A 576,716-nucleotide genomic window follows, 5' to 3' on the forward strand; every position below is an offset into this window, starting at 1 on the left:
GTACTTGAAGGGAACTTACTATTTGAATGAAATTTGTGGTTCTCTTGTAACCCAAATAATTACTCTTTAATTTGTATTTTTTATATAAGTTCAAATGTTTGCATGTTAGGTTTCTGTAAAGCAGAGTACACTGATTTTTCATAGAGTTAAAGAAAAGGCTCCCTTAAAATATGGAGTTTATTCATAAAGGTAGTTCATTAAAGTATTTTAATATTTACTTCTACTTTTACTGCTATCTTGTTCTTCTTAACTTTAATGTTGTACATTGGTGCTCTTGAAACTCTCATACAGTTTACAAATCATGGTTCTGTGAAGAATACTGGCATCAAGACCTTGAACAAACCATTTAATCTCTTTAAGCTTCAGTTTCCCCATCTATAAAATGAGGCTACTTGGTGACATAGTGAATAAACTGCTGGACCTAGAGTCATAAAAACTCATGTTCTTGAGTTCAAATTTGATCTCAGATACTTATTAGATGTATGAACCTGGGAAAGTCATTTATTCCTCTTGTCTCAGTTACCTCATCTATAAAATGAGCTGGAAAAGGAAATGTCAAAACCACTCCAGTATCTTTGCCAAGAAAACTTCAAATGAGTCATGAAAAGTTGGAAACTATTGCACAATAATAACAACAAAATGAGATTAATAAAATTTGTATTACCTTAGAGATTTCAAAATATCAGTAAGTTTGTTGTCATACATAGCTGAGGCTTTTTTCTTTGATAGCTTTATATTCCATATATGTGCATGTACATAGCATGTACATGTATACACATAAATATATACACGCATATATATTTATATGCTTGCCCAGAAGATAACAAGTGTAATTATTGTTTTCATACACTATTTCAATTAGAGTTCAAGATTCAGACTTGAAGTCTTTGGCATCTATTTTTCCAAGGTATACTTTATGAAAGTTTCACTTATTGAATACAAAAGTGACATTTGATATTGTTGGAGAAAGATCCCATGAGACAAGAAACTGTTTAATGGATTTTTTTCTAGTAGAGCCATGTAATTGGATATCATCCATGTACATAAAATGATTAATAAGATATTCTAATGTGGCTCCATTTTTAAATCTGAAACCATATTTAGTTTTGTTTCGGAGAGATGATAATAGATTAACACTAGGAAGAACCATAAAAGATTCCCTGAAAAGTGCCACATTTAAATGCTTGTATCAATAGTTCTCAATATTGTGTTGTTAATAAAAAACAGTCTTCTATGTAGACATCAAACACTTTAGAATTCTTACTATTTTTTAAAATTGTTTTCCAGTTGTGTTCAACTCCTTCTGACCCCATTTGGAATTTTTTTGGCAAAGATACTGGAGTAGTTTACCATTTCCTTCTCCATTCTTACTGTACTTGGGTTTGTTTTATGTGCTCTTACTAAACTAATACACCATGAGTTTGGGCCTGAATCAAAAGCTTTGCTATAAACAATAAAGACAGTAAAATATTCTGACACTTTGGGGCAGCTTGTTCAGTAATTACTGAATTGATGATAAATTACTCTATGTATCTGTGGGACTTTTTGATGCACTTTTTTTTTTGCTCCCCAGATAATATGCTGTATTTTGTAGATGTTGTTATTATTATTAATAATAAAAAGCTCTCAGTTTCTAACACACAATCAATCTCTTAAGATCCTTAGACTGTGGGAAAAAATATCTCTTATTTCATCCTCCAGCTGCTTCTATTAATGTACTACCATTTAGTTATTCATTGCCTTATTATATATATTTGGGTTGTTTTTGATTTTTTTTTTTGGAGTTATAAATAATACTGCTATAAATATTTTTGAATAGGTTGCTCTCATTTTTTCTTTTTGAGAATTCTACGAGTGTATATTGTAACAATGAATTGTCAGGTTAAAAAGATAATTATTACTACTTTTGTTTTATATTGTCATATTGCTTTCCAAAAAGATTCTAATAGTCTACAATCCTCTTAGCAATGATTAAATATAGTTCAGATTGCCCTGAGTTTTATGATTTTGGGTTGTTTTTGTCCATATAATGGATGTGAGGTGATATAGCTCAATAATTAGTGCTTGGTTTCTTTTTTTTTTTTTCTTTTCTCTCCTTACCCCAAATACTCTCTCTTATTATTTGGTAGTTTTTTAGTCATGTTCTGCTTTTTGTGACCCTTTTGGGAATTTTCCTAGCAAAGACACTGAAGTGGTTTTGCAATTTTCTTCTCCAGCTTATTTTACAGATGAGGAAATTAAGGCAAATAGAGCTAAAGGACTTGCCCAGGGTCATGTGGTTAAAAATGTCTGAAGCCAAATTTGAATTGGGAGGCTTCCAGAAAACCAGCCAAGCCCCAAATGAAGGAGATAAGATTTTGGAAGAGACAATAAAGAATTTAGACTTTAACACCTGGCTGCATTTGAGGTGATTATTATACTGAACTGAAAAGAAGCCCCCCAAGAAACCTAATCTCAGAGAACATTATTTTTAGAGAAGAACATTGCATTTTGGCATCCGAACAGGGACAGACAAGATTTTGATCCAATGGAAAATTCTCCTTGACCCAGAAATTAGGGTAAGTACAACAAGGAAACATTGTTAAAGAGCTAAAGTAGAATTTCATTGATCTTTTAAAAACTGTACAGTACACAACTCCTTGGTTCTCTAAGGAAAAAAGAGTTGGATCCAAATGAATGGAAATTAGTAGGAGAGCAACTATGTCAATTCTACAATAAAAATGGACCTGATGCAATTTCCAAAGACACACTTAATACATATAATTTAATACAACTGGCTTTAAGAAATTATATAAGTGTTAGAATAAGAAAAAAAAGAAAGAGCAGGAGGAGGAGGAGCCAACTAAACTAGATGAAAAAGATGAAGAATCAGACAAAAATGGAATTACGTACAATTTTGAGTGTGATATTTCACAGCAGGAGAAATTAGGTCATTCCACATCCCCTCAATTAACCCTTCATGGGTGGAGGGAGAAGGAGGTGGGGGAGAGGCAGTAACACAATCAGCACCACCTATATATGTCATATGAGAGGCTGGGCCCAGCTCCAAGATATCATACAAAAGACAGATGGGGCATGATGGCATCTGAGGTTACACTCAGAGAGTCTTTAGAAAGTCAGGACTCTGATGTGATCCATCAGCCAAAAAGCAATCACGTGGCAGAAAGGGATTACAATTGGGGAGAATATAGGCTTTTTAAACCAACAGGGCAGTGTTCAGTGCAAACAGCTCCAATGTAATTGCCAGATGATGAAAAGAGATTTAGAAAGTGGGAAATAGAAGGGACTAGATAGGTTAACTGCCTGGGAGAGAGGGTTTGCTTGTATTCCTACAGATGGAGAAGGAAACAGATGGGTGGTAATGAGCACCCGGAGAGAGACCGAAAAGGAGAAAAACCTCCAAACAAAGGAGAAGATCTAAGAAGCATCTGACACTGAAAGAGCATGGCTGATAATGAGACTGTTGTAGGACTTGAAAACCAGCAGGAATCATTGGATTCCCTAATACAAGATGAGACTATTCCTCGCACATGAACTAATGGACAATGGATTCCTTTTGGATTATTTCTAGGACTTATGAACAATGTATAATTCCTCATGTTGATTCATGTTATTTGTTACATCACTACTAGCCTGTGTTACTATGTGCTTATGTAATTTATGTAATTATGTGTAATACCTCCCATATTGATGGATTAATGTATATCTGTTTTAAGAGTGAGCCCCTTCAGAAACCCGCTAATCTGATTTGATTTCCCATTTCCTTTGGTGTTTTCATCTCCCTTCCTGAATTATCAGGGAGGGCGTGATCACCTCTTTTTATGGTGTTTTCACTCCTTTTTTGAGCAGTCAGGGAAGGCATTATCACCTTCTTTTTTGGGGTTCTTACCTCCTTGAGAAATCAGGGAGGTCATGACCACCTATGTTCAAAATCAAAAGAAAGCGGGAGATGTTAGGATTCTTGCAAGTTGCTAAGCCACTGGAATTGATAGAAACAATAATTATGTAATTTAGCATGCTACTTAACAGTTCTCTAATTCACTAATGTACTTAATACTTCTTATTATTAGAGAATATGACTGGGTTCCATCTAACTTTGATTAATGTCATTATTATTAGAAGGGGAGCTCAATGCTCTGTTTCTAAACCTTGACCCCTTTCCCACCAAATGCCAGTTCTCCAATGAATATACATCATGAATAGCAAAGAAACCCATTTTCCCAAATTGTAGCAAAATAGAAACCACAGAATGTATATGTAGACAATATAGAGTGAAGAAGTTCTCTGTGAATTAAGTAATTCAAGGCAACCAAGAGAGAGAATCTTATTTCACACCCAAGTGGAAACTTCCCACAGTCTTTAGTGTAGCAAAGTGAAGATAGGGACTTGATGGAGACTGCCAGCTCTTCTCATTCTTTTCAGAATCTTTCCTTCAGCAATCTGAAATGGGGATGGGCTTGTAATGGGCTGAAGCTTGAGTTGATGCACTGAGGTCCCAAGCACATGAGGCTAAATAGTAATTGGACCATACTCTATTAATATATAAGCTTGGAGAAAGAATGGCCCCTGCCCACTCTTTGTGCAAGTCCTGATGTGTTGTATAGGAAATGACGATTCTGATGGGTGGAGGCAGGGGAGTGAAAAAGGAAGGGGAGGAGAGCTCAGATCTCTCGCTCTCTCTCTGCTAGCTGGCTTCCTGTCACAACTGCCCATATTGCTATCGCAATCTTTTTTCACCTCTTTACTTCAATAACGACTGAAGATTTTCCTCTTAACCTGAGTTCCTGACTCCGGCTGATTTTAAATACGCGGTCATTACATGGGCTCTTCTATCTTCCCTCTCAAAGCTGTTAGCTGGAAGCTTGAAGTGACTGGAAATGATTCAAAGCTTGAAGAAAATCCCAACCAACTCTTTGCTCTCTTGCTCTTGACAACTTTACTCTACTCTGCCCCTCAAACATGTACAGGACATTGTTCTCCACCAATAAGGATAGAATCCCATACCAATGACTTTTGGGACTGGGATTATATTTCTCTTCTGGGCTCAGTCTTTTTGCATTTCAAAAATGAAATGGGCAAAGTTAAAACCTTTAACTATTCAATATAGATACAAATATCAGAATAAAACAACCAATTTTCTTTGCAGTTCTATGTATTTTCAAACTTCGCATTTAAGAACATTATTATGGAAAAAATAAGCTTCATCAGATTGTCATGATACAAAAAAAAGGTTAAGCACCATACTTGATAAGCAGCCAAACAGACTTATTTGAAGACTTCTACTGAAGGCGAATTCAATGACTTCAAAGGCCATTCCACTTTAGGGCTGCTCTAGTTGCTGGTGTGATCAAACTCAGATCAAGCTTTAATTTGCCTTTTCACAACTTCTACACATTGCTACTAGTTCTGTTCTCTGGGCCAGGCAGGACAAGTTTATTCTCATTTCCACAATTATATTCAATTAGCTTTTAACTAGTTGATGATATTTATACCATGTCTCTTTTTTTTCTTTGTATTAAATATCTCCAGTTCCTTTAACCCATTTCCATATAGCATGATCTCCAGGCCTTTACTATCTTCTTAATACTTTCTAACTTATCAATGTGCTTCCTAAAATGTGACATCCAAATTTGGACATATTGATCTGGATATATGCTAAACCAGGGCATCTCTGGTATTCTCATCTCAATAACCTTGGACATTGTGTGCATACTAAGGTCACATTTGTTCTTTTGGCTACCATAACACATTGCTGACCTCTACTGAGCTAGAGATTGACTAAAAATCCCAGATCTTTTTCACATGAACTCCAATTTAGTGGCTCGTCCCCTGTTTTGTACTTGTAAAGATTTTTTTAAACTCAACAATAAGGTTTCAAATTTACCTTGATTAAATTCATCTTATTAGATTCAATCCTTCATTCTCATCATTCAAAGTCTTTTGGATCCCGACCCTGTCATCAATGTTATTTATTCTTTTATTTAAACTCATGGATAAAAAAATGTTAAAGTCTACAATACCAGGTACTGATTCCTGAAACACATTATGGAGAATTATTTCCAAATTATCATCTAACTGTGTCATTAGGGGTCTCACTATTCAACTAATTTCATATACATTTAACTGAACCATCATCTAGCCCCTGGCTCTCATCTTAGTGCAGGTAGGAGGTACAATGGATTGCATTGGATCCAGTCAGAAAAACTTGAGTTCAAATTCTGTTTCAGACCCTTACAAGCTGAGTGACCATAGACAATTCATTTAATTTTTCCCAGACTCAGTTTCCTTTCTATAAAATGGAGATAATAAAAGCACCTACCTCATAGGGTTGTGAGATAACATGTGCAAATCACTTTGCAAAATTTAAAGCAATTATATAAATGCTTGTTGTTGCAATGATTATCGTTAATACAAGAAAAGCATTATTAAATGCTTTGCTAAATTTGAGATGAATTATATCAACAATAGTTTTCTAGATTTGTGAATCCCTAGCCAGGAGTACCATTTCCCAGTCATACTCACTTCAGTCATTACCTAGACTTACCTCTATACTCTTGCATCAGTATCTTCCCCAGATTTCCAGCTTCTCTTTAGGTGTTGTTTTCCTTTATTAGACTATAAACTACTTGAAAGAAAGGACTTTCCTGTTCACTTATTTTGTACATCACTTAGTAAGATGGCTTACACGTGGTAATTGCTTAATAAGTGCTCTTTCTTTTTTAAACATTTTAAAAAAAATTTAATTGAAGCTTTTTATTTTCAAATCATATGCAAGGATAATTTTTCACCATTGACCCTTGCATTTTCTCCCACCTTTTCCCTCATCCACTCTCCTAGATGGCAAGTAATCCAATATATGTTAAACATGGTAAAAATATATGCAAATCTATATAGGCATACATATTTATACAATTATCTTACTGCACAAGATGAATCAGATAAAAAAGGAAAAAAAAAACTGAGAAAGAAAATAAAATTCAAAGAAACAACAAAAGAAATGAAAATGCTATGCTGTGATCCACATTCAATTCCCACAGTCTTCTCTCTGGGTGTAGATGGTTCTCTTAATCACAAGATCATTGGAAATAGCCTGAATTGTCTCATTGTTGAGAAGAGCCAAAAATGATATAATATAATCTTGCCATTGCTGTGTATAATGAAATCTTCATTCTGCTCATTTCACCTAGCACCAGTCCATGAAACTCTCTCCAGGCCTCTCTAAAATCAATCTGCTGATCGTTTCTTATAGAACAATAATATTCCATAACATTCATATACCATAATTTATTCAGCCATTCTCCAATTGATGGGCATCCATTCAGTTTCCAGTTTCTTGCCACAAACATTTTTGCATATACAGTCCCTTTCCCTTCTTTAATATCTCTGTGGGATATTATACTTAGCCCAGTAGAAACACTGCTGGATCAAAGGGTATGCACAGTTTGATAACTTTTTGAGTGCTCTATCTTTCTATCCACCCTTCCATTTATCTTTCTACATATCTATCCTTTCATCTATCCATCCTTCTACCCACCTATTTAATCTACCAGTCTAGAAAAGCTGTGTAAAAAGATAATGAATTTAGTTTGACAAAATCCATTGTTTTGTTCATTTGTTTGTTTTGCTGAGGCAATTGCTATTAAGTGACTTGCTCAGGGTCACATAGCTAGGAAGTGTTAAGAGTCTGAGATCAGGTTTGAACTCAGGTCCTCCTGACTTCAGGGTCGGTGCTCTATTCTCTGCACCAACTACCTCCCTCCCAACAAAACCCATTCTTGATGAAAACATGCTAGCTCTTTGTGATGACTACTTCCTTTTCTAGATGATGTTTACTAATATATTCTGGAATTTTTTAATAATCAAAGTGAAACTCACTGTCCTAGAATTTGTAGACTCCATTGTCTGTCTGTCTGTCTGTCTCTCTCTCTCTTTCTGTCTCTCTATCTCTGTGTCTCTCTGTCTATCTCTCTGTCTGTCTCTGTCTTTGTCTCTGTCTTTCTCTCTCCCTCCCTTTTCCCTTCAATGCTATGACACCTTCCTCATTCTTCATGATTTTTCAAAGATCACTGACAATAGTTCAAGTAATTATACCCACCAACTACTTCAGTATTCTGCTTTGTAGTTCCTCTTGGTCTAGTGACTCAGCATCTGCCTCTTTCTCTCTTGTGGTCTGAATGTTCCCTTTTATATCTGTTGTCTCTACTACATTAGCATTTCCAAAGCTATGATAAATAGAAGTCATGAAAGTGACAACCTATTTTTCCATTGGCATATCATGCTGGTTCTCAGAATGATACTTTCTGTTTGTTAAATTTTTATCAAATGGCCTTCCTGCATGCAATGATGTTATTAGTATTTTGGAAGTTTTTATTTGAATGTTATAGTATTCCTCACTGGGTGAAGTGCATAGAGCACTGGATCAGGAATCAGGAAGACCTGACTTCAAATCCAGGCTCAGCTGTGTAACCCTAAGTAAGTCACTTAACCCTGTTTGCTTCAGTTCCCTCAATTGAAAAACGAGATGGAGAAGGAAGTGGCAAACCACTACAGTATTTTTGCCAAGAAAATCTAAGATGAAGTCATGAAGAGTCAAGCACAATTGAAAAATGACTGAACAAGTTTTTCTCATGCTTAATGAGCTTTGCTTCTCCGGCATATGTATATACTGCTTGATCAAGATGAATACTTTTAAAAAGTATTATTGTATTCCATTAAACTTATATTTTATTTAGCATTTTGGAGTTATATTCACTATGAATGATGCTCTGATAATGATAATAATCAGAGCTGACTTTTTGGGTTCAGATTTATGACTTCATTAGATGTGGGAAAATGCTAATTGACAAAATTTCCTCCATAAATGCAGATAAACAACTCCTCTGTCAGTCACAGTCTCAGAGCGTTTCCTACTGCACTGAGTGTTCGACTGAATTGCACATGGTCACCCAGCTAATATTTCTTAACAATAAGACTCGAACCCAGGACTTCCTGATCTCAATGCCAGCCCCTCTATCCAATATGCTACCCTACTTTTTAGGTGCCTCTCAGGTAACACAATGCTTTTATTTTTGAAGAATGCTTTATATAAATTATCTCATTAGAACCTTGCAACAACCCTGCAAGAAAGACACTACTATCTCCATTTTCATATAAGAAAATTGAGACTTGTTATCATAGTTGTTAGTCACAGAGCTACTAAGTGTTTGAGACCAAATTATGAGTTTTTCTGACTTCAGGCCTAGCGCCTATCTGCCCATCAATGGTTTATATTTGATAATCTAGATATCAGAGGTAGAATCAGAATACATATCTTTTTTTTAAACCTTTTTTCACTTAATAGCAAAAATACTACTTTGTCCAATTATATATAAAGATAGTTTTCAACATTTATTTTTGTAAGATTTTGAGTTCAAAATTTTTTTCCTTACATCCTTTTCTCTTCCCTTCCAAGACAGCAAGCAATTGACATAGGTTAAATATGTGTAGTCTATTTAAACATATTTCTATACTAATCATATTGTGAAAATAAAATCAAAACAAAAAGGAAAATCCACGAGAAAGAAAAAAACCAACAAAAATGTGAAAATAGTATGCTTCAATCCGCATTCAGTCTCCATAGTTCTTTCTCGGGATGTAGATGGCATTTTCCGTCACAAATCTATTGAAATTGTCTTGAAGCACAGTATTGCTGAGAAAAATTAAGTCTCTTGTAGTTGATCATTATATAATTTTGTTGTTACTGTGTCCAATGTCCTTCTGGTTCCGCTCACTTCACTCAGTATCAGTTCATGTAAGTCTTTCTAAGCTTTTCTGAAATCAGCTTGCTCATCATTTCTTATAGAACAATAATATTCTGTTACCTTCATATCCCATAACTTATTCAACCTTTCCCCAATTGATGGACATTCCCTCAATTTCCAATTCTTTGACACCACAAAAAGAGCTGTTACATTTTTGCACACGTGGGTCTTTTTCCCTTTTTTATAATCTTTTGGGATACAGGTCCAGTAATGACACTGCTGAATTCAAAAGCTATGCACAGTTTTATAGCTTTCTGGTACAGCAGAACACATATCTTAGTGATTCCAAATCCAGCACTTTATTCTCAGTCCTATGGTGTTTTCCTCTACTTTTCTTTTAGTTTCTCAGTAAACAAACATCTGTTAAACACATATTATGTGTCAATAAGTGTAGGGGGTATTCTAGGAGGATAAGCATTTCTGGTGTGAAGGCTCAGAACTTTCATGGATGCTCATTCTTTTTAGGTCTACTCCTAAGAAGTACAACTCATACCTGTGGCTCCAAGAAGTTGTAGCATGCACAATGGCTACACCCTAGTAAAACCACCTTAGGCAGATAGACTAAACCAGGCTGGGGGTAACCTATGAGCCTCAAACCCCTCACTGAGTTAGAGGCTTATATATCCAAAGCATGTTAAGACTTTCCCTAGTGGAATGAGTGAATGAGAACAGTTTATTCCAAGAGCCATAAAGGTGACTCAAGCCAGTGGATCACTTAAAGCTGGGTCAGACATCAAAGACACCATGGTCATCCACTACATCCCAAGCCATCACTAGTTGTCTTAATTTTTGTCTCACAACTGTACTTAATGACTCTGGCACAGAGAGTGAAGCTGATGACTTTGTGCAACTCTACTTCACTTAAATATAATTCACTAGATGAGTCAGGACATCACCATGATGCCATTAGTCCTCTTCAAAAGGAAGAACAAACAACTATATATTAAGCATTGGGGATACAAATAATATATGGGGAAAAAGATGATCCCTCCCCCTAAAGGAGCTTATAATCTATGAAGAAGATGACACAAAAAGCTGAAAAGAGAAATGAAGTGGAGGAGAAGGCACCAATGATGCAGAGTGCATGGTAGGAAAGTCAGAGAAGTCTCAAAGTAGTGCATCCAGTTGAGAACAAGGAGATAGATGATTAAGCTGAATGGAGGTTTGGAGATTATGGATCCACCCTCCAGCTCAGAGAAAAAGAGGGTAGTAATAAGGTAGAGTACCAAGACTGATGAGATCTTACAGGATGATGAAATCATCCCAGTAATGAACTTCTTAAGCACTGATCTTCTCAGATACATCCCACTGATATGTCTGAGACAAGCTAGTCATCATCTAGCCAGCATATCAAATTTGGACATGAACTAGGAGTTACACTAAATTTTGAGCCTACACTATTATCCCATCTCCCAGACTGAAGCAGTATAAGGAAGAGAATAGCTCTCAGATATAGGGGGAAAGACTTATGCTTTTGTTGTTGCTATATCTTTGAAGTGAATATCCCTTTGAAAAACTAATTGATATTAAGTGTTTGAATAGAACTGTTCTTTGCCAAAAAGTAGGTTTTATTTATAATAAGAGGTTACAGACAAAATGAAGAGGTAAAATAGGTACCAGGAGTGGTAAATATGAAATAGATTTGAGAGAGAGCATATTATTAGTAAGAAAAGGGGTTTTAACAGTTAACAATGGAAAGACAAGTTCCCCACTGAAAATGGCAATCAGGAAAAAAAATCAGGTGAATATTCCATGAAGTGGGAATATGCCATTAATGGGCAGGCTAAATCCATAGGAGAGTTTTAGCACTCTAAAAGAGTTAGCTACAAGAAAGAAAAAATTGCCATGAGGCAAGCCTAACCCCAAAAGGGATTCAGCAAAAATGGCATAAGCCATGGACAGATTTATAAAGAAAATTTAACCTTGGTGGGGTTTGACATAACTTGTCTTTCTTATTGGACACAATAAAGTGGGGTTACTCAAGACCTCCATAGGGGATGGGATTGTAAAACTGAACTGATCCCCTTCAGTGCCTTTCCTTGCTTGCCTCAAGGAGTAATATTATGAGTACTTCAGGACCATATTTAGTTACTTAGGACCCCATCATCTGGGTTCAAGGAACAGTTTACAGGGCAAGTATTCCTTCTTCGGACCCAACATGTCTAAACATACTAATATTAGTGATTTTAGAAAATGTTTATGCTATAATTTTCATAAGCTAAATCTAGGGTTCAGGGTTAAGGTAAAGCATGTCTTTATCTTCCTGAGTTCAAATCTTAGACATTCATTAGCTGTGCAACCCTGGGCAAGTCACTTAACTCTGTTTGCCTCAGTTTCCTCATCTGTAAAATGAGCTGGAGAAGAAAAAGGCAAACCATTCCAGTATCTTCACTAAAAAAAAGCCCAAGTGGGGTCAGGAAGAGTGGGACAAGACCGTAACAACTTAGTAACAATTCTTTGGATAGGCAAAGAAGGGAGTTGTTAGAGAGTTTCGTGGTAAATCCAAAGGCAACAAGCAACATTTTTCCCTCTCCTCCCATCATGAGATATTTAGTTTATCAACTCAATTCAGTACATTTAATTAAACACTTATGGGCCAAGTACTGTACTAAGTGCTAGAAGTGAAAATAAGAATAAATAAGGAAAAGAAAGTCCCTGCCTTGAAGGAGTTTACATTTTAATGGGGGAAGACAACACAGAAAAGAAAGTTAGAAAGATTTTTTTTGGTGGGTGGTGAATGGGAGGAGGTGAAAGGGGAATTCCAGAGAGCATTTTGTTCAATGAAATTGAAACCAAGTAAGCTTTAGATGGAAAGTGGAATAAGTTGTTAAGTTCAGGTTCTGCCCTCTTCTAAAGAAAAGCTTTGGGTGGGAATAGGAGACTGAAAGAGGTGGGAAGGTACTGAATAGTCAAGATGTAGTGATGAAATCTGAAGTGATGAACTTACTCTAGGAAGAGCATCTTTTTTCCTGGAGTTGAAATCAATCAAAACAAGATGAAAGTGAAATGAACTGGAAGTAGTGTATTCATGAGCTTTGTTCAGTGAAAGCATGTAAGTTAAATTTTGGGAGGGGTCAAATTTTTTCATGTGCTTTTTGCATTTGAAAATATATTATTTGTTCCATACCTGATTCATATCGTACCTTTTTTATTTCTCCATTTTGTGAGAGAGGGAAGCCCTAGACATAAACCCTAAGGAGTATCTCGAGGTTGTTGCCATGAGCTGGAGTGTGAAAAAAGGAGCCCTTCACCCCTTATCTCAACTCTTTCATTAGATGCAGACTTTCCTAAGGTTGAACATAGTCCAACTGCTAACTTGACATAGAACAGGGAGTTAGTACTGTACTCTCAGACCCTAGATAGTAAAATTAATGATGATTCCTTCCATTTATATATTCTAATATCTTTCTTCCCAAAACAAACATAGAAAGAAACAAGCAGAAAAATAGTGAGACTTTAAACTCAAATCTCTGCCCCCTGAAATTAGAATTAACATTCTAATGCCTATTACAATTTAGACAAAATCATAGTCCAAACAAAGCTAAACATTCTGAAAACACTCAGAGAGTTGACCCTGCTCTGTGCTGACATAATAAAGGAAATGTTGAAAACCTAAAAAAGGAAATGGAAATGGCAAAATTAGACTCCTTATAAAATATAAGTTTAAAAGCTTCTTTCTTTCTTTCTTTCTTTCTTTCTTTCTTTCTTTCTTTCTTTCTTTCTTTCTTTCTTTCTTTCTTTCTTTCTTTCTTTCTTTCTTTCTTTCTTTCTTTCTTTTTTGTATAGAGATCATGTGATTTTCTCTGCATTGGAGTGGGGTCCTCTCTGTCCTCTCTGTGCCCAATTACTATCAATTCCCATCTGTGTCTGTTTAATTCAGTTGGCTATATTGTACTATGATCTCAGTTAGGCTAAGACTCCCAGACTATTTTTGTGAAAATTATGTTTGTTGAGATTAGAGCTGCCAAAATCTCTTTTTTGCTTGCTTCACATTGTTCTATGATTATGGGATTTTGTTTGTTTTATCCTCCACTTCTGCTTTCTGCTTTAATTTTTTAAAATTCTATTTTTGTTATTGTTCTGTACTTAATAAATACCATCAAATATCAGCATTTCCACATACAAAAAATAGAAAAAAGAGAATTGTTCATGAAAGCAAAAGTTGTTTATTATAAACAACTGACATTTTTTAAAGTTACTTAACTAAACATTTATTGAATATCTACTATGTGCTTTATGCCTAATTAATTTGGGAATATAAAAGGCAAAATACAGTCCCTGCTTTCAAGGAATTCAGTTTCATAGGGGAGAATAAATTTAAAAAAACATGAATTTTAAAATTTGGGGCAGTTAGTAAATGCATCGAATACAGCACTGGGCTTGGAGTCTAGAAGATTCACATTCATAAATTCAAATCTGGACTCAGATACTCATTAGCTGTGTGATCCTAGGCAAGTCACTTAATTCTGTCTCAGTTTTCTCATCTGCAAAATGAGTTGGAGAAGGAATTGACAAACCATTCCAATATCTTTCCCAAGAAAACCCAAAATGGGGTTATAAAGTCAGACATGATTGAAATGACTGAACAAATACATAATAAATTCAATCTATTGGTTTAAAAGCTTTCTTGCTTGTATTTCCTAAACCTTCTGCTATTTTCTTTTCTGTGTTTAAAAAAAAATGCAACTGATCTTTTCTTTTCTTTTCTTTTCTTTTCTTTCTTTCTTTCTTTTTTCTTTTTTTTTTTTTTTTTGTATCCCTATTGTTAGCCCCCCTCTCCTTTTGTTTCTATGTAGATTTGTTTTGCTTGACTATGATTATTTGTTTCAAGGAAGGGTTTGTTTTGTTATGGTTTTTAATTTGGGAAGTGGTATTTGGAAAGGACTTGGGTCAAAAAAAATGAATGTTTTCTTCTGCACCTAAGTTCATTTGCTTTCTATCAAAAGTAGGAAACATGCTTTATCAAAGCTTTTCTGGAGACATGACTGGTCATTGCTTTGATCAGAGTTCTTAAATCTTTCAAGATTGCTTTGCTTTATACTGTTGTTGCCTTTATATAAATTGTTCTCTTAGTGCTATCCTATTCACTTGGGGTCAGTTTTTACTACCCAAGAATCTGTAAATATCTTAAATTTCAGTGCATTGCAATAATTTGTTATAGCTATCTACCCCAGTTAATTTAGCTATTTCTCAATTGTTGAACATACTTCTCTTCTTTAGAGTCTCATTATTTGCCTATTTCTCCCACCTCTTCATTTATACTCATATAGTCTTCTTCTTATGGTAAATAATAAGCTCCATCTGCTGCTTTTTCTTTTTTATACTGATATATTCCTTTTACTCTTCCTTCTCATTGCTTCCTTAAAATTCTTAAGATTAAACCACAATTCCTCGTTTTTCTTATTTTACTCCCTCAATACCCTTTGAAAACAGTAAGATTCTTATTTTCAAAGTATAATTGTTTCTTCTTCCCTTATTAGAATGTTAGCAACACATAATCATATATATTCTTCACATTGTTCAAATGTATTTTTCTAGCTTTTTCTTACTTGTATTTTCATTGCTAAGATCATATTCAGCTATGATCTTTTCATCAGACTTTCTTTAAAAGCCTATATTCCATTAAACTTCCATTTCCCCTTCTAAAGCATAATAATCAGCTATTCTGAATGAGTCATTCTTGATTGAAAGCCTTTTTCTTTTGCATGTCAGAATATTGTATCCCCAAAGTTCCTTTTGAATATAGAAGAAGCTTCCATATTTTGGATGATTCCAAATTTGGTTTCTTTGTACTTAAGCACCTGCTTTCTGTATGTTTTAAAAAAACAGAAAAAAATCTTTACGTAGAAGCCTCAGATTTTGACTATGACATTCCTAGGACTTTCCCTTTAAAAGATGCTTTCAAGAGGTGATTGGTGGATTTCTACTATCTTTACCTCTCTGATTCTGGTCAGTTTTCACTTATGATTTCTTGAAATGTAGTGTCCAGAGTGTTGGGTTTTTAGAAAAATCTTAATCATGATTTTTAGGTAGTTCAATGATTCTTAAAAGAACTTTACTTGGCCTTTTGGCTTTGAGTTTGTTCTACTATTTCTTGCTTTCCCATGGGGTCATTGATTTATATATAGTTTATTATAATTTTCAGAAGCTATTACTTTTTTAGAAGTTTCTAATTTTCTTTTTTTTTTAATTTTTATTTAATAATTACTTTATATTGACACTCGTTTCTGTTCCGATTTTTTTTTCCCTCCCTCCCTCCACCCCCTCCCCTAGATGGCAAGCAGTCCTTTATATGTTGGATATGTTGCAGTATATCCTAGATACAATATATGTTTGCAGAACCGAACAATTCTCTTGTTGCATAGGGAGAATTGGATTCAGAAGGTATGAAGTTTCTAATTTTCAAAACATATGCAAGGATAATTTTTTCAACATTGACCCTTGAAAAACCTTGTGTTCCAATTTTCCCCCTCTTCTCATCATCCCTCCCCTAGATGACATGTAATCCAATAAGTTAAATATAGTAAAAATATATGTTTAATCCAATATAGACATATATATATATATTTATACAATTATATTGCTGCACAAGAAAAATCAGATTAAAAAGTAAAAGAAAGAAAAGAAAATTCAAGCAAATCACAACAAAAAAAAGTGAAAATGCTATGTTGTAATCCACCCTCAGTTCCCACAATCCTCTCTTTGCTTGCAGATGACTCTCATCATCACAAGATCATTGGAACAGGTCTGAATCACCTCATTGTTGATGAGAGCCATGTCCATCAGAATTGATCATCATATAATCTTGGCCATGTACAATGAATCCCTGGTTCTGCTCATTTCACTTAGCATCAGTTCATGTAAGTCTCTGTAACAGAGGCTATTACTTTAATAAATTTGCCACTTTCTGTTAAAACTACTTATTCTCCTTCTAATTTTTTTTCTCCAGAGATGCTCTTTTTTTTTTTTTTTTTGTATCCCTATTGTTAGCCCCCTCTCCTTTTGTTTCTATGTAGATTTGTTTTGCTTGACTATGATTATTTGTTTCAAGGAAGGGTTTGTTTTGTTATGGTTTTTAATTTGGGAAGTGGTATTTGGAAAGGACTTGGGTCAAAAAATGAATGTTTTCTTCTGCACCTAAGTTCATTTGCTTTCTATCAAAAGTAGGAAACATGCTTTATCAAAGCTCTTCTGGAGACATGACTGGTCATTGCTTTGATCAGAGTTCTTAAATCTTTCAAGATTGCTTTGCTTTATACTGTTGTTGCCTTTATATAAATTGTTCTCTCAGTGCTATCCTATTCACTTGGGATCAGTTTTTACTACCCAAGAATCTGTAAATATCTTAAATTTCAGTGCAGTGCAATAATTTGTTATAGCTATCTACCCCAGTTAATTTAGCTATTTCTCAATTGTTGAACATACTTCTCTTCTTTAGAGTCTCATTATTTGCCTATTTCTCCCACCTCTTCATTTATACTCATATAGTCTTCTTCTTATGGTAAATGATAAGCTCCATCTGCTGCTTTTTCCTTTTTCTACTGATATATTTCTTTTACTCTTCCTTCTCATTGCTTCCTTAAAATTCTTAAGATTAAACCACAGTTCCTCGTTTTTCTTATTTTACTCCCTCAATACCCTTTGAAAACAGTAAGATTCTTAATTTCAAAGTATAATTGTTTCTTCTTCCCTTATTAGAATGTTAGCAACACATAATCATATATATTCTTCACATTGTTCAAATGTATTTTTCTAGCTTTTTCTTACTTGTATTTTCATTGCTAAGATCATATTCAGCTATGATCTTTTCATCAGACTTTCTTTAAAAGCCTATATTCCATTAAACTTCCATTTCCCCTTCTAAAGCATAATAATCAGCTATTCTGAATGAGTCATTCTTGATTGAAAGCCTTTTTCTTTTGCATGTCAGAATATTGTATCCCCAAAGTTCCTTTTGAATATAGAAGAAGCTTCCATATTTTGGATGATTCCAAATTTGGTTTCTTTGTACTTAAGCACCTGCTTTCTGTATGTTTTAAAAAAACAGAAAAAAATCTTTACGTAGAAGCCTCAGATTTTGACTATGACATTCCTAGGACTTTCCCTTTAAAAGATGCTTTCAAGAGGTGATTGGTGGATTTCTACTATCTTTACCTCTCTGATTCTGGTCAGTTTTCACTTATGATTTCTTGAAATGTAGTGTCCAGAGTGTTGGGTTTTTAGAAAAATCTTAATCATGATTTTTAGGTAGTTCAATGATTCTTAAAAGAACTTTACTTGGCCTTTTGGCTTTGAGTTTGTTCTACTATTTCTTGCTTTCCCATGGGGTCATTGATTTATATATAGTTTATTATAATTTTCAGAAGCTATTACTTTTTTAGAAGTTTCTAATTTTCAAAATATATGCAAGGATAATTTTTTCAACATTGACCCTTGAAAAACCTTGTGTTCCAATTTTCCCCCTCTTCTCATCATCCCTCCCCTAGATGACATGTAATCCAATAAGTTAAATATAGTAAAAATATATGTTTAATCCAATATAGACATATATATATTTATACAATTATATTGCTGCACAAGAAAAATCAGATTAAAAAGTAAAAGAAAGAAAAGAAAATTCAAGCAAATCACAACAAAAAAAAGTGAAAATGCTATGGTGTAATCCACCCTCAGTTCCCACAATCCTCTCTTTGCTTGCAGATGACTCTCATCATCACAAGATCATTGGAACAGGTCTGAATCACCTCATTGTTGATGAGAGCCATGTCCATCAGAATTGATCATCATATAATCTTGGCCATGTACAATGAATCCCTGGTTCTGCTCATTTCACTTAGCATCAGTTCATGTAAGTCTCTGTAACAGAGGCTATTACTTTAATAAATTTGCCACTTTCTGTTAAAACTACTTATTCTCCTTCTAATTTTTTTTCTCCAGAGATGCTCTTTTTTTTTTTTTTTTTTTAAATCTCTTGCTTCATTTCTTCCTGATGCTTCATGTTATGTTTGAGGAAGATCCATTTTCTCCTTTGAGTCTTTGCTTATATGTATTATGGTTATTCTCTCCACTTAGACTGGATATTTAAGCTTCTCTGGATCTACTATAATTCTTTATAATGTTTAATGTTTTCTGAATTTTACTATTTTTCTAGTCTTAGTTCCTGAAATGAGACTTTATGTCAGAATGTTCTCTCCTTCTGGAAATTTTGGATGTAGTGATCAGCTTTGTTGGGCTTCCCCAGGTAACTCAGGGATTTTATGTTGAGTTCCACCTTTCAGGATTAAAACAACTTAGCTGTTTGAAGTTTAGGATACTAGATCTTCATGGCTTCCTATGTCTTCTTCTATGAAGTAGAAACTTCCGAGTTTTTACTTAGCTCCAGTCTTTTCATCGGGAATGCTTGAAAATCTCCATTTTAAAAAAAAAAACATTTTAAAAAAATGCTGCAAGATTAATCTTGCCTTGATCCCTAATTTAGGACTTAGGACCAGAGCCAAGCTCTGCTCCCTGTGATTTTACATGGTGTGGTCTTGACTTGCATTGCTGGGGTTCTTGCTCCTTGCTTCCACTTCTCATGGGGTATATCTGAACTCACATTTCTGGAAGATGTATGTATCCTTTTTTAGAATTTTGCAATTAGCCATTATTGAGTAGTCTTTTTATTGCTGAAATTTCTCTGACCAGGATATTGGGAAGTCTTTTGTCCTTCTGGGGCTTCCTGTGGGAGCAAAAAAGTGGGAGTTGGGTCCCTGCATGATCTACTGCCATCTTGGCTAGAGGTCGTCTCTCTGCTTTTTGAGATGATTTTGCTCAAAATCATCCATCATCTTTGTTTGAGAGATTTTACAGACAAGCTTATATTCTAACCCAATATTGACTTTGGCAGCTATCTCTTTCAGTTGGCAAGTCAAATGTTTGCTGACTAAAGTATTTTCTGGATTTCTTTAGTGACCTCTTTATAGCAATTAGTTGATATTGACTTGACTTTTAGATGAAATTATTTTCATTTTAGTTAATACCATTTACATTATCCCTATTTTCCAACTTTTACTTTCAATAGCTTTTGCAAATAGTTTAGTGTTAAATATTTTTAAATGTACATCATAACTTTTTCTCATTATTATTTTTTGTTTACTATAAATTCTGATCTAATTCTGACAAATTAGTGGTCTAATTGTGCTTAGCAGCTAACTCAGGTTTAACTTTACACCCTTAATAAGTCTTTTCATGTCTACTAACATATAGTCATTTTCTTTGTGGTGCAAAATGCTGTTGGCTATGAATTTCATTTTCCAATCTTTAAAAAAATTTTTGAAGAGAATATAATTAACAAATTAGAGATAGGAGGCTTCTGTGCAACCTACAAATCTTTGACTTCTTTTATTTCTTTCTTCTGAACTGTATTTTGCCATCAATTTAACTGAGCATTATCACCTTTTTTCCCTTTACATTAAGGTCACCAATTATACTCAAAGTATAAAGGTATCTGAAGGAAGAGAAGGTAACAAAGTATTCTTTATTGATATAAAAGGTAACCTAGAGAACCTCAACAACTATTGGTCTACATGCCTACTGTCCCATAAATATAAAATTAATGAGGTTCATCTATACATCTTTCTTCTAGGTCTAAATCTAGGACTACAGGGATCTGTTCAATCTACTTTATACCCCCACTCCCATTTTCTGTTTTTGAATCTCCTGTCTGCTCCCCCCAGACCAACCAGAGTTATATCTAATTTAAATTTAAACTTAAAATATATGTATTATACATATATTATGTATGTGTATACACACATGTATATGTATATACATATATATTTATATATATACATCACTACAGCAAAAGTAATTTCATTAAAATATAAATTCAAGGGTAAATAATCAGGAAATATAATAAAAGAGCAACCACATTTTGCTCCCCAACCATTTATTACATAATCTTCCAACCTCCAGGGGTAGAAGTCCAACCCATCCCCACCCATGCTGCTGCTATCAACTGAACACTCAATCTCCCCGAGTGGGGTGGGGGCTGGTAGGATATTAGAAGATCATTCAACATGCTTGATATTAATATACCTAAGTCGTTTGTTCCAGGGCCAGTGAATCATCCAGGTTCTGCAGGTGTAGCTTCTAAATACAACACCACCCAAGTCCAAAGTCTAGTGGTAGGAGGAGGTGGGGGGAGGAAAACCTCAATGTGTACAAACCTTGACAGGAAGAGGACGTCCTATCCTTTCTCTTTTTAAATTTTCTCTTCCCCACTTTTTTTTCCCTGTTTCTAGCTTATGAATCAACTAGTCCAGAATTCCCATGTGGAATTCAAGGGAATGTAATTTCACAAAGAATGTAGTGTTCACTGGACAAAGACTCATCATAATTAGCAATTTACATTAATATTATTGTAATGGGGTCTGGGTACATGCTCAGAGTGCCTCACTGAGACATTTCTCCATGTGGAAGAGGTAAAGGAGGGGGAAAAGAAGTAAAAGAGGTAAAAGATGGGAAATGGAAGGACTTTGGGATAGCACTGGGGCATAAGAACACTGTAACTAATTCCACAAGGCTAAGGGATGAAGATGAACTTCTTTGGCTGAAATGATATTCCTTTTAGGCTCCTTAGCCTCAGCCACAGCTTTTTACATTGGTCCTTCCTTCCCTATTCAATGACTCCTTTACTTATTATACATTATATACTTACTGTATTTATTATTTACACATAATATATATGAATACATATTACTATATAATATATAAATATGTATTTATTACATATTATATACTTAGTATACTGCTCAGAGTAAGAGATCAAGATATAAGGCAACAGAGTCTCAAGAAATGGGCCTTGAGCCTTGACTTTTGTTCTTTTCCATTTTAGAGGAAGGGAGTGTAACCTCTGTGACTCTATGGTCTTAGAAAGACCTGGAGGTTCTTGTCCTCCTACCTTTCCAGAACTTGGCAGAGGGGTGGGGGCTATTCAGTCCAAATATTCTAGACTGGTTCTGTAGCCAACCTAGCATTGATATCTCAAGGAACACGGAGAAACCTTCAAGAATCCCGCTGATGTAATTGAGACAAGCTAGCCATCAACTAGCCAACCTGTCAAATTCGGACATGAACTAGGAGTTACACTAAATTTTGAGCCTACTCTCTACACTATTACCCCGTCTCCCAGACTGAAGTGTATAGGGAAGAGATATAGGGGGAAAGACTTATACTTTTATTGCTCCTATATCTTTGAAGTGAATTTCCCTTTGTAAAAACTAATCGCTATTAAGTGTTTGAATGGGGTACTAGTGACTATTAACTAATAGGAAGAACATAGTTACCTCCAAACAATTTACAGATTGGTAGGCATTCCAAACATCCAATGGCAACAAAGAAGAAACATATTCCGACTCTTTTAGGCTATCTTAGAACCCATAAGGGGAGAACCAGAGAAAAACATGTTATAGGTGGAAACTTGTCTGGGATTAGATTGGGAGTCTCATATTTGTGAGGATCCCAGATCTTTCACTTCTTGATACCCTTTTTAAAAATATGATCCTAGAGAAATTTCACGTACATATACACACTCCATTTTTTTTTAAAGATTGTAAGTGCAGTTGGTTTCTGATGTATATTTCCTTGCTGGTCAGTTCCATCTGAGATAATTTTTTAAACTTTTGCCTTTGTTGATTTGTTGAATGCTTAAATGCTGATGCTTGCTGTATTACTGAATTCATTAGATATTGAAATTAGTATGAGAAGTATGAAGTTTGCATCACTCAGAAGCTGATAACTGGTTGAGAAATAATCTTATTTTCTTTTTTGCATTTAAATGGACTTAGATGGCTGTTCTTACTGTGAAATCCTTTTGGCTGAAGAGATGGTAGTTTAAGGTTTGTCTGTGGGCCTCTCAAATACTTTACAATAGATAATGTCTGCTAAGGGTGGGAGGTTGGATGAGATAAATTATGCTTGATTCATCCAACTCCAAAATGCAAATAAAATTGTCCAGATAAGATGGACAGTTTTTCCTGAGGGACAACTCTGTGACCTAAACTCATACATACAAGGAAATGTGACTCCTGCTTGATAGAATGCTCATTTGTGAAGCTCTATAAATGGAGAATGGGCATATTGGGAGAGCAGACTGGTGAATGGGTGGATTGTAGTCCAGAAGCTAAACACACATAGGAGAGCCAGACGTCTATCAAGTCACTTGACTTTTGTGTTTGTAGCCCTTCATATGCTAAGAGTGGACTTGATGGTGATATTATTCCTTCTCTCCTGATTTGAGCAAAGGACTTATCTCACTCCCAGCTGAGGGAATGGTTTTACTTTTAGCTATTCATTTACTTGTGTCTAGTCTCTATGTATATTCTAATTGATATAACGTCTCCCTCTCTGCTGCTTTTTAAAGAAAGACGTTTACCAGTGATTTATGGTGTTATTTTGTGTAATTAATGTTTCGTGGAAGGGAATGAAGCTGACAATTTTGAGCTAAGGGTAACCCTGGAGAAGGATCAAGCAGGTGGCTTTTCTTCCATTCTCATCCCCATAGCCTGGAGATATTTGAGGAGTGACAGAAAGAATTCTAGCCAGTACTGCTTTTTGGAGACATAAAGGAAAGATCACCCAGCTTTGGATTCCTGTACCCTGAATGTCTTTCTCCACTAACCAGACTTCTGGCATTGATGGCATGTTCTATTCTGTCTACAAAGGTAGGTCAGATCTCAGGTTGCATCAAACTACATCTATTTAAATGTATTAGAAAACTATGTGTATACAGCATCTACACATCTATGGTGTTTTCAGTTGTTTTACTTGTGTCCAATTCTTTGTGACCACATTTGAAAATTTCTTGGCAAAGATACTTGCGTGGTTTATTATTTCCTTCTCCAGTTCATTTTACAGATGAGGAAACTGAAGCAAACATGATTAACTGACACACAGCTAATAAGTCTTTGAGGCCAAATTTGAACTCAGATCTTCCTGACCAGAACTCTATCTGCTGCTCCATCTAGCTGCCCAATGTATATGTACAGGTATATGTGTGTATATGTAAAAACACAAATACACACATACATATGTATATACAGTATATACGCATACTTTATACATATTTTTAAGAATTTGTTGACTTTTTATTTATTTAACATTCAGTCACCTTGGACAAATCACTCAAACTATGATTGAGTTTCCTCAATCATAAAATGATAATAATAATAATAATAATATTATCTACCTCCGAGGGTTATTGGGAAATAAAATGAGATACTACTTGTTAAGTGCTTATCAGTGTACTTGGCACATAGTATGGTATATAAATGCTATCATCTTCATCGTTGTTGTTGTTGTTGTTGTTGTTATATACTTATATAACCTCCTTTCCTAGAGCACCTAGCACCTCTTTCATTTTCCCTATTAGACCTGGAAGCCAGAAGCACCTGAAAGACTCAATACTTGAAGAATACCCAGAATACTGAAGAAAGCTGTAGTTCCCAACTCCCCTCTTCCCCTCATACAGGACAGAGAATTCTTCTTCACCACTAAGGGTAGAGTCCCATCTCAATAGCCTTTAGGATAGGGGTTATACTTATTAAACATCTATCATTTACAATGCACATTACTAGATTCTAGGAGAGATATGGAGATAGATAAGGCACATTTTCCTCCCTCAGGAAATTCATAGTCTAGTAGTCTGTTTTGAGAGATTATATCTTCAGATAAAGTACTTGAAGATGATTTTGCAAACCAATCCTTTGGTAACAAGAGAAAATGATGATGGCTCTGGAGAGAAAGTGGATGAGTCCAGTCACTGTTAATAGCAAAGCTACAAAATTGTCTATCGACATCAAACTATTATTCATAATATAAGAATACTTGAAGCAATAAGTCTTCAGAAAATGAAACTCCTTTTTCATAAATCACTAGTAATGAAAGAAAAGGGCTTATTATTAAAGGCTTAATTATGGAGGACATTGTAAGAGTACCAGGAATAAAAAGAGCCAGTGGCTCTTTAGCAGAAGTTTAGATATGTCATTGAAGGAAGAGGTGGATTTAACAATGTTCTTTAGGGCCAAGGAGATATGTGAAAAGGAATTATCTTTGTTTCCTTCATAGACATGTATGTATTTAAAGAATATTTATGTCTATATCAATAAGAATGAATCTTTACTAATATTTGATACAAGCTCCTCTTTCTTATCAGATGATAAGACAGAGGCCCAGAGAGATGATTTGATCTAAAGTCACTCAGCTAGTTAGTGGCTGGTCTGGGAGGAGAATTTGTCCCTGTCCCTCCTGATATTTGACCAGGTGGTGCTTCCTTCATTTCCCTTTTTTATCTTCTCTTCTTTCCCTCTTTCTTCAATCTCTCCTATTTATGCTATGATCCAATAAGCACCTGAAGTTTCCCTCCCCTTCTCTAGGGAGAAGGAAATGCCTTCCACATCTGCATTTTAGGGAAAAATCCAGTGCCCTGTTCTAGTTAAGACTCTATTTATAACCTTTCATCTTACCAAAATCTTAGGGAGAAAATTTCTATTCCAACATTATGGAGTAACTAGGTGGTAAAGTGGATAGAGCATTGAGCTTGAATTCAGCAAGACTCATCTTCCTGAATTAAAAACTGGCATCAACATTTATAAGCTGGGTGATTCTGGGCAACTCATTTAGCCCTACTTGCCTCAGTTTCCTCATCTGTAAAATGAGCTGGAGAAGGAAATGGCAAACCTCTCCAGTATTTTTGCCAAGAAAACCCCAAATGCAATCATGAAGAGATAGACATGACTGAAAAATAACTGATCTTAAAGCATTATATAAGTCAGATATTATATCTGTTTAACTTTGAGATAAAGTTTTTTTTTTTTTTTAGTGAAAAGCAAAATAGCTAAAGTTTGCCTTCATAAGTAGATAAATTTAAAAAATTAATTTTTTATTTTGACATGATGGGAAGCAAAGAAGTCTTTAAACCTCCACAACAAAATGAACAGAAAAAATGTTTCCTTTTGTAAAGCAAGAATTGCCTTATAAGGGTCTAGTAGTTCAAGTTAAAATTTGTCTGGTGTTCCTAGCTCGAAGACAAAGTATGAAAGCTAGTAACAGATTGAAAACCAAAGGGTAAATATTTAGTAAAATGAATTTAAATTAGACATTTGAAACTTTGGATTAATCTGTGGAAATGTTTCAGTGTGTGTAGAATTGGCTCCTATTCTATATCCCTGGCATTCCTTCTTGGCTTTTTAAAACTTTTAACTGCCAAAGTGCTACTTCCTGTAAACTTCAATCATGATTAGGTCCTGGATGCCCTTTAAATCACTGAGTGCACACTTTTGCGTGCCTTCCAACATCTGTTTAGAATATCATTCTTTCAGAACTTCAAAAGATTCATGATTTCATCCATGGCCACAAAGACTCATTGCCTGGGGGCCAGCGATCTCTGAGAGGAGCTTAAAGCTGCTGCTCCAACACACACTCTCTATTGCCAAGCCCCAAGGAGCTCACATTTAGATCTGTAGGACCGGACAGAACCCAAGCACCACAAGCACAATTAAAGAGAAATTTAGAGCCGACCGACTCCGCATTCACCCTTGAAGGCCAGCTTTTCATATAAGGTTTTTCAGTCCTCTAGAGGTCACTGTATCCTAACTTATGGGTAAAGACACCAGCTCACTCCATGAAAGGGAGAGCAATGATATTTGTGTGTTTGGTTGCTAAGGAGATTTCTCAGTAGCTTTGCTGGACCCATTCCACAGCATTTTTCAAGACTGGAGGCAATCACAATCTACATAAAACATCTACACAAGCAGAAAATATGTAAACCACATGTGGTCTCCTTCACTCTCCCCAGACATGCACTCCATTTTTTTTTTTTTAAACAGTGTTTTCAAAGAACAAGGGGGACAAGTAAACACAAGTGTTTTTAGAGAGTTTCCTAGTGATTGGACAGGACACACACAGAATTTCACAAGCAGTTCAGTTTGTACAATTTGTTGAAGATTCTTCACATGAGAGATATACAGCAAAGTATTCTCTCCTCCCCTCCCGGACTCCAACCTCTTTCCATCAGCAAACTTCCCATTGCCTACTCAGTCTGGATTCCAAGGCCAGATGTTGGGCTCATGGGAGGAATTAGAACACACATGCAGGCCTTAATAGTTATTTGTTTGGTGGTTATAACCATGGTGCCTTGGAGCTTTCCGGAACAGAAACAGGTCAAGTCTATCAGCACTGGGGCACCTATTCGGGATTTGACCCATTCTAATGTATGATAAAGGAACTCTCTGTGCCAAAAAGGCTTATAAAAGAAGAAAGGGTTTGGGGAAATGAAACGGAATTATCATAAAGCAAAACCAGAGAGGATGAGTCAAGGACAGAAATGCTAGAAAGAAGGGGAAGGGGATTTTGTTTTGGTTTGCATCTATATGATTTTACTTAGAATAATACAATAATAAGGATTCATCTTTATAATAACTATTTTTGTCATTGCGTCATTTCAGTCATGTCCAACTCTTCATGACCCCACTTGGAGGTTTTTTTTGGACAAAGATATTGGGTCGGTTTGTCATTTCCTTCTGTCGCTCATTTTTAGATGAGGTAATTGAGAGATGCAGAGTCACACAGCTTGTAAGGCTCTGAGGCTGCATTTGAACTCAAGTCTTCTTGAATTCAGGCTTAGGTCTCTCTTTTCTAAGAATATATTTCTTTCAAAAGTCTGTTCAAATGACAACCTACATGAAGTTTTTCTTAATCTGTATTTGCTAGTACCCTCCACTCCCCTTTCTTTTGTATTTATTTTGTATATACTTCTTGTTAATATTTTATACAATTATTTACAGGCCTATTATCTCCCCCATTGAAGGCAGGGAATATTTCATTTGTGTATTTACATCCCAAGTGCATAGCAAAGTAGCCTACCACATAGTAGATGCTTAATAAATGTTTGAGGGTTAATCTGGAAATAAAACACCTGGATTTGAAACCTAGTTCTTTTACTTGCTACTTATCTTGGATGAATCACTTAACTTCACTCAACCTCAGTTTCCTAAACTGTAAAATGAGGAGTTAAACTTATCTCCAAGGTTCCCAGCTTCAAATGCTATGATCCTAGATAACTAAAGTCCAGTAGTATAATTAAGATTATGAAGGATTCTGGGAAGAAAGGTATCTTTGAAAGTATAATAGCTCATAAGCCCCCATTGATGTGTTTACTTTTACTATTTCAACCAGATGTCATGGTTCAAAGAAAAGACATTTAATCAATTGTCTTAATTTGGAACGACTGCCAAAAGGCTATCCAATTATATCTTTTCTTTGACTCTGCAATACCATTACTACATCAGAGACATCAAAGAAAAGGGAAAATGACCTATTTGTACAAAAATATTTATAGCAGTTCTTTTTTTTTCCTTTGGTGGTAAAGAATTAGGAGTTAAAGGGATGCTCATCAATTGGGGAATGGCTGAATAAGTTGTGCATAAATGTTATGAAATACTAATGTGCTATAAAAAAATAAACATGATGGTTCCAGAAAAACCTGAAAAATCTCATGAACTGTTGCAAAGTGAAATGAGGAGAATATTATATATAATAATAGCCATGTTATAAGGATGATCAACTGTAAAAGATTAGCTACTCTGATCCAGACAAACATTGAACATAGTTTCATAAAACTCATAATAAAAAATGCTATCCATTTCCAGAGAAAGAATTAAGGAATTTTGAGTACAATATTGAAGCATACTTTTTTTGCTTTTTTATTTTTCATGTGTGTGTATGTATGTGCATGTGTGTGTGTTTATTTTCTTTTGCAACACAGTTGATATGGAAATATGTTTTACATAACTTATGTATAATATATATCATTGCTTGTTTGTTCAAGGGGTCAGTGAGAGGGAGGAAATTTGGAATTCAACATTTTAAAAATGAACGTTAAAAATTTTAAAAATGTAATTGGGAAGTTTTCCCCCCAAGATAGCACTGAAGGCAAAAAAGGAAGCCATTGTTCCCTCCAAGACAGAAGCCAAGATCAAAGCGTGAAGGCAAAGAAGATGGTGTTGAAGGATATCTGTAGCCACAAAAAGAAGATCCCAAACATTCTCCACTTTCCAGTGACCCAAGACACTAAGACTTTGAAAGCAGCCCAAATTCCCTCAGAAAAGTGCCCCTTGGAGAAACAAGCTCGTTCACTATGCCATCATTAAGTTTCCCTGATCATTGAGTCTGCTATGAAGAAGATTGAGGACAACACTACCTTTGTCTCCATTGTGGATGTAAAGGCCAACAAGCTTCAGATCAAGCTGACAGTAAAGAAGCTGTACGACGTCAGCGTGGCCTAGGTCAACACACTGATCCAGCTGATGGAGAGAAGAAGGCCTGTGTCCACCTTGCTACAGACTATGATGCTGTAGATGTTGCCAACAAAATTGAGATCATTTAATCTGTACCCAGCTCTCCCATTTAACAACAATAAAAAACTTTCCAGTATAAAAAATGAAATTGGGAAATATTTAATAAAACAGATAAACAATTCTATTTTTTAAAATTACGTATTGGAAGCCAAAAATGGCAAAATAAAGGCATAATTTGTCCGAGCTATTCAGTAAAAATCCCTCTGAATACCTTTAAATAATGACTCTACCTAGCAGTACCAAACCTAAAACTACATTATGTAAAGCAGAAGTCATTAAAACTATGTGATACTGGCTAAGAAATAGAGTGGAGGATCAGTGGAATAGATTAGATACACATGACATAATAAGCAAGGCCTATAGCAAGCTAATATTTGATAAATCCCCAAATTCCAGCCTTTGGAATAAGAACTCATTATTGGACAAAAATTGCTGGGAGAACTGGAAAATAATATGTCAGAAACTCAGCATAGAGCTATATCTCACACCCATACCAAAAAAAAGTCAAAATGTTCTACATGATTTGGGCATAAAGGAGAATACTAGAAACAAATTAGGAGAACAAGGGACAATTTACCTATCAGATCTTTGGAGAAGGGAGGAATGTATGACCAAAAAAGAACTAGAGAATATTATGGAAAGCAAAATGGACAACTTTGATAACATTAAATTAAAAAGGTTTTGCATAAACAAAACCAACAGAAACAAGATTAAAAGAAAAATGCAAAGCTGGGAAAAATCTTTACAGCCAGTATTTCTGATAAAGGTCTCATTTCTAAAATATATAAAGAACTTGTCAAATTCATAAGAACACATGTCATTCCCCAATTGATAAATGTCAAAGGATATGAACAGACAATTTTCAGATGATGGAATTAAAGCCATTTATAGTTATATGAAAAGTTGTCTAAATCACTATTGATTAGAGAAATGCAAATTAAAACAACTCTGAGGTACCAACTCATGCCTCTCAGATTGGCTAAGATGACAGGAAAAGATAATGATAAATGTTGGAGGGGATGTGGGAAAACTGGGAAACTGATACATTGTTGGTGAAGTTGTGAAATGATTCAACCATTTTGGAGAGGAATCTGGAACTATGCCCCAAGGGCTATCAAACTGTGCATACCCTTTGACTCAGCAGTGCTAATTATTGGGTCTGTATCCCAAGGAAATCATAAAGGAGAGAAAAGGACCCATGTGTGTAAAAATTGTAGCCGCTCTTTTTGTGGTAGCAAAGAATTGGAAAAGGAGTGGGATACCCATCAATTGGGGAAAAGCTGAATAAATTGTGGTATAAGAAGATAATGAAAAAGTATTGTTTTATGAAAAATGATGAATAAGCCGATTACAGAAAGGCCTGGAAAGATTTATATGAACTGATGCTAAGTGAAACAAGCAGAACCAGGAATACATTGTACACGATGACAGCAAAAATATTTGAAGATCAACTATGAAAGACTTGGTTCTTCTCAGTGGGTCAGCTTTGGACAACTTAGAAAGTGAGGAGGAAAGGTTTTTGTTCATACTTAAATCTAAGTTGCAGTCCTGGGTGGCAGTCCTAGGGTAAGGAGAAGCACTGACACATCAGAATTTGCAAGCTCCAGTGGAGCAGGGATGTTCCTCACAGCTCCAGGGCAGAAAAGAATGCTTGTGCTAGCTCATAAAATAAACCTCGGGCTAGAAACATCTCTCCACCATGTAAGAACTAAAACTTACAGGTCCCTGGAAGAATCTCTGAAAACATCTGCATCTTCCCCCTGGATACAGTGCCTTACTTTGACAGAGTTAAAAATCAAGTAATAGTTTGGGATAATAAACAGCAAAAAATTCTGACTAAAAATTAAGCATCACAGCGAAATCATTGGTAAAAAGAATCTCCTGCAACCACAGGGATAGACTCTTCCACAGATTCTCTATCACATAATTAGTAGAGGACACATACAGGAAATATCTATCACCAGGGAACACAAATGGAGCGATATGCATTTCAGGAATATATGGCCAAGTTATGAGTGACTCTCATACTCACAAATGTCTCCAATGGAGCAGCTCTTTTGGCTGAGCTAGGATCCACATTTGCTTTGGTTACCTTAACACATCTCTCCACTAGTCTCTCACCCAATGCTTTCTCACCACTTCAGCTTCTTCAGTTTTTCATTTGCTTCTCTAATTTATGGTCATAAAATCCCTTTTAATTCCTATTATTCCTTGGTGTCAGCAGATGATTCCCAAGAGATCCACTTAGAAAAACTGCAAAAGAACTATATGGGATAAGTGATAAGGATCAGGCCCTTCAAGTTCCTTGAAAATTACAGGACCATAGAAAACACTGAAAGGTGAGATTTCTTTTGCTCTATTTTCCCAGGCAGCTAGGTAGTGGCTAGAGCACCACCGGGGCTAGAATCAAGAAAATCTGAGTTCAAATCTTTCCTCAGTTACTTAGTTATGTGACTCTGGGCAAGCCACTTAATCCCTGTTGGCTTCAATAATAATAGCATGAAAAAGGCAGAGTTGTTGTGAGATGTATGTGCAAGTATTGGGAGATTTTTAGGACCCCCACATAGTGTTTGGACTGACCTTGCAAAAAGATTTGTAGTTTGAGTCCTATTTCCACTCTGAAAATAGCACTTAGTATTTAGTGAATCACATTTCATTTCTGAAGCAGAAATCTTCTTTTGCCTTTTATTCAAATGGCTTTTAAAAATCAGTCCTCAAGTATCCTGGGTCTCTCCTAGGTCACATATACAGATAGCCATGTAGGCTCAATAAAATATTTAGATAATTCCTAATTTCTTTTTACCCCTGGTGTCAAATAGAAGCAGAGGCCACTGTATTATACCTATTTACTTAGATGGATGCATATTTACTTAGAAAAACCACATGTTAATATCAATAATATTTTTAAATTATTTTTTTATATTTTTATATTTTTAGTTTATTTAATAATTACTTTATATTGACAGAATCCATGCCAGGGTAATTTTTTTTACAACATTATCCCTTGCACTCGCTTCTGTTCTGATTTTTCCCCTCTCTCCCTGCACCCCCTCCCCTAGATGACAAGCAGTCCTATATATGTTAGATATGTTGCAGTATATCCTAGATACAATATATGTTTGCAGAACCGAACAGTTCTCTTATTGCACAGGGAGAATTGGATTCAGAAGATAAAAATAACCCGAGAAGAAAAACAAAAATGCAAATAGTTCACATTCGTTTCCCAGTGTTCTTTCTTTGGGTGTAGCTGCTTCTGTCCTTCCTTGATCAAATGAAACTGAGTTAGGTCTCTTTGGTGAAGAAATTCACTTCCATCAGAATACATCCTCATACAATATCGTTGTTGAGGTATATAATGATCTCCTGGTTCTGCTCATTTCACTTAGCATCAGTTCATGTAAGTCTCTCCAGCCTCTCTGTATTCATCCTGCTGGTCATTTCTTACAGAACAATAATATTCCATAACATTTATATACCACAATTTACCCAGCCATTCTCCAATTGATGGGCATCCATTCATTTTCCAGCTTCTAGCCACTACAAACAGGGCTGCCACAAACATTTTGGCACATACAGGTCCCTTTCCCTTCTTTAGTATCTCTTTGGGGTATAAGCCCAGTAGAAACACTGCTGGATCAAAGGGTATGCACAGTTTGATAACTTTTGGGGCATAATTCCATATTGCTCTGCAGAATGGTTGGATTCGTTCACAACTCCACCAACAATGCATCAGTGTCTCAGTTTTCCCGCATCCCCTCCAACATTCATCATTATTTTTTCCTGTCATCTTAGCCAATCTGAGAGCTGTGTAGTGGTATCTCAGAGTTGTCTTGATTTGCATTTCTCTGATCAATAGTGATTTGAATTATTTTGTTAAATTTTTCCAGTTACACTTTAATCTGGTTCTGGCTTAGTTTACGTTTTTAAGTGCTGAGGCCAACAAGTTTCATGTTTGCCATCTCTGCTATTCAAAGCTTAGTTACCACAAAAGAAAGGAAGGTAAAGAGCAATAAGAAAATCACTACAGATAGTTGGTTTGATCCCAGCTCAGTATGGCAGTTCTTTCTGCTAGGATCCAGCATTCTACTTTTATCCATTCTTCAGATTCTTGTCTATTTTGGTGGAACTATTTTAATTTAAATTTTATCTTATGAAGAGGATTTAAGAAAATTCTTATGAAGAGACCTTGTTATCCTGAATGAATTAAATGATGTGGAACAGCATTCTCAAGAAATGAGAAATCATGTGCCATTACAATGAGAGTTTGAGGGAACTATGACTGTGATCTGTTATGAGAGCCACCTGCTAGTAGTTGCTGGGGATTCTGACCAGCAGAATAAATCCCTTCATCTGAGAGGATGATAACAATACAAGGAGACTGAAAGGCAGTTGCATTCTCTGACTGCAGCTCCTTCCCTCTTGCCTGTGATTTATTTCATTCCCAATTCTCAAGCAACTTCTGCATCAGTAAAGGCTGACTTGCAACTCCTTCAAGTGAGGCTTTCACTCTTAGGCACGGTCCTTAACAATTCCCCGATTTTTGTCTTATGGGAAGACGATTATTTTTTTCCCCAACAGCATGGTCAGGAAGTTAGTCCCATATTGTGAAGCGATTGTTATCTGAGTCCACGTGCTGAAGAATGCAAACAGCACTATCAAAGTCTTTTCTGTCATTCCTCTGGATGGTTGCAGGGTGAGATGTTATAGCAGATGTTGAATCTTGTGAGATGTAATTTGCTCTAACATCATAATCGTTCATCATGGAGGCAAATTTTCTGACAAATGGAGATGTAGAATTGTAGTCAAAGCAGGCATTTTTCATAAGATTCTCATCAGTCTCTTGGCTCAGCCTGTTGATGTTGTGGCCCATTTCAATTGCCCCAACTGAAGAAGTCTTACCAGATCTCTTCTCCCTTTCCTTTCCTACGGAAGGAACCCTCTTGGGAGGATCCTACTCACAAACAGCTCTTGAGCGCTGCTGCTTCTTTGTTTCTTGTGCCCCACTTTGTGTGCCATTTGTTACGGGAGCCACCTGCCAGTGGCTGCTGGAGGTCTAACTCAGACCTGTGCGGATCTCTTCATGTGAGAGGATGATGATGATACGAGGAGACTGAGAAACAGTTGCTTTCTCTGACCTCTCTCCTCTTCTCTCTTGCCTTCAATTTATTTCATTCCCAATTCATAAGCAACAACCTGCATCAGTAAAGGCTGACTTGTAATTCCTTCAAATGTGCTATAATTCATAGATGTGGGGGCTTTTGAACTGGAGTGGTCCTTAACAGTGATTTTTTTTAATAATAGCTTTTTATTTTTCAAAACACGTGCAAATATAGTCTGTATTTATAGCAGAAGTTAACAATAGATGGCAAATGCCATCACCTACTCCTCAGGTGTTAAGACCTAATGGGGGAATTTAGGATTTACCATTTTTTTGGCAGTAGTTTTTTTTTTTTTAATAGTTTCAAGTTATTGAGTCATTTTTTTCAGTCATGTTCAACTCTTCATAACTCCATTTGGGGTTTTCTTGACAAGATACTGGAGTAGTTTGACATTTCCTTCTCCAGCTCATTTTATAGATGAGGAAACTGAGGCTAAGAGGGTTAAGTGATTTGCCCAGGGTCATCCAGCTAGCAAGTGTCTGAGGCTGGATTCTTGACTTCTGCTCTATTCCCAGCTTCACCTAGCTGCCCCTAGTTTTAAGTAGTTCCTGAATTAGGTCAGTTTTTTTAGAGCAAGATTTAAGAGATCTACAACTTGGTTCTCATATTTAACTTAACATTTTGAATTCTAAAGTAATGCAGATGTATGTTTATATATTTTCCCATTAATTTAATAAAATTTCAACATATCTCTAAATTAAGTAAATTTAGAGCTTCCATTATATCACTAAATATCACGTATTTAATTAGCTGAAGAACTTTTCTCATTAGCAGCAAATCATCTTTTTATATATTACCTAATCTAGAATTAAATATTAGTTATTGACTATGCAATTTATTTTTAAAATAGCTTTTTATTTTTCAAAATACATGCAAAGAAACAACATTCACCCTTGCAAAACCTCATGTTCCATATTTTTCTCTATCCTTCCCCACCTCCCTTCTCCCCTAGACAGAAAGTAATCCATTATAGGTTAAAAGTGTGCAATTCTTCTAAACAGAATATGCAATTTATTAACAATGGTATCCATAAAGTGAAAGCATAAAGGATTACTTATAATACATTAGGCATAAGAATAATCATATAGACTTGGCTCTTTTCAACAATGAGGTGATTCAGGCCAACTTCAATAGATTTGTGATGAAAAGCATCACCTAGCTGCCCCTAGTTTTAAGTAGGGACATTTGCATCCAGAGAGAGGACTATGGGGACTGAATGTGGATCACAATATAGTTTTTCCACCTTTGTTATTGTGGTTTTTGTTGCTTGTTTGCTTAGTTTTTTATTTCCTTTCTGATTTTTTTTTTTCCCTTTTGATCTGCTTTTTCTTCTGCAGAATGATGTGTGGAAATATGTTTAGAAAATTGTACATTTAACCTATATTAAATTACTTGTTGTCTAGGAGAGGGGGAGGAAGGGGAGGGAGGGAAAAAATTTGGAACACAAAGTTTTACAAGGATGGATATTGAAAACTATCTTCATATGTATTTTGAAAAATAAAAAGCTATTGTTAAAATAAAAGGATGATCACAGATAGAGTTCCCTCAAACTCTCATTGTAATGGCACATGGCTTCTCGTTTCTGAGAATGCCCCATCATTTAGTTCTTTCAGGATTACAAGGTCTCTTCATAAGAATTTTCTTAAATTCTCTTCACAAGATAAAATTTAAATTAAAACAGTTCCACCAAGAATAACAAGACAATTTCTGTTATCAATAAGTTTACAATCTAGTTAAGGAAGAGAAGACTAGTACATATTCAACAACAATGTAAAGAACAATAAAATTAAGTGTTAAATTATGTGCTATATATTATATATAATATTATATGAGGATTAATTCTTCCTCAATTTGATAATATACCTCTCTACTTATTCAGTACATGTAAAATATTTATTTTATTCATTTCACTAACTGTTTTCCAATTACATATAAAATTTTTTTAACAATAAATTTTTTTTTGAGTTTCAAATTCTCTCCTACCTTCTGTCCCTTATCTCTCCTTGAGAAGGCAAGCAATTTGATATGTATTTCCATGTTGCAAAAGAAACATGGGGAAAAAACCTCAAGAAAAATAAAGTTTAAAAAGAATGCTTCAAATATATTCAGAGTTTATCAGTTCTCTTTTTGGAAGTGGATAGAATTTTTCATCATATGTTCTTTGAAATTGTTTTGGATCATGGTCTTGATCAGAGTAGCTAAGTCATTCACAATTGATCACCTTTTCAATAGTGTAGGAAAATGAATTAAGTTTGTATTCCAGATACTGAAAATCATTCAATGGACTTTGTTAAGACTTTCTTCAAAATCAATTTTCTATATCTCTTCTCAAACCAGAATACATGTGCTAAAAGTCACAATATTTCCTACCCCACAAGATGATAGAATATGGACCAATAGATATTAAAGTAAGTAAAGTAAGCACTTTTTTTTGTGATAGCAAAGAATTGGAAATAAAGTAGATGTCTCGTAATTAGTTAATGGCTAACCAAATTCTAGTATGTGGATAAAATTGAATGATGAATATGATGAACATAAAAATGTTTTGGAAGATTTAAATAAATTGATGCAAAATAAAATAAGCAGAGAATAACTGCAATATAAATGGGGGAAAAACTACAAAAATCTATGCTGGATGTTGTAAAATTAAAATGATCCAACTTGGTACCTAAGAAGAGATATAAGAATGTATTTTCTTTTTCTTCTTTCCAGAGGTAGAAGATTATAAGAACAGAATGCTACATTTAATATTGGGTCAGTAAGAATGACTTTCATGCTGGAAATGACAGAAGAAGGAAAAAAAACTTATTTAGTTAAGAAGTTGGTACATAAGATTAGGAAAGAAATGGTAAGAAACATCTGTTTTCTCTTGAATTCGTCTTCCAGTGCAGATTAACTATATATCCTCAGATGCTGAAAGAATTGGCAGAGGTAGTTAGAATTACTGTCAATGTAAATGAAAAATGGGAGGAGTACCATGTGGACAAATAGAATCTTAATTTTTAAAAAAATGAAAGAGAATAGAACATGCAAATTTTTGACCATTAGGTCCTATTGACCTATAGGCAATAGGCAAACATCTAGAAAAATTACAAAGAACCAGCATGTTTGATGTGCACTATTTTCCCACATGGTCAGATACACAGTCAGCTTAGACTTAGCTCATCACAGCTCAGAACTCTTAAATTCAAGAGATCTACCAGCCTCAATTTCCTGGATTATAAACTTTCCCCACTAGTCAGGCCTCCCTGAGAGATTGAGTGATAAATTATGGATATTTTGTGTAATTTGTTGGATGAGGGAAAAGGATCCTGATGGCTTGTTCATAGATTCAGATAGTTTTTGAATTGAAATTAGCATCACAAGAATTTGTTGTTTTCAGGGTAACCTCTTGATACCTTGGCCAGAGTCTAAATCAATTCATAAAATACCTGAATGTCTACTTTGTGCAAAGCTGGGATACTTTCCCATGCAAAAATGAAAAATGAGTCAGCTTATGAGGACAGCTCTGAAGACAGGCTCATTCAATTATTCAGGGATTGTCTACATAAACAAACCCCTTTAAAGGCATAATATACTCTTTAAAATTTCATTTTATAAATAACCACCAAGATAGTGAAACCTTAAAGTGATTATCTTTTAATCTTTCTTCCATCTCATCCTCTATATCTGTTCCTTTACTTAATTTAGTTATTTAGTCTGTTGCCTATAATTCATATGGCATTCTTTAATCTCCTTTATTTGTGCATTCTGGCCTTTAGCTCGATTACTCCACTGAAACTGACCTCTTGAATGTCAATTAACTTTTTGACAAATTCTATTACTTTTTTTCCCCCATATTTTCTGCTTCTCAGACTCTACTGCTGTTGATACAATGGAGCATTCTTCTCCTTCTCCTTCTCCTTTGACTCCATCTCCTATATAATCTTTCCTTTGAAATGTCTCTCAGACTCATTCATTCCTTTTCATTCTCACTGCCCCAACTAAGTCTTGTCTTTAACATTTTGTGCCTGGACTAAGGTCAGTTTCCTAATCAACATTATTTCCCATCTCTGACACTTTCTCATTTAAGTTTTATTTGCTGTCTTTTGCACATGCCATGTTTTGCCACCCATGTGACTTTGGTCAAGTTACTTAATCTCAGCACACTTGGTTTCTATGTATATTGAAGAGAGTTGGAGGACTAGATGGTATCTAAGGTATCTTCCAACTCTTGTATTCTATGATTTTCTATCTTATTTCAAATCCAGGATTTTCACTGCTATTTTTGGTAAGATAATTATATGAACCCCATCTTTAAAGATCAGAACAATGTCAGGTATTCTTAACAAATTTTGACCTATTTATTAAGATCATTACTGAAGATGGATAATTTATATATACTTACTAAGTATCATCCTTTTCCCCTTGTTACCTAAACTTCTTGAAAAACCTGTTCACACTGTTTCCAATTCCTCTTTTCTCACTCTCTTCTAAATCCTATGCTGTCTTCTGATTTTACACTACCCCTCTCCCCTGGAAAATATCCTGTTACCAATAATCACTCAACTGGCAAGTCTAAAGGCATTTTTTCAGTCCTCATACTTCTTTCTCCAGTATTTGACACAGATGTGATACTCTCTCATTCTGGTTATTCTTTCCTCTCTGGGTTTTCATGACACTGCTCTCTTGATTCTCCTACTTGTCTGATCTTTGCTCAGCCTCCTTTGTTGGATCTCCATCTGTATCATGCCTACTAGCTATGGATATCCCTCATAAGTCTGTCCTGGATTGTCTTCTCTCACTAATACTTCTAAATTGGTGACTTTATCAGCTCCAAAAGGTTCAATTATCATTTTTTCTAGATAAATCTCTATTCCATATAGATTTAAGTATGCCACTAACTGCCTATTGGATATTTCAAATTAAAAGTTATTTCAAACAATCCATCCAAAACAGAACTTATTTCCCCCCAAACACAGATCTTTTCCTAACATCTCTTTCTGTTGAAGCATTCCCATATTTTTAGTCTCAAGAGAGCAGCATGAGCATTAGCCTGCACTCTTCATTATTACCCTACATCTAATGAGTTACCTACGCTTGCTCTACCTCCATGACATCTCTCACATTTGACCCCTCCTTTGCACTCACACAACCTATTCTAGTTCAAGCTCTTCTCACCTGTCACCAGGACTATTGCAATAGCTTAAATTTTGTTCTCCTTGTCTCAAGTCTCTCTTTACTCCAATCCATCCTTTGCCAGCAGCCAACACACACTTTCTATAGTACAAATTTGATGACAGCGTTCCCTTACTCAATAGGATACTTAACAGTGATTCTGTTAGTAGGATTTAAAATAAATGTATCTGGCATTAGTTCTTTGTAATCTGATCCCATCTTCCCTTCCAATTATTCTTTGATTCAGCCTTCTAGCTATTCCTATCACACATTACTCCATTTCTATTTTTGTGCTTTTGTATTAGATATCTCCAGCCTGGACTGCTCCCTATCCCTCTGACTCTGAGAATTCCTTGTTTTCTTCAAGGCCACCTGATTCAGATCTTTTTTTAAAAATAGCTTTTTATTTTCAAAATAGGCAAAAACATTTTTTCCCTCCCTTCTCCCAACCCATCCCTTAGACAACAAGCAATCCACTATGTTAAACATGAGCAACTCTATGCATATTTTCACATTTATCATGCTGCACAAGAAAAATCAGACCAAAAAGGAAAAAAAAAATGAGAAAAAAAAGCAAACAACAAAAAAGGCAAAAATACTATGTTGTATCCACATTCAGTTCCCTTAGTTCATGTCTCCTGATGTCGATCGCGCTCTCCATCACAAGTCTATTAGAATTGGTCTGAACCTCACTGTTGAAAAGAGCCATGGCCATCAGAATTGATTATCATATTATCTTGTTGTTGCTGCGTATAATGTTCTCCTAGTTACTCAGTTCACTTAGTGTCAGTTCATGTCAGTCTCTCCGGGTATCATATCAGTGTCCCTATTTTCCCACATTCCTTCCAACATTTATCTTTTCATTTTAGCCAATCCAAGAGGTGTGTAGTGGTACATCAAAGTTGTCTTAATTTATATTTCTCTGATCAATAATAATTTAGAGCATTTTTTCATATGACTAGAAATGGTTTCATCTGAAAATTGTTCATGTCCTTTGACCACTTATCAGTTGAAGAATGGTTTGTATTCTTATATATTTGAATCAATTTTCTATATATTTTAGAAATGAGGTCTTTACTGATTCAGATCTTTCCTGGTTTCCTCAGTTGCTAGTGCCTTTTCTACTTAATACCTTGTATCTGCTTTGTTTCATATGTACAATATGCATGCAGATATTCATGTGCATGCACATTCATCCATATATCCAGACACACATATACATTCATATATGCATGCATGCACATATACGTGTCTCCCTGAATAGAATGTAAGCTCCTCCAGGGGAGGGACTATTTTTCCCTTTTCTTCACATTAAATATTAAGTAATGTGCTTATTGATGGATTTTTTTACTTCTCTAGAAGTTCCAGCAGAATAAGTTTGCTATCTTTATGATACTACATCTATAAGAACAGGCAGTAAATTGTAGTAAGGGATGAAGGATGAAGACAGAAAAATGTGGATTTTTCCAGGGCTTAATCAAAACTCAAGGCAATGATACACCCTTTGTAAACTACTAGTGGAAACAACTGGATGAATTTAAAAGACTAGTATTTGAGTCTTGCCTATTCCTGTGAATTAGTGTGATCTAATTCTTAATTTCTTAATCTTAAATTTCTTTTGTAATTAGAACATGGCATTTGAATCTCAGGGAACTGCTAGAAAGAGTAAATGAGCTATGTGTGTGAAGTACTTTGTCCATATAAAATACTATATAGACTAAGAAATGCTTTTTTCCCCCTTATGTCAGAATAAGCAAAATTTAGAACCAAATATTTAAAGATTATTCTATGTGTCTTGGTAGGACAGCTACACTACCAAGATGGTATAATAGAGCACCAGGCCTGAAATTAGGAAGACTCACTTTAATAAGCTGAAACCTGACCTCAGACATTAATAGCTGTGTGATTCTGGGTAACCTTGTTTAAGTCTTGTTTGTCTCAGTTTCCTCATCTATAAAATAAACTGGAGAAGCAAATGGCAAACCATTTTAGCACCTTAGCCAAGAAAATCCCAAATGGGGTGACAAAGAGACGTGACTGAAACAATTTAACAACAAATATAGATCATGAGAAGCTGCATGTTATTGGGATTAGAGAGCTAATCTTTTGGTCAGGACATTCTACCTATATAACCACAAGCAAGTAGCTTAATGTCTTAGTACCCATAAAAAAACTCTTTAAGACCATAAGTCATAAAGAAGTTAGTGATTAAATTACAGATCTAGATCAAAAAAATGTGCAAGAATTTCCCAGTAGAGATTGTTTTTAATACTTTAATAAATGCTTGTGAATAAGCCAAAATTGATCTGTTCTCCATTTATCACAGCGTTCTTCTTCTTCTTCTTCTTCTTCTTCAATTGGTACACCAGGCATCAGTCAGATTGGTGTCAGTCGGACCTAAATACCTGAAGAGAACCAAATCTTTGCATACAATTCTGTTTGATAGGAAGATTAAATATAATTCATAATATTCTTTGTCTAAGCTGTAAGAAAGAATAAAAAAAATATATATTAATGTTAGATAGAAACACGCCAACAGTTGCTGGTCATAAGTAGCAAATATTTCCCAAGTATTACTTTTGAGGGTTTGGTAAGGGCGCCATAGTGGATAGAACCCTGGGCCTGGAGTCAAGAAGCCTCAGACACTTACTATCTGTGTGAACCTGGGCAAACCACTTAAGCCATTTACCTTATTCCTCATCTGAAAATGAGCTGGAGAAGGAAATGACAAGCCACTCTAGTATCTTTGCCAACAAAACTCCAAATGGGGACACAAAGTCAGACACAATATTACTTTATAACACATTATTCATTATGTATACATGTTCTATTTTATGCCTCCTGCAGTCTTCAAGGGAGACAAAGGTAACTGTAAGCTGGGCTTGCTGAAAGCATGTGATCATGTCATTTCACTGAATTTTCTGAGATAATTGTGATGAAATATAAGTCTAATAACTCAATAAGACCTATTAATCACTTCTGGACATATGACATCAATAATTATGCATTTATTTGCATTTTCCTTTCCCCTACTCTTCCTGCTCCCATCCCTTTACTAAATATGTCAACAAGATTACCATTGTTTCCTTAAAACAAAAGCAAATCCCAAACAAATAAAAACTATTTTTCCTGATGAAATAAAGTTTATTGTCCTCCCCTTACCTTTTATACCCCAAGTCTTTGATCTTACTGCTAAGATCCTGCTTTCATGTTTTTATTGAATTTCAAAAACTCTTCAAACTTTATCTATTAGGATTCACATGTCTAAGTCTTAAGTTTTCCGTTTTAGCAATCTACAGGTGCTATATTAGTGTACCTACTTAAAATGATATTTGTTGTTGGTGGTAGGAAAAATGAGTTATCTATAGTTAAGATTCTATGGCTTAAAATTTGTGGTTTCCAGTATTATCACAAGTATTGAAAAGATAACAAGAAAGCTTGCTACAAGGAAGATTGGGGATGAGATTACTTGAACTCAGGAATTCTGACTTGTGGCAGAAATAAAATCAAGTGGGGAGTTGGTTCAATAGGTGAGCCCTAGTTGAGTAATCAGACTGGTGTGAGAAGAGGTAAAATGGCATAAGTTGAAAATAAAACAAATCAAAGCTCCCTGTGTCAATCAGTATTAAGATCATTCATAAACGTAAATAACTGCTGCCTTCCAAGCCTGCAAGAGATTAGTTCAGTCTCCAAAAACAAAACAAAACCTTAAAATCAAAGAGAGCAAAATAAGGTAAATATTAAAAAAATACACAAACACTTTAAAAAAAGGACTATAATATATACCTATATAAAGGTAGAGTAAGGCTTTTAATTTACTCATTTGACAAACCATTACCCCAAGAAAGCAATTATTTCATTTTTTTTATGTTTAAAAATATTTAGGATGTCACAACTGATATCTCTTGGACTATATATAAAATGAGATCTTCATAAAATCCTTGCAAATTTAAAAATAACTAAATCTCAAACTTTTAATAACATTGTAGGTTTCATAGATACCATCTATAAATGACATTTGAAAATTAATTTTCTACTTGGCTTCATTGTAATTACAGTTAAACTTGGAAAAGACCCTAGAGACCATCTTGTTTTAATCCCTAACTAAAGCATGAACTCCCTTTTAGAACAGGAAATGTCACATAGACTTCTTTAGCAAATTAGAAGTGCCTATGGATTCTCTTCAGAATATTTTAAAATAACTGAGGTTATGCGGTTTGGTCATGTATACTTATTGTGTATATAATTTATACTTTAATATATTTAACATCTACTGGTCATCCTGCCATCTAGGGAAGGGGGTGGGGGGAAGGAGGGGAAAAATTGGAACAAAAGGTTTGGCAATTGTCAATGCTGTAAAATTACCCATACATATAACTTGTAAATAAAAAGCTATGAAAAAAAAGGTTATATTAAATTTCAGTTAGAAGTTAGTGAAAATAAAAATGTACTCCCCCTATCCAAGTTCTTGGTCCTTTTAAAAGCTGTTAAAAACTTCCCTTAGCAACTGAGTCCAGCTTTTGCTCAAATATCTTCAGGGATGTTAAACTTTCTACCTCCCAAAGTGTAACTATTTCAGGATTTTTTTCCTCCCTCTATAGTTCCAATGTAATGTAGTTAATTCTTTATAGTCAACAGAAAACCCCTTTCCTATAATTATTGTTAATCTTAATTGATTTGAGGAGAGAGGGGGCAAGTAAACATATTAATTCTACATAATAATCTTTCAAATAGTTCCTTTGTGTCCTTTATCATCTACAAATTACCATCTACATTCTAAACATAGCATTTTAAAATATTAGCTAAAATAACCAATACTAGTGATAGAATTGTCCCCTGACAATGCTGTTCACATTCTTGCTTGTTAATATTCTTTTTTAAATGATATTCAGAAACAAAAGATACTTTATAAATGTCTTCTTTGGCTGATACATAAAATTCATTTTTTGCCACAGAACCTTTTGATTTCTTGAAAACAGTAGCCAATTTTTACTCATCACGAGTCCAGAAATAAAAGTCAAGGGGCAAATATCCCTTCAGATGTGACATATACCACTTTAAAAAAAATCACATCCATGCCATTATTTTAGAGCTGTTCTTCTTAAACTTTTTCTACTCATGACCTCTTTTTGCTTGAAAATTTTTTATGTGACTCGTGTTATATAGGTATATGAAATAGGTATACAAACCAAAATTTTACTGATGATAAATCACAATTTCCTGACTTTCACATTGTTACCCCCACATGGGATAATAATGTGGGGGTTGTGAAACATTTGGTAACAGTAAAAGATTCCACCAAATATGCTAAGATTTATGTAAAAATAAACAAGCATATTCATCTCATTAGTATGCAAATTTAGTTTCATCTTTAATAAATGGTAAATTTATATGTACACCAAAGAATTATATTAAAAATACATTTTATTATCAGTAAATGTCAGATTTGTATATCTATCTTATATATCTGTATATACCTATGGTTGTGTGAAAACTTCTTGGGTAAAAAGGGGTTGTGAGTAGAAAGTTTAAGATCTGCTTTTAGACTTAAGTATACATATGACCCTATGGTAACACAACTTGGCTAACATATCTCATGAAAATTGATTATAATTCTAGCCCTACCATGACCCTGTAGATACATACCAATGAGTCTAGTACTGATCCTTCCTGTTTTCCTCTTCACCATTTCACTGAAGACCCCTCTAAAAGATGGTTGGCAGACAAAAAAAAAATTGAAATTACTCTGCTTTGCTACTTGCTAACAGCTTTGATGTCAAAGAAAGAGGTATACCTGAAAAGAGATTTGGGTTTGAATTTCAACTGTGCAATTTAGGATAATATTCTCATCATGGGCAGCATTTGCAAAACAAGGGAGGGGTGTGTGTGTGTGTGTGTGTGTGTGTGTGTGTATGTTAAACAGATCATCTTTAAAGTCCACCTCATATACTTTGATTCTACAAAAAAGTTTGTTATATAAGATGATGGTGGAGTCTGAAACTATTACTTAATGATGAAATCAAAATGGCAGACTAACAGCAAGAAGTATGGTAACACTTTTTCCACCTCCCTTCCTTAGCAACTGCTTCAAAACAGGTCTTGAAAATTTGTCAGATTCTATCTTGATTGGGAAAAAAAAATCAGTTAAATCTTTTTTCTAAACTCAGATCATCATTCGGAGATAGAAGTCTGGATATTGAAGACAGGATCTGGCTAGAACTGGCCCAAATGACTGTGCCCAAAGGCAAGATGGGGTCCCAGTGTGACATTATTCAGGATACAGAAACAAGGGACAATTGGTTGCTCTGCCCACCACTACCAGTATCAGGTGACAATTAGGATAGACAAAGGAAAGGACCTGTGCCTCAATGACATTTTGGGGTGAGAAACAGCAGTACTGGGCCCTAGCCTGTGTACTAAGCAAGGAGGAAATTCAGAAGTATGTAGCAGCAGTGTGGCTTCAACACGAGTGAAGTCTCAATTCCATTTTCTAGTCCAAACTGAAGACTGCAGAGGAACAGCTAGGGAAGGAATCCCACATCAAAGCGAAGATTATACTTCTGTCACCACAACGTAGGACTTTTTAGTTGGCTGACAATGCCTAGATCAGATTACTTTGAACATTGAAAGCTTGCAGGTCCTTATCCTCAGCTGTCCTGGAGAGCCTAGGAAAACAGTACTCAATACTCTCAAGAAAGCAGCAACAGAACCAGCCACTAGTTTCTTCTGAAAGTGGCAGAGTCTGATCCTAATATAAAATCTAAATTGAGGGAGGACGCTTGAAGAATGAATAAAAAAGAATCCACCAAAAAATTACTCCAAAACATTCATGAGCAAAGCCTCAAAGAAAAAGACAACTTAAACATAAATTAGAGTTCCTGAAAGAGGTGAAGTAATGCTTTTTTACAAATGAGAGTACTGGAGGAAAAATTAGAAGAGAAACAATAATTATGAAAGAAAAAATTGGAAAGGGAATTTACAGCTTGGCACAAGAGGCACAAAATCTCTCCTAAGCAAAAAAAAAAACTCCCTGAAAACAAGAATGGATTAAACAAAAGCTACCAACTCCATAATACCAAGATAAACTAGCAGGACTGAAAAAAATGAAGAAAATATCAGTTATCTTGTAGCAAAAATACCCGATTTGGAAAACAGATTGCAGAGAAAAAATTTAAGAATCACTGAATTACCTAAAGTCATTGTCAAAAAACAAAAAACAAAACTCTACACATCACATGTCAAGAAATCCTCAGAAAAATTGTCCAGCTCTCCTAAAATCTGAGGGCAAAATAAGAATAGAAAGAATTTCTCTTTTGAAAGAAAGCCCCAAGTGAAAATTTCCCGGAAAGAACATTATGGCCAAAATCCAGTGCTTCTACAAAGAAAAAATAATGCAAGCAGCTAGAAAGAATTCAAGTGCCAAAAGGCCAAAATCTCATATTTGTTTATCCATATCTTTAAAAGATAATTTGAGGGGCAGCTAGTTGTAATGGACAGAGCACCAGCCCTGAAGTCAGGAGGACCTGATTCAAATCTAGCCTCAGACACTTAACACTTCCTGGCTGTAGGACCCTGGGCAAGTCACTTAACCCCAATTGCCTCAGCAAAAAAAAAAAAAAAAAAAAAAAGTTTGAAATATACTATTCAAGATAAAGACTATAAAGTTACAGCCCTTATATAACTTCCCCAGCAAAACTGAGTTTAATCCCATAGGAGAAAATATGATTTTTATTGAAAGAGGACTTTTCAAGCATTCCTTATTAAAAATATTCAAGTTGTGAAGGAACTATGAAGTTCAAATGCAGGAGTCAAGAGAAACATAAAAAAGTAAACACAAATGAATTGTAAAAGATTACAAAAAAGATAAATTGTTCACTCTCTCATGGGGAGATGATGAACTGTATCATCATCTGAGATCACAATGACAGACTTATTAGAAATGGACCTGAGAGTGATTCTGCTATGTCTTGATGATCTTAAGAGCATGGAAAGAGAAGAGGAATACATTGGGAGAGAGGGAGATGGAGAAAGAAAAGTAAAGTTAGAGGAAATTAGAGTGGCAAGTAGACATTTATATAAACAAGATGAAGGCTGTGAGGAGAGCAACTGACATGAACCCTACGCTCATATGGCCTAGTCAAAGAAAGGAAGAATACACATACAATGTACACATGAGGGTAAAGAAATACAAGACTTGTATGAACTGATAACTTGAACAGAACCAGGACAACAATTTATATACAATTACAATATCATGAATATAAACAACTTTGAAATTCAGATTTAGGAACTCTGATCAGTGTAATACAATTCCATGACCAGTAATAAAACATTCAACTCACTTCTTGAGAAGTTAATTATGAAGTATAGAATGAGTTGTATATGTCATATATGTATACACATGTATTTTTCTTTCAGATATGGCTAATGTTTAAATTTGTTTTTACAAATATAACAGAATATTTGTTTTCTCTTCATTCACAAGTGGAGTGGGGAATAAGGTAGATTTTTGCTCATTAGAAAAAATTTTGAAAAAAATGGAAGTTTGGGGATTATTAATGGATTTCAACTACTTAGGCTACATATTTTCATAACTAACGAACTTTATACTATATTTTTCTTAAGCTTTTACTTAAAAAAAACAAAAATCTCACTCAGAAATACCTATAGAATTAAAGTATTAACACAGGGATAGCCTTAAGTTCCTCCCCATCCCCCCATTTATCTCAGTCTGGAATGAATAGAAAATATACTCTTACCCTGGAGACCTGTATTGACATATAATAACCAAAGTATCATCTGACATGATCCATTATTTTTAAACTTCTAGATGAAAATCTAAAATAAAAAATACCAAGCTCTAAATAGCAAAGATTTATCATAAACCTACTTGTGCTCAGCATTGCTGCATTAAACAATTGTCCAAGAGCTGCCATTTGTTTCATTCATATCCAATTCTTCATGAACAATTTTAAACTTCTCCAGTGAGCTTACAAAACCTAGTTCAAATGTCATTACACAAGCTCTAATTTTGCTTTCCATTAGGACTATCCAGAAGTAATTTCTCTCTTTATGATTTCAAAGCACTCCATATCTTTTTAAAATACTTATCATCCTGCTTTTTCTTGTGTCCATGTCATTTTGACCAGATCTGTAAATGAACTGTTTCATGTCTGTATCCTTAATATTCAATACTGTATTTTGCACAAAGTAGATATTCAATAAATGTGAAATGGATGTTCCTTTTTCTTAGTAAAAATAATTTAAACTATGGAACCTGGGGTGCTATCACCTGGAATCCTTTCAAATCTTTTATCAGTGCTTTTGAGATGAAAGCTTTATAAAAACACTGAACTTTGTTTAATTTCTTTATCCCTCTGCATTGTTATTAATGATTCAGATTTCTAGAGTGCTTTAAGATTTACAAAATGTTTTACCAAAAATATTGAGGTAGGTAGCAAAAACATTAACTTTAAAAAGCTAAATAAAAAAAGGACCCTAAAGCTCCGTTCAAGTTCAGACTTCCTATCTTTTGTCTCTCTTTTTATAATTTCGACATATTGCCCTTGAAGTAAATCAGATTTAGGTTTGTAACTTCAGAAAAACTTAAGTTTGATCTCAAAGAAATATGCCAGTGGTAAAACTGCATTTTTTGACAAATAAATAAGCACCATTTGAATCTTCAAAGACAAAATGATTTAAATAAATTATTGCCTTTTCAACAATTTTTATGCTTAATCATAAAATACCAGTTGGATAAGATTATCTCCTTTAAAATGGAAACGTCTACTTCAACATCCTCAAGACAAACTATCTCAACACAAGTACAGTTGTAAATATTTCAAATTGGGACAGATGTGCTTACATGAATAACTGAACTCTTAAGCACATCAATATAGAATAATTCTTGTCTCCAGGCAGAAAAAAATAAAATAGCTCAGTGTTCTCTGTGTGTAGAATACCACACCTTTAGTCTGCATAGAGAGTAAGAAGAGTATACATCTGAAAAAGTTATGTCGATTTCAACTTTCTACCAACATACTTCTCAAACACCAAATATTATTTGTACCCACAGTTAATTGTTATATACCTGGTGGTGAAATTCCTCTTGGTGGGATAAATTAGTTATTTGGCTCTAAACTAGTATATTCATTTAAGATAGCAGGTAGGATAAACTCAGATGTACAAAATCTTAAAAACTAATTTATCTCAAAAGGGTTTACCCTTTCTTGAAAGAGCTCCAGCACAGGACAGAGTAATGTCTTTTATATACATGACTTTACTGTTTAGTTTTGTTAATGTCATTTTCCACTCCGACAATATTGCTCTATCCTTGAGTTCATGAAGAAGTCAATGTCATTCTTTAGTTTTTTTGTAAGCAGAAAAACTTATTTAAAAGGGAAATTTTTTGAGTTTATATAACACTTGATAAAAGGTGATATCAACACATTCGTCCCATTTAATCTCAGTCTTGAATGAAAATAAAATATGAAGAATTGTCTGCTTGTAAAATACAAATAGTTACTGATGAACATAATTTCTATTTCATATGCTTTTTAGACAACTACAAAGGAAGGTAGCATCTTCAACCAAAATTGTCATTGTAGGTTTTAATATGAACAAACCTTTTATTTTTGTAATGTGGAAAACATTTATACTTAGGATTAGACTGGAGAATAATCACATACAAAGCAATATTGCTTTATTAGTTATAGTCAATGGCTCCTTTGGCTCCATGGAAACATCTGTTTCTCACAGCCCAGCCTTTTCCTTTAAGCTCTAAGGAAGCAACCACTTGGACCTTGCTACATATTTTCCTTTTAAAGTTAACTGAAACAAGAAAACTTACAGTGTGTACAGAATATATCAAACTATCATGAGCAGCTGCTGTTCTCTTCTTCAGGGCAAAGTTTAGCCCATATCATCCATTTTATCCCTCCAAGCATTGGCCACAAGCAACTAACCACTGGAACTAAAAAACAACAGCCCTGTTTTCAAATATGCTTATTATTTTTACATAAAGACCAAAAAATGAGCTAAGGAAAAGCAAAAGGTATGTATTTTAATGTTTAACAACAAAACCCACATGAATGCTCCAACATTTGCTCTTTAACCAAGGCCCAAATTAACTCCTGATGAGTTTTTAAAATGAATGTATTTTAAAACAGCTATAATCCCTTTAGAAATAAAATTGAGCATTTCAGACTTAATTTACACACCCATAACTATTTAAAAACAAAAACACCCTTATTTTATTTTTCTAAAGTACTACCCAAATTAGGAGCAATTATTTTTAATGAAACTCCATACAAACCAATCCTAATGCTAAACTTTAGTACACAGTAGCAGATTCAATACTTAATAAGTACATTTAAGTCTTCCTTTGGTTCAAAATAAATAAATATATATCTGTACACTTTCAGTTCATACCTGACATTTAAAAAAATATAAAAATTCTACAGTTGAATCAGCTTCCATATATCAATTGGATTTGACTGTTTTAAATCACCAATTTAATTCTCACAGTACATGATTTGCCCAGTACACTTTGGTATAGCAGGACTAATTCAAAAGTTTTAAATGTGGACTATACATTAACTGTTATTTCTTAAAGGCACCAGATAACTAAAAAATGTTGCTCAGTGGTTGATTGCTTCTATTTATCCAATATATCCTAAGCCTTTCCTGACCAAAAATTCTATGAACAGGACTTTTTAAACTAAGGGGAGTTTTGTTTCCATCTTGGATATCTTATATCCTGCATGTATTTCAAAGAAGGGCTGTACTTTCTTAGAACTGAAATCAAGGATAAGAAAACCATATCCTTAAAGAGTTACTACTTTTTATCTTGCAGAGCAATGGTACCCTTTTCAATGGCTGAGTTAGTCTTTGGCCTGTAGACCTCACAAATCAATGTTTTAAATTTTCATTTCCCAGTATAATAGAGTACTTACTAATTTCTGTGAGAAATGCATATTTAATTTATATAGCACTTGGTATTCAGATATTAACCCAGCATCAGTTAGTGAACTTTGGTGGTTATTATAAAGACAAGGCAATAATAAACATAAGTTTACTGCTAAATTTGTGCACTTTTTTGGTTTTTAATTTTTAAGTAAAAATTCTAACTTCAGCAAATTGATTTTAATCTAGAAGTTAAAAGATGAAATAACTTTAAATCTTTTTCACACTTATAGTTCTAGTCTTTGAAGTAAAGCAAGTTAAGATTGCCAAAAAAGAAAAAAAAAAAAAAACCTTTTGAAACTCTGCTAAAAGTTTCTGAAAGAATTTTGTGCTAAATTATCTCAATAAATTGCTCCAAAAGGCTTCTAAGAAAAAAATGTTTTAAATGATTGTTCTAAATGGCTGAGTCTAATATGAGACATTCATTTCTAGAAAAGCACATAGCATGCTAAGAGTGAATTGTTTTCTCCGCATCCTCTAAAAATTTTTAAATTCTGCCAATAGGAATCACCAATTAATACTGATGTGTCAACAGTATATATTCTTAGCACAAAGTGGCTCTTGAGTAAATGGATCAAGATATACTACTATTTCCTCTATACCAATTATCAATTTTTAAAAAAGGCTACCAAGCTTCCTGAATACTTTCAACAGTTTTCTATTCTCATATTAGTGATAAAGTAAACTTAATTCTGAAAAGAATCCATGCAAAGAGAAAAAAAAAATACAAAAACTCTCTTTGCTAGAAGTTATCTAGGTTTCCACACTGAAAATCTGGATGAAAAACGTCATGAACAAGATCTTCCTTCTCTAATTCTTAATAGATGGTTGCCCTTTGAGCATATTGGGCATATTCATATTGGGTGTGATGATGGACGAGGAGGGGGCAGTGAAAAAGGATAAAGTGGGAAGAAAATAGGAAATAGATTGTTATTGCTTCAGTCTTTCCCCTGGCAAGAATGGATAGGTAGAACAGTAGAATATTTCTAATGAAACTTTAAAGTTTCAAACAAATGAAGGGTTGGCTAAGTGTCTCCCAAATGCATTTGAACACAACAAAATGGAACCTAGTAAAACTGGTGGGGAATGGCAGTTAAATACTGACACAAAAACCATCAGGATGAGGAAAAATCTTAAAGGCATTGAAAAGTTCTAATGTCTACAAATAGGCATTAATTAGAAAGTTGGAATAAGGAATCTTAAGTAGATTGTTGTTTCTAGGGCCCTTTTAGTGGCAGAATTCAATGATTCTGAGAATATTAGCACTTACACAGTGCACCATTAACACAAAAAGTATAATGCATATCTTTAACAGTTGTGGCTTTGAAAGGACCTACTTTTTTTGACTTAAATATTTGACAGTATTTACAAGGGCATAGAAGTATTACATTCATTCTTACCTTTTGGATAAATTGTTTGAGCCAGCATGATAGTGAAAAATGGGCAAGTCACAGAATACGGAATATCTGGGATCAAGATTTGCCTTTAATAGACTGTATCCTATTTGGCTTCATATTTACTGGCCTTTAATATACTTACTAGATTTGCAAACATGGGTAGACCACAAAACCTTCTCAGTAAATCCAGAACTTTGAAACTTAAATTGCAGCTTGTGTTTGTTTCCTTACCATGGAGCTCTCTATGCTGATGAAATCATATGTTTGGATCCTTTTCCAAAATTCTTTTCATTCTCTATAATTCATGTTAGGCAGACTAAAACAACTTTTCCAATATACCTATTTCATTACAATGCAGGCTTTGTTAGGCTTATTTTATTTTAAGATATGCTTATAAAAGAGTTTAGAAATTGAATTCTTTGACAAATCTGTTGCATCACAGCATGCAATCATGAACTTCTTTTTTTTATAAGACTGCATGTTTTGATAAATGTGAGGGGTGTGACTATGATTTCTGTATGAAAATTATGCTTGTTAATAGAATTTGGACAATAGCCATTAAAGTTTAGAAGTCAGCTTGTAAAGGGTTGAAAAGAATTTTTAGTTAAACTCTATTTTAAATTAAATTCATTATTTTTTTATATAATTTTGATTCCTTGAGTGTGTATTTACTTGGCAAACTGATGTATCAATGCAGAATGATAATTATCAGTGAATTTATAAAAAGCAAAATATCTCAATTTTAATATCTGTATAGTTCATGTTTTAGCTAATGTTCCAATCTTTCTGCATCTAGACATCCATTTTCATAGTGCTAATAACAATTTAAATAAGTATAGCATAACTAGTCCAAAACAGAAAGGGAATAATATAGAGATCTTTGGTTTTAATTTCTTGGTAGTATAGGGTTAGAAGGGAAGAAACTGGGTGAATACAATCCAAAGGGCTTCCTCTTTGCATATCAAAAAGACAAATTAAAACAGAATCCAATTAATGTAAAGCAAATTTATGGGACCAATATAAGTGCTACAAATATAAAATTCTAAATTGAGGGAAGAAAACTATTTTTATAATCTGAACAATTTTTCACTATTTCTTTAATTTATAAATAATAAATTAGTACTTAAAGAATCTGTGATTTTGTTACTGTGGACATTCCTTTCACTGACACAGATCTCAAATCCTCTTTGACTTGGTAGGAAATTCTGAATTATTATAGCTGAAAAATTCATTGTCATGTAGACAACTTGGTAAAAAGTCTCTGAATCAGGTTTGGCTATTATATATACACACATATGTGTATATATAAAAATCAAACCTTCTAAAAGGGATACCATTCAAGAACCTAGGGTTACTTCTGATGCCATGATGAATCCTCATAGTAATTAAGTTTGTAAAAGTCAAAGGGCTCTTAATTTATAGTCTATTGACCAGTATTAGGACCAAACATTTTACAATACAACTTAATTTTTATAATCAACTGAAAAAGTTGTAACAAAGGAAAAATATATAAAACAGTTTAATAATTCTAGTTGTTGTGCATACATAACTGCCCAAAAACACTGAGTTGGAAAAATCAATTATGATTGAGATAGAAATCAGTGAAAGCCAAAAACAAAACCAAGAAACACAGTTAAGTTGAATTGCTATGATACTCTTATTTTAGTTTATACCAGCCTCTGTGAAAATCTGGTTTTATCAAATATCTTAATAACAGCAGCAATGTAGCTTATCAAGTTGTACACTGAAACACTTGGGTCCAATGGAGATGAAGTCCTAGTTTAACTCAGCTTCATTAAACTGGAAATGCTGAACAAATGTTACTATGGTAGAGAAATATTTTTGCCATTCAGTACATTGCTTTTTAATCTTTCTAAATTGGAAGACTAGAGATTCCTCAACGAACCTTTTAAATAGAATATATATTCATATGTATGTGTCTATATATGTATATACATGTATGTTACGTGTATATACGCATATGCACACATAAATCTATATATCTCTCAAAAAAATCAGTTGAAGGAAAATTAAATAACCTTTAGGCACTTTGAGGACTTATAATTTAAAATGTGCCATTTATATTAAAAAAAATTTCAAAAATCACTACACTGCTCTGACAATAACATGCATGTTAAATTTTCCAGTTGTACACTAATGCTTATTTAAAAATCAAATGTAAAAAATACTGTGCACAGACCAAAGAGAGCAATTCTCTCTTAATTCAGTTTTCCTCATTACTGGTAATGACACAGACCTGTGTTCTTCAAAATGGAAGAACACAAAAAAAAGTTCACAAGCCCTCACCTGAAACAAAGAGGCTTGAAAATTCAACGCAATCTAAAGTCAGGATCTCCCATTAGGGAGAAAAATTCACAGCCTTAAAAACATCACAGGTTTTCCATGTCTAAACAGCCACTACATTTAAAATTAAATTAAACATATTACACATTTTTCCTAAAGAGCAAGAAATACAAAAATCACCTATCAGATGGTGTGTTTAACAATAGTAACTGGTCCAAATAAAGCTGAAGTGTTTTTGCTCATTATTGAGCAAGTTCTTAACTTGAATTAAATCTATCAATTTGAATCTCAAACACTGTGTACAACTTTCAAGTTTGTAAGTTCAGGCTTTAATACTATAATTTAAAAGTAAAAATATAATCTGTTGTTAAAATTTCCTAATACTAAAGAAAACCTAGAAGCATAGACTGATTATATAGATTACTGGAAGATAAGCCCTCCCTCCATTTTTTTTCTGAACACCCTCCCTTTTAATCAAAAAAGAATGCAATTATATTTCTGCTTTGTTCAGTTCAAACTATAGTCTGACAGTTTTTCCTATTAATTGAACTGTAAAAAACACCACCAAGCTTGTGCTCATTAAATATATATGTATATATAAAAACATACAAAAAGTACAAGATTGATCACATTAGGAAACTTTACAGTGTCAAAGTCCTAATTGTTTCTTTTATCCTTAGTAAAAGGCCAATTTTTTTCTGTGCACAAAATCTTACTGTGACTGAAATTCCTGAATTCAGTGTCATGCTTTGGCATGCCATGCACAGAATTCAATTTTAATGTGCAGTCCTCCAAAAACAAAAAAACAACAACAACAACAAAAAAAAAAAAACACCAAAAAAAACCCAACCCAAAACACACACCACAGGACAAAAAGTTCTTCTTAAATCAAATTCTATTTGTGAATTCAGCAAAATAATTTCTATAAAATAAAACAGCAAAATATTTAAATAGTATAGGGTGGGCTGTATCTGTTTTGCAGGGGTATTTGGTTCTTAGACAAGTTCCAAAAAAAAAAAAAAAATTACACACATTCAAGTTACCAATTCTCTGTTAAATACAGTATTTACTGATGAGTTTCTTGGAATCTTTAAACAAATAGTTTATTCTGGAATCGCGATACCTCAGAATTGTATTTGACTAACCAGTAGTTTCTTTTATAATCAAACCCCGCTTCTAACGTTTAAGATTTCTTTTATAATGGAAAAAGAGCTAAGACAATTCTTGTTTTCAAGTAGAATTGTGAATGAGCAGAAAACCAGCAAGTTAACTTGGTGTAGTGGTACTCCCAAGTACTGTGTGATTTTGACTTCCACTTCACTGGGATCCAGCAAAAGGAAAGTGTTAGAAGATTTATCTATTAAGCTCTACCAAAGAAACAAAACAAGCACACCAAATACAGTCTATTATGCTCCAGGCATCCTGGCATAGCAAATTTTTGCATATTTGTTTTAAATCTCTTAAATTCCTATTACTGAAACCTAAGTGTTCTTTATCCCACCCAGAGATAAACTGTTAAACATTAGATGTGAGGAACTTATGTGCAACTGAAAACCACCTGTTTGTCACATTTCTCTCCCCCCCCCCATTTTAATATTTTTATATTCTAGGTGTAAGAAGAAAAGTTCTGAGCAATCCAGCTGTCTCTTTGGGACAACTGCTGTCATTATGGTATTTTTTTCCTCATTGGCTACACTAACTTGGTGTGAAGCCATGCTAAATGTTACAGCATAACTATAGCTTCAAAGTGATTAACCTAATACCAGAATGAAAAAGGCAATGAAAAAGAGATCTAGAAACAATGTTACATCACCAATTTTCCACATCAACCAAATAATTAAAAGGTTACCAGCCATTACGTTGCTCATAGTAAAATCGACTCCAGTGGCAAAGAATTAACATGAAACTATTGGTGTGGCTGACATGTATGGGCTCTTTTTTTTGTTTTGTTTTTTTGTTTTTTTCTGTAAAGGAGTTGATCCAACTGCCATGAGGCAGGCAACATCAGTTGCAGAGTGCAGCGGATAGATCAAGAAATTTTTTTTTCTGTTTTCGTAGATCTGTGAGTTTCAAGACAAAAAAAATGTTTCTTGCTTAAGAATTAACAGTCAAACATTAATATACTATATACACCTTTGCCATTTACACATTAGCATCAGGCCATTTATTACAAAACACTATACACTTTCCACTGCAGGCGGGTTATATATTGACAGCAATTTTCTGCAGATAAGACAGTGAATAGACTCTCCACTCCATGTTGATTAGGAATAGTTTTTTTTTTTCCTAGTTTTAAATATTAGCCAGACACAGAAAAAGGTTGGACTGTAAGGCCTGGGTGCACAGTCTTGATGGAACCAGTTAGTTATGTGCATTTCACTAATCTTTTGTTTGAGGTGGGGAAACTTCTTCATTGCCTTCATAATTTTCTTGTGCTCGTTGGCCAGTTCTCTGAGGGTTGTTCATGTGATGTGCTGCTGGGCCTGTATATGGCTGTCCATGCACATGGTTATTCTAGAGAAAAAGAGATATGCATATTGAACTTTATACACATTAAAACAAATTTCAAAACATTTAAAATTGTAAACATTTTATGACATCTCAATGAGAACATTTTTCATCTAAGCTCTACAACTCACCTTTTAGGCACACTTATGCTGAAAGTAAAAAAGAATGAAACCACAAAGTCATAGTGAATCCAAATACTCAAGTCTACTGTGTTAGTTCATGAAAAAAAAAAGAGCCAAGGAAAGTATAATACAACAAAGTTGGAATAAATACTATAAAAAGAAATAATGATCTACAATAATGATCATTTTAGCATTATTAAGCTATTACTGTAATGTTAGGAAAATAAGAATCGTATGTTCTAAGCAGGAAAATGAACTCTTGCTATGAGGGGGAAAAAAATCTTATATGCATAATAGATTGATCTGTGAGTCTGTGATAAAATGTGGCTTTATAATTACAGGAAAGGCCAAAGCATGTAAGACTCTGACATCACTCATCAATTGCTCTGCTTAGAGCATCGGGGAAGAATGCAAGATGAAGGAAAACAGGGTTGGATGGGAGAAGAAATTAAGTTAACAGATGAAAGATTATAAAATGATTTCAAATTAGGGAAAAGAAGAATCCTGATTTCTTTGAAATCCACTAAATTTAGAAAGGGTCAAATTAAAATCCTGGTAAAATTAATTAGGCTTAAGAGATTTAACTCACAATATATTTTCAAGTCTCATAAGTATAAAATCATAAACTATCTGCTTACAAGAGAGAGATCACAGACCCTAACTTTAAAAACATGAGGATATGATTTTGTTAAAGCAAGCATAGTGAGTAATTTATTATACTTATATAAGTTTTAAATGAATTACTCAGAAAATATCAATTATAACAAGCAATGGTTAAGATTGTCAGATAATAAAAGTAATCTCTAATGTGTTCTAACATTGTTTGCCAATTAATCAGTATAATATGGAAATAGTTGATTCACTCATCCAAAAAAGAGGTATTTTAATTGTCTTTTAAAAGGTGAACAGACTATATAATAAATGAGGAGAAGTAAGATGATTGTGGAGCTTGGAGTTTTGGAAGTTTTTTGGTGGTTGTTGCTGGGTTTTTTTTTTGGGGGGGGAGGGAGGAGGAGTATAATCAAAATTTAAGCTTATTTACAACTTCTATTCAAGTAGTGATAAGGAAGACACGATAATATGGTACAAAGCATATATGGGGGGAGTCAGCTTACCTGAATTCAAGGCTTGCTTGCTTTACTATGAGAATATGTGATTAGAAGTAGTCATTTAATTTAAGTTTCAACTTTCTAATTTGTAAAATGAAGAGATTAGACTAGGTGAACTCCCAGGATGCCTTTTAGACCTAAAAGTCTCTGTGGGTCTAGATCCAGGAAAGTGATTTGTATTAGCTTTGGGAAAAGTCAGAATTAGTTAATGGGTATAAGGAGGGGATGAAATCTACTGGTATTTCCCTTAAGAGACTTGTAGTCAAAGTGCAATAAGAAACAATACTATCTTTCTGAACTAGGGCTTTTAGATCCTTTTGCCCAGTATAGGGATGATTCAGAATTTGGAAATGAGCCGAATTTTTAAAGTGTAGATTAAGAAACTTGACAACGTGGAATCCATTTGTTTTCAATTTAAAATATATATACACACACACATACATACATACTCTCTTTTAGGTCTCATAAATGTGGATATTTTCTATGTAGACTTTTATTTTTTATTTCTCTGATCATAAATTTTATCACTAATTATTGTCTTCCTCAATACATTTCTCTCAAGCTTCCCAATGTGGCATAGTGGACAGATAGCTGGCCTTGAAGCCAGAAAGCCCTGAGTTCAAATATTGCCTCTGATAGACTACCTGTGTGACCTGGGGCTGGTTACTTAACCTCTTAGCTTATCATCAACTAAGACTACAAGGTCCAGAAAAGGCCTGAATGTCAACTTGCATTAGCAGAAAGTTTCTTCAGCAGGGAGATCCATATAGCAATAAAATTATATTTGTTCTCCCTTAATAGGTCAGAAGAAATATCTACGATGTTGTTTTTGCTCATCAAATCAAGCTTTATTACAAAATCTTCATTGAAGCTCTTTTATGTCCATGCTTCCTATCAGAATGAGTCCATTTGTTTATTTGATACTTAAATACATTATAATTCTTACAATATATCTGACCAAGTAACCTCTAAACAATAATCATGGCTGGATGACCTTCATGCACCAAGAACATTTAAATATATTTCATGAAGACCCATGCCCTTTGCTTTTGACAATTCCTTCATCCCTATACTGTTCCTTTTAGCAGTGAAAAATATTTCATTTGCACATCACAAAACAAGGGATAGTCTTTGCTCTAAGTAACAGTTACTTCTGTATATGTTGACATGAAACAACATACACTTCTATTCACAGCCACTAGGTACAAGACTAACTGGCCAACCTGGAAAGTACTGTTGGCTGAGAGCTGAAAAACGTCCCTGTTACTTTACTTTACAGTTACACCTTATATCAACAGAATTAGAACAGATTCAGTCATTCTGGAAATGAACACTTCATGGTTTTTGAGAAAAAAAGCAAAAGCAAATTCTTATTTACCTGCTGATATTGAGATCCAGGTGAATGGGGATATAATGGGGCGTCTTCTGGTGGAGATGATTCATGTTCATCTGGGGCATCTTGGTCATCTGGTTCCTAAGGTGCACACATTTAAAAAGAAGTAGAACTTGATTTTCTAGGCAAATTCAAATTTTTTACTTCATGGTTAAGCTTAATTTTTGACTACAGTTAGTTCTGTTATAGAATGCTTTGAAAACAGAAATGTGTTCCAACACAATTGATATAGTAGGGACCATTTTGAGCTTAATGTAATTAATTCTTGTCTCCTATTTCCATAAGCATTTTTGTCAAGATGAAGTATCATATTTATTGTGTATCTTCTGGAGAATAAAAGAACTTGTGAGTAGAAGAGAAGGGGTGGTCTCCTTCACCCCTACTCTTTTCTGAGATAGCCTCCTGGTGGTACTGAGTTTGCTGCTCACCTGTCTGCTCAATATGCTCAGAGTGGGTCCGGTAGCAGCTCAAGGTCAAACATGAGACCAATTTGTTGTAGTATTTTTATTTTTCTTAATAATTTTAAATTGTATAAAACTGTGACTGAGGGTTTTACTAGGTTACCATCTTTTTTTTTTTTTTCATTGCTAACATTTTGAGTTTTGTATCCCTAGCCCCATTTCTTCCATAAGGTCTTTAAAAAAAAAATATTATTTTTTAATTATTATTATTATTTTTTTACCCTGAGAGACTCTGAATAGCAGAGTGCTTTTTGGGAACATATATGCTAAATTATAGTAGAACTACCTGAATTTAAAGTCTAAAATAAATAATGATTTTTATTTACTAATTTTTGTTTGTTTTCTAAGGATTCTAGTAGTTTTTGTATAAGAAAGGCACATATGAAGTACATTTAAAAACTCAATTTCTCACAAATTTGTTTCATAGTATGACAAAAAATTCTTGATTCTCCCCTCCAACTCCCCCACCCCTCCTTCTATTTGTTGAAAAATGCAATTTTAACCTTTTTTACCTCCTCTGGACAGAGTTCACAAGCTTTTGCAAGGGTCATCCGAGCACTATGTGATCTCTCCAAAAAGTAACCATTTGATGTTTCATTGCTCTGGACTGGAGGAGACCAGTTGTTGTATGTATACTGAGGATTGCCAGTATATGGTCGCCGTTCAAGTTCATCTCCAAGCCACTCCACTGCCCAGGTCCACTTTCTTTTCAGATCTCCATTACTCTTCAAAATAAATCAGACACATATTTTGAAAAACAATTCTTTGAAATGAAAATGAAATCTTTTAAATGATATAGTACAGATTTAAAAGATTATAAGATCCTTTTTTTTCCCAATGACTATCTAAATAGTAGCACCATAGGGTTTTAGGAATTCAATCAATTCAGAATTTAAGCTTCATTATAAATGAAGAAAGGTTTGGTATATAAAAAAAAATAACTGTTAAGTACTAGAAAGCAATCTTTATAAGAGCAAGTAACATTTTTATCAAAACTTTCTCTCTTCCTACTATTTACCACTTATTTAGAAAATTACAGTTAGACTTCATTTTTGACTACTTAAAATCTACTAAAAATAAATATAAAGATTTTTCTACTTCTTTTTATTTTCATCTGAACCATTTTTTCAACAATGCCAAAGTTGCATTTTATCTCTGATAAAGAGAATGGGTTGAACCATGACTTTCTAAATTTTCCAAATGCAGATGTTCTTGAAAAAATCAACTTTATTGCTTAAAATTTAAGAGAAAAAATGTTTTGGCTATTTCAAATGCCTGATTAACTGACTAACATGAGGCATTCTGTGTGTGTATGTGTATGTATTATTTTTGTCCAGACCAACCTGCAAAAAGGGCAAAAAAATTAAATACAGCATTCATTCCCTTCATGACTTTTCTTCAAATGATACATATCATGCCTAATTTTCACCAATCAACTTGTATATATAAGAAAACCAGGAACAGATCTTAAATGAATTGTGTTTTAGTCAAGGTCATCTTTCTTTACAACCTTAAGATCATTTTGAAAGTCAGTGGTGAACAACAGAAGTTTCAAATTCAACCTAATCACATAAAGGACTGATTTCTTAGCATTTTTCCAGTTGTGACTGAGTTGATAAAACCAAAACCAAAAACAAAAAGCCAAACAACATACTGAGAAGCTAGGAGCCACAAATACTGAGAACAGTAGAAAGTTCTCACCTGTAAGATTTGGTAGGCTACAGGACAATTACTAAAGAGAGCTACCATACATTTTATACACTGATAAGCTCTTTTCTGATAATGATTTTTAGAGCGCTGAATTGTATCAAACAGCCCATCCCGATCATCTGGTATTCCTTTAAGTGCATTATGAATTCTGAAAAGAAAAAAACAAGAATACAAGTCTCAAACTCATAAAAGAAATAAACATATCAATCAAGTGCATGAAAAAATTTAAAGAGGTATCCAAATTACTTTGCGGGTGAAATGGAACATACTTACAATGATTTGTTTGCAGAGAGCAGGATAAAGTATCACTCAGAAAAGGAGATGGATTGATCATATAAGTAGAGTTTAAAAGACCAAAAAAGAGAGAGACAGTCCAAGAGATGCACTTACCCCTGGCCTAAGTTACTTATTTGACATGTTTTGTTTTCATATTTACCTTCATTTTGGAATGTATCCCTTCCTCCTTGACTATCCTAGGGATCTGTCCCTTATATAAATAAAATAAGCTTCCTTGATGTTCCTCATACATTATACTCCATCTCCTACTTGGAGCATTTTATCGTTTCTCATACCTAGTCCTATTTGTAAATATTTGTCTCTATGTTGTCTAGAGCTTCTAGAGAGCAGGTTCTAGAGAGCAGGTTCTCTTTCTTTTAAACTTAATTCTTTTTGAATCTTTAGTACTTTGAACAGTACCTGAAACAATAGTTGCTTAATAAATGCTAGCTAACTCAGGAAAAACAGCAAAAATTTTTCAGCAAAATAAACCAACTACTGAAGCTGATTGTACATATAATTTTCGCTCTCCCTCCTAACTTGGCAAAGAAGGGAGAGAATGTACTTTCTCATTTTTTCTTCTTCATTAAGTTTAGACATTTATAATTCTACAGCCTCCAATTTAGTATTTTTTTTAAAAGCTCTTTCCATTCACATTGTTTTGCCATTGATGCATCTAAAGAACTGTAAAAAGACCTAAAGAAGTTCTCCAGCACTTGATGTAAAAAATGCAGGAAGAATTTATGTGATGACATGGAAAAGATCCAACATAAATAAAATAGGATGACGTGATCATGGACATGTGATCTGCACTGCTATAGAGAGTACTGATATTGATGTCAGCCCCAAACGAGGATACAAAGATATTAAATTAATAAATTAAAACTGGTTTAATCATCTCTCCACTAAATCCTAACTACACTTTTTTCATTTTCTTGACTTTGACCTGCACATCTCAATTTACCCTGCCCTATATTATGCTATATGTAACGCAAATAACATTTTCACCAAACCATTCTCTGGCATAAATTTGTTCATAACATCCTTATACTACATTGACATTGTACTTGTTAAGCGTGTTCACATGCACTTATGATAAAAATATACGTACATCACGTAAATTGGACTATAGGGGTTATTTCTTTAGTAATATCCAAAAGCACAATGTTAAGATTTTATATTCAGGTGTTTAAAAGCAGGTTGCCAAATAAATCCAGGTCAATAAATCAGATAGATTCTACTTAGTTTTAAAATTAGAAGATAATTAGGTTTATATATACTGATCCATCAGCAGAATGGACAAAAGTGCAAAAGAATGCACTTCTGCATTCAAACCAAAACCATGGCCTATCTGTCAGTGATTAACTTTTCAGTTCAGTTCAGCATTTTACCAAAGGAGTATATTTTGTTTAGAATTCTTAATTTCTTTTACAGCAACAATGTACTTTATTTATGCTATCATCACATTCTAATAATATGACCTTTTTGAAATTATAAGGCTGATAAACATAAATGTCTTGAATTCAGGCAAGCACATATTTATCACTGTCACTGAAGATATATCATATATTTTCTTATTTTAGTCATTAAAAATAATTTGTCAAAGAAAGTAAATGTAATCTAGGAGTGTACTTACATACTTAATCTTATTACAAATACATATATAGCTAAGAGCTATAATACGGTAAGAAAAATATTCTTAAGTATCATCAGTAGCTCGTAAGAATATAAAAGCATTCAGTAAATAGCTTACATTGGGTGCTTTGCTGATATTCTTTGTGATATTTACTATAAAAATTTTAATACAATTTTGCCCCTGATTATACACATAATCACCAGGCACTTATTAGCATAAGGCTAATACTTAATATCAATGGATGGCTTTCAAAACACTGCAGTTCATTTTATTATCTTTCAACATTTAATTTTCTAAAAATCTTATTTTGAGTGATCCTGTTATATTTGTTTCCAATTATGTCTCTCCCTTTATTTTACCCAAAAAGCCCATTCCTTTAAACAAAGATTTTTTTTTAAAAAAGAAAGAAAAGTAGTGTAACCAAAGTAACCAACACTTGGTCTAACTCTGATAGCATATGCAGTGTTTTCACATGCATAGGCTCCCATCCTTACAATAAAGGAGGCATTTTCTAACTTTTCACCAGAGCCAAGCCTGTTCATTATAATTAAGTAGTGTTCATTTTTCTTATTTTTCTGTATTTAATTTTCAGAAGGACTAATCAAATTTGATAAAAAAAAGTTCAGCCTTTTCTGTTGGATTATCAAGAGGCTAATCCTATTATACTCAAAACTATCTTCTAAAATAAATTAAATATTATACAGTATCATAAAATATCACAATAGATTTATTACAAATGGATTCACATTTTGCAACACAGTAGGTTCCTATGAAAAGTAAGAAAATGGAACATGGAAGAATTGGGAAAATTCTTCAGTGTGCTACATGATTGATTGTAGGATTCTTTAAATACTTCTCAGAATCCTAAATTTTACTGCAAATGCCAATTTTAGATTGACACCTGTTCATTATCAACTCAAAATTTTTAAGTCTATGAAGAAGAATTTAAGAATTTATGATCAAGAGAAGTATTTTGTGTACTCTACTATAACAACTTATAGAACCAAACAACTAGTTATTCATATATCAAAATGATATATTTTTAAGGTAATTTATTATGTGGGTAATGAAATGATTAAATTCAAGACTGATATAATGTAACACTGACAAAATCTCATGGTATTCTTAATGTATCTTGATGCCTTTTCTGATTCTTCACTATCCCTGTTCCTTATCTTATCATTAAACATTTTTAACATTCGAGAAAAAATTTTAAGGCAAAAATTGGAAATTTGTTCATTAACAGAAAATGATTTGGGCCATGCCTTTCTTGAAAACTGGAGTTTTATTACTATCAATGGCAGAGAGAAAGATAAGAACAAACCTGTGTGTCTGCCAGGAATCCTCAATTAATAAGATTTGTAAAAGGAGATCCAAATAAGGTCGGAGTTCATAGGTATATGAATAGGCAACCTTAAAACAAAATAAGATGATGTGATTTTTTCAGCTTAACAAACAGTAAAATCAATTAGATGATACGCGTGTATGTGTGTGTGTGTGTGTGTGTGTGTGTATGTGTGTAAATGTATATATAAAAGTTTTATTTTCTTTAACCTGCCAAAGTAGTTCACTGAGGACTGTAGAAGAGAACTGAGGATTCTCCCAACAGCAAAAACGAAGCAATTTGATGGTTTCTTCTGAGTTACTGCAGTCTTCAATAATTTTCTTCACATAACTTGTTCTCACAAACAAAATATCTGCCACATTCTGCTGAAGTGCCATTATAGGTTGAGATAAATTAGGATCACCATAGGGGTTGGAAAGAGGGGGATTACCTAGAATAGAGTTGTTAACGGATGAAAAACTGACCATTTTCTCCACTGTGACAGAACAACAAAGCTATCAATAAACTTAAACCACTTACTTCAGGACAAAAAAAAAAAAAAAAAGCAGAACTTAAATCACTATCCCAGGGCCTATCCCTATTGTAGGAAAGGCAATATTTATTAAAATTGTTGAGTTGATATGGCTCCTTTCCAAGAATATGAATAATTATTTTTGGCTGTACGTTGGAAACTAGAACACAGTTAAGGTGGGGCACAAGTTAAAAGATTTACTTGGTAAGACTGCCAGGATTATGGAAAAGTAATATCACTCATTGATTTTAGATCAACCAAAACCAATATTTATAACATGTATTTCATGTATTTAATTTATTTTATTTGGTAATAATCTAAGTGTCAACCTGAAGAATTGACAATGCTTGATTGTTGATAAATAAAATTATTTCAGTTCAATTCCCAAACCAACCACCTGGTAATCAAACTGTCAACTTCAGAAAAATAAAGAGCTCTTTTGAATCCTTTTAAAAGTTTCAAATCTAAGAAAAAACAAAGCAAAACAAAACCTACAAATATACCAAAGTATGCTTTCTGACCCTACTTTTTGAACATAATCTAAATAGTAGAGGGTCTTCAAACCAGTTTTATTGAGATATATCTATCGCCTACTTTTGTGTGACAATAATTCATGAAACTGTCTTTTTTGAGTTACCAAATAGTTCCAATCTGAATTTGTGGTAGGAATAGTCACAAAAAAGCAGTCACAAGTCTTTTGAAGCATTTACTTACTGAATGGTTACTAAGGAAACTAGCATTTAAAATAATGTTTGAGAATGTTGCAATTTACCATTGATTGAAGACTGCATCCGGGACGATACATTGCAACAACGGATCAGCTGTGACACTACAGTATATAATTTGCCTAGCTCGGCATACTGATATTTGATGGGTGGACCTGGTCCTTCATCCAGAGCAACAAGCATAAATGTGGCAGGCACATTCAGTTTCAAAAGCTGTGTTTTTTCTGCCATACCTATAGAGTAAGAAGAAAACATATAAAAGATGAATTGAGAGAATCAGGAGGGATAAGCTTGAGTTACAAGAAAAATAATTACTTAAAAGGACCTGGCTGTAATTTTTATGATCTAAGTCCATTTCTTTGTTGTTGTTTAGTTGTTTCAATCATATCCATCTCTTCACAACCTCATCTGGGGTTTTTGTGGCAAGCTATTCGAGTGGTTTGCCATTGCCTGCTCTGGATAAGAAAACTGAGGCAAACAGGGTTAAGGAGTTTTCCCAGAGTCCCATAGCTAGTAAATATCTGAGGCCAGATTTGAACTCAGGAACATGAGCCTTCCTGACTCCATACCTGGTACTTTATTTACTGCAATACCTAGATGCCCAGGTCCATTCCTTAGCCTCTTCAAACATACTAAGTTATTCCTCTAAAGATGATATCACCTTAATGGACACTCAATAGAAATCCTGTGAGGTAAATAGAAGTCAAAATATTTTATATAATATATGGGGACAAAGGCTATATAGTGACAGGCTCAATGTCATACAACTCTGAAATAGCCTTAAATGTAGGCTTTTTGCATTGTGTCTGTCTGAACTAACCTGCTTCCATAAATATAACATTTACCTTGGTGTGGAAATAGCAATAGTTCTTACCTTTCCAGCCAAATAAGAAATACTCATATTTTGTCCCTCAAAGAATAATTAGCTATTCCTTTTGATTGGTGCTAGGAATTAAAGCTTAAGTCATTGAGTGGCCTTCCTGATCATCTAAGGATATCAGTGACAGCCTTTGAGGAGACTGTGCTAGTAGGACTTGTGGATGTCACTGTTATGAGAATCACCACACCTTTTTGACTAGACTTACCCCTGTGATAAACAGGGAAGGAGTCAAGAATATCTACCTGAAACCAATGTTTTATTCTTGATGAATTTTCAAATAAATCTTTTCTTACCTATTAGATGTTTGAGTGTCACATTTCATTTGGGTTCTAAGCTAAACTACCAGATCTGAGTGAGGCGTGGTTTGAAATAACAATATGGCTCACACTGGGGATGAAAGAGTGAAAGAAGACAGATGCAGAGAATAAGGTGGGTGGACAGCCAGATATAGGTGTATCTTGTGGGGAAAGTCCTTGCTATATATACAAGAGGCAGATGGAAGAATCTTCTCAATAGCAGGGAGAAGGGAACCCCAATGATTTGAAGCAATTTGCTCTAAAATTGTGAAAGGAGGCTGATGTGGAGGATAAAGTGCCAAATTGGATTTTCTGGTTATTGTTAATAGTCCTAGAGAATCGGTTAAGCAAATAAAAACAAACCATACCGGAGAATTCAGCAACTAGACACGGAGCTATTGGGCTAGTTAAGGACTGTGCTATGAAAGCACAAGAGTGGTTGATGGACTTGGTAACAGCACAAAATGAAAGGAGTAATCCTGATGAGGTCATCAAATATAATCTCCAGCCCAAAAATATTGTTGGAAAGCATACTGAATTTTGTTGAAACAGGGAGAGTAAGGAAAGAGAATGGGAGTAGAAAGGAGGATGAGAATGAGGAACTATTAACTGGAGGAGATAGAAAGCCTCAGGCTTAGCTTTCTAAATAAACACTCTATGATTCCCTTCACAAAAGGTTAAGAGGGTAGGTAGGAAATGGGGAGCATGTAAAATAAGTTTAAATGACTGTATTAATCACTGAAACAATAGGTGTTTTGGCTATGATATGATGGAGTCAATAAAATATCCTCTTTGAAGCAGTTTCAATGGTTTGGAGAGCTTATAGAAAACTTACTTTTGCAAAGCTGGTTAAATCTTTCAGAGGTCTAAGGACTGCTTTTTGACCTTTTTCAGGCAGCTTAGATGGGATTCTGTTGAACTAGTACAGTCCCCCTATGACTAACCTATTTGGGATAATTACATCTTTTTTTTTTTCTGAGAAGAATTTCATCCAAATGGTGCCAGGGAAGAGGAGTAGGAACAACTCATCGTAGTACTTAACTGATATGAACAGTTCACTGGTAATTTGTGTGGGAGACACACACTGTTGTTGTGGGGGACAACTGTGGTTATCTGGATAAATACAGTTGTCACTAAATAGGAAAAGCCCCTCACACCTGGCTTGGTAATTGATTATACTTTCTCTTAATTTGGGTGGGGCTCTTGACACACGGGGTCAATAAGGAGACAGTTTCCTATTGAGGTGACAAAGTTATACACAGGGCCTTTCTGTCTTGATTATCAAGATATCCCTTAAAGCCCTATGTAATAAAGCAGTTTTGAACTAAGTCTCTTGTTTCCAAATTTTGGAAATGTCCCCTTAGGCCACTGCTGAGACAAAAAGGGTCATTCTAACTGTAAGAAAATGGGGGAAGTAAAGATCATATACCCAAGTCATAGAAGACTGGAAAGGAGGTAGGAGTGTCACAAATGGCCAAGTAGACATTGGCAGTCAGATCATTATCATAATAGAGGACTTCTCCCATGAACTACTTACTCCCCCACAATTACCTCATCATTTAATATTTATTTCAGGGAGGCAGAATGTTAAAAAATAAGAATCTTTAATGAGGTAGAACACCCTTTGTATGGGTCACAATTGTTGGTAGTGAATCATAGCACCGTACTGTGGAATTAGAAATGATAAGGAGCTCTAAGTAGTCAGTACCTGTGGCAGTCCTTTCTGGCAACCTTTACATGTTATTATGGTTCGGGCTAAATGGAATTGCTCAAGCCATATGTGGTTAGTAACAAACACCATTAGAGCCCTGAGAGTACTGAAATTTATTTCCTCTTTAGGGGAGAAAATGGATGAGGTCAGAGTACTTCACTATGCTTACTACACTGTGTGGTGTATTTGAGAAAGGCAGATGGCAACTGGTAACTCATAGCAACTACAGGGAGCTGAATCAAGTTGTCACAAGCATTGCTACAACTCTTCCTGACCTTGTAATATAATAGAACAGGTAAGCCTAGGTCTTAGAATAAGTGATATGAAGATTATTACCTTGCTGATAATTTTCTTCTTTCCTCTATTTTTGTGGCTATGACTTATCAGGAGCAGTTCACTTTCATCCAGAAGGAAGTACAGTCTACTTCCACCATCCCTACTCAGGGATACCTGAACTCTTAGTTATAATGGCACAATCTGGTGAGTAGAAGCTTCTTTTTCTGAGAGCACTTAAGTATTCCAATAAACTACACAAAGCATATAGTATATGGATAATATAACTTATTGGGTCAGACAAGACCATGGTGCTCAAGTTGTAGATGGAACAATGGCCTACAAAGCACAAGGGATGTGAAACCATCCCATAGAACATTAAGGGTCACTCAAATGTGGAGAATGTAGTGGATGGGGAAAGCCCAAATGGTTCTGATCATGGTATGGAACATGGTGTTGATTCACTCTTTCCCACAAAATAAAAGGAAATTCAGAGGTTTATCAGACCCTCAATTTTGGAGGAACCCACAGTATACACATATATCCTGATGTCTCTACATTTACTGAGTTAACTTCAAGTTTCCCTTTTCCAGTAGGCTTCCAAATAGACAACAGCCACAGAAGATCCAAAGTGGGTTATTCAGCAGTCTTTTCTGGTGGATTTTTCCTGATCCCGTGTGGGATCCTTTATTTTAAGGAGTTTCTGATCACAAGGATCGTGCTCAGTAGAATCTGTTAGGTACCCATAAATGGTCAAATCTAATGACTGCTATGCTGTTGGAACCATAAGCTCTCAAAGTGATTACTCACTTTAAACCTTTTGAAAAGCAGTTAATTATACACCTGATACTAAGCCTTCCTTCCTACTGAGACAAAAACCAAGGTCATACTATTTTCTTTTGTCTAGAACTGTCTATCAGCAGAGTGATAAAATATTATTCCTCCAACAAGATGGAGAGAGAGTATGAAAATTAGATCATACTTGCCCAAATCCCTGAAAAGTAACCTTCAGTTGGGACTCTTCCAGAAACTGAAGCTTCCTGTTTAAGATCTTCCTGTTCAACATCTTGCTTTTTCCACTGTTTTAGTGGGAAGCTACTATAAGGATTTAGATCTGAGGAATGCTGGTTACCAAGTTCAATGGTTCTGCCCAATAAGAGGGAGGCATTTATAATTGGTAGCTGTGACTATTTATATAGAAATGGGGGATACCTAGAGGAAATGGGGATCTTGTTAAATCTTCCCCAGTGTGGATTGAGCTGAAGGACATAAGACTAGTCTTTGAGACAGAGCCTAGAGACATAGGGTGGATAACATCTGTATCTACACTGACTGGTGAGTGGCAGTTATAAGATTGGCCAAAAAATCTAGAAAGAATAGAACTAAGATCAACAGAAGAATTTTGATGATGTTCCCTTTGATTTTTGGAGAGCGTATTAACATTCATTTATAAACATCATATACTGTCTGCTGAATAGGATAATCTATGTGATACTCTGACAGGAATAGTTTAAGGACAAAGTAACATGGGGAAGGGCATATAATGCCACATTCTAAAAGGCATTAAACTAATTCTGCTTAATAAAAGCTCATGACATCAACTGGAGCATGGAATTGTGACAGAATAGAATGACATAATCCTATGCGATTAGCAGCCTCTCTCCAATTGGCAAATTATAATCCTTTGCTTGTCCATTTCAGGACAGAGATATGGCCATATTATAGACCTAGAACCAGGAAAAGGGAGTGATATATCAGCCAAATCTACCACTGTAGTAGTAACAGAGCATCAAAATTCTCATGAAACATTTTTCTTCCTCACTGGTGGCCCCTGCGATATTTCTTCTGATTAGATTACCTATTTTGCTCTCTCCACCTGCCTTAGGCAGTTGAATTGGTAAAAAAAACATATACAGAGCTTTTGGACCCTCCCCCCTCTATTTAATTTCAGTTTTCAAATGAGATGGCTTTTGCCCCATCTTAGGTATCATCCTCTATCCTCTCTCAGTTTCCATATTCAATCAGTTGTAGTCTTGTCAATTCTAATTTTGTGACATCTCTTTTCTTATAGGCTCCCTTTTCTCCTCTAATGAAGCTGTTATCTATGGCCTTCATTACCTCAAACTTAAAACTAACACTATATACCCTGCTGATGGGTCTACTGTTACTCAAATCTCTCCCTACTAATTCATCTTTCATTCAACTGTCAACATGATTTTCCTTAAGTGCAGGTACAGGTCTGATCACATTACTTTAACTTTGTAATTCAAGAAACTTCAGTGGCTCCCTATCACCACCAAGATCAACAATCTTCTGTTTGGTGTTCAATGTCATGGCCCTTTCTTACCTTTCTAATCTTCTTACATGTTACTCCCCTCCACAATATTGTGATCTAATACTATTGTAAACTCTCTTGCATAAGATAATATACCTTCTGACTGCACTTTTACTAGCTACACTTCATATTTGGAATTCTTTCATTCCTTAGCTAACTTCTGGCTTCCTTCAAGTCTTTGCTAAGATCCCACCTTCTGCAAGAAGCTTTTCCTATCTCCCTTAGTACTAATGCCTTAATTTGAAATTATTTTCTGTCTCTTTAGGTTATACATAATTGTGTGTTGTTACTCCCATTAGACCATGAGCTCTCTGGGTGTAAGAACAACTTTTTTTGCCTTCCTTTGTATTCTTAATATTTAGTACAGTCCCTGGCATAAAGGTGCTTTAAAAATTTTTTGTTGATCTGACTGGACCACTTTTTGGTCTCCCAAACATGCCGCCTATGCTTTCTTATTTCAGTGTCTTTGATTATGCTCTATTATGAATGGAAAATAATTCTGCCATCCTTCTCTTATCTGATGAATTCCTACCCATTATTTAAAGTCAAAACGAAGGGTATTTACCTGATGTGGAACACCTTTCATTCCCCAACAACTTTCTCCCTTCAGGTCTTACATAGTACTTTATTTTGCAAATGTCTAATACACTCATAGAAATGTACATTATAGTTATCTGTGTTTGTGTCCTACTTGCTTTCTAAGCTATAAGTTTCTTGAAGGTAGGGAACATGTTTTATCAAAATTTTTCATTTTCTGGAACCTAACTTAGCATTGTTTTAATATTTGTGTTAATGAACCAATTTTTTGAATGGTAAATATATTTTATATGTCAAACTAAAAATAGCAAAAAAAATTTTAACTTACACCAAGGAATACTTTGGGAGACCAAAAAGAGGTCCAGTCGGATCAACAAAAAAATTTTAAGCACCTTTATGCCAGGGACTGTACTAAATATTAAGAATACAAAGAAAGGCAAAAAAAAAAAAAAAAAAAAAAAATTGTTCTTACACCCAGAGAGCTCATGGTCTAATGGGAGTAACAACACACAATTTTGTGTAACCTAAAGAGATAGAAAATAATTGGAAGATGATTTCAAATTAAGGCACTAGTACTAAGGGAGATTGGAAAAGGCTTCTTATAGAAGGTGGGATCTTAGCAAAGACTTGAAGGAAGCCAGAAGTTAGCTAAGGAAAGAAAGAATTCCAAACATGGAGCATAGTTAGTAATCTGATTCAACAACCTATCATTTTTATAAGTACAAATATAAATTAATTTAAAAATGGGAAAATTGAACATTTTCTTCAACATATATTTTATGGAGTAAGCAGTGTTGGTCCAAGCACCGTAAACACTGAAGAACTTTGCAATATGGTAGAAGACAATATATGCAACCATAAAACAACAAGAATTAGAAACTATCTGAATTAGTGCAAAGTGATACTGTAATAATGGTACATATATCTGATGGAGACATGAAATAAAAAAGTGACTGGGGTCAGGGTTTAGTTAATAAGAATTGCTTCTTTCAAGTATTAAAACTCTCTATAGTGACAAAGTAATGGACAAACAGGAACTTAAAATTTTAAATCTCAATTGCAAATATACATGTTCGTTAATTCCAAATATTTTAAAAATGGGGACCCCCCCCCAATTTCTGCATTATTCAACACTGTTTGCACGTCTGCATTTTAAAATCAGATCTCCAGGTAATGTAAAATTTTCTTCCAATTAAACAATGTTCAACTCATTCTCATTGACCAAAAATAATTTCATTGGTATAGGAACCTCAATTCTATCAACAGCAAAGTGTATCTGCTCTGCAATTTACAAATGTTGAGAGCTGCAAAGGGCATTAAGAAGTTAGGTGTCTTGCCCATGTTCACAAAGTCAAACCTTGTCAGAGACAGCCCCTCCTGAGATAATGCTTCCCCATGTATAACTGCATGGGGATGAAGGAGATACCTTATTTTAGGTATGTAAAAGCTGTTTGACATGTAAATTTTCACTTTAAACTTTAAGGAAGCATGCAACTTCAAAAACCTTTACAATAGGTAAATATCTTATTACAAAGAATGCTATGGACTTTTTTTTTTTGATAAATCTAAATTTTCATGCCAGTTGTTGAATAACACTGTAATTAAGTTCAATTTTGAAACAACTTTTTCAGTTTTTGTTAAACTGAATAAGATTACAAGTTCTGAAGTACACTTCAAAGTCTTACCTAGGTTAGCATACATTACAAACAGATTGAAATACTGCTGCAAATGACGCCCGTGCTCTGAAACTTCCCTTCTGAGGAGATTTAGTACTGCTCTCAACAAGTGATCACTCAAGCTTAAATTATCATATGCCTGTTTAAAAAAAGATGATCAGCTGTAAAATAAGGTTAGAATCAAGACATACTAGAAATAAAATGTAATATTGGCACAAAACAAATCCCAAAGTTATTTTGTTCTGAAAAAGTTATTTTGTTCTGAAAAGAGTTGATTTTTCCTTTCTTTTTATATAAAAGTGGGAGGTTATATATATATATAGATATATATATTTAGTGGAAGATGAATTTAACAGTTAATTTATTATAAGCAATGTGGTAAGAAAACTGATCTTTAATACAAGTCTTTTTCTTTTCCAGAGATCTTCATCATTTAAATTACAAACTAAAAGTGAAAAATTCCTCAAAGAAAAAAAAATCTAAACCTTGCCTTTAAAGTCTGTTTTCAAAGACTTTAAAATCTCATTGCAGTGATAATACTAATGCCTTACAGTTTTATAGTAGTTCAAAGTTTATAAAGTATTTTCCTCACAAGAATGATCTTATCTCAATAAGTGACTATTAAGGATTATTCCTTCAATACATGTAAATTTAACTTTCTCAAGTGACTTTTTCATGGTCACACAGTTAATTAAATGCCAAAGCCAGAATTTCAATTCTGTTTACTACATGTTAGGTATAGGGTTAGGCATTAGTTGACAGTAAAAAAAGAAAACTTGCCTAGATCATTATGAAGTTTATATTATTATTAAAGGACAAACAAAAAGCTAACAGCTAATAAGGACACAGCATCTACTGTGGGCTAGGCATGCTAAACACATTACAAAAATTGTCTCATTTTATCCTCACAACAACCTGGGGAGATGGGTGTTATTATTTTATAGATGAGGAAACTGAGGCAAAGGGTGGGGAAGTGACTTATCCAGGGTTACACAGCTGCTAAATGTTTTAGGCTAGATTTCAACTTGAGTCTTCCCAAATGCAGACCTGGAGTTTGATCTATCCATTTCATCACTTCCTTGTAATTGCACAGTCATGTGAGGAGACAGAGCACAAATTACTGGAGGGAATCAACAGTTTATCAGTAGGTCGTGATATATGGAGTCTTGACTCAAAAGTCAAACTGGAAACTAAAATCAGGTAAGAATTTAGAAAAACCAAATCTCAGTTGGATTGTTTTTATAAAGCCAAATTTAAGAATGCCTTTTTATTTTAACTACTCTTGACAAGAGGTGGTTTAATTTTCAGGTAATTCAAGAACAACTCAATAAACATTAAATACTTATTAAGTGCTAAGTGTTAAAGAAGCAAACCTATCTGACAAACCCCTCTGCAGTATTTATAACCTAGGATAATAATGATGTGAATCTGACTACGATTCATGTATTTGAGGAGGGATGTATCGCCACCCTTAGGATTCTGCATTAATGTTGTAGTATCAGAAGTGGGTGTTGAGAAAAGATAATGATTTCCACATGAAGAAATGTCAATGAAATTTATTCTGGGCAAAGGTAATACATAAATACACACGTGTGTATAAAATATAGACATAAAGGAAAGGCATTAGGTAAGAACAAGTAACAGGCATAGAGTGTGGAGTATGTATAAGGGAATAGTGTAAAAACATGAAGTCTAACCACTAAATTCCACAAACTATTCATCCTCCATCCTGCCCTTAGCCGCACACAAAGATGGTCACAATTTTGGAGCCTACCATCACCCACAAATGTACCATGTGCAAGAATTCTGAAATTTCTAATTGCTTTTTCATCTCTCCTGTTTTCTCTTACAAAACCCCCACTGCTTCTTCACTGACTAGTGATCTCCATGGCTTCAAGTCCCAATTAAAACTCCACCTTCTCTAACAAGGCTTCCCTAATCCCTCTTAATTCTAGGGCTTTCCCTCTCTTAATTACTTCCCATCTATTCTGTATATAGTTCGCTTTTTGTATGTATTTATTTGAATACTGTCTACTCCATTAGATTGAGTTCCTTAAGAAACTTTATGTATTTTCTTTTTAATTTCCAATCAATTCCCCAAACTGGCTGAGTGAAGTAGTCATTTAAAAAGAAAGATATGTAATTACCTGACTAGAAGGTCCAGGTGAAGCAAAAGGTGAAGGACATGGGCCATCTTGCAATGAAAAATGTGCAATAAATACTATAAGTTTTGCAAATGCACCCCTCACTTCTGCACTGGGGCATTCCAGAAGGTACTCAGAAAAACGATTTGAAACATTAAAGAGGACATTATGTGCAAACCAAAAGCGTACATTCTTGCTGTGGCGGAGAAGAATACACAATGCATCATACCTGAAATATAAAAAAGACAGCATGTAATCAGCAATCACAAAAAGGAAAGCTAATCCATTGATTTTTAAAGATGTGACATTTTGCAGTTCAACCAAATAAAATAGAACTTCAACATCCTTCCATTTTATGTAAATGTGTTACTGAATTAAAAAAAAATAACATCCCCATTAGAAATTCCTGAGGTAGTTTATTGTCACGACAATCACTTTATATTGATTTGATACTTTATAAATTTATCAATATGACAACTAAAAATCATTAGGGTAGACTTAGAGAGATATAGGAGATCCTTTCTAGCTATAATGACTACAAAAATAATATCCCAACTTCAAACTGATAAGGATGCTTTCTGGTCATCTGGATAGGTAGGCAGTATAGTGGATAGAATACTAGAATCAGAAGAACTCCTTTTCCTGAGTTCAAATCTGGCCTCAGACACTTAACTAGCTGTGTACCCTGGGCAAGTCACTTAACCCTGTTTGCCTCAGTTTCCTCATCTGTAAAACAAGCTGGAGAAGGAAATATAAAACCACTCCAGTATCTCTGCCATGAAAACCCCAAATGGAGTCACGAAGAATCAGACATGACTGGACAACAACAGGGTCATGTAGCTAATATAATTACTCTATCTTATTACATTGAAAAGTCCCCCAAAATACAGACACACATACTCCTATGCTATTAGAATTAGGAAGTTTAATATACTTTTCCTTCTTATATTGACTTAATTTAAAAAATAGTTTGAACTATCTATGTAAGTATATATACATTCACACAAATATTTGTTTATGCACACATATATTTGTATATGTCTAAGTACTTCAATACAATTGGTTTTCTTTGTATATGTACAAACTATTCATGTTTATATTTATACGTTTAAAAGCATTATCCTAAAAAAGGGTCTATTATGTTCACCAGTTTACAGAAGGGTTCCATATTACAAAAAGGCTTAAGAATACTTGTTAACGCTACAACCAAAACTGAAGCTAACTCAAAGGACTGAGCTACAATAATGATACAGTGAAGGGGGAAAAAAATCCAAACAAAACATATGGCAAAGAAAATGAGAAGGTAGGATGAAATTTTTTTATTTCAAAGTAAAATAACTATTGTTTATAATTACTTGTATTTAAAGTACATTTGTACAGATAGGAGAAATTGAAGCAAATTATCATAAAATCATAAAAATATTTTAATGTCAATTGATGTTTGGTCCTTCTAAAAGGTCTTTAAAAAGTTAACCCCAGTCAATGGGTACAGTGGCATTTCTTACAATAAATATTAAGATTTCAAATGTTAAAAAAAAAAAAAGAGTTTGAACCTAAAAATTTCATTTTTTTCCTAAACCAAATGATATAAAATTATAATGAATATACAGAACGTGAATGGTTTCAAAGTTAAAATGAATTCTGCAGGAAAATGTCAACAATGCATCTCTCACTTCTGTACTATTACAGATAGTTTATAAACCTCAATATTTGAATATAACTTTTGTTTTACCATTGCTATTCTTCTGTACAAGGACTTTGGAAAAACTGAATGATTCATAACTGTATTAAGATTTTCATGATCAGAAGAGATTAGCACAGTATACAAAAGAAACCAAACCATTTATTAGGACAGTATGAAAATTTAAAGCAGTATACCAGTCACTGGCAGGGCCACGGACTATTTTTTTTGTGTGAAATCCTGTGGTGAAAAGGAATCTAGCAGCAAGCTGAATACTAATCATAGTAATTTCTTCTGCTTCAGGCAACAGATGATCTTGCCCTATGAATAAAAATCACATAGAAAAAAAATCAAAAGATCATTTTAATCAAATTATCACCCATAAAATATGTAGTTAAGTCTATTGACCCTGCATAAGTAATGGAATTTAAAAGTAAAAGCAACTATTTGAGAATCTGAGGTCTTTTCAAAATTTTTTAAATGAATTAACCAAATATAACATGTAATGTAATGATTTATCATTTGATAATTTTATAACAATTATTTGGTTTATTTATGTAGGACAATGAAGAAAAGTATGTTAGATCTGCTCATAAATAACTTGAATCTCCTGATCTAGTGCTGCCCAAGAAATTATTTGGACCCCAGAAGTTACTAACTAGTTTTAAGTTTTGATCCTGCCTAGAGCTTGGTGACCTTGTACAGCAAACCTAATATATGAATCTTAATTTACTTAAAAAAAAAATCCACAAAAATACTTAAAACTTCCCATATCTCATAATTGTTATGTGAGAAATGATTTATAAATGTGTATGCTAAGTAAAATAGAAATTTAAAAATGATTACCTGTATTACATAAAAAGAAGACTACTTCCTCAAATAAGCCTGAGGATTTTTACTATGGCCAGTCATAGATTGTAGTACCCAGGGAAAAAAGGATACAAAGAGAGAACTGCTCATTTATCATATGGGAAAAGGTAATGCTGGTTAACACAAACCGTACCTCTTTCTGATAATTCATATCCAAAATGTAATGATATCCAAAAGCATTCATTCATATTATGATACCCATATGCAATGATGGCATAACCAAATTGATGTAATTAAAAAAGCACTTCAATCTTTTCCAGTATCATTTTCATGATTTGTATCAATGCTGGAGAGAATCTCAAACAATTTAACCCACAAGCATTTCATATTTTAAGTAGAAGATATTCAAATGGTGCTCAAAATGCTGAACAAAACACAACTCAAATGGTGCCAAGTTCCTGATGATGAGATTCTTTTCATTTAGCTAGGATTCTTCAAGATTGTAAATTACTTGAAAATAAGGTCCGGGGTATGATTTTTTAAAAATGTCTTTATCTCTACTACTGTACTTTAAATTTTTGCTAAATTCCTTCGAAATGACAAACGTGAACAGAATCAAATGCTAGTATGAACTTGAAGTATTGTCTGACAGAAGCTGAGATTTACATGCATACCCTTCAAAAAAACAAGGGTCATATCTATATTAGAATGAGAGACTAGACTTTCATGAAGTGTAAATACAAAGTTACAAAAAAGGCAATGATTACTATATTTAAATCTTTCTGATAAAAATAATTCAATGTGATATATAAATCCTCAAGTTTATTTACTGCATAAAAATGAAAACAAAATTTAGTTAGAACGACTTAAATCAAAGAAATGTAGCATCCAAGCTAAATTGTAGGAACTTACCTGGAGGAGGGTTTAAGTAGACACTATTACATGTCAGAAGTTTTTTTACAAACTGGAAATATTCCAAACTGTATTGCATACGGTTATGCATGAATTGCACATTCTGCTTCCGTACACTTCTTTCAATGGCTGATGGCATTTTAATCTGGTGAGGTTTTGTGGTAACAACCAACTCTGAAATATATTTGATTAATTCATTGTCCTTATCTATTGTGTCCATACGTTCATAAAAAAGAATGTAGGCATTCCACCACCTTTTCTGGCGCCTATAAGACATACGCTTCATCATATGATCAAACACTTCACCCATGTACTCTCCACCAAAACACTGGTTTTTCATTTCTTCATCATCATCCATTTTACATTCTGTCACATCTCCATCATCAAATTTATACCAGCGATTTTTCTCACCATCTCCACCATTCCTCTGGATGATGTAAGAATAATAGTGTCCCCCACTTGCTTGACCACTGTGTACAAGTACACCCACCAGTCTGTATTTCGTGCTTCCAGTTGGCTCATTTTCTGACTGTTCGTTCTGTTGTATTAACTGATTTTCAGGGTTTACATCATCCCCTTCCAGTTTTGCAACACCTGCTACTGTGTAAGGTTCCATGTCCAATTCCCGTGGAAATTCAAAGTAATCATTGAACTTGATTGCACATTCCCTTTCCCAGTCATAGTCGAATCGTTTTAACTGAATGGCAAGAACCGGGGGCAATTTCTTAATTAGGAGGCGCTTTACTGTATCAACCTAAAAATAGAAGAGATAGTACATTTTTTCTTAGAAAGCCATTAAAAACAGTGCAAAAAGAACAAGTAAATCATATAAAGTGATCATGCAAATAAGTTGTAAGAATTTACTAGTGAATGTATAGTTTATAAATTAGTTTTACCAGACATTACTAATAAAATGATTCAATTTTACAAAGTAACCTATGGTACAAGAAACTAGTTATTTGTAGCAGAAGGCTAATATATTAGGTGACTTTCATTTGTATCTGATTCTATGTCTAATGATCTTATCACACCACATTGCCATTCCTTCTCAAGTTTGACATCCCCTGACCCCCACTTTGGACTGGATCTCCTTATCATGTTCAAGGTGAAAATTCAATGGCACCCAGACTTGGTTCCATTGCAGATGGAGGTAGATCAGTCTGCTCCTCCTTAGACATCCTGAGGGTCCCCTTATGCTAAGGGCTCACCATACTGTTGGATTTGGTAAGGATACCCTAATTAGCTTAGCCTTTTGCTGCTCAAACTCCTGAGCTCAAGTAATCTACCAACCTCAGCATACCTAGGGCTTACAAGTGCTTGCCATACGACCTTAAAATTTTAAAAATGAAAAAAAAAATTTCCCTATAGTCAAATCATTCTTTAAAATTAAATGCTACACATTTCTCTCTCTCTCTCTCATACTAATATTGGTCACTGGACAAAATTTATTGAGGGACACATAATTAGGTGACTATGGGTAGCTAACAGCCAGATTCAGGAGGGTGAACGGCAAAGTGGGGAAATTTTCAGAGGTATTAAAAATATAAATATGCTCTGATCCACAAAAAACTTATTTAACAGGAGTCCTTGACAAAATTTCACTTAAAGGGATTCCCAGCTTATAAGAACTTCAGAGCAGCAGTTTATGCAACATGTCAGTATAAAGAGAATGGATTTGGAGCCAGAGGATTTAGTATCAAATCCTACCTCGTCTCTTTTTTAACTTTGTGTAAATTACCTAACCTCTGAGCCTCTTAACTCATCTGTAAAATGAGGCAGTTGGACTAGATTGCTTCTAGGGTCCCATCAGTTCTTAATCAATGATCCTATGTCAATCTAGCTGGATCATTAGGAAGCATTTATTCTGTAAAGATTCTGAATTCCTCAAGGATTAGCAAGGGAAAATGATGTCAGGATTGTTATTAGGGCTTTTTGACCAGGCCTAACTGGCTCTTTCTTCATTCTCTATTATCCTCTTTCCCTTGACAATATTTTGGTCACTGTTATGAAACAAGGTAGGAAATGGGGAGAAAAAAAAGAGGGAAAAATATTTTTAAAGAAAGTTATCTTTTAATACAGAATATATCTAATTAAAATGAATTGCATTAATAAAAGGCTGCCAACTATTGACATACTTACCTTTTTGTTGCATTTTTCACAATGATATGCATTTGCACCTTCCAGTAAATCTCCCTTGACATATTGTTCCAAAGAATCAAGAAGGTTTTGGTGATTTCTAATATCTACATTCAGAGTCGTAAATGATTCTTCACACTCGTACCTAAAGGCATTATTTGAAGAGTTCAAAAGTGTTCTGCTGGGAGGTACCAAAGCATTCTAATTGATTACATCACCAAATCTGTAGTACATTTTATATCATATCAGAGAAATGGCTATCTTTTTAGCCTTATTTTATATCAAGTATCCCTATTTAAAATTCCTTTAAAAAGTATTAAATAAGAAAGTCTGCTTTCAAATAATTATATTTGGATGCTAAGGGATTTTAGATAGAGGGCAAAAATAGTTACTTTGGGCCAATAAGTTATTCATTCTATAATAACTGAGTGCCTGTGTATACTTTGAAATATCTTTCTTGAACCAAACTGATTAGGTCTCAGTGAATATTTACAATATAAAGGAAAAAAAAAAACTTCTCTTAGAACCTGAAGTCCCAAATTATAACTCAGAACTGAGGAATTTAGAGGTTCAAAATTAGAAAAAGTAGGAACCATTTAGCAAGTTGGACTTCAGAATCCAAAAACAGGGCCATGCTACTATTGCCTTTTTCAGAGACAAATTTTATATAGAAGGAAGTTTTATAGAGTATGTATAGAACTAATAATCATTCACATCTTAATGTTAGTTCACTGAGTTACCTCCTAAAATGTAGTCAACTGCAATGAAAGATTTTGGAGTTTTGCTATGGATGGGGCAAAAGTTGGAAGTTCAGAACTCTAGGGATGTCTATATCTGACAGAGAAAATTTAAGATATCATGAAGATACTGGATATCTGAAAAGAGGATTACTATAAAAGGGTAGAGAAAAGGAAACAGGAATATTTCAAGAGATAAACTGTTCCCTAAAAATGGCTAGGTACCAAGTGCCCAAGTATACTAAAAAAGTAGCTCCCTTTTTAGGGGCTAGTCTGTGAAAGACAGACAATAGACATGCAAATAACTTAATGGGATAATAAAGTTAGATGAATTTTTAAAGATATTGGGGAATGTTTATAGGCAGAAGCATAAAGTCAGTGTATAGAAAGAGATGGAAGATGGAAAAGAGATGATGAATGGGGCCATCTCTGGTAAAAGACAGGTAAGGAGTCCAAGTAGAGGAAGCAGCAAATGCCAGGCCACTTCTTCTGCAGAATCCTGAACAAAGAGAGAACTGGGGTGGCATAGAAGAGACCAGAGGTATGTAAAAACAAAAAATATATACACTTTATTTTCTTAGTAAAGTAAGGGTTAAGTCTTTTCGTAGGAGGACAAAGCAAAGTCTAGGGATCTTGAAGGTTGAATCAAAATTAGAGAAGATATATGGTTTTTCCCCCTCAAATTACCTATTTTTAAATTTTGAGTTCTAAATTCTTTTCCTCCTGCCTCACCATTTGAGATATTTATGTGACTAATATCAATTAGACATGAGATTATGCAAAATCTATTTCCATATTATCCATTATTACACGCACACACACAAAAAAAGGGCAAGAAAAATGTTAGAAAACCATGTTACAATTTGCAGAATTTACTAGTTCTTTCCCTGGAGTTGTACAGCAATTCTCATCAAGAATCCTTTGGAATTTCCTTGAATCACTGTCTTTATCAGAGTAACTAAGTCTTTCACAGTAGATCACCATTATAATAGTGCTAATGCAATGTACAATGATCTGATTCTGCTGACTTCATGCTACATCAGTTCACATTAAGTCTTAGTCATGTTTTTCTGTAACCATTCCTCCTTGTCATTTCTTATAATAGAACAATGTTCCATCACAATTGTATAATACAATTTGTTTAGTCATTTTCCAATTGCTCGGACTCTTCTTCAATTTCTAATGTTTGGGCACCAGAGAAATAACTGCTACAAATATTTTTGGCTTATAAGTCCCTTTCCTTATTCTTTAATCTCGTTGGAGGTACAGACCTAATAATTGGCATTGCTGAGTCAAAGAGTTTTATAGCCCTTTAGCTTTAGTGCCAAACTGAACAGATGGACTAATTCACAACTCCACCAAAAGCTCATTAGTGTAATTTCTTTCCCTACCTCTTCCATCATTTGTCATTTCCAATAGGTTTTGTGAAGTGGTATCTAATCAGTGATTTATTTGATTTTACGAACATAGTTTTGATGGCTTTTTCTGAAAATTGCCTGTTTTATATCCCTTGACAATTTATCAATTAGGGAATTGCTCTGAATTTTATAAATTTGATTTCATTCCCTATATATTTGAGAGAAGAGACCTTTGTCAAACTAAGTATAAATTTTTTTTTTATATTACTTCACTGTCTATGGCACCTTTTATCAAAATGTAGTTTCCCTGACTCTGTTGTTCCATCATATCCAATTCTTAATGACCACATTTTGGGGTTTTCTTAGGAATTACTGGAGTGGGCTGCCATTTCCTTCTCCAGTTCATTTTACAGATCAAGCACCAAAGTAAACCGGGTTAAGCAACTTTTTCCAGGATCACACAATAAGTATTTAAAATCAAGATAAGTCTTTCTCATGCCAAGGTTAATGTTTTTTCCTCTATAAACCACTTAGTTTCTCTGTTACCTTCTTTAATTAGTTCTACTTTTGGTCTGTTTGAGATCTTGAGGGCTACTTCCTGTCTATTTCAGTTGAAGCAGGACAAATTATCTCCTTATTTTAACTGTGTCCTGTTTCAAATGTCCATTTTGTAAAAACATTTATTGGATTTTGGTTTCTAATCCATTTTACTCTCATCAGATAAGGTTACCCTATTCACACAGTTATGATGACTGTTTCCTTCCTCTAGTTTTCCTGTTTTTATCCCTTCTCACAATTGTTTTGCTTCTAACCACTGTCTCCCTAATCTACCCTCCCTCTTTATTATCTTCCTTTCCTCTTTCTCTTATTTTCCTTCCTCTGGTATTTATTTCCCTAATCCCAAACTCTGGAGAAAGAAAAGGGGAGAAATAGAGATAAGGTAAAATGCATGAGTATGTCTGCACGCGCACACACACACACACACATACACACACACACACACACACCCCCTCTCTTTAAATTACAATGAGAATAAGATTTAAGTTTAATAATTATATAATTAATAATAATAAATAATATAATAATAATAATAAAAGCTCACCCTTTTCATGCATCTTTTATGGGAGACAATTCTCCCCATTTTGCCCCTCCCTTCCTCTTTATTCCTTCACTTTCCCCAGATCATCCTTATATAATTGACTGTGCCCTCAGTCTCAGTAGACTGCTTCTGTTATAATGATAAAGTTTTTAGGAATTATATGTATTATCTTTCTATGCAGGAATGTAAACAGTTAATTTTATTGAGTTATATGATTTTTCTGTCTACTTTTTGATACTTTTCTTGAGTATTATGTTAGAATTTCAAAATTTCTATTTAGCTTTGGAATTTTGGAATTCTTTAAAGTCCTACATTTCATTAAATATTCATTTCCCCACCCCATGAAAGATTATATTCAGATTTGTTGAATTACTCTTGGTTCTAATTATAGCTCCTTTGTCTTATGAAATATCATATTACAAATCCTTTACTATAGAAACTAATAAATCTTGTAAAATAATGACTGTGGCACCATGATATTTTTAATTGTTTCTTTTTGGATTCTTGCATTATCTTCTTGACACAGAGGCTCTGGAATTTGGGTATAATATTCCTGGGAGTTTTCATTCTGGGATCTCTTTTCAAAGTAGGTTGGTAGATTCTTCCAATTTCTAGCTTACCCTCTAGATCTTAACATAATAGTTTTCCTTGCTAATTTCTTGCAATAGAATGTGTAGGCTCTTTTAAAAAATCTGGCTTTGAAAGAAAGGTCATTAAGTTTTAAGTGATCTCTTCCTGGTCTATTTTTCAAAAGTTCAGCTGTTTTTCCACTGATGTCACACTCTCTTAGATGAATTTTTATACTTCTTTTTCCATATAGCCCATTTCTGTTAAGAAATTCTTTTCTTCAGTGAATGTTTGTGTCTCTTTTACCATTAGGCCAATTCTATTTTTCTAATGGGTTGATTTGTTTAGTGTTTTTCTGTGCTTCTTTAAAACCAAGCTGTTAATTCTCTTTTCAAAATTTTCTTGCATCATTTTCATTTCTTATGCCAATTTATCCTTTATACTCATTTCTTTAACTTTTTTTTGGTAAGAATTTTATTCATCTTAAACTTAAATTCAATTTTAAAAAGAAAAAAAGAGTACACAACAAAACATAGGAGAGGGTTTAATATAAAACAATAAATTTCCATTTTAAGAAAAACTATATAATAAATTCTATATGTTGTTTTTGAAGTTACTCAGATTTTCTTTGCTTCCTTCTAGGTTTTTTTTTTTTTTTTGTTCTGTTATACCCCATATCCCAACCATATCTATAAACATATACATATATAAACATTCACCCATATACACATATGCAAAACTATGTCTATTTCTATTTGTCCTCTCTTTGGAGGCAGAGGAGCATCTTTTCATATTGGTCCAAGTCTTCATATTTTTCTAAATCAACCAGCTCTTCATTTTCTATACCACAGAAGTATACCAACATGGATACATCCTATCTAAGATTATTTATGGAAGTTTTTCTCCAAATTTTTGCCTTCAATCTGTTCTTGGCTATACTGTTTTTATTTATACAAGATAACTTTGCTTAAAACAAAACAAAACAAAAAAACAGAAATTACCCATTTTATACTTCAACAACTTTCTCATCTTATAAGGCCTGACATGAATATCATTCCTTTGCTTCTTTCTTTTTCACTAATTTCTTTGAAAAACCTGACTTTTGTTCTTTCAAATGAACTTAATTATAATTTTTTCATCATATTGGTTTTACCTACCCCGAACAGTATTATTTCAATTATTGAAACCCGACTTTATTTGTATTAAAAAATATTTTATATTTATTTTCATGTAATTCCTTTGTTTTGACAAGTATATGCTTACTTATTCTAAACTAGTTAATTTAAATGGTTTAAAACAATATTGACTAGTATCAGTGACATATAGTGTAATTTTCCTATTTTTCTCTTTAAGTAAATCTCTTAATTTTAATTTTGGTCATGATTACTACCCCTTTTTTACATAGTAAATTCTACTAGCCATTAATTATTTTTATTGCTTCTTGAAAACAATGTATTACTGAATTCAAAATTTTAATCTGCTGTTTCTGTTTTATGGATAAATTCATTCCAGTCATATTCTAAACCATAATGACTTATTATATGTTTCTCTCCCTCTTGTTTTTTATTACTATCCTTCTCACCTATTCTGTCCGTCCTTATTCCTCTAACTTAGTTCTACCTGTTAGTTTGTCTTCCTATTCCTTAATTACCCGCCCCCCCCCCCCATTCCTCCCTTATCAACCCACTTCCCCTAGTCCTCTTATTTCCTTCTGAAATTAGAAGACTTGGATGTCATTTCTTCTTTAACCCATTCCATGTGTGAGAGTAAGATTAAGGTACTATCCTGCCCCCCTGCTTCTTTTGTATTAATTCTTCCTTTCATGCCTCATTTATTTGAGATAATTACTTTTTATCTCTCCCTACTCAGTTTTATTTTTGGGCAGCTTAGCCCAAGCCTTTCTTTCAACCCACCTATATAAAGATAACAGTCATAAGAGTACTTACTGATAATACCTTCAACTATAAGTAGTTAAAAAATTCAATCTGAGTCTCTTCTAATCAGTCTTTATCTTTTATTTTTCCTAGATCTTATGCCTCTAATTTTCATCAAAAATTGCTGTTTTTGTCACAAATACCTGAAAGTCTTTCAGAATGTTAAATGTCCACCTCTCCTTCATCCTCCCATTCAAGGTTATACTTAACATTGCTAAATAAATTACCCTTACTCATAACCACAACTCTTTTGCTCTATGAAATAAACTAGTGTCTTTCAGTATCTTAGCTGCTAGCTCTTATGTAGTCCTTATTGTAGTTCCACAATATTTAAATTGTTCTCTTTTTCTTGTTTCCAGTATTTTTTCCTTAACCTGGAAGGATTTTTTTTTTCTATTTCTGCTTTACCTTCTTGTTATTTCAGTGCAATTTCCCCTGATCATTTCTTGCATTGAATCAAGATTATTTCTTTTTTGATCCTACCTTTCAGATAGGCCAGTAGGCCAACTACTTTTATATTGTTTCTCCTCAATCTGTTCTCTAGATCAGTTATTTTTCTGATGTTTCACATTTGTCTATTTTTAAAAATTCTTTTAATTTTACTATTTATTAGGGTCTTATAACTTCCCCTTGCCCAATTCTAGTTTTTCAAGGAATTATTTTCTTAAGTTTTTGACTCTCTATTTTCAATTGGTTGACTTATCTGCATAAATATTTTCAATTTTTCTGGATTGCTCTCTCCCCAGCTTTTCTTTGATCTCTCTTATTTGCTTTCTAAATCACTTGATGTTTCTTAGTGAAAAGGAATGCCTTTTTTTTTTTTTTTTAAGCTTTTAATAGCTTTATTTTATGAGAATCTGAATCTTCTCTATCCCCATAGTAATTATTTACACTTGGGTTCTTTTCCCTTTGCCTACTCATTTTTATGTATTTTTTAAAATCAGCTATTAAAATAATCAAGTTCTAGCCTCAAAATGTGGAAGATAATGGCCCCAAGTTTCAGATCCCTCTTACTAGTATTTTCTTAGTTCTGTCCCAGGGCCCAGCTTTGGGCACATTTCTCTACTCTCTGTGGCTGAAAATTACAGCTGCTTTTCTGCTCTGAAACTGAAACCTGGAACTCTGTTCTCCTATAAGTGCTCTTTTCTGACTGTGATTGAGGCTCCTATTCCATTGTGGCTGATAACAAATTTCTCTCCATTTAGGAACTGTGACTCCAAATTGTGTGTGGACAAGAGAGTTGCCAGCAAAGGGCCTCTTTTTGACTAGTTGTCCAACCCACTTACCATCTCTGGGCTGAGAGCTCTTGAAGCTGCTGCTACCTCCATTTGGCGTGCTGCTGATGCTGTGTGTACTCTGGGCTGGTGTCCACCCTGGTGTCATAGATTTTTCCTGCTAAAGTCCTAAGTGACTTTAAATAGAGAAATTCCTTGTCCTGATCTTTATTGGCCATGTTGCTTCTAAATTTATTGTGAGGTATGCTCTTAAAGTTGTTTGGAGGGGAATTTTGAGAGAGAGTTCAGGTGAATGGCTCTCTCCTCCATCATATTGGCTCTGCTCTCAAGAAGATATATTAATAAGGAAACTAGACGGTAGAACTGTATGACTTTGTCTAGTAAGTGTTTAAAGCATGTGAGCAGCGGCAGAGAAAATAGGTAATAGTGATTACCAAGATGTGACAAATAAGAATTTGAGAGAATACTGGCTTCTAGTATCTCTCTTCTCCAAACCATCTATTGAAAGAAAGGCTTAAAAAGGCATAGTTCTAACTATAATACTCTTCAACTCAAAACCTTCTGTCACTTTTTCTTGTGTTTAATAAAATACAAAATCCTTATTTTGATAAAATATAAACTCTATTATTTTGATACTCTAGTGCTAATAATACAGTCTAGTTCTAAGTCTACTCTTCCAGCCTTTTGTCACACTGCTCATTTGAATATTGCACTTTTTAGCTAAATTAGATTACCAGCTATTTCCTAATTCTAGTATATTTTTCTCCATAGTAAACCATATCTTTGTTTATGAAGAACTCTCCTCTATGTTTCCGTTTGTTGAAATCCTTTTTTTTTCCCCTTTCAAGAAACAGCTCTGGGTAACTTCCAATAATTCTTTCCAAATATTCACAGAATCTCAGAGTTATGAGGCACATTACATTCCTAGTGATATCTGCATAAGAATCTACTACAATCTCTCTCCTCCCTATCAAATTCTCACTCAGCCTTTACTTGAAGAACACTAGTGAGGGAACCTAATACTTCTCCCCTAAGTTCACAGGTGCCATTTATACCTTTAAATCACTCTAACTACAAGAAAGTCATTCCTTTTTATTAAGTTTATATATGAAAAAAAGTTTAAATCAGTCTGTGAAACAAAAGTTGATTTTACTTCAGCATCCTGAATCCATGCTGAACAAATATAATACTCCACATGATAAATCACAAATATCTAATTGGTGTTCTTTTATCTCTCTACTTTCTTTTCTTCAGGCTGAGCTAAAAATAATATACTCCGATTTCATTCCTTTTTGATGAGGCTTTAAGTACACTTCCTAGAAGTAAAATGAATTTCTCAGTATCTAAGCCTAAAATGAGCTTTTCTGAACTATGTACAGTATTCCAGGTGTTCTGAAAGGCCAGAGTAAAATGGGAACATTATTTACCTTGTTCCTTAACACTTCTTCTAATAATCCAGTTTAAGAGTGCATTAACTCCTTTGTCTGCCACATTGTGCTATTTTAGCAAGTCTATTAAAATCTCTGGGTTGTGAGGATCATTTTCCTCCTTAAAATTTTTGAAAGCATTTTTTCCTATATATCACATTCAAATTGATGATATGTATACATTGAAATATATATTTTGTCTCATCAAAGTATACACTGTTCTTTTGCTCATACATATATGTAAGGATTTTTTTATTTGTTTACTCAATAAAATCTTTTCAAAAGGGAAATTGGTCAAAATTGTAATTTTAAAAGTCAACAACTTCAAAAATCATCATGAAAATACAATAATTGGGTAAGAAAGAAAAACTTAAATTGAGAAATACTGAGGAAGCTGTTAAAATTAAAACCTAAATGACAACTTAGTTTCAACATGCAACAAGTATTTTGATGAATCAATTAAACACAGTGGTATTTTTTGATTTTATATGTCCCTAAAATACACAAGATGATATTCAATTATGGAAGCTAATTTGTTTACTGTTCTGGTCTTACTGTGGCAATGCTACAGCTCTCCTTGGCTAGGTAAAATCTATTTTCTTCACTTTCAATGTAGAAAGAAAAAATGAGACTATAGAAAGATATATTACTCTGCAGATCTGCTTTGTAGAAAACAAACCTGAAACAATATATAAAAAGGAGAGAAAATTCACAAAAACCAGTATTCCATTTCACAAGTCTAAATGAAATGAAAATTAAAAAGTACTAAATAAATGATTTCATTACACTGGTGACCTGAAAAAGGTCAAATTCAGTTTCTAATCTTTTATATTTCTTTCAGTTACCCATGAAGACTATTCAATAAAGAAACTGTGTTATAAACTTTTCTGATTTTGGTCATTAAAAAATAAATTTTAATATGATATAAAATAACTTTCTGCTATAAGCGTTGGAAATTTTTAAAAAAATGGTTTCAATCAACCACCAAGCATTTATAAATCCCTACTATGGGCCAGTCACAGTTCTAGGTACTAGAGATTATGGCGAGAAAGTGAAACAAAAGCCATTGTCTGCAAAGAGCTTAAATTATATTTGGAAGAGAACATACACGTATGTAAGTTTATGCAAAATAAATAGAAGACAATTTAAGAAGGAACTGATAGCCCAATTATAGTAGTTGGGCAGGGAAAGAATGAGGGACAGGGTCTTAAAATTGAGTTTTTCTCATAAAAAAAATTAAATATAAAATAGATTTTGTTATATAAACTGGGGTAATAGTCATCAATAATGAGTTAAACTTAACAGAGGCCTTGCTGAATTTTTTTTTTTTGGGGGGAGGGGAATTCACAATTCAATTTTTGAGGTGGTGGTTCACAGTTCAATTTAGAGAAAAGGCTAAGAGGGTTTTTTTTTGGTTGTTTTTTTTGAAAGTGTTCCAGGGAAGGAGCAGCTAGGTAGTGTCTTGAAGTCAGGAGAACCTGAGTTCAAATGTAGGTCTCACACTTAGCTTTGTGATCTTGGGCAAGTCACTTAATCCCAATTTGCATCAGCAAAAAAAAAAAAAGTTCTAGGAAACAAAATAGATTATAATCTAAGATTTATCATACTGCACAGCTCTGAAGTATTAATATGCTTTACTGATGAAGGCAGAAATGATGAAAAGAAAAACATGGAAAACTTACAAGAACTGAGAGCAATTTAGACAACAAAACATTAAAAACAAAAACAAATTTAAAATACTTAAGAAGTCTAATCAATGCAATGACCATCCCTGATTTCAAAAAACAGATATGATATGCTGTTCATAATCTAGGAAAAAGGCCTAGAAGTATACAGATTAGAAATGCAAATTGAGATGTAAATTACATTTTGGACAAGGCCAAATTATGAATCTGTTTCAAGTAATTTGCCAATTTTTAAAGTTTTTTTTTTTAAAAGGGGAATTGGAGAAGAGGACCAGCCAAAATGATGAGCATCAACAACAAAAATAAGAGTAAAGAGGGTTATTACAGATTGTCTTTTAACTGGAAAGAACAGAACAGGAAGAAGGCCACAGAGAGATACAAACTGTTAAGTTTTATTACTAATGGCCGAGTTGATATATAAATCTGAAAAGAATCACAATGGAAAGGAACTGTTTTCATAGGCAATTCTCTTTTTCTTTTCTATGTATACAAAAACTCAATTTTGAGAAGATTAGAATAAAAAATTAAAATGTTATATATTAAAAACAATTAAAGAAGATCAATTGAAATTAAAAACAATTATAGAAGATCAGTTGAAAACTGAGTCTTTGATTAATGGTGGACATGATTATGACAAGACATACATTTTAATATAGATGAGAATTTTACTAAAAAACTGTTGTATAGAAACACTGTTCTGTTATAAAAACACTAAAACTTCTTAATGTTATATATATTTACTCTTCAAACTAAGAACTTGAAGGACTATTTACAGAAGTAAAGGAAAAGGTCATTATTTAAATACAGGCTTCACCAACACAATAGTAATTCTATTGAAATTCAATTACAGATTTTTGTGCCACACCAATCACATATTAGGTTACTTTAGAGAACTAGAGACAAAATTCATTTGGATTAACAAAAGTTCAATAATTTGGAGGGAAATGATGGAATAAATGTAGAAATAAGGGGATCTAAAATGATCAGGTCTCAAACTTTATTACAAAGCAGTAATTATCCTAATTGTTTGGTACTGTTTAAAAAACAGATCATGACACACTACAAACCCACTGTTTGATAAATCCCAGAATATAACCATTTGAAGGAAAAGTCTACCTATTCAATAAGAACAGCTGGGAAAATTTTAAAGTAGATTTGTAGAAAATTCGTTTTCATCATTTACTCACAATTAAAAATATGTGACTCAAATGACATCAAAAAACAAAAAAGGATAAATGGTGATACCTCTGACTGAAAAGACAAGTAGGCAAAGAACTATTAAATTAAAAAATATATATATTCCACTGTTTAGAAAAATATAAATTAAAAACAATTCTGAAGTTTTACTTCATAATCACCAGAGATGATGAAACATAGAAATAGTCAGTGTTAAAGGGGAAATGGGATGTTATGCAGCCAGTAAAGCTAGTAATTAGTGAAACCATTTGAGGAAATATTCAAAAGTTAGTAAAATTTGCACATCCTGTAATCTAACTGAAGGGTATATACCCCACACAAAAGACAGAGAGAAAGCATCCAAATGTAACACCATATTCATTGCAGTATTCTTTATAGTTGGAAAAACAAAATAAAACAAAAAAACAATTCTGATAAAGTGGCTTAACTGGGGAATAGATTACAAAATTGAAATACTACTGAGTCTTATAAAACACAAACATGTAGGAATTTAGACACACATGGCAAAACTTGTAGAGTGAAGCAAATGGAACAGAACAGGTACAACTATAACATAAATGCCAACAGTCAAGCTAGAAGTATCAAGATTATGCAAAAGTCAAGTTTTTGTTCTACAGAACTGAAGGTAAAGCACATTTTCTCTCAACAGAAAAGTTGTGTATGATGGATATGGAATATTTATACAGTTTAAGACATAATGGTTGTGTTAGTTTTATTTAACTGTCATGGGAGGGGCTAATTGGAAAGGGATAGATATATTAAAATAATAAAGATCAATAAAACATTTTATAATATCAGTAAAAGGATAATGATAGATAAATTAGGTTTTTTTTTGAGGGGGTGAGGATAAAGGGACCTTAGATATCATCTAGTCCAACTCATTTATTTTACAGATGATTCAACAGGCTAATCAAACTGATTTGCCCATGTAACATAAATTTACAGGAAGCATCAAGGGGAGTCAGTATGGTGTTTTTTCTCACATTATACCATGTTCTCTCAGGTTAAAGAAGTGGGTACACAAAGTATTATTCATACTCACAAACACCTGGTCTCTATGAAGAAGATATTAAAATCATGCTGCATTTATTGGTATGTAATTAAGGAAAGTTTTATTTGGAATAGTTAAAAAAAAAATCAGTACTAGACTTACCTATGTGGACAACCTTGGCAAATCTTCTGATCAGCAAAGGAACCTCCCAAGACTTTACTTAGCATAGCAGGATGTCCCAATGCTTTCAAAGCTTCATCTAAACTATCCACCAAAGAATTAAAAAATTCTAATGCATCATGTTGCTCACGTAGGTTAACAGGTTCACCCCATAGCCTAATTTTAAACAAAATAAAAAGAAAGCATTACTTTGACACAATGTTACACAGGAAAAGTTAACGTAAGGACTACTTATTGTAAAAGATGTGTATCAATGTTACCTAAGGTTAAGTGGGAAACACTACCCTGTTATTAATAATTAGTACATACATTCTTCACATGATATAATAATAAAGACTTTACTCCCAATGCAGAAAGAGATGAGTAAAAACAGGTGCCTCACCTATTAGGCAGAAAAATTATTTACAAAACCAAAATGGAGCTATCATAAGGGAGAGAGGATATAATAAAGAATATCCCGATAACAACAATGCTTTATAAATACATACCAGTTACAAAACTGAATTTTACTTATGATCTAATGTTGACACAATCCTGTTAGGTGTAAACAAAACATTTCCTCCAAACTCTAGGAACTCATAGAATAAGGTGTTGCTCTGTGGAACAACAAACGAGTCTACTAAACTCCAAGGATGTTCCTGTCTTTATTTACAAAGTAATTAGATGAAAGTATAGATATATCTTATTTTACCAACAGGAATCCTCCTTCAAATCTGCATATTAAAAAGGATAATATTCACAATTTTCCAGTATAGTTCATCATAAAAGTCATGGGGAAAACCTTTGTAAAGACACTATTTATGAAAAGAAGGGCCTAATTTTTTCTTTTGGGGAGAAAGAGAGGAGGAATGAACATCCACTTGCATACATCTAGCAGATAAGGCACCTACATGGTTAAAAAGTATTAGAATTCAAAAGAGAAATTAGGACTGTATTTCTAGATTTGGGAATTCTCTGAAGAGAGATCAATGAAATTGTGAGATTTGATCAAATCAAAAGAAGGTATAAAATGAAAAGGGAACCCAAATAAAAGGTTTAGTTAGAATATACTCATGATAGGAAAGAGTATGTCATAAAAATACAAGGAGAACAAATTATCCAAAAGAAAAGGGTAGTCAACATCAAAGACTAAAGAAGGACAAGAACTAAAATATAAGCTCAATATAGGATCTAAGCTTTGGCAAATAAGAAATTCTTGGTAATCTTAAAGAGGAGTTTAGTGATGGAGTTATGAGAAGGAATAGGATGACAGCTTGAATGAGGGATGATAAATGAAAGCTATCTAGGCATGTCTGTGGAACACAAGGAGGCAGCAGACAGGAAGAGGCTAAAAATTAGAGAAATGGGGAAAGAATGAAAGGAGTTAGTGAGAGGGAAGAGCATAAATAGAGATATAGGGAGGAAAGGAAAAGCAAAGGGAAAAGGAATATACATGAGGAAAAGGAGAGACAAGAAACATAGAAAAGAAAAAGAGAGAGGCTCAAACTGGAAAGCTCCTGATAAGAGAGGGATACAAGAGAACAAATAAAGGAAATGGTCTTGTTAAAGGAGAAAAGATATGTCTTTGTCAGAGAAAGGGAATATTAAACAAGTTTTGAGGAAAGGAATAAAGAGGAAGCTCACAATGGATGACAGTTAGTGGAAAGAGTAATGAATGTGGAGTAAGAGGATCTGGGTTTGAATCTTGCTTTGACCACTTACTACTAGGGAGATCTTGGGCAAGTCACTTCATTTCTTTGGGCCTCAGTTTCCTCATCTGCAAAATAAGAGTATTTGCCTAAATGGCCTCTAAGTTCTCTTTAAGTTCTAAGTCTATAAGCGGTTATTCTTTTTATTTTTTGAGTAAAGTAGGAGACCAAGTCTTCTACTAAAAGCACATGAAGGGGGTTGGTGTGTTTATGTGTGTGGATGATAAGTACCCTTGAAGAAAAAAAGAGACCTGAAACAGCTGCCACAGGGAATCTGATGATTAATTATGGAGAGATGAAGGGACTGTTACATAGAAGTGAGGATCTGCTGAGATAGTACATCTACCTGCAATAGGTATTTGACTTCCTCCAAGGAGTTTTGGGAGTACATCTGTTACAGTGGAGAAGGTGAATGGAGGAGGTGACCCAGACTTGGGGTTGGAAAGGCATTAAAAGGACCAGGAACGGGTGCTGGGATTTTGAAAGTTAAAGACTTTTTAAAGAATAAAAGCTGAAATGGTTAACTAGAAGACCAAATCTTTGAAGTAAAAAAAGGGAAACCAGAACACAGGTGAGAGACAGAAATACAAAAGGATATAAAGGGATAGGTCATGATGACGACAATGAACAGGTGCAGGTGAAGAGAGGGATAGGGAGATTGGGATGATGGACAAAAGGTAAAAGAATTTGAGAGTTCTGGTTAATGGAGATAAAAACCACTTCTGGGAAATGGTGAGATTAAGGGTAGATCTATTCTTATGTATGACTCAAGTGGAGTGAAAATGCAAGTTATATGAATTGAAATTAATAAAGTGGAAAGGCTAGGATGTTGGAGGGAACAATCAACACAGACAATACAGTCCCTAAATATGAGGTTAGGGGTTTAAGATGGAGAATAGAACTATAAGCCAGGTGCCACATTCCTCCAATAAAATTCATGACAGCAATTAGAAAAATAAGAATATATATGTTTACATTCCAAATTAAAAGTGCTGTCAGAGTCCAGAGAAAGTCACCATTTCCTTTAAGTAACACTTAATAAGGACTTCAAGCGACAATGAGATGTAGGGGTTGGGGAAGGCAAAGTGAAAGTAGCATTATCAAAGTTATGTTAAAAATATGAATGAGCAAAGTAAATGCTCAGTGATACAAACTACTACTTAAGTGGAACTAAGTGTACTCGGGAGAAAAATAGAAATGAAAGCTAGATAGATGGAGTTTGTTAGAAGATGGGGAAAAATAGCATCTTTCTTTAAATTCCCAAGTGAGAACTACTCTTTTTTTTGGACCACCTATATTCTAGTTCCCTAAAAGGCAGTATAAAGGGACATGGGCAGAGAACTGGACATAAAGATCAAGTGGTATAGAGAACATTTGGATGAGGAAATTTCATCTAATGCAGACTGACACTTTCTCTGTAACAGAGTCTCACCCTATTTGTGTCAGAGGGAGGATTTGAACCTGAAGCTACTATACCTCACTGACATCACTGTTAATTAAAAACAGATAAAAATTAGTAATGACCAGATGCAAGTAAGATGTCTATGGTCTTAATTCTAAAAAAAATATGAAGTGATGATATATCTTTCATAACTTGAGAAACAAAAGTTTCTTTTAACACCCTATGATTACTGTTTTCATAATTTCAAGATTAACTCTGCCTAAAAATGAAATTTTAAAGATAATCTAATTTGCTTCAAGCAACAGACAGCCCTGTTTCTAAAACTGCAATCTGTGACATACATACACATTCATGACTGAATTGAGGATTGCAAAATTATGACTTATATTATCAGTTTTTGCTTCGTATCTATTGTATACTTCTCTAAGAGTACACAAAAATTTGTCAGGTGAAAAGTGGTTGTGAATGAAAAAAGTTTAAGAAGCCCTGATATATAACAAATTATTTAAAACGTAATAAGTGCTTTTATAACACTTAATTATTAAGTACTTTAATTTTTAACTAGTTCTAACTTACCTAAATTGTTTCCAAAATCCTCTTGGTACGTAATACTGCAATCTAGAAGCTGCTAAATGACCAAAAATGACCTGAAGATGTCTTAAAACACCAATATTGTATTCTTTTCTGTCTTCAGTTTTATTCAAAGCTGGTTTGTCTTCATATTGATGAGGATATCCAAATACATCATCTCGAGGATCAACATTACTCTTAAAAAAAGAAGTCAAGCACATTAAAAATAAATGTAAAAATGATGTTAAGTGGTATCTCAAAAATGTTTCAATTAGTTTAGGGACAAACATATTCACTAATCACATTTGACATTTTTATTATAATCCTTGCTTTTTTTAAATTAAATTTTATTTTTCATTATACCTTTTTATATACAAAACATATGCATGGATAATTTTTCAAACACTGATTCTTGCAAAACCTTCTATTCCAACTTTTCCCCTTCTTCCCCCCACCTCTAGGTGGCAGGTAGTCCCATACATGTTAAATATGTTAAAGTATATGTTAAATACAATATATGTATACATATTTATATAGTTATCTTGTTGCACAGGAAAGATCGGATCTAGAAAGAAGGTAAAAATAACCCGAGAAGAAAAAAAACAAAAATGCAAGCAAACATTAACAGAAAGAATGGAAATGTTAGGTTGTGGTCCATACACATTTCCCAGTGTCTGTTCTCTGGGTGTAGCTGCTTCTGTTCATTATAGATCAATTGGAACTGATTTGTATAATCCTTACTTTTGAAGCATTTTAAAGATCAAGTCAGGATATGTAATATTTATGTGAAATAAGCACCTTCATTTTTTACAGAGATGTCATTGAAGGCCATTTATAGCATTAGAAGGTTAATCTTTCCTTTACAGGATTAAATTAAGCCAGAAGAGATCTTCAGCTACTTTGTTAAAATAATCAATGATTCACACATTCAATTTATATTTAACAAGAATGATAGCTGACATCAATCTATATGTTTTATTTAATCTATCTAGGGCTATTGTTATTTCATTTTTACTGCTAAGGAAACAAAAACTGATTAAAAGCCTTATGTAGTTTTTAAACCTCAAAGTCAAGATTAAAATACAAATGCCTCCTGACTTGAAAGTGTTCTTTCCATGCTGCCTTTCTTATTTCAATGTGTATCTTAATTGAACAAAACTTTGAATAAAACATTAAAGTGCCTAATCTCATCCTATTTATGAAAATATCCATAATACATTCTAAATATGAAGATAAGGATACAATATATAAAACATACATATTTTCCTTACAATCTTCCTACCATTAATGACTATATAAAGAGTCATCAATATAGTGGAGAGATTGTTAATTAAAAAGTAGAATCAAATTTGACTGTTGAGACTAGTATAGGCTTGAATATTGACTGCACCTAAATTCAGCGATTATGTTATAAAATAGAGAGATTGATGAAACAAAATAAGCAGTAAAGGGTTTATATTCCCTCTTTTTCCAAAAGAAAATCACGGGAGGAGAGGTGGGAAGGAAGGCAGTCAGATACAATGGACATAAATCTAATTCCTAGTTCTGACACCGAAGAGTTATTTGATGCAGTAAGAAATTATGAGTATGAGAAAGAGAAACAAGAAAAAAAATCTGTATTAATTGGTATAAAGTAAAATAAACAAAATCTAAAGAAAAGTGGGGGGGGGGGGGGGAAAGGCAATATAAATGAACACCACTAAAAGGAAATCAAATACAGAGTCATTGAAAAAAAAAAAAAACAGTAAATAATATGGGAGGACAGATAATGAAATAATTCTTTTCTCTTGGAAGGAAACGAATGATTAAGGCAGAAGAAATTTCATTTTGGAAGGAAAGGACAGAATTTTTATAAACAACCAAAATGAAAAAAACAAAACAAAACAAACAGCATCAGTAAAATTGATGGTGATAACAATGGGGAAAGTACTTTCCAGCTATAAATCATGTGACCCTCTCTTTCACTCACTCCTCTATTTCTAAAAGGAATTCTTATATGGCTCTAGTCTGAACTGAGAATGCTTGGTAGAAAAATTGTATTTTGACTACAAGCCCTCCTATTTAAGACCCTGATATTATTCTTGCCAAGACACAGAGACATAGCCTCTTTATTCAAAGAATAAAGTTAAATTACGGCTCCTAAGAACAATCTATCTATGAGGACAAACAGTGCACACATAGGCATAAACTAATGAAGTAGGTAATCAAAACAAGAATAAAAAAATTTAAATCTTTTAAGTGTTTTCCACATCATACTATTTAAATTCTTAAGTCTAAACAGTAAGTCCACTCTGTTTAACACATTAATTTCTAACACTTACTGTTACTTTCTTGTCTCTGACATGTATTGGCTGTGTGACTCTAGAAACATCACTTTCTCAATGCTCTAGGCAACTCTCTTAAGATTCTAAGTTGCAGAGAATTTGTTATCCTGCGCTGAAAGGGGAGTTTCTTTCTCTGGGAATTCTCCCACCAACAAAACCACAGGTACTATTCCTCATCCTATTTCTGTTAACATTAAATCATGTACAACTAACCACAAAGGTAGTTACTGTTAAAGCAATCAAAAGCTCATGAAGCATGATAAAAATATCATTAACATTTTAGTCTGTATCTAATGTATCTGTATGCCATGAGTATTGGGATTCTGTATGAATTCAACCACAAATCATATACCCAAATGAATTCAATTCAACATGCATTCTATTAAGTACCTCTTACGCATGAGGCTTTGTGGAAAGGCCCAGGGATATGGAATTAAAAAAAAAAAAATTTTGCAGGTCTGAAGCACAGTGGAGAACATGCCGGACCTGAAATCTGGAGACCTATATTCAAATTCAATTTCAGATACTTACTAGCTATGCAACTCTGGGCAAATCACTTTAACCTTTGTCTGCCTCAGTTTCCTGAAATGTAAATGTGGATAATACCACCAATTTTCCAGGTGTGCTGTGTGTATGAAATTAGATAATACTCGTAAAGAGCCTTGCAAACCTTAAAGTACCATATAAATGAGAACTAGTATCATTGTTAGCATTAGTATTGTATAAATATATACTCATGAACACAAATATAAAATGATAAAATAAAATTTACCTCATTGTCTTGCTTCTCATCTCCAGACATATCGTCATCTACATCACTGCCAGTGCCCTCTATTGCAAGAATACCATTCCTGATGGCAGGAATCATGTATAGCTGCTGGATCACTGAATTCATATAACAAGTAGCACCAGCATTTTTCAGACCCACAAATCCCTTTGGGGGGCGAGGTCCAACAGGTGGTAGATACTCCCATTCTGTAAGTGCCTCACAAGCTGAGAATGATTAAAAAAAGTTGTCAAAAAATGACCAGAGTTCTATTATTATTAGGACATTTTAACATGTTAAACTGAGAGAAGCTATTATATCACCTCAGATTTGTAAAATATTTTATAGTTTTCAATGTATTTTCATAAATCTTTTCATTTGATCTTTATAAGAACCCTAAGAGGTATTTTCTCATTTTTATAGATCACCTCTGCATTTGATTTTCCCTAAATGGCTTGTTCAAAGTTACAGGGCTACTTATAAGTTCTCTTGACATTCTTATGCATCATCTAACTGAATGCAGGCCTGCCTGTAACATCTAATGGTCAATGCTGCATGTATTTGCTATATACATTTGAAGGTTAGTGCCCTCATCTATGACCTGCATCTACTAACTGCCTTGGAATAATGATTTTAGGGGGTGCTATAAACCCTATATGGCTTCATCATATTATAATAGCAAGGCCATCACAGAATCACAAATCTCAGAAACCATTCTATTTCAATCATCTATGAACATAAATTCCATCTACAGATATTCTAAGGGCAAATATATGTCATCTACTCTAAGCTCATATAACCATATTCCCAGTAAACAAAAAACACAAATACACACAACTTCCTGGAATTGGGCCAGGAAATCTTTCTCTCACTGACAATTTCATCTCTGAAAATGTACAAAAAGCTGAGGGTTTAAAAGGAAGAGATAATTTAGTTTTAATTTAATCAGTAAAGAAGAATGGAGTTCTGATATTGAAACAATAGAATCCATCCAAGAAAGGCACTATATCATTTTAAGTGCAAACACAGTCAATGATGGGGAATGGTAGGCAATAAGAAATGTATTCTAAACTCTAGGAAAGTAGATTTTTTTAAAGTTCAGAGAAATGAGATGTCCTCAAAAGTGATGAGATGGTCTCAAAAATGATATTTTGACAACTCTATTAAGAATGGAGCTAATAAAAAAAAGAAAAAGGAGAAAAAGACCAAAATGCCTTTACAGAATCTTCTCTGATGAGTTCAGATTTTAAAAGAACACATACAAAAGATGGCAGGGAAATTAAAAAAAAAAAACAAACAAACAATAAAAATGGTCCCTTCCAAAGAAAGAAGAATTAAAAAAAAAGAAAAAGAAAAAGAAAAAGTTTACATCTAGAAGAATAAAAGGAATGGTTCAAAACCCAGAGGCAACAAGCCATAATAAATCAAGAGTTATTTACATTCAGAGCCAGGAAGAAGTGGGTTCAAGTTATACCTCTAACAAATATTAACTATGTGACTCTTTGGCAAATCACTTAAGTCTTCAACTGAAACTCTTTTAAAGAGGCAGAAATGCAGACAAAAAGAAACACATGTAAATTCCCCTTATTGTTAATATCATCAAAGTAGTTCAACCTAACACAAAGTTTTCCAAGGGCTAATATTGAAGAATTGTCCATGTGTGTTTTAAAAAATAAAAAGCTTTAATAAAAAAAACATATAATCTCAAACTACTTGCGCTTCATCTTGTAAATGTTCATTTTTGACAGTTATCAGAGCTGACCACAATTCATCTAGGTTGTCCACAATCAATACAGAATACTGTAGGACTATTATTATTATTCATTGCCTATGAAACCTAAAATTGAATTAATTTTTGGTAGTTACTACTGACTCACTGAACTTGGAAATGAACCCTCAAATCTTTTTTTTCTCTTCACTGTACTGTTGATTAATTGTATCTCACTTATCCCATTTTCTTACAGCTGTTAGGTTGTTACTTTTGTTTGTTTTGTGGTGTTTTCTTAAAATTTGAGCGTCACACGTGACTTTTAGATATTGGACTGTGATTTAACTAGCTTTCAGAGTTCCCATGAATAAATATGTGTTGTGTTTTGTTTTTTTAAACCAAAGCAGCCTGGCATATTCTCTTGTCAAATGCTACACAAAAAAAGGCAAAAACAGTCTCTACTCTCATGGAGCTTACATTAAATGGGGAAACTACATGTAAATAAATGGGTATATTCAAGATATATACAGAGGTATATACAATACAAGACATATAAAGCATTGACAAAAGGCAACCTTAGTTGCTTAGTTAAAGTCACTGCTAGGGAGATAAAGGTCACCTACAGAAGCTATCATTTAAGCTGAATGTTGAAGTCAAGAATTCCAAGAGGCAAAAGGGGAATTCTGGTGGTGAAGCCAAGATGGTGGAGGAAAGCCAAGAAGCTGCTTCAGCCCTCCTACTTTCCCTTGAAAACCACAAGAAATCAAGTCTCTGAACAGAGTCATGGAATGAAACCCTTCTCTAGCAAAGACAGCTTGGAAAAACTTCAAAAAAGGTCAGTGTCACTGGGATGAAAAGGGTGCTCAGTCCAGCTCAGACAGACTCTGGCAAAGCTGATGAGGTCTTAATCACAATCAGCAACTATGACCCTCAGTACTGGCTCAGCAACAAATCAGTGGGGCAGTTTCCAGGACAGAGCAGGCAAAGCTACTTCCCAGCAAACACAAGGGGACACTGTGCTCAAAGCCAAGGCTCAGAGCTGCAAAGGAAGCCTGGAACAGCTTCCCCCTATATCTCAGGAGCAGAGCAAGGCCTTAAAAGTAAAGAAGCAGAAGGGAAGAGGCAAGATCCTGTGCACAAGGAATGGGTAGTATAAAGTACACAGGGAACATAGCATGAGAAACAAGTAGGCCAGGATGTCTGCAGAACAAATGAATAAGAGTAAAATTTAAGACTGGAAAGGTGGGAAAGGGCTAGATAACCAGAGAATTTTAAATGATAAAGGAGTTTATATTTGATCTTAAAGGTAGTAAAAGGTCAATGGAGTTTTACTGAGCTGGGGAAGACAAATTCAACCTGAGGCTTTGGAAAAATAACACTGGGGGCTTGGGGGATGAATTAAAATGGTGAAAGACTTAATCTAAGTTTACTAAGAATATTGTGGGAGTCCTGGAGATGAGAAACCCAGTAGCTGTGTGAGTAGAGAAGGTGATGAAAAATATTCTGAAAGTAAAAATAAGAATCTGCAACTGAGTTGAGAGTGACATGGAATCTGTGAACCTAGATGGCCTGTAGGACACTGAAGGGGGGAAAGGAAAAAGAGAAGGGAGAAATGATAACAACAACAACAACACAACAACAACAATAATAAAATAATAGGTAGCATGTCCTTTCCCACTTTGGGATAGACACTGTGCCAAGTACTTTATAATTACTATTTCATTTGATTCTCACAACAACAATCCAGGGAATTAGGTGCTATCCCATTTTACAGATGGGGAAACAGATATATAAAAGTGACCTATCACACAGCTATTAAGGATTGGAGGCCAGATTTCATTGAACTCAGATCTTGCTCACTCCAGGATCAGTGCACTATTTATTACATCATCAAACTGCCAGGAATAACATTATTTTAGACATACTGAGTTTGAAAGACTCAATAGGTAGCTGGTGATGCAGGACAGGATTTCAGAGAAATCAACATAAAGATCTGGGAATAATCTGCAAGAAGATAAATTGATACTACAGGAGTTAATATGGTCACCAAATAAGAAAATATAAAAAGAATAAAAGCCCAAGACAGATACATGGGAGATACTCATAGTTGATAAGAATAACCTAAATAAAGAACTAGGAAAGGAGATTAAAAAGGTAGAACCAAACAGTACAAGACATAGAAGGAGCACTGAAGAATATCCAGGCAGAGAAAAGTCATTATTGATGTCACAAGTTGCAGAGAAGTAAAGAAGGATATGAAATAACAAAAGTCCACTGGATCAGATCACATTAGTACCAATAACTTTTGGAGACAACTATTGAATTCAGTGATGAGATTGGACAGAGAGCTAAGAAAACAGTGAGAAGACAGAAGGAGGAGACTCTACTTTTAAGGTGTTCAGCTGAGAAGGAAAGGGAGGAGAAAAGAAAAATGACAGCTAATGTAGACGACAGAGCCCAGAGGATATATATTAAGGGTGAGGAAGAACTGGTGATGTTGGAAGGCAAAAGGGAAGAAACTAGTTGATAAGGAGAGATAAAGAGATTCTTCTGAGGTTTGATTAGCATAGAGGCTAGGATCAAGAGACTGGTCTTTGCAAAGACTACATCTTGATTAGAGACCTGGAGTGAAGAAAGAAATGAAAATTTAAGGGATGTGAGATGACAAGAAAAAAGAGCTTTCAGGGAATGATTTTATTTCCAGGGACCATAATTTCACTGATACTACTGGTTCCTTTCAAGGTATGCTCTTTCAGTTGAAGAAGAAGGCTAGAGGTAGAGTGGAAGGATGGAGGAGAAATGAGAAGTTCTAGACAGCTGCTGTAGTTAAGTGGGATAGAAAATCTTGCAAGTCCCTTAAAGTTTGTTTGCCTTAATACACTGGAGAAGGAAATAGCAAGCCATTCCAGTATCTTGCCAAGAAAGTCCCACGGACAGCATTGATGTGGTATTTTGTCCAGAGGAGTCATAAAAGTTAGACATGACTGAACAACAAGACTTTATAGAATCAAATATCAAGAAAATGAAAATGAAAAGGAAGGCATGTGTGGCAAGAATAAGTATCATGACCTGGGAAAATATTGAAGATTTGGAAGATCTGAAGTGATGGTGAGGACAAAAAAAAACAGGATAGAGCATAGTAAAACATTGTAATAGATGGAATCACAAAAGATTCTGATCAGATAAGGAAATTATAAAGTTGATGTATGTAAAAATGTGGCATTTCTTTATGATAGCAACATCAAAATGTATGACTATGGGTAGGGAAGGCAGAGTAGATAAGAGATTCTGAGACATAAGTGCAGTAAAAAACTGGAAATAGTAATCTATTTGAGGGAATGTTAAAATGTATGCTGGTATATTGAGGGCTGGGAGACCATGAGGAAGGCATAATTTCAGAGGGAAGAAGTAAAAATGAACCAATCTGACTCAATATCAAAAAAAAACTCTCGAATTAGTAAAATGTAACAAGATGATTGTCTCATAAAATGACTAAACCTGGTTACAAAGAGAATGGAAACTTATCTATTAGGGATGCTCTATAAGAAATTCCTTTAACAAACAACGAATAGGACTAGATGATAGCTAAAACTCTAACACCAAAAGTCTAAATCTGAATTGTAGAAACTAGAAGTTGGATGAAAGAGGCTTGAAGAGAAGCCTCAGGATATTTCCTGTATTCCTGTGATGAAAAGTAAATAAGCTTTAATGTTTTGAATTTAAGGCACACATTTTGTCTAGTCAGATTTCATTTTGGCTTATTTAAAATTACTGGCCATATTCCAAATAGATGAATATTATTAGTGTCATTATGATTACTGCTATTTAAACTACCAATTATCTGTAACATGAAAACATAAGCATTTAATATTAAAAATTTGATAGCGTTGAGTAAAATTTTCTGTTTCAAAGTTCTTAGCATAATGGTAGTAATTATGCATATTTACTATAAATTCTACTAACAAGGAAATAAAAAAGATACTATTGTGAAAAACATGTCAATAAAATAACCAATGATTTAAAGATATTACGTACTAGTTATTGCTGTACCTATGTAATACATCTCTGTCAATGTGTCCACTATCTGTTTGAGATTTCTCACAGAACCAACAGCTAATGCTACAAGCAACTCAAAACCAGCATTGATGGTAGCTGGTGAACTGCAGACTGGTATGGCCTGCTCAGCTGGCAGTTCTCCATTTCTCATATATTGTAAGTAAACATTAGATGCAGGAAAGATGAAGTCATCAATCAATTCCTGAAAAGTTAAAAAAAAGAAAGAAATATATTAATAAGTGAAGTCAAAGAAACTAATAAATGTTTTAAAAAGAAGTTATCTTTTTTAAGATTTAAAGATTACGTATCACATAGGACATCATCATAACAACTAACATTTACTTTAAAGTTGTCAAAATATTGTGAGGAAATGAGTGCTACAATTAGTACTATCATTTTACAAGTGAAGAAATTGAAGTTCAGGGACTCACCTTAGATCACAATGAAAGTATCTGTAAGAATAAGGATTTGAACCTTGTTCTTCAGGTTCCAAGTCTAGCAGTTGGAATACCAATTCAAAATACAATTTTTGTTCTACTTCAAAGCACTGATAATTGCTTTTTATTTTTACATGGATGGACTTTATAGATATTACTATATCAAATACTTCTAAATTAATTTTATTTTTTAAAATATTAAACTCCAAAAGTTAATTTCCCTTCATTTTCTAGATCTTAAATAAGCTAAAATGCTATTATCATATAGTTGAAAGGTAAGTATATAAATTTATATGTACAAAATCTCCCAAATAAGCACAGCATCTCTGCTTCAAACAATAAACCAACAAGCAATTAAGTACCCATTTGCCAGGCAATGTGTTTGTTAGCCAACATGAAAGTGACATTGTCCATGCCCTAAGAAATTACCACTTACTGTTATAAGCTAGTATGTTCACAGATGGTAAATAAAAATATAATTTTAAAATATATCTAGTGTAAGGAAATTAAGAATAGAGGAAATCAGGAAAGATTTCCTAAAGGAGGTGGCATTTGGAGTAAGGTTTAAAGGAGGTAGTCCTCAAGAGGCAAAATCGAGGAGGAAAAGCATTACAGACATTACAGCTTGTGTAAACAAGGATGGGAAGAAGGCAAGGCGGGAGGAGGGGGGAAAGGAGAGGGAGACCGATGTGGGGAGAATACGAAGACGCCAGTTGGGCAAGATCACAGAGGAGAAAAGAAAGAAGAATAATGGTATATATAACAAAACTAGAAAAAAACTGGGGGATAGGGAGGTGAGAGAGACCAGGCTATAAAGGAATTCAAATGCCAAAAAAAAATAACTAAATTTGATCATAGAGTTGATGGTGCAGGGCAGCATCACATACAGAACTGTGCATTAGGACTGTACATCTAAAAGCTATAGAGTGGAAAGATTGGAAAAGAGTTGACATTTACAGTAGGGATATTAAGAGGTGATAAGGGCCTAAATTAGGCTAGGGGCCATGTAAGTAAAGAGAATGGTTCAGATGGGAAATGGAAGTGATAAGACATGGCAAACAATTACATATGGGGGGTGAAGGGGTGAGGAAAAGTTAAACGTTTGAGATAATTTCATGGCTGTTACCTGAGTGATCAGAAGGATGGGAGTGACTTTGACCAAAAGCAGGAGGACATGTTTGGGGAAGAAGTGCTAAGTTCTACTTGAGTTACCCATGCTTATGCAGTATGAGATGTATTTAATAGGTAGTTGGTGATGTGCAGACTCAAGTAAAGAGAGACAAGCAAGAAGAACTCAAATAAGAGACACTAGAGACTGCTATGTAGATCAGGGAGTCACCTTTTTGGAGAAGGTTTGAACACATAGGAGATACTAATGTCAACAAGAGAAAGTATAAAGAGAGAAGATAAGACAGTATTTTGGAGGCGAGAGCAATCAAAGGTGTCAAATGCGGAAAAGTCTGGAAGAAAGGTTTAAAGAAAGCTCACAGGATGTGGCTATTGAGAGTTCATAAGTTAACTTTGGAAAAAATATTTTCAATTGAATGATCAATTCAGTTCTGGTTGGAGGCCAGATTGCAAAGGATTTAAAAAAAGGTAAAAAAAAAAAAGAAGTAGAGACACAGAGTTGGTTGATTACGGTCCTTAGTGCTCAAAAAAGACCAAAATGACATCACTATATTGGTGTCAAGGTACAGTGTGCCCAACTGGCTGATCAGATGAGCGTAGATTATGTCGGAGTTTCTTAAAATTTTTTCTTCCACAATCCTTTTTCACCTAAGAAATTTTTACACAATTCTAAGCATATAAAAATCTACAAATAAAACATTTACTAATAATGAATCATTGATTTATTTTAAAACAATTCTTTGATATATATATAATTTTACTATTTATTAAAGATGAAAGCTATTCACATATGAATGAGATGGATGTTTGTACATTTTTACATAAAGAATTACAATCTTGGAGGAATATTTGATACTTTTGTCAAATTTTTCGTAACCACCACATTCAATCATGAGACCCACATGGGATTGTTATCCACAGTTTAAGAAGTTTGGCAAATCTCATATTTCTTTTGAGCTACTGAAATTCTGAGCAGAATATAGATAACAATAGAGAAGTAGATAGGATGAGACTGAATATTAGAGAGGCTAAACTATTGTAAGAAATGAAAGGAGGGGGGATCTAAGATACATGGAAAAAGTTGGTTTTGGTGAGAAGAATCGAAGAAGAGTCAAGTCCTTCATCAGAGACTGGAGTAAAGAAATGAAAGGAAGATAAAGAAGTTTATGGTAAACAGTTCCTAATTTCTCAGCAGTATAAGAGGTCCTCAGCTGAGACAATGGGAGTGGGTTGTGGTGATGGAAGAGGTTTTGAGGAAAGAAGAAAAAGCCTAGAGCAGTCTCGAAGTGAAGTCTGTAGAGAATGAATTTCGAAGTAGTAAAACGAATCTGACCATTTATGATTAGAACACAAATCTGTAATGGACTCAGTCAAGAAAGATTAGAAAAAAGCTATTAGATTTGCCATTGCCACTGAAAAATGGGAACAGGGACAGCTAGGTGGCGCAGTAGCTAGAGCACCAGCTCTGAAGTCAGGAGGACCTGAGTTCAAATCTGACCTCAGCTACTTAACACTTTCTAGCTGTATGACCCCAATTGCCTCAGGAAAAAAAAAAAAAAAAGAATAATGGGAACAGAAATAAACAAGTGAAGTGAATGGAGGTGAGAAAGTAGAAGCAAAGAGTATCAATATAGGAAGGATAACCAAAAAGAACAAATAGGATCAAATAAGAATTTTTTAAGGGTGAGGAGATCTAGGTATATTTTATGGTCTAAGAAGGAGAGGATTAAGAGAGATTAAAAATTAGACTTGGAAGGAGCTCATCAAGCACCAAAGTACAAGGAAGGAGATGGGATTGATTAAGATATAAATGGAGAGACTGACATTGTCAAAGATAAAGCTTACTTCTTATTATGAGAAGGATAGGGGAAGATGAAAGGCTTAATTTGTGAAGAGTTGAGCTCGTGAAAGGGAATTTGGAAGGAAGCAGGCATGTAAATGGGCTTGAGAAAGTTTGGAACAGCAATATGGAGGAAGAGGAATTTTAATTAAAAAGGTGGATGTCTATTAGTGATGCTGAGATTCACAATATGACTATCTATCTCTGTATATGGCCCACGTGGAGTGAATAAGTAGATGCAGTCATGATGGAATAAGGATATTTGAAAGGACCTTAATATATATCTTTTTTTATAAAGGAAGAAACTTGAGGGCTAGAGATGTGAAGCTATTTGTCCAAGGTCAGAGCAATCCTCTGAAATAGGATTTGAATCTAGAACTCTTTGATTTCAAGTCCAATGCCCTTTTTACTATACTTAATCCTAGGTCTGCACCAAAAAGCTTTCCCTCAAGAAACATGAAGTTAATTAAGTCAATTTTATTAAATCATCCAACAGAATACATGTTTTTCAATTAACAGGGTTAAAAGATTCACAGAGATAGTACTTACTTTAATAAGATTAGCACCCCCCTTTTCACAACCAATATGGAATTTCTTTTCTGGAGTTTGAAAGGCCAATAACTCTTTTGTTACACCAAGGTGACCTTCCAAGATTGTTTCTTCCACCCCTGTTTCGCCTGTTCTTTTAACTTCATCCTAAAACAAGAAAAGATATTAGATTTTAAATTTATATTTTTAATCAGTTAAAAAAAAGAAAAGGAAAAAAGCTGAGGAAATTGTGTTTTAAGAACCACACCAATATTTATTAAACATCCACTCTGGAGAATGTACTGTAACTTTTACATACAATACAAATAACAATTCATGAGTACATATGCATATGGGTATTTGAAGATACATATTTGAGAAAAGGGAGGAAGTATTAAGTAATCTAAGTCATGACCACATTATTAATGTTCACTGTATTTAAAAACTCCAAAATGTGCCCAGGACACATTTTTGTCCTCCTACCATACCATTCTAATAATGCAAAATGAGTATATAACTTTCTTGACTAAGAGTTTTACAATTCTTTATAATTTTTTAATGGAATTAAAGACAAAACTAAGAAAAACCCAAATAGAAAAAGACAGAAAAGGAAAATAAAAACCAAACCAAAACAAAACATTGTTATATGCACAGCAGAACATCAGAGAAGTTTCACATTTCTTAATGAGATTGAATTTAGAAACAATATATGAATTTTGTACCTCAACTGAAAATTTTCAAGTGTCTGTTAAATGAACATTTGAGTAGAAACTGAAATATATATTCATAGATGAAAAAGACAAATTGTTCATAAAGAAGCTTCTGGTTAGTCATAATTATCCTTTTAAATTAAGAACAAATTAAAATGTAAAAATAATTTTTGCTTTGAATCTTAAAAATATTGAAGAAAAAAGTAAATAGTGTTTTAATAAAGTGACTATCTCTATGATGAGCTAGCAGAATTTGCATGTATTTTACATATTAATAAGATGCCATATCTTTCTTACCTATGATCCAAAAAAAATATTGGATGCTTCTAAATACTGAGCTATACTCTGGCAAAGTATATGCCAATCTTATCATCAATGTGGACTTCTAAACTGATTTAATAAAAATGGCCTATTTATATCTTGAAACATGACAAATTATTCACTGCAACTTACCCTGATCCTTTTAAGCCAATCAATTTCATTATTTAGAAGAACTTCAGCATTGGGCACATTAATATTACTGTTGTAAGCATAATTTAGAAGATGCCTTAATAGAGTAAAATAATCTCCAGAATGTTTAGCTCTCTCTCTTGCTGTACTCTGAAACAAAAACCACAATATATTAATGTATGTGCAAGTGTGTCTATACACACACACACACACACACACACACACACACACACACACACACACTCTCTTACTTCTCCTTAATGTCCAAAACACTTTTTTAAAAAAGACTGAGGGCCACTCAACTGAAATAGATGGGAATTCAAACTAACATTTCCTAAGTCAAATTTTGTTTGTTTACAAGGTCTCAAAGTTGTAATTATTGTAATTAAATAAAATTCTTACAAAAATTATAAAGGTTCTTGTACAAATTTTAAAGTTGAATTTTATCTAAACCAAACTGTCAAAAAGTATGTACATTAAGGGGGGAAAAATCACCAATATTTTTGTTCTAAATATATTCAGCCTAATGTCATTAGTAGACACAAGGTTACTAATTTTAATTAGAATATTTAATTTCTTACCCCTAAAACAGTAAATAATAAAGTAATGAAGAAAAGTAGAGGTCTGTGTCCCATGCAACACCTGGTAGACATTAAAAAGAATTGCTCCTGTGCCATCTGCCGAACAGTTCTGAAAATGAAATAATTAATGTTTGAAGATTTTCAAACTTATATTTGACAAAGCATAAAATAGTAAAAAATATTAACATAATTCTTTCACCAAATCCTTTCTCTTTCTTATTTTCAGGTACTGAATATTATTTGAGTAGTAACAAAAGCAGTTAAGAGATTCACCTCTGAAAATTATTCTTTAAATTTGGTTTTTAATATGAACATACTATAAAGACTCAAATCCATTCTCTCGAATGAAAAGATGACTGTGTGCTTTCAGGACTCCTTTGAGAGAGCTACTTCAATATGGTGGAAAATATTTTCCTTCAAAGAAACCCATTTTTAAAAAGATTAGTGCATGAAATTTCTGGAAGCTCTCCTACTCTTCATAACTGATGATGTGAGACAGAATTGTATTGTTCATATCTTATTAAGTTTACAATTTAATGGGGGCAAAAGGACATTAGTTTTCTAAGAAAAAAAAAAAAAGAATGCTGCACTATAACAGGAATCAAAGTACCTTTGAACTAGAAGACTCTTTAGTGAGTCTTAACATTTAAAGTCTAACATAACTTCATTTTATAGATGAAGAAACTGTTCCAATGAAGTTGTAACAAACATATATTAAAGCACAAAGCTAGTTTGTAAGCTAAAAGATAAACAAAATAACAGCTACCATTTCTATAGTGCTTGATAATTTTACAAAGCACTTTACTTACAAAATCCAGTGACGCAGATAACGAAGAACAAGACTCTTAGCAGACTGACTAGATGCTAAAATGTTTGAGCGTCTCTTCCTAATGTATTTGTATTCATTACATTTCATATTTCACTTAATCTGTTAAAATATTCAGTCACTTTTCTTCTTTGACTTGCTGATCACTAGCATGCCTGACAGCCTTTAACACCAGACCTGCTCATCTAAAGCTAAGGGGACAGGAGCTCTAACTGTGATCTCTCCTCTTCCAATTCAAAGTGGCATCTTCTTTACAACTTAAAGAGTCTTAAAAAGTTATCTAGATCAGTGGTTCTCAAAGTGTGGTTCAGAGAATCCTGGGGAATTTCTGAAACTCTTTTAGAAGATCTATAAATTCAAAATTTCTAATATAGTAAATATCTATAAATATAACCCATGTAAACAAACTCTCTGAGCAGATCCTTAATAATTTTAGTAAAATAAATGTAGTGAAAACAAAAGTTTGAGAATCACTAATCTAGATGGGCTACATGTTGAATAGTACAATATTACAAGTTAACCTTATCTATGTGGTACTTGCATTTTTAATTTTTATTTTTGTCAAAACATTCCCTAATTGCTGATCCCTAGAGTTGATATCACTGATTAGAGTCCTGGAGGTTAAGTGATTTGTTTGAGATCACATGGTTAGGGGCAGGATTTTAACTTAGTTCACATGTACAATGTGTCTCATTCTAAGCCATTTCCCAATAATAACAACAGTTAGTATTTATAGCATTTTACAAAAATCTCATGTGATCCTTGCAACAACCCTAGTTAGGTACTTTGATTACTACTGTTTTACAAATGTAGAAAATGAAATTGCTGAGAGAGAGGGTCACTGTTTTAAGAGGGTCACATAGCTACTGAGGCAGAATTCAATCTTAGGTCTTTCTGACTTCCAGAATTCAAATCCAAAGAGGTATTCATTGTGCCAACCAAGTTGTCTAATAAAGTAATTCAGACTCTGACAGAAAAAAAAAAAAAAAGCACTAAGAAGATGAAATAACCTAATGGAGAATTGATTTTTATTTCCATCATATGAATACAATTTTCTTTTTTAAAGAATTATAAACAATTATATAACCATAAGGTTAAGAATTCCCTATACTTTTAAGTTAAAAAAAAAAAAAAAAAGGGCACGAAAAGGCTTAAGAATGCATTCACTCTTCTCAGTAGTCAAGTGCAGTTGTGGTACTGTCTAAATTCACAATCATCCATTTGATCTCTTTCCCCTGACCATATGAAACATTTCCATGGTAAGGTTTCCTTGACTCAAAAACAACACTCTTCTTCCCTATCTAACGATAATGAGTTGGACCTCAATGTCAAACTTTACAATTAAGGTCCTTGTAAAAATGAGATAAATTATAGATAAATATTTAGATTTCACTTTTTATAAAGTGAGAGAAAGAACATTCTTTTTTTTTTTTTTAAATCAGATTTAAACACATATTGTAATTTTTTTCTTTACATATTTTGGAATGCCTAAAAATACTTTTAATTTTAAAGAAATTATAGTACAATGTTTAATATCTTACCAAAGTTTAAGAAACATAAGATGACTTAAAATCTATAAGGTGAGATTTGGGGCAAATCAATTTTTAATGAAGAAAAAATAAATTAGATGGAAGAAAGTATATTTTCTAGTGTAAAAATAGTTTAGCAATCATTTCAAAAAGGGATGAACCTGTAGAAAAATAAGCTGTCTTCTAGCAACTAGGTGGAAGAACTGGAATTTCAGTTGGTGGAACCAAGGGCAACAAACAGTTGTAGCCTGTGAATCTCTGCCCAATGAAATAATGAGCTTTTTTTTTTTCCAGGATAATTTGAGGTACTTGCAGCCTTCCTCAAGTAGTGTTCCCTGATTCGTAATAATTTTAGGCAATATGAGAAAAAACTCCCCACTGGCAACTAATTACATAATTCTTCCTCGAATATTCCTGGACTATTCTGTCTGCAGCTTTTCTTTGTATTTTTTCCTATGTATTCCTTCTATACAGTTGTAATCCAATTAATCTTAAGCTCAAAAGAAAGGATTGTCATTTTTTTTTTCATGTGAATCTGTGGTGCCTTGCATAAAAAGGGACTTAAAAAAAATAAAACTAGGTATTTGGTTGTATTCTTTCAATAGCTAGACTGAACAAATTATGTCCGCCTACATAACTTCCCCTTTTAAAAAATGACATTTTTTACATTTAAGTTTCATATCAATTTGTACCTTATTGTGGTATATGGTCTAAAGCCATCTTCAGGAAAAGAGTAGTTCCCCGAAAGATCTTGTTAGAAGTCCTTTTCCCATTATCTTTAGTTGTTTGGTTTAATACTGTGACTGTGTTTGTTCCTTCCTGGATCTTTCTTGTCTCGTCTGTTCCACTGATCTAGTTTCTTCTTTTGTAATGAGCAATGAATATAGTTTTGATAACTGATACGTTTTCAAATTTTGTAAAACTAGTCCTCTCTCATTCCTATTTTTTTCTCTTGAAAATCAATACCTTTTGCTAACTTCAAATAAATATTACTATTTTGTCTACTTTGCTAATATACCTCTTGGTACTTTGGTACAGACCAAATATGGAGATCTTTATTGTCACTATTTCCAGTGAATACATTTACTATTATTTAAATTTTCCTTTCTTTCACAGGATCATAGACTTAAGACTGAAAGAGATCTCAGATGTAAAAAAGATCTTTTTGGTTTTGGCAGTCATATAACAACTTAGACATATGCAATGTTTTAAAGGTTTATGAAATGCTTCCTTCACAAAATCCTTTAAACTAGCTAAAAATAAAAAGTGATTAGTGGTGCTATTCTGCAATCTAACAAGTGAAATTTTATTCATCTCATGGAAATTACCCAACAATGTTTTCCTTTTAAATTAGGCTTCAAATGGATTAATATGATTAGGAGAGGAGTAATTAATAGCATATTACTACACAATAAGCAGTTTAGTTACTTCATTTACGAGTAGCTAATTAGTTTTTAAAAGACCCAGATACAAATTTTAAGGAATACTTTGATTATTTCTCAGTATTTCTGATACTTTTTCAGAAATAATCAAGCAAACCACGTACTGATACAAATATTTTACAAAAATAGTAAGACATAAAAACTGAGATGCCAATCTCATTCACAAGATGATGTCATACAAATGTTGGAAAGGATGTAGGAAATATGAGACATAAATGTACTGGTAGTGAAGTTGTCAATTGATTCAACTATTCTGTAGAACAATTTGGAAGTACGCCAAAAAGGTTATAAAACCATGCATATATTCTCTGTGATCTTATAGTAATATGTCTGTATCTTAAAAAGGAAAAGGACTAATATGTATAAAATACTATATAATAGTAGTTTTTTCTCTGGGAGCAAAGAATTGGAAATTGAAGGGATGCCCTATCAATTAGAGAATGGCTGAACAAATTGTGGCAAGCAATTATTATGAAATACTATTGTGCTATAAGAAATGATGAGCAGGACGCTCTCAGAAAAGCCTGGTTCAGTTTTCTATGAACTGATGGAAAGTGAAACATACTATGTGCAAACAGTGACATTATAAGATGATGAGCTGTGACTGACATAATTATTCTCAGCAATACAATGATACAAGACAACACTGAAGGACCAGTGATGAAAAATGCTATCCATATCCAGAGAAAAAAATGATAGTGACCTAATGCAAACTGAAGCATATTTTTTTCTTGTTTTCTTAATTTTTCTTAAGGGTTTTTTTTTTTTTTTGCCCTAAATTTTCTTCAACTATTATGAAAACGTTTTGTGTGAAACAGCCAATAACTTTAATAATCTAGTGTTTGACAAACCCAAAGACCCCAGTTTTTGGGATAAGAACGCATTATTTGACAAAAATTGCTGGGAAAATTGGAAATTAGTATGGCAGAAACTAGGCATTGACCCACACTTAACACTGTACCCCGAGATAAGGTCAAAATGGGTTCATGACCTAGGAATAAAGAATGAGATTATAAATTGGAAGAGCATAGGATAGTTTACCTCTGAGACCTGTGGAAGAGGGAGGAATTTATGACCAAAGAAGAACTAGAGATCACTATTGACCACAAAATAGAAAATTTTGATTATATCAAATTGAAAAGTTTTTGTACAAACAAAACAAATGCAGACAAGATTAGAAGGGAAACAATAAACTGGGAAAATATTTTTACAGTCAAAGGTTCTGATAAAGGCCTCATTTACAAAATATATAGAGAACTGACTCTAATTTATAAGAAATCAAGCCATTCTCCAACTGATAAGTGGTCAAAGGATATGAACAGACAACTCTCAGACGAAGAAATTAAAATTATTTATAGACATATAAAAATATGCTCCAAATCATTATTAATCAGAGAAATGCAAATTAAGACAACTCTGAGATACCACTACACACCTATCAGATTGGCTAGAATGACAGGGAAAGATAATGCAGAATGTTGGAGGGGATGTGGGAAAACAGGGATACTGATACATTGTTGGTGGAATTGTGAACACACCCAGCCATTCTGGAGAGCAATTTGGAACTATGCTCAAAAAGTTATCAAACTGTGCATACCCTCTGATCCAGCAGTGTTTCTACTGGGCTTATACCCCAAAGAGATACTAAAGAAGGGAAAGGGACCTGTATGTGCCAAAATGTTTGTGGCAGCCCTGTTTGTAGTGGCTAGAAGCTGGAAAATGAATGGATGCCCATCAATTGGAGAATGGTTGAGTAAATTGTGGTATATGAACATTATGGAATATTATTGTTCTGTAAGGAATGACCAGCAGGATGAATACAGAGAGGACTGGCGAGACTTACATGAACCGATGCTAAGTGAAATGAGCAGAACCAGGAGATCATTATATACCTCAACAATGATACTGTTTGAGGATGTATTCTGATGGAAGTGGATCTCTTCGATAAAGAGAGCTAATTCAGTTTCAATTGATCAAAGATGGGCAGAAGTAGCTACACCCAAAGAAAGAACACTGGGAGATGAATATAAACTGCTTGCATTCTTGTTTTTCTTCCCGGATTATTTATACCTTCTGAATTCAATTCTCCCTGGGCAACAAGAAAACTGTTTGGTTCTGCACACGTATATTGTATCCAGGATATACTGTAACCTATTCAACATGTAAAGGATTACTTGCCATCTGGGGGAGGGGGTAGAGGGAGGAAGGGGAAAAATCAGAACAGAAGTGAATGCAAGGGATAATGTTGTAAAAAATTACCCTGGCACGAGTTCTATCAATAAAAAGTTATTAAAAAAAAAAAATTTGCCCAGTAGGGTAAAGGTTAAAAAAAAAAAAAGAAAAGAAAAGAAATGACCAGCAGGATGAATACAGAGAAGACTGGTGAGACATGAACTGATGCTAAGTGATATGAGCAGAACCAGGAGATCATTATATACCTCAACAACGATACTGTTTGAGGGTGTATTCTGATGGAAATGGATCTCTTTGATAAAGAGAGCCAATTCAGTTTCAATTGATCAAGGATGGACAGAAGCAGCTACACCCAAAGAAAGAACATTGGGAAATGAATATAAAACTGCTTGCATTTTTGTTTTTCTTCCCCGGTTATTTATACCTTCTGAATCCAATTCTCCCTGTGCAACAAAAGAACTGTTCGGTTCTGCACACATATATTGTATCTAGGATATACTGTAACCTATTTAACATGTAAAGGACTGCTTGCCATCTCGGGGAGGGGGTGAAGGGAGGGAGGGGAAAAATCGGAACAGAAGTGAGTGCAAGGGATAATGCTGTAAAAAATTACCCTGGCATGGGTTCTGTCAATAAAAGTTATTAAAAAAAAAAAAGAAAAAAAGAAAATATTTTGTGTGACTACACATATATAACCTATATTGAACTATTTACATTCACAATAAGGGTGGAGGTGAGTAGGAGAGAGAATCTGAAACTCAAAATTTTTAAAGATGATGTTAAAAATTGTTTTTACATATTTGTCATGAACTTAAGAAATATTTTAAACTTTTCTTTGAGAGAACTGCTGTGATTTTCAAAAAGCAGCTCATTTGAATAAAGAAAGAAATTATCTTTCAATGAGAAAAAAATACTCAGGAGAAGCAACATACTATTATACTATTTAAGGTAGGAAGTAAAGGTTGAACTCTACATTTTAATGTGAGAATCTTTTTGCATTTGTTTGAGGATAAGGTTAAGGAACTGGCAACATGAGTTCATTCCAATCTCCATGGAATAAATAAGAAAGCACTACCCCATGCAATGCTGGAATTTAAGAAATAAAAAGAAATCTATACATTAGTGAAACAAAGTCTACAAAGAAAATTTTAATCCACTGTACAATACAGTAAGTTAGTTCATGAGTGATGCTTAATTCGGAATACCAAAAGCACAAGAGAATTTGTATTTCCTAAACGTCAGATTAGGAGGCCTGTACCTTTTTCCACATGGAGGATACCTTTTGGGGAAGTCTAACATTTGCTACTGACTCTCCTAAATATCTATTACTAAATTTAGCATATCTCTCTTAAGGATACAATCATAAACCATAATCAAATGAAATACCAGAAATGAGAATTCCTGAAGTCTCAAGGAACAAGAGGTAGTAGAAGATCTAATACAAAAAGTATAGGTGATCTGTTAATTAACAACTCAATATATTACACTGATAAATCAGAGATTAAGGAAAGACAAATTTACTTTAGATAAAAGCACTGGGGGAAGAAAGGGTCACTAGAATTGAGTGAGATGTTCTGCCTTGCACTTTTGGATGATCACTTGAGAGTAGGGGCTATTTGATTTTTATTTCTGTATCTTCAACATTTTAACACAGTGCTTGACACACAGTAGAAACTTAATAAAAACTTACTGATTATAGACTGGTGGGGAAGCTTAGCACTCAATATTTTCTTAGTACATTATTCCTGTTATGGCTTAATTTTTCCTCCTTTTCAGTTATCAACTCTATAATTAGCCAGTTTAGTTCAATATTATATCCTATTCTCAAATGTCATGTGTCTTTGTTCTACTGACATTTGTGTCAAGACAAACTATAACCCCACATCATTATTCTTGTAATCTTTCTTTCATAGAATGGATCTACAGGAAGTCACGCAATCAGCTTGAGCTGGTACACTATAAATTCATGCAATGAAAATTTAAGTGGATCCTAAATGCATCACAGCAATTCTTTTATTTCTCCTTAATTGATACATTCTTATAAAGAAGCGGCTTCTCTCCTTCAAATGCCAAAATCCTAAAAGATGTTACTGACATGTTGCCACTGCATTCTCACCTTCTATAATTCTACTTCCATTTTACCATTTAATTGAAACTTCTTTGGAAATCAGCAATTCATTCACTTCTTCATTTATTTATTGCTAGATCCAAGAAGTTTTTCTTTCTTATCCTTCTTGACTGGTTTCACTACAGATTTACATATCTCATCATAACTAATCCTTCGTGGCTGCAAATGAGCTGGTAAATAAAAGGGCCAGAAGAATTAGGGACAGGAGTTCATAATGTTATACAGAAAGCAGGAATGAAAAAAACATTCTAAAGAGTAAGAAAGCAAAATGGTGGTCTAAGAAGGCTTTCCAAAATAGGTAAGGAAAGGACAATGAAAGGGAAAGATATACCTAATTGAATATAAAATTCTAAATAAGTAGCAAAGAGTGAAACCTTTTCTTAACTGAGCAGTGCAAAGAATAGAAAGAAAAAAATGGGGAAGACAGGAGATCTCTTCAAGGAAATACACAGAATACATAGAAGAATTTGTATAATTATATAGTAAGAAAAATCTTAACATCAATGATAAACAGACAGATATGGTTACTGATCTACTAGACAGATCTAACAGATCTACTGATCTAACAGACAGACTTACTGGAGAATGGAGTCAAATAGAACTTAGGAAGCACTGTTAACATAAGTCTAATAAAGATAATGAAATTTTAGCTAGGCTATTTAAAATCCTAAAAAATGATACTGTTAAGGTGCTGTTCTCAAAATGCCAGCAAATTTGGAAAACTAAACAGTGGTCACTGCAATGGAAATGATAATTTATGTTCCAATCCTAAATAAGGTCAATGCTAAAGAATTCAAGTTACTTAACAATTGTGCTTATTTCACACACGAGCAAGATTATGCTTAAGATTCTGTAAGCTAGGCTTCAGTAGTAACTGAACAAAGAATTAAAGAAAAGGGGCAGCTAGGTGGCATAGTGGATAGAGCACCAACCTGGACCTGAGTTCAAATCTGGGCTCAGATACTTAATATGTCTTGGCTGTGTGACCCTGGGCAAGTCACTTATCCCCAATTGCCTCAGCAAAAAAAGAAAGAATGAATGAGATATCAGAAGAGCAGGCTGTTCCCCCACCACCAAAGAGGCAGAGTGAGATCACACTGCCAACATTCGCTGGATTTTGGAGAAAGGGAGTTCCAGAAAAATACTACTTCTGCTTCACTGACTACACTAAAGCCTTTGACTATGTGCATCACAGCAAAAAGCAGCAAGCCCTCAAAGGGATGGCTTCCTGAGGAAGGTATATGTGGACTAAGAAGCAACAGTGAGAACCAAACAAGGAACAACTGATAAAAACTAAAATCTTGGCAACTGCTCTAATCGCTTTAAAGAGAAGAAAGGAAAACAGTGCCAGATTTTATATTCTTGAGCTCAAAAGTTCCTTGCAAATAGCAAGTGCAGCCATGAAATTAAAAGTCACTTGTCCCTTAGAAGGAAAGCTAAGGCAAATCTGGAAAGGATATCATCACCTTGCTTATAAAGGTCTATATAGTCAAAAGTATGGTTTTCCCAGTAGCAATTTGTGGCTTTGAAAGTTGGAATATAAGGAAAACTGACTGCTGTGGAACTGATGCTTTTGAACTATGGTCAAGATTTCAAATCAGTCAATACATGAAAAAAGTTAATTCAGACTATTCACCTGAAGGTCAAATACTGAAGCTGAAGCTTAAATAATTTTGGCCATATACTGAGAAAAGAGGACTCAGTAGGACAGACTAATTCTAGGAAAGCTTGAATGCAAAAAAATGGCAGAGGATTAGATGGATAGTGACATGGAAACAATACATATGAACAGGACAGACTTTTAAGTAATATTAGAGAATAGAAGAAAATAGTGTGCTGTGGTGCATGAAGAGTGAGAATTAGACACAAAACCTCAATTGGGATGCTCCAACTTCTGGCCAAAAGACTGTTTTTTGTTTTGTTTTTTTTTGGTTGATTGGTTTTTGGTAATTTTCTTCCCTTGGTGATCTCATCAACTTACATGGATTTAGCACAGGTCAGGTGATTCCTGAATCATCTTTTTGAAAACTCTTCTAGAATTTTAAATCTTAAACTCAAAATAAACAACTCATACTTATATCTTTAAATCAAATTATTTAAACGTTCTATTTTTAAAGGCTGTCTATGATCAGTGCCTATTTCCTTTCTTTTCATGTTTAGTTCTTTGAGGCTTGACTTTGGACCTCATTATTCAAGCAAAACTGCTCTCTTTAAAGATACTACTGATCACTTAGATGCCAAATCTGATAGTATTTTCATAGTCCTCATCTTTTTATATTTCTCTGGAGCCTCTGGCACTATTGTTAACACATTCTTCTCTCCTGTTTTCCATGTCGTTCTGTCCACATTCTCCTTCTTGTATGACTGGCTCCTTCGGTCTCTTTTGTTAGATCTTCACCAAGGCTATAATCAGTAACTCAGAGTGTCCCTAGGGCACTGTCCTGGACTCTCTTCACCTTATATGCTATTTTCACTTGGTTATTTTGTTAAATCAAATCATATTAGTGATCATTTTTATATATTTACTTGTACAGCCAGTCTCTCTCCCAACCTCCAGTCTTGAATTTCCAATTACCTGACAGACATCTTAAACTGAACATTCTATATAAACATCTAAAATTGAACACTGTCCAAACTAAACTTACTTTCTTGTCCTCCAAAACCTTTTCCTTTTGTATTTCCTTATTACTGACAAGGTATCAACATTCTTATAGTCATACAGGTTTGTACCTCACGTGTTTTCTTTGACTCTTCCCTTTTTACCTAGCAAATATCCAGATGGCTGAAACAATATGTTATCTTTATAACATTGCTTTACTATTCCCCTTTCTCTCCTTTGAGATGATCACCAATGTAATATAGGACCTCATTATTTCAAGCCATAAATCTTTCCAAGCTGTTTAGTAGCCAAACTGATTTTTTCAAAAGCACAGATCCATATATAATCATCTCTTCATAATCTGACCCCATCTTTTCCCCAGTTTTTTTTCCCCTCTCACAGTCAATAATCCAACAACATTAGCTTCCTTTCTTCTTCTTATAGAGGACACATGTCCAGACTGGACATTGTCACTGGCTGTTCCCCATGCTTGGAATACTTTCCCTCTTCTTCATTTTATCATCTTATTTCCATACTCTTCTTCAAGTATCACCTAAAATCCCATCTTCTGAAAGAAATCATTCCCAATCCTTCTTAATATTAACGCCTTCTCTCTTAGACCTACTGTCAATTTAATATCTATCTATCTAGTATATATGTAGTTATTTGCATGTTGCCTTTTCTATTAAACTGTCAGTTTATCAACTCAATCATTCTTAATTTGCCATAAATGAGAACCAATAATATGTATGCTTTAATTATTTAAAAATACTTACTTGCTATGACAATGTAAGAGCAAATCAATAATAAAAGTCTGCCATGCTTTTTCTTTACTAAGTGCATCTAAGGCTGTTGGAATCAAAGCAAAGCATAGTGTCATCACTTCCAATGCTTCACAACAAACATGTTCGTCTTCCATGTCTGGTTCATTCCCTGCATTTGTCTGTAAAATTGCAAACAAGAAATTACGTGAATATACAGTTAGAAACTTAAATGATTTTTAGTTGTATACTGAGAATTAAAATATTTACTTACCAAAACAAATAAACCTTCCCTTCCCAAAAAAACCTTTTTTTTTGTGATTACCTTTACTTGCACTGAATAACATTCTATACAATTCAACTTAAAGTGCCTGCTTACATGGCAAGTGCTAAGCTAGAGTAAAAGACAGATACAAACATGAATTAAAATTATTTTGGTTCCTTTTCTAAATAGTATTTAAATTTCAAAATATTACAGAGATCATCACTAACAGCAGTTCAATCAATACCAAATCAATTCCATATATCTACTAAGTTCTCACTATTTGCAAGAGATTGTGCTAGAAGTAAAAAGGAAAAATAAACTGTTTCTGTTAAGGAGCTTATCATCTAGTAGTAGGATACACACAAAATTCTGGTCATAATTCAACAATCATTTAAGTACCTCCTACATACAGACTTGGAGGGGTCAAAAAGAACAGGATGAAAAATTGAAGAGGGATGGATCACTTTGGGGAAAGGCTGGATCTTGGAACAAAAAGAATTTCAACATCCAGAAATATGGAAAGAATTCATTTCAAGAATGAGAGACAATGAAATTTGTAAATGCAAATATAAGAGAGAGAAAAATTATTGAATAGTTCAGTTTAGATAATATATATACACATACATATGTATGTGTGTGTGTGTGTGTATATATATATATATATATGTATATATATATAATATATATTTTTCTTGTCATAGAATTTTATTTTATGAAAGGCGATCTGTACAACAAGGTTAAGAGGTTGTTAAAAAGCATTCCAATGGGGGATGGGGGGGAATGGAGGGAAGGGGCCCCACGGGGAATACAAATATCCTGCACAAATAGCTTACAAAGCTGTCGGCAAACTCTTCCCCCAGTAATATATTGAGTTTTATTTTGAGATCAAAGACTCCATGATACAATGATACTAACCTCCTTGCTGTTAATTTGTTTTTATTCATTCATTAATTTTTTTTAAATTGAAGCTTTTCAAAACATGAAAACTGACCCTTACAAAACCTTGTGTTCCAATCCCCCACCCCCACCTCTCTTCCCTAGATGGCGAGTAATCTAATATACGTTAAAACATGATAAAAATATATGTAAAGTTTGGATAAAATATAAAAGGACAGAAGAATGGGATGTATTCAGGTTTTAGAGGGTCTTAACTACCAAAGTTTATATTTTATAGGCAATATGGAATCACTTAAAGTCTAACCAATAATCCAAGGTTACCATATGGTAACATAAAAAGATTAATTTTGTCATTGTGTAGCATAATTAAAAAGCAACAATAAAATAAAATCCAATCTTGCTCAGCTATAGTTAGGTGCCTTTGGAAAATTTATAGTTTGTTTATGGGAAAATATTACTCAAAAGTCATCGTTTATATAACTTTCATTTTTTGGGGGAAACCATCTCACAACTATTCATACAGGAGTTATAATTCCACCTAAGTATATACCTATGCTCATAGCTTCTGAGCTGCTTACTCTAATTAGTTATCAAAATGCCTAATATGATCATTGGAAAATAACTGTCACATTACTGACAAGTGTCTAAACAAAAAGACTCAAGGATGCATCACTGGTAAAGAGTGCATTTTGTAGTCTTTATGAACACCAGAACATAAAATTTCAGGTAGGTTCTATCATGCTGTAAAGGTTGCAAGGATGATAATAGGAAAAAAAAGTGTGCCTGTTTCTCATTAGAATGATAGGTTTCTTATGCATGAAATTTTTGGCCATGGCAAACATTAAAAAAACAAAAAAATACTAAGTGGTTCTAAATCAAGATAATTATCTAGGTTCCATCAAAATGACGAGCTATTAGAGGAAATAAATCACATCAATATTCTTGCTATAAATGAAAATGAGACAAAAGCAAACTGCAGCAGAAAGAATGATGGTTCTCTTTGGAAAGATAAATGAAAAAGTTGGTCAGACTTGTTTCGCTGTGTGACCAAAAGCAACAGAAAACACCATTTGAAGAAATACTTGATTTCAATTTGGTTCTATTCTATTTAGACCAACATATAACTTATTACTCAATGACTAATGCAAAAAAAAAAAAAAAAAAAAAGGTATAGAGGAAAACTGTGGGGAGAAAATGCTGTAAAATAGACTCCAGGGCTAACAAACCACAAGCTCAAATATCAGTACACAAAATATAAGTCACACAATTATGGATCAAAAATACGTTAAGAAGAGAGTTGGAGAAAGAGTGGACATAGTGAGCTCCAAACAGCCACACACACACACACACACACAAACAGAAACTTTTTTTTTTTTTTAGCTTAAAAGACATTAAAAAGCTAGTCACACAACCAGCATTTATTAAGTACCTACTATGTAGTAGGTACTAAGAGCTAAGTGTACAAAGAAAGGCAAAAGGCAGTCTCTGTCCTAAAGGAGCTCACAGTTTAATGGGACAGACCACTTGCAAATAACTATATAAAATATATACAGGATACCTTGGAGATAACCAACAGAGAAAAACCTCTAGCACTGAGGGGAATCTGGAAATGATTCTTGAAGAATTTGGGTTTTTGCCTGAAATCTGAAAGAATCCAGAGATATTGGGAGGCAGTGATGAGAAAGAATAAAATTTTAAGCATGTGGATACTCAATGAAAATGAAGAATAGAAGATGGAGTATCTTAAGCAAGGAAACCAGTATCACTTTATCACAGATTTACATACAGGTGACTAAGTTATAAAAAGACTAGAAAGGTAGGAGAGAGACAAGTTATGAAGGATTTTGAGGTCCAAACAAGGTTTTATATTTTATACTGAAGGTAACAGGGAATCATTGGAAGTTACTGAATAGGGAAGTAACATGGTCAGACATGCATTTTAAATGATTTTTTTTGTTCCTTTTTGAACCATGCATCTATATTAATATATATTATCAACTACTTAAATGAGAAATCAAAATAAAAAGAACCAAAGTGTAATTACTAAGAAGATGATCTATTTATATAAGTGCTTGATACCTAAAAATAGGAAGTGGACAAAACAGACAGCAAATTAGGGCTGTTTCTAATGGAGTTTAACTGTGAAAAATGGATCTCTATAACATGGAAGCAAAACAACAACAAAAAACCACCATAGAAACCTAGAAACTACCTTTGTCAGATGTCAGGTTTCTTTGCCATGCAGGAAGAAATGGTCCTAAAGGCCAAGACCAATTTAAAAAGTAATACATATGAAAGAAAATTTAGTAAGATATGGAAGATGATTGTATAGATTATGACTATTTTGGTTTTAGATATAAATGAAAAGCAAAAGAGGAAATAATAAATTTGTATTAAACTTAGCAAGAATTTAAGCCAAATTAAGCCAGTTCATGCCAACTTCATTTAATGATGAAACTGGAATTAACATGAAAACTGTAAAAAAACATCTGTTGAGATTTATAAAACAAAATATTCCTCATCAATGACAGCAGAACCACTATATCTAGATTCTTAATATCACAACCCCAGATGTATTTTTCTTACACATAAACACCACTAATTAAACTGACAGAAAAAAACTTGACTAACCATACATATAATGTTATGTGCTACATACGTATGTTTGTGTTAGAAGTAACAACTGAGGGAATCAAAACATTAGTTCAAGATAACTGAAAAAAATAGGCTACCAAACACTTGGGGAAGAGAAGAAACACTGACAATACTTTCTGACCCTATCAGAGAGGTCCTATTAAGATTGCACTACTTTCAACCCAAGTGGTTCAAAAAGATCAAAAGAAATGGGTAGAATGAGTGACTGAAGCTTAAAATCTATAGTCCTTGCCTGGCAACTATACCTCTTTGAGATGGTAGACATTAAAAATTTATTTGTTAGCCATTACACCATCGTTATGGCTAACAAATTACTATTACATTTTTATTATCTCTATTCCTCTACAATTCAATCACCAATTCCGAATGGAAAGAGAAAAATCAAAGAGAATAGGTATTTATATAGTATCTGTCAGGTTCACTCTTTTATTTATTTTTATTCAACCCCACTTGAACCCTGCTTGTTCATGTTTTCTACTGTGGATGGAATTTCTATCATTTCCTAGAATTGCTGTTCTAAATTATTCAAACCAGGCTAACTGTTATATACTAATTCCAGATCATTCTACCACACTTATCTACTTTCAGATTCTTCATACTCACTGTGACAATCCATCCATCCATCCCTCAGTACTTTCTTATGGTATATTATTCTGCTCTCATTCAATTTTTTCTCCCATTCTTGATCTGATCTATGGTTAATCAATTCAACTTTTCTCAAATGCCTTGATTGACTTGTTCTATCGCTAATCATGTCTTACCAAACTTATTCTCACAATACTTTTCTGTTCTTCATGTACTTCTAAATGAAGTCACTGGATACACTGCTTTTTCAATTTGTACATTCACTTCTCCAAGCTCTTAACCTTTTACAATCTGATCTCACCCCTTATTTAATCTCATTTCTCAATGAAAACTGCTTGTTCTAAGGTACCAAGAAACTCTAAATGATCAAATCTGATGTTGTTTTTTTATACTTAACCTTCTTGAGGATGCACTAGATACTATGGACCAACCATCAAGCTAATCCATAGCAGGTTTTGAAGAAATTCCTGAACATTTTAAAAGAGTGAGCTATTAGATAGTTTTCACCTCTACAAAATCTTTATGAAAACAAACTATATGTCACTAAGGGCATTTTCACTCAAGGTGTAAGAAGGAAAGAGGGGAATTTTGTTGTTGTTGTTAACAATCTTCTCCAGCCACACAGTTGTATGAAAAGCATGAAAAATCTTAAGATCACATTTGTACAATTAAAGTTTGTGAACTAACTAAAAACAAACACACCCATTTTATTTGGGAGAATACCACCTTAAAAGTTCCCCTCCAAAAAGGAGTCCTTCATAATAGAGTCCTGGAAATAATTATACTAAGAACTACGGTCAACACATGATAACCAAATATACAATTAATCTATCAATAATAACTGGTCATTTAAAAATACAAAAATGCCTTAAAAAAAAACTATATCCTATAAAAGTAATTGTCTTATTTTAAATAAATATATTTGTTTAATCTTACCTTTTCATAAATTTTACTAATATCATCATTTGAACTAAACACCAGTTGTACTGACCCACACCCTGATGCCCAGACAATTTTTTGTACAGCTCGAATGACACAAATATCAGGGATATATTTTGATGCCTGTAAAGAAACAGAAAAAATAGTAAAATAGTTTACAAGGTTATCAAAGTGGAATTACTGGAATAAATCCATTTTCTTTTAATAGAATACATAATTGCAAAGCACGGAGGAACTTAATGCTTCTATATATTCCCTTGTGGCACTTGATATATTATCCTAATAACTCCTCATATATTTAGAATAGGAAAAAAAAATAGTTTAATGAAAAAAATCTGCAAAGCCTGGGCTTGCTATAGGAACAGTATGAAATGTTACCAACAATATTCAAAGCAGTAGTTTATCCATTCTACTGAACTTAAAGAAGAAACAAAAGAGAAAAAGCAAAATCAGAATTTGGAGAAATTCAACCAAAAGATTTGGTAAATGCTTTAGTTTTCTAGAGTCAGTATACAAAAGAAAAATAATAGAAAATTAAAGTAAATTACTTGGCCACTTTCTTTCCTCCAATAAAACTATTTCCTTAAACCAGAAACTAAATGCTATTTAAGGCTAATACTAACCTCATCAGATATCTGCTGGGCAAGGCGAATTGCCACATTTCTAAGCATACATTCAGATGTTGGATTAGGAATGTTCTGAAGGGCATTCTGTAGCACCACTGCTTGATCATGAGTAGCCTGATTTATCTGTTGAGGGAAAAAAAAGTCCCACAAAATGAAAACCTAAACCACATCTATGGAAAAAAGTTTTAGGAGTCAGACTTACAATTGAAATCGACAAGTAAAAAGTTACTGCATATTCAAGACATTTAAAAGATTTTTAATTTCCTTTGCATATATAGCTAATATTGTCAAATCTTCTATATTTGATAGAAAAACTTTAAGAGTTGCTATAACCAAAAAAACTAATCTGCAGCAAAACTCTAAATATAGCCTGACTGGTCCCTGGATAAAAGACACAAAATCTATTACCAGGTCTCCTATTTAAAGTCTTTCCAAGAGCTTGTCAGAGCTTATATAGCCCTGGCATGAGTCATATGAACATACATGTCTTTAAAAGTCAGAGTGGTAACATAAAATAGTAAAAAGTGCACTGGTTCTGGAGTCAAAGATCTTGGATTCAAATTATTGCTATTCGCTACCTAAATGACCTTGGGAAAGTATGGGCTGAACTAGATGACTTGTTGACCCTATCCTATGAAGGTAACCTCCATACTATTAAGATCTATTGGATCATGACATTTATCAGAGGAAACTGCCATATTTATATTTTCCCCCTCAAGATTTCTGAATAATAATTCTTTGGGAAAACAGAAAATGAGAAAAGTTTTTCCTATATACATTATAAATTCATCCAGCAACATTGGTGATGAGATCATATCAGTAAAGAATACCCTGCCAGTTCTCTCTAAAGAAGCTCAGAAAGTACAATGCAAAAGATATTCAAGTCTAGTATCTGTGGATCATGGGTTTTGGAGAATTGGTTGGCTTGGAAGTAGGAAGTAGTGGGAAGGAAGAGAAGGGAACAGATTGAAGAGAGAACTTTTATGGAGTCAATCTTTTGGATGTCTAGAAGATTTTTGGAGAAATATCCCAGAATGAGAACAAAGACAAAACATGGGGTTAGAATGAATCAAAAGTAGAGATGTACCATAAAGAGTTTAGTTGGTAGAACCAACCTTTCTTAGGACGAACAATACCAGCATTGGTCTGGTTCAAGGCATGTATCACATTTTAAGCAGTGGTTACTTTAAGCAGTGGAAAAACTTCACTGTTTGTCTTAGATCTTAAATCAGTACAAGAATCATATAATGGTTTTCAATCTGGACCAAAAGTATTGTAAAGCTAGATAAAACCTGGCAGAACACTGGTTACATGTAAAAAAAAACTTTTTAAAAAATCTTTAAACATTTTCATGAGTAAATTCTGAATTATTTATATGGCCAGCAAGTTAAGGAAAACAGTACAATTCATTGTTATCTTTTTACCGGTGACATGGGATTTGTGCCTTCTGCAACTGGTTGACAAGCTTCTGCTACAGCTCGAACATGGCCATAGCCAACGGCAGTCAGCAATAATTTGGCGATTTTAAGAGCATTAAGGTAGGCACCCCTTCGAGTTTCCATATCTGCATTTGGCAGGAAGTTATTTCTAGTTAGCATGCTCAGGACAAGAGGCAAACCACCACTTTTTAAGAAATTATACTGAAAATCACTGGCATCTTCACCCAGAGGTGCATTGGCAGGCATCAACAAGGCATAAACTACCTGAAAAGGAAAAAGCATATATATATATATATATATATATGTAATATATACATACACACATATCTATATTTATCTATCTATATCTATATCTAGTTAGGAGCTAAGTGCTAAAATATCTTTACAAATCTCTTCAATTGTCTGATTTTTTTTTACAAACAGGTTTTCATTACTAATTTTCTAAATTATACTATCATACAAAAGGCAAAGAAAAAAAAAGTTTAAGAAGAAAAGAAGAAAACTATTACAAACCTCTGTTAGATATAGCACTTGTGAGGCAGAGGGACCAAAGAAAAGTGAGTCAAGAGATGGACTGAGGCTGCTTTCTCCAAGTTTTGCATGATCTAAGCAAATAGCTCTTAGTTTTTCAACTGTAGTATTATCTGAAAATTTAAAAAGTATTATGAACAGATTTAATTTAAATATTTAGCATCAAATTGTAAGGTTAAAAATCATGACTCAAACTACTAAATTCAAAATTTACCGGTCAAATTATTTGTTGGTAAAGAGTTATGTCTGACAGGCAACTTTGCTATGGTGGATAAAATGTTAGACTTAGAGCCAAGAAACCTCAATGCTGCTAGTCAAGTCACTTAAGTTCCCTCAGCTTTAGTTTCTATTATCAGTAAAATAGAGATAATAATGCCTACCTCACAGAGTTGTGGTAAGAATCAAATACAATATTTGTAAAGAACAGTGCAAATACCAAAATAAGATATAAACATTACTGTTTTTCTCTAGGTATCCATGTGATTGTAAACAAAACCCCAAAACAAAACAAAACAGAACCACACCACAAGTTTTCCAAACTTACTGAAGACATTAGTAACACAAGGATTCTCAATCTTCTAACTATAATTTTCAGGTACCATCTCCATTCTCCCTTCTACCCCATCTATGTCCTTGCTTTTCCATCCTTAACGAATAAAAATAAAGTAGTTCCTCCTCAAAAAAAAAAAAAAAAGGTTGGGGGTTTCTGTCTGAAAGCAACATAGTTCAAATACCCACATAATAATAACTAGCCAACAACAAAGATTATTCAACATTTAACAAGCAATATAAATACTTCTGTACTGTTGCTACACTCACATTATAAACCATATTCTCTATTACATAGCAATCAAAATAAAGTGCAAGCCACTTATTACACTGAAAGGAAAAAAAATACAAGTTTGTACATAGCTAATGAGATAGATAACTAGAGAGCTATTGTGTCAATATAACTATCTGAAGAAAAAAAAAATCAAAAATTTTCCTGCAATTGCTGTTCTAAATCATTTCCTTGAGCTTATTTCTACTTTCTAAGCATGAGGACAATCTAGTCTACAGAAAACATTCTAGATTACTCCAGCCAGATGACAGTTTTTATATTATTTATCTATGGAGTAAGAAAAAACAAGGCGGGGGGGGGGGGGGGGGGGAAGAAGGGGAAGGATTGTCAAAGTTAACTATCCAAGAAATTTCATTTTATGCTTTCTAAAAAACTTTTAAAGCAGAAAATCAAAGCTTAACACACTATTTAGACATCACTCTATATAACAATCTAAGGTTCCACCAATATGGTACATTTACATAAACTTTTCATAACACAAGCAATATAAGCATTAAACTGTGGCTTGTAGGTTAGCAAAGGCGTCAAACATGGTTTATCAATAATTAATTGGTAGCATTAAAATTAAATTTGCAAACAAACTTCCAAGCTATGGTAACATCATGGCTACAATCACAAGAAAATATTAGTTTTTTGATATTGGTGAATAAAACATAAGGCAAGTGGTAATAATAATGATCACTCATCATTCTTTCATTTCTTCTTTGAACTCTCACTAGATTTCTTTAAACATCTTCTACAGACTATAGGTTTAAATACAGGCAGATAAATCTTAGTTCTACATATATATAGCCCCAATATATATGCTAGGCTTTAGTTCCAGATCACCAAATGCATATGAGACATTTTTTCTAAACTGAATGTCCTGGATATATATTAAACTAAATATGGCTAAAGCAGAACTTTTATTTTTAAAATTTTAAACCTTCCTCTCTTCCAAACTTCCCAAATTCTGTACTTGCATCACTCCAGCATCATATATTTGTGATTTTGATATTTTCTTCAATTCCTCACTCCACATACTAATGAGTTGCCAAATCTCATTGCTTCTAAACGTCACATTTCTTGCATTCAAACACTTCTCTCTATTCACAGTTAACACATTACTTCAGATTCCCATCACTTAAGACTAATTACAAAAAATTCTTGAAATGGTCTTTCTGCCTCTAGTCAGTCTATTCCAGTCTATTCTACCTATTGCTGCCAAAGTAATGTCCCATGACCAAGTTACTCCCCTAATCAATCAACTCAGTGGCTTCCTATTGCCAACAGGATCAAATATAAACTCCTTTTGTTTTGTTTTTAAAATCCTACCTAATTTTTGCCATTGGACATTACATATCCTCTTGAATTAAAATATAAGTAACATAAAAATGCAAAGACATACAGTTTAAAACGCAAATTAAAAAAAAACAAACTGAAAAGGGCTGTCCAGTGAAAATGACATAAGTTCTTCAGAAAAGTTTCAAAAGCTATCTTTTCTGCCTCTATCACTATCTGAAACCACTTTTAGTAATGTGCTATTAGAATAGAAAAAATGTATAATGTATAAATAAGATATATATTCACTCTGGGAGGAAAATTCAAAGGGAAGAAACTAAAAAAGTAAGGAAAAAATTACTTTTCTCATTAAGAAAAACACAATAAGGGTTTTAGTATTCAGCAACAAGCTATTAAAAAAAAATATTTACTTTGTCCCTATATAGGGATATGAAGCACAATGTAGATTGAAAGCAGGGAAGATGAAAAGGCAAACTAAGAGGAGGCTCAAAAAATTCAGAAACCAAATAATTTTTCAAGAAAGAACATCATATAGGGCAGCTAGGTGGCACAGTGGATAGAGTACCAGCCCTGAAGTCAGGAGGACCTGAGTTCAAATGTGACCTCAGACACTTAACACTTCCTAGCTGTATGACCCTAGGCAAGTCACTTTACCCCAAATGGAGAGAGGGAGAGAGAGAGAGAGAGAGAGAGAGAGGGGAAACAAAGAACATCATAATGAAAAAGAGTAGTACCATGCTGTCATAGGAAACTGATTTCTTGGCTTTGTAAAAAAAATAAAAAATAAAAAACTACAAATATAAAGGTTAAAACATAACCCAGTTGATCTTTTTCAATAAAAGTTGAGAGTTTCCTCTGTAAAGGCTCAAAGACATAAATTAACACCTGGTCAGATATTTCATTGCTCATATTCCTCCAGAGTACACAGAAAATGGGTCCATTATTTGAGGAAGCTAAAAAACCTGATAAAAACTTATCATATCGATCTTTAATGTTACCTCCGAATTATAAAAGTGAAATACTAAAGCATATTATAGGAAACATTTATTTGTATTATTTTGAGACAGCTAGGTGAGTTAATAGATGAAGTATTTGACTTGAAATCAAGAAGGTTTGGGTCTCAGATACTACATGCATGACCTTGGATACTTAACAAAAGTTAAATATCTTAACCTGACTTCCTCAGTTGCCTCATCTCAAAAGAATAATAACAGCACCTATCTCTCAGAATTGTTGTGAGGATTAAATGAGATATTGATAAGGTGCATTTCAATAAATAAACCTTAAAAATTGAAATGTTATTGATGATGACTTCCATGATAAATTATGTCTTAGCAATTTGGTATTAAAGTTTTTTGTCGTCCCCTCCCCCCCCCCCCCAGTCAATGCAACCCTATATCCCAATATTAGTGCCAAAAGTCTTGGAGTGAAATCAATTCAACAAACATTTACATTGCATAGTGCCTATTATCTGCAAAGCCCAGCTAAGCGAAAGGGAAGCTAAAAAGTTTAGATGAGACATAACCTCTCCCTATACAGGAAGATAAGGAACATAGTCAAATAACTACAAACAAAAAATTATTTTGGGAAGGTACAGCTAAGAGCAGTGTGATTTGGGAAATGATAAGTAAAGGTATGAATATGTGAATGGATAAAAAGAGATCAAGGAATGCTTACTGCTAGAGAACATTTGAACAAAGTCTTTAAAGTATTTGAAGAATAAAATGGATATAGGGGAAAGTAAAAATAAGATAACAAAAACTAGAAAATATGGGGTATAAAATAAATATTGCGTTTAAAGCATAATATATAGAGAGGGGAATGACATTAATATATTTTATTATCTTGGAATTATTAGGTTATTAATACATATAATTGTAAGATATTAAATAATCTAAAATAATACTATTATTATGAGGTAAAGCTGAAAAGGTAAGGTATTGAGAATGCATAAAAGGCCTTAAATAAGTGCTAGGCAAGGATAAGGGTGCAAAAATGTTGCATGGGCAATGGTCATTAAAGTGAAGTAAATAGAAGAGTCAAATATAGTGTAAGCATTTTGAAAATGGAATAGTGTATGAATGGTAGTGCCAATGACAAAAAGAGTTAAGTTTGAAATATGAGGAGATTTATTGCTAAAATCACTATAACATTTGGAAAGAGATCAGAGCTGAGATATGGATTTGGGAGTAATATGTGATTGTTGAAAGGAAATGCTTATACAAAGAAAAGAAGGAAGCCAAGAAGAAATCTTTTCAGAAATATTTAGAAATCTGGAAGAGACTGAAAAGGTCTGTGAAGATGACAGATATGGAGGAGCAAAGAGAAAGAAGAGAATAAACAGAAGGAAACAGTGATTGATGGTACCAAATCCTACAAAGATGAATGAGAATAAGGACTGAAAAACTCAATAGTAGCTTTGATGATCAAGACAATGCTGTAATCTCTCAAAGAGAAGTTTCATTAATACATAACACATTTGCCACCTGTGTGTCACTACACATATGGAACGTTCCCCAAACAAGTATTTTATTTAACCAAAAGTCATTTATAAATTTTCTTACCTGGTGGCATAAGTTTCATAAGTACTCTAGCTCCATCTCTTAGGGGTGGCATGTTTAGACTGCTACCCAAGTCTGCAACTTGCCAAAGGAAAGAAATATATCTGGGATGCATTGACATTATCTAAAATAAAATAACACAAAAACATTAGTATCCTAGATACTCAAACCAAAACCATTTAACAAATGGACCAAATACAGATTTTTAAAATGTCTCAGTCTATTATATATTCTCCAAGAAATTATGGTTTATAACCTTCTATCATATTCTTATCCAGTTTAGCCCTGAATTACTCACCCCATTTCATTTTTAAAATTCCAAGACTCAGCTAAAATCACCTATCCAAAGTGACGCCTTTCCAAATTATTCCCTTACAGTCTATAAGGATTACATTTTCATTTTCTTAATACCTCCTATTGTACTTGTCCCCTTCACAGTTCATGTACTGCCTTCTGATAGCCTTATATTGCTGGATTATACTATTAATTATCTCTCTCTACAGAAATTTCCTGATTTACAAAACTAACTCAGCATGAATGATCCCCTCTTGCTTGGACTGATATTGTTCTATGAATGAAGGGGGCATAGAAGGTGGAGGTAGGAATGAGGATGGGAGAATCCTTAATTCTTATTGCTTCAACGAGATAAAAGAAGAGTTCCTAGCATAATAAAACACCGAACACTGTTTGATAAAATTATAAATTCTAGTTTATAAGGCAATCTGTGTAACATAAATTGAAGACATGAAATAAATAAGCGCCCAAATATTTTTAAAAGTGTGTACCTTTATACACACAGATATATCATAACAGTTACTTAAATTATGGTTAAACCTATTTTTCACTGGTCTTAAAACAGACCATTTTTATTACTATTTTTATGAAAGACATTCTAAGCTATTGACAATCAATTTAAAAAAGTTAAACCACACCCATAATCTATAAGTAGAGAATACCTGTGTAATTCTTTAACTTAATAATTTCATGTCTTGTCTCAATCACAATCTAATATCATTAAAAGCAAGCTGTATCTTAATACTGAGCATTCTGCAGAGAACTTGAGACAGTACTTTATAAATGTGTCATTAGTTTATATCTTACTCACCACTCCAGGTAAACAGCTTTCTACTTCTGGATTGGGACCATCACTATAATGATTTCCATGGTTACCAGGAGAACCAGTTGATGAATCAGAAGAACTATCAGGACTTGAAGGCATATTGGAACTTATCTGTGTAAGTTTGGCTGTAATTAGCTGGAAATGTATTATATATTAAAATAAAGATAAGGTAAATATTTCCAAAAGAAAATAGACCTTATTTGCTTATATCTATAAAAATAAGAAAGTTAAGATAAAGTCATGGTTTTGGAAATCAAGTTATGTGTTCAAAAATGGAGCCATTCAAATGAATAATCTTTTTTTAAAAAAATAAACCAAAAACAAATTTTTCTTACTAAATTTGAAAATTAAATATACTTACCGTTTTATCTTTTAGGTTTAGTTGTCCAATTAGCTTCCTATCATCTGCAGGATCCACCAGTTCACCACCAATAAAAAGCTCTACTTTTGTATGGGCACTATTAGCTTTAATACGATTGAGAATGCAACGTCTTACTGAACCAATTGTGTCATTTGTATGAGACCAGATGTCCAAGTCTTCTACCTGTCGGCCTTGATTAGGAAAACGAACTACCAAAGTGATATGTTTACCCCGAAATGCTCTGCAAAAAAGAAAAAGTTTACATAAACACATAAAGATGTTACATCAGATTATCCAGTGTTATTTTCAATTAGCTATGGGAGTAATTGTATCTGAAAAATCTGTTATTATTTCAAGATTAATTATAGGATAGAAACATCTTAATACAATAAATATTTTCAGGATCTTGGAAATAAAATTCTCAGTACTATATCCCCCTCAAAATTTGACACTACTATATTAAAAAAAAAATTATGTTTCATTGGCATATGGATATGTGCCACATCCATAAATCCCATCCATAAACATTCAGTGATAGATATCATAATTTTGTTTATCTTTATGCTACCAGGTTTGGAATACATTAATCTTTAGAGGAAACTCATACTACACTCAAGATACAATGTATAGATTAGTTTTGGCTAAAACTAGGATTCTTAAATTTTTTCCTCTCATGACGCCAGGAATATAGATATATAAAATAGGTATACAAATCAAATATTTATTGATAATAATTTATGTTTAATTATGAAAGCCCAGAGAGGGTTGTGACTCACAGTTTAAGAAGCTGGGGACTCTAGAGTACAATGCCAAATTAAAGAGTCTGGATTTTTTTGGTTGAAAATAGGAAACCAAAGGCTACTGAAAACAAGGAAACATCAACTAAACTATACATTAGATAGAATTCTGTGACCATAGTAAAGACTAGATTACAGAAGGAAGTATCTAGAAATACTCAGACTCCTTGGAAAGAAAACTTTAGGATTGGACTAGGGAATAGTAATTGTAATGAGAAAATAAAGGTGCGGAGAAATATGAAATACTGCCAAAGCAAAATTGACCTGAAGTTCGTGACTGATAAGATATGGAGAGCAATAGGAGGAAGAAAGAAAATAAGCAATTATCAAACTCTGACTATCTATCAGGCAATGTTTTAAGTGCTTTACAAGTATCCCAACTAATTCTCACAATAATTCTGTGAGGTTGGTGGTGTTTTTATCCCATTTTATAGATGAGGAAATTGAGGCACAGAGAGATTAAATGATTTGCCCAGGGTAACATAGCTAGTAAATGTCTGAGAACAAATCTGAACTTGGGTCTTCCTGACTCCAGGTCCAGTGCTCTACCCATTGCATCACTGACTGCTTCCAAAGCAATTTATAAAATTTAAATTGAAGTTACCAAGAGCATGATGAAACCCTAAATAGGAAAAAGGAAACTGAGAGAAAAGGATAGTTATTAAGGAAAAGATGCTAAGTTTAAGATACTAATAAGGGATGTAGAAACATTTAACAGACAGTTGAAATTTGTATAAAAGTGCAATGAAAGAGAGCAAAGAGAACTAACAATAAAGCTCTAGTTAATTTTGTTTAAAGAATTCAAGAAGGTGAGATGAATAAAAGTAAATGTAAGAAAAATATTGAATTAGAAACTGTTTTTTTAAAAAAGAAAAAACACACAAAATATTTAAGCTACCGGCTAATTTTTTTTTAAGGGAGAAGTACAAAATCAGTACTATCAAAAATGAAAGGTTAATTTACACAACTAATGAAGATAAAATCAAAGCAATTATTAGAAATCTTTTTGCCCAATTACATTGCCAGAAATTTAGCAATATAAGTGAAATAGAAGAATATTTACAAAAATATAAATTGACTAAATTAACAAATAAAGAAAGACTATTTAAATAAACTTTTTTTTATAGAAAAAAGAAATGGAACAGGCCATAAATGAGCTTCCTAAAAAAAAAGTATCAGGACAAGATGGATTTACAAGTAAATGCTACCAAATATTTAAAGAGCAATATTAGATCTTTTGATCTATTTAATCAATTTGATAAAGATCCAATATTAAATAATTTGAAATAACAGGCAAAAATGAGTCCTACCAATCTCCTTTTATGAAACTAAGTTGCTGATACCTAAACCATGAAGGACAAAAAAAGAGGAAGAAAATTATAGACCAAATGAAATTTATACCGGCAATGCAGGGATGGTTTAACACAAGGAAAACTATTAACATAATCAATTATATCTTTAGCAAAAGTAACAAAATCTTGTGATCATAACACCAGATAAAAGATTTTTGACAAAATACAACACACACGTATATATAAAAAACACTTGAAAACATAAGGATTTTTCCTTAAAAAGGATAAGAAATATCTACCTAAGACCACCAGCAAGCATTACTTGTAATGACAATAAGCTAGAAATTCAGTGACATCATTAGGAAAACAAGGATTCCCATTATGAACAACATTATTCAATATTATATTAGAAATACTGGCAATGAGAATGAGAAGAAAAAGAAATAGATTAACAAAAGTTATCTTTTTTTTGCAGGCAGTATGATACATACTTGGAAAATCCTAGATATTCAACTAAAAATTATCTGAAACAATGATTTTAGCAAAGTAGCAGGGTATAAAATAAATCCACATAAATCATCAACATTATCTCTCACCGCCCCCCCATATACCAACAAGAATAAATAATAAGAGATACCCTATTAAAAATAACCATGGGGTTCAGCTAGATGGTGTAATGGTTAGAGTATCAACCTTGGAGTCAAAAGGACCCGAGTTCAAATGTGGCCTCAAATATTTAACACGTGTTCAATTAAATTGCCTAGCTGTGTGACCCTGGGCAAGTGACTTAACTCCAATTACCTTAAACGCCCTCCCCACCAACACACCACAATAAACAAAGGCAATATTAAAATAACTGGAAATATACCTACCTAAATGAACCCAAAAAGTAGATGAACATAATGAACATAATACTTGCAAATTAAGCATTAATCAACATTAACACCTTATACTAAGATAAGGTGTTATAGGTTCATGATTGAGAAATAAAAGGTGAGACAAGATTAGAAGGGAAACAATAAACTGGGAAAACATTTTTACAATCAAAGGTTCTGATAAAGACCTCATTTCCAAAATATATAGAGAATTGACTCTAATTTATAAGAAATCAAACCATTCTCCAATTGATAAATGGTCAAAGGATATGAACAGACAATTCTCAGACGAAGAAATTGAAACTATTTATAGACATATGCTCCAAATCATTATTAATCAGAGAAATGCAAATTAAGACAACTCTGAGATACCACTACACACCTGTCAGATTGGCTAGAGTGACAGGGAAAGATGATATGGAATGTTGGAGGGGATGTGGGAAAACAGGGACACTGATACATTGTTGGTGGAATTGTGAACACATCCAGCCATTCTGGAGAGCAATTTGGAACTATGCTCAAAAAGTTATCAAACTGTGCATACCCTTTGATCCAGCAGTGTTTCTACTGGGCTTATACCCCAAAGAGATACTAAAGAAGGGAAAGGGACCTGTATGTGCCAAAATGTTTGTGGCAGCCCTGTTTGTAGTGGCTAGAAGCTGGAAAATGGAAGCCCATCAATTGGAGAATGGTTGAATAAATTATGGTATATAAACGTTATGGAATATTATTGTTCTGTAAGGAATGACCAGAAGGATGAATACAGAGAGGCTTGGAGAGACTTACATGAACTGATGCTAAGTGAAATGAGCAGAACCAGGAGTCATTATATACCTCAACAACGATACTGTATGAGGATGTATTCTGATGGAAGTGGATCGATTCGACAAAGAGAACTAATTCAGTTTCAAGTGATCAAGGATAGACAGAAGCAGCTACACCCAAAGAAAGAACACTGGAAAATGAATATAAACTGCTTGCATTTTTATTTTTCTTCCTGGATTATTTATACCTTCTGAATCCAATTCTCCCTGTGCAACAAGAAAATTGTTCGGTTCTGCACACATATATTGTATCTAGGATATACTGTAACCTATTCAACGTGTAAAGGACTGCTTGCCATCTGGGGGAGGGGATGGAGGGAGGGAGGGGAAAAATTGGAACAGAAGCAAGTGCAAGGGATAATGCTGTAAAAAATTACCCTGGCATGGGTTTCATCAATAAAAAAATTATTAAAAAAGAGAGAGAGAGAGACAGAGAGAGAGAGAGAGAGAGAGAGAGAGAGAGAGAGAAATAAAGGGTGATACAACAACCAAATTAGGAGAACAATGGAACTTACTTCTCAGATAGGTAAAGAAGGAAGGAATTTATGGCCAAAGAAGAACAAGAGAACATTATGAAATGTAAAGTGGATAATTTTGATTATATTAAATTAAAAAATTTTTGTACAAACAAAACCATTGCAGCCAAGATTAGAAGGGAAGCATAAAACGGGAAAATTTTTTCCACACAAGAGTTCTGAAAAAGGCCTCATTTTTAAAATATATAAAGAATTAACTCCCATAAGAATAAAAGTCATTACTCAATTGATAAATGGTCAAAAGATATGAACAATTTTTATATGAATAAAACTATTTCTAGTCATATGAAAAAGTGCTCCAAATCACTACTGATCAGAGTAATGCAAATTAAGACAATGCTGAGGTACCACTATACAATTCACAGACTGGTAAAAATGACAGGAAAAGATAATGATAAATGTTGAAAGGAGTGTGAGAAAACTGGAACACTAATACATTGTTGGTGGAGTTGTAAACTGATCTAACCATTTTAGAGAGCAATCTGGAACTATGCCCAAAAAGGGTGTGCATACCCTTTGATCCATCATTGTTTCTCCTGGGCTTATATCCCAAAAAGACCTTAAATAGGGGGAAAAGGTTACACATATGCAAAAATATTTCTGGCAGGCCTTTTTGTAGTGGCAAGGAACTGGAAATTGAGTGGATGTCCATCAGTTGGAGAATGGTTGAATAAGTTATGGTATAGGAATATTATTGTTCTGTAAGAAATGATCAGCAGGATGAATAAGAGAGGTTTGGAGAGACTTACATGAACTGATGCTGAGTGAAATGAGCAGAACCAGGAGAAGTGGCCCTTTTCAACGATGAAGGGAGATTCAGGGCCTATTCCAATAAACTTGTGATGGAGAGAGCCATCTGTCCCCAGAGGACTTTGGGAATTGAATGTGGATCAAACATAGTATTTTTGCCATTCTTGTTGTTTTTGTTTACTTTTTGTTTTCTTTCTAATTTTCTCCCCTTTCTGACAAGATTTTTCTTGTGCAGCATGATTAATGTGGAAAGATGTACAGAAGAATTACATGTTTAACCTATATTGGATTACTTGTAAGCTAGGATAGGGAGCTGGGGGAAAGTAGGGAGAAAAATCTGAAACACAAGATTTTGCAAGGGTGAATACTGAAAGAAAAAGCTATTATTTTTTTTTTGATGGAGAAAAGCCCATGTAATAAAAATGGCAATTCTACTTAAATCAATTTACTTATCTGATGCCATCTGAATTAAATTGCCAAAAAAAAAAAAAAAAGTTAATTTATTGAGCTAAAAAAAAAGAAAACAAAACCAAACAACAAAATTCATCTGGAAGAACAACGGGTCAAGAATATTAAAGGACCTAAGGAAAAATGTAATGAGAAGAGACAGCAGTATCAGATCTTAATCTATATAATAAAACAGTAATTGTGAAAACTATCTGATACTGGCTAAGAAACAGAAAGGTGGATCAGTAGAACAGAGTAGACATAAAATGCACAGTAGTAAATGTATTATGTAACTCTGTGTTTATTTGATAAATGGAAATATTTAAGCTTCTGAAATAAGAATTCACTATTTGGTAAAAAAAAAAAAATTGAGGTGGGGGGGGAATGGAATTCATTTCGGTAGAAATTAGACATAGACCAACATCTTACACAATTTTCTGTGCTAAGATCAAAATGGATATACCACTTAAACATAAATGGAGATATATTAAGAAAATTATCAGACTTATGGATAGGAAAATAATTTATGAATAAACACTAGACAGAGAACATTCTCATGTAAAACAAATAATTTGAGTTATGTTAAATTTAAAAGATTTTATACAAATAAAACAAATGTAGCTAAGATTGTAAGGAAAGCAGAAATTTGGGGAAAATTTTTATAGATAGTTTTTCAGATGAAGATCTTATAACTGAAATATACAAAGAACTCTGTCAAATTTATGAGAATATGAACCACTCCCCAATTGACAAATGATCAGAGGATATGAACAGTTTTTCAATGAAGAAATCAAAACCATAATAAAAAAAAATGTTCTAAATCATCATCAATTAGAAAAATGCAAATTAAAATAACTTTGAGATATTATTTTATACCTCCAAGATTGGCTAAAATGATTAAGGAGAAAGCGAAAAATATTTCAAGCAAAGTAGAAAAAGTGGGACATCAATTCACCATGGATGGAATTGTGAACTTATCCAACAATTTGGGAGAGCAATCTGGAATTGTGCCTGAAGAATTATTAAATTACTCTGTGGCACAACAATACTAAGTCTATTTCCAAAGATGATTATGGAGAAAGCAAAGGAACTTATATATTCTAAAATATTTATAGCAGCTCTCTTTGTAGTGGCAAAGAACTAGAAATTGAGGGAATTTCCATCAACTGAGGAATGGCCAAACAAGTTGCAGTTTATGATTATGATATACTACTACTGTGCTATAAGAAATGATGAACTGGTTGATTTTTAAAAAAAAAAAGCACCATGCAAACATGGAAAAATAATGAAAAGTGAAATGATCTGTAGAACAAGAGAGCTGAGTACAGTAATAATAATACTTTGATGAAAACTGAACAATTAAGCTATTCTGAATATTACAAATACTCAAATAGAAAGGATTAATCTTATAAATACAAAGGCCTATTTAAGGAAGATACTTTTCACCTCAAGAAATAGAATTGATAAATATATGTGTGTGCGTGCATGAGGGAGAGAGGGAAGGAGAGAGAGAGGGAAAGAGGCAGAGAGAGAAAGGGGAAGGAGGGAGGAAGGAAGAGAGAGAGAGAGAGAGAAAGAATGGCTTTCTCTAATGCAGGATGGGAAAAAAGGAGGAAAGTAGTTTGATACTTTAAATCTAACTAAAATAATTAGGTCTCCTTCTCTCCTCATTCTTCCCCCCCCCCCCCCAAAAAAAAAAAATGTCAAGGAAAGAAACAAAAAAAAGTTTTAATGTATTCTAGTTATTCTAATTAGAAAAATCCTAAAAACTGAAGATGAAATACTTCTCTTAACTAGGCTACCAAAAAATAGGAATGCTTTTATCAAAAATATTTGGAGAGAAAAAGGAAAAAATAAAAGACTATACAATTTAACCTTTTTCTGGTTAAGTTTTTGAAAATAGCTAGTAAAATTTTTTAAAAGGAATAATCATTACAAAATTTTAATAGTTCACATATTCTCACAAACCTTGACATAGGTAGAATTGTCCTTTCTTCATGATAATCACTGTCACATTCATTTATGTATTCCCTTAAAACAGTCAACACTCGCACCATTCGTATTGCTTCCTGTCTTGCACAATTAATACTGTCTTTGTCACCATCCAAAACACATAATGTATCATAGGAGGCTTTCAAACGATCAAAGCAGGATTGAATGAAGTCTTCATGGATTGCTACCTAAAGAAAAATGCCCAAATCGGCCTGGTTAAAACTGCTGACTTGAAATTTTTTAAAAAATATTTATTTAAAGTTGTGGAATGTCAGAATTAGAATGTACTGTAAAAGTCAGCTAATGAAACACCCTTAATTCTATAATATGGAAAATTGAACTTGGGGGTGGGATGGGAGGAAGATCTAGCATTATTACGACAGTTTTAAGGTTACAAAATGTGTATTTGACATGTATTTTCCCATTTGACCCTCACAATAATCTAGTAAGGTAAGTCTTACTGAGGTTAAGTGATTAGCCCAGGCTCACACAAAATTTGAACTCTCTTCTTGACTTCAAGTCCAATACTCTGTTAACTCTACCACTTATTTGCCTAAATGACTTTTTTAAAGTCACAGAATGAATTGCTTACACACCAGGAGTTAGAACCAAATCTCAAAATTCCTGAGTCAGTCCTATTTCCTAGATGTCTTACTAAATAGAAATCTAATGGCACATAATTCCTTTTTAAACAATATTTCATTTTTGTTAGAGGCAGCTGACAGAAAAACACACACCAAAAATTTATTTTAAAAAGCTTTTAGGATAGGTATTAGGGCAAGTACAGTTTAATGATTATTACCATTTCATCTAATCACTACTATCATCTTTTATACCTAGAAAACTAAAAACTTGCAACTAATGACTTTCATGCATTATGGAAAATTTACTTTTCCAAGATTAAAATATAATCAGTATGTTCCATCAGTTAGGAAAATAGTCTATTAAATTAAAAATAAGTCAACAAGAGCTGAAACAAAAACATTTCTGGTGAAACTAAAGATAAACTGAGAAGTTTTGTAACCCAGACCAAAGTTTCTTAAACTTTTTCTATTTGAAATCCAGAGAAATGCTTATGTGATCCTGGGTATATAATGCATATTAAAAAAAGTACACAGACCAAACATTTACAAATAAGAAATCATAATTTTGTGATCCCTACATTCAGCTATGAGACCTATATTGGGTCACAACCTCAGTTTAAGAAGCTAGGATCTAGACACAGCCTTTTTTCCTTAGTCATTTAATATATTTTTCTTTTTTAAAAGTTGATATTTATAGCCAATAAAAAATGGCATTGAATTCAAGACTTAAATGGATTTATGTATCCTCGAGGTATAAAAAGTGAGGAATGTTATTACAACTGTCTAAGGCATATTCTAATTGACTATCTTTTTTTATTATATAGTGAAGAATAAAGTGTGAAAGAACAAAAATAATTTGCTTTATTTAGAAACACTGTAAATAATCAAAATAAAAGTATAAGTTTAAAAATTTTATATATCCAATTTTGTAACATAGCAGAAAGATGTATTAAATCTTTCTTAATTTATATACTACTACTTATCTGACTTCCACAGACCAGTAACTTGACAGATAACACAGACCTCTTTACTAAACACCAGAAATAATTTATATAAAAAAAGATTAGACCTATGATTGCATTTCTATAGAGAATGTTCTACCTAGTTTTCAAATTTGTAGGAAAAGCAGGTGTCAAATTTGTGGGAAATACTCCTCACCAGATTAAAAATTGGGAAAAAATTAATAAATAAAAATACAATACAAGACAGATAATATTCATTTGTAGTTTTCTAAGTCAATACACAGCTATTTCTATTTCAGTTTGACATCACTGGCTGAGAGCATTAAGTAGGTAAGTGACATGCTAAAGTCACATAGGTAATATATATCAAAGATAATATTTAAATGGCTCTCTATGCGCTATACATGCTACCTCCAATTATACCATAAAGAATTAAAGAGCAAAAAAGCTTTCAAAAAGCTGAATTGCAAGTTTTGACAAATTTGCCCAATATCAATATTTATTTCCTGAACATTCTCACCTGATTCACTTGCAACCTTGGTCCGAGGTTAGTATAGATCTCTTTAAGGAGGTCAATTGCTCTGCTGGCAATGTCATCATTTCCCTGAATCACAACCTGGAGTCACAAATATGTAAGTGTTAATACATTCAAAACATATATTTTGATTAAATTTTAGAAATCTGTATGATTCTTGTGGTATTTTCATATTTGATGATCAAAGGCAAGTTGATTTTAAGGTAATACCAAATCTAGGCAGAATTAAAATTCATAGAAGCATAGTCTTAGAAAATACAAGTCTAAGAAAAAATTAAAAAGATATAATTAACTCAATATTACACCTACAGTATCTTTGACAAGCAGGTTAATCTACCAGACTTTGCTTGAATTTAAACAACATGTAAAATGAGAATCATTTGAGCCAAACTTAAGTGTAGAAAAGACACAGTTTAACTAAGAAAAAAAGGTGCTTTCATCTATACTCTTCATGATTTCCATGATTACCAACATCCTAGTAGTCAATTTTCAGTTCAGGTACTAATGCAAATCAACTTTAAATCAAGGAAGAGCAAATAAGAAACCATATATGTAAGTTTGAAAAGAACTATATAGAACTTAGAATTTTGAGGAGATCATCTATATTTCTTCATCATACAGTAACTTAAATAGTTTTTAATTTAAAGATTAGACTTTCAGTACTTGAAAAAAATGATAAAAATCTGTTCTAAGATCTACTTTCTTCATAAAGAATACAGAATGGTTGATATTAAACTGGATATAGCATTAAATACTTCAAAACACTTAACAAGATGGCCATTCCAAAAGTGACTGGAGATAGGAAAGGACAAGTATCTAAAAGTGCATATGGGTAAAAATGGAGAACAATGGAAAACAACTTTGATATTTCTGTCAAGTTATGATAAAAGACAGCATATTTGGAGGGACCAAAAAAAATAAATAAATAACTGCATGTCCAAAGAAAAGAACAATGAAATAAGAAAATAACTCCTCAGCTTAGGCACAAATTTAAGGAAAAATATTTGTCAAGATTTTATTTTCTTAGCTATGTAGCAAATATTATGGCAGATGAAAAAATGTTTTAAATCCTATATTCACTTACAATTCTATACTTACCCTCCAAAGGTAATCTAAACCAATTAACTCCAAATCATCCATCATATAGGCTCGCCTTTTTGCTACTAATTTCCCTTCTCGACAGTTCACAGCTTTGAAGAAACGCTCAAAACATTTCATTCCATTTTCTGTTAATAGGGAAGGATCGAGCTGAAGCACATTATTTTCAAAGAAGTCTTTATTAATGTCAGGATCTAGGTCTGGTTCATCTCCCATCAATTTGGAATACCACTTAAAACAGGCTTCACGATCACAAAGGTAAACCGCATTTTCAGCTAAACATTTCCAAATTTGCTTTGCCTGAGGAGCACATAGCCATAGCTGACCATCCTTCAATAAAAATCTTGAAAAGAGATAAGAAATTAGGCATTAATATCTCATACATCACAATGCCCTTAGACTAAAAACAATATTAAATATAAAGAGAGGGTGTAAAGGGCAAGAAGGCAGGCAGAATGTATAGCAATGAGGACAGAAAGGACTAAACAATTACATGGCACCTAATATATGTTAGGCATAGTACTAAGTACTTTACAAATAAAAGCTCATTGGATGATTTTTTGACGCAGGTGCTTTAATCACCCCAATTTCACAAGTGAGAAAACTAAAACAGAAAGGTTACACAAGTTGCCCAGGATCACACAGCCATTACATATGTCTGTGGATCTAACTCCAACATCAGCACTCTATCCACTATACTATTTAGTTGCTTATTATCTATTACATCAATCATAATCACATTTCAAATGTAATTGAAACAGCAATTTATTCAAACTAGAATAGATTAAAACAAATTTTACTATTCCTTCTGTTCAGACAGAAAAAATTTTTTTCAATCCAGTTAACATTTACTGAATACCTGTACTATATTCAAGGCTGATTATTTTATGTGCTCTCTTCTTAAAAAGTATTCAAGAATATGAAACTGAGCAATGAAAATATTTTCCTCTTTTTTGTTTTTTTTTAATGCTTTTAATGAAAAAGGTCTTGTTTCATATAGAACCAATAAAGACTTGAAGTATCCCACTCAGAGAATTTTCCAAATAATTAAAAGCTTAGATAAAAACATGCATGTTGCCTTATAGAATAGAGAAAGCAGCAATGTTTAATAAAGAGCTGTCAAATCCAGGCCTACTATACATAGTATACTGAATGTACATAATTTAACCTTTTCTTAAGAACTAAATATCATAATAGATCTGACATCTCAATAAAGACAATAATGGACCAAGATATCTTTGTGATGGAGAACTCTGCCATAAATGTTCTTTTCTTCTTAAGCACTCCCTTCCACCATTCCTTTGCCCATTTTCTAATTGTAATTTCAACACTCAAAGAACTGTAAACCACAAAAGAAAGTCAGTTAAATCTAATAAAGCTTATTCTGTACACCAACAAAAAGGCAAAGGTTTTGTTTGTCTAAGACCCCAGGGAAAGTTCTCTGTTCCAAACCTGCAATATAAAACTACATGAAACAAGGGTAGCTTTTCCCCACTTAATCACTGAATTTTTTTAAAAAATGATATCACAGAATTTTAAACTCAGAAAGCCTATATAATAATAATAAAAACAACAATAATAATATTCAAGACTCATTTTTTCTTTTGGTCATAGTCATCTTCTATTTTATTTCTAAAGTCATATTTAATACTTTATTTTTTCCCAATTACATGTAACAATTTTTAACACTGATTTTAAAAAAATTTTGAGTTTCAAATTATGTTTCCCACCTCCTATCTCATTGAGAAGGCTAGTAATTTTACATAATTTCATATATATATATGTGTGTGTGTGTGTGTGTAAATATATATGTATGTATGTATAGAGATATGTGTGTATATATATCTATCTATATACATATGTAGTCATGCTAAAAATGTTTTCACATTATGAAAGAAAACAAACTAAAAACAAAGAGTGAATAAAAAAGCTAAAAAAAAAAAAAGTATTCACACCCCATTAGGTCTTTCTCTGGAGGTTGATAACATTTTTCATTATCAAGTCCTTTAAATTGTCTTCAATCATTATATTGCTGAAAATAGCCAAGTCACTCAATTCACTTTGTATTATTAGTCCATGTAAGTCTTTCCAGGTTTGCCCAAGAGTATGTTTCTCATCATTATAATAATAAAATACTATTTCATCACAATCATATACCATAACATTGTCAGCCATTGCATTGCCCAATTGATGGGCATCCTCTCAAATGTCCAATTCATTGCAACCATTCAAAGACCCTTTTTGTTTTTTACCTCTTTGGGATACATATTTAGCAGTGGTATAGCTGAGTCAAAGAATATGCATTTTTATAGCCTTAGCATATAGTTCCAAACTGTTCTACCAAATGATTAAATATCAGTTCACGAAGCCCACAACAGTACACATTAGTTTTTCAACTTCTCCACATATCCTCCAATGTTTGTAATTGTTCTTCTTTCCCAGTAGTCAATCTCACCGGTGATGAGTGAGACTTTAAAATTATTTTAATTTGCATTTCTCCAAAACTGATTTAGTCATTTTTCATGACTATAGTTTTAAGCAATTTTAATGAAACTGCCTGGTTCATGTCCTTTGACCATTTATCAATGGGAAAATGGCTTTTTTTTTTTTTAAATAAATCTGACTCAGTTCTCTTTATATTTGAGAAATCAGACTTTATAGATATTTGCTATAAACATTTTTTCAGTTATGATGACTATTTTCCCCATTTATCTTACTCTCTTAATTTCACCCTGTCCATCTTCAAGTTTTGCTTCTGCAACTACTGCCCTCCCATCCTCATTCTCTCTTACTTTCATGTAAGGGGCCGATTTCTATACCTAATTATGAGAATACATATGTAACTCTCACTTTGAGCCAATTCTAATGAGAATAAGCTTCAAGGGCTCCTGTCCACCTCTCCCATATTCTATTCTACTGTGAAAACTCTTTCATCCTCTTTTATGTGAGATAATTTGCCTTAATTTACCATTCTCTCCCCTTTCATCCAATGCAGCCTTCTTTATCCAGCAATACTTTAATTTTATTTTTTAAAGAGGATCCTCAATACAATTGGCGTACACACATGCTGTCTGTGTCTACTCCTAATTGTCCTAATAATGATAAGATTCTTAAGAATTGAAAGTATCTTCCCATGGAGGACTGCAACTCAATTCCAAATGATTTCCAGATGTTTACCTTTTTATGTTTCTCTTTGAGTACTGTTTTAGCTCTAGGTCTTTTCATCAGGAATGCTTGAAAAAGTCTTGCTTCACTGAAAAACTATTTTTCTCCTCTGTAGGATTATGCTCAGGATTATTAGGATTATGTTTAGTTGTAAATACTACCTTCTTTCCAATTTGGAATATCATATTACCATCCTTTGCTACTTTAAGAAGAATCCTGGAATTTGACTATAATATCCTGGGAGTTTTCATTTGGGGATCTCATTGAGGAGATGATAGGTAGATTATTTTAATTTTTAGTTTATTTTCTGGATTTAAGATATCAAAGCAGTTTGATTATTTCTTGAAATACAACTTAAGTCTCTTTTTTAATCATAGTTTTCAGGTAGATAAATAATTCTTAAATTAGCTCTCCTTGAGTTGTTGTCCAGATCTTATTTTTCTTTTCTTTTCTTTCTTCTTCTTTTTTTTGCTGAGGCAATTGGGGTTAAGTGACTTGCCCAGGGTCACAAAGTTAGGAAGTGTTAAATGTCTGAGATCATATTTGAACTCAGGTCCTCCTGAATTCAGGGCTGATGCTCTATCCACTGAGCCATCTAGCTGCCCTTGGGTCAGTTATTTTTTCAATAAGATACTTGCTTCTTGATGTCTCAGAGTCACTAGCTTTCACTTGTCTAATTTCAATTTTTAAAGAATTAATTTTCTTTGGGGCATGTGTGCTTCCTTTTCCATTTAGCCAATACTGAGTTTTACTCTTCATTAGATTTCTGTGCCTCTTTTAGCATTTGGCCCATTCTATTTTTTAAGGTATTATTTTTTTCAGTTTTTGTTCTTCCTTTACCAAACTGACCTCTCTCTCCCTCTAAGATTTTGTCATCATCACTTATTTTCCCAGTTTATCCTGTGGCTCTCTGACTTCATTTTTAACATTCTTTCTGAAGAATTCTTTTTAAGGCTAAAACCAATACACATTCTTCTCAGAGACTTTGAATATAGAAGTTTTGACGTTTATAGTTTTCTTCCCAGTTTGTGTTTTGATCTATCAAACAGTAACTTTCTATGATCATAATCTTCCTTTGTTTGCTCATTTTTTGTCTATTGCTTGATATTTAGTTTTATATTAAAGTTGGGCTCTGCTCCCAGAGTGGAGGGGGTACTTCAGAATTTTTGTTTTCTGTTTTCAAAGTCAATTCTGGAGGTTTGTAAACTTTCAATTTTTACAAATATAATTTGAGAATAGGTGTGTTTATTATTCTTCTGGCCTGTAGAGAGCTGGTCTGTGAGTGCCTACAAGTACTCTTTTCTGCTCTGGTACTGTGATGAGTCCCAGCTCCCCGGTGGCTGCTAGCTCTGGCTGGTGTGTTAATGTTCCTCCCTGCCTGGTAGTAGAATTTGCCTACCACCCAGAACTGTGATCTGGAACTAAGTAAGGGTAATACAACAAAGCCTTGCTGCCAGTGCCAGCAAAGGGACTGCTATAATTTCTTTCTGACCAATTATACAATCCCCTTTATCATTTGTGGGCTGAGAGTTCAGAAGGAAGCTTCCTCTGCTACTTAATTCAGTTGCCCCAAGGCCTACTACTGATTTCTTGGGTAAGGCCCATGCTACAATGCACTCCAGCCTGAGCTAATTAAACCTTTCCCACAGATCTAAATTATCTTAGGCTGGAAAATTTTTTCACCCCATCCTGTATATACTTATTTTATTCATGTGAAAACCTAACTCCAGAGAAGCAACACGAGTTCAGTTATAAGAGCAGAGCCTACTCTGAACCTAAACTAAGTCTTTTCTTAAAAGTATTCCTGTATTATGACTGTATTCACACGTTCTGGATTAAAGGGGAGTTTCAAATGCTCATCCTATCAATAAGAGGATAGCTAAAGACTATCCTCTAAATACAAATAATTACTAAATTAACATTAAATACAAATATTATCATAGCCACTAAAATTAGCCTTCATTCTACCAAATATATATTTTCTAAAAACTATTCATTGATCATGAGAAATTGTTATATGGAAAGTAAGATTTAGTTTAAAAAAAAAAAAAGAAAAAGAAAACATCTATAGCATTTACACCACTGGCAAGTCTACATCCAAGAGATGAAAGAAGAGTATAAAAATATTTATGGCACCTTTTTTATGGTGGTAAAAAACTGGAAACAAGGAATTATCAGTTGAGGAATGGTTGGATAAGTTTTTGGTATAAGACTGTGATTTCAATCTTTTAAGGTGAAATAGAGAAATTTAAAAAGATATGGAATGACTTATGAACTAATATGGAGCTAAGTGAACAAAAACAAAAAATTTGTTAACATCAATATGATAACACTAAATAATCATGACTTTAATAAATTCATGAAAAATGAAAATGAGCTTTCATACCTACAATCAATTCAATGACTATTGATGACTTTGGATAAATCTATGATAAAATGTATTTTCCATTACAAAGAGGATGGGACACAGGATGAAACATATATTGTTTCATGTACACTGTTGTAGGAGGAATTTGCTTTGTCTGACCATGCATATTTGTTAAAAAGAAATTTTCTTTTTTGTTCATTTTTTTTTGAACAGGAAGGCGGGGGGAGGGAAAGAAAAAATTAACTGGTTAATTTTTTTTTTAAAGAAGGGACATGCTGCAGATATAAAATATTACATGAATTTTCAAAGACTACTATATGACTACTTGACCTTAACCTTTTTTAAATTTTTTTTTGTTTTGTTACAAGAGATCTCTCACAAAAGTAATCTGTAAATGTTTATGATGTTAAGATAAAATACAGCAAAATACATTGTGAAAGAAATATATATATACAGAAATGAAAAAATAAAATAAAAATAAACACTTGTGAATGACAGGAACAAAGGAATTTCAACAGCACTAATGTACAATTATCAGCTTTAACAGTTCAGTCTTTGTTATATTAAAATTACAACAAGCATGGGTCAAGTGGGGTGGGGATGGAAGGGTGACATGGAGATGGGGAGGAGAAAGGAAGGGTTGGGAAGGAAATTACTCTCCATATTAATAAAAACATTTTAGCCTTGGAAATGGTTACTCATTATATAGTTTGAGTCTAATTAGAATAAGTCAACACCATTTCTTTTCTGTGTAATTCAGGCAAATGTAGGAGAATAGATGAAGCACTGGACATAGAGTAAAGCACATGACCTGGGTTAAGTCACTTAAGCTGTATGACCCTCCATTCTCTATAAACTAGAATACAACACTATTTGGTCTAGCTCCTTCACTGAGTTGTGAGCACTAAATAAGATAATGTATGTTATGGAGTTTTAATGAAAAACTGTTTACTAATATGAACCAGACAGGTTTTCTACTTTTAGCCACTTACTGATAACCAAAAACCCCCCAAATCAAAGGATAATATAGTCTCTTCTCTGTGGTCATAATCCAGTTATAAGATTATAAATTTCCCCAATAAATGCTGACATTTCTGAGAATCAATACTATGAGGAACTGTATTGAGGTAGTTCCCTGGATAAAATACAAAATTAGGTAAGACATAGATCTCTGCCCTCAAGAAGCTTACAGTAAAACAGATTATGTTAAAAATAATTATTTTTTCAGGAAAAGCAGTAATAAAATTAGCTAATTAACAAGAGGCAAGAAAGCCAAGCTATCTTTTTATCTGTTACTTGAATTGTAAATTGAATTAAACATTAAATTGGTTGGTATCTAGAGTCTGCTCCAATATTAGATGAAACAACTTTCAGAATCAGAGGTTTTATCTCTTGAAAGATTTATATCTAAGTCTTAAGTTAAAGGGCTTTCTTCTGTCCAGGGGGCTGAAGTCAGAAATTCTAGGATAAAGCTGAAGTAGAAATCTAGTCTTTTATTAAGGGTATTTGCTTACTGTTTTTAACTTAAGGGGGAAGGGGCGGAGAAGGGGGAGAAAGAACCTTGACTAAATTTTGCATTCAATTTGTACTGTTTCTCATTTTCTTGTTAACCTTTTTTGTGTTCACATATATTTTATTTCATCTTCTTGTATTCCTTCATTTAAGTATTTTGACATGCCACTCTAGGCGTTCAGTTTCAGAGTCAATGAAACACAAACTATAGGAGCTTACATTTATAAAGCACTTAACTAAGTGCCATTCACTGTGCTAAGTGCTTTATAATTCATATCTTATAATCCCCATTTTCTTACATATGAGTAAACTGCAGACCAGGTTCACAAAATTAAGTGTCTAAGCTAAATCTGAACTTGGATCTTTCTGATTCTATGCCCACTGTGCTACCTATTTGTCCTAGGAACAAAGAAGGTTAATGTACTTTCTTTTCTCAGCTTCCAAAAAGCTTTAACACAAGGAATTGATTCAATGTACTAGAAGTCATCTCCTGATACCATATGGATATTACTGGAACACTCAAGGATGTCTACATATCACCTGACTCAAGACTGCTCTAGCTTCATTTTCTATTATATGATCCTCTTTGATGACATATTTTGTTCTTTTCTTCAAATTTCATCTGATATATTGTAGCGAGCTCACTTCTATGTGATACACAGTTTAATTATTGAGAGATTGTTGTGTATTTATCTTAGCCACATAGCATGTGGCTGGTATGATACGGTATTAAAAAGATGGGCCTCTATCCTTGAGGAAAACTTTGGGCCATTAAAAAAGCTTTTCAATTTCCTAAAAGCAATTCAGCTTGATTTCCACCTCCTGTTTACTCTGGACTGAAGCCATTGTCCATCAGTATTATCTGTCATAGATATCTATCCATTCTGGAAAAAAAATTTTTTTTTCTATAGGTTGTTCCTCTAATTGCCTGTCATAAAAACAAGTAATCTTTTGAGTGAACTATAAGGCAAAAAATATTGAATAGTTATGTATCTATTCCTGGAGATTCTCCAAAGATCTGGGCTTGATAACAGGACCATAACATCACCATGGTGTCAGAAAATTTTGCGATATTCCCCCTCCAGAGAATCTTAGGAAACTTGGATTCTACCTTAGATATCATTTTACTGGTAGAGATTTTTGCTAAGTATACATCTCCCTCTCTCATGTCTTGCATGATTATAAAGATTTCTGGATTATGTCTTTCAAAGAATCTTAAAAAGTTTTGATGTATGGGAAGGATATACTTTTGCTTAATTAAGTTATAGTTTTGTTCCGTTAGATTAAATGTACAAGAGAATAGAAAACCAGACTTGGGAGTTGGAAAGACCTGGGGGTTCAAAGTCCTGTCTCAGATATTTATTGGTTTAACTCAAGGCAAGATACAATTCTTCAAGGTCTCTGTTTCTTCAACTGTGAAATGAAAGGTTTAGCTTGACTCTATGAGTTTTAAATCTTTTATCCTATGAATACATCACTATGGAAGACTTTTTTGAAACTTGTTTTCCTCTAAACACCCTCACTAAGTGTATCAATTTGTATACAGATAAATCTCCCGTAAATTTATATAGATGGCAGGCATATAGGTCACTAGTAGTTGCTGATTTTCCTATAAGGCTGGAAATTGGCAACCCTTTCCCCCCAACTACCACATTATAAGGAAATATACTATATTAGACACATAGGGAGTTAGATCTGCCCAAGTAAAGAATTACGTATTTCTGGCATCAAAAGCCTCAAGTTCAAAATGGCAAATGCATACATTAAAACAACAGCACAAACAAACTCTAGGAGTGTTTTTGAATTAATTTCCCATAACTAAAAATCTTATGGCAAGACAAAAAAAAAGCAAATAAAAATTAGCCTTTCAACGAAAGATTTTAACACAATTTGATGAAAAGAAAACTGGCTATTAGGTTACAAGTTACCCTATGTGCAAAGTTTTCAAGCCTTCTCTTAATCCAGTTTTCAAAAAATGTAATTTCAGTGGAAAAGGCAAAAGAAGGTCAGCCACAGCAATTAAGTCATTGGCTGAAGAGTCAGTTTCTAAACTACTTGCTGTACATAGAAGAATTTAATCCTCTTTATCCAAATCTGACTACCTAATAAGACAAACTACATTACCTTCTTCAGATATACTTTGTGAAAAATGCATGAATACATATGTCATACACACATTTTACTACAAGACATCTAAACTTTGTTTTCTTAATTTTATGAGACTACAAGCATAGGAAATGTCATTTGGCAAAAATATTCTTTAACAGGCAAATTCTCTTGAGATTACCTGAATTAAGATTTTCTCATCAAAGATACATATTAGAATTCATTGTCTTTCTACCCAAACTATGTTTCCTCTAAACTTTTTCCCGTGTTGGTTAAGTATACCACTTTATATACTCATCTATATTGTAAGTTGAGTCTTATCCTACTTCTCTTAGAAATTGACAATTCTCATCAATTTTATCTTGACTTTTCATACTTATTTCCTTCTTATCACTCCTAAGGATAACAACTCTTATTCCTTCTTCATCTAGTCAATAATCCACATAATTACCAAAATAAGTTTCCTACTGAATCCGATGCTACTAATCCTCTTACTCAAAAAACTTTGGTAGGTCCCTTGTGCTCCTATGGCACATTAAATACTCTAGTCTGACATCCAAGATGCTCCTTAATTTGATCTGCATCTGCCTCTTTAGCTTTATTCTTAAATTGTACTACAGTATAACTCCATATCTAGAATGAACTCCCTTAATAACTCATCATCTGATTACTTTAATCCAAGGCCCAATTCAAGTACCATTTTCTTCTTTTATGACATATTCCCTCATTTCTTTCACTTGCTACAGATTAATATGTTCTTAAATTTCCCCTTAGTTTTCTAAATTATCTTTTCCTTGCCTTAGCACTCCTTACCTTATATTGCTTTTTTTGTGTATGTTATTTCACTCTAGAAGAACATTAAGGTCCTTAAGAGTAGAGAAAATAGTAATTCAGGGGAACTTCTTTTGAAGCGAGTGATATGATCAGATATTTGCATCTAGACTCTCAATTTGGCAGCTATGGGAATGAAAGCAGATTTTGGATAATATTACTGTAATAGTCCAGAAAAGAGATATGGAGGCCCTAAATGTCTTAAAAATATTCCTCTTCCTGATTTTTTGTGACACTGATATTTTCCCCTCCTTAGTCTCTCTTGCTGGTTCATCACTAATACCATGTCCTTAACTTTAGGGATTTCCAAGGTTCTATCTTGGATTCTTTCATTTTCTGCTCTCATCAGCATCTAATGGGTCTAATTACCATCTTTATGCAGACCATTTCTAGAGTTTTTTTTTTTTTTTAATGTCCAGCCCTAGTTCCTTTCCAGAGGTTGAATTCCCCATCACCTACTTCTTACAACTCATTTCAAACTAGATATCCCACAGACACATCAAACTCAAAATATCTAAAATAGATGATTATCTTTCTCCTTTCTGTCTCCCAACTCACCCACATTTTATGAAGTTCTCTATTACTGTTAAGAGCAACATCATCCTTGGAATGTTATTCCCAGCTTTTCACTTTCATGTAACAAATCAGTTGTCAGATCTTGTCATTTATTTGACTGCAGCATCTCCATATGCTTTTTGGGGTACTCTTACAGGAATCATCTAGATCAGACTTTAATCACCTATCATCTACAACAGCTTTCTAATTGGACTTTTTTCCTTAAGTCTCTTCTTACTCCAATCTATGCTCCAAATAACTAGCTAATAAAAATCAATTTCCTAAAGTGAAGCTCTAAAATATGTTATCCCAACCTAATCACTCAACAAATGTCAATGATTCCCTAGGATAAAAGAAAGTTTTGGGTATTTAAAAAGCTCTTTAAAACTTTATGTTTCCTTCTGGAGAGCGCTTTGGAACTATGCTCAAAAAGTTATCAAACTGTGCATATCCTTTGATCCAGCAATGATATTACTGGGCTTATATCCCAAAAAGATCTTAAAGAAGGGAACGGGACCTGTATGTGTAAGAATGTTTGTGGCAGCCCTCTTTGTAGTGGCCAGAAACTGGAAACTGAGTGGATGCTCATCAATTGGAAAATGGCTGAATAAATTGTGATATATGAATATTATGGAATATTATTGTTCTGTAAGAAATGACCAGGAGAATCATTTCAGAAAGGCCTGTAGAGACTTACATGAACTGATGCTGAGTGAAATGAGCAGGATCAGGAGATCATTATATACTTCAACCACAATGCTATATGATGATCAAGTCTGATGGATGTGGCTCTCCTCAACAATGAGATGAACCAAATCAGCTCCATTTGTTCAATAATGAATAGAACCAGATACACCCAGCGGAAAAACTCTGGGAAATTAGCATTCCCAATCCCTCTATTTTTGTCTGCCTGCATTTTTGATTTCCTTCACAGGTTAATTATACATTATTTCAAAGTCCGATTCTTCTTGTACAGCAAAAATAGATGATTCCTGGATATGTATACATATATTATGTTTAAAGTATACTTTAACATATTTAACATTTATTGGTCTACCTGCCATCCGGGGGAGGGATGGAGGGAAGGAAAGGAAAAATTGGAACAAAAGATTTTGCAATTGTCAGTGCTGAAAAATTACCCATGCATATATTTTGAAAATAAAATGCTATAATAAAAATTTTTTTTAAAACTTTGTTTTCCTAATTAACCAATTTTCTTTCACATGACTTTCAACCATATTGACTTCCTTATTGTTTCTCATATATAATTTTTGATTTCCCATGTTCATTCTTTGTGTTAGCTGTTCCTCATGTCTGGAATGCTTTCATAGCCTGACCTTTCCTTCTGAGAATCATTGATTTTTTAAAATTAAGACTCAAGTTAAGTGCTGCCATCTACAGAGCATTACATTTGTTCCAGTAGTTAAGGTCACCCTTTAAAACTATTTCCAACTTCTTATGTATGTATCTTGTTATCTACCTATTAATGTACATATGTTCTCCATCATAATAATTTGCTTGAGATTGGGAACTATTTTATGTTTTTCTTTGTATTCCCAGTTGTGAACAGTACTTGGCATAAAAGAAATGTTTTTCAATAGATTGAATGAACTAGACAGAAGAGTATGCAGAAGAGATATTTTTTAAAATTTTCTGAATCTCATTAAGTAGTAATTAATTCATTTTATTATCTTCTAAAAGCTATTTCTTTTAAACTAGTTTATGTTTGTTTGGTTTTTTTATATTATATTATTATACTTATTACATTATTTGATATTCCCTTTGGAAATAATAAATAGTACACAAATCTTAAGGAAATATGAATATCCCATAAGAACATAAGTACTTCTTTTAACTTAAGTAGGATAAAAAGAGAAAAAATGAATTTTTAATCTCTAAGTTATCAAAACATTATAACATTTTGTTAATATAACAAGACGCATTATAGCAACTTAGCTACATGTTAAAGAGCACAACATATAAATCTGATATATTGCTGTAATATAGCAAAGAAATGACTTACAAAAATTCTGACTTGTGAATAATTAAAAAGTTTTATCATTCTTACGTAGAAATAAAAGCTAATATGTCATTTAGAATATGTCGAAAGTCCACAAAATCACAGTGAAAAAGCTGGAAAGGTCTATAAAGATTATCTTACCAACCAACTGCCTCATCATATGGAGATGAAAATTATTCCACCAAGGAAGAAGTGATTTGCCTATGTTTACACAGTTCTTTAATGACAAAGACTGTTCTAGAAACCACATCTCCAGAAATAAGTCAGACTTTTTGTTTGTTTGTTTGTTTTAAACACCAAACTTCCCTTTAATTAGGTCACTTGTATTTTTATCTATTTATATTTTTAAAAGTCAGTCAACTTCCAAAATATCAACATCTTAAAATTTTATTTTCAGACCCCCTTAATATACATTGAATTAGATTCAAATAATCAAATATTAGTTGTCAATGGACAGATTTTTAAAATAAAATTTAAGAAGGAAATTTCCCAAAGATATTAACTTTTCTGAACAGAAGCAGGAAAAAACCAGAACCTCTAACAATTACTTGTGAAATTTTTATCTATTAACTATAAGAATTACTACTTCTTCAACTGATATGTACAGGAATGCTCCATTTGAAACACCACCATCAATACATTAATATTTTCAAATTAATCCAATTTGAGCAACTACAAAGGCTCAATATAAGATATTCTTTGAAGGAAGAATGTAAATATTTAATCATAAAAGTTACAAAGATGTGGGAGAGCATTTAATTTTATGTAATATAAAGTCAAATGCTAACCTAATAAAAACCTATTATATACTATTAATCAACTTAATTAATTTCCTACATCTTATCTTTTAAAGAAAGCAAAACTAATAAGTAATAATAAAAACAATAATAAGTTAATAATAATAATAAAACCAACCTTAGGAAATTAAGTCGTTCTTGGACTTCTTGCACGTGACTATATCTACTTCCTGGTCTTACAGTTTGTGGATCATATTCTCCATGCTCTGCAAATTAAGAAAATCATGAATTATACACATATATCCAAATATAGCAATGCTGACTTGAAATTTAAAAAGTGTCTATCAACTATTAAAAGTCTATTAAAAGATTAATGCCTAATGGCATAAAGATGACTATATTTCATTCCTATAGTTAACATCTTTTTTTCTATAGGAAGAATCAATGCATCAAAAACAAATGAAGTTTTAATTTGGAATAATTTTAAGTTCAAAAATTCAATCACAGCAGGGACAGTGATTCAGTTTCATATGAGTTATACTAGAGTGACAAGAAGATAGAATGGAAAGAAATGGTACTCCTACTAGAAATTCTCTGCTCTACAGGCTCTTAATGACATGTATGCCTTGGGTCCTTTTTCCATGTATTTTAACTGGCTTTTGATGGAATTTGTGTCATGGTCAACAATTATCATTGTATCTCCATTAACTGTATCAATTCTTATTTTTTGTCTATACTCTTTCATTTAGTGATTCTATGTACTCCCATGAGTTGAATTATCTCAATGCAGATGACCACCAGATGCTTATATTATGCCCTATTTTCTCCTGAGCTTGAGTCCTGCAATACTAAGTGCTACTGAACATTTCTAATCGTATACTAGACTGGCACCTAAAAAAAATAAAAGATAACTCAAAGCATTTAAAAGAGAAGTAATTATTTTCACATACACAAAAACATCTGCTCTTCTACAGAAATACACTTCTTCCTTATTTCTGTTTCTTGGCTTCCTTCAAGTCCCAACTGAGATCCCTGCTTCTAAAGGAAATTTTTTGTCATCTCCCTTAATACTAGTTCCTTCCTTCAATTGATAATCTCCAATGTAGTCTGCAAATATCTTCTTTATACATAATCCACTCATCATCTTTTCCCCAAACTTCTCTTTCCTTTGTAATCTTATACTCTTATCTCTTTTTCTCTATAGGCCAGCCAACATACAAAGCTCCAGAATTATCTTTTGTTCTTAACCAATCATGTGGAAAGTCTACTTCCAAAACAAGTCTCATGTCTATTACATTCTGTCCATTTATTTTATATCTCAGTGAAAGACAAATAGTAGACACCTAAAAAATATCTGACCATTTGAATGATTCCATTAGATCATTAACTCCTTAAAAATAGGGATGGTCTTTTGTCTTTGTATTCCCAATGCTCTCAGTACTATACTTGGCATGGCAAATAGATATAGTTAAATGTTAATCAACTGATTTTCTTACTGACTGTTTGCTCATGTCTGTGCCTGCTTCTTTCAGTAATTGGCCATATCAATTATTGTGCTATACTCTTTTCTTAGCTACTTCTACTTCCTCACTTTTACCCTATGAACCAGTCCATTGAAAACGCTCTATCAAAGATTATCAATGACTGCAATCCATATATCTTGCTTTTTCATTCTTCTTGACTTTGTTAAATGTTTCACAGTTTATTAATCTTTCTTTTTGTATATTTTCTCTTTACATTAGTTTTCTATAATTATATTATTTTCCTTTGGTACTTATAACTTTCCAGTGATTCATCCTCAATATCCTTTGCTGGTTTGTATCTCCAAACTGTAGGTTTGTTATGAATTGCCTTCTCTTAATTCCTTAAAATCTTTTTTTCCCTTCTCACCAGCTCTAATGGAAGCAGTTGTCATTTTTAGCAGATGACTAGCCAATCTATATATTCAATCATAATTTCTCTACTTAATTCTTGCCCTCCATAGCCACATGCCTGCTGAACATTTTAACCTATACAATACCATGAATTCAGAATGGAATTCATCATCTTTCCCCTAAATTTCTCATTTCTTTAATATCTTACACTCTTTTTTTCTCTACTGGCTACCCAAGGTGCAAAGCTCCAGAACTGTCTTTTATTCTTAATCAATCATGTGGAAAGCCTACTTCTAAAACAAGTCTCATGTCTATTTCATTCTGTCCATTTAATTTTGTATCTAGTGACAGACAAATAATAGATACTTAAGAAATATTTGATTGGTTGAATGATTCGTACTTCAGACATTTATCCTCTCTTCCAGTAATTATTTTAATAGTGTCGATATTGGTCTTAGCCTCCATTCTACAATCTATCCTCCAGGAATATCAAAGTAACAAGCCTAATACAGACCATACTGATGAACTTCCAGCTTCCAGGAAAGTGATAATTCAATCTACTTTTTTTAACCAATTAAGAAAACAAATAAAAAAAAATATTCAAACACTTCCCCCCTCCCTCCAAAAAAAAAAGAAAAGAAAACCAAGGCCTAAAACACAAATCTGGCCATGCTCTTTCTTCTATTTAAAAAAAAAAAAAAAAAAAAAAGCCTTCATGTCTTCTTAGTACATAAAAGATAACTACAAACACCCCAATCAGGCAATCCCCATCACCTGTGTCCAAACTATCTTTCTAGAGTTCCTATTTGTCAACTTTACACTCTTCATTCTGATTAGACTGTACCATTAGCTAAGCTCTTCAACTCATTTGTCTCCCTCTGTGAGTTCATTTAAGTCCCAATAACTGGCAAGCACAACCTCTTCATGACATCTTGTATAGTATTTTTCTTTCTCCAAGGCTCAGCTAAGATGCCATTTCCTCCATAAATTGTTGACAGACCTTAGTATAAAAGGTTCTTTTTCATTTCTAAATTTATTTCATATTGACTTGTCTTCTTCTTTTCCCCTATCACTCTCTACTCTTAGAATATAAATGAGTACATATAAGCAAGCACATTATATGAATACTAGTTCACTTCCAACTCCAACAGACATTACCCTTGAGATTGACTTTCTACCTATGTATTTCTAGAGTTTAATTAAAATGTCCTGCACATAACAAACTTATTAAAAATCTTTTTAATTTAAATTCAGAGGAGATATATTCTAAAGTCAGTTTAAGAAATGAACTGGAGAATTATTAAAGCAGAATGATGCATACTTTGCAAGACCATGTTAGTCCATCAGTAGTTTTTGCTTGATGGTTTTTCTTTGTTACAAATTAATATACAAAATTCCCCTCAAGGGAAAGGAGGAAAAAACGGGCAGAAATAACTGATTTTAAAAAGAAAAAAAAACTATCAATAAAAGTATGGACTTGAAAAAAGTCACTGAATAAACTAGCTACTTAGTTTTACTTTTGTTTTAAACTCACAGGGTAACTGTGAAAAAATGAAAAATTTAATGCTATTTATGTGTTTGTGTGAGTGCAGGGATTATTATCTGAGTATTATGCTTATTATTCTTTCAAACATAAAGGTATAAGACAAAAACAATAAAAGGTACCCCAAAAGTCTTAGTGCAATTTTAAATCATACTAAGACTCAGGGGTCACACATAGCAGCTCTATAGCTTAAAATAATGCTTCATTTATTCAGAATACAAAAAACCTGGCACCATCATTTTCTCAGAATACAATAAAGTATTCTTAACATTAAAAAAATAAAAAAATAAAATCTAGAGCTGAAAAGACCCTCAGCACCATTTAATCTAATCTCACTTTAATGCATGAAAAAAAAAAAACGATGCCAAGACATTATGAGGTTTGTTCAATGTGATACAGGTAAGTAGCAGAAGCAAAATATAATCTCTGGCCCCTGACTCTAGGACCAATGTTCTTTATCCTACATCACAGTGCCTCTCTATGTAGTTTAAAAACCCTAGCATTCCCCACTTGAAAAAGGATCAAAGAATATGAACAATTTTTAGATGAAGAAATTAAAGCCATTTCTAGTCATATGAAAAAATGTTCTAAATCACGATTTACCAGAGAAATGCCAATTAAGACAATCCTGAAGTACAATGATACTTCACTGTGTGTAGTGAAACACCTCTCAGATTGGCTAAAATGACAGGAAAAGATAACGATGAATTTTGGAGTTATTTTGGAAAAATTGGGACACTAATACATTGTTGGTGGAGAGCAATTTCTGCTATGCCCAAAAGGCTATCAAACTGTGCATCCCCCCTTTGATCCAGTAATGTCTCTAACTGTATCCAAAAGAGATCATAAAGACCCACATACACAAAAATGTTTGTGGTAGCCCTTTTTGTACTTACAAGGTATCGGAAACTGAGTGGATGCCCATCAGTTGGAGAATGGCTGAGTAAGTTATGATATATGAATGTTATGTATTATTATTATTGTTCTGTAAGAAACGACCAGGAGGACGATTTTAGAGAGGCCTGGAGAGATTTTCATGAACTAATGCTAAGTGATCAGAACCAAGATATGATTGTACATGGCAACAGCAACATAATACAATGATCTATTCTGATGGACTCTCTCAAACCAACAATGAGGGGATTCAGGCCAATTCCAACAGACTTGTGAGAGAGATCCATCAGCACACAGAAAAAAAGACTATGGGCACTGAATGTGAATTACAGCATAGTATTTTCACTTTTTAAATTGTTATTTGCTTGCTTTTTTTCCTTTCTCATTTTTTTTCTTTTTGATATGATTTTTCTTGTGAAGCATGATAAATGTAAAACTATATTTAGAAGAATTGCACGTTTAATCTATATTGAATTATTTGTTGCCTAGGGGAAGGAGAGAGGGAAGGGAATGAGAACAATTTGGAACACAAGATTTTGCAAGGGTGAATGTTGAAAACTATCTTTGTATGTATTTTAAAAAATAAAAAGCTATTATTATAGAAAAAAAAATTTTTAAACAAAAATAAAAAGCCTAGGCTACAACCTTACTTTAAAAACAGAAACATTCCCAAGTCTCACTCAGAAAACATTAATTCTTATTTAACACAGAAATCCAATATGCTTGCTTATTTGTTTTCCAACTATATAAAACAACAAAAAAGTAATTAGAAATCAAAAGGAAGAAAAAAGGTAGGCTATGAGAAGTATAAGCTGTCAGGTAAGGAAGAAAGAGGAAAACTAAAACACAGACAAAAATTTTTATATATAATAGAGGAAAGAGAGAGGGGGAAGAGAAACTGAATGAGTGATAGAGAGAGAAAGAGAAAGTGTGTTATTTTGAGAAGCACTGTAGTATAAATTATCATTATGGTAGTCGACCTCATGCAGGGAGAACTTAAGAATGACAAAGATAATCTGGAGGGTCCAGATAGAGGAAGGGCCCTGAGCATCAGGACATATGAAGACAAGCCAAAAGAATCTATCGTTTCTAACTCTAAGAAGAGACCATTTGGGGAGAAGAGAATTAAGGAGAAAGTGGCTTAACAGTCTTTGGAAGGGCTGTCAACTTTTAAAAGGATCAAACTCATTCCATTTGACCCCAGAGGGCAGAATCAGGAATGGTGGGTTATAGTTGCAAAGAAGCCAATTTAGGATCCTTTACACCAAGAAAAACTTTATTCACATTTATTTACATATTCCAAAAGTGGAATAGTTTGTCTGTAGAAGTGGTGAAGATCTTTAAGCAGAGGCTGGGCAACACTCACCAGGGTTTATATAATAATGATTCTTTGCATATGACTTGGGAAAGGGTTGCAGAAAAACCTTCCATTTCTCCAATTCTCATAAAAAACACTTTGGGGAAATAAGCTGGGTTCAAATATTAGTTACATTTAATTCCTTACTGTACGACTCTGAGAGACAAGTCTTTCTACCTTCATCTATAATAGATGGTCAATGAGGTCCCTTTCAGCTCTAAATTCTATTATAAAAGAAAACGTCCCCATTCAACTCAACAGGCTGTGAGAGTGCTTCTGTATTAACAATATACAAATTGTTAAGATGAAAGGTAGTTAAGTCAACCTTCCTGTAATGACAGGCTGGTGTTTAGAGTTCTGGGATAACTTGTAATTTTGGAAGAAAAAGTGCTATTTAAACGCAATTAGAGTTTTTCTCTTTTATCTTCTCATCCCTCCTACAATATTTGTATTCTTAAAAAACATTTTGATCAGGATCTCATTCTAGTGTTTAGTCCCTTCGCTACCATAGATCATAACCCATTCATCCCTTCTACCCCATAGAGTTCTAGTCCGTGCCTTTGGGTATATGCTCCACTGAAGAACTACTGAACAATTTTAAGACCTTTCTCTTGATATTATGTTTCATGAGAACTAGTATAAATTTGTGCTATTCATATAATCTTTTACTTTTAAAATATGGAAAAACAAATGAGGAAATATTGAAAAGAAAAGCAAAAAAAAAATGAAACAATACATCCTAAACTATTAAATTTATTTCAGTTTAGAGATCTCTTTAATTAAACTCACCTTTTGCATATTGTCTCATACTTTCCATATAAGCCGAGAGATTTTCTGCGACCAGAGTAACTAGGGCATGATTGTGCTGAAGTTGATTGATTAAATCATGACGATAAAACACATGTGGACTTCGCTGTGTTTGACTGAAAAATAAACAGCATGTTAAAACACATTAAATTATTTATTATGTATTTACACATTTTTATTTAACATTTAGCTTGAAAAATGGAACAGATTTCATTATTACATATAAAAAGATTAATGTTGAAGTCAACTAGACCTAAGGTTGCTTATATTATTGTTTTAAAAGGATAACAATCCAAACACAGTTTTATTATGAGTGAAACTTCACTCTCACACAATTACTGAAATAGAAAAATCTCTATCAGCATTCTCTAACTTCTTCATTCTGTGATTTTTGGAAAAGCCTTAATGATTTCCAGTTTCTGCTCTTCACACCAAAACAGTTATGAAGTGATGTTCTCTACCCCTGACTTTTGATGAGCTGAATGGCTTGCAAGAAAGATGATTAAAAGCAGATGATTAAAAAAATGTGTGAAAGAGGCTCATTAATGGAGACATTTTTTAATTTAAGTAGTTGTGAGCGTTTTTTGTTGTTGTTGGTGGTGGGTTTTTTTAGTGTCGATTGCTCAATCTCTTCATCATCCTGTATTGTTATTTCCATTGGTGACACTTTTATTTGGTTCTTTAATTTAGGTGATTATCAAAAATCAGGGTCTGATCCTAGGAGGAAAATTATATTGTTTTAAACCAGTTCCCTAAAGGTTTTGATTCTTAACTAAATTAATCTCTTATGTAGAAAAATGAGAAAGTTTACAATAAACTAAAATTGTTACAATGATTTCTTGAATTGTGAAAATTTCCACCTAGAGAAAAAAATAAGCTTATCATGGATTAAAGATGTCATTCTTCTGAGTTTTCACCTGGGAGATAATATACTTATTTCAATGATAAATTTATTTAAAAGAATGTACTGGAAATGCTTTTGAAATAAGTGGATAGCATTCCACTTAAATCCTTCTAATGATGGCTTTGAAGATGGACTCTGCTGCTTAACCAACTAAGTGTTCTTAAACACATCACTAAATTTGTTTCATCGTTCTCACCTGTGAAACATGGGATGTAGACTAGATAGATTTGAAGTTTTTCCAGTTCTAGCACTACATTTCTATAACTTGAACTTATACAAATTTCACTACATAGCAGATATAGTTGGAATGTAATTGTAATAAATATTAAAGTAAACATCTTCCTGTGACCCTGTAAGAATTTTAAGAGGTAACATTTGATATACAATTAATAATAATTGCCCCTTTCTGATGTTATATAAATAAATGAAAATTACAACTATTTTCTATTCTTCACTACCTTAAAATGATAATGGAATCTTATTCCCTGTTTTATTCACCACCCCTAAGATTATGTACATTGATAAGGAGAATAATGTATAAGTAGTTACTACTTTGGAATAAATGTCCCATGTGCCTTAAAACTTAAGGGTTGAAATTAGAATGAATTTAGATTCCATGGTTTTTGGAATAAGTAGGATTCTGCTCTATGAATGGTTAATTTAAATCTGAGGGAAAAGTTCTATAAGTAATGTACATAAATCTGTTTTCCACCGTCCCTGTCCCCCGCCCCAAATTTTAACCTTTGTCCTGATATTCCATGTCACTGGATTTTTATTACTCTATATCCAAATTTATACTTTTTGTTGTTATTAAATAGCACAGGGTAATCATATAAATAATGGTAGTTTACCAATATTTCCATGTTTAGCCTTTATTTATTAAAGTTACAATTAAATATGTGAGTCATTCTTTGAGTAACATTTGGATGAAAAACTAAGGATTACTAAAAATACACACACACACACACACACACACATTTTTTAAAGAATATTCAACCTGAGGATAAAAAAGAATTTCTGTGTGAAATTTCTCAAGACTTATACACTTTTCATATACTAAGTGTAGTTTCAAAACCCACTTTCCACTTAATTTATAGAGAATCAATATTAAATCATTTCATAATTCCCACCTTCCCCCCAAAACAACACCCAAGACCTCAATTCCTAGGTTCAAAGCTCTTTCAATACCACTTAATTGTCTCCATTTTGTGGCTATTAATTGTTATCTCAGCACCATAAAAATCAATTAAGGGACAAAGATATTCATTTCTAGATTTTTTATCACTTATTTAAATGAAGACAACATACAAGCAATAGGCCATTGAAATTATTAAATGCCTAAAATTTCTTGTTTTTAATTTTACTCAAAAAGCTTTTAAAAAGAAGAGAGGAAGGAATTGAGGGAGCTAAAAATTCTTTTAAGATGCACAAATCATTTCTGTTCTGAGAATAAACAAGTATCAAAAAAAAATTATTCTAATTGTGATAATCATTCTCTAATTTTAAGTTAATGTCAATAACAAAATCACATGAAAATAGTGTTATTAAAGAAATAAAAAACATAATACGCAAAATATATTGTAAAATAAACTCTGTACAGATTTTAAACAAATGTTTAAAAGTTATCAGGACAAAATAAGGCTTTGCACTATAAAAACTTCAAAAAACAAAACCAATTTTCTCCAAGTTACCCCCAAATACCAATTTATGAAAATAAGGGAAGGAAAGTAAAATAAAAGGCTGATTACAAAAACTTTTGTGAATGATTCTAATTAGTGACAAATTAGCTGTGTATGTATGTTTCTCTGCATTGCATATGAGAATGCAATACGCATATACATTTATTTATGATGACAGTAAAAAAGTTAAAATTAGGAAATATAAGGATGTTACTTTAAAAAATCCATTTTAAAATTCTGATAGCTACCTTAACATATATTAATTAGTATAAGACTCTTAAAATTGTTTTTTAGGTTTTTTTTTTTTTTTTAATTTCAAATTCTATTCCAGCTCAGTTTTTAAATAGGATTAAGTTTATGTGGTCCTTTCATTCTTAATTTTACCAAGCTGCAATTGAAAAGAAAAATACTTCAAAAATCAAACCAAAGCAGAGCAAAACAAAACAAACTTCACTGTCAAGTCGTTTAAGATATTTACATTTTCCAATATTTTAAAAATTACTTCCTAACATTTTAATACTCCTTTTATTATTGAAGTGTATTTCTTTTTTTAATTGAAATAAGTGTTTTCAACTTAATTTTTCTTTTCTTTCATGCTTAACTTTCTGATCTAATTCTGTTCCATAGTCTTCAAACTTATAATCCATGAACTTTTTGAAGAAATGTTTCCATATAATACCTATATTATAGGTAGCTAAATGTGCTTGGGAGGGAGGGGGACAGAAGAGAGGAAAAAAGATCCATACCTCAAATTCTGTGGAGCTTCTCCAAACAAACTACAAATTTCTCTAATTTGTTTCAGTGCAGGAATTACCCATTTATCATTTGTGCGAAGTTCTTCTATAAAACGATCTATCCATTGGATCTTTTGTGTGTCTCGATCCTTAAAAATAAAATTTCATAGTTTAATGTAGACCTGTGGCAATAAAAAAAATTCTAATTTTAAAGATTTTTCCTAGTTTAAAGTAGAAACACCTTCTTTGTGGAATTCATACTTGATAACTTTTAGAGAGACAAAAGAAAATATCTAAGTTTGTATGATAATTAAATATATTGAAAACTAGACCACATCAAATAATCTAGATAACAATTCTAATATTTTTGGATATGAGTTCAGTGATTATTTTTTGTAGGTTAAGGAAGCTATTAAATGCTTGTATTTTAATATAGAGTATTAGTAAGGAATACAATTTCTCTAACATATTGAACTTTTAAAATTGTTATAAAATTTTTTTTATCTATTTAAAATGAACTACTTTAGGTTAGCAGCTAGCTGGCACAGTGGACAGAATGTTAAGAATTAGGAAGATTCATCTTCTGGAGTTCAAATCTGGCCTCAGACATTTACCAGATGTATGATCCTGGACAAATCACTTAATCCTCTTTACCTCAATTTTCTCATCTATAAAATGACCTGGAGAAAGACATGGCACTACAGTAACTTTTCCCTCCCCCCAACAAAACCAAAAACAACAAAAACTAAATAGGGTCACAGTCAGACACAACTGAAACATAACTGGATAAAATTTGGGGGTATCTTGCTACTTTCATTTCATTTGTGTGAATAAAGAAATCATAATCATAATGTACTGTTAAATTTCAATGCTCTTTGATTTGTTATTCTAAATAAGCAAATGTCCTTGTTTCAGACACTTTCCTTTAAAACTATGATTCACATTGAAGGAATATAAATATTTATATACCTAATCATTCAATAAATATTTAGAGAAGAGAATTTAAACATTTTATGTTCTCAATTTCATCAAAACAAATTTTTTTTAGGTTCTTAAGGCATCCCAATTTAATCAGATGAAAACAGGTTTAAAATAGCACATAAAGTCTTTCAATGTTTGATTGAAACAATTATTCCCTCTTTTAAGAGAGACTTTAAAGTTCTAATCCATAGTGCAGTCCCAAAGTGACAAACTACAGGGATTATCATTCCTTAGATGCATCACAGGTAGAATATATAGAATATACAATTTCAGTTTACCAGAATTTTAACTCCTACTTTGTCATGGGTAAAAATTCAATTGATCAAAATTTTCACAAAAGAATTCTTTTAGTCAGAAATTGAAAAAACAGGGTTCAATAAATGAGATGTTATTACACATTGACGATGGAAGAAATGACATCTATGTTCATTCAGAAATAGATATTCCAAGTAGACATTTTTATATGAAAAATATATGGTGAATTTCACTAGTCAGGAAAATCAATATATTTATATTTAATATAATAAGAAGAGTAAATTTATTGGCAACTAACGTCCCAGAACCTTAAATTTGATCATGGCCAAGCAAACTAAGAAAAAACTGTTTTACAATTTATGGAGCCTTTCCAAGTAATGTTTCTTAATTATGGAACATGGCATTTCCACAATTATTTGCTAAATGAGAGGCATGAAAAGTGGTAAACCCTAATTTACTTTAATTGGGCTCAGAACATTCAATAATTAAAACCTAGAATGGTAATGGAAACTACTCTAACATAGACACCTATGATGAAAGAAATTAGATCAATTCACAGAGATTACTCCAAAATATCAATGCTGGAATCTGGAAGTCTTATCACTAAATCAACCAAATAATCACAAAACACAATGTTAGAGAATAACAAACTAGCAAATGGTTACCTGTGAACAACTATAATCTAAGATTTTAATGTGAGCACTGAGAGCCTGGTCCATGATATCAACAGGTACATCATCACTATGGGCCAAATTCCACAATAGGTTCAATACTTTATGGGCCATCACACCATCTTTATCATCTTCGGCAAGACGACGTATTAGCTCAAGTAATTTTTCACGCTGTTTTTTACTTGCATTTGTCCAACTTGCCTGGAAAACAAGTTCAGTATGCTGAGTTAATAATCCAAGTCAATTTTTCAGTTTTATAGACAGCTGTCATCAAAACATGAAGCTAGATAATGTAGTGGATAGCGCTAGAAAATCTGAACTCAAATGCTGCCTTGGACATTAGGTGTGTGACTGGGCAAGTCACATAGCTTTCTCTCAGCCCCATTTCCTCATCTGTAAAATAGGATAAATACCTATTTACAAAATGGTTGTGAGAATCAAATGAGATATTAAACATGAAGTGTTTTATACACCTTAAAGTACAATATAAATGCTAGCTATTACATTAAATTTGCTTAAAAAACATTTCATCTTGAAGAGAGAAAGGGAGATGATTCAAAACAAACTTATTGGGGAAAAATATGTGTTATAAAAAAAAGAAAAATAATCACCTTAGAAAAGAAATATTCAGACAAATTCAGAATACACTTATATAATGTTAGAATTTCAAATAATTTAAAATATGTTAATTGAAGATAAAAATCTATTGATAAACTTAGTCTTGACTTGAAAGCAAATAAATAAATATAATGTTAATTAAAGATAAAAATCTATTGATAAACGTAGTTTTGATTTGAAAGGCTACTAAGATTCCCATGCAAAAAGCAAATGAAAAGGTTAAAGAGGTATGGATTGGTTCTTTAACTCAACAGACAAATAATAATTAAAATGAAAAATAATTTACAGACAAAATCACAAAATTTTCAAAGATGAGAATGACACTAGGAAAGAAAAGAAAACTACACATTGAAATAAATTTCTCTGTGTCTGTCAATAAGCATTTTAGTAAATGACTATTATGTACTGGGATCATCTGGGTGAAGCTGTAGATAAGAATATCAGGCCAAAAACCAGGAAGATTCATCTTCATAAATTCAAATCTGGCCTCTCTCATTAGCTGTGTGATTGTGATTGCTTCAGTTTCCTCATCAGTAAAAGAAAAGTAGCAAACTGTTATCTATGGCAAGAAAACCCAGACAAATCTGAAAGGATTACTATGTGGAGAGGTATTGTGCTTAAGAATTGTAAGAATTAGTTTCAGACAGTCTTATTTATATATTTAAATAAAAAATTAATTTTATACCAAAAGATTCTACCTGACAGGTACACTCATTCAAAATAAAATTTATCCTAATATTAAAAACAAAATGAGATTTTTTTCAAATATTATTTAAATTGGGCTGCTTAAAAAAGATACTGACTTTTGAAATTTCCATCTTAAAAAATAATCACTTAACTATCTTTCAAGCCTTGAATTAAGAAAACAAAATTATTCCTTGACCATTAAGGTGGTAGAATATAATACTCAATTTCAATAATAAGAAAAGCACAATCAAAATATTTAGCTATTTTTAAAAATTGTCCATAACATGTAATAAGCAATATAGTCAGTGAAACCAATTGCTATAAAAACAAAAATAGTCAAGTTTTAGAAGACTCAGTCAAACTTTTCTCCTTTATAACTGTGTTATGATTAAGTCAGAAATAAAAAGTGTCTGATAAAAACAGGGCTTTACATTTTTTAGGACTACTATTATCACTCCCCTTCAAAAACAAAGTAACAATCTCACAAACTTAGTTCTTCCTTCAGAGATGATTCCTATGAGTTGGTAACTTCTCAGTAAGAGTATCTTTTTTTAAAATCATTTTTCAAAAACTGCTTGTAATTCATACATTTTGTTTTTATATTGGTTAGTATTTCCTATTTCCATTCCCTTCCCAGAAAGCCATTCCTTATGACAAAAAAAAAAAAAGAAGGGGCGGGGGAGAAATGAAAAAAATATGGTATTATATGCAATGCAGCAAAACTGAACCCAAATTTTCCACCTCAACATAGGTGGAGGATATTATAATGCTATAAGTATTTCAGGCCAAATTTATGCTTTATAATTATTAACACCTTTTCTTTTTTAAAAAAATATTTTTATTGATAACCTTGTTTTTATACCACCTAAAATTCACTAAGTTCTCCCTTTGCAAGAGTTTAAAAAAAAAAAGAACTGAGCTTAATTCACTGATAGATTGAAAAAATTCTAACAATATGCTGTTTTACTTACATCTGATCTCCTCTCCCTAAATTTAAAAAAAGCATCATCTTCTCATCTTCTTGAGGCCCAAGCTTGATCAAATAAAGCTTTCCCCCCCCCAAAAAAAAAAAATTTCAAATAATTTTAAGGATTATATCAGTTGGAAAATAACTGATAGGTTACAGTATATGAATGTAATGGAATATTATTCTTCTATAAGAAATGATGAGCAGAATGATTTCAGAAAAACCTGGAAAGACATACAAGAAATGAAGCTAATGAAATGAATAGAAGCAAGAGAACATTGTACTTAGCAACAAGATTATGAAATGATCAGCTGTGACAGACATGGCTCTTCTCAACAATGATTCAAGGCAATCCCAATGGATTTGTGATGGAGACAGCCATGTGCAATCAGACACAGAAACTATGGAGACAATGTGGATCAAAGGATAGTATTTTCACTTTTTTTCCTGTTATCTGCTTGCTTGGTTTTTTTTTTTTTTCCCTCTGATGTTTTTTCCCCTTTTTGATCTGATTTTTCTTGTGTAGCATGATAAATATGGAAATATGTTTGGAAGAACTGTACATGTTTAACCTATATTAGATTTGTTTGCTATCTTGGGGAGGTGGGAATTAGGGAGAAAAATAGGGAACACAAGGTTTTGCAAATGAATGCTGAAAACTATCTTTGTATATATTTCAAGAAGTAAAAAAGCTCTTTTTTGAAAAAAGTCTAATAATTTAAGGGTTATTTTCCTTTCCATGAATGCTTTCATAGTCATTGTCTAGTATATGTTTCTGTTTTAACTTTCATTTAATTCTGCTACAGTTCATATAAGACTTTCTATGCTTGTTTTTTTTTATCATATTCCTAATTTCTTCTAGCACAGAAATATTCCAATATATTCATGATCATTAATATATAATTACTCCCCAATTAACAGGCATCTATCTACATTTGTTTCTAGCATTCTGTTGTCATAAAGATTGCTTCCTAACAATTTCTGTCTGTTTTTTTTTCTACGTGGACTATTACCATTCCTTAGTCATCTGCCAATTTGCTGGTTGTGACATAAAAATTCATGATTACTATGACTTGCATTTCTCTTGTTATTTTTGATTTAGAGGACTTTCATATGATTGCTAATTCCTTCCAAATTCTTATCCATAGTTTTTTTTGTATCTTCTTGATCTTTTTTTTTTTTATTGGGAAGAGCTTTTGGGCTATTTGGGTATCTTAAGACTGAAATTCTAATTGTCAGAGATATTTTGTAAAAAGATTCTACCAATCCATTAATTTACAATTCTTTTGTAAAAAGTCTTTTAAAACATACTTTTCCCATTTGGTATTTTAACAAGTCACACCCTACCCAAAATAGCAAAGGGTATCTAATCAGAGTCTCTTCAAATTTTTAAATATGACTTTAAATATTTAGATTATTTGTCTCTTTTGAATCCAATGTAGAACATGATGTAAGTTACTACTATAAATCTAATTTCTGCTGGACTGCATTCAAATCTTCCTATCAGTTCTTTTCAAATAGGGAGTTTTCCCTAGAATTTTGTTTCTACATTTATTAAATTCACTTATTAAGCAGAGTTAAATTATTCCTGATTCTTCATATTGTTTATATTATATGCCAACTTTTTTGTTGATCATTCCCTTCTTACTATAAGTATTTAATTTCATTTGCATAAAATCTTTCAAGTTTATGTAATCCAAACAACTATCTTTTACAAAAGCATTTACCTCTCATTTGCTTAAGAAAAGCAAATGAACATAAGAGATGAGAAAAAGAGGATCAGTAATAATGGAACTCAATAAATTCCAAAATATAATTTATCAAAAAATAACTTCACTAACTGATATCCACTACTGGAAAATCAAGTAAGCATTCTGCCAGAAATTAGGTTCAGACATACATTATTCACTACATTCCACAAAAAAAATCGAAATGTATACTTGACCTGAATGTTAAAGGCTGTCCCTTAAAAAACTACAAAAGAAACTTTTGAATAAATTTTATTGATATATTTTCTTTTTACATCACTTCTATTTCCCACTGTATCTCTCCAAAGCAGTAATTCTCTCTCACAAAGAATAAAAGAGGAGGGAGGAAAGGAGAGGGAAACTCAGCAAAATCAATACACATGACAAGAATATGACATGCAATGTTTCACAACCATGAACTCCATCTCGGCAAGAAAGTGAGCAGAGGAAAAATTTCACATCTTGTCTTGTGGGCCAATATGGTTCTATAATATAAAAACATACTTTCTACCATTTTGTAGTAGTTCTATACACTTATAGTTGTAATCATTTTGTAAATTACCTCTCTAGTTCTTGACTATCTCACTGTGCATAATTTTACATGAATCTTTCCACCCATTATACTGTTCTTATGGCTGATTAATATTCCATTACATTCATATACCACAATTTCTTTAGCCATTTCCCAAATGACGGACATCCACTGTTTCCAGTTCATTTCTATTTGGTATTACCTTCCCTCAAGAATGTGCTCAGTGATGGAAAATTACACGAACATTTAACTGCTTTTTTTTGCAGCATTACTAACAATGCATTTTTATGTCCCAAATCCATTACATTAACAAGACATTCTTTTTTCCTCCCTATCACTACCCTTTTGCTGAATGTTACAGGAAATTTCCCATTTGTCTTGGTATGCATTTCTATTATAATCAGAGATCTGGATTATGCTTTCATATGGTTATTAAATATAATTCTCCTTTTGAGAAATGTTTGTTCTTTGACCAGCAATATTAATTTGGTAAATGGGCTTTGCTTTTACATATTTTAGGCACAGTTACTTATAAATCTTGAGTATCAGAACTTTATTTGATATGAAGAGTCTTTAAGTATACATTCAAGAAATATTAAATGCTGTTTGTAATCATCTCTATTCTTTATCTTAAAAATTTATCTCCAAAGATTCAGATCAATCACACACATATTTCAAATTTCTTGTAAAATATTGTTGTAAGCTCAATTTGCCAGATTGCTTTTAAGTTTTCTCAAGTTATCAAATAAATTCTTTCCTATGTAAATTTATGTTTTCATGTTTATCAGATCCTCAGTCACAGGATTCAATAATTTTTTATTTTTTGTCTAATCTGATCCAACAATACAGTTTTCTAGTTCTTAAGAAGTATCAAAATGTTCTTAATGCTTACTGTGTCACAATAAGGTGTGACATTTGAATTACTACAATTTCTATTCTATCCCTACCCCTTTGATTTTTTACTTCTTTACCCTTTAGCTCAGCTCCCTCCCATGAACAACTATCTTCAAATGAGCATTTAAAAAAAAATTCCTTAGTGCATAGCCACACATTTCTGTATATTAAGTTCACTGCATCTGTCAGGACATGTCATGTTTCATTTGTATTCTTTAGGACTTGTGGTTTATCATTGTGTGGATCAGAATTCTAAAGTCTGGAATTACGCAAATAAAATCTCTTTGGTAGAATGAATGGTATAGTAATATATTTGTCAACTAAGCTTGGTGGTAGTGGTAATACGCTTATTTGTTATATTAGCACAGACAGACTATGAACACTGAGTAATAAACTCTCATTTACTATTTTAAGGAATGTCTTATAATTTTATTTCTTCAGTAATTAAGTAAATTTACTCCCATATAGTTTAGCTATGCTGTAATTATTGTTGTTATGCAGCTAAGTGACACAGTAGATAGAGTATAAAGTACTAGGGATTGAATAAAGAAAACCTGAGTTCAAATTTGACCTCAGACACTTATTAGCTATGTTATTATCTTCTGAATTCTTTAACTGCTAAAGCAATACTCTGTGTTCATTTTATAGCCTTCAACTATACAAAAGGTATTCATTTTCTTGATCTGCTTCTTGTTTCACTAGTATTTATAAAGCATCATCCTATTAAGGATACTTCTGTCTCCTCTTTACCTATCTTTATGATTTTTCTTTCTCCAGTCAATATTATTAATTGATTTTCTGCAATAAATGCTGCAATATTCAAATAACAACAGATAAAGGGGGCTTTTGCTTTGCTTTTATGTTTATTGGGAAAATTTCTAAAAACCTTTATTTTTAGACCTTTTATAGCAATCTGGTTAAATCTATGGACTACTTAGAATGTTTTAATATAAAAACACAAGATTACAAAAGTAAAAGAATAATGATGACATGCAATTATTTCAAAAGTTTACACATCCTTCCTTAAGACTTCTTGTTCTAGTGTTTACCTGTTATATTATGTATTTGGATGTTTCATAAGAAAAAAAAATCTTCCTATGCCTGTATATTGTAATCTTTTTAAAAATATGAATTAAATGAATATTGTATTTTATCATAGGCTTTTTGTCCATTTAATGATATCATCATGTGCTTCAGAAAGTTTCTGCTTTCAATACGATAAACAATAGCAACTGTTTTCCTAATGCTCATTCTTGCATCTCAAATATAAATTCAACTTGATCATGATTATTTCTGGAGAGGAAGAGTAGGGGTACAAACTACTGTGATCTTTCTGCAAGAATTAAAAATTTTGGCATAAATATTCATTCTTGAAAAGTCTACAATTCTTTTTTTTTTATCCTTTAGCTCAAGTATAAAGAAAAATTGTCTAATGAAATGAAATGATTCTTGGAAATAATTTTTGCTAAGTTTTTCTGGAGAATAACTTTGCAAAAAGTTAATCTAATTTGATTATCTAAAATCCCTATCAGGTGAACTGTTAATTTGGATTTTTTATCTTTGTACACTGTCTTTTATTATTTTGATTCTATGGATGTCTTGATCTCTAAATGTACATAGGAGATTCTACTTGGCTCTTTACTTTCGTCTGAGTACTGTGGTTTTACCTTGTTCAATTTTTTATGTTGCTAATTTGATACTCTTCCTTTTTAAATCAGATTGGCTCATAGTTTGCCAATTTTGTTAGTTTTAGAGAATTAGTTTTTTTTCCTCTATCAATTCTATAGTTTGGAGGATTTCCTTGAGGAGTTTTCAATTTATACATTTCTCCTCTAATTTTAAAATCTTCCTATTGTGTTGCATTGTTGGTTTCCTTTTTTATTAACTACATATTTAGCTTACAAATCTTTTTAAATTTTTTTCCCCACAGGAAAAAAATGTATGTAATATCAGTCAATAATTACAAACCTTAGGATATTCAGGAAAGTGTATAATAGAAACAGAATGACAGCATTAAAATTTTATGGAAAAGTAAAGAATTTAAAAGTCATACTTATCTAACATTTATTACAAATCACAAAAAAAAAAAATTATGTTAATACAGTTAAACTTCATTTATCAAACCTAATCAGCACAATTCTTCACTGGAGTTCAACTCAGGCTCCTCACTGAAGGAGCCCCAGGTTTAGAAATACTGTGCCAACAGAAAGTACTCTGGAATATTATATATACACAACTATAGTAGTTAGTTGGGGGGGGGTAGGGGGAGGCATTGGATTTACAATCAAACATGGTAGGTTCAAATTCCAGCTTTTTTTGCATTCCTTCTTTGACCATGGGGCAAGACATTTCACCATTATTTGGCATTCAACTTCCTTATGTGTAATGAAGGAGATTAGACTAAATGATCTCTGAGTTTTCTTTCAGCTCCAAATTCTATGCTCCTATTTATTCACAAGGGACCTGAAATCTACATTGGAGTATACACTCTGATGAAATCAAAGATCTTTGGAGTAATCAGGAGCACTGAGTACTATAAATGAGAAAAAATGAGATAAAAGGAATTCTTCCCTTTAAGTATCAATTTAAAAAAATTACTTTAATAACAATTAGCAAACCTTTATCTGCCTTAGTAAAATGAATACCCTCCATATATAGTAAACACATTTTAACTAAGGGACAACATAAAAGTTACAAAGCATTATGTCAGAATGAAGTGATGTTCTAAGGAGTTATTCAAGTATGTATATCCATCATATCAAATAATCTGAGACTAAAAATATAACCACCAGAGCAATATGCTAATCCTAGCTATCAGCAATCATTTTTCTTGATCATAATTCTACTTCTAGCACCTTTTTAACACCAAACTATTTAAATCTAGAAACACCTTCTATCTGACCTAGATTAATTAAATAACAAAAGTGTTTACATATATAAATCTCTATTGCTATGGAATAAATTGCCTTGGATATATAATACTTATTTTCCTTGATGCTGAGAGGCTTTCTGACTTACTTGCAGATTCATTTATATTCTCAAAGTCTGCAATAATTAAAAGTGTAACAAAAGCATAAGTATGATATAGTATTAATTTCATTGTTTGGATTTAAAATTTCTTTGGCATAAGCAATTGCTGGGTGAGGGGAAAAAAAATTCTACCAATGCAGGATGGCACCTTCAATGCAACTTATATTGTGATGGCTGGAGCAGAGAGAGGTTAAATCTGAGTTGTCCAAAGTCACACAGAATCTGTGTCAGAGGCAAGCTATGAAATCTGGTCTTCTTGATTCCAAAGACTACTCTATACCTTCTATGGCAACAATAAATCATATGTACATTTTTTCCTTATTTGAAGAAAACGAACAACCCACTTAATATGTCTGCATGAATTTCTCATTTACCTTCCAAGTGTTATTGTTTTGCTCATGGGCTATGTTTAATGGAATCAAAATTTAGAGATTTTAAATATCAATTTCCATAACTCAAGGATGTTTACCTTAAAGCAATCAAAGAGATGATCAAGCTGTTCAGGAGAAAAATCCCAAGCCAACTTTGCCAGGAGATCATGTACATTCTTTACAATGGCTTCATGTTTTCCTGCCTGAAAAATTTTTATCAAAAAACAGAAGGTTTAAGGTACTATTCCATGAACTACAAAAGCAAAAACTTTGGAACTTCAGTAAAAAAATTTATTCTTGACCTTAATCAAAATCACTTAATTGACTCAAAAATGAAATTTTTCAATGTTAAATAATAATAATAATAATAATAACAACAAATTAAATCTTTAGCAAGGACATGGGGTCATATCATTTATAATCATAAAAATACCATTTAAAGATAGAAGTAAAGTCAAAAGGTCAACCAAACAATACAGTCTTTGAAAACAGCTTAAAGAATTCTTCCATGACTGGCCATAGATTAGAAATCTGTCACTGAGATAAAACATGGAACAATTATTAATGCTACTCTGAATTTAGAAATTAGTTAATTTGTCCTTCTTGTAAAAAGTGAGCTTTACCCCTTAAGAAATGACTTTATAGATTACATACCCAATAAAACAAGTTAGTTTTGATGACATCAATTTATTAATTGCACTAGAGTACAATGGCACCTTCAACAAAAAATTATTTTCCAATAATCTCTACAAATTTTTTTTCCCTTGCTTTTAGCACAGTGGTTAGCGAATATAAGGTGCTATATAAATGCCTATTCTGCTTTTTTTCCCTTTCCACCCATTCTTTCTACTCAATACCATATGAGTTTAATACAGTTTTTATACTTAAGAAAACTAAACAATCAAAACACTCAACCTTATGAAAATCCTAAATAAGAAGTGTTTGCTTTCAGAAAAATTTTAAAATCCTAAAGCTATTTAATTAGGACTCCTAGTTTTAGAAATAGTGAAGTGATTAGACACAAACACAAAGGAGATCATAAAAATCACTCATTCTCAAAAAAGAACCAAAAAAATGTAAGAACATTGTAGTTTTATTGTATATTCCCACTCTGACTTAGAAAAATATAGGATCCCAATTGATTCTACCAGTGTTTTTTGATATTACAATTTTCAGAATTAGAATTAATTATTTTATATAGAATAGTTGAAGGGGCTAATCCTGCTGAAATTATGAAATGAAAAATGAAATGAAATGAAACTGATAAATGATGAACATTTAAAATGTGATGTGATTTACAAAATTAAGTGCTCACCAACATATGTCCACACACTTCTCTTAATGAACATTACCTTATGTACTAAGTTTACATAACAGTTAAAAATTCTCATTATGAAGGGAACATTTTTAATTCATATTCTTACCTGTGCTGCCCAAATATTGTCAAGATCTTGCAAGGTAAGAGCTTTTTCTTTAATAACAAAACGAAGAATCTTCTCCAGTTTTTCTACATACTGTGGTTGATGAAGACTATCCCGTAAAACTATAGATAAAATATTGTTCTGCTGTATCCACTCCTAAATGTAAATGCAAAGTACAGTTTCAAAGCATCAATGAGATTAAAAGCAGAGCCATTAAGTAAATGTAAAATAAGGGGAGCTTAAGAAAAAAAAAAAAAACAATGGTTTATTCAGAGTACTTCACACATATATTTTAAAAATATGAACTAAACACTACAAGGAACTCCTTGTTTTCTAAAATATTTAACCTAGCTATTAAGATGAAAAGAGTTAATATTATTAGATTCTAAACTTCTTTTACTTCCTTTTCCTACTATTCATACAAATTAAATCAACAAGTATTTATTAAAAAGTTATGTTCCAGAAATTATACTGGAAACAGAGAATATAAAGACAAAAAATGGAACAGGTGCTTACATTCTAATGACACACATAGGTCAATAGAGGGAGGAGGGGCAGCTAAGTGGACGTAGTGGACAGAGCACTAGCCCTGAAGTCAGGAGGATCTCAGTTCAAATCCAGCCTCAGACACTTAACATTTCCTAGCTGTGTGTCCCTGGGCAAGTTACTTAACCCCAATTGCTTCGGGGGAGGAGGGGAGAGAGAAAAGGGGGAAGGGGGAAGGGAGAAAGAGCGAGGGAGAGGGGGAAGAGAGACAGGGAGGGGAAGAGAGAGAGGAAGGGAGGGAGGAAGGGAGGGAAGAAAGTAGGGAGAGAGAAAAAAATTAAGAAAGAGAGAAAGAAAGAAAAAAAGATATAGTGGGAGGACAAGTATACAAAATAAATTCAAGGTAATTTAGGAGAAGTGGAGGCCCTTGTAGCTGCAAGATCAAGAATGTGCCCCCAAGTATGAAATGACAGTTAAATTGAACATAGTGATTCTAAGTTGCTGAGGTGAAGATAGATTATCCAAATCTACAGAACAATCTCTGTCAAAGTCCAGACATGGGAAGTGAAGGAATGTGCATGAGGAATAGTGTGAGATCAAACAAAAAAGGATACAATAATATACAATAACTCCAAAAGAGGTTAGGTGTCAAAGTTCTGAAAGGTTTAAATGCCAACCAAAAGTTTATATTTAATCCCAAAAGTAACAGAGAGCCACTGAATTTTCTATAAAGGTTCAAGAGTTGACAGTAGCAATATAAATAATTTCATGTTTAAAAAATGCACAACTCTCAAACTAAATCTACTACATACAAATAAACAGTTTTCCCTATCCAAAAAAAAAAAAGCACTTCATTAAGTTCTTATATTAATGGTATGTAGATCTTATTAATTTGTTTAATGTTTGAATATTTTAGGTATAGTCCCCATCTAGAAGGAATATTTCTTTTTAATCTTTAAGGATATAAACTACTTTGTAGAAAATGTTGAATGTGAAACCTAAGTTGAAGAATTAGTACATATCCAATTAATGAAAAATTATCTAAAGTAAAAAATAAAAAAAGATTCTTCTCTAGTAAGTGTTGTACACATGTGCACGCACGCACACACATACACACACGGTGTACCACTCTTTTCTATATACTAAAATTTTCTCTAACATTTAATAAAGTCTTTGGGAAAAAAATGAAAAATAATTTCAGAGCATATATAGCTTCACAATCATGAATTATTCTACTTCACAGTACTGTTCTCCAATAATTTCTGACAGGAAAACTATTTACTACAAGATAAAAAGAAGCATTTCATTAGCTCTAACCATGAACTGGTTCATATTGTAAGGAGAAGTAGTGTAAATATAACATGTTTTACACATATTCCATCTTCATCTTCTGTGACATATTCCACTTGAGATTATATATCATGGAAAAATCAAACAAATACTAAGAAGACAGGAAAAAAACCAAAACAAAACAAAACCCTGACATCTAAAGCCTATTTAAACTCATGCATATCATGAATCTATGATTTAATATACCTAAAGTTAGATAACATAAATAAGATGAAGGCATTTTAACATCAAACTAAAACATGAGAATTCAACAAATTGTCAATTTTGGTAATTATAAAAATGTCACAGGAAAACAGAAAAGGGTAAATCAATATACACATAATCTTCCCCTGACTCCCAATGGAAAGAAGGTATTTAACCCAGAGTAAAGTCTTTTTTTTTTTTTTAACTATGCCAAATTCTTCCCTGATTACAAAGAGTTACAGAATTCTTCACTAAAGAATTATATAATTCGTATCTTATCTTATTCTTATTATATAATTATATCCACTGCTATCTTCCAGTTAGCCTATGTACTACATTGTTTATTTTTTGTTAAATGTTTTTATTTTATTTTCATTCCCCCAAATATTCACCTTTATCTTCTTTATCTAGAGATTAAGCCTTTGCAATACAAATTTTAAAAAAATGTGAGGAAAAAGCAGATCAGCAAAAGCAACCACCAGATCAACAATGTCAGCGCACCATTCTATTTCAGAGTTCTCCACCTCTTCAAAGAAAAAGGAAGGTAATACGATTTTTCTAATTCTTCTCTAAGGCCAAGCTTGGTACTGTAACTATAAAGTTTTAAGATTTGGGTTTTTCCTACTTTCCACTGATATATGTCATTCTGTATTTGATTCCTACATTTTGATAGACTGATTTACAGACAAGCTATACATTCTACAAATTCTTTCCACTGAAATTTCTATTACCTATTTTGGTGTAAGTTTTATCACTGCTGTTTGGAAATATTGAAATTTGTTTCTTTATTTTATACCTTGCTGTTTTACTGAAGTCCTAAGTCATCTCAATGAGTCTCTTTGCTGATTCTTAGTGTTCTAAATAAACCATCATATAAGCAACAAAAAAAGGTATCTTTTTTTTTAATCATTCAGGCCAGAGGAAGATCTTCTATCTTCCTTTATTGCAATTATTAGTATTTCTAGAATTAAATCAATTAACAATTGAAAGGGACATTCTTTAATCTTCTATTTAATGAGAAAACTTACAAATAAATACTTCATTATAAAAATACTAGCTTTCAGGTTTAAGATATGTGCTCTCTGTGTGTATATGGCTAGGATTTTATTAGATTTTCCCTAACGCTGAAGCACATTAGCCCCAAGCTGCAGATATAACCTGGTGAGGTTCATCTCTCTTGTAGGACTCAAAAAATAAAAAAAAAATTTAATTGCATTAATATCCATTATTGGAGTTTGTTAGAGTGATTTCTTTCTTAATTTTGAAGATCAAATTGTATAACAAAGTTCGACTGCCTGTAATTCTATCAGGAGCCTGAGTTTTTTTTTTCTTTGAGTAATTCATAAAGGAACTAAGTTTCCTTTGCTGCCATTTAGGTGTGTTAATATGTCTACATTATGTTCTGTTAATATGGATATTTTTGCAAGTAATTGTTATGTTCATTTTTTTATTCTGGCCTTATTATTTTATCAGGTTAGCCCTAATTGATCAACTACATTGATATTTTTAAAAATCTTTTAATTATCTATTTATGTAATATTTTCCTTCCGTGTTTTATTAATTTTTAGACATAAAATTGATGAGTCCATGAATCCTCTTCCCTTCTTTGTTAGAATGCTTTCAGAGAGATATTTTATTGTCTGTGGATTGCTTTTAGGTGTATCCTGGAAATACTGCTTTGTTCTCTAACACAATTACTGATTGTTTCTACTATTTGTTCTTATTAAAATCATTTAGCTCTTTATCTTGTGCATGTGTTCCCATATCATTATCTTATATTGTATCAGTCTAGAAAAGACAGTGTTTTAAAAACACCTCTATGTGGTTTTCCTCACATAGAAGACATCTCAAGCCTATCAGACCTCTAACTTTTACAACAACTTATTTAGTTCTTTGCTTTTAATTTCTCTTAAATGTATCCACCTCTGATGTAATTATTAAAGTCTGTTAAAATTGGATTATAATGAGTGATCTTTTAGCAATAAAGTTAATTTTATTTTTATCAATTAAGACACAAGCTAGTTTGTGTATATGTACTTAGTTTTAATATTGGTTCCTTACCTTTGATTTCTTTAATATCATGCATTTTTTCCTGTTTGTATCTCATTTCATATTGTGAATTTTAATTTTTCTTTAATTGCATAATAAAAATATTTGGGTTTTTTGAGAATCTGATAATAAATTTTGTTGTAAACTATCATTTTCATTCTATCTCCTATATATAGCTGATTAACTTTTATTTTCATGTATTTTTAGTTTACCTGCTCTATCTCAAGTCTGAATTTAGTTAAGATGTTAATCTTTATACTTCTGTTCTTTCCCATTTCTTTTACCATTCAGCTAAATAATTTAGCTATCATTTCACTCTAGTTTACATACATCTAAGAAGAAAAGGTGTACTACAATGTATTTCAATGAAAGCACTCATTCACAATTATTTTGTTTTTTTCAGTTTTTAGAATCTTCAGAAAAAGACAAACAAAACAAAACAAAACAAAACAAAAAAAAAACAGTAGTTTGTTCCTTAGTAAGGTTAATTATTAGAATACTCTAACAACTAACCTTAATACTCTAATAACTAACCTTACTAAGGAACAAACTACTGTATGACAAGTAGTAAAGTCAAAATTTCTGCTATCCAATAAACGCAATCAACTCAGAAAGTTATTAAGACTACTAAAAAAAAATTTGTAAATGACTCAGATTTTTATAAACTAAGCTCTACAAAGTTCAACTAAAATTAATCTGATTTCTGTCAAATTGTTTCTTCGGCATACATAATTAGAAGCAAAAAAATTAAAAGAACTTACTGCCATTCGTTCTGCAGTGAGCCACTCTTCCTCCTCAGGATTACCATGCCGATGAGTATAATATGACACACTAGAGATCACTTTATTAACCTCATTTAGTGCATTCATCTTGCCATTGAAAGAAGAAATTTGTAACAACCTGTAAGAAGAACTTGTGTTAGTTTTTTTTTTTTAACCCACATCATAAATTCCAAATGGAGAGCATCTTACCTAAGTATCATTTTTAATCTAAATATTTCTAAATTTTTTACAGTTTCTTCTTGTCCTGGGACTCGTGAAGCTAAATTCTTCAAAGATTTTATTATCATTGACAAAGCATCATTTTTTGCTTCATTTTTTGCTTCTTTTTTCAGTTCATCATCAGTTAAGTTTTCTAAAAACTGTGGAACCATTTCTATAATTGGAAGGAAGTATTTCTTCACTGTATGAAGTGTCAAAAACTCATAGCACTGTCCAAATGGTCTGAAAATAAAGAAAGTATTAGAATTTGTGAAAATTCCACTTAAAATAAAATTATCTTTGTAAAAATTGTTACAGTATTTATAAGGAAAATAAAATTTTCAATCCTAATTTAATATTGTTTATCAGAGAAAAACTAATCAGAAATGCAATCTTAAATCTGCAAAAGCACTACTGAATTTTTAGAGTAAAACATCCAATTTTTAGTTTAACTTACTTAATAAGAGCTGCAATAATTTGGACATTCAATGCTGAGCCACTAATGAAGCGGTCGTGCAAAATCTGGAACCCATTTAATGTGCCAAATTTATTGATGAGATCCACTAACCAACCCTATAAAACAAAAAAAATAAATAATTTTTCTCTCTTTAGTACAAATATAAATATTACTTACCTCAACTATTAATTTTCAATGGAATTTTTATAATAGAAAGGTTGCTGGACTAATAGGAAATTCAAATAATTAACTATAGCATTAACTCATTTTCCAAATGAATCATTTTAAAACTATTATTCTATAAAATATACCTTACATTTGTATAGAACTGTTACATAAGGGAGAATAAAATGATTTGTTCAATATTGCATAGTTAATTGGCTAACCATGAAAGAGTGAAAATTTATGTCTTCTGACTCCTACCCCAAGCTTTCCCCCATAATGAAAATAATTCTGCTTTTCATGTATCTTTTAAATGTTTTTATCTTGTATAATAAAACTCATATTAGGAGAAAAGTTTACTAGATTCTAGAAAGGAAAGCCCAAGATACTTGATCACAAAATAGTTTGCTTATGTTTATTTCATAACGATATAAGTACATTTAATTACAAATTATCAAGATACTCAGATTAATTTAATTCAACATCTCACATGGAAAGCATGTTTTTGATACTAGAAACAATATGCAATAATAATATATTCATGAACTCAAGAAGCCCCCACTATTCCTACCCTTCCCCAGAGGCATTATACAGCCAATAGGCCAGAGAAGAATAGTCAGCTCCCCATTCCCACAATTGCCTGCTTCTAGTAAACTGGACCAATTCTTAATTATCCCGGGGAAAATTCCATTAAACAATATAGAACTTAGTTCCTTGACCCAAGCATAACCCTATGAGGTACTTAACCTAAATAGAAGCTAGAAATGTTTTTAAAGAAGAATATGAAAGGAAAAATAAATTTCACAAGAGTACACGTTTTTAATTTTTAGGAAAGATTCAAGAAATGGCAACATAGGAACATGAATTTTTACAGAAAAGCTTACTTTAACTTTTTTTTTTCCTCCATTTCCCAAATACTTTTAAAATACATCATCAATGTAAGGAAAGATAGAAATGAATATACTGCTTCCCCTGAACTTTGTTCCTTAAGCAGGTGGAAGCTTCTAAATAAGAATTGACCTAAAAGCACAATAAGTCAAAATCTGACATTTATTCAAGGCAGAAAAATTCAGACAGATTCACAAATACACTGCATTATTTCTAACACAGGCAAATACTTTGGGCATAGTTCAGTTTATGCTATTCATTGAATTACTAAGCACCTCTTCTTCAGACTATACACAACTTTTTATCTGCATTATCAATTGCCAACTGTGTACCAGATTCTGTTCTAAGTGGTAGGGATATAAACACAAAAGCAAAACTGTCCCTGTTGTCATTAAGCTTATATTTTAAAGTAGTCCTCAAACTTACATTAACTTTATTAACTTTTATTGAAAAAAGTAATTCTCATTAAAAACTGCTCAGTTATGGCACAGCACGTGAGATTGGGAGAGAATGAAGGAAAAATTCATCATACCTCTAAGTAAATGCTAGAAACTCCTGATTCCTAACTTTCTATCAATGTCTGCTAAAAAGAATGTACTTTTTAGACAATTTTGCTTTCTCCCAATTCCTATGATAAGTTATTTATTTTTACTCCAAACCTGGGATCCCCGCCTCTAGTATGTGGGAGGCAAATATTTTTGAAGTATATACTTCTGTTTCTGTGTTTTCTAGTCAGTACTTTTTCTAAATATGGATAGAATTAGAGAGATTACAAGCTTTTATTTTTATTTTTTAAAAACATGAATGATTAAAAAAAATCATATGTAAGAAGGGTCTAGTATCTTAAGATTTTGGGTAAAAAGTAAGAGATGGCTAAAGGACATATTCCAATGTCTACCTAAGCAGAACAACTTTGACTAAGGTTACATACTTTGAAATTTTCCAAAGGAAACCAGGGAAGCATTGCTGTGATGATTTATCATTTTCCCCAATGCTTTTGGAGAATAAGAGCAAGTCATTGATTTTCATTTCCTTGGATCTCATATTTAGAACTGTGTTTGCTAACATCCAACTGATGACTATCTTTTAATATCCTGCACAGGTGCACAAAATCAGTTTTGTAGAGATAAGCCTTTAAAACAACTTCTATCCATAGAGACTTTGCTAGAAAAATTAAAATAAAATCTTTCTACATTTTCAGTCGGGAGTAAATGCAAACTAAAGGGTAAGCTTCAGTAAAATAAGTTATTCCTTACATGAAGTTAGTCATTCTTTGAGATAAATTAACTTTTTTCTGCTTATCAAAAAAACTAATCTTCATTCCTATATATTAGGGGAACCGGAAAAAAAAATTTATCTGTACAGGCATTTTCAATAAAAAAAGGTAGAAATGAGCAATTAAGTACTTTCTCAACAAAGTTTTTCATATAAGACTAATTAAAAATATTCTTTGGTTATTAAAAGGAACATAACAGGAATCAACCCTAAATCATAAGGATTTTTCTTAAGCTACAAATTAAAAAATTAAAATCACAAGTGATAAAAGAAAAAAACGAAATTCTTATTTCTACTTTAAAAATTCAAATTTAATTTTCTTTGACATTGCTTATAAACGACCAATACTCCAGTGAAATATATATCCCCATCTTTCATTTAAAGGCAAAAGCAAAACAGTAAGATACAAGAACTGCAAACTATTGAAAACCTTTTCTAAAGGATCAGTATAAAGATTCTGAACCTCTTTCTTGATACAGAAAAATGTATAAAGAGGAAAGGACACCAAGTTTAAACATCTAATAACACATTATTATTTATTTAAACTTCTAAATTCTATGAAAGAAACCCGAATATTAAGTAAATTTTAAATTATCATTGGCTATAACTTAAATATTACTTTTATGTCAAATTAATAATTAAGAATTTTTATGTATAAGTCAATATCAAATAAGTGACAATTTTAAAAAAACAATGTCTAGGTGAACAAAAAATTGAAATAACTTTGTGGAGATAAGTTTTTTTTTTTTTTTTAAAGCATATTCTAATAAAATTGAAAAAAAAATTTTTTTCATCGATTCCAGAAGGATATAAATGAAAACTTTACCACAAATCAAATGAAATAAATTGCTCCTTTCATGGGTGTAAGATAGATAAAATTAGGTATATTTTAATAGTAAAGTAGGGTACCTTACTTAAAAAGTATAGCCATTTTATATTCTGTTACATAATTTTACTCTAAAATTTCCACAAGTTAAAATATTCTTTGTTTTTATAATAAGTACCAAAGTACCCTAAAGTTTCCTTACACCATCTTATAAATTTTACTAATTGTCACTAGTTTCTTAAGTAGGATAATGTCAAAGGAAATTAAAACTAGAAGATAAACTATATAGCCTAAATAGTTTCTACTGGTACAATTAAAAAAAAGTCAAATATTTTAAAATTATTCTTGCTCTATTTTTTTTAAATAGATTGATTATCTAACTCTAAAGAGCTGGAGTAAAAAGGCAAGTGGATTAATTTTGAAAACAAACCAACACACTTTTGGAGATCGTGGATCTGGAGGACGGGCATAGAGTTCATCTTCTGCCAACTGAACACCTGCAGGAATTGTTTCAGATGGACGTGTACCATTGTATATATGGAATTTGCAATGAGGATTTAAGGCCATAGCAAGAAGTTCTAGAAGTGGAAACCAGTCTTGGGAAAGCTTGGCCACACAAAGCTCCACTAGGCGATGAGTATTGTTAATAATACATCTCTGTTTTAAAAAAAGGAAAAAAACAATTCATAAAAATATTGTAATTTTAGCAATGTTTTCTAAAATTATTTTACTAAATGAGATCTATTTTTCTGTATTGGCCAACAAGATTAAATCTAATATCACTCTATAATTTCAATATACTTTAGCAACATTAAGCACATAAAGACTAAGTTATTTGCTACTATGTACAGCTACTGGCAATACTATGGCATCTGCAAAGTTACTATATTATTTCTTGAAAAAGTTTAATTTCTTAGAATCAAAATTTCATCTTCTGTAAGAAACAAAAGAAAATCTTCTCTGTTCTCTTATTTTCATTACCTAATGCTTGGTATTAAAATAAATTTCAGCAAATCAACTACCTTTCTCTAGTTAAACTATGTATTATGGGAACCAATGAAAAATTCAAAGCACAGTATGAGAAAAATATAAAAAAGTAAAAGGGATACAAGAAGAGGAGAAACATTATTATATGAATGATAGTTTCTAATAGAATGTTATTGGAGACAATTCAAACAACTATCGATTACTATCCTTTCACACTGGTTTCATAAAAAGGCTAACTTCCCAAAAATATATTTAAAAACAAACACACACACACACACACACACACACACACACACACACACACACACACACACACACACACACACGGAAAAAGAAAAAGTCCCATTCCTTTCAGGGAATTGCTTACAGGGAGATAAGTAGCATATATATATAAACATAAGATAATCTAAGGAGAACACTAACAATGCTGAATGAAGGATTACAGAAAGGCAGTGCCTAAACTAAGCACCCTGTGGGAAGATAAAAAAGGATAGATTATATAAGAGACTATATTCTAAGGGTGAAGAGGTGGTTTTGCATATACTTGGAAATGTAACGTTTATCAGGCAAAATAGATATCGGTCACGTATTGGACACTGTTTATTAATGTTTTAGCAAGCTGGAACTAGATTATAAAGGATCTCAAATAAATACAAGGCATAGGGGCTTCTATTTTGTTGTAAAAGAAGTCAATGAAGATTTTTGAAAATACTAATAAAGAAGAGACATGATGCTATAAAGAAATTCAAATAAGGACCGAGATTGAAAGATATAATCACAAAGAAGAAATTACAGTAAAAAATCTGGTTATTATGGGCATGAATTAGAGTGAGGGTCTCAGGAGCAAAGAAAAGAGATCATATGGGAGAGATTTCATGGTCAGAAACTAATTAGTATAAAGAATGAGAAAGAGGGGGAAATTTCAAGGATGACTCCATGATAGTGAAACATAGGTCTGTGGTAGTATGCTCAATGAAATAGATGAGGATTGACTGTTTCATTTGTCAAGCACACAAATGGCAATGCAAAACTAGAGGTCAGGAAAGAGACTAGGGATAGAGAGATTTGGGAGTCATCTGCTCAGAGATGTTAACTGAACTTATGGGAGCTGATGAAATCACCCAAGGAGATAGCTGAAATAAAATAAGGCCTATGACAGATACCTGTGCTTAACTGAGTGCAAGAGAAAAATCATGAATTTGAAGAAACTGTTAAGACAGATAAAAGGAGAATGAGGAGAGAGCAGTGTCTTGGAAGCCAAGTGAGAAGAAAGTATCCATTAATAGGAAGGATAAACAGTATCAAAAGTGAGAGTGTTCAAGGAAGAAGAAAACTAAGAAAAATCTCTAACATTTGAGAAATCAGGTATCATTGTTTTGAAAAATGAGTTTCAGTGAGTGGGATGAGAAGCTAAATTTTAAGACGGTAAAGGCTACAAGTTCACATGAGAGAAATGTGGTCATAAAAGGCAGAAAGCAGTCAAAGATTATCTACTAAGGGGCTGGAAGAAGAAAGATGAGTGGTGATCAACTTCATAATAACAATTAAGGCAATAAGATGTTTCCAGGAGGTGACAATTTCCCAAGTCATATCAAAATAAATACTAAGTCCTCACTTCTGGTAATTCATATAAAACAGGTAATTTTGCCAAAGAAATACAAAAATCACTATAACAAATTAGGAAAACTTGGGCAAGAACTCAGTTACTATGTGAATTCCTTTTCAACTTTTTCAAAGGATTTGATTATTGCTATGTGGAAATATAGTTAGTTTTGCATATTTAATTTGAATCAGTCTATACTGAAACTATTACACTTCCCAATGGTTTCTTTGCTGATTGTCTGGGGTTTTCTTTGAAGTAAACTGTGACATTAAAAATCAACAATAGTTTTGCTTCTTTTCTGAATATAAAGAAATATTTAATCTCTTTCTCTCGTCTTATTGCTCTTAGTTGCATTTCAAACCTATTGCAAATAGCAATGGGGAAAGGGAGTCATATAAACTTGCTATATATTCATGTATTTACTGGAAAAACTAGAATTTTCCTTATCATATATCATTTTAGCATTTGGTTTTAGATAATTTTAAATTATATGCCTATGTTTTCTAATGTTCTTAATATAAATTAATATTATAATTTATCAGTTTATTTTTATATCTATAAATAGGAACTTTTGATAAATATTTTCAATCACATTAATTATTAATTAATTAAAGGAACTCTCTTTGCACCTGTCGTAGAAATTCAATTGGTAACACAGAATTACTTTTGGCTATATTAGTATAATCCGCAACCTAGAATTAAGATAAATGACACCTTATGTACATTCTCTTTGATTCAAATATTTCACTGCTAATCATATACTCCAAAAAGAATTAAGATATTATATACAAAAAAGTTAAATTAGCACTTTCAGTGGGTATAAAAGAAATGTAAACAAAGCAGAAGCTCATCAACTGAGGAATGGGAATGTAACTATATTGTAATAAATGAAGAGGCACAGAATAAAACAAAGAAATCAAAATACACAATGACTATAACTTATAAAAGTAACACAAAAGCCCAAAACAAACCCTGAAGGCTCTGCTATTATAACAGCCAAGTTTTATCCCAATGAAGAAATGAAACTAAGTCTTCCCTCTTTAGTGGATAAGTTGAGGATTATGAGTGTGAAACACACTGTTTTAACTGTCAAATTAAGTAAATGTAGTTTCCTTAATCTGCTTTCTTTTTTCTCTTCTTTCCCTCCCTCCTCTTCCCCAGAGGAATAGTTCAATAAGTAAAGGAGAAGATGTGTTCAGAAAATAAAATGATATAAAGAAAAAATATAACAATAAATATTTGAAAAGAACTTTAAAAAGACAATGCATTTACTTTTAGTCATATATCTAATTACAAGGAATTTAAACAGACAAGAAGGAAGGAGAAAACTGCTTCCATATAACCAGCAAGTTAGAAACCACAGAGAGAAACCATAGATTAAGAAAAACAGTAGCTAAGGTGGATTTAAAGTAGTTAAAACCCAAAGTTTTGACAGTTTAAAAATAAAGCACAGAAAAACAAGCAAAATGAGCAAGTCAGAAAATTTTGGTTTCAAATCCTAATTATACCTGAACATCTTGCCTAAATTTTCAATACCTTACACAATTCTGCAAGATTGTTTTGTCAAGAGCACTTACCACACATAATAAAATAAGAGGAAAAGTAGGCTCCTCACCGGTAGAATTGCTTCTACTAATGAAATCAAATGCTTGGAGTTGGCAGAGAGTGGGGTAGTGGTATTCTATCATTGAAACTTGATGAGAAGTTTCAGTAACTCTATTTTACCTGAAAAATGTTGACCACATCTAGAGAAACAACTATGTAGTCTGAATACAGATCAAAGAATACTATTTTCACTTCATTTCTTTCTTGTGATTTTTCCTTTTTTTTCCTGAGTAGTCTTTCACAATATGATTAATGTGGAAATATGTTTAACATGACTGCACATGTATAACCTATATCAGATTGCTTGCTTGCTGTCTTAGGGAGGGAGGAGAGTAAGAAGAGAAAAAAATTTGAGACTCAAAATCTCACAAAAACTAGCTTTACATGTAATTGGGGGAAGGGAGGAAATACTATTAAGTAAAAGAAAATTGCTTTAATTCAAAAGAAATGATATAGTTAAAGGAAGAAGGATAGTAGAGTATCCAGGAAGATGGCCAAGAACTAGAGGGAAGAAACACAATGAGCTGGGAAAGAGATCACAAGGATGACAAAGAGGCATTACATGGTAGTGATAGGGAGAATTGGGGGAAAGGAGTAGAAAAGGGACAATGACAAATAAAATTAAGTCTGCCCTCTTCAGTTGACAAGTTGAGGATTATGAGTGTGAAACGCATTGTTTTAAAACTGTCAAATAAAGTAAATATAGTTTACTATAGACATACTATACTAATTTATCTTTTTTCAGAAGCAGAAAAAGAAATCTTTAATATACTTAAGATAATTTCAACTTTAGAAAGATAGAAACCCCAACCAAGTTCTTTTCTGCATATGATTTTCACTAATACGAAGATGTGGGTTGTTAGCATAAAAATGATGGGGACCCAATGTTTATCACAAAAAGGAAGAAATAGTTTGGCCTGAACCCAGGATTTTAGCAAAGATTTTTAAAAAGATTCTGAGAAAAAGAGACAACAAAATATAGAACAAATTAATCCAGAAAAGATCTGAAGAGCTTAAAAATGAAATTCTGAAGACAGAAATTCTAATGAAGAAAAAACGAAGTCTCCCAAAGAAATTGATGCACCAAAAATTCACTCACAAGCATCTGTGAAAATACACAGACACACAGGGAACACAATAACAAAAAATTAATATAATAGTATAGCATAGTTCCACAAAAAGATCGTCATGACTGTCAAGACAAAAAAATGAAGTGAAGTACAGAGCTAAGAAAGAAGAGAGCTAAGGAAAAGTGTTTTTGTTTTTTGGCTTCCCCACTCCCCAAGATGGAAGTTCAAAGAATGAAGAGAACCTCTGCTCAGGGTACATTATCAAGTTTGGCAGAGTTGCTCATTTTTCATCTAGTTTCTTCTTTCTGTCAAAACAATAATGACCTCTAGACTGAAAAGAAAGAAAAAAGGGTTTATATGAAGTTGATATCCAAGATAAGTAAGATGGTAAAAGAGGTGCCCTTAATGATGTTCTAGTCACTTTACCCAGAGGGACCACATACACAATAGTTGAAGGTATTGATCATATACTTGGGAAACAAAATGATTGGTCTAAAGGCAAATATGTCCAGATTTTCTAAGAGAATGGACTTTGTCAACTAGAGATTAGTATGCTCAATTCTCAAACACAGAATTAAGAGATGCTTAGTGAACATTCAGAAAAAGAAACAGTAATCAGCTGACTAGCACAGGTTCATCAAGAATAGATCATGGTAGACTAATCATGTTTTCTTTGAGAGGTTTCTAGTCTAAGGATTTTACGAAAATGTCAAAGAAATGTTGTTGATATAGTTTACATGTTAGTAGAGCACTTGATAAAGTCTTTATATTTCCTTACAAAAGATGATAATTAGAAGAATTACACATTTTTAACATATATTAAATAACTTGTTATCTAGAAGAGGAGGGTGGAAGAAAAATATGGAACAATGGTTTCATAAGGATGAATGTTGAAAACTTTGAATGTATTTTGAAAATAAAAAGCTATTTTTTAAAAAAAGATCAAATTTATTAAATTTATTGTTTGGTTGTTTCATTGTGCTGCTTACCTACTAACTTTTCTATTTTATTTGTCACCTGTACAAAATACACTGGATGATGATTAATGCTTTATAGAACAGATTGAAATCTATTAATCTAAGTCCCCTTCATTCCTACTTTATTCTTAAATCTTTTAAGTTAATTTAGGAACTTTTCTCCCCCCTCCCTCCCTATTAGATAGGCATGGCATTGTTAAATGGAATGAAAATTTTCAAATAATGAAGTTTTTAAATTTTATTTTTATAAAGGTTGAGTGTGTGTTGTTCATCATTGCCCAAATATCCATATTCAATTTTACAGTTATTTTGAAGAGATATTTTCTGCTTTTCTGAAAAAGTCTGATGATGATATATGAGGTTTCATAACCTGATACTTAATTCAAGTGACTAGTTTCTTTAAAATTGAATTTTTAAGAGTTTCCTACATAAACTATCATACAGATAGATCATAGATTTTAGAAGTGAAAGTAACTTTACATTTTATCTAGTTCAACCCCTTTGTTTTTAAAAACAAGAACCTGAAAGCCTATCCCAAAGATTATGGAAGATCTGCAGAAAAGTGTGTGGCTACCAGGATCTCAGCCCAATCTTGTCTTCAGATACAAAGTCCAGGATTCAGCTCACTACACCATGCAACTTACTTCCCAGGGAAGATTCAGGCATGTGTTCAGGCACATATGATACACACACATAAATAAATATGTATAAATTCTCAATCACACAACTATCTGACTAAAAAATTTATAGTGTGAGAAACAAAGCTTAGGTTGCATTATTTATAGTCTACTAATAAGTATGGAAACTTTACAAAGGCAGTTATCAGATAATTCTCTTTGTTCCTATAGCCTTTCATTTTGTTTTCTGTTATTTTTTCAGAACATTCTTGTTGCCCTGTTGCCTCTGTTGGTCAGTTGTATATAGGTAGTTAACATGCATACTTTTTTCCACTACATCTTCAAGCTAACTGGAGTTTCCCCAAATTTCTTTTAATTTTTCCTATTTGTCATTTTTATGGCACAAAATAATTCCCATAAAATATGATACCATAATTTATTTAATCATTCATCAATCACTTGATATATGTGTTGTTTTCAGTTTTTTGTTTTGATGAAAAATGCTACTAGGAATATTTTGACATAAGCAGATTTTTCCTAGCCAGGAGTATCTTAGGAGAGATAGTCTATTAGATCATTGATTCAATGTGCATGACTAGCTTTGTAATTTTCAAATTACAAATTACAAAAAAGAATATTTGAATTCAATTTGCACCATTTAAAAAGGTAACTACTTTGTTGAGGGCACATCCTCAACAAAATTGAATTTTATCATTTAAATTTAATTTTGAAATTTATAACAATTATTAATGGTTGTAAAATGGAACACTTCAGAGTTTTTAGTATTTCTATGTGGTTATTAATAATCTATAATTCTTCATTCAAGAACTGCCTGTTGATTTCACTTGACTATCTGTCTACTAAAGAATATATCTTGCTTTTACATATTTGAAGCAACTTTTTATAGACTAGATGAAAACTTACTCAAATATCCAAAACAAAGTGGACTTTTTGGTCTCTTTCCTGTTTTCCATGAACACAACACTTTTCCTTATATAAGAGCTAATTAAATCTGACTTTTTTTTTTCCTATTTATTGAATAGAAAAAAATGCTTTCACTTCTCTACAACAGTGATAGATACAACTTGTTTTTAATCATTAGGTCTTTAATCCATCTGAGTTTATCAGATATACTGTGGATTATGAAGTCTCCTTCCTCCTTTTAGATTACTCAATTTCCCCCCAAATTTTTATAAAATAGTGAATTCCTTCCTGGCTGTTTTGAGGTCTTGGATTTATGAAACCATTTTATAGTCTAAATGTTGTATCATTCTGGATTAGATGCTGTTCCAAAGAAATTTTTGGTGCAAATGCAAAGGATTTTTTTACCTTGTTAGCCTTATTTTCACATTCAATTTATCTTTATCATGTTATAGTTATCATTTCTAGAACTATAAAAATAAGTAACTTATTTTTACATATTAAAATAATGAAAACTTTCACTAGCTATGTTTTTAGAACTTCTAATAAAAGTGAGTTCTGTATTTTGATATCAAAGTTTTTTCTGCATTTACTGGTAAGAAAATATGAATTTTTTTTGTTGTCTGCTTATTACTATAGTCAATTATATTTTCCCTAATGCTGATCTATTGCTAAATTTGTGGTATAAATACAACCTGGTCCTCTTTTCTGTCATGTGCAAAGAATGAAAAATCACATTCAGCCACAGCACAGATATCATAAAGTTCATGTTTCCTCATGACATTTTGTGGCTGGGAGTGTTTTGTCTTGCTCTGTTTTTGTTCTCAATTCCAGATGCTAGAAGTGAGCTCCAATGGACTTGGGAACGAGAATGATGGAGCCAGGATTCCAGGCATAATATAGCAGCTAATCAGTCTGGCAAGAAAGTCAAGGTGGCTGGAACGAGCCTCTAGACAGGTTTTGAACCTGGAACTGGAATTGTGCTCTATAGAAAGTAAACTAAGCTTTATGTATATTTGCTTCCTATCTCAGAGCAAATATATATATTTTTAAAGGTAATCTATCAGTAGTTAAATGGGAAGCTCTTTCCCTACAATTCAAAGGAAATTTTGTGAATTTTTCATTTGTTGATTGTTAACTGTTCATATGTTTTTATTTTTTGTATTACTGGATTGTCTATTAAGTATTGACTTACTGATATATTCTCTGAGTCCTGTAATTAGAGACGTTAAGTTTAATGCGATAAATTCAGCATTCCTAAACTGCTACTGTCCAACAGAAAATGCTCATGTGCATTTTAAACCACCATAGGCTCACTTACCTTTTGTGAAAACAAAATGTCCTATAAATTCTTAGGCTGAGTTACCTATATTTAAAATCCTCAAATAGCTGCAAATCTTTTCTACTTTTCAAATGGATCCTGATGAGTGAGTTTCTAATTCCATTTGGTTTACTCTAGCACTAGCATGGATACACAGAGGGAATTTGGGTTTTCTTTGGAATAAGGACACAGGAAATTACCTAAATCTTTATGGGAGAATTGCCTATAATACAGAGCAATTCCCCTAAATAACTTTTGTGTGACCTTTGTAGAAAAGGACACTTATGTCCAAACCCAGTTTGGAGAGTCTCATTCATTGAGGGAATAAAAGAAGCATTTCTACTTGAGGCAATTTTCTCGAGAAAGGAATGAGCTCTTAGTCAAATCCAGGCTCCAAATCCCTATGAGGAAAACTCTGTATCATTTGGAAAGTTTAATGTGAATTAGGTTTCTTTCTGAGATGGGAAATCACTCTTCTTTGCCTAGTTTTGTTCTTTTGTTTATAGGTTAAATGAGTCCTGTAAGGCTAAGCAAACAGAAATATTTTGACAAATTTTGTGAAATGTTCCTTGTTTTGTGACTTTGAATCACTGAATATTTGGGGATAACTATGATTTTGGGGGGGACATGTGAAAATGTGTATAAGATCATTCAACAATGGCTATTTTGATACCTGACTGTATGACTTAGAGAAACAAGTGAATGGAAATTATTTATTCCTCCCCAAAGATCACAAAACAAAACAAAACCACCTATATTGAATTTGGAACAAAAAAGATCGTGTTTACATTAAAAAAAAAAAAGCACCCATGCTATAGATTCCAATTCTGAAACAGAGAAAAGTAGAAAAGTATATAATGGTACCTTTAGACGATGTTAAGATAGACTAACAAGGAGGTACTTGATTTTTCTGTATTCTTTACCTTGCTTTCCCATATCAGGTGGCCAACCCAGGAGTTGAAGCCATGGTAAGACAACATCCAGGATAGCAGGTAGCTGCCCTGATAGGAAGCCCTAAAAAGGTCAGAGTGTCTGGGACTGAAACCCAATGATTTTGGATTTAGAGCTGGGACTGTGTTTATAGGAAAGAACCAAATTAAGCCATTTATGGATTTGTTTTATACTTTGGAAATAAATAGTTCTTGTGAAAGCTAATCTTTCAGTGTTTAAATTAAACTGGGGAATAGGGAAAGCCCTTCTAAATGAAATACAGTTAGTAGGGAGATAGGATGAGTCATCCATTAGTCCCCTAAAGAATATCAGAGAACCCTGGGGGAGGGGTGAAATGTAATATATGCGGCCTAAGGCAGCTAGTTTTAAATGTGGAGGTCTTAACTCTGATAAAAATGAGTCCTTTGAATACTCCCTAAACTAATCTATTTATTTAGTGCTATACCAATCAGACTTCCAAGAAAATATTTTAATGATTTAGAAAAAATAACAACAAAATTCATATGGAACAATAAAAAGTCAAGAATCTCAAGGGAATTAATGAAAAAAAAAATCAAATGAAGGTGGTCTAGCTGTACCTGATCTAAAATTATATTATAAAGCAGCAGTCACCAAAACCATTTGGTATTGGCTAAGAAATAGATTAGTTGATCAGTGGAAAAGGTTAGGTTCACAAGACAGAATAGTCAACTATAGCAATCTAGTGTTTGACAAACCCAAAGATTCTAACTTTGGGGATAAGATTTCATTATTTGATAAAAACTGCTGGGATAACTGGAAATTAGTATGGCAGAAATTAGGCAAGGACCCACACTTAACACCATATACCAAGATAAGATCAAAATGGGTCCATGACCTAGGCATAAAGAACGAGATTATAAATAAATTAGAGGAACATAGGATAGTTTATCTCTCAGACTTGTGGAGGAGAAAGAAATTTGTGACCATAGATGAACTAGAGACCATTACCGATCACAAAATAGAAAATTTTGATTATATCAAATTAAAAAGCCTTTGTACAAACAGAACGAATGCAAACAAGATTAGTAGGGAAGCAACAAAATGGGAAAACATCTTTACAATTAAAGGTTCTGATAAAGGCCTCATTTCCAAAATATATAGAGAACTGACTCAAATTTATAAAAAATCAAGCCATTCTCCAATTGACAAGTGGTCAAAGGATATGAACAGACAATTTTCAGATGAAGAAATTGAAACTATTACCACTCACATGAAAGAGTGTTCCAAATCACTATTGATCAGAGAAATGCAAATTAAGACAACTCTGAGATATCACTACACACCTGTCAGATTGGCTAAGATGACAGGAAAAAATAATGATGAATGTTGGAGGGGATGCGGGAAAATGGGGACACTGATGCATTGTTGGTGGAGATGTGAACAAATCCAGCCATTCTGGAGAGCAATCTGGAATTATGCCCAAAAAGTTATCAAACTGTGCATACCCTTTGATCCAGCAGTGTTTCTATTGGGCTTGTACCCCAAAGAGATACTAAAAAAGGGAAAGGGACCTGTATGTACCAAAATGTTTGTAGCAGCCCTGTTTGTAGTGGCTAGAAACTGGAAAATGAATGGATGCCCATCAATTGGAGAATGGCTGGGTAAATTGTGGTATATGAATGTTATGGAATATTATTGCTCTGTAAGGAATGACCAGCAGGATGAATACAGAGAGGCTTGGAGAGACCTACATGGACTGATGCTAAGTGAGATGAGCAGAACCAGGAGATCATTATACACTTCGACAACGATATTGTATGAGGATGTATTCTGATGGAAGTGGATTTCTATGACAAAGAGACCAAACTGAGTTTCAATGGATAAATGATGGACAGAAACAGCTACACCCAAAGAAGGAACACTGGGAAATGAATGTGAACTATTTGCATTTTTGATTTTCTTCCCGAGTTATTTTTACCTTCTGAATCCAATTCTCCCTGTGCAACAGGAGAACTGTTCGGTTCTGCAAATATGTATTGTATCTAGGATATACTGCAACATATTTAACATATATAGGACTGCTTGCCATCTTGGGGGGGATGGGTGAGGGAGGGAGGGGAAAAAACGAAACATAAGCGAGTGCAAGGGATAATGTTGTAAAAAAAATTACCCTGGCATGGATTCTGTCAATACAAAGTTATTATTAAATAAAATAAAATTTAAATTAAAAAAATAATAATAATTTACCCAAGAATGAAGATTTCCAATGATTGGAAAAAAAAAAAAAAAAAAGAGTCCTTTGGGGATTTTTTTTTTTTTTAGTTGTAATGGTTTTGTTGTTGTTCTGTTTGTTTTTGCAAATACTTAAAGATTCTTTGCTTAGCATTTATTTTGGATTACTCTAGTCTAGGACATTCTGAGAGAATGGTTTTAGGCAGTAAATGTACAGTTCACTTTTTTCAATGAGTGCTTCCTCCTCATAAGTCAATTCTATTTGTATAATTTTCAAATATCATTTGTTGATTCTATGATACTTTCTTATTACTGAATAAATATACTTCTATATATGTATGTTTTATAGGTTTACTGATGTTGTTAAGTTCTATGTAAGTAATGATTGTAAATTTAATGTGAGAAATCGCTAATCACTAGATTGCTTTTGTCTACTAGAAACATTCTTACTGTTTTCTGTCATTCAAACTGACTCTGGACTACTTGCCTATAATAACTGAGCTAAATTGTTTATTTATATGCTTTATGTAAATGTGAATGTGAAGTAGATATTTCTTTGTAAAAGCCTACATGAATGAAGGAATGAATAAACAAATAAATCTGACCTGGTAATAGTAAGCTTTAGAATCTATTACTATAGCCTCTTTGTTAAGATTTTATTCCATTGGAGGGAAGGAGAAGGTATTATGAGTAGTATAAAATAAGTCTGAAGAAAAAGCATGGTTATGTAGTGTGGAGATAACTGAATGCCAGTCAAAGACTTCTAATTTTTACTCATTACAAAGTAAGGATTCATTAATTTCTCATTGCATAATAATAGAAGATCCATGAAAATTATAAGTATTCCAGGAATAAAACAAAGGCAAATTTGAAAGAAAAGGTAAAAAGACCTAATAATCATTTAACAAATCCAAAATAGAAAATAAGCTTATATTAGGGTGGTAAAAATAGGAGAAAATAAATTAAGATAGGTGATATGGTAAGAAATATTAATTCATATACAAATTTCTAAAATAGTAGTACCTATTTTGTATCATCATTAACAAAAGCAAAGCAAAATAAGGACAGGCAGAGACTTATGTCATTAAATAACATGCAAATAGTTGACAATTATACGGCACTTTAAGGCAATACTTCTTAATATGTGAATCTCAACCCCACTTAGGGATCATGTAAAAATTTTTCTGGTGAAAAAAATATTGCAAAGGAAAAAAGTTTAAGAAGCCCCATTTTAAGGCAGAGAAACAAAAGATGAAACTGTACAAGTGAAAGATACTGGGAATGGACAAGATGTAAAAAGAAAATAATGCTGAACAACGAATAATGTAGGAACATCAATCTTTGAGGATCAAAAATTCCTAGCAAAGACAAAGGTATGTCATCTCTGAAGCTAAAGGAGAAGAGTATATCCCACAAGGAAGGATGATCAACAACATAAAATGATACATGAGAGGTCAAAGAGGTAATTCAGTGATTAGGAGATCACCAATGACCTTTGAGGAAATAGTTTCATTAGAATTAAAATTGAAAGCCAGATTATAAAAAAGGCTGAGGACAAAGTAGCTATGAAAGTCAGAAAAAATAAAAACACCAGACAACTTTTTAATGCAAGGAAGACAGAATACAAGAGAAGCTCCTTCAATCATCACTTCCCCTACCCCCTTTTAGGATTATACATTTACAAGAAACAGCAAGGAAGCAAAAGAAAGAGATTTAAAGTACATGGGAGATAAGATCCTCCTTTATGAAAAGGAGGATAACAGAATAAAGGGCAGAGTAGAGTGACTATTTGGAGGATAGAAATATAGTTGAAGGTTTTAAGTGACAGAAGAGGTCTGAAAAAGTCTTGGGGAATAAAACAGATATTCAATAAGAGTAGAGGAGTTGGACTAGTAAGTAACAGAACAGGCAAGTCAAGTCAGTTATTTCATTACCTTTTCTGGGAGTCGTAATAAAGAAATTTGACGGTGCTCTAAAGCCAGGGTGAAAGATAACTGAATAGTATGTGAAGGAATAAAGGATTCTAGATTGATTAGTGAATTCCTAAAGTAGCAGATAATGAAGAACAAAGCTAAGGGACAAATCTCAATGCTAAATCCTCTATACATTGTTAATTCTGCAGATTTTCTCAAAATTATGCAATAAAATAATTGCCATGAGTTCATATGGTTTTTCCACAGATAATACACAAAACTCACATGAATTTCAAACTTCCAGCCACTCACTGCCTCATCCGTAAGGATTTTAGTGAAAGATATTGTTAGCCCATCTCGGAAAAAACGTTGACATGCTTCACTTTTAACATCAAGACCTATATGAGAAACAAGAAATACAATTTTGTTCATTCAGCTGGTTAGTAAATCAAGTAGTTGATAAATCAATAATTCAATTACCAAACAAACAAACAAAAAAAAACCCACCAAATTGCAAAAGCCTTTCCAAACATTAAAATTAAAAGGCAAAATGATTGTTTGGTGTTTTTAAAGTGTAGAGAGATAAAAATTTAGCATTATTTTAATGGCTTTTTAATATAAATTCATAGCATGATGTCTCTATTTATAAATAACAAAGAAATGGCCTATGGTTGATGTATGAACAGCTCTGTTTCCTTTCCTGTTGTAGATTTTACCATCTTTCCTCCTATTAAGTTCAGATATTAGAATTTACCACTAGTCAAATTAGACCCCTTCCCTTGACCAGAGTTAGCTAAGGCTCAGGAGTGTTACAAATAGGTTGGCTGTGGCAAGACAAATTGTTATGAGTCTTTTCATTCCTCACTGCTTCCCAGCAGAAGTACCTTCCTCTCCCCCCCCGCCGCCCCCCTCATCTCCATCCTAATTTTGTTTTTCCTGGCATCTTTCTTGAATTTGAACTTGAATTCAGAGTCTCATATCCTAAAACAAAGCTTCATTTCCTTTCAAATACATATGCTGGGTTTTTGTTTGTTGTTTTAAGAATTATATTATTTATTTTGTACATGAGGCTATCTTCCCTTTTTTATTTACTAACAGTTAAAAGAAGGAAAAGGAAAAAGGGCAAGGTAAAGGAGAGAATCGTTAGACAACCATAAGAAGGATTTGTTACCTAATTTCTACAGTAAGCCTAAATCAAAAGCAACTGACAAATGCAGTTGTTGCAGGGATTTTAGAGGTTCATTTTATAGATGAGGAACTTGAGCAGGCTGAGTGACTTGTGCAAGGTCACATAGTTAGCAATTATCAGGGGACAGATCTGAACTGAAGTGGCTCTTTTGACCCCAAGGTAAGGGGCTCTTTATATTCACCACAATATCCCAAAGAAAGGAGGTTTATTCTTGGGGAAGTATGGAAAATTTAATTTTCTTCATTCATTCAATAAGCATTTTAAAAATATTTACTATGTTCCAGGCATTGGGATAAAAACAATGACAGAAGCTGAGATGGTCTGTACATATAAGGAACAGATTAGAGAGACTTACAGAAAGCTGAAATAGCTATAAGATTCGTTCATACAAATAACAAAAACTCCCATGAACCTGAAGGATGAGACATCCTCCATTATCCACCCTGGTAGTTATCTCAAGCCAGGGGAATCATTACCTCCATCAGCTTAGATTTGAGAATCTATCTATTACTTCTATAATAGAAAGGAAAGTTGAGTTCCTGAATTTTACTACAGTACAAGTGAGGGATGAAGAACTATATCTTGCAATATAACTAAAGTAAAATGATAATTTATCTACTGCTGTTATATACTGCATAATACCTGTAGGTACAAATGGTTTGAATGGAACTTTGTAACTTTAGTAAAGAGACTTAATACCACGCACAGCATTATTTCCTATAGTACAATACATGGTGTCTAATCTGTTAGGGCAGTATCAATATTTCATTTATTCACATCATGATGTAGTAGAGAAAATTAGAAAGGAACTACAACTCTAAGTTGGAGACTTCTTGACAGAGTAAATCAAGTTTTAAAATCATTTTGACAGCTGGCTCCAGTAGACATTACCTACTGCAAAGTTTCATGTCAATATTTTCCTTTAAATCACATATATATAATTTTTCATAAATTCCATAAATTACACAGCAAAAATAAAAACAAAATGCAATCACACAACGTTACATTATATTTCTCTTAAACTGGTTTCTTTGCTCTTTTTTTTAGTTGCTTAGTTGCTCCATGTATTCCTAGTGTTTAAAAATGGCAAAAAAAAACAGTATGAACCAGAAGCTAAAAGCTGAAAAAAAAAAAACAATGAGGCCACCTACTTACAATCTTATATTTGGACATACTATTTCATGTGAAGCATTGCTAACTAATATCTACTATTTTAGCATAATTCTTTTAAAAAATATATAAAACAATTTTTTCAATGTATAAATTCTACCTCAAACTGGATCCTCTGAGGTGAGCTTAAAAATTACTGAGCTGACCTGTCAAACAAAAGATAAAAAAAAATAGGCAATACTGCTTTCTGGATCTGCTTCCTTAGTTTTAAGAGGGGCCTCTCTTTTTTTCCCAAATTCTACTAAAAGAACTTCTTTTAAAATTACTAAGTTTTTGCTGTAATATAATATGAAACAAAACCAAGAAAAGGGAATGGATGTGTGTATGTATTTATGTTTTTATAGATCGTTTATGTGTTTATATAGATACAAATAAATTAACCATTTATATCAATGAAATTATACAAATAACTGTAATTCAGGTACCCAATTAAATAAGAAAAAAATAATTAAAAGGTGAATTTATCTGAATTAATTGGTATCTCTGGTAGTCATAATATAATTCTAAATCATTTTTTTCTATGTATGAAAAGTTTCCAAATTAACACAACACAACAATCATATTACAGAAATAACTGTCAAATCAATTTGAGGCAAGGGTATAGAGGAAAAAATGAGATTTGAAGTCATATTAAAAATAAAAATAAAGCAAAAGTACACGAGCTCAGTATTCCTAATTTTTAAGGTATCTGCTAGTTAATTTATTACTTAGGATTCTAAGAAGGCAGAGTTCCATATTCCCTTAGAAAAAGTAAAATACATAAACACAAAAATTAAAGTCTTCAAAGTCACATTTTAGTGATATACACTTTAATAAGCCGTGATAATACTGAAAACTTACCTTTTTTACTAAGATCAATAGCAGCTTCTAAAAGAACTTCTAATTCCCCTTTTGGTAAAACTGGAACCACCCATCGGGGCCTGAGGGTTGCAATAAAAGTTTTTCACTGGTTAGTAGTAAAAAGGTCCTATAAAGAACTGACCAATTATAACATTCTCATCATTATCACATTAGAATATAGCTAGAAAATTTACTAGGTCAATTAAATAAATCACAATATATGGGGGCCAGGGAAACCTATTGTAAAATCACTCAGTTCTCTAAGTATAGAGCAAAATATACATGGTAATGAAAGACAAGTGAATATTAAATTCTATTTTAACAAGCTTAACATGATATCCAAATGGCTTTGTAATGATAAATGTCAATTAAATAGAGACTTTCTGCTATGAAATACAAAGAAAACTTAGTTACATGTTCAGATGCAGCAATATTCCTATCACTGAAAAAGATGTGTTAGAAATATCTATCAGAAGTAAAAGTGATGTATAGATGCTAAGATTCATTTAAAATATAAACTCCTGTGCTAATGTTCAATAGGTACCATCAATTCTAAGGTAGGCAAAATCCCTGCCCTTCAATGATGGCAGTCTTACTTCTAAAGGTACAACCTAATTAGTAATTTGGATGATACAACCCAGGTGGCATCTACCACACCGCAAGGAAAGACACACAGCTTGAGTAGCTAGTGCCCCATTCCAGATAGACAACATGGGATATAGTGGAGAGATTACTAGATTTGAAATCAAGAGAAATACACCTATGTCACAAATCTAACAACTGGTATGATTATGACAAAAAAAGTGGACTAAAGTACACCAAAAGAGGTGTTATAAATGAAGAGTCTTAACAGTAGTTCCTGAAAAAGAAAAGAATATATTAAGATTAACAACTCCCAGTTAAGCATATTCTGCTAAATGCTCCCAGGCAGGTCTAATCTAGATCAGCCCAAAAGGACTAGAAATTAAGACTAAAGAAATTCATAACAGACCCCCACTCAATTAACAAGATCCAAACTATGGATGGATAACTTTTAGATAGGTTCAATATTTATGCCCAATCTTTCAAGGAAATCTGAGATTCTCATTTATTATTCTAAGTGAAAGAAAATATCAACAGTCTTCTATTGAACAAAGAAGTTAAATACTTTTCATTTGTTAAATTGTGGATACTTAAAGATTTTAAAATAGAGAGTTGAAATATTTAAATTGAAGAAAATGAAATTAAACCCTTAACTAGTTAAGTACTAGGCCAAGAACACATTGATTTGGTTCAATAGCAAAGGCAACATTCAGTCATATGTTTTTCTCCTTTTCTTGCTTTAAAAAAGAAAAAGCAGTAAGCAAGCAAATTTTTAAAAATGTTCAGATGACTATATTTAAAACTCACAAATATCACTACAATGACCAAATCGACAAACATGTAGAGGAATGAGTTAAAAGAAAAGTTAGTGGAAAGACTTCTTTAGGTGTTCATAATTACAGCAAAAAACAATATTCTTTCTTCTAATTGTTTTCTTCTACTTTCTTTTAAACTATTACACACTTGTTCTCTCATTTTGGGAGAACAAGTCACAGCACCATTATATTTTTCCACTAATCACTTAAGACCTATTAGATGGCTTAAAGTTTAAATGCCAAAAGATAGTATGAAGCAATGCCAATTTTCCAAATTCTCTCCGTAGGTAAAAATAGAAACTAACCTGTTGATCATGTCATCCAACTTTGCCAGGTCAGTATGGGGAAATGCAGGTTCCTCATCTTCAAGCTGGGGTGGGGCATCACCTTGACCCTGTTCATCAGGGGGTGTTGCTGGGGAGTTCTCATTAGAAGAATCAGGCGATGAAGTCTTAATTTAAAATGAAATTTTCCAGATTCAGTTTATAGACCATAAGCACAAACAATCAGTAAGAAATATGTAATTAAAAAGTTTATGAATTGCTTTTAACTTATCGCTTTGCATTGTATTATTATCATGTGTACATACACACCCCCACACAAATTAGATACTATAGTACCAATATAGATTAATTATATTACATCACCATGAATATACATACTTTAAAAGAAAAATAAATTAGTGAAGTTAAGGATTTAGTTTTATTTTCTTCAATTTAAATGTCTCAACTCTCTAATTTGAAATCTGTAAGTATCCACAATTTAACAAATGAAATAGAAATAAAAATTTCACTCTAATTTCATAAGGACTATTTGATTCAATTTAGTAAAAAGTGGGGCAGGGGAAAACCTTTTATCAGTTTTGTCAAACTGAGTTAGTTGCCATTCAATTATAATAACTAAAAGGACCCCAAGAAAGCTGTATGGAAATAACCTAATAGAAGCAGCTAGGTGTCACAGTAGAAAATCTAAACTCAAGAAAATCCAAGTTTGTACATTTAACTATCTTTTTGACTCAACATCATTTAACCTCTCAGTCTGTTTCCTTTCTCATAGTTAAATGGGGACAATAGTGCCAATAACTTCAAAGCAATATTGTAACATTAAATAAGGTAAATACATTTAAAGCACTTCACAAACTTTTAAGCACTATATAAATAATAGGTAGTAGTATTAAGTAGTAATAGGAAAGCACTATTTACTTTATTAAATCCTTCAAAAATGTCCCTTAAAAATGAAATTTACTGAAAGAGGCTAGAGAGAAGATAAAAATTTTAGAACTCAAATTTTTAAAAGTGGGAGGGAATGTTAAAAATAATCTTTTAAAGTATTTAAGATCTTAAGAAAACTAGTCCTTATCCCACTGCAACACTTATATGAAGAAGGGATTTGTGCCTTCACTTGATCAAATCAGGAAGGAACTTCCTTGAGGAAACCCATGTAGTGGCAAGTATATAACCAGATTTCCTGAGGATCAGACACATTTCTGATTTATATTAATCTGACTAGCCTTAGATGTAAATATTTTGAAGTCAAACTCCCCTCACTGGAAAGCCCAGTAGAAACAGGAGTTTCAGGAAGGCTTTCTCTCTTTTCCCTGTAGTTCCCAGGTAGAAGTGAATCCCCCATTCTGTCCCTGCAGGGCAACCACTCTGACTTTCAAACTTATTCCTGTCTAAGCTGTCATCTTCGACTTTGTATTCTCTTTTACCTACCCCACCCATAGCAAATCTGTTGTCAAGGTCGACTGATTTACTTGTCTAATATCTCTTGAATATAGACTCTTCTCTCATCTAATGCTGCTAAGATGCTAACATAGAATTTCATATCCTAACACTTAAATTACTTCAATAGCCTAGTGATTGGTATATATATAAACCAGTCACAAATCTGTCTCTATTCCAGGGCATTCTTCCCTTAGTCACCAAAGTGATTTCCTGTAGCACATAGCTGAACATATTATGGCTCCCTATCACCTCCATTATAACAATCAACTATATAATCCTGGCAGACAATCTCTTCATTACCTACACCCTTCCCCTCACCTTTTCAGTCTTCTTATACTTTACAAGCAACCTCATCCTTCCCTTGACCCCCATCTTGCTCCATGAACAAAAACTCCATTTCCCGATTGAGCATTTTCACTGGCTATTCTTCAAAAAAGAATGCTCTTCTCATGTATCACAATCTCCTAGCTTTCCGATCTTCAAGCCCTAACTAAAAACAATCAATCTATCTATCTATGTATATACCTATCTCATCTTAAAGAAAACATAATTACTTAGAGTTACTGGAAAGATTCCTTTTTATCTAAGGTAGCCTTAGAGTTCTGCTTCTACTTCTGATAAATGTTAACTGTATAATCATGGCCAAGTCACTTTACCTCAATTAGCTCAGGCAACTAATGATTTCTACGCCAAAAGTTTCCCATACAGATAGCAGGTCTTAATGATTTGTTTCTCTTTGCCTGCCTTCCCCTACAAATTTACTTGACACAAATTAGGCTTAAACCAACAAAGACCATCTTTCAATTAGATTTTGAGCAGAAAGAGTACAATGAAGTTGCCCAGTCCAATTATTACATTTTAATGTCAAGGAAACTGTAGGCCAGAGAAATTATGAAGGTCACACAAGTTAGCAAATGATGGACCATAGGATATGAAGCCAGGTTCTCTACCTCCAAAACCAATGTGGTCTTCTATTGTATCATATATCTTAACATTATGAATCAAAATAAGCTCAAAATGGATATGTAATCAGAACAGTAATGATCACATAAAAATTTTGAAAAAAAAAATCAGGCACATGTGTCATAACTTCATGAAAAATCTTTTACACCAAATACCTCTGCTATGGGTTTGATAAACAATATTCATAGAGAATTAACACAAACATGTAAGACAAAAACATTTACTCATTGATAAGTGATCAAAAAAGTCCTGAATGCCTCAACCTCTTATCCTACTGCAGGATCAATCCTTTGCCAAACTCCAGCTCTACCCTCACATCCTCTGCTCCTATTTACTTCTTGATTAAGGTAGCCTAAAGGAAAACAAAAAAAATCCTAAGTAACTATAGATTTTTCTTTTGGAAGCAAATTTCAATTTTTTTAAAGGAAAAAAATCTTTCCATATCTTTATAAAGTTCACTACATGAAACTGACAATCTATATTATGTAGACTGTTCTTTTTTAAGAATATGAATTCAACATATAATTTTGAAAACAGTTCTATAACCTGCAATTCCCTTCTTGCCTTTTTTCTGTTCTTTTATGTATGGAGAGAGAGGTATAAGAGATGAATTCCTAGTCCATTCTCACTTCTCACTTACCCTCCAAACCACAAAGAAAAATCCTACTAAAAAAAAAAAAAAAAAGCCAAGTCAAATGACATACATTCTCACAATGACAAACTCCAAACAAGTACGATCCATTTCATATCTTGAATCCATCACACCTTGGTCAGGAAGTGGAAGCATGTTTTATTACTAATTGTTTGAGTTATCCTTTGCATTGATTAAAGTTTTTTTAAGTCTTTCAAAGTTGTTTTTCATTACAATATTGATATCGTATAAACTACTGTCCGGTTTCTGCTCATTCTGCTCTACATTAATTCATACATATCTTTCTAGGTTGTTTTAAAACCATCCCTTGTGTCATTTCTTACTGAATGTTAGATTACACAAATGCTGTAATTTATACCCAATTAACGGGCATCTAATAGTTTACAATTCTTCCATACCCAAAAATATTATAGAGATGATGGATAAATTATTCAGATAGCCAAAGACAAATAAATAACACAAGAATTTCCAAATGGTATGAGTCAAGAGATTTCACTGCTAAGCATATAAACCAAAAATATCAAAAATAAAACTAAAAAGGATCATATACACCAAAAATATTTACAGCAATATTTTTGTAGTAGGAAAAGATTTGGAAACACACTAAGTAAATGCACATTCATTAGAGATTGGGTAAACAAATTTAATTGTAATATATTTTAAATATGAAGTTTACAGAAAAGCAACAAGAGAATTTTGTGAATTGATGCAAAATGAAACAAGAAAAACCAGAACAATAAACACAATGACTATAAAAACACAAGTGGAAAAAATAGCAATAATAGACTCTGAAGTACCTTCCTTCTATGTTTAAAGCAACGATGTTATAAAAATGAACCTAATAAGTATTACAAACCTTTGACTCCAAGAAGAAAGATGAAATATTTCTCTTCTTTGCAAAGTTAGATACTGTGGGTATGAGACAATGAATATATTATATTGCCAGATTTTAATAATGTGTAAGTTAAATTAAACTCCTCTTTTTTCTTCTTTATTTTAAGATGGAGAGACACAAATAAGTGTATATTGAAAATTATGTAATGCAAAAGAACCATACAAAAAAAATTTTAAATAAAATTTTTAAAAGTTGTTTGAAAATCATTCTCCAATTGCTAAATGATCAAAATATATGATCTACATACAAAGAACTATAAAATAATGTATATTCTTTGACCTAACAATACTGCTACGAGGCATGTATCCCAAAAGAGATATGAAAGAAAAAGGACCTATATGTACAAATACTTATAGAAGCTATAATAACTTATAATTATTTCTCAAGGGAAAGAATTGGAAACTGAGGGGATGCCTATCAATTAGAGAATGGCTGGATAAATTGTGGTATTTGAGTTTGATGGAATACTAGCAGGATGTGCTCATTGTAGGCTCTTGTAGGCTCACTTTTAGGCTTTGGAAAGTCCTCTATGAGCTTATGCAAAGTGAAATGTATTGTGTACAAAGTAAGAGCAATGTGTGGAAAAATCAGATGTAAATGACTTTGCTATTCTCAGCAATACAATGATCCAAGACTACTATGAAGGACTTATGATGAAAAATGCTATCCATTATCCAGAGAAAGAACTGATTGTGTACGAATATATATTGAAGCATGCTTTTTAAAAAAAACTTTATTTTTCTTGATAGTTGTTTATTTTTTGGGAGGTGGGGGTGGGAGGAATCTATGTTTTCCTTTGCAACATGACTTTTATAGAAATGTTTTGCATAACTTGACATATACCTTCTCAAGGAGAGGGGGAGGAGGAAATCTAGAACTCAAAAGTTTTATAAACCAATGTAAAAAAAAATTTGTTTTATATGTAATTGGGAAAAATACAATTAAAAAATTTAGTTGAGAAGGTACAAATAGGGCTTATTTCACTTATAGTTGGGCTCAAGAAAATAAAATGTTATGTATGGAATTTAATATAAAATAATCAACAATAAGTAATAATTTTAGCTAGAATTTAGAGAAGGAGATAAGGGAAAAGAAATGTTCACAGCTGATCTTTAACACAAATTTTTCTACAAAATATGGAAGAACCTTTATCTACCAACTTTTACCTTGATCAAAACTTAAGCTCTTTTCCATAAAATGAATTTAGAATTTTTCTTTTGTTTCTTGACAGTATGAAATGTCAAAAGAGAATGTGCTCATATTATGACATAGCAATTGGATGAATAACCAACAATTTGAATTAGTCCAATGAGTAGGATTCAAACAACATGAAAATCAAAATAAATTTTTGGGGACTAATATTCTGCACTTCAGTAAAAAGCATATTTTGAAAGTAATGTGTATAATAAATTATATATGCCCATAAAATGCAATAATGAAAAAGAAAGAAATGGTTTCATAGAGAACATTCTTTTTTGTGTTCTATTATATTTAGAGAAAGGCTCTTATTTTTGGCATTTAAGTTCTACATTTTTTAAAAGTAGAATGCACATTCCCAGAGGAAGTGGCTGTCTTGCCCATTATTAAATGTTACTATTTATTTATAACATTTATGGAATTCAGAGGTATTTCCATGTCACAATGAAGCACATCAAAATTCTATTAGTGAAGAAATTTTGTGATCTGTTGTAAAATTCTATGTTGTATACATAGAATACGTAACACAATAATAAAAAAGTCAGATTTTGTCTAAATATTCCTTCCCTCCCTTTAATATTTTCTGTTAAAGAAGGACATTTCAAAACAATAGCTAACATGCACAAAGTTCCATAATGTTTAAAGACTAAAAACAAAAAACTAATTATTGGAGTCTGGGTTGATGAAATATAACTTGTAGGCACATTTATTTTGTATGCAATGTTAACAAACCTAATTGACCCATGCTACTTTTCTTTCTAAGGTAATTCAAGAGATGAGTTAAAAATTACTAGCAAACACGTCTTAATTTTCTTACAATACTTTCATTATGTTACTCTAATTTAAGAGTCTAAAATTAGTACCTATATATATATATAGTTAATTTGAGTAAAAGTGCATCAATAACTTACGTCATTAAGATAAAGAATCAGAAAAAAAAACTATACATTTTCATATATCCATATATTCTCATCATTCTTTACCAAACTCTAAGCTAGGATCACTTTCATCATCCTATCTTTGTTGGAATTCATCAGGTGCTGTATGGAGCCAGAGAAAAAAATGACAAAATCACACTGATTGGGTCCAGCATGAATTCAATTCATGTTACATAATCTAATCTGTGCTCTCACTACAGCAAGGTGATTCTTTTATTTTATTTTATTTTTTGCTGAGGCAATTGGGGTTAAGTGAGTTGCCCAGGTCACATTAGTCAGGAAGTGTTAAGTGTCTGAGGCGCTCTCTATCCACTCTGCCACCTAGCTGCCCCATGGTGGTTCTTTTACATCTCTCTAATTATTGTGGGTCAGCTGGATGGCATAATGGATAAAATACTAGGTCAGAAGTCAGGGAGTCTGAATTCAAATACAGCTTTAGACATTTACTAGCTCTGTGACCCTGGACAAGTCATCTAACTCTATTTGCCTCAGTTCTTAGTCAATAAAATGAGCTGGAGAAGGAAATGGCAAACCACTATAGTAACTTTGCCAAGAAAAACTTAATACAGCCATAGTTAGACACAACTAAAACAACAACAAAATTAATTATCCCACTCACCAGTAGAATTTTTCATTTCTCTCCTCTGTGACAATACTTCTTTTTAGGTTTTTGTGTCACTCTTACAATTCTTCCAGGCCTACCTAAATGACTACTCTATCTCAGTCTCTTTTGCTATACCATCCCAGTCACACCAGTTAACACTTAGGATTCTCAAGGTTTAATCCTGGGCTCTTTTTTCCCTCTATATTATGCTTAATAATGTCATAAGCTCCCATAGGCTCAATTATCATCACTACGTAAATAAATCCCAGAATGATAGATGTATTCTTAACCTCTCACCCAAATTCCAGTCTTGCTGTACCAATTGCCTTTTGGACACCTCAAACTGGTTAACCCATAGGTATCTCAAACTCAATTATGTCCAAAACAAAACTATCTTTCCCCTAAAACTTTCCTTCCCTCTTTGATTTTTCCTATTACAATTAAGAATATCTCCATCCTCCCAAGTAATAGTCTAGATAGTCTCCACTTAAACTTATCCCATATATCCAACCTGTGGTTGTATTGTTTCTACTTTTGCCACATTTATTTTAAACTCAATAAACATTTATTTAGCACTTCTATATGCTAGATACTGTGTGCTAAGTGCTGGGATACTAATATCTATCCCTGGGTAAGTCACTTAACAAATTGTCTACTTCAATTTTCCTTATTTGTTAAATGGAGATAATAATAATGATAGTAGTTACTACAAGGGTTGTTGTGAGGATCAAATGAGAAAATTTTAAAGGGTTTAGAGTTTAGCACAATGCCTTATACACAGAAAGCACTATTTAAATATTATCACCATCATTTTAGAGATCTAAGGGTGGGGGGAGGAGAAACAACCATTGGACAGGTGATATGTTCTACCAGTATCCTCACATCATGAAAACTGAAGGAAACACTCCTCCATAAGATTTAAGGAAAGAATATGCCCTAAATGGAACGACACAGATATGTTGTAATTTGAATCAATGAAAGGGAATCTCTATTCTTGGACTGATTATCTATACACATGAAATCACAGATTCAAAGAACTAAAATAAGAGTCTATTGGTATTTCACACTAACAGTCAAACCTTATTCTCATAGCTTTGAATTGAAAAATTTCCCATAAACACAAGTAGCTCATTTTAGTGTACCATTGAATAAGTAGCAAGTGAGACATCAAGTCATTCTTCACCAACAGGGACACCATAGGGACAAATATGAAGATCTAGCTGAAAAAGTTCTCTTACACCACACAGTTCCTCCCCAAATCTCTATTTAAGGAGGATACTCAAAGTCACTCATCACTTCAATTCTGCTATAATGAAGACTTCTCCATAATGCCCCTACCAGGAGCTAACTCTACCCTCAAGTTTTCTTTTATGTGTGGTCTGTAGGCGTCCCTCATTAAAATGTAAACAATGGCATGTTCATCAAATTTGAAAATGAAACAAAATTGGGAGGAAAAGCTAACATTTTGTCAGATGGTAAAGATCCAAAAAGATGCTGACAAACACTGGGTTGAATCTCATAAGAAAAAAATTCAATTACAATAAAGAATCTTAGACAAGAGCTTAAAAAAAAATTAAATTTACACTGAAGTATATAGGATGAGGAAAATGGTCAGAAGCAACTTAACAGAAAATTCTCTGGGGTTTTTAGTTAACTACAAACTCAAAGGATCAGCAGCATTAGGTGGTAGACAAAAAAAAAGCTAAAGCATACTTTGCATTAAGAGAGTCATAGCTTCATGAAATAACAAGATGTTAGTTCCACGGTAAACTGCTCTAATGAAATTACATTTGCAGCATAGTGGTCTTTAGTTCTAGGTAACACAGTTTTAAGGATCTGAAAGGCTGGTGAAGAGTTCAGGGGAAGAACCAAGATGATGAAGGACCTTGACCTTGGCAACAACCAGTCTATTTATTACAAGAACTAAAGGCACCTGGAGAAGAGAGACAATTATTGCTCTCTTCAAGTACCTGAATAGATATCTTGTGAAAAAGAGGCTCAACTCCTAGTTCTCTTAGGGCAAAAGCAATGCTTTGCCAAAAAAAAAAAAAAAAAGTTAGTTTAGGCTTGACGTCAGGAAAAACTTCCTAAACAATTAATCTTCTTTAAGAGGTAGTAAGCTTTCCATCTTCAGAAGTTATAAGCACACTTTTCAAGTAATGTTATAGTAAAGATTGCTTTTGGGAATGAACCTGATCACTGAGATCCTTTCCAACTCTGAAATGCTATTATTCTGTAAAATGCACTGCTATGTAAAATGACCATGGTCAACCTCCCTCCCCACCCCACCCAACCCCACCCCTCAGTCTGAAAGAGAATAGAAACAAGAAAGAATAAGATGTACTATAAAAGAAAATAAAATTAAATCAAGTCACTCGATAAATATTTATTGAGCACCTAACTATGTGCCTGGTACTATGAAAAGTGCAAAGGATACAAAAAGAGGCAAAAAAACAATTTCTGCCCTCAAAAAAGTCAAAATCTTATGGAGTAGATAACATGCAAACAAATATATACAACCAAGCTATACACAGAATAAATAAGAAATAACAGAGGGAAGGCATTAAGAGAGGTTGAGGAAAACTACCTAATAAAAGGTGAGATAAAGATAGAGTAGGGTCAAAGTACTTACCTGTGTATATGAAGGATTCAAGGCAGATGTCCTTTAAGCCACAGCCCTGAGCTAGCTCTTAGAGGATGAATAGGATTCATACAAAAACAGAATGGGAAAAGCATACTAGGAAGAAGGAATAGTGAAATCAAAGGCATAGAGCCAGGAGTGCAAAGGATGGTATTAGAAATTGTGAGTGGCTGATGCTGGCTGGTAGATTGGCAGAACATAGACTGTAAACATAGGTGGAATTTAAGATTATGTGAATTTTTAATGCCACACTAAAGGGTTTATACTTTATTTGATAGAAAATAGAAAATAACCATCAAATATAATTTAAGAAGCAAAAACAACATAATACTTTGTGATTTTCCATTTTATGGGTGCTTGTTTACAATATAGAACAATAGGTAAATTTCAAGTGGTCATAAACCTAGAAAGATGATGGATAAAAATGGAAGACAGAGGAACTAAAATAATAAAACTTTATTTTAAAAATAAGCCAAAATTAATCTTAAAAAAAAAAAAGTAAAAAATGTTTTTATGTGGTGAAACAATACACCTAAACAGCTTTTATATTCCTTCAATCATTCAACCTAAGTAGGTAAAAAAGATCAATCTGAGTGACTGGAAGCAGAAGAGACAGATTTGATATTAAACACAGGTAAGCCAACATAAGAAAGCCCAAAAGCTTAATAAACAATCAATCCCTGTTTAAAAAAAAAAAGGGTTTGTATACTACCTGGAGATCCCAATGAGAAGGTAACAAAGATAACAATGTGAATCTACTTCCTATTATAAGCTAAAATAATCCTAGATTTGCTTAATATTTTACACTCAGTAACTATATTGATCAAAGATTAAAATTCAACCCAGTCCTAGTCAAACTTATTACAAATTCTGAATTAATTAAATCCAAATTATTGAGATTTTTACAGTATACTTAACTATTTTCATCACTATTAGGATGAATTGTCAAGTTACTAGCAACAACTAGTTCTTAGATTCTTAGATTCATCAGTGAACATAATATAATAATTATGTAATAATTGAGAAGTGCTATCAACATTTTTGCAAGACCATGCAAAATATGAATGAAATCCTAGAGGAACAGTCCTAAATAAAAATGAGACTGATACATACTAGTATTACAAGGCTATTATAAAGAATTATTGGATAAATGAATAACAAACCACTAAAAAATAAGACAGAAAAGTATTAAATGCAAGCAAAAACCAGATATAATTATAGCAGTGACTATATGTATTCTGAGATGTTTTGAGATAAACACCATAAGATAATAACACGATTTTTATGATTAACTCCAGAGAAGTTAAATAAATTACACCAAGTATAATAGAAACAAAATTCAAACCCAAATGAATGTTCTTTTCACTAGATCACAGTGAATCTAAGACAAATCCTAGTTATAGCTATTGTTACAGGTTAACTGATTTCAATCAGTCAATATTTATCAAGTCATTGTCATTAAGTTCCTACAAAGTGCTAGGCCCAGCTAAATACTGGCCATACTTCCCCATCCCCTCCCCTCACCCCCCCAAAAAAAAGGTAAAAGAAAGTCCCAGCCCTGGAGGAGCTTGTAATCTAAGGGGGCAGAAAATATGCAAACAAATACCTTCAAAGTAAGCTATTTACAGGGAATATAGAGTCAATTAACAAAAAGAAAAGCTTCCTGGAAAGGTCAGAGAAGGCCAAGTAAAGGGCTTTGAATGCCAAAACCAACATTTTACATTTGATCCTGTAGGCAATAGAAAGCCACTGAACTTGACTAAGTAGAAAGGTGACATAGTGGGACCTTGTATTTGAATGGAAATTAGCCTAGAATGGGAAAGAGGCCTGCGATAAGTAGACACACTATAGTTCAGGAATGAGATGATGAGAGCCTGCCCTAAAGTGATGACAATATCAAAAAGAAGGGAGAATATTCAAGAAAGTAAAGGTGAAAAGATACTGCTGACCTAGTTTAATAGTTTGGATATGGGAGGTGAGAGATAGTGAAGAATTCTGGATGATTTTTACAGTTTGTGAAGGTATGAGAATTGTGTTGCCCTCTAGAGCAAAAGGAAAGGTGGGGAGGGGAGGGATTAGGAGTTAAGATTTGGACATGTTTAGTTTAAGATGCCTGCTGGACATCCATTTTGAGGCATCTAAAAGGTTGGAATGCAAAAGTGGAAATCAGCAGAATTTGGAACAAATCAGGTTGGGAGATCTGAGAATCTAAAGCATAATTAAATATTTGGGAACTGATGAGATCATCAAGTGAAGCAGTAAAAAGGAACAGAAGAAAATCTAGAACAAAATTGTAATCAAAACGTATCCTTAAGAGTACATGAAATGGAAGATTCAGAAAAGATGGAGAAAGAATAGTCAGTCCCGTTAAGAGGAAAAGTAGGAGAGAATGACTAAGAGTCTCAAAGGCTAGAGGGAGGTAAAAGAGGATGAGGATCAAGTAAGGTTTCTGGATTTAGCAACTAAAATACCCATTAATAACTCAGTAGAAAAAATTTTTGGTGAAATAAGATTAGAAGCCAGATTTTTTTGTTACTTTTTTTCAGTCATGTTACAGTCTTTATAACCCCATTTTGAGGTTTTCTTGGCAAAGACACTGGAATGGTTTGCCATTTCCTCCTCCAACTAATTTTTCAGATAAGAAAACTGAAACAGAGACTTGCCCAGGGTCATACAGCTAGCAAAATTTGTTTGTGGCTGAGGTGGGAGCTCATGGGAAACGAGTAGGCTCAAATGCCAAACAGGAGTTCATATTTCATAGGGAGCCACTGCAGTTTACTTGGGAAGGAAGACAGAATTAGATATGTTCACATCTATGTTTCAGGAAAATAATTTTTGACAGCTGTGTGAAGGATATATTTAGTGAAATGGAAGACATTAAAGATAGGGAGTTGAGTAAAAGATAACAAGTGCCTGAACACTTATACTGATAGTATAAGTAACTGAGTAAGGAGAATGGGAGTTCCATAGAGAGTTTTTGTGGAAATACAAAGCATCAAGGCCTAGAATATAAAAAAAGGCATTTATTAAAAGACTGCTAATTGATCCCTTAAAAATTCTTCACTGCCTTAACTTATTTTTGCTTTGAGGTGTTTAGCATCTCTGAAGACTTCCTTCAGTGCTAGTAGATCCTTCTACCACACTCTACTCCATCTCTCAAAAGAGTGAAACAACATTGCTTCCACTGTCATTAAGCACTACTAACATTCAATAATATTTCCTCCTTGGAAATTCATGTCATATTATATCATTCTCTATAGTTCCTTGTGACTCTCTACCTTCTGAATATTGCCCCACCTTACTTGGTCACATTGGCACTTAACTTTCAGTTTTCCTCTCCACAGCCACTTTGATAACCATATGATTTATCTTCAAATACTCTAAGCCAAGAATTCAAAGGACAACAGTTGGAAGGGATTCAATCACTTCAATTCTACTACATTCATTTTAGTAGCTTCTGTCCATTTATGGGCCAAAAGATTCTGAGGTGCTCATATATTTGGTTAGGGACCCCCCTTTTCTGTAGAGATTAAAGATCACAAGGGTGAAATACTGCTTATAACATCAAACATTTTTGCCATATGGGTTAATTTCATACACATTTTTCCCTTGTGTGCTCTTTTTAGAAAATTCTTGAATAGGAGAGGAATTCTGGGGAAGATATTGGAGCAAGCTGATAAATTTCAACCTCTCCAGATTTCCCCCAACAAATAGAATAAATCTTTGCCTTAGGGCAAACATAGACTAGTGAAAAATCAAGATTAAGGATAGAAGAAGAGTCCTCCAGATTACAGTCTGAGAAGATCAGAAAAAAGACACTTGACAGGGGATTAATCTATATAAAGCAGAAACATCAAGTGGGATCCCTAAGGCTACTGGGTATGGCTGAAGCCTTAGCAGGAACCACAAAAACTTTCACCTCCTGGACTATTGACTGAACCTCTGCTTATTGGAAAAGTCAGGCCCAAATGTGCTGAAACTTGGCCCTGGGAAGAAGGAATCAGCACACCTCAGAAGCAGTGGGACCTGGATGATGCTGGTTGTGGCATTTGCAGGAGGGATGGAGCTCTTGGTTTGGGGTTCCAGACTAAAAAGAAGCTTTAAGTACTATTCTCCCATTCCATGATTAGAGGTGCTCACACTAATACCTGTTATTTAAAAAAAAGAAAAAAGAAAAAAAAAACAAACAGGGAATATCAAGGTTCATTTTCAGGGGAGGGCACTTAAGTTAAAAAATATATATATACCTTTCACACCAAAGAGTAATGTGAAATAGATCCCTGCCCAGAGAGAATTTATAGAAAACTCAAAAAAGAATTTAGAAATCAAATGAGAGACATCAAGGAAAAACTAAAAATAGATAAATAAAAACCATCCAAGAAAATCAAGAATATGAAAAAGGTCAACCAACTAGAAGAGTCTCAAAGATTAAATTACTTCTTTCAAAATTAGAATTGGGTGAGGGGAAGCCCATTAAGCCATGAGAAATCAATAACAAAACATAATATAAAAAATGAAAAATAGAACAGAATGGGAAACATAAGAAAAACAACAGATCTGGAGAACAGATCAAGAAGAAAAAATTTAAGAATTGGATTAACTGAAAGTTGTGATCAAAAAAAAAAAAAAAAAAAAAGGAACCATGACACAATGATATAAGAAATAATCCAAGAAAAATTGTTCTGGAATGATAGAATGTTCTCATATTGAGAACATGATAGAATATAAGAAAGTAGAAATAGGAGGGAAAAAAACCCCACTGATCACCATCTCAAAGAGATTCTTTGTAGAAAACACATAGGAATAATATTGCCAAATTTCAAAACCTCCAAATCAAAGAAAATTTTTCAAGAAACAAGAAAAGAAACCTCAAATATGCTAGAGCTACAATTAGAATTGTACAGGATTTATCAACCAAATCCAAACTTAATAAAACATTTAACATATGAGAGTCGATATCAAAGATCAATTCCAAGGAACTCAAAATGGGCAAATTATTTATGCTTTTTTACATGAAAAATGTATATCGTATGTTTAAGATTGACATTCCCATAATATGGTAGCTCAAAAGAAAGATTAGGCAGTTATGGTTTAAAAAAAAAAAAAAGTAAAGTTATACAAATGAGATGCAGAGGAAAAAAAGACACAGAGGTATTACATGGGGGAGAAGGGTTCATAGTTCTGAAACCCTACTCATATTGGAAATGTATTAAATAGGCAACTACCAACATAGCACAAAGGTTATAGCACCCTCCAAAACCTATAAAGAAATAAAGCCTTGGAGAGTTGGGTGGACAGGAAGCAAAGGATGAGGGAAAAGACAAAGGAAGGATCTGTGGGTGGAGGAAAGTTAAGTAATAGTAAAGCATGTTAAGGAACAGAATTAAAGAATTTAGCAGGGATAGGAAAGAAGAGGGACGGAATGTGTGTGTGTGTGTGTGTGTGTGTGTGTGTGTGTGTCTCTCTCTCTCTATATATATGTATATATCTACATATGTACACATAAATATATCCTTTCTTAACTATAGCCTCGTGAAAAGAATTGGGGGGGGGGGGAGAGAGAAGGGAGAGAATAAAGTAAAAAAAGGTATGCAGGGAAGAACAAAAGAACAATTTACAAGTTGGACATTCATGAATATAATTTCTTCTTCTAATATATATACTTTGTAGAAAATTCTTGAATATATGGGACTGCACCCTGGGGTGAGTAAGGGAAGGATACAGTAGATAATATAAAATCAATAGATATCAAAAATTTATTTTTAAAAAATATTACCAGACAGGTATGCAAATTGTAATTTGAACAGAAAAAAACAGGATCATAAATTTAGAGCTAGAGATTACCTTGGGGATCACCGAATACAACCCCTTCATTTTACAGATAAGAAATTAATGTCCAAGTTGGATTAAATTATTTGCTATGAGTCTTACAGGTACTAAAAAAACACAGCCAGAATCCCAACCCATGTTTTCTGACTTAAATCCAGTGTTCTTTTCACTGCTTCAATAAAGTAATTTTATTCTTTCTGGAAAAAATTTATGGTTATTTCAAAAAGAACAACTATATTTATAAGATCACAAAGGGGAAAGAACCCACAATTACTGAATCACATTTTAAAATAATATTTTCTCTACTGAGGTATAATGTATATCTATTATAATGCCTTAAAATTTAAGATAATACATTTTTTAAAAATACTTTTAATGATGCTCATCTATCTATCACATTACTATTTAACACTGTATTATTACATATTGTTTCCAATATTTCTACTTCATACCTGATTCTGTTGGAGGGGGGGCTGGGACTGTCCATCAGGAGCCTGGCCCTGGCTGTCATTCCCTCCTACTGGAGAGCCACGGGTCGTGGCTGTCATACTCGACACAGGGCAGATCTTTGCAATTTTGTCTGCTTATGTAGTTGTTGTGAGAGGAGAAATTAAAGTCCGCTTATAGAAGATGAAGTACCAGCATATGTCAGTCTTAAAAAGCTCCAAATTAAGGACAAACCATCTTGCAGAGACCATTGCATAACCTAAAATAGAAAGAAAAGATGCACTTATTTTAGATGCACTAAATCAAAGAATAAGCTCCTTGATTATCTATCTATCTATCTATCTATGGCAATACCACAAGTGACAAGTCTGAAGTAACTTCTGCTAAGATTCATTAACTATTGATTGAGGTTATCCTATATTCAAATCCTAATGAGAGGCTGACTGGATAGGAGAAAGAGAAAGGGAGAATATTAGAGAGAAAGACAATGGCTCAAGGGGGAGGAGGGGGGGGAAGTTTTGTCCTCTAAATGAATGGTGTCAAATAAACAGAAAGACTATGGACCACCACATGCTGACATAAAACCACAAATTAACAATATGTGGTGTTGCATTTTTTATTTTATTTTGGCAAATATTTCTCTATTACATTTTAATCTGGCTTGACACTTCTGTCCTGTTAAGTTCCATTTACTAAATTTAAAACAAATGTTATCAACTTATGACAAAAAAAAAAATTTCTTTGTAACACTTTCTCAAAGACATGATAGCCTCAGCACTAGATATGTTACAGAATACTAATTCTGTGGAAAATAAACCTCAGCAAATTATGTTGACTATGCTTATATGTCCATACTCTTGTTCCCCTATCTTTCATACCTAAAATGGCTTTCCCACACTCACTTCAACTTAGTGAAATTTCTCTCTTCAAGGCCCAAAATATACTTTAAAAAAGAAAATTAGGACCAACTTAAATTTTAATACAATTCAGAAAGTTATTTTTGAAGAAGTTGAAAATTATTTCCTCTTTCTCCACCAGATCTCGTTATAACATTGCTGAGAAGAACTAAGCCAAAGTTTTCATGGCAGGCACATACATAGTCAACAAAGTATTTACTTGCAGAACCACAGTGTGATTTTAGGCCAACCTATACAAACACCTATGTTCAGTACAAAAGAAAAAGTGGAATAATATAGGGAAAAGCACCAAAACTTCTATCCTGTTTTAACTGACATGGCCAAGGCATATGGAATTCAGCTTTAAATCTCTAAATTAGAAGGGAAGTCTTTTTTAAGAATGGATTTGGGGGGAGTTGGAAGGAGAAGGTAACTTTTAATTCTTAAATTAACAGATAATCTGAACAGATTTCTGAAATGTTTTCTTTTAAGTTAGAATTTAAATTTATATCATAGCCCCCATCAAAACAAAAACAAAACAATAAACACACACCATCAGAATTCACAATGTCAATATTATTTCACAAAGACAGATGCCACAGTAGACAATGATGGCTTTGAAGTTCATAAGACCAGAATTCATATCCAGCTATAGGTACTAGAGGTGTGGCCACACTTAAATCACTATAATCAGCCTAAGTTTCTTCATCTGTAAAGTGAGGATAGCACCTAATACCCAGATTCTTGTGAAAATAAAGATATCTGCAAAATTTTTTATAATACTTAAAAATAATTATACAAATGCTAGCTGTCATTATCATCATCATTTTTTGTGACACTCTCATAATATCAAGGAATATTCAAAAGAAACAATCAGAAAAATAGTGTGCTAAGCCCTAAAAGTAAAGCAAATGTAAGAAATAGGTCATATTTTATTTATAATGATTCAGAACCTAACAAAAATATTCAAACTTCCAAAAAAAAGTTTTCAATTCCTCCTAAAAGTCTGACAGAGGAGAATATATTTCATATATATAACTTTATACGTAGCCCAAGTTAAACAGTCATAAAAATAGCATTATGGGGCAGCTAGGTGGTGTAGTAGATAAGAGCACCAGCCCTGAAGTCAGGAGGACCAGAGTTCAAATCTGACCTCAGACACTTAACACTTCCTGGCTGTGTGAGCCTGGGCAAGTCACTTAACCCCAATTGCCTCGAAAAGAAAAGAGAAAAGAACTATATCTGTGTCAAAAGCATTAATTACAAATATCATTTATTAAAAGGGAGAGTGAGAAGCTACAAGGAAACTCTTAGAAATGACAACTATTGTAACACAAATTCAGTAGACTTAGAAATGACAACTTCTGTAATACAACTTTACTTCACAAGCATAAAGGAAAAGTCATAATGGGATCTTAAAAACAAGTCCTATAAAATCAAATGACATCAAGAAATGAAAGTAGAAAAAGCAATGGAGATTTTAGAAGAATGCACTGAAACAACATAGCAGAGAATCTGAGATGTTGAAAAAACTATTTCAGTAAACTATGTAATAGCCACGATTGAGATTCCTTTCAGGATTAATAATCCATAATTTTGGCTTCCCCAAGTAATGCTCAACTTTCCATTTATTCCCTAAATTGTATAATTCAAGGAGTTTACCCATTATTTCATAAAGTTTAAAAAGCTGTATATATGCATGTGTGTAGCTACAATATATATTTATATAAACTTATATATGCACAAATGTCTTTATGTAGTTGAAAAAAAATAATGAAATCAACATTTTCCAAAAATAAAAATTGTCCAAACAGAACTAATATGAGAAAAGGAAAAAGAATTACGAAAAAGTGAACAAAAAAATTTCTTTTAAAAAGAATATTATGTAAATTATCCTCGAAAAATGAGAAAACAAAGCACTCTACTAAACTCCTTTTTTGAGATGAAGCCTTAAAACCTAATCCAGGAACACAAAACAAAGAATAAGATATCAATATCACTGAACATTTATGTAAAAATGTTTTTAAAAATTAAATTCTGTCAAACTACATCAATTCACCCAAGAAATCATTCATCTTAACCATATTTAATTTATACCAAAGATGTTCAACATTAGAAAAATAATCATCATATATTTAAAACAAAAACATTCAAACATGATTTTCTCAATAAGATATGAAGTTTGACAAAATCCATTCATTTATTCTAAAAACCCTTGAAAGTATAGTCAAAGTTATATTTTTAAACTATTATATGAAGTATCTATGTAAAAATAAAAGCAACTAAAAAACATGCAATGGAGATAACATTGGAAACTTTTACCCAATAAATGAGTAATGCAAGGATGATTTCTCTTCAATTTAGTTCTAAAAACATTAGCGATATCTAAAATTACAAAAAATAAAATGTGGAAACATAAGCAAAAAAGAAATAAAATTAACCCTATTTGCTGAATAATGGTTTACTTGGAAATTTCTAAGATTAAAAAAGGCAGAAATTGAGAAATAGTCTCAGCAACATTTCAAAGAGTTAACAAAAATCTAAAAGGCAAACATACTCAAATCAAAAATACCAACAAAAAAATACATTCCTGAAGTAAACACACTTCAATCCATCTTCTTAGCTAGCACAGTGATTCCCCTAAAAATAAATGAAAATAATAGCCAAAAAAAAAAAAAAAAAAAAAAAAGGACCTTGTCCTCACTAATTAGTAATGAACTTCAACATCTCCTTATCGTCTTCATGATCTAATATAAAAATGTGTTTGGATTTCAAAATTTGAAATCCAAATTCTTTTATAACCTGGCTCCAATCAACTTTTCCAATCCTTTTTATACTATACTCTTCTTGCCTCCAGTAACATCAATCTGCTTGTTTTTTTCACATGATATCTCCAGGGTCTATGAATTTTCATAATTTCATAAACTCCTTTGTTTAGATATTCTCCCTTCCTCTATCTCCTGGCATTTTTTAAGTCTCAACCAAATTTTATTGTTTGAAAGAGGACTTATTATTATTAACAGAAATGACAAAAGAAGCCAGCAAGACTGGATTTAAGAGTACATAATGGGCAATGAAGGTGGTGGTGGGGAACACTGGAAAGTCTAAAAGGCTAGGGATCCGGGAAGAGATAGGGAGCCATTAGAATTAACTGAAGATGTGATATGTTCAGACAAAGACTTCAGAAAAATCATTTGGTGGCTGAATGGGAAAATGGATTGTAGTGGGAAGAGACTTACTAAGTCTAAGTATATATGAAGTAATTAGGGCTAACAACAGGATGATAGCAGTATCAGAGAAGAGAAAGGGCATATTCAAGAGATGTGGCAAAAGTGAAATTGGCAGGTCTTTGCATGATAATGGATATGAGGTTGGGGGGCAGGGAGCTAAAGAGTAGAAGGAAGGGTAAGAGAGTAAAGAATTGAAGGTATCATCTGAGTTGTAGGCCTAACCCTAACCCTAACCCATGACAGCCTATTAAAGTGTGTTGGAGGATTGGGGGGAAAGGGAGGAGAGGGTAGAAGAAGGCTTTAGGGAAAATATAATGTATTCCATTGAAAAGCTTTTGAATAAAAGTTTCTTTTAAGAGATGCTATCAATAGAGGGATGGAGGAGTGGGGATGGATCTGTACAACAAAGAAACAATACCCCTAATAGTTATATGGTCAAAGGACCTAAAAAAACAGGTCTAAAAAGAATCATAAATTATTAACAACTATAAGAAAGGATGCACCAAATCATTATCTGTTTTAAGTTTTACTTCACATGTGCAAAAGTTGTTAAAGAAGCTGTGAAAAGATGGGCACATTAATTCATTTTTGGAAGACTACTGAATTGGTCCAATTATCCTGGAAAGCAATTTGGAATTATGAGAAAAAAAATTATTAAAAAGCCATAGCTTTTGACTCAGAAATTCTACTGCTAGATATATCCCTCAAAGAGATCAATGATAAAAATGGCTCTGCATACACAGAAATATTCATAATCCTACTTTTATGGAGCAGACAGCAAAAACAAAGTAGATGCCCATCAACTGGGATGGCTAACCAAGTTATGGTACAAGAATACAATGCAATAATTACTGTCAACAACATTAAGTGATTACCACAAGTCAGGCATTATACTAATGCTAAGGATTACCACAAAAGGTAAAAACACAGCTCTTGCCCTCAAGGAGTTCACATTCTATTGCAGGAAAAAACAGGTAAACAACTTTACACACCCAAGATAAAAGGGAGGTAATCTAGAAGGAAAGTACAATCAGGGGGAGAGACCAAAAAAGGCCTTTTATAGAAGATAGGATCCTAGTTGAGTCTTGATAGAAGCCAAATTAGTCAGGAAGCAGAGGTAATTATTGTTTTAAAAAAATAAATAAAGCACAGCACTTTAAAGTTTGCAAATATGTCATTTTATCCTTCTAACAAATCTCTCATTTTACAAATTAAAAAATCTGAGGCAGAGTTGAAGTGATTTGCCCAGAATCGCACTGCTAGTATCTAGGGTCAAATTTGAACCTAAGTCCTTCCAAATGTCAAGTCCAGTGCTCTTTCCACCATGCCACCTAAGTGCCTAAGATGAAGAACAACATTCCAAGCATGAGGAAGATGTAGTCAGTGAAAAAGAACTAAGCAAATAATCATATACAAGGAAAATCAAGCAGTATCATTGTAGCTATATCCTAAAGTTCATGAAAGGGAACAAAATTTAAGAACAATGGAAAAGTAAGAATGAGCCAGACTATAAAGTGCTTAAGAGATTCAACAGGGAACTTTATATTGTGTCCTAGAGATAAGGGAGATGATATGGTCAAACCTGTGCTCTTCTGTAAGATCTCTTTGGCAGTTGATAAAATGGAATGGAAAGGTAGCACTTAAGGGAAAGAGATCACCTGGAAAACGCCTAACATAGCCCAGACCTGAGGTAAAGATGCTCACCTGTATCGGGTAGCAGAAGTACCAGAGAAAAGAAGGGATCGTGAGGGATGGAAGAGATGTTATGAAATAAAACTGACAGGACTTGGCAACAAAATGGATTTGTGAAATGAATAAAACTGCAGTATCAAGGATGAGAGACCATAGTCTTTATAAATGGGAAAATGGAGGTACCCTTAATAGTTAACTTTAAGTAGTAAGATGAGTTATTTGGCCAAGTTGAGTTTGAGGTGCTTATTGTAAAGGGCCTGAACTCTGGAGAAGTATACTTGAAAGAAGGTGTTAACTCAGTGGAATTGATGAGATGATGGTTCCTCCAATTCACATATATACTTAATACTTATGATATGTAAAGGTTCACTAGTTCACACATATCCAGTATGCTGTAATGATGTAATTGTACTAAGGTATATAAGAGTTAAGAAGGACTGGAAATGGAACATTCCATTTTTCACTTGGTGGCTCTCCTGCCTTCTGCACTCCTCCATTGAAATCAAGGCCCGTCAGAAGAACCTCCAGAAAAAGGCAGCCCCGAACATTACAACCTATGGAATATACTCTTGAAATTGTCGATGAAAAATTACAGATGCAAGCCTGGAGGTTTAGTGAGAAGTTGAGTTTGAATAAAAAGATGTTAAATATAATCACATCTGCACCTATCAAAAATGATAACTAGAAGATCTAGCACAGAATAATGGGGAAACATCCAGGATTAGTGAGTGTGACCAGAAGATACACTTTAGAAGACTGAGGAAAGAGTTATCAGAAACATAGGAGAATCAAGTAAATTCTAGCAGTTGTCAAGAAAACAATTAAAGGAAAAAGTATCCAGCAAAAGAGAATGAAGGGAGAAAGTAGCCAGCCAATTCAGGGATCATGACTTGATCAAGATCGGAAGAGTAGAGGGATTGCAAGTTAATAGTGAAGAGGAAAAAAGTGTTAGGTGCTGTAAGAAAAAGGAAAAGATAGAATAAACAACTGTGGCTGGAGAAAGGAATTTCAGAGTTTACAAACAGAATTTAAATGCTTGTGGGTCTTGACAAGATCAGCTGGAAAAGCAATCACAGGGAGGCAGTCAAAATAATAGAATTAGAAGAAGCATTTAAGCCTAGCTCATTCCCTCCAAACTACTTCAATGAAAATCTAGAGATGATACCAGAATTTTTCCAATTTAGGGTGGCCAAGGAAGACAGGTCTATGGGGACTGAGAAAGCGGTCTGGCAAAGAGCATGTGAGCTAGCATCAGCAACAGTAGTCACCATGCCACTCTGCCGGAATAGAAAAACAACCAAGGAAGGGCATTGAGGGAAAAAAAAAAAAGATCCTAGGAAATCCCTAAGTTTTAGGTCATGGATCAAAGGTAAAGAAGAACAGTTGTGGGCACTGACCTTCCAAGTGCCCTGAACTAGGAATAAGTTCCAGGACCCACAGGAGCTGTGTGTCTCTGATTTCAGCAGCACAGCTATGTATCATGTACCAAAAAGGAGGCAGCATTACAGTTGCTCTAAACCTGCAGAGTTTCACTCAGAGTCAGTAGTGACTAAGTCAAACAGAAAATAGTCTGTGGAAGATCCTAAACAGAGAAAAGACAAAACATCTATATCTGGGTCTGAAATGTACAGAAATCAGCTGAGGGTAAAGAATAGATACCCTCCTTCCTTGAATTACACAATTTTGGAAGCACTGAAAGCTTATAGACCACCAACAAGAGCTATAAGAATAGAAGGGCATGCAAAGAATGAAGTTCAAAGTAGACACATCCTTCCTGAAGAGTACACAGTACCAAAATTAACAGAGTCCAAAGTAAAAAGTAAACTAAAGAATATGACAATGAACCCAACAATAAACAACTTAGAGACAGGAAAGGCTCAAAATATAAAGAGAAAAGAGAAAGGTGTGAAAAATCTTTAAGGAAACCTTCAAATTTCCAGAAGCATAAAAGCCAAGAGTTAAAGGAGCCAAAAATTGGTTCTATGTCCAAAAGCTATAAAACTATCCATATATCCTTTGATTCAGCAGTATCTCTACTGAGTCTATATCCCAAAGAGATCATTAACTAATAAAAAAATAAATTTAAAAAAAAAAAAAAGGAAAAAGGAAAAAGATTCACAAGGGCAAAAATGTTTGTAGCAGCTCTTACTGCAGTGGCAAGGCAGTGGAAATTGAGTGGATGCACATCAATTGGGGAATGGCTGAATAAATGATGGTACATAAATTTAATGGACTATTACTGTTCTATAAGAAATGATCAAGAAAAGATGACTTCAGGAAAGCCTAGAAAGACTGAGATGAAATGAAACAAACAGAACCAAGAGAATATTGTACACAGCAAAAACAAGATTTAATGATCAATTGTGATGGACTTGGCTCTTCTCAACAACGTGGTTGATTCAAGGCAATTCCAGGAGGCTTGGGATGGAAAATGCCAATCACATTCAGAAAGAGAAGGATAGATATTGAAAATGGATCCAATAGAGACTTAATATGAGTCAAAACATTATTTTTACCCTTTTGGTTTTTCTTTATTGTGTTTTTTTTTTTCTTTTTGATCTGATTTTTCTAGCACAGCACAACAAATATGGAAATATGTTTTAAAGTATTAGACATAAATTTAACATATATCAGATTGCTTATTGTACTAGGAGGCAGTGAGGAGGTAAGAAAGGAAGGGAGAAAAATTTAGAAAGCAAAGTTTTACCAACATAAATGTTGAAAACTATGTATTTGGAAAAATAAGATACTATTAAAAATGGTTCTAAAAACCAAATGAGAGATACAAATCCTTAGTAAAGAAAGTAACTCTTTAAAGATAATGATGAATGTTGGAGGGGATGTGGGCAAACTGGGGCACTAATACATTGTTGGTGGAATTGTGAACGAATCCAATCATTCTGGAGAACAATTTGGAACTATGCTCAAAAAGTTATCAAACTATGCATATCCTTTGATCCAGCAGTGTTACTACTGGGCTTATATTCGAAAAAGATATTAAAGAAAGGAAAGGGACCCACATGTGCGAAAATGTTTGTGGCAGCCCTTTTTGTAATGGCAAGAAACTAGAAACTGAGTGGATGCCCATCAATTAGAGAATGGCTGAATAAATTATGGTATATGAATGTTATTGTAATATTATTGTTCTGAAAGAATTGACTAGCAGGATGATTTCAGAGAGGCCTGGAGAGACTTTTATGAACTGATGTGAGTGAAGTAAATAGAACCAGGACATCACTGTACATGGCAACAGCAAGATTATATGATGATCAATTCTGATGGACATGGCTCTCTTCAACAATGAGATAATCCAAATCAATTCCAATTGTTCAGTAATGAAGAGAACAAGCTATACTCAGTCAAAGAAATATGGACCACAACATAGCATTTCCACTCTGTTATTGTCTGCTTGCATTTTTGTTTTCCTTTTCAGGTTATTTTCACCTTTTTAAATCCTATTTTTCTTGTGCATCAAAATAACTGTATAAATATGTATACATACATTGTATTTTTTTTATTAAACCTTTTTATTTACAAGTTATATGCATAGATAATTTTACAGCATTAACACTTGCCAAACCTTTTGTTCCAATATTTCTCCTCCTCCCCCCCATTCCCTCCCCTCGATGGCAAGTTGACAATACATGTTAAATATGTTAAAGTATAAATCAAATACAATATAAGCATACATGTCCTAACAGTTATTTTGCTGTACAAAAAGAATCGAACTTTGAAATAGTGTACTATCAGCCTGTGAAGGAAATCAAAAATGCAGGCGGACAAAAATAGGGGATTGGGAATTCTATGTAATGGTTCGTAGTCATCTCCCAGAGTTCTTTCACTGGGTATAGCTGGTTCAATTCATTACTGCTGTACTGGAACTGATTTGGTTCATCTCATTGCTAAAGATGGCCACGTCCATAAGAATTGATCATCATATTGTATTGTTGCTGAAGTTTATAATAATCTCCTGGTCCTGCTCATTTCACTCAGCATCAGTTCATGTAAGTCTCTCCAGGCCTTTCTGAAATCACCCTGCTGGTCATGTCTTACCTAACAATGATATTCCATAATATTCATATACCACAATTTATTCAGCCATTCTCCAATTGATGGGCATCTACTCAGTTTTTAGTTTCTGGCCATTACAAAGAGACCTGCCACAAACATTCTTGCACATACAGATCCCTTTCCCTCCTTTAAGATCTCTTTGGGATATAAGCCCAGTAGAAACACTGCTGGATCAAAGGGTATGTACAGTTTGATAATTTTTTAAGTATAGTTCCAAATTGCTCTCCAGAATGGCATACATTGTATTTAACATATACTTTAACACATTTAACATGTATTGGACTACCTGCCATCTAGGGGAGGGGGGGAGGTGAAGAAGGGTAAAAGTTGGAACAGTAGGTTTTGCAAGGATCAATACTGAAAAATTATCCATGTATATGTTGAATGTTTTGTAAATAAAAAAAGAAAGTAACTCCTTGAAAATTAAAACTAACAAAAAATAGTTAACAATTTTCAGACAAAGAAAATCAAAGCTATCCATAGCCATAATGAAAAATGTTCCAAATCCCAACTGATTATGGAAATGTGCATTAAAACAATTCTGAGATAGCACCTTATACCTACAGATTAGCTAATATGAAAGAAAAAGAAACTGAAGAACTAATGTAACCCATTCTGGAAAGCAATTTTGAACTTTGCCCAAAAGGCAAACTGTGCATATCTTTTGATCCAGCAAGACCTCTACTAGGTCTGTATACTAAAGAGATTATTTAAAAAAAGGATCAACACATGTAAAATTATTTTTAATAGCTCTTTCTATGGTGGCAAAGATTTGGAAATTGAGGAGATAGCCATCAATTGGTTAAAACAATCAATGGCTGAACAAGTTATAGTATATGAAAGTAATGGAATACTACTTTGTTATAAGAAATGATGAGCAGGTGGAGTTCGGTAAAACTTTCTGAAAAGACTTCCACTGGAAGTCCATTCGACTGATGCTGACTGGATAAGGCATTAGCTTATTTAAGAAAAAGAAAAATTACTGCCACCAAAACCAAAAAAGGTGAATTTAAAAACATTGAAAAAGAAATAAAAGCAAAAACAACTAATGCTATTATTCTGCCTAGCTATTTCCCAATAAAACTGACAATCTAAATTAAAATGGATGAATACAAAAATATAAACTGCCTAGAACTTACACAAGAATTCTACAAAACATTTAGAGAACAATTTCAATTCTTCATAAATTGTTTGAAAGAATTTACAAAGAACAGATTCTATCAAATTATCTCTATGGAATAAATATGGAATCGATACCAACACCAGAGTGTCCAAACAGAAAAAGAAAACTACAAACCAATTTTTCTAATGAATATTGACAGAATAATTTTAAATATAATACTAGCAAGGAGATGATCATACAATATAACAAAGCCTCATTCATATCAGAAATGCAAACATGGCTCAATATTAGGAAAAAATGAATATTACTGATCAGTTAGTTCAATAAATGGAGAAAACATATTAACAATATACAACATCTATTCCTTTAAGAAACAGTAGAAAGCACAAAAATAAGTGGTTTTCTTAAAATAAAAAAAAGTGTGTGCATATGTGTATGTATGTGTGTATGTATGTATGTATGTGTATATATATATATATATATACACACACATACATATATAAAAACGAAAAGCATGTATTATCTGTAATGAAAATAATCTAAATCTTTCCAATAAGATCAGGGATAATAACGATCTTCATTATCAGTATTACCATTCAATACTGTATTAGAAATGCTAGCTGAAGGAGAAAGGGAGGGAGGAAGAAAGACAAAGAAGAAACAAAAACAGCATTTTATAAGCATGACATAATGGTTTATTAATCAAAATGATAACTTCAAGCAAATCATCAAGACTTCTAATATTATTACCTAACAAAAGGAAGAAAATAGAAAAAGAAATTCCATTCAAAATAACTACAGATTGTATGAAAGCTTGAAAGCCTACTTGCCAATACACAACAAGAACTATATAAACATATCTGTAAAACTCTTTACACAAACAGATCAAAATAACTGGGAAAATATTGTTTGTAAATATACCAAGACAATATAAGAAAAAATGTAAATAATTTACTTATTTAACAGCATTACAAACTACTAAAGAATTACTTTATAAAGTAGTTTAAAGGTCAAGAACAACAAAGAAATAAAATGAGAAAAAAATCAGAAGGGGGATTAACAGTACCAGACCTCAAAGTATACTGTAAAGCTGTAATTGTAAAAAAACAAACAAAAGGAAAAAAAAAAAAAACACAATTTGGGATTGAGTAGGAAACGGACATAGTAACCTAATGTTTGATAAACTCAAAGATCTCAGCTACTATAGCAAGAATTTACTATTCAATATAAAAACTACCGGGAAAAATGCAAAGTAATCTTGAAGAAACTATATATGTATAAAAAAATCCAGGTCGATGATCTAGATTTAAAGCATGACACCATAAGCAAATAAATGGAACATGAAAGAAAGTACTTGTCAGATCATCCAAAGGAGAGAGAGATTAATATATAATGAAATGGATGGACTCATTCTGATTAAATAATAGTATAAAGATTCTAAAAGTGTTGACCCAAAATAGTGGAGGTAAAGGCATGGACTATGCTGAGCTTTCTCAAATTCCCTCCCAAAAAACTAAAACCTTGAAAAACAAATTCTGTAATAAAAGAATGGGGTGAAACAATTTTCCAGACCAAGGCAACTTAAAAAATGAAGTAAAGGTTTATCTCATTGGGGTGAAAGTAGAACATAGTCCAATGCAGTCTGACTGGGCAAGTCAACAGCAAGCCTTGGAAGTGACTGGACTGGCAGCAGAGAATTGTGGAACTCTAAGCCCACAGAAGGTTTGGTGAGGGCGGGGTGGGTGTCAGATAACTAGTCAAATGAAAATTGCCCTTTGCTGGCAATAGGTACAGAACTCTGTTGCATTGTCCATATGTGACTCTGGGTCACAGTCTCAGAACAAGGAGGCATACTGGAATTGACCAAATGAAAAAAAGAGGTACAAAACACTCACTGAAGAAAGTCATTCCTTATAAATTATTACTGGGCAACTGGAATACAAGAAACAGTATAACAAAATCAAAAGAATGAAAAATGTGAAATATCTCATTGGACTAAATTACTTGACTACCTGAAAGCCATGATTAAAAGGGGAAGGAGAGAGGAGAGAAAGAAGAATCTAGAAATTTTCAAATTCAAGAAATTTAGTAAGGAAAGCTGCCCCAATATCCTCAAAAGAGTAATTAAAATAAAAGTTGAATTGAAAGATTCCACAGACCATCTCCTGAAAGAGATCCCAAAATGCAAACTCCCAGGAATGAATATTAAAGGCCAAATTCTACAGCTCCCAGGTCAAGGAGAAAATATACAAGTAACCAGAAAGAAACAATTCAAATATCATGAAGCCACATTAAGGATTACATAGATTTAGCAACTTCTACATTAAAGAATCAGAGTATTTGGAACAATATTGTGGAAGGCAAAGGAAAGGATGTAGGATTACAACCAAAAATCATTTACTCTGCAAAACTGCATGTTATCCCTTAGGGGAAAAAACTGGACAGTCAATGAAACAAAGAACTTTCGTGCATTCCTGATGAAAAGACCAAGGCTGAAAAAATATGATTTTTAAATATGAAACTCAAAAGAAATATAGAAATCATCAGGAATTCAATAAGATAAAACTGTTTACTTTCCTACATGAGAAGATGATAGTTATTAACTTATAAAACCTTTCTCTTTATTAGAGCAGTTAAAAGGAATATACATATGTAGAAGGTAGAGTTTCTTGTGTTGGCACAATAACTAAAACAATAAAACTAAGGGGTGAGGTAGAATGCATTGGGAGGAAGAGGAAAAGACAGACAGAATGGGGTAAATTACCTCACATAAAAGAATTGTTAAAGAGTTTTTAGAATGAAGGGGAAGGAGGACACTTGAATCTTACTCTCATCACTAGATACATGAATTTATCTTATCTTTCAGAGAAGAAGGAGGGAGAGGGGACAAGAGAAAAAAGGCAGACAGAATTTGACAGAATTCCTGACAGAAAGGAGGGTGGATTAGAGAAAAGTGAAGGTCTGAAGCAAAACACTTTTAAGGAAAAACAAGTGAAAGGAAAAGAGAAAAAAATAAACAGAAGGTAAAGCAGGATGGAGGGAAACAATAATCAAAATTTTGAAAAAGTTTTTAAAGTTTCTCTGATATTCCTCATTTCTCAAATATATAGAGAACTGAGGGTTGAAAAATATCAACAGGAAGTTTTCAAATTAAGAGATTAAATTTATCTATAGTCATATTTTTAAAATGTTCTAAATCACTACCAATTAGAGAAATGGACATTAAAATAAATCTCAGGTAGTATTTCATACCTATCAGAGAGTGGCTAATAGGACAGAAAAAGGAAATGATAAAGATTGAAGGGTATATTGGGAAACTGAGACACACTGTTGGTGAAGTTGTGACCTGATCCAGCCATTCTTAAAGAATAATTTGGAACTGTAAGAGTGGGGGGTGGGGGGAGGAAGGTGTAATAGGAACAAAGGAGTCTAAAACTGTGCATATTCTTTAATCCAAAAATATCATGACCAGATTTTTATCCCAAAGAAATCCCAAAAGAAGAAAGACTTATATGTACAATAATACTTATAACAGCTCTTTTTATAGAGCTTAACTTGAATTTGAGAGTTTGCCCATTAATAGCAGAATGGTTAAACAAGCTATAGTATATTATTATGATGAAATACTACTATGTAATAAGAAATGATGAGCAGGATCCTTTCAGAAAAACCTGCAAAATCTTATACAAATTGATACAAGCAGAACAAGGAGAAGTATGCACCCTAATGTAATGGGCTGAGGCTTGAGTTGATGCACTAAGGTCCTAAGCACAGGAGGCTAAATAGTAATTGGACCATACTCTATTGATATATAAGCTTAGAGAAAGAATGGCCCCAGCCCACCCTTTGTGCAAGTCCTGATGTGTTGTATAGGAAATGACGATTTTGGTGAGTGGAGGCAGGGGAATGGAAAAGGAAGGGGAAGGAGAGACTGCTAGCATTGCCATTGTGACGGCTTTCAGCTCAGATCCCCCCTGTTAGCTGGCTTCCTGTCGCAGCTGCCCATATTGCTATCGCAATCTTTCTTGCCCATATTGCTATCGCAATCCTTATTCACCTCTTCACTTCAATAAAGATTGAAGATTTTTCCCCTAACCTGAATTCCTGACTCTGGCTGATTTTAAATACGCGGTCATTACACCCTAACAGCAATATCATATAATGATTAACTTTGAATAATTTAGCTATTAGCTATTTTCAATAATATAATAATACAAAATAATTACAAAGGGCCTATGATGAAAATACTAATAACCACCTCCAAAGAAAGAATAAGAATCTAAATACAAATAGTGGCATCCTTTTACCTTCATTTTTGTTGGGGTTTTTTCCTATTTTTTTTGTTTTTTTTAAATATGACAAATGTTTTATGTGACTACACAAGCATAACTTATATAAAATCACTTGCTTTCTCAATTAGGGTCACAGGAGGAAGGAGGAGAGAAAATCTTTGAAAACTTTTTAAAATAAATATTGACTGTCTAAATGTAACTGGAAAAATACAACTTTTAAAGAAATGAAATTTCAAAAGTTTTTGCATGAACAAAACCAATGCAACTAAAATTGGAGGAAAAGATGGAAAAAGGGAAGAATTATCTATACTTTCTCTGATAAAGGTCTCATTTATATACATAAAATACATATATAATATACACATGTATGTATTGGTATAGATATACACAAAAAAGTGTAGCTGAGTCAAAAAGGAGACATTTCCCAATTCATAAGTTAACAAAAGTTATAAATAAGAAGTTCTCAGAGGAAAAAATTAAAGCTTTCAATAGCCATATGAAAAATGCTTTAAATCAATAAAAGAAAAATTCAAATTAAAACGACCATGAAATAATCACTTGAGGCCCATCTAATTGGCTGATGTAAGATGATAAAAAAGGAAAACTCCAAAAGACTTAGGATGACACATGCTATCCATTTCCAAATAGAGAGCATATAGATTCAGAGTTTAAATTAAATCATTTTCTTTTCTTTTTTGTGGACATTGCTAATGAGATTATTTATTTTGCATGATTAAACATTTGTAATGGATTTTTCTTGCCTTCTCTGAGGGTAGGGAAGTAGAATTATAAAGAAGAAGAGAAAATTTAAAATAAAACACAACACAATTAAAATTTTTTTCCTAAATAGTAGATCATGGGAACTGAGAAGACTAAAAACCCTGGAGTTAAAAGCAAGCAGCAGAAGACAGAGAATATATTTTGCACAATTGCAGCTGGCAACGCATAATTAGGAGATTGAGAAATATGACAAGATAGAAATATATAAGTCATTAAGAAATGGACCAAGGCAGAATATTAGGAATAAGAAAAAAAAAAATCTGTTAAGGAAGATAGGTGATCAAACTGTTTTAACTTCTTTGCATCAGATCCAACCTTACACACCAAGCGGTAGTGCTATGTCTCATGAGGGCCAGTAGTCCTACAGCCTTATGGATATGAAGCAGGAGTCTGCAATTTGAGGCAGGTGTAAATTACTGAGAAGTAATAAATAAATAACTAATAATAAATAATGCATAAATGTGAGAAATACAGAGAAGCATGGAAAAACTGGTACACAGAACTAGGAAAATATACATATTGATGGCATAAAGAACAAGAATAAAAGCAATAGAAATTGAATTATAAATAATTTTATTGACTCAACTTGTACCCAAAGACTTTGGGAAGGTACAAGTCTCCTTTTCTTTAGAAAGGTGAGAGATTATTGGTTGGAACACTGCATATAACAGCAGACTCTTTCCATGTTTTGGTAAATTTGCTCAATTAACGTAAAGTAGGAAGGGATTCAAGGACACTCACAGAAAATGTAGGAAACAGGAAGGGATTCAAGGACAGACACAGAAAATGTAGGAAACATGAAAACAAAATACTGCAATAAAATTGTATTTCATCAAATAAATGTTCCAGAATTATAAACAAGCTTCATTTAGAATAGTAAATCGTTTTGGGTGCCATAAAATAGGCTGTTAGGGCAACTGTATTATTTACACACACACACACACACACACACACACACACACACACACACACACACACACACTTCGGACAGATATAAATTGACCCGACCTAAACAATAAACACCAACAAAACAAGAATAACTTTGCTTGTCTTCTTAAAACTTATAAAGGCTTTGGTAGAATAATATGAAGTACTCCAGATGCTCAAATAAAATAAAGAAAGAAAGAAACTGGAATGTCTTTTAGGCAAGTCTGAATTGTTGTTCCTTCTTTTGTAATCTTAAGTTTGCAGTAAACAAAAGGCCATCTTTTATATAGAACCATCTCAATAACCTTTTGAGTTATACCAAATTATCCTCGACAAATACTTTTTGCTGCTGCTAGGAATGATCAGGTTTCTTCCACTACAAAAATCCTTAAAAAGTAGAATCCAGAATTCCCGTGCTTCATCACCTCTTTCAGCTGCTCATTTTAACAAATCCTATACCTCAACATTTCTCTCTTCTCTCATACATTCTTTGTTCAACAATTACAGAAAAATTCTCAACATGTCTAATATTTCTCTACCTGTGAACTTTTGAGCTAACTTCTTTACATTTTGAGGACTTATTAATTATCCTATATTTTTTCTTGCATCTTTGAGCTTTCCTCCATAGTATATCTTCCCTGCATATACAAAACATGTAAGTCAAACCCCTCCTTTTCTTTTTCCCTCCAAAAATCTCTTCTTCAATGTTGTTATCAAATTAAGGTGACTATATTTTCTCTTTCCCTTTATTGTCTGAACTTCTTGGAAGAATAACCCTGCTTTCCACAACCATTAACTCTTTGCAACCTACCAACTCTGAACACTATTCTCCTAAAAAGTAATTGAAGACTTAATAATTGCCACAATTTGAAAATCGGTTTTACTTCTTCATTTTCCATTACCTCCCATTGTGCTATTCATTAGTTCTTTATAGAAACTTATCTCATTTACCTTGCAACTTAGATTAGTTATCTTAGTTCTCCGGTTGATTCTCTTTTTCTTCTTTCTGCCCCCTAAAAATAAACACCCTTCTTATTAACAATCTGTCCTCCTCCCCTGCCCTTTACAATTCTCTACCTTCAACAGTCAATTCCACTGGCAGGCCTGGACAATGTACTAATTTGATTAACTGTGCTTTGTTAAAATGGAGAGTTCTATTATGGATAAAGAAAGTCGGTGGAAATGGCAATTAAAAAAAAACAAAACACTAGCATTTCCTATTGAAATCATCGATTAAAAAAAAATTAAGAAAAAAACTCAACCCATTTCTAAAGATCCATGTTATATCTTCCACAAAACTTTCCTAGATATCCTCAGCCAAAAATTCTCTCTATAATTTATAATAGTTAATTAAATATTTGCCTCAACTACTTTACTCGAGAAAGCTCGGGGAGGACTTTTATCTATTCTTCATCTCTCAAGTGCCTAAAACAAACTGTAAACATAACAGGTCGTCAATAAATCTTTGTTAAATGAGTTCAAAAATCTTCAAATACTGCTCAAAATCAGAGAAAAATTACTGTGAAAATGATTGGAGATTCTCTCCAATGCCAGAGCCTACCTTGTTGACATGCTACTGTATCATTTGGAAACCCCCCCCCCAAAAAAAAAAAAAAAAAAAACCCACCTCTTAAAAACATTTAATTGCCATGGATTTAAAGGGGCAAAAGAAGCTTAGAAGCTATTATTATACAAATAATTTTCTTCCTATTATCAACAACCTGATTAGCCAAAATTGGAATCAAATTTATGTGCCCATAAATTGAGAGAGAGGTAGACAAACTAGTCAAATGATATTATGAATGGAATAATGGAAAATAAGAAATCTGAAAAAAACCCAACACTTCCATGAAGGTATGCAAAATAAAGACAACAGATAGAAGAAAATAAACAAACACAGTAACTACAACCATAAAAAGGCAAGTTTGAAAAACAACACATCTCAGAAGTAAAGAGAAAGAGTAGAAAGAAAGTATATTGGTACTACTGTACTTTCAAGTTAAAGTATATATTCACCTTTTTATAACTAAGAGTAACTACTAAAAATTAGAGTTGCATTTATTATAATCACTCTTTTATGCTGTTTTAACTGTTTCTATGAAACATTTTGCAAAAGATTTAACTTCATTTTTGGAAGGATAATATGTAGAAACAAAATTTATTTTTTTAAATACGTGAGTTGGCAGAAAAGAGTTGAGAAAATTAAACTCCCTGTCCCTTTATTATAGGTACAGAGTTCTGTATATGCTATCAGACAAAGCTAAAATGCTTGTTTTTGCTTTTTAAAAAGCTAAACAAGGGATGATGGTAGGATAAAAAGGATGTATGAAGACAGTAATATAAAAAGAAAGGTCTCATTTTAAAAATAAATAAAAATATAAAATAAAATTTAAAATTGTATTGGAGCCTGATTGTAAATGGTCTTGATTGTTAAAAATGATGGACTTTTAAAAGTGCTCTTTGGGTAAACTATAATCTACATTCTTCTGAGTTTATAGTATTCTTTGATTCATAGTTATATAGCATCATTTGGGGAATACCGGCATTCAAGAGATGGATTTTAGTAGTTTGGGATCACTCAAAGAACTGAAATTTCTCAAAAAACAGAATCTCGTTATTAATTGGCAATGTCCGTACAAGAAATATAGCTACACAGAATAATTCAAAGGCCAGCATAGTGAAAATAGCAATGAACGTAGAATCAGTTAAATTTATAGACCAACATTCTCATTTATACAATGAATAGTTGTTAAAACTCAATGACCTCTAAAGTACTTTCCAACTCTAAAATTTTAATTCCAATCTATTTCCTCCAGTGTGAAATAACTAGGCTGGTAAGTTTTCCACATTATTGTAGATTTTAGTAAGTTTAAAAGGAAGTTTCATATTCTGGTGAATAATACAATGAAGCACAATGTCATCAGTATCACTGTCAATAAAAAAAAAATTTATTTGGCCCTTACATGAGATGTATAGCACTGCAATATATTTTTCTCAATCTAAAAACTTGCTAAGTATGAAACCTCAATGAAGTTAATTAAACAAAGGTAATTCTAGTCATTTCCAACATAGTACATAATTTTGATAAACAACCTAAAAGATATTACATATGAATTTTGAAAACTACATTTGACTTTAGCAAGTTAAATTCAATTATTGCATTTTAAAGTTTATTTAACTTTTAAACTTGATGATTACTGCTAGTAGTACTCTGAAGTCAGTCTGGGGAATAATGATTACTCAAGTTTGGAACACTGGTAGAGATGCCTTTTTTAAAAAAAAATTTTAAATAATATTTCCAACATAATATGTATTTTTATTTTATTTAAAACAATAGTATTTAAACATTTTAAATAGTATTTTATTTTTCCAAGTTCAATTGCCAATATACCTAAAAATAGAATTAGACCCTCATAAACTGGGGAAAACTGTATTTTTCCTCATCTTAAAAAGGCTAACTTATAAACCACAATATTCAGCATATTAAAAATAATTCTGTTATTCTCCATTACCTCAAATTTTATATTGCTCTTCAGAAATATGTGCATTCCTTCATAATTTATTATTTACTAATCACTAACCATTAACACTCTTCAAAATTTTCTTATTTTCTTCATCTCCTTCCCTGCCTTTCAATTTCAGAAATAATGAGAATTGTCCTGCTATTTCTCTTGTTCTAAGAAATATTTCTTTCACTTCCTGAAAATTGCTTCCAAGACTGAATTTATTTCCATCTCTAGTTTTCCCTTTCCTTCAGATCATTCAAAACAAAACCATCAAAATAATCTCTCCCCAAACTCTCATAATGTGAAACCCTCACAAAAAAAGTTCTAGTGACTACAGCCTTAAATTTTTCATTAATGCTTTTTGTCTCTGCCTCATTTCCAGAAATTTGCCTGTCACCACTGACAAATGAACTTTTCAGCCTACCATATTCATTGCCATCTTTTTTCATTATTATCTCTTAAACCTCAGCTTATTGTGTAATAAGTTCTCTTTCTACTTAAGTCACCCCATTTATTTCTTTGAGTATCTGATTCCAAACTTAAAATTTCTATCCATGGTTCCCTAAATTTATTTAAAGAAGCTTCCTTTGATCAAATGAAATTTAGTAAATTGTCTGAAAATTATGTATAATTTGTATTTTCTATTCATCATATGTCAAGTGAAAATAAATACTTAAAGCAATTATTAAAATGATTAATATTACTTTATTTAAATTATAATTAAAATCCATTATTGCTTACTACGAAGGTATGAAAATGTATGTGTTTATTTTAATCTTCTATGCCTACTCAAAGAGAAAACATAGTGTTCTCTCAGAGACCCTTTCTCTATACCCAATTTGGCAATTTCTCAAACAACGAGTATTTACTGGACATCTATATGCCAATCATTTAATGGCAAGAAGTTTAACATTCTATCAGAGATAACAGAACATACACATTACACTGCACATTACAATATGCAAAAGGTATGAGGAAAACACAAAGTAAATACAAAGTTATTTCAGGGAAAGCAGCACTATCAATTACAGGAATCAGGAAAGAATTCATGAGGTTAAGATTGGAGTATATTTCCAGCAGAGGAAAGTTTAGTTAAGTACAAAGAAATAGAAATAGAAGATGCAATGTCATTTGTCAGGAATATTCAAAGGAGGCACTTCAGCTGAATCATAGAATAAAAGAACACGCCTGGAAAGGAAGACTAATATTAAGATTATTAAAACAATTTAACAGCCCAACAAAGGAGTTTATATTTATACAGAGGCAATATTACATTATATTGTCCTATGTTCTATACCTTATTATATAAAGCAATAAATATTAATATCATTTTTTAATTGATATGCTATAGTGAGTGGCCTGAGGAGCTTATTTAGCAGGGGAATGGAATGCTCAAACTTGTGCTTTAGGGTTATCACTTTACATCACAAAATATGGTAATTGGTAATTATTGGAGGAAAATGTTTGGAGAAGATAAGATCTAAGGCAGAGTTACTACAATCCAATTAAGAGATGTCAGGAATAAATAAGGCACTGGCCATGTGAATACAGAAGTCAGCAAATTCTTATGATTGTGATAAAATCTATTAACAAACTTTTATTAATCAATCACTTCTATGCCTTATACTGGTGGTTGCTTAGTATACAAATGCAAAGAATTAAATAATATCTACTCACATGGGCCTTACACTTACATTCTAAAGTAGCACAGTACAAGGCATCTAAACAGAAACATGTTTGGTACTATGCAAATTAATTCATATCTACTCTACTCGATTTTTGTAAGAGAAACTCTTAAGTGTCCTCTATCCAAGAGTTTTCACAATAGGAAAGGGTTTCCTTCCAAGTTTGGATAATCATAAATTCTTCATTTCATAAGCAAGCTGGAAAAGTGTACACACACACACATACACACACATCCCCCTAATTACACACCTAATTCCAGGCAAGAATAGACAGGGACCAACACAGCCTGCATGCAAGAAAAGGTAAGTGACTAGCCAAATGTTAAAATAAATGAAATAGAAAAAAGACATGAATAAAAGTTCAAAAGAGGAAACAAAATAAATTAATTCTTTCCTAGGATTATAAAGATATTGTTGTTCTACATTAATATTAGTAAGAGCAGAATGATGAGGCTGATTTAAGTATTAAGAACGGGGATAGTGATACTTCAAACAGTTAATATTTTATTTTCTAAGGCCAAATTGTATGGGACAGTGACCCTTACCCAAATTAAAATCAAGAGACTCGAGATAAAAAATGTAAAAAAGGATCTATTATGATCTCTTGAGAAAAGGAAAGAAGAAGAATGCAAAGCACAAACTACAAACACAGGATTATACAGACCCTAATCAGAAGCCTCCACTCCACCCTCCAATTTTTTTCTCCCATTGGCTGGAGAGTTTTAATTAACGCAGAAACTAAATATGGAACTCAGAACACTTTACCACATTACCATTAAATACTAATGAAAAGGGGCAAAGGAGGGACAGAGACAGGAGGGAAAATGTATGTTCATCTAAGATAACTGAACACCTGCAGCTTTTAGCTATTATTCAACTTGTTATTGCAAAGCCTCAAATTACAATTAGGGCATAGGTTGAAACCACATCCTTATGAGGGGTCTTCACTCAGTTTATCCATACAATCCCTCTTCTTATTAACCTTTTAAAATCTCTCACTAATTCTTCGTAGATTTCCTCAACCATCTTGTTCTCAATCTTCAATCCCTCTGGACCTGGTTTGTCCTTTTTCTCTACTGGGGTCCACCCTCGCCAGAAATCAAAGAGCCTCTTTTCAGTTTGATTCCTTGGTCCCCCCATAAATAACTGGATCTCCCCCTCTAGGTTGTTCAATCTTTCCTTTGTGGAAATCCTGGTCATGTCCCTGAATTTAACTTTCCCCAAAAAATCTATCTGTGGGTCATCCCATAGCTGCTACCTTCCTTTGGGTCAGCTCCTTATCTTACCTCCATACTAGGCTTCTCAGCCCCACTTCTCTTCCTTATAGCTAACTCTTTTAGGGTGCTGAGTCCCTTTCAGGATTTAGTTTGCCAGCTAAGGGCATGCCCCAACCTCATAGTATGCTCCCTTTCTACCGGGAAATTCTAAGTTCCATTAAGGAACTTGTGTTTCATATGCTCTCCCAACACTATTTCAAAGTTACCATCCCTTCATTTTGTCTGTAACCGATTTTCTCAAATATATCCATCTTTTGCCAAAGAGAATGGCCATTATAAATTCTTCACATGACCAAATCTCAACTTTTGGTGTTTGCCATGATGACAAACCCTACACCATAGATCACATCAGTGAGGACCAGGTCTAGAATGGGACATGGGCCAATTTTCTGATTGCTTTGGCAATTTCCTTCACTACCTGCCCATTATCTTCAATTTTCACACAGCAAAAATTTAATTTCTCACAAACTCCATCTTGTTCAGCCAACAAGTAGTCTAATACTAATCTATGCCAGAGTACTGCTTCTCTAATCTGAGTGGTCTGGTCTGCTAACAAATCCAGTGCTTTTGTCTTCTGCTTATTATTTCAACCATGTCTTGGAATCTAATAAGCCTATTCAGCATACAAATTGGGGTTCTGTAGCCCCAACTCCCATCTGCAGCCATCTATCACCCCAACCATTTGTGTTCCTAATAATTGGAGTACACAACCATACACATATAAAAATGCCTATCAGGAAAATCAGCAGCAACAAAATGCTAAAAGAAACACAGATATACAGATAGGTTCTTATCAACAGATAATCAGATAGGTTCTTATTCAAAAGAACACTACTGGGAAACTGAGTCAGAAGGCTACCACCTTAAATGGAGGCCACAGTTATCCTCCCAACTCTTTCCCTGTTACTAACCTTCACCTGTAATAATTCAGAATCACTTTCCTCTGTGGCATGGTGAATTACTGGCTTGATGATCCATCAAACAATCATACCTGAATTCAAAACTCCAAATACATCAACTACAGTCCCCAAGAGATTTTATATCAGATAAGTCTCATTAATCAAACCTTCAGGTAAATTTAGCTCAAGGATAAAATAACTTAAATAAATATCGACTATAACAGTAAGATTCATCCTAGGAAGTCCACAGCTTATCCTCTTATCTAAGTAGATGGGTTTTAAACTCAACATTACACAAATCATTTTGCTTTAAGATGCTCAATAACTACTCTATACATATTCAGTTATTAACCATGTTCAAAAACAAAGCTATAGACCACTGTTCTCAGAATTTCCCTAAACAATGGTAACAGCTATAAAATGACCCAATACAAATTAAAACTCACATAAAATATAGAATATCCTAATTTTACATTAAAAAACACTATCAGATTCTTCATCCTAAAACTGTTCATTCTATTCCCTCCAATCAAGGAGTTCCTATATTGTAAACTTTTCTGGAAATAAAATAATAGGTACAATATCAATATTGTTCAAATTTCTCTAAACATAGCTAATCTCCCTTCCCATCAAAACATTCCTAATTGCTGTTTTAATTTTAGAAATTATAAATTGTCTTTAACAATCCATTCTTGAAGTTCTTCCACAGGTCTTTTAAGCCTTGTTCCTCAGCCTGCAGTCTCAGTCATCTGTACTGTCTGGTAAGGTCTCCATTCTGCTTCTTCCAGGATTTAGTAAGCACCCACTCTCCTGGAAGTACAAATTCCAAAGGTATTGTCTGGGCCAGAAATCCTTGCTTCCAAAGAACTAAAAAAGGATGAGGACACTACCAGCATATAATTCCTTAAAAACTTATCCTTAGTTTCAATAGACAGTCTTTTCCCTTTTTCCTTCCAAATAAAATAAATCATTCTCATAAGGGGAAAGTCCCAAATCACTTCTGGGAATAGTTCTAATTCTTTAAAAACGTAATAGACAAACATTTGGTCCAAAGCAATTTAGTCTCTAACATCAATTTGGTAATCTGTTTCTTAAGTATCTGATTCATTCTTTCCACTTTCCCTGATGAGGGCAGATGGCCAAATATATAGAATTGGCACTCAATTTGCAATCCCTCCCCATTTTTTCTTATAAAACCTTATTAGTAAAAAATATGTTCCTTTATCAGAATCAATAGTTTCTACCAATCCATACTTAAGGTATGTTCCATTGCTATTCCACTAATCTCTTTTAAAGAAGCAGGGTCCAGGAGAAAACTTCCATTCATCCCCACCATATTTCAGTTCCTCACTAGTGCTATTTTATTAAAACCTAAACAAAATGTTTTTGGATCCAGGCTCTCTCCCCTCCAGAAGGATACCTCTTCAACACCTTCTTATTTATCCTTATATATATTACATACTTGTCAGATGCAAGTTGTTCTGCAATCATACATATCTCTATACAACAAATTTTCTTGCTTTTACTTCTTTGTTAAAGGGAAAAAGCAATACAAACTTCAAGATTATAAATATAGGTAATATCTAAATAATTTTGGACCAAATGTCACAAAATTTATAGCATATATCCATCGAAGCTGGCAAAATGTTAAAAGCACAGCTCATACAATTTTTACAATTACCTAATATACAATTTAGAAAGCAACATGGTCTAATTAGGAAATACAGAAATGTGACCACTTCTGGTAAGTTACCAGAGAACCAAAATTTTTAACTTAAAATTTGTAATCAAATTACAAATTTGATTTGTAAATCAAATACAGATTTAAATTTCTAGTAGCATAATTTCATATCAATGCACACATATTTCTAAAATCTTGTATCAGAATAAACAAGTTCAATTGTTGCACATACTAGTTAATAGCAATTATCTCAATTTCAGAATCAAAATTCCAATTTAAATACACAAAGCCCCAAAATTTAAGGTGACAGAAAACTTCCCTTTCAAGTCTGTCTACAAGGCTTAAAAAAAATTGGCAAAAAAAAAAAAAAAGGGGGGGGGGGGGAGAAAATTTAAAAAAAAAAAAAAAAAGAAGAAGAAGAAGAAATTGATAGCCCTTAGTAACCTGGGGGAGAGTGTAAGAGAAATTTGGACCCAGGTGTCTGACTATAGGTCTGTGGCCCAGTGACTAGACTACTGTTGATGCCATAAATGCCCAAGGGCCATGTCAAAGACATTGGAGCACCAGCACAAATTCCAGAAGAATTCAAGTCAGCCAGGGACACCAGGCTAGCCAGGACAGATTCCACAAACCTGAGAAGCTTGGAAAATCCCAGAAAGGGTTGTTTCTTCCTTTTACAATTTTTCTGTAAGCCTCAAGTTCTGATCTACAGAAGACTTTTAGTCATAAATTAGACATACTTAAAAATACAATAGACTAATTCAATTAGACTGAGAGATGGTGCTGAGCAACTTAACAAAGTCTCAAAAACTCAAAATCCCAGAAATCTTGAGTAAACAAGGAATAGGAGGGCTAGGAAGGCACAAGTGAATTCAACCAATCAGAAAGACTCTTGTGGTTTTGAGAAAAGCACAATCTTAAGCACAATATTAGAGGTGCTATATTTTCATAATTTTAATTTTATTTATTTCTGCAGACCTAAATTGGGCAGTTCTAGGTCCATAAAAAGGTCAGTTTTTTTTTCCTTTTTGGTAACTTCCCATTTCAGAACTAGCTCTTCCTCTCTCTAAAAGGTATGCATAAAAAGCAACTATGCACAAAGCAGATGTTTTAAAATCCCAAATAGCCAGATCTTTTAATCTGGTTGACTGAAACACAGAAGACAAAACACACACACACACACACACACACACACACACTCTTTTTCTGAGAGGAGGGAAATGTTTTGGGAGTTCTTAGCAGCTGACCTAACAGGTATTGAAGGCTCCTTTGAATTTATACCCCTACTCTTGGGAAATGGGCAGTTTTCCCAGTAAGTGGGGGCATCTGTCCAAACAAAACAACAGTATTTAATCCCTATACATTTTGGTACTTTATCCCAATTCTTTCTGAAGAGCTATCTTCAAGAGACACTAGATAGAACCAGCTAGATTATTCCTTTTCCAAAGTTTACAGTATCTTGTCCTCTGGAGGACTCACCCAATCTTTCCAAAGGAAAATGGGAGAATCCTTATGGACTCAAAATGTTTACAATTTTCCTAGTATCAAAGGGAACTAGGCAACTTAAATTCCCAATCCCAGTTACCCAGGCAGCTCACCAATTCTTAGCAGAAGAAAGTATGGAGAACTCGCCCATCTTATCAAGGGAAATGGTCCCTCTCAAGTTCACAGTACCTTATCCTCTTTTTAATCTCTCCCTTTCTCACCAGGTTCTCACACATCTGGGTGGTGCACGACCTGTTGTAACCAATTCAAAACTTTTTCTGCTGACTTGTCTTCTGAGCCAAATCCCCAGTCGTCTTTGCTAATCCACATCATTTTTTGCTTTCTCTGAATGTCTCTGTCTTCAGAAGTTTACCCAATGAGCAGGATTTCCCGAGAGGACTCCTACCTAGGACCATTGGAGAACTCTCAGAAGGGCGCAACCTGGGGTTTCAGTCCAGAAGAGACCCATCACCAATAGGAAATTGCTCAGACGAGCCCCCAAATTGTGTCTGACAGTGACCCTTACCAAAATTAAAATCAGACTCAAAGTAAAAAAGGCAAAACAGATATATTATGATCTCCTGAGAAAGGGCAATACCTACCAGACAAGGTGTCAGTAGAACAGTGAAAAGCACAAAATGCACATATAGTATTATATAGACCTAACCAAAAGCTCCCAACCCCACCTTCTGACCTTTTCTCCCACTGGCTGGAGAATTCTAATTTACCCAAAGTCTATGGACCCCAAAACACACTTTACTATATTAGGTGCTTAAATGCTAATGAAAGGAAAAGAAGGTATTAAGAGACAGGAGGTAATCTAACACCTACAGCTTTTAGTTATAGCTCAACTTGCTATTACAAAGTTTCAAGTTACAATTAGGGCATAAATCAAGGTCACATTCTTATGAGAGGTCTTCACTCAGTTTATCCTATACAAAACGATCCAAAATTCTTATTTTATTACTAAAACAAAATTCTTGTACTACTGCTTTCCAATATTAGATGTGTATCTTTATAGAGTTCCCAATAAAAGTTTTTTAGATTACAGTAAGTCTGCTCATCAACTTTCAGTATTAGGAACCTAAAATATCTATTTACTGCACCATCTTAGGGAAATAACTCCCTTAAAGTCTAGGAGTCATTTTTCTAAAATAAAGACATTAGTGTGAGAAATGCTTTAAAGTTGAATGTTGCAAGCTTCAAGGAGGTAGTAGGTACCACTGACCAAGGAGTTTCCAGAATGTGAGAAGTTAAGGAAGGTAAGTGAGCAATTGAAATCTTGAGTAAACAAGGAATAGGAGGGCTAGTGAATTCAACCAATTAGAAAGACTCTTGTAGTTTTGAGAAAACCACAATCTTAAGATAATAGCCAAGCCAACCCAAAATAGTTGGGGTCAATGACCTGACTTGACCAAAACACTTTGGGGCCTGCTTAATAAGCTAACTATTAAACAACACACTCCATAATAGGAGTTTTCCACCATTTTTGAACATGGGCTATGTGATGAGGGAGGGGGAACATGTTGATGCATATTTAAAGGGAATCATGTAGTGGGCTTAGCAGAAAAATTGTAGCCTGGAAGGGAACAGATCAATCCAGACTTGGAAGGGAGGGGTTGTGCCACACTATCAAGTATAAAGGTTGTGCCACACTATCAAGTATTAAGGTTGTCTCTAACGTTTTGTGCCTTGGGACTCCCTCTTCCCAAAGAGGAAAGGAGCTGCTTTTGGCCAGAAACATTAAGACAATTCCTTAAAATTTTTCTTTAATAAATTTTCCTCCATATCTGATTTTCAGTGTCAAGAGTGTATTTCTAACATTAGTCTAGATGATCTTCAAATTTCTTTTCACTTTAAATCAGTGATCACCAAAAAATAATAAACCAAGAAGCTACTTTGTTGTCTTTAAAGACAAAATTCATTTTGGATACCAACTTACATGTACTTAAAAGAAAATCTCATTAAAATATTCAATCCTTAAAATCTTAATAAATGAAAAGGCAGTTACTACAATATATTAAGACTATTTGCATTTGTGACAGATAAAATTCTTGACTTTGTGCAGATTTTTACTTACTAGAGCTATCTCTGAAAAAGCTTTATAGTATGCCATCATTTAAATAAAAGCTTTGAAGTTTTTTTCTTTTTATAGTCAACCAACTTGGAAACAAATGAAAGAATCTGTAAAACCTAAGTAAGCAAACAAGTAAACCAAAGATGCCTTATAACACCTAGACCCAAAACAAAAAACTATTAAAAATAACAAGACAGCAATTCAAGAAAATAGGTGCTATTTTCTAAGAAATACTAACAACTTGATCTCTAGGGCATGTTTGTCACAGTCATAGTGTGAAAGAAACAAGAGAGATAGCTCCCAGGTGTCTTTCTCAAAGAAATATCAAGTGGAGCCTTTTTCATCTCAAAAATACTATTCAATAAATATGTTCTCAAAGAAACCTTTCAGAAATTTCATTCATTTTTCAGTAAGTTGGCAGTAGAAAGGAAGAGGAATAAATGAATGAAAAAATATTAATTAAGCACTCATATGCAAAAAACTTTGCTAAGAATTGATTATACAAATAGAAAAAAATCCTTGATCTCTACTTCATATTCTAATACAGGAAGACAACACATTACAAAAATAAAAAATATTAACATAATAAATATGATGCAATTATAATCATATTGTATGTATAAGTTATTCTATAAACTAATTTAAAAGAACCACATACAAATTTTAAATATAAACAAAGACTATTTAATAATAGCTGTTGCCATTACTGGCAGTGATGGCTGCTGCTACTTGACTACATGCTCACTAAAAAACAATATAAAATGTGAATGTTATCATTCATAGTTCATGAATTTGTTTTTTAATCTAGTGACTGTTATTTCTACAAAACAATAAATATGAAGCCCCTAATCAGGAAACCAATCTCCAAATGTAACAATTCTTATACTAGAACTCAAATTTTCTTGATATCAATTTGATTAATGGAATATTTTCCAGTAACATTACTCATTCTAACCTGCCTATACACACAAACAAAAGTTCTAGATTGCAATAATAAGGGCTCAAGTTTGGATTTCCTATTCATTCCATTATACAGTTTCACCTTTATGGTGTGACACACAAGCTCTTCAAGTGGCCTAAGTTGTCAACATCTAGAATATAAAATGAGTTAAATGCTTCCACCAAGATCTCTAAAATACTTAATTGACCTTCCCAAGGCAATGCATAAAATAAATAAAAGGTAACTGTCATAAATATTATGAAAAAGTAAAAAGCAATGTGGACAAATGAAAGAGAAAAAAAAAAAAAAAGGCCAAATAGGAAGTGATAGTAAATGAAATTTCAGCAAACATTTCAACAAAATTATCACTCCAGTCCTTTATTCAATCTAACAATAACTAAACAGTCAAGAATCATTCCACTTAAAACAAAATAAAAAACGGGGCAGGCTAGGTGGTGCAGTAATAGAGCACTAGCCCTGAAGTCAGGAGGACCTGAGTTCAAATCTGCCCTTGGACACTTAACACTTCCTAGCTGTGTGACCCTGGGCAAGTCCTTAACCCCAACTGCCTCAGCAAAAAATAAATGAATAAATGAAATGAATGGATAAAATTTTTTTTAAATCTAAGAAAACCATTAAATGATATTTTAATGTATTTTACCCCATCAGTAATTTATATTTATATAAAAACATATAATTGGACAACTTAAATGAATTTTTACAACAGATAGGAAATATATTGGAAGGGCCCTAAGATATCATCGTCCAATCCCCTCATCTTATAAATGAAGACACTAATGCTTGCAAAGACTAAATGCCAAAAATCAAACATTAAGCCAGTGCATTACATAGACTAAAATGTGCACCTCCAACTGCAGTAATCTATTATGCAAGACACCATTCACCTTCCTCTCATTCTTCTTTTATTCTCTCCTTTAATGTTTCTTAGTAAACATAGAAAAATACAGCATTTTAATAGGTCTTTTCATTTTGTGCAACTTTACAGTTTCTCAATTTTTGGAGAAATGATCTACTTATTTGTTGATGTAGTAGAAAAAACACTAGATTTGATGACATGGATTCAAAAACCAACTTGGATAACTTAGTACCTATGTGACCTGAACAAGTAATTCAACTTCTCTTAGCTATAGTTTTATCATCTATAAAGTCAGATAGACCAGATGATTTCTTAACATTACTTTAAAGCTTGAAATGTGTTTAATATTTTATTTACCAAACAGTACATATTTTTTACATAGGTCACTTTTACTTGTAATTGAGTAATTTTCTTAAATTGTTTCTTCACACGTCCATTGGTTTTTTTTAATCTTAACAGATGTCAAGAATGAAAATTTCCATATAGACTGTGACATTGAATCTTTACTCAAATTTTTTAAAAGTATGTTAAATTTTTCAGTTTTTCCAACATAGCTCTCCTTGTTTCTGTTTCCTTCTGTGTATTATTTAATATTTCATTGACACACTTTTCTGTTTTTATATTGCTATCATTACTCCCACATACTCCTTTATTTTAAAGAGCTCCCTTATAGCACCTACAAACAAAACAACAAAAAAAACCCAGTACACATTGGTTACAATATCTTAGAACTTTGTCTCATTCATTCTACATCTGTATTCCATATATGGCAGGAAGCATGAATAACTTAATTTCTATGGCAGTAGTTAGTCATTGCCAGCAGTATCGTTTTAAGGCTCATACAATTGTTTTTTACATTGCTGTAGTCAATGTGTACATTATTCTCTTTGTTCTTAACTTTACCAGTGCCTAAATTCATACAAGTTAATCAAGGTAATCCATTCCTTTCATCTTCTCTCTTCCCCAACTCTCCTCCTCATTTTCAAGTCACAATAACATTCACATATGGAATTTTGTTTGGCCATTCCCAATTCATGTTTCCAGTCCTTTGTTTCTTAAAAAAAAAAAAAAAAAAAGTTCTATTATAGCTGATGATATTATACATACAAATCCTTCTTTTTGCTCTTTGGGGTATGTTTGATTCCTTTTACTATTTAGATATATTGTGCTTGGCATGTAAAGACCCTCCATATATGCTTGCTGATATACCTAGTGTAGTTATTACAAGGTCAAGAAACATTGTTCAGGGACTTTGGAAGGCAATCTGAAAGTGCTTTCCAAAACAGTCAGATCAGTTCACACCTGCACCAACAATTCATTAGTGGACTTGCATATCCACAGGCCCAATAACAATTATCAGTTTGCTTATTTGTCATCTTTTAATCAGTTACCCAACATTTATTAAATGTTCCAGGTTTTGTGCTAGGGACTGGGGATACAAAACAATTCATACATCTAATGGGATCAAGTAAATATCTATATAACGACGTCTTGAACTAACTTGGTAGTGTGAGGAAAAAGAGGTTAGTAGAGATAGAAATGGCAAGATTTAGCAACTGATTACATGTTTAGGGTGAGGGAGAGAGTGAAGGACCAGGATAATATATAGGTTAAAAACCTAGGAGACTAGAAGATGCTTTCAATAGAAACAGGAAAGGCTAAAAAAACAAGAGAGTTTATGAGCTCTTTTTTGGAGCTGATGAATGTGAACCGTCACTGAACATGCAGTTTACAACAACCCATATGCAATTGGTTATTGCAAGATTAAAGCTCAGGGGATAAAACTAGGGCTAGGTAGATCTGTGAGTCAAATACATAAAGTGATAATTAAACCCTTGAGAGTGAATGGAGAGAGGAGAAATAGAAATAGAAAGGAGGGAGGGAAGGAACATTTATAGTGAGAGGGTTCAGATGGTGCATGTAATCTATCTAGCAATAGATGAGAAGCAACAGGATATGAGGACAAGGACTTTGGTGAAAAAGAGAGAAAAGACTTGAAATGGTTAACAATAGGATCAAAATTTGAAAGAGAGGAAATTAATAGCAGCAATGGCCTAAAAAAACTACTAGGGAGCAGAGGGACTAAAGATCTGAATTCAGCAAAAGTTAAATTTGGAAGAGAAAAGACATAAGGACAGAGAATAATAGGCTATATTCAGATTTTAAAAAGGGTTCTTTTCGTGTCATGGACCATCTCCACTTGCAATTTGGGATCTGTTTCTCAGAATAATGTTTGTAAATGCACAAAGAAACTAATTATGTTGAAATGTTTACCAAAATACTATTAAAACAATAACAATACAATTATAGATTCTAAGTTAAAAATTCCTGAAATAGAGGAAAGTCAGTTATTTCTAATTAGAGAAGATCTCTTGTGGGGAACGGTCACATCCAGCAGGTGATCATTGTTACATATGGCTAAAATGAAAAGAAAGAATAGTAGTAGGGCAAAGGTAAATAATTGGGAAGTTAGGAAATGAGAAGAAACATCAATGTAAATGTTGAAATTCCCTGACTTTACGGGAAGGCATTGGAAAAGAAAGGAAGATATTAAAGCAGGTGTTAAAATAATTGAAGGAAAAAAAAGAATGCAAACAACAGCCAACATGACTTAGATCCAGTGTCCTCTAGGTGGCACCTCCATATATCCACAATAGCTATAAAATTGTGGTAAGCAAGCAGTGTGAGTAAAAACAAAAATTATCATTTAAAGAACATAGAAAAAATGATGTACATTTTAGTACATTCTTATGAAAACTCTCAACTGGTTTCCAGAAGTGTTGGAACAATAACCAGTTCCACTAATGCCTTGGTGTAGCAGCCAATTCCAACACTGACTATTCTCTTCTTTGGTCATCAGTGCACATTTCCTAGTGGTGTGGTAAACTACCAAAGCTGTTTTCATTTGCATTTTACTCACCCGTGATTTTAGGGTAATTCTTTACATAGTAATTAAGAGTTTCTAATTCTTTTGAAAACTATTTGTTTTTATCTTTCTTATCATAAATATGGGAATGACTTCTTAACTTACATATCTACAAGACTCTATGTGGTCATATGTATTAATTTAACAGACATGCACATATACTTCAGACCCTTATCAGATGTAAATTTTTTTTCTCAACTACAGTTTTCCTCCTTCTAGTTGTATTGATACATGAAAAGCTTTAATTGCATGTAATTCTAATTATCAAGTGATTGTTTACTGACCCAGGGATTCTATTCCCTATAAGGAAGTCAAAAAGAAAAGCCCTATAGACACTAAAATACTTAACTTCTTATATATTAGGAAAAATGAAAACAAAAAAAAATCTAGTTAATTGAAAGAATGACTCAACAAACTGTGGCATATGATTATGTTGGAGTATTTCTATACCATAAGAAATAACAAAGACTACAGAAAAGACTAGGAAGATTTATATAAAATGAAATAAGCCGAAACAAATAGCATTGTACATAGAGCAAAATCCCAAATTAAATGGCAGAGAATAGAAAAGACCAAGCCACTGAAACCCTCAACCCTATACAAATCCCAAAGAATCTTTCCTACTACCTTTTCTTACAATCTTCTATCATTCTTACCCGAGAGCAGGCGCATTCCAATAAGAACATCAGGGAACCCTTTCCAATTTCTGTGCTAAGTCTCTCCCCCCACTATAATAGGGCAAATAAGATTACTGCCACGGTAACTCCTTTACATTGAACATCAAGGTTTCACTAACCAAAATCATACCAGCAAGACAGGAGACCATCAGGCTGTACCCCTACTTAGTAAGTAAAACCTTGTCAACTGCTGAACTTATCATTAACTTTACCACTGAACCCTAATAACCGCTTTACATAATAAGCACTCCAACTAAACCTTTCTTTATATTTTGTCTTCCCATGAAGAATGCAAGCTCTATGAGAACAGAACTTGTCTATATTTTCTATTTATTTCTTCAATACTTGAGACACACAGTAAGTACTTAAAATTCTTTTTTTGTTCATTCAAAAGAAAAATAGATTGGAAAAGATAAAAACAGAAATTTAGATTACATAAAAACTGAAAAGCTTTTGCACTAACAAAGCCATTCAACTAATGAAGAAAAGTTGTGGAACAGGGGGAAAAATGCATCAAAGAGATCCTAAGGAGGGAAATTTAATTTCACAGGCTGTCAGTAACACTTGGAAGTAATGTTTGTTAAAATACACGTTTTGTATAAAACATACGTACTCAGGTGAGTACATATGTATAATGTATGTGTAAAGTTCAAAAGAGGAAGAAATAGGAATGATTTTTGTCACTGGAGTATATACAGACCTATTGGAATAGATTAAAAAAAGAAATCAGTGAGTAGTTTGGGGATATCACAAGACTAGCACAAAGAACAGCAAAGTGGTGATGGGGTATTTCAATTCAAATATCTCTTAGTGTTACTTCTGCCAGTAATTTCTTATCTTACTTTAGTAATAAACTACCCAAAAATGGAGAAACCAATTAGAAGAAATTCTATTTCAGATCTGATTCTCACTAAAAATTGATTGTTGCAGTTAAAGCAATGGGAACCCTATGAGGAAATGACCATTCCCTTCCTAAAGCTGATGATGGTGAATGACAGGAAATTAGGGCAATTTCCCACCCAAATATTGGGAAAGCAAATTTCAAAGTGTTCTGAAGAGTCAGGATCCTACAGACTAAATTCCTTTAGGAAAAGTCAGCTCAGCAGAAATCAGAAGGTGCGTTAAGAATGAAATTTTGAAGATATAAAGGACAACAATTCCAAGATACAGTAAGAATAAGATTCATCTGAAGAGACCTAAGTAAAAAGGGAATTAAACTCACCAACTTAAGACTTTTTAAATAAATGTACAAAAAGTAAAAGGCAAGTAATAAAAAGGTAACCAGGTAAACAGGTACTAGTGACTAAATTTGGATAAAAACTGTGAGAAATGTTAATGTTCAGAATGAGACAAATAAAGAACTAAGGACAACAAAGAGATTTTAGCTATACTGGAAAGGAAGAGGATCAAGAAGGGAGATGATTACATAGATAACTAAGAAGGCTGTTCAATTCTCATTTTTGTGTTTTTTCTGTAAAGGAGAAATTATATGTATACTGCTAATGATAAAACAAAAATAATGAGAAAGATACATACAAATAAAAAGATATGAGAAAACTGCCCTTGATGAATTCAAGTCATACAGTCAAAACAAACTAATGCTCAAGACCTAGAAGCACTGTGATATTTGGAAGATTATAGGGATGTGAACAAAAAAAGAGGATTAGACATATTCTCTGATTCCTATTAACTCCTAAAAACAAAAACTTATACACCAAGTATAAAGTTAACACCAGCTGTTTCTATGATTTATGATATCCAGAATCCAAAAAACATACACATACTCCCCTTATGAAGTAACACTCACTGAGGACGAGATACTGAAATGCAGCTTTAAAAGAAATCATCATCAGAGGGGACAGGGTCAGAAAGTGAGTATGGGAAAACTTGGTGGGAGGGAAGGGAGCTGAGTTTCAAACTATCAAAGTTTCAAGGAAGAAAAAACTCAGAAGACCTTAAACATAAATAAATAAATCAAGAGGAAAAACATTACGTTAGAAAGTGATCTCCAGATCACTTTCAGATCTCTGTAACTTCAGATTATTCAGATATCTGTAAATCACTACTACAAAAAAGGGAAAATGATCCAACACCTAATGAGACAAAAGACACTATGCTATGTGAGAAAAACTTGGAACTACAACATGAAATCTTGAGTGTTTTGAAACAAAAATGAGAATTAAAAGACAATTTATGACCCACACAGGCTAAAGCACACAAAAGATCAATATAGATCTACCAAAACACACAAAAGACTTGTTATTTAATTACAAAATGAATAGCAGAAGTGCCAAAAATGGGCAAAACTAAACTGCAGAATTGCTAATAAACTTAATTTACATTTTTAACATTATACCAATTAAATTACCAAAGGAATACTTTATAGAACTTGGTAAAATAATTTTAAAAATCATTTGGAAAAATGATATCTAGGCTATCAAGGGAAATGAAGAAACAAGTAGGGATGAAATAATAGTTCTAAATTTCAAACCATATTACAAAATCATCAGTTATCAACACCATCTGGTATTGGTTAAAGAATCAATGGAACAGACTAAATCAGGGAAAATTGGAAATAAACAATTCTATAACTTTCTTGTTTGAGGAACAGGAAAACAAATTATATGGGGGGGGGGGGGGTGGAATATCTATGCGATAAAAAATAAGCAGTCAGAGAATTCGGTTTAGGCCAACACCTTACACAATATTCCACAATGCATTTTATATGTATATATGACCTTAAAATCACAAAACATACTATTTTTCAAAAGGGATTACTTATGTCTTATAGCTACTGGTAGAAGATATATTCATAATCAAATAATAATAGTGGGAAAAAGCTATATAACTAATCACTACAAAAATGAGACAGTTTTTGCATCTCCTGATGAGTATAATGACCCCTTTGTCAGGTTTTGAACCTCACCAAAACCTCTTCAGTTCAACAAGTTTTTATTAAGTACTTTTAATATGCTTAGCTAGCTCAGTGTTTGAGATGTTCTGAAGGAAAGCATAAGAGAATAGGTATAGAGCTGCTTATCAAATTGAAGGTCTACTGAGCCCTGTGCTGGCCTCATTGTTATATGCCTCCAAACCTTGCAACAGTGTACTCACAGCATGTCAGGAAACTGAATCACTTCCATTTGAATTATCTTAGAAAGATTCTGAATGTCACTTTGCAAGATTTTAATTAACTTTCATTTTAAAATATAAAAGCCATTCTTATCTCACAAGCCTACAAAAACAAATTGCCAGCAACCAGCCCCTAGATGTAAAGAGGGGTAAAAAAGGAAAAATAGAAAACCCTTATCCAAGCCAAGTAAGGAACTCACTGAAAAATAGAATGGAATGATTAGAACATGATACAACAAAAAAATACTAGAACAAAGTCAAGATTTTAAAAATTGATAAGTAAGGTAATTCTATATTTTATCAAAAATAACTCATCTGAAAAACAGATCCAGGAAATAATTTATGTATATCATTAGACTCAATACCATCACAAAAAATAAATTTTAAATTTTTTTTAAGATTTTAAAAAAATCATAAAATAAAACCATTCAGAATTTATTAGAACTTGATGAAAAAATGAAAACAGAATCCGCTGATTACCTTCTGAACAAAAACCCCCAGGAAAATCCAGGGCTTCCAAATCAAAAACAAACATATAAAACAGCAAGCAGTTAAAAAGAATTCAAGTAGTAAAAGGACCACAGTTTGGAGCACAAGATACTACAATTAATATAAAATAGAAAATGTTTTAGGATATTACCCATTAAGAGGAAAGAGTAACTTATTCTGAAAAACTAAGTTCAATAGATTTTGAAATACTGCTGATGAAAAAAGCCAGAACAATGTAAAAACTCTGAAATGCAAAAACATTAAAGTCCAAAAAAAAGCTAGAAAAGTAAATACATTTGAACAACTGGAAAAAGCTAAATAAAGACAAGGTGTTGACCTTCTAAAAGGAGTAGTGAACAGCTTATCTTCAAAATTCCGTCTTCAAAAATCACAAATGCAACATATAAAAGCAAAATTCAGATGTTTTTTTCTTTCTAATTTGTTGGTTTTAAAAGAGCAAAAATAAAGGAGCTAAAAAATTCAATATGTAAGAAACAGAAGAAAATTACTTTCCCCTATTAAACTGTGAGCTCCTCCAGGATAAGCACTTTTACTTCTCTTTATATCCCCAAGGCTTAGGCACAATAGCACAATATCTGAAAAATAGTAAGCATTTAATAAATGCTCATTAATTATGTCACATAACTGGTTTGACAGGGAAGAGCTCTTCAATCTTAACCTGAATTATTATGCAAATATTCCATCACTGAAGTTGGGCCAGTAGAGTATGACACATGACACTATCCTTGTAGTAGAGTTCCCCAATCCAGTCTTGCTACCTTCTGTGCAGACCATACCAACATCAGGACTTTTTGTTATCTCTACTTTAATCAGCTCTACTTTTTCCTACACCCACTCCCACCCAGGTAAACCATAATCTTGCCTACGTATTAAACATATAATAGGTGTTTAACAATTGTTAAGACTAAATAAGAGTTAAAAGCCATCAAATTTAATATCCTGTTTTAAGAATATGAAATAGTTTTTGAAAGGATGACCTATTAAATGCAGAATACTGGAAATATATGTTATTAAATATTAAATATATATTTTCCATCTTACCATATATGACAATAAGTTCCAAATGAAAATATAGTCCCATCATTAAAAACAGAATATGCCAAAACTGGAGAAGCCTTACTAACTTGGCAGGCAAAGATGTTATTACATGAAAGATAACATTAATAATTTTGATTCCATAAAACTAAAATATTTTGTAATAAAAATCAACATATCTAAGAATGAAATTTGCTACTTATAGGGCATAAACACATTCTGAATCAAGTATCTCTGGTAAGCATCACGTATTAAGATATATAAGGCATTAGTAAATATAGTTAAGAACAAAAAGCATCCCAAGACATAGTCAAGTATAAAGAAATGCAAAGCACTTACACCCATAGTAAAGACTGATACATATCATTAAGAGAAATGTAAATCAAAAAAAAAAACAGTATTTTAGCCCCCAGGAAACAGCAAAGATGGCAAAAAACATAAGTGCTAAAGAGGGTTGAAGGAAGACAAGTATTCTAATAAACTGCTGGTACAATTATAAATTAATTCAAAAACTTAGAAAAACAATTTGGAATTATATATCAAAGTGATGAAAATGTTTATATACTTTAGTCCAGAAGTTCCAGGAGATTACTACTACTTCAAGGAGATTAAGGTCAAAAAAAAGTAAAGGAGAGGTTCACTAGAAAATACTGAGGTGATTTAAAAAAAAACACTGATAAAACTACAACATGAAATCTTGAGTGTTTTGAAACAAAAATGAGAATTAAAAGACAATTTATGACCCACACAGGCTAAAGCACACAAAAGATCAATATAGATCTACCAAAACACACAAAAGACTTGTTATTTAATTACAAAATGAATAGCAGAAGTGCCAAAAATGGGCAAAACTAAACTGCAGAATTGCTAACAAACTTAATTTACATTTTTAACATTATACCAATTAAATTACCAAAGGAATACTTTATAGAACTTGGTAAAATAATTTTAAAAATCATTTGGAAAAATGATATCTAGGCTATCAGTTGTGTTTTAATCTTCATGACCTTGTGAACCATACCTTACCAATACCATTCATAGGGTTTTCTTGGAAAAGATTCTGGAGTGATTTTTTTTTTCTACACTGTATTAAGGCAAACAGAGGTTACGTCATTTGCCCAAGATCCAAAGTGTTTGGTACTGGATTTGATCTCAGAGTCTTCCTATCTGCAGGCCTGGTGTGCTATTCATGAACCATCTAATTGCTGCATCAGAGAGACAGAAATAGAGTGAGGTGCATAAGTGTATGTGTGGAGGGGTATTCTTCCCTCTTGGGATTTTCTTGGCAAAAACAGTATAGTGGTTTGCATTTCCTTCTCCTGCTTATTTTACAGATGAGGAAACTGAAGCAAACAGGGCGAAGTGACTTGCCCATGATCACACAGTAAGTGTCTGAGGCCAGATTTGAATTCAAGTTTTCCTACAGTGTTTGCTTATTTTCTGGTTCCAGACATTTTTACTTTTGTATTTCTACATTTTCACAACTTAAAATTGTATTGGTTTTGCCTGTACTGTAGTGGATTTTCTCTTTACCTACTCACTTCCCATCAGCTCCTCTTCCAAGTTGAAGTAGAGACTTCAACATACTCTTGATCTAGCCATTACCCACAAATGTATCCATTTCCATGTTCAAGAATTCTGAAACCCTCTTACTGGACCATATTCCATTGTCTTTTCATTTCTACCTTTTGTTTTTCCATACAAAACACTAGTCTTCATCTATTCCATGACTCATTTTTTTCCTATGAATCTCTTTTCTTTTCCCCACCCCAATCTCCTGATGAACCAATTTAATTCTACAATATCTTTCTTGAATCCTTTGTCCCTTTATATAACTGATTATGCTTGGTCAAGTCTCAGCCTTGGTTCACTCCCACAGAATGAAAATGGTGGAAATCACAAAACCTACCTGACTGGAGCCACTATAAATTAATTTTATACAACTTCAAGTGAGCCCTCATTGGCACTAGGTAATGCTGACTTATGTCCTTTATCAATTTACTATCCAAATCTCCACAAGGCCTCTTCCAAACTGCTTCATCTCTCCTGATTCTTCCTATGGTTCCTTCCACCTTTCCCATGTTTCTCACTGGAAATCTTTGCCTTATAGGGGGAAAAAAATTAAGGCTATTTACTGAGCTTCCTCGCTCCCTCTTCTTCATATAGTATACAATATATATGTGTACACACACACACACACACACACACACACACACACACACTCACTCTCTCTCTCTCTCTCTCTCTCTCTCTCTCTCTCTCTCTCTCTCTCTCCTTCTCTCTCTACCTTCTGCTATTATCTTCTTCAACCATGGCTCACATTTGTAAGTGAACTAACTTACCCAAGTTAATTTATTCAAGCAACTTCATTCTTTATTTTCTCCTCCAATAGATTGTCCCCTCTGTCATCTCCACGTTTTCACTCATTTTCAATTTCTCCTTCCCTACTGCATTCGAACATGCCCACATTTCCTTTATCTTTAAAAAACCTTGCTTGATTCTATCTCAATAACTATATTCCCATAAATGTCATCTGCCCTTTGTAGCTAAACTTTTCAAAAAGACCATGAATGACAGGAGCCTCCACTTTTTCTCTTCCCACTTTCTCATCCATTTACAATCTGCCTTCTAAATTTTATCTTTCCACCAAGACTGATTTCTCCAAAGTCACAAAAGATGCTTTAGTTGCCAAATCCACTATTCTTAATCTTCATTCTTTTTACAACATTTGACACAATTATTCTATTCTCTTTTTAACTTTTCTATTTTCAGAATACCACTTTTTCCTAGTTCTTCTACCTGACTGTTCCTACTCAATTTTCTTTCTTAGATCCTCTTCAAGATCATATCCTTAACTCACTATTTGTCATTCCCCCAAACCCTTTCCCTACCCAATCCAAATTGACATCAATTTCATCTTTGCAATATCTCTTGAATATGCCTGCTTCTCTGACATTGCTGCCATTCAAGTTCAGGTCTTCGTCATCTCATGAAATAGCCTGCTGGTGGATCAACTTGCTTGAAATTTCTCTTCATTCTAATCTATCCTTCATTCAGCCAGCAAAATAATTTTCTTAAAATGCAGGTCTCTTCCCCACCCTACCTCAATAAATTGTAGAGGCTCACTAGTATTTCCAGGATGAAATACAAAATCCTCTGCCATTCATTTATAATCAAGACCTATCTTTTACTGATAATTTCCAGTTTTCTTACACCTTATATTCTCTGTCATGTTCTCTTCAATCCAGTGACATTGGCCACCTTTCTGTTGCAAACACTACTTCTATCTCTCCCCTCTAGACATTTTCTCTGCCTGACCACCTTCTTCCCCTTTCCTGGAATACTCTCCCCTCCTCTATTTTACCTACTGACTTCTTTAAGTCCCAACTAAAATCCTTTATTCTATATGAAATCTTTCTTATCCCCTCTTAATTTTACTATCTTCTTTGAGGGTGAATGTTCATCAATTGGGGATGAATAGCAGTATATGTAATGGAATATAATTTACTGTTCTATAAAAAATGAGCAAGCTGATTTCAAAAAAAGCCTGGAAAGACATACAAATTGATGCTGCTGAATGAAGGGAGTAGAACTAGAAGAACATTGTACACAGTAGCAACAAGATTATGTAATGATCAACTATAACAAATTTAGCTCTCTCAGTAATGTGGAGATTCAGGACAATCCCAATAAACTGGGGATGGAAAATGCCTTCTGCATTCTGAGAGAATTGTGGATGCTGAATGTGGATAGAAGCATTATATCTTCACGTTTTTGTTCGTTTTTTTGTTTCTTGTGTTTTTCCTCCTTTTGGTCTGATTTTTCTCTTGCACAACATGACCAATATGGAAATATGTTTAAAGATTATACATGTTTAACCTATAATGTACTTGCTATCTTGGGGAGGGGTAGAGAGACGAGGAGGAAGAGGAAGAAAAAAAATCTGGAACATATATCTTACAAAAATGAATGTTGAAAATTTTTGACATATATTTGGAAAAATACTATTGGGTAAAAAAAAATTTTAGTGTCTTCCTTTTGTCACTATCTTCTACTTATTCCATATATAATTTGCTTTGTATATATTTATTTGAAAGTTGTTTCTCCCCTTTGACTGCTAGCTCTTTGAGATCAAGGACTGTCTTTTATTATATCCCCAGCACTTAACACTGTGCCTGGCACACCCAGATTGATAATTACATACTTAATTTTTCACGAAGGGACATTATTTCACTCTTTTAAGAATACAAATGTGAAAATGATAAAAATTTAAATTTAAATTTAAATTAATAGTTGGGACATTTCAAATTATTACTTAAACCTTGAAAGGTTTTGTTTCTAGTGAGAGGCTGTTGCTTTTACTGAAAGCAATTGATCCATTTATTTGATGTATTAGAAATGTTAAGTGGAGACATACCTGCAAGGGTAGAGGGCAAGAATAACGAACTCTAGGGCGGGACTTCTTCAATTTTTTCCACTTATGACCCCTTTTCACCTGAGAAATTTTTACGTGACCCTAAATATATAGGTTTATAAAATAAGTATACAAATCAAACATTTATTGATAACAAATCATAATTTCACAATCCCAGATGGAGGTTGTGACCAAGAGTTTAGGAAGCTTTGCTCCAGAATAACACCACAGCATAAAAACCCTGACACTGGGATATGGATAGACAGTAGTCAAGTATAAAAATACAAGCAGGAATGTTGTCAGACCTGATAGTCAACTCAGGAGAGAGTCCATAAACTGTCTTATTAGAAGCACTCCCAGGATTTACTTGGCTACCAGTTGTGAAAGTTCTTGGGTCTCTCACTTCAAACAGCAAAACAGATATCTGAAGTTATTTTAATTTCTTAAAAGTCACAATATATCTATTGTATACCCCACAAATAATAATTAAAAATCTAAGTGATTATATGGTACTTTAATTCCCGTATTTTATGTTCAAATGTAGCAAGCAGAGCTACACCTTATTGAGGTTTATATTAAATAATCCCTACCCTCTAACTAGGTGTCAATTGGAGATAATTTGACATTTTTGCTTTTTCCCTAATTAGAACCATGTTTTCAACACACACACACACACACACACACACACACACGATGTGGTTGTGGAACATGTCCCCCAAAAACATACATTAATTTTGATCATCCCTCTGGAGAAGTGACAAGTAGGGTCTCATATTACACTCGGAAAAACAATGCTCTAAAGCTTTTTCTTTAGACTTCCCATTTTAGGCTCTTCTCTCTCAACAAATTCATTCACTTTCACTTCAATTACCAATCTTTTAAATCATAACTCTCAAAAAACCATAACTCTATCCCCAATTTCTCTTCTTACCCTTAGAAATACATCTTCAACGGTCTAATACATCTTCCTCCAGATGCTTCACTAGCATCTCAAATTAAGCAAGTCTAAAACCAAACATCTTTATCCTAAAACATTCTCCACTAATTGCCCTCACTAATTCTGTTCATAAAGACATTCTACCATATATTTCACTTCCTAAATTCAAACCTTTAATATAATCTTTATCTCATCTTTTCTCTCCCATCTCAATACATCAGTGAACAAAGTTAAGCCAAGTACCATGGTAATCTTTTGGGAAAAAAAGACAAAAGTGAAACAATTTTTTCTTTACTAAGTTGCTATCAAGGAAGACAAAGTGGACTTACTGTTGAATGTATCCAATGTAAGTATAATTTAATCTAATTTGTTACCAATCTTTCATCCCCCCTATTCCACCCACTAACATACAAATTCATTACTACCTACTTTGAATTCTTCTAAAAGCTTTCTAACTAATTCCTCCTGACTTTATTTATCCTATGTCTATTATTTTTATGACCTTAAACAACTCACCATTCTAGATCTCACTTTCCTCATCTACAAATTAAAGGAGTTTCTATTCAATGATTTAGTCTATAACCCCTTCCTGATCTTAATCTATAATCGTATTTTTTCTCCACCCTCTGCAATTTCTCTTTTATAATGCCACTAGGATAAACTTTTGTATTCACATATTTGACCACACAACATTTCTGCTAAGAAAACTTAGTCCTTTTTATTGTCAAGCAAATAAAGTCGAAATTATTTTGCCTGGAATTTTCATATTCCTCTCTCTGCATCAGCTCATGTGTTCCCTCTGCCTAGAAAAATCTCCTTCATCACTCCTAGTTACTCTTGAAAATTGAACTCCAATATCATCATCTCTTCTCCACAAGTGTTCCTTGGTTTCAGTCAATGAGTCCAAATCCCTTAAGAATTTATTGTAAGATTATTTTTAAATAAAGTTTCCTTAAGTGTTTTACAATTTTAAATTAACTCTATACTTACCTAAAATTATGTATTCATTTGTTTCATTAATGATAGATGAACAAACTGTAAATACTAAAAGTAACATGATTTAAAAATCCCAATTGCTCTTAAGTATGCTCTAAATTTAGAAACTTTGTGATATCTTTTTATATCACCAACTTAAAAAAAAAATTACTAATGTAGTCCTGTCCCAAAGAACCACTCTTTATGAGGAAATAAAATTCATAAAACCCAATACATTAAAAGCGATCTAATATTATCCCAGAGCCTCCAAGTTCTATAAAAAAGGAAAAAGGGTACCTTCATTATCTCTCTCCTCCACGACCAAACTTAGTTACTTATGATTTTACAATTGTTAAGTTTCTATTTTGTGTTGCTGTTCTTTACATATACATAGTGCATTTTTATTGTTTTCATGGTTCTGCTTACTTCACTGTGTATTCAATTCACAACTCTTTAACAGTAGAGCATATTTCTCCATTTAACTATTTCTTTGTTTTGTCTTAACCAAATTGCAGGGTGTGAAATGAAACCTTTTTGTTCCAATTTGCATTTTCAAAAAAATTACTGAAATATGGTTTTCATATGGTTACTAATAACCTGCAACTTTTTTGAAAGTTTTGTTTATATTCTTTATCCAATTATCGATTAAGGGATTACTTTTGTTTTATATGTTTATTGTCTATAAATCTTGGAGCTCAGACACTTTACAAAGTTATCTGATAAAACTTTTTTTTCTCACATGATTACTCCCTTTCACATTACATGATGCATGTTGGTACAAAATGTTTTTCAAAATCATGTAACCAAAATTATATATTTTATCTTCTGTGATCACCCTTAACCTTTTTTTGGTCAAGAATTTACTACCTAGCCAGAGATATGAATCTGATTAAAAATCAGATCAGGTCACATATCCATTTTCAATTTATTATGGTATAATCACATAAGTGTGTGCTTAAGCCAAATTTCTGGTAGATTGCTTTCTACTTTTCCCAGATTTTTTAAATTCTGGGATGGAGAATTTAAAAAATCTTTCCCAAGATTACCACTGAAAGAAGATATTCTTCCTTTGGCAAATTATTATGATGTTTATCATATACTGATTTATTCAGCTTAGTTATAATTCTTATTTTTTATGTTCCATTAATCAATTTGTCTAATAAGAGGCTGCAAATTATTTTGAAAATTACTACAATAGTTTGAACTCTAAAAAAGCTATTCTCCCTTTATTCCTGATTTTTGTAATTTCTGTTGATGATATAGATCATTTCCCTTTCAAATGAATTCTTATTTTGTCTACCTCTATAAGGCAGCCTCCTGGTAGTTATTTATTAACTTCTAGTTTGCCTTTCACAAAGAGTCTAAATTGTCATAAGTCTAGCATGAGCTACAAATGTCCCCTTTTCTCCTCTGAGATTGCCAATGACAAGGGGAGCCCTGAAACTCTTTCTCTTTCTCTCTTTCTGACTTCTGGGTGAGCCATGAGGTAAAGCACTTGGGAAGCTCCTTGAAGGAGAAATTCTCCTTGAACCCTCCTGTAAAAGACCCCACCAGAGGGAAACAGGATAAACAGCTCATTCTGTTATCCTGAGAGAGGGGCACCCTCCCTCCCATTGATAACACTACTGATTAAGCTTTCCATTGACTTAAAGATCAGCCTAGGGATACACATTCAATTCTAAGATTCCCTATTCTAATTCCAGCTCAAGATACACCCAGCCTCCATCAAGAGCAACCCCCAGCTTGTAACCAAAGCCTCAATTATAAAATGAGCCAACTTAGGGCTCAGTCCTTGCAGAGGACCTAACATGTCATGCTAGGCCATGCATAGCAGCAACTCTCTGCCTGCTGAAATGATATTCTCTTTCAGCATTACCCTCTCTTTATCTTTGTCACATATTTCCCTAACAAGACTTTATTCCTCCTTGTCACGATTTCTCTGCTACAAACTTTATTTCTCTGCCAGCACTCCTCCACTAGAAACTTTACTTCTCTGTTGGCACCTTGCCACCAAGGAATTCAGTCTTTCTATTCATGCACAGCAAAGACTGACTTCCCAGTACCAATAATAAACTTTTTTTTAACCAGTCTAGTTTTTTGGGTTCATAAATTCCACTGTGAAGAACCTCTGCGCTCCCAGAAGGGGTTCCCACAACTCCCTACCCTGTGCCAAACCCTAGGGAAAATCTAGGGGAGCCAAACTTCATTTGATTCCACGAACCCCAAACCTGCCAGTAACCTCATCTCATTTAACTCCCTGACCACCAGGAACCCTGGTTCATTTGGTTCCCTGACTGGGAACCCTGAAATCTAGACCTCATCACCACCATCCTCTTGGTAATGCCCTTCATAAGGACACCTGAACATTATGACAATCTGCTTACACGGTCTTTTGCCTCAAATCTCTCCTACTCTAGGTCTTCCTCCACATATAGCTGTTAAAATGATCTTACTAAAGGAGAAAGAGTATATAAAACCATGTTAGCTACCCTATTTGGAACTCTACTAGCTTCCTATTACTACAGGATCAAACATAAAATACTGTCTTTTTAAATAAGTCCATTCTAACCTGATTCCTTTACCTGATTTTATTTCTATACCTTCATGTGATCCTGTGATACTGCCTTCCTTGATGTTTCTTGGATAAGATACTCCATCCCCTGACTCTAAGCATTTTCACTGGCTATCCCAATTCCTAGAACTTTCTTTCCATCTCTACTTTCCTTGACTTCCTTTAAATCTCAGAAAAAAAATTCAATTTTCTGCAAAAAGCCTTTCCCCAGCCTACCTTAATGCTTAGTGTCTTCCCTGAGATAACCTTCAATTTATTTTTATTTTTAATTTTTAAAGTCTTTTTATTTTCAAGACATATGCACAGATAATTTGACACCACTGACCATGCATAGCCTTTTGTTTCAGATTTTCTCCTCCTTCCTTTTACCCCTTTTTCCTAGATGGCAAGCAATCCAATATATGAATTAACTTCAATTTATCTTGCATATATGTTGTTTATACATACACAGTGGTTTATATATTTGGCTGTATGTTAATATTTATGTATCACATAAATATAAATAGAACATGGAGGGGAATAAAGTCTAAGAAAATGGGTAAGGAAGGAAAAAGGATGTTATGAAAGACTATAAAAGTCCCGCACAGGGTTTTTTAATTTGTCCTAGGAGTGAAAGAGAATCACTAGAGTGTAATGACTAGATGGAGAAGAAAATATGGATTACATGAGATTACACGATCAGATCAGAATGTTAGGAAGATTACTTTGACAGTTGACTGAAAGATGATAGACTAGCATGACTAGCATAGTAGTTCCATGTGAGATGATGAGGACCTGTACCAGAGTGATGGCAATATCATTAGACAGAAAGGGACATATTTGAGAGATGTTACGGAGGTTCAAAACATACGATCTGGCAATTTAGAGATCATTAATTATTCTGTGGAGGGTAAGAGATTGAGGAATCCAGGATGACATCTATATTGTAAGCCTGGGTGACCAGAAGAATATTGGTACCCCCAATAAAAACACAGAAAAAGGAGGAAAAATGAGTTCAGTTTTAGACTGTCTATGAACTTCTAATTAGGCAGCTGGAGATAAGAGTGTGGAGATTAAGAGAAGTTAAGGTGGGATAAATAGATGTAAGAATCATTTGCATAGAAACAATCACTAAATCTATGGAAATTGATGAGATAACCAAGTGAGAGCCCAGATACAGACCAACCTTCAAGAGGCATGAGTTAGAAGAAAATCCCTAAGAAATAAGTGGCCAGACAGGTAGAACAGGACAGAGTAACCTAAAAGGAAAAGTAACCAACAGTATCAAACACAGCAGAGAACTCAATAAGGATAAAAACTGAGAAAATGCCACTAAATTTATCAATTAAGAAATCATTGGTTATTTTTTTTTTGGAGGGGAAAAAAAAGATCATTCATAACTTTAAAGTGAATAGTTTCAGATGAAAGATAAGGTCAGAAGTCAGATTGCAGTGGGTATAGAAATAAATGACAGATCAAGTGGAAATATCCTGGCATAAATTGCTTTCAAGAACAGTTTAGCCCCAAAAGAGAGAACATAACTAAAGCAACAGCTGATGTGGATAGAGAAATTAAAGTCTTTTTGAGATGGAGATATGAACATGCTTGCAAACAATAGGAAAGCAATAAGAAGGCAAGGTAATTTCACTTACACAAGATAAATCAAAGAGTGGGATTGATGGGAAGAACAATATTTTGGAGAAGAAAAAAGATGGACTGATATTCCATATTGATCACATGTTATATGGAAACAGAATAACAAAGCCTGCTGCAGAGTCAAGAAAATTCTACTTGATCTATGTCTGTGTCACCCTGGACAATCTCTTCATAACCCCTCAGCATTAGAAGATGGATTTTCTTCATGGGGAGATCCCTAACTTGAGTGAAATCACAGCTCAAGGCTTAAAAATATCAAAAAACAAATAACAAAAAACACCATCTTTACAAAAAAAGTTTTACTTAAATTTTTTTTTAATCTAACTTTTATAATTCAAAGTGAGCTTAAGGAACATGGGGGCTTATTATACAGGAATTTACTTTTTACATTAGCAATAGAAAGATTTTCCATGGAATTTTACAGTATTAAAAAGCATTATTAAAGTTGTATCTAACCTACTAAAAGAGAACAAACTCTCTGTCAAGTTTCTCCCCTCCTCAATTCATCCGTCACAAATTTGTCTATGCAATTATCCTAAAACACCAAAGACTGACCATAGCACTCTCCTATACTTGGTATACTCCAATGGCCCCCAGTTAAGTATAGGATCCACTATAATTTCATCTTTATCTCATCCTTTTTAAATGGCCATTTTGGGTAGTTTAATATACATTATCAGTGTATAATCACATGTTTGTAATTTATAAATAAGTAAATATTGGAGAATATCCTCAAAAATTTTTATTGTTAGGATAAGTGCATGATTATCTATTCTTGAGGAAGCCATGTAAAAAGCCTCTTTATCATTACATCTCTTTAATTTCACTAGGCATTCCCGTAATATATGTTACACAAAGATTTCTGATTAAGATGGCAATGTGAGAGGTCATGAAATATCACAACTTCACCATCCAGAAAACTGAATACATATTTGAGAAAAGAGCATCGATACATAAGAACACAATAAAGAGAAGCTTCTCCATCCTGTCCAGAACTATCAGAATCAACTTATATAGACAGACATAGATTCAGAAGAGGCAAATAAAGGACTTCAATAAGAAAAACTATAAAAGATAGCAACAAAAGAGCCATAAGGAACTGCTTTAAAACACACACACACACACACACACACACACACACACACACACACACACACACACACACACAAACTGGGGAGGGGAGAGGGGGGTGGGGGGAGAGGGGTGGAAAGAAGAAATCAACGTAAGTAGATCTCAGCATAACAAGAGCCAGAACCAAACTCAACAACTCAACCTCAAGGGCTATGAAGGTGGCCTGAAATCATTTTATTTGCAAATAAAGATCAGTCACAGCAAGAGAAGGAAAAGAAACCAATTTCCAATAAGAATCATGGAAAGAAGAGAAAGACCTCAAATAACAAGCTCCAAATGGATTTTATGATTTATACATAAAAGGTTACATCATAAGCAAATCTGAGCAAGGTAGAATATATCTTTTACAATTCTAGCAAGGGGAAGAATTACCAGTCAGGAAGTTCTGAGTTCAATTTTTACCCCAAAGATTTTATTAGTTATATGACTCAAAGCAAGTCATTAAACTCATAAGTTTCCTTATCTGTAAAGTAATAATTCATTAATGATAATGAATTAAAGTATAATATTATATTGTGAAGATCAAATGAGATAACAACTATGGAAAGTGCTTTGCAAATCTCTAAGTGCTAGTTCATGATCAAATAAGAAGCAAAAGATAATAGAAAATAAAATGAGTTTTTATTACAAAAACTTAAGTGATTTTAAATGATTAAGTTTTCCTAACAAAATCAATGAAATTAAAATTAGTAAGCAGTTAATTGGTGGTAAATGTTTGTAGCAAGATTCTCTGGTAAAGGTGTTATATCCAATATGTACAAGGAACTGATTAAAATTTGTAAGAAAAAAAATACATCCCCCAATATACTAAGATATACTAGAATAGTCAAAGGATATAAAACAGTTTTAAAGAAAGCTCCAAGCTATCAACAATCATAAAAAATACTTCAAATCACACATAATTAGATAAATGAACATTAAAATAGCTCTGAAGCTCTGCCTTGCAGCCATCAGATTGAAAAAGATATCGGAGAAGATAAAATGACAACTGTTAGAGGGATTAAAGGAAAGAAATCATAAAACATTGTCAGAACAATTAAAATGATCCAGAATTGTGGAAAGCATCTGGAAATGTGCCCAAAAAGTCAATCCACTGTCACTAATCCTTAGACCAAGACTAGAAGGCCTATTCTACAAAGAAATAAATTAGAGAAATAAGACCGCTATTGTCCTTTTGTTTTGCTCTTTTGATTAAGACAAAGAATTAGAAACTAAAAGGTAGTCAATGGTAGAACAAGCTGTGGTACATGAATACAATAGTCTATTATGCCAGCAAAAACAATGAAGTGTCAGTTTCAGAGAAACCTAGCAAAGACTTGCATGAGCAGAAGCAGACAGAAGGGAATGAGCAGAAGCAGGGAAACAATTTATGCAATAACATTACAAGGCAAATAATTTTAAAAGCCTTTCTTTAAAAGTATGATCAATGCCATCACCTAATCAAAATTCCAAAATACCAAATGATGGAGGCATGCTACCTACCTCCTGATAAGACAAGTGATGGATTCAAGTTGCACAATGATACATATTTTTGGACTTGACCAACATGGCCCTTTGTTTTTCCTTACTATGCATGTGTAGCATAGGTTTTGTTTTTAACGGGAGAGAATGTAGGAGGAATAACCCCGGTTAGGAATTGGGCTGCTGAAAGAAAGAGGGTCCCTAAAATTTTTTGAAAATACACAGAAGAGAATGCCAGAAATAATGAAAAACACTTTGAAAGTTATATTGAATTGATTATATATTTTAAAAGAAAAACAAGCTGCAAACAACAGATATTAACAGTTTTGTGTTCTTACACACAGCAAGTAAGGTCTAAATCTGCAGTGGATCACCAGAAATCTAAGACAGAAAGTAAAGATTGAGGGAAAATGAAGATCTAATATTAGTCATTGTCCAAATTAACAAAAGCATCATGCTACAATGAGGACAAGATAAAACAAGTGCTATCCAACCCATCAAAGAGGATGAGAAAGAATGGGCCCCAAATTCTAACCCAAAAACCTAAGGCTGAAAATGAGTAAACATGAGAAGGTATCAACTATGATTGATGACAGAAGAAGAGGAGGTAAACCCTGAAGAAGAAAATTAAAATGAAAACAAAGCAGAATTACTTATGTTCAGATAAATTAATTAGCTAAGTAGCTAAAATAGCTATTAATATAGATTACTAAACTAGTCGGATGAGACAACAGTAAAAAGAAACATGATTAAAAGATAAAACAAGGAAATTGCACTATGCTTAAAGGACCACATGAAATATCAGTAATATATAATGGACTAAATGGTACATTTTAAGTACTGAAAAAAAGTTAATACTATCTGCATAGGGAAAACGGACTATAAAATTGTGATAGGGACTTCAACAGGTCTCTGTCAGAACTAGAAAAATTAATACAAGATGAATAACAAAGAAGTCAAGGGTCTGAATAGTTTTAATAAATAAGAAAAGAAATATACACAATTTGTAGTTTGCATTGGACCTTCACAAAAATTAATTATGGTGCTAACACATAAAAACCTTATAAACCAAATATTTAATACATTCTTTATTGCCCAAAGGGCAATAATTACGGGCATTTAAAAAAGGATTCAAACTGAACTGGAGCAAAAAAAATTAATTCTAAAGAACTTATGGATCAAAAAACAAATAATAAAAAACAACAAAAAGATACTCCACCAAAACTTTTGGGATCCACAGTATACACTTAAACAACAATACTATATTGATGCGGTTTGAATGTTCTCAAAATAGGAATGATAATCAAGAGGTTAGTGGCAATAAGAGAGTTGTTAAATATCCCCTTTAAATCAGCCGAAAGTTTAAAGTGAAAGAATTCACTCATTCCCGAATTATTAATTGCAAAATGAAAGTTTATTATTGGATAGAAATCAGTTTGCCAAGAGGCTGACTTCTATAGTGACAAAGATCTATTAAAGAAATGGAGTTTTGGCACTGAAATCATCGGACAGGGTCCTAGCAAAGTGCATGGGCCATTTGCAAAGACCTTAGTTGAGGGAAGCTGTTATATTGGGTATCTATCTTGATGGGGACTGGGACAGCCCAACCTCATCAGACCAGGATTCTTAGTGGGGGCTAGGACAGCCTGAGCTGATCAGATCAGGATTCCTCAACTGAATGAAAATTTAGAATTTCTATGGAAATTGAATTGCTCCTGAATAGTATTGCTTCCCTTACCCTGAAAAGTTTGGGCTCTGTCTCAACTCTTTGGAGTCTGGAAGATCCTGATCTCTTGAGATCAGAAAAGAGGACACAATATCTCAGAGTGATAATCTTAAAGGGAACAGTACCCCTGTCCCTTCATCATGAAGATCAATTCTGATGGAAGTGGCTATCTTCAACAATGAGAGGATGCAAATTAGGTCCAATTGATCAGTAATGAACAAAACCATCTACACTCAGAGAAAGAACATTGGGAAATGAGTGTGGACCACAACATAGCATTTACATTCTTTCTGTTATTATTTGCTTGCATTTTTGTTTTTCTTCCCAGGTTATTTTTACCTTCTTTCTAAATCCGATTTTTCTTGTGTAGCAAGACAACTGTACAAATATGTATACATATGTTGTATTTAACATACAATTCAACATATTTAACATGTATGGGGACTACCTGCCATCTAGGGGAGGGGATGGAGGGAAGGAGGGGAAAAGCTGGAATAGAAGTTTTTGCAAAAATCAAAATTGAAAAATTACCCATGCATATGTTTTGTCAATAAAAGTTATAATAAAAATAAACTTTTGGGATCCAGACAAAGCAGTTCTTGAAGGAAAATACTGTCTAAACACTTTTATCAGCAAGAGAAAAAACATATTAAAATTAAACACTTAACTTAAAAAAAAAACAGAAAAATTGCAACTAAATACAAAAATAAAAATTCTGAAAAATTAGGGAAACTTTCTAACAACAAAAAAAAAACCAGTAACAATACTAGGAGCTTGGTTTTTTTTGGGGGGGGAAATTGAATAGAGGAAACCATTAGCTAATCTGATTAAAATGATTAAAATCAAATTGTCAATATCATAAATGAAAAATAATTCCCAAAGAAATAAAATTATTAGAAACTATTTTGCCCAAATATTTGTTAACAAAATCGATAATTTCAGAAATGGATATTCACCAAAATTAAAAAAAAAAATCTAGATTATAAAAAAGAAAAAAAATCACAGTAAATTTGAAATGCCAGATTCTCCTTCCCAGTCCTCTTAATCTCAGAAACAAACTGATTGAACCAAAGAAATTTCCAAAGGAAAAACACCCGGGACCAGATGGATTTACAAGTAAATGTTATAAAATTCAAAAAAAAAATTCTAATATTAAATAAATTGCAAAATAACAGAAAGGGATTTTATCCAACTCCTCAATGACATAAATATTATCCTGACAATTGGACCTGGGGGGGAAAAAAAGGCACAAAAGAAAACTACGGAGCAATATAATAGATACTGATATAAAATTATATATATATATATATATATATATATATAATTTATAAATATATAAAAATTATCCATTGTCATGGCACAGTGGAAGGAACCAACCTAGGCCCACTTCTGACATTTCTTGGATGAGAGGTAAAGTCAATTCATCTATCTCAGTGTTCTAGGTAACATCCTAAAACTGCAAATTAAAGAAATGGTAAGACTAGAATTAGAAGGTGAAGTTCCCTCATTCTATTTCCTCCTTCCTATACCAATAAAATCATACACATCTAATCCTCATCTCCAATTTCTAAGAAAGCTATAAACTAAATAAGAGCATATTAATAATTACAACAATAAAAATTATATCTCAATATAAGAATTTTTTTTTTTTTAAACAAACAAAAAAGTTAGTGCGCTGTTACCACCAATCCTTTGACTCAACAGCACCACTACTGGGCAAAAAAATTAGAGAGGTAAAAAACTTATCTGTACAAAATTTTTTTAGCAATTTCTTGTAATAAAAAATAAAAACAGTAACAAAAACTGGAAACAACATGGAGGCTCAGAAATGGAAGAATGACTGAACAAAATACAATACATGAATACAATGGAGTATATTGTACTGTAATAAATGAATCAAATTATACATTCTGAGAAACCTGATGACTTGTAAGAACTGATAGTCAAGGACAGAAGAATATTTTATATTATGTCTACAACATTATAAAGGAAAACAACTGTGAAAGAAAGGAACTATGATCAATGGAATGGTCAATCATAACTCAAGAAAACTAAGGTTGAATCAAACCTCCCAATTCTTGGCAGAAAAGTGATGAACTTAAGAGGAATAAAATGAAACAAACACACATTTTCCTGACATGACAATATATGGATTTGTTTTATGTGACCACACAAGTTTGTTACAAGGTTTGTTTTCTTTTTCCTTAGGGCAATAAGGGAAATAGTGATACTCTTTTTTTTTTTTTTTTTTTGGGGGGGGGGAGATTATAAGCATATAGAATCATTTTCTTGCTGAAGCAATCTTTGAAGCTACATATTCCAACCCTGTCTTAAATAATTGAGAAACTGAGGTGCTGAAAAAATCAAGCAACTTGTCCAAGGTCAGGGGGGTTAGTAATAGCAGAGACAGGATTTGAATCCAGTTCCTTAGACTCCCAAAAAGTGTTTTTTCTTAGCACCACACTTTCTCCACCCTAAAAGTATAAATGAGCCTTTTTAAAAAGAGAAAATAAGGAAGTTCAGTAGTGAACAGAGATAAGCAGAGCAGTGTGTTAACTGACATGGCTCTCCCCCACTCCTCTCCCCCGCAATGAAAAATCAAGCTATATGTTATAGAAACATATTTCCCACAATTTCTTTTTTTGTTCTATAAGGAAACATGCTTGTTTCTTGATGTTTATCAAGTTCATGATAATAAAAAGGATATATATATTTTTAAATGTAGTTAGAAAAACTTCTGGTAGTGGGAGGGGGAGACAGAGAATTCAGAAAGATAAACATAATATAGAAATCAAGAATAAAATCTAATATATGTAACTGATTAATGTCTAATAAACTCCATGCCTATGAGAAATCTTATCTCCTAGCAAAATAAAAATACACAAAATGCCATCCTGTCCCTTTAATTGTTATATTATTAATTGCTATTTTGGTCAATTTTGTAAATATAAGGTGCTATTTTAAAGTCTTTTAATCAAAAGATTATAGATATGTAAAATTGGAAGGAGCTCTTGATTTAAGTTGGAGAAGCTTTTCATTGTTTTACTGATTTGCATTTTCTTCTTTGAAAATTGTTAGGTATACTCTGACCACTGCCCCACTGGGGAATGTATTGTTATACTAATGTATTGTTATACTATATATATATATATATATATGTATATATATATATATATATATACTTTAACCTGGCAACTGCTTTTGTTATAAAATTATGTTCCCAATGATTTCTTCTATTTCTGTATTTCTTTTCTCCATAATAGATTGTTTTTCTTCCAGATTTTTTGTAATTAATTTTTTTTAATTGAGATCTAATTTAGGTTTAGTATATGTAGAATATTGATTGAAACCCATTTCTTATCTTACTGTTCTCCACAGTTTTTACCGAATGACTGAATTCTCAAAAATACTGGAGTGGTTTGCCATCTCCTTCTCCAGTTGATTTTACGTATGAAGAACTGAAGCAAACTTTTTTTCCCTTTGAGTTAAGGGACTTATCTAGGGTCATACAGCTAATACTTGTTTGAGGGTTACATTTGAACTCAGGAAGATGAGTCCTTATGACCCCAGACTCCATCCATTGTGCCACCTCATTTCTCCTTAAAAAATAATAAGACAATATAAAATAAAGAATCACAAAACTGAAAAATGAATGAAAACTAATTATTTATTACTAGGATTTTGTGCTAGAAATTGCATGAAAAGGAAAAAAAGGTCTTCCTTCACAAACCAAGTGACTTTGCTAAGGTCTCGAGCCTAAACTCGTGAGGTCTGTCTAGGCCCCTTATTTCTAAGTCCCACTTTTTTCATCTTCCCTTAAAACACCAAAACCAAACTAGTTATAATACGTTAAAACAAAAGCAAAATTACCATTTCTTAACTCTTCTGTGTCAATATAGCCAACCAATGTTTAAAATAATAAAAATATTTTCATTCTAAAATAGTTTGTCAAGTTTTAGGATAATTTGTGAATCTTCCAGCACTTTGTATCTGTTAGTAAATTCTTTTAATACAAATTCTATGTTGCACTTATTTTTAGAGAATTTTATCCTACTGATAAAGAAGATGTCACAAGATAACTCAACATTTGGGGGGATGGAATTCATGCATTAACAGAGTCTGCTAAATGATCCAAAGGGGAAGTAGTAGTACCAAGAGAAAGTAATGTACCAAAAACCTCAAAGGTGAGAAGATAGGGTAGTAACAGCAAAAGTAAAGTGGAGGGGGCAGCTACTGGATGCAGTGGATAGAACACCAGCCCTGAAGTTAGGAGGACCAGAGTTCAAATCTGCTCTCAGACACTTAACATTTCCTAGCTGTGTGATTCTGGGCAAATCACTTAACCCCAAATACCTCAGGGGAAAAAAAAGTAACAAGGAGGTTTGGAAAGATGAGGATTGAATGATATTAATTTTGATGACAGCAATTTTAGTTAGGAAGGCAGACTGCAAAGGGATAAAAAGTGATTGAGAGTAAAGGAAACTAAGGTGATGACAGAGGCAGCATTTTCTAAGACTTTGACTGGGAATTGAAATAAATTGGGATGATATTTTGAAGGGATAATGGGCCCTAATCAGTGGTTTGATTTGTGTATGTGTGTGTTTTTAGTTGGGCATGTTTGCAGACAAGGAACCAATAGATATGATTAAACTGAAGATGAGAGAAATAGGGGATAAATGATGGGGGCAATATGATGGAGGAGATTTACTGAGAGTCTCTAAGAAGGCTTGGCCTTGACAAGCAAAAAGGTCTTCTCCATTAAAAGCTAGAGTAAATGAGTCAAGAATGCCAAAATGATTTCCTAAAGAAGACATCTATGTCACTTACTCTACTCAAAAATCTATAGGATTTCCTGAAGACTGCCAGTAGAATAAAATATAAATTCCTTAATCTGGCATTTAATGCATACTACAATTTGGCTTCAACCTATCTGACTAGTCCAGTTTCATATTATTCCTTTACTTGTACTATGTATTCTTTATCAGACCCTAAGCTAGACTACCTCCTCCCCAAAACAACATTCCACTTCTTACCTCCATACATATATAAAACAATTTGTACTGTATTTCTTATCTGTGCTTGTTCCTACTCTTAGCACAGTGACTGGTTTATTAATAAATGAGTGCTATGTACTATAATATCCTTCCAATACAGTTTTAGTTCTATAATGGCAGAAACTGTTTAGGTTTTATCTTTGTTTCGCCAGTTTGATGTCTTGCCCGTGGTAAACATATATGCAGTTTAAGAATGGACAGCATTTGTCTTTGATTAAATATTGGTTACAGAAAACTCAAAACACTGTCTTATATAAACATTAAAATAAAAGCATAAATTATTTTACTTTTTATAACTGATGTAAAAAATTGCAAAAAAATCTAAGAATATCTTCTGGTGGCACTACTGGTGGTACAGTTACCAAGATTTTCCTCCCCACTGAAATGATTATTACTATGTCAAAGTTTAGTTTATTACTATGTCAAAGTATAGTTTTTATTCATCAGTGTTTCTGAATAACTTGCATCTATACTCTATGATTTCTTGTCAGATGCATAATGGTTATGAAAAGGTTTATGAAAAGATCAGAGATACCTACATAAATGCATATGCAAAAACTTCTTGGTACAAAATGTTCAAGCCAACTGAAAATCAGCTACTGTATATAGGATTTTCTAGGTACAGTCTAAGGTTAACTTACATATATAAACAGCATTACAAATGGTAGCAATGACTATATTATAGCTTTTGGAGTGAGGATGAGGATCTCTGCACATTTTAGGGATTTACCTCCTGGGAAAGAACCTATCTATACCTGAGAATCCAGCTGCATTTTCCACACTTCTCAGTTGGAACTGAGCTGCTGATGACAAAAACTTTCCCCAACTTCTGCATATCCAGACTACTAAAAAAGTAGGAGAAGGGACCTAATTGTTCTAGATCTTAACCTATATTACAAAGCAGTTACCATCAAAGAAATCCAATACTGAAACTGAAAGATCTATCACTGGATTAGATTAGGTATAAAACATACTAAAGAAAATTTACGTAAAACCCTAGCATATTCCTAAACAAGAAAACTCCAACTAACGGGGAAGGAATTCACTATTTAATAAGAACTTCTGGTAAAACTAGACAACAATCTAACACAAATTAGATTTAGACCAACACTTCACAAAATTAACAAATTAGATAAACATGGGGAAAAAAAAGTTACCTTTCAGATTCATGAACAGTGGTAGCATGAACAAAAAAGGTATAGGAAGGTTCAGAGGATAAAATAAGCAATTTTGATTATAAAATGTTTAAAAATTTTGCACATACAAATCCATATATAGTTAAGACAATGAAGAAAATATTAAGCTAAGGAAAAAACTCTTCATAGCAAAGTTTCTCTGATAAAGCTTCTAAGGCATATAAAGAACTGATTCAAATTTATAAATAAAAAAATTCATTCTCTAGTTGATAAATGGTCAAGAGATAATGAATAGGCAATTTCCAAGGAAATCCAAGCTATATGAAGCTAAAAGAAAAAAATGTTCAAAATCACTAATAATTAGAAAAATGTAAATGAAAACAACTCTGAGGTTTCATTTCATATCCATATATGGTATATCTGACAAAAGAGGACCTATGGGAAAACAGGCAAATTGATTGAACTATTATGAAGCTGTGAATAGGAATGGCCATTCTGGAAAGCAATTTGCAATCATGCCTCAAAAATTAATTGAGCATTCAATTTGATCTGGTAATAACGCTAACTAGATCTATATACCCCAAAACCATCAAAGAAGAAAAGGTATCATATTTTCAAAAGTATTTCTACAAGCTTTTTTCTAATGGCAAAGAATTGGGACAAGGATTCTAGGAAGATGGCAGAATAGATTAGAAAATTCCAAGTTCTCCAGATTTCCCTCACAAACAAAATTGCACCTTAAAGAAAACAAAGACCAGTGAAAAACAAATAAGATATGGGGCAAATGGGAGGGTGGGGGGGAAGGAGGATTCTCTTAGGACAACCCTAGAAGACCTTTAGAAAACTAAGCTTTAACCCCACCCTGTGAAGTGTAAGTATCTCCAGGCTAGCCCCAGGGAAACAAACAAGAAGCCCTGAAGTTTAATTGGGTTCCAAAGTAGCCTCAGTCCCAATCATGGAACTTTCATTTCCATGATTGGAGTTTAGGGTCTGAGTCACAGAAGAATGAACAGGAAGATTAAACTGGTTAAAGAGACAGTCCTGGACAAGTAGGAACCAGAACCTCAAATGAGTGCAATAGGAGAGGAACAGGGAAGCTACTGGCTACACTTGCAGGAGACTAGAGCTCTTGGTTTGGGATTCCAGGTCAGAGAGGAAAACGGAAATGAAGTGAGAGGCACTATCCTCCTACCCCAATATTGGAAGTGGTGACACAAAGTTCTCAATTAAAAAAAAAAAAAAAAAAAAAAGGGAAGGAAAAGAAGAAAGAACTCAATCAGAGTAACCTACTATAGGACTACGAAAAACCAGAGTTCATTTTCATTAGAGGACACTAAAACAAAAAGCTTCTCCTACCCAAATGCTACCTGCAAAGAAACAATCTATAGAGTTCAAAAACTTTGAAAATTAAATGACAGAGATTGAGGGAAACCATTAAAAATAAAATAAGAGTCATTCAAGAAAAACAAGATTATGAAGAGAAAGCCAACCAAATAGAAAAGGAGCTTCAGGGTCGTAAAGAAGAAAATAGTTCTTTGAAAATCAGAATAGGGCAAGGGAAAGCAGTAAAGGTGTAAGAGACCAAGAAATAACACAATAAAACATAAGGAATGAAAAAATAGACCAAAATATGAAACAGCTTATAAAAAAACACAACACATATGAAAAACAGATCAAGAAGTGAAAACATAAAAATAATTGGATTACTTCTAAGCTGTGACTTTACATAATAATATAAGAAATAATAAAAAAATTATTATGACGTGATAGGACAAAGTAGAAATAGGAAAAATCCACTGATCACCATCTCAAAGAGATCCTACAAGGAAAATACAAAGGAATTTCATTGCCAAATTTTGAAACTTCCAGATAAAAGAGAAAACTTTATAAGAAACAAACCAAAAAAAAAATCAAATATGCTGGAGCTACTTTTGGAATTATAAAGGATTTATCAATAGCTACAATAAAAGATCCTGGAACATCGTGTATTGCCAATAACTAGCCTATGGCCAAAAATACCTTATCCAGCAAAACTAAGCAAAATATTGAATGAACGCAGATTTTCAAGATTTTGTCTCAACCAAACCTGAACTCAATAAAAAGATTTAACATATGAGCCAACATCAAAGACTATTTTTAAGCGACTCAACAAGGACAAATTGTTTCTTTTATAAGTAGAACTATAAATCATTATGTCTAAGTTTGATATCAGTAATATCTAACAGTAACTAGGTAGTTCAAAAGAAAGACTGGGGCAGAAGTGAGTATGATCTGACTCTAAAAAACAATTGTTTAGGAAAAGGTAAAAATAGTAATGCTACACAAATGAGATACAGAATTAAGGACTGACAAGAGGCATTAAACATGGGAAGGCTGATTGTTCTGGAAACCCACTCACATCAGAAATGGATTAAATAGGGAATAATATATATGTAAAACATATAATATATACCATGAAGGGCATAGCACCCTCTAAAATTTATAAATAATGGGGAAGGGAATAGGAATATGATGAGTCATAGAAAGATAAATTGATGGGGAAGGGATAAAGAGGGAGGGGAAAATGACACAGGATAAGATAGTATAGAAAAGTGTTTAGATTAACGGGAACTGGAAAAACTATGTAGATTAAGGGAAATGGGATAAAGGAGGAGGAAAAAGATGAGCAGAGAAGACAGGAAAGGGATCAATGGATGGAGGGAGGTTAATAGCAAGGCGAGTTAACAAGAATTAAAATAAAAAGAGTTAGCAGGGATAGGAAATAAGACATACACAGATATACTAACAAGGATCAGGAATGGCATTTATTAGAAAAACATAGGGTTAATAAACATTGACCCTAGACAAAGTCAAACTTGATATTTTAATCAAGAGAGATCTACATTTTGTCAGCCATATTGTTTTAGATGTATGCCTACATATGTATAAATGTATATGTAGATATGTATATTGGTGTTTATGTGTATATACAGAGGTGTGTGTGTGTGTGTTTAATTATATCCATGCCTACCTGAAGCCTACTTGAGGTAAGTAGGATGAAAGAAGGAAAAAAGAATTTAAGTTAAAAGGGCACAGCAGAGAACTAAAGAATAACCAACAAGGAAACAAAGAAAAGATGGATGTCATGAATATGCCTTTTATTATGTTTTCTTGAAATGAAAATTTATTTTTACATATTCTGAATCTTCCATTATGTTCTGCTGGGCACATGACAATTTTAAAAAATGTTCCTTTTTATTTTTTATTTTTTCTTATTTTGTATTTAGCTTAAAATAAAGTTAAAAAAAAAAGAATTGGAAACTGAGTTGTACCCATCAAATGGGTGTGGACAAATAATGGTCTATAAATATAATGGAATACTACTGTGGTATAACAAACAAAAACAGACTTTTTGAGAGCTCTGAGAAAATTCACAAGACTCTATACAGAGTAAAACATGCAGACTAAAGAGAATAATTTGACACTTGTCAAAACAAGTTTACCTTGAAAGACTTTAATTTCTAATCAATACAAAGATCGATCTTGATTCTGGGAGACCTAATGATGAATGAAAAATGTTACCCATGTCCTGGAGAAATGATAGACTCACCCAAAAATTAAGAGACATTTTTGGACATAGTCAATATAAAAATGTTTTGCTAGATCATGGTTATTTGTTACAAGGATTTTTTTTTATTTTTTTGTGGAGAGAGGGGAGGAGAAAAAACAGAACAGTCCCTTAACCCTATGTACATTATAATTCATACATCCAATTATAAGTAGTCCTTGATTTACAGTTATTCCCATGGTCCAATACTCCACCTACTTATGTGCAAATGACTTTGTCTAGATTTGTATTAAAAGGCACCTCATTTGCTTTTTTTCTCCCCTACTCCATTCAGCACAGTCCCTCTTGACTGAAGATCCTCAAATTATGGATTGGATATTTATGGATATGGATTTCTAATGCCTACAATAGTGAAAGTAGGAACAGTCAAGTAATGAAAAAGGTAAAAAACATAACACTGAACAGCTTGACTAATAATGTAATGAGTGCCAAACCCTTCACAATGTGACTCCCTTTCCATATTTACCATTTATGACCACCTGCCACTTCCCACACACTAATTTTTAGCTAAGATGGCTATAACTAGCTGTTGCTCCTTTAACTAGGCATCCATCTCCTACTTCTGTATCTCTGGACCCTGTCCTTCAAACCTACAGAATGTACTCACTACTCACTAAAACATCTTAGAAGTGATCAATATCTCTGAGGTACTGACTTGGGAAATCTTTGTTGATTCCTCTATCTATATTATATTGTAGATATAGTTTTATACTATGATTTTCCCAATACATTCCCCCCAAGTGTTCCTTCCCTCTTCAAATTATCTTTTATCTATTTTCTTATTTACAAGCTGTATTTTCTCCCAGGAGAGTTCCAGGTCCTATAAGACAGATAATGTTTCCTCTTTTCTCTGTATCTCCAAACTTAAAAAAATCAGTTTCAAAAAGGTAGTTCATGTCTTGAGCAAGATACCTTTCTTGAAAGACAACACTCAAAATAAATTCCAGAAAACTTATGGAAACAAATTTAAAGCATTGTAATTAACCCTCAGACAACTCTTAAAAATGACTAATGAAAAGAAAATTGAAACAGTGAATTCATTTAGGTGCAAAATTAGTGTCTCACACATAAAGATTTTATTTGATTAAGGAATTGAAAGTAACCTTAGAAATGATTCAATCCAAAAGTTAACTTGGATAGTTGTACCCATTAAAATTTTTTTTGAACTGCATTTCAATGCAATTGGTTTCCTTTATAATCCTATTTTATTTTTATATTTTTAAAAACATTATTTTGAGAAGGAAACCATAAACCTTCAGACCATGACACAAAAAAAAAGGCTATAAACCATTGATTTGGTCTAACTCCTTCATTTGTAAAATACTTAAAAGCTTGATTTCACAAGATTCACACAAGAAAGGAAAGAAATGAACAGATCTAGGGCTAAAACCTATACATTAATTCTTGGTCTTTCTATAGCTTAGCATTAAGAAGGAAAGATCATACTATTTAGCCACAATGGAAGGCTAAAAAGCAAAAACTCTGAAAGATAGAAAATCTCGTTCAAGTGAAAGTTATTTTGTACATTTTAAAGTCTAATATGCCTTGAATCTCATCAACAGAAGCTTGTCCATTAGACAGGTAACAGACATTTTTGGCTACAGCAATTCATGGGGGGAAGGGAGGAAGGACAGCAGGGAAGGGTGTTGTATCCACTACAGTACTGCAATTTTGTTTTATTTTTTCAAACACATGCAAAGATAATCCCCAACACCCACCACTGCAAAACCCTGTGTTCCAAATTTCTCCCCCCAAGATAGCAAATAATCTGAGAAAAGTGTAAACATGTGCAACTTTTCCAAACATACTTTCATATTCATTATGCTCATACAACACTATAATGTAATGAATGGATGTAATAGCAATGAAATCAAGCTTTTAAGTATAGTTGCATCATAATAAGATACAAGGTGAAATGCTAAGACTTTGTAAGATTTCAGTTCAACCTGAGAAAGACTCCTATCTCAGAAGGACCAAATGTTTGATTTCTAAAGCTTTGATGAAAAGGAGAAGGAAAAAAAAAAAGGGGGAAGGGGGGGGGGGGGGGGGAGGAGATCACTGATTCAACTTCTCAAAAAGCTATTTATTAGGTGGCCCGAAATCTTTCGAAAAGTAATTTCCAAGATTTTGTGAATATCTACACAAATCTTTCTGAATTCCATGATACTTATTTACTTTCTGTTCAAAAAAAAAAAAAAAAGGAGTCTGGAATTGTAAACTAAGAGACTTCATACAAATGACTGATACTGTATCATAGTAAATACAATTTTGTTATTAGTTACTATATTGCCCTATGTAATTTATTTTTACATATGTTAAAAAGATTAATACTTCCTAGCTGTGTGACTCCCAGGCAAGTCACAACCCCAAATGCCTCAGCAAAAATAATAATAATAATAACAATAATAATAATAATAATATTGTACAGTGTTCAAGTGTAGCTCATTAAATATGGTGTTTGCAATTATTCTAATAAAAAATCGGACATTATCACCCCAGATTAATCTTTAATGATCTTTAATACTATACATAAAAGATCACATCTACTTGAAAATCACATCATTTCCATTTACAACCCTTATTCCAAGAGTATAAAAAACTATGGAAGGTGATTACTTTGGAAGGTGAGAACCACTTAATGCAAAAAAAGTACATAAGTATAAGTATATTAAATATTGAATGGTCTGTGACCTTTTCTTTGTAATACAATCATATTTGAGGGAATTATTCCCAAAAAGAGGAATGGGGGGAAAAAAGTTAGGGATACACATAGAAGAAAGTTCTTTCTATATTTAAACATCAATAGAACCAAAACTAACAAATGAGAAGCACTGCAGCATGCAGGTAAGGAGTTTGTATCCCATCTCCACTTTAGACACTATTAAGCTGTGTGACTATGAAGAGGTTTCTAAATCCCTTAAAAGTCTTAAGTTTCCTCTTCAGTAACAATGGAAGCAACAATATAATAATGGGGTTGTTTATGAAGAAAATATTTTGCAAAACTTAAAATTATCACATTATTAATAATTCTCAAATGATAACAATCCTCTACATACAGCACCATGAAACTAACTCATTTTCTTAGCTCTGGTAACTATAAGAATACTTCAAATATATTAAGGTTATATAAGTCTCTTAACCCAATCTCAATGCACAACACCAGAGACAACTGTCACAAATTAAGTGACAAAGATGATGTTGAACTGAATTAGTATTTCTCATCATGTTACCTACATCAATGAAATCACAGGTGTGAATCAATGATCATTTAAAATACAATAGGAATCAAAAAGTAAATAGGCTCTGGCTAATCAAAAGAGATGTCACAAAAATGCTTATTAATAGAAAATGTGCTTTGTATCTCTTTATATAAATTTAGTAGCGTAAAATTCTACCCTAGAACATGATTTTCTAAAACAGAGAAAATAGAAATTCCATGTTTCAAAGGAAGAAGGGGAAACAGTAGCAATGCTAATGGAGGAAACTGAAAAAATGATCAACTTTCGATTTATAAAGGAGAACCAAAAAAACAAAAATTAAAGCAATTTAAAGCTATTTTGTTAGGGAATAAACAGTCCTACATACCTCAAAGACACAAAAACTCCTACCCTTCACAAATTTCTTTCCAAGTCTCCCAATTTGGTAATTATCATGACTCTTCCCTTTCAGGTTATTTCCCTCACTCTGTCCCCTACTCGATCAACCACCAAACCCTATCACCATCACAGTCTCCACTCTCATTGAAATACCCTAGTTTAGGTTTTAATTTCTTTTCTTTGAAATTCCAGAAAAATGCTCATAGTGCAATAAAAAGGATGCTGGATTTATAGTTGTTAAGACATGAGTTCAAATTTCAGCTCCACTCTTTAATATCTGTATGATTTGGAGGAACATTCCTGAGTCTCAGTTTTCTTTTCCCTTTCCCCTTCATTTTAAAGGGCTAACTCAACATACAAACATACGTACCTCATCCCCATATCCTTGACACCCCCCTCCCCTGTCAAAGTCATCTCTCTCCCCATAGAAATTTTCACAGGAACTTTGCTCTTTCCTTGCTCTCATACATTGGTATGGAGTTTTAATCAGGATGAAGCACTTTTCTCACAACTACCCTAAGAGCTAGTTGGTAAAAGTGTTATCCCCATTTTACTGAGGATGGAGATGAAAGGGAAGGGTGGAAGAAGAGAAAGAGAGAGGAAAGAAGATTTAGTATAGTGGAAAAAAAACTAACCCCAGAATCTGGAGATCTGAATAAGAATCCTGCCTCTTCATCAGTAAGTAAAAGTTTTCCCAGATATATGAGGTCACTCAGGAAAATAAATATGTACAACAATATTGCAACAATAAAGTTTTGAAAGATTTAACAACTTTGATTAATACAATGACCACCTGGGATTACAAAGGACTGATAGTGATTCAAGCGATCTATCTTCCTGACAGGGGCTCAGGATATAGAATGAGATGGATGGATGGATGGATGAGAGAGAAAAAGAGAGACAGAGGGAGATTAAGAGTGAAAGCACCAACATGGGCAATGGGGAAACTTATTTTACTTATCTATACAACATTTATTACGAGAGGGAGAGGGATAGAGATAGAGATGAGAAAATATATTTTTGTTGATTAAAAAAGTGTAACATGAAATTTAAAAAAAAAATTAATTAAAATAATTAAAATTTTAAAAATAAGAATACTGCTTCGGATGATGATTTTGCTATTTGTCTCACAGATCTGTTTGTGAGGAATACAGTATTATAAGTATAATGAGATTTTTAAAAGTTATTTGCCTAAGGTCACATAGAATTTGGGATTTGGATTTCCATTCTCCCATATACATTTTTTCTTTTCTTTTGCAAGTCTGAATTACATAGTAGGCACCTATTATCTGTTCAAATGAAGGGTATATATTGAATGTTCTTGAGAACATTACTGGATGATGTCACAATAAAGGATGGTAATAATGATGCGATAGTCGTTTTTTAAAAAAAGATTTCAGTAAAATAAAATCTTTAAGAAGGCCTCAAACACTAAAGGGAAATTCCTCTTTTAAAAGGTTAAAATACTTTAGAGGAAAACAAGCTTGTTATTTGGAACACGAGACCAAAAAAAAAAAAAAAAGAGGTATTTGCTAAATTAAGTACAAGTCCTTCTTTTCTTCTTCCCAAGACCGCCCTTCAACAAATTTTGTTGCTTTTTCTGGCATTTCATGATCTATTTACGTTTCCTTAGCAAAGATACTGGATTGGGTTTGTCATTTCTCCAGCTTATTTATACAGACAAGGAAACTGAGACCAACAGAGTTAAATGACTTGCTCAGGGTCAGAGAGCTACTAAGTGTCTAGGACTAATTTTCAACTGAGTCTTCCTCACTCCAGTCCTAGAGATTTATCAATGCCCCCCCAATCCTCTCTTAACAATTTTCTAACCTAAAATATGCATAGTATACCATTGATATGCTTATCTTAAAAGAATATATAGTATAATTCCAACAGACTTGTGATGGAGGGAGTCATCTGCATCCAGAGAGAGGACTATGGGGACTGAATGAGAATCACACAACATAATATTTTCATCTCTGTTGTTGATTGTTTTTTTTCTTTCTCATTTTCTCCCTTTTGATATGATTTTTCTTGAACAGCATGATAAATGTGGAAATATATTTAGAAGAATTGCACATGTTTAATTTATATTGGATGCCTTGCTATCTAGAGGAAGGAGGAGAACAGAGAGAGAGAAAAATTTGGAACACAAGCATGAATGTTGAAAACTATCTTTGCCTTTATTTTGAAAAATAAAAAGCTATTAGTTTTTAAAAAGAATATGCAGTGTGTAAAGTGTATTTTGCAAAAAAAGAAAAAAAAAACCAGCTTTCACATTTCCAACATTAATTCAGTAAAATATTTATTTCCTTTTTTTGTCTTTTATCCTCTGTGCCCATCACAATGTTACACATAGTAGGTACTTAATAAATCTTTATTGAATTATTCCATAGGAAAAAAAGGCTTAGGTGAACTCAGAAATGATGTAATCATAAGGGCAATGCAGATTATTTGGGAGGTATGCTTTCTATTCAACTTGAGTGGACAGACAACTGAGTAGACAGACCAAGGAGTAGAACTAATTGAGCACTTTGGTTTTTCCTCATTAAATTCAAAGATTTTTATCAAATGGCAGAAGAAATAACTACACAAAAGGAGGAAAGAGGGAAGCGTTATTCTTTTTTCTCTTTCATCCTATCTTTTTAATAATTCAGGGACATAAAATTATATTCTCCCTCCTCTTCCCACCAAAACTGTATACTGAAAAAGCCTCATGGCTTGTAATCTTTCAGAGACAAGCAGCATAATCTCTAATTTGATGAAAAGCAAATGTTTTAAACCCAGAAAACATTATAAACTGATCAATGAAGGGAGGAAAACCAAAATGTGTAGATGCATCATAAGCATGTAAATAGAATTTGGTTTCAACAGAGGTTCACAAAAGGATTTCCTCTAACAGGCAAAGAATGATCATGACTCAGACACTCAACTAGTAAGTTTAGTTATTTACTGAACACTTATGTGTAAATTTGTACACTCCAAAGTACAGAAGTATAAAAACTTAAGTCTTCAAACCTAAGTTTACAGGGCAGTTGGAAAAAATTTACAAAAACAATTAGAGAATAAGGTTGATGAAAAGGTAGCAGTTGACTCAGGTCTTAAAACTATCATTCAGAAAATGCGAACAAAGGAAGGATAGTATATCAGGCAAGAGGAACAATAAGGAAGCAGAGCTAAGCAAACAGGAGATGAACAGTGGTAGTCTAATTATCCACAAGATTGGATTCTGATGCCTGCAAATTTTATGGCACTGAGAAAATATATTTTGAGGAATAGTTAGAATTCAAAACCAATTTTTAAAAAATGTAAAACAAGGTTCTATACCATACACAGAAGACAGAAATGATAAGATGGAAAGAGGTGGCCTTAGACCCATGAAGGCTTAGGTTCAAATGTATCCTCTGACACATTGATTGTGAACTTGAACAAATCATAATAAAATGCAGAGAAAGTGTTGATTTTCATTGGTGATTTTCTTGGCCAAGGCAAAAACTAATAAAATCACAAACATAATTCCTATACTTTTAGTATCCCTAAATTTAAGGTGTGTGTAATAACTGTAAAATAATTCTATCATACTTGACACTTCTTTTCATATTCTCAAATGAAATTCCCTTTGATATAATATATAAAAAAAACTGAAAGAGATTCAGACAATAAAAATACAGGCAAAATCCCATCAGAAGTACTACCATCCAGAAAAAGTTCCAAATAAGTCATCCACTGCTATGTCCCTGTAACTTACTCTGTTGCAATTTCCTTCATTCATCCTATAACATTCCACATAACCTACTTTTTTCTAGTCTCTGTCCATCTAAAAAAAAACCAGTTGTTTTTTTTATTTATTTATATGCTATCTCTACAAACAATAGGGCCAAGTGAGAGAAAAAACCAAAATGTGATCACAAAGAATATTTAAGAAAAAAGCTTCTTCATTACTTTTTTAGTGTGGCATATTGTAACACAGTCAAAACCCTCCCCAGCTTTTAATAAATCTTATGAAGACTGGACTTTCCCCTCAGAGATAAGGTTTTTAAATGCAGAAAATAAAGTATGGAAAATAATCAAAAAATTTTTCAAAAAGTTCCCGGACTCCAGATGAAGAACCTTAGAGATTATTTCATCTAGCTAGACTCTTTACAACTCTACTCTTGTAATAACAAGCAACAAACATCCTCACACTTCCTTAAATCTCCAGGAACTAACATATACAAACCATTCAGGGAAAAGGGGAAATGATAAGGTGTCCCCACTTCCCATCCAACCTCCACTTTTCATTTTCCTAAGGGATCCAAAAAAGTTCATTTACCTTGTTAATAATTCAAATCTTTTTCCACTTTTAGATCCTCTTAACATACATAATTTTCCACTACAACTCACTGCTTGATTAATAATGCGCATGTCTGGGTGAAGTTTGCCACAATGGAATTTTAATACCTAATATGTGAAAAATACAAATAATGTAGAAAAATATCAAAATCAGGATTTTTCTTGAAAAGGTTAATTTGGCATTCTTAAGTACTAGAAGGATAAGAAATTATTCAATTTTACTGACCAAAAGCACATGAAAAGGACTGAAATTATGAGGCTCAAAACGTACAGGATGAAATTTCTGGCTGAAAACATTTCTTTAAACACACAGGCAAAGATTACTAAAAGAAGCTTTTCAGTAACCAAATATCCAACCTGATGCCTCTGATTTTTTACTAATATTCTCATATAGGAATAGAAAAAAGACCTAAGTTGAGAAAATGACGACTTGAAAATCCTTTCAGACCAAGGATTCATAATATGAAATAACAAAATGTAATTCATATTTATAATGAAAAGCGCAAAGTACTTTAAAATGAAATGGATTAGTAATATTACTTAACCATAACAAAAGCTTGAAATATAATGCACAGTTATAACTACATTTCAAGTATTATTTCAAGGGTAACAAGCTTCATTAAAACTCTAAGAGAAACCTGACACCACCAACATATCCATATTGAGGAGATACTTAATTGGCTTGACTGTTAAGAAGCTGCAAAGCTTAGAAACTTCTACAAAGTCCTTTTTTAGCTTCAATATGGATCTTTCAAATGACCTCACTTAAATTTCCATTGTAATCCTTCTGAGAATTTATTTGCCAAAAAAATCTATATTCATACTAAGGCACCTGAATTTTTCCAAACAGTCCCTATATCAAATCAAAAAATTTAGCACGACAGACCCTCAAAATCTACCCACTGTGTAATCTGTATTTCCATTCCTTTCACAATTATAATTATCAGCACTGACCAAAAACAGTAGCCTAATAAAAAAATTAAAATTTTTGTAAAAACAAAACTGACTTTACATATTCAACTAAATTTAATGTACAGAGCTTGATGTTAATCCAATGCTAAATATATACTCTGAAAGTTTAAAAGTCTAAAGGACCAGTACCTGGATTTTGTCACTTTCTTCTAACTTCAGGTTGACCCAAAACACTATAAGAACAAATATTCATCATGTAATCCAACAAAATCTGTGTCTGCATGACTACAGAAATACCACTAAACAAAGGCAATAAATGTAAAAAAATCTACCTTTGTTAATATGCCCAATGAGACCATTTCCCCAAACTGCAAAAAATTTATATTCACAAAGTGACAACTCCCAATTTATAAAGAATTCCTACAATAATCATGTATTCAACTAAAGCAAAACAAGATTGTTTCATCATTTAGAAGAATAACGAAGTGACAAAAAAATCTTACAATGTTGAAATAGCTGCAAATATCATCAGACACACAACCCCCCCCAGAACTTCGACAATTTCAAACACAAGAGGTACATATTCCAAAAGTTATTTTTAACATTTCAAGATTAAATTCTATGCTCAAAAAAGGATAAAAGAGACTAAATGTAAGGGGTTTTTGTTCAAGGACAGGGGCACTTTCAAGAATTCAACTGTTTAAAAAAGAAGACTAAAAGAAAATTACATTAGCAATATATTACTTAAACTATACATTAGAAAGGTCATGGAACTAAAGTGTATGAGTTTAACATAGAAACTTTTTACAATATGTATTACTTAAATACATATATATGACTATCAACACCAAAAACAAAAAGTAAAAATTTGTTCATTATGCAAAATACTTGAAGCATAACTAATGAGTTCTACTTAATATCTATCAATCTTCCTTTTAAGATGCTATTGTAACAGGATTAAAAAGATCTCTAAACCAACCTAAGTTTACACACATGCACTTCAATATTAAAATGCTGAACAGTGAACTAGAAAGATACATTTAAGTCTCCAAAAAAACTCAAAACAAAAAATTAAACAAGCATTTCTACAATCTAATTAAGAACTGGAGTCTTCAATTTGGAAATGTGAATAGAGGGACTGAAAAAGTTATGCTAAGGACAAATGATGAAAAGCAACACAACCCCATTCTACCCCCTCCCAAAAAAAAAAAATTTGTAGCAGCATATTTTGTGGCAGCCAAAAGCAAATGACCATTTCCTGAGTAATGGCTAAACAAACTATAACTCACTGAATAATAGAGTATTACCATACAGTAAAAAAACTATGGAAACAATGACTGGAAAAGTATGGAAAAACTTTTATGAATTGATGCAAAAAGAATTAAGCAGAACCAGATAAGCAATGTACATAATGACAATAATATAAATGAGAACAATTAGAAGTGAATGTATGAGATTATATCAAAGAGGGGATGATAAATCTCCTCTTTCATATAACATAATTTTTTTTTATTAGATTAATTTTGGGGAACTTTTCCCCTTTTTTATTCTTTTTAAGAGATAACTCTAGGAGATGGGAAATGCAGGGTATTCCCAAACTTTTAGAACATCCTATGTAAGTGATGTAAAACCAAAAGAGATCAACCAAAAAAGGCTTGAGCCTATAAGATCACTTGTTTTCAAAAAGCTAAATTGAAATTACTATTGTGTCAATTTCCTTGAAATATTAGCAAAAGGTATTTGGACATACCAAAGAAAAAAGGATCCAAAGAAAATTCCAATTACTTGCTTATTTTCACCACCCTTATCTATCTAATACTGACAAAGAGTTCTCAGGAACAGGTCGAAGGAAAGAAAGGAAGGAAGGAAGAGAACTTGAAAGAATTCTCATTTTCAAACTACTCAAAGAATGCAGAATCACAAAAGTTCAGGTTTTGGACTAGTCCGTTCTGTCAGTTGTAGTTGCACCTTCACTAAAAGTAAGGTCAACAAACAAACAGCAGCAGTGATCTAAAAACAGCTAACAGATTGAAAGGAAATACTTTTTTTTTTTTTTTAAAGTAGAAAAGTCCTTGTTAAAAGTGTAACTCTGGAAAAGAAGTAAGCAAAAAGAATAAATCCCCAGAAGAAAAATAGAGGGTACTTGCAAGATAGCAGGGGAAAGGAATTCGTCCCACTCCTCTCCAAAGTTTTTCAAATTGATATCTTTCAAAAATTTAATATAACACCAACTTACCAAAAAGCTTTACGTTCTGAGTTCACTTTAAACACTATACTTCCACCTACCTTAGACTCTGTCCCTAAACAAGGTAATAATGAAACTTAAATCACAAAAGTTTAAAAACCAGGACCAAAGATGTCTTTCTTTTAGAAGGCTTTAAAACCAGCAGCATTTATTGTTATTTATTGTATGAAGCCAAGATGGCAGCCTTCTGAATTCTTGAATTACAATACATCAAGGATTTTTAAGCATATTTTTAAAGTTAAAGGAGAAAGGTAGTTAGTAACCAGTCTGTTTAGCCATAATACTTCAAGGTAATGTATCAAAACAAGACAATATTTTCAACCATTACTCCAAGAAAGTTAAGAATGACTAATTAAAAAGTCTTAAGCACCTAGTAACAGTTACTTGACTAACCATACAGGGACAATAATATACTCTTGTAGGAAGCTTTTTAAACACACCATTCTAATTCACATAAATCAGAAAGTTCCTTCCCAAAATAGACCTTTTATTCATACAATTAGTTTAGTCAACTCCTACAAAGAGTAAATATGCTACATAAGGGTATCTGCTAGTAAATTGTGGTGAAAAATCTAGTAGCCTTTCAATTTAGAACACTCTCTAAAATTATATCCTAAAGACTATGACCAATCTTATCATTTTCCTGTGCTTTTTTCAGCTAACACAGGAACCTGAACAAATGTACATAATCAACTCATATAACATGTATACACCTGCACCATGCTATTTAGTCTATGAGCACAGTCACTGAGAAAATACAAAAAAAATGCCAAACTTTAGGTTCTCATCATATAGATACCAGATTTTATTAGTAATAACTATCGTTTAGGAGCGTTAACTTTGCACAGGAAGGAATAAATGGGCAGCTGAAGGGTCTTCTGAAGCAAGTTGAAGACCGGTTTCGGCACTCAAAGATTCTTTTCAGTTAACAAATTAAGGGACAGTGAAGGACGGGGACGTGAGACAGAAAGCCTGCTTCAGACGTCCAAGCAGGATGAGAGCTCCAAAGAAATTGCAGGTTATCTGAGCAGGAGGAGGGACTGAGGGAGGAAGGAAGGAAGGAGGAAGGGAGGGAGGGAAGGAGAAAAAGAAGGAGGGAGGGAGGGAGGGGGTGGACGAGGACTCGGGCCTGATATCCAGGCGTAGCTGGGGCCTAGTTCCATTGCTCCAAATCACTCCACCTCAGTAATGGCGTTTGGTGTCAAGTGGAACGAGCCCGGAGAGAGGCAAGAGGAAGCTGGTCCGCGACAAGCCGGATCCTCCAGCGGGCAGGGTGGCTGACAAGGCTGCCCAGGGTAATGTCAAGGAGCACACGCCGCGGCTCAAGCCTCCATCCTCTTCCTTGGGCCCAGACAGGACGGGAAGGGGGAGGAGGGGGAGGGACGAAGCCGTCAGCCATTTTCCCTTACAGCCCAAAACACACACAAACACACAGACACACGCGAGAACAGACGCACGGGCAACCCGGGCAGGCTCCGAAATGCCTGGAGCGAAGGCGCCGCGGACCCCGAACCCCGACTCCCCGCACGCAACCTGCCACCCCACCCTGCCCAGGAGCGGGAACACTGGGCGGAGAAGAGGCAGGAGAAAAGCTCAAGCCTCCGGGGAGAGATAGGGGTGTAGACCCGGCGCTGCGCTCCTACACACGCACACACCCCCAACCCTCCGCCTCCCCCAGCCCCCGATCCTGCAGTTTCATGCCGGGAGGCGCAGCGCCCGGGGAGGGGTCGGTACTCACCGCACAACACAGGCGCCTTCTCCCTACACCGAGAACACAACGAGGCGGCGGCGGCGGCGGCGGCCTAGGGCTGGAAAGCGGCTGCGAACGAAGGAGGGAGGGCTCAGCCCCGGGCACAGGACGAGCGAAGGGGCATCGCCGTCCCCCCGGAGTGGGGGAAGGCAAAGGCCACGGGCAGCGGACTGCGGAAGAGGCAGCTGGAAAGCCGGGGCTCCGAGGAGGAGACGCGGCTCGGGGGTGTGAGCGCGGGGAGAGGAAGAGGGAAGGGGGAGGGCGGAAGGGACGGACACAGCTAGGCACCCGCACCAAGGGACTCCCGGGGGTGCTCGGCTCTCCGCGCCGGTCCAGCAGTCTCTGCCGCCGCCTCCGGCTCCGCTAGCGGCGGCTCTTCCTGGCGCCGGGGCTCTAGCCGGGCTCGGACGGACGGACGGACGGACGGGCGGGCACCGGGAGGTGCGTTTCTCCTGCGTCACCTCCTCCTGCTCCTCCTCCTCCTCCTCCCCGCAGCGGCGGCTTCTGCTCCCGGCGGCTGCTGCTGCTGCTGCTGCTGCTGCCCCCGCTTCGGGCCTGCCTCCGCCCCGCTTCCTCCCTAGCTGTTAGTTGGGGCTCCAACAACAGTACCCGGCGCGGGTACGGCCCCGCTCCCTAGTGGGAAAGGCGGCGGGCTGACGGGAGGGAGGACCGGCTGACGGGCTCAGGTTCCGGCGTGGGGCAGGGAGGGGCTAGGCGGCGCCTGAGGCCTGTGCGACTGGGGGACAGTGAGGATGCGGCTCCTGACGGACAGCGGCTGAAAGTCCCGTTCGCTACCGCTTAGTCCCGTCTTCGTCAATATGGCGGACCAAAAAAAAAAAAACGCTCGGGCGGCGGCGGCGGCGGCGGCAGCGGCGGCGGCGGCGCAGACTCCCACCAGCCCAAGCGCCACCCTGAGCCCCGTGTCCCCCCGCCCCCGCCTAGTCCCTCCCCCTTTGCCCTCCCTTTCCTCCCTCCCCTATACCCCCCACCCCACATGCACTTCCCTTCTCCCCTCCTTCCTCTTCCCCCCTCCCCCCCGCCCCAGCTGGTGCTTGTGGTCCCGAGATAGCGCGCGCACCGCTCCGGTCTCGCGTATCTTGGAAGCGCGTGTACGGAACGCCAAAGCTTCGGCCCCGGGAGAACAGAAAAACCACCCCTCGTCTTCCCCTCCTTATTCAAGAGGGGCTGCGACCAGGGGGCATAAGGCGGGAAAGGAAGCCCGCTGGAGGACTTGCTCCTCCTTTTGCTATCCTGATCTTGAACCCACCCATCTTCGGGTCACGCTGCGGCTAGTGCCGTAATTTCCCCCACCCTCCGGGCACCAAAGCGGCGGGAGGGCGGAGGTAGTTCGAAGGATCTGACCCAAGGGCCACCGAGAGGGGAATGGGGGTAGGAGAAGGGTGTCCTACTAAGGGAGAGGGACGATGACACGTGGGGGAAAAAAAGGGTCCAAGACCTGGAGGTAGGTGTAAGAAAAGAGTGAATGGAAGGATGGTGTCGGGCTTGGGTGGCGGCCGTGGGGTTACAGGGGTGGAAGCGTCGGGCTGGGGCCATGGATTAGACGGGTTAATCGCGCAGGACGCAGCTGCGTCCCGACAGTTTCACTTCTGCCGCTTGTTTTTGTTCCATTGTGAACCGCGCCGTCGCCGGCGAGAGCCCGGATGATGACGTCAACCAGCCCCCCCTCCCCCTTTTCCCGGCTTGAGGAAGGAGGAGATTCACGCGACTCTCCAGCGGAACTCGGGGTGAAGAGGCATCGCTGATTGGGTGTTTCTTCTCTCCCCTCCCCGTCATGTTGCTTATTGCTGAGACTGGAGCCTGTCGGGGGAGAGCGCCGAAATGAGGGGTTAGAAATGTTGTATCCTACCGTACCGTGCCGGTCTGTGCGGAGTAGATAGGGAGAGGGGTGGCTGACAGATCCGGCACTGTTTAGCGTCTATGTCTCTGTTGGAAGCGTACTCTGCCGCCAGCCCTTGGGAGGAGGAGCCCAGCCGAGAGTTTGCTTCAGCTTAGCGGCTTCGACCTCGCGCCTTGTCTTGCTTCTGGTCTGGGGCTTGTACTCTCGGCAGGAGCCCAGCAGAGTTTCTAAACCGTCTCCTCAAATGAAAAAATGCAAGCTTGTAAAATCTAGTAAAGAGGACGAAGAGAACTAGAGCCATGCTCACTATTCAAGGTTGTTTTTGGCCATGAATTGTTACTGGTCGCGTTTTAAATGAGTCGAAATTTGAGTATTCATTAAATTCAGGTTTTTAGAAGACAGTATTCCATGCATAAAATAGTGTCACTTAACTGTTCTTCTTAGATTCTTCTGTAAAATGAAAATAATAGTTCTCAGAGTAATAAGGACGAAATATTTATAAAACATTTTGCAAACCTTCAATGCAGAGGTTGTGACCGTCTATTAAGTCTGTCAAAATTGAAATTTTGTGTAAAAGCACTGATGCTTACCAAATTGCATCTTAAGTTACAGAGTCTTTAACCTTGAAATTTTTTGTGGGAGCAGTTGAAAGACTTTAGGACCTAGGGAAAGAACGGAGACTAAGGACTCAGACCACCTGGTACAAATGGGTACTTGGCCTCCGTGGACCACAGTTTCTTCCTCTATGACATGAGGTAATTGGACATACTTGTCTTCTGAAGTCCCAGTTCCAGATCTGTGATCTGGAATTTTTAAAAAATTAAACTTTTTCCTTCTACGAGAACACTTAAGCTTGGAGACAGTCTCAATTAAATTGTAGGTGCTATCCCCAAGAAAAGCAATTGCTCCCTCTTCAGATTTCTCCTGTTTTGAACTTTTATTTTGCAGTTGACCTATTCTACCAACTAATGGAGTTATTTGTGTATGTGAATTGTTCTTCACTCCCAGTCCCTCTGGAAGCCCCTAGAGTTTTTAAAAATCTGAATACTTGAATGTCTGACACATAAGAAAACAATAAATGCATACTGAATACTTGGACAGGTTCTTATTTCCAGATATTGGATGTTATAAAGCCATATTACAAAGGTAGACGGTACCCTGGATTTAGTGCTGGACCTAATATCAGGAAGACCTGAGTTCAAATTTAGCCTGACACTAGCTCTGTGACACCCTGCACAAGTAATCTGTTTGCCTCAGCTTCCTCATTTGTAAAACTGGGGATAATAAGGTTGTTAAGAAATCATATTTATAAAGTACTTATTACATTGCTGAACACAGCAAGCACTACGTAAGTGATAGCTATTAATATGTACATGTTAACATACTTGAAAATTTAAAACAGTATATGGAAATACTTAATGCCTTTAGAAATGCTATCACATTCTAGTTTATAACAGGCAGTGGGGGTGGGGGTGGGGGTGGGAACCAGGGACTGGGAAAAGTAAGACCATCAATATTCTTAAACATGAATCCAATCCAATATCTTTCCTGCTGGATCTCCTAAGTAGGCATCTCAGACTCATCATGACTAAAATATAAGTATGTTTCTCTTCTAAATCTCCCCTTTTCTGTTGGGGGAATTCTTTCAATCACCCAAGTTTGTAATCTCAGAGGCATCTCTGACTCTTTCCGTCCATACATTTAATTAGTTGTATAAATCATATTGATTCTACTTCCACATTTAAATATCCATTTTTGAGCTCTCCAATTAATCTACCTTTACTCCAGGTCAGCCCCTTTTAAAATGGGTTTCTTATATATAGTTTCTTAATTGGCTTCCCAGGTCTGTCTCTCCTTACCAGTACTGAACACAGCTGTCAAAATAATATAAAGCATAAATCTGACTATATTTCTCAACTCAAGAATCTTCGGTAATTCTCTATTAAATCTTAATTAAAATACTATCTCTTCATTTTAGTATTGAAAGTCCTTAATTCATTCTACATTATATCCAGACTCTTCTAGCTATTCTCTAAGTTTAAAAATTTATATTACAACTCTATATGATGTCCTCATGCCAGCCTTAGACTCTGAGAATTCCTAGCTTCTTTCAAGTTCAACTTATGTACTTCAAGTGATTCCTAATCCTTTTTTGTTAGTGTTCACTCTATCAAATTATAGTATGCTGTATACTCCCAACAAAATGAATGAAAAATTTATTAGGCACCTAATTCCTGCTAGACACTGTTGCTTGAGATTCAAATATAAAAATGACAGTCCCATCTCTCAAGGAGCTTGCATTCAAATAAGGAAGTGGTAGCCGAGGAAGAGCGTTTTGATCAAGGTAGTCAAAAGAACAAATGAATCTATGGGATAGTTGATTATTAAGATCTTTTCCAGAAGCAATGGTAGTATGGATTTGATTACTACAGACAGTTCAAAGGGCGGCCAGGTAGGTGGCAATTCAATAAGGCTGGATTGCTAGAGGAAGCAAGATCTAGGACTAGCTAGAGATAAAGTTAGGTGAGTTTGCAACTCAGTCATTAACCAATCAGGATGCCTTAGCCCCAGGGCAGAGTTGCAGTATTCCTCTGATCCGGAGGTCAGATCCAGAGGGTGCTGTTTCCGAAGGGGAGGGACTGACAGTTGTTGAGGCTGATAGCAAGATGTCTGGGGTGGATAAATGTGAAGCATATAGCCTCGGGCCTGCTAGATAGAATGGATAATAAAAATTTGAAGTTAGAGACTACTTTTATTAAGTCTTTGTATTCCTAGTATCTAATATAGCGCTTTGCTTAATGCATGCTGCTTGGATTGGATAGCAAAATTGTTTTCCTTGATCATGTCCTCAATTGTACTTCATATCCTGCTCTTATATCCATTTAAGTGATAATCCTGAGGAGTCAGTATGCATAACTAAGAACACTGGGTTTAGAGTTCAAACCCCTGACTAATATTACCTGTGGGACCTTCTCTAAGGTCACTTTTCATCTCTGTTGATTCTCTCATCTGTAAAATAAGGGGGTTGGTATGGATCTAGATGATCTCCAAAAGCCTATAATTAAATGATACATAATTTGGAATTAGACCAATTATTGTCACAGCTATGGAAAGACTTGAAACATAGCCCTCACAGTTAACCCCTCCTATGGCAAAACACATATCTGAAATCTCCTCCCATATGATTTTGGTACTCAAAATAGAGACCAGTTTTTCTAAACATTTGAATTTATAGTTAGTGTTACTAGTTTTGGTTTCTCTATTTTTTCACCTGTTCAGAAATAGAAGTCCAATTGAAGTGTAACATTTAATTTCAACTAAGTTTTACTTTCCCTGATAATTAAATCTTAAAATGTTTTCCATTAAATGTCTGTTAAGTTTATTATGTTAACACATTTCCATAATTTGTGCTTATTTTTCTGTCCTATTTTTGATCACTCTACACTCTCTCCCTTAGCATTCTCATTCATCTTGATAGCTTCAGTTCTCATTGCTGCCCAGATAACTCCCAATTCCATATCTTTAATTCAGAATTGTCCCCTAACTTGCAGAACCACATCTCCAAGTGCCTGTGTTAAATACTTTAGTGTAATTATAACTAACATAATAGATGATAAGACTAAAAATTCAATGTAATGCTATACCTAATCAAAGTATTACTTCATACAGCCAGACAAAACAATAAAATTTATTGACAGAGCAAAAAGTATAATCTCAAGAAAAATAAGGAAAAAGTAGGAACAAAGGAAGGAAAACCAACTATACTATGTATTAATCAAAATTATTTGGCATTAGTTAAAAAATTTTAAAAAGCGATGCAACAGACTTTCCAAAAATAAGGGAAAAAGTTAAACTCATTAACCCAAAGTTCAATAAATGCTTCCCCCCCCAAAAAAAAAAAAAAAAAAACTTTTAGGGGAGGGTTCACTAGCAGCTGCTAGAAAAACTGGAAAACATTTTAATTTAAAAATTTTTTTTAAGGATTTAGAGCAGCAATTTACAACATATACCTAAATAAGCTCAAAATGATTACTAAAACAAAATATTTAAAGATTAGAGGAAAATGAATGGACTTCTCACAACTATAATAAGAGAATTTTAAACAGAAAAATCACAAAAAAATATACTTTTGATATTATATAAAATGGAAAATAATTTACACAAAGTCAACATAGCTTAGAATAAGAATAATTGGGCAAAAACAAATCTTTGCATCAAATATCTCTGAAAAAGGTCTGATATGTAAGTTGCATAGGAAACAAAAATAAAAAACATTTCCCAATTAATAAGTGGTCAAAGGATTTATTTGAACAGTTTTAGAGACTTTTTGGAAGAGTTTTCAGAATAAAAATTGCAAAATTATTTCTAAAACAACTCTTGAGTTTTCATTTTACAGCTAGCAAATTGGCAGAAATGACCAAAAAAATTACATATGCAAGATATGCAAAGATAGGTAAACTAAAACATTATCAGTGGAATTCTGAATTAATCTAATTAGTCTTGAAAGGAATTTGAAAAAAATGATTCAAATGTTCATACCTTTTGACTCACATATTCCACTGCTAGTCATATATACCAAAGAGGTCAAAGGCAGAAAGAGAGATTCAATATTTACCAAAATTTTTATAGTAACACTCAGTTGTAGCAAAGAACTAGAAACAAAACAGATGCCCATGGATTAGGCAATTGTTGGAATCCCTACAAAGTGCTAATTTAATATGGTACTTAGCAAATCCTCTAGCTCATTGGAGTTCACACTTTTGGGAGATTTCAGGGTTTAGTATGAGATATCCGAATTCACATCTCCCTTAATCCCTGCCTCCAGAAGGAGGAGACAACCTTTGGGAGATCATACATAAAGAGGCTTTTACCTTGGGGTTTGTGAGTTCACTTCGGAACATTGCCAAGAGTTGGAGAGGAGCACTCTGGGAGAGCCAGAAGCCCTCTCAGAAGCAGGAGAAATCCATTCCATTTTCCAACTTTGTGCTGGCTGGAGGTTGAAGGGAGCAGAGGCAAAGGCCTAGCTGCAAGAGCTCTTGGAACCAAGCAGAAAGATAAGCCTCTAAGAAAAACTAACTAAGCTATTTTGGAAGGAGAAAATAAACGTTTGAACTTTTATCACCTGGCTGCATTTGGAGTAATTATTACTTTTAACTGAAACGAAGACTGCCTCCAAAAAAACCTCCCCAAGAAACCTGCTTCCAGAGAGAACCATTATTTTAAAGAAGAAGAACACCAATGACCATACCAATTGTGGTACAGAAATGAATATTACTGCCCTCTAAAAATTATTAATATGGAGAATTCAGAGAAATATAAGAAGTCCATAATTAATGGATAAAGAATAAAGCAGAATCTAAAATATAATATGCATGATTGATATGATACAGATGGAAAAACAATATAACAAAACTGATTACCAAGTTTAACTGCAGAGAAAATTTGAGAAAAGTGCCTCCCACCTATTATTGCAGAGATTAAGAAACTCTGGATGTGGATTACATACACTATCAGAAGGGTGATGAATTGATTGGGTTTATAAAGTTGTTTTTGTTTTTCCTTTTTTTTTTTTTTTTTTAACCTTTGTAAAAAGGAATGCTTTCTGAATTGAGGAGGGGAAAGAATAAATTTAAAATGAATGTATTATAAATTCAAAAGACATCAATAGCAGTATCTAGACGGACGAGAAAGTTGAGCTGAATCTAAAAAAGATGAAATTTAATAATAAATGTAATCTAGGGTTCAAAATATAAGTAGATGTGATATAAGGAAGAACTTCAAGTTAGAACTATTCAAAAATAGAATGTTTTGCCTCAATGGGAACCTTCAGGCAAAGAATGAAAGATCTTTTCTAAGGAACATTTTAGAGTGGATTATTCAGATATGAGTTAGACTAGTTGGTCTCTTAAATTACTTCTAGTTCTAATAACTAGCATTAGTTATTTTTAGCAAATTAGCATTTTTGTAGCACTTTAAGGTTTGCAAAGAACTTTACAAATATTCCATTTGATTCTCACAACGCGGTAGCACAGTGTTCTACAAACACTAGGTAATAAAGAAATGTTTGCTATATTGTTATATTTATTGCTGAGGCAAACGCCTGTGTTTGTACTTTTCATCCCGTTCTTTCTGCATCTTTTATAATCTTTTTGCTATTACTTATCATTTTTGCTATCTCATTTATGTTCAATCTCTCATTGACTGCCTTCTTTCTTAGCCCATAAATGTGTTAAGGTCTCACCATCCCAAGAGAACCTTTTCTTGACCCTTTCATTACCTTAAGTAATCATCCTAGCTCTTTGCTATTCACTGCAAAACTTCCTAAAAGAATAATTTACTTATTATGGAGTCCTCACTATCCACTCATTTGTCATCCTCTTTTAATCTGGAGTCCATCTCCACTGCTCTATTCTAGGCTCTCTCTCCCACATCAGTAATGAACTTCTTATAATCAAATCCAGTTGGTTTCCTCAGGTCTCAATATCCACTTTGCAGTATTTGACACTGTTGAAACACAATCTCCTTAATATCTTTTCTTTCTACTAACTTCTCCTCTGTCTCCTCCTCTTTCTCTTGACATTTAGATAAGGGTAGTTTTCTACTGTTCCATACTTAAACCATTTTGTTCTCTCTATATACTCAAACTCAATGTGTCTGTGACATTTGTAGCTACATAAGCATTTGGTGTGAACCATAGGTGACACTTGGGGAACCACAGTGCTGTAAACTATTCAAATTGGGTCATACACAGATTTCCTTAAACCTGTAGAAAAATAGTCTGTAATTATATAAATTATCCAGTAAGAGATAATCATAGTTGTCTCCTAAGTAACGTTTCATTCAAACTACTATTACAGTCTTCTAGTGTAAGTGCATGAAAGAGCTTCTCATACTACTCTGCTATATAGCTCCAAGGAACTAGATAAGTTGAAATCCATAGTGTGTAATTTTTTAATATTCCTCAGAATTTCTAAAAAGTGGAAAATCTATTAATTCACTTCTATCTCACATCTAAATTCCCTCTCCCTATCAAATGAAGCCTTTTATTTACAGGTCACACGTGGTCCACAGACTGACAGAATTGTTTGTTAGACATAATGAAATTTAAAGACTTGATAAGTATTCCCAATCATCTCCTGAAACTTCTTCCCTACATCTCAGGTGTGACCAAAAGTATTTCTAAACCTTGCTTGGAAGATAATGAGAGGAAGGAAGTATATGAATTCAGGAACAGCATTTCAGTAGAATAAACAAAAAAAGTAGCAGAAACATGGAGAGAGATAACAGTCTCCCACCCCAGCTAGCCCATCTAATAGTCTTCATTGTGCCTGACAGTCCATTACTTGGAAATTTTTCTCATTCCTGTCCATTCCCACTTACGCTCTCAATCTTGTCACTGCCACAGAATTGGTTGCACTAATTTTCACAGCTCACATGCCTTTGTTTTCCACACTTATAGAGTTATAATAACCACACTTAACAGGGGCAAATTATACTGATAGATTACCAGGCTGCTGAGCTTTTTAATTTTAAGTGCTACAGGTAGGGAGATCCAGAGTGTGAAAGCTGGCAGTTTATACCAGCTTGTTAATAATGTGTTTTCTATATGGGTGGAAATCAGAACTGAACAAAATACTCAAGATGTCTTTCAAAGGCAGAGTACAGAGGGAATGTCTCTTCCTTCTGGAAACTATACCTCTCTTAATAACAATCCTAAATAGCATTAATTTGGCTGTTTTTTAAAATTCCCTTATCATACTCATAATGACCTTTCAGTTTACAAAAATAACAGATTTTTATGGTCAAAAAGGTTTTCCCTATCTTGTATATGTAAAGTTGACTATCTAAACCTAAGGTAAAAAAGAATATAATTCTGATTAAATTTCATCTTAATACAATTCTATATCTATCTATCTAAAGGTCTTTTGAATACTGATTCTACTATCCACTATGTTAATTGTTTCTCCCAGCTTTGTTTTATCTGCAATTGTTAAAATTCTGAATTTAACATTTAGTGAGCATTCACTTATACAAAATAGAAAAGAAAAATATTACACAAACTAAATCTATTATGTAAAGCTTACATTTCCTTTTAAATATATAATAAAATTATCATGTAACTTTCAAAATTGCCCTGCTAGTTGATGTTTCCTTCTGGCCTTTTTTGCATATTAAAAAAAAAAAACCCACATGCAAAACAACTGTTCCAATAACCCTTTTTTTTTTTTTTTTTTTTTTTTTTTTGGCAATGCTGCCATCACTACCTCTCTTCTTCCAACTTCCTCCTCACCAGCTGAAAAAAAAAAAAAAAGGAAAAAAGCCTTGTAACAAAATGTAACATCAAGCAAAACAAATTCCCACAGAGACATAAAACCAACAATTATTGAATTGAACATTCAACCAGTTCTTTATCTAATTATGCTATTATCTAGCCTATGTTGCTACTTCCTTTCCACAAGAATACCAGGAGACACTTTATAAAATGTTTTTGTCTTAGGAATAACGCCTGTGTCATATAGGCCAAGCTAATTTAATTAAGTAATTAATCCAGGAACCTAAAGACTTAAATGATTTATATAGGATCCTGGATACCTAAAGGCATAAAAAACTGAGTAGATGAGAATAGGGGAAGAAACAGTATAAGCATTTGTGTTGCATCTACTATGTTCCAGGTATTGTGCTAAGCATTTTTTATAAATTGGAGTCATCAGTTTTTAATATCTTTCCTATTGTCATACAAGTCATTGCACCCTTCTGACCATGTTAGTCACTGTGGCAAATGCAGAATGGGAACTGGTACACATAAATAAATGCTATGTCCTTGCTAATTAGCCTTTCTGTGCTATTTTAAAAATAAATTTCCTTATTTTGAACATTTAGTGGTCTAAAAGTATTTGATTCCACACCAATCCCAAACCTGAACTATTGCACCTACCTGAGTAAAGCCTGATAGAAGAATATTAATGGGTAGACTGGATTCAAATGATGTCTTAGTTAACCTTATGATTGTAGTGGGAAAAGGTAATGCAGAGGAAGTAGAGCATTGAATAATTAGAAAGAACAACCTGGCACTTTGACTACCTGGATTCTGGCCATATATAGCAAATCCTTCAGTAGAAAAGCCAGAGGCCAACCTCTGATCTATAACTTGAGGAGTATTTAAAGAGGTTAACAAAGGGATAAGAACACCTCCAAAATGTACCATTCCCGGGCTTGCTGTCTATCTTTGAAAACCCAGATTACTAGCATGTGGAAAATAAAAAGTGTCAAGTACATTCAGCAGCTAAATAAGAAACCCTCTTGAGTTTTAAGGAATTTCCATTCCCTGAAAGAGAGCCAATTCATTGGCTAAGTTAAAACAAATGAAAAGGTAGGGAAATTGATCATTTACTCAGAGATTTTCCTGGGTATCTAAACCTTACTAAGAGCATGATTATAATAGAAAATTGAAACGAGTAATAATGGAAATTGGCAATCCCTCCTAATAATAGAAAAAAAATGTCTTTATTTTTATCTCAGTGTTTTTGTTTGTTTGTTTTTTCCCTCAACAGTGAAGTCATGTAATGGCAGAATTTTACCTTCTCCATAGTTCACAGGTCACAGAAATTGGAATACCTTTGCTCCTCTTTACTATTTCTAAAACTTCTGAGCTAACAGTCCTTCCTTGAGTTTCACTTTATCAGAATTTTTCATAGAGTACAAATCCTGGTGACTATAATCTACCCAACTCTTGAATGAAGTGAATTGTGCAAGCTGTCTCACAAGATGGAGACTGTTCTAAAAATTGAGTGAAAATCAGCTGAGCCACAGGCTCAAGTTTCTTTCTCCAGAAATCATATGGTTTTTACAAAGAATGGGATCGTGTACCCCTTTCCTTTGTCAGACTAAGTTATGGCCACCTTGGCATTAAGATAATTAAGTAATCCTAAAGTTGTATTTGGGTTAGAAATCTTTCCTCATTTATGACTTAGAATATGAGGTCATTTGTCCTGATTAATAAGGGCAAAGGTTCAGTCTATAGGGAGTGTTAGCTCAGGGCCGTATATTATCATTGTCTGCTTACTGTACCTTGCCTCTTCACTGCCAGACCCACTGAGTGGTGGTGAGATGCCCAAATCTCCCGAGATTTATCAATTTAAAACTCCTTTGTTTTTTACCTTGAGATGTCTCTGATTTATTTAAGTTGGTGGTCTTTTGCCCCACATACTCTTAAGAACTCTTAATGAGTTCAATGTCTGGCTCATAGTCTTTGTCCATAATCAATCTTCTGCTCTCATACATATAAGGAGTCATATCAGCATCAATACTGATGTTCCTCCACATTGTGATTTCCATTCCTTTCACATAGTATAGTATAGTGAAGGCAGTTTTCATTAGCTTTATAGGGAGCCAGTTAGGGCGGAGTCAAGATGGCGGAGAAGGCACACATGACTTTCTAAGCTTCTCTCATTCCCCTCATAACCAACTATTAAATTCAGCCTCAAAAATAGTTCTTCACTGCTTAAATTCATGAACATTAGAAGCACACAATTTACCAGCAGAAGATAATCTGGAAGATCGCCAGGAAAGGTTTGTCCTGAGGGGCCAGGAACAGACTAGTGCAGACAGTGAGAGATTAGCATCCTGAGCAGACCTGAACAGACCTGATCTCTGTGGCTAGAGAAGTTATAGAGACGATTCTGCTATAGGCTAACTGCTCTTCCTTGATTACAAAGTAGTAAACTGGCAGAGAAATTAAAGCCTAAAACAGAGGGTACTCTAAAAAATGCCAGAACCTAACAAGATCTGGCTGTAACCACTCAAACCCAGAAGTGAACCAGGCAGACTCTTAACACAGTCCTGCAGCCACATCCTGCAGTTCGGGGCTTTTGCAGGGGCAGTTACAAATCTGCACAGCAGTGGGGCACAGCCTGGGCAGCCTCTAATCTGCACAGTGTGGGCTCAGCCTGGGGCAATAGAACTTCCCCAGCAGACTGTACTTCCCTGGGCAGAGACACATCCGTTCCCTAAAGGGCCATTCACTGCTCAGCTGCTAATACCCACAGCTCCAGAGTGGGCTTGGGGTAGTGAAACTCTCACTGCTCATCATCCCACACAGCTGGAGGTTCTTCGCAGGGCACTTTCCCAGGTCGGCCCTGCAGGCCTGAGTTACTTCTTTCTCAGAGCACTCCAGTACCGCTGCTTTTTGTAGCTGCCTGGCAGGACAGCTACCGGTCCATACCCCTATCACTGCTCTGCAGAGGAAGCTGATAACCTCCTGACTCTGAAGGCAGACCCTACAGGTTTTAACAAAATGAGTAAAAAAATCAAAAGGACGATTGATAGTTTCTACATAGAAAGAGAGCAGCTTTTCAACCCTGAAGAGACTAATAGTAGACAGTCTCCAGACAATTGTTGGTCCCCAATATAAAAGGGTCTCCTAGAAGAGACTATTAAAAACCTTAAAAGAGAACTAGAAGAAAAATGGGGACAGGAAAGAGAAGCTATGCAAGAAGCTATTCCTGAAATGTGAATTGGAAAAGGTAAAAAACTCCCAAGAAGTGCAGGGAAAGTGAATTTATGAATTGGAAAAGATTAAGAATTCCCAAGAAAGTAGGATTTGTGAGTTCGAAAAAGAAAATAACTCACTAAAAAAAAAAAAAAAAAAAAAAAAAAAAAAAAAAATTAGTGAAATGGAAAAAAAAATCCATAGAGCAAAACAATTCATTTAAAAACTCAATTGGACATATACAAAAAGAAGTAAAAAAAAAAAAAAAAAAGCTAACTCACTAAAAATGAGAACTGAACAAATAGAAATGACTGATTCATTGAGACATCAAGAATCAATCAAGCAAAACCAAAAAAATGAAAGTTTGGAAAAAAATGTCAAATATTTACTTGGAAAAACAACAGACATAGAAAATAGATCTAGGAGAGATAACCTGAGGATCATTGGACTACCTGAAAATTATGATGAAAAAAAATAGCCTAGATACTATTTTACAGGAAATCATCAAAGAGAACTGCCCAGAAGTAATAGAACCGGAAAGTAAAATAGGCATTGAAAGAATTCATTGAACACCTTCTGAAAAAGACCCTAAAATAAAGACTCCGAGGAATATTGCGGCCAAATTTCAGAATTTTCAGACTAAAGACAAAAATATTACAAGCATCCAGGAAAAAAACAATTCAAATACCGAGGTGCCACAATAAGGGTCATGCAAGATCTGGCTGCCTCAACATTAAAGGATCGAAGGGCCTGGAATCTGATATTCCAAAAGGCAAAAGAACTTAGAATGCAGCCAAGAACAAACTACCCAGCTAAGCTGAGCATTTTTTCCCATGGAAGAAGATGGACATTTAATGAAACAGAAGAATTCCATTTGTTTCTAAGGAAACAACCAGACTTAAACAAAAAATTTGATTTCCAACAACAGGACTCAAGAGAAGTAGAAAAAGGTAAAAGGAACTCTGGAGAACTGTATTTCTGTTGTGGATATACATAAAAACCACATGTATAATTTGATTTTACTGATGTAACATAAAAAAGGGAAGTAGAAATGGAAAGGGAGTGTCAAAAAAAAGGGAAAAGGGGAGATAAAAAGAGGGAAACTACATACAATGATGAGGCAAAGGAAACCTATCATATCTGAGGGAACTTAGAGACGGGGAGGAACATTGTGTGAATCCCACTCTCATCAGAGTCAGCTCAAAGAGGAAATAATTGACATATTTGTTTTATAGAGAATCTTCTCTCACCTCATTAAAAAGTGGAAGAGGAAAAGGGAAAAGGAAAAAGAGTAATAAGGGAAGGGTATGAGAAAGGGGAAGGGATTTAAAGGGAGGAGAGAGGGATCCTAAAGAGAGCTGCGTGACGCAAGTGGCACCAATAAGTTTAATACTAGGGAAGGGGGGTAAGGGGAACAAGAAAAAAAAAAAAGCATAATCTGGTGATTAGGATGGCAGGAAATACAGAATTAGTAATTTTAATTGTAAATGTGAATGGGATGAACTCTCCCATAAAGAGGAAGCAGATAGCAGACTGGATCAAAAGTCAGAATCCTACAATATGTTGTTTACAGGAAACACATTTAAAACAGGGAGATACATACAGAGTAAAGGTAAAAGGCTGGAGCAGAATCTATTATGCTTCAGGTGAAGTCAAAAAAGCCGGAGTAGCCATACTTATCTCAGATCAAGCAAAAGCAAAAATTGATCTAATTAAAAGAGATAAGGAAGGAAACTATATCTTGTTAAAGGGCACTATAGACAATGAAGCAATATCAATATTAAACATATATGCACCAAGTGGTATAGCATCTAACTTCCTAAAGGAGAAGTTAAGAGAGTTGCGAGAAGAAATAGACAGCAAAACTATAATAGCGGGAGATCTCAGTCTTGCACTCCAGATTTAGATAAATCAAATCACAAAACAAATAAGAAAGAAATTAAAGAGGTAAATAGAATATTAGAAAAATTAGGTATGATAGATCTCTGGAGAAAACTGAATGGTGACAGAAAGGAGTATACTTTCTTCTCAGTAGTTCATGGAACCTACGCAAAAATTGACCATATTTTAGGACATAAAGACCTCAAAATTAAATGCAGAAAGGCAGAAATAGTAAATGCTTTCTTTTCAGATCACAATGCAATAAAAACTACATTCAACAAAAAGTTAGGTGTAAATAGACCAAAAAGTAATTGGAAACTAAATAATCTCATCTTAAAGAATGATTGGGTGAAACAGCAAATTATAGACACAATTAATAATTTCACTCAATAGAATGACAATGAGACATCATACCAAAATTGTGGGATGCAGCCAAAACAGTAATAAGGGGAAATTTTATATCCTTAGAGGCTTACTTGAATACAATAGAGAAAGAGAAGATCAACGAATTGGGCTTGCAACTTAAAAAGCTAGAAAAAAAACCAAATTAACCCCCCCCAATCAATTACTAAACTTGAAAAGGGAAAAGGAAAAAGAGTAATAAGGGAAGGGTATGAGAAAGGGGAAGGGATTTAAAGGGAGGAGAGAGGGATCCTAAAGAGAGCTGTGTGACGCAAGTGGCACCAATAAGTTTAATACTAGGGAAGGGGGGTAAGGGGAACAAGAAAAAAAAAAAAAGCATAATCTGGTGATTAGGATGGCAGGAAATACAGAATTAGTAATTTTAATTGTAAATGTGAATGGGATGAACTCTCCCATAAAGAGGAAGCAGATAGCAGACTGGATCAAAAGTCAGAATCCTACAATATGTTGTTTACAGGAAACACATTTCTAGTTCTAGTATTCAACTTGAAAGTTGAAATCAACTACTAAAATTAAAAGGAGAAATTAATAATATTGAAAGTAAAAAACTATTGAACTAATAAATAAAACCAAGAGTTGGTTTTATGAAAAAAACAATAAAATTGATAAACCTTTGGTAAAGTTGATTAGAAAAAGGAGGGAGGAAAATCAAATTAGTAGTCTTACAAACGAAAAGGGAGAACTTTCCACCAATGAAGAGGAAATTAAAGAAATAATAAGGGGTTACTTTGCCCAACTTTATGCCAGTAAATTTGATAACCTAAGCAAAATGGATGACTACTTCCAAAAATATAGGCTTCCCAGATTAACAGAGGAGGAAGCAAAATGCTTAAATAGTCCCATTTCAGAAAAAGAAATAGAACAAGCTATTAATCAACTCCCTAAAAAAAAATCCCTAGGACCAGATGGATTTACATGTGAATTCTACCAAACAGTCAAAGAACAATTAGCCCCAATGCTTTATAAACTATTTGAAAAAATAGGGAATGAAGGAGTCCTACCAAAATCCTTTTATGACACAGACATGGTACTGATACCTAAACCAGGTAGGTTGAAAACTGAGAAAGAAAATTATAGACCAATCTCCCTAATGAATAGTGATGCTAAAATCTTAAATAAGATATTAGCAAAAAGACTACATGATCAAGTAGGATCTTGCAGGGCTGGTTCAATATTAGGGAAACTATCAATATAATTGGCCATATTAATAACCAAATTAACAAAAACCATATGATCATCTCAATAGATGCAGAAAAAACATTTGATAAAATCCAGCATCCATCCCTATTAAAAACACTTGAGAGTATAGGAATAAATGGACTTTTCCTTAAAATAATCAGTAGCATCGATTTAAAACCATCAGTATGTATATGTAATCATATGTAATGGGACAAATTGCAACCATTCCCAATAAGATCAGGAGTGAAACAAGGTTGCCCACTATCACCATTACTATTCAATATTGTATTAGAAATGCTAGCTTTGACAATAAGAGTTGAGAAAGAGATTAAAAGAATAAGAATAGGTAATGAGGAAACCAAATTATCACTCTTTGCTGATGATATGATGGTATACTTAGAGAATCCCAGAGATTCTACTAAAAAGTTATTAGAAACAATCCACACCTTTAGCAAAGTTGCAGGATACAAAATAAACCCACAAAAGTCATTAGCATTCTTATATATCACTAACAAAACCCAACAGTTAGAGTTACAAAGAAAAATTCCATTTAAAGTAACTATTGACTGTGTAAAATATTTAGGAATCTATCTGCCAAGGGAAAATCAGAAACTTTATGAGCAAAACTACAAAACACTTTCCACACAAATTAAGTTTGATCTAACCAATTGGAAAAATATTAAATGCTCTTGTATTGGGCAAGCAAATATAATAAAGATGACAATACTACATAAACTAATCTATTTATTTAGCGCTATGTCAATCAGACTCCCAAAAAAACTATTTTAATGACCTAGAAAAAATAATAACAAAGTTCATATGGATAAATAAAAGGCCAAAAATATCAAGGGAATTAATGAAAAAAAAAATCAAATGAAGGTGGCCTAGCTGTACCAGATCTAAAATTATAAAGCAGCAGTTACGAAAACCATCCGATATTGCCTAAGAAATAGACTAGTTGATCAATGGAATAGGTTAGATTCAAAGGACAAAACAGCCAATAACTTTAATAATCTAGTGTTTGACAAATCCAAAGACCCCATTTTGGGGATAAGAATGCATTATTTGACAAAAATTGTAGGGAGCCAGTTAAATTTTCAGTGTTAGCATTTACACCTCAAAATTGAGAATAATTACAAATTGGGTTTGATTTATTGTTTTGTTGATTGTCTAGATTTAAAAGTGTTAATAATGAAGATTAAACTTAAAAGCATCCTGCATCTATTTTTGACAAAGAACTTTGTTACTAATACATTTTCCAGTATACTTTTTTATTGCTCTGTAAGAGGAAGGGTGCAGTAGAAGGCTTAGAAATGAAGTCATTTCCATATTAGAGGCTAATAATAATAACTGGCATTTATATAATGTTTTAGAATTATCTCATTAGGGGGCAGCTAGATGGTGCAGTGGATAGAGCACAGCCATGAAATCAGGGGAACCTCAGTTCAAATCTTGCCTCAGACACTTAACACTTACTAGCTGTGTAACCCTGGGCAAGTAACTTAATACCAATTGCCTTGCCAAAAAAAAAAAAATTAGTTATCTCATTTGATTCTCACAACATCAATGCCTTAATTTTTTTTCTTACTCTGACTTCACTATTCTTTCCCAATCTTGACTTCTCAGAGAACAAATTCAACTCTATATTATAGTTTTACCTTTTATTCCTTTGCCTCCTTTCCTATCATTTATTCTGCTCCAATCATGAATTATTTGCACATCTGCTTCCAATGTGTTTAATGGATTCAGTACAAATTTCTCTTATTTAATTTCAATTGGACCTTTACCACACCAAAACAATCCTATTCTTCCCTAATTGATTCTCTCATGTACTGTCCGTAACAGGAGTTTCTCAACCTTATCTCTCCTCAATCTTCTTATGGTACCTCTTCCTTAACTGTCTTCCTCAACTTTTCAACCTCTTCTCTTTTTACTGTCAAGGGCACTCCCTCTCCTCTATTTTACAGCCTTGTTATCCTCAGCTTCTCCCTCACCTACATATATCCATATTTTTCCAAATCTTGTCTTGTGTACTTTTATAACATCTACTTTACATCTTCTCTGTTCCTCTCTCTCTCTCTCTCTCTTCTCTCTCTCTCTCTCTCTCTCTCTCTCTCTCTCTCTCTCTCTCTCTCTTCTCTCTCCTTTCCTTCTCTCTCTTCTCTCTCTCTCTCTGTGTCTCTTTCTCTGTCTCTCTCACCCCCCCCTTTTTTTTTGCTGCAATTGGGGTTAAGTGACTTGCCCAGGGTTCATTTTCTCTTTTTTCACCCTAGTTAAGGATCATCATCTCTTCTCTTAAGTAAATCATGCCCTCAACAACCAAACTGATTTTCAAAAAAAAACCCAACAAAATCAAAAAACCTAGGTCTAACTATATAATATGACATCCTACATTTAACTATATAACATGACATCCTCCTTCCCTCTCCTCCCCTTCCCTGCCACAGACACTCATTAAATTCCATTTGCTCCCTTTTTTTCTCCAGAATCAAAATATAACATCCTTTATCCAGCATTAACTTTTTTTTTAGTTTTTTTTTGGGGGGAGGGGTTATTATAGCTTTTTATTTACAAGATATATGCATGGGTAATTTTTCAGCATTGACCCTTGCAAAACCTTCGATTCCAACTTTTCCCTCCTTCCCTTCACCTCTCTCCCTGATGGCAGATAGACCAATACATGTTAAATATGTTAAAGTATATGTTAAATACAATATATATTTACACACTCATACAGTTATTTTGCTGCACAAGAAAAATTGGACCACGACATAAGGTAAAAATAACCTGAGAAGGAAATAAAAAATGCAAGCGGACAAAAACAGAGGGAGTGGAAATGCTATGTTGTGGTTCACACTCATTTCCCATAGTTCTTTCGCTGGATGTAGTTGGTTTTCTTCATTATTGAACAAATGAAACTGATATGGTTCATCTCATTGTTGAAGAAAGCCATGTCCATCAGAATTGATCATCATATAGTATTGTTGTTGAGGACCTCCTGCTCCTGCTTACTTCACTCAGCATCAGTTTATATAAGTCTCTCCAGGCCTTTCTGAAATCATCCTGCTGATCGTTTTTTACAGAACAATAATATTCCATAACATTCATATACCACAACTTATTCAGCCATTCTCCAATTGATGAGCATCCATTCAATTTCCAGTTTCTAGCCACTATAAAAAGGGCTGCCACAAACATTTTGGTACATACAGGTTCCTTCCCTTCTTTAAGATCTCTTTGGGATATAAACCCAGTAGTAACATTGCTGGATCAAAGGATATGTACAATTTGATAACTTTTTGAGCATAGTTCCAATACTCTCCAGAATGGTTAAATTCATTCACAATTCCACCAACAATGCATCAGTGTCCCAGTTTTCCCACCGCATCCCCTCCAATATTTATTATTATTTTTTTCCTGTCATCTTAGCCAATTTGACAGATATGTAGTAGTATACCATCATATCATCTGCAAAGAATGGTAATTTGGTTTCCTCATTAGTTACTTTCATTCCTTTAATCTCTTTCCCAACTCTTATTGCCAAAACTAACATTTCTAATACAATATTGAATAGTAACAGTGATAGTGGGCAACCTTGTTTCACTCCTGATCTTATTGGGAATGGTTGCAATTTGTCCCTATTACATATGATGCTTACTGATGGTTTTAAATAGATGCTACTGATTGTTTTAAGGAAAAGTCCATTTATTCCTATACTCTCAAGTGTTTTTAATAGGGATTGATGTTGGATTTTATCAAATGCTTTTTCTGCATCAATTGAGATGATCATATGGTTTTTGTTAATTTGGTTATTAATATGGCCAATTATATTGATAGTTTTCCTAATATTGAACCAGCCCTGCATTCCTGGTATAAATCCTACTTGGTAGTGGTATAGTATACTGGGGATGATTTTCTGTAATCTTTTTGCTAATATTTTATTAAGATTTTAGTATCAATATTCATTAGGGAGATTGGTCTATAATTTTCTTTCTCTGTTTTCAACCTACCTGGTTTAGGTATCAGTACCATGTCTGTGTCGTAAAAGGAGTTTGGTAGGATTCCTTCAATCCCTATTTTTTCAAATAGTTTATTTAGCATTGGAGTTAATTGTTCTTTAAATGTTTGGTAGAATTCACAAGTAAATCCATCTGGTCCTGGGGATTTTTTCTTAGGGAGTTGGTTAATAGTTCGTTCTATTTCTTTTTCTGAGATGGGGCTGTTTAGGATATTTACTTCTTCCTCTGTTAGTTTGGGCAAGCTATATTTTTGGAGGTATTCTTCTATTTCATTTAAGTTGTCGAATTTATTGGCATAAAGTTGGGCAAAGTAACTCCTAATTATTGCTCTAATTTCCTTTTCGTTAGTGGCGAGTTCTTCTTTTTCATTTTCAAGACTAACAATTTGATTTTCCTCTTTCCTTTTTTAAATCAGATTTACTAAGGGTTTGTCTATTTTGTTGGTTTTTTCATAGAACCAACTCTTAGTTTTATTAATTAATTCAATAGTTTTTTTACTTTCAATTTTATTGATCTCTCCTTTTATTTTTAGAATTTCAAGTTTAGTGTTTGACTGGGGGTTTTTAATTTGTTCCTTTTCTAGCATTTTTAGTTGCAAGCCTAATTCATTGACCTTCTCTTTCTCTATTTTATGCAAATAGGCCTCTAGAGATATGAAATTTCCCCTTATTACCACTTTGGCTGCATTCCATACATTTTGGTATGATGTTTCATTATTATCGTTTTCTTGGGTGAAGTTATTAATTATGTCTATGATTTGCTGTTTCACCCAGTCATTTTTTAGTATGAGATTATTTAGTTTCCAATTATTTTTTGGTCTACTTTCCCCTGGCTTTTTGTTGAATGTAATTTTCATTGCATCATGGTCTGAAAAGGATGCATTTACTATTTCTGCTTTACTGCATTTGAGTTTGAGATTTTTATGTCCTAATATATGGTCAGTTTTTTGTATAGGTTCCATGAACTGCTGAAAAGAGAGTGTACTCCTTTCTGTCTCCATTGCATTTTCTCCAGAGAGCTATCATATCTAATTTTTCTAGTATTCTATTTACCTCTTTGACTTCTTTCTTATTTATTTTGTGGTTTGATTTATCTAATTCTGAGAGTGCAAGGTTGAGATCTCCCACTATTATAGTTTTGCTGTCTATTTCTTCTTGCAGCTCTCTTAATTTCTCTTTTAAGAATTTAGATGCTACCCCACTTGGTGCATATATGTTTAATATAGATATTGCTTCATTATCTATGCTACCCTTTAGCAAGATATAGTGCCCTTCCTTATCTCTTTTAATTAGATCAATTTTTGCTTTAGCTTGATCTGAGATCAGGATGGCTACCCCTGCTTTTTTGACTTCACCTGAAGCATAGTAGATTTTGCTCCAACCTTTTACCTTTACACTGCATGTATCTCCCTGCTTCAGGTGTGTTTCCTGTAAACAACATATTGTAGGATTCTGGCTTTTAATCCATTCTGCTAATCGCTTCCTCTTTATGGGGGAGTTTACCCCGTTCACATTTTTGGTTAAAATTACCAATTCTATATTACTTGCCATCTTGTTAACCCCTGTTCATTCTTTTCTCCTTTCTTTCCCCCTTCCCCCTCTTCCCAGTATTAAGCTTGTGAGCACCACTTGCTTCTCACAGCCCTCCCTTTTTAGTATCCCTCTCTCTGCCTTAGAGTTCCTCCCCCTATCTTACCCCTTTCCCTCACAGTTTCTGTATTCCCTTCCGCTTAGCTTATTCCTTCCCTTTTCACTTTTCCCTTCTCACTTTTCAATGTGGTGGGAGAAGTTTCACCATAAATTGAATATACCTAAAATTTTTCTCTTAAAGCCAATTCTGAAGGCAGTAAGATACCCACTATATTCATCCCCCTCCATTCTTTCTCTCAGATATAATAGGTTTCCTATGCCTCTTCATGAGATGTAGTAACCCCACTTTACCCTTTTTCTGGTACAATGTCCTTTCCACATCTAGTTTCTAGAACAAGATATACATGTATTCTTTAAACATCTTTATAGTAGAAATATAGTTCCCAAGATTTATTTTTACCTTTTTAGGTTTCTCTTGAGTTCTATATTTGTAGATCAAACTTTTTCTTAAGTTCTCGTTTTTTCATAAAAAATAGGTGAAATTTGCTTATTTCATTGAATGTCCATCTTCTTCCCTGGAAAAAGATGCTCATTCTGGCTGGGTAAGTTATTTTTGGTTGCATACCAAGTTTCTTAGCCTTTCAGAATACCACATTACAGGCCCTTTGATCTTTTAATGTGGATGCTGCTAGATCCTGGGTGATCCTTATTGTGGCTCCTCTATATTTGAATCGGGTTTTTCTAGCCACTTGCGGAATTTTTTCCTTCATCTGAGGGTTCTGGCATTTGGCCACTATATTTCTTGGTGTTTTGATTTTAGGATCCCTTTCAGTAGGTGATCGATGAATTCTTTCAGTGTCTATTTTACCCTCTGTTTCTATGACTTCTGGGCACTTCTCTTTGATAATTTCCTGGAAAATAGTGTCCAGGCTCTTTTTTTCATCATGCTTTTCTGGGAGTCAATAATTCTCAGATTGTCTCTCCTGGATCTATTTTCCAGGTCTGTTGTTTTCCCAAGAAGGTATTTCACATTCTTTTCCATTGTTTGATTTTTTTGGTTTTGCTTGACTGATTCTTCTTGTCTCCTCGAGTCATTCGATTCCATTTGTTCGATTCTGATTTTCAATGAAGTATTTTCTTCACTCACTTTTTAAATATCTTTTTCTAATTGTCCAATTGAGTTCTTTTGTTCTATGGAATTTTTTTCCACTTCACCAATTTTATTTTTTAGAGAGCTATTTTCTGTTTCCGGTTCACTAATCCTATTTTTCAAGGATTTGATTTCTTTATCCACTCTGTCTTTAAATGAGTGGGATGACTTCTCCAGCCTCTCTTGCCAAGCCTCCCTCTCCTTTTTCCATTTTTCTTCTAGCTCTCCTGTGAGAGCCTTTTTAATTTCTTCTATGAGATTCATCTGTGCTGAGGAACAGATGATCTCCTCCTTTGGGGATTCACCTGGAGACAGTCTGTTTTTAGTCTCCTCAGGGTTTAGAGTCTGCTCTCTATCCATAAAGAAGCTGTCAAGGGTTAAGGTCCTTTTCAATTTTTTGCTCATTTTGTCAGAGAAGAATCAAAGACAAACTTTCCTGGCGAATTTCAAGGATGTCTTCTCTTTGTAACTATTTGTGATTTTTTTGTTTTTTTTTTTTTCAGTCAAGCATTAATTCAGAGGCTTATAATGAAATGGATTCTGAGAGAAAATGCGGAGCTTACACAGCTGTGTGTCTCCTCTCCGCCATCTTGGCTAGAAGTCTACTCCTTGGTTTGAACTGCAATCTTATCTCTGTTCTTTTTGGCTTTTGTGTAACCAGTGTTTGATGGAAAAGGGAAAAACTGGCACATTTGGTTATGGCTACCTTCCTCCTCAAAATTGATCAGAGTAGTCGCTTGTGTTCTAAATTTGAGAGAATGTTGAGGATGTATTCATTGAGAGGATGATAGTAAGCAGCCAAAACTTTTAAAAATTAGAAAAAACAAAATATTTTTAGTGCCTCTTCTTACATACATATACAATTAGAAAAATGGAACAAGCAAAATCTAACATGTCAAACGATTATTTTACATGATTGTTTTGAATGATTGTTCTAATCAATTAACTAACCAGTTAAATAACTAATTAACTCCTCTTTCTCTGACAGTTTTGACATTTTTTCTCTTTAACAAGCTAATCCTCATTTTATACCTTAGGCAGAATGTGGCAACTCACAAGGCCCACATAAAATATTTTAAACATGGAACATTTTAACTATGACCTGTGGCAAGATTGGTTTTAAGTTTAAAGTAAAGGTTTAGGGTAAACATATCACTGATCTCAAACAATGAAGCTGCATTGGCCAGCTAATTATTGTAATATTGCTATTCTCTAGATTTTAAACTATGTTCTGTTAACTCAACATGTTGAAGTGAATAATGAACTAAGGAAGCAAACATTTATTAAGAATCTTCCATGTGTCAAGTGTTTCATTTGAATATCACAATAATTCTGTGAAGAAGGTGCTATTATTACCATTTTGTAGTTATGGAAACTGAGGCAAATAAAATGTAAGTGACTTTCCCAGGATTAGCTAGTGAACACCTGAAAAGAAATCAGGTCTTCCTGAGTCCAACTCCAGTACTCACTACTGTTCTACCTGGCTCCCTAGATATAAAATCATTCTCATTTTCTATAGTTCTGTGCATGTTTATGGCATATGACTAAAGTTTCTTTAAGAATAAATAAACTCCAATTTATATATTATTTATCTAGAATCTGAATAATCAGAAAGCTAAAAATTCAGTAAACAAACCTCTCATCATAACTTCAGCAGCTCAATACACTTAAAAAAAGACATCTAAACTAATGAATATCAGCAATTAAAAAAAAACCTGCTTTCAGGGAGTGATATAATATAAATTAAAATTATATCATAGTAGCTTAGATTTATAGTTGGAAGGGTCCACATAGATTACCTAGTTTTTTAATTTTACACAAATCAAGGAAACTGAAATCCTGAGAGTAAACTCTCTGGGATTGCTCAAGGTCACACTGAGAGTAAGTAAGAGTAAGTAAGTGGAGTTTGGAATTTGGAGTTTAATTCATATTATCTGACTTCAAATCCATCAGTCTTTCCCTTGCACCAAAATGTCTACCATATTCTCCTATACTTTCTATGTCTACAGTAATGTGTAATGATAACTCGAGTTAATAACAACAATGTAAAATACCCTACAAATGGCAGCCAATGCTACACCCAGAGAATCTTTAGAAATTCAGTACTCAGTCATAACCAATCAGCCAAGAAGCAATATGATGGGAGAAAGGGATTACATAATCAATCAGCTGAGAAGCAACCTGATGGGAGAAAGGGATTACAATTGGGGAGAATACAGTTGTATGCAGCAGGGACTATTGCGATATCCCCTGGAGAGGTGAAATCTGTTCCTCTCCAACCTATGGATTCCTTGCCTCCAGGCACAGTAGGCTTGACCATTTCACCTCCTGAGAGCACTTACAAAACAGTGTTCATTCATATACTGATGTGGGAAACTGGGGAATGTGTAGAAAATATCCCAGTCACTAATACAGATAGACAATGTGTAACATATCAACCAGGATAAGTAGTAGCATCAGGTTTATGGATACAGACGCCTAAAAGGCAACCTGGTGATCGTCACCCAGATTCTGACTCCAAGCAGCAGAGTCCAGGAATATACTAGACAGCAGTTGTGACAGCTGACCGACCTATGCTCACTATCTATATAAATGGCATACCATTAGAAGGGTTGGTAGACACAGGCGCAGATCATATAGTCATTAGAGGTGCCAACTGGCCCAGTCACCGGCCAAAGATTAAGGCAGACACCTACATGTCAGGTGTAGGAGGATCAATAGCAGCTGAAGTTAGTGCAGCCCCTTTGAGATGGATATCTGATGGTGAATCAAGGGTTTTTACTCCTTTTGTGGCTGAAAAAATCCCCATCCATCTGCGGGGAAGAGACATCTTACAACAGTTAGGATGACAAATGAATGCTTCAGTTTTTTAGGCAGGGCTGCTATTGAAGGCCTGCCTGCACCTTCACCTGTTCCTATTCAATGGAAAACTAATACACCAGTGTGCGTAGAACAGTGGCCCTTAGCTAGTGATAAAATTCAGGCCTTATTAGATATAGTACAGGAGCAATTTGACCATGGACACTTCCAACCTTCTCTAAGTCCTTGAGATTTCCCAGTACTTGTTGTAAGAAAGAAATCTAGAAAATGGAGGATGTTGACTGATTTAAGAAAAGTAAATAAATAGATGGCAACTGTGGGAACTCTTCAGCCTGGACTTCCATCTCTGTGGTGTTCTCTTCTTTTTTATAATGTATAATGGTTCTCTCTGGGAGCAGGTTTCTTGGGGAGGTTTCTGGAGGTAGCCTTAGTTTCAATTCAGATTAATAATCATCTCAAATGCAGCCAGCTGATAAAATCTAAACATTTATTTTCTCCTTCAAAGTCTTGTCTTTTTCCTTGGGCCTAGTTAGCTTTCTTAGAGGCCTCTCTCCCTCCTTAGTTCCAAGAGCTCTTGCAGCTCTCTCTGACTCTCCAGTTCTCAATCTCAATCTTGGTTCTGCTCCTCCAAATCCTTCGTTCTGCCTGACTGCAGTCTCTAGCTTGTCAATTTCTGAACTGACTGACTGATTGAAGCTCTAAGAGCTTCTTATATATGATCTCTTAAAGGTGTGAACCCAAAGGTTGACTTCTCCTCTGAGAGAATGGGATTGTGGGTTTCTGATTTGTGAATCTCCCGAACTTGTGAACTCCAATGTGTTTGCTAATGTGTGAACTCTCAAAGGTATTAACTTAAGCATTGTTTCTATCAATACTAGTGACTTAACACCTTGTAAGGATTTGCTCTAATGTGTGAACCAATAAGTATTGTATCAATTCCATTGAGTTAACACTAGGATTCTAACACATCTCCTACTCAATTGCCTAGAGAATGACCTCTTTGAGTTATAGACATTAAGAATTGTTTCTATTCTATACCTATAGATAAGGAGGATATGAAAAGAGTTGCCTTTTCAGTGCCCAGCATTAACTTACCTGAGCCTTATGAAAGATATGAATGGACAGTTTTGCAACAGGTAATGAAAAATAGCTCTGTCATGTAATGGGCTGAGGCTTGAGTTGATGCACTAAGGTCCCAAGCATGTGAGGCTAAATAGTAATTGGACCATATTCTATTAATATATATGCTTGGAGAAAGAATGGCCCCCACCCACTCTTTGTGCAAGTCCTGATGTGTTGTATAGGAAATGACGTTTTTGGTAGGTGGAGGCAAGGGCGTGAAAAGGGAAGCGGAAGGAGAGACTGCTGGCTGGCATCTTGACACAGCTGCTCGCATTGCCATTGCGATGGCCCTTCAGCTCCGATCTCCCTCTGCTAGCTGGCTTCCTGTCGTAGCTGCCCACATTGCTATTGCAATCCTTCCTGTCCATATTGCTATCGCAATCCTTCTTGCCCATATTGCTATTGCAATCCCCCCCTCACCTCTACTGAGAATAAAGATTGAAGATTTTTCCCTTAACCTGAATTCCTGGCTCTGGCTGATTTTAAATACACGGTCATCACATTTGGTGCCCAATGTGGGCCTAAAGGACCCTACTTTCACTGAAGAAGTCTCCAGTGACCAGGAACTTAGGTGAGTATAATAGACAAACAGGGAACTTATTTTCTTAAAGACTAAACTAGGAACCTTTTTTGGCTGAAATGGGACAGATCCTAGCTAAAGATTCTCCATTCCCCACCCCAATCCCCCCACCCCCAGCCCCACCCAGGAGTGGCACTATAGAAAGCCTGCTTAAGCTGATAGAAGATCAAGGGCTACTTATAACTTGGGAACAGACAGCTAGACTTCTGGGTACATTAAAACGCACCGCCCCTTGGTTCTTAGAGGAAGAGCAATCTCTCCAGATAATTGGACTTTGATTGGACAACAACTCTCCGCATATTACAATGAAAATGGTCCTCATTCAATTTCCATCGAGGCATTCTATTTATACAATATAATACAGTTGGCCTTAAGATACTGTATAAGTTATAGAAGAAAAGGAAAAAACTCTAGGAATAGCCAAATGGGGAAGCCTGAGATAAAGGAGAAAGATAATGAACAAATTAATGACCATATCCTCACAGGGCATGGAGACTTAAGTGAGATTCAAGGGTGGGGTGCATCTGAGTCAACTTCAGCCCCACCTAAGGAGCAGGTAATTGACTCCCCTCCATCAACTCCACCCTTTGGGATGGAGGGAGGAGGGGTAGTGGGGGAGGCAGTGACAGCACCATCACCTCCCCCCAGCATTCAGCCGCTCGTATGACTAGATTGCACAAGGAACTAATTAAGGCCAAAGAGGAAGGGAGAAATGTATCAGAATTTCAACACCACATTTTTCCTGTAATTCAACAGTTTAATTCTTCAGGTCAAGAAAGTAGAAGATATACTCCTTTTGATATAGAAATCCTCAAGGACCTGAAAAAAGCTTGCACTCTTTATGGGGCTACATCAGCTTATGTTAAGATGTTACTACAAAATTTGGCTTTTGAAATCTTGACCCCTAATGACTGGAAATCTATAGCAAGGATATGCCTAGAACCTGGACAAAATTACTTGTGGCTTTCTGAAATAGTGAGCTCTGTAGGATACAAGCCCAACAAAATTGTCAAAGTGGAGTTCATGCTGCAATCACCTGTGACCTACTAACAGTTGTAGGTCCTTATGTAGACATTGCAGTACAGATTAATTATTCTATAGCAGCATATGAGCAAATTGCTGCTAATGCTATCAAAGTGTGGGCTTCTCTCCACAATAAAGACGACAAGGCTGGGTCCTTCACAAAAATAACACAAGGGCCAAATGAACCCTTGGCTGACTTTGTGGGATGTTTGCAGACAGCTATCACAAGAACAAATGGGGTAAATGCAATAACAGACATTTTGATAAGGCAACTTGCTAAGGAAAATGCTAATGAGGTTTGCAGAAGAATTATACTAGGACTGCACAAGGATGCTCCTTTAGAGGAGCTCATAAGACGCTGTGCCACAGAGGGCAAAAATGCCTTTTATAGCCAGGCTATGATGCAGACTTCCCAAAATCCAAACATGGGAAGACAGAGTCCCTCTTGGCAAGGGACTTCCAGAGAGACTCGTAGATGCTTTCAGTGTGGAAAAGTAGGGCATCTGAAAGCTCAGTGTTGGTATAGAGATAGAATGGGAAAACAAGGTGGGAGAACAAGACCCAATACCCCATGTCCAAAATGCAACAGAGGCTTCCATTGGGCCTCAAAATGTAGACATAATCAGGGAAATGGGATGAGGGGCCCAGCCCCAGGGCCCAAGGCAAAAAACACTTGGGGAATGATGGCAGCCAATGGTGCACCCAGAGAGTGCCTAGAAGTCCAATACCCAGACATGACCAATCAGCCAGAAAGCCATATGATGGGAGAAGGGGATTACACAATCAACCAGCCAGGAAGCAACCTGATGAGAGAAAGGAATTACAATTGGGGAGAATAGAGCTGTATGCAGCTGGGACAACTGAGATACTCCCTCGAGAGGTGAAATCTATTCCTTTCCAGCCTATGGATCCCTTACCTCCAGGCACAGTAGGCTTCACCATTTCACCTCCTTTTTATATGTACAAAACAGTGTCCATCTACACACTGATGTGGGAAACTGGGGAATGTGTAGATAATATCCCAGTCACTAATACAGGTAGACAGTGTGTGACTTATCACCCAGGAGAAGTAGTAGCATCAGGTTTACGCATACAGAATCCTAATAAGCAACCTGGTGATAGTCACCCAGCTTCTGACTCCAGACCACAAAATCCAGGAATATACTGGACAGCAGCTGTAACAGCTGACCGACCTATGCTCATGATCTATATAAATGGCCTACCATTAGAAGGATTGGTAGACACAGGTACAGATCGTACAGTCATTAGAGGTGCCAAATGGCCCAGTTATTGGCCAAAGATTAAAGCAGACACCTACATGTCTGGAGTAAGAGGATCAATAGCAGCTGAAGTTAATGCTGCCCCTTTGAGATGGATATCTGAAGGTGAATCAGGGGTTTTTACTCCTTTTATAGTTGAAAAAATACCCATCAATCTGTGGGGAAGAGACATTTTACACCAATTAGGGTTAAAAAATGAGTACTTTGGTTTTTTAAGCAGGGCTGTTGAAGGCCTGCCAACACTTTCATCTGTTCCTATCCAATGGAAAACTGATACACCAGAGTGGATAGAACAGTGGCCCTTAGGTAGCGATAAAATTCAGGCCTTATTAGATATAGTACAGGAGCAGCTTGAACAAGGGCACTTACAACTTTCTCTAAGTCTTTGGAATTCTCCAGTGTTTGTTGTAAAAAAGAAATCTGGAAAATGGAGGATGCTCACTGATTTAAGAAAAGTGAATGAACAGATGGAAACTATGGGAACTCTTCAGCCTGGACTTCCATCTCCTACTCAATTGCCTAGAGAATGGCCTCTTTGGGTCATAGATATTAAGGATTGTTACTATTCTATCCCTCTGGATAAGGAGGATATGAAAAGATTTGCCTTTTCAGTGCCCAGCATTAACTTAGCTGAGCCTTATAAAAGATATGAATGGACAGTTTTGCCACAGGGAATGAAAAACAGTCCCACTATGTGTCAAATGTATGCTGCTGCTGCTCTTGCTCCAGTAAGAAAAGCATTTCCAAAAGTTATGCTATTACATTATATGGATGATATATTGGAATGTGCACCTGAGGAACAAATACTAGAAGTATGTCTACAAAAGACCATAGAAACACTAAGATACTACAAATTGTACATAGCTGAAGAAAAAATTCAAAGACATGCTCCTTTTCAATATTTAGGATATGAAGTATACCCTAAGGTGCTTACAGTACAAAAACTGTCCTTAAGAACAGAGAAGCTGAACACCTTAAATGATTTCTAGAAATTAATAGGAGATATCCATGGATACGACCAATGTTAGGCTTGACTACCTATCAGTTACAACCATTATGACATTTTAAGGGGAGACAGTGCTTTAAATTCACCATGCCAGCTTACAAAAGAAGCTCAAGAGGCTTTGAGAAAAGTTGAACTGGCTTTATCCAATGTGGTTGAAAGAGTCACTCAAAAATCCTTGGAAATATAAGTTTTTGCCACTCAAGAGGCACCCACAGTAGTCCTTCATCAAGGAGACAGTGTGATAGAGTGGGTGAACCTCCTGGCACAACCAGAACAAAGCCTTACTCCTTACCCTGTGCTTGTGGCTAGAACTTTATTAAAGGCCATTAAGCGAGCAGTACAAGTATCTGGGACAAGACCTGATAAGATATACTTCTTTTACACTAATACACAAATTAATGTGTGCTGTGAGACCATCCCAGAGTGACAAATTTTATTAGCCATGGCTCCAAATTTTACACATGGGTCTCTATTAAAGATAATCAGACTTTTACATAATTGGCGATGGATTCTTGAAGAAAAAGTTTTTAAAGTTCCTCTTAAAGGACCAACTATCTTTACAGATGCATCCAAACACAATAGTTGTGCTGTATACTCTCATGACTTAAGTCAGTATATAAAGAGAGTAGTCAGAACTCTTTTGCAATCCACTTAGCAGAATGAATTACATGCGATCATGCTGGCTCTCACTTATTACCCAGGAGACATAAATATAATATCTGATTCAGCCTATTCAGTAGGTGTGGTACAAAGAATTGCCACAGCCCAATTTGTATTTTCCAATATATATCAGTTCTTTAAGGAACTTCAAGAGGCAGTGAGAAAGCATCCAGGTAAGATTTATATCTTGCATGTCCACTCACATAGTGGACTTCCAGGTCCTATTTTTAATGGAAATTAAAAGGCAGATAGCCTTCCAACCATGTTAGCCATACTCCCTTATTTCAGGCAGCCCAAGAATCTCATTCTAAATATCATCAGGCTGCTCGAGCTTTACATTTACAATTAGGGATAACAAGAGAGGAAACTGAGAGCATAGTACAGCTTGCCTTACTTTCCATGCTCCTACACTGCCTCCAGGGAAGAACCCTCATGGTTTGAGACCCAATGAAATCTGGCAAATGGATGTGACCCAATATAAATCTTTTGGCCGTCTGTCTTTTATCCATGTTGTAGTAAACACCTTTTCAGGTTTTACTTTTGCAATACCAGCAGCAAAAGAGACAGCCCAAGTGGTCACTGAATTTCTTATCCAAGCATTTGCAATTATGAGTATGCCACAAGCAAGAAAAACAGATAATGGACCTGCATGTATTTCTAAACATTTTGCACACTTTGTGCACAGTATCAGATTTTACACACTACTGGCATACCCTTTAATCCTCAAGGACAGGCAATAATAGAGAGAAGAAACAGAGACATCTAAACACTCCTCCAAAAATAAAAGAAAGGAAGAGCCACAGGTAACCCTAGAAAACTTCTAAATTTAGCTCTTTATGCAATTAACTTCTTGATTTTTGACAAAGATGCCCTGGCTCCAGCAGACAGGTTTTATAACCCACCAGAAGGGCACTGTCCAGTGCGAGCAGCTCCATTATCTTTACATAATCCCCAGGTGATGTGCAGAGATCCAGAAAGTGGTGAATGGAAGGGACCAGATAGTTTAACTGCTTGGGGGAGGAGATTTGTTTTTTGTCTCTATAGATGGAGAAGGAATCAGATGGGTGCTAACAAGCTGTATTCTCCTTGTCCATTGGAGAGAGATGGAGCAGACCCTTGAAAGAAGGAGAAGACCCAAGAAACATCAGGTGGTTCTGTTGCTGATTGTGCCCACCACTGAAAGAGCATGGCAGTTACAGCAATTGACCCATGGACATCAAAAATTGTTGGGCTTCAAAACCTTCAGGAATCATTGGATTCTCTGAGACATGATAAGATTGTTGCAGGACTTCAAAAACTTGCAGAGCTCATTGGATTCCCTGACATGTGAAGTAATGGACAATAGATTGGTTTTGGACTATCTCTAGGCTGCTGAAGAAGGCATATGTGACTGCTGTTTACATACCCTCCTTCTAGGACTTTTGGAAATTTTTTACAACACCATGTTGATTCACATTGTTTGTTATATCACTAATTGCATATACAGTTCATCTTTGTTAAACCACATTGAGCCTGTGCCGGCTGTGGGGAGAGTCATCACTGTTAGCCTGTGCTTTATTACTATGTGCTTGTGTAATACCTCCCATTCTGGTGGATTTGTATATACGTACTTCTAGTAAGACCCTTCAGCCTAGAAACCCTCTAATAATATCTAGTTTGACTCCTCACTTCCCTTTCGTATTTTTCATCTCTCTTCCTGAGAAGTCAGAGGGGCCATGGCCACCTCCTTTTTGGTGTTTTCACCTCCTTTCCTGAGAAGTCAGGGAGGGCATGATCACCTCCTTTTGGGGGCTCTCACCATCCCTGAGAAGTCAGGGAAGTCATGACCACCTATGTTCTAAAACAAAAGAAAGCAGGTTGTAGAAGGCTAAAACTATGAAAAAGTGTGCTTGAAACAGACAGCAGAGCACTTACGTCTAATTACCTGTTCAATGTGAGATAATGGCTCTATATACATATATTTAGATGAGTTGGTGATGTGATGGCTCTTCTCATCATTGGTGCTTGGTGAATGTGTGGTGATGAGATAATCATAGGCAAGGATTAGTGGGCAGAGGGAGAGAGATCAGGGTCACTTGGCTAAAGGATGAGGAGGAGAGAGACTGGAGACTCCAGACTCCAGCATCCAGGATACATCTTTGGCAAACCACGTGGCAGCTTGCCTGCCTCCTTCACTTCTCCCTCTAAAGATCAAGGACTTTGGTTGATCCAGACTCTGACTGATCCTGAAGCCTTCCAGAGAGTTAGCTCGGACTTTATAGTTCTTTCTCTAGATGTAGATGGCTCCATTCATCACTGAACAAGTGGAATTGGTTTGAATCCTCTCAATGTTGAAGAGAGCCACGTCCACAAGAATTAATCATTGTATAGTCTTGTTGTTGCTATGTATAATGATCTGGTTCTGCTCATTTCAATTAGCATCAGTTCTTGTAAATCTCTCCAGGCTTCTCTGAAATCCTCCTCCTGTTCATTTCTTATAAAACAATAGTATTCAATGACATTCACATACCATAACTTATTCAACCGTTCTCCAACTGATAGGCATCCATTCAGTTTCCAGTTTCTTGCCACTACAAAAAGGGCTGCTACAAATATTTTTGCACATGTGGATCCCTTTCTCTCCCTTATATATGTGTGTGTATATATATTATTTGTGTGTGTGTGTGTGTGTGTGTGTGTGTGTGTGTGTGTATACATAGATATAAAAGCCCAGTACAAATACTGCTTGGTCAAAGGGTATGCACAGTTTGATAACTTTTTGAGCATAGTTCCAAACTGCTCTCCAGAATGGTTGGATCTGTTCACACTTCCACCAACAATGTATCAGTGTCCCAGTAAAAAAATAAATATTAATTAAATTTTAAAAAACTAGATTTAAGATGCTACAGATGGGGAATTTTACATGAATTTTCTGATGTGGTCACTATATTGGTAGTATTGCTTGATTGTTTTATTTTGTTATAAGAGAGTGCTCACAGATTTGTGGCAGTCTGTAAATATGAAAACAAAATACATTAATAAAACTTGAAAAAAATCCAATAAAGGATCTAAATTATGGCCATTGTACGTAAAGTGATGAGAATAAGAAATGTTGTCAAAGTACAACTGCCAGAATTTCATCATTAATTAGGTGTGAGGGAAAAGGAAGAATAACAAGTATTTTGTTTTCATATTTACAAATTGCCTTCTTTAGTCATAATAGCCCCTTTGTAGTGGATGGGGTTGTTGTTCTTTGTTTTCAAAGAGTATCAGTGACACCCAGGTGATAGCTTGACTGGGTTTTGAATTGGATTTAGGTAAGGCAGTGTTGCACAGTTGTCAGCCTCACTTTCTGTTCCTGAGACATTGAAGTACAGTGAGAGAACAAAACTTATGGCCAGATGCAGAGGGTGATTATGTATTCAATGTCTTACCAAGCTCTAAGCCTTCCACAGCTGTGCCTTCGTGGTTGTTGGAACAAATTATCCTTACCTGCCCATGCCTCTGACAAAAAGAAGATAGGACTAGGGATGTGGACTACTGAAAACAGGGTCAGATACAGTTCAGTAGATTTGTTGGTTTTATTGAATACTCTCTCTCCTTCTTCCACTTCTCTCTTTCTCTCTCTCCCTCTCCTTCTCTCAAACTCCTTTTTAAAAGAGATAGCTTACTGGATAAATAATTGGGAAGGGATATATTTAGATATTAAGATTATATTTTGTTTTTGTTTTTAACAAATGCAAGCAGTGCTAAATATAAACATCATCTCATTAATCTTCACAAAAACCTTGGAAAGTAGATGCTATTATTATTTCCACTTTACATTCAAGGAAACAGACAAACAGAGGTTAATTGACTTGTCCAGAGCCTAATTTAAACTCAGATCTTATTGACTTTAGAGCTAGAACTAGATCTACACACCAACTAAAAAAAAGAGAGAGAATTATCCATATATTCTATACACAGGAACTCCCCATTCCAGAACTAACTTGGTTTTTTGTTATAGTGATTGTTGTTATTTGGGGGGGGGGGAGATTATAAATTAGTTTATTTTATTTTCAATTCACAGAACAAAACAAGCAATTCCATAACAGTAGAATTAAAAAAGATGATTTTACATGAAACTACAAATGTACCATGCAAATCTACTTATTCATCTCTCCAAAATTATCATAGTTTTTCCCCTTTTTTGTTTCCTTTCTTCCCATCCCCACTCTAGAAGTAGCCACCATTAGATACAAATAGTGTGTGTGTGTGTGTGTGTGTGTGTGTGTGTTGTGTATATATATGTGTCTAACATTATTCTATACATCTGTTTGTCAGTTCTTTCTTTGGATGTATATAGCATCTCTATTCATATGTCCTTTTTTTTATTTTATTTATTTAAAATTTAACTGCAAAATAAGAAAAAAAATAGAAAAAGGACAGAGAAATACCCCAAAACTGTATGCCTAGAAGAACATTGGAAAGGATTCAAAATATGCATAAATTTGCATTTTGGATGCCCATCAGTTGAAAAAGGATGCCTATCAATTGGAAAATGGTTGAATAAGTTATAGTATATGGATGTAACAGAATATTATTTTTCCCTAAGAAATGATCATCAGGATGATTTCAGAAAGGCCTGGAGAAACTTACATGAAGTGTTGCTATGTGAAATGAGTAGAATCAGGAGATCATTGTACATGGCAATAACAAGATTATGTGATGATCAATTTTGATGGACATGGCTCTTTTCAAAAATGAGATGATTGAGGCCAGTTCCTATTAAGGACCATGCTTAGGTGAAGAGGCAGGTCAATTCTCCAAGAGCCTCCACAGCTGTGGATCATAACATCTGAACCTTTACTGGCACAGGTGTTGCTTGTGGATTGGGAATGAAACAAATTGGAGATAGAGGGAAAAGGAGAGAGGTCAGACAATGCAAGTGCCCCTCAGTCTCCTTGTATCATCATCATCATCCGTTCACATGAAGGGATCCATTCTACAGATCTGAGTTAGACCTCCAGCAGCCACTAGCAGGTGGCTCCCATATCACAACACTGATCTTGTAATGATGAGAGCCATTTACACCCAGAGAGAAGACTGTGGGAACTGAATGTAGTTCACAGCACAATATTTTCACTTTTTTGGTTGCTGTTTGCTTGCATTTTGTTTTCTTTCTCATTTTTTTTCTTTTTGATCTGATTTTTCTTGTGCAGCATGATAACTGTGGAAGTATGTGTAGAAAACTTGCACATGTTTAACATATATTGGATTACTTGCTTTCTAGGGGAGGGCATGGGGAAAGGTGGGAAAAAATTTGGAAAAAGGTTTTGCAAGGGTGAATGTTGAAAACTAGAATTTATGAACATGTTTTGAAAATAAAAAGCTTTAAAAATAAAAAAAATTTCCATTTCAAGAAAGCCTATATAAGAATAAAAAACATTATATTCATGATTGTTCATCTTTTCTGTGCTTCCCTGTGAGTTTTCTTTTATTCTCTACTGTGAACTTTTTACTTTATTCTTTTTTCCCCTTGCTTCACTCCTACCTCCCCAAGAAGCTGCAATTACTCATGGATGTGGTTATGTATACATAAATACATACATATATATATGTATGTATATATATATATATATATATATGCAAACATAAATTTGTATGTGTGTATACATACACATATACAGACACATAACATACATATATATATATATATATACACACACATACACCTAAGTACATATATAAATACACAAACATATATATATATACACATATACACATACATATATCTAAAACAATATTAATATAGCTGGCATATAATATAGGTTTCTCTCTTGATTGACTATTTTAAACTAACTTCATCCAAGATCAATGATTGCTACCTCTACTTTTTTCCCTAGTAAATTATATTCCCTAGTAAATCATTGTTATTATATTTGTATATATATCTTATTTCCTATCCCTGCTAATTCTTCTAATTTACCTGTTGATTTACCTTGCTTTTATTTAACTTCCTCTCCTTCCTTCCCATGGATTCTTTCCTTATTTTCTCCCCTTATCGTTTCCCTCCTTCTTTATTCTTTCCCCATTAATCTATACATCTTGTTCTACTGCCATATAACTACACGCCTTTCTGTATCCCACTTTATCCTATTCCTTTCCCCCTCCCTTATTTCTTTACAGATTTTGGAGGGTGCACTATCCTTCCTGGTATGTGTGTGTGTGTGTGTGTGTGTGTGTGTGTGTGCATGCATGTGCACATACACACATGTGTATATAGTTCCCTCTTTAACTCATTTGTGATATGAATAGATTTGCAAAACTATCATCCCTTCTCCCCCATCTAATTCTTCTGTGTAGGTTCATCCTCTACACTTTAGTATAATTACTATTTTTGCCTTTTCCTTGACAGTTTTGGTTTTTAGAGTCATATCATACTCTCAGCTCTATTCCAATCTTTCTTTTGAACTACTCAATTACTAATTTCAATCTTAGACATATGGTTTATATTTCCATTATGAAACATAAGCAATTTGTCCTTGTTGAGTTCCTTGAAATTAATCTTTGTGTTGGATTTTATATATTAATTTTTTTATTGAGTTCAAGTTTAATTGAGACAAAATTCTAAAAATCGGCAAGTTCATTAAATGTCCATATCAGTTTTATTCATTATTATGCTTAGTTTTGCTGGATATAATACTTTGGACCACAGGCCTAGTTCTTTTGATTGTCAATATATAATATTACACAACTTGTAATCTTTTATTATAGCTGCTATAATCCTGCATAATTCTAATCACAACTCCAACATATTTCAATTGGTTTTTTGTTTGTTTCTTTTAAGATTTTCTCTTTTATCTAGTGTTTCAAAATTTAGAAATAATATTCCTATGTGATTTCCTTTTGGATCTCTTTGAGATGGTGATTGATGGATTTTTTTTTCCTATTTCTACTTTCTCCTCGTATTCTGTCACTTCAGGACAATTTTCTTTGATTATTTCTTGTAATATTGTGTCAAGGTTCTTTTTTTGGTCACAGCTTTCAAGTAGTTCAATTATTCTTATGGTTTTTTTCCTCTTGATTTGTTCTCCAAGTCTGTTATTTTGCTTATGGTTTCACATTTTGTTCTTTTTTTTATTCTTTATATTTTGTTTTGTTATTTCTTGGTTTCATAAAGCTTTACTATCTTTCCATGCTCAATTCTAATTTTCAAAGAATTTTTTTCTTTAAGACTAGATCTCCTTTTCTAGTTGGTGGACTTTTCATAATCTTATTAATTTTAAAGTTTTTCCTCCATCTCTCTCACTTGATTTTCAAAGTCTTTGCATTCTTTATTTATATATTTATTATATATTCTTTTTGAGCAGATAGCCATTTAATGTTACTCTTTGGTGGGAAATGCTTTTTACTTCAATATCTTCCTCTGACAATGAACTTTGGTCTTCCTATTCCCACAGTAGGTTTCTGTGATTGGGATTTTTCTCCTTTGCCTGCTTTTTTTTTTTTTTTTGAGAACATATTTAATGAGAACATATTAGTGTAACCATCTCTAATCCAGGGGTGGGGTGGAAGAGATCTTCATTTCATTTCATTTGGCTTCATTTCAGCTCTCTATTCTGACTTGGAACCCCAAACCAAAAACTCCATTCTCCTGCAAGTGCCCATACCTAGCAGTGTCCCTGCCCCTCTGCTTCTGCACTCACTGCATGTGTTGGTTCCTTCTTGCCCAGGGCTGAGTCTCTACAGCCCAGCTGGGCCTTCCTAATCAGCAGATGTTCTCTCAGTCTTCTCAGACCCAGACCACTGACTCCCCAGACTGTCCAGGAGGTGAAAGTTCCAGTGGTTGAAGCTGAGGTTACCTTGGAACCCAGCTAACCCAGGGCTCCCTGCTTGCTTTTTCAGTGGAGATAGACTGGAGGTATTTATACTTCACATCTGTTAAAGGTCCTGAGGTCTTTTTTAGGGCTCCTCCACTTGTCCTAGGATGGGGATGGGGACCCTCTAGCCCACATGCTGAATTAGGCCTATGAAATCATTTGCACAGTCAACTTCATGCAATGATGGGCTGAAAGCCATCAATATCACACAACAATATCCCACTGCTTGAGTTTCATAAATTGATAATTTTGTATGGCCCACAAATGATGTTATAAATATCAAGATGTCCCTTGGCATAAAAAAAACCAAAACAAAAAAAAAAAAAACTTCCCACTGTTGCTTTAGGAGGACTCCTGCTTCACCCCAAATCTTTCACTGATCTTTATGTTCCCCTGAGGCACAATTTTGCTTTGTTTATGGAGAAAATATGGAGAGCTTGAAATATTCTGACCTACTCTACCATCTTTCCACAATCCTCCCCCATCCTTTATTCTCAATATATGTATTTATAATAATCAAAGTTACTTAGTTACTCAAATTTGTTCTTAAAACAATATTGCTTTTACTATATACAATGTTCTTTTGGTTCTGTTCACTTCACATTTTGTTATATTGTGCAAGTCTTTCCATGCATTTCCAAGACCATTGAGCTCATATTTCTATATGTAATAGTATTTTATTTTTTCCCCAGGAATATGACAAGAAAATTTTTAGCATTCAATTTTAAGTTCCAAATTTTTCTCCCACCCTTCCTCCCCTCCTTCTTCCAAAGAAAGTTTGATCTAGTTTATACAAGTGCTATCATGTAAAACATATTTCTGAATTACAGTTGTGAAAGAAGAAACAAATCAAAAGAAGAAAAAAAAATGAAAGACTAAAATAAATGAAAAAATGTTTTGATCTGTATTCAGAATCCATCAGTTCTCTAGATAGAAACAGTATTTTTCATTATAAGTTCTTCAGAGTTGTCTTCAATCATTATATTGCTGAGAATAGTTATGTCATTTTCAGTTGATCATCTTACAAAATTGCAGTTACTTTTATACAGTACACTGTGCTTTACATTAGCTTGTGGAAGTTTTTCTAGATATCCTTATTGTTTCATATAGCACAATAGTATTCCATCATAATTATATACACAGTTTATTCAGCCTTTCCCCAATTGATGAGCATCCTCTCAGTTTCCAATTCTTTGTCCCCAGAAAAGAGCTGCTATAAATATTTTTAGTACATCTAGGGTTTTTTTTTTCCTATTTTTAAAAAATCTCCTTTGAGGTAGACACAGCAATGGTTTGTTGAAGTAGGGCTCTTCTTCCAGGGTGGAGCATACACTGTGTCAAGCTTCAGGGGTTAGGTACAATTGTTTTCAGAGATATTTCAGAGAGTTTTCAATTCTTCCAAGATGGTATAATCTAAGGAGAGGTGTGATTTATGGTCTATGAGCAATCACAAGCACTCTTTTTTGCCCTGGAACAGTATGGAAAATTCTTGCTTTACCATCCTAGTGCTGGTGCTCTTGCTGGGACTGCCACCCAGGACTATGACCTGGATTGGAGTATATGAAAACAATAGAGTCCTACTTCAGTGTTGGTAAAGAGAGCCTGTACTTTCTTTCTGATCAATTCAAACATCTCTCCCCCCATCATCTGTGGGCTAGGAGCTCCAGAAGCTTTTCTTGCTAATGCTGCTGACCCAATGGCTTCCAAGGCTGCAGAGGGTTGCACTCCACTTTCACCCAAATGCAACAGATCTTTCCTGCTGATCTTCTAAGTCTTTGGCATCTCTACACTGAGAGAAACTACCTCTGCTATCACTGATTCAGTGACCCTGATGCCTGTTACTAATTTGCTGGGGCCAGGGCTAAGCTGGGGCAGCCAGACTGGGCTCTTCTTTCATCCTAGTGCAACAGACTTTTCCTGATGATCTTCCAGGTTGTCCTGGACTGGAAAATTGTTTCATTCCATCTTCTTGTGGGTTGTAATGCTCTACAATTTGATTAGTCGCTATTTAAAAACATTTGGAGAAGGTCTAAGCTCATATTTCTTATAGCACCATCATAACCACACAATACAACTTGTTCAGCTGTTCCCCAATTGATGGGAATTCCTGCAATTTCTAGTTCTTTACAACCACAAAGAGAACTGCTATAAACATTGCATTCACAAAGTTGTAATTTCTATATATTAATTCCCCTCCATCTTGTTTTTACTCAATATTTTCTTTTTCAGACTCTTTTTTTACTCTATCCTGTTACCTTATCTTCTCCTCCCACCTTTGCATTATCCTACTTCATTCACTCCTTCAACAGTTTCCCCACCTTCCCCACCTTCCAGAGGACCACTTTGGATAACTATAAACGAATCTGCTGATAGATCAAATTGCTAAAATTCCACATTGTTCTTAGTAGAATTGTCACTGTCTTAACCATTGAACAAATTTTTTAAAAATAGGCCATTGCAGATAAGATGAAAGTTAATTTCTTGTATGCATTTTGAAAATGAAAAATAAATAGGTCAATTTGCTTCACATAATCAGTTGTAGCATGTGTACAATACTTGGTACATAGTAAATGCTTAGTAAAAGATTGTTAGTTTTGAATTGTTCCCAGGAGGAGATATGGCTAGTTTTCTTTGAGTATACTGACAACGCCTGCCTTTGCTCCCATCAGATGATGGCTTTTCACACCAGAGCTTTTTATAATTATATTTTTGCTTACGTTGATTTTACAGTGTTTAACAGATTTTATTTTAATGTATTTTAAATAATAAATAAAATAATAGATGCTATTTTAATGTAGAAGAGGGTCTATTTAATTTAAACATTTACTTAGTTTAAAAATAATTTAAAATGAGTAGATAATTTCTTCTTAGTTCTCTCTATTAAAGAAAATATAAGTTGATCATCACACCATCTTGTTGCTATATACAATGCTCTCTTGGTTCTATTCACCTCACTTAGTATCAGTACCACTGAAAAAGAGGTATATTCTTTTCTAATATTATTCAATTTCCTCCAAAGGTCTATCATATCTAATTTTCCAAAATTCTATTCACCACCTTAATTTCTTTCTTGTCTTTTAATCCAATCTGCTATCCACTTCATTTTATGGGAGAGTTCATCCCCTTTAATTTCATCAAAGTTAAGATTACTAATTCTATATTTCCTGCCATTATACTTTTTATTATACTTTCCCATTATACTTTTAAAAAATTATTTAAGCTTTTTTATTATCAAACATATGCATATATAGTTTTCAACATTCACCCTTACAAAACCTTGCATCCAAATTTTTTCTCCCTCCCTTTCTCCCACCACTCCCCTAGACAGCAAGCAATCCAATGTATGTTGAACATGTGTAATTCTTCTATATACATATTTCCACAATTATCATGCTGCACAAGAAAAGAAAAAAATGAAAAAAATTCAAGCAAACAATGATAAAAAGAGTGAAAATACTATGCTGTGATCCACATTCAGTCCCCACAATCCTCTTTCTGGGAAAAAATGGCTCTCTCCATCACAAGGCCATTGGAACTGGTTTGAATCATCTCATTGTTGAAAAGAGCCATATCCATCAAAATTGATCATTGTATAATCTTGCTGTTGATGTGTACAGTGATCTCCTAGTTCTACTCACTTCACTTAGCATCAGTTCATGTAAGTCTCTCCAGGCCTCTCTGAAATCATCCTGCTGGTCATTTCTTATAAAAATAATATTCTATAACATTCATATGCCATAACTTATTCAGCCATTCTCTAACTGATGGTCATCTGTAGTGTTTGGGCTAGCTTTCTGGAGGACCTCGGGACCAGCCTTGATCTTAGTGCAAGAGTGCAGGAGGCAGGAGAGCCACCAGGAGAATGGCCAAAAATAGAATGTCTATCTTCCAGTCCTTCTTAGCCCTTATATACCTTATTGCAATTACATCACTATAGCATACTGATTATGTGTGAACTAGAGAACCATTACACATCACCATACTAAGTATTAAGTATATATATGTGAACTAGAGAACCATTATTTCACCAATTCCACTGAGTTAACACCTTATTTTAAGTTTACTTCTCCAGAGTTCCTACTCTCTATAGGCATCCACTCAGTTTCCACTTTCTTGCCAATAAAGAAAGGGCTGCCACAAAATTTTTGCACAGGTGGGTCCCTTTCCCTCCTTTACAATCTGTTTGGGATATAAGCCCAGTAGAGACACTGCAGCATCAAAGGGTTTGAACATTTTGATAACCTCTTGGGCATAGTTCCAGAATGGTTGAATCAATTCACAACTTCATCAACAATATATGTGTCCCTATTTTCCCACATTTCCTCCAACATTCATCACTATCTTTTCCTGCCATCTTAGCCAATCTGAGAAGTATATAGTGCTACTTAAGAGTTGTCTTAATTTGGATTTCTCTGATCAATAGTAATTTAGAGCACTTTTCATATGATTAGAAATAGTTTAAATTTCTTCATCTGAAAAATTGTCTGTTCATATCCTTTAACCATTTATCAATTGGAGAATGTCTTGAATTCTTATAAATTTGAGTCAATTCTCTATATGTTTTGGAAATGAGGCATTTATCAGAACCCTTGAATGTAAAAATTTTTTCTCAGCTTATTCCTTCCTTTCTAATCTTTGGTTTTGTTTGTACAAAACCTTTTTAACTTAATATAATCAAAATTATCCATTTTGTATTCCATTATCTACTTCAGTTTTCCTTTGGCCATAAATTCCTTCCTTTTCCACAAATCTGAGAAGTAGACCTTTGTTCTTCTAATTTTCTTATAATATCATTCTTTATATCTAAATCATGAACCTATTTCAACCTTATCTTAGTATAGGGTGTTAGGTATAGGTCAGTGTATAGTTTCTACAATACTAATTTCTAATTTTCCCAGCAATTTTTGTCAAATAGTGAGTTCTTATCCTAGAAGCTGGGGTTTTGGGGTTTATCAAACACTAGATTACTGTAATCATTGACTATTTTGTCTTGTGAACCTAAGCTATTCCACTGATCGACAACTCTATTTTTTTAGCAAAAAAAATACCAAAATACCAAATAGTTTTGATGATCAGTACAGTAGACACCTTCATTTGCATTTTTCATCAATTCTCTTGAAATTCTTGACCTTTTATTCTTCCATATGAACTTTGGTATTATTTTTTCTAGCTCTTTAAAATAATTTTACAGGAGTTTGATTGATAAGACATCAAATAAGTAGATTAATTTAGATAGTATTGTCATTTTTATTATATTATCTTGGCCTACTCATGAGCACCTGACATTTTTATAGTTGATTAGATCTGATTTATTTGTGTGGAAAGTGTGTTGTAATTGTATTCATATAGTTCCTGACTTTGCCTTGGTAGGTAGTCTCCCAAATATTTTATATTATCTCTACATTTATTTTAAATGAAATTTTTCTTTATATAGCTTGCTGCTAGACTTTGTTAATAATATATAAAAATGCTGATGATTTATGTACTTTTGTTTTGTATCCTGGAACTTTGCTAAAGTTGTGAATTGTTTCTAGTAGTTTTTTTAGTGGATTCTCTAAGTATGCCATCATATCTGCAAAGAGTAAAAATTTGGTCTTCATTACCTACTCTAATTTCTTTAATCCCTTTTTCTCATTGCCAAAGCTAACATTTCTAATACAGTATTGAATAGTAATGGTCATAGTGGACAACCTTGTTTCATTCTTGATCTTATTGGGAATGGTTCTAGTTTATCTCTATTACATATAGTGCTTGCTGCTGGTTTTTAACAGATGCTATTGATCATTTGAAGGAAAACTCCATTTATTCCTATATTCCCTAGTATTTTTAATAGAAATGAATATTGCATTTTATCAAATGCTTTTTCTACATCTATTGTGATAATTGTATGATTTTTATTAATTTGGTTATTGATATAGTCAATTATGCTAATAGTTTTCCTAATATTGAACCAGCTCTGCATTCCAAGCATAAATCCTACTTGGGCATGATGTATTATCCTGGGGAAAACAAGTTATATTTTTCTCTCTCCTCTTACCCTCTCTCTCCTCACCAGTATATTGCTTATGACCACTTTCTGCAAATCCATTCTCCCTTTTTTCAGTCCCGCCTTCTTGTTCCTTTCTCCTTTTACTGCTGACTTCCTTTCTATCAGCCTCCTCCCTTCCTTTCCCCTTTCCCCTTCTATTACCCTGTAGGGTGAGAAAAATTTCTGTACTAAATTAAGTACGTTTGTTATCCCTCTTTGAGGCAAATCTAATGAGATAAAGTTTCAAAAAAATGCTCATCCTCCTCCCTTCTTTCCCTCAATTATGACAGGTCTTTTGTGCCTCTTCATGTGATCTAATTTACACCATTTTACCTTCCCTTTCATCTTCTCTTAGTACAATTCCTTTCCACCCTAATTTCTTTTTTATATCATCCTATTAAAGTTAACTTATAACTATATCTTCTAAATATATTCCTTTTAACTGCCTAGACAAAGATACAGTTCTCAAGAGTTACATATATCTTCTTCCTATATAAGAATGTAAACATTTTAATATTTAGAAAATTTTTTTTCTTTCATTCACCTTTTTGTGCTTCTCTTGAGTCTTACAGTTAGAGATCAAATTTCATGTTCAGCTCTGGTCTTTTCATCAAAAATGATTGAAAATCCCTTTCTTTTCCCCTGAAAGATTAGTTAATTTTGCTTAGTTTTGCTGGGTAGCTGATTCTTTGTTGTAGTCCAAAGCTCCCCTGCCTTCTGGAATATCATATTCCAGGCCCTTTGATCTCTCAATGTGGAAGATACTAAGTCTTGGGTAATCTTGATTGTGATTCTTGATATTTGAATTGTTTCTTTCAAATTGCTTGCAGTATTTTCGCCTTGATTTAATAATTCTGGAATTTAGCTACAATATTTCTTGGAGTTTTCACTTTGAGGGTCTCTTTTAAAAGGGGATTGATAAATTCTTTTAAATACTATTTTACCCTCTGGTTCTAAGAGAACAGTGTAGTTTTCCTTGATGATTTCTTGAAAAATATTGTCTAAACTCTTTTTTTCATTGTGGCTTTCAGGTAGTCCAATATTTCTTAGATTCTTTCCCCTGGATCTATTTTCTAGGTCAGTTATTTTTCCAATAAGGTATTTTACATTTTCTTTTTTTTTTTCACTATTTAAATTTTGTTTAACTAATTTTTGATTTCTCGATGAATCATTTATTTCTATTTGTCCAATTCAAATTTTTAATTAATTATTTTCTTCACTTACCTTTTAAAAATTTCCTTTTGCATTTGTCCAGTTGTGCTTTAAAAAGAGTTGTTTTATTCAGTGTGTTTTTTTTCCCATTTCACCAAATTTATTGTTTAAAGAAGTGTTTTGTTTTCTTCAGTCAACTTTTGTGCTTCCTTTTCAAAGTGATGGCTTTCCCTCCCAAATTTTCATAACTCTTCTGCAATTCTCTCATTTATTTTCTCCATTTTTCTTCTATCTCTCTTTTTTAAATCCTTTTTAAACTCTTCCAAGAGAGCCCTTTGAATTGGAGACCAGTTCCCTTTGAGGCTTCATCTGAAGACATCTTACATTTGCTGTCTTCTTCTGGATTTGCATTCTAGCCTTTCTTGTCTCCATAGTAGCTCTTTGTGGTCAGGGATTTTTTTGCTTTTTTGCTCTTTTTAAAGGTTGAGGTCTGCTCTTAAGGCACAAGGGAAAGTATCCCAAGTTTCTTCTACAGGGTGCCTAGGGACTTCTCGCTGACTACACTGGGGCTGGTGGGGCTGCAGGCTTCCCTACTATGCTAAGTGGCATGGCCAAGTCCTGCCTGTCATACTAGTATTCAGGAGCTCACAATTTGCATCTGTGGATATATTGCAGGTCTCACAGCTGGTCTGCAAATTTGGCCTTCTAAACCAAAACCAAGTAACCAATACTGCTATATTTTGGGTAAGATCCTCCTGCTAGATTCCCCATGCTGCACCTACTTGAAGCTCCCTGCCCAGTTGAGACAGATCTTTCCTGCAGTCTTTCCAAGATATCTTAAGCTGGAAAATTATTTCACTCTGACTGGTTTTGGGTTCTGTCACTCCTAAGTCCGCTCGGAGGCTTGACATAGTGTTGATTTTGAGGGAAGCAGGAAGAGCTCAGTCAGTGTTCTAACTACTCTTTGCCATCCCTCAGCCCTCTGCAATTTTTTTTAAAAAGATGCCTCATTGATCTTTCTTTCTCTTTCTCTAATTTCCTTTCCTCTTTATTTTTATTCCCCTTATTGAAAAAATAAAAACAAAGCCCTTATAAAAATATGCATAGTCAGGAAAAACAAATTACTACATTGTTTTCAGTCACTTTTCTATCTTTTACTTTAAAAACCCTATAATTATCACAGCACAACACATTATTTCTCCATTTTTCTTCTTTCATGCTCTGAAATTTGAAAGAATTTTCCTCATTGTGGAGTATAGCTTTTGCCAGAAGCTGTTCATTCACATGACTGAAATACTCTATTTCCCTTTTCTTCCTTCAATGATTCTTTTAAATATAGCCTTTGTGGCAACTCCATATTTCTCCTAGCTTTGCTGTTTTGCACAGCAGCCACTTTTTTAAAAAGACCATTGGAAAAATAATCCTGGTAGACAACTCCCACTCATTCTTCTAATAAACCTTTTGATTTGGCCTTCCCTCATACACCTTCTCTAGCTTCCATAAAATTTACAATCATTTTCTTTATTCTACCCCATGAAGATTTAAAGAGGCAAAGGAATTTGTGCCTTTGAAGGAAGAAAGAATAGATCTCAGTTATCAAGCCCTATGGCAAATAGTTCAATAGTCATCAAGAGATTTAGCCAAAAAAGCCTTTTCTATCAGAGCCATCACCTGATTTTTGATCTTACAGTAATTGCATTTGTATACAGGTTCTTTCACAGAGCTCAGGTTTTGCTACACCATGGAATGTGTGTCTCCACAATTCCCAACATATTAATTGAGACCTTGTTAAATTGAACAAATGTGCTGTTGAAAATTTGGCCAAAAATAATTGCAGCTAACATTTATGAAGCCCTTTGAACATATTATCTCGTTTGATCCATATAACAACTCTATGAGGTAGGCGTTATTATTAATCTTATCTTAAAAATAAATAAATGAAGAGTTACAGAAATTAAATGACTTGCTCAGAGTCATAAAGATAGAAAGTGTGTGACTCAGGAAGTCTGGTCTTCCTGACACCATGTCTCAAACACTTTTATCACACTATTCATCTTAGTCCATGATTTTAAGAAGTATATATTTTCACATCTTATGAATTTTAATTTCAATAGACAAATTACATGAACAGATAATTTTCAAAGAAAGAAATCCAAGCTACCAGCAACCATATGTTGACATGCTCCAAATATTAATAATTAAAGAAATATTAATTAAAGTAATCTTAATGTTTAGCCTCATATATATCAGATTGGCAAAGATGAGAAAAATAAAAAGAATTATTGAAGGGCTGTGGAAAATAGGTCCTGTCCCAGTTTCTGTGGATTGATCCAGCAGTTCTAGAAAGCAATTTGGAATTGTGCCCAAAATATCATCACATTGTGTCACTAACTCTTTGACCCAGTGACACCACTACTAGGATTATATCCCAAAGACATTAAAGAAAAAGGAAAAGTACCTGAACTCAGAAAAATGTATAACAGCTCTTTTGTTTATAGCAAAGAGCTGGAAGTTAAGGACATCAGCTGGAGAAATAACTAAACAAAGTATAGACTATTAATATACAAATATGATAGGATCTCATAGTTTCATAAGAAATTATTAAAGGGATAACGTCAGAGAAACATGGGAAAATTTTTGTTAACTGATAAAGAATGAAGTATGCAGAATCAAAAGAACAATTTATATACAATGACATCCACAATATAAGTAAAAATGACTTTAAAGACTTAATGCAATGACCAACCATAATTATGAATGACTGATGATCAAGCATGTTAGTCACCTACTAAAAGAGAAGTGATGTATTCAATATACTAATAAAGAAAAACAGACACAGCCATAGTGGAAATTTATTTTGCTTGACTTTACACATTTATTATAGAATCTTTGTTTTTCTTTTCTTTTCCCACTAATTTGTAGAGAAAGAAGAGAAATAGGGTAATCATATCTCCTCACCCTCTTCCCCAAAAGAAAGAAAAGATCAATCTTGAAAAAAAAAGCAGTAAACAGAAGACAACAGAAGTTAAAGCCATAGGGAAAAAAATCACAGAAGACAGTCATGAAAATTACATTTTCATTTTATTTTCTATTTAAAAATAAATCAAACTGTATATGAAAGATTCATGGTTTCCTGTACAATCCTGTTTTTCTGTTCCATTAGGTTCTCTAGTGGAAATGGAAAGCTCATTTATTTGATTTGTTAAATTCAGAATAAGAAAAAATTAAGTAATTTTAATTTCCTTTTAATCATTTTTAGAATATCTGGCATTTCCAGATTAGCCTAATCTGATTCATTTCTAAATTTGTTCATGTTCTTTCAGATGTAATAAATAAATACATTTATCATGTCCCTGCTATGATCTTGGCAATTGTACTATATACTAAGGATACAGGGATGAAAAAAAGCATTAGTTCTTACTTTCAAGGAGTTTATAGATTAAATAGAGGAAGTAAGTAATAGTTATAATTCAAATGAGAATTTAAATACATAGGAAAAGTGAAATGGAGTGGTTTGTGAGATTTGAAATCAAGGTCATATTAATGCCCGCTTTCTTTTCTTTTAGAAGGCTTTTACTTCCCTCCTTTATTCTCAAAATGTACTAAGAGATCAGCCATGAATAAACTTATCCTTACCACTGTCAGTTTCCTCTTCATTTGCTTCCATTGTTTCTCTATATTTGGTACAATTTTTTTTCACATTATAAGAAAATGTCAATTCTCTCTTGATACGTATGTAATCCACCTTTGGTCAAACCCATAAGAGACAATGACTTGGGAAATAAAGGCAGAAACTTCATCTGCTGGCTGGATTGGGCTGAACTAAATTGGAAGGATTTTCATCACCCCTAACAGTTATGAAGAAGGGATGGCTGATGTCTAGTAAAGGCAAAACAAAACAAAACAAAAAAAACTTGATTCAAGTCAGGTGTTTTTTTTATTTCTAATCATCTCCCTCTCTCCAAGAAGCAATGTTAATATCCCTCTGGGATATATGTTTTCTTTAACTTCCTTCCTTGAAAAGCCTTCATCTTTGTTTTAAATTAATACTTTGGTTTCCAAGTTTTTAAATTGTGATAAAAATATCGTCCAACATAAACCCAAGCTGTCTATAATATATTGAGCACTCATCTATCTACATGAAAGGAATATATAGCACTCCCTGTTTTAGAGAAGATGAAATATTTATTATACACATGGAGTGACTGGACCAGGTGGCAGGGCCCTTAGGGGTAAATAGAAAGACCTTTATTTGAATGTTATAAACCTGACATCCCCTTCCCCAACCCCAGCCAAATCTTCCTTATTGAAAAAAAATACCGAAAACAAAATGAACAAATCATAAAAACACCTCACAAGCAAATAAAAACCTGCAACCTGGGAACAAGTTTGGTTGGCAATTTTCTTTTTCTCTGGGTGCAGTCATTTGTTTGATTTAAAAAATAAACCCAAAACCTGTTGAGAAGAGGAGTAAATTCCTGGAAATGGAAAGCCCTGATGAAGAGGAATGAATTCCAAAAAGGAATATATCTGCTCACAGGGAGAAAAAGGGGGAAAGCAAGTTCTCTAAGCATATTTACACAGATCTTCTGGCTGAGGGAAAGATTGACAGCTTAGTCTACCTGGCTTCCCAGTACTATCTACTGATAGAACATCATTTCATTCATCCAGATCCTACTAATTCAAAATTTATGATCATTTAGATAGATATTTGGCTCAAAATTTGTATCTAAAATTGGGCAATTTAATAATGTCAATGTAGTGGGGACTCAAGTGTTTTCCTTTTCCGTTTTTCCTTCATTCTGATAGTTAGTAATGAATGAGGTTAAAAGGAAATAGGAAGGAAACTGTACATTCCTCTGAGAAGTGGGATAGGGAGGGGGAAGAAAGCAATCCTGACCAGTTGGAATAAACTTATTCTGAGTCTTAACTAGAAATTTTGGAACCCAGAGCAAGTGGCACCACAAAACAAAAACACCAATCTTAAAAGTTCTGAGCAAATTCAGTTGATGGACTGTGGTAGACACCTGGACACAAAGTCCCAAAGACAAAGATCCTAGAAATACTGTTTGTAATACTGCTATTGCAGAATACAGAGGAAGCAGAAAGTAGAGGTTTGGGACCAAGGAAGAGCTAACCAGATATAAACATCTGGGAGATTCCTGTTTTAAATATTATTTCTAACCAGGTACTAAACTCATTTATTTCTGCTGAGTGTTAGTGCTTTTTTATGTTTTGTATCTCTTGTATCTTTAACTTTAGAGCAAATCTTTGTGCCAGTACTCTTTCATATAAAATTTATTACTTTAGGGACTTATATTTTGTATCTAGTTTCCAGAATTATTGTGAAGTTATGAGATAATCTTTGCAAAGCACTTAGCACAGTGCCTGGCACATAATAGGAGTTATAAAAATGCTATTATTTCTTTCTTTCTCCAAATCTCTTCTTTATATTTCTTGATTATCTTTAGCAAACTGAGCTGTCAGTCATTTACTAGGCCAGTGAAGATATCTAAGCATGATTGGGCAACTCACTATCCCTCATGGGAGCAGCTAATTCCTTTTCAGGGGTATGACCTGTCCTTTTTTCATGCAATTCATGAACTCTCTGCCCCGACCTGCTGCAATGGGATCATGGCTTTTCATAATCTTTGACCTTCTGGACAAAATGTTGCAGTTTGGAAAAGGGAAAGTAAAAATACCTGAACTTTGGCCATTCACAAATTGGGGTGCTTACCAGTTCACAATTTTAAAACTAGGGATATATAAGACTCAGGGTTCTTGCCAATTGTGCAAAGGAGTACACTACATTCTACTCACTTTGCCCAGTAACTCTAAACTAATTCTAGGGCTCAAGAACAGCTTTCATTGATCAGCAAGTTTCCTGTCTTCACAAGGGGAATGCTTTCTCTTTCTCCCTTTTTTTATATTCATGAACAATAAGTAAAGCAAAAATTAGCTCAAAGTATGTTGGATAACATTATTTTTTGCTGGAGTGACAATTTAAACAAAACAAAATAACAACAAAACCCAAGCTTTTTCTAGCTCAGAATGAAGCAAAAAACTTTAAGTAAGCAAAGAAACTATAGGGACATTCACTCTACTCTGGAAAGGAAGAAGGGAAAATATTTATTTTTCATTAATCTTTTATTCTCGCCATTCTTATAGCAGATGCTACTCCTTCATTCTCTCTAGTGTTAACTCACCCATTTAGCTCCCCATAGTTCCACACTCATTTAGTTCTCCCACTTTTCATATCTTTTACTTATGATGGTTTCATCTTCTTCCTGCTTGCTAGGCTTGTTCCACTACTCTTATTTTTCATTCTTTTACCTATAATCCCCCTTATTAAAAAAATGGTTGGAGAGGAAGATGGAAATTGGGAGTTTGGGCATTGTCACTTCATCAGTTGAACCTCTTCCCCTAATCTCTGTCCCAAAATCAAATTACTCTATAAAATGTTACATAAACTATAATATTTATTTCTTTTGTTATCTTCTTCAAATTTTTTTTTGATTGGAGATTTAATAGCAAACTGTTAACTTAATTTTCTCAAAGAAATCACTTATTATAGGTACACCTACTAAACGTGACTATTTTGTATGTGTGAGGGTGAAATTGAAAAGATTAATGCTCAAATAAAAGACTTTTTCACAGCAGACACACAGAACCACTATTCTTTGGTTGGGGCTGGTGGGGAAGCTCTTTGCAAAGTATGGTACTGCTTGTGACTGTTGCTTGGATTCAACAATCCAAGTTGGCCCAAAGTCTTTGATTAAGAAAAACCTCACTGTTCTTAGCAAATGCCTTGGCTTATCTGCCACTACTTTTTCCCATCAGTCCTTGTGACTACTTGATAAGAGATAGATAGATAGATAGATAGAGATAGAAAGAGGGAAAAAAAGGAAGGAAGAAAAGAAAAAAGAAAGAAAGAAAGAAAAAACATGGAATCGCCCCTAAAAATATCATGTGGCTCCTGTTGTATTAAAGGCACTAGAAAAATCAATGACTGATCATTTAACTGGAATTTTAACACACAATGCTAAGCAAACAGGGACAGCTAGATAGTACAGTGGGTAGAGTAGTGTGCCTGGAATCAAGGAGATTCATCTTCCCGAGTTTAAATTCACCTTTAGACACTAGATATATATCCTTGGGCAAGTCACTAAGCCTTATTGGTCTGCCTTAATTTTCTCAACTATGAAATGAACTAGAGAAGGAAATGATAAAGTACTCCAGGATCTTTGCCAAGAAAACCCCAAATGGGGTTCCAGAGTCTGACACAGCTAAAAACCACTGAATAGAGAATTAAGTTAGCTGGTGATTTCTACTTCATCACTCTTGAGTGATGAAATTCTTTCTGACTATGTGAGTTGTCATCTTTTTTGGTAATTCTTCATCTTGGAGTATTGCATAGAATTGTCAGATTCACATAGAAAGAGAGCCCCTAAATCCTAAATCAGGATTCTTGATGTCACATATTGACTTAGACAACCACATATTAAACTTTGTATTGTTGCCCAGTTTCTCTTTGTGACCCCATTTGGGATTTTTTGGCAAAAATACTGGAGTGGTTTGTCACTTCCTTCTCCAGTTCACTTGACAGCTGAAGAGACAAACAAGGTTAAATGAATTGCCCAGGTCACACAATAAGAATTTGAGACTGGATTTGACCTTAAGTCCTCCTGACTCCAGGCTTAGTGTTTCACCTAGCTGCTCTCATGTTAACATTACCATTGATCTCTTATATTTTTATTTATTTTGTTAAATATTTCCCAATTATATTTGATCTGGTTCAGCAGCACTTGGGCATGTAGTGTGGTTGCATGAGGACTTAGAAGTCAGGTGACTTGCCCAGGGCAATGGAACCAATATTTTCAGAGGAAGCCTTAGTCTTCCTGTCTTTGAAGCCAACTCTATTCTTTACTATACCATAGGTCTCTCCAGTGCTAAGTGTATGGGAAAATATAAACTTCCATAGTGATGGCTTTTTCTGAAGTGATGGCACTGAGGAACATGGTATTTTCCAGTCCCTATTGAGATTTATATCTCTTTTTCCACCTGACCAGGCATTCTGCTATTCAATAAAATTTATAATGAAATGGAATGAATGTAAATATAGAATTAATATAACTTTGAAAATATCTCAAGACATTTCACAGAAAGAATGAAAGTGTTTGACTTGGGTAGAATAGACTAAAAAAAGGTAACAATTCAGGATCATATCAAAGCTAGTTCTCTTAGAGAAAAGTCTCTTTGTATATACCAATGGAATATTAGATAGGACTGGGAATGTATCATGCTCTAACATCAAATCTAAAAGTCCTTGTGAAAATGGTTCTACACATTTGTGCATCAGGTTTCTGTCCTGGAAGAGATCACTAAATTCAAACCCCTCATTTTACACAAAATGATCCCAATGTACAGAGAAGTGAAAGTCACAAAGTGAGTGATGGAGTTAGATGAAGTTAGAACCCAGTTCTTCTTGACTCCTAATCAAGAGCTTTTTTCTTATACCATCTTGACCTATTTAGAGCAGGCACTGCTGTGTTTTTGTTTTTTTCATTTAAGCTGCTCTCAAATCAAGTCTATTCCCTACCCTTCCCAATCTGGACTTCAGTAGAGGTATAAATATTTTTCATATATACATTTTAATCATCAGAACCAACTTCGAAGGCAGATTCCTGAGAGTCAGGGAGAAATCTGCTGCTGCAATAGGTGAAAAACTCTTAAAGTTGAATGAGACCAGGTGAAGTTTTCTCAAAAATTCTATGAGATGGAGTAAGTCAGACCTTAGGCCTAAGTCACATGATCCCTATTCCCATAGGCCTGCAGGGCTGGAAGGTCAGGCCTTAGGCAGGTTGCATGAAGTCACATAATCTCTAGGTCTAGAAGTTTCTAGGAAGATCAGAACCTAGGTCCAAGTTTCAGGAAATAACATGAAGTAAAGTGACCCACAGGAAGCAAACAACATTGGTGACCATTGGTCAGTAATGGTTACTTTTTCATCCAATGAAACGGCTTGGGTCTTTTGCTATTTAACCAGCTTTACTATTTTTTATTTTTATTTTTTTGCTGAGGCAATTGGGGTTAAGTAAGGGTTAAGTGTCTGAGATCAAATTTGAACTCAGGTCCTCCTGACTTCAGGGCTGATGCTTTACCCACTGCACCACCTAGCTGCCCCAACCAGTTTTACTATTTCCTGCTTGCCAGATCAAGCACGTGTTGAAAGGGACTGATAAATGCTTTCTCTTTGTATCTGAAGATGTCTCTGATTAGTTAATTTGGGTAAGAGGTCTACACCTGTTCCACACAAATTTAGTCAAATTCTTTACTACCACATATGCTCTCCCAACAGCTGTGCCTAACTCTGAGATTGAAACTGTTTTAGTCTCTTTCTATTCATCCTATTGCAGTGTGAAACTGCCCAGTTTTATAAAAACCCAGCTACTTTCTACTGCTTGCCTTAAGAGGTCTATTTTCAATGATGAATTATCTCTTTAGGAGCAGGTTTCCTAAAAGTTGACACTGGTTTCCTCATTATTTATTTGAATATTTCATATTCTTATATGTTGATCTGTTGTACCTATTATAATCTAGGGCCCAAGCTCATTTATGTAAGACTATTCTTGTTTGATGAGATTCAATTAATTCTCCATCAATGAAGAGAGTCTTATGTAAATAGGCTTTATCTTTTGTTCCAAAAGTCAGAACTAGAACCAGTTGTTGTAAGTTATGGGTAAACTAATGCTTATTTATACCCATTACTTTAAAAGTTGAAGCAAAGACAATGGTGTTCTGTCAAGAGATGCCCATAAATAATTCCTTCATTTGGAAATGTGTGGATCAGAGAATCTTTTTGATTCTAGGTTTACATGCTTCTTTTAAGATATGTTCTGGTTTTATGCCAGTATATTTGTTGTAACTTATTTAGTTTTTTTTTTTATTGTATTATATACTTGGTTTTTACATCATCTTAATTTCAGAATATATTCCTATCTCTACCCTTATCCAGGCAGCCATCCTTTGTAACAAAAGAGAAGGGGAAAAAAACCAGTTTAGCAAAATTAAGTAAAATAATCAAGTCTGACAGTAATGAATAGAAGTTGAAAAGTAAACATAGGTAGGCTAGATGTGAAGAACAAATTTCTTACAACAAATTTCTTTCTTCATCTAAAACTGAAATATATTGTCCCAAGATATAGTGGGTTATCTCTCCTTAGAAGACTTCAAAGAAAGGCTAGATGACCATATGTTATGTATTTTATATGTAGAATTCATTTCATGTTTGACTTAGACTAGAAGGTCACTAAAATTCAATTCTCAAAGTCAGTGATTTTTATTCAAAGGAATATGGAGTATCCCTAAAGTCTTGGTTCAGTTTTAAATTTAAATAACTTGAAATATAAAGGCTACAAACTTTCAAAAATATCATTCAGAAGCTAATTTAAATTTCTTTTACATTTATCTAGTTTTATGAATTTTGAACAATTAATTTAAATTTTAACTAGGTGAGGCCCTGTTATTCTGGATTGTGTGTACAATAGCATAATGTTCTCTTGTTCGGTTTTCTTGGGGTCTCTGGAAGCAGCCTTTCTTTCAATTCAGTAAATCACCACAAGAGTAGCCAGGGTGTTAAAGTCCAAATCCTTTATTATCTCCTTCAAAGTCTTGTCTCCTTTCCTGGGGTGCAGTTAGCTTTCTTAGAGGCCTTCTGGGGTCTTGGTTTCAGTGGAGAAACTGAGGAGGATAGCCTGCCACCAAGATGTGTGAGATGGGATGAATCTGGATCCAAGGGCTTGTGCTCCAACCTCCAGCCTTCCGTCTGCTTGTTTTCTCTGGCCCTGTGAATCTCTGAATCTACCTGGCTGAGGCTTCTAGCTTACATGCTCTACACTAAGTAAAAACCAATCATTATATCACTAGGAAACCATTATTTGTTGTAAGATTAAATCAATCATACTGAACCATGCTAAACTAGATAACCATTGTCTCTATTAATTCCACTGTCTTAGCTCCTTGTTTCAAGTTCAGCGTTCTGGCCCATAACACAATAGTTTCTGAATACACTTTCTCAGACTGATAAATCATTTGAGGAGAACTTTTTAGTTGTTTTCCTGTAGGATCACATTAAATTTGTCATGTAAAAAAAATCTTTTTTTTTTTTTTTTTTTTTAAGAATTATTTGGATTATTTTATGGCTAAGATAAATTCAGTCTTTGCAGTCAATAATTTATTAAAGTTTTTTAATAGTCTGAAAATTAAACACATATGTAACCCAAGATGGTGGTTATATTGAAAATTAATTTTAAAAAATTTAAATAATCATCCTTTCAATTGTTGTTTTTTAAAAACTGGAAACATTGAGTAGCTAGGTGGTACCGTAGATAGAATTGTGTATGATCTTCACTCTTTGGTCTCAGGAGGAAAGAGCTCAAAGGACAGGCAGACAGAGAGACAGAGACGGAGAAAGAGGGGGAGAGGGAGGGAAGAAGGGAAAGAGAGAGGGAGAGGAAGAGCAAGAGAGAGTATGTGTGAATGCCTTTTTACTCTGAAAAATTAATTAATAAAAAAACCTCTCCTAGCCTGCATTGGAGTTTTACTTCCCCATTGAGTTTTGGTTTACCTTCTTTCAGTCCAAATCCATATGATCATAGAAAAACTGCTAGTTGACCATCTAATTTTTAAAATAAGTTTCAAATATTATAAAAATGAAAATCAACAATTAAAAAGTGTGTCCAAATGTGGGTTGATTTGACTGCTGCTAAGAGGACACAAATGTTTTTCTCCCCTCCATATCCTTCCTTCTACCAGATCTAAAAGGAAACAGGAAGTGAATAGTAAAACAGGTAAATGGAGAATGGCTTCCCCACTCCAGCAAGAGAAGAGGGGGGCAGTTTTATGAATTGGATGTGTATGACTCATTGATCCCACAGTATACTGGCTCTACTCACTTTCCCTTATATCCATATATGGTCACAATTTCCCTGCAATTTTGTAAAGTCATCAACACTATACTACTTTAGATTTCTCATTACCAATGCCCTCTGCTTTTCTCTACTTGCTCATACCAGTCCAAAGGAAAATGTCCCGATCAACATGAATGCAACTCCCCTTGGACTCCTAGAGGGGTCTTCGGTCTGCTTTCCTCCCTGACTATTGCTTCATTGCAAACATCCCTTAAAGGAATTTGGAAAGAGCTGGGCAATGTCTCTGGTCATACATTTCTGTGATAAAGACCCTGGAGAAGCAGGTGATCCTCACTGAAACAAAGGCTTCATTAGCAACTGGGGCTTCCATATATGTATGATGACCTCCTAATGGCAGTTCTGTGTAAGGGCTTTCAGAAATGGGAAATGAGAAATAGAGGCCTGTGGCATATGACTACTGTCTTCTACAGAGAAGGTCAATAAAGTAGGATTCTTTTATTAGATTTGTGGTGCTAGAGTTCTATTTTTGCTCCAACAACACTAATAGAATATATGCCAAAGGCATAGATCTTTCCTGGGCAAGAATACTTCAGGAAATGTTTTGAAAATATTATTCCTTTATTTAACAATTTATAATCTATTATTATTATGCAGCTTTGTCATAGTTTTTGTATAACGCTAAAATTTGTCTTTTCTTTATTTTTCAATGTTCTAAAACTACATTTTGAATTTTTCAAATATACAGAATGTGGTTTATAGTCTATAACAATTAATATTCAGATTGCAGTCTTTTTTTAATATTTTATTTTATTTTATAATAACTTTATATTGACAGAATCCATGCCAGGGTAATTTTTTTACAACATTATCCCTTGCACTCGCTTCTGTTCTGATTTTTTCCCTCCCTCCCCCCACCCCCTCCCCTAGATGGCAAGCAGTCCTATATATGTTAGATATGTTGCAGTATATCCTAGATACATATATTGTAGAAAAACAAAAATGCAAATAGTTCACATTCGTTTCCCAGTGTTCTTTCTTTGGGTGTAGCTGCCAGATTGCAGTCTTATTATGTGTACCTGTTCTGCTTGCATTATCAACATTAATTACGTTTCAGCATTCAGATATTCAAACAAATGCCGATTTTCTTAATTTAAAGATAGATACCAGAGTTGTATAAAATCTGGAAAGAGGGGAAAACCCCTCACTAAGCACATGGGGATTGAGTTCTTACACTTGTATCGAGTGGGGATTTTATTCTGGTAAAATGGTAATAAATTACTCCTTTCTGGCCTCCACCTAAGGGTGAATGGTGACATTCTTTTCCAGCCTTTCCCTTCAGGTGTGACTTTTTAGCCCATATTCTTGATTCTGTTCCTGGTAGAAATGGCTTTCCTTTCAAATCTACTCTGGGAATGAATGAATAAATGAATGAAAAAGTATTTATTAAGCACTTATGTAATGTGCTTACTGTCCCCATCCCTATGTTCTCTAATAGCCTTAAAGGAGTTTGAGAGGAATCTAATCTTTGCCATTGCTCAAGGCCCCACTGATTGTGTTTCCCCAATTTTGGGGACCCCCAGAACTCCATTGAGCTACTTTCCAGATTAGCTTTTTTTTTTTTAAATAAAGGAATACTTACTTCAAAGATATGTTAAAAAAAAAAATCATTCCCCTTCAGCACAAAGTGAGATGAGGAATTAATCCCATCCTACCGCCACCCCCATCATCACCATAGTCTGGGGAGGAGAGGAGCATTAGGTAGGCAGTAACTCAGTTCCGTTATATCAATCCTAACAAGTTCAGAGTTTAAAGCCCTCCCTGGACCTGCATCCTGGGATCTTTTTAGGACTTCCCTGCTGGGCCAGCTGCAAAATTACACCTGAAATCATGGCTCCAAGGTTATAGTGCCTTGGGCTTCTGGATATGAGGACTCTATTCCCTCCTCCTAGACCAATCTTTCTTCACATAGGACTTAAAAAGACAAATATGAAAGACCAAAAACACAAACCCTTTTCTCAAGGCCATAGGGCCTAATAGGAGAGACAGAAAATAGCCCCTTTACCCATCCGATTTAGTGCATGATGACTTAAGAGTCTTACCCCTGGACAAACTGGATAGTAAGAGAATATGATTGTCCCAATATAGTTGTTTTTTTTTTTTTTTTTTTTTTTTTTTTTTAAAGAACAGCCCAATCTGCTGCAGCCAGTGCAAATAGATTGTTCCCATCCACAAAACAACAGAGTGTTTTATCTCGACAAGGGTCCCTACAGACTCTCAAACAGATAGCTCTATTTTCGGTCATCAGTGTACATCAGTGTAGCCAGGATTTACTTGCTATGTGCAAAACACTGTGTTTAGCACTGAAGACACAAATAAAAAAGCAAAATGGTCCCTGTTCTTAAGTAGCTCACATGTTTAAAAAGAAGAAATAGATACCGATTGCTATCTTTTATGCTTACATTATCTATGTTTCTCTCATATCTCTTCCTGTCCCTTTTCCCAGAGTTTTTTTGTATGAAATAAAAAATCAAATTCAACAAAACCAATTAACATACGGAAGAAGATCTGATGTTATATTCCTCACTTGTGAACCCTCACCTCAGGTAAATGTCTAAAATATTTCTATTCTTTATATTTATCATATTCCTTTACTTTCATATGCTATGGTTTGTTTAGTCATTCCCCTACTTTGTTTCCAGTTGTTACTGTTACAGAAAGTGTGGATATAAATATTCCTTGGGGCAATTGCCTAGCAGTGAAATCTCTAGATCAAAGAATATGGATATTTTAGTAAATTTATTTGAATAATTCCAATTTATGTCCTCACCAACAATGTATTATTAGTGGGCCAGCCTTTCTGCAACTGCTCCAATGGTGACTTTTCATCTTTTTTTGTCATCTTCATCAATTTTCAGTTTGTGAAACAGAATTTCAGGGTTGTTTAGGTGACCATTTCTCTCATTGTTAGTGATTTGGAGCATTCTTTCATCTAATTGCTAATTTTTTGTAATTCTTTTGAGAACTGTTTCTTTCTATTCTTTGAATACATATCTTGGGGAATAGCTTTTGGTCTCATATATTTCTATTAGTTGTTTATATATTGTGCATATCAAACTTTTATCAAAGATAAGTGATTGGTTTGGAAAATATTTGTATCAATTATTTAATTTTTTATCCGTGTAAAAGTTTTTCAGTTTAATATGATCAGAATTATTATTTTTGTAATTGCCTCTTTCATTTGATTATTTATCTCTTGCTGTAAGTGTGGAAGCTATTTAATCTGTTTCTCTTCTAAAATTTGCATGGCATGATTTTTAATATTTAGATCATTTGTCCATTTTGAATTCATTGGGGAATATAGTATAAGGTGTTTAAGCTTAATTTTACTCAGACTAAAGCAGGAAGTTTAAATAGGGAATTCTCTTCTAGATAATGTATATCTTGGGGTTTATTGAGTGAGTTCAGTTAATTTTTTTTCCTTTTTCTAATTTGTTCCATTGAGCAGTTTGTTTTTAATTAATATTACATGGTATTGATGATTGATTAATAAATTTGAGGTTCATAACTATTATTTTCCCTTTATTCTTAACTTTTTTTTATCATATCTCTTGATAGTCTAGATTTCTTGCCTTCCAAATTAATTTTGGTATTCTTTTGTCTAGTTATATAAAGTAGCCCTTTGGCGGTTTAACTGATTGTAGCACTAAATCTATTCATTGACTTTGATATTATTGTCATTTTTATTATATTGGCATGGGCCAGCAATGTACACTGGATATTCTTTATTGTCTTAAGGAGTATTTCATCTTTTTTCTTCCTTTTTTTTTGCGAGGCAATTGGAGCTAAGTGACTTACCTGGAATCACACAACTAGGAAGTGTTAAGTATCTGAGGTCATATTTAAACTGAGGTCCTCCTGACTTCAGGGCCGGTGCTCTATCCACTGAAGCATTTAGCTGTCCCTTAAGTAGCATTTTGTAACTAAAGCACTGAACATGCTTTGGTAGATTGACTGTAGATTATAAACTCTTCTGTGGTGGAGATTGTATTTTGCTTTTCTTTGTATCTTTAGTGCCTGGCATAATAGACATTTTATAAATGCTTATTATTTGATTGACAGACTCTAAAATATTTTATGTATTTTGTTGTTATTTAAATTGGGGCTTTTCTTTCTATTATTTCTTGGATTTTGTTGTTGTTGTTTTAAAATACTATTGATGGGGCAGCTAAGTGGCTTTAGTGATTAGAGCACCAGCCCTGAAGTCAGGAAGACCTGAGTTCAAATCTGACCTTAGACACTTAACACTTCCTAGCTGTGTGACCCTGGGCAAGTCACTTAACCCCAATTGCCTCAGCAAAAAGAAAAAAGAAAAAAATATTGATTTTTGCATGTTTATTTTGTGGTCTATAACTTCTCAACAGTTTCTTTATTGGTTTCCTAACGTTTTCCAGGAAATGGTGTGATCAACACATAAGTACAGTTTTATCTCATCTTTGCCTATATTTATGGTCTTAATTTATTTTTCTTTTGATATTTCCAGCATTTTTAGAACTATATCAAATAATGGAAGGGAATGGGCACATCCTTGTTTACTTCTATATTTAGCCAACTAATGTTTTCTGGTTGCATATGGATGTTTATTTTTAGTCTTAGATAGATATTTCACATCAAAAAGATCTATGGATCCTCCATGGCTATACATTGTAGAGTTTTTAGCATAAATGTGTGTTAAACTTTGTCAAGGAATTTTTAAGTTTTAATTATGCGTTGTTGGATGTTGCTGTTTTTATTTTTAAAATTATATTGGTTGTTTAACTAGTGTTGAACAACCTCTGCACTCTTGGTATAATTCCAATTAAGTTACAATGAATGATTTTATTTTATAAATTATAAATTTTATAAAAAAGTACTTTTACAAAATTTAGTATACAATTTTAGTACTTAAAATTTTGGAATCATATTCATGAATGGAATTAGACTATCATTCTTTTTCATTGCTTATATTTCCCTTATTTAAACATTGGATCTCTGTCTCATAAAAGACGTTTGGCACTTTCTTAATTTTTGAAAATAATGTGTGAAGAATGGAACTAATTGTACTTTAAAATATTTTCATTTGATAGGTTTTTTAATAGCTAGTTCTATTTCCTTTTCTGAATTTGAATTGTTTAATATTATCTATTTGGTGTTCTGTTAATTTGGGTATTTTATATTTTTTAATATAATTCTCCAATCTGGTCTAAATATTCAGCAAGAATTGATTATAGTTTTCTGCACAAATCCTCAAACTTCTTATTGACTGTTAGGCCAGTAAAATCTATTCCTTGCTGGCTCCACATTTAGTGACCCAAATATACAAAGTAATCATGTAGAACTTTCATGGCTATAAATCAGTAAGCTCTAGGTAATACCAGCTGCTTCTTAATCTCATGTGTCCCAATGTGGACAATCCTATGTAAGATGTCATTGTACAACTGACAACTTCTGCCAGGGTCTCAGCAGGAGGTTGCTGTTTAGGTGGCTCATTTCAGTGGTTTAGTATCATTGCTTCACTTCATCGTTTGTATTACTTCTCAAAGTCCTGCACGAGCCATCTGCCCTCTCCACTGCTCATCCACAGACCACTGAAGCAAAAAGGTGGCTCAATGAAACAAAGTCCATATACACTGCTGCTATTCTGTCTGGTACAAGTGCCAGGCTCCCAGCTATATTCCCAGTGGATGCTGAGTAGATATCATACTGTTAGTCAGAGCCGTATCCCATACTTGGCGAACAATATCCACTTTGGCACCAGTCAAAATAGGTTACTGGACTCTTGTCAGCCCATACTTGAAATTTAGCTTTATATAGATAGCTAGAGTTCTTTGACAATGGCCCATTTAAAAGCCAAGGACTCTACTCAGAAGTCCTGTCCACAGGATAGTAAACTTCAGGGTCACTACTCTGCTGATGTAGACAATCGATTTGTGACAATAGTCACTCTCTTGGTACAATTCTGCTTCTAAACCTTCCAAGCAAGCAGCTATATGTGGAACAAAAGGCTTATCTTGAACTGTATGAGCCAACAGTGGTACACATATGAAACACCTGAAAAAGTCTTATAAAAAGATTGTCCATTTTTTCCAACCTTATTTTATTAATCTTTTTCATTTATAGGTTTTTGAATATTATCATCCAGTGGTTTAACAATAGAAGTATAATACTTTGTGAATTTACAAGACCAAATCTGAATCCTAGAAATGTCTTATTTCTTTTAATTTCCTTGGATATTGCTACTTTAAAAGATTGCTCCTATTTTCTTTGGATCAGTGCATACTACTGGCTAGATATTAAGTAATCTATTTAATTTTTTTTTACATTTTTATTTAAAGTTTTGAGTTCTGTAGTCTAACTCTCTCTCTCTCCCTCTTTATCCTCATTCTCCATGAGAAAATAAGCAGTTATACATGAGCAATTATGTAAAATATTTCTATATTAGTCATTTTATATAAGAAGACTCTTTATAAAAGAAAAAAATGAAAGTAAGAAAGTAAAAATAATATGCTTTAGTCTGTATGCAATCGATATCAGTTCTTTCTCTGGAGATGGATAGTATGTTTCATCATTAGTCCTTTGGGATTATGATAGATCATTGTATTGCTGAGAATAGCCAAGTCATTTATATTTCTTCATCTAACAGTATTGCTGTTACTGTGTATAATACTTTCCCGATTCTGTTTATTTGACTATGTATCAGTTCACATAAATCTTTCCAGGTTTATCTGAAATTATCCTGCTTATCATTTCTTACAGTACAATAATATTCCAATACAATCATATGCCACAGCTTTTCTAGCCATTCCTCAATTGACAGGCACTCCTTTGATTTCCAATTCTTAGCCACTACTAAAAGAACCTCTGTAAATAATTTGTTTTGTACAAATAGGTCCTTTCCCCATGTTTTGGATTTCGTTTAGCTATAGATCTAGCAGTGGTATTTCTAGATCAAAGGATATACACAGTTTTATAGCTCTTTGGTTCCTAATTGCTCTTCAGAATGACTCAATCTACATATTTAACAGAGTGCAAAACTGTTAACTATTAAATGACAATTTCATAACAGCCCACTCTAGTGTGGCTATTTAATCAGTCTTTCTTCTTTCAAAATATGAGTTCATCTATAATTCTAATATTTCTAAATCATTCCTATCTCTAAATCCTTTTTCCATCAGCCAATGGGAAGTGTAAGATACCTCCAAGATAACTTAAGGTGCACACTCAAATTGTTAAAATTCAACTCAATAGGTAAAAAAAAATCTATGTTCTCCTTGTATTTTTTTGTTTGTTTTGGGTTTTGCATAGGAATCCAATAATAATCCACTGTATAAATCCAGTATAAAACCATTGATTGCCTAACAAATAAGCCAGACTATATGGAATTCTTGGAATTGTGTACTATATTCACTTTAATTCTTTTGTTCAAAATCTGCAGGTCACATATCAGTATATGTCAATATTTCTCTTAAAGTAAGATCTTCCACCATAGGCATAGGGATTTTCTTAGCTCTAACAGTTGGAAGTCAGTAAGGTATATCTTATGATGATGTATCTTGCTATTGTTTTGGGATGAATTTTTTTCTGCTGGTCTAGAGCTCAGATGACATGGTCAATAGAAAGGACAAAGAAAAGAGAAGGTTCTCCTTTCTCTTTCTCTTCACAAAGCACTATTGAACTTTAAATTTTCAAAATCTGCAACAACTGCTTCATTTATGGATAGACCCAAAGAGTTTCTGATGTTTTCAACTTAATTGCAAGATGTATCCTGTGGTAGAAATTGTCTTATCCAGTGACCAAAGTTCTACAGTCTCTTGATTGATTGATTCATATTTGTTGTTGTTCAGTCATTTTCAGTCATGTCTGTCTCTTCATGACCCCATCTGGGGTTTTCTTGGCAAACCTATTAGAGTGGTTTGCCATTTCCTTCTTCAGCCCATTTTACAGATAAGGAAACTTTTAAGGGTTAAAAGACTTGACCAAGGTAACAGGTAGTAATTATCTGAGGCCAGATTTAAACTCAGGAAAATGAGTCTTCTTGATTTCAGGCCTGGCATTCTATCCACTGTGCCATCCAAATATTCATATTGATTAATATATTTATAGTGCATTTTGGACCCCTTCAGCAATGGTTTGATTAATTGATTCTGTGACTACATCAAGTAATGTAGGCAGGGAAATTCCCCCTCACAAATTGATTTTATTCTGTTATTACTTTGATGTAGGGAAGGGAACTCCCTCTATAAAATAACAGTTGAGAATCCTAACAAGAATCAAATTTTTCCTCACCTTCTTTCTTCCTTCTTTACAAATCACTTATAGATAGATCCTCATAGGTCACAGTGAACACAGACATATTCTTTCTGATTCCATAGTGAGATAGAAATGTTATTCCTGTCTTCAGTGATCTTAAAGAGATATTAAAATTTACTAGAATCTCAGGAGAAGTTTTTAAAGTACCTGTTTTCATAATTACATACTAAATAAACATAAAATAAATACAAGATACTTCAGTCCAAAGTAACTAGGGCAGAAAGGCACTAGCAGTTAGGAATGAATCAGGAAAGGATTCATGGAGAATAAAGTATCTGATTTGTGTCTGAAACAAAGGAAGAGATTCTATATCGATTGATGTGAGGGCTGGAGTACATCAATCAGAAGCATGGGGGATGTCTAGTGCAAAAAGCTCAGAGATGGGGAATGTGGGATATGAGGGACAAAGAAGAGGCCACTTTGGTGGATGGATATGGATATAATAGATAGAGAATGGACCGTGGAGTAGGGAATTTCAGGATTCAAGATCTGCCTGTCACACTTTTTAGCTGTGAGATTGTGACAAAGTCACTTAACCTCTCAATTCCTCTACACAACTCTTTAAGGTTATGTTAGATAAAAATGAATAATGTATTTTCATGGGTGGAAGAAGATGCTACCATTGAAAATTTAAATATATACTCCCTCTCTCCAAAAAAAATACAATTTTTAAAATCAAATACAATGTAATTGAAGAACCTAGAATTTTTGGTAAAGCATTTCTTCCTTTTTTGTTTCACATGCATTCTCTTAACATTCGATCACCGTTTTTTTCCACCAGACACACAATTTCCTATTCCACCTTGTTCTAAGCCCAGTAGCATGCCCATTTTTAAGTACTACATGAAGGTTATAAATAAATCTCCATACTAAATGAAAAAAATCCCCATTTCATATAGATATTATCTCTAAATGACAGACTTTAGTGGTTCATAAATATTTGTTATTATGTTATAAAATCAATTATTATAAAATGCAGAGATTCTTTTAAGAATTAAGATCATATGTAACCATTTCCTCTTAGTTTTTCTGAAATAGCTACCCAGAGTTATTAGTAACTTAACAAAGGTGGAGAGTATTTCCTTTTCTCTGGTTCATTTTGAATTTTCTTTTCAAAAATTCACATAGGGTAATGTAATATATGTGATGCTAATACAAAAATGAGTGGGCTTGGGTTTAATGAAATAATGTTAGAAAGGAAAGCAACAATGTGTACTTTACATTTGTATAATCCAGCAGAATACAAATAAAACCCAAAAGGACAAACCTGAAATTGTAATTGACTTTTATAAACAAGTATGCTGTACATTTTTTTGATTAATATTTGAGGACTTTATAGAAGGTATTCAAGAAGAAAAGACTTACCTATTTTAAAAAATCAATTTCTATAAAATTACAGAAAAAAAATCAGAGCATATTTGCTAATAATTAAGAACTGTTGAGGACTGTATACTGTAATCTTATAATTGAGAATTTTTTAACTGAGTTTAAAAATGCAGGTAAAAAGAATCAAAATGTAATGCTATGTGGTGTTCTTCTTCTTTAAAATAATGGTTCTCTCTGGGAGCAGGTTTCTTGAGGAGGTAGCCCTAGTATCAGTTCAGATCAATAGTCACCCAAATGCAGCCAGGTACTAAAAGTTCTGATCTTTTATTGTCTCCAATATAGCCAGGTTAGTTTTCTTAGAGGCCTCTCTCTCTCTCTCCTTGGTTCTAAGAGCTCTTGCAGCTTTGTCCTTTGCTTCTGCCTCTGCTTTCTTCAGCCTCCAGCTAGTACCAAGGTGAAAGTTGGAAATGAATCTGTCTTGCCTCCGAGAGAAAGAGAGAGAGAGAGAGAGAGAAAGAGAGAGAGAGAGAGGGAGCTCAGAGTGCTCCTCTCCGACCCCTGGCAATGTTCCGAAGTAACTCACTTGACTGGCTCCCCGAAGCTCTATTTATGCTCCTTCTCTGAGAGAGTGGGATTGTGGGATACGAGAGTGGGATTATGGGTTTCCTTCCAGAGTGCTCTCTGGTCCTAAGAGCTTTAAGGGAGGTGTGAATTCACAAAGTTACAAAGTTAACTTTGTGAATCTTCCGTACTTATGAACTCCAATGAGTAAAGGTGTGAACATAAGCATTGTTCCTCAGTTCACTTAGTACCTTATTTCTTCTGGCCCATAACATCTCCTTGTAGGGTCAGATCAATCATATTGAACCATGCTAATTTAGATAATTATTGTCTCTATCAACTCTAATGACTTAACAATTTGTAAAGATTCCAACAATGCTACATGTATAAAGTACTTAATAAATGTTTGTTGAATAGATTCACCATTATTTTTTGAGTGACACTGTTCAGTGTCCTATCCATGCCTTCCCCTTTGCTGAACAAGTTACCAAACTCATGCTTTTAAATCTAGTTCATGGAATAGCTAGATTGTATTTTCCACTACCGACTTTGAAAATGGAAAAAAAAAATCTTCCTTTGTATAGAACTTTAATATAAAAATATGTATTATTATTATTATTACACTTAGTGAGAGTGGATCAATGATATTTACTCAATCCAGTTCTGGTGGAAACTGTCATAAGGGAAAGTCTAATATTTGTCATAATTTGGATGGAAGAAAAACATCAAAGCAGTCAGCAAGAGACAGGGGTAGACCATCATCCAAATCCTATTCACTACAGAAGATAGGGACAGAAAAGTATCAGTAGACAGAATGCAGATAAAGAGTGCAGGAAGAGAAATTTTAATAATCTCATCAGTGAACATATTGGGATTATTGAAAGCACTGCAAAGTTTCTCAAATATTTCATCCCATATTCTCTTCCTATTCAATTTGTATCCAACTCATTGTCTATCCAAGACATATATAGTAATGGAGTAATTCCTAGTAGACTTGTCCAACCAGTTACCTTTCTTCTTATTTTTTCATCAATTTCATCAACATACATAATGCTTATTTCTTCTAAAAAAAGGTATAATGATCAGTTTAGACTGACTTGAAGTTTAACATCAAAAAACTAACATCTCGACAACTTGTCCCATTACTTCCTGGCAAATAGAGGGAGAAGAAATGGGAGCAGTGACAGATTTTATATTCTTGGCGGCAAAGATCACTGCAGACAGCAACTGAAGCCATGAAATTAAACAATGCTTGCTGTTTGGTAGCAAAACTATGGCAAATCTGGACAGTATACTAAAAAGTAGAGATATCACCATACCAACAAAGAGCTGTATGACCAACAGATTTTTCCAATAGCAATGTTTGGCTGTGAGAGCTAGACTTCAAGGAAATATGCCATAGAATTGAATCTTTCAGAATGTGGTACTGGAGAAGACTTTTGAGAGACCTTTGGACAACAAGGAGATCAAATCAGTTAATATTTAAAGAAATTAATTCAGGCTATCCACTAGAAGGTAAAATACTGAAGTTGAAGCTTAAAAATTTTGGTCACATAATGAGAAGACAGGATTCGTTGGAAAAAACCCTAATGTTGGGAAAGACTGAAGGCAAAGGAAAAGGGGATGGCAGAGGATGAGATGGACAGATAGTATAGTGGAAACAATGGATATGAATTTGGACAGATTTTGAGAGATAGTAAAGGACAGAAGGGCTCAATGTGTTGTGATCCATGAGGTCACAAAGAGTTGGATACAACAGAATAACTCAATAAGAAGCAATTACTTAATGTAGTTATATGGCTCTGTTATCCAATCAATATACATTAGTCCCTTCCACTGGTGAGTATATCAGTCCTTTGATGTCTTCTTATTTTGTGTGATTATACTTTTCTCTTAGAGTTTTAAAATTCCAAATTTAGAAATGAAATAAGATAAGACTTCCAATAGACAAAATAAAATAAAAAAGAATTGTACATGAAACTAGATCTCTATCATTATATACAGTTTGTATTTTAAAGCATATGATAAATTCAACATGTTATTTTTCAAAGCTGTCATGTGTCTGTATTCCTACTATTCTCTTTTTAATGTTATTTTTCCTGTGAATTTAAAAAATGCTTCAATGATATCTGATTTCAAATCCTGCTTTTGTGATTCTGTAGCCAGTCTTAGATTGTAGATCTTAGTTGACTCATCTATAAAATGGGAATAAAAATAGCATCTGCATAGCAGGATTGCTATGAGATTCAAATCACCTAAGGTGCAAAAAGTGCTTCACAAATATCAAAGTACCATCTAAATACTAGCTAATTTTATTATTTTCTTTTCTTCTTTTAGGCTAACTTTTGTTTCCATTCATCAGACTGAAAGACAGATAAAACCTTTATATCAAATAAGTAGATTGAAGCAAAACATTTCCCCACCCTAAAAATGTATATCCCTTTCTGTACCTTGAGTTAATCATCTTGCTATCAGAATGTTTTAGTGTGCTTCATCACCACACTTTGGAAATTATGACTTCAGAGTGATTATAGTCTTTTCTCCTTTAGAAATTTAAAAATCTTGTGAATTTCATAGAGGAAGTTTCCTTTAATGTTTCATGATTTGATTCATCCACAAATAAATGAATTTAGAGAACCAAAATCTAGAGATTGATATTGAAAATAAATTTCTTTTCTGTCTGGACATCTTCCCTGACATCTTGATATTCAAAAATGCCTATGGTGAATATATGTTTTCCTATTTGATTCCATGCTTGATAAGGATACATAATGGATACATGACCACATCTACTATAGAATCTTGTATGATTTTAAATTGTATGTTGTTCTGTCATGTCTGATTCTTTATGACCCCATTTGAAGAAATATTAGAATACAGGTGATCTATTAGGAAAATAGAATAAAACATATACTATTAGAAACAATTAACCTGAAAAAGAGTTTGAGAACAATATAGGAATCACTAGACTCCCTGAATACTATGATAAAAAATTCTGTATATAAAATTTCAAGATATTAATAATATAAAACTGCTTAGATCTATTAGAACCAGATATTCTAATGAAAATATAATTCTTTGCTCAATTCCTGAAAGAAACTGCAATATGAAACTACCCGGGAATGTCATATTCATAATCCAGAGCTTCCAAATCAAAGAAAAATCAGAGAAGGCAATGAGAAAAAAAGAGTTCAACTACTAAGAAACTACAGTCAGAATTATACAAGACTTGGCCACTATAATTGGACAGAAGACAGATCTTTTGAAAACAGGTCTTAAAATATAATATTCCATGTCTCACAACCAAGAATAATTTACTCTGAAAAATTGAGTGCAGTCCCAAAAGAGAAGAGCCTTTTAAACAGATGAAGAATTTTCAGACATTGTTGGTGAATAGACTAGTGCTAAATACAAATCCACTTGTTGGGAAGCAATGGATAGAGTCCTGGGCCTGGAATCAGGAAGATTTATCTTTATGGGTTCAAATATGGCTTCAGATGTTTACTAGCTGTGTGACCCTGGGCAAGTCACTTAACCTTGTTTGCCTCAGTTCTTCATTTATAAACTAAGCTGGATGAGGAAATGGCAAATCGCTTTAGGATCTTTGCCAAGAAAACCCCAAATGGGGTCATAAAGACTGAATGCTACTGAAACTTCTCAACTACAGCCACCACCACAACAAAATACAAATCTTAAAATGTAAAACAACAGCAAATAAACAACAAAAAATGCCTGAGAATCAACAGATACCCAGAAACATCTGAGCAATTAAAAGGAACTAAATGACTACATTCTAATAAGAGAGAAAGATATTCATTTGGGATCCTGGTGTTTTAAAGTGTTGCAGATTCTAAGTAATATGCAAGCAATGGGTGTTTTAATTATTTTAAAAGGACAAAGAATGGGACAGGAAAAAAAGAATAGATTAAGGAAAGAATAAGGAAAAATGGAGAGAAATCTACTTTTTTCACATAATTAAAGAGAGAAAATATACAAATATGAAGGAAAAGAGGATGGGATAAAGACAATAAGTCAAGCAGAATTTATTCAGTTGCTATGTGCCAGGTACTATGTTAAATGCTGGTAATATAAAGACAGTCTGTTCTCAATGAGTTTATGGTGGTCTAAGGGGGAGACAACATGCAAAGATATAAACAAGATATATAAAGGATAAGCTGGAGATATTCAACAGAGAAAATCCACTAGAATTAAGAGGGATAAAGAAAGGCCACTTGTAGAAAGTGAAACATTAGTTGAGTCTTGAAGGAAACTAAAAAAGCTAATATGTAGAAATTGGGAAACAGAAAGTAGGGAGAAAACTAGTGAAAATGCTCAGATAGGAGACAGGAGATGTTTTTGAGGTATAGGAAGGAGGCCAAGGTCACTGGATGACAGAGTACATGGAGGGATGAAAGGTGTGAGAAGATTGAAAAAGTAGGAAGGGCCTGGGTTATGCAGGGTTTTTTATTTATAAAGGATTTTGTCTTAGAGGCAACAGGAAATCACTGGAGTTGATTGAATAGGGGGTAACATGATCAAACTTTCATTTTAGGGAGATCAAAAGAAGACAACACACACAGAGTTTGATTTGAGTTTAGAAATATACTAGATTCAATAAGAAAACAAGCAGGGCCAGGTCAAGGGGAGAGGAAAATTTTAAGTATAGCACAGATTCAGGAAGGGAATAGTCAGAAGCAAAACAGAAATAATTTTGGTAGGTTTATAATAAAGAGAGTATTAAGAGAGAAAGAAAGTATAAGAACTAGAGATCACTACACAGAGAAAGAAAGATAGTGGAGTAGGAACAAAATTCATCAGTTAGAGATTACCAGTGCTAATAAGATTATCCTTTTTTACAAAAAAAGATGGCAGGGAGATAAGAGATAGTATAAGAGGAAGGTAAAAATACTAACTTAACAATATATTAAATATGAATGGGGATGAGATATCCATAAAACAGAGAATGGATTAGTAAGCATAATCTATAAAGTATAGTAATACTTAATCCTGGGCAGTCACTTCATTTGCGAATGCCCTAGTGTTACTCTGTAGTCTTTTACATTGCTAGTCTCTCCTAATTTCCAGGGCTTCAGAGAATCCTCTGGCCACTGATCTTTGCAGAGTCAACTAACTTTAACCCGACTCACCTCTTCTAAGGCCTTCAGAGGTCTCTGGCTACAATTTCTTGAATTGTAGTTTAATAACAAGTGCACTCAAGAACAGCCATGTGCAAATTTAAAGTCTTTATTATACTTGCTCACATAATGCCCTGATCTGTTAACTCCAAGAGAGCCATGTGTTCACTATCAAGCCATGTGTTACCTCTTTTGGCTATCCATCCACCTGGCTCAGCTGCCCCAAGATAAAGAGAATGACCTCCTGCTGTGGTGGGCTTAAGAAGGGTCACACACAGCCAAACAGAGGGAGAGCCATCTCCCATTATGAAGCTATCTCAATATGACAGGGTTCCATCCATGAGGCAGTCTCTGGCCACAGAAATTACCTCCAGGCCGCTCAACAACCTCCTGTTTGCACTGGGCTGACTTATTGTAGAAAGACCCTAACAATAATCCAATCATTCTGCTTTGAAAAATATACTTGAAACATAAAGATTAATACTGACTTAAAATGAAGATCTAAGGCAGAATTTATTATACTTCAAGTGAAATTATGGTATATGAATGTTACAGAATATGATTGTTCTATAAGAAAAATCAGGAGGATGGTTTCAGAGAGGTCTGGAGTTCACTTAACATGAACTGATGTTAAGTGAAGTGAGCAGAATCAGGAGATCATTGAATACAGTCACAGCAATATTATACAACGATTAATTCTGATGGACATGACTCTTTCCAACAATGAGATCATTGAAGCCAGGTCCAATGATCTTGTGACGAAGAGAGTGCAACACTTATACCACTTACTACACCCAGAGAGAGGAATGTGGGAACTGAGTGTGGATCACAACATAGCATTTTCAGTGTTTTTGTTTTTGCTTGCATTTTGTTTTCTTTCTCATTTTTTTTCTTTTTGAGCTTACTTTTCTTGTGCAACAAGATAATTGTATAAATGTATACATATATTGGATTTAGCATATATTTTAACATGTATAATATATATTACCATTTAGGGGATGGAGTAGGGGGAAGGAGAGGAAAATTTGGAGCACAAAGTTTTGCAAGGGTCAATGTTGAAAAATTATCCATGCATATGTTCTGAAAATAAAAAGTTTTACTTAAAAAAAAAAAGAGGGGGGGAAGTGTGTGGGACAAGTTCTAGACCTCCTTTCCCAAATTAACTAATTGGAGACATCTTCAGTTACAAAGAGAAGGCATTTATTTAGTCTCTGCAGGGAAAGGCTCTCTGCTCCCAATATGTGCTCAACCTGACCGGCAGGAAGTAAAATAGGAAAAGACCCATGCCTTTTCATTGGATAAACTAAAAGGAAGTAATCATCCTTGATCAATGGTCACCAATGTTGTCTGCTTCCTCTGAGTCACCTCACTTATTGTGGTTCTGACCTTTAGAGACCTATGCCCAGATATCATGTGACTTCCTGAAACCTGAGGCTCAGGATCTCATCTTCTGGCTCTGGGAATAGGAATCATGTGACTTAGGCCTAGTCTCATAAATTAGTCTAATAAACTGAGAAAATTTCATCTAATCAGTCCCATTCAGAAGAAAAGAAGAGTATAAAGACATCTTAGAGTTCATTTGTGTCTATAAATAATTTCTTCACAGCTTTTTAAACTGTTAGTTTTTATCCCTTTTAAAATAAAGTATAAAATATAAAGTGCAAAAAAAGCTTATTGACTATCACCCCATTTCTACTTAACCATTTAAAATAAGATTAGTTCTTATAAAAGAATGTTTCCTTCAGAAACATAGCAAAAACAAATATATAAATATCTATCCCTAAAACAAAAGAATATCAGTAAATAATAAACTCCTTACCCATTAAGTACTTAAATGCTAATTAAGAGGTGTGTGTGTGTGTGTGTGTGTGTGTGTGTGTGTGTGTGTGTGTGTAGACAGGAGGAAAATGTTTATCTAAGATAATCGAATATATGCAGTTTTTAGCTATAACTCGAGTTGTTGCAAAGTCTCAAGTTACAATCAGGGTGTAGATCAAAGTCACATTCTTATGAGAGATCTTCACTCAGTGAAGTCCCAAACCAGCTCATTTTGCTCCATAATGTCACCTTCACTTAACCTCTCTAAACCTCAGTGTTCTCATCTGTAAAACTGGGATACTAACAGCACCACTGAGACTGAAATGAAATAATATACGTGTGAAGCCATGTACAAATCTTTAGCAAGTATCAATTTTTTTTTAACCTACATCAAGATTTTAAAAAGGAAAGTACTTAATGAACTTCAAAATGCAAAGTGTGAAGTCATCTATAATAGAGTTACTAAAATATCATCAATGCAATTTCAGTAATAGACAGAAATGACCTTGTAGACCTTATTCTATTCTCCCCTTTTTTAAACTTTTTCCTTGAAATTGAGACATTTTGAAAGTTTTCCATTCCCTATAGTGTAATGCCAGAGAAACTGAGGCACAATAGAGATTAGTGAGTTTTTAATGTTTTATTTGGATTTTTGAGAGGGAGAGATTGTCTGGGGGAAGAGCAGAATCCATTTTTGATCCCAGGGCTGAATAAGACTTTTATCTAAAAGAATTCAGCAGTGAATGTCAGTTCTCAATGACATATAATTCACACACACACACACACACACACACACACACTCACATACAGCTCCACGCTTGGGTAGCTAAACTAAGGCGGGGGTGGAGGGAGGGAGTGGAGTCCAAACTCTAATGGGCAGGAATCTCTAGGCAGGGACCATCAATCTGGTTCTGACAAGTTGGGGGTTAGAACCATAAATTCTTACAAATTGGGAGTTAAGGAGGTGTCTGACTAGAGATAGGAAGTCTGAAACTTAGAGATACCAATCAGGTATCTGAGATAGGATATCTGGAGTTTTATCTTCTGGAATGCCAGATCTTCACAGTCCTAATTATCTCAGTTGTAATGAGCAGAAAAGGGGGGTTGCAACCAGAGAAATTGAGACAGGGCAATTAGGGAAACTGAGGCAGAACAAAAAAAGGGAACTATGGCACACTCCACACTCTCTCTTCTGAATATTCAAATCATTGAATTACCTTTCTCTAAATACCAGGAAATCTCAGCACCATAATTTTGACCAACCCTATGTGAGGTGAATAAACCTAGAAAAATGCAAGGACTCTACAAAACACTTTCCACACAAATTAAGTCTGATCTAACCAACTGGAAAAATATTAAATGCTCTTGGATTGGGCGAGCAAATATAATAAAGATGACAATACTACCTAAATTAATCTACTTATTTAGTGCTATACCAATCAGACTCCCAAAAAACTACTTTGATGAATTAGAAAAAATAACAACAAAGTTCATATGGAAAAACAAAAGGTCAAGAATTTCAAGGGAATTAATGAAAAAAAAATCAAATGAAGGTGGCCTAGCTGTACCAGATCTAAAATTATATTATAAAGCAGCAGTCACCAAAACCATTTGGTATTGGCTAAGAAATAGACTAGTTGATCAATGGAATAGGTTAGATTCAAAGGACAAAACAGCCAATAACTTTAATAATATAGTATTTGACAAACCCAAAGACACCAGTTTCTGGAATAAGAATGCATTATTTGACAAAAATTGCTGGGAAAATTGGAAATCAGTATGGCAGAAACTAGGCATTGACCCACACTTAACACCGTACACCAAGATAAGGTCAAAATGGGTTCATGACCTAGGCATAAAGAATGAGTTTATAAATAAATTGGAAGAGCATAGGATAGTTTACCTCATAGACCTGTGGAACAGGGAGGAATTTATGACCAAAGAAGAACTAGAGATCACTATTGACCACAACATAGAAAATTTTGATTATATCAAATTGAAAAGTTTTTGTACAAACAAAACAAATGCAAACAAGATTAGAAGGGAAACAATAAACTGGGAAAACATTTTTACAATCAAAGGTTCTGATAAAGGCCTCATTTCCAAAATATATAGAGAATTGACTCTAATCTATAAGAAATCAAACCATTCTCCAATTGATAAATGGTCAAAGGATATGAACAGACAATTCTCAGACGAAGAAATTGAAACTATTTATAGACATATGAAAATATGCTCCAAATCATTATTAATCAGAGAAATGCAAATTAAGACAACTCTGAGATACTACTACACACCTGTCAGATTGGCTAGAATGACAGGGAGAGATAATGGGGAATGTTGGAGGGGATGTGGGAAAACAGGGACACTGATACATTGTTGGTGGAAGTGTGAACACATCTAGCCATTCTGGAGAGCAATTTGGAACTATGCTCAAAAAGTTATCAAACTGTGCATACCCTTTGATCCAGCAGTGTTTCTACTGGGCTTATACCCCAAAGAGATACTAAAGAAAGGAAAGGGACCTGTATGTGCCAAAATGTTTGTGGCAGCCCTGTTTGTAGTGGCTAGAAGCTGGAAAATGAAAGGATGTCCATCAATTGGAGAATGGCTGAGTAAATTGTGGTATATGAATGTTATGGAATATTATTGTTCTGTAAGGAATGACCAGCAGGATGAATACAGAGAAGACTGGCGAGGCATACATGAACTGATGCTGAGTGAAATGAGCAGAACCAGGAGATCATTATATAACTCAACAACGATACTGTTTGAGGATGTATTCTGATGGAAGTGGATCGCTTCGATAAAGAGAGCCTTAATTGATCAAAGATGGACAGAAGCAGTTACACCCAGAGAAAGAACACTGGGAAATGAATATAAACTGCTTGCATTTTTGTTTTTCTTCCCGGGTTATTTATACCTTCTGAATTCAATTCTCCCTGTGCAACAAGAAAACTGTTCGGTTCTGCACACGTATATTGTATCCAGGATATACTGTAACCTATTCAACATGTAAAGGACTGCTTGCCATCTGGGGGAAGAGGTGGAGGGAGGGAGGAGAAAAATCAGAACAGAAATGAATGCAAGGGATAATGCTGTAAAAAATTACCCTGGCATGCGTTCTATCAATAAAAAGATATTAAAATTAAAAAAAAAAGGGATAATGTTGTAAAAAATTACCCTGGCATGTTATAAAAAATTATCTGTCAATAAAAAGTTATTTAGAAAAAAAGAAAAAAAAAGAAAAAAGAAAAATGCAAGGACTTATGGCAAGGACAAGTCTCTCCCTGGCAACCATAGAGTTAATAGCAGTACAAAAGCTCCCTATTGCAGCATGTCCGGTTTTCTGCAGTTGGGGCACCATCTCAGCCAGAGAATCCAGTTTGAAATGGACAGTTCACTGTGAGTTAAGTGGTCTGCAGTCATTTGTGCATTTAATTCAGTCTCTGCTTATAGAGCAGCAGGGCTCAAGACAGTCATGCTGCCCATTCAGAGGGGCAATCCTCTTCAGGGGAGAAGGGTAAGGCTTGGAGTAGCTCCACCTGTCCTTGATCAGAACAGAAGATGCTTCTAGGATACAGAAAGGATCCAGATTTCTGAGCAGAGTTATCAGAGTATCAGAGCACAGTTAGACCATCAAGGCAGGCAAATCCCGAACTTTAGAGGCCAGATCTCAAAACTGCAATGTCCTTTGAGAATGCTGAGATACTAATTAAGAAAATGGGGTTACAGGACTGGAGAAACAGGTCAGAGAGACTGCCAGTCCCAAGACAGGTGTCTGTATCTTGGAGATTTCCTAAAAAATAGGCCCCAAAACTGAGTCTACCAGGGCAATTCCAACAGAATAAGGGGTTCCAAAGCTAAAGCATAATCAGCAATCACAGTCCAGTAAGTTTAAGCAAGGAGTAAAAATGAAAAGGACTGTTTAAAGAACTTACAATTCAATCTGAATTAGTGAGATAGGGGGATGGGGCAGAAATGCCTAAGGCAAAGTGAATAGGAACTAGGGGTTCCCACTCTTTCAGAGATTGAGAAAATTTCACCCCGGCCCACTCTATGTGCAAGTCCTGATGTGTTGTATAGGAAATGACGATTTTGGTGGGTGGAGGCAGAGGAGAGAGGCGGAAAGAGACTGCTGGCTGGTTCCTGTTGCAGCTGCTCACATTGCTATTGCGATCCCCCTTTACTTCCACAAAGAATAAAGATTGAAGATTTTCCCTTAACCTGAATTCCAGACTCTGGCTGATTTTAAAATACGTAGTCATCACATTTGGTGCCATTCTTTCTCCAAGCATATATATTAATAGAGTATAGTCCAATTACTATTTAGCCTCATGTGCTTGGGACCTCAGTGCATCAACTCAAGCCTCAACCCATTACATCTCCTGCTTTCTTTTGTTTTAGAACACAGGTGGTCATGCCATCCCTGACATCTCAGGAAGGGAGATGAAAAGCACCAAAGGGAAGTGGGGGTTGGTAGCGGGTTTCTGGGCTGAAGGGTCTTATTATGCACAAACCCATCAGCATGGGAGGTATTACACAAGCACATAGCAATAACGCAGAGGCTATTAGTGATGACCCTCCCCTCAGTCAGTGCAGGCTCAGTGTGGTGTAACAAACATGAATTGTACACACAAGTAATGGTATAACAAACAATATAAATCAACATGGTGTTGTAAAAGATTGCCAGAAGTCCTAAAAGGAGGGTATGTAAACAACAGTCACACATATGTCTTCTTCAGCAGCTAAGAGATAGTCCAAAACTAATCTATTGTACATTGCTTCACATGTCAGGGAATCCAATGATCCCCCCAAGTTTTTGAAGTCCTGCAAAAGTCTTTTTATGTGTTAGGGATTTCAATGATTCTAGCAGATTTTAAAGTCCTGTAACAGTCTTATCATTTCTCAGAAAACCCAATGATTCCTGAGGGCTTTCAAGTCCTACAACAATCTTATATCTCAGAGAATCCAATGATTCCTGAGGATTTTCAAGTCCTACAACAATCTTATCATGTCTCAGAGAATCCAATGATTCCTGAGGATTTTGAAGTCCAACAATTTTCGATGTCCATGAGTCAAACACCATAACTGCTCTTTCAATGGTGAGCACAATCAGCAACAGAACTACCTGATATTTCTTGGGTCTTCTCTGTTTCAAGGATCTCCATCTCTCTGCGATGGACAAGGCAAATATGGCTTGTTGGCACCCATCTAACTCCTTCTCCACCTGTAGAGATACAAGCAAATCCTCTCCCCCAAGCAGTTAGCATATCTAGTCCCATGCATTCACCACTTCCTGGGTCTCTCCACATCACCTGGGGATTATCTAGAGATAGTGGAGTTGCTCGCACTAGACACTGCCCTTCTGGTGGGTTATAAAACCTGTCTGTTGGAGGCAGTGCATCTGTCAAAAATCAAGAAGTTAATTGTATAAAGAGCTAAATTTAGAAGTTCTCCAGGATTAGCTGTGGCTCCCCCTTTGTTTTGTTTTTGGAGGAGTGTTTTGATGTTTCTGTTTCTTCTCTCTACTATTGCCTGTCCTTGAGGATTAAAGGTATGCCAGTAGTGTGTAAAATCTGATACTGTGCACAAAGTGTGCAAAATGTTTAGAAGTATATGCAGGTCCATTATCTGTTTTTCTTGCTTGTGGCATACTCATAATTGCAAATGTTTGGATAAGAAATTCAGTGACCACTTGAGCTATCTCTTTTGCTACTGGTATTGCAAAAGTAAAACCTGAAAAGGTGTTTACTACAACATGGATAAAAGACAGACTGCCAAAAGATTTATATTGTGTCACATCCATTAGCCAAATTTCATTGGGTCTCAAACCATGAGGGTTCTTTCCTGGAGGGAGCATAGGAGCATGGAAAGGAAGGCAAGCTGTACTATGCTGTTAGCTTCCTCTTTTGTTATTCCAAATTGTAAACGTAAAATTTGAGCAGCCTGATGATATTTAGAATGAGATTCCTGGGCTTCTTTGAATAAAGGAGTATTGATCAAAATAGTTAGAAGGCTATCTGCCTTTGAATTACCATAAAAAATGGGACCTGGAAGTCCACTATGAGAGTGGATATGCAAAATATAAATCTTATCTGGATGCTTTCTCACTTGCTCTTGAAGTTTCTTAAAGAGCTGATATATATTAGAGGCTGCAAATTTTATTTGGGCTGTGGCAATTCTTTGTACCACACCTACTGAATAGGCTGAATCAAATATTATATTTATGTCTCCTGGATAATAAGTAAGAGCTAGAATGATTGCATACAATTCATTCTGCTGAGTAGACTGAAAAGGAGTTCTGACTACTCTCTTTATAGTTAAGTCATGAGAGTATACAGCACAAATATTATATTTGGATGCATCTGTAAAAATAGTTGGGCCTTTAAGAGGAACTTTAGAAACTTTTTCTTCAAGAATCCATCACCAATTATGTAATAGTCTGGTTATCTTTAATGGAGACCCATGTGTAAAATTTGGAGCCATAGCTAATAAAATTTGCCACTCTAGGATGGTCTCACAGCACACATTAATTTGTGTATTGGTGTAAAAGGTGTATATCTTGTCAGCTCTTGTCCCAGATCATTGTACTGCTCACTTAATGGCCTTTAATAAAATTCTAGCCACAAGCACTGGGTAAGGAGTAAGGCTTTGTTCTGGTTGTGCCGGGAGGTTCACCCATTCTATCACACTGTCACCTTGATGAAGGACTGGTGTGGGTGCCTTTTGTGTGGCAAAAACTTATATTTCCAAGGGTTTTTGAGTGACTCTTTCAACCACATTGGATAAAACCAGTTCAACTTTTCTCAAAGCCTCTTGAGCTTTTTTTATAAGCTGGCATGGTGAATTTAAAATATCATATAACGGTTACAATTGATAGGTAGTCAGGCCTAACACAGGCCTAACAGGCTAACTAACAGCATCCATTGGATAGCTCCTATCAATTTCTGAAAATCATTTAAGGTGTTTAGCTTTTCTGTTCTTCTTCTTCTTTTTTTTAAAATAACTTTTTATTGATAGAACTCATGCCAGGGTAATTTTTTACAACATTATCCCTTGCATTCACTTCTGTTCCGATTTTTCCCCTCCCTCTTTCCACCCCCTCCCCCAGATGGCAAGCAATCCTTTACATGTTGAATAGGAGCTTCTCTGTTCTTAAGGACAGTTTTTGTACTGTAAGCACCTTAGGGTATACTTCATATTCTAAATATTGAAAAGGAACATGTCTTTGAATTTTTTCTTCAGCTATGTACAATTTGTAATTCCTTAGTGTTTCTATGGTCTTTTGTAGACATGCCTCTAACATTTGTTCCTCAGGTGCACATCCCAATATATCATCTATATAATGTAATAACATAACTTTTGGAAATGCTTTTCTTACTGGAGCAAGAGCAGCAGCAACATACATTTGACACATACCGGGGCTGTTTTTCATTCCCTATGGTAAAACTGTCCATTCCTATCTTTTATAAGGCTCAGCTAAGTTAACACTGGGCACTGAAAAGGCAAATCTTTTCATATCCTCTTTATCCAGAGGGATAGAATAGAAACAATCCTTAATATCGATGACCCAAAGAGGCCATTCTCTAGGCAATTTGAGTAGGAAATGGAAGCCCAGGCTGAAGAGTTCCCATAGTTTCCATCTGTTCATTCACTTTTCTTAAATCAGTCAACATCCTCCATTTTCCAGATTTCTTTTTTACAACAAACATTGGGGAATTCCAAGGACTTAGAGAAGTTTGTAAGTGTCCTTGGTCAAGTTGCTCCTTTACTATACTAATAAGGCCTGAATTTTATCACTACCTAAGGGCCACTGTTCTATCCACATTGGTGTATCAGTTTGTTCACTGATTTAAGAAAGGTGCTTCTGACCATATGGACAGTGTGTGTCTTATCCTGGAGATTATGAGTATTTGGTATGGAAGCATTTCTTAAATAATGTTTTTTAGTTCGTATTAATGATAATTATATTCAAGAGTCTTTGGGCAAAGGTTCAGTCTGTGATAATGTTGCATTTCCAGGAAAAGTTTATTTGTTGAGTTCTCCAAGACATTTTGAGGTCCTTATTTGTTGTGTAGAGATTTGTCTTTTGTTAGATGATGAAAAACAGTGAGATTCTGAAGCATAATTCTAGCTATCAATTCATGCCTTGCTAGGCATTATTATTGTTATCTTGGTTTTATTTATTTCCTTGAGGTTCAGATAAATCACATGATTCTATGATTACTTTATTAGCTAGAATAACTGATTTTTTGTGGTTAATTAATTTATCCTTTTTGTGCTGAGAGCATTTATATAAGTCTAAAATCAGACAGGATAAAAGTGACGATATATACCTCATTCTGTTTCCACATGAGTTTTTTCTCTTTCGTTGGATTTCTATATGATAAATGCCTTTCATTTCATGGAGCTTGGAATTTATAAGTATTTAAGTTGGTGGCATCTATCAAAATGTTTTACGTTTTTATGAATAAAAGTAAAGTCCAGATGATTATGGGCAAGATTTGTCTGTGATAATGATTTAATTTCAATATAGTTTATTGGTTAAGTTTTGGATATTTTGAGGTCTGCATTTGTGGTATAGCAACATGTTGCCTGAAGCTCTTGCATTAAAATCCATCCTTGGCCCTGGCTTAATAATATTTTATTTTAACATAGGACAAAGAAAAAAAAGCACACCAATATAGCTTTTCCTTTTGGGAATTTTATCAAAAATTATTAATAAAGTCATAAATGTAAGGTTCTCTTACAATTTAAGTCAGAGGCCTCTACCTGTTCTGGATTGAGGAAGAGCCCTCTGTTTTAGTTACATCTTGTGTATTACCTCTACTGTTCCACAATTAATATGCAGATATGCATTACAAGGCTATTATGATCAATCATAAATATTAAGAAAAATTTCTAGGAAAAATGCTTTCAAAGACATAAATCAGAAATGATAAATGTAGTTAAAATAGAGGAAAATTTGAAGTAAACATTTACCATATATGAACAAAAAAACCCAAAAAGTATTCTCTTGTAAATAAAAAAATTGGCCAGGTAAAGTAGGATATCTATATGTAACTCTGGATTATTCTGGGTTACTCTGAATTGTTCTCCCAATTTATATTTATATTTTAAGTTTGTGTACCCAGATGATAATTACTTTCAAGTATGATGGGTAAACCTGAAGGTGTATTCTTCTGACATTTTACAGTTGGGGAAATTGAAGCAAAATGGTGTTTTATCTAGGGTTACAGAACAAAGAAATATATAAGACCAGCTTTGAACTTGAGCCTTCCTGATTCCAAGTCTACTATACCACCTAATTCTCTGCACTGGAACTCTATACTCCCACTGTTTGAGAACTACAACATATTGATAAATAAAACTATTGCCTATAATTACTCAAAGATAACATTAATAGATAAAATTTAAGAATTACACTTTTTAAATAAATATTACCATGCATAATATTTGTAATCTCCAAATTACATAAGAAAAATATTTTAAAATATAGAGATGTAAGAGAAAAAATCCAACAACTTGGGAACAGGTAAAGGTCCATGTCAGCTCTGTCATCCTGTCTGTTACTGGAATTGTCTCAAAGGTATTTTCTTTTTTTTTTCCAAAAGGTATTTTCAATGAGCATAAAGAAGATGATTTTACATGCTTTTAAAAATTCCATTATGAAAAAGCAGTCATTTTATTCACCTGTATAATGGTCCAAAGAACACTTAAAGAATAATAGCAGGATACCAGCATCCTTGGTCCATTTTCATCTGAACACCATCAAGAAAAGGTGAGAATAAGATAACTATTGTACATTTTTGTGGCACTTTAGAGGTTTTCAGTATGCTTTCCAGCCTTTTTACCAGTTCTGCTATTTATTAAATGTGTGCCATTTGTCAGGTCACTTCATCTATTTTTAGGCTTCAGTTTCCTTAGCCAAAAAATAAGGAAGTTGAGCTAGATGATCTCTAGAATCCCTTTTAACGCTAAAATCCTAAGGCCTTATGGAATTCTAGTATAGAATATCAGATAGTACTCTATTTATTATCTGAATTTTGTATTATTCTTATTTCTTCAGAAACCTTTTTAGAGATATTATCTCATTTTAACCTTATTTTTTCTCTAATTTTTGGCTTTTTCTCTTGCTGTCTCTCATGCCCAGATTGATCTCCCTGGCTTCCTTTAAATTTTAAGGAAAATCCCACATGCTACAAGAAGCCTTCCCTCTTAATTCCAGTACCTTTCCTTTGTTAATTTCGTCTTGTATATAGCTTATTTTGTATATATTTGTTTGCAAGTTCTCTCCCTTGACTTTTGCCTATTTTTGCATCTCCTGGGCTTTGCACAAAGCCTGTCACATAGTAGGCATGAAATACATGTTTATAAATTGGTTACTAGGTTTGATCTCCAGAAGGTAGCTGTTACCTTGACTTCTACTTTGCTGTCAGGGATCATACTCCTTGAAGCTACTTCTTTCCTCCGTGTCTGCCTGAAATCTATCCCTGTTCCCTTCTAATGCAATGTACTGGTCCAGTAATTCTCAAGAGGTGTAAAGACATCCCCCCTCCCCTGACCATTCTCAAGTATGGGTGCAGGGATCACCTCACAGCTGCCTCCAACTTTAACCACTTCGGGGCTTACATAAAAGTGGCATTTCTCTTCTCCATGTTTCCTGTGAAATGTCAGTTAGCTTCACTCAGAAGTTGATTATGGAGATTCACACATTGTTGTGGGGTTGTGGACAAACTCTTTAATAATACCTTCTTTATATTTATAATTACATTCTTGACTTTCCATTACTGTTTCAATAGAGGTGGGGAGGGGGAAATCATATTATCGTTCCCATATGTATTTATTGGTTTAATGTATATTTTCTGGTTTCTTTATGTTGTGTACACACATACATATGTGCATATATATGTGTTTATGATGAGATGCAAGAGGCATGAGGTTTGTGGCAAAGAATGGGATTTATTTTCACTAAGAAAACAGCTTGCTAGGAAGACAGCCTTCTTAGTGGGCAGGGTCCTGTTAAGGATATAGCAAAAGTGGGGTTAACACTGAAAAGAAAATATATTCACCAGCCGGTGAAGTCCTGTTAGGACTTCTACAGAGATGTCTGGGCTACAGCCCCAGATATATTGGGGCTGCTTTGATCTTTGGCCTCCAATCAGGGGGCTATCACCAGATGAATCTAGGAGACTTTTTCAATTCAATTCAATTCAAAATTGAATGAGATTCCTAATCTTGGAGTTTCTCTTATGGACAGAAGAGTGTGCTCCTTCTAGAGGACAGTTTGACCCCCAAAAGGATCATCTTTCCTCTACAGATTAAAGGGACACAGTTCATATCAGAGCCTCTCCAACTCTTCCCCCTAAAAGGTCTCAGTTTATATCATTTATATACATTTATAACACATATTCATATATATACACATATGTACACACACATAAGAGATAGTATTATATCAGTCTTATGAAACTTTTTAGGTGAGGAAAGGGATGAAGAAAAAACAAGATTAATAAAAGGGACCCCTAATCTCAAATGAAAAGATTTCAAGTTGGGTTTTGGCTCTAAGACTTAAATACTCACTTATGTCCCATTAAGCAAATTTAATAGCTTACAGTTTTAACTTTCAAAATGATTAGTTAACATCCTTCTGACTAAAACATGACTTAAAATGCACCTTCCTTTGTTTTCTTCTCACCTTACCTTTTCAAGTCTTTCTATTCTTCTCATCACCTTCTCACTTCAATAATCATCTTCAGTATTCTAAAGCTGGCAGAGTATGCTAAACCAATGTCATATTTTCAGTAGTCTATGATTTATTTTTATAATAATCTATAATCAGTGCTTTATGCAACATGGAGATATATATTTTTTTCCTTTGGCCTCACCTCTCAGGCCTAGAAGGGCTTTTTCATTAATAATTCATTTCCTAAACCCTGCCAGTGCTCATATAAGGGCTCCCTCACAAAACAAAACAAAATAAAACAAAAAACCAGCCTAGAGAACCAAAATATAGAGCACTGGAGCAATAAATTCTTAAATTTGGTTAAATTTGAAAAAGTAGAATTTGCCAGGTCTAGCCAGATTGAGTCATGATGCCAGGTCTAGCCTCTCAAAAATGTCTACTGTTTTGTGAAAAATGCTGAAAAGTTGGATTTCCACATTGTTGCAAGCTTTGAGGTAGTGTGGAATTGAGATAATGGTACCACTGACCAAGAGATTTTCAGAAAATGAGGTTAAGGAAGATTAGGATTCACAAAACAATTAAATGATCAGTAGAAGCCTTGAACAAACAAGGAATTGGGGGGCCAGGAAGGCATAGGTGGATTCAGCCAATCAGAAAGAGTCTTGTGGTTTTTAGAAAACCACAAACTTAAGATAATACCCTATCCAGCCCAAACTGGTTGGGATCAATGACCTGACTAGACCAAATCTCTCTGCACTCGCTTAATAGGCTAATTGAATATTAAACAACACACCCCAGAGGAGTTTTCCATAATTTTTTAACATGGGATGCATGATAGGGGAGGGACATGTTTTATACATATTAAGAGGAAACATGTAGTGGGCGTATCAGAAAAACTAATGCAGATGAAACAAACCAATCCCTTCTCTGAAGGGAGGAGCTACGTCATAAGAGCAAGTATAAAAGTTCCCCCACTTCTGTATTCAGGGCTCCCTCTTCCCAAAGAGGAGTGGGTCCACTTCTGGCCAGAAAAGTTAAGACAATTCCTTGAGATTCTTCTTTAATAAATTTTCTTTGAGATCTGATTTTCAGTGTCAAGAGTGTTATTTTTAATAGTTTGAAATATATTAAATACTCTTATGTTAGAACTCTCTGGGAATCATTTTCTAAGAAGGAAATGACATAATTTGTTCTAATTTCACAAATGATTTACTGATCATAACAATGTTCATAGTTGCTATCAATTGTCCTTATTCACAAAAATAAAAATTGTTTAGATCTCTATGATTAATCTTGACTTTATTTGGCTAATATTCTTATAAACCTTAATTTTAGTCTTATCTGATATACATGTCATATTGCCATATTGTTTTGGATATAGACTGTCAGTGACTATAGACTACCTCTTTATGTGATTAGTATAATGGGGCAAAGCATAATGTACTCTCACTTTTTTCCCTTCCTAATTTACCTCTAGGCTGGTTCACTTACCCTGTTTTGCAACCAGACTGACAGATTTCCCAGAGTGGAGTGCCTGCCGGGGCTATTTACATAGCTTCAAATTATTCTTAGGGATAACCAGGAAATACAACTGTAGTTTCTGAGCCCCAACTAGTGTCCTTTTCATTTATACAGATCAATTACAATGATATTGTTAGCTCTTAAACATGAAAAATTACTAAACAAAAAGAAAAAAAGAATAATAATAGCATTTACTCAGTATCAAACACAAAATTAAGAATAATCAGATTCTAACAGAGTACCCATAAATCTCAGTCATACCAATTCACACTGTTTTTTAGGAAGAGTGAGAATACACTGAAATCTGGCCACACGAGTTAAAAAAACAAAACAAAACAAAATAAAACAAAAACCCTACATGGTAGAGCAATTAATAAATCTGGGTTGCAGAGTTGGATGTCTGTGGTCTCTTTCCAACAGTCTGTCTCATGTTATCTTCTCTTGAGCCTTTCTAATTTCTTTCTGGAAGAAGCTGCTCCTCTTCTGTGCTTTGGCTGAGGAATCTGCTAAACTCTTTTAGTTAACAGGAGTCTTAGGCATGGGTTTTACAGAACTTCCTAGGTTTGCTTCCTTGGCTAGATCTGAAGCAGAATGACATTTCTTTTGTGGAAAAAAAGTTCCCTTTAAGCCCAGGATCAACAAAACAATTCAGGCTTGGCTCTTTGTAGGAGTTAAAAGGATGTTCTCTTGAGGTGTAGGGCAATAAAGAGGAACATAGGCAAGTCTTTGGGGATTTCTCCTCATTTTAAGTCATATCTGTCACTAGAGGAAAAAAAAAAGCAACCTTACTCCTACCAAATCTTCAATTATAGCAGTGGATTTGTCTTCCTTCTAATCAGTGTTTTCAAATAGCAGACTGTGTTTCCAATAAGATCAGCTTTCTTCATCAATAGCAAGCTCCTACTCAGTTGGTTTCAGGTTCTGTCAGCTTCTTCTCCTGAGGCTTTTGTGTTTTGTCTTCTGATGTCTTAGTTCCTGTAAGCAGCTTCTCATCTTGGCTTCTCTGATCTGTCTTCTGCCCACAGTTTCTTTGTCCATGATTCCTGATCTAATTTCTGATTTCTGGCTTTCCATTCTGGTTTCTAATGCCTCAAATCCGGTTCTTTTTATGTATAGTGACTCATGTTTAACATAGGTTGCAAAACCTCAAACCCATGATCGTCAGATATTTCACTACTGTATGTCAGACAAATGGCTATTATGCTATAGTCTCAAAAACAATTTTTGATGTGTAGTTTCCCAATAATAAGCTCCAATAAAGTCTTAAAAAGTCGTATTTCTATTAGCTGCTCAAAAACATTGCATTACAAGCATCTAAGTTATTACCTTTGCTCTCCAGGGACATGTTTTTCATTCTAGTCCTCTCAGAATACTCTGAATCTCTCAAGTACTTTTATCTGAGAGACTGCTTTTTCTTTTAGGTTTCCTGAGAACTGTTTGTATTTCTTCAGACTGTTTTCCCTTTGTATTTCACATAGACTTTTCTTTTAATGCTTCTTTCAGCAAACAAAATGTGCATCTAAGGGGCAGTTCATTGCTCTCCAAATTAGGTCTCAGAAGGAAAAATATTGAAAAAAACATATATCACATGCAAGTTTCATAAGATTGAGGGAGAGTGTGGCCATTATTTGAAATAGTATGATATGCTAGACCATTCTCATAAATATTTTTGTAGAAATAGCAAAATAGATTTATGGGTCTTCTCATTAATTAAAAAAAAAAAACTTTTAAGCATTCTGTGTTTCCCTGCTCCTTTGAAATTTTTTTCTTCTTAAGAGATTTTATAAGTCATTTCTAGGGTTTTAAAGAGGGTGTTGCCTCCAATATTCATTTCCTCTGTTATATTGATATTTCTTGAGAATATATATAACATTTGGATATTATAAATATGTAATTACATATTATGTATGTAATATGATGTATTATATAAAACATTATAATATATAATTTTTCTTGAGAACTATTTCTATTTTTATCACTTAGCATATTCATCAAATCTACATGTTGTAAAGTCCAAATGTCATACTTCCATTGCAGTTGTGCATGAATATAGATTACAGATAGAAATGCATTTAATTCATTTTTTTAATATTTTTATTATTCTTTTTTCAGTGTCAATGTTCTTGGTATTATTTGGCATAGCTGGCTCTCTCAACCTTTATGTAAATTTTATCAGTTTCATCTATGGTGTTTTCCAAATAGGTTGTATTTCCCCCTTTAGATATTCTCTCAGTTTAACCTTCATGGATTGGGATTCATATTGGAAGTTACTGGTGTGAATTCTAAAATTATTATGTGTGTATCCCATTTTTTTTATAGCTTTTTATTTACAAGTTATATGCATGGGTAATTTTACAGTATTGACAATTGCCAAACCTTTTGTTCCAATTTTTCCCCTCCTTCCTCCCATCCCCTCCCTCCGATGGCAGGTTGACCAATACATGTTAAATATGTTAAAGTATAAATTAAATACAATATAAGTATACCTGTCCTAACAGTTATTTTACTGTACAAAAAGAATCGGACTCTGAAATAGTGTATATTAGCCTGTGAAGGAAATAAAAAATGCAGATGGGCATAAATATAGGGATTGGGAATTCTATGTAATGGGTCATTGTCATCTCTCCCTGGGTGTAGCTGATTCAATTCATTACTGCTCTATTGGAACTGATTTGGTTCATCTCACTGTTGAAGATGGCCATGTCCATTAGAATTGATCACCATATAGTATTGTTGCTGAAATATATAATGATCTCCTGGTCCTGCTCATTTCACTCATAGCCAGTTCATGTAAGTCTCTCCAGGCCTTTTTGAAATCATCCTGTTGGTCATTTCTTACTGAACAATAAATAATATTTCCATAATATTCACATACCACAATTTATTCAGCCATTCTCCAACTGATGGGCATCCACTCAGTTTCCAGTTTTTGGCCACTACAAAGAGACTGCCACAAACATTCGTGCACATACAGGTCCCTTTCCCTTCTTTAAGATGTCTTTGGGATACAGACCTAGTAGAAACACTGCTGGGTCAAAGGGTATGCACAGTTTGATAACTTTTTGACCATAGTTCCAAATTACTCTCCAGAATGGCTGGATGTATTCACAACTCCACCAACAATGTATTAGTGTCCCTCTTTTCCCACATCCCCTCCAACATTTGTCATTATCTTTCCCTGTCATGTTAGCCAATCTGAGAGATGTATAGTGGTATCTCAGAATTGTCTTAATTTGCATTTCTCTGCTCAATAATGATTTGGAGCATCTGTGTGTATCCAGTCTTAAAATTATGAATCCCTACTAGGAACTAGGTTCTTACCAACAATCATCTTTTAGACACAATTCACTATTAGCAAAGGCCATTTACTAAAATGAGGTAGTAAGAAAACAGTCACCACAAAATTTTTCCTTCGTAATCTTAGTTTACAATCTCCATTATTACAAATAGTTCCCTTAGGACTTGGGCACAAATATATCATAATGTATATATACATGTAGTGGGTACACACATATTATCATGTATACATAATGTAGAAAATTCACTGATCCAGTAGTAGAGGATTTGGGAATCTTTCTTTCTGATGGAACTCCCACTTGACATAACATCTATACTGGATTGCTCAGCTGAGCTCCCAGAGTCTGTTCTAGTCAGAAACTTGTCTCTTGAGTTCCAGGATTAGTTCTTTCTCAAGTCTATAGCCAGCTTTCTTTTCTATCGTCCAAAGTTGTGGTCCTCAAAGCTGCCTTGAGATACTTTTGTATCTCTTTCAGGAATATACATATACATTTCCCAAGAGGCTCCATGGATGTTAATATCTTGTTAATTGTTAATTCATTAATACTTTGTTATTTGTGAGTTAGAAGGAAAACCAATCCCTTATTACAGTTGTATACTAAACCAGCATAGTGAGGACTATTCCATGCAACATGCTCAGAGTTGCCCTTCCTTGTTCTCCAACAACTTGGGCTAGGTTAGCTTTTGGGCATGCTGACAATGACATGTCCATGCGTCTGACTCAGATCTGAAAGATGTGAGTTCTTAAAAATTATGAAGCTATTTCATCATTGACTGTGGTGATCTTTTTCTTCTCAAAAAGCAGCCAGGTGATAAAAGTTCAGATCTTTTATTATTTCCAATATAGCCCGGTTAGCTTAGAGGCCTATCTCTCTGCTTGGTTCCAAGAGCTCTCTCCAAATGTCTTTAAATCCAAAGGTCTGGTCCTTCAGCTTCTGCCTCTGCTTTCTTCAGCCTCCAGCCAGCTCCAACTCTTCATGCCATTCCGGTGAAATCTCGACTTGTAGCGTCTTCCTCTCTAGAACCTCTTCGACTGGCCCATTGGCCTATTTATGCTCCTTCCAGAGAGAGGGATTATGGGTTTTCTCCCATAGTGCTCTCTGGTCCAAAGAGCTTCAAGGGAGGTATGAACTCATTGAACTCCAATGAGTAAAGGTGTGAACACAAGCCTTGTCTTGATTAGTTCTACTTAGTACCTTGTTTCAGGTTCTGGCCAAAACATCTTCTTGTAAGATTAGATCAACTCTAATTACTTAGCAGTTAGTAAGGATTCCAACATCTCCCCCTTTCTTTTGTTTTAAAACATAGGGGGTTTTTGAGGGGGTATACATAAATCCATCAATATGGGCCAGAACTTTGTAACAGATATACATGGTATACATAAATCCATCAATATGGGAGGCATTATACATAATTTACATGAGCACATAGCAATATAACACAGGCTAGTAGTAATGTAACAAATAACATGAATCAACATGAAAATTTACACGTGTCCATAAGTCCTAGAAATAGTCCATAAGGAATCCATTGTCCATTAGTTCATGCGCCAGGAATCTAATAATTCCTGTAAGCTCTGAAGTACTGCAAAAAGTCTCATCAACAATTTTTCATCTCAGGGAATCCAGTGATTCTTGCTGGTTTTTCTGGAACTGAAAGCTGAAGATTTTAAAGTTCTTTTGACAGTCTCATTGTTAGCCATCTGATTCCTTTTCCACCTGTGGAAATATAAGCAGATCCTCTTCCCCAAGCAGTTAACCTATCTAATTCTCTTCTATTTACCACTTTTGGGATTTCTCCTCATCATCTGGTAATTACATTGGAGCTATTTGCATTGGATATTGTCTTGTTGTCTTAAAAGGCCTGTATTCTTCCCAACTGTAATCCTGATTGCTTTTCTGTTGGTTGATGACATCAGAGTTCTGAATTTCTAAAGTCTCTCTGGGTGTAACCTCAGCTGCTATCATGCCCCACCTGTCCTTTGATTGATACTTTAGAGCTGGGCCCTGCCTCTCATTCCTCTGGGTCAATATACATTTAGAGGCCCAATGAAAGCCTCGGTTACATTTTGGACATAGGGTTTTGGGTTTTCTCTCACCCTGTCTTCTCACTCTATCTCCATTTCTACATTGGGCTCTCAAATGTCCAACTTTTCCGCAATGAAAACATCGACGAGTTTCTCTAGAATTCCTCTGCCAAGAAGGACCTTGTCTTTCCATGTTCATCATAGTCTGGGCATAATAAGCATTTGTGCCCACTGTGGCACAGCGTCTAATGATCTCCTCTAAAGAAGCATTTTTGTCTAGCCCCCATATAATTCTCTTGCAAACCTCATTGGCATTTTCCTTAGCCAAATGTCTAGTCATTATTTCTGTGGCAGCATTATCTCCAATGGTTCTTATTACAGCTGTTTGCAGACGTCCCACAAAATCTGCAAAAGGTTCATTGGGACCTTGCTCTATTTTTGTGAAAACATTATTTCCATCTTTCTGTCCAGGGAGAGAATTCCAAGCTTTTATTGCAGCCTTAGAAATTTGCTCATACACTGTTATGGGATAATAAATCTGTTCTGAACTCTCTGCATACTGACCTTCACCAGCTAGTTGGTCAAAAGCAACTTGTACAATAGCTCCTGTTTGCCTATTGCGTTGGGCTTGAATCCTACATAATTCATGAAACTCCGAAAGCCACAATAAATTTTGTCCCGGTTCTAGACAAGTTTTCGTTATGGATTTCCAGTCATTTGGGGTTAGGATTTCATAAGACAAATTATCTAGTAACATCTTCACATAAGATGATGTAGCCCCATAAAGAGTGCAACCCTTTTTCAAATCTTTAATTTTTTCCAAATTAAAAGGAGTGTATCTTCTCCTTTTTTGACCTGAGGAGTTGAGCTCTTCAATCACAGGATATGCATTTATAAAATCAGATATATCTTCTCCTTCATTTTTTGCTTTAATTAATGCTTTTTCTAATCTTGTCAAATTCTGCTTTACAGGAGAAGCTGACTGTGTTTCTGTCTCTCTCCCTCCCCCTTGTTCTACCCATGAAGGGTTAATTGCGGGGGGAGGGTCATGAGATGTGGAATCACCTAATTCCTCCTGCTGTGAAGTATCACACTCAGAATTGTAATTAACTCCATTCTCATCTGATTCGTCCTCCTTTTCACCTAGTAAAGTTGGTACTTCTTCCTCCTGTACTTTCCTTTTCATCATTCTATCACTTAAATAACTTCTTATAGCCAATTGTATTACATTATATGTATTAATTATTGAGTTAGGCCCATTTTTATTATAGAATTGACAAAGATCCTCTCCAACCAATTTCCATTCATTTAGATCTAATTCCTTATCAAGAGAGAAACAAGGACATATGTCCTTTACAGTTTGTAAAAGTTCAGTGATTTGCTGTAAACTTATAATTAAACCTTGGCTTTCCATAATTTTGACAATGCTCTCTAAACATTTTCCTTGAACAGAAACAGGCTGTTGCACTCACCCTAATTTCTGGGTTGAAGAGTCTTTTCCATTGGATCAGGATCAGAGGCTTTTCCACTTGAATCAGGATCGGAGCTTTTCCACTGAAATCCACTGAGGGGTCTGTTTGTCCCACGTTCAGGGCGCCAAAATGTGGTGACCTTTTTCTTCTCAAAACGCAGCCAGGTGATAAAAGTTCAGATCTTTTATTATCCCAATATAGCCCGGTTAGCTTAGAGGCCTGTCTCTCTGCTTGGTTCCAAGAGCTCTCTCCGAATGTCACCAAATCCAAAGATCTGGTCCTTCAGCTTCTGCCTCTGCTTTCTTCAGCCTCCAGCCAGCTCCAACTCTTCATGTCATTCCGGTGAAATCTCGACTTGTAGCGTCTTCCTCTCTAGAACCTCTTCGACTGGCCCATTGGCCTATTTATGCTCCTTCCAGAGAGAGGGATTATGGGTTTTCTCCCATAGTGCTCTCTGGTCCAAAGAGCTTCAAGGGAGGTATGAACTCATTGAACTCCAATGAGTAAAGGTGTGAACACAAGCCTTGTCTTGATTAGTTCTACTTAGTACCTTGTTTCAGGTTCTGGCCAAAACATCTTCTTGTAAGATTAGATCAACTCTAATTACTTAGCAGTTAGTAAGGATTCCAACAATTGACCATCAAGCCAGAGGAACTGATGACTCAACGGGTCTTCAAAAAAAGAGACAACTTCCATCTAGCTCTTTTTCTTCCTTTCTCTAATTGGTATCATGCAACTCTGAACCTTTCAGGAAGGGGAAAGAAAGGACTGTAGCTTTTCCACACTGCATGAAAGTGACTGTGGCTACATGGATTTAATAGGGTAAGTTTGTGCATAGGTCTGTGGATGCCTTTTCTGCTTTTTATTTCTTTATGGTGGAGATTATTAAACATTAGTCTCAAAATAGATTTATCCAGACTAAGGTGACCTTATGATTTGGAGCCCTATTACCATGATGTTAGGGTGGAGAAGATCCATTCTTTTTATACCCCTCAGTGGAAGGCTAAGAATTGTGATAGCATCTGAAGGATTGAAGAAAGAAATTATGATGAAAACTGCCTTTTCTTTTTAAGAGTCTACTGAGTCATGAGCTCCTCTCGATTAGCAATCAATGAGGGGATTACTTCTTCATTTCAAAGAGACTATCTCTTGTGTGGGCTCAGTTAGAAATATGACTGACTCATTGTTATTCTTAACATGAACAAGCAGCCTCAGGAAGAACATCTCTGAGCACACTCCAGGGATAGCTTTTGTTATACCAGTATCACCATTGGCTACCATTCAATTCAGCAAGGTCAAGTTTTTGTGAGCTTTAGTGCTTTGACGGCTCTTTTGGTTTTGTCACTATGGCAATACTTGTGTGTTTTAATACTTGAGGGTATGAGGTTGACTTAAATTTATAGAGTCTTAAGATATTGATATATCTTCTGATATTGATATCACAGTCCATTGCATTTTGTGAGTTATTTCAACTAATTATAATCCAAGAAAATGTAGGTTATCACATAGAGATGCTAATAGGTAAAATAGAAGTGTGAAGAGCTGGATGATAGCCATAATCCTCAAATTAGGCATATGAATAATATTAGATAGAGAAGTGGATATGCAGATTATAGATCAATATACTAGTAGAGAATTGGCTTTAATTAAGAGTTTAGGAACTTAGATAATCAGAAATATTGGGAACTTGGAGCCAGGCAATAAAAGCTATATTTATTTAATGGGCTTTTAATGCCACTCACCTGTGTCTTTCTAAGTATTTAGCTCTTGTTACCTACTCTCCCACAAGCACAAATGCTTCTACAAGAGTTACCATTTCCTTCACAGTGGTTTGCTAGCCTATTCTTATTGAAAACATTGAGATAAGATGGCAGAATATCTTATGAAATGATGCTTGTTACCATTTAGCACAAATGAAATTCATTTCTGTCACCTACATTTGCCTCTTTGAGGGAGAATCTGCAAACTGCCCTTCTATTTGGTTGCTATCTCTTTAAATCTTCTAGTTTTCATTTTAGTCAGTAGCATTACATTTCTCTTTTGTCCCTTTCTCAAAATAAATTGTATCAATGCTAAATAATGTTTTAAATAAAAAAGAATGTGGAAAAAACATCAGAATCAATTCTATGAGCAGTTTTGGCTTTAGAGGGCTCACAATAAACCATGTTTCTTCATTTTTAATGTAAAGGTAGCAGACTATAACTGTGGAATGAGGCATACATGACCAGTCGTGGGAAATATATTCATTATTTTTATTTAACTTCCTTTTTTGTTATAAGGCAGGATTCTATAGGGGGGGAGAGGATGGTCAATTAGGAAACTACAGCCCCCCCCCCTTTTTTAAGGCATTTAAAAATAAAGCATTTATTCAAGACAGCAACAAAAAAAACAATTAAATTTTTTAGAAAATGCTATCCCTTGAGGCAATACCAGGTAAGGTGATTTGAATAATACCACCAGCTTGCCTAAGAGAGCTATTTTGTAATTTCAGAGAAATCCTCAGGGCTAATTTAGGCTGTTTACCGACTCCTGAACATGTGGAGAGAATTCCCTCAAATTGGGAGTGGGGAAAATGTCATTCTCCGGAATCAGAGGGAGAAAGAATATTCGCATCTATAGGTACCATATCTGAAATTAGAGTGGATGATAAAGTCTCTCAAAGTGAAAGAACAACAGGGTCTTGTTCCTTGGTAAAGATTTTTTTAAGGCAGGCATAGAATACAGCACTTTGTCATCAGAACTGTTAGGCAGCTACTCTAAGGGAAAACCCTGAGGCATCTCCTTCTTTGGTGGCATAGACCATGTATAATAACAGAATAAAACTTGCCTGGGTGGCAGGTTTGGGCTTACAATATCCCTGTTGAAAGTTTATTAGCTTCTTTGTGGATGACACTGGGAGCAGCAGGAAAAAGAAATTGCCTGTTTGATAACGCAAGTAACTGAGACTCCATAGAGATACTTGTCACCTGGCTGAAAATTGTCTATTTTCTAACTCTTCTGTTTTGTTTTCTTCTACCTTGCAGTGACACTTCCCTTTTAAAAATTCTGCAAACTGTGTATTCTGTGTTGTTGCTTATCCTTTGTTTTCAAAGGGGTCCATAATATTAGGGAGGTGATGCTGTGATAAACAAGTGACTTGGATTTAAGTGGGGAGGGCTGTTCAAGATCACCTGCCTCACTTTTGCCTCCAGAGCCAATTGGGTCCAGTGACCAGATACAGACCAGGACTACTGGAGATGGCCCTGGATTCAGTGGGAGATGTTAGCCTTTTTAAGGGAAGTCTTCAACAGGTCTTAGTTTGATTGATGGAAGGGAATAACATTTAAGGTTTCTAGCCAAAACAAAAGTGAATGCTGCTGTTGTCAGCAATTAGGTGGGTCAATTTTCTGGACAAGAGCTATAATGAGAATCTCTGATAGCAGAATATTTAATGTGGCTAAATCAAACTTCAGTGGTTATTGGATAAAGATAATTCATTGGTAATACCAATAGTGACTAATACCATTAATAACAGATTATATTGAAATGGCGTGATTTTTAATATTTTTTTATTGAATTTTCACCAATTTGTCAACATTACTTTGTAAAGTAACTTAAGGAAACTTAAGAGGTATTTTATACTTTTTTCTGTTTTATAATTTGCAAGTTCACATTGTACTAATTACATTGAACCCCAAAAATCTACAAGTCTCTTTCCCATGCTTCCATTGCTAACTGAAATTCATAGCAATAATAAAAATGCCAATCTAATCATTGGCTTGGTTGGGTTTTTTAAATGAATTTTTTTCAATTAAGTAAAATTTATTCACTTTCCCTTCTACTTCTCCCTTACTGTTTGGGGGTGGGGGTGGGGAAACCTTGTAAAAATATAAATGGTTAAGAAAAACAAGTTCATTCACTGGCCACATTCTAAAAATATATGCTTCAATTTGCAACCTGAGTCTATATCCTCTCTATTAGGAGGTAGGCAGCGTATTTCATGATGAGTCCTTTGGAATCATGATTATTGAGTTGATCAGAATTTTTTTTTACTTAAAGCTTTTTATTTACAAAACGTATGCATGGGTAATTTTTCTAACATTGACCCTTGCAAAACTTTTTGTTCCAAATTTTCCTCTCCTTCCCCCCACCCCCACCCCTAGCTGACAGGTAGTCCAATACATGTTAAATATGTTGAGATGCATGTTAAATCCAATATATGTATACATATTTATATAGTTATCTTGCTACACAAAAAAAATTAGAACAAGAAGGAAGAAAAAGAAAAATTGAGAAAGAAAACAAAATGCAAGCAAACAACAACAGAGAAAGTAAGAATGCTATGTTGTAGTCCACACTCAGTTCCCATAAGTCTCTCTCTGAATGTAGATGGCTTTCTTCATCATTGAACAAGCAGAACTGATTTGAATCATTTCATTGTTGAAGAGAGCCACGTCTATCAGAATTGATCATTGCATAGTCTTGTTGTTGCTGTGTATGATGATCTCCTGGTTCTGCTCATTTCACTTTGCATCAGTTCATGTAGATTTCTCCAGGCCTCTCTGAAATCATCTTGCTGATCATTTCTTGCAGAACAATAATATTCCATATCATTCATATACCATAATTTATTCAGCCATTCTCCAATTGATGGGCATCATTCAGTTTCCAGTTTTTAGCCACTACAAACAGGGCTGCCACAAACATTTTTGCACATACAGGTCCCTTTCCCTTCTTTAATATCTCTTTGGGATATAAACCCATTAGTAACACTGCTGGATCAAAGAGTATGCACAGTTTGATAACTTTTTGAGCATAATTCCAAATTGCTCTCCAGAATGATTGGATCTGTTCATAACTACACCAACAATGTATCAGTGTACCAGTTTTCCCACATCCCCTCCAACATTCATCATTATTTTTTCCTGTTATCTTAGTTAATCTGACAGATGTGTAGTGATATCTCAGTTATCTTAATTTGCATTTCTCTGATCAATAGTGATTTGGAACACCTTTTCATGTGACTACAAATAGTTTCAATTTCTTCATCTGAAAATTGTCTGTTCATATCCTTTGACCATTTATCAATTAGAGAATGGCTTGAACTATTATAAATTTGAGTCATTCTCTATATATTTTAGAAATGAGGCCTTTATCAGATCCTTTGGATATAAAAATGTTTTCCCAGTTTCCCTTCTAATCTGGTCTGCATTAGTTTTGTTTGTAAAAAAACTTTTTAACTTTTCATTTTAATATAATCAAAATTATCTATTTTGTGATCAATAATGATCTCTAGTTCTTCTTTGGTCACAAATTCCTTCCTCCTCCACAGATTTGAGAGGTAAACTATCTTATGTTCTTCTAATTTATTTATAATCTCATTCTTTATGTCTAGATCATGAACCTATTTTGACCTTATCTTGGTGTATGGTGTTAAGTGTGGGTCAATGCCTATTTTCTGCCATACTAGTGTCCTAATTTTCCCAGCAGTTTTTGTCCAATAGTGTATTCTTATCCCAAAAGTTGGGGCCTTTGGGTTTGTTGAATACTAGCTTGCTATAGTTATTGACTATTTTGTCCTTTGAGCCTAACCTATTCCACTGATCAACTAGTCTATTTCTTAGCCAATACCATGTGGTTTTGATGACCGCTGCTTTATAATATAGTTTTAGATCTGGTACAGCTAGGCCCACTTCATTTGCTTTTCTCTTCATTAATTCCTTTGAAATTCTTGACCTTTCGTTCTTCCAGATGAATTTGGTTATTTTTTCTAGATCAGTAAAATAGTTTCTTGGGAGTTTGATTGGTATAGCACTAAATAAATAGATTAGTTTAGGTAATATTGTCATCTTTAATATTCGCTCAACCTATCCAAGAGCATTTGATATTTTTCCAATTGTTTAGGTCTGACTTTATTTGTGTGGAAAGTGTTTTGTAGTTTTGCTCTCAAGTTCCTACTTTCCCTTGGCAGATAGATTCCCAAATATTTTATACTATCGACAATTATTTTTAATGGAATTTCTCTTTGTATCTCTTGCTGTTGGATTTTGTTAGTGATGTATAAAAATGCTGATGATGTACGTGGATTAATTTTCTATCCTGCAAGTTTGCTAAAGTTATGGATTGCTTCTGACAGTTTTGTAGTTGATTCTCTAGGGTTCTCTAAGTATTCCATCTAAGTATCATCTGCAAAGAGTGATAATTTGGTTTCCTCATTACCTACTCTAATTCCTTTAATATCCTTTTCTTCTCTTATTGTCCAGGCTGGCATTTCTAATACAATATTGAATAGTAATGGTGATAGTGGGCAATCTTGTTTCACTCCTGATCTTATTGGGAATGATTCCAGTTTATCCCCATTACATATGATGCTTACTGATGGTTTTAAATAGATGCTACTGATTATTTTAAGGAAAAGTCCATTTATTCCAATACTCTCTAGTGTTTTTAATAGGAATGGATGTTGGATTTTATCAAATGCTTTTTCTGCATCTATTGAGATGATCATATGGTTTTTGTTAATTTGGTTACTGATGTAGTCAATTATGCTAATAGTTTTCCTAATATTGAACCATCCCTGCATTCCTGGTATAAATCCTACTTGGCCATGGTGTTTTATCCTGGGGATGATTTTTTGTAACCTCTTTGCTAATATTTTATTTAAGATTTTTGTATCAATATTCATTAGAGCGATTGCTCTATAATGTTCTATCTCTGTTTTTGTCCTACCTGGTTTAGGTATCAGTACTATGTCTGTGTCATAAAAGGAATTTGGTAGGAATCCTTCATTGCCTATTTTTCAAATAGTTTATTGGAGTTAATTGTTCTTTAAATGTTTGGTAGAATTCATATGTAAATCCATCTTGTCCTGGGGATTTTTTATTAGAGAGTTGATTAATACCTTGTTCTATTTCTTTTTCTAAAATGAAACTATTTAAATAATTTATTTCTTCTTCTGTTAATCTGGGCAATCTATGTTTTTGTAAGTATTTTCTATTTTTGTAGGTATTCCTCCATTTCAGTTAGGTTGTCAGATTTATTGGGATAAAGTTGGGTAAAGTAGCTCATAATTATTGCTCTAATTTCCTTTTCATTTTTGAGACTAACAATTTGTTTTTCCTCTTTCCTTTTTCTAATCAAATTAATTAAAGATGGTCTATTTTGTTGTTTTTTTCATAAAACCAACTCTTAGTTTTATTTATTAATTCAATAGTTTTTTACTTTCAATTTTATTGATTTCTCATTTTATTTTTAGAATTTCAAGTTTGGTATTTGATTGGGAGATTTTAATTTCTTTTTCTAGGATTTTTAGCAGCAAGCCCAATTCATTGATCTTCTCTTTCTCTATTTTAGGCAAGTAAGCATTTAGAGATATAAAATTTCCCCTTATTACCACTTTGGCTGCATCCCCAAAATTTTGGTAGATTGTCTCATTTTATTGTCATTCTCTTGGAAGAAATGATTGATTATGTCTATGATTTGCTGTTTCACCCATTCATTCTTCAGGGTTTCCAATTGCTTTTTGGTCTATTTTCCTCTCGTCTTTTATTGAATGTAATTGTCATTGCATTGTGATCTGAAAAAAAATGCACTTAATATTTCTGTCTTTCTACATTTGATTTTGAGGTTTTTATGTCTTAATATAAGGTCAACTTTTGTATAGGTTCCATGAACTGCCAAGGAGAAAATGTACTCCTTTCTGTCTCCATTCAATTTTCTCCAAAGATCTGTCATATCTAGCTTTTCTAGTATTCTATTTACCTCTTTAACTTCTTTCTTATTTATTTTGTGGTTTGATTTATCTAATTCAGAGAGAGGAAGGTTGAGATCTCCCTATTATAGTTTTGCTGTTTATTTCTTCCTGCAATTCTCTTAACTTCTCCTTTAGGAATTTCCATACTATATACTACTTGGTGCATATATGTTTAATATTGATATTGCTTCATTATCTATGGTACCCTTTAGCAAGATATAATTTCTTTCCTTATCTCTTTTAATGAGATCAATTTTTGCTTTTGCTTGATCTGAGATAAGGATGACTATCCCTGCTTTTTTTTAACTTCACTTAAAGCATAATAGATTCTACTCCAGCCTTTTACTTTTACTCTGTATGTATTGCTCTGCTTTAAATGTGTTTCTTGTAAACAACATATTATAGGATTCTGGCTTTTAATCCAGTCTGCTATCCGCTTACACTTTATGGGAGAATTCACCCCATTTACAGTTACAGTTAAAACTACTAATTCTATATTTCCTAACATCTTATTAACCCCAAATTATATTTATCTCTTTCCTTTTCCCATTTCCCTTCTCCCCAGTATTTTACTTATGAGCACTTCTTGCCTCAAGCAGTCCTCATTAGAGACCCTTCCCTTTTCTTATACCTTTCCCCTTGTATTTCTGTTTTCCTTTCTATTTATCATACTGCTTTCCTTTTTCCTTTTCCCCTCCCACTTTTCTATGGGGTGAGAGAAGTTTCTTGGTGAAACCAAATATATCTAACGTTCTTTCTTTGAGCCAAATCTGATCACACAATATTTATCACCCTCCCTTCATTCCCTCAATTATAATAGATTTTCTTTGCCTCTTCCTGAGATGTAATTTCCCTCATTTTACCTCCACTTTCCCCCTTTTTTCTGTTACAATTCACTTTCCATTTCTAGTTTCTTTTTTATATTATAACAGTAAAATCAGGTTATACATGTACTCTCTATGTATACCCATAACAGAAATACAGTTCTCAAGAGTTTTTTTTTTTTCTTTTTGTCTTTTTATGCTTCTCTTGAATTCTATATTTGGAGGTCAAATTTTTTGTTTAACTTTGGTCTTTTCATTAAAAATAAATGAAATTTACCAGTTTCATTGCCTGTCCATCTTCTTCCCTGAAAGAAAATGCTCAGTTTAGTAGGCAATTTATTCTTGGCTACATTCCAAGTTCTTTCACCTTTTGGAATGTCAGATTCCAAGCCCTTCAAACCTTTAAAGTGGAAGCTGCTAGATCCTGAGTAATCTTTATCATGGCTCCTTGGTATTTGAATTGTTTCTTTCTGGCTGCTTCATATATTTTTTCCTAGGTCCAATAGTTCTGAAATTCAGCCATGATATTCCTTGGTGTTTTAATTTTGAGGTCTCTTTCAGGAGGTGAATGTCGGTGAATTCTTTCAATGGTCTTTTTACCTTTTGATCCGGATAGTTCCTTTTGATGATTTCCTGAAAAATAGTGTCTAGGCTCTTTTTTTTTTTTCGTCATGGATTTCAGGGAGTCCAATCATTCTTAGATTGTCTCTCCTAGATCTATTTTCCATGTTGGTTGTTTTCCCAGTTAGGTATTTTACATTTTTTTTCTATTTTATCCTTTTTTTTTTTTTTTTTTTTTTTTGCTTGACTGATTCTTGTTGTCTTATTGAGTCATTCATTTCCATTTGTTCAATCACAAACTTCCATTTGTAAATTATTTTCTTCATTTATCTTTTTTACTTCTTTTTGTATTTGTCCAATTGAATTTTTAAATGAGTTGTTTTGTTCTATGGAATTTTTTTCCATTTCACAAATTCTGTATCTTAAGGAGTTATTTTCTTTTTCTGTTTCACAAATTCTATTTTTCTGGGAGTTGTTTTCTTTTTCCATTTTATCAAATCTATCTTTTAATGAGTTATATGCCTTTTCCAAATCCTCTTGCAAAGTTTTCATTTACTTTCCCCATTTTTCTTCTAGCTTTCTCTTAAGATCCTTTTTAATTTCTTCTAGGAGAGCCTTGTGTTATGGGGACCAGGCCCACCTTTGGGGCTTCATCTGGAGACAATCTGCCTTTAGTCTCCTAAAGATTTGAAATCTGTTCTCTTTCACCATAAAAGCTGTCTATTATGAGAATCTTTACTTTTTAAATCATTTTTTTTTTTTAAAGTTAAGGTCTGCTTTTAGGGCAGGGGAAGTTTTTCAAGCTTCCTTGTATAAGTGGCCAGGGCTGTGCTGGGTCAGTGCTGACTCACTCCAGGTGCTGGGTGGGCATGGCCAGGTCCCATGAGTTTCTGGTGGTTTGGGGTTTATCTTTTGTTTTTGTATTGGATGTTTTCTGACTTTTCTGCTGATTTATAGGCTAGCAACTAGGGCAAAGTAGCCAACACTTGATGCTGTAGATTCCTCCTGGTAGAGTCTCCTCCATGCCCAGTCTGCACCATCCTACAGAGTCCACAAAGCCCATGGAGTCCAGACCGCCCTGGGACTCTGTGCTGGTGTTTGCAGTCGCTGCCTCCCTCCTATTTGAGAATAAAACAGACCTTTTCTGGTCTGTTTCCTCCCCATAGATTCTCTGCTGTGTGGAGTCCACACTGCCACACAGAGTCTGCACTGATCCAGACTCTGCACTGTCTGCACTGCCATCTGTGCTCAGCACTTCCTCCTATATCCAATTGAAACAGACCTTTGCTGGTGATCTTCAAAATTATTTTCTGCTGGTAATTTGTTGCACCCCCAATATTCATAGATTCTGCTGGTCCAGAGCTAATTCAGAGGCTGGGTTTACTAATTAGTCTGAAGGTTGTAGGAGAAGGTCAGAAAGAAATGTGTGTTCTCTCCACCATCTTGGCTCTACCCCCTTCTATCTCCCCCTTGATCAGAATCTTAAGGGGGTTAGGATGACTTTATCTTTAGAGTCTTAAGTTATTTATATATTTTCTGCAATTTATACTGATGTCACAGTCCATGATACTTTTTTGACTTACTTCAACTGTCTTCTCGCCTTCAAATGGAAGGAGGGATGACAGTCATGACTTCATTTTTATCTGGAAGATGGCCACAAAAAAACTGTTGGCTTATAGAAACTTTCAACTCAGCTAAGAGTATACTGATTATATAGCCAGCCCATTACAGTTTTGGTTTACAACTAAACCAAAGCAAAAAGTTTGCCACAACCTATTTACTTAACTGTACACAGAAAAGCAGTCAGAGCTGAACAAGCCAGAGGCATAAACAGGTTGTCAAGAATTCTGAATTTTACTCTGGAGTATTGATTTCCCTTTAGTTCTGTTATTTTGAGGTTTTAATCACTACAACAAAAATTGATTATTCTTTACTGAATCATGGTGGAGGGGAATTAAAAACACATAAAATAATATGATAAAACAACTAAAGCAATTTGGGCCTCAGTTTCCTCATCCATAAAATGAAGTGAATTTGGTGATGATTCTGTTAGTAATTCAGATCTCACCCTGCCTACAGGTTCATTGATATGGCCATATTTCTGAAATCAATGATCTCTACTAATGGAAAAATAACTACATTATATTTTGAGGAGGAGAACTCATTAATTCATCATTCAGAAACCAAAAGTTATTCATACACTTCATATCTGTGACTGGAATGTAATCAGCAGAGATGCCTTAGTCAAGACTGCATAGAAAGTTACCTAAAGTTACACTTTCCTTAGTCATCAGTCAGCAGCATTTCCCCATTTTTTATCATCTCCATTTTCTTTGGTCTTTAGCATGTCATTATTGTCATTTGGAAGATCAACCTTTTTTTCTCTTTTAAGTCCCCCTATTTGATCTTCCCAAGTGCCACTGTTTACTGCCTCCTGGCTACTCCAGCTTGATGTTACTAAGCTTTTCTCTTCACCAGCAATGAAATAATCTTGCTTTGTGTCTCATCTCCTTAGGATGTTTCTGTATGTCTGGGCCTGCAGTGGGTAGGATACAGCTCTGTGAGATGTAGACACCATGAAAGGAGGTTGCCTCAGGCAGAAACATTTTATTAGAGACACAGTCCTTGCCAATGCTGTATTTTACTGATACTACCGTTGCTTATCTGCCCCTAGTCTCTTTGGCTTTGAATCTATTATTCTGTACTGCTATTTACAATTTTCTTCCTACACCCTATATGTAAACTCTGTTGACTTTGATTTCAGTGTGGTATTTTGGTTTTCTTTTAGATTCTGGCTTATGTCAACTCTTTTTCCTCCTGAAGCATCAGTGAGCCTTCTAAGGTGAGCTTTCTAAGCTTTTCATTTTTATATTCTTAAAACACCTTTACAAAATACTACTCTGATGCCTGCCCTAATCATAGCACAGAGGTCATCCTTAAAGTAATTCCTTTACCCCAGTTGCTTTACCATACTAAAATAGCCCAAAGTATGGTCCTATCAATAGAATGAATCTGGTTTCTTTATATTTAATTATAATAATCTATTATCAATTATTATTAACTATTATAATCCAGGTAATTATGAACAGGCTCCTCACTGATAGACTAATTATTGACCATGACAACTCATGAAACCAAGAAGAATACAAAAAAGGGCTATTACAACTATGATTCTAAAGACAAATCCTTTTTAGTTCAGGTTCAAACTTGAAATGAAATGAGGCATTCATTAGTCATTTAGTATTTAATGCTGTATATTTGCATGTGAATGTCCTTATCTTTTGTTATAAATGTTAATTATCTTAATTGTAAAAAATGTCCATCTTGACTTGGAAAAAAAATTCTGAAAGATAAAACCTATTACTTTCTGTTAAATATGTGTATCTATGCTCTTTAGTTTCTCATTCATCAGTGAACTTTAAAATTGGTATTTTCCCATGGCCTCAAATGTGTGAACAAACTTCATTGCTATGTAATTTTGATTTATACTGAATTCTCCTTCCTTTTAAATTCTGTGCAGGACAGTCTTACATGACAATGGCCAAGCACATTTGACAATCATATGTCTTGTTTTATTCTTCATTTGATTTGAAAATCAGAGTATTATTGAATAAAGTTATCTCTGCAGTAGAAGTTATCAAGACCTTTTAAATGATTTTTTTTAAAAGTTTGTTTTCTCCAGTTACATGTAAAAACAACTTTTTTGGGGGAATTATATATATAGTATAATATATAGAGACATTTATATATTACATATATAATTATATAAAATTTTTTACATATTTCCTTATTAATCATGTTGGGAGAGAAAAATTAGACCACCACAAAAAGAACTGCTACAAAAATTTTTGCACATATGGGTCCTTTTCTCTCTTTTATGATTTCTTTGGGATACAGAACCTGTAGAGACACTGCTGGGTTGAAGAGTATGCATAGTTTTATAGCCCTTTGGGCATAGTTCCAAATTGCTCTTCAGAATAGTTGGATCAGTTTACAACTCCACCAACAATGCTTTAGTGTTCTAGTTTTCCCATATCCCCTCCTTTATCATTATCTTTTCATGTCATCTTAGCCAATCTGTGAGGTGGTCCTTCAGAATTGTCTTAATTTGCATTTCTCTAATCAACAGTTATTTAGAGCACCTTTTCATATAACTAGAAATAGTTTTAATTTCTTCATCTTAAAACTGTTCAAACCTTTGACCATTTATCAATTGGAAAATGGCTTGAGTTCTTATCAATTTGAGTCAATTCTCTATATATATTAGAAATGAGGCCTTTATCAGAACCCTGGAATGTAATTTTTCCCCAGTTTATTGCTTCCCTTTTAATCTTATATGCATTGATTTTGTAATTTTTAAACTTTTTTTAATATTTTATTTTATTTTATTTAATAATAACTTTATATTGACAGAATCCATGCCAGGGTAATTTTTTTTTACCACATTATCCCTTGCACTCACTTCTGTTCCGATTTTTTCCCTTCCTCCCTCCACCCCCTCCCCTAGATGGCAAGCAGTCCTATATATGTTAGATATGTTGCAGTATATCCTAGATATAATATATGTTTGCAGAACTGAACAGTTATCTTGTTGCACAAGGAGAATTGGATTCAGAAGGTACAAATAACCCAGGAAGAAACACAAAAAATGCAGATAGTTCACATTCATTTCCCAGTGTTCTTTCTTTGGGTGTAGCTGCTTCTGTCCATCATTTATCAATTGAAACTCAGGTAGGTCTCTTTGCCAAGGAAATCCACTTCCATCAGAATACATCCTCATACAATATTGTTGTTGAAGTGTATAATGATCTCCTGGTTCTGCTCATTTCACTTAGCATCAGTTCATGTAAGTCTCGCCAAGCCTCTCTGTATTCATCCTGCTGGTCATTTCTTACAGAACAATAATATTCCATAATGTTCATATACCACAATTTCCCAGCCATTCTCCAATTGATGGGCATCCATTCAATTTCCAGTTTCTAGCCACTACAAACAGAGCTGCCACAAACATTTTGGCACATACAGGTCCCTTTCCCTTCTTTAGTATTTCTTTGGGATACAAGCCCAATAGAAACACTGCTGGGTCAAAGGGTATGCACAATTTGATAACTTTTTGGGCATAATTCCAGATTGCTATCCAGAATGGTTGGATTCATTCACAACTCCACCAACAATGCATCAGTGTCCCAGTTTTCCCTCATTCCCTCCAACATTCATCATTATTTTTTTCCTGTCATCTTAGCCAATCTGACAGGTGTGTAGTGGTATCTCAGAGTTGTCTTAATTTGCATTTCTCTGATCAATAATGATTTGGAACACTCTTTCATATGAGTGGTAATAGTTTCAATTTCAACATCTGAAAATTGTCTGTTCATATCCATTGACCATTTATTAATTGGAGAATGGCTTGATTTCTTATAAATTTGAGTCAGTTCTCTATATATTTTGGAAATGAGGCCTTTATCAGAACCTTTAACTGTGAAGATGTTTTCCCAGTTTATTGCTTCCCTTTTAATCTTATATGATTTTGTAATTTTTAAACTTAATATAGTTAAAATTATCTATTTTGTATTCAATAATGTACTCCAGTTCTTTGGCCACAAATTCCTTCCTTCTCCATAGATCTGAGAGGTAAACTATCCTATGTTCTTCTAATTTGTTTATAATATCACTCTTCATGTCTAGATCATGAACCCATTTTGACCTTATCTTGGTATAAGGTATTAAGTGTGGGTCAGTACCTAGTGTCTGCCATACTAATTTCCAATTTTCCCAGCAGTTTTTGTCAAATAGTGAGTTCTTATCCCAAAAGCCAGGATCTTTGAGTTCATCAAACACTAGATTACTATAATCATTGACTATTGTGTCTTAAGAACCTAAACTATTCCACTGATCGACTATTCTGTTTCTTAGCCCAATTGTTTTTGATATCTGCTGCTTTATAATATAGTTTTAGATCTGGTATTGCTTGACCACCTTCATTTGCATTTTAAAAATTAATTCCCTTAAAATTCTTGACCTTTTGTTCTTCCAGATGAACTTCATTATTAATTTTTCTAGCTTTGTAAAATAATTTCTTGGGAGTTTGATTGGTATGGCATTGAATAAATAGATTAATTTAGATAGTATTGTCATTTCTATTATATTAGCTTGGCCTACTCATGAGCACTTGATACTTTTCCAAGAGAAAAGATCTGACTTTACTTATGTGGAAAGTGTTTTGTAATTGTGTTCATATACTTCCTGGCTTTGCCTTGGCAGGTAGACTCTCAAATATTTAATATCATCTATAGTTATTTTAAATGGAATTTCTCTTTCTATCTCTTGATACTAGGCTTTGTTATTATATGTAGAAATGCTGATGATTTGTGTAGATTTATTTTATATCCTACAATTTTACTAGAGCTGTTAATTATTTCAAGTAGGTTTTTGGATGATTCTCTAAGTACACCATCATATGAAATGCCAAGAGTGAGAGTTTTATATACTCAATGCTTATTCTAATTCCTTTCATTTTTTTTCTTTGCTTATTGCTAAAGCTAACATTTTTGGTACAATATTGAATAATATTGAATGATAATAGGCATACTTGTTTCACCCTTAATTTTACTGGGAATGCATGTAGCTTCTTCCCTTTACAAATAATGCTTTCTGATGGTTTTAAATAAATGCTGCTAAATTAGGCATGGACCCACACTTAACACCATATACCAAGATAAGATCAAAATGGGTCTATGACCTAGGCATAAAGAACGAGATTATAAATAAATTAGAGGAACATAGAATAGTTTATCTCTCAGACTTGTGGAGGAGAAAGAAATTTGTGACCAAAGATGAACTAGAGACCATTACTGATCACAGAATAGAAAATTTCGATTACATCAAATTAAAAAGCCTTTGTACAAATAAAACTAATGCAAACAAGATTAGAAGGGAAGCAACAAACTGGGAAAACATTTTCACAGTTAAAGGTTCTGATAAAGGCCTCATTTCCAAAATATATAGAGAACTGACTCAAATTTATAAGAAATCAAGCCATTCTCCAATTGATAAATGGTCAAAGGATATGAACAGACAATTTTCAGAGGATGAGATTGAAACTATTACCACTCATATGAAAGAGTGTTCCAAATCATTATTGATCAGAGAAATGCAAATTAAGACAACTCTGAGATACCACTACACACCTGTCAGATTGGCTAAGATGACAAGAAAAAATAATGATGAATGTTGGAGGGGATGCGGGAAAACTGGGACACTAATGCATTGTTGGTGGAGTTGTGAACGAATCCAACCATTCTGGAGAGCAATCTGGAATTATGCCCAAAAAATTATCAAAATGTGCATATCCTTTGATCCAGCAGTGTTTCTATTGGGCTTATATCCCAAAGAAATACTAAAGAAGGGAAAGGGACCTGTATGTGCCAAAATGTTTGTAGCAGCCCTGTTTGTAGTGGCTAGAAACTGGAAAATGAATGGATGCCCATCAATTGGAGAATGGCTGGGTAAATTGTGGTATATGAATGTTATGGAATATTATTGTTCTGTAAGAAATGACCAGCAGGATGAATACAGAGAGGCTTGGAGAGACCTACATGAACTGATGCTAAGTGAAATGAGCAGAACCAGGAGATCATTATACACTTCGACAACAATATTGTATGAGGACATATTTTGATGGAAGTGGATTTCTTTGACAAAGAGACCTGAGTTTCAATTGATAAATGACGGACAAAAGCAGCTACACCCAAAGAAAGAACACTGGGAAACGAATGTGAACTATCTGCATTTTTGTTTTTCTTCCCGGATTATTTATACCTTCTGAATCCAATTCTCCCTACGCAACAAGAGAACTGTTCGGTTCTGCAAACATATATTGTATCTAGGATATACTGCAACATATCCAACATATAAAGGACTGCTTGCCATCTAGGGGAGGGGGTGGAGGGAGGGAGGGGAAAAAAAAATCGGAACAGAAATGAGTGTCAATATAATGTAATTATTAAATAAAAAATTTAAAAAAATAAATAAATAAATAAATAAATAAATGCTGCTTATCATTTTAAGGAAAACTTCATTTATTCCTATGCTTTTTAGTGTTTTTAATAGGAATAGGTGCTTTTTTTTGTCAAAAGTTTCCCGCTTTTGACTTCTATTGATCTATATCAATTGAGATCATATGATTTTTGTTAGTTTTGTTATTAATATGTAGTCAATTATGGCAATAGTTTTCCCAATTTTAAAGCATTCCTGGTATAAATCCCATTTGGTCATAGTGTATTATATTGCTGATAAATTGTTGTAATCTCTTTGCTAATATTTTATTATTTATTTAATTATTATTATATAATTTTTTATTATATTAATTTAGAAGATTGTTCTGTAATTTTCTTTCTCTGATTTGGCTCTTCCTGCTTTAGGTATCAGTACCATATTTGTGCCATAAAAGGAATTTAGCAGGACTCCTTTTTTTTTGTCCCTCTTTCTTTCCAAAAAAGTTTACATGGTATTGGAATTTATTGTTCTTTAAATGTTTGATAGAATTCACTTGTTAATCTATCTGGCCCTAAAGATTTTTTCTTAGGGAGTTAACTGATGGCTTGTTAAAATTTTTTTTTCTTAAAATGGAGGTATTTAAATAATTTATTTCATCTTCTGTTAATCTGGGCAATTTATATTTTTGTGAATATTCATCCATTTCAATTAGATTATCAGATTCATTGACATACAGTTGGGCAAAATAGTTCCTACTTATTGCTTTAATTTCTTCTTCTTTTGATGATAAATTCACCCTTTTCATTTTTGATGCTGATAATTTGGTTTGAATAAAGTTCATGTATTTTTTTCTATAAGGAATTTCTTTACCCCTTTTTAATTTAGCTTGTGCATTTTTAACTGTTTTGAAATGATCAGGGGAATCTCTTATTTGACCATATTGCCAGAAGTCTCCTAATCTCATTTTTCTTCTCCTACCAAAAAACTAAACTTTGACCTTCATCCTATAATTTTACATTTGTTTCCAAGGATAGTCAAGGGTTGCAAAAGAAAGTTAATAAGTATTATTTACAATTACACATGTATTATATTTGCTTTGTGAACATAGTAAGAAGCAATGAATACAGTAAAGATAAATCTCATTACAATAGACTCCAAAGCTTTCTTAGTCTCCATCCCTTATATTGCTAATCTTGTTTTTTTTTTTTTTATTATTGTTATTGAGTTACTTAAGATGCTCTCATTAACATGAATTGGTACTTACAAGTTCCAGAAAAGGAGTGATTGTTTTACTCAATTTACTTTACACTTAAATAGGCAGTCAATAAATATTTAATGAATTAATAGCAAAATGAGAATTTCCTTACTAGGAGAGGCAGTTTGGCATAGTGGATAGAAAGTGGCTTCAGGATCCAAAAGATTTTAAATCCTACCTCAAAAACATGTTAGCCATGTGATTTTTAACCTGAAAAGTCACTTTAATTCTCAGGACTCTACACAACTTTTTTTTTTAATTTTTATGCTGAGGCAATTGGTGTTAAGTGACTTGCTCAGGGTCACACAGCTAGAATGTAGTAAGTGTCTGAAGTCAAATTTGAACTCAGATCCTCCTGACTTCAGGGCTGGTGCTCTATCCATTGCACTACTTTGCTGCCCCTCCATACAGCTTTTGAGACTGTAACTTGCAATGAAATTAATTATGTGTATTGGTAGAGGAAGTTTGTCAATGAAAACTCACTATTTCAAACACATCATAGATCTGGTCCAAAAGAAACCACTTATTATAAACATACATGCTTAAAATTTTTCTAGTTGATCAAATATCCATGGGTTGTTTTTTGGTTTTTTTTTTTTTTAATTTAAAGGCTCCAAATTCCTAGTTTATAATAAGTTTTCAGAAACACTCTTTCATATTTCACATTGTTTCCATCCCTCATTAACTCTTATATCATCAGAGTTGTAGTCCCATTTAAGAAATGGATACTTAACAATATGTTGTATTAACATTCATGCATTCTTGGCAACAAAGGATCTAACAGTATGAAGAGAAGGGAAACATAAAAGCATCTTTTTTGGTTTAAGAGAGCTCATTTTGGCACTTGGGTACATTTATACATTATATTCATCTGAGTGTGAGGTTCACACCATTAAGAGGACAGGAGATTTTGGTTGACTCTCTCCTATTTTGTTCCTTCAAGCCAATCAAATGTCTTTGGCCTTGGAGCTTCAAAAGAGAATGGGCATGGAGCACACAGCTCACTGTGTTTTTTATCCTCTTCATATTTAGTCTAACTTTTACTTAAAAGCCTTTTCTGCTTCTTTCATCTGTGCTATGGGGTAAGGGTGGGCAAGGCATTGTCACTAAAATGCATTTTGCAGGATGATCTGAATTTTGTCCAGATAACGTAGGGCAGGGAGAGAATCTAATAATGTAATCTGTAATCTGGGTGGAGGAATGAAACTAAGGGAAACTTAAATCCTTAATGGTCACAGAAGGATGATGAATCTTTTTGAGTATGTTTTTCATTGTTAATTTGAATTGTAAATCTGGGGTGCAAGAGACTGCTTAATATTATCATCTTCTAAAAATCAGGCTGAAGGTTTTTGAAGTAATTTAGTGGGGGATTTTGTTCAGATTTCATAAATGTGATACCCTATAGATGAGGCCACATGTAGTTTTTTGTGAGTTAGAAAGGAAAATATCTTATCAGAGAATTCTTTTTTCAAGAAGAAATGTATATTCAGTAAGTGTGTGGGACAGCAACCCTTACCCAAATTAAAATCAGAGGCTCTCAAGGTAAAAAGCAAAAAGAATTTATAATCTCAAGAGAAAGGGAAGCTCCAAATGACAGCAGTTCCAGTATAGAAGTGCAAAGCATAAGCTGCCAAACAAGATTATATAGATCCTCATGGGGAGACCCCACCCCCTTCTGACCTCTTCTCCCGTTGGCTGTGTGAGTCCAGGCTTATATCCTTAACTTGGAAATTTACCCTTAGACAAGGAATACCAGCCAATGACACACTCTTTACCATATTAAGAATTTAATGCTACTTATGGTGAAAAGGGCAGGGGGAACAGAAGGGAAATGTAAGCTAACACCTGTGGCTTTTGGCTATAGCACAAATAACACATTATAATTAGGGCATAAATCAAGGCCACATCTTTATGTGAGGTCTTCCCTCAGTTTGTCCCATTCAATCCCTCCTTTGAAGACCTCTCACAGCACTCTTGATAATTGCTTCACTTCAGTCTCCAATCCCTCTGGATCCAGTTTGTCCTTTTTCTCTGCTGGGGTCCATCTTCATCCTTTTAATCCTTCAAGTCTACCTATGTAGAGGGCCACAGACAATAGGGGAAATCTAGGTGAGGTATAAGACCCTTCAGTCCAGGGGGAACCTGCTGACAATGTCTGGTTCAGCTCTCATCTCCCCTCAGGGTTAGCCTTTCTGAGAAGTCAGGAAGTTGCTTCAACATGGACCACGAACCTGCACACAACTGGATCATAATTTCAGTGAAGAAGTCTGTGTGAACAGGAAGTAGAGTGAGTATTAAAATAGACAAGTATTTAAATAAATTTCTGTTAAGGGCTGAAGTGGAGCAGATACTAGGAAAAGAGACTCCCCCCAACCCCGAGAAAGGTCTATAGAAAGCATACTTAGGCTGTTAAAGAGGCAAGGTTTGCTTGTACCTTGGGAGCAGATTGGTAGACTCTTAGAAATATTAGAATGCACATCCCCTTTGTTCTCCAAGGAAGAAGAAATAGAGGCAGATAATTGGAAAGTAGTAGGAGAGCAATTAAGTGCATATTACAACAATAAAGGTCCTGATTCATTTTCTAAGGAAACATTCTATATATACAACATAATACAAGTGGCCTTAAAAAATTCCACAAGTTCTAAAAAAAAAGTTTTAAGGAGAACAGCCAGATAAAGAAGTGTGAGGAGAAAGAATAAGAGAAGGAGGAGGGTACTGACAAAATAGCAGCAAGGCATGAAGAGTTGACTGAACTTAAAGGGTGATTTTCACAGCTCAGCTTCACATCCCTTTAATCTGGAAATTATGAAAGATCTGAAAAAGGGTTGCACTCTTTATGGGTTTACATCATCTTATGATAAGATGTTATTAGAGATTTGGCTTTTGAAATTTTAACTCCTAGTGATTGGAAATCTATAGCAAGGACATGTTTAGAACCTGGACAAACCTTGTTGTGGCTTTCTGAGTATAGTGAATTCCGTAGAATACAAGACCAATGAAATAGGCAAACTGGAGTTAAAATACCAGTCACCTTTGATCAGCTAGCAGATATAGGTCATTATGCAGACACTTTAGCACAGATTAATTACCATACAACAGCATATGAGCAAATTGCTTCTGCTGCTATCAAAGCATGGGGCACCCTCCCAGGAAAACAAAACAGAGGAAAAGCCTTCACGAAAATAGAGCAAGGTCCAAATGAACCCTTTGCTAATTTTGTGGAACATCTGCAGACAGCTGTCATATGAAGTATTGGTGAAAATGTAGCAACAGCAATAATGATAAAACAACTTACTGGAGAAAATGCTAATGAGGTTTATAAAAAATTATACTTGGACTATACAAGGATGCTCCTTTAGAGGAGATCATAAGACACTGCCAAAGTGAGCACAAATACCTTTTATGCCCAGGCTTCCCAAGATCTGAATATGGGAAGACAGAGTTCCTTTTGGCAAGGGACTTCCAGAGTCAATGCTTTCCATGTGGTAAAGTAGGGCATCTGAAAGTTCAATGTTTAAACATAAAGACAGAGTGAGAAAATAGGGTGGGAGAACAAGACCCAATACCCCATGTCCAAAATGCAACAGAGGCTTCCATTGGGCATCAGAATGTAAAAAGACTCAGGAAAATGAGATGAGGGGCCCAGTCCCAGGGCCCAAAGCAAAAGATACTTGGGACATGATGACAGCCAATGCTACACCCAGAGTCTTTAGAAGTTCAGTTCTCAGACATGACCAATCAGGCAAGAAGCAACCTGTTGGGAGAAAGAGATTATAATTGGGGAGAATAGAGTTGTATACAGCTGGGAATACTGAGATACCCCCAGGAGAGGTGAAATCTGTTCCTCTCCAGCCTATGGATCCCTTGCCTCCAGGCACAGTAGGCGTGACCATTTCACCTCTTGAGAGTACGTACAAAACAGTGTTCATCCATATACTGATGTGGGAAATTGGGGAATGTGTAGATAATATCCCAGTCACTAATACAGGTAGACAATGTGTGACTTATCAATCAGGAGAAGTGGTAGCATCAGGTTTACTGATACAGACTCCTACTAAGCAGTCTGGGGATAGTTACCCAGATTCTGACTCCCTGCAACAGAATCCAGGAAAATTCTAGACAGCAGCTGTGACAGCTGACCGACCTATGCTCACTATCTATATAAATGGCCTACCATTAGAAGGATTGGTAGACACAGGTGCAGATCATACAGTCATGTGAGGTTCTAACAGATGGGAACCGCTTTCCTAGTCCCAAAGAGAAATGGGAGCAATCTTACGATCGAAACAGCTTGAATCTCCCAATCCCAGTTACCCAAGTCACTCACCAGTTCTTATCAAAGGGAAAGTATTCTTACAGACTTGAACCACTAAGAGTCTCACCCCCCACCGGTTTCTTGCTTACCTGGGTTGTGTGTACAACTTATGTAACTGATTCCAAACTCCCCAGAGCTCCATGTACTTTCATTTTTACTTTCTCCAAGTGTTTCCTCCTTTCAGGAAATTACCAGATCAGAGTGGGAGTTCCCCAAGCAAGTCCAAGGACCACCAGAGAACTCTCCAGAGGGCACCTGCCCAAGGATTCTTTGAGGAAACACCCCCCATGAACAGGAAATATCCTGGAACAAGCCTCCAAAGCTTTGTGAGACAGTGACTCTTACCCAAATTAAAATTAGAGACCTTCAAGGTAAAAAGCAAAAAGGATTTATTATGATCTCATGATAAAGGGCAGTTCCCAATGATAGCAGTGTTGGTATAGGAGTGCAAGGCACAAGATGCAAAATAGGCTTATATAGCCTAATATGGAAGCCCCCACCCCCTTCTGATCTTTACTTCTATTGGCTCACATTTTAAAACATGGAAATCTACCCAGAGATTAAAAATATCTACCCAGAGACAAAGAATACCAGCCAATGACACATTCTTTACCATATTAGGAACTTGATGTTAATTGTGACAAAAAGCTAAGGGGGAGGAGGCAAGAGGGAAATGTAAGAGAATATCTGTGGCTTTTGGCTATATCACAAATAAGTTTTAATTAGGGTATAGGTTGAAGCCATATTCTTATCCCATTCAATGAGCATTTGTTAAGTACCTACTTAATGCAAGCCCCCAGACATAAAGAACAATAGTCTCCACTGAACTTATCATAATGGTTACATTATCTTCTCAGTCTCTTAACTCTATCAGTTAATACTAATATTCTCAAGTTTCTTAACTTTCTCTTTTTGCCCAAGGATAACAGAAGCAATAGTAATAATAATAACTAGCTTAAATAGCACCTATACTAATTGCTATATAAATATTATCTCATTTAATCCTCTAGAAAGTAGATGCTATTGTTATGCCCATTTTATAATTGAATAAATTAAGGCAAAAAAAAAAACTGAGTGATTTGTCTAAGATCACATAGCTAATAAGTGTCTGAAGCTATATTTTAACAAGAGGCTTCTTGAACTCCAACGCTTCATCCACTGTACTATAACATTGGTGTGGGAATTTTTCTATCCATTTAAGCAAAAATGTGTTACTGATTCTTAAAAATTTCTGTCATTTCCTAATAATCTTCCAATAAAAGTGATGACCCAATAAAACTCACTCTTTAACAACAAGTGTATTTAAACAAAACAAATATATTGGCCATGAATGATAACATATTTCATTTTGCACCAGTCATCTACCAGATATCTGTTGATAGAAGGCGATAGATATGTGTCCCTGAAGTCATCTGAACACCATGTTAACTAGGGATGTGATGTCTTTCAATGTTGTTTTCCTTTATATTATCTTGTAATTATGTATATTATCTTCTCATTTCTTTTAACTTTATCAGTTAATACAGGTCTTCTCAAGATTCCCAATTTTTTTCTAAATTATTTATATTGTTTCTTATGGCACAATATTTCTTTACATTTATATACCATAATTTGTTCAAACATCTCATATTTGATAAGTATTCTGCTTGTCATTCTTTGCTAGAAAAAAACAAAAAAGTTTCTTTCTAAATATTTTTGTACATGTAGATTCCTTCCTTTGAGTTCTTTGGGATAATTATCTAAGGCTATCAGATGCAGAAAAGTTTTTAAAACTTGTTAAAAAAAAAAAAAAGAAAAGTTACTATTTTGCATTGGAAGCTGAATTTCCTCACAGAGGTGGTTACTATTTTAGTGTTTCCAAACAGGTTTTTTCTGTGAATCCATTTCAACAGTAAAGAAATATGCTGTGAACATCAGGATAATTTAATATGTGACTCATAATATTTATGAGCAATTATTTATTGCTTAATTTAAGAAAGAATTTTTGGCACAAATTTCTAGGACCATTATTGCAAACCCTGAAATGGTTTGAGAGCCATTAAATGGGAAATGCTGCACCATACTGATGAAATCCTAGGATTTTTGTAAGTAAATATAACATGCTTTGGGGGGAAAAAAAAGAGACAGAGAGAATTCTGACAATTTGAGAATTTGGAAAGATTTCCTATAGGAGATGGCACCAAAATTAAATCTTGAATGGTGCTGAGGATTGTAAGAAGCAGTAGTGAGGAAGGAATGTATTCTAAGAATACATAATAGCTTTCACAAAAGAATATAGACATTTTAGGCATGGATAGAAATGGAATTTTAGGAATACCATATAGTAAGTTTGACTGAAATGTTAATGTCTTAATATTTCAATTCTACTGTTGGAGTAGAATGATATGAAATGTCTGGAAGCTGTAGCCATATTGTGAAAGTATTTAAAGTCAAGGTTAAAGAGGTTGTATTTGTATAGAGAGGGTCAAATATTATCCAATAGAATAGTTAGTATCAAGTGCAGAGCACTTAGTCCTTAAAATATCCAGAACTTAAGTCTGTATTGTAACTTGTCTTACTGTGATTGTCGTCTTTTTTTCCCTTTCATTCAAATAACTCTCTTACAATTGTAGAATAAATACTTCAAAGCTTGATTATTGGTACTAATACCAATTCCAAAGACTATAACCTTCTCAATTAGTACTTAGTAATGAGCAATAGACTTCTGTAATCACTGCCAAAGAAAGCTGCTCTTCCTCTCCCATGGCAATAATTACTACTTTCTTTCTCCTGTTCCATACTCCTTTTTTTGTGAGTAGTTGGGGTTAAGTGACTTGCCTAGGGTCACACAATAAATGTTAAATATCTGAGGTCAAATTTGAACTCAGATTCTCCTGAATTCAGGGTCAGTGCTGTATCTACTGACCCATCTAGCTATCCCTGTTCCATGCCCTCTTGTCAATCTAACTCCTTTAAGAATTATGAGTCCAAAATACATGGAAGTACCAGAGTAGTGAACTGGGGAATTGATACCCTAGACAAAATTTTGTTTGTGTTTGGTTCTTTTCACCAGCTTTTTCTTGTATAAATTTCAGCTCAGTACAAATATTTGTTAAATGCCCACTGTGTGCAAGGAAACATGCTAACTACTGGTATTCAGCATTGAATATGACACAGCTCTCTATTTTGAAGGAATTTGCAGTTTTTATCAGGGACTGGCCAATAAGTGACATAAGCCCTTCTTGGGGGGAAGGGAGGGTGTCATATGAGGAAGGATTTCAGACTTCATCTGCAATATTCTCTGCCTCTTGTCAGTGTAACATGTAGAATTCCAGTGACCCTGCTTCTGGGAATGGACAAGAGAAAGTCCTTTCCCCCACTCTAGAGCAGGCATAGATACTCTCTGACCATCCCTTGTCAGCATAATTCACAGTGATGACAAGTCTTTTAATTGTCCGCTGAGCCAGAACTGAGCATTTACACAAAAGGCTTACGTGGACAGCCTTTCTCTTGCTTCCCTGGCAGTCCTCCAATAACTAGGAAAAACTACTGAGTCACTAGAGGAGGGGAAAACCAAATGACCATTTCCTCTTACCAAGCTACTATTCATCCCAGAGTACATGGTATCTGTTCTTTTGTGTTTATTATTTCCTGATCTTAGATGAGTAGGTATCCAGAGGACAAACAGACCAGGCTTTGATTTTGTAAACTTTGAAAGATTAGAAGAACCATCACAAGTCCATTATTGGAATCAGAAACAGAGTTTGCCAGGGACCCCAGAACCCATGTTTACCTTCTCATCTTAGTAGTTAATGGATTTAGCAGGTAAGACACCAGGTCTTGAAAGCAATTTGTCCCATCAGCTATGCAACAACCAAAATGAAATTGTTGGGAACTCCTCAAAGGGAAAAAAAGGATTCTCAGAGCCAGGAAGCACTCCCTAAGAGTCTGAGGGAACTATTTTGTACCAATCACTTTAAATTTGAAGTCTTTCTCTGGGGTCCAGGAGATAAGAATTTACCTCCCAGTTTGGATGAATAGTTTTTGTAAATTTTATCCTTGGATAAAATTTTACCTTCTCAGGAAATCTTGTTTTATAAAAGTCAATTAATATAAACTGGTTATTTGATATTTGATATTAGTGTGATATCAAGAGAGATCAAGTGTGAGATCAAGAGCCTTGTATATTACCATACCAGAATTCCCAATCCCTAACATTACCCCAAGAATTTTCAAAATCAAGTAGATTCGGGTGCTATCTGTAAAAAAATCAACCTGCCTATGGGAATGAGTTATCCTAGAGTGAATTTATACAACTTTGAAGGCAAGACATATATATAAATAGCAAAGAAGTAATGAAGGAACATCATAAATTCAAAGGAGAAATCCAGACAAAATTCAATGAGAAATTTAAAGAGGGAAAAATTACTTTCAACTTTATTATTGGATATAGTGTTAAGCAAACATAATTGAAACAATTTAATGAAATTCAATGAGAAATTTAAGTGGGGAGAAAATGTTTTCAATTGGGAAGTCTTTAACTAGACTTAATGGAGAAGGTATCACTGAGTTGGTCCTCAAAAGGGAGGTAATTCAATATATGGAAATTGGTTTGAAAGGGAAAACTGGTGGGAAATTTTAGGTGTGATGTGCTCTGTCAGCAAAGGAAAAGAAAAATCCAAGATGGCTATATGAGCTGGTCCAGTATAGACTAGTGTATATGAAGAGGAGGTAGAATGAGACCAAAATTGAAGATTTGGCCCTGATTTTTGAGAGTCTTAAATCTCAGGCTAAGAATTTTCTATTTTATCCTACAGGCAATAACAATCAGCTAATGAAACATTTATTAACTGTTTACTGTTTACCAAATACCATGCTATATACTACAGATACAAAAACAGAATGAAATAGTCCCTAACCTCAAAGATCTTACCTTCTTAAAGGAGGGATAACATATATATATTTATTTATAAACATAATATCTACAAAATGAATACAGCTTGATTACAGGGGAAATGGAGGTGGCGGAATCAGGAAAGCTTCATGTAGAAAATAGCGCTTGATCTGAATTTGGAAAGAATCTGAAATGCCAAAGATCAGAGGTGAAGAGGAAATGTGTTCCAGGCAGAAGGGACAGCCAATGGTATAGGGATGAAGATAGGGTTGTGCAAGCAGAACAGTTAGTGAGGTAGTGTCTGTGGTATTGGGAGTGTGAGGACCAGAAGGGGGCAAAAAGTGGAGTCAAGTTAGGAAGAACATTAAAAACCAAAGAGAGGAATTTGTGTTTGATACTGTAGGCAAGAAAGAGCCACAAAAGCTTGTTAAGACTCTGTGTGTGAATGACAAATAGGAGGCCATTGCAGTGGTCTAGGCAAGAGTGTCTCATGCAGTAATACCCTACTGAGTATAGGAGTGAGGGCCCTGCACTCAGTCCCATTGAACCACTTTATAGAGTTTACACAAGCACAGTTGTTTAGTTCAGTTCTTAGAGCACAGTCCCAAGTTCCTACTTGAGACCCCAACTCTGCATCCCACCCCCATGGCTTTTTTGATCACCTTGCTGACTGCAACATCTCACCTAGAAATCTTCCTACATACCCTTTGATCCAGCAGTGTTTCTACTGGGCTTATACCCCAAAGAGATACTAAAGAAGGGAAAGGGACCTGTATGTGCCAAAATGTTTGTGGCAGCCCTGTTTGTAGTGGCTAGAAAATGGAAATTGAATGGATGCCCATCAAATGGAGAATGGCTGAGTAAATTGTGGTATATGAATGTTATGGAATATTATTGTTCTGTAAGAAATGACCAGCAGGATGAATACAGAGAGGCTTGGAGAGACCTACATGGACTGATGCTAAGTGAAATGAGCAGAACCAAGATTATTATATACCTCAACAACAATACTGTATGAGGATGTATTCTGATGGATGTGGATTTCTTTGACAAAGAGACTTAATTCAGTTTCAATTGATCAATGCTGGACAGAAGCAGCTACATCCAAAGAAAGAACACTGGGAAATGAATGTAAACTATTTGCATTTTTGTTTTTCTTCTTGGGTTATTTCTACCTTCTGAATCCAATTCTCCCTGTGCAACAAGAGAACTGTCTGGTTCTGCAAACATATTGTATCTAGGATACACTGCGACATATTTAACATATATAGGACTGCTTGCCATCTAGGGGAGGGAGTGGAAGGAGGGAGGGGAAAAATCAGAACAGAAGTGAATGCAAGGGATAATGCTGTAAAAAAATTACCCTGACATGGGTTCTGTCAATAAAAAGTTATTATTTAAAAAAAAGAAAGAAAGAAAAGAAATCTTCCTCTAGGCTCTGGTGAAGATTGCTTCTGGGACCTAGAAACTAATAAGTTTGGAAGCTCTGGCCATCTTGGTGATGTGATGGTAAGGAATTTTACCTGTCCCCTTTAAATCACAACATGTAGGCAATCACTTCCTCCTGTGGGCAAGATTAGTTCTATGCTTAGGAAAGAGTGGAAAAAAGGATGGTGGATGTGGAGAAGTGGATGCTGTTCTGTGTAAGAAATGATGAGAGGTAGATTCTTATCCAAAAGTATAAATTTTTTCCCATATTTGTCTTATACCTTTGCCACTTTGTTCACTTGACCAATATTCAAAGGGAGATTATTGCTTTATTTAGGCTTCTGAATCTTGAAGTCAAAAACAGGGCCAGGCAAGAAAAATAACTTCTAAGTTAAAAATGGTAAAGTGGCCATTATCATATCTCTAAATTCTCTTTTTGCTATTACTTTTTATTGTTGTCATATTGTTCTTATAGAATCAGATTCTTCCTTGACAACTATAGGCTGTGTTTGTCTTTTTATTATTATTTAACAAATTAGATTTGTACAAGACCTTACTTTTTAAAATTTGCCTTTTCTTTCCTGGTATTCAAGACTTTATATTAGTTATAACTAATTGCATTAAGACATATTTAAAAATTAAAAATGAGAGTATGTTGTACAATTAACATAGATGCCTTTTGCCATGATTATTATCTAATCTAGACATTGCATAGCATCTGTGAGGTTAGCTTTAACAAGATCCTAACTAGTCATCTTTTTTTTTCTCTCTCCAAAGCTATGATATTTCAGGTTTGTAACCTGGGCCAAAAAAGTGGTATTTGACTACTAAAAGTCAAAACAGTCAACTGCTATTATTAAATTATTATGATTTAGCTGTTCTCTAGAAACTGAAAAAATGAGGTAAAATAGATGTCATCATCTGCTGAGTTGTGGCAGTTATCAGTATCATTACCTGTTATGTGATGTTTATAGTTTATTGGGGGAGAGGGGAAGATGGCTAAGTAGTACAATGGATAGAGAACTGGACCTATTAGGAAGCCTCAGTTTCTTGAATTCAAATCTGGTCTCAGGCACTTACTAGCAGTGTGACCTGGAGCAAGTCAATTAACTGTTTGCCTCAGTTCCTCTTCTGTAAAAAATGAACTAGAGAAGGAAATGGCAAACTACTCCAGTATTTTTGCTAAAAAAATCTCAAATAGGGGCACAAAGAGTTGACACAATTGAAACAATTGAACAACAAAAATTATAGTTTGTGGACAGAAAATATTAATATTATTCCTGTTTACCACAATAGATTTGAAAAATGGAAATATATTCATATATATACATATGTGTATGTGTGTATATGTGTGTGTGTGAATGTGTTTATGTATGAAGGAAGTGTTAAGGAGTTTTTCTAAAACCCTCTTACAATATACAAATGCTTTTTAAAACTGCATCATAAAAAATAACGTAATAGAGAAAACAAATTAACTACTTAATGTCAGTTTAAAACATAAGCTCTGGTGAGTTGAGAGGAAGGACAGGTTGGGCTTTTGGGCTGTGAATCATAAAGGGATGTTAAAAAGGGATTTTCCTTTTCTTCCTCCCTACTAGTCACTTCATCTGGAAGTAACATACTCAAAGGGATGCACCATATCCAGCAATTGAAAGCTCATTGATTTAGGCCAGCAATGGGGGAAGAACCCAGCCTTTAAGGGGAAATTACTTGGGAATAGGGGATAAGGGAGGACAGACCTTTAGGTGGTAATCTTATATCCCTTTTCTTCTCTTGAACTCCTTCATGGTATCTTCATACTTTTTTGTCTGGGTACAAAAAGTCTGTTTGCCTTTCTTTGTTTTAAATATTTCCTTTGCTTTTATAAAAAATAGTAATCACTTTCAATTACCTATACTTCAAAGCTTCAAATATCCAAGGCAGAGAAAAAGAGAGAAATGTCCCAATCCAAAGTATCTTGAAGGAAGGAAGCAAGAGATTTTGTTTAAAAATGAAATATGAACTAAAAAGAAAGATTTGGTTCTAAAAAACTTAGAACAAAATAGGAAAAACTTTGCCTAATTAATGGATTCCCTGAAATATGAACTGAATAAAAAAGAATCTGATGACTCCATGAAAAAAATGAGAAATATTAGAGCAAAAGGTTTAAAAAGTTGAAGAAAATATATCTATTATCAAAGCAACTAACCTAGAAAACAGATCAAGTAGAAATACTTTAAAAATTAAACACATAAAGTTTCAAGAAGTTCTTGAAGTCCTTAATTAAAACTACCCAGAACAGAGGATTAAAAAGAAAGACAGTGATCAAAGTTTTAGTAAGGGGAAAAAAGAGAAACAAAGGAGTACCTTTGGACCCCTTTCGTGGTGAATTACTAATGTTGATCACATTTCTTCCTTTCCACCATTTTCATCTATAAGAAAAAAGGAGAAGGAAAATAGAGATGGAAAAGCATGAGGATAGAATGTAGGGAAAGGTACAATTAACAATAATAATCATGAAGATGAATAGTATAGACCCACTCAGAAAATGGAAGATAGTGTGTGGGATGGGCACAAGACCCCCTTCCCAATTAACCAATCAGAGACATCATCAGGTACAAAGAGAAAACATTTATTTAATCCCTGCAGGGAGAGGCCCAAGCACACACCTAAGAGCCATCCCAGCTCCTGCCATGTGCTCCTGGAACTTGACCAGCTTCCAGCTTGTCCAGGACTTAAAAGTAAAAGACCTGAGCCTTCTCATTGGATAGACTAAAAGGACATAACCATCTTTGACCAATGGTCATCAATGTTGTCTGCTTCCTTCACTTTCTGTAACTTGGCTAACTTCTTGTATCTCAGGGTTCAAGGCTGGGAATAGGGATCATGTGACTTCCTGAAACCCAAAACTCAACTGGGTATAGGGATTATGTGATTTAGACCTAGTCTCATAAATCTGAGAAAACTTTATCCAATCAGTCCCATTCAATAGCAAGAAAGCAATAATGTGAGACTAAAAGAAATATAAATGAAAAATAACCTTCACACAAAATTAAAATGAGAGGCTAGAGCAAAACTTATTATACTTCAGGAAATTTTCTTTTAAAAATAGGAAAGTAATCATGATCTTAGTCAAGATAACAGAAAAAAAAAGAGGTATGGTAAAAGACGAATAGAAAAACTGCATTATGTTTAAATGTCATAGAAAATGAAATATCATTACATAATGTGTATAAACCAAATGGCATAACACAACTGTATTTGTATGAAATTTTACTTGAATAAGGAGATTTAGATTGATAAAAATTAGTCCTCTTTGACAAAAATTAGATTTGACAAATTTATTGAATGGGAATAGAAAGAAAATATACATTTTTCTAGTTCCACATAGTACATTTACAAAACTGACCATATTCTAGGGCATAAAAATCTCACAAACATTTAGAGAAAACCAGAACTACAAAGTACTTCCTTTATTGACTACAATTATATTAAGTACATGATCTTCAAAGCAAGGATTCAAACTTAAATTGAGACTAAATCACCTCAGGGTGGACATAGAGTGCTAAAAACAGATAAGACATGAGACAGAACGGTAGTTCTCCTGGGGCAATTGGAGAAGAACTGAAGAAAGATACCGGAACAGAGTTTTGGCCCTTAGGAAATGTAAGTGTCTGCAGGCTAGTTCCATTGAAACAGTAAGCTTTGAGCCCTGGGGTTAGCTGGGTTGGAGGTAACCTCAGCCCCAGCTACAGAATTTTCACCTCCAGGACAGTGTGAGAAGTCAAGCATTTGGGTCAGGGAAAATTGAGGGAACCTTTGATGATAAGGATTGCAATGTCCAACTGTGCTGCAGGACATAGCCCAGGGTAAGAAGGAGCCAAGTGAGTGCAAAAGAAGTGGACCTACAGGCTCTTGCAGGAGGGTGATGTTCTTGGTTTTGGGTTCCAGGCCTGAAGAACTGAAGGAGGACTTGAGGTCAAAGGCATCATCCCCCATACCCCAGAACTACAGGTGGATTACACCTATAATTTACTACTATTGCTACTACCAAAAAAAAAAAAAAAAAAAAACAGGTGAAGGAGAAAAAAACTCAACCATAGGAATTTTCTTTCTTTTTTTCCTTTTCATTTTCCCCAGTGACACATAAGAACAATATATATATTTTTTGGTTATAAATGTATATTCATTAAAAAAATTTTTTTTCATGTTTCTTTATGAATCATGTTGGGAGAGGAAAATCAGAATATAGGAAAAAACCATGAGAGAAAAAAAAAAACAGAAGAGAAAGGGAAAAAAGTGAACAAAGCAGGTATTTGTTTATATTCAGTTTCTGTAGTTTTCTCTCTGATGCAGATGGCATTTTCCATCCAAAGTTTATTGGGATTGCCTTGGATCACTGAACCATTAAAAGAATCAAGTCTGTCATAGCTGATCATTGCACAATCAGGCTGTTGCTGTGTATAATGTTTTCCTGGTTCTGCTTATTTCACTCAGCTTCAGTTCATGTAAATAATCTTTCCAGGCTTTTAAAAAAATCAGCCTGTTCAGCATTTTTTATAGAACAATAATATTCCATTACTTTCATATACTGTAGCTTATTCAGCTATTCCCCAACTGATGGGTATCGACTCAGTTTCCAATTCTTTTCCAGATATTTTTGCACATATGGGTTCTTTTCCTTCTTTTATGATTTCCTCTGAATACAGATTTATCAAAGGGTATGCACAGTTTGGTAGCTCTTTGGGCACAGTTCCAAATTGCTATCCAGAATGGTGGGATCACTTCACAATTCCACTAACAATGCATAAGTGTCCTAGTTTTCCCCCATCCCTTCCAACATTTATCACTATATTTTCCTGTCATGTTAACCAATCTGAAAAGTATGAGGTGGCTCCTCAGAATTGTTTTAATGTGCATTTCTCTAATGATTTAAAACATTTTTCCATATGTATATTGATGGCTTTAATTTCTTCATCTAAAAATTGTTCCTATCCTTTGACCATTTATCAATCGGGAAATATCTTGTATTCTTATAAAGTTGACACAGTTCTTTGTATATTTTAGAAATGAGTCCTTCAGGGAAGGGCTTATGTGCAAAAATGTTTGTGTCAGCCCTTTTTGTAGTTGCAAGAATTAGAAACTGAGTAGAAGCCCATCAGGTGGAGTGTTAGAATCCTTACAAAGTGATGTCAGTTGCCTAATTTAGCATGGTACTTAGCAAATTCTCTAGCTCACTAATGTATTTAAGTACTCATTGGAGTTCACACTTTTGGGAGATTCACAAGTCAGCATTCAGTATGAGATTCACAAGTCAGAAATTCACAGTCTCACTCTCTCGGAGGAAGAGTCACCCTTTTACACCGAGCATCAAAAGAGCTTCAGTGAGCCAGTCAGAGTCAGTTCAGAAGAAGCTCACTCTCGAAGGCAGAACCAGATTCATTCACTTCATCTCACCCCACCATGGTGGCTGGCCTCTTGCACTTCCCCCACTGAGACCAAGGCTGGTCTGAAAGGCTCTCCAGAAAGCTGCCTAGCCCCAGGCAAGGAGACAAGACTCGGAAGAAGAAAATAAACGTTTGGATTTTATCAGCAGGTGTATTTGAGGTGATTATTGATCTGAACTGAAACTAAGGCTGCCTCCAGAAAATCTCCCCAAGAAACCTGCTCCCAGAGAACCATTATATTATTTTAAAGAAGAAGAACATCACAGTGGAGAAGGGCTGAATTAGTTCTGGTATATGAATGTTATGGAATATTATTGTTCTATAAGAAACGATCAGCAGGATGATTTCAGAGAGACCTGGAGAGACTTACATGAACTGATGCTGAGTGAAGTAAATAGAACCAGGACACCATTGTACACAGCAACAAGATTATATGATGATCAATTCTGATGGACGTGGCTCTTTTCAACAATGAGATGATCCAGGCCAGTTCCAATGGATTTGTGATGAAGAGAGCCATCTGCACCCAGAGAAAGGATTGTGGGAACTGAGTGGGGATCACAATACAGAATTTTCACTCTTTTTGTTGTTGTTTGCTTGCATTTTGTTTTCCTTCTCATTTTTTCCCCTTTTTGATCAGATTTTTTGTGTATGAGTGTGTGTGCAGCATGATATTTGTGGAAATATGTATGGAGGAATTACACATGTTTAACATATATTGAATCACTTGCTGACTGGGGAAGAGGATGGGAGGAAAGGAGAGAGGGAAAAATTAGAACACAGGGTTTTGTAGAGGTAAAAATTATCCATGTTTATATTTTGAAAATTAAAAGTTATAATTTAAAAAACAAAAAGAAAAGATTGAAGCCTTTATCAGAAACACTGGCTGTAAAAAATTTTTTTCTCAGCTTTCTGTTTCCTTTTTAATCTTGTCTGTGTGGGTTTTGTTTGGGCAAAAACCTTTGAACTTAATGTAATCAAAGTTGTCCATTTTGCATTTCATAATGTTCTCTTGTTCTTCTTTGGTTATAAATTCCTCCCTTCTTCAAAGATCTGATAAGTAAACTATTTCTTGCTCTCTCAATTTGTTTACAGTATCATCCTTTATGCCTAAATCATGTACCCATTTTGACTTTATTTTGGTATGAGATGTAAGATGTAGTGCTATCAATTTTCCCTTTTTTTCTGTGAAATTGTGAGTTCTTAATGTAGAAGCTGGAGTCTTGGGTTTTATCAAATACTAGATTACTATAGTCATTGATTATTATGTGATCTAACCTATTTCACTGATCCACTATTCTATTTCTTAGCTAGAACCATAAGTTTTGTAGAAAGTTTCTATGGGAATAGGGAAGACCAGGATTCATCTTCAGAGAAAGAGACTGAAAGGAAAAAAAAAAAAAGCCTCTCCTATCCCAAAGAGTAACATTAAATGGTCACCTGCCCCAAAAGATTTATAGAACCCTAAAAAGAATTTTAAAATCAGATGAGAGAGGCTGAGGAAAAACTAAAATAATAATAAGAACAATCCAAGGAAAACAAGATTATGAAAAGATAGTCAACTAACTAGAAAATGAGATCCAAAATCTTAAGGAATAAAATGACTTGATAACTTGAATTGGGCAAGGGGAAGCCAGTGAATTTATAAAGAAATCAACAAAATATAAAGAATGAAAAAAATAGAAGAGAATATGAAACATTTCATATGAAAAACAACAGCTCTAAAGAAAAAATCAAGAAAAAAATAAGAATAATTGTAATACTTGAAAAGGCATTAACAAAAAGAGACTCTTGATACAATAATAGAAAAATAATTGTAAAAATTGTTCTACAGAATTACATCAAAAAGGTGACAGAGGGAACCCTGAAACTGTCCTCCTTGACTTTTGGGGTAAACTCTGAAACTCTCCTCTGATAGAGACCCACCCTTCAAGGCAGTTAAGTGGTTTCATTAAGATTAGCTCAGGACCACTCCCAATAGCTTGAACTTAAGTGGTCTCATTCAGTTGGAGATCTGGACCTGATATAACTTAAATGGTCTCATTCAACTGAAAACCTAGGCTTGGAGGTAATGACAACATTGAAGGAATCTCATTCAGTTGAAACCCCTGTCTCAGATTTCTTATAAAAACGGACAATTTTAAACTCATATCACTGCAGAAGTCTGAAGTAGGAATTATGCTTTGCCAAGGGACCTCTCCTCTTGACACAGCTGCCTACCAGGACTCCTGTCCACTGTGAAGAGACCTTCTTCTCAGTGATAACTTTTTGTTATTTCTCTGCCAGGATCTCTTGCAACTAAGGAGTCAGTCTTCCTAGCAAAGCTGGCTTCTCAGTGCAAATAAACTTCCCTTTTCCCAGTTAGACTTTTTCAGTTCATGAATTCTTTCCATGTTGGACTTGCATCTCTGACCAAAGAGGGGATTTCCACAACTCTGTGCTGCCACTAACAGCATCAAAGGGAAAGTAGAAATGGGAAAAGTCCATTGATTGTTACCTGAAAAAAATCTTATAAAGTAACTACAGGAACATCATAGCTGAATTTTGAAACCCCAGATCAAGGAGAAAACATTATGAGCAACAACAAGAAAAAAAATTCATATATGAGGGGCTGCAATTAGATTCACTCAAGACCTAGCAGAAGTTACATTAAAAGACTTCAGGTCTTAGAACACTATACATCGAAAGCAAAAAACAAACAACAAAAAAGGGTTTTGGCCTAAAATATCATACCCAGCAAAGTTTAGCATAATCCTGAAAGAAAATAAAAAGGATATTCAGTGAGTTGCCAGACTTTGAGGATTTTGTCACAAAAAGACCTGAACTTAATAGAAAATTTGACAAATAAGATCCAAGAGAAATACAAAGAAAACATCAAATAATATCAAGAGACTCAATAAGAACAAACTGTATGTTTTAAATGTGGAAGTGTGAACTATATGTCTAAGACTGTCATTAGTAATTAGACAGTTTAAAACAAAGATTGAGGTAGAGCTGAGGATGGGATAATTCTAAAAAGCAAAACCAATAGGAAAAGGTAAGAAGAGTAATATATGGATGAAATGCAAGAGCAAGAACTGACATGGAGGAATTTGTTGGGGGAGGAGAGCTGGTAATTCTGAAATCCTACTCACATTGGGGGTGGGTTAAAAAGGGAACACTATATATATGTATATATGTAGAAGGATATAAAAGTTTTCTAAATTTATGTTTAAAACTAAGATGAGGTGGGAATAGGATATATTTTAATGGGAATGAGATAAAGAGGGAAGGAAATGGTTGGAGTAGGAAATTAGGGAAGTATCCTGAGTGGGGAAGCTAGGTTAAGTAACAGCAAGGCAAGGTATTAGGTAAAAGTAAAGCAGAGGAGTCAGCAGGAATAGGAAATAAGAAATACATACAAACACAATAATAATGATATAGGAGCAGAATTTATTTTAAAATATAATAGGGGTAGCAATCATTGATCTGGGACAAAGTTAAGGCTAAAATAGATGTAATCAAAAGAGAAAAAATAAGGAAAGTGTACTATATGTCAGCTATAGTAAAAATATCGTTTTAGATATATATCTAGATAGTATAAGTTTGGAATCCTTCTGTGGTGTTGGAAATGATAAGATGGTGGATTTAGAAAAATATAGAGAAACTTGGACTTAGGAAGCATCTGATGTTATTCATTTTCAAAGAAAAAGAGGACAAACAAGTGTAATATGGTCATACATAGATGTATATGAATGCAAATGTGCATAATTATATATATATATATGTGTGTGTGTGTGTGTGTGTGTGTGTGTGTATGCTATATATGTGTATAGAAATACATCCATGCTTAATTGTAGCCTTTGGGGGTAGGGGAGAAAAGGAGGAGGGAAATGAAAAGTATGTAGCAAAGAACAAAAGAAAACCTACAAGAAAGCAAAGAATAGATAGACATCTTTTAACATATTGTGTAGTATTTATTATATAAACTTTCTTGAAATGAAAATCTACTATCTCATATTTTGAATCTTCTCTGATCTGCCATGTAAATGGCAATCTTTTTTTTTTTTTTCTACTTTGAATCTGTCTTACATAAATGAGAGAGAAAGAGAGAACAACAGATCAATGAACTGGATATTCAACTAAAGAAAAAACTAGAAAACAACTAAAAAAGACTCTGATACAACACAAAAATTTTCTAAAAATTCAAAGAAGAAATTAACAAAATTGAAAGCCAATTCTGCTTCTTCACATTGAACTAATAACTAAGTTTGTAGTTATTTCTCTTTAAACCTAATAAAAATAAATAAACCATTAATTGTTATTTTTTTAATTATTGTGGAAAACCAAATTTTCAATATCAAAATGAAAAATAACTCACAATCAATGAAGAAAAAATAAATTATTGAAAATTAGTTCACCCAGTTATATACCAATAAAACTTTTTATGAAAAGTGAAAAAGGAATCCTACCAAATTTCTACATGATGCAGATATGGTCTTGATACCTCAAACAGAGAAAGACAAAGCAGAGAAAGAAATATATCAATATCCATACTAAATACAGTGCAAAATTTATTAAATCAATAACAAGATATACCAATGAATTTAGAATATCATAAATCATGGCATAGGAATGTAATGGAATCTTAATGTCCTGTAAAAAATGACAAAGTGATATGAACTAAAGCAAAGAAGAACCAGGAAGATAATATATACAACTGACTACAGCAATGTGTATAACAAGAACAAAACAAGTGAAACTGAGTGCTGTGAAATTATAGTAGATTTCTCCCAGAGAAGAAATTTCTTTGCAAGCATGGGGAACCAAAAGTATAGAATTCTGAATATAATGTCAGCCTTTTTTTTTTTTTGATATGTGGAATACTTTGGCCAAACATTTTTTTCTCTTCTAAAAATTCTTTGCTTTACAGGATTAATATCTCAGAGATGGTAATGTGTAGGGGTATGGTTCAGAATGTAGATGATAGAAAAACAAGATATTAAATTCTGTTTAAATTTTTAAAAGAAATAATCTGTCTTTCTCCCTCCCCCCTTTTCTTTCTCCTTCCCTCCCCCCCTCCCTCTCTTTCTCTTTCTCCCTTTCCCTTTCCTTCTGCTTTTCCCTCTGTCTCTCTCTCTTTCCTTTCCCTTTCCCTATCTCTTTCCCTCCCTCTCTTATTCTCTCTCTGTCTGTCTGTGTCTGTCTCTCTGTGTCTGTATCTATGTCTATCTCTCTGTCTCTCATTACAATGCACATTAATAAAGAGCAGTTCATTCACCCATAGCAGTACCCATGTTTTCTTTCATCCAATACTACTGGGTCATTAAAGGTATCCAGTTTATAACTATAACTCTCTCTCTTTTTTCATGAAGTTTTTTTTGAGAGCGGGCAACTTTTCTAGTTCCCAGTGGGCAGGACATCAGCAAAAAGGATGCCCTACTCTTTCCATTTAACTGAAATAAGGATATTTTTAAATGGAAGCAGTCCTTTCACAAACTCCAATCATCTTTGACAAGCACAATCAAAGGACATATAATTTCACCCCTACTAAAAATATAATCTCATTGAGAAATGAAAATGAATAGAACAAGAATAATTAAGGCTCTTTTGATGCTTGGTAAACAAAAAATATAATTGAGGTCTTTTTGTTGCTCAATAAATTGTATCCATTCCAAACTTGAAGGGCAGGTATGTTCTTTCTACTAACATTAGCTTTTGAAAAATCAGTTATACCCTAGAAAATTGCAGAAATGTTTTCCAACATAGAAACTGTCTACGGAAATCACTAACATGATTATTGCAAAACTGCTATCTGAAAATAAACAGTCACAGCTATCCTCTCATAAGCAAGAAAGGACCCAGGAAATAGAGAAAAGATGATATATACATTTGGAAATGAAAATTCCAATATTATCAAGGCCTTTCTAATGAATTCTAAATCACTTATATGAATTAATGATTCCAACTGAATTATCACCATTTTTTTTGAAACAGGTTTTTCTTTATTTCTTTTTTAGAAACAAAATCAGTCATAGGTAGAATATTTATCTGCAAATTCTTCCTTCAGGAATACTTGTTTAAAAAAATGAAAGTCTCATGAGGATTAGCAGTAAAAATTCAAATTTGTATCTATCTCCCCTCAACTATCATTAAATATCATTAAATAAAGTAAAATTGGCCTAAAATCAATCTGCAAGAGGATATAACTTATCATAGGTCTCTGTTGCTAATACATACTAGTTTTGTACAGAGTGAACACCCCAGAAGAGTCACATGTGCAAGCTTACTTACAAAGTGGTTAAAGTTTTGTTGACCTTTTATACAACTTTGCATGTACAGTCTGACTTTTTTTTAACCTTGCCTTTATCACATAATGTTTGTACTACTAGACAGTGAAAGAACAAAAGTCCCAGACAAGTTCAATGAAGACCCAAGATAATACTGGTCATGTCCACTACTTTTTACTCTATATTATTGTACTTGGTATTTAAAGATGACCTCAGCGATATTTGGGTGCAGTCTTTTGAGTCCTCATTGCTCACGTTAGTGAAAACTGTTCTGGCATCAATATCTCCTTTAAAAGGTATGAAATTCCCTTGACACAGTTAACTCTTTTTTTTTTTTTTTTTTTTTTTTTTTTTGGTGATCAAACATGCAGTCTGTTTATTTCAAGTCCTCTCAGCCCCTAAATACCTTACCACAATTGCATCATCACAGCACACTGAGCATGTGCTAACTGTAAGCACCCTGCTATTAATATGTAAATGCCTCTTTACTGTAAGTATCTCTGCTTCCAGTAGAACACAGATTGTGGCTTCCCCTCTTCTTCTTCCCCCTCTCCTCCCTCTACTTCTCAGGAAGGGGAGAGCCCTTAGGGGAGATGGGGAGCCAAACCAGACATCATCAGCAGGTTGCCTCTGGGCTGAAGGGTCTTATATCTCACTGAGAATTCCCCCATTGTCCACACAGTTAACTCTTGATAAAGTTTTAAATCATTGCTTTATGCTGAATCATACCATTGATTCCACTGATACAATAAAGATAACTGATTCCAAATTACTGATAGTAAAGCATATTATTTTCTTTTTGACATAAAGATGAAAGATTAGAAATGCAAAATGAGAAATATATACATGGCCAATGAAGGAAATCATTTTACTTAATTATCATTTTACAAGGATTTGTTTTTCCTTTTATCTAATGCAGAAGTAGATGGGAGAGAGGAAAAAAATAGATTTTTGTTCATTTAAAAAAAACACTTAAAGAAACTGGATATATTACTTATCAGACTTATGGATAGGTAAATAATTTATGATTAAACAAGAGATAGAGAGCAAAGTTAAGTATAAAATAAATAATTTTGATTACATTAACTTTAAAAGGTTTTGCACAAATAAAACAAATGTAGCCAAGATCAGAAGAAAAGCAAAAAATTGGGAGAAGGATTTATTGACAGTGCCTTAGAGAAAGGTTTTATATTTCAAATATATAAAGAACACTGTCAAATCTATATGAATCCCAAAGGTTCTGATAAAGGTTTCATTTCCAAAATATATAGAGAATTGACTCAAATTTATAAGAAATCAAACCATTCTCCAGTTGATAAATGGTCAAAGGATATGAACAGATGATTTTCAGATGAAGAAATTGAAACTATTTCTAGTCATATGAAAAGGTGTTCCAAATCATTATTGAGCAGAGAAATGCAAATTAAAACAACTCTGAGATACCACTATACATCTTTCAGATTGGCTAAGATGACAGGAAAAGATGACAAATGTTGGAGGGGATGTGGGAGAACTGGGACACTAATACATTGTTAGTGAATTGTGAATGGATCCAACCATTCTGGAGAGCAATATGGACCTCTGCCCAAAGTGCTGCAGTTTTGACCCTTTGGCCCAGCAATGTTACTACTGGGCTTATATCCCAAAGAGATCTTAAAGGAGGGAAAGAGACTCACATGTGCAAAAATGTTTGTGGCAGCCCTCTTTGTAGTGGCACGAAACTGGAAACTGAGTGGATGCCCATTAATTGGAGAATGGCTGAATAAATTGTGGCATATGAATGTTTTGGAATATTATTGTTCTGTAAGAGATCCAACAGGATGATTTCAGAGAAGCCTGAGAGACTTATATGAACTGATGCTGAGTGAAATGATCAGAACCAGGAGATCATTATATATGGCAATAACAAAATTTTACGATGATCAACTCTGATGCATGTGGCTCTCTTCAACAATGAGATGATTCAAACCAGTTCCACTTGTTCAGTGATGAAGAGAACCATCTACACCCCAGAGAGAGGCCTGTGGGAATTAAGTATGGACCACAACATAGCATTTTCACTCTTTTTGTTATTGTTTGCTTGCATTTTTGTTTTCATTTTCAGGTTTTTTCTTTCCTTCTAAGATCTAATTTTTCTTGTGCAGCAAGATAACTGTATAAATATGTATACATATATTGGATTTAACATATATTTTAATATATTTAACATGTATTGGATTACCTACCATCTAGGGGAGGGGTTGGGGGACAGAGGAGGAAAAGCTGAAACAGAAGGTTTTGCAAGGGTCAGTGTTGAAAAATTTCCCATGCATATGTTTTGCAAATAAAAAGCTATAATAATAAAGAAAACAAAACAAAAATTTCCCAAAAGTTAAAAAAAAATCTATATGAATCCAATTCATTTCCCAATTAACAAATGGTTAAAGGATGGGAACAGTTTTCCAATAAAGAAATCAAAACAATATATTATTATATGAAAAAATGTTCTAAGTAATTATCAAATAGAAACATACAAATTTAAATAACCTTATGATAGTATTTTACAGCTATTAGATTAGCTAAAATGACTAAAGGAGAAAGTGACAAATGTTGGGAGGGAAGTGGAAAAATTAGGACACATGATTGGTGGGATTGTGAAGTCAGTCATTTTGGAAAGCAATTTGGAATTATGCCTTTCACTCAGCAATACCACACACACACACATATACACATAATGATTTTTTTCTATATTCTTTTATTTATCAGTTCTTTCTCCAGGTGAGATAGTGTCTTTTTTCATGTTACCATTTAGAGTTAATTTAGATATTTAATAATCAATATGACTTATTCATTCAAAGTACACATATCTATTTGTGTCTCATGCTAGTCATCTTTAGGGTAGGGGGTAGGGGAGGGAAGGAAAAAAGGTGAAAATTATATGGTAACTTTATGATTTAAAAAGAATAGCAAGTTATACATAATAGATTTGCAGTTTCATGTGCAATCATATTTTTATTATACTGTATTACAGAAATGCCTATTTTATTCCATAAATTAAAAAAATAAATTAGCTGATTCTTGATCAGCTCATACCCCTGAACTATACTTTAAAACTTGATTTTTCAAAAGGAATGCAAGGACATAGTAAAATAGAGAGGAAAAGAACTGTGGGTGGGGAGGGTCCTGGACTTGATTTCTTAGAGTGAAGCTTGTATAATGATATACTCCTATCCACATACTCCAGGAACCATGTATCCCTAGATATAGTCACAGAAGCAGTAGTGGAGAAATGAGGAATTCCTGGGTCAGGGTTAGCTGCAGTTCTTTACAGTCGCAGCAGTGGTGGGGAGACAGAGAAATGCCTGAAAAAAAGTAGATTAAGAGATTCTTGGGTCAAGAGGGAAGCAGAGATGAGGAACAGCTAGAGAACATCAGCCAGTATTCATTTATTAAGTCTCTATTGTGTACCAGGTATTAGACTAAGTGCTAGGAATAAAAAAAGGTAAATTTCTTGAGGAACTCAGTCTAATGGGGGAGAAGATACACTAACATCTATGTACAAGCAGACTATATACAGGATGAATAGGTAATAACCAATTACAGGGAAAAAATTTCATGTGCTAATGAAGTCCATCTGTGGCAAGAGCCACATGTCATACTAAGGGGGATAGAATAGACTTCTTTATATCCTCTTCTCCAAAAGAATTTTTAATTCCTGTCGGGAGAAAAAGCTGGGGCCAGCTCTCCTTGGCGGAGGGGAGGTGTAATGGGGTAAAATTATATCTGCTTTCTTAAATACTATTGTCCAGGGAATATGATTTGGCTCAATCTAACTTCTGGTCATTTTGTTATTTTTATTGGGGTGGGAAGGAATGGGAATCCCAAGCTTTATATCCAAGCCCATGACCCCTTTCCCACAAAATGCCTGTTTCGCAATGAACAAACATAACAAATAACAAAGAAAATAGATTTAACCAAATCAGTAACAAAACATCAGTCAGATGTTATACATAGTTATACATAGTTATATATAGTTATACACAGCAGGGTATATACCTTAGAATACAGAGTGAAGGAGCTCTACTGATAGAAGTGAAATAACTCAGATCAGAAGAGAGTGTTCTACATCTCACTCAAGGGGAAACTCCCCAAAGTCTCTACTGTAGCTAGGTGGGAATAGGAGAGACTGACAGCTCCTCTTGAGTTTTCCCAGTCTCTACCCTCAGCAATCTGAGGAGGAGTTGCCCTCCTCCATCTTTTCTCTCAAAGCTGGAAGCCAAAAGACCTGAGTAGGGACACATGAACCAATTAGAGAGAAGCTTTAAGATTGAATCTGGTTCACATTAAGTCAGAACTTTGGTTTTAGGCCACAGGTTACCATAAGTTTTATGGAAACTTGAACTTGAAACAGTAGGGGGGACTAAGAAAAAGAAGTCAAATAGTTCTGAATATAGAAAGCTTTTCAATTTAAGAAACATTTTCCTCTAAGAGTAAAGCCAACACAGTTGGTAGAAACAATGAAAAAACTTAAATCCTCTTTGATTCTACAGGGATAATGCCTCCTAGCCTCTAAGCCTATATGAATACTCCATAAATTTTGTTGACTGCCTCTAGGGAAAAACAATGCCATAATATGTTCAGTGTACTTGCTCACAACATTTTTATTTCTACCATCTATTATGAACACAAATATTGCAAGAACTGTGTTATATATTGGTCATGAGTAAGAATGAAAGAATTTTTCATATAGCTGCCTTGCAAAGAAGTAAAGTGGAAATTGATATTTGCTTGGTGGAAATAAAATTTTACTGTTCTTTAAACTGAATTCATTAACTTGAAGTAAAAAAAGAATATAGGGAAAGTCAAACAGTGTTTAATTAGAGAAAACCGGATTGCAGCCATCTTTTATTTGCTAAAGTGACAGGTCATTGAAAAAAAGCACAAGGTACATTCAAGAGAACTAAGTGAAATATTCATTGTGCAAAAATGAAAAAGAGAAGATGAATGAACTGTCTTTATTTTTAAAGAACAAAGGACAAAGTTGTTCTGACTACATTATTATCAGAAGACTGAATTTCAAGCTTCTTTCATTGTTGCATTCTATAGAGCTTAAATCAGAAGGGAGTTCATATGGTATGAGACCTGAAGTCTCTTTATTTTTCTTCTAGATTTTTTTTAGTTTTTATATTTTGGTGACTGGTGGCTGAGAAATATAAATTTTAAAGTAGATATATATATATGATTTATGGGAAGAGAGAGAAGCAAGAGAAGGAGATCTTGCACCTTTTATTTATGTATTTAACCATGAAAGCCTTGGTTGTATACTGCATATATAATCTATGTAGGTGCATAATATTGAAGAATCTTTCAAAGTAGTTTGTCATAGCCATTGGATTACCTAGGTAAGAATTCTCTCCTTTCTGTCAATGCAAATAATCATAAAGAATGGATATTTTGAATTGGATATTCTTGTGACAGCAGTTTTATTTGATTGTATTCTAAGTGTTCAGAAACCAATTGCAAAAACTATTTCAAAAATACAACTGTCACATTTATCTAGTAAAATTGGGATAAAAATGTTTTGTTTTTTACTTGTCATCTGCCTTCTTTTATCAATCTCTTTCCCTTTATCTGCTTTCCTTCCTTCCTTCCCTCCTTCTTTCCCTCCCTTCTTTCTTCCTTTCTTCTCTTCTTCCTTCCTTCTTTCCTTCCTTCCTTCCTTCCTTTCTCTTTTTCCTCTATTCTTTCTCTTTCTCTCCTTTCATCCCTCTCCTTCCCTCTCTTCTTCTCCCTTTAACTCTCCCTCTCTCTCCTTTCCTTTTTCTTCTACTCTTCTCTTTTTTTTTTCTTTTTTCTCCTTTTTAAGAGAGAAAACTATACATGCATACATATATATGCATATATATATACACATACAAACACACTATACATGCACATATATGTATGTATATTTTATCATACATTTATATATAGGTGTATATACATACATATAATAATTCACTTATTAAACATGAAAACAAATATCAGAGAATTATGGTCATAAAAATTATATCATAGCCTTAGCAAAAAAAGTTTGAAAACAACTCTTTCCATTAAACAAATTCAGTTCAATTAAAGCAATATTTCCTCTGAGGATCCTTATACCACCATTCATTGGGAATATTGATTATGAGATGATCCTCAAGCAAGTTGACATCTTAGCCTCAGAGATAGCTGAAGAGTATCCCTGAGGAATGGATATGCTTCTTTACCATTACTAGCCCAAGGCCTCTTTTCAGTGTGTTCATTTAATGTGTTTATCCAATATCAATCACTGATGATTATATCCCAGGCTTTACTTAGTCATTTAATACAATTAGATTATGATAAAGGATATTTACTAAGACTTAAAGTAAATATGGGAAGTATAAACATTTCCTTCCAATATCTGAAGGTACACTCTATAGGATCTAGACCCTACATCAATTTCTGTATAGGATGTGTCTCACCAAATTCACTTCCCAAATAAGGATAGCAGATAGACTAATAGCTATAGTTTCTTCTGGATGCACACACACACACACACACACACACACACACACACACACACCCAGTATATATACAGGTTGTCAGTAGAAAGCAGGACACAGCAGTGTTTGATGATGGCTCTTATATGTTAAATTTTCTACTGAATTCAGGTTTGGTTGAGTCAAAATCCTGAAAATCTTCAAGTTCATTGAATATCCATTTTTTGGTCTAATATTATGCTTACATGATACTCCTCACTATCTTGGACTGGCTGGAAAATCTGGCATGGATTGTAGCTTCTAAGCTTCTGGTGCCTCACTATTTTGACCTTTCAAAGCATACAAGGTCCTTCACATAATTGGAAGAAAGAACAAATGCTAGAGAGGATTCTGAAAAGATGGAAGAATAGGTCAGAAAATTCCAAACTCCTCCCATAAACAAAATAAAATTATGTGTCAGAGAAAACATAGATCAGTGAAAAACAAATAAGACTTTTGGCAGAACAGGGGTCTTCCTGGGAAAACCCAAGGTGGCAGGAAAGAAAGACCCTGAGATCAAATTTTAATCAAACATCTCCTTGGGAAAAAAAAAAAAAAACAAGTCCTGGGGCTAGCTGGGTTTGGAGGAGTCTCAGCCCAGACCACTGGAACTTTTACCTCCTGGACAAAATGAGGAGTTGGGAGTCAGAATCCAGGAAAACTGAGGGAACCTTGGCTGATAAGGAATACCAGACCTAGCTGTGCTTCAGATCATAGCCTTGGGTGAGAAGGAACCAGCACACCCAGTAAATACAGAAACAGTGGGGTAGGAAAGCTGCTGGCTATGGGGACTTGCAGGAGAGTAAAGTATTTAGTTTGGGGGACCAAGTTAGAGGGCAGAGTTGAAGTGAAGCCAGAAGAACTATTCTCCCCACCACAGGATTAGGAGTGGTTACACTAATAAATTTTAAATTTTTAAAAGTGAGCATGCAAATGAGAAAGAAACTTCCTATGAGAATAGGAAAAACTGGGATTCATCTTCAGAGGAGGACACTGAAGCAAAATAAACCTCTCCTACCCCAAAGAATAATGTTAAATGACTACCTTCAAAGAAAGAATTTATAGAAGAACTCAAAAAAGACTTTAAAATTCAGATGAGACAGGTGGAGGAAAAACTTTTTTAAGAAGAGCCATCCATGAAAACAAGATTATGAAAAAAAAAAAAGTCAACCAATTTGAAAGGGAGATCCAAAGTCTTAAATAAGAAAATCTTGAAAATTAGAATTGGACAAGGGGAAGCTAATGAAGTTATAAGAGACCAAGAAATAACAAAACAAAATATGAAGAATGAAAAAAATAGAGCAGAATGTGAAACATCTTATTTTAAAAAACAGATATGGAGAACAGAGCAAGAAGAGAAAACATAAGAATAATTGGATTACCTGAAAACTATGACCAAAAAATAATCAAAGAAAATTGTCCTAAAGTGATAGAACATGAGGAGAAATAGAAAAAAATCCACTGCTCACCACCTCAAAGGGACCCTACAAGGAAAACAAATAAGAACATAATTGCTAAATTCTGAAATCCCAGATCAAAAAGAAAATCTTACAATAAACAAATAAGCAAAAATAAGTCCAATATTCTGGAGCTACAGTTAGAATTATACAAGATTTATCTGCAGCTACAATAAAAGATCACAGGTTCTCGAATGTTATGTACTGAAAATCACAAGAACAAGGTCTGTGGCCAAAAGTATGATATTATATATACCCAAAAGTATCCATATCATGTAAGCATAATATTAGACCAAAAAATGGATATTCAATGAACTTGAAGATTTTCAGGATTTTGACTCAACCAAACCTGAATTCAGTAGAAAATTTAGCATATAAGAGCCATTATCAAACACTGCTGTGTCCTGCTTTCTAGAGCCTCCAAATTGGGGTGACAAAATGTACCATGCTTTCTAGACCCTCCACATTGGGATGATTAAAATATACCATCTTAGTGGAAAAGTGATGAGGCGGGACTCCTTTGAGGATGGTGAAAATATGGAATTCATTTATTTCAAAGACTTTCTCCTTTTTATACCCTCATACCCTTATGTAACAAAAATTACACTGGGTTTGCACCAAGTATATACTGTGCATGTGGGACCACATAAACAACTTGCTATTGTATGTAGATGACTCTTTGCCACCTGGTGTCACTCAGCCTCAATCTCCACACAGGTTGTCTGCCCCTTACTTCTCAGGAAAGCTGAGGACCCTGAGGGGAGATGGGGAGCCAAAGCAGACATTGTCAGCAGGTTCCTTCTGGGCTGAAGGGTCTTATACCTCACCCAGAGTTCCCCCACTATCTGTGGCCCTCTACAAAACACTAATTTCAAGAAACTCAAGGACAGACTGTTTTTGTTTTATATATAGAAATGTAAACTATATGTTTAATAATGTCATTAATCCTTGAATAGTTCAAAACAAAGGTTGGAGTAGAACTGACTATGATCTTATTCTAAAAAAAGCAAAACAGTCTAAAAAAAGGTAAAATAATAATTATGCTATACAAATGAGGTACAGGGGAAAAACTAACATAGAGGCATTAGATGGGGAAGGAAAGCTGTAATTCTGAAAACTTACTCACATCAGGAATGAGTTAAATAGTGAACTCTGTGTGTGTGTGTATGTGTGTGTGTACATGTGTGTGTGACAAGAAGGGTATAGCACCTTCTAAAATATATAAAGAAATAAGAGGGGAGGGAATAGAATACAGTGGGGTATGGAAAGGTATGTAGATTTATGGCATAAGGACAAGATATGTAGATTAATGGAAAGGGATAAGGGGGGAGGGGAAAAGGAGCATAAGGTAGAGTACAGCAGGGTATTTACATTAAGGAGAGTTAATGGAAATTTGATAGAAAGGGGAAAGGTGTGGGGAGGTTAACAAAGAAAGGCACATTGAGAAACAGAACTAAAGTAGGAGAGTTAGGATATGAAATAAGAGATATATACAAACACAACAGCAAGGATCAGGGGTAGAATTTATTAGAAAAAAATAGGACTAATAATCATTGATTTCAGAGAAAGTCAAACTTAAACATTCAATCAAGAGAAAAATCTACATTAAAGGTCAGCCATATTAATATTGTTTTAAATGCATGTCTACATATGTGTAAGGGTGTATATATATATATATACATATATATCTGTGTGTGTATATGTATGCAAAAAAGTATGTATGTATATAGATATATGTATCTCTGGTTATGTGTATGTGTGTATACACACACACACACACACACACACACACACATATCCATGGTTAACTGTAACCGGCTTAGGGAGATAAAGAGATGAAAAGGGGGAAAAAAAGAATAAAGTAAAAAATGCACAGCAAAGAACAAAAGAATAACTATAAGGAAGCAAAGAAAAGATGACAATCATGAATATAATGTTTCTATTATTATATATGCTTTCTTGAAATGGAAATTTATTGTTATGTATTTTGCTGCTATTTTGTTGAGCACCTGACAATATTTTAGGTTTTTTTTTTTTCCTTTTTCTGTTTTTTCTATTCTGTTTTTTCTTATTTTGTATTTAGTTTTAAATAAATACTTTTTTTTTAAAAGAAAGAGCAAATGCAAAGGGGTAAAGAATAAATGACCATATTCATAAGATGCATAGTTATTCCTAGTAAGGAGCTGCAAAACTTAAAGTTGGAAATAATATAGCTGCTGTGTAATATATAAAAGTTTTGGACATGTTAGTTTATGAAGGGTTAAGTTGAGAGTATTTATTCTTTTCTTTCAAGCCATTTATGTATATATCTTTGAAATCAATAAGTTTTGTTTGTATAAAGAGCATGTTTTCTTTTAATATTGCTTTTTGCTTCTCTTCTTCCAGATGGCCCTTTATTTCTACGTACTAGTTTTTCCAATCAATTGTTCTCTCTTGTGTTTTTTTGGTGAGAATTCAAATTTTCTATTCTGTCAATTATTTTAGCTTGTGTCAAAATATTTTTGTTTACCCCATATATCCCATTTCTCAGAGTTAAGGCCTAGCAAACAAGTCATGGTTTGAGTTGGCAAAATAATAATTTTTTGCACTCTGGATGGCATCACTTTCTGGCAAAGTGTATTACTTGGACCGGTACCAGTTATTCACTGAGAATTTAGTTCTCCCTATTTCCCAGGACCATCCATCACATATTCACAATTTCTGTTCTTTGTCAGTGACAGGTACTGCACTCCTGTTTCCATCACAGAGCTTTTTTTTTTTTTTTTTTTTTTTTTTTGGCCCCATTGGAGTGGTGCATGATCCTCAAGATTTCAGACAACACCATTCCCATATAGGAATAGTAACTCAGGATCTGAAAAATTTCATAATTCAGCCCACTTATAATATATAAGACCTAACTTTGGGTAGCTGTTTAGCCCTTCTTCTTAGAAAGGGGGATTTCCATTTGTAAACCTTCCTCACTCTAAAATTAAACTTCTGTTTGTATCATGAGTCTCCTGTCTCTGATCTTCTTTGTGCAGCTCCAACCACCCTCAGGTTAGTGGCTGGTTCTGTTCCAGTTGGCAGCATGTGTGCCATAAATTCTGCTCTCACAATTCTCATTTCTTTTTTAAGTAACTTTGAAGCAGTGGTTTTGGTTCCATGTTCTCTTCAAAGTTCACAAGATCTCCTCCCCCATCATATATTGAATAATTTTCCTTTATTTTGTTAAATATATGTTACTATATATAAACATCCCTATATACATATATATTGTATCCATGAATGTTTGTATATGAATGAACTCATGTATATATATATGTATGTGTGTATATAAACACACATATTCATAGATGCCTGCATTCATTTTCTAGATTTAGAAGCCATATTTACTTCTACTATTAATGTCTTGCCTATTGATTTTTCTCCTTATACTTAAGGTCTTTCTCCTAAATTTTTTCTTAATTTCAGTCTTTTCTTTTTCTTTTTCCATATTGCTCACTTTCTGATTCTTTCCCCCTTCTAATGCTGTTTTTCTCAGGATTGGATCTGGATCTCATAGTCTCAATCTCTTCTCACACTAGACAATTTATATATGTCATTTACCTCACCTTATGGGGGGACAAAATTAACTCTAGCTAATTATTGGGTATTTTCCTCTACACATAATCCCCACCTCTCTATTCCCACTTCATTTCCTCTATTCCTCATTATTCTGGCCCCACTATCACATTGTTGCCACACTAGTGCTGTTGTAACTTAAGACAAATTTCTAATGCTTGGAGTTTGGATCTCTGAGGCACTAGAATGAAGAAGAAGTGAAGAATTGAACACTATTACAAGCTTGAACACATCTTGTCTTTTTCCTTTTGCTACTCCTCTCTCACAGAGCAAGAAAACACTGGGAAATTCTGTTGCAAGCTCATGGATTGGCTTGTGCAATTCTGCTGCCAGGAATCCAGTGGGTATTGGGGGACCAGAGCAGAGTATTAATGCATGAGAGGTAGGCCTTAATTCTTGGAGCTTTTACCTTCTTTTGAGTTCTTTGTGTCCTAAACCAAAGAGATACATGAAATTACTTTATCTCTGACATATATTTTCTATCTTGAAGAATTTTGAGAGGTCTGGAGGATCAGAGAAATTGTCTAATCCTTTATTTTGTTGCTCCTGTGGCCAGAAGGAGTAAGGAAGGAAGGAAAGAAGGAAAGAAAAAAAGAAGGAAGGAAAGGAAAGGAAGGAAAAGAAGGGAAGGAAGGAGGGAAAGAAGGAAGGAAAGAAAGAATGAAGGAAGAAAGAAAGAAAGGAAGGAAGGAAGGAAGGAAGGAAGGAAGGAAGGAAGGAAGGAAGGAAAGAAGAAAAGGAAAAGAAGGAAGGAGGGAAAGAAAGATGGAAGGAAAGAAAGGAGGGAAGGAAAGAAAGAAGAAAGAAAGAAAGGAAGGAAGGAAGGAAGAAGAGAAGGAAGGAAAGTGAAAGGAAGGAAAGAAAGAAAGAAAGGCAAGAAGGAAGGAAGAAAACACATATATGTATAGGGAGAGATAAAAGTATTGCAAAAACAAGATATTTATAAAATTATTTTTAAAAATTCCTCATTGAAGCAATAATTGTACAACAATTTATAAAATTATTTTTAAAATTTTCTAACTGTACCAACAACCAAGATAAGTACTACAGGACCAAAGAGAAACAAATATTCTACTAATTTTCAGAAATGACCAATAACTTGGAATAGTAACTGAAAGCATCTTCTAGGAGGTAAAGAGAACTTTAAAAAAAAAAAGCACAAAATCATATAAAGAACAATGCAAGATGATGAAAAAATAGCCTGATTGGAAGAAATGACTAACACCATCTGAGTGTTGCTGGGCAGCTAGGTGGCACAGTGGATAAAGCTCTGGGTTTGGGGTCATGAAGACTGGAGTTCAAGTCTGAACTCAGAGACTCATCAGGGGACCCTGAACAGACTTATCCTCTGCCTCAGTTTCCTCAGTTGTAAAATAGGGATCATAATAATACCTACCTCCCAGGTTTTTTGTAAGACTTAAATGAGACCATATTTGTCAAGTGTTTAGCACAGTGCCTGCACATAGCAGTTAATTAATTAATAAATATTTGTTTATTTTCTTCCAGAAGGCATGAAATGCAGAGAAAGCAATACTTCACAGACAGCCAGACTACAATTACTGTGAAGGATTAACTTCTGTGTATTCCATGCCAGACCCTACCAAGGCTATACTATATAAATCATTAAGACTGTGTATGGAGCCATTTATTTTCTGTGTTTTAATATTAACCCTATTTGTTTCTCTTGCAAATAGAGACTTGTGAATTTGAGACATGTGAACCTGCATGCTTACAAGGAGAGTTGGTGACAGCAAATTTGCAGAATTGTGACTGCAATTCCCAAGAATTACTTTGTTCCCAAATTAATTTTGTGAGCATAATAAGCCAGAGAAGTCAGAAGTTAGGGAACAAATATACAATGACTATTTTTGTTAGGATGGAGCCTTTGACCCAAGTCTATCAAACACAATGCTAAATCATCATATTCAAATATAGAAAAAAAATCAGAAATTGTAAAATAAAGTGTAGCTTATATAGGCAATATGCTCAGTACTTAGGGAAAAAATAACTTAGACATTGTTAGATTAGGATCTGAAAAGAAATATCTTAGGGTTTTTTGTTTGTTTGTTTTGTTTTGGTTTTTTTTGTGAGGAAATGAAAGTTAAGTGACTTGCCCAGGATCATGTTACTAACCAGTGTCAAGTATCTGAGACTAGATTTGAATGCAAGTTCTCCTATCTCCAGCATGTATTTTAATTCAATATTCCCAATCAACTTTAAACAGGGAGCAAATAGGATAAAAATTTGAAAAATTTTCCCCATCTGAGAATTACTTAGTTTGTTGTTAGTTCCTAATTGAAATGATTTCCAGGTACCTAAAATATATGAATTATTTATTGTACAGATGGTAATCTTATACTATTCCACATTTCAAAATGTTATATATTCCTTCTGCTACATGCACACTCACTCACTCATTTTAAAAATTCAAATTTTCTTTTTCCCTAAAGAGCTACTAGACTGTAATAGCCTAACAGCCCATGGCATTCATAGACACAAATAATCCAGGTTAAAAGATTTATTTCCTTGGTTTTCTTTGTTCAGCATTTGGAAGCATCCTATTTTAGGAGTGATAGAATGGTTGTTGTTGGTTGCCTCTGTTGGAGAAGAGGTACTAAGTGAAAGGGTCTTAGTGTTCCTAATTTAAAATTTAAAAAAATTAAAATTAAAAAAAAGTGTGGTCATAACATACACACACCTACACACACAGACGTACATATACAAATGTACATATATCCATACACAGACATACTTTTTTTTCTTTGATAAATGCTTGTAATCTTTATAGTCCAAAACAGAATAATGTAAAACTGGTTGGGTGGTAGGAACTTGAAAAAAATGGGGAAAAACAATTACCTCAAATACCTCACTTCTTCTCCCATCAATATTTTTATTAATTATAGTACAAGGATGCAATCAAATGTTTCCTATTGATTTTTGCCATTGCAGGTCCTATAGAAGAAGCACTACTCTGGCTGTAGAATCACACTAGTTTTTGCCTTTGTTAGGAGGGGGAGGCATAGTTAGGATGGTAACACAGTGTAATGGAAATAGTATTGGTTTGGGGTCAGAGATGTTGATTAAAATCCTGTGACCCTGGATAAATCACTGCTAGTCACACTAAATATCTATAGAGCTCAGTTTCCATATCTATAAAATAAAGGAAACAAGACAAGCTAGCAAGTAAAAATAAAGTAGAAAAGTTAGCAGGGTTAGGAAACATATATGTATCTTTATGTATATATGTATATTGTGTCTATATAAACATATATGTATATATGTATATATATATACATATATGTATATATGTATACACACACACTTATATAGCACTGGGCATGTAATTTACTTTGTTCTGGCAATTAGACAAAATTTGACCAAATTTGCTGCATAAATGAGCTGGAACCTGGGCCTTTGACCTTTCATTGCTTTTTCTCTTTTGTGTTTGGTTTCTCCCCCACTATGGTCATAGGTAACCAAGCAGAAATCAGGAAAGATGGTTATCTGTAGAGAGTTCCTGAATTCCTAATTCAGTACTAAAATGGTCTTTTGAAATGAGCCCCCTATAGTTATTGTAGTGGTAGAAGAGGAAGAGACCTAATTTGCCATTTTCCTTGAGGGAAGATCTTCAAGATTGCCTCTAAGACTGGACACATTCATCTCAGGGTTATCATTTAGTCATCTATACATAGGAAAGAAATAAAAAAGAAACGACAGTCTCAGCCTTCAAATCATATATGGGCTTTAGGGGCAATGCATTTTCAGTCCACTTCTGTTGGGATCAGGGAAAAGTACCAACCTTCCTTCCTTTGCTTTTATGGAGAGTTTCAAAGACACCTGTTTTACTCAGCTGATGGGAAAAGAAAAAGGAAAAAGACAGACGTTCTATTTTTAAAGTCTACTGAGCCAATAATTCTTTCTAACTCAGAGTGTAATCATGGGATTGCTTCACCATCTTAAAACTCTTAGATTTTTCAGTGCTGAGTTGTTTCCCAAGGAGTAGGGAGGCTCAGCACTCCATTAGATACACACCAAACCAGCTCTTGCAACAATATCTCTCTATATCTATTCATATTTTTAAAATAACCTCACAGAAAGAAAAAATTGGAGAATGAGAAGTAGAGACACAGTTCCCTAGGAATATCCCATCTGCTTGCGCAGAGAGACTAGCATAGAGCTCTAATTCTTATGGACAGCAGTGTGAAGTTGATATAGGATGGGAGCAGGGTATAAATGAAGAACGTGGTAGGTTTGGTGGGAGGAGTGAAGCAGAGTGAATGAAAAGCACTGTGTGAATACCTGGCCTCCCTGTGGCAGAGAGTAATGAGGTATGAACTTCCAGGGGTTTTTCTGCCCATTGCTGCGGGATAGGGAGAAGTGATGCAGAAAAATATAAGCTTGTACTGGGGACATTGATATCTACTTCCTTTGGTGTTTGTAACTGTCTGAATTTAAATATTGTCATAAGCAGATGTTAGAGAGTGTCTTTGCATGAGGTATACAGATATGGATACAAGAGGAGCCAATTGTACAAAAAAGAAAGCCATGTGTTTTGATTAAGTGATGATGGCTCTTGGTGATAGTGACAGGAATTTGGAACACTGCCTATCTCCCAAAGCAACATGGTCTATACAAGTAGGATGGCATCTAGCAATGATCTCCACCTTCTCTGACTAGTCAATACATATTTTCAGTTTTATCTCTGCTTCTTTAATACTGGCAAATCTGAGAGGTTTTCCTCTACCATAAAATTTGCTATCACAATCCTACCAAAGAAGTCACAGAGAGGAAGATCATCAGTTTCTGCAAATAGGAACCTGCCAGTTTTATTACTAGAAGTTTCCCCTCTTTATCTTAAAGATCATTATTTTTTTTTATAATACTCAGTCTCCAACTTTCTTTGTCTTACACAAAGCCATCAGCCTCTTCTCAGCTATGTTTGTCCTCAAACTCTGTCTGAATGGAGCATTGTTTGTCACCTATTTTCTTTATTTATCCTCTTTATTCATTTTTACCCAACATACCCCTAATCCCATTCCCTTGTTACACTATAGATACTGTGGTTACTCAGGTCTTAAAACCATTCATAAAATTAATGTGCTAAATTAGTTCCTGTAAAACTATTAATATAAGTATCAACTTGTCACAAAAGAAACAGTATTTTCCATGTTGTTTATGCAAATCCTAATGCATTTTTACCTCATGGATCATGAGAATTTGTTTTAATAGCCAGTTAGATAACCCCTAACAATATGGGGAAAAGTCAAAACATTTGCTGACCTTTGTAAAATAGTTGTGATGGGACTCAGATCATGCCCAGATCACCTTTAGAGCACCTTGCATTCTCTACTTTCCTATCATGGGGATAGGAATAATTCACCTTTTTACTGATTGTATAGTCAGACTGGGACAGTTGTCAAGAGGATGAAGATCACACTTCATTCAGAGTATGGGAGATGTGAACTGAGCTGGTGAGGAAGGACTACCTTCACCTGTTCTTTTTTGTGTACTGGCTCTGAGAAATGGACCTGGGGTTTTTGTTTTTGTTCTGTGCCATTTGTCCTCAGTTTCAGGTGTCAGTAGCAATATGCACTGGACCTAGGAGTTTGAGCTATAATGAATTTGGAACCAGGCAAGGTACCAAAGCCAGCCACATCACCAATGAAGTCCTGAAAAGACAGGGTGCCTGAGACTTGAGCCCAAAATGGATTTTGGAATTGGAACTTAAAACTGTGCTGAGTAGGAACTGAGCTAAACAATAAACTTAATCTCTTCCTCCCCAGAGACCAAAGTGATATGGAAGAGGAGGGAGAATTATGTCTCCCTCATGTTGTAAAGTATTTGTATACCTGTTATCATATTTTATGAAGCAAATATTACTTTGTAAAAGCTAATTCAATTTTTAGTGACTAAATGGAACATTTTAGGAGAACCTGCCCTGAACTTGAGGGAACATCCTACGTGAAAGGATAGAGACATTAGCAGAGAGCCTGGAAACCCTCAGTTTCCCTTAAAGATACAGAGAAATCCAGGGCAGAGAAAAAATGTAATATACCTGGCCTAACATGGTTGCTAACATAATCAAATGATAACCTAAAAAACTCAAAACCACAAAACCAGAGAACACTGAGAAAAGATTCAGTTTAAAAAGTCATCTCCAGACATAATAAGGATAATAACAAAAGGAAAAAAAAACCAACTTAGTTTTGAATAGAAAACATCCATGTGAAAACAAATGCTCCAAATTACCAAGCTGTTTCCCAGTGCAGTTGAACAAATTCATAGCTCCAAAAACAGTGAATTAGTTTTAAGACCCTACCAGTAATATTTTCCCATATTTCCCATATTACTAACTTGATATGTGTGTTAGTTATTCAGCATCATTTAAATTTATATTTCTTTAATTATTAGTAATTTGGAGTATTAAGAAATATTACTTTAAAATCCATAGTGTCCTATGCAATAATAAACACTTGGTACCATTTTTCAAATGTAAATAAGCAAAGTGTTGAACATTTTATAACTTCATTAATTTATTTTTAGGGTTTGTATATATCAACAATAAATATATAATAAAATAAATATATAATAGGTTTATATTTAGTTATATCTTTATTTTTAAAAACCTATCTTGTTCCTTTCTCCCTCAATCCCATAGGAAGTATATTAAAATGTAAACAGTCTAATTTTTTTGTCATATTATTTGATTCTTGTCATATCTGATGCTTCCTTACTCCACTCAATGAAAGTATTCATGTTATATAGGACTCAGGCTTCTATATTCTAGAAGTCCATGACTGCTTTTTTTTTTTTTTTTATTTCTAAACTATGTTTTCCAAAATGTTTTTTGCATTTTTTCTGCATTGCAACCTAAGTACTGAAGTTATAGATTATTAAAATATAGCCTTGAAAAACTTATCAGCCCATGGGGTTTTGGGTGCTATTCTATACCTTGTTCCATATCCATTCATGAATTTCTGCTCAGTTTAATCCTGGGAATCCTCGCCTCTAATTGAGAGAAAACTCCATATTCTCATTCTTTGATTCATTAAACCCCCAAACTGAATCTCTGAGGATGATATGTATGTATATATACATACATACATATGTGTCTGTGTGAGTCTACAGACACACACATCATTATAGATTAGTAATCTAAGATTTCCTTCATACCAGGGGTGATTAAATAAAAAAGGTATTTCATGTACAACAGGAATCATGCATGGGTGGATATCTGTGCCTGGGAAAAGTTTTGGTGATGACCTTAAATAAGATCCTCCTGACTCTATTTCCCCATTGTACTATTTCCTCCTGAAAAGGAAAATTTCCATCTGGTTAATATTGAAACCTTGCTTATAATACTCTGTGACTACATAATTGACTGTCAAACATGACTCATGCCTGAATTCAAACAGAGCGAAGGATGTTTTCCCCCTGTTATGTTATCTTTGTTTCTCTTTTCTCTTGTATAAAAATTTCTATAATTAAGATATTTTGAAAGTACAATACTAAATTTATTAAATAATAGATTGATATTGGAACATCTCAGAGTTACTATGACAGGATGAAAATATAAACATCTTACAATTTTAAACTGTATTTATGGTCAATCTAGATGTTTTTTAAGTACAATACTGATTATAAAATGTTCATATTTTCATCCTATTATAGTAACAGATGGACAAACAGAGGACTCACCAGACAAGGGGAGGACACTCCAGGCTCCCCCTTTTCAGAGAAATAAATCTCTGGTGGTGTCTAGTCCATTTTCATTAGTATTGAATAATCCCAATAGCCTGATTTTGTGTCCAGTCCCACTTCTGACACCAATTTATGTCAACTGAATCAAACTAGTCTCTAATCTGTTGGTGGCTAGAGCCAAACAAAACATCCTAGTGTCAAGAATCAAACAAAAGCTTAATTTCAAAATGAGGGAAACAGCTTGCGAGCAAGGAAGCAGATTACACACATGTGGAGGGAACCTGCCCCTGGTGGGGGTACCTGCTTTAGTGCTGCTAACTCTTGATACCTTTGTCAATGACTAGAGAGCTGTAGCCCTGACAATGAGGTATTACAGCAACAATGAGGTAAATTTGATTCATAGCAGGGCTCTATGAGTAGAACAAGGGTATTTATCTAAGTGTGTCTGGTACTCCTTGAACTCAGAGAATACCTGGTGCTTATCAAAAACAATATAGTAATTATGTGATTTTGCCAGAGGGTGAACAGCTTAAGTGCTGGACACTTTCCTAATATCTTGACAATAGCTATGGCTCCAATTTGGTGAGAGATTGATGATACTCAAACTTTACCAGAATATAAAGCAGTTTAGGAGATTACTACTGTTACTAATTACAGTTTCCATTTCACCTTAGCTCTCCATTTCACACTGCTTCTTCAGTCACTTCACTCTTGTAACCAAATGCTTTTTTCACTAGATCTAGATAAGGAAACACAACATGAAAAGGATAGCTGGGGATCCAGGTATAAGCTTACCTAGATAACCCCACGTTCCTCCATGGGTACTAACTGTGGCTTGGGAGAATGAATATCACCCTCCCAAACCTCCTTATTGTAGTCTAGAGACATATATCACATGGAATAGTCCCAGGCAAGGGTAGTTCTTAACTGATGCATTGCAAATATCTATCCCAACTTTACCTACACCCCCAATCATAGGGAGAGAAGTATTGTGGAAAGTGATAAATAAGAAATTACTTAGTTTTTCATACATTGTAACAAGTTCTAATCCAGGTTTTCAGCCAGCCAGGTTATCTTTCTTCCCCAACAGGCTCAAACAGTGATTCATTCTTCTTGGAACTCTTGGAAATTTCCAGGGAAGCTCTGGGTACACACACCCTGAAATGGTCCTTATTTTTTTCTTTAGCCTCTGCATAATGTTGATTTAATTTTGAGGGGCTTGTCAATTTTTAAACAAAATTCCCACAGTGCCTGGCACAAAATAAGTAGCATACAAATGTTATATCATCATCATTCTTTGCAAAAGATGATAGAACATACTGGTAGGTTGGTTTTTGTTTTTTGTTGTTGTTTTGTTTTGTTTTTTGGTAAATGCTTATTATGAGCTCTGAAATATGAGATGACCTAGTTTTCCTTGTAATGATATTTCTTGTTGCCTTAGCATGCAACAAACCAATTCCACAAACTTTTTTTTTTCTTCTCTAAGAAAAACCTGTGAGTCATCCTTCCATTTAACTGCAACTGCTTTTTGTATTCTTTTATTTATGTCAAAATGAATATGATTCAGTTTTTCTAGCAGCACGTCCATGTATTATTGGTCACTGGACAAAAATTTCATATTCAGAGTTATCAACAACTCAATTAATGCTTGTAGATAATTTTAAAATGGTGATTCTTAATATTCTCTACCTTCTTATCAACTATTCTGCCACTATCATCACAGTCGAAAATCATACAGAACTGAGAACAGTTTTGTATTTTTTTTTTGTTTCATAGGTTATTATGATTAAATAACATCATTAAGGAGCCCACATACTGATGATTAGTCTCTCTGAATATAGGCAGACTGCTCTTTGGATGGCAAAAATAGTTTGTTAATAACCCAAAGATTCTAAATTTTGGGATAAGATTTCATTATTTGATAAAAACTGCTGGGATAACTGGAAATTAGTATGGCAGAAATTAGGCAAGGACCCACACTTAACACCACATACCAAGATAAGATCAAAATGGGTCCATGACCTAGGCATAAAGAACGAGATTATAAATAAATTAGAGGAACATAGGATAGTTTATCTCTCAGACTTGTGGAGGAGAAAGAAATTTGTGACCAAAGATGAACTAGAGACCATTACCAATCACAAAATAGAAAATTTTGATTATATCAAATTAAAAAGCCTTTGTACAAACAGAACGAATGCAAACAAGATTAGTAGGGAAGTAACAAACTGGGAAAACATCTTTACAATTAAAGGTTCTGATAAAGGCCTCATTTCCAAAATATATAGAGAAGTGACTCAAATTTATAAAAAATCAAGCCATTCTCCAATTGATAAATGGTCAAAGGATATGAACAGACAATTTTCAGATGAAGAAATTGAAACTATTACCACTCACATGAAAGAGTGTTCCAAATCACTATTGATCAGAGAAATGCAAATTAAGACAACTCTGAGATATCACTACACACCTGTCAGATTGGCTAAGATGACAGGAAAAAATAATGATGAATGTTGGAGGGGATGCGGGAAAACGGGGACACTGATGCATTGTTGGTGGAGTTGTGAACGAATCCAGCCATTCTGGAGAGCGATCTGGAATTATGCCCAAAAAGTTATCAAACTGTGCATACCCTTTGATCCAGCAGTGTTTCTATTGGGCTTATACCCCAAAGAGATACTAAAAAAGGGAAGGGGACCTGTATGTGCCAAAATGTTTGTAGCAGCCCTGTTTGTAGTGGCTAGAAACTGGAAAATGAATGGATGCCCATCAATTGGAGAATGGCTGGGTAAATTGTGGTATATGAATGTTATGGAATATTATTGCTCTGTAAGGAATGACCAGCAGGATGAATACAGAGAGGCTTGGAGAGACCTACATGGACTGATGCTAAGTGAGATGAGCAGAACCAGGAGATCATTATACACTTCGACAACGATATTGTATGAGGATGTATTCTGATGGAAGTGGATTTCTCTGACAAAGAGACTTAACTGAGTTTCATTGGAGAAATGATGGACAGAAACAGCTACACCCAAAGAAGGAATACTGGGAAATGAATGTGAACTATTTGCATTTTTGATTTTCTTCCCGAGTTATTTTTACCTTCTGAATCCAATTCTCCCTGTGCAACAAGAGAACTGTTCGGTTCTGCAAATATGTATTGTATCTAGGATATACTGCAACATATTTAACATATATAGGACTGCTTGCCATCCTGGGGGGGGGGGGGAGGAGGGAGGGGGGGGGAAAAAACGAAACATAAGTGATTGCAAGGGATAATGTCGTGTAAAAATTATCCTGGCATGGATTCTGTCAATACAAAGTTATTATTAAATAAAATAAAATTAAAAAAAAATAGTTTGTTAATAGTGCTATGGAAACATTCTAATCTTCTGTCCACCTGTAAACCTTTAAATCATTCCTTATTTAGGAATAATATTATTTATGAATTCCTTATTTAGGAATAATATTAAGTAATAATATTAATTCAGTCTAAAGTTCTTTTGCATTTATCTGGATTAAATAAATCATTGCAACACTTAATCAGTCTTAGTCTGAAATCCTTTTAATATCCTTATTCAAAGATTTACTCAATTTCTAAAAGTGAAATTGTCAAAAGTTCAAGAAGTAACTCTCTTCTGTCTGTTATAGAATTTAGATGATGATGGAATAAGCCAGAAGTCTCTTTGATTAAATCAAATAAGAGCAGTACCCTTTACTTAATTGAATGGTATTAGGAAGATGATTCTTTAGAGTGCACCAAAATTACTATTGTTCAGTTAAAGTCACAAAAAAGCTGTAATCTCTTGCATGTATAAATGATAAATTCTCAGTGGCATAAGGTAACTCTCTACTTTTTGGATTTCTCCCTCCCTAGGTTCCTGGGCTTAGAATTTAATTAATATATTTGTTTCTGATAGAACAACCAAAGAAGCCAAATGATGAGTTTTTCTTTAATAATTAGTGGTACCATGACTTAGATTCCAATACTTGATAGGGATTAGCATGGTTCAGGATCTCTGCTCTGAAAAATTTCATAATCAACTAAATAAGAAGTGGTGGTGTTTAATTGTTTTCAGTTATTTCATATCTCCGTGGCCCCAGTTGGTGTTTTCTTGTCAAAAGGCTTGCCATTTTCTTTTTCAGCTCACTTTATAGATGGGGAAAACAGGGTTATGTGATTTGCCCAGGATCACACAGCTAGTAAGGCCAAATTTGAACTCAGGAAGATATCTTTTCTGACTCTAACTTCAGGACACTATCCATTGTACCACCAAAATGTTCTTCAAATAAGAGAAGGGATCCTGTTAAAAGAATCAAAATAGGGAGGATTCAGGGAAGATAATAGAGTACATCTATTTAGCTCCAGAATATTTGATTTTTTTTTCTTGTAGAATTTTCTCTTTGATCTGAAGTTTTTGAAATTTAGCAATAATATTCTTATGTGTTTTCCTTGTAAGTCAGTATTTCCAATTTTTTCCCCAAACAAAACAAAATTGCACCTCAGCACAAACATAGACTGGTGAAAAACAATGAAAATTTAGGGCAGAACAGGGGTCCTCCTGGGTTATCCTGAGAAGACCTGAAGAAAGACCACAGCACCCTGCTTTAAACAGTGTGAAGTGTAAACATCTCCCAGCCAACTCCACAGCTGGGAACCACAGGGCTATCTGGGATACAAGGTAGCCTCAGCCCAAACCACAGAAACTTTCCCCTTCTAGACAGAGTGGGGAGTCAGGGATCTGAGTCCAGGAAGACCAAGGAAACTTCTGCTAAGGAACACCAGACCCAGCTGCGCAACAGAGATGCTGCCCTTGACCAGAAGGACCTAGATGTACTGGGCAGGGAAGCTGCTGGCTGCAGGAATTTGCAAGAAGATGGAGTTCTTGATTTGGGGTTCCAGGTCAAAGGGGAAAGCTGAAGTGAAACTAGAGGTACCATCCCTCTCACCCCAAGATTAGAGATGCTTAACCTCATAGTTCTCATTTTAAAAAATGAACAAGCAAAGAAGAACCCAGCCATAAAAACTTACTATAGGAATAAGGAAGACCAGGGTTCATCTTCAGAAAATGACATTGAAGTTTTAAAAAAAAAAGCTGCTTCTATTCCAAGAGTAACATTAAATGGCTGCCTACCCAGAAAGAATTTATAGAAGAACTCAAAAAAGACTTCAAAAAATTAAATAAGAGAGACTGAGGGAAAATAGAACTAAAATAAACTAAAATAAAAACATCCAAAAAAACCAAAATTATTTTTTTAAAAATTTTAGCCAACTAGAAAAGGAGATACAGAGTTTTAAGAAAGAAAATATTTTTTTGAAAATTAGAACTGGGCAAGGGTAAGCCAGTGAAGCTAAGAGACCAAGAAATAACAAAACAGAATATAAAGAATGAAAAAAATAGAACAGGATGTGAAACATTTTGTAAGAAAAACAACAGATCTAGAGAACAGATCAAGAAGAGAAAATATAAGAATTAATTGGGTTACTGAAAGCTGTGATCAAAAGAAGAACCTTGACACAATGATGCAAAAAATGATCAAAGAAATTGTCCTGTATTAATAGAACATGAGGAGAAATTAGAAATGGAAAAAAAAAAAAAAAACACTGATCACCAGCTCAAAAAAATCCTACACATACGAATATTATTGCTAAATTTCAGGAACTTCAGATCAAAGAGAAAATTCTATAAGGAAAAAAAAATTCACATATTCAGGAGCTAAAATTAGAATTATACTGGAGTTGTCAGCAGATACAATAAAAGACTACAAGTCCTAGAATAATATATATCAACAATTTAAAGAAGGCCTGTGATCAAAAACATATCCAACGAAATGCTTTTAATCATAAAGCTGAACACAGAAAAAAAGACATTTAGCAAACTTGCAGATTTTCAGAAGTTTGTCCCAACCAAACCTGAACTCAATAGAAAATTTAATATATAAGAGGCAAGATTAAAAATTAATTTCAGGGAACTCAACGTAGACAAATTATTTATGTATTTTATGTGGAAATGTATACTATATGTTTAAGATTGACATTAGTAATTGAGTAGCTTAAAAGAAAGATTGGGGCAGAGCTGAGTATGCTCTAATTCTAAAAGGCAAAACTGTGTAGAAAAAAGGTGAGAATACTAAGTATACTATATGAATGAGGGTGCATAGGAAAAACTGACATAGAGACATTAGAGGGGGAAAGCGGGCTGGTAGTTTTGAAAACCTACTCATCCTTCCTGATGTTCTGCTGGACATATGATATTGTTTTGTTTTGTTTTGTTATATTTTCCATCTTTTTCTATTTTGTTTTTTCTTATTTTGTATTTAGTTTTAAGTAAATACATTTTCTAATAAAAACTAAAAAAATGAATTGAATTTTTTTTAAGTAGAGCTGCTTGATCCTTCCTCATTTATTTAGACTTTTGGAATCTGACCATTAAAAAGAAAAACCCAGTCTATTCGATAGTAAGAAGTATCTGTTCTTATTTCTGTTCATGCTTTTGTTTGTAACCACTTTATGTGCCTCAAATTGTGAAACTAAGCTACATTAGACTTGTTTAATAAAAGTGAATTCTGTATTTTGATACATAGTAAACTATTCATGGATATTAGACTGCCTAGACAAAGAGCTCTCAAAGATTGTATAAATTAAAGCAGCCAGAATTGCTACCGGAAGAAAAATAGATTCCTTGTAATTCAACTGTAACTTGGTCTACCAAGTTCTTGCTGAGCAGTGAAACCTAGAACCAGGCTCCTCAAGTTATTAAGAAATAAAGCCTGATTCCCTGTGTGTGGGATAATAGAATGAAACTTCTATAAATCAATGGATTTTGAGGCATGTCATTATTCAGATAAGGTCAGAATTGGGTGTCCAACTTTGGAAAAGAATGGAGTTGCTTCAGAGGGGGGAACAAAGCATGTAAAAATGTGGTTGCTGGAAGGGCCATTATTTCATACTTGCCTATTCTAAAAATAAAAATATCAAATTCGTAGACAAACTAAATTAGCATATCAAGCTGAAGCATTTTCAAAGGAAGATTCCTTTCATCTAAAATAACAGTATACATTCAACAAATTTTTGATTGAGTGAATGAATGGAGTAATTTGTCAGAAAAACTAGTGTCTACTTCTTGGCTTTTGTTTATATTTCAGTATATTTAGCAAAAAAAAATTCAATTTCTAAAGGAGTTAAAGTCAGCTTTTAGAGGGTTTGTTGTTATTTTTAAATCTCTCAATAAGGAAAAGAAAAACCTTTAAGAAGTTTCCAGAATATGTTATTACCCATTTGATAAGTGAATAAAGGATATGAACAAACATTCTTTGGAAGAAGAAATCAAAGTAATATGTAGTCTTATAAAAAAGTTTTAAATCATTATTGATAAGAGAAATGCAAATTAAAATAACTCTTGAGGTACCACTGATACTACTATCATTTTGGCTAAAATGATAAAGAAAAGCAAAATGACAAATGTTGAAGAAGTGTGGAAAAATTAAGTACACTAGTACATTTTGTTGATGGAATTGTGAATTGATCCAACCATTCTGGAGAGCAATTTGGAATTATGCCCAAAGAATTATAAAACATTGTATACCCATTGACCCAGCCACTATTAGGACTGTTTCCCAAGATGATCAGGGAAAAAAAGAAGAAAAAGGTGTATGTACTACAATATTTATAGCAGTTCTCTTTGTGCTCACAAAGAACTGAAAAGTGAGGAAATGCCCATCAATTGGGATATGACTAAGTTTATTTCTGTGATAGAATATTGCTGTGTAGTAAGACATGATGAGAAAGTTGATTTTAGAAAAACCTGCATGAAATAATGCAAAGTGAAACAAATAGAATCTAAGAGAATATCGTATACCATTCTGTTCCCTTGGGGCCTTGGATCTTAGATTTATCACCTCCCAGACAGGAAGTATAGGAAGGATAGATTCTTATTCAAAAGAATTCTTCCTGATGCAAATCAGGTTCCCTTAATGAGGGATTTCACTTTAATTTATGGTGACCATCTCAGTACTTATTGGACCCTATGCAAGTGAGTGACTTTATTGAAAGTGAGTTAATCTGTCCTGAGAGCATAATCTTTAAAAGTTGTGGAATGCTTCATTTAAACCTTAAAAGATCTTTACATGTTAGTTTCTGTCTTTGCCCTTTACGACCCTCAGCTTTGCCAAAGTCTAAAAGCCCTCCCCACATCTTACGTTATGAAAAGGAAATATTTCATTTTGGTGATGCAGGAGGAATTTGGTTTGTTTGACTATAATGGTCTTATCAACATGCTTTATAGAATCATTGTCTAGTGAATTAGAAAAAAAGAAAAAATCTCTCAAAGGGAATTAAAAGACTAATCACTTGGGGGTTCTTATGTAAGAAACCAAATTGAAATATATATATACACATATATTTTCTATGTATATAAATATATATTTCTATATTGTGTGTGTGTGTGTGTGTGTGTGTGTGTGTGTAAACATAGAAAAAGAAGAAAATATGTGGTTAAACCTGGTTTCATCTGTGATGACCCAAGAAGAGTTATTTATTGACTTTCAGTAACAAAAAAGTGCTAATTTTCAAAAGTATACATCTAGTAGAGACACAAGAAACTTGGTCTTGAAACAAAATTGGAACAATTGTGAATGGGACTGATTGGATCAAGTATTTCTCAGATTGAGTCACATGATCCCTGTTCCCTTTGCTGGGACCCTGGGGAAGGAACTTTGACCCCTGGGATGCAGGAAGTTGCAGGAAGTGACATGACTTGTGGGAAACAGCCAACAATGGTGATCATTGATCAAGGATGGTTAGGTCCTTTTAGTCTCCAATGAGAAGGCTCGGGTCTTTTTCTTTTAAGTCCTGGACAAGGTGGAAGCTGGCCAGGTTCCAGGAGCACATGGCAGGAGTTGGGATGGCTCCCAGGTATATCTGGACCTCTCCCTGCAGGGATTAAATAAATACTTTCTCTTTCTATCTGATGATGTCTCTGATTAATTAATTGGGAACAGGGGTCTTGCACCCAACTTGTCCCATACAGTTTATGGGAGCTCGTCCGGGATCTGGCTTCCTAGAGAGATGGCTGGGATCCTAATTCAAGGTAAGCACCAGGTTGGGTTCTCCAACTGACCTTGAGATCAGATTCTCAACTTCTCTCTCTGGGCCTAAGAGAGACACTCAAATGCAAACAGAAGACATAAATCTTCAAAGATGAAACTCGAGTGAGAGAGAGCCAGGTAACTTATGCATGCACGATCCTAGAGCACTATCTGCTAATGTGCTCTTGAACTATCCTAGTGTGCCCTGGAATCATCAAGCTTTGGGTGATCCATATTAAGAGGTGAGGGGTAGATTAAGGAGTTCTGTTAATGAAACAGGATAGAGGCATTCTAGGAATGCTAGGAAGGTAGGCAACTCTTTCTGACCCTGATCTGCCAAGCCACCCTGGGGAGGTCGGCTGTGCATTTGCTGGAGACCAGGGGGTAAGATTGGATGCTCTGAGAGTTGGCAGTCCAACTCAAATCTTCGGAGCAAAAAGGAAAAAAAAAGTGCACTTGAGTATTTCTGTTGTCTGTGGGAAAGTGAGGAAAGGATGGTCTCTTCCATGTAATTTTTGTCTGTGTTTGTCTTTGTGCAAAATGTCTTTGTCATGTTTGTTCTGTGAGCTAGAATTTGTTAGAGGAAAAAAAGAGAGAAAAGTCTGACTTTCCTGTAGGCTCAATTCTGGCCAAAATTAAAGCTTTAGGAAAAGTCCATTTTGAAATGGAAATTTGGCAATTGGTCATTTCAAAATTCCAAAGCAATTCAATTGGGGAGCATTGGGCAGAAGGTGAAGAGAGAGTGAAGATGGTAGTTTCTTTTCCTTGCTCATTCCCTGACTGGAGTAGGGCCACATGAGGCCAGAGGGAAAGAAAGAAGCTATGCTGTTTAGTAAAATTCATTATTTGAAATATGATAGTAAAGCAGTTTTCATATTATTGGGAATTTAAAGCTGTATTTGATTGGATTTTAAGTTAAAATATAGGTTATTAAAACAAAATGCCAATAGCTTATCTTAGGGGAGATCATGATTGTATTTCCCTACTTAGATGCTTATGCTGCTTTCTAAAAGTACTGGGTAATTTGTAAACTATGAGTTATGCCTTAAAAATTTGTCAGCTCTTTGGGTATATGTATAAGTTTTATAAAATTTGGTTCAAAGTTATTTACTTGTGAATTTTAAAGTTTAAAAAGGTGATTTAAAGACAAGGGACAAAAAAAGATTGATTTGCAAAAGCAATTAATAGTTTAAATGGAGCATCTATTTAGAAGGGTTATTAGTTTGGGAGTGTGTTTCAAATATGTCAGAGAAGGTTTGAGCACATGGGCATGGGGTGGGGGGAGATAGATAGAGATGGGATAGGAAGAGATGGTGTGAAAAAAGGAGGAAGAAAGAGAGAGGAAAATGGCTTGCCAGAAATAGGGGACAAAAAAGCCACAAACCCTAGTGAATTTGCTAGCAGATTGGATCCTGGGGGTTTTGGCACCCCAAAAAGATTAGCTGTGAGAAGCTGGGGTCAGGAAGCATAGTGGAGTTGGGAGAAATACCATGTGGAGTGGGGGGAGGCCTTGTCAGGTGACAATCTAATCCCCTCCCCTGTTGTATTGCTGCTTGGTTTTTTTTTTTAAAACAAACTGTAGCTCCTTGCTCCAACAAACATTAATTGCTTCTTCTGTTTGAAGGAACAGCCTACATTTACATGGTGTTAATAACTGAATGTTTTATTTTTATTTTTCAAATCCATAGCTGCTCTTAGAGATTTGTTGGAATTGTAAGTTTTCTGAAAGCAATTTATCTCTACTAAGGTATCCCATCTGTCTTCAGCAAATTATTTAATGTTTATTTAAGTGCATAATGGTCTCCTTGTTTAAGGGAATATGATAAAAAAAACAAACAAACAAACAAAAAAAAAAACCTAGAGCAGAATTTTAATCTGATCTGATAATTGGATAGAGTTATTTCCAAAGGTTTGATTTTTTTTTAAGAATGAAGAGAGTATTAATGTTAAATCTGAAAGGTTCTTTTATGTGGAAATTCTGTGTGAGTTTTAATTAATTGTATTGAGTCATTTTAAAGGTGTATCATTATTTAAAGGGACTCTGAGAATAATAGTTTTTGCTTTTGTCCCTTTGGAAAAATGTTTCTGTTATGAACAATATGCAATTTAGAATTTTTCCCTGTATTGGGTATTTTAAAGCAAAATGATCTGTGCATTGTTGAACTTAGAACCATCTACTTAGTTGTGAAAGATAAACTGTATAAGCTGTGAACTTTCTAGGATGAATCTCTTACTGAGATCCTTGAGATAGATTCATCTGAAGCTTTGATTAATGATAATTGCTGTAGGAGATAAAATCTTTGGGGACTGCATCTGATATTTATTTGGAGTTTTAAATTCAGGTATGACTGTCTGGATAGATCATCAAACTAGTGCTCCACCATCTGATAGGGATATGCCATAAGCTATTCAGAAGAAGATGTTACAGGTGGAAGTTATTATTTGGGAATGACTTAGAAAGATGATCTTGGCCTCTGCTGAAGGTAGGATCTTTCTGACTCAATTTCCCAGTGGTATTCTTTTGAATAAGAACCCACCTGATTATTCCCAAGTCTGGCTTAAAGTGGAATTGTTTTAAAAAATTAGGACAGTTACCTGAAGTAAAACTGCTTTAAGTAAATCATGTCCCTGAATTTTCCTCTTATAGCAAACGTCTGTAATCAGGGCAAGTGGTCAGTGGGATATAAAATACAATACAAGTATATAGATATTTTAATTTGCAGCCCAGCTCTGGAGGACTTTCTGGTTGCTTTTATTATATCTTTTAACTCTTTTACTTCCTGGGGCTAGAGTTTCTTTATCTAAAGGCCTACTTCGCCCAAGTGTTTGGGGCCACTCCTGCTTTTCCTTTTGTCCCTTGCGAGAAAGCAGACAATTTCATCACACCATGATTAGGTTAAGCTTTTTTTTTTTAAGACCCTAAAAGTTAAACTAATCTGCCTAGAGTCTTTTACACTGTATATTGATGGAAAATGGACCTAGGAATCCCAATGGGGTCTCTGGAACCCCAATCCTACACCTCTGGCTTATTTATCAAAGATCTATACTGATTTCAAATGTATTTTTCATGTTTTGCATGATCATGGGGGGCTATATGGAAAGAGAATTTTTGACACCTAGACGATTCTCCATTAAATATGCAGAGAAAATGGTTACTGCCAGCTATCCATGGACCTAGAGAGGTTTCTGTTGTTTCTTAAATAGAGGGGAATTCACTCCAGGTGAAGGGAAGCAGGGTTACAGATCAGCTGCCCATGTTGCTGATTGTTTGCCCCTGACCATGGCAACTTTAATTCCCTGACTCCTGCATTCCCTCATAGCTCCCAGGCAAATAAATTCTGAAAAGGGCCTGAATGTACCCCTTGCAAGGATTTCAAACTACCTTTGGTTTTGTTAACACCTGTACTAATTGGGTAAAAACCTTCCTTTGTAAGGACCTAGGGTTTTTGCTGGAAGAGATCATACTCACTGAAAGAACATGGCTTTACCCATTACACCTACTCCTTTGAGGAAACAAAAGCAAGAATTTTGGGAAAACATTCTTTGATATTTATCCTAGGAAAAGCTGTTAGAATGAGAGGTATTTTTGAAAACTTCATTCTCCTCACCCCCAACTCTCTTCTGGATGGGTTTCCTGATTACTGTCCCTAGCAATCTCTTTATTAACTCTACTTTTGTTTATTCTTTCTTTTGCTTATATTTAGTCCTTGCATTTTAATATTGCTTCTTCCAGACTCTGAGCCATGAAATTCCAACCCTTTGATCAACCTGAAATCATCTAGATCTGATTCTGACATTCAGCACTGGATGGTTACAATTCACTTATCTCCCCTCTTCATTTCAGATCCCACTGGGCAGGGCCAGCTCTACACTCCTTGTCAGCCTGAAGTAGCTCCAAAAATGAGACCTTGTCCCTTTGTCCCAAATGAGTCTGGGTCCAAACAGCTTGAGGTGGGAATGGTGTAACAATGGCTCTGAGGCCCCGGGGCCTCCACAATGCTGTAGTTCTATGGCTGCCAGACACCAATCTATTCTTTGATGACTAGTGGAAGTGGTGTCTGATTCCTGCTCATTGTTTAAAGCAGCATTAGACTGTCACCCACTTGCTTATGAACTTAATAGGAATAGTTCAAGATTTAGAGGAGTTCAGGAATAGCTAATGTGATTCCTGAGAGCTTTCACTGATGTGCAGGTGTTGGCTCTAAATGTAGAGGGCAGATTACAGTTAGTATTGGAGAGTGACCAGCCTGAAGGCCCAGGTCACAGAGATGCACTAGTAGAAGATGTAATATAGATGTAATTCTTCATAATCCCATTTGGTTTTTTTTTTTTTTTTGTCAAAGATACTAGAATGGTTTTCTGTTTTCTTCTCCAGCTCCATTTACAGATAAGAAAACTGAGGTAAACAGGGTTAAGTGACCTACCCAGGGTCACCTAGCTAGTAAGTATCTGAGGCCAGATTTGAACTCAGGATGATCAGTTTTTCTGTCTTCAGGCCTGACTTCAGGTATCTATGTACCATCTAGTTGTTCAATAATGAAGATAATATGCACTAATCAAGCTAGAGGCTGTTGGTTTGACCTTTTCTCCATTATTGAGAAGATGGAATTAAAGACCTTTGCTTAAATGGGCCAATCTAGGTTTCTCAGTTATAGAGTCTCATACAAAAAAAGACAAAAAGGGAAGGGGAAAAAAAAGCTCAATAATGAAAAGTAGCTTTTTAATACTTCACTGAGATTAAAAAACAGTAAGGAAATACAAAGATATTGACATGCTTGTAGAGCTATGAACTCTACTTGTAGAAATGCTTGTTATAAATTACTTTACTAACAGGAAAAACATGGACTCACAAGAATTCCAGATAGAATTTTAGAGTTAAAAGGGCAACTGGAAAATATCTAGAATCGACTGGAAAAGGTTGGAATAGCAAAAATAGAATTGGCTTACAGGAAAACTATCTTTTAGAAAGTATCTAGGACAGGAGGCTGTCACTAACAAGACAGCTCCTCCCCAGGAAATTGCAGTTAAATTTGAACTCTGTAAAGATTTTTCAAGCTTCAGTTTCATGGATGCTGATATCCTTGTGGATTTGGAAAAGTAACTAGAATCATAGAATAACCTTTAGAATTCAGCAGATTAAAATATGAATTTATATTGGTTTGATAAATTACTTGGGCACAATTATTATTCATAGTTTATCCATGCTCTGGATAGCAATTATATGATGCTGGTGTTAAAAGCCAATGCAAGTAACATAGAAATACGAAATTAGGAGATACATGCATGGAATATTTGCCTTGTAAATGAATTGAAAGTGCATTAAAAAAGATGAATGTTATTAGAAAAGCAAGATTTTGTATTTGTTTTATGGTATACTTTTAAAAATTGTGTTATATTAGTGCTCCATTATATTTGTCTTGCATTATAATTTCTGGAAACAATACATAATAGTGCTACCTGGATTATAATAAATATATAACATTAGGAGTTTAAATCTTCTTTGATCTGAATTCTTTGATAGTTTTTTGAGTCAAATACTGAGTATCTTCAATATGAACACTTATGAATTAGAGCTAGATCACAGAGTAGAAACATTTGCTTGGGAGGCATGTTATTTTTCCTTTAGTCAGTGATTATTATAATATTCAAATGCATAAATTCTTGCATGTGAAGAGTTAATATGTTCTATTGTACAGCAGCTGCTGGAAAGTTGGAAATCATATCAAAGAGCATAGTTTGAAAACACTTAAATTCAGAAGTATTAAGGAATGTAATCAAAATGCTAAGTAAGCTGTTTGTCGTATTTAAAATTTAATATCTAGAAAAAAGATTGTTATTTAGACTTATTTAAATGGCATCAACATTATCTCTAAAAAGATGTCCAGCAATAAAACATAGTAATGCTTCAGGCCATTGGTTGCAGTCTCCTCTTAGGGAAGTGAAACATTCTAGGATGAAGTCTTAAAACAAATCTCTGTGGCTTTATAAATGACATGGAACTTTTATAAAGGGGTTTTCTCAGAATACAATCTAAGTCTGTCCTCTTAAAATGGCTAGGCAATTTATGGGCAGAAGATTAAGGCTATTCCGTAACTTTGAGTTTTTCAAAAACTACATTATTATGATCATTTACATGTTTGTATTATGTACCTAATCTATTCCACGAATCCATCACTCTATTTTTTTTTATCAGTACCAGACTGTTTTTTGATGATTGTAATATATGGGACAGCAAGGTGGTGCAGTAGATAGAGTGCTGGATTTGGAATCAGGAAGATTCATTTTTATGAATTCAAATCTGGCCTCAGACATTTACTAGCTGTATGCCCTGGGAAGTTACTCGAGAAATCAGCTTCAGTTTCTTCATCTATAAAATGAATTGGAGAAGAAAATGGCAAATTACTCCAGTTTCTCTGTCAAGAAAACCCTAAACAGGTTCATGAAGAATCTGAAATAACTGAAAAACAGCAACTGTGTAATATAGTTTGAAATCTGCAATTGCTATCTTCCTTAAGATTATTTTACATTGATTGCCTTGATATTCTTAAGCTTTTGCTCTTCCTGATGAATTGTGTAACTATTTTTAACTCATATAATTCTTTAGGAACTTAATTGTTATAGCCCTGAATAAATAAATTAACTTAGATAGAATTTAAATTTTTATTATTTTGGCTTGGCCTTCGCATGAGTAATTAATATTTTTCCAATTATTTAAAGGTGTCATTATTTTTGTGAAAAGTGTTTTGTAATTATATTCATATAACCTCAGTGTTTGTCTTGGCAGGTAGATTCCCAAGTATTTTATATTGTCTGCAATTATTTTAGATGGAATTTCTTTCCTTTTCTTCCTACTGGATTTTCTCAGTAATATATAGAAATATTGAGAATTATATGAGTTAATTTTATATCCTGCTGAAGTTAATTATTTTAATTAGCTTTTTTTAGTTGATTCTCTAGGAGTACCATTATATTATCTGCAAAGAGTGGTCATTTTGTATCCTCATCAGTTGTTTTTATTCCTTCAGTTTCTTTTTATCATCTTATTGCTATAGCTAATATTTCTAGTACAATATTGAGTAATATCTGCTCCATATTTGATCTTATTAGGAGGTTTTAAATTTATCCCTCAAATAGAGCTTTTGATTTTAAGTAGATACTATTTAATATTTTAAGAAAGGCTCTATTGATTCCTCTGCATGATCATAAAAATGTGTATTGTATTTTGTCAGAAACTTTTTGAGCATCTATTGATATAATGATCTTTGTTGTTATTATTGATATGGTCAATTTTGTTGTCAGTTTTCCTAACATTGAATGAGTCCAATATTTTTGGTATAAATCCCACCTAGTCAAAGTGTAGGATTTTATGATATATTTCTGTAATCTCCTTGCTGGTATTTTATTTAAAATGTTTGCTTTCATATTCATTAAGGAAATTGATCTATAATTTTCTTTCTCTGTTTTTGCTCTTCCTGTTTAGGGTATCAGAATCCTATTTGTGTCATAAAAGGATTTGATAAAACTCTTTTACCTATTTTTTTTTAAAAATTATAGCTTTTTATTTACAAAATATATATGCACAGGTAATTTTTCAGCATTGACAATTGCAAAACTTTTTGTTCCAACTTTTCCCCTCCTCCCTACCCCTTCCCCCAGATGGCATTACCTATTGTTTTTTTAAAATTATTTATATAGTATTGGAATTAATTGTTCTTTGAAGTTTGATAGAATTCATTTGTGAATGCATCTGGTCCTGGGAATCTTTTCTTAGGGAGTTCATTGATAGCTTGTTCAATTTCTTTTTCTAACATAAGGTTATTTAAGTATCTTATTTCCTCTTTTGTTAATCTGTGTAGCTCATATTTTTGTAAATTTTTGTAAATGTTTATCTATTTTACTTAGATTATCTGTTTTACTGGCATATTATTGGGCAAAATAACTCCTAATAATTATTTTAATTTCATCTTCATTGGTGGTGCAGTTACTCTTTCCATTTTTGGTAATATATTAACCAAGCTTTGTCTTTTTCTCCCATAAAACCTGCTCCTATTTTCATTTATTCAAATAAATTTTATTATTGGGTTTTCATATTCCAAACTCCAATCCTTTAATGTGCTAATTCTGACCATGATTCCATGGTATTTGAATGGTTTCTTTTGGATTGTTTCAAGTTTTTTTTTTTTTTTTTGAGCTGGTAATTCTCAGGTTTGAATAAATCTGGGAATTTTTATATTTGTATCTCTTTTAAGTGGTGATTGATATATTCTTTCTATTTCTATTTTACCCTCTGATTTAAGGATTTTAGAATAGTCTTTCTTACTAATTTCTTGGAAAATTAGGCTCTTTCTTTGACTATGGCTTTCTGTAAACTCAGTAATTCTTGAATTATATTTCTTTGATCTACTTTCCAGGTTAGTTGTTTTTCCATGAGATAGTTCACATTTTCTTCTATTTTTTTTCATTTTTTTGACTTTATTATTGTTTCTTAGTATCTTATAGAGTCATTATCTTCCAGTTGCCTAATTTCAATTTTTAAGGAATTATTTCCTTCAGTGAGTTTTTGTACCTCTTTTTTCCATTCGACCAAGACTGCTACTTTTTAAGAAGTTTTTTCTTTCTTTTTTTTTTTTTTTAGGACTAAATTTTTTATTCTCTGATTTAGTAGGTTATGAAACTTAAGTACCGACTTTACTTCTGAATTTAAAAAAGCCTCATTCTCCCATATTCTCCAAGTAATGGTGATAGAAACAGCTGAGATCTGATTACACAAATATTTTTAGTGATGAGAGCTGCAAAAGGACCATCAATAATTTTGTAATGGAAGAAAACTTTTTTAAAAAATGTTCAATTAACTGATTCTTTGCTCCGCAATGGCACACTCAGTCTTCAAATCGTAAGGAGGTTATTTTTACCAGTAAGTTATTGTACCTCTTTTTCCACTTAGTCAATCTTATTTTTAAGATGTTTTTTAAAAGTAATTTTTTGTACCTCTTTCACCAAGCTATTTATTGTCTTTTCATAATTTTCTTTCTTTAATTTTTTGATTTAACTTTTTTCTCCACTCTCTTACTTGAGTTTGAAAATCATTTTTAAAAAGTTTTTTAATATTCTTGTTGGGCTTGATTCCAATTCACATTTTCCCTTGAAGCTTTGCTTATAGTTATTTTGACTTCATTATCTTCTTGTACCTTGATCTTCCCTATCATGATAGCAAATTTTTATGGTCAGGTTCCCTGTTGTTTGCTCACTTTTCCACCTTATTTCTTGATTTGAAATTCTATGTTAATGTTGGACTCTATTCCTGGCATGGGGAGTTGAAGACTTTATCTTGAGTTTCAGGTTTATTCACAGAACTAGTTCTGGGGTTTGGGAAGTTTTGAAAGCTTCCAAAGAGGAATGTTAATCTCTAGTTTGAAAGCTTCTGAAACTGCTGCTGCTTCTCTTAACACCAGCTAATTCTTCCTCTTTCCAATCTCTTATGTTGTCTAGAACTGGAATAATGTCTCACTTTGATTCTTATTGGCTCTGTCTTTCAGGAATTTTATTTGAGGCACTATTTTAAAGTTGTTTAGAGGAAAATGTTTGGAGAACTTGACTGAGTGCCTCTCCATCTTTGTTGCTCTTCATAAATGTATTGTTTAAGAAGGTATTTGATAGATGTGCACACTGGATGCTATGGTTGGTGAAGGATGAAATGATTGAGAAAACAAAAATTTGAGTTCCTGAGTCTATTGATTTATTAAGCAATATAGGCCAATTACCTTATAAATCAGAATCAGGCCTCCTTAGCTTTGGTATTGAATCCAGAGGGAAAAAGATTTTTGTGCATTAAAAACAATCAAATAAGCCTAATTAATTAATTAATAGTAATGAGAATACAAAATTAGGTAATATGGTTTTTAATTAGAGGAAAGATTAAGGGCTTGAGAGTTGGGAGAAGGAGAGCAAATAGACACAATTTCCTGAAATCAGAAAAACATCTGTCATATTCCCCCAACTGTCTCTTTTCTGTTAAAGGAGCATGGAAACAATAACTTATTATCCAGAATAGATAAAATATGGGCTCCTTGAGATGTATAATTGTATGAAAACTCCTTTCATCAGTCTTTGGATGTAAATGGGTTTCTGGTCAGCACATCCTAGGTCTTTAGTTAAAGATCTCTTAAGTAACAGGTAGAATTAGTCCAGCTTCCCAGCCATGCAAGATTATGTTCAAACAATGCAATAAAGTTTGTTTTTTTTTTTTCACAATTCTCCCACCTGAAGATTCCTTAACAGGAATTGGAAAAAAGACCCTAGTTGAATAGAAATGGAACTGAGCTAGATTCAGAAGTGAATCAGAAGGTGGAATCATTGTGGTTAGTTCAATTCCTTTAATATATAAAGTGTCTCTAATGATCAATATACAGATAATGCAATATTGATGACAATACTTTTCTTCATACTGATATCACTGCATTATGTAAGGAAATAGATTTAGGCTTCCTGGTTCCTGGTAATATTGATCTGAATGGAATAGAACCATATTGTTATATTATTTCAGAATCTTAAAAAAATCAGGAAAGAAGGTAAATGTTTGGAAAGGCTATTTTTAGATTCTTTAAAAACCCGTTGCTTTTTAGTATTCTCATTTTTCTAAGGGGGCAACTACATGATTTGCATAACTCTTACTAGTACCTAGGACTTACTGCCTCAGAATGACAAGTAATAAGTTGGTAAGTAAATTGTTTATCTTCAGCATGAGACCAACACTGCAGTCTTAGTCTGTCATTATCTAAAGGACTAAAAAAAAAAGATCAATAGTTGATGCAATTAAAAAAGGATAGTGTCCTAATGACAGAAGCCAAAGTGAAAAAGTTTGAGATATATTTGAAAGAACTTTATGTCATTTCTGCACTGGGGAACACCATAAAAATTCTCTTGTCATTAATGAATGGAATTGCCCTAGAGGCTGAGTTGTTTGAATAGAGTAGAATATGTTTTAAGGTCCAGATATTCCTTGAATTGGCAGTGGCCAATACGTATTAATTTCACTCATCTGTATTGTCCTGAAAAGCTACATGATAAATCATCAATTTTTGCTAGCCTATGGCTCTGGAATTTTATCTAGATTCTCTGATTTTGAATGGAGCCATTCATAAGATACTCTCCATGCCTGTGAACCCATTGAGGGAGGCTGAACCTTGAAACAAGGGCACCAGGAAGTATGCTCATGGCACTGAATTGATCTTAATAGTATATGAGAGATCAAGCCCTTGTGAGAGACTAGTCAGTTCATTAGTATTTATGGAATAACAGCAGATATTTGGTACTGAAACAGGGAATCAGTGAAGCTTTCTGACTTTTGTAATCATCCAGTTGAAGTATGCACAAAAATTAGAGATGATACAGTTGCAATGCATGATAAGATTTGTTTGGTTGATCCAAGAATATTAAGTATACCCTTCAGATGTGACTGTAGCTAATATTGGAACACTCAATATGTATTCAGAATATCCTTTTGTAATAGCTTTGACTCAGGGCATCAGACTATATCTACTGGCTAGGTGCCCAACAGAATAATATTATTTTTCAGTTCCAATTGCCCTTTAAACTAGACAACCCTCATCCTAGAGAGCTTCATAAATTCTGATCGCTTTCTGGCTACTGTGTAGGAAAATGAAGGACTTGAAACTCTACTGAACTTGAGAACTCTAGATTTGTATCTTTATCTACTGTCTTGCTTTTTATACCCTTACTGGTATGATCTATATATATGAAAAGTAATCTTTCATCCCTAATATGCCAAACAAATTATGGTTTCTGGAATAGCTCTCTCTGTTGCATTGTTTTCTTACATTTCCAGTAAAGTAAATTGGGAAAATTGGGAAAATTCTGCCTTTTTTTGGATTTTTCCTTTTCTAAGTGACTTCTTAGAATTTGTTTAACGAATTTGTGCCAAAGAAGCACAGTGATGAATTTTTCTTCTACAGTATCCAAATGGAAAAGTTAAGAAAATTATCATTTGGAAGTGACCAAAAATAGTCCATCAGTACCAAAAGAATGCTATGTAGTAGAAGACCCCAACTTTGACTCTGCTACTTACATTAGTCATTATAGAGCAATCATTTAACCTTTCTGAACCTCAGTTTCCACCTGTATAAAATGAAGATAATAGTTGTGCTACTTCCCTCACAAGGCTCTTATGAGGAACAAGGCTTTGTAAATCTTTAAGGGCAAACTAATTATGCCTTATGCTTATTTATTTATTAATTCATTCATTCATTTATCTATTTATTTGTTTATTTATTCATTCACTTATTTTTGTTTGTTTAGTGTGGCATAGTGTATAAAGGGCTGGCCTTGGATTCAGGAAGATGAGAAAGAGAGAGTGAGAAAGGGAGAGAAGGAGAGAGGGAGAGAGAGAGAAAAAGAGGGAAAGAAAGAGGGAGGGTGAGAGAGAAAGAGGGAATAAAGAGGGAGAGAGGGAGGGAGGAAGAGAGGGAGGGAGAGAAGGAAGGAAGGAGGAAAAGAAAGAGGGAGCGAAGGAGGGAGGAAGAAAAAGGGGAAGGAAGGAGAGTGAGAGAGAGGGGAAGAGGGGGAGAGGGATAGAGAGGGGGAGGGAGAAAGGGAAGAAGAGAGGGAGGGAGAGAGAGAAAACCGGCTAACATCCAAGATACCCTTTCCTGACCTCCACTCCAAATGCAAATGTTGTTGCAAAAAGCACCTGGAATTACTCGTGTTATTTCCTGGCTCATTTTGTTCTTTCTCTCCCAACCTTGGTTAGCTTCCCTGGGAGTTTGGTCTTGGTCTAAAGTACAATGTCTGCTTTCAAATTTACCCTCTGGGAACTTTACCTTGAATCATTTTTTCATTAAATGAACTCTGCCCAGAATGAACCTCATATGCAATCTACTCTTCTCTGTTTACCCTCAGAGCACCTGATTCTAACCTGCTTCTTTTGACTCTCCAATGCTGCCAGACTATTCAGTTTCCCTTGCCTTTCATGTTCTCTTGACCCTTTGAGCCTTACTGGCTTGCACAATGAAATGCCCCCCTCTCTCTACCTGCCCAAAGAATGAAGAAAAGACTGAACCACAACCAGTCTTTCGTGTCTGGGGTCGAGAGTATCATGTCTTGCTGTAGGTCCCAGGGGCTCTTCTTGGTAGGGTACCTCACACCACCTGATGCTGAAGTGTTCTTTTCATATGTGAGATTTTAATTTTCTAGCTCCATTGAAGCAGTGTGATATAGTGAGAAGAACCCGTCTGAAACCCAGCAGTCCTGGTTTTGTCCCTTTCTAGCTTTCATCCCGATGCAGCCCCTCGGCCTTCCTTTATACCCTATGCTATAGGTCACTTTGAGAAGTCTCCTTCTTCTCTTTCAGTGAACCATGTGGGTAGTGCAGTGGATAGAGTTCTGGGCTTGAAGTCATGAAGACCTGAGATGCTTACTAATTGTGTGGCCCTGGATAAGCCACTTAATTGCCTGCTTTTCCTCAACAGTATCAACATAGCACCTACTTCCCTGAATTATTGTGAGAATCAAATGACAATATCTGTAAAATCTACAAAAGTGCTTAGCATAGCTTCTGGCACATATTAGGCTCTTAAGCAATATTTATGCCTTTCCCTTTCTTTTCCTTTCCACAGTGATTTGTCCACAGTGATTATGTGCAAGAAGCTCTAAAACTTGTCATTTGGACATAGTAAGTGAGATGATTATTAATAACCAATGATTTGGGGAGATCCAGAGTTCCCTCCTTTTCCTAAAAGTCTTCAATATAAAAGTTCAGTCTCTTGAAGAACATTGCTGATAACTTTCTTATTCAGACCCCACCCAGGAGGAATAATTATTGTGTTGTGCCCAGGCCTGGGTGGGGCATAAATTCTTGGACTAGATTGCCCGAGGCTTGGGGAAATTTAGCAATGAATGACATAATCATAGTTCAAGTCCAACTTCTCATTTTAATATTCATTCTTTTATTATCCGTCCCAAAGAAGGACAGGTACAGAGAAATATTGGAAGAATAAAGTGGCATAAAATGAAAAAAACTGAACCAGAAAAACATGCCCCTTAGTTCCAACCAAAATCCTATCTTCTATTTAAAACCTTTTCCATCCCTTCTAAATTCTAGTGCTCTGCCTCTATTAGTTATTTCCTATTTATCCTGTATATAGTGTACTTATGTCTGTTTGTTTCTCATTTCCTTGTATTGTAAGTTTCCTGGGGACTGTCTTTGATCTCATTTTATATCTCCAGATTTCAGCGCAGTGTCTGACATATAGTAAACAATAAATGTTTATTTATTGATGGATTAAGGTTGTTGATAACTTAGGTGTCTTCCTTTGAGAACTTCCTATTCATATATTTTAACCATTTATCTATTGGGAAATGGTTCTCATTCTGATATATTTGAATAAACTATGTGATTCTTAGCATCCACTCCCTATTTTTCTATTACCCCACTATTACAACTGTGGAAGCAAAAGGATGTCACATACAATTGAACACCATTTTATATTTTTCTTTGTTTCTTAGGTTACCAAAGCCAAAGAATGCTTACTAATGTTTAATCAATGCTTTACTCATTTATAAAGCATATATTAGGTACTATGTGCAAAGCACTATGCTAGGTGCTGAATGTACAAAAAGGAAAATATAACAATTCCTGCCCTCAAGAGCACGTGTGGAAAATTTTAGCTTCAAGTCAGATGAAAAGGTCCCCTGGTCCTTAGGGTGCAGTGTCAAAGCAGATAAGAATGCTTCTTCTTTAAAGTCTTTTTTCCTAATAAATGATATCAGTTTTTGCTGTTGAATCACTTGACAATGCTGAAGACTTTGGCGGCAAAAACTGACTTTCCTGAGTTTTCAATAGCTGCAGTAGTCATTATTAATAATATCTAGTCACAAACTTCTCTGTTATTATCAGACAATTTGTTGCAAAGTTGAAGCTTTCCAGCATGGTCAAATCTTATTATATAACTTTCAGAAACCCAGGGTCATCTCTGTGTTTAGATGAAGCAACATAGTAGGAGATTGATAACAATTATAAAATTATATATTATTATTGACCTATAGAGGCTAGACTGCCATTACATATATATTTTGTATATATGTAGGTAAGTTTATGTGGTCTGGATATTTTATTCCTAGTAGGCTGTCTTGCACATAGTAGGTGCTGACTTGTTGGTGAATTCATAGGTCAATAAAATAGGGGTTGGCTAGGAAGATTTGTATGAATGAATGTCAAGTTAAAAGAGCACAATACATTATAATTGTAATAAGCACAATATACAAAATGGCTTTGTAAGAGACTTCTTCAAACCCTGTCTGAACTTTGGACAAGTTATCTGCTACATATAAAAAGGCTAATAGAAACAGTGAATTATCTTTGTGCCCAGACTCATCATTTCCCCTGAATCTGCTTTTTTTTTTTTTTTAATCCATTTGTCTACTGGGGAAAATGAAAGAGATTTAGGATTTGAAAATTAGGGAACTCCAAGCTATAGAGCTGTTCACTGGTTATTGGGCAAGTAAACATTACAAGGTTCAAAAATCAGCCTTCAAGATTAAATATTGAGTGTATTGGCTAATCTCCATAAACTCCAGAGAAGCATCTGTAGGACAGCATCCTACAGAGATGAGTCAGTCTATTTATAGCAGCATACAGAGGGGCAGTCTCTGACAACCACAGAACATCATGCACAAGATTAAGACTACAAGTCCAGCAAAGACTACAAGTTCATTGACATATAAATAAGAACAACCAATGGAAACTGTTAGACCAATGGCAGCTCTAGCAGCAGTGAGACAGATATGAGTAGCCTCTCTATATTTGCATTTGGCCAAATGTGTTTCTTATGTGTGTATTCTTCCACTTGTGCTTTCTATCAGTGAAAAACTCTTCTCACTGATGTATTCTGTATGTGTAGGAGAGTATGACTCAGTTTTATGGGAGAGATAATTGTGGCCCTTTCATTAAATGCCTTTACTTTAAACTACTTGTGCCGTCCAGCTGAAAGGCATCTTGATGAGTAGTAAATATAACTTTAGGGCAGAGTACCTTGAACAGAAGATAGTTGTACATTGGGGTACTTATCCTGCAAGGAGTGGGGGAACCCCTAGAACTATAACTAATAGAAAAATGAACTCTGAATAATTGAAATATCAATAATGTTTACAAAAAAAAATAATGAAACACACTGTCCTTCTAGAAAAGACTAGAGAATGTTATGTACGTTTTCAGAATTGGTCACTGTTTTGGAGTTATTTGCTTAATCATTTTCCTTTATTAGAAAGGATGGCTCCATTTGAATAAGGGTTGATATTTCCAAAAATAACAAGTAAAAACAAAAGGCATCAATATAATATTAAAAAATGAACAAGGTAGATTAAAATACTTTTGTGGTTACTTCTAGATCTAAATCCTGTGAATATGGAATTTATATATAGAAAAAATAATGATATCAGTTATGAAATAATAAGTAAGACACCAAAATGGATTTCTACTGTCATGGATTACTATATTCAAAACAAAAAACATCAGTTACGGCACAGGACAGATAGAACTAAACCAATGCCCTCTTACTAAAGGGATTTCCATCAGAGTGTGGTAGTGGGCTTGCCAGAAGATTACCTTAGATTTTTGTGATTTTTGACATGGTAATCTAGAAGAACTCTGAGTTGACATGATCAAGTGTGTTTCATTTCATCCTAATCTTGATGATTCTGTTGCATATTGCTGCCTGGTAAGAAGTCAGTTGATTTGATGTATGCTAGTGTTGAAAAGAAAAATCTTTGCTTGGGCTTTCTTCCTGATTAAGAAGGCAAAACTCAGGACAAAGAGTATTAAAACATATTTATGAAAGTTCTTCAAGGTAGCAATACATTGGCAGGCTGATCACTAGGGAATCAGCCATGGCTTTAAGATGGGAACAGCTTTTATTAGTAACTTCTGTAATGAGTTATGGACAATTCAGATAAGTTCACATCAGAAAAATGGTTGGGCCAATTGAATCTCAATTCCTCCCCAAAGTAGGAGTACATGACAATTTTCTGGTACAAAATTTGGGGAATTAATTTCTGATGATGAATATCAGGTTAGACTGAATGATACCTCCCTCCCAACATTGACTGACAAGCAATTCTAGTAGCAATGGGTCACTGAGTCAGCATGTTGTTATTAATTTTCAAACAACTATGTCATCACAAGCGGGTTGTCTTGACTTGCCCAGGAATTGAATTGAAGTGAGGCAGAGTTCCTCAAAGTTGTCAGCCTCACTGTCTCTTCCAAAGTCATTGAAGTCCAAGACAAAAGTCAATACAATCAGCAATGGCCCAGGATGCAGTAGATGACCTTGGCTTTTCTAAATTAGGGCTTTCCCAGTTCTCATTTTCCTGAGGCACTGCCAATTCAATGACAAATTGATAGGTAAGAACTGGGACAAAGCTACTTCTCAGATCTGTGGAGAAAGAAGAAATTTATGGCCAAAGAAGAACAAGAGAACATTATAAAATTCAAATATGGATAATTTTGATTAGGTTACATTAAAAAGTTTTGCACAAACAAAATCAATGCAGCTAAGATTAGAAAGGAAACAGATAACTGGGGGGAAATTTTACATCCAAGAGTTCTGACAAAGGCCTCATTTCTAAAATATGCAGAAAATTGACTCAAATTTATAAGAAATCAAATCATTCTCCAATTGATAAATGGTCAAAGGATATGAACAGACAATTTTCAGATGAAGAAATTGAAACTATTTCTAGTCATATGAAAAGGTGCTCCAAATCATTATTGATCAGAGAAATGCAAACTAAGACAACTTTGAGATACTACAACACACCTCTCTCAGATTAGCTAAGATGATAGGAAACAGTAATGACCAATAATGGAAGGAATGTGGGAAAACTGGGGCATTTAATACATTGTCAGTGGAGTTGTAAAATCATCCAACCATTCTAGAGAGTAATTTGGAACTATTGCCAAAGAGCTATCAAACTGTGCATACCCTTTAATCCAGCAGTATCTCTACTGAGTCTGTATCGCAAAAAGATCATAAAAGAGGGGAAAGGACTTCACATGTGCAAAAATGTTTCTAATAGCTCTTTTTGTAGTGTCAAGGAACTGAAAACTGAGTGGATACCAATCAGTTGAGGAATGGTTAAATAAATTATGATATATGGATATAATAGTATATTATTGTTCTATGAGAAATGATCATCAGGAGGATTTCAGAAAGTCCTGGAGAAACTTACATGAACTGATGCTAAATGAAGTGAGCAGAACCAAGGGATCATTGTACATAGCAACAACAAGATTATGTGATGATCAACTATGATAGAAGTGACTCTTTTCAACAATGAGATGATTCAGGCCAGTTCTAACAGACTTGTGATGGAAAAAGCCATCTATACCCAGAGAGAGGACTATGAGAACTGAATGTAAATCACAACATAACATTTTCACTTTTTTGTTGTTGTTTGTGTGCTTTTTTTTCCTCTCATTTTCCCCTTTGTTGATTTAATTTTTCTTTATAAATAGGTATGATATCTATTAGATTACGTGCTATTGAGGGGAGAGGAAAGATAGGAAGAGAGCGAGAAAAATTTGGAACATAAGGTTTTGCAAGGGTGAATGTTGAAAACTATCTTTATATGCATTTTGAAAATAAAAAGCTATTATCAAAATTCAAAGAAATTTAAAAAAAACAACTGTGTCAAAAGCATACTCAATTTACATGCACAAAATATCATTCTGGGAGGGAAAGACTCTTAGAGTTTCTGACTAGAACAGAAAACAATTGCTATTTACACAACAAAACCTAAACAATCCCAAGACAGCATAACTTTTTTTGGGGAGGGGAAGGGAGAGTTATAAAATATAATTTTATTTTATGTTACTTTGCTTTTATATAGGGCATAATATTTTCATAAGCCTTTTTTGGAGACTTTAATCAATGATTAACAATACACAATGGTGTTTCAAATATTCTAAGTAACACTCACTGGACAAACATGACACCTCTCACATGTGCACAAATCTACATGGAAATTGTATTAAAAATGTTAGGTCTGAATTCATGTATTCCAATGGTTTTCCTCATTTTATTGTATTAAGAAGTGGCATGCACTTTAATTTACAAAAAAGCAATAGTTGTATTCTGGTAGTTATATGTTATTTCTATTACATAGTAATGTGGACACCAGAACTAGAAAGGCAGCAATGTGAATGAACTTTGAAAAGGAAAAATTGTCAAATGAAACAGCAGCCACTGAAGAATGAGAAAACTTTGTGTAACATACCTTTCAATACTAACACTTTATGCTCTTTGAAATCAGCCTTGCTTAATTTTTCCTCATAAAAATCAAATACACTTACTGTGTTCCATCAATAAGATAAAAATGACATTACAATTTAAATTAATTCGTGTTTAATAGTAGGACTAAAGTTTGCTCAAAATGGTCAGGGTTAGTGAGAAATCTTTTAGATGCAAGTTGAATACTTATTTAATGCCACATCACTCAAACTACCAAAGAATTACTTCATAGAATTAGACCAAATGATAATGAAATTCACTTTATGGGACAAAGATTTTTTTAAAAATCTCAAAGAAAATGATGAAAAAAGTGAGAATGGTAGTAGTTTTAAAATAGCCGTGGATATACAAAGTAAGGCAAAGAACAAGGTTCCTGCCCTCAAGGATTCAAATGGAAGAAGGAAAGAAACAAATACTTATTAATCACCTACCATATTCTGGATGTTGGTGTTTTGTTTTTTTGTTTTGATCCTCAAAACAGTCCTGGTAAGTAAGTGCTACTATAAAGTTGAGGAAACTGAAAAAGCAGAGGTTAAGTGACACAACTAATGAGTGACTGAGGCTGCATCAGAACTCAGGCCTTCCTGATTCCATCTTCCCTTCCCCCACTGTCTAAAATGGAAAACAGGCAGATGACTATGTAAAAACAAACTATTGTGAAAATGGATATCTTGAGATTCTCGGCCTCCTCAGCTGTCCCAGTAGCCAGAAGCACTGGATGAACACTGTCTCTGTTGGTTTGATGTACCAACAATCCTCTGCAGTGACCTAGAGTAAACCCATAGGGACTTGGAGAAAATCTCTATCTCTGAAGCCAATTAATCCCGTATCAGCTTTGAAGCAGACCCTGAGTCATCTGGTGATTTATGGACCTTTAAGAAACATTCTAATCTGCCGAGACTTCCTGCTTTACATCCCTTTATATTATTATTTGTGCTCAGGCCTTGACGTGTCAGACTGATTTGTGTATTAAAGGACCACATATCTAACACCTGGGATTCCTTACTCCCTGTTGAAATACACTCTTGACACTGAAAATTGGATATGGAGGAAAATTTATTAAAGAAGGCTCTTAAGGAATCATCCTAACGTTTCCAGCCAGAAGCGGCACTTTCCTCTTCAGGAAGAGGGAGTACTGGGTACAGAAGTGGGGGAACCTTTATACTTGCTCCTGACGTAGCTCCTCCCTTCAGAGAACAGATTGGTCTGTTTTATCCAGGTTACAGCCTTTCTGATACACCCATTATATGTTTCTTCTTAATAAAATATGCCCTTCCCCCCCATATATCCCATGTTCAAAAATGGCAGAAAACTCCTCCTCTGGGATGTGTTGTTTAATATTCAGTTAGCCTATTAAGCAGGGACAGAGTGATTTGGTCAAGTCATGTCGTTGACCCCAACTAGTTTGGGCTACATGGGCTATTACCTTAAATTTGTGGTTTAATTGGCTGAATCTACCTGTGCCTTCCTGGCCCCCCAATTTCTTGTTTGCTCATGGCTTCTATTGATCACTTAATTATTCTGTGGAATCTTAATCTTCCTTAACTTCTTATATTCTGAATATCTCTTGATCATTAGTACCCACTATTCATACTACCTTGAAGCTTGTAATACTCTTTGGAAACCCACTTTTCAACATTCTCATACTCCTCTCCTGAATCTTCCCTTCCTTGGGAATGGGAACTGACTATTTCTGCTCCTTTATCCTCAATTTCCCTGAATTCCTTTGTTTGAAAAATATAAATATCTCGTGCTTTCTAATTGGGTCTTGACAATATCACTTTGTTCCAGTTTGCAAGCTTCTTCTCAGTCAAATAAATGCATTTATAATCTGTGTAAACTATGGTCAAACTCCAGGTTCACCCTTTTGGATTTGGGGTTTTTCTTTAACACTATATAGAGTACAATGGGAGGTAAACTTAAAGCAAAGGCACTAGAGATGGAAGGTGGGGAAGATTAGAATAGAACAGTGGCAAAGACTTTTTGCTTTAGAATGGGGAAAAGTAAAGTAAATTTGTAAAATTGTGTTTCCACAGTTGGAAAAACTCAAAATAAATCTTGACCAGTTCTAATACTGAGCCAAATTTATTAGATGCCAATGTAAGAAAAGAAGGTTTTAAATCAACAGGAATCCTTGTGAGGAATGGTGAGAGGATAAGGCTCTGTTTCCACAGATGCTATAACTTGGCAACAAGAATAAGGAACTGAGGGCAGTCAACCCAGTGGTCTGTATTATCTTGGCCAACAGTAATTAAAAAACCCACAAGACATGACAAACATTCAATCCCGTCCCAGATTCAAACTTCAGTCACAGTGCTCTTGCTACTGCCCATGCTTAATTAGCCTTATTAACATCGCTTCTCCTCTCCAGGAGCTTAGGCTGCATTAATAAAACATGGAGATATGATTGGTTTGGGGGGGAGGGGGAACATATTAAGGAGTGTATGGAGTGGGAATGTAATGAAACATGGGGCCTCTGAAGAATCTCCTCCAATAGAAACTCTGCAAAGGAGAAAGAGGAGTTAGAGTGGGATTATAAGGTATAACTGATGGTTCTGTTGTCTGTGAATTGTGTGTGAACTCATCTGGACTTTCCACACCTGCTTCCTGTAGTAGCCTATTGTGAGAAATACTGAAAAGTTGGATTTCCACAGTGTTGCACTCTTCTAGGTAGTGTGGGATAGTAGGTATCACTGACCAAAAGGTTTTCAGAAAGTGAAAGGTTAAAAAAGGTTAAGGTTCAACAGAACAAGTAAGTGATCAATAGAAATCTTGAGTGAACAAAGAATGGCTGGGGGGGGGGGGGGGAGGGCAGGTGGATTCAACCAATCAGAAAGAATCTTGTGGTTTTTGGAAAAAAAAAAACCCAAAAAGATTATAGCCCATCCAGCCCAAACTAGTTGGGGGTCAATGACCTGAGTTGACCAAATCTCTGTGACTGCTTAATAGGCTAATTGAATATTAAACAACACACCCCACAGGAGGAGTTTTCTGTCATTTTCTAGATGGGATGTATGATTGGTTGGGGGGGGGGACCATGTTGATACATATTTAAGGGGAAATATGTAGTGAGCATATCAGAAAAATTGTGAGCTGGAAGGGAATAGATCAATCTAATCTTGGAAGGGAGGTACTATGCTACACTAGCAAATATAAAGGTTCTCCCACTTCTGTGCTTGGGGTTCCCTCTTTCCGAAGAGGAGTGGGACCTGCTTCTGGCCAGAAACGTTAAGACAATTCCACAAGATTCTTCTTTAATAAATTTTCCTCCATGTCTGATTTTCAGTGTCAAGAGTGTATTTCTAACACTATTAAATGTTTAAATTGCTTCACTTATACAGAGTTTGTTTATTCACTGCACCCTTTGGGGGTTCAGAATACTGTTTCGAACAGAAAGAATTTGGGGAAAGTCTTGAAGGAAGCCAGGGAACTGGTGTTACTATAACTCAAACTCTAAAATAAAGCAAAAATCATCAGGTGGTTCAGGTTAAAAAATAGAAAAGTTCATCAATATAACAAACTAGATAGGCAAAACTCAGACGTAATCATCTGTTAATCAATCAATAAGCATTTATTAAATTTCAGGCAGGGTGCTTGGGACTGGGGATATGTCCAATTGAAAATTGATTTTAATTCTATTTTTAAGATTTAGTCAAGTTGGCATAGGTAAATATATCTCCAAATCTCCAAAGGTAAATATATCCAAATCTCTTTCCTTTACAACTTCACCCTTTACCTACATTCTGGAGAAACTTGCCTTTAGATCAAGCTTTTATCTATAACTACATTTAACATTTATTCAAATAGCTTCAGGTCATTTAGTCTCATTTCTAATGTTTTATTCTGTTTGTCCACTCTTGGTACAATTCACTTTTGTAATCTTATGGAACCACCCAAATATAAATTCTTTGCTAATCTCACCTACCCCCCAACTAGAGAATTACTGCCATCTTCTAGAGGAAATAATGCGTAGGAACTAAAGTGACACTTAACCCACCTCCTTATTAAAATGTCTGTTAATTGGATCTTCTTACCTTTGCAAGGGGGATATATAAATGATTTCTTGTCTGGCTATTAAGACTCAACTAGATTTAAAAGTCCCTGTTAGCCTTATGTGGGATGTAGAAGATCCTTACCCAAAATGACTACTCAGAGATCACTCAGTAGAAAGCAGAAAAGTTGCTTAGTAAAACTTCCAGAGGATGAGCCGTCCCATAACGACATAAGAAAGAGAAAGCTCGCGGTAGGAGACTCAAGAAGTAGTAAAGATACACAGCTTTTATATAAGAGATTACATCACAAGTAAGAGAGCATTGAGAAGGGGAGGGGAAGGATCTAATTGGTTGTTCCTATCCGGAGAGGTTGGAATGGAAGATTTCTGTTTCCCCAAAATCACCTGATTTCTAGAAAACAGAAAATCAGGCCTTCAGGCTTCAAATAATTAAACAGACAGTGGTCAAGCTAATAGACTAAATATCGATAAATATCAAATACTGATAAATGTCATCAGCTCAGGTTAAGTAAATATGTTTATAGCTGGCCAAGGCTCAAGTAAATATGGGTCTGCATATATTATACAGGTCATAGGGGAAACACAGAAATAATGAAAATAAAATACAGAAAAAGAATTCACATATTCCTGTAAGTTCTTCACCTTATCTCTCTCTTCCACACAGCCTCCACTCAGAGTCTGGTCATTTAGAGAAACTATTGACCCAATTAATTGGTTACTACTTTTGTTCATTTATTTCATTTGGTGTGACTTTCTAACTCCATTTGGGATTTTTGCAGCAAAGATACTAGAATGGTTTCCCATTTCCTTTTTCAGCTCAGTTTATAAATGAAGAAACTGAGGTAAACATGGTTAATCAACTTGCCCAGAGTCACAAAGGTAGTAAGTATCTGAGTCTATATTTGAACTCAGGTCTTCTTGACTCCAGACCTGACATTCTGTGCAAATTAACTGCCTTCTAAACAATACCTGTCATTTAACTCAGACACCACTGCTGGATTTATATTCTAGACATGTCAGTGACAAGGGGAAAGATCTGTATACACAAAAACCTTGATAGCAACATGTGTTGAATTAAAAAGAACTAGAAAGAAAGCAAGAATCCATTGCTTGGATAATGACTTCTGATTGTCTTTTAATGCTGTTATATTTTAAGAAACAATACAAAAACAAATTTTTTAAAAAGTATGTATATAAAGAATACAGAGAAATTTAAGATTTATAGCATGATAAGAATGAAGTAATCAGAACACAGTGAATTTACATAATGACCATAGTGATATAAAGAAAAATAATACAACAAGACAGCAGGATTTTGTGGGACCAAGATGGGAGAGAGGGTTCTGAAGAAGAATTAGATCTCCAACTATGTTACAAAACTAGAATTCTCAAAACAATTTGGCACTGGCTTAAAAAATAGATCCCTCAGTGAACACATTAACTATATAATATATTGAAGGGGAAAAAAAAAACTGGTAGCCTCCAGCTACTGGGATAAGAGCATATTGTTTGATTAAAAACTGCTGGGACAATTGGACAGTAGGATGGAAAAAATTAGGTTTAAATCATCAGTTCGGAGCTTATACCTATATAAACTTCAAATGAACCAGCACAAATGTGAAGTAGAAATTAAAGAGAGAAACAAGGAAGAATGTATTCAGTAGATCTTTAAATGAAGAAGAGTTCATCAACCAAAAATCAAAATGATTACAGAAAATAAAATAGATAATTTTGATAATGCAAAATATATTTTAGTATTTTCATAAATAAAAATAATAAATAAATTCACAAAAAATAACATTACTTCAGAAAACTGACAGGGAAGATCTTTTTCTTTTCTCAGCAGATAAATCATAGACTGTAGTTAGTTATTGTCCTTAATTCTCAAAGAGGACTAAAATGACATAACTATGTCATGTTAGAATTCTAAATTTTTCATTTTTATAACAGTAATGGTATAATATGTATAAACTTTTTCTGATACTGTTTACTTCATTCTTTATCAGTTCATAGAAATTTTCCCCATGTCTCTTCAAAATCATCTTTTTTCTTCCTTTCTTAGAACACATATTATTCCCTTACATTTATATGTCACAATTTATTCAGCCATAGACATACCCTTACTTTTAGCTTTTTTTCCATCACACATAAAAAATTCCCAGCTATAAACACTTTTGTATTTATAAGACTTTGGATTTATACTGTTTGGTAACTTTTTGTGCATAATTAGAAATTTCTTTTCAGAATGTTCAGACTTGTCCATTAGAAGCTCTGCCAAAAATAAATCAATGTGCCTATTCTCTCAAAGTCCATCTCCCATCCCCCACCATAGTTGTCATTTTTTAAATGGTCATCTTTGCCAATCTGATTGGTGAAATATTCCTCTAAATTTGGAGCATTTTTTATATGGCTATACTTAGCCTGAGTTCTTCTCAAATCAGATAATATTTGTAAAGCACTCAGTGTCTGATATATAGTAAGAAGTATATACATTCTTACCATCCATTGAAAACTTTCTGCTCAAATCCTTAAACTATTTATCATTGAAGGAGTGGCTCTTATTTTTATAAATTTGAAACAGTTTCATATATGACCTCAAAATAACATTTCATCATAGGCAATTGCTGCAAAGATTCCTTCTCCCCCAATTTGTTTTTTCCCTTTTAATGTCAGGTATGTTGGAATTTTTATGCATATACTAAAACATTTTATGTAATCAAAATTATCCATTTTATTTTTTGTAATCTTTTCTGTCCTCTATCCAGATGTTTGATAAGCAAATTCTTCTTTATTTTTCTTTCATCTATAGGTCACATCTGTGTCTATCCATTTGGAGCTTATCTAAGTTTAATATGTGAGATGTTGGTCAAAACCTAATTTCTTCTATACTATTGTCCAATTTTCCCAGTTTTTTAAATCAAATAGTAAGTTCTTATCCCAGCAGCTGGAGTCTAGTAGCTACTGTTAATTCTTTTTCTTCTGCATAGGGTACACCTAATTTATTCACTGAAAGTTCTTTTTTTTTTCTTTAAGCTAATATGAAATTGTTTTGAGAATTCCTTCTTGGGGACGTATGATTATAATATGTGATCTAATGTTTGTTCTCACTTTTTTCATTATTGCCCTTGAGATTCTTGACCTCATGTCTTGACCATCATGACCAGATGAATTTAAAAAAATTTTTTTTCTCATTCTAAACAGTAATATTTTGTAGTTTGGTAGGACACTGAAAAAAATTAATTAATTTAGATAATGTTGATATTTTTTGTTATATTGGCTCTGTACCTATAAGCAATTAATATTTCTCCTATTATTTAGCACTGCATTTTTTTTCTCTCTCAATTCCATAGCTGGGACATCCCAATCAACTGGGAGAAGGTTTATCTGGGTCGTCTTGATCTTCATGCTCAGCGAGTTTTCCTTGCTTGAAATTCTCACAATTTTCGGCAAAGTTCCTAGAGAACATTTGCCACCTTTCCATCTTCTCTGGGACATCAGAGGAGCTGAAGTGCTATAAGATAGCTTTTGACAAAGATGGAACAGTCCTCTTTCATGTCATTTTTGTCTATGTCTGCATCTCTCTGAAGAATGTCTGTGTCATATTTGTTTTGTGAGCTAGATTTTATTACTTTATATTTTTAAAGAGATTTAAAATGCAGCCAAAAACAACAACAAAAAATTTCCATAAGGTAGTTAGAACACTGTGAAAGATTTCTTAGTATCCTTGACGCCCACCTTACAAAGAGAAAAAGTCTGACTTTTTCCTCTGGACCTCAGTTCTGGTCAAGCTGGAGGTTACAGAAATAAAGTTAGCTAATTAAAATTAAAATAACATCTTAGCAGATTCTCAAAGCAATGATTAAGAAGTTTGGCAATTAGTCATTTTAAGATTGCAAGAAAAAGTTCCTGAAATGTTAGGGATATTGTAGGAATTCACCCCATTCTGAAAGAAAAGAAAAAAAAAAGTTAGGTAAATAGCAACTTTTTGCTAATCCTTCCTTGACTCCTATTTTGTCCAGAATCCCCTTCTGCTCCTTTCAGAAAGCCCCAGAAGGTATTACGGAATGCTCTCCACAACCCTGATCACTCAGCATGCTCCACATCCCCGAGGTCCTGAGTGCATCTCAGTTGTGGGGATTGCTAACAAGTCTCTCTGTTTGCCAAATTCTCCCATCTCAGATGGAATTAAGAAAAGAGAATACCCAGTTTGCAGGAGTTGGGGTCAGGTCCCATGGTCAGCATTCCCTGAGCCCTGACACCTGAAACTACCATCAAAGGCAGATCGTGGCACCAGTCACCCCAGATTTTAGCAGGTTCTGTCCAGAAATTGTCTGGGAAGAATGCAGATACCCCTGGTAGCACCCACCATGGCAGTATGAGGTAAGAAAACCAATCAGTCTTTGCATTTGGTAAACTCACCGTTCTCTGTTTCAGTGGTGGATATATATTAGGTATGTAATTTATGGCAAATTATTTCTGATTTGAAAAGAAAAATAGTAGTTTTTTGATGTGACCAATATATAAGCCAATGTTGAGATAAATGATATTTTTTTGTGTGTAAAGTAATTTGGAAGAAAATTCAACTAAATTAAGGCCTCCTCAAGACTAAGAGGATAGTGCATTGAAGAAAAAGAGTCTCTTTCTCTTTCTTCCTCCTTCCCTCCTTCCCTGACTGCAGCAGGGATAGAGGGACAAAGGGGTGAAAGGGAGAGAAAGAAAACACACTCAGTTTAATGAAATTTGTTATTTGATATATAATAGTAAAAAGTAATTTTAAAGGAGCTCTAATCAAAAGCTGCTATAAACAACCTGCTTTTGGGTTATCTAGAATTAACTTCTGAGGGCCCTGTCAGTAAAAACTGGCATCTTCACTCTTTCCTGGCTCACAAAAGAGCAATGGCTTGTGTGAATTGGAAAATAACCAAATGGCAATTCAGTTTGTCTGGAAAATTTAATTAGAATTTAGGGAATCTCATGAACTAAAGTTGTCAATTTAAAAATCTGTTCTATCTCAAATTTAAGAATTGTCTTGTTTTCTCCCTAAAACAAAAGAGAAACTTATTTAAGGGGATAAAAATCCTCTCTGAGAACTTCCAAAGCTACAACAGCTTGGGACAGAATAAACTGAATAAAAAGAAAGAGGAAAGTTTAATTAGCCTTGTTAATCCCATTTTATAATATTTCACATATGTAATTTAGGGAATTAGGTATTTTCACTTTTGCTAGAAAATTAAGAGGAGGCAATTAGGTGATGCAGTGGTTAGAGCATCAGCCCTGAAGTCAGGAGGACCTGAGTTCAAATCTGGTCTCAGACACTTAACACTTTCTAGCTGTGTGATCCTGGACAAGTTACTTAACTCCAATTGCCTCAGGAAAAAAAAGAATAAGAAAAGAAAAAGAAAAAAGAAAATTAAAAGGAAATTATAGCTAAGACTATTTGGCTATTGCTTAGGAAAATTATAAAATTGTTAACTGTTATTGTCATCATGTTAAACCTAAAATTGGTAATTACTGTGTATGGAACAAGAGGGATGAGGTGAAAGATTCATCAGTTCACCTTCAAACATGAGATATGCAACACCTTTTTGTCTGTCACAGAGTGGGGAGGGGTATCAAACAGCCCTGCCCATAAAAACACTAAAAATGTTTGGGGTGGACAACAGTAAGCTCAGCCTCTTTCCTGGGGTTCTCTGTCAATCCCTTTTAATGTCACAGGTAGAAGTCTTATCTAGGCAAGAGTTGGGAGGACAGCTTTAACTTCTGCTCAAGATCATCTCCTTCTGACTCAGTTTCCCAGCTCTGTTTCTGATTATTCCTGAGTCTTGCTATGAGGTGGAATTGATACTGCATGATTGGTTTCAAACAGATTATAGAAATCTAGATTTCTTTAATCAGAGCAAGTGGTCACTGGAAACCATGAACATAATACAAGTATGTGGATGATATCTTGGTCTGCAGTCCAACCCTGGAGGCTTCTCTGGCTGCTGCCATACAATCCCCTAACTTCCTGCCCTCTCCTCCACAGGGCTTTCTTTGTCTAGAGGCTCACTTTGCCTATCATTCTGTTAAGTATTTGGGCCATGAATTAACTCCCACCTCCCTTTTGCTCACAGGGGGAGAGGAAGCAATCTTATCATACCTTGAACCTTACAGTTACATTCCAGACTCGGTACCTGCTACCACAGTCCCTAGATTTTGGAATCTTTCACCCTGCTATGAGAATCTGAGTGATCTCCAGAGGTAAGAGACTAATATAAAGCATCACAGTTCTTGCCAGGATGTTATTTTGAGAACAAGAGGAATTCGCTCTCATGTTTTTCCATACCCAAAGGCAGTGGTACTATTTGGACATGAGGCACATGTCCATAGTACAGACATAGAAATTGCTTTTTGTTTGGACTCTTTACAGAGTACTTTACCCAATCTATCTAGGCATTGGTGTCTATCACTTGCCTTAAGTCCTTGACTTGATTCCAAATCTTCCTAAGAGATCTATCTAAATGTCCCTTCTAGCAACCCAAATATTATTCCAAATTGGACAGGCAGTTCCATAAAATTCTTTTTCTATTAGGACACAAATGTCTATTGTAACTACTTGTTTATGGCTAGTCAAACCTCTACATTCTATAATTTGATAAGTATCAAACTGAATTGTTTGGAGGTTTCTTCCTTGGTAATATTAACCCAAATCTTAACTTGATGTCCCCATCCTAAGCCCCCCAAACTAGCCTTAATAATTGCTTTTAGAGGAATAACATTAATCCTACATACCCTCCCCCCCTTCACAGGACTGATGGACTCCCTTACAGGGAACCCATTCAGTCACTGGGTAGTTTGGGGTCCACCCCCAACCAGTTCCAGTTCCTTTCTTCCCAAACAAATGGGGACCAAGTCTTTTGGGACATGGAGCAATAATCTCATCTTTTGAAACTACTTCCCACTGAGAATGGGCATTGAATTGGGTCATTCCACAGGATCCATTTGAAGGAGCTTGACTGATTGAACATCCAGTGGGTTGAGTCAGACTCCTGAAACTGTTCAATACAGCTATGTAATGCTGGTCATTTGAAGGTGAATAGCTCAAAGCCTAGTTGGAAAAAAGAAAAACCTAAGAGAGAGAAAGCAAGTACAAAGAGCAGAGCTCTCATTCTTGGGAGATCTGTTTATACCTTCCTGAAGATTCTGTAAATAGTTAGATATCATCTCTTTTTTAGAGACCCAATTATGCCCCAAAAGCAATTTTCAGAAAGAAGGAATCCCAAAATAACAGAGGTACTCACAAAATCCTTTATTAACAGGTCTCATTTGCCTACCAAAATCAGGATATAGTGGTAGAGATTAATCCAGACTTCTGTATGAGGCATATGTGTAAAGTCTCTGCAAGCATATACTTTTCAAGATATTCCCCCTCTTTTGCCTGTTGCAGAATGGACTGGGAAAGATCAATGTAGATTGGTTAGCAGCTTTTCAATACAAATTACTCAGAAAGAAACACTATACACACTATACAAATAAATGATATATCCACTTTAGTAACAGACAAATAAAAGTGACTTTCCCATTGATGTAAGAAAATATTCCATAAGTTACATCCCTCTAAGAAAACTTGAGTACACTAAAATCCTCTTCTCTAAACCACATGAAAGATATTCCAATTTCAATAATCAATAAAAATAACAGGTCCTATAGACAGTAATATCAATTGTTTTTATATTTACATAAGGTCCTTAAAGGACTTTATTTCATATTGAGTAACACATAGATGACCAGGTCAAACACTCATTTACCTAATTATAAGATACATTGATTACATTACATGAAATATACTACATAAATTCAGATTGAAAACAGCAAGATATTACATACTTGAACTGTGTTTTTGGTTTCTATTGACCACTTACTCTGATTATAGAAATTTGTCATAAGAGGAAAATGCAGGGGCATGAGTATAATAGCTAGCAATCCCACCTTATAGCCAACTCAGGAATCCATTTGAGTTACTTAATGGTATTTTTCTCAAATGGTGGATTACTAACTTAATTCAAATAATCATTCCCAAATTCAAAACTCAAAACAGAAAACAAGAGTTTTCATCTCAATAACAAATTTCACTAATCTGAGGTTTTAGATCCTAATCCTATGTGCCTTGCAGAATAGCACAAATAAAACTAGATGCTTAGGCTGTCAAGTTGAAATCTTGCTCTAGGTTCTTCAAGAAAGCACATTTGCTATCATCTTCATTAAAAAATGAGACCACGATGCTCTTAATAAATTTGATAATTTGCTAAACAGGTTTTGAAATAAGCATTTTCAGAGAATTTGCAGTTAACCAGAAATATTAAAAACTTCTCTTAGAAGTTTCTTGCATTGCTAAATAGTAGAACCTTTGATAGAACTTCACAAATGATTTTGCCTTAAAACAATCACAGGCTTGAAAAATAAAAACATTCAGTTATTAATACCATGTAAATGTAAGCTATTCCTTTAAACAATAGAAGCAATTAATGTTAAAGTAATTTCATTTAACTGGAGGGGGCGGTTTGCATAAATTGGAGGAGGGTTGAACTCCAATGAGTGAGTTTGTTTTCTCATCTCTGAGTAGCAGCCACATCCAGTAAGGGAAGCCTTTACCTTCCCAAGCCAACAGGTCTTGGACAGTCTATGAAAAGGAAAGCCCAAGCTATTTCAGAGAGAATGCACTAGAAAGGGGATTACCTATGTCTGTGTGTGTATGTTTATGGGGTGACTATGAAAAGTCTCTTTCAGAAGACTGAGAGGTGAATTATCTTAAATAAAGCCACAAAAACCAGGAGGGAGAGTTAAGGAGGAAGAATATTCCAGGAATGGGACTCAGCCATTGAAAGTTGAACCAGTTAGGAGATGGAAGGTTATATGAAGAGAAGACCAGTGTGGTTGGATTATGGAGCACATAGAGAGAAGTCAAGTATAAAAAATCCTGAAAAAGTAGGAAGGGATCAAGTCAGAAAAGGTTTTAAAAGTCTATAGAACTCCCAAATTAAAAAGATCACAGATCCTTTTGAGTATTAGAACCAAAGGTTAGCAAAATAAGACATTTAAATTAAAAAGACAAAGATATCAAAAAATCTGAAGGAGCCAAAATGGCAAAACTGGAAATAGATGAATAAGAAAACCCAAACTCAGAAAAAAGAAACTGAATAGAAGCTAATGAACTGTCATAAAAAAAAAAAAAAACAAACATCATTATCAGATAGTCATTGGTCATTATTTGGGTGCCCCAATTGACTCTTAGTGAATATAAATGGCAACTGTTTCTGTTTGGCCAGAACCCCAAGTGTCTTCCCCTCCCAAATTGATTTTTTTTTTAAACCAGGTAAAAGAGGCCATTCTCTGTCACATTTCTTACCTAGCTGGGTAATGGGTATTGCTTCAGTCAAACTGACATATGTTAAAGATCCAAATTTAGAAAGGCCTAGAATTCCCATTGTATCCATCTCCAGTCATCCTGATGTACATCTTGCCACTGGGCCCATGTGGCTCTGGAGGAGAAAGTGAGACAGGTGACCTTGTCTAGACCTCCCTCACTTCAGTCCAACTCACTCACATGTCCCGGTGTCTCCTCCCTGAGGTCGTGGAACTCTTCAGAACCAAGGACAAGCAACAACAATCTAGTCTACCTATAGCACTTTGCAGGAATATCATGTTCAAGAACAACAACAAAATAAGACCTAGAATCCCGATTCCACAAATGGCTATTTGGTAAGAGAGAAATTAACTTTCCTCTGTCCCCAAAGGACAGAAATAGGGACAATGGATTCAAGTTGCAAAGAGATTGATTTTTTAGCTTGATATGAAGCGTAATTCTAACGATTACAGCTAATCCAATAGTGGAATGGGCTGCCTAATGGTAGGACATCTCCCCCACATTCCCATCCCCACCTCTGAGTTCTTTAAACAGATGATGGGTAGGATTAGGGGACTTGTAGAAGTTTCAAAAACCTCCATTCTCATGGTTAGTTTGTATGTCAAAAAACCAAATTCAGTGTGGTTTCCTCAGGAATTTCTGAAAGCTCTGGATAATTAAAGCACAACCACATCGTTGTTCATTAAAAGATACACTCGGATTTGTTGGTTGGGCAAATTCAGGCTGCAGGCCAGATTCTCTCTCTGTGTGTCTCTCTGTCTGTCTGTCTGTCTCATGCCAGGAGGCACAAAGGAACTTAGAGAGGTGACTGCCTAGCAACAGATATTATTAGAAATAATAAAACTAAAAAGCACAGTATTCATTTTTAATAAAATTATGTTCCCCAAGGTCATGCAGCAAGTTCTTTGCCCATTCATGTAAAGCCCCAAGCTGTCCTATATCTATGTAATGTGCCACTTTGCAGTAGCTCACACTGCTTTTCAGCTCTGACATGTTAATAAGCCTTAGTGCTGGAAGCTTCCCTCTGGGTCTCTGTGCACCATTTCCATCGCCATGAGCTCAGAAACTTTCCCAGACTTCTCAGTGCCAGCCCAGCCAGTTTCTGCATGATCTACAGCTGCAGGTGCATTGCCTGTGGCTGAGAATGAGCAAGCCAGGAGAAGTAGGCCACAGAGCTGCTCCTCAATAAAATGTGGCATCCATAGCACATACTTCATCATTCACAGCCCTCCAGCAAGAACGGCTTTCAATGAGCAATTCAGATGCAGTGCTTGGTAATAAAGTAGCCTGAGCCTGAGGGACTGAGAACCCAAGTGTTTCGAGGCCTTTGGTGGATGGCTCTCCCTGATCCCTGCCCATCCATCTCTGTCACTGGTCCAGAATGCCCTTATAACCCCAAAGGGCCCTGCACCTGTGCCCAGTGCCATGATTTCTCAGCCCTTGCTGGCAGTGCTCAATGGGTGCATCCTGCCATCTTCTTTCTTTAATTCTTTCTATGAACCTGATAACTTTGAAGGACTTAAGAACTCTGGTCAATGTAATCCCTAATTATGGTTCCAAAGGACCCCCGTGATGAAGCCTGCCAGTCACTTCTGACAGCAAGGTGATAAAGTCAAGTTTGCCACATACACATATCCATACCCACATATATACACATCCACACACATGTATGTCTCATAATTTATATACATTTATAATTTATTTACATATTTATAAGTTATGAGACATGATGAAAATGATGACTTTTTTCTTTTCTTTGCTTTTTCTTTTTCTTTTTTTTTTTTTCCTGAGGCAATTGGGGTTAGATGACTTGCCCAGGATCACACAGCTAGGAAGTGTTAAGTGTCTGAAACCAGATTTGAACTCAGATCTCCTGACTTCAGGGTTCATGCTCTATCCAGTGTCCTAATGATGACAATTTTGGTGAAAATGAAAAATATATTCTCAGACATGACTAGTGTGCGAATTTCTTTTGCTGATAACATATAGTTTTTATAAAGGTTTTGTGACCTCAGAAATCATAGGGGCAGTCTAGAAAGGCAGGACTCCTAAAAGTATTGTGTTGTGCATTTTTTAATGTTTTAATGCTCTTAAAAGAAGAAAGAAAAGGAGGGGGAAATGGAATATGTGAGGGGTAAAGGAAGAGGAAGAAAGGGAGATCATCTCACATAATTTTTATGGGCAAGTAGATTATACAAATGAGGAAGGAGCCAGGAGGAATGGATAATACTTGAATGGTTGAATTTGTAATCTATATTGAATAAAAGGAGGAAAGACTACAAACACATAATTAGATGTAGACATCATTTCATTTGACCAGAGATTAGAAATACATTTCATTCAACAGAGAAATAGCAGAGAAATAAAATAATGGAGAGGCGAGAATAAAAAAGAGAACAGGTTAGGGAAGTAATTACTCCTGAGCAAAACAAACTCTGAGAAATTGTGAAGAGAGGTGTAAAGAGGGAAAGAAAGAAAGTCTGTGGTTGTATTCAGGGTGAGGGAAAAAAAAGAGGAGAAGGGGAACAGAAACAGACATTTAGAACATTGATGCTGAGCTTTCTCATCCCTCATCTGTCTCTTCTTATTTATAAAGAAGGGACTGGAAATTCTGTTCAGAACAAGGACCAGTCATGATTCTGATGACTTATGTTGGCACATACCAACCATGTTTTCCATGCTAAATGCATGACATTTACACAAGGACATGTGGTTATTTGTATTTCTTAACTATTCTTAACTATAGTTAATAATGGTTTTTGCTTTTTTTTTTTCAGCTAGGCATCTGGGGGCCTACTGGATAGAATGGTGATCCTGGAGTGAAGAAAATCCAAGTTCAAATTCAGCCTCAGATCTTTATTATCCATGTAACGCTGGACAAGTCACTTAATCTCTGTCTTCCTCAATTTTTCCAACTGTGAAATAGGGACAACAACAGCACTTAAGCTCCCAGGGTTGTTGTGAGTCCAAAGAGAAAGTAGTTGTAAAGGCCTTAGCATAGTTTCTGGCACATCTTAGTTCTTTCCTTTTAGTATTAGGTTTTTTTGGGGGAGGGGAGTGTGTAGAGAGAGAAGATGAAAAGAATTGAAGGTGGATTTTCTTCAATTGAAAAAAAAATTTTTAAAGAGAGGATATATGTTTGATTTAGCTAAGATTAGAAGGGAAAGAGTTAATTGTGGAAAAAAATCTTTGCATCAAGTTTCTGTGATAAAGTTTTCATTTCCTAGGTATATAAGAAATTGGTTAACATGAAGCACATACTTGGAAATTGAGTGGATGCCCATCAACTGGAGAATGGCTGAATAAACTGTGGTATATAAGTGTTATAGAATATTATTGTTCTGTAAGAAATGACCAACAGGATGATTTCAGAGAGATTTAGAGAAAATTACAGAAACTAATGCTGAGTGAAATGAGCAGGACCAGGAGATCATTATATACTTCAACAACAATACTATATGATGATCAATTCTAATGGATGTGGCCCTCTTCAACAATGAGATGAACCAAATCAGTTCCAATAGAGCAGTAATAAATTGAACTAGCTACACCCAGCAAAAGAACTCTGAGAAATGAGTAAGAACCACAACATAGAATTCCCAATCCCTCTATTTTTGTCTGTCTGCATTTTTTATTTCCTTTACAGATTAATTGTACACTAGTTCAAAGTCTGATTCTTTTTGTACAGCAAAATAATTGTATGGACATATATATATATATATATTGTATTTAACATATACTTTAACATATTTAACATGTATTAGTCAACCTGCCATCTTGGGGAGAGAGTGGGAGGAAGGAGGGGAAAAGTTAGAACAAAAGGTTTTGCAATTGTCAATGCTGAAAAATTACCCATGCATATATATATCTTGTAAATAAAAAGCTATAATAATAAAAAAAATTCTTTAAAAAAAATGAAGCACATACTATGTGCCATTGGGGTTAAAAAGAAAGGCAAAAAAAATTAGTTCCTGCTTTCAAGAAACTCTCAGTCTAATGGGGAGAAAATAGTATAGAAAAAAGATGGCAAAAACATTAAAAATTTTAAGTTTTAAAAGAATTTACTTAGGACTTTTCAACTACGTAGCATGGTAGGTCACACAGGAGCCCAGTTCTGTTTTTATTCTAGTAATGACATCAAGAGTGCTAGATTGAATAATAACTAAAGAATCCTAAGAGAAACATCTGTGTGGTCCTTTACTCAGCCCAAACTACATAAAAAACACATCAAGAAGTCATAAATCCTGAAAAAGGAATCCTTCCAGAGAAGCTGGTAAGAACACATATAAATAGATGAAAAACCTACACAGCACTAGGAATTGAGAAACTTGAGGCAGATCCCTAACTGGAGAAGGGCAAGGTAGGGGAATAAACATTCATACAGAGCCTGTTGTGATACTTAGTGAGATCTTTATAAATATTTCATTTGATCTTCACAGTACCTGCAAAGTAGATGTTATTATGATCCCTACTTTACATTCAAGGAAAGAGAGATTGACTTGCCCAGCATCACACAGAAAATGACTGGGGCTAGATTTGACTCTTGTTGGACTCCAGACCCAGCTCTTTATCCACTGTGCCATCTAGCCACCAGGGAAGCTATGGGAAGCCACCTAGCACCAAAGCTAGGAAAGCTCCCGAATGACAGAAGAGACAACTCTAAAATTAGGAAAGTCCCACACAAGAATACTCATCACTCTGATCATGGAAGGTGGGTAAGGTGGAAGAAGATCATCACCTTGGTCAAAGAAGCCCTGGGTTGGGGGAAGACTGCACAGAACCTCAATCAAGGAAGGCTTAGGGAGAGACAGAGACCATAAAAGGCTCTGATAAAGGATATCTAACTGCAAACTCTCACTAGAAATACTAAAGCCTTTCAGTACTCAAAGTACAAATACACTAACACCATCTAAGGCTATGTGAGGGAGTAGAACACGGTCCTGAGTATCGAATTCCAAGTCAATAACTGACTATAGCAATATGAATAAACAAAAGACACTGAACACTATGAAGAAATGTAAATGAAGAATGAAACAAGAGTAAAATCCAGAAGAAGAAAGTAGAACTCTAATTAGAGTCTCAGAGAAGAAAATAACCCGGCTATGGTGACTACAAGAGTAAAAGCAAGTGATTATAAGTGAAAGGAAAACTATGGAAGAAAAACTTGGAAAGAAAAAAGTGAATAACAGAAGGAATATTACCTAAGAAATGAACTCCCTGAAAATTAGAGTGAACTAAACATAATTCAATGATGAGGCAAGAAATATTAGAGCAATATCAAAAAATTGAAAAAATAGAAGAAAATGGAAGATCTCTATTATTAAAAAAAACCCAACTCACCTGGAATACAGGTCTGGGAGAGGTGATCCAAGAATCATCAAATTTCCTGAAATTCATAACCAAAAAAACAGGGATACCGTATTTTAAGATATTATAAATGAAGTTTATGTACGTGTGTATATATGTACATGCATACACACATATATATATTTCTTATATATATATATGAATTGTAGGGAAAAGAGAAAGTAGAAAGAACTCATTGATGAATTGCTTAAAGAAATCCTGGAATGGAATTTCCCAGGAATGCTCTAGCCAAACTACAGAGGTTTCAGTTCAGTTCAGTTCAGAGTAAAAAATATATCACAAGCAACTATTTCAAATAATAAGGAAATATAATCAGGATCACATAAGACTTGACAATGACAACTTAAAGGAAGAACAGATTTTGGAATATGAGATTCTAAAAAGCAAAAGAAAAAAGCTTATATGCAAAACAATTTTACAAACACACACATCCTCAAATTGGATATAATCTCAGGATAACAGAGATTTTTAATGTAAAAGAAGATATTCAAACTCCCTTGATTGAAAAATGTCAGAGTTGCATAGAAACTTTGAAATTCAAACACAGATTCAAGAGAAACCTAGAAAGAAAAATATAGGTAAGCAAATGGAAGAAGTTGTGTAATGTAATGTAAAGAATGACATATAATAGAATGAAAAAAAATCAAATACCTGTTTAGGACCAAAATGAACCATTATCTACCAACACAAATCCAGTAAAAGGATAAATAAGAAAAAAGTTCTAGACTTGAATAGAATCTTAGGAAAATTAGATTGACTTTTGTCAATCTTTTGTAAATAAAGTGCCACTTTTGTAAATAAAGAATGTGCAAGGGTACAAAAATCAAATCAGCAAATTCAAAAAATCAGCAAAAATTCAAATTTATTGAGATCAATAAAGGATTCAGACTTAAATGGAAGCTGTATAATTTCATTCTAACCATTTGATATATTAAAGAATAATAAAAACAGTAGATAATAGAATAGAAACAGAATAGACTACAAGTCCAAAAGAGTGCTGTTTAGGACTCTGTGGAAGTAGAAAATTTTACTCATTGTCAGAATGTCGGCCTGATGGCAAAGTCATGTTCAATTCTTTTCAGAGCAGAAGTAATCCCAGTTAATACTGGGAGTACTTTACATGTTTGTTTGTTTGTTTTAATCTATTTATGGGAACCTCTGAGTCCTTTGCATCTCTTGTATTTTCAATAGGGAAGAACAGAGAATTTCCTCTACTCAATATTTATTTATTATCTTGAGTGCCTGTACAGTAGTTGAGGTCACCATTATATAACCTGTTTGTAGATGCCTAGAAGTATATTTGGAAATTTCTCAAAGTGAACTCTTTTGGGGAGGGGGGGGGATATGACTCTAAAGAGAAAGATTTATCTTTTACTGAAAAGCCTCATGTATGGATCTTGTGCATTTAAATTCAGAGCCTATTGGGATGCTGGTCCATGGATTATATGTATAAGTAATGTTCCTTTCTCTACTCATTATAATCCAAAAAACCTCATCATTTGGATCTCTTTGAGACTCATATGACTCACAACAGGCCAATTTTGCTCTGGGGCTTTCCCCCTTTTCTACCTTATACTTACCTTATCTTATACCTACCTTCTTTTCCTATGTTTTCAATAATCCATGATTATTTTTCTTACTTGAATCACCGGCCAATTCCTAACATCTCCCTGACCTTGATGCAAAAGATGAGAAGCCAACCAGCTATATCTGAATAAGAACCCACTCCCTTCTCTATAAAAACCATGGCTCTTGTCTGTCTTGGAGAGCTGCCCAGTTACCTTAAAATTTTATTATTGTTATTTACACACACACACACACACACACACACACACACGGGCCCTTTATCAAGAAATTTGCTGTGAATTTTTTGATATTACTTCATATCTATGATACATTTTAGCAAAATATAATTCCCTGATTATCTCTTTTAATTGGATCTGGTTTTTTCATAATTAAACTTTGATTATCTATCTCTTCTTTGGGATAATTTATAACACTGGCCCATTCCACTGGAACAGATAATTGAAATGAAAACTTGTATGGCCTGAACATGATTCAGCTGCTAGAATAACCCTACTTCCCCTAAAAATGCCTTTAATTGGTCAAAGTATTTTTCTTTAAGTGCAGCTCTGACCATATGACTTTTTTTTTAAGTTATAGAGCTGTGATCATATAAAACATATAAAACATATTAGTCATATTGTGAAAGGAAACAACAACACAAACCAAGAAAAATAAAGTTGAAAAAAATTTGTTTTGATCTGCATTCAGACTGCTTTAGTTCTTTCAATGGAGGTGAATAGCATTTTTCTGTATAAAAGCTGTCAAGGGTTAAATTCTTTTTCAGTTTCTTGCTCATTCTGTCTATTAATCAAAGACAAACTATCAAAGAAACAGAAGGAAAAAAACCCTTGAATGGAGGCTGCTTTCTTTGGGGGAGGGGCAGGGTATTCGTGAGGCACGGGTCCTACTGTGCTATGGCACGTGCGCTCTGAGATCCGAGCGCTCTGAGACACTGTGGGGGAGGGGTGGCCAGGTCCCGAGAGACTCCAGCTGTTTGGGGTTGTATTCTTCACTCCCGGTGTTTTTAGCTTCTCTGCTGGGCTGCTGACTTGCTGCCGGAGCAAAGTATCTAATCCTGTAGCGAAGCTCTCTCCGCAGAGACGGCTGCGATCACGCCCCACCCCCTCTCCGTTCTACTCGGCTCTGAGCTGCTTTCTGTGCTCTCGCTGCCGCTGCTGCCTGCAGACTGCTTCCGATTTAAATACCGTCCCCGCCCTCACGCAAAAACAGACCTTTCTTGACGAGTCTCAAGGATGGTTTCTCTTGGTAAGTAATTGTATGTTTTTTTTCAGTCGAGCATTAATTCAGAGGCATGAAATGAAATGGATAGTGAGAGAAAAACACGGAGGTTACACAGCAGTGTATTTCCTCTCCGCCATCTTGGCCGGAAGTCCCTGAATAGCATTTTTCATCATAACTCCTTCAGGTCTTAGATTTTTATATTGCTGGGAATAGCTAAATCATTCACAGTTGATCATCATACAGTATTGATTTTACTGTATACAATGTTCTCTTGATTCTTTTTACTTTACTATATAGGAGTTTATATACTTCTTCCCAGATTTGGAATTGAATCTGTTTTTGCTTTTGCTTTGTTTGAGATCATGCTGGCTATCCTTCCCTTTTTACTTCAACTGAAGCATATTAGATTCTGCTCCAATTCTTTATTTTATTTTTTATGGGTTTTTTATTAAAGCTTTTTATTTTCAAAACATATGCATGGATATTCAACGCTGACGCTTGCAAAATCTTGTGTTCCTGATACATTGTTAGTGGAACTGAGAACAGATCCAATCATTCTGGAGAGCAGTTTGGAATTATGCTGAAAAAGTTATCAAACTGTGCATACCCTTTGATCCAGCAATGTTTCAATTGGACTTATATCCCAAAGAGATCTTAAAGGTGGGAAAGGGACCCACATATGCAAAAATGTTTGTGGCAGCTCTTTGTGTAGTGGCAAGAAACCGGAAACTGAATGGATGCCCATCAATTGGAGAATGGCTGAATAAATTGTAGTATGAATGTTATGGAATATTATTGTTCTATAAGAAATGATTAGCAGGATGATTTCAGAGAGGCTTGGAAAGACTTACATGAACTGATGCTGAGTGAAAGAGTAGAACCAAGTGAATATTATACACAGCAACAACAATACTATATGATGATCAATTCTGATGGATGTGGCTCTCTTCAACATTGAGAGGATTCAGGCCAGTTCAATGATCTTGTGATGAAGAAGGCTATCTGCATCCAGAAAGAGGACTATGGGAACTAAATGTGGATCACAACACAGCATTTTCACTCTTTTTGTTGTTGTTCACTTGCGTTTTATTTTATTTCTCGTTTTTTCCCTTTTTGATCTGATTTTTCTTGTGCAGCAAGATAACTGTATAAATATGTATACATATATTGGATTTTACATGTATTTCAACATATTTAACATATATTGGACTACCTGCCAGCAAGGGGAGGGGTGAGGGAAGGAGGGGAAAAGTTGGAACAGAAGGTTTTGCATGGGTCATTGTGGGAAAACGTTGGAAAATCAATGTTGGAAAAATTATCCATGCATATACTTTGTAGATAAAAAGCTTTAATAAAAACAACAACAACAACAAAAACTGTGTTCTCCTGTGGCCTCAGTGACCAGGTCCCCTGTCCCCATGCAGCTGTGTAAGCACCTTCACTCCTCTTGGCTTTGTATCTGTAATTAGAACCCTTTTTCCCTTATGTACTGACCACCACAGCTCCTCTAAAACTAGAACTCCACTTTAGGACTGTGTGTGGGCAATGGAGCTATCCAACAGTGCCGGTTGTACCCAATGTCCTCTGTAAACTTTTCCTAACCAGCTGCCCATCTCTTTCCACCAAGCTGCTGGTATTTTATCTGCTTTCATTCCTGCCACATTGAGTGCTCTGGAATAGTATCTACCCTTCAACACAAAACTCTATTGTGGATTCCTGTTTTCTTAGGTTGGAAAAAATGTATCACCTTGATCTTTTGTGTCTCTGTTACTCCAAATTGTATTTGAAACATTATTTCTAAGTGGTTTGGAGGAAAATATTGAGATAGTTCAGCTGAGGTGCTCACTCTAATCTTGGCTCTATCCACAGTTCTAAAGAAGAAAAATCTATGATCATCCCTGCCATTATTTAGGAGGAAAAATGGAAAATTAATGAAACCAAGTATGTCCAGTCTGAGGGTAATTTCTCTAACGAAATATGACTGATTTCTATTGTTCTTTCTTCTGTAGCTTGGAGCCCTTATTCCTGGTTTTATTCTTTCCTTGTAATCTTTGCTCCTTTATTTCTATCTCTAGGCATTTCATCTTGGACCTTGGTCTTTCTTTTGTGTGGATTAATATGCACCATAAAGTAATCTTATTGCTTTAAATATTATAAGCTTGGGAAAACCTCTATTGTGAAAGAAGCATTTTGTAGACTACTGGGTGATATATAGGAAGGCAGTGTGGTCTAGTAGGTTGAAAGACTTCCAGAGTTAGGAAGACTGAATTGAAAAACTCCCTCTGATACATACTGACTATATTAACTTGGACAAGTCAACTAATCTTTCAATGTCATAAGCTCCTTTTCATGGCTAAACATGGCAGAGCAGTTGACAATACGTATTCAAAGAGGAAATACTCCATACCAGGAAAATCACAAATCCAAAAAAAAAAAAAAAGAGTTTTATATAAATGTGAATTATTTTATTCTTATCAACATCATTATTAATTGTGAATACCCAGGAATTATGTGACACTAATTTAAGTTTCAGGAATATTGTTCATGGAATGAAAGCACTTTTGTTTAAATATTGTCTGAAGTTTGCTAACCTGATCATACCACTTCATTTTTTGTGCCTTCATTTCCTCATTTGTAAAATGGGAAAAGTAGTACTAATACTCTGGACAAAGATATGAAGAGGGTGCCTTTTTAAGCTTCAAAATGTTATTTAAACAAGAATGATCACAAAACATTTATCAGTTGATTAAGAAATTTCTATCTTTAAATCAATGAAAATATTTTTGTTTCTAATGCTGTCACAGTGGATCATTTTTCTTTTTTAAAGAAGAAAAAAAGTTATTTGAATATAAGTCACTTATCTTGCTGAGCTTTCATCTAGACCCAGACAGAGGAGCAGACAGCTGCACAAAATGGACAAGATGCCTTGACTTTTTCTGTTTTGTTCTTGAATCATTTGTTGGTTTTTTTTTTTTTAGCAGCAACTTCCTTATTTTCATTTCCTCTATCTTCTTCCTGGATTTACTCACTCAGGCAGAGTTGAACAACTGACCTTTAAACATACAAGATAGAATAATGTATCTCTATATTATGCACATAGAGATATATTACCACCTATGGACATACACATATATACATGTACATTCATATACACTTATCTATAGGAATATATATATGTGTGTGTATGTGTGTGTGTGTATGCACACACACACACATACATACACACACACACATACACGTAAGGATTATCCACTGGTTATCCTATCCATTTTAAAGTAATTATTTTTGTTAGGTAAAAACACTTTTTTGATTGAATCAAATAATCAGAACAGAGTATCAATAGGGACTATACATGTCCTTGAATCAATCAAATCCATTTGTGGGAGACACCTGGGTGACAACTTAAGGGATTTGTACAAAAGAAAGAAGCTATCTCAGAACCAAATTAAGGACCAGTTCTGAGTGTTTGGATTTGAAAAGTTGGGGCAAGCATGGCACTTTAGCACATGGGAAAGGGAAGCAGAAAGAGAAGACTAATATGTGTCACAGAAGGGAAATACTGACGATAGTCATTGGCTTCACAGATATGTCAAAGTAGAATATCCAGGCTGAGACAAATCCCCAAGAAAAGGTCATCGATTTTTCCCAACTACACCTTCTGATGCCTATCTATCACAGTCACTATGCTATAATCTCACTACCTAAATATTTCTGAATTTTCCCTTAGAGACAAATAAAAATGTAATTTATATTTTCTGAATTTTCTGTAAACTGAATTTTCCATTAGAGACAAATATAAATGTAAAGAAAAGCAGAAAATTGATTAGAGAAATGCAAATTAAGACAAATCTCACTACTCATTTCTCAGACTGGCTAAGATGACAGGAAAAGGCAATGATGAATGTTGGAAGGGATGTGGGAAACCTGGGGCCCTAATACATTGTTGGTGGAGTTGTGAACTGACTTAACCATTCTAGAGAGCAATATGGAACTATGCTCAAAAGGCTATCAAACTGTGCAAACCCATATCCAGCAGTATCTCTACTGGGTCTGTATCTCAAAGAGATCGTAAAAGAGGAAAAAGGACCCACATGTGCCAAAAAAAATGTTTGTAACAGTCCTTTTTGTAGTAGCAAGGAACTAGAAACTGAGTGGATCCCATCAGTTGAAGAACAGCTGAATAAGTTATGGTATAGGAATGCTATGGAATATGATTGTTCTATAAGAAATGATCAGCAGGATGATTTCAGAGAGGCCTAGAAAAACTTAGATGTACACGACAACAAATTATACATAAAATTATACAACCATTAATTCTAATGGATGTGGATCTCTTCAACAATGAGATGATTCAGACTAGTTCCAATGATCTTGTGATAAAGAGGGTTCCATCTGTACCCTGAGAAGACTGTGGGAACTGAGTGGTGATGATAACATAGTATTTTCACCTTTTTTGTTGTTGTTTGCTTGCTTGTTTTTTTCTCTCATTTTATTTTTCCTTTTTGATTTGATCGTTCTTGTGTAGCATGATAAATGTGGAAATAATGTATAAAAGAATTACACATATTTAATCTATATTGGATTACTTGCTGTCTAAGGGAGGGAAGGGTAGGGAGATAGGGAGAAAAATATGGAACACAAGGTTTTGCAAGAGTGTATGTTGAAAACTATCTTAGCATATGTTTTGAAAAACAAAAAGCTATTATTTAAAAAAAAAAAAACAAAGAAAAGAAAAGCAGAAAGCCCAACCTCTGCCAAAATGTTAGGAATTTCCCTTTCTAGGAGCTCTGAGTGATTATGACTGAATTCAGAATTTTTCATGCAAAATAAACTCCTTAAAGCAGAAGAGGAGGAAACCAAGTGGACATTAGGGACTTATGCTTAAAATGAGATAATTATTGTAACTGAGTCTTAAAAATTTACTTTCTATCCCTTGTTAGAATCCTCAGAGAGAGTTCCAAGCCATGTATTCCAAACAAGAGTAGAAGCAATAACTGCTTTCAAATAGATGTAGTCCCCGCTCTAGTCTAGAGAGAGATAAAGGCTTTCTCAAAGTTTTGAATTATCCCCAATAGACAAATCTTTTAGTACCATACATGACCCAAGGTCACACAAATTAGGAGGAACTAACTACTTTGCCTTCATCACCCTTTCTCCCCTTTGCCATTGTCAGCAAATCAACTGATTGAATTTGGTACTTTTGTCCATATTCTAATTTCTAGAAAGTTCTCCTGTGTTTTGGAAAACTTTAAACATTGCTTTTTCAAGTGTCTCCCCTAATGCCTTGCATTAAAGAGGATTTAAAAAGAACAGATGGCACAGTTCTTAAGAGACCCCTAAATCCTATGTAAAAACAGTCCCAAGAAATCTACTCAGTATCGTTCCCATGTAATCTTCTTCAATGAGAGCTCAGATCTATAGGAACTGCAGGGTCTAGATGGAGATTATAATCACCTGCATTTATAAAATTATGCAACTTCACTTCCAAATGAAAAGTTGCAACATTTTATAATATTTATAATGGGTCACCACTTAATAAATTAGAAAAACATTTTAAATTGCTTTAACACCCAGAACATATTTATATCTGTCTCTGGTTGCTGAATGTATGCAGTTTATTGAATTTTCCTTATTCTGGTTTTCCTTGGGCTGTTAATTATACTTTTTTATACTTTTATTATGCTTATTGATATCCTTAAATACTTCCACTGGATCACTAGAAATCTACTTTCTGCCCCATTCAAGTGACTCTCAATATGTGGCCTGGAGCATGACTGTTACAAGATGCCAACCTCCTGGATAAGGCTATTCAATTCCCCAAATTTCCCAATTAATGTACTATATTTCCTCTCATTTCATCTATCAGGTTTTTTGGTACATATCTGTCTGTTGTGCCAAATGTTCTGGGTGATACCTGACTTGGGCCAGTGAGATAGTTCAGATTCTAGAATGGAACAAAATGAAGCACTTGTAGACAATCTAGCATTTAACAAAAAGATTCTTATTTAACACTGAATGCCATAAATATTTCTCAAGGAATTGTGTCCACAAGTCCCTTCACCTCTTCATTTGCCACACTGACAAGCAGGAGGAACCTGGATGGCTTGGGAACTAGTTTTTTTTTCCCCCCATACTTTAAATTATAGGGAAGCTACATTAACTGGTCGTGGTTTTCTGAACTGATTAAGTATCTAAGACAATTTAATTTCCTTTTTAGACAAAATCTAGCTTATCCTCCATGGACTTGCTTGGAATGGAGAAAGTTGTAGATGGATATTGGAGAACACTTCCCAGATCCCTTATTTAAGGAAGGCAAGTAGGATCACTTGGTAATTTCCTACCCTGATGCTCTCCTAAGACTTCATCATGTTTCCTTTTCTCCCTCCTCAGTCTCCCTACCTTTTCAGCTACTTTTACATGTTGTCTTCCCCTACTAGACTGTGAGCTCCTGGGGAACAGGAGCTCTTACTTTTTCTATATCCTTAGTGCTTAGCACAGTGCCTGGCATATAGTAGGAACTTAATGTTTATTGATTGACTGACCCTTATCACAAAGGGTATGAATAATTTTGAAATGAAATATGAAAAATGTATTCCATAATTTAGTTCTTTTCTCAATCTGGCTAATAGGGATTAATAAAGAAAGAACAATTGACTGGTCTTTTTATTGTCATTGTTACTGTTGCTGATCTTATGTGCAGTATTTATTCTGCATTTCTATTGTTTAGAGTGTTTAAGAAGCAAATAATCTCATTCTGGTTTTCTTTTTAACTGTCTTGAACTTTTTTTTATCACTGACTGTCCATTTTTTGTCCTATATGATTATATTCAAATTTGCAGAATTAATCATCCTTTGGCTGCATACTGAGCTCTACTGCTCTTTACCTATGATGGCTTGTCCTAGTAATGTGTCCCACTTCCTTTTTTCCTCAGAATCTGGCCTCATATAGCAGTTCAGAGCCTATTTTCTCCAGCATCAGCAATCCAGAGCTTTGCAGCACTGCTTCTTCTGGGCTGCAGCCCTCAACAGACTTTTTGCTCCTGACGAGCTGGGAAGAAGTTGGCTGTCAAGGCCTGAGCAAACTTCTGCGGCCTCCACAGCCCTGGAAAGTGGAAAGGACAAATTGGACTATAGGAAGAGGTTTTGATATGGGCCTATGTCATACCCTTAAGTCTGATAGTTCACTCGTGTTGTTACTACCATGGGAGGTGGGAAAGGGTTGCAAGGCAAAGTCAGGGTCAGTAAACATGAATCTCTGTGATTTTTAAAAACTTTCATTTATATTTTGGATGTCCTAGATCATGAAAATAGCTGAAGCTGCTATTTTAGCACACGATTTCTGTTTTGAAGAGATTTGAAAGATTGTGAGGATTGGAGAAAATGTCTAGTTTGCTATCTTATTTCTCCTGAGACTTAGAACATAAAGAATAACTGAAATAATGGAATTTTGATATGTTCACCTGGATACTTTGACATTACTACATACAGTCTTAGTTTTCTTATTTTGAGGGGCTTCATCATCCCAGTTTCACTTCAGTATTTAAAATCAAGGTTATTTGGTTTGTTTGTTTTTCAACCAATGTCAAAGCTTAATTTTTTGATCCCAGGACATACTATACCATGAGCCTCACAGCCTGTCCAGGACCATAATTTTTTAAAACTCAGGATGAGATTTTAAGGTGCTCCATTTGAACACACCATTCTATTCCATCTATATAATCTCACTTATCATGAATTTAAAATGTATAATTTAATTCTTTGTAGTGTCACATCAAGATCAATCAGAGAATGCCAGGGCTGAGAACCAGAATGAGTATTAAGTTTGAGTTACTTCTGAGTTCCTGCTGACTTTGGAAAACACAAAGAAATTCTGTCCCCTGGGGCAAGAAGACGACCAGAGACTTGACCTTGAGGTCAATGGAGAGTGAAGGAGACTGGAACTAGAACAGCATCCCAGCTGGGGTCTTTATGCTGAACTTTTCCATTGTGGGTTGAGCTGTATGCCGGCCAGCTGACAGCTCCCCGTGACCAGGGTGCCAAAGAGAGCCCTAAGAGCCTGGGATACTGTGATGAAAGAGCCCAGAGTTGGACAGTGCCCAGCTGACATACAGAAATGGCATTTAGTTGGAGAGACTGACTTAGAGATTCCCTCTGCCATCTGTGCTCCCTTGGGAATGAGGATTCATTCACACATACCTGCCTTTTTTCTATTCCCTGCATTTACCCATTCCCCAGCAAAGAGTTGGGGGGAGCTAGCCAAGTCAGTTTTTCTTCTCTTCTCCATCTTTTCGCCTTGAAACCATGTTTAAAGCTGTTGTCTTTTTAAATAGCTTTGTTTAACATTTTCTTGGTAAATGTCTGACATTATACTAAAAGCCGGCTAACTATTCATATTTGTGCCAGCTCCATTTATGTGAATGTGAGTAGTGAGACTGGGTAAGAAAACAGAACCAGGTCAAAATGAAAGCAAGATTTAAATTCTTATTTCTAGTATGGATTTTGCCAGTATAAACTGCCTGGTCACTTGGGCCATACATTTAACTAACTTTAGAATGCTTTTGAGGGAGAGAAAGAACAATTTTCTGAACCATATTCTCCTGAGATATGAACCAGAAAGAGAAAGATAAATCTTCAAGATGGTTAATCAAGAAAGCATGACAAGAGGGGCCATTTTGTAACACTGTTGTCCATAACTTAAGGGTTACTTTTCATGAAATAAGGTAGAGAGTAAGTCTTCAGGGAAAAAAGTTGGGAGGAAGTTTTTTCTCTACCCAAGCTAAGAAGTGATTATCCTACCTTGCTGGACAGCACCTCTTGGTAGAATGGGGACGGGGACTAGATCTGTGATTTTACCCCACCTGAGAATTCCAAGTGAGTAATTTCCTCAAACAATAGAATTTTGCCCTTTATAACTTTAAATTTTAGAGACATACTTAGAGCAGGAAGAGGCTAAATCACATGCCCAGGATCATCCAGCTAGTATTTGTCAGAAATGGCTTTGAACTTTTTCCTGATTTTTCAGGCCAGCTCTCTAATCATTATAACAGAGGTGTCTGATTAAGGAGTCAGATTAAAATGTAATTGGTAAATGATCAGCAACAATAAATAAAAATGTAACACAATACAGATAATGATAATTTGTGGTTTTCTAAATCAATAAATGTCCTTAAGGAACCCCTTGCTATTTGAGTTTGATATCACTACAGCACTCATAGTTGTAGCTATGAATTTGCAACTGATTTTTTTTTTCTTTAATGGATTATATCTTAAATTGTCCTCTATTTTGCAGCCTCATAACTCTTATGTTGTTTGCCCTGAGAGTAATATTAGCCCATTGACATTTTGATTTTTCATTACTTTTCAGTAAATCAAATGGATACAAACAATTCCTAAACTGACCGATTCACTTTGCAAATCCTTTTCCCAATCCTGAAAAAGTCACTTTGTGATGAATAGAACCTGGACTACTTAAAGCCACAAATCTGTGTCTTTGAAAAAGCCTCTGTCAGCCAGTATGTTATTGATATTATTTTTGTCTTCTGTTTGTTTAAAACTTCTGTAAACATGTGTGTGTGTGTGTGTGTGTGTGTGTGTGTGTGTGTGTGTGTGTAGGGGGTGTGTTTATAAAGAATAAGAGGGAGAATGAGAGGGAGAGGAAAGAGAAATGTGAGCTTTCCTTCCTAAAGACAATTTTTTTCTCTCTAATTTGTTTCTGCTCTCTCTACAATTTGTAGAGTACTGGGACTAACTCACTACTCACCTTTTGAGGATCTATAAATAGCCAGAAAAAGCTATGTGGTGATTTCGTCTATAATCCTTCCTGAAAATTTTCCTGATTATATGGTGCTTTTGCCCCTTTCCACAAACAGGTGATTCAAGGACTTGGCACTGAGGAAACATATTAATAAAGGAAGCCTCAGACTAGAAGCCCTTGATGTGTAAAGACAACAAAAAGCTTCCTCTGTGTTCTACAAGAAGCTTGTTCTCCACCTGATAGACTTCATCCAGGTAGTACTTTCTGTACTTATGTTCAAGTATGAATTATACATTAGCCTTAGTTTTTCTCTCAGTGGCAACAGGGTAGGAACAGCAGAGAGGCTAATATCCCTGAACTGCAAGGTTCAAGAAGGGGAGTAATGTATAAGAAGACTGGAAAGGTAGGAAGAGGGCCAAGCTAATTTTGACATATACTTTTTTGTAACCAGGTCAATTCACTTAATCTCCAAGTCCTCCAAAATACTCTCTAAGAGTATAAGTTGTCAGCCTGCAATAGAATATTATGATTCATTTTTTTTCCTTCCTGTAGTTTTAACTAGGGTCACCCAAGAACATGTACTGAGGGGGCTAACATATGGAGAAGTAAAGCCAGCCTAGAGGAGGAGCAAGAAGCATAGTTCCATGGAAGGAGTGCTGGTAGATCTGTGTTAGAATAATGGCTTATCCACAACATATGTAGTTTTAGCAAAGTTGCATACCCTTGACCTTTAAGCAGTAGATAAAAGTTTAACTATGGACTCTTCAAGAAGAAAAAAAAATACATGATATACTTTTAAATTTAACATGCCTTATTAGCATGATCTCATCACTTTCTAAAGTCTAGCCAATTAACCAAACAATAAATCAAACCCTAATTATTAAAGTTCATTGATTTCTGATATGCAAATGCTCACATTGTAAATTTAACAGCTTTTCCCATTCCCATTTCCATTCTGAACTGGCTCTAGTACATCCCTGGCCTGGAAGTCTATTTCTAGCTCCAAATCTAAGATTCAAGAAGGAGTAATATGGTTTGGAATTTTCAGGGCTCTTGGAAGTTGGCAGCTAAGAAAATTGCTTCAATCTTACTCCTAGTCTTTTTCATCACTTTTGGCCCTTCTCAGAAAAATCACAAAGAGGCTACATGGCAGAGCATAAAGACCAATGAGTTTGGAATAAGTAGACCCTTCTTCAAATGTTAGCTATACCATATTATGACCTTGTGTCCTTGGCTAAGTGAACTTTTCCATGCTTCAGATCCTCACCTGAACAAGGTAGAGGTTGGATTAGGGATAGGAATAAATTAAATAGCCTTTCAGGTGCCCTCCAATTCTAAATCTGTAATGCTTTTTAATAACTAGTATAAACTAATAATTTAATAATAATAAGCTGTCCACTGAGGAACTTTCTTGCTCTGGTCTTACACATTCAGTGACCAGGTTAAATTGAGAGGGGAGGAGGGGGGAGAATAAATCTCTAATGAGATGGATTGGACTCTTTTTCTCACTTTCTTTGTTTCTTTGCCTCTCCACTCCCAGAATGCCTGGGAAAATTCCTAACGTTTAAATGTGGCTCATTTTTAAGGTCTCTATCAAAAGAAAAAAGGTACTTAATGTATAATACAGACCAGATTTTGAAAAGGTATTTTTTGCTTCAAACAAAGGTCCTGCTAAATACCAAATGGCTCACAAATGTTCCCAGAATCTTAAAACAAGATACAGTAATTTGAAACTACCAATATGCTTTCCTTGTATACGGATACTTAAAACATGAAGACATAATGCAGTTTGCAGGATTATTGAATGGGAAGTTTGTATTTTTCTGTGCTTTCTAATCCCATAGTTCCCTCTAGGTAGATCTTTGTCTTCTGTCAAATCAAACTAGTCTCCTTTAATACACAATTTTCTCTATGGAAACTGCCTTTTTTTGCTGATCAGCTTCAACAGAGGAGTCCAGGATCTCTGATCTCTTAAATTCAAAAGGGTTCCTCCAAGTATGGATATATCCATCCTGGGATCGATAGTTTATTTTCTACCCTCACGGAAAAAAACATAATGCAGAAAAGGCAGCCAGGGACTCACAGACCAGTTTCAAGCTTGTCTAAGCCCAAACATATGGTTTGATTACTACACATTATTTTTTCTCACAGGATAGGGAAAAGGACACCTCTCTTCCCTCATCATTTCATGAAAAGACTACAAAGGAGAGCTGCTTGTCACATGGGAGAGTCAAAGAAAGGGAATGAAATAGAATCCTTTTCTCCATTTCAAACAGATGGAGCCCCTCCCTCTATTGCTGTCACAAGGCTAAAGATCATAGATTTAGATCATGAGGGGACTTTAGAATCCATTCACATCACTCCCTAGGAGGAAACTGGAAGTGAGAGAGGTTAAGTAACTTGACCAGAATCACAATTATTAAGTCGGATCCTCAGCGCTCCATCTATTGAACCACCCCTACCTGCTTAAATCTGTAGCATCATGTTTCCCTGGGGAGGGGTGGGGATCTTCCATCCAAGAACTAACCAGACCTTATTTTGCTCCTGAGAGCAAGTGAGTTCTGAGATTGGGTGCTTTCAGGGTGGAATAGCCTTTGATAACCCATCATGGAATTGCTCTTCCAAATTTGGATCCTTTACCGTGGAACCAGCACACGTGGTTGGCTGGAAGCAGACAGTTGGAAGCATACTACATGGGATACAAGCCCATCAATACACAGAAAGTTCTCCCCTGTTAATTCTGTACCTATAGTTCCATCCTTAACACAGTGGCAAAGTTGGAATTGCCAGGTTGATTAAAAAGAAGTAGTCAGTGTGATTAGTCATGAAAGAAGCTCAAAATAATTTAATCTAACAATGATTATTACTCAGCCTTTGTTACCTAAAGCCAGATATGTTACATTTCACCTCTGTTCCAGGATGAGTAGGGACAGGAGGATCTCTAGATTCTCTACCACTGGCAATAAACATGAATAGTGTTCCCCTGGTTTTAAGAATCCTCTGCAACCCCGGCCAATTAACCATTTAACAGTGTGGCTAGCTCTTACAAAGGAACATTTGCTTCAAAAGCATTGCATTCACCCTTTTCGCTTTTGAGATGAGTGATTTGGTTTTCTTTCTTTCTTTCTTTAACCAATGGTTTATCTAATTTATTGGTTTTTTTCTTTTTTTCAATAAAACCAGGCCCTAGTTTCATTTATTTGTTTAGTGATTTGTTTTACTTAAAATTTAATCTTTTCTTTGATTTTTCAGAATTTCTATTTTGGTATTTAATTGGATATTTAAAATATGTTCTTTTTCTGGTTTCTGCTAGTTCCTTGTTAAATTTATTAATCTGCTCTTTCTCTTTTTTTTTGATGTGAAAATTTTAAGATACAAATATTTCCCTATGTACTATTTGCCTGCATTTTACAAATTTTTATATATTTTCTCATGGTTTTTATTATCTTTAATACAATTATTGATTATTTATGTGTTGGTATTTCTATGGATCTTTGAGCCACTTATTCTTTAGTTTACTTAATTTCCATTTTTTATAAGAATGAGATTTTTATTACAAAAAGTGCATTTAACATTTCTACTTTTCTACATTTGTGCAGTTTTTATGTTCTATGGTCAATTTTTTGTGAAAGCACTATGTATATCTGAGAAAAATGCTCCTTTCTATTATTGCGTTTTAATATTCTCCAGAAGTTTATCATATCTTACTTTTCTAATTTATTTCCTTAATTTCTGTCATTTATTTTAAGGTTAGATTTGTCTATCTCTTTAATGGGATAAAGTAAAGTCTTCCACTAGTATAGTTTTACTGTTTATTTTTTCCTGTAATTCATTAATTTTTCATTCAAGAAATTGGATGCTATGCCACTGGAGTATTGATATTACTTCATTATCTATGGTACTTTTTAGCAAAATGTAGTTTCTCTAACCATCTCTTTTAATTAGGTCAATTTTTGCTTTTGTTTTATCTGAGATCATGATTGCTCACTTTTCATTTTTTAAAATCTTCATCTGAACCTTGATTCTGCTCCAGACCTTTATCTGAACTATGTGTGTCTTTGTGCTTCAAATGTGTCTCCTATAAACAATATATTGTTAGATTCTGTTTTATGGGTGAGTTCAAACCAAACACTTCAGTTATCATTGTCTGTTGTGCATTTACTTTGATCCTATTCTCTTCTAGTTAATTTTCTCTTAAAAAACAAAACAAAACTGTCCTCTTCTCAAAAATCTGTTTAACTACTAACCAGTGCTCCCTGTAATTTACCCTCTTTCTTACTACCACTCCTTTTCTTTTAACCTCTTCCTCTTCCTCTTTCCCTATTGAGCAATATGACTTTCTATACTTAGCTTCCCTTTTTCAAACATTTCAGATGAGAGTGATGTTTAAGTGTTGCTTGCCATCCACATTTCCCCCCTCCATTTAAAAAGTTTTCCTTACATACCTCTCTTATGTGAGATAATTACCCTCATTCTTCCTCTCTTTTCCCTCGTCTCCTAGTATTTTCCTCTTTCTTATCTTTCCATTATTTTGAGATCATCCCAATTTAACAAACTCAGACTCATGTTCTCTGTGTAGTTGACTCCTTCTAACTACTGTAATAATGATAAAGTTCTTAGGAGTTATATGTAACATTTTTCCATATAGGAATATAAGCAGATTTCTCATTCATGTTTACCTTTTTTTACAATACTCCTGAGGCTTGTGTTCAAATGTCAAATTTTCTATTCAGCTGTGTTTTTTTTATTGGGAATTCTTGAAAGTCCATTATTTTATTAATTATCCTTTTTTTCTTTTGGATTTTGTTGAATATGTTATTCTTGATAATTCCAACTCCTTTGCCTTCTGGAATATCACATTCCAAATCTTCCACTCTTTTAACATGAAAGCTACAAAATCTTGTTTGATCCTGACTTTGGTTCCACAATATTTGAATTCTTTCTGAATGTCTTCTTGACCTAGGAGCCCTGGAATTTGGATATAATATTTCTGTGAGTTTCCAACTAGGGATTTCTTTAATGATATGATCTGTGAATTCTTTCAATGTCTTCTTTGTCCACTGGTTCTGTGATATCTGGGCATTTTCCTTTATAATTTCTTGAAATATCATGTCTAAATTCCTTTTTTTTTTAATTGCAGCTTTCAGGTACAAATTATCTTTCCTTGATCTATTTTCCAGGTTAATTATTTTCCACATTTTTTCTTTTTTTTTCTTTTTGACTTTGCTCTATTGTTCCTTGAAGTCTCATGGGTTCAATAATTTCCATTTGACCAATACTAATTTTTAAGTAGTTATTTTCTTTAGTGAGATTTTCTACTTTTTTTTTTTACTAAGTTGATAATTCTCTTCATATTTTTCCCATTTCTCTAATTTCTTTTCCCAATTTTTCCTCTACTTTTCTTATTTAGTTTTGAATATATATATATATATAACTTTTAAAAAACCTCTTTCTTTAGTTCATCTAGGAATCCTTGTTGGGCTTATAGCTAATCTTCATTTTTCTTTGAAGTTTTGTTCATAGATGTTTTTAAGCCATTGTCTTCTTCCTGTGATTTGATCTTCCCTGTAATCATATTGAAAGTCTTTTTGTTTGCTTATTTTTGTAGCCCATTTTTTGACTTTGGACTTAGAAATGGGCTATGTATACTTGTGGGCAGGATGGTCAGCCTGATCTTCAGTAGTTCTATCTGGGCAACTGTAAATTTTCAGTATTTTCAAAATAGTATTACCTAGGGAGAGATTTAGTCACTGCCGTCCTACTCTGCACTCTGATTTTTATATTTGTAGGAACTCGTGTGTGGGAGAATCTCTTGCTTCCATGTGACTCTGATGACTCTCTGTCCTGAAATTGTGACCTAGTACTGGGTAAATACGCTATAAATACCAAATGATGCCAGATCCTGTGCCCAGTGCTAGTTCAAGGGCTCCTTAGAATTTTTATGGTCATCTTCTCATCTCTGTGCATACCTAATATTCCACCACAATTAATTCCATAGCCCTCAGCCAGGACTTCCCACTGCAACTCCACATGCTGTCCTTCTGGCCAACCCCTACCCCAGGCCTCTAAACTGCCCTGATCTGGACTGATGACTTACTTTAACTTTCTGTGACTTTTCCTCTCAAACTTCATTCTATGGTTATTTTGTAAGAGTGATTTTGGGAGAAGTTTGGCAGTTGTGACCCTTCACACTGCCATCTTGACTTAACCTTTTCCTTCAAAAATATAGCTAGAATAAACATACAGACATTCCCCCTAATCCAGGAAACATGAACCCTATGTCCATGCTATCTCTAGGGAGGGAAGGGGATTGAGCTCACAATTTACCTCACTTTCCATATGGCATAATCCCACCAAGTTCCAAAGCTCCCATGTCCCATCTTCCTCTTCCCTCCACCTCATCTCTCCAAAGTTCAGGAGCCTCTGGCTTCTCAGGGCTTTCCTGATGAGCTGGTGGACTACACATCCAGCCTGGGATTCTGGCTCTATTGTTGTCATGGCTTAAGTTCAGGACTGGTGGGGATTCCATCACAGGTACTTAGAACCAGAAAGGAGAAACCAAACCAAACCAAACCCTAAACCTATTTCTCAGAGCACAGGATAAAAGAGAAAAAAGGTTGGTTTGGTTTATGGTGTGTAGGAGAAAATCAAGAGTGTTCTTATCTTGTACTTTTAAAGATACACAATCTGTATCCAGTCAAGTGGTCACCTCTACTCATGTGGTAAAGTAATACAGAAAATCTTTTCTTAGAAGTAGATTCCCTTACCCTCTCAAAATAAAAAAAATTTTAAAAAAAACCCCAAGTCCTTGGTGTTCCTCTCATGTTTTTCTCCCTTCTAAGTGTTGTAGGGATGAATAAAATAAAATATTAACAAGATTATGTGTATTTCTGTGTGTGAGTGTATGTATTTCTCACAGGATTCCTGTTGTAGTTTATTATTACTCTTTTTACATATTGAAAAACTGAGTCACACAGAGACCAAAAAACTTATATTGTGTCATACAATAAACTGAAGATGGGCAAAGAATAAAGACCTCTTGGTTCTGGGGTTTCATGCTCTTTCCATTCTATTTTATTCCATCTATTTTAGGCATATGCTTGTGCTTTTTCAATACTTTTGGCTTTTTGATGCAGTTTATTTAAGAAACTATTACTTTGAGACCAAATGCTTGGGATCTTAAAATTAAAAGTCATAATAAAGTCATTTTTTAAAAGGCTAGAAGTGTTTGTAAATGATCAGGACTATTTTTGTCAAAAAACAAATACTAAATATGCATAATGTTACACATTTGAAATTTTAATAGAATTATAGTCATATATATCATATGTACAGACATGCTTCAGAGATATTGTGGGTTCACTTCCAGACTCCCACAATAAAACAAATATCACAATAAAGCAAGTCATACAAATTTTTCAATTTCCCAGTGCATATAAAAGTTATGCTTTCACTCTACTGCAGTTTGTTAAGTGTACAATAGTATTATGTCTAAAAAATGTACATACCTTAATTTTAAAATGCTTTATTGCTAAAAAAAAATGCTCACCATCATCTGAATCTTTATATATATTGTTGATAGAAGGTCATGTCTCAGTGTTGATGACTGCTGACCGGTCAAAGTGATGGTTGCTGAAGGTTGGGATGACTATGGAACAATGTAATTTGTTGCAGTGATTTGATTTTTCCTTTCACTTGAACACTAAGAAGCCATTGTAGGGCTATTAATTGGCCTAATTGCAATATTGTTGCATCTCAGATTAAAGGGAGGTCTGAGGAGAATTGGGGAATGGCCAGCTGGTGGAGCAGTCAAAATATCTATAATATTTATTGATTAAATTCATCATCTTATATGAGCTCAGTCCATGGCTCCCTAAAACAATTACAAGAGAAACATCAAAGATCACAAATTATACATCCCCATTACAGATACAATAATAATAATAATAGTAAAAAATTTTGAAAGACTGAGAATTACCAAAATGTGACACAGAGACACAATGTGAACACATGCTATGGGGTAAAATAGTGTTGAGAGATTTGCTTAATGTAGGGTTGCATAAACTTCAATTTTTAAAAACACAACAAGAAAAATATCTGTGAAGTGCAATAAAGCAAAAAGCAATAAAACAAGGTATGTCTGTATAGCAATGTACCTACATAATTTATTTGATTCATTTAACAAAGACAATTTAGAACAAGTAAAAATCATTTAACTGGTGGGAAAACTCCTTTTTTTAGAAAATAGTAAGGAATCTGTTATTATGAAAAAAGACACAAAATGAATATTTGAGACAGATTTCAGGAAGAATCAGGGCAAAGGGGATAGGAAAGGAAAGAAACTTTAAGAAATAGGAACTAAAAAAAAATATGTGTTCTTTCTTAGAAAATCAAGTAGAGAAAGCTGAGTAAGAATAGATAAAGGGAAAACAAGAATAAGGGAAAAGAAAGATGATAAGAAAGAAAGATAATGGTAAATATTGTTATGAATAAAAAGACTCAGAAATTAGGGGCTAGAATCAGATCAAGAATAACAATTTCAAAATAAGCAAGAGGAAATAAAGAAATGAATGAAGAAAACACTAAAGAGAAGACAGTACAGAACAATTACAGTGTTGTGTTAACAATGTCCTCTGAAAACAGAATGGGGATGGGAAAACATTAAAAAAAATGATCAGAATAATTGTCAAAGAAAACTTTAAAATGCTAAAGGCTATTAAAATTACCAACAAATACAAGTAAGTCTGTGCCTAGAAATTTAAAAGAACAAAGATTAGCATGATATGGTATTAAGTCAGCAACTTTTCAAAAGTGGTGCACCCAGGTTCCAGCCTCTTTTCTTCAGGGTTTCTGGCAAAGGAGTAAAGATTAGCTGATCACTGACTCTAGACAATGGGAGGTAGGGAAACTGCTTTATCTCTTTTCCTCAATATTTCTTAATAATAATAGATCACTAATAGCAAGCCTATAATCATACTTTAAATTACTTTATTTTTAAATTTTTTATCAATATAGTTACCTTAATATCCTACCTTTTTTCCTTCCCAGAAAGTCATCCCAATTAACAAATAATCGTTTTAAAGACAAAAAAAAAAAAAAAAAAGAGAGAAGCAGAGACAGAGATCAGCACAACTAATCAATAACTTGAAAAAATCCAAAAATGTACATGTGTAATACCTATGAACTTCTTTTATACATGAAAGGGGTGTGCTAGAGGGTCTCTTTCTTATATCTTCATTTGAGTTATGCTTGATCTTTATACTTTTGTTACATTCACTTTTAATTTTTGTATGTTATCATTCTTTCGATTTATATTGCTATAGTTATTGTGTATAAAATTAAGCAAATACTATAGATACATAATAATAATTCAATATATTATAGATCATATATTGTATACAAGAAAACCACACTCACATAATTTTCTTTACTCTGCTTACTGCTTCCTTTGAATCAGTTTGTATAGATCTTTCCATGCATTTCTGTTCATCATATATATTACTTCTTATGGCATAGTAATATTCCATTTTATTCATGTACTGCAATTTGTTTAGCCACAATTTAATTGATGTGTATTATTTTCAATTCTTTGCTATCACAAAAAGTGCTTCTATAAATATTTAGGTGTATATGGGGATTTTTTTTTACTGATAGTTTCCCTGGGCAATAAGCTCAATAATAAGAAACTTTGATTCAAAGGGTATGGGCATTTTAGCCATTTTATTTACATGATTCAAATTACTTTCCAAAATGACTGTACCATTTCATAACTCATAAAATAATTTTAATGTGCCCATCATTGCACAACCCCTCCAGTACTGACTATTGTGATTTTTTTTTGCCATCTTTGCCAATTTTCAGGATATGATGTAAAATCTTAGTATTGCTTTGATTTGATTGATTTCTCTTATATTCATGATTTTGATCATTCTTTCATGTGGTTGTTAATACTTTGCAATTCTTCTTTCGAGAAGTTCTTCATATCATTTGAAAAATTATCTATTGAGAGATGGCTATTATATATAGATATACATGTATATATGCAACCATATTATATATATGTATGTATTTATATCTTGAATACCACATCCTTATCAGAGAAATTGGATACAAAAAAAATTTTTTTGCCATTCAACCATTTTTATTCTTTTTTTTTTTAATTTCCTGAGGCAATTGGGGTCAAGTGACTTGCCCAGGATCACATAGCTAGGAAATGTTAAGTGTCTGAGTTCAGATTTGAACTCATATCCTCCTGACTTCAGGACTGGTGCTTTATTCTTAAACTAGCCACATTAATTTTGTCTGTTCAAAACTTTTAGTTTTGTGTTTATCTTTTCTAATTACCTTTATATAGGTGGTTAAGAATAAATCTCCTTTTCATAGCTGTGAGAAGTATATGAATTGCTTCTACATTAATATTTCATAGTATAATCCATAATATTAGGATAATAAATCTATTTAAAACATATTGTAAAATATGGTGTATAGTGTTGGTCTAAGTTTAGTTTTTTCCAGACTTCTTTCTAGCTCTCCCAGCAGTTTAAAAAAAATTAAATTGGAAGGTTTTTTCCTAGTTAATTTATGTTTTTCACTTTATCAGAGACGAGGTTATTGCGTTCTAGTATTTCTGATTCTCCCTTGCCTAGTCTGTTTCATTCTCTTTATTTTTAACCAATACCATTTTTTTTATGGTGGTTATATTACAGATTGAGGTTTACAAGTGTTTATTCCTTCCTCATCTCTTCTTCTTTTCATCACTGCCCTTGATATTCTAGATGTTTTGCTTTTCCAAATAAGATTTGTTATTATTTTATCAAGGTCAATAAAGTGTTTATTTGCTAATTTGATTGATATAGCATTAAAAGTATAAATTTTACTTTGATAATATTGCATCTTTATTATTTTAGCATGGTCAATAAAATAAAGTAATAATAATTTGCATGAATACAGAATATTCATTCAATTATTTAAGTTGTTCCTTGTTTCTTTAAGGAAATTTGTAATTTAGACTTGTAATACAAGTCTTTTGTGTGCTTTGGTAGATCGATTACAGATATTTTATATACCTGCAGTTACTTGGAATGGGATTTTCTTTTCTATAATAGCTTCTTGGATTTTGTTATTATTGTATAGAAAGGCTATTGATTTTTGAGGGTCTATTTTGTAGCCTGCAATTTTGCTGAAGCTATTAATTGTTTCAATTAGTATCTTTGCTGATTCCTTATGATTTTCCAAGTATATCAGCATATCATCAATGAATAGAGAAAGTTTTATCTCATCTTTACCTATCTTTATGTCTTTCATTTCTTTGTCTTGTCTTACTGTAGTTGCTAGTATTTTCAGAACTATACAAAATAGTAGAGAAAGTGGGATACCTATATCACTCCCATATTAATTGAAAAAGTTTCTAATGTATTCCAATCACATGTGATACTTGCTTTTGGTTTTAGGTAAATGTTTTTTTATTATATTAAAATAAAAATCTTTCTATGCTGATACTTCATAAGGTTTGGGGCATAAATCGGTGTTACACTTTGTCTGTACCTACTGAGATAATCTTGTGGTTTGGCATATTTTGAACTTTATTTTGATTAAGTATGTTAATTGTTTTCCTAATAGTGAACCATGCTTGCAACCCTAATATAAACACAATATAGTTATAATGAATTATTTTGTGGATAAATTGCTATTCTCTGATAGGATTTTGTTTAAATTTTTTTAGTTAATATACATTAATGATATTGGGCTATAATTTTTCTTTTGCATTTTATCTTTCCCTGACTTAGATATTAGGAATATATTTGTCTCATAAAAGAATCCTGGTAGGATGATATTTTTCCTCAATTTTTGAGAATAATTTGGAAATAATATTTCTAATTGTTCATTAAAAATTTTAATAGAGTTTGTGTGGGAATCCATTAGGACCAGAAAATTTTTCTTTGGTAGTTGTTTTACAGCTAGATTTATTTTCTTTTCTGAGACTGGATTATTTAAGATATTTTTCTGGACTTGTGATATTTTATTTTATATTTTGGAAAGTATTCTATTTCTTTTGTGTCTTCACTTTTGTTAGCATATAACCGTGCATAATATGTTCTCATTATTTTATTTATTCCTTATAATTTTGATATGATTTCACAGAATTTATTTGTTATTTTATTAATTTGATTTTTGTCTTCTTTTTTTATAAAATATTTTATTTGTTTTAAATAGTCAAGATCTGCCTTCTCAATCTCTTGTGCCAATCCTGCCACTCCCAATTAAGAACACAACAAAAATAGAACTCATTACAACATGTATACTCAGAACAAATTCCACATTTTGTCACATTCTAAGTCCTTCTTTTCTCTATCAGAGATAGGTAGTATGTTTCATCATTACTAAGAACCTGTTTGATTACTTTGCTGGTAAGAGTTCAACTCAAGTGTTCCATTATATTTATATTCCATAACTTTTTTCATTTATTTCCCAATTTATCAATACTCCTTAAGACTCCATTCTTTACCATCCTAAAAAAGAGTTACATTCTTGTATATCCTCAAAGGTTTTATAATTGTTGGGATTTTTGGGTGGAGGGTGTTTTGCTTAAAGTTTTAATCTGCCTGATCCTCCAATCAGATTCTTTTGATTGTAGGGCATGAGTTTTAGGGATACTATTTTTAAAGGGGCTCCTCTCAGCTACACTGCTTTTAAACTTCTTTGTAACTCTTCATCATGCCTCTGAATTGGGTACTTTCTTCCTACCACCTGCTTTTCAGCTTCCTTTTGTATGTTGTTTTTCATCAATAGAATACAAGCTCCTTGAGGACAGAGGCTATCTTTTTCATGTTTATATTCTCAGAGCTTAGTTTAGTGCCTGAAATGTAGTAGGTACTAAATAAGGATTTGCGAGCTAGGTGGCACAGTGGGTGGAGTGCTGGACCTGGAGTCAGGGAAATTCATCTAAATGAGATCAAATCTGGCTTCATACCTTTAGTAGTGAATCTTAAGAAGTCACTTTACCCTATTGGTCTTAATTTGTTTATCATTTGTATGTTTATTATTGTTTCTAGTTTATCTAATTTTTTTTTTAAATTTCTAACTCTGAGGTACCACTTTACACCTGTCAGATTGACTAAAATGACAGGAAAAATAATAATAAATGTTGGAGGGGATATGGGAAAACTGGAACACTGATATATTGTTGGTGGAGTTGTGAACTGATCCAATCATTCTGGAGAGCCATTTAGAACCATGCTCAAAGAGCTGTCAAACTGTGCAAACCCTTTGACCCAGAAGTGTTTCTACTGGGCTTGTATTCCAAAGAGATCTTAAAGGAGGGAAAGAAACCCACATGTGCAAAAATGTTTGTGGCAGCCCTTTTGTAGTGTCAAGAAACTGGAAACTGCATGGATACCCATCAGATGGCGAATGGCTGAATAAATTATAGTATATGGATGTTATGGAATATTATTTTTCTGTAAGAAACAATTAGCAGGATGATTTCAGAAAAGTCTGGAGAGATTTACATGAACTGATGCTGAGTGAAGTGAGTAAAACCAGGAGATCATTGTACAAGGCAACAAAATTATGTGATGATTAACTGTGATGGACGTGGCTTTTTTCAGCAATGAGGTACTTCAGAGCAATTCCAGGACCTGTGAGGGAGACAGCCATCTGCACCCAGAGAGAGGACGAATGAGTATCACAACATAGCATTGTCACTTTTGTTGTTGTTTACTTGCTTGTTTTTTTCCCTTTCATTTTGTTTTTCCTTTTTGATCTTATTTTTCTTGTGCAGCATGATAAATGTGGAAATATGTATAGAAGAATTGTACACGTTTAACATATATTAAATTACTTCTTGTCTAATGGAAGGAATAAGGGGAAGGGAGAGAGAAAAGTTTGGATTATAAGGTTTTGCAAGGATGAACATTGAAAACTATCTTTGCATGTATTTTGAAAATAAAAAGCTATTATTAAAAGTAAAATAAAATAACTATTCAATTAATTAATTCTCTCCTTTTCTAATTTATAAAGTATATTTGTGAAGATATGACTTCCCCCTAAAGACTGCTTTAACTGCATCACACAAAAAATTTCCATATTGTTGCATATTTATTTGTATGTGTTATATAATTTTTAATTTTTTAATTTATTCTTTGATTCATTCATTATTGAGACAGCTAAGTAGAGTAGTGGATAGGATGGGATAGAGTCAGGAAGATTTGAGTTCAAATTTGATCTCAGATACTTAACACGTGACTTTAAGCAAGTCTCTTTAATCTCTCTTTGCTTCAGTTCCCTTCTCCATGAAACAGGGATAATAATAGTATCTAAGTCTGAGGGTTGATATAAGAATCAAATGGGATAATAATTGTAAAACACTCAGCATAGTGCTCGGCACAGAGTAAGTATATAAATGTTGGCAATTTATTATTATTCCTATTTAGGATTTCACTGTTGTGTCCATTTGAGTCTTTGCCTTTTGTTTACAGTACCTGAACCAATGATTATTTTATTGTTATGGTTTGAAAAGGATACATTTAGAGCAGAACCAGGAGATCATTATACACTTCGACAACGATATTGTATGAGGACATATTTTGATGGAAGTGGATTTCTTTGACAAAGAGACCTGAGTTTCAATTGATAAATGATGGACAAAAGCAGCTACACCCAAAGAAAGAACACTGGGAAACGAATGTGAACTATCTGCATTTTTGTTTTTCTTCCCGGGTTATTTATACCTTCTGAATCCAATTCTCCCTATGCAACAAGAGAACTGTTCGGTTCTGCAAACATATATTGTATCTAGGATATACTGCAACATATCCAACATATAAAGGACTGCTTGCCATCTAGGGGAGAGGGTGGAGGGAGGGAGGGGAAAAAATTGGAACAGAAACGAGTGCAAAGGATAATGTTGTAAAAAAAAAATTACCCTGGCATGGATTCTGTCAATATAAAATAATTATTAAATAAAAATTTTTTAAAAATTAAATAAATAAATAAGAAGTTAAAAAAAATTTTTTAAAAATTTAAAAAATGAAAAGGATATATTTATTATGTTTACCTTTAAAATTTGCTTGAAATATTTCTGTGCTTTAATACATGGTCAAATTTTATAAAAGTTCTATGTGGTATTGAGAATATGGATGTTTTTTATAGCTTCATTTAGAAGATACATTTAGCTCTAGTTTCTCTAGCAATTTTCAATTCTATATTTTTCCTTTTGTTTATCTTTCTGTTAGACATATTCAAAAATGAGAGAAGGGTATTGAAGTCTCTCACTATTGTTTTACTATCTATATCTTCTTTTGGTTCAGTTAATGTTTCTTTTATGAATTTGAATGCTAAGGCCTATGAAGTGTAAAATTTTTTATAGATATTAGCTATGGTACCTTTCAGCATAATGTAATTTTCTTATTTATTCTTTTTTGAGTGTTTTCATTTTGTCAGATAGCATGATTGCAATTCCTGCTTTTTTGGATTCACTTAATACATAGTTAATTTTTTTCTATCTCCTCATTTTTTGTGTTTATGGAAAGTTTTTTTTTCCCCTATCCAATCTATAAGCCTTTTTCATTTTTTGGGGGGGGCATAGTTTCCTTCCTCTTCTGTTATAAACACAGTACTATATCTCTTCAATTACTTTAATTTAATCTTCTTTAAAGTGGCTCTATATCCACTGACTTTCTTTCTCTCACCCCTTATCCATTCTTTCATTTATTACTCTTTTGCCTTGGAATTTTGCTTCTTAATTCCTTTTTATTTCCTGCTTTTATCTGATTATTTCATTCTTTCCTTCCTTTTTATCTTCTCTACTAGTCAAATAAATTCCTCCTCTTTTCCTTCTCCTCCAACTAGTCCTGTTCATTAGTGGTTTTTGGTTTTTTTTTTTTAATTTTGTTTTTGTACTCCTTTCCAGAGAGAATATCACCCACTCTCTTCATTTTCATCTTTTCGTTTTGTCTGTTGTTTTATCCTCTATGGTCTTCATAGACTCAGAACTTCCGAGGTGTTCATTCAGAACTCTTTCCTCTCAACAGTTTCTACTATTGCCTCATAGAATTTGTTCCATGGATTTCCCTTTATCATTGTGCTTCACTCCCAAACCAAAGCCAGTTCCTGAAGTTGCATAGGATACTGCCACATGGTTGGACTGTCCCACTCTCACTTAGTGAATGATTATGCAGCCCATTACTGATATATATAATCTCTCTCTTATTCTAATCTTTCTCCATTTGCCTCAAAATTCATGCTCCTTCGACCCCAGATTCCAGTTGCCTTTAACGGTCTTTTAAAGCATCAAATCCTCCAGACAACATCCAAGACAATGTCCCCAGAATGTCTCTCTCCACTCCATTCATCAATGGGATCTCCTCCCATCACCATAACAGAACCTCCTTCTTCCTCTCCCCTTTTCAACATCTTCCCCCTTCTCCTCACCTACTTCCCTGCAGGCTTTTCTCTTAATAAAGTACCACAAGGGTTACCTTCCTCTTGTTGCTAGCCCTTAATCTGATCACATACATCCTTCTATTCCTTTGCTCTCTTCTCCATTCATGTACCCTCTCTTTTTGTAATGTAGCTACACACACAAATTTGATTCACCAGCTTGTATCTATAATGCCCTTCTATCCACTATTACCTCCATCTGATTTCCACTTTTATCCCGATCTCCTTGGGGACATTTAAAAAGAAAGTTCATATTGGTCTTTCGGCAGCTCTGTTCTTGCTATCTTTGAGTGCTTCACTGATTCATCCTTCCCCCCTACCTACTTTCTGACATCTGAAATATTTGAGAAGCAAATTATCTCTTTATATCTGGTTTTCTTTCCAAGAATGTTTCAAACACTTCTTTATTATTGAACATCTATCTTTTTTTCTTTTATGGGTAAGCTCAGATTTGCAGAATAGGTCACTCAAGGCTGCATCCCAAACTCCATTGCTCTTCAGTATACAATTTTTACTCACTCCTGCATTTTCTAGTAGGTAGGTACAGACTAGTCTTGTGTTATTCATATTTCTTTCCTTTGTATTGAAGGTCTTTTCCCTGGTCACTTGACAGGTAAGTAATAAAATTAAAAGTTTAAAAATGTAAATAAATAAATATAATGAATTAATATGAATTAAATTGAAATACATTTTTAAAAATTAAAAAGAAAATTTAAAATAAGTAGAGAGTAATTGTTCATGTTTGTGTCATGCTTATATAATAAAACTAATGATACTATTTAAATTATTTTGCTAAGTCAGGGCCATATAAATAAAACTGCCATTGGATAACTTATAAATAAATAGTTACAAAATTTATCAGAGTCTCTGGGGACTTAATTTAAAAGTATGAGAAGGAAGAATCTCAGGCCATAGTACAAAACATTAAATTTTTTTTAGTTGTTTAAAAAAATGGAAAAGTGGACCAGTAAAACAGCTTAGATATATAATATTTAGAATAAACCAACATTAGCACAATGATTGATAAGTCCAAAGATCCATATTCCTTGGATAAGGATTCACTATTAAGCAACAATTGCTAGGAAAACTGGAAAGTAGTTTGAAATAAATTAGGTTTAAACTAAAACCCCACACCAAATACCACGATAAATTCTAAATGGATATATGACCTACATAGACCTCATTAACAAATTAGAGGATCAGGGAAAGAGATGATTTTAACAATTTTGTTTAGAGGATAAACTTTTGACCAAGAAAGCAATAGAAAGGATTATAGAAAATAAGATGAATAATTTTGATTAACAAAAATTGAAAAGCTTCTGTGCAAGCAAAAGCAATGCAATAAAAATTATATGCAAAAAAAAATATAACAAGAGTCATTTCCTAATAATAAATCACCAAGATGTAGACAAAGGATAAAATATAAGCCATTGATGGATATATGAAAAAATGCTCTCAAATACAAATCATAAGAGAAGTGAAAATCGATACAATTCTGAGGTTCTACTTCCTACCCATTAATGTTGACAAAGGTGACCAAAAAAAATCACTTTTGATGTAATGGGAAGATAAATACACTAATATATTATTCATGGATCTGTGAATTGCTGCATCCATTCTGAAAAATATTTGGGAATTAGGCTTCAAAGTTTCTCACCTGAATTACCTTATGATCTAGTAATAACCAATGCTAAACATGTTCCCAGAGATCACACGAAGAAGAAAAAGACACAAATATATAAAAATAGTTTTTTCAGCACTAAGAAAAAAAAAAGTCTGAAAACTCTATGGATAGCTTTAAATTAACACTTACTAGCTGCATGATCCTGGACAAGTCACTTAACCCCAATTACCTCAGCAAAAGAAAAAAAAAGAATGCTGAACAAGATATGTGAATGGAATGGAGTGATGCAATAGAATATTTTAACTACAAAACATTATCCTAAAAAATAAAGTTGGGTCAAAATAAAACTCAAATGTATAGTGAGTTTACAAAGCATAAGTTATATTTAAAATAATTGAATTTTAGAGAAGGCAACCTTCTCATTAAACAATAGGACATAAAAGATACTTGCTCTGACTTAATTCCTGCTCTTTTTATCACATTTGTCAGCAACTGTGGTTATTATGCTAAAGGTGATAATATGAAATTATTTTGAGGACCAGAGCTAGGCCTCCAGTAATACTCTTAGTTTAATCTCTCCTGAAAGATTCTGAAGACTCAAGATAAAGTAGCGGAAACTGAAATTCTCTCTAGAGCTGAACCACCAAGTGTTCAAACAAACACAGAGCACAGCTGAGATGGGCTGGCCCCGTAGTTCAAATGCCCAAAGTAGCTTACCGGAAAGACTATTTTACAGAGAACTTGCACAAGATAAGCGCTCCCATGGTGGCCATAAGAAGTAGTATAAAGACACTCTCAAGGGATTTCTGAAGAACTTTAATACTGACTGTCAGACATGAGAAACACAGGTATGGTGTGCTCCTTGAGCAAAGCAGAATCATAGAAACACAAAGGAAATGTGAATTGTGCAAATTCAGAGTCATTTCTGCTGCAAATGTCCTAACAAACAGCCCACTTGTGTCTGATTTGCAGGAGTGGCTTCCAAACTCATATTAATTATACTACCCTACCCTGGCTCCAGTACTGAGATGTCTTTGGCCTTCTTCAGAAATGAAGAATAAACAATAGTTTAACCTTAATTAAAACCATATAAAAATAAAATAAAATAAAAAAAGAAGAAAAAGATAAAAACAAACAAAAAGAAAAAAGTGCATAATAAACAAGTTTTTTTTTTTTCTTTTCCAGTCTCCTCTCAGCATCAACCAGTAGTTTGGATAAATAAGCCACATGCAGGAAGAGATGGCCCTGCCCTCCTGTATGAAGGCAGCACCATAGGGAGTTGTCAATACAGACACCAAGCACTCCAGGACAGCGGGAGGCTGGGAAGAGCAGCTGGGAGCTAACTGTTCCAGATCTGGGCTGCTGAGAGAGTAATTGAAAATATTGTATAAATGACAGAGAGAGTCAGAGAGTTCACAATATCTATGGCCTGTAAAAACAGGCCAGTTTGCTCTGGGAGAGTCAGATCAAGGAGGGCAACATTATCGGAGTATTTTTTACAGGTGGCAAATAGGAGACTTGCTTGTGGATTCAGATTCCCAGTTCTGCAATTCCTCTTATGAATTTGTGCATACCCTTAAGTCTTTTTCTGAGGGATTCATCACCCTGGAAGTTAGTGTCATCTGTGTGTTTCCAGCAAAATGGAGATTTCTGGGGAGAAATTGGACTCATTTTTGCCTTTCTGTGGGCTGCACACACACACTGTTCAGCTCACAACAGGAACCAGCCTTGATGATCTCTGACTCTAGGCTTTGATATTTCAGAATGTCATTTAGAATGCCCACCTGCAGCTTCTGGGTTTTTTCCCCCTCACAATTAGGGATTGTACCAGAGAAAGAAGGCAGTTTCTTCACAGTCTTTCCCTCTCCCTATCTCCTACCACTATCCTTTCTTTCCTTCTCTATCTTCCCTCTCTTTCTTTTATCTTCTAAATAACTAGTCCCAGCTGTAGTGTTGACAGATCATTGAGGTGTTGGCTGAAATTGGCTTAAAATACCAAGATCCCTCCCTGGGATATTTACATTTTAGAGGGGAATTTTTTAAAGTAATTGAAGATCCTTTCAGAACCAAAGGATTGAAACTATTATTATAGCGAAATAAGTAGTGAAATTATTGTATGGTCATTTTAAACATGTTTATTATAAAATAGAGTCAGCTCTAGATAGATTTAGGAAGCAAAAATTTCTTTTTGTGATGAATGAATAAGAAAAAACTACTTATTAGGCACCTGTTCTATACCAGGCACTGAGCCAAGCCTAAGGAGAAACAAAGGTGAGACTCCTTGCTTTCAAGAAATTTAAATTCTAATAAAAAATAGTATAACACATAGGGAAAGAGGAATCAGGTAAGGGACATTTTGTTGATGGAATTGTGGGTGGAGCTATTGTCATGTCATTCTTAGGAGCAATATAAATATTGATTTGATCACTTTTACTATAGTATAGGATGAGGTGTAGGGCTGATGGGGTGCTGGGAGTAGGCAGGACATGCATTTTGGAGCAGCAAAATAGGTGGCAAGATTCCAAGGCTCCTGATGGGGTGGGCAGAGTTCCAAAATTGACTGGATTAATTCCCCAAAGGCATGGGGTATGGTGTCTGATGTCTAGAACAGAACAGCTGGGGTTGGAGAGACATCTGTGCCTCCAAAGGGGCTTGGGAGAGAAAGGTAGCACTTTTCTATTCATCCCATTCACGGGAATCTAGCCTTTTGTTCCATTTCCAACAACTTCGGGGAGGTAGCACAACACCCCCCAGACAGACTAGGTAGCCTTAGGTCCGTCTGTGCTGACAGGCTCTCATCCAGGGGCAGCTTTACTACCTTTTTCTGATTCCTCAGTTCTCCATCCTCCCAGCCTGAGGGTAGGACATCAGGAGGCATAGGATGTCGGCCAAAGATGCTTCTGACCTCTTCCCTAAATCTGACTGGGACTGGTTCTGGATCAAGGGTGGAGCTGCTTTGAACTGTCCAGAAGGTCATAGTCCACCTGGCACTGTATTTGAAATACTTCCAAAAATTATTTAAAGCTAAGGCAGTGGAAAAGCTCTGAAGTTAAATCTGAATTTAAAAACCAATTTCTGCCACTTACTACCTGTGTGATCTTGAGCAAATTTCTTTACTTCCCGAGAGTCAGGGTCCTCTTCTACAAAATGAGGGGGCTTAGAGTAGAAAGTCTTTGAGGATGTCTCTACATTTAAAAGTATGATCCTATGAAAATGTCAAACTCTGAAATTACCCCAAAACAATTGAAATTAAAACCAAATTGTACTACCAGCTTTTACCTTATGCCAGTGCTAAATTTGTACACTTTCATGTTGTTTAGTATTTTTAAAAAATACTGAATGGAAGCATGGTGAACTCTAGGGTGTTTTTGTGTGTGTGTGGTTTTGATTCCAACTGAAGAAATTTAGGATAGGGCCTAGAACCACCTTGAGTTTTGAGCTGAGCTGTCACTTTATTGCCTCGAACTAGGGACTGGGCTTACTTCCACTCCACCCAGTAGTTCATTATCCCCACTTTTTCCCTACAGAACTTTGGACTCTACCCATGGAACCATCCTGATTGATGAGCTTTAGTCTTAATTTATCTGGAATTAGACCAACCCCTCACTTCCTGATCATCAGTTCCAAACCATGCTTCTCCCTTCCCCCATCTCATTTTTCAGCTCCCCTTAATATATTGTCTTTTGCTATTATAATGTATGCTTCTTAAGGACAGGACCTGTCTTATTTGCATATATTGCTTAACTCAGAATTTTGCCTGGTGATTGGGACATAGTACATGCTTAAATGTTCCAAATACATAAATATCTATATATTTTATTTTATATATCATTCCCTAGAACATTTACCCACTCAAAATCATAGCTCATGAGCTCCCACTAATGTGTTCATATTTACCCCTATATTTATTGCAAATTACTGGAAAACAAGAGACTTTTAATGTCTCTTGCAAATAAAATTGTAGAAGGATGTGTTAGATTCACTTATAAGGGGGTGGTATGTCCCTAGTTGATCTTCATTTTACTTTTGAGAATGCAACAAATCTCTAGAACAATAGGAAAGGCAAGAAGAAACAAGGTACCCAGTAATAGCAAGATCTACTATGAAACACTTGGTTCTTCTCAGTGCTTCAGTGATCCAAGGCAATCTCAATAAACTTTGGATAGAAAACACCATCTGCATCCGGAAAAAGAACTATGAAGATTGAATGTAAATCAACACATGCTATGTTTACTTATGTTTTCTATTTGTTTTTTTTTTTTCTCTCTCTCTCTCGTGGTTTTTCTCTCCCAACACGTTTCATTAAAAAAAAAGTGTATTTTTAAAAGTTAATATGCATGTACAATCAGAAAAAATTATAAAAACAAAGAAGAAACAGCAGCCCTCTCAGGATGCACTACAAAAAACCACCTCCAATGCTGGAAGAAAAAAAATTTTCCTTTCAATTTATTTCCTCTATCAATCTCAAACTTTGAACTCAAAAAACTTGGATGTAATTTATAGCAAATAGCCATCATAATAGCATTACATTACATATAAAGAAACTTGTTCCTTCCAGAAGGAACAAGTTTTCCATTAAAGGCCAAGATAATACCATGAGTTGAAGGTTACTAGGATCCCTTTCACTTTGCTTTACTCTCCCTTTCCCTTCCTTTCTCATAGTCTCTAAGGAGTAATGAGAAGATAATGAGGGATAGACAAATTAGCAACATATGATAGCAACATAGAGAAGATTTGGTGGTTCAGTAGATTGAGGATTCTACCTGGAGCCAGAAAGACCTGAATTCAAATCCCAATTCGGACATTTACCAGGTATGTGTAAAGTTCATATCAGCGACAGTTCTTAAAATAATCAGATTGTAGACACAGAGCTGGAAGGGATCTCAGAGATCATCTTGTCTTGTTTCTACTTTCACATAAATCAGGTCCTGGATCACTAGGTGGGGTTAGCAGAGAAAGCCTGAAGTACTGAGAAGATTATAATATTCCCTGAGGCAAGCAGGGAACAGCATTGATGGGGATCAACTCAGCCTTATAGTAAAGTTTTAGGAAACCCCACCTTAGTATATCCAATCAGAAACTCATGTTCCCTCTGCCCAATGACTCATGTCATGACCCAGATTTATATGCATTAATTAAATGATATAGACTGATGTCTATGTTGCAGTTTTCTCTAGACCACAGCATATTTGACTTGGAAAAACACAGATTAATATTATGTTGTATTTGTTTATTTTATTAAATATTTCCTAATTACATTTTAAATCTGGCCAGAGTTTGACATCTCTGTTTTAGGCAACTCTATGAGATTATAAATGACCAAAAAGGTGTCAACACTTGTTGAATTTAGGACTTTCATCCCCCAGGAGTTCTTTATGTCAGTGAAATCATTTCAGTCTCTATGCCTATCCTAAATATTAATCTTCCAAATTATCATTGCCCTCTTATTACACTCTCTTTTATGAGTTTTTTTTTAATCGAAACTACTTATTTTTACGTAACCTACCTTTTTTCCTTCCTGCCTGCCTTCCTTTTTCTTTCTTTCTTTCTCTCTTTTCTTTCTCTTTTCTTTCTTTCTCTTTTCTTCTTTCCTTCCTTCCTTCCTTCTTTTCTTTCTTTCTTTTTTTCTTTCTTTCTTTCTTTCTTTCTTTCTTTCTTTCTTTCTTTCTTTCTTTCTTTCTTTCTTTCTTTCTTTCTTCCTTCCTTCCTTCCTTTCTGTCTCTTTCTTTCTTCCTTCCTTCCTTCTTTTTTTTTTCTTTCTTTCTTTTTTTCTTTTCTTTTTTTCTTTTCTTTTCTTTTCTTTCTTTCTTTTTTTTATTGTTTAGGGACACACAACTAGGAAGTGTTAAATGTCTGAAGATAGATTTGAACTTGGGTCCTCCTGACTTCAGGGCTGGTACTCTGCACTATCTAGCTGCCCCATAACCTTTATTTCTCAATAAACAGTTGCCCTCTTTACCCATTAAGGTTTGTAATAAAGGTTGAAGAAGAAGAAGAAGAAGAAGAAGAAGAAGAAGAAGAAGAAGAAGAAGAAGAAGAAGAAGAAGAAGAAGAAGAAGAAGAAGAAGAAGAAGAAGAAGAAGAAGAAGAAGAAGAAGGAAAAATAAGCAACTTAACAAAACTAATCCACACATCTTAGTCTTCCAGTATAAGAAGTCATCCATACTTGTAGTACCCCTAGCCCATCAGTGAAAAGAGAGAAGTGCAATTTCTCAATTCTTCTCAGGAGCCAATGTTAGTTCTATATTTACAATGTTTAATTTCCTTTTTTCTTTGCATTTTCATTGCTGTAGTTCTTATATAAGTTGTTTCTCTGGTTCTGTTTACTTCACTTTGCATCAGTTTAGTTTTTCCATCTTTCTGTGAATTCCTTATAATTCATTATTTCTTACAGAGCTGTAATGTTTTCACTTTCATGTAACATAATTTGTCATCCAATTTGTTTAACACAATTTGTTTAGCTAACTTGATGTTTTCTGTTGAGTTCTTTATTTTTATAAAAATGCTATATTACAGCATTATAATGCATTATTATAGCATACTATATTATAGTATGAATATACTGTGTATACAGGACCTTTCTTTCTGTCTTTAACCTCCTTAGAGTATATTTAGCAGTTTTAGTTTAGCTTTTTAATAATAAGAGCTCTGCTTCAAAGGATACAAAAATTTCTAAACATAATTGCAAAATGTTTCCAGAATGATTGGACCAGTTTGCAAGTCTATAGTAGAGCATATCCTTCGATTTTCATTTATCTTCTTATTAGTGTTTTGAAGCAATCTTTTATGTAGTTGTTAATAGTTTGTATACCTTCTTTTGGGAACTGTTTATTCATATGTTTTATTGTTTCCTTGAGGAATAGCCTTTCATCTTATATTAATTGTTCACTATATTTGATTTCAGATCCTTATGAGAGATGGTTAATACAGAAATTGGCAAATGCTACAGATCAAGGCTTGGTGATTACCTAGACTTAATAAGGGGATAATAATGCAGACTTAAATTAAAAGTATGTCATGGGTATTCACTCTCTCCCATGATTATTAAACATTTACCAGCATACTCCTACGTCTGCTCTCATTCAAATGTGAGCTTGCTCAGCTATTCATATCCTCAGCACTTAGTTCAGTGTTTTGGACATAGTAAGCTCTTGTTAATTTTTTTAAAATTCATTTATTCATTCAGTTTTCCCAGTAGTTCCCCCTCACTGTCTCTTAAGAAGAACTACGTGGCATCCTCTAACAAAAGAGTTTTCTGCCAGGAGCCATTTAGATATTTATAACATCATTCGCAGACTGTACACAATTATCAACTTACAGAACTCAAGCAATGGGAGGTTATTGTATCTAGCTTTCAGCTCATCCTCACAAAATAGCAGCTGTAGGTAATAACCCTGAGCAGCACAATAACCTTTCTACCATACTGAAATACTTTCAGCAAATGCACAAAAACAGGGGGATAGTGTTGGAGAGAGAGCCATGAGACAACCAATGAGACATCATCAGAGCATAGCAGTACTGCTGCTGATTTCAGATATTCTTATCTGTTTGTGGTGTTTCTGAGGTAGCTAGGTGAGACAACTTTTTAAGTTCAATCTGGCCTTAGACACTTCCAAACTGTGTGACTCTGCACAAGTCACTTAACCAGATTACATCAGTTTTCTTATCTGTAAAATGAGCTGGAGAAGGAAATGTCAAATCACCCTGGTATCTCTACCAAGAAAATGCCCCAAATGGGGTCATGGAGAGTCAACCACAACTGAAAAACAAAGGAACAACTATGTGTTTCCTATAGAAGTCCTGATGCTCATGTTATGCTGCCAAGATGCCCGAGGTCTGAAGCACAGAGAGCACCAGTTCCACAAATCAAGCCAACAAATGTTAATTAAACACATGTCACATACAAGGAACTGGGCACTGAGATTTGAGGTTTTAAACTTGAGTCATGAAATCAGTGACAATCTATCTTTTCTCTAGGGCAAGTCAGTGTCAAAGACTGAATAGTCTTGACATTCTGGGACCTTAACAAGTATTTAACTCAATGTTGGGGCAGCTTCACAGTCAGTTTGGAAAGAAATCAGATCCTATCTATGTAGAGCTCTAACTGGAAATTTTTGCACTTGTGCAACCAACGCCATAAATGCACCTGGGGGTTAATTTTACCTTATTTCTAAGTGATTTTTCTTGTGCAGCAAAATAACTGCATGGATATGTATACATATATTGTATTCAACATATACTTTAACATATTTAAAATGTATGGGTCTACCTGCCATCTAGGGAAGGAGGGAAAAATTTGGAAGAGAAGGTTTTGCAAGGGTCAATGCTGAAAAATTACCTATGCATATATCTTGTAAATAAAAAGCTATAATAAAAAATTAAGAAAAAAGTAAAAAAATAAAAACATCTACATTGTCTTAAAAAAATAAATAAATAAAAATAAATGCACCTAGGATAGGAAGGGGGCAGGACATTATTCCATGAAGAGGATACAGATGTTGGGACATAAGTGGACTTTAGGACCCTCTTGAGGTGAGGGCAGGGATAGGGAGAGCTCTCCCTACATCTCCATGTGATCTTATATCTTCCTCCTCCCCATTTTACCTAACTATTCTTGTTAACTGGTTATTAAACTTTATTCTTTCTACACCATGCAACATTGAAATTTCTGTCAGTGTCTGGCACCCTGAGACAAAATCTAATCACCCCACCCTAGTTATAGTCCTTTACTCATAGGTACCCCTGAGGGCTACTTCTGTGAAGAAGTGGAATAGCTCTGTTCTTCATTCAAATCCAAACACGCCTGGCATCTAAACTTACACAAGAGAATGTAAACTTGGCTTCATCTTCGCTTGTATTGAAAGCATATGGATATTTTGTTAAACAAGAAAGAATTAAAACACTGCAGGCACTGCTCAGAGCAAATTGGCTGCAATCCAGAATTGACCAAAACTCGCTTGGGACATCTGATATTGGACTAAGACAGCTTAACGAACTTGTTAACCATATCTTCTTCTGGGCTCTCTCAGCCTATCCTTGTATTCAATTAGGAAATCCTAATTCTACATACTTAGAACACATTTTTTTGGCTCTCCACAAAAATAAATGTCTTTTACGAGTTAAATTTTGATTTTATAATGTCATTCCTTCAGCTTTTATAGACGGCCAATATAATAAACACACATTCAAAGAGCTTTTCTTTATCTTTTGTAAAACCACAGTTAGAGACATTGTCCATTATATGGCCCCTAGTTCCTTATATAAAGATCCTCTGGATAAAGTCGTCCTAGAATCCAGTGCCAGGAAAAAATTTATCTCCCTGGATGAACTTGTATGCTTCCTTTCATTGAACAATGAAAGCTATAGAACCAATGTGTTTGCCTTTTTTGCTTTCTAAGCCAGAAAACTCAGAACTAAATTCTCTACTCAATGGCACTCATTCCAGGTGTCCAGTGTGAAGAAATGCCCCTTGGAAATGATGGAAACATTAATGTTCCAGGGATTTTTACCCCCTATTTTCTTTCTCAGTGCTACTAATCTCACCCTAAATTTGAGGACCAGGACTAGTTCCTCCTACTCTCTAAGTATTTAAAAAACCTCTTTCTCCTCATTTAAACAGGAAAAAAAATCAGAGTTCATAGAATAATAACATTAAGATGTAAATGGCAACTTTGAGATTGTCATTGAGTTATAGAGGTAGTGGGTAGTGTACAGGACTTCTAGTCATGAAGACTTCAGTTCAAATTCTGCCTCTGACACTAGTTGTATGATCTTGGATAAGTCAGTCAAATTTTCTCCATCTTTGTCTTTTCATCTATAAAATGAAACTACTACCTACCTATTTCACAGTATTGTTGTGAGGATCAAATGTGATAAGACATGTTAAGTGTTTTACAAACTTTAAAGCACCATAGAAATAATGGCTATTATTAGTAGTCTAACATTTACCTATTTGGAATATTTTCTATAGCATGCCCAACTGTTCATCCAGCCCTTTGAGACGCCAATCAAGGAGAAATCCATTGCCCTTAGACATAGCCAATTTAATTTTGGGTAGATCTAATTGCTAGGATATTTTATCTAAATTTTTAATTATTAATAAGAAATTAATATTTAATTTAAACATTCCAAAGACTGTGATTCCCCCTTACATGGGAATTTCTTCAATGATAGAGAGCAGAGCCCTTTTGTGCAGCTCTTGTTTATTTCCTCTCCTATGCTTTCTCTCACTTTCTCCTGATGTCCATTGATACCAATGGAATACAGAAGCTATCTATGAGTTAGCCGTATCCCTTGTCATGTGAATAGCCCATCTTCTTTATGCTCATTCATTTGACATAGTTTTCTCCTTTTCTACTTTTCCTTTGCCTGATTGTGTTTTTCTTATTTCAGGTATAAATCTGCCTCTCTGAAACTTATATCCATTGTTTCAGGGACCAATCCCCTTTTCATGTGACACCTTTTCAAGCACTTGAAAACAACTACTCTTATCTCCCCTCATTCTTCTCTTCTCTTCTCCATACTAAACTACACCCATTTTTTCCTCTAGTTCTTAAATATCTTTAGTTATTTTTGTTTATGTCAGGTGATATCCAATACTAAACACAGTTTTGCAGATGTGATCTGAGAGTTACAGTGCATAGCAGTATCATCAAGCACATCCTTACCCCTGGGCACTGGGGCATTCAATCTAGTCTAATATTGCAGTCACTTTCCCCCCTATATCACACTGTTGACCCATTTTGATCTTGCAGTACCAAAAAACTCCAGAGTCTTCCATATGAACTGCTATATAACTCATCTCTTGCTCTTTTGTCCAAAAAAATAGCATGAGAGGAAACTGAGGAACACTGACATTAAGTGTATTGATTAAGTTAACAAATGAATATTTAACTATTATAATGTTGTGCCACAGTTCCCTTTTATTGTCCTGTCTCTGTTTCCCTAATTGTCCTGCCTCAGTTTCCCTAATTGTTTTGTCTCTGTCCCCTTAGTTGCAAACTCTCTCTCCAGTTCATTAAGACTGATATAACTCAGAGATTATAAATTGTCAATGTGTAAGCTCAAGATAAGGGGGAGTCCAGACTTCCTGGCTTTAAGCTAGACACATCCTTAACTCCCAGTTTGTCAGAATTTATGGTCCTATCCCCCAACCTGTCAGAACCAGATTGACGGTTCCTGCCTGGAGATTTCTGCTCACCAGAGTTTGGACACCACCCCCTGCCTTTGTTTAGCTACTGTGTATAAATGATTGAGAACTCACATCCTCTCCTGGATGCTTTGGACATCAGCCCTGGGGGCTGCCCGCCTCCAGCACAATCTCTCCCTCTTAGAAATCCAAGTAAAATATTAAAAACTCTTTAATTTCTATCTTGCCTCAGTTTCTCCGGCATTACAATAGTTCAAAAAGGCTGTTCTTTCTCTGCACTAGATTCATATCCTTCCTCCTATCAGATATGTCCCACTTCTATTCCTTTTCGGGAATTCTCTATATGTAGACCTGGTAGTAAGTTTCCTTACTAATTGGCAAGCCCCTTTTCTCTGCTCTCATCTACTTATGGGGGGGGGAAGAGACCAATCAGATCATCCCAAAATGTACCCCTTCCCTCCCTGTAAAAGTACTTAGAGCTGTCCTGATGCATGAAATAAAAATAAATGCAAGCCACATTCATTTATTGTTGGTGGAGTTGTGAACTGATCCAACCATTTTGAAAAGCAATTTGGAACTGTGCCCAGTGAGCTATCAAACTGTGCATACCCTTTGATCCAGCAGTGTTTCTACTGGGTGTGTATCCCAAAGAGATCTTAAAAGAGGAAAGGGACCCATATGTGCAAAAATGTTTGTGGCAGCCCTTTTCATAGTGGCAAGAAACTGGAAACTGAGTAGATGCCTGTCAATTGGAAAATGTCTGAATAAGGTTATGGAATGTTACTGTTTTATCCAAAATGATAAGCAGGCTGATTTTAGAAAGGCTTGTATTGTAAAGGCTTACATGAACCAATGTTAAACGAAGTGAGTAGAACCAAGAGAACATTGTACATAGTAACAAGAATATGTGATGATCACTTGTGATGGACATGGCTCTTTTCAACAATGAAGTAATTCAGGCCAATTCCAAAAGTCTTGTGATGGAAAGAGCCATCTGCATTCAGAGACAGGACTATGTGAATCACAACATAGAACTTCCACCTTTTTTGTTGTTTGTTTGCCTGGTTTTTTTTCCTCTCATTTTGTTTTTCCTTTTTGATCTGATTTTTCTTGTGCAGCATGATAAAAGTGGAAATATGTTTAGAAGAATTGTACATGTTTAACCTATATTGGATTACTTGCTGTCTAGGGGAATAGGGATAAGGAGGGAGGGAAAAAATATGGAACACAAGGTTTTGCAAAGATGAATGTTGAACATTATTATTGCATATATATTTTGAAAAATAAAAGGCTATTTTTTTTTAAATAAAGAAAAGCAGAGAGCCCAATCTCTGCCAAAATGTTAGGGATTTTTCTTTCTAGGGGCTCTGTGTGATTATGACTGAAGGCAGAACTTTTCATGCAAAATAAATTTAAAGTAGAAGAGGAGGAACCAAGTGGACATTAGATCATGTGACCTTACCTCAAACATATCAAATTTAAAAAAGCCTTTTCCTTTCAACATTGATCTGTCTTATTTTTCTGCAAAAAAATCGCACATCAATCACTGGAAGTGACATCAACAGTTATTGAATGCAAGCCCTCACAATCTAGATTCAATGTTTCACTCCAGCAGGAGTTTTGTGTCACAGAAATGTGTCACTCTAAAGCTGTATACTTCTTCAGAATAATGCCTTTAAATGCACAAAATAAATTATATAGAATTACAAAGGAAAGAAAATCTATTGAAACATAGTTATCAATTAAATACATATGTAATTGCATATAAATATACAACTATATATGATTATATATAATTTACAACTATGCTGTCATATATTTTATGTATAATAAATTATTTTATTATTAATATAGTACATATTTTAAAGTTCATGAATCCCAGGTGAACAAGTCTTGCACATAAACTTTAGTAAAAAATTATAGAAAATGGTAACCTGTGTAGCCAGTGCCAACATGTTCTTCTCCTACCTTTTGAATTATTTTCTTTTAGCCTGCGGTGATGTTGATAATTTGGGGAAAGAACAACTATTTTGGCTGATCTTGGCACAAAACCAAGAAAGTGAGTCCCCTTTCTTAGAAACCAAAAGTCTTGGGGAGGTGAGCTCTGAATGAGCAGGAAGCCACCCAGTAGGAAATAATGAACAATTGAATGAAAAGCATTTTAGTGCTTCCCTAATTCTTTCCCACTAAATATGGAAATAGGTGGTTTGGTAATCTCTTTGACTATAAGTGGAAAGATTTAAAAGATGGCTGGAGGTTCCAAATAGGAGCACTTGACATTTCTCCTTTCATTTTTTATTATGTTCAATAAACTATATGATTATAGTGTGTTAAGGCTTCTAATTCATAAATTAAAATGTCCTTGAATAAAAAAAGGAAAATCTAAATGAAGTAGGGCAAATGTAAGTATTGGCTTCCGTTTCATCTCTTTATCATTCTCCTAGCACAATTTCTAATTCAGATTTGGCTTTGACCCCTGTTCTAGCCCTTCCAGACCGCTGGCCCCATCTCCTGCTGTGGCTTCAAGTGCTCCAAGGAATGTCCCCACAGGCTTTTTCTCCCCAAGCAGTGATCCACAGGAGCTGCCTCCAACCCTGACTGCTGCTGTAACTTCCCAGTTTAATGGGGCTCCTGTTGATTTCATGCTCCTCTGGTTACTCATTCACAGTGCTCCCATGCTTCAGACCCCATTTACTGGGGTCACTCCTTCTCCCCAAGGTGGGTCCCAGCTCAGAGAATCTGCAAGTTTTAGTCACTGTGCACATGAGATCAGACTGGCTTCTGCTTTCCTTAGGGGGCTTCCATTTGTGAATGCCCCCTGGCTTTGGACTCTATTAGAATAGCTCAGTAGGCCCATGGTCAAGAAAAATTTGGCAGCAGGAAAAGAAATCAAATATTCTGCCAAGATTTAATTCTTTATTTTAAAATAAGTACATCTTATCTCATGCAAATTTGCTTTCATCTTTAATAAATGATAAAATTATATGTATACCAAAGAATTGTTTTAAAATAAATTTCTTTATAATTTATTATCAGTAAATGTTTGATTTGTATCCCTATTTCATATACTTATAAATATGGGGTCACTTAAATATTTCTCTACTGAAAAGGGATTGTGAAGGGAAAAAATTTAAGAATTAATGTCAGTGGTTCTCAAAGTGTGGTGCAGTGAATCCTGGAGAAATCCTTTCAGAGGGTCTACAAATTCAAAATTAGTTTTTTTTCTATTTATGATAAATATCTATTATGTAACCCATATAAACAAAAACTCTTTGGACATATTCTAAATAGTTGTTAATACCGTAAAGATACTGAGAAAAAGAGTTTGAGAACCACTGTGAGATGATACTGGTCACTTTAACACAGACTAAATAATATCAGCTGTTTAAATTCTTTGTGGAGATTTTAAATGGTGTCACTAATCCACAAAACCCGGTGTTCTATGTCAGGCAATCAGTCAAAAAGGCTTTTTATTTAGTAAATATCTATCTGCAAGGGAATGTGCTAAGTTCTGCAGAGTCAAAGAAAAGTTAAAAAATCTATCTCTTCAAGATACTCATGGTCTAATAGTGAGACAATAAGAAAACAACTATGACATATAAATATATATATATGATATATATATGATATATATAGGACTCTAAATGTGTGTGTGCATATGTGCATGCACACATAAAAGATAATTTGGAAATAATCAATAGAGGGAAGGAACTAGAATTAAACGGGACTGAGAGATACTTCTTGCAGAAGGGGTTTTAGCTGAGACCTGGGAGAAAAACCAAAGGACAGAGAAGAGGAGAGAGAGTTCCAGGCATGAGGAATAATAGCCAGTAAAAATGTCCCCAGACATTTCCTTTTATGGAAGCTTCATATATGGAAAATCTTGCCCCAAGGACAAAAAATATATAAAAATCTATCAGAGAAAATGAGCCAAATATTGGCCATGTTCCATTTGCTCACTTATAAAATGGAAAGTTTGAGCTAAATGATGGCTAAGATTTCTTCCAATTCTATGATGATACTAGATATAAGGAAATACAATAAACATACTAACTTATGTCTGTTTCTATTTTTGATCCCAAAAGTTATGCTTTTATTCGCAAATTAGTTGGTTTGAATAAGAGATTCTTTTGATTATAGTTATCAATAGTCACTATTAAATAAAAGTGGGTTTTTGTTGTTTTTATTTTGGGGTGGGATTGGGGCATTTTTTTAGATTTTTGGGGTTTTTTGCATTTCACAAATTTCATTCATAAGTATATGTTTTCTAAAGGGGAGCCAAGCTTAGCCAATGTGCAGATACCTCAGATCAAGACTTGTGAGTTTAATTAAAATAAGAACGGTATATCTTGAGATAGAAGCAAAACTCCATTAAGAGTACAATAATACATGAATTTGCTAATTGTTTACACCTGATTTGGACCTCAGTTACTCTTTTGAAAAGGATCCAGCATAAGACTCTAGGGATGACTTGCTATTTAACTGATGAATGGGAGTTGACACAATTTTTCTTGCCTTCTCTGCATTAAAATGTGTATATTAAAAAATTATGAAAGGTTATTTTAATCCTATCTTTATAAGGCTTTCCATTTTGTGGTCTTTAAAAGCTTTTTACATAGAGAATAACTTTTGTTGTTGTGCTTGAATAATTGGTTCAACATAAAGGAAAAGAGAGAACAATATATCACTTTCTTTACTTGAAACTCAAAGCACCCCTTCATACTTCTTTCTCTTTGTCTAAGCTTTTGCTGTTGCAGATAGCGCCAAGATGAATTTTTCCAATTAGGCTTGGTTCTTTATTTTTGTTGGTTTCTTTAATAAGACTGTGTTTTATTAACTTCTCAGTTCCTTATAGTTTACTTATGTTCTAAGGAAAATCTTAATTTCACATTTTCAAAAAGCCACTAAAGGGATATTTTCCTCTCCTCCCAGCTTTAGACATACTACCTTATATACTTCATTTTTTAAATCTCAGTTTGTTCATCTGTAAAATAGGTGGGAGTTTGTGGAATTAACTGAATGAAGATACTCTCATGGGAATACAGCCTTAAATTATATCTTAATTGTGACTTGAGACTTTATAATAATAAATAGAGCTATAGCTAAAAAGTTGGAGATGTTTGTCCCCTCCTGTTTCCCCATCACCTCTTAATTAATATTTAAGTACCTCTTTTAAAGGTAATTTATTCTTTTATTTCTGGGTTAGGTTTCCATAATTAGAATGTAAACCCAGACTCCCTCAAACAATGCTGGGGGAGTGGGGGGGGGGGGGTCCTGCATTCTAGGTATTTAATCTTTGCCATTTTTTACTTTGCACTACATTTTATTGACAAACACTTTGTCAAATGGGAGATGCCCTTTCTTGTGAGATTGTAATAAACCTCTTTGTGCTTTTTCTTTCTGTGAGAAATTCTGATTGTTTTTGTGGTCAATACTGTCCCACACAGGAAGAAGTAGAGAAGGGCCTAGATGATCTCTCAAGTTTCTTGCAGCTCTAAAATTCTGTGATATAGTTTGACAAATATGGAAATAATTGCTTAAATAATTGAACTTGTTTAAACTATTTCAGATTGCCCTGATGAAGGGAAGAGGGAAGAAGACAGGAGGGAAAAAAATTTGGAACACAAAATCTTACAAAAATGAATGTTGAAAACGTTCACGTATTTGAAAAAATTAAATCCTATTAAGAAAAAAATTTTAAATAAACTTTATTTCAAGGAGTAAAAATAAATTAAAAAATAAAACTCTGTGATATTTTGATTTAAACCCCTCTCCTTGATAAACTAAACAGAAGTCTCCATGACAGAGAGGCATTGTTATGCAGTAGAAGGCGTGTTGGAGTCAGATCTCGGATTATTGCCCAGTTCTGACACTTAGCTATGTGGCCATGCCCTTGGCAGCTGAGGATGTTTTTTGCATAGACAGATTCTCTTTCTTTTTATATAATTTTAAGATAGAGGCTTAGCTATTGAATTGCTGTATTCAAAGGTATAATCAATCATTTAATCAGCAAACATTCATTAGCACTTGCTACTTATGAGGTGTTATACTGTGTCCCTGATGATACAAACACAAAAGTGGGTCCCTGCTGTCAATACCTTTATATTGTTATAGGAGGAAGCCACATGTTCACAAGGGACTAAATAAAACACACACACAATCACAATCACAATCAAATCAGTAGTAATGGGGATGGGATGCTAACAATAGGGAATTAGGAAAGGTCTTAAACTCAAATGGAGCCTTGAGAAGGGGTTCCAAGAAGCAAAACAGCTTAGTTTTCCAATGCTTATTCCATGTTGCTGTATTGATTTCCGAAATAGTTACTCTGCATTGAAGTCCCATTGACAACATATTAGAGTGGCTACTTCCTTAAAGCCCCACCAACATTGTATTTTCATCATTTTAATTTTTTTGCCTTTCTAGTGGTTATTAACAGATTATATTTTCTCCTTTGTAAAATTGCCCATATTCTTCTGAAGGAAGCACAGCTTTTAAGGGAAATAATAGCAGTAATTCTAAGGTCCCCTGACCTTAGAGTGTTATTGTTTTAACAATTAACATTCTGTTAATGATCCTAAAGTCTTAGTTTAGTCCTACAAATATTGCTGACTGTGAGATAAATAATCTATAGCTCAATGATAACCAAGTTCCTTCGATAATAGTGAACAGACTATTCCTCAGTTCTACCTCTGAGCCATAAAATTAGCATATCAGTGACTTATAGAACTGGATTTCTTTTTTTCTATAAATTTGTTTTCTTGCTCCTGGTTCTTTGCTAAATTTTTTAGCATCTTAGCCCACTTCATTTGGGATTGCAATTACAATAAACTGCCTCTTAACTTGGAGATGTGTTCAAGCCTGCAAATTCTTTTGAAACACTTCACAACACTGGTATGTGTCCCCAGCCTTTTGGGGTTTCTTTTCTGAATCTCAACACTTTGACCATTCATTCTGTGGGAAGTATGTATTATTTGTCTTATACATATATGTATCAGTTTCTTATAACTTTCTTAGGTTGGGGTGGGATAGTGGGGTTGGAGATTTAAAGTAGAAAGATAAAATGAAAGGAAGTAATTCTTTCCTCCTCTGGTCCCTTTATCTGGAATAGACCTGTTTCAAAATTAAAGGGATAATAAGAGGAGTGAATTTGCCTGAAGCTATTTGTCTAGACCACATCTGGGTGGTACAATGGATTGGGCTGCTGAGCCTGAAGAAAGGAAGACCTGAGTTTAAATACAAACTCAGGCACTTACTAGCTGGGTGATCCTAGGCAAGTCACTTAAACCAATTTGCCTCAGTTTTCTCATTTGGAAAATGACCTGGAGAGGGAAATGACAAATGACTCCAGTATTTTTGCTGAGATAATCCCCAAATTGGGAAATGAAGAGTTAAACACAAACGAAAGACAATTATTTCTGACAAGAGGAAACATAAATCTGTTTACTCATTGGTTAACTCATTTTTCACCTATTAAGGAAATTATTTTTTATTTTTATTTATTTATTTTTTAATTGGCAAGGCAATTGGAGTTAAGTGACTTGTGAATTTAGATCTTCCTGACTCCAGGGCTACTTCTCTTTTCACTGCATCATTTAGCTGCCCCTATATTATTAATTTTAGAAATCAAAATCTGTAAGTATCTCCTTAATGTGATCCAAGCCCTCTATCAGGCTTTGAAAAAATTCCTTTTTCTGTTGCCACAATAATCCAGATGGAGTATAGGATCTCTGACTCTATCTCTCCTCTCTGTTTCTATTTCTCTCAGTTTCTGACTCTGTCTCTCTCTTTGTCTCTGTCTCTCACTAACCTGTCTTTCTTCATCTCTGTCTCTCTGTGTTTCTATAATTCTCTCATTTCTGTGTCTCTGTCTCTGTGCCTGCGTATGTGTATATGTGTACACGTGTGTGTGTCCCACAAGATATTCACTGACTCTCTTATGAACCCTCTATTTGAAACTGAAAACGCACAAAATCACATAGGAATCATAGCGTGCCATAATTTGTTTTGAAGAATAGGTCACATTAGATACTAGGAAAAAACATAAATTATGAACAATTTAAATAGAAAAAAATGGAGTAAATTCCTGCCATTTATAATCAGAGGGGAAGGGTTTTTAGACATTTCATTACCCTTTCATGGATTTCAACTCCAGTCTGTTCTAGACATACTTTGTCAGGAGATAAGAACTAGACAGTGTCTAATCTCTACGCTTATGTCACAAAATGCCTCCTGGAGCTTTTTCCCCCTCATATGTTTCTCTGTCTCTTTTTGTTTCTCTCTGTCTCTCTCTGTCTCTCTGCTTCCCCCCCCCTCTCTCTCCTGTCTTTGTGTCTCTGTATGTTTCTCTCTCTCTCTCTCTCTCTCTCTCTCTCTCTCTCTCTCTCTCTCTCTCTCTCTCTCACACACACACACACACACACACACACACACACACACACACACACACCTTCTTTTCCTTTCCCCTACTCCCATTATGCTGCTCCCATTGTATTTTCTCTTACCCTCCAAATTTTGTTTCCAGTCAAGGATCTTATCCAAATATCCTAGACCTCATTTTTACTATTGCAATCTAAGAAATTTAATTATGTCTTCTGGAACATCAGTTCTCATCAAATATTTCTCCATATCAAATATATGATCAAGTTAAATTCTTATGGAGTCTGGATGAATTTTGCTGATATGATGTATTTACTTCAAATATTTCTTCCAGTTTTTCTTTGATTTTGCCTCTAAAATATCTTTCTTTGTAGCTAAAACAAATAGATCCCTTTCCTTTCAGTTTTAAAAATGATTTTTAAAAAGACTAATAATCATTTAGATTGTTGATCCAGTTAAAATTCACTACCATGTATATAATGTGAGCTGAGTATAAATTTATTTTTAAACACAAAATCATTGGTTTTCCCATTAGTATTTGTTGCATAGTGATTACATACCCTAGTGGTTCTTGAAGTTGAGTTTATCAAACATTAAATCTTTGTGTTCATGGGGTTCTATTTCTGCATCTTCTTTCTCTATTGAGTTTTGTCTTTATTATTTTCTCAATTCCTCATAGTTTTTGTAATTATGGCTTTAGAGCAGAGTTCAGCAAAGTACAGCTGGCAGACCAAATCTGGCTTGTCATCTCTTTTTGTACAATTTGATCTCTGGAGCTAAGAATAGTTTTTATATTTCTCAATGGTTGAAAAAAATCCAAAAGAATAATAATATTTTGTAACACGTGAAAATAGCCATGTTTTAGTGGTCATAAATAAAGCCATGCTCCTTTGGTTACTTATTGTTTCTGAGTGCTTTCACAGTACAAGAGCAAAGTGAAATAGTTGCAATAGACTGTATGTGGAGCTCTCATTACTTCATACTGTTGCTTGGTACATTATAAATCACAGTGATGCAGTTAGCTATAAATTGGATAGTGTTTCGAGTGGCAGGCATTGCTGTACTGCAGCAATAAAAACAACCTTTTAAAAATGACCAGTGCCTGCTCATCATGTCAAAACAAGAAAAGAAGATTTGAAAGTTTTAGCAAGTTTATTATGATTATTATGACTTTAAAAGCTCAGGGCAAAGAATGAAATTTTTCTGAATGAGAAGAATTGTCTTCAACTCATTGAACACTGAATGGCTTTGGAAATTGACTTTGGCTGTAGACTTGATAATGTTTATTCATGAATTCAATCCACAATCACAAATCAAATCAATGCTTATATGTGAAATTATACTGCTATATTAAGTCAATTCATTGACAACTAATGTTTGAATCATAAGTAATATCAAGTTGTTTTATATATTGTAGTGCTGTCAGATGTTAAAACAAAAAACTAAATGTCCATTCCCATACAAATTTGCAGTATATAGCTTCTAAACTCAAACTACAATTCCAAGTATGGGTTGTTGATTTTTTTTTTTTGGCCTCAATGAAAGTGTAGAAGAAATTTCAAAATCCATTCAAATGAGCAACTGAGAAGCTTCCACATAACCTTCAAGTGGAAGTGATTAATCTGCAATGTAATGACATGTTAAAAGGCAAATTATCAAAAGAAAAATCCAATTTTTATGCATGCTTTCCAAATGATGAATATGCTTAATTAAAATCATATTTTAATGAATTCATATCAGCATTTGGCAGTATCACTCTATGTGGAAAATATTTTCAAAGATAAAATTTTTAAAAACTCATTATAGAATAGCAATAACAGATGGACATTTGCAATTGATTTTGATGATTGGGAACATTAACTTTGAAGCCCAGTTAAATACTATTCCCCCAAAAGAATTCCATTCATCTTATCAAGAGATCTGTATTACCAAAAAAAAAAAAAAACTTGATTATTATATTTTGAGTTTTATCAATAAAGGTTGTTTTTTCTCTTCTTATATAAATTCCTACATAAAAGCCTCAATTTTTCTCTTGGGCTGAAGAGTCTAAAGTATTTACTATCTAATTTTTATAGGAAGTTTGCCAATCTATGCTTTTTGATGTTTGGTAGTACTCTATTTCAAAAGTTTATTTTTTGTAATTCTTAATACTCATCTATTTATTTTATATGAATTATATTAAATAGATTTATATAATTCTGATTAGCATTATATTTACCATGTCAGTTAGTTGGGCAGTAGTGGCATTTTTGTTCTCCATTTGATGTTATTTTTTAATCTTTATATAAGTCCTTTGAAGTTGTCTTTACCTTTGTATAGGTCTTTTATATGACTTCAAATATGTGGGTATGGTTATTTAGCTAAGATAGACACCTTAATGGCAGTGTCTATTTCTTTGTTTTTTGTTTCTGTATCCCCAATGCCTAGCATATAGTGGGACCTTAATAAATGTTTTTTGATTGATTGATAAATTAATGCCCAAATATTTGATCTATTTTTCATTATGGTAAAAACAAATTTATTAGTTCCTTTAGTTTCCTAACAATGGCTTATAGAAATTCAAATAAATCTGTGAGATTGTCTTGTATTCTGGTGCTTTACTAAAAATAATAGAAATACATTAAACTCAAAAAGGAACTGGGGGAGAGACACAGAAAAGGAAGAGAGGGATTAAGAGGGAGAAATAAGTTAGAGAATAAGAGAAAGTCATAAGCAAAACAACCTTCAATACTAGAGAAAGAAACATGGAAAGAATTAAAAGGAAAAGAAGAAAAAGTAAAATGTAGAATCAGGAATGAGGCAAGGAGAAAATAAGATCTGCAATAGAGGGGAAACAGGTTATTTCATATAGATCACAAATATAAGAGAAATGTTCTCTCTTTTTTCACCTTCCTAATTTTAAAGAGGGAGATGGGAGCAAAGAGAGGGGGAATATATATATATATATGTGTGTATATATGTATATATATATATATATATATATATATATATATATATACACATATATATATATACATATATATATACATATATATATATACGTATATATATATATGTATATATATATACAGAGAGAGAGAGAGAGAGTCTATTATACTTCAGTTGAACTCAAAAAACCAATAGTAGCACTCATAAGTTTAGATGTGAAAACAATATATGTAGACATGATATAAGAGATAAGTAGGGAAATTACATTTTTATTCAAAGAGACGATAATGAATCAACATAAACGTGATATATGTACACATACATGCACACACACATATACACACAAACTAGGAGAGCATTTAAATATATATATAATTAATCAAATTAGAGAGGAGAAATAGATAATAAAACAATAATAGTCTGAATAATAATAATCAGAAAATAATATCCTTGACAAATGTAAACAAAATATAATAAGAAATAACTTAAAAATCTGAATAAACTTTAGATAACATTTCTAAAGAACTGGTGGGTCAAAGAATAATTATGGAAACAACTGAAAATTTCATTTACAAAAAGATAACAATAATGAAAAAAATATACCAAAACTTAATAGGGCATGGTAAAGCAATGCTTAGGGGAAAATTTATATCTTGAAATGTTTTAATCAATAAAAGAGAGAAGGAACAAAGTCAATCATTTGGACACACAACCCAAAAACCAGGACAACAAATCAAAACTCCCTAGCTAAGTATCAAAGTAAAAAATCTAAAATTAAAAAAAAAAAGACATTAATAAAATTGAAAGCAAAAAGAAATTGATGAAATAGAGATCTTTTAAAACTAAGTAAATAGATAAATAATTGATATGATTTTTAAAAGAGGATAAATGATCAAAGGTTATTGTAATGCCAGAGAAACTGAGGCAAGATAGACATTAGAGATACTGTAATATTTTATTTGGGTTTTTGAGAGAGTCTGAAAGCAGAGCAGAATGCATTCTGCCTCCAGGGTTGAATTGGACTTTTGTCTCAAAGAATCCAGCAGAAAATGTGAGCTTCCAATGAATTATATATGGCTCTAAGATCAGGGGAAACAAAGGCAAGGGGTGGAGTCTGAAAATTGATAAATGGCAGAAATTTCCAGGCAGGGACCATCAATTCAGTTCTGACAGATTGGGGGTAGGACCATAAATTCTTACAAATTGGGAGTTAAGGGGATAGAAAAACTAGAGACAGGAAGTCTAGAGAGATAGAGGTAGGGGATGTTAATTAGGTATCTTAGAGAGGACATCTGGAGTTTTATCTTTTGGAATGGCTAGATCTCTATAGCCCTAATTATCTCAGCCCTAATGATCAGGAAGAGGGGGAGGGTTGCACCCAGGAGGATTGAGGCAGAACAATTCAAGGAACTGAGGCAGGACAATTTAGAGAAACTGAGGCAGAACAATAAAAGGAAACTGTGGCACAACATAATGAACAGAGTTTTTAGAAGACTATAGTTATATGAGGGAAAATGTCCTAAATAACTATTAATTAGAAAAATACACATTAAAACACTTTTGAAATCCCACCTCATATCCATCAGACTGGCTAAGATGACAGAAAAGGAAAATGATGAATGTTAGAAGGGATATGAAAAAAAATAGGGCACTAATGCACTGTTAGTGGAGTTGTAAACTGATTTATCCACCAGCGGGAGTTGGTGGAGTTGTGAACTGATCCAACCATTCTGGAGAACAATTGGGAACTATGCTCAAAAAATTATAAACTTTGACACAGCCATAATATTTCCAAGTGTAGTCAAAGTTATTGTTCAGTAATTCAATTGTGTCCAATTTTTTGTGACCCCCATTTGGAGTTTTCCTGACAAAGATACTAGCTATTTCTTCTCCAGCTTATTTTACAGATGAGGAAACTGATCTGTATATAGTAATTTCTTGTCACAACCTTATAAGAGGTCTTCACTCAGTTTATCCCATACAGGTATAATAAGGCTGGAGAGGCCTAGATTATGAAGGGCTTTTTTAACCAAGAAAGAGATAAAACTAGTAGAAAAAGGACTAAGATCAAAACAACTGAAAATAGGAACATAATTGAAATGACTAATAAATTCAAAAGCTGTTTTGATTAAAAAGATTCACAAAATTGATAAATAATTAGCAAATCTAATTTTTAAAAGATAGCAAACATGACATTATAAATGAGAAAGGAATGATCCCAAGCATAAAAGAAATCAAGAAAAGATAGAAAATAAAATTAGAAAATAAAAATGGTATTGATAGACCAATACCATTAATTAATATATATATACACTAAATTACTCAGAAAAAGAAATCAACAGTAAACCCAATGATCAAAATAAGATTAATAAATAGGATGAAATAAATTTATACCAGAAAAAATTCAATACAATAAATTTTATACAAAAGAAGAAAAAAAGACTATACAATCATTAGATGCAAAGAAATTCTTCTCTAAAAACCTTCATTTTATTTTATTGAAAAGGATGGAATTTATTTTTGTAAACAGTGATTTAATTGTGTATAGTGTCATTAGAATAATTCTAAGATCTTACTTTAAAATATTCTAATCGTCTAATCTAAAGAATATGTTTAAAATTAAATTTTTGAGGAGCTTCTAAATAAATATTTTATAATAAAAAATTTCTAATTTATGAATATTCAACTTGAACAATCCATACATAGAAACAACCAATTCCCACTATAGTCCTCAATCAAAAAAACTCTTCCTGACAGCTGACAATGGGACTGTAGTTACAAGATTGCTTGCCCAACATCATGTCCTGAACTGACTCCAACCAAATTCCCATTTTCTTCCTTTTCTTTATTTCCTCCTCCCCATCTTCTCTCTCTGTCTCTCTCTGTCTCTCTCTCTCTGTTTCTGTCTCTCTTTGCCTCTTTTTTTTTCTGTTTAGGAATCAACACCATTGGAGAAGAAATCAGTTTATCTTTTATAACAATCTATAAAATACAAGTTTTTTAATGGGCAATCCCATTTCTTCTAAGATTGCTTTGTTAGTTTTGGTGATTTATGTTTTTGTATTTGCTGATTAATTTCAAATTTATTGTCATAGATCTATATATAGTAATTTCTTGTCATTTTCTTGATTTCTTTTATGCTTGAGATTTTTCTTTTCTCATTTATAAGGTCATATTTGCTATCTTTTAAAAAATTAGATTTGCTAATTATTTATCAATTTTGTGAGTCTTTTGAATCAAAACAGCTTTTGAATTTATTAGTAGTTTCAATTATGTTCCTATTTTCAGTTATTTTGATCTCAGTCATTTTTCTATTAGTTTTAACTCCTTCTTGGTTAAAAAAGCCCTTCATAATCTAGGCCTCTCCAGCCTTATTATACCTGTATGGGATAAACTGATTGAAGATCTCTTATAAGATTGTGACTTCGACCTATGCCCTAATTGTGACTTGAACTTTACAATAACAAGTTGAGCTATAGCTAACAGCTGCAGGTGTTCAATTGTCTTGGATGAACATTCCCCTCCTGTTTTATATCAACTCTTAATTATCATTTAAGTACTTCTTTTAAAGGTGATGATGGCTTTGGGAATTCAGGTAACAGAATTCTCTCATCTGATTGTACTGAAGTTCTCTAGGGAAATCTGTTTACTAATATTCTTTTATTTCTAGAGTAAGCCTGGACTCTCTCAGACAATGGGAGAAAAGGCCTGGAGAGTTGGGGGCTTCTGGTCCATAAATCTTGTGTTTTGGAGTTTGTGCTTTGCACTCCTTTACTGATTAACACCTTGTGAGATAGGAATTGCCCTTTCTCAGGAGATCCTAATTAATCCCCTTTTTTGTTTTTTCTTACCTTAAGAGTCTCTGATTTTAATTTGGGTTCATTGTCCCACACATACCTTACTCCTCACCATCTTCCCTTTGATCCAGTGACCCTGGTCTGGCTGTTCCAAAAACAAGACACCATTTTTCAGCTCCAGGAATTTTCTCTGGCTGTTGTCCTAACCTGGAACACTCTCCCCCATCCATTTTGACCTCTCTGGCTTTCCTTTAAGTCCCAACTAGTACCCCACTTTCCACAGGAAGCCTCTCCTAATTCTTTTTAGCATCACTGATATCCCTGATTAGTTTTTTTTTTCTTTCTTTTTATCCTCTATGTATGTTGCTGTGTATGTATTTGCTTACATGTTTTCCTCTATCATTAGACTGTAAGCTCTTTGAAGGCAGGGACTGAGTTTTGCTTTTTTTTTTTTTTTCCTAATATCCCTCTTGCTTGGTAAAGTGCCTATCATCTTTATATATTTGCCACTTTTTACACCTTTCCTGTATTAATTATGGAGAGCAGGAAGTAATCCATGCTATTTCTCCTTTTTCCAATGTCCTCTTTAGAAATGTTATCTCTTTAAATGTTATTTTGAATTTTCTTATTATGTATATGAAACTATATTACAAGCCAGATAGCTATCTAACCTATGTCTGAGTTATTTACTTAGATGCAAGCAAGGAGATTATTAAAGAAAAACCAGGAGAGATCTAAATAATACAGGGTTGGTAAATATAATTTAAAACTTCCATTGAAATACATTTTAAAGAGATGAGAGTTCATCTATTAGTGAAGAGGATTTTTTTTTTAAGAGTAATCCTTACAACCACATGCTTTTGATAAATATGAGCTAGTAATCCCTTAGGTGGATAAGTAAATTAATGACTACTCATATTTTCTCCTTTCTTGAAAAATAACAGAATAAGATAGAAACATATTATTTTCATTTTTTGGTTGTTTTTTTCATTTTTTGAGAGTTTTTTTCTTTTGCTCTGATTCTTTCTCATGATTAATGTGGAAATATGTTTAATATGACTGTACATATATAACCTATATGATATTGATTGCTGCTTTAGGGAAAAAGGAGAGGATGGAAAATCAAAATATTATAAAAATAAATGTTGAAAACTAATGTAATGCCAGAGAAACTGAGGCAAGATAGTGATTAGAAAGTTTTTAATATTTTTATTTAAGAGGGAGAGATTATTCTGGGGGCATGTTGCCACTAGGGCTGATATCTCAAAGCATCCAGCAGGGAATGTGAGGTTCCCATGAAATATATATATACACATGGTTCCAAGCTACCAGGGTAGACAGAGGCAGGAGCAGAGTCAGAGCACTGAGAGCAGGAAGGGACTATCAATCCAATTCTGACAGGGTGGGGGGAGACAACGGACATTCTGATAAATTGGGATCAAGAAGGACAATGATAGAATGGGAGGAGGCACCAGACATTCTGATAAGTAGGGAAGGTCTGGGGTCATAATGTCTAAGATAGAAGGTCTTTCTCCTTATCTGGATTAAACATTTACAATTTATAATCTTAACGTAGCCAGCCCTAAATTATATCAGTTCTAATGATTAGGAAGGAAGGGTAGTGTTGCAACCGGGGGATTGAGGCAGAGGAATTAAGGGAAACTGAGGCAGTACAATTAAAAGGGAGCTGTGGCGCAACACTAATAAATTTTTTAAAAAGAAATAGCAGCTAATTAGTGGTGGGTTTGAACCTTGATTGTTATCCATGCCTCTATGGATGGATGGGGACCAAATTACAGGGAAAGAAGAGCAAAATGGTACCTTCACAAATGAAAAGATTTGAGTTCTCTTTTATACACCCTCAATTAAACCCCTTTAGCTATGAAGTGATGGACATTTTAGTCTGATCTGCTCATGAGCACCATCTGGTGGGCTATGCTAGTTATATTACAAAAAATTCTACAATTTCACTGTTTCTGATGAGAGCTCCATTGTCATTCAAGACACCTCAGTTTTCTCTGTATCTGTTTTCCCACCTACTTAACTACATGGGAGAATGGAAGAAAGGTTTGAAAGAACTCACAACATCCCAGAACCATTTCTGAATTATTAGACAAATAAGAATGACTAATTTTATAGTTTAGCCTTGAGAAATGTAAATTTGGAAGGTATATTGAATGGTTACAATAAGTATGGTCCTTCTATCTCTGATAGAAGGAATCAAGTCTTTATTTGGAAGAGAAGTCTTATCAAAAATATTGTGCCTAAGGACGCTAGCTAGCCCAGTCAATCTCCCCTTTGTTTTGAAGGGTTTAGAGTTGAGAATTTCCTGCAAGGAAAACAATAAGACTGATCAACCAAGATTCTGAGAGAACCAGCAGGAGAATCCTCTCAGGGTATTTGATTCTCAAGGCCTTTTTGACCTTTCTAATACAAACAACACTAAATGTAAATGGACTTCTTTTCCAACAAAATGTAAAAGAAAAACAGAATGGATTAAAAAGTAGAAAGAGATGTAGAAGTGCAGTTTATGGGAAACATAACTCAGAAAAATATAAATTTAAAAATAGATATGGATATAAAGATATATAAATAAATTCAAAATGAAAGGTTGACTTTAAATTTATAACATTACTGCAAAATAATGAAAATCAAGAGTACCAATAATAGTAATAAAGTCAAATTTTAACACTGAAGTTTGGGAGCCAGCATGGTATAGTGGAAAGTGTTACATGCTATTTTATTTGTATTAGTGTTATATTTAAAAGAGACACAAACAATTATTATTTCTTTCATTAATCAAAATTTAATAGAAATACTTTAAACAAAATATGTTCGTTTAATGTTAGTAATTTTGTTCAGTCATTTTTCAGTTGTGTTCAAATTTTCATGATCCCATTTGGGGTTTTCTTGGCAAGAATGATTTGTCATTTCCTTCTTCAATTCATTTTACAGCTAAGGAAACTGAGACTAATTGAGGAAATTGTGACTTGCCCAGGTTTTCATCACTACTAAGTAATTGAGACCAGATTTGAACTCAGGAAGATGACTCTTCCTGACTTCAGGTCCAGCACTCTATTCACTGTACCACCTAGTTGCCCCACTAATTACATAGGCTTCCTTAATGTCGGTTTCCCTTTATGAAAAATAGGAGAATTGTTTTGAGATTACCTGACACCCTTCCTTCCCCCTTTTTTTTCTTTCTGCTTTTCTGAAATATTCTATGATTTTGCCAATATGATGTTATGAGATGTTTTACTTTTGAAAAAAAATCTTTTTGAGGAAGAAACAAGATGATAAGGTAGTAAGATAGGGTAGGGCAGCTTAGCTCTCCAATACAACTCCTCTACAAAAATAAAGAAAATGTACTGGATTGATTCCCAATAAGAAATTCAACAACAAAATCAATGAAACATTTTGCCAGCCCAAGTAAGCATAGGAAGACAAACAGAAATGTTTTTAGACATTATGGATAGAGTCTAATCAAGACCCTTAACATAGGAATTGAAAGAATAAAGGGGAAAAAAGAGGTTCCAAATCAAAACAAGAAGACTCCAATCTCGAGCAGGATGTCAAAATAGCTACCAATTGGTAGCTTTGTAATTAATTACCCTAGTCCAGGCCACAGATACAAGCCAGACTAATGAGAGGATCTATACCTAAGGTGGAGTTTGTTGAATGCATTTGACTAGGGAGCAGACCTGTAATAGGCTGAAGCTCTTGAGTTGTTGTACTGAAGTCCCGAGCACTTGAGGCTAATTATCTTGGACAATACCCTATTAATATATGCTTGGAGAAAGAATGGCCCTGCCCACTCTCTGTGCAAGTTTGATGTGTTGTGTAGGAGATTGCATAGAGGATTTGGTGGGTGGGGTGTGAGAGCCAGAGGCACTGCTGGCTGGATACCTGCAGCAATTGCTCTTACTTAGTATTGCCATTCCCCTTCACCTCTGCAAAGAATAAAGATCAAGGATTTTCCCTTATCCTGACTTCCTGACACGGGCTGATTTTAAAATACCCGGTTGTCACAGTGACCTTACCTGATCCTAAAACTATGAATTGACTGAAAGTAATCAAAATCAGTTAAAAGAAAACTATTAAAACCAGTTTTAAAAAATGGAAAAGAAAAAAAAAGCCCTCACTCTTGAACCTTTAGTCTTTTCTATGGATTGTTGGTTGTTTTGCAAAATAATTTATGTATGATATATCTTCTTGAAACTGTGCATCCCATTAGATTCTTTCCCTATTGAAATATATTTAACCCTGTTCCCCTTTGCCTCTCTTGGGCATTCCAGTTCTTTGGTGCTATATGGCAACCCCAAATTGTAATTCCCTAACTTCAATTAAAGACCCTTTGTTGTTACTACTTTGGCACTCTTCTTTATTACAGGTTGACAAGTTGCATGGTATTGTGTCTTGCTTTCTAGAGTTCCCAAGTTAGGGTGACAAAATGTTCCATGCTTTCTTGAGCTCCCATATCAGGTGATTAAAATATGCCAACCTAGTGGAGAAGTGATGAGGTAGGACTCCTGAGGATGGTGGAAATATGAAGTTGGTTTATCCCAAGGACTTTCCCCCTTTTTATACCCTCATACCCTTATATAACAAAAATAACACTGGGCAGGCACCAAGTATATACAGCGCAAGGGGGACCATATAAACAACTTGCTGTTGTATGTAGTTTGCCACCTGGTATCACTCTTTGCCACTTGGTATCACTCTGCTTCAGTCACAACACAGGTTACTGCCTCCTGACTTCTCAAGAAGGTCAAGAGCCTTTAGGGGAGATGGGGAGCTGAACCAGACATTGTTAGCAGGTTCCCTCTGGACTGAAGGGTCTTATACCTCACCCAGAGTTCCCTCACTATTTGTGATCCTCTATATCTCACCCTTTCTTTTGTTTTAATTGAAACAAGTATATACACCAGTGGCTAAATCCATCACTATGGGAGAAATCACACAGGCAAGTTGTAATATCATACAAGAAAGTAGTAATATAGCAAACAATATGAATAAACAAAATACTATAAAAGATTTCCATGAGTCCCAGAAGGAAGATGTAAAAAATAACTATCAGTTCACAACCACATATACACCTCCTTCAGCAGCCAAGAGATAGCCCAAAACCAATCTAGTGTCCATCACGTCATGTATTAGGGAATCCAATGATCCCTGCAGATTGTGAAGTCCTGCATCAATCTCATTAATAACTATTTTTGATGTTCATGAGTTAATTGCCATACACAAAGGGTTAACTGCCATGTTCTTTCAGTGGCACACATAGTCAGAAATGGAACCACCCAATATTTCTTGGGTTTTCTCCTTCATTTTAAGGATCTTCTCTTTTTCCATCTCTCTCTGATGGACAAGGTAGATACGGCTCATTGGCACTCATCCGATTCCTTCTCCATCTGTAGAGATACAAGCAAACCCACTTCCCCAAGCAGTTAACCTATCTGGTCCCTTCCATTCACCACTTTCTGGATCTTTCCACATCACCTGGAGATTATCTAAAGATATTGGAGCTTCTTGCACTGGACACTGCCCTTCCGGTGGGTTATAAAACCTGTGCCTGAGCCAGTGCACCTCCATCAAAAATCAAAAAAATTATAGTATGTAAAGTTAAATTTAAAAGTTATCTAGGCTCCTTCTTTCCTTTATTTTGGCAGAGCATCTTGATGTCTCTGTTTCTCTTCTCTACCATTGCCTTTCCTTGAGGATTAAAAAGTATGCCAGTGGTGTGTGAAATCTGATACTGTGGCAAATACAGGGGAATTCCAAGGACTTAGAAAAAGTTGTAAGTGTCCTTGGTCAAGTTACTCCTGTACTTCATCAAATTGCTCCAAATGTTGTGTCCTTCTTTCTAGAATCCCCAACTTGGGGTGACAAAACATAGCATGTTTTCTAGAGCCCCCACATTGGGGTGATTAATATGTAGTGTCTTAGTGGAGAAGTGATGAGGCAAGACTTCTTAGTGGAGAAGTGATGAGGCAAGACTCCTGAGGATGGTGGAAATATGGAATCCATTTATTTCAAAGACTTTCCCCTTTTTATACCCTCATACCCCTTAGGTAACAAAAACACTGGGCATGTGCCCAGTATATACTGCATACTTGGAACCATATAAACAACTTGCTATTGTATGTAGTTTGCAACCTGGTATCACTCTTCCACCTGGTATCACTCTGTTTCAATCACAATATAGGTTGTCACTGCACTCTAACTTCTCAGGAAGGGGGAGAACCCTTCCTTACAATTAGGAACAAGAGATACAAAACTTTGTACAAGAAAAAGACTATAAAAATTAGAATGGACCAACTAGGAGCTGTTTCATGAGACAACAAGAAATATTAAAATAAAAAGTTGGGGGAAAATAGAAGGAAATGCAAGTAAAACAACAGCCCTAGTAAATAGATTGAGGAAGGAAAAAAGTGTAAAAATTATTTATATTTAAACTCCATGATCAAAAAAAGGAGCTTAAATATAAATTTTTAGGATTTGTTAGAATTGGAGGCCAATGTGAAAATCGGAAAACTTTGTCAGTTACCTCCTGAAGGACTTTTCAAAATTCACATCCACAGATGAAAAGATAACAATATTATTGGAAAATATACTACACCAAAATAAAAAATACTATAAGAAAATAGGAAAAAATAACTCAAATACTGAGGAATCACATGCAGAATCACATAAGATTTAGCATCTATCACTACAAAGAAAGGGTGAGCTTGGAATAGAATATAGTTGAAGGCAAAGGATATGGGCTTTCAAATGTAACATCCTACAAAGTGAGAGTAGATGAAACTTTAATGAAAAAGACTTCCAAGCATTTTTTATGAAAACAGGAATGCTATGTTGAAACTTTAACATATAAACACAAAAGTCAAGACACCCAAGTTGAAATCTAGCCTCAAGCACTTATTAGTTGTGTGACCCTGGACAAGTTACTTAACCTTTATTTACTTCAGTTACTTAATGAGTAAAATAGGGATAATAGCATCATCTGGCCGGACTAAAAGAAAATATGTGTAAAGCACTTAGCACAGTGTTTGGCACTTAAATGCTTAGTCCCTTCCTTCCTTCTCCCTATCCTTGAGCTTAGGAACTATTTTTCTTTTTGCTATCTTTTGCTGTCTATTTGCATTCCTCAACTCTTGGCATACATAGTACTTGGTACATTCTAAGTATTTAAATGTTACTCAGCTTGACTTGTAACTCAAGGCTAGGGTAACTCACAGCTCTACAACTATAGGGCTCTGATGTCCTTTCTCTTTTTGCAGAATGCTCATACTGCTTCCCCTTGTGCACAGGTTGTCACTGCTGGATGGTTTCATTCTGTAACATGTCTTTTTCTTGTCAGGATTAGTTTTTTCTGGAATCCATAATTAACTGTCTTTTTGGAACTGCCTTCTTACCATTTCAAATGTGATCCCTTCCTCTATCTATATCTTCATGAAGAGGCTATGGCTCTGTTCTCTGCCGAATGCATCCCAACTGTGCCTCAAATTCTCATATTCTCAAATTGTCTAACCAATTCTAGAGTTTATAAAGGTCTTTAGGTCATGGTCAATCTTTGAACAGCCAATGGCCAGAAGCCAATACAATTTAATCAGAGAACACTTTTGTAATGGAATAATAGAATTTAGACAGCTTTGGAATATATTAGCATATTGATTTTTCTACCTTTCTTATCTGCCACTTACTACTTTCCTATACTAAGATATACTAGTAGATCAACTAGATTGCAGAAGAGAGGAAGGAAACAAGTTGCCTTCATTACATAGACTTATATTCAAATCTGTGCTTTAGTCAGCTTGTAATACCAGAAAGAAGACTGTTAAATTTTTAGCATGTTGTATACTTTGGAAATCAACAAACACTATGAATCACTTGATTCATTATTTTGTTGATTATTTAGACCAAAAAAAAGTGTTAATATACAGATTAAACTTAAAAAGTATGTATTTACTTTTCTGAGAGATAATTGTTAAACATTTATTAATATGGCTTTGCTAATTATATATCTACATAATGTTTCTCAGTGGAATACAAACAATTTGAAGTCAGAAAAAGTTTCATTTCCTTTTTTCCCCCTATAACCTAACAGCTGTCATGTCTAGCTATTTCATATATATATATATAAAATATGTTTATGCATTGATTATTTGGAGTTACAAAGGACCTTGTGGTTCTATCTAACTGATACCTGGAACCTCTATTTCAATGTGAAACAGAGGAATTCTTCACAGTCAATAAGTCACTGACTAACAATTGTCTTTCAATTTTATTTCTAAAGGAAAATCTTTTATGAGCCTAGTGATGCACATAACAAGGATGAAATTGGCTCATTAAGAGTAACAATTCTTCCACTATTCCTGTCCAAATAAAGAGATTGCATTACACAATAACTTTATGGAAATTTGTATTTTTTTATTCTTATAGCATAAATAATCTTTTTGAAAGAAAAAGTGCAAAGAATACAATCATAAAACACAGGATATCAGCTTTAAATTTATTGAATTACTGTTTTATAGAAAGATATTGGGTTGTAAGAGAGAACTACATAAATTAATGATCTTAAAGAGTTTTTCTGTCCAAAGCATGCCACTTGGCAGAGAAATTGTCCTCCTATATTTACTATATGACCTTGAGCAAGTCAACAAATTTCTGTTTATTTTAGTTCCTTTGCCTATAAAATGGAAATGTGGATAGCATCTGTCTTGCAGAATTGTTTTGAGAATCAAAGGCAATGATATTTTGTAGAATATTAGCACATTGTCTGGCACAAAGTAGGTGCTATATAAATATTGGTTGTTATCATCATTATCTACCACTAGTCAGTTTCTGTTGCCTAGTTTTTAAAGAAAAGGAAAAATCACACTAAACATTTTATAATCACAATCTGAAACTACATTACATTTAAACAGGATATTATCAGTCAGGCAATGAGAAATCATTCTTACTGTGGAGGAAATTATTCCATTGTGCAATCTTATTTAAGCAATTAGAGCTCACACTGTGTGGCAAATTATCAAATCACAGTTCACTAGAGTTTGTTATTACATTGTCCACATATTAAAATGTAGACTAGAGTCTCAATAAAAACACCCTCATTCTTACCATCATACTATTAAATATTATTTAAGAACCATCATGTCAATTTCATGAAATTCCTTCAGGATTTTTCCCTTTCATATTTTAAGTTCCCACCCATATTTTAAGTTGTCAGTACTTTCAGTTCAGGTAGACATAGTTTGATCTCTATGGAGGACTTTCCCTATGCCAGTAGTTCCATTCCAAAAGTTCTGTTCAATTGGTGATTTAGAACTTGGAACCTATTTTCCCATAGAAATATTTTAAATGTTTATGCTTAGATTCTTTAGTGCTTTATGTTTACAACACAATCATGAATATCTTGATAAATCCTTACAATAGTCTTATGTGAAAGGTTGTTCAGGTGTTATTTATCACTATGTTATAGTTGAGTAAATTGAGGCTCAACAAAAGGATAAATAACTTGGCAGAACTAGGATTCAAACTCAAAAGGAGGGTCCCAAGAGACCAAAGTAATGAGCACAATGTAGGATTCTTACACCACAGCAATGAGCATGTCAACCACAGCATCAAGAATAACTCTGGTGCAGATGATCCTTCCTATATAAGTTACTTATATCATTCCAAAATGCACTTTTCAAGAGGACCAATGATACCAGGGGTGATGCCTTGATGTATGTGTGAATTGGAGTTAAGAGAGGCAAAGTTGCACAAAATTGTCAGCTTCACTCTCTCTTACAGAGTCATCAAAGTGCAGTGTCAGGACAAAAGTCAAGATGGCTCAATGATGGCCTGAGATGCAATGGTTGACACTGGTATTTTCATTGTCTCTCCAAGGTCTAAGAACTAATTAATCAACCAATGGTTAAAATCATCCTATGCAAAAAGATAAAGTATTCTATCTTTTTATTATAGATTTTTATATACAAAACATATGCATGGGTAATTTTTCAACACTGACCCTTGCAAAAACTTCTGTTTCCAACTGTTCCTCTCCTTCTCTCCACTCCCTCCCCTAGATGGCAGGTAGTCCCATACATGTTAAATATGTTAAAGTATATGTTAAATACAATATGTGTATACATATTTATGTAGTTATTTTGTTGCACAAGAAAGATCAGATTTAGAAAGAAGGTAAAAATAACCTAAGAAGAAAAAACAAAAATGCAAGCAAACAATAACAGAAAGAGTGTAAATGCTATGTTGAGTCCATACTCGTTTCCCAGTTTTCTTTCTCTGGGTGTAACTGGTCCTGTTCATTACAGATCAATTAGAACCAATTTGGATCCTCTCATTATTGAAGAGAGCCACTTCCATCAGAACTGATCATCATGTAGTATTGTTGTTGAAGTATATAATGATCTCCAGGTCCTGCTCATTTCACTTAGCATAAGTTCATGTAAATCTCTCTAAGCCTCTCTGTATTCATCTTGCTAGTCATTTTTTACAGAACAGTACCATATCATATACACATTTTGTATATGTGTATCCTTTCCCCTTTTTATGATTTCTGTGAGAGATAGACATAATATAATGTCCATACCTGTTAGGAACTATAGGTATAGTTCCTAATTGCTATTTATGATGGTTGGATTAATTCACAGTTCCACCAACAATGTATTAGTGTTCCAATATTCCCACATCTTTTTCCAATATTCATCATTTCCCCATTAGCCAATCTGAAAAATGTGAGGTAGTACCTCAGATTTGTTTTGATTTGTATTTTTCTAATCAATAGTGATTTAGAGCATGTTTTCATAAGCTTTAAATTTTTTCATCTGAAAACTGCCTTTTCATATCTTTTGACACATTTATCAATGGAGGAATGACTTGTGTTGTCATAAATCTGACTCCATTTTCCATTTATCTAAGACGAAAGGCCTTTATCAGAAACACTGACTGTAAAAACTATTTTTTAAAAATTAGCTTTAGCAATAAAAGAAGAAAAAGAAATATTGCATTATCCTTATGATGAATTGCTGTAATCACTTTGCTAACATTTTATTTAAATTTTTTGCATCAATAGTCATTAGGGAAATTGGTCTATGATTTTCTTTCTCTGTTTTGGCTCTTTCTGATTTGGGCATCAGCTCCATATCTATGTTTTTTTTTTTTTTTTTTTTTTTTTTTTTTTTAGTAGATACTTAACAGATGTTTATTGACAGATTGATTAGAATGAAAAAAGAACAAAAATCTTTATTTTCTTACATAACTTATTAAGCACCTACCAGAGGCAAACCAGCATGTTGGAGTCTATGATGGATATGATGGATATGTATCCCTTGTTGCTTATTTGTGCTTTGAATAAAAACTTAATCTAGTCTTATTACATTGACAAAATAGTTTAAACATTGAGTAAACTCTCTAGTTTACTACTGAATTTTTTATTTAGTAATGGAGGTAACTTTCAGTTCAAAAGCTATTTCTTTTTTTT

The 576,716-nt window shown here is 34.1% G+C and overlaps 1 protein-coding gene, 1 long non-coding RNA gene and 1 pseudogene across 5 annotated transcripts; 2 read left to right on the forward strand and 1 right to left on the reverse strand.

The window, feature by feature from the left end:
• The first annotated feature begins 26,965 nt into the window (after positions 1-26,965).
• LOC127557159 (60S ribosomal protein L23a-like) lies at positions 26,966-29,223 on the forward strand (annotated as a pseudogene).
• Positions 29,224-56,052: 26,829 nt separating this feature from the next.
• On the reverse strand, positions 56,053-305,076 carry USP9X (ubiquitin specific peptidase 9 X-linked). Of its 4 annotated transcripts, none has more exons than XM_051985022.1 (45): positions 304,985-305,076; positions 227,801-228,054; positions 212,208-212,353; positions 210,506-210,585; positions 207,592-207,704; positions 193,587-193,805; positions 189,998-190,113; positions 189,532-189,783; positions 189,322-189,460; positions 184,496-184,648; positions 183,170-183,274; positions 174,219-174,425; positions 172,330-172,466; positions 168,983-169,116; positions 162,704-162,791; positions 149,232-149,574; positions 148,119-148,214; positions 146,029-146,240; positions 138,540-138,780; positions 138,164-138,313; positions 137,062-137,182; positions 132,358-132,488; positions 131,830-132,108; positions 130,403-130,528; positions 129,777-129,902; positions 124,454-124,620; positions 112,961-113,069; positions 112,383-112,529; positions 111,241-111,387; positions 107,281-107,488; positions 101,529-101,749; positions 98,439-98,629; positions 94,755-94,928; positions 82,366-82,507; positions 80,227-80,980; positions 78,702-78,825; positions 76,827-77,052; positions 74,689-74,818; positions 67,019-67,204; positions 65,945-66,165; positions 65,715-65,803; positions 62,470-62,626; positions 61,272-61,493; positions 60,293-60,388; positions 56,053-57,689 (listed from the first exon to the last, which is right to left on the reverse strand). In XM_051985022.1, the coding sequence occupies exons 2-45, from the start codon at positions 227,894-227,896 to the stop codon at positions 57,555-57,557; spliced, it is 7,656 nt and encodes a 2,551-aa protein (XP_051840982.1). In that variant the 5' UTR covers positions 227,897-228,054; positions 304,985-305,076; the 3' UTR covers positions 56,053-57,554. The 4 variants fall into 4 exon arrangements, with proteins under 4 accessions (XP_051840982.1, XP_051840980.1, XP_051840983.1 ...); XM_051985020.1 differs by having other exon boundaries at positions 107,266-107,488; XM_051985023.1 differs by having other exon boundaries at positions 61,281-61,493; positions 304,985-305,069.
• Positions 69,687-85,446, forward strand: LOC127553916 (uncharacterized). Its single transcript, XR_007951846.1, has 4 exons — positions 69,687-70,338; positions 75,773-75,879; positions 77,974-78,126; positions 83,461-85,446. It is a non-coding gene; the product is annotated as an uncharacterized LOC127553916 (long non-coding RNA).
• Positions 305,077-576,716: the final 271,640 nt, after the last annotated feature.

The sequence above is a fragment of the Antechinus flavipes genome, chromosome 3, assembly GCF_016432865.1.
Source record: "Antechinus flavipes isolate AdamAnt ecotype Samford, QLD, Australia chromosome 3, AdamAnt_v2, whole genome shotgun sequence".
Lineage (NCBI taxonomy): Eukaryota > Metazoa > Chordata > Mammalia > Dasyuromorphia > Dasyuridae > Antechinus > Antechinus flavipes.

What these genes read in the sequence shown, in the direction of transcription:
- USP9X (XM_051985020.1), bottom strand. Translation starts at nt 227,896, where the DNA reads ATGACAGCCACGACCCGTGGCTCTCCAGTAGGAGGGAATGACAGCCAG. An exon ending in AAAGCTGTTTACCTGGAGTG is followed by an intron (nt 137,183 to 138,163) that starts GTGAGTAAGATA and finishes ATTTTATTTTAG; the next exon opens with ATAATGTCAATGCATCCCAG. An exon ending in ATTGGCTTAAAAGGATCAGG is followed by an intron (nt 111,388 to 112,382) that starts GTAAGTTGCAGT and finishes TTCTTGTTTTAG; the next exon opens with GATGAAGTTAAAAGAACAGG.